General features: G+C 47.7%; 4 protein-coding genes and 2 pseudogenes across 10 annotated transcripts in view; 3 read left to right on the top strand and 3 right to left on the bottom strand.

Annotated features, from left to right (window-relative positions):
* Window positions 1-94255: 94255 nt before the first annotated feature.
* Window positions 94256-175093, bottom strand: LOC134980721 (transmembrane protein 62-like). 5 transcript variants are annotated; one of them, XM_063947661.1, is made up of 7 exons: window positions 174246-174637; window positions 171040-171150; window positions 162885-163022; window positions 124250-124295; window positions 122764-122905; window positions 121008-121132; window positions 94256-94982 (listed from the first exon to the last, which is right to left on the bottom strand). In XM_063947661.1, exons 3-7 carry the CDS (start codon window positions 162988-162990, stop codon window positions 94910-94912), a joined length of 492 nt encoding a protein of 163 aa, XP_063803731.1. In that variant the 5' UTR covers window positions 162991-163022; window positions 171040-171150; window positions 174246-174637; the 3' UTR covers window positions 94256-94909. The 5 variants fall into 5 exon arrangements, 3 of the variants coding, with proteins under 3 accessions (XP_063803731.1, XP_063803730.1, XP_063803729.1); XM_063947660.1 differs by lacking the exons at window positions 94256-94982; window positions 174246-174637 and adding an exon at window positions 174925-175093 and having other exon boundaries at window positions 120598-121132; XM_063947659.1 differs by lacking the exon at window positions 94256-94982 and having other exon boundaries at window positions 120598-121132.
* Window positions 174671-471331, top strand: UBR1 (ubiquitin protein ligase E3 component n-recognin 1). The gene is made up of 48 exons (XM_063947658.1): window positions 174671-175068; window positions 259797-260059; window positions 264001-264079; window positions 264238-264339; window positions 272124-272254; window positions 272854-272995; window positions 283138-283200; window positions 283500-283623; window positions 284286-284399; window positions 285809-285897; window positions 289635-289733; window positions 291304-291461; window positions 292445-292544; window positions 294332-294460; window positions 295553-295733; window positions 311052-311113; window positions 311600-311710; window positions 312877-312942; window positions 314138-314239; window positions 316140-316203; window positions 317143-317267; window positions 318681-318733; window positions 329507-329609; window positions 331416-331464; window positions 331582-331736; window positions 334277-334376; window positions 335131-335240; window positions 336859-336945; window positions 357549-357724; window positions 365506-365711; window positions 367376-367469; window positions 369956-370108; window positions 370420-370517; window positions 392390-392480; window positions 392765-392913; window positions 393014-393069; window positions 415658-415754; window positions 416305-416372; window positions 416679-416829; window positions 439863-439950; window positions 441083-441219; window positions 441861-441969; window positions 444290-444346; window positions 447423-447500; window positions 447591-447761; window positions 448021-448122; window positions 448909-449062; window positions 470424-471331. Exons 1-47 carry the CDS (start codon window positions 175006-175008, stop codon window positions 449048-449050), a joined length of 5247 nt encoding a protein of 1748 aa, XP_063803728.1. The 5' UTR covers window positions 174671-175005; the 3' UTR covers window positions 449051-449062; window positions 470424-471331.
* Window positions 455422-455540, bottom strand: LOC134981660 (5S ribosomal RNA; annotated as a pseudogene).
* LOC134981659 (5S ribosomal RNA) lies at window positions 468134-468252 on the top strand (annotated as a pseudogene).
* Window positions 471332-516351: 45020 nt separating the features above from the next.
* LOC134980216 (photoreceptor outer segment membrane glycoprotein 2-like) lies at window positions 516352-528237 on the bottom strand. The gene is made up of 3 exons (XM_063946924.1): window positions 527619-528237; window positions 517977-518223; window positions 516352-516995 (listed from the first exon to the last, which is right to left on the bottom strand). Exons 1-3 carry the CDS (start codon window positions 528197-528199, stop codon window positions 516729-516731), a joined length of 1095 nt encoding a protein of 364 aa, XP_063802994.1. The 5' UTR covers window positions 528200-528237; the 3' UTR covers window positions 516352-516728.
* A 43429-nt stretch (window positions 528238-571666) lies between these two features.
* The window catches only part of TTBK2 (tau tubulin kinase 2), a 406138-nt gene continuing 401088 nt past the window's right edge, over window positions 571667-576716 (top strand). For 2 of the 3 annotated variants that reach the window (XM_063947657.1, XM_063947655.1), the window contains exon 1: window positions 571667-572072. The gene's annotated coding sequence lies outside the window, so the exon portion shown is untranslated. The remainder of the gene's footprint in view (window positions 572073-576716) is intronic. The other variant, XM_063947656.1, reaches the window with a different exon arrangement.

Raw genomic sequence — 576716 nt, 5'->3', positions numbered from 1 at the left:
TTTCATCTGTGAAGAGCACAGGGCGCCAGTGGCGAATTTGCCAATCTTGGTGTTCTCTGGCAAATGCCAAACGTCCTGCACGGTGTTGGGCTGTAAGCACAACCCCCACCTGTGGACGTCGGGCCCTCATAGAGTCTGTTTCTGATCGTTTGAGTAGACACATGCACATTTGTGGCTTGCTGGAGGTCATTTTGCAGGGCTCTGGCAGTGCTCCTCCTGTTCCTCCTTGCACAAAGGCGGAGGTAAGGGTCCTGCTGCTGGGTTGTTGCCCTCCTACGGTCTCCTCCACGTCTCCTGAGGAGACGCAGCATTGAGGATAGATTGGAGTGGAGAGAGGTATTTGTCAGGAATGCCAGTCAGGAGGAGATTACAGTAGTCCAGTCTGGAGATGACCAGTGAGTGGATAAGAGTCTTAGTAGCATCCTGGGTCAGAAAGGGTCTGATCCTGGAATTTTTTAGATGAAAACGGCAGGTTTGTGAGAGGTGCTGAATGTGTGGTTTGAAGGAGAGGGAGGAGTCAATGATTACTCCAAGACAGCGCACTTGGGGTCTAGAGGAGATAGTAGTGCCATCAATAGATAATGAGATTGTAGAAGGTGAGGTTATGCGGGAGGGAGGGTAGATGATCAACTCGGTCTTAGACATGTTAAGTTTAAGAAAGCGCTGGGACATCCAGGAAGAGGTAGCAGAGAGACAGTTGGAGATACGAGTGAGGAGATCAGGGGAGAGGTCTGGAGAGGAAAGATAGATTTGGGTGTCAGCAGCATAGAGATGATATTGGAAACCAAAAGAACTAATGAGCTTACCTAGTGAGGACGTATAGAGAGAGAAGAGAAGAGGACCAAGAACAGAACCTTGGGGTACCCCTACAGTTAGTGGAAGTGAGGGGGAGGTGGAGTCATGAGAGGAGACAGAGAATAAACAGTCAGAAAGGTAGGAGGACAGCCAAGAGAGGGCAGTGTCACGCAGACCAATGGAGTGAAGGATTTGCAGTAGGAGAGGATGGTCCACAGTGTCAAAAGCAGCAGAGAGATCAAGTAGAATAAGAAGAGAGTAGTGTCCCTTAGATTTAGCAGCATGGAGGTCATTGCATACTTTTGTAAGGGCAGTTTCAGTGGAGTGGAGAGGACGGAAGCCAGACTGGAATGGGTCAAGCAGTGAGTGTGAGGAAAGAAAGGAAGTAAGGCGGTTGTAGACAATACGCTCAAGGAGTTTGGAGGCAAAAGGGAGGAGAGAGATGGGTCGGTAGTTGGAGAGAGTGTTTGGATCAAGGGTAGGTTTTTTAAGAATAGGAGAGATGAGTGCATGCTTGAAGGCAGAGGGGACAGTGCCTGATGAGAGGGAGAGATTGAGAAGGTTGGAAAGATGGGAACAAGCAGAAGGAGAGAGGTAGCGGAGGAGGCGGAAGGGGATAGGGTCAAGTGGGGAGGTGGTGAGGGGACAGGAACGAATGAGGGCCATGACTTCCTCTCCAGATGCATGGGAGAAAGATGTCAGAGTAGGTGCGAGGGATGGGGAGGGTTGGTAAGGGATGGGAGAAGGCTGGTTACTGATGGACTGGTGTGATGTGATGTCCTGACGTATGGAGTCAATTTTGGATGTGAAGTAAGTGACAAAGTCAAGAGCAGAGAGTGAGGAAGGGAGACGAGGTGGAGGTGGGTAGAGGAGTGAGTTGAGAGTGGCAAAGAGGCGCCGGGGGTTGGAAGACTGGGAGGAGATGAGGTTCTTGAAGTATGACTGTTTAGCAAGAGAGAGGGCAGCACTGAAGGATGAGAGCATAAGTTTGAAATGCACATCCAATATACATCCAGTATCTACTGTGCATTGTTATATCTATATACATACATATCAATATGTCATTTTACTAGTCCAGTGCAGTTTTACTGTTTATCTGTAATAACTTCTGCATTGTACCTGAGACTGAGTGTGCCTGTAGCTGCTGTGTGGATTTCATTCTCGTTTATCACACTTTTTGCTATCACTATATTCTGTACCCTGGGGGCTAGGTGCGTCAGGGTCATATATATCTCCTATACATTTGCCTTGTCTGTGCCTGGCCATCTAACGCTGGGTGGAGTTACAGGCCTGGGTGGAGTTAGCAGCTCCTGCCCTGCATAGCAGAACTGAGCAGCAGCCACGTAATCCCACCACCATCTCCAACCAGGACGCAGCACAGTGCCAGGTACGCAGTAGTGCACCAAACAATCCCACCAACAACACCCATATCCTGCCTTGCCAGGGGTACGCACCACGCCCGCCCAGCCACCACCTTCCCCACCACGGCAGACAAAACACCCGCAGCCCACAATGCCAATTCCTCTCTCCCCCCACAACCCCTACACCATCTGGCACTTTGCTGCCGGACCGCGGGAACATAGTACCGCAGCACGCCGACCACACCATGTATGCACACAGCCTACTGGCAAACTCTCTGCCGTCCCTGCACCCATCGGTCACACTCCAGCCGCGCAAAGGCCACATAGTCCCGCAGCACGCCCGCACAGATTCCCCAGCACGGACGACCACAGCCCACCCTCCCCACAAGACCAACGCACACTCTCTTCCCTCCCTGCACAGTATGTACAGCCGCCGGCCTCCCTCTCCACACCGCTCCTACATTTACCCCCGCGAACATCTCACAAACTGCTGCCGTGTCGCGGCCACACAGTCCCGCAGCACGACGCCAGCACGGCCGAACAGCGGACTTCCCTCCCTGCACAGTGTGTACAGCCGCCGGCCTCCCTCTCCACACCGCTGCTACATTCACCCCCGCGAACATCTCACAAACTGCTGCTGTGTCGCGGCCACACAGTCCCGCAGCACGACGCCAGCATGGCCGCACAGCGGATTTCCCTCCCTGCACAGTGTGTACAGCCGCCGGCCTCCCTCTCCACACCGCTGCTACATTCACCCCCGCGAACATCTCACAAACTGCTGCTGTGTCGCGGCCACACAGTCCCGCAGCACGACGCCAGCATGGCCGCACAGCGGACTTCCCTCCCTGCACAGTGTGTACAGCCGCCGGCCTCCCTCTCCACACCGCTGATACATGCACCCCCGAAAACATCTCACACACCTCAGTCATGGCACCCCCACAGAGTCCCGCAGCACGGCCACCCACAGCACGGCCGCACACACTCCCCAACACCGCCGCACACAGCCTACTGTCCCCACAAGGCCAACCCAAACTGTCTGCCATCATGCACACTGTGTCCCGCCGTGCCCCCTCCCCACACCTAAGCTAAAAACCACCCTCGCCAACATTGCTCACACTACAGGCGCACCATGGCCACATAGTCCCACAGCACACCGCCCGCAGCACGGACGCACATATTCCCCAGCACGGTCGACCACAGCCCACCCTCCCCACAACACCAACGCACACTGTCTTCCCTCCCTGCACAGTGTGTACAGCCGCTTAACCCCCTCCTCACACCGCTCACACATTCACTCCCCGCAACATCTGACACACTGCTGCCATGCCACACCCACACAGTCCCGCAGCACGACGCACACAGCACACTTGCATACAGACCCCAGCACGCCCGCACAGCGGACACCCTGCCCACAAGCCCCACACACACTACCTTCCATCCCTGCACACTGTGTGCCACCGGCCCCCCTCCCCACACCGCTAATACACCGCTAATACATGCACCCCCCGCCAACATCTGACACACTACAGCCACGGCGCACCCACAGAGTCCCGCAGCACACCCGCAGACAGTCCCCAACACGGCCACACACAGCCTACTTTCCCCACAAGCCCAACACAAACTGTCTGCCGTCCCTGCACACTGTGTGCCGCCGTGCCCCGTCCCCACACCTAGCCTAAAAACCACCCTCGCCAACATCGCTCACACTACATCCACATAGTCCCGCAGCACGGCGCCCACACACATTCCCCAGCACCGCCGTACAACGCCCACCCTCCCCACAAGCCCAACATACACTGTCTTCCATGTGCCACCTGACCCCCTCCCCACACCGCTGATAAATCCACCCCCCCAACATCTAACATACGGCAGCCGCGCCACAGAGTCCCGCAGCACGCCGCCCACAGCACCCCCGCATACAGACCACAGCACAACCGCACACAGCCAATCCTCCACACAAGCACAAAACACACTGTCTACCCTCCAGCCACACACAGTCCCACCGGCCCCCCTCACCACACCCAAGCTAACTCTTCCCTTTCCCCCACCACCCCCACCCTTTATTGCAGAGACTACAGACGACACATGCCCACATAGTCCCCCACCACAACTGCCCACATCCCACCCTCCCCACAAGCCCACCACAAACTGCCTCACCTTCACCTACACAGCCTCCCACCTACCCCCCTCACCACACCGCTGATAATTAACCCCCACAACCCCTACACCATCTGACACACATCCTCCCGCACCACACCCTCCACAGCACAGCCGCACTGACCCAACTCTCCCTAACCATAACCCCACCTCAAACTGTATCCCCACCCCGCCACACCGCCAATACTTCTCCACCCCAACCACTACCCCTGCACCATATCACACATTGCAGCCCTCACGCAGGCACATAGTGCCGCAGCACACCCTCCACACTACGCTCGCACACATCCCACACGCCTTCCACACAACCCCAGCTCAGACTGTCTCCCAAACACGCCACACACTCTTCCACAACTCCACCTTACCACACAGCCAAAATATCACCCCCCCTCCACCATCTGACACATTACCCCCGCCCCGCCCCCACATAGTCAAGCAGCACAACATCCACCGCACGCCCACACAGAGCGCACTACCCCTCCCCACAACCCTAGCTCAACCTGTCTCCCTACCTTGCCACACAGTTTTCCCCAAGCCCCCCTTACCACACCGCCAAGAACAACCCCCCCCCCCCCTTCCCACAACCCCACCAAAAACACTCTCCCGACCACGGCACACAGTGCTCCACAAGACCCCCCTCACCACACCACCCATAACTCACCCCCACCAACACCCCTCCACCATCTGACACATTGCAGCCGTTCCGCAAGCACATACCTCACACTGTCTCCCACCCCACCCACACAATGTCCCGACAGCCCCCATCACCACACCGCCAATAACTCTCCACCCCTAACCAATACCCCTGCACCATCTGACACATTGCAGCCGTCACGCAGCCACATAGTCCCGAAGCACACACTCCACACTACGGTCGCACAGAGCACACCCACCCTCCCCACAACCACACCTCAGTCCCAACCACTCTTCCTCAACTCCACCTCACCACACAGCTGATAACTCAAACCCCCCTCCACCATCTAACACATTGCAGACACACCGCCGCATCATACTCCCGCAGCACACCATCCTCCCCATGCCCATACACACTGCACTTCTCCCCACAACCACACCTTAAACTCCCTCCCTACCGCGGAACACAGTCTTCCCTCAGCACCCCTCACCACACCTCCCATAACAATCCCCCTCACCACAACCCCAACACAAACAGTCTCCCTACTCCACACACAGTGTTCCGCCACCACCCCTCAACACACCCCAGCAAACAGAAACACTACCACAGCCCACTCCCTCACCCCCGCCTGTCTGTCTGCCGGCCCCAGCCCTCCCCCACTCCCACCCCCCCCCCCCCCCCCACACACACACACACACAAACCATCCCCACCCACCACCATATACCCGCACCCCCCCCACGCATCTACTCATAAGCCATACACTCATAGATGCAACCCCACCAACATATGAGACATCCCACCCCCCCAGCTCCCATCCCCCTATTAGCATGCCTCTCTTTTGCACACAGCTCCCCTAGCACCCCACTCACCTCAGGGTGGGGGAGGAGAAGGGGGGGGGGAGGGGGGCCCACATCCCACAGCTGCTGCCTCTTAACCCACATATACCACACATGCACACTGCTACCAACACACATGCATCCTAGATCCCCCCCACACAAAAAAAAAACACTTTCACCATCTTTTCACCCCCATCACCCACTCACTTTCACACCTGCCCCTATCACCATCGCACCACACATACCTCCCAACTGTCCCCATTTCCACAGGACACTCCCCTTTTTTAGGGTCTGTTCTGCTGTCCCACCCGCAAATCACAATGACCTTGCCACCCACCTGCCATTCACTCCTCTGCCTAACACAGCAGCGTTGGAGCCAGAGGAGAGGGGGCATGGCAGCAGCTCACTGAGCGCTCAACATGCCCCTTCTAGGACAAACAACATACCCCACAATCTGCTATCTCTACACCACCACAAATCCACCCCACTTTTTACAAGACCACCTCCACTTTCACCACCAACCCCACACGCTGCCCCCCCCACATATCATAAAATGTGCCTCTTCACTCCACCCGCGGCACTCCCACCCCTCCCCCACCCGCGGCACTCCTGCCCACTCCCCCTCCGGTTGCACCCACACCTGCAGCACCCACCGCCCCTCCCCCACCCGCGGCACTCCCGCCCCTCCCCCACCCGCGGCACTCCCGTCCCTCCCCCACCCGCGGCACTCCCGCCCCCTCCCCCACCTGCGGCACTCCCACCCCCTCACCCACCCGCAGCACCCCCCGCCCCTCACCCACCCGCAGCACCCACCACATCTGTCCCCCACCCACGGTACACGCCCCTCCCCCACCCGCACCACTCCTGCCCCCTCCCCCACCCGTAGCACCCACAAACCGCGGCGCACCCCACCCGCGACACCCCATCCCCTCCCTCACCCCCATACCCACCTCTCCCCCCCGCTACATCCCCGCACCCTCCACCCCACCCGCGGCTCCCCCATCCGCGGCACCCACAGTATCCACCACATCCGCTCCCCACCCGCGGCACTCCCGCCCCCTCCCTCACCCGTAGCACCCGCAGCACCCCCAGCCCCTCCCCCACCAGCGGCACTCCCGCCACTCCCCCACCCACCGCACCCACCACATCCGTCCCCCACCCCGCCACACACTCCTCCCCCACCCGCAGCACTCCCACCCCCTCCCCCACCCGTACCACCCACAACCCGCAAAACCTGAGCCCCTCCCCCGCCTGCAGCACCCCCGCACCTTTCCCCACCTCCATACCCACCTCTCCCCCCTACACCCCACCCGCAGCACCCTTGCACCTCCCCCCCTCCCATACCCCCCCCAGCTTCCACCCCACCCGCACCTCCCCCACCCGCGGCACCCACAGCATCCACCACATCTGCCCCCCACTCGCGGCACACGCCCCTCCCCCGCCCGCTGCACTCCCTCCCCAACCCGCAGCACCCCTGCACCTCCCCCACCCCACCCCTCCCCCTCCCCCTACACCCCTGCACCCTCCACCCCTTCCCCACCCGTGGCAACCACAGCATCCACCACATCTGCCCCCCACCCGTGGCACATGCCCCTCCCCCACCCGTAGCACCCACCACCCCTCCCCCACCCGTGGCACCCCCGCACCCCCATACCCACCTCTACCCCCCGCACCCTCCACCCCACCCACCCCTCTCCCACCCGCAGCACCAACAGCATCCACCACATCCGCCCCCCACCCGCGGCACACGCCCACCCTCCCACTTACAGCATCCACCACATCCGCCTCCCACGCGCGGCACTCCCACCTCCTCCCACGCGCGCGGCACTCCCGCAACACCCCCTGCCCGCAGCGCATCCAGACCCCCACCACACCCCCGCAGCCGCCACTCCCCCAACCACAGTACCTCCGGCCCCCTCCCCCACCCACATCATCTATAGACACCTTCCCCCATTCGTGGACCTACCACACCTCCCCCACCCGCAGCACCTCTGGACCACCTCCCACAGCACCTCCGGACCCCATCCACGGCTCCCCTGCAGCCACCCCTCCTCCACCCACAGCACTTCTAGCACCTATCACCCAACCTCACCCCCCCTGCAACCCCATATCCCCAAACACCCCCCCACTACATCGCCCCTCCCCCACCTCCAGACCCCCTCCTTCATCCACAGCCCCCCACACCCACCCCTCCCCCACCAACAGCATCTACACTCCCCTTCCGCACCCGCACCTCCCCCATCCACGCCTCCTCCACACCTACCTCTCCCCCACCCACAGCACCTCTGCACCCTTTCCGACATCCGTGCCACTGCACCCACCCCTCCACCACCCGCAACAGCAGTCGCTACAAGTGATTCCCTGAATCGGGGTGATCAGCGGCACGGATAGGCACCTCAACCTCACTGAACCCACCCCCTTTCCAAACCCCTCACACACACACACACACACACACACACACACACACACACACACACAACGAACTTCTGTGAGTATAGTTGCTACCAGTGTACATTGGATTAATAAAAAAAGTAATACTGTGGCCATTATGTGTTTAAGCGACACTGCTACCTGTGGCCATTGTGTATAAGTGGCACTGCTACCTGTGGGCACTGTGTGTATACGCGGCTCTGCTACCTGTGGCCATTGTGTGTATAAGTGGTGCTGCTACCTGTGGCCATTGTGTGTATAAGCGGTGCTGCTAATAGTGGCCATTGTGTGTATAAGTGGTGCTGCTACCTGTGGCCATTCTGTGTATAAGTGGTGCTGCTACCTGTGGCCATTGTGTGTATAAGCGGCTCAGCTACCTGTGGCCACTGTGTGTATAAGCGCCTCTGTTACCTATGGGAATTGTGTGTATAAGCACCACTGCTGCCTGTGGTCATTGTGTGTATAAACTGATTTGCTACCTGTGGGCACGTTGTGTATAAACGTCTCTGCTACCTGTGGGTACTGTATGTATAAGCGGCTCTGCTACCTGTGGGCACTGTGTGTATAAGCGGCTCTGCTACCTGTGTGGATACGTGGCTCCGTTACCTGTGGCCATTGTGTGTATAAGCGGCTCAGCTACCTGTGTCCATTGTGTGTATACGCGGCTCTGATACCTGTGACCACTGTGTGTGTAAGCTGCGCTGCATACACTAGCAGTATATACTACACTATGTTATTCATTGTGCCTGCGACCACTCTTAACGCCCTCACAAAGGGCTACGCCCCCTTGACAATCGCACGCCCTTCCCCCTTGCAATATTTACCCACTAGCATAAACTTTTTTGCAGGTAATACTCCATATAATAACAATTATAGCACAGCTGAAGCCTGTGCAGGGGTTAACGGGTCGTAGCCTCTTGCAACGGTATTTCTCTAACGTCCTAGTGGATGCTGGGGACTCCGTAAGGACCATGGGGAATAGACGGGCTCCGCAGGAGACATGGGCACTTTAAGAAAGAATTTAGATTCTGGTGTGCTCTGGCTCCTCCCTCTATGTCCCTCCTCCAGACCTCAGTTTGAGACTGTGCCCGGACGAGCTGGGTGCTGTTCAGTGAGCTCTCCTGAGCTTGCTGTGAGAAAGTATTTTGTTAGGTTTTTTATTTTCAGGGAGCTCTGCTGGCAACAGACTCCCTGCATCGTGGGACAGAGGGGAGAGAAGCAGCCCTACTCTCTGAAGCTAGGTCCTGCTTCTTAGGCTACTGGACACCATTAGCTCCAGAGGGATCGTACACAGGATCTCACCCTCGTCGTCCGATCCCAGAGCAGCGCCGCCGTCCCCCTTGCAGAGCCGGAAGACAGAAGCCGGGTGAGTATGAGAAGCAAGAAGACTTCGAAATCGGCGGCAGAAGACTCCGTTCATCACTGAGGTAACGCACAGCACTGCAGCTGTGCGCCATTGCTCCCACACACCTCACATACTTCCTGGGCAGCATATGGCAAAAGTACACATATATACAGTTGGGCACTGTATATATGTATGAGCCCCCGCCAAGAAAATGTATATTTAAGCGGGACAGAAGCCCGCCGTCGAGGGGGCGGGGCTTCTTCCTCAGCACTCACCTGCGCCATTTTTTCTCCACAGCTCCGCTGAGAGGAAGCTCCCCAGGCTCTCCCCTGCAGATACACGGTAGAAGAGGGTAAAAAGAGAGGAGGGGGGGCACATAATTAGGCACAAAAATCTATATAAACAGCAGCTACTGGGTTAACATTAAGTTACTGTGTTATTCCTGGGTTTATAGCGCTGGGGTGTGTGCTGGCATACTCTCTCTCTGTCTCTCCAAAGGGCCTTGTGGGGAATTGTCTTCAGATGAGCATTCCATGAGTGTGTGGTGTGTCGGCACGTGTGTGTCGACATGTCTGAGGTAAAAGGCCCCCCTAAGGAGGAGATGGAGCAAATGTGTGTGTGAGTGGTGTCTCCGTCGACAACGCCGACACCTGTTTGGATATGTGAAATTAAGTGCTAAGGTAAATTTATTGCACAAAAGATTAGAGAACAGACAGAGAATCTACCCATGTCTGTCCCTATGTCGCAGAGACCTTCAGAGTCTCTCAATGACCACTATCCAAAATAATAGACACTGATATCGACACGGAGTCTGACTCCAGTGTCGACTACGATAATGCAAAGTTACAGCCAAAATGGCAGGAAAGTATTCAATATATGATTATTGTAATAAAAAATGTTTTGCATATCACTAATGACTCATCTGTCCCTGACACAAGGGTACACATGTTTAAGGGGAAGAAAGCTGAGGTAAATTTCCCTCCTCTCATGAAGAAAAAGAGCGGGAATCTCCAGACAAGAGACTGCAGTTTCCCACAAAGAATTCTCAGGGAGTATCCTTTCCCTACAAGGGCCAGGATACGAGGGGAATCTTCCCCTAGTGTGTCACGTTTGCCCAAAAGGTAGCGCTGACTTAACAGCTATCCTCAGGGATCCTGCAGATAGCATGCAGTAAAAGTACTTTGAAGTCCATTTACACACATTCTGGTACACTACTCAGACCGGCGATTGTGTCGGCATGGGTTTATAGCGCTGTAGCAGCGTGGACAGATACCATATCAGCAGAGATTGTGACCCTAGTAAGTATGTATATATATATATATATATATAAAAGATGCTGTCTTAGATATATATATATATATACATATATACATAAAACATGCCTAAAGAGACATTAGTCTACTGGGTTCTAGAGAGTCAACGCTATGTCGATTTCTGCTTGACGTGTCCTGTGGAACATGCAATGGACAGGGGATGCCGACTTAAGAGGCATATGGAAGGTTTACCTTACAAGGCTGAGGATTTTGTGGAGAAGGGATCTCGGACCTGGTCTCCACAGCTATAGCTGGTAATTCTGATCTTTTGCCTTATATTCCAGCACAGCCTAGGAAAGCACGACATTATCAAATGCAGTCCTTTCGATCACAAAGAAACAAGAAAGTCCGAGGTGCGTCCTTTCTTGCCAGAGGAAAGAAGCTGCACAACACAGCTAGTTCCCAGGAACAGAAGTCCTCCCCGGCCTCTACAAAATCCACCGCATGTCGCTGGGGCTCCACAGGCGGAGCTAGGCCCGGTGGGGGCACGTCTTCGAAATTTTAGCCACAAGTGGGTTCACTCCCTGTTGGATCCCTGGGCAATAGATATTGTGTCTCAGGGATACAAGCTGGACTTCGAGGAGATGCCCCCTCACCGACGGCCCTGCCGATTCCCCCCACGAGAGGGAAATAGTGTTAACTGCAATTCACAAATTGTATCTTCAACAGGTGGTGGTCAAGGTTCCCCTCCTTCAACAAGGAGGGGGTTATTATTCGACCAGGTTGTAGTCCCGAAACCGGATGGTTCGGTCAGACCCATATTGAATTTAAAATCCCTGAACATATACCTGAAAGGGTTCAAGTTCAAGATGGAATCGCTGAGAGCGGTCGTCGCAAGCCTGGAAGGGGGGGATTTTATGGTGTCTCTGGACATAAAGGATGCATACCTTCATGTCCCCATTTATCCACCTCATCAGGCGTACCTCAGATTTGTGGTACAGGATTGTCATTACCAATTTCAGACGTTGCCGTTTGGTCTCTCCACGGCACCGAGAATAGTTACCAAGGTATTGGCGGAAATGATGGTACTCCTGCGGAAGCAAGGGGTCGCAATTATCCCATACTTGGACGATCTCCTCATAAAAGCGGGATCAAGAGAGCAGTTGCACTTTCTCTGGAAGTGTAACGGCAAAACGGCTGGATTCTAAATATTCCAAAGTCGCAGTTGGTTCCTACGGCTCGTCTGCCTTTCCTAGGCACGATTCTAGACACAGACCAGAAAAGGGTTTATCTCCCGATAGAGAGAGCTCAGGAGTTTATGACACTGGTCAGGAACCTATTAAAACCAAAACAGGTGTCAGTGCATCACTGTACTCGAGTCCTGGGAAGGATGGTGGCATCATACGAGGCCATTCCCTTCGGCAGGTTCCATGCAAGGACCTTTCAATGGGACTTACTGGACAAGTGGTCCGGATCACATCTTCAGATGCATCGGTTAATCACCCTATCCCCCAGGCCAAGGGGTGTCTCTCCTGTGGTGGCTGCAGAGTGCTCACCTTCTCGAGGGCCGCAGATTCGGCATTCAGGACTGGGTCCTGGTGACCACAGATGCAAGCCTCCGAGGGTGGGGAGCAGTCACACAGGGAAGAAATTTCCAAGGTCTGTGGTCAAGTCAGGAGACTTGCCTTCACATCAACATCCTGGAACTAAGGGCCGTATACAACGCCCTACGTCAAGCGGAGACCCTGCTTCGCGACCAACCGGTTCTGATTCAGTCAGACACCATCACCGCAGTGGCTCATGTAAACCGACAAGGCGGCACAAGGAGCAGGGTAGCGATGGCGGAAGCCACCAGAATTCTTCGCTGGGCGGAAAATCACGTAAGCGCACTGTCAGCAGTGTTCATCCCGGGAGTGGACAACTGGGAAGCAGACTTCCTCAGCAGACACGATCTACATCCAGGAGAGTGGGGACTTCATCAGGAAGTCTTCGCACAGACTGCAAGTCGGTGGGTACTGCCACAGGTGGACATGATGGCATCCCGCCTCAACAAAAAACTACAGAGGTATTGCACCAGGTCAAGAGACCCTCAGGCGATAGCTGTAGACGCCCTGGTGACACCGTGGGTGTTCCAGTCGGTTTATGTATTTCCTCCTCTTCCTCTCATACCCAAGGTGCTGAGAATAATAAGAAAAAGAGGAGTGAGAACGATACTCATTGTTCCAGATTGGCCACGAAGGACTTGGTATCCAGATCTGCAAGAAATGCTCACAGAGGACCCGTGGCCTCTTCCTCTAAGACAGGACTTGTTGCAACAGGGGCCCTGTCTGTACCAAGACTTACCGCGGCTGCGTTTGACGGCATCGCGGTTGAACGCCGGATCCTAGCGGAGAAAGGCATTCCGGAGGAGGTCATTCCTACGCTGATAAAGGCTAGGAAGGACGTGACAGCTCAACATTATCACCGTATATGGCGAAAATATGTTGCTTGGTGTGAGGCCAGGAATGCCCCTACGGAGGAATTCCAGCTGGGCCGTTTCCTTCACTTCCTACAGGGTGTCATGCTATTAGCCTTGGCTTCGGCTAGGCGTGTGTCAGAGTTGGCGGCTTTGTCACATAAAAGCCCCTATCTGGTTTTCCATGCGGATAGAGCAGAATTGCGGACCCGTCCACAATTTCTGCCGAAAGTGGTTTCATCCTACTACGGAGGATTCCGAGTTGCTTGATGTAGTCAGTGCTTTGAAGGTTTATGTAGCCAGAACGGCTAGGGTCAGGAAAACAGAGTCTTTGTTTATCCTGTATGCTTCCAACAAGCTTGGTGCTCCTGCTTCAAAGCAGACTATTGCTCGCTGGATCTGTAACACGATTCAGCAGGCTCATTCGACGGCGAGATTGCCGCTGCCAAAATCAGTTAAGGCCCATTCCACTAGGAAGGTGGGCTCTTCTTGGGCGGCTGCCCGAGGGGTCTCGGCATTACAACTTTGCCGAGCGGCTACTTGGTCAGGTTCAAACACTTTTGCAAAGTTCTACAAGTTTGATACCCTGGCCGAGGAGGACCTTGTGTTTGCTCAATCGGTGCTGCAGAGTCATCCGCACTCTCCCGCCCATTTGGGAGCTTTGGTATAATCCCCATGGTCCTTACGGAGTCCCCAGCATCCACTAGGATGTTAGAGAAAATAAGATTTTACTTACCAGTAAATCTATTTCTCGTAGTCCGTAGTGGATGCTGGGCGCCCGTCCCAAGTGCGGACTTCTTCTGCAATGCTTGTATATAGTTATTGCTTAAATAAGGGTTATGTTATGGTTGCATCAGGGTTGACCTGTTGCTCTGTTGTTGTTCATACTGTTGACTGGGTATGTTTATCTCAAGTTATACGGTGTGATTGGTGTGGCTGGTATGAATCTTGCCCTGGATTACCAAAATCCTTTCCTTGTCAGCTCTTCCGGGCACAGTTTTCTCTAACTGAGGTCTGGAGGAGGGACATAGAGGGAGGAGCTAGAGCACACGAGAATCTAAATTCTTTCTTAAAGTGCCCATGTCTCCTGCGGAGCCCGTCTATTCCCCATGGTTCTTACGGAGTCCCCAGCATCCACTACGGACTACGAGAAATAGATTTACCGGTAAGTAAAATCTTATTTTTCTGTCTAACACCTTCCCTCTCTTTATCATCTCCCTACCACCCTGCCTCTCCCTATCCTTTACCAATCGCACAGCGTTTCTGTACATTCCCTTTCTCCCCCCTTACGCCTCTCTATTTTTTCTCAACCGGACCCCATTTCCGTATGCCCTCTATACCGCCCTGCATTTCTGATTCTGATATCTACCGGCCTGCGTATGTTCAAAGGCGTGCAGGGGTACGCTTCTGCATCCTGCAGTGCTGGCACCAAGGATTTACCTGAGGGGGAAGTTTTAGCTGATGGTTCAGGCACTGGGTGCCATACATCTCCCAGTCAGCCTGTGGCCAATCAGGAACCACCTTGGGCAGCGTTCTCAAGTATGCTGAATATGCTTGTGATACGTCTTACGCCCCCTGTGGGACCTCCTGTGCCATTGCAGCCACATATTGTCCCTGTAGTTAATCCGCCCTGGGCGGACACTCTGTCTACCTAGTTAAAACAATTAAATCAATCTTTGGTTAGTCAAAAGTCTACCCCATTCCCCTCTGCGGTCAAGGGGTCATCTAAGCGGGCTATTTCTTCCTCACAATCCACTAATATTTTGGATAATTCTTCTGATGAGGAATATACTGATCTGTTAGACACTGATACAGTCGCTTCTGATGAGGAATCTACAACCCAGGTTGATGTTCCTGACCTAGTGGAGGCTATTAAGCTGATCCTCTAAATTGATGAGATCGATCCCACTACTGCATCTAAGAAACCTGATACGTTCAAACGTCAGAAGGTTACTAAAGTAGTCTTACCACATTCTGACCATTTAATTGACATACATCAGGAATCCTGGTCGTCTCCAGGAAAGAAATTTTCCCTGTCTAAAAAGATGCTAGCTCGTTATCCTATCCCTGCGGAGTTGAGTAACAAGTGGGAAACTCGACTGCCGGTGGACTCTCATGTCACCCGTCTTGTGGTGTCAGCTACTCTGCCTGTCACCTCACTGAAGGAACCGACGGATAAGCGTGTGGAGGGATGCCTGAAGTCTATTTACTCTCTTACCGGTGCTGTACTTAGACCCACTGTAGCAGCCTCCTGGGCTGCGAAAGGAATTGAAGCATGGGTTCAGGCAATTGAGGATGAGCTGCCTCAGGATATTTCTGACACTGCCAGACAATATCTCTCATATTACCACAGCCTCCCACTATATTCAGGAGGAGGCCTCTGAGGCAGATGTAATGGCAGCCAAGGCGTCTACTATCTCTATACTGGCTCACCAAATTCTGTGGTTGAGTTCCTGGAAGGTGGACCTATACTCCAAAAAGACCTTGGAGGTGCTCCCTTTTAAAGGAGACATCCTTTTTGGGGCGGATCTGAATAAGATTGTGACTGACTTGGCAACTGCTAAGACTGTGTTTCTCCCAAGTACTAATCCTTCTGCACCAAAGGCAAAGAGTACCACTTTTCGTTCCTTTCGACCTCCAGGGAAGGCAAAGGGTCAGGCGTACCCGAGACAGGATCGTACTTCCAAATCCACTAAGTCCAAACCAAAACAATCCTGGGCCACCCGTCAGCCCGCTTCCAAACAAGACAAGCCTGCTGCACGACAGGGAGGCCGACTTCTGCAGTTCGCCCAGGCCTGGTTAAAGACCACTTCGGACGCCTGGGTGCGGGAAGTTGTCTCTCACGGGTACGCAATCTCTTTCAAGAGACGTCCCCCTCACCAGTTCTGCTCGACGGTTATCCCTTCAGATCCGTTGAAAGCGCAAGCTCTACACTTGGTTGTGCAATCCCTCCTGGACACAGGAGTGGTAGTGCCGGTACCTCTGTCCCAGAGAGGCAGGGGATACTATTCAACCCTGTTTCTAGTTCTGAAGCCAAATGGGTCCTTCCGGCCTATGCTCAACCTCAAAGCTTTGAACAAATTTGTGAGTGTGTCCAAATTGTGTATGGAGACTCTGTGCTCTAATGTACTGGCCATGGAACCCAACGACTATATGGTATCCCTGGACATACAGGATGCTTACCTGCATATACCTATTGCCGTATCGCATCAACTATATCTGCGGTTTGCTCTTGGCAACCTTCATTATCATTTCCAGTCTCTGCCATTTGGACTGGCCGCGGCCCCTCGGCTCTTCACCAAGATCATGGCCATGATGACGGCCCTTCTCCGCCTTCAGGGAATCAGGATCCTGCCGTATCTGGATGACTTGCTGATCCTGATGAACTCCCAAGATCGTGGGTGGCTCATCAACTGGCAAAAAGTCCTCGCTGGTCCCTGCTCGGAACATGGTGCATCTGGGGGCACTGATGGACACACACAGACAGAGATTGTTTCTGTCTCCAGAGAAAGTCCTGAAAGTTCAAGACAGGATCAGATACTTCTTCTCTCGTCCAAGAGTGTCGATACTCTCGGCGATGCAAGTACTAGGCCTCATGGTGTCGGCTGAATTTGCTTTTTGGGTATTTTGTCGTTTATAGGTTGATTTCGCATTAGAAGTAGGCATGTCTGCTGATGAACTCTGATGTTTTTCCAGATATTTGTCCATAACACTATGGACCAATATAGAGAAGAGATGCAGGACAAGCACACATACACAATCAACTGGATGACCCCCTGAAAATGTGTTATAGTCTTACTGAAGTGTGCACATTAGACCTTGAGTTTTACATTAACACCTACATTTCATTTAAAATATCAAATTGTCAGTGAGTGTTACCTTGTGGAAAATTCAAAACGGAAGGGGGGCAAACCGCTGCTCTCCAGAACACTGCTAGGGCCGCGGGTATTGCAACACACCATCAAACGTATCTCACTGAAACAGAATACTCTATAAATACATTAACGGTGACTTTGGCAATCAATTCGTAAGAAATAAAATACAGCTGAAAGGCTAACATTAAACAGGAAAAAGATGGTCTATACCAGAGGTTCTCAAACTCGGTCCTCGGAGGCCCACACAGTGCATGTTTTGCAGGTCTCCTCACAGAATCGCAAGTGAAATAATTAGCTCCATCTGTGGACCTTTTAAAATGTGTCAGTGAGTTATTAATACACCTGTGCACCTGCTGGGTTACCTGCAAAACATGCACTGTGTGGGCTCCCGAGGACCGAGTTTGAGAACCTCTGGTCTATACCAATATTTGCCATGCAAATGTGCCCAACTGAGAAGTTAACACACGTCTCTCAGGGCAAGAAGTAACCGTGTGAAAGCAAATGATTAGTAAAGAAAATAAGAATTTACTTACCGATAATTCTATTTCTCATAGTCCGTAGTGGATGCTGGGAACTCCGTAAGGACCATGGGGAATAGCGGCTCCGCAGGAGACTGGGCACAAAAAGTAAAAGCTTTAGACTAGCTGGTGTGCACTGGCTCCTCCCCCTATGACCCTCCCCCAAGCCTCAGTTAAGATACTGTGCCCGGACGAGCGTACATAATAAGGAAGGATCTTGAATCCCGGGTAAGACTCATACCAGCCACACCAATCACACCGTACAACTCGTGATCTGAACCCAGTTAACAGTATGATAACCGCAGGAGCCTCTGAAAAGATGGCTTCCAACAATAAACAACCCGATTTGTTTGTAACAATAACTATATACAAGTATTGCAGACAATCCGCACTTGGGATGGGCGCCCAGCATCCACTACGGACTATGAGAAATAGAATTATCGGTAAGTAAATTCTTATTTTCTCTGATGTCCTAGTGGATGCTGGGAACTCCGTAAGGACCATGGGGATTATACCAAAGCTCCCAAACGGGCGGGAGAGTGCGGATGACTCTGCAGCACCGAATGAGAGAACTCCAGGTCCTCCTCAGCCAGGGTATCAAATTTGTAGAATTTAGCAAACGTGTTTGCCCCTGACCAAGTAGCTGCTCGGCAAAGTTGTAAAGCCGAGACCCCTCGGGCAGCCGCCCAAGATGAGCCCACCTTCCTTGTGGAATGGGCTTTTACAGATTTTGGCTGTGGCAGGCCTGCCACAGAATGTGCAAGTTGAATTGTACTACAAATCCAACGAGCAATCGTCTGCTTAGAAGCAGGAGCACCCAGCTTGTTGGGTGCATACAGTATAAACAGCGAGTCAGATTTTCTGACTCCAGCCGTCCTGGAAACATATATTTTCAGGGCCCTGACTATGTCCAGCAACTTGGAGTCCTCCAAGTCCCTAGTAGCCACAGGTACCACAATAGGTTGATTCATGTGAAACGCTGAAACCACCTTAGGGAGAAATTGAGGACGAGTCCTCAATTCCGCCCTATCCGAATGAAATATCAGGTAAGGGCTTTTATAGGATAAAGCCGCCAATTCTGATACGCGCCTGGCTGAAGCCAGGGCCAACAGCATTACCACTTTCCATGTGAGATATTTCAAATCCACTGTGGCAAGTGGTTCAAACCAATGTGATTTTAGGAACCCCAAAACTACATTGAGATCCCAAGGTGCCACTGGAGGCACAAAAGGAGGCTGTATATGCAGTACCCCTTTGACAAACGTCTGAACTTCAGGCACTGAAGCCAGTTCTTTCTGGAAGAAGATCGACAGGGCCGAGATTTGAACCTTAATGGATCCTAATTTTAGGCACATAGACAATCCTGCTTGCAGGAAATGTAGGAAACGACCCAGTTGAAATTCCTCCGTAGGGGCCTTCTTGGCCTCACACCACGCAACATATTTTCGCCAAATGCGATGATAATGTTTTGCAGTTACATCCTTCCTGGCCTTGATCAGGGTAGGGATGACTTCATCTGGAATGCCTTTTTCCTTCAGGATCCGGCGTTCAACCGCCATGCCGTCAAACACAGCCGCGGTAAGTCTTGGAACAGACAAGGTCCCTGCTGGAGCAGGTCCTTCCTTAGAGGTAGAGGCCACGGGTCCTCCGTGAGCATCTCTTGCAGCTCCGGGTACCAAGTTCTTCTTGGCCAATCCGGAGCCACGAGTATCGTTCTTACTCCTCTCCTTCTTATGATTCTCAGTACTTTTGGTATGAGAGGAAGAGGAGGGAACACATATACCGACTGGAACACCCACGGAGTTACCAGAGCGTCCACCGCTATTGCCTGAGGGTCCCTTGACCTGGCGCAATATCTGTCCAGTTTCTTGTTGAGACGGGACGCCATCATGTCCACCTTTGGTTGTTCCCAACGGTTTACAATCACTTGGAAGACTTCTGGATGAAGTCCCCACTCCCCCGGGTGGAGGTCGTGTCTGCTGAGGAAGTCTGCTTCCCAGTTGTCCACTCCCGGAATGAACACTGCTGACAGTGCTATCACATGATTTTCCGCCCAGCGGAGAATCCTTGCAGCTTCTGCCATTGCCCTCCTGCTTCTTGTGCCGCCCTGTCTGTTTACGTGGGCGACAGCCGTGATGTTGTCCGACTGGATCAATACCGGTTGACCCTGAAGCAGAGGCCTTGCTTGACTTAGGGCATTGTAAATGGCCCTTAGCTCTAGGATATTTATGTGAAGAGACGTTTCCATGCTTGACCATAAGCCCTGGAAATTTCTTCCCTGTGTGACTGCTCCCCAGCCTCTCAGGCTGGCATCCGTGGTTACCAGCATCCAATCCTGAATGCCGAATCTGCGGCCCTCTAGAAGATGAGCCTTCTGTAACCACCACAGGAGAGATACCCTTGTCCTTGGAGATAGGGTTATCCGCTGATGCATCTGAAGATGCGATCCGGACCATTTGTCCAGCAGATCCCACTGAAAAGTTCTTGCATGGAATCTTCCGAATGGAATCGCTTCGTAAGAAGCCACCATTTTTCCCAGAACTCTCGTGCACTGATGCACTGACACTTGTCCTGGTTTTAGGAGGTTCCTGACTAGCTCGGATAACTCCCTGGCCTTCTCCTCCGGGAGAAACACCTTTTTCTGGACTGTGTCCAGAATCATCCCTAGGAACAGTAGACGTGTTGTTGGAATCAGCTGTGATTTTGGGATATTTAGAATCCACCCGTGCTGACGTAGCACTACCTGAGATAGTGCTACTCCGACCTCTAACTGTTCCCTGGACCTTGCCCTTATCAGGAGATCGTCCAAGTAAGGGATAATTAATACGCCTTTTCTTCGAAGAAGAATCATCATTTCGGCCATTACCTTGGTAAAGACCCGTGGTGCCGTGGACAATCCAAACGGCAGCGTCTGAAACTGATAATGACAGTTTTGTATCACAAACCTGAGGTACCCTTGGTGAGAAGGGTAGATTGGGACATGGAGATAAGCATCCTTGATGTCTAGAGATACCATATAGTCCCCTTCTTCCAGGTTCGCTATCACTGCTCTGAGTGACTCCATCTTGAATTTGAACCTTTTTATGTAAGTGTTCAAAGATTTTAGATTTAAAATTGGTCTCACCGAGCCGTCCGGCTTCGGTACCACAAACAGCGTGGAATAATACCCCTTTCCCTGTTGTAGGAGGGGTACCTTGATTATCACCTGCTGGGAATACAGCTTGTGAATAGCTTCCAATACTGCCTCCCTGTCGGAGGGAGACGTTGGTAGAGCAGACTTCAGGAACCGGCGAGGGGGAGACGTCTCGAATTCCAATTTGTACCCCTGTGATACTACCTGCAGGATCCAGGGGTCCACTTGCGAGTGAGCCCACTGCGCGCTGAAATTCTTGAGACGGCCCCCCACCGTGCCCGAGTCTGCTTGCAGAGCCCCAGCGTCATGCTGAGGACTTGGTAGAAGCGGGGGAGGGCTTTTGCTCCTGGGAAGAGGCTGCATGGTGCAGTCTTTTTCCCCTTCCTCTGCCCCGGGGCAGGAACGAGCGGCCTTTTTCCCTCTTGCCCTTATAGGGACGAAAGGACTGGGTTTGAAAAGACGGTGTCTTTTTCTGCTGAGAGGTGACCTGGGGTAAAAAGGTGGAGTTTCCAGCCGTTGCCGTGGCCACCAGGTCCGATAGACCGACCCCAAATAACTCCTCCCCTTTATACGGCAATACTTCCATAAGTCGTTTGGAATCCGCATCACCTGACCACTGTCGCGTCCATAACGTTCTTCTGGCAGAAATGGACATCGCACTTACTCTAGATGCCAGGGTGCAAATATCCCTCTGTGCATCTCGCATATATAGTAATGCATCCTTTAAATGCTCTATAGTTAATAATATACTGTCCCTATCCAGGGTATCAATATTTTCAGTCAGGGAATCCGACCAAGCCACTCCAGCGCTGCACATCCAGGCTGAGGCGATCGCTGGTCGCAGTATAACACCGGTATGTGTGTATATACCTTTTAAGATATTTTCCAGCCTTCTATCAGCTGGTTCCTTGAGAGCGGCCGTATCAGGAGACGGTAACGCCACTTGTTTTGCTAAGCGTGTGAGCGCCTTATCTACCCTAGGGGGTGTTTCCCAACGTGCCCTAACCTCTGGCGGGAAAGGGTATAGTGCCAATAATTTATTTGAAATCAGCAGTTTTTTATCGGGGGAAACCCACGCTCTATCACACACCTCATTTAATTCATCTGACTCAGGAAAAACCACTGGTAGTTTTTTCACACCCCACATAATACCCTTTTTTGTGGTACTTGTAGTGTCAGAAATGTTCAATGCCTCCTTCATTGCCGTGATCATGTAACGTGTGGCCCTACTGGACATTACGTTTGTCTCGTCACCGTCGACACTGGATTCAGTATCCGTGTCAGGGTCTGTGTCGACCATCTGAGGTAACGGGCGTTTTAGCGCCCCTGACGGTGTCTGAGACGCCTGAACAGGTACTAATTGATTTGTCGGCTGTCTCATGTCGTCAACAGTTTTTTGCAAAGTGCTGACATTGTCACGTAATTCTTTAATTACTACCATTCAGTCAGGTGTCGACTCCCTAGGGGGTGACATCACTAACACAGGCAATTGCTCTGCTTCCACATCATTTTCCTCCTCATACATGTCGACACAATCGTACCGACACCCAGCACACACACAGGGAATGCTCTGATAGAGGACAGGACCCCACTAGCCCTTTGGGGAGACAGAGGGAGAGTTTGCCAGCACACACCAGAGCGCTATATATATACAGGGATAACCTTATATAAGTGTTACTCCCTGTTATAGCTGCTGTATTTATATATTAGCTGCCAATAGTGCCCCCCTCTCTGTTTTACCTTGTTTCTGTAGTGCAGGACTGCAGGGGAGAGTCAGGGAGCCGTCCTTCCAGCGGAGCTGTGAAAGAAAATGGCGCTTGTGTGCTGAGGAGAAAGGCTCCGCCCCCTTCACGGCGGCCTTTTCTCCCGCTTTTTTCAGGAAACTGGCAGGGGATAAATGCATCCATATAGCCCAGGAGCTATATGTGATGCATTTTTTTTAGCCATATAAGGTTTTTATATCGTTTTTATTGCGTCTCAGGGCGCTCCCCCCCAGCGCCCTGCACCCTCAGTGACCGGAGTGTGAAGTGTGCTGAGAGCAATGGCGCACAGCTGCAGTGCTGTGCGCTACCTTATTTGAAGACAGGAACGTCTTCTGCCGCCGCTTTCTCCGGACCTCTTCGCTCTTCTGGCACTGTAAGGGGGCCGGCGGCGCGGCTCCGGGACCCATCCAGGCTGAACCTGTGATCGTCCCTCTGGAGCTAATGTCCAGTAGCCAAGAAGCCCAATCCACTCTGCAGTCAGGTGAGTTCGCTTCTTCTCCCCTTAGTCCCACGATGCAGTGAGCCTGTTGCCAGCAGGACTCACTGAAAATAAAAAACCTATTTAAACTTTTACTTCTAAGCAGCTCAGGAGAGCCACCTAGCTTGCACCCTTCTCGTTCGGGCACAAAAATCTAACTGAGGCTTGGAGGAGGGTCATAGGGGGAGGAGCCAGTGCACACCAGCTAGTCTAAAGCTTTTACTTTTTGTGCCCAGTCTCCTGCGGAGCCGCTATTCCCCATGGTCCTTACGGAGTTCCCAGCATCCACTAGGACGTCAGAGAAAAGATGATTAGACCGCCTCTTAGGAACTATAAACCTTAAATCAGTAACACTATTCAATAATGCCTGTAAAAGTTAAACAAGGTCAGTTATACCCCGTTTACACTGACAATTTTATCCCGGGAATTTGCACGTGAACGCGCATCATCCCGGGATTTTTGTCAGTGTGAATGGGTACAGGGACAATTTCCCGGGACGAATATCCCGGGATTTCAACCCAGGTCTCGACCTGGGCTGAATCCGGGACCATCCTGGGAATCTGTGCAGTGTACACGGGTATACCGGGTCAAGGCGACCAGGCACCCGTTCTCTGCATAGGAGGAGGAGGCGGTGCTCGGAGAAGATTATCTCCAAGCACCGCCTCCGCTAGAGTCAGCGGTGACGTCACTGACCCGGCAATATGCCGGGTCGGGCCACAAATGTAAAAGGGTCATTCCCTGGAATGTGTCCCAGCAAATATACCGGGACACATTCCCGGGAATGACCCGAAGCTGCGAATGTAAAAGGGGTATTAGTAGCTAAAATAGATGCTGATAGAAAGTATTTTCAATCTAACCACAAGGTGGCAGTGCAGTCACATGTAATAATATCCCTTGGTCCTTGAACAAGGGGAAACATGAACTGAGAAGCAAATAATAAAAGTTACGGTGATATGACTAAATTCTGCAGGAAAAGAAGACTCAATAGCTTTCCAATTCAAAGGAACATATACATTTTCTCCAATGTACCGGATGACCTGCTCGTGCAGTAGACGTGCTTGGGTAAAATAAGAATTTACTCACCGGTAATTCTATTTCTCGTAGTCCGTAGTGGATGCTGGGAACTCCGTAAGGACCATGGGGAATAGCGGGCTCCGAAGGAGGCTGGGCACTCTAGAAAGATCTTAGACTACCTGGTGTGCACTGGCTCCTCCCACTATGACCCTCCTCCAAGCCTCAGTTAGGTACTGTGCCCGGACGAGCGTACACAATAAGGAAGGATTTTGAATCCCGGGTAAGACTCATACCAGCCACACCAATCACACCGTACAACTCGTGATATGAAACACAGTTAACAGTATGAAACAATAGAGCCTCTCAACAGATGGCTCAACAATAACCCGATTTAGTTAACCATAACTATGTACAAGTATTGCAGATAAACCGCACTTGGGATGGGCGCCCAGCATCCACTACGGACTACGAGAAATAGAATTACCGGTGAGTAAATTCTTATTTTCTCTAACGTCCTAGTGGATGCTGGGAACTCCGTAAGGACCATGGGGATTATACCAAAGCTCCCAAACGGGCGGGAGAGTGCGGATGACTCTGCAGCACTGAATGAGAGAACTCCAGGTCCTCCTCAGCCAGGGTATCAAATTTGTAGAATTTTTGCAAACGTGTTTGCCCCTGACCAAGTAGCTGCTCGGCAAAATTGTAAAGCCGAGACCTCTCGGGCAGCCGCCCAAGATGAGCCCACCTTCCTTGTGGAATGGGTATTGACAGATTTTGGCTGTGGCAGGCCTGCCACAGTATGTGCAAGCTGAATTGTACTACAAATCCAACGAGCAATAGTCTGCTTAGAAGCAGGAGCACCCAGCTTGTTAGGTGCATATAGGATAAACAGCGAGTCAGATTTTCTGACTCTAGCCGTTCTGGAAACATATATTTTCAGTGCCCTGACAACGTCTAGCAACTTGGAGTCCTCCAAGTCCCTAGTAGCCTAGGCACCACAATAGGCTGGTTCAGGTGAAACGCTGACACCACCTTTGGGAGAAACTGGGGACGAGTCCTCAATTCTGCCCTATCCATATGGAAAATCAAATAAGGGCTTTTACAAGACAAAGCCGCCAACTTTGATACTCGCCTGGCAGAAGCCAAGGCCAATAACATAACCACCTTCCACGTGAGATATTTCAGATACACGGTTTTTAGTGGTTCAAACCAATGTGATTTTAAGAAACTCAACACCACGTTGAGATCCCAAGGTGCCACAGGAGGCACAAACGGGGGCTGACTCTGCAGCACTCCTTTTATAAATGTCTGAACTTCAGGTACTGAAGCTAGTTCTTTTTGAAAGAAAATCGACAGAGCCGAGATCTGTACCTTAATGGAACCCAATTTAAGGCCCATAGTCACTCATGCTTGCAGGAAATGCAGAAATCGACCTAGTTGAAATTCCTCTGTTGGGGCCCTTTCGGCCTCACACCATGCAACATATTTTCGCCATATGCGGTGATAATGAGTTGCTGTAACCTCTTTCCTGGCTTTAGTAAGCGTAGGAATGACTTCCTCCGGAATGCCCTTTTCCTTCAGGATCCGGCGTTCAACCGCCATGCCGACAAACGCAGCCGCGGTAAGTCTTGGAACAGACAGGGCCCCTGCTGCCGCAGGTCCTGTCTGAGTGGCAGAGGCCATGGGTCCTCTGATATAAATTCTTGAAGTTCTGGGTACCAAGCTCTTCTTGGCCATCCACGAGTATCGTTCTTACTCCTCGCCTTCTTATTATTCTCAGTACCTTTGGTATGAGAGGCAGAGGGGAGAACACATAAACCGACTGGTACACCCACGGTGTTATCAGAGCGTCCATAGCTATCGCCTGAGGGTCCCTTGACCCGGTGCAATATTTTTTATAGCTTTTTGTTGAGGCGGGACGCCATCATGTCCACCTGTGGCCTTTCCCAATGGTGTACAATCCTATTGGAAGACTTCTGGAGGAAGTCCCCATTCTCCCGGGTGGAGGTCGTGTCTGTTGAGAAGATCTGCTTCCCAGTTGTCCACTCCGGGAATGAACACTGCTGACAGTGCTAACACATGATTTTCCGCCTATCGGAGAATCCTTGTGGCTTCTGCCATCGCCATCCTGCTTCTTGTGCCGCCCTGTTGGTTTACATGGGCGACTGCCGTAATGTTGTCTGATTGGATCAGTACCGGCTGGTTTTGAAGCAGAGGCCTTGCCGGCCTCAGGGCATTGTAAATGGCCCTCAGGTCCAGAATATTTATGTGTAGGGAAATAACCTGACTTGACCAAAGTCCCTGGAAATTTCTTCCCTGTGTGACTGCCTCCCAGCCTCAAAGGCTGGAATCCATGGTCACTAGGACCTAGTCCTGTATGCCGAACCTGCGGCCCTCTTGAAGATGGGCACTCTGCAGCCACCACCGTAGAGATACCCTGGTCCTTGGAGACAGGGTTATCAGCCTATGCATCGGAAGATGCGATCCGGACCACTTGTCCAACAGGTCCCTCTGAAAAGTTCTTGTATGGAACCTGCCTAATGGGATTGCTTCGTAGGAAGCTACCATTTTTCCCAGGACTCGCGTGCAATGATGCACCGCTACCTATTTTGGCTTCAGGAGGTCTCTGACTAGAGATGACAACTCCTTGGCTTTCTCCTCCGGGAGAAACACTATTTCTGGTTTATGTCCAGAACCATCCCCAGGAACAGTAGACGTGTCATAGGAACCAGCTGTGACTTTGGACTGTTTAGAATCCAACCATGCTGTTGTAGCACTTTCCAAAATAGTGCTACCCCGACTACCAACTGCTCCTTGGACCTCGCCCTTATAACGAGATTGTCCAAGTACGGGATAATTACAACTCCCTTTTTTTTTTTTGAAGGAGTATCAACATTTCGGCCATTACCTTGATAAAACACCCTCGGTGCCATGTACAGTCCAAACGGCAGTGTCTGGACTTGGTAATGGTAATCCTGTACCACAAATCTGAGGTACTCCTGGCGAGGATGGTAAATGGGGACAAGCAGGTAAGCATCCTTGATGTCCCAGGATACCATGTAATCCCCCTCGTCCAGGCTTGGAATAACCGCCCTGAGCGATTCCATCTTGAACTTGAATTTTTGTGTTCAAGGATTTTAAATATAAAATGGGTCACACCGAACCATGCGGTTTCGGTACCCCAACCCGTGTGGAATGGTAACCCCGCTCTTGTTGAAGTAGGGGCACCTTGAGTATTACCTGCTGGGAATACCGCTTATTAATTGCCTCTAGCACAGCCTCCCTGCCTGAGGGAGTTGTCAGCAAGGCATATTTTAGGAAACGGCTGGGGGGAGACATCTCGAATTCCAGCTTGTACCCCTGAAATACTACTTGAAAGAAACAGGGATCCACCTGTGAGCGAGCCCACTAATTGCTGAAATTTTTGAGACGGCCCCCCACCGTACCTGGCTACACCTGTGGAGCACCCGCGTCATGGTGTGGCCTCACAGGAGGCGGGGGAAGAATCTTGATTCTGGGAACAGGCTGACTGGTGCAGCTTTTTTCCCTCTACCCTTGTCTCTGTACAGAAAGGAAGCGCCATTTGACCAGCTTGCTTTTCTGAAGCCGAAAGGACTGTACCTTTGTCTGTGAGGAAACCTGAGGTAAAATTATTTCTTCCCAGCAGTTGCTGTGGATACGAGGTCCCAGAGACCATCCCCAAATAATTCCTCACCCTTATAAGGCTCTCTATGCGCTTTTTAAGTCAGCATCACCTGTCCAGTGACAGGTCTCTAATACCCTCCTGACAGAATGGACATTACATTTATTTTGGATGCCAGCCGGCAAAATATCCCTCTGTGCATCCCCCATATATAAGACGACGTCTTTAATATGTTTTTATGTTTTCCAACTAGTATCCCTGTTTGACAGGGTCACCGACCACGCTGCAGCAGCACTATCTGCAGGTCTCAGTCTAGTACCTGAGTGTGTAAATACAGACTTCAGGATAGCCTCCTGTTTTTTATCAACAGGTACCTATTAAAGTGGCCGTATCCTAAGACGGCAGTGCCACCTTTTTTGACAAACGTGTGAGCGCCTTATCCACCCTAGGGGATATCTCCCAGCGTAACTTATCCACCTGGCGGGAAAGGGTACGCCATCAGTAACTTTTTATAAATTACCAGTTTCTTAACGGGGGAACCCACGCTTTCACACACTTCATTTATTCATCTGATGGGGGAACAAAACACTGCCTGTTTTTTCTCCCCAAACCTAAAACCCATTTTTAGAGGTGCTTGGGTTAAAGTCAGAAATGTATAACACATTTTTTATTGCCGGGATCACGTCACGGATGTTCCTAGTGGATTGTGTATATGTCTCCACCTTGTCGACACTGGAGTCAGACTCCGTGTCGACATCTGTGTCTGCCATCTGAGAGAGCGGGCGTTTTTGAGCCCCTGATGGCCTTTGAGACGCCTGGGCAAGCGCGGGCTGCGAAGCCGGCTGTCCCACAGCTGTTACGTCATCCACCCTTTTATGTAAGGAGTTGACACTGTCGGTTAATACCTTTCACCTATCCATCCACTCTGGTGTCGGCCCCACAGGGGGCGACATCACATATATCGGCCTCTGTTCTGTCACCATATAAGCCTCCTCATTCAACATGTCGACACAGCCGTACCGACACACCGCAGACACACAGGGAATGCTCTAAACGAGGACAGGACCCACAAAAGCCCTTTGGGGGGACAGAGTAAGAGTATGCCAGCACACACCAGAGCGCTATATATATACAGGGACTAACTGAGTTATGTCCCTAATAGCTTTTATATAATATACTGTATACAGTGCCAATTTTAATGCCCCCCCTCTCTTTTCCCTCTTACTGTACTGTAGAATTGCAGGGAAGAGCCAGGGAGCTTCCCTCCAGCCGAGCTGTGAGGGAAAAATGGCGCCAGTGTGCTGAGGAGATAGGCTCCGCCCCTTTTTCGCGGCCTATTCTCCCGTTTTTTATGGAATTCTGGCAGGGGTATTTACCTCATATATAGCCCCTGGGGCCATATATTGAGGTATTTTAGCCAGCCAAGGTGTTTTTATTGCTGCCTCAGGGCGCCCCCCCCAGCGCCCTGCACCCTCAGTGACCGGAGTGTGAAGTGTGTGAGAGGAGCAATGGCGCACAGCTGCAGTGCTGTGCGCTACCTTGGTGAAGACAGAGTCTTCATGCCGCCGATTTTCCGGACCATCTTCTTGCTTCTGGCTCTGTAAGGGGGACGGCGGCGCGGCTCCGGGACCGAACATCAAGGCTGGGCCTGCGGTCGATCCCTCTGGAGCTAATGGTGTCCAGTAGCCTAAGAAGCCCAATCCGGCTGCAAGCAGGCGAGTTCGCTTCTTCTCCCCTTAGTCCCTCGCTGCAGTGAGCCTGTTGCCAGCAGGTCTCACTGAAAATAACAAATTCTAAGACTATAACTTTCTAAGAGCTCAGGAGAGCCCCTAGTGTGCATCCAACCTCGGCCGGGCACGAAATCTAACTGAGGCTTGGAGGAGGGTCATAGTGGGAGGAGCCAGTGCACACCAGGTAGTCTAAGATCTTTCTAGAGTGCCCAGCCTCCTTCGGAGCCCGCTATTCCCCATGGTCCTTACGGAGTTCCCAGCATCCACTAGGACGTTAGAGAAATGATGGATAAGACTGGAGTCTGTTTATGAACAGTTTGTAAAGCAACCCAATGTAGGCCACCCTGCAGCTCCCTATAATCACAGGTATCTGAAGTGACAGTCCTCTGGTAACAATAAAAACGAGTTTTATGGTAAGAACTTACCCTTGATAAAACTCTTTCTGCGAGGTACACTGGGCTCCACAAGTCTGGACAATGGGGTGTAGAGTAGGATCTTGATCCAAGGCACCAACAGGCTCAAAGCTTTGACTGTTCCCAGAATGCACAGCGCCGCCTCCTCTATAACCCCGCCTCCCTGCACAGCTCAGTTTAGTTAACCAGCCCAATGCAGTAGCAGGAAAAGAGACGACAACGGTTAGTAGCCCCATACACCACACTCTCACGACAAGAGAAGTGTCAGCGGCTAATGCCATATCAACCCAAAGAAGCTAAGTGCGTCAGGGTGGGCGCCTTGTGGAGCCCAGTGTACCTCACAGAAAGAGTTTTAACAAGGGTAAGTTCTTACCATAAAACTCATTTTCTGCTGCGGGGTACACTGGGCTCCACAAGTCTGGACAATGGGGATGTCCTAAAGCAGTTCCTTATGGGAGGGGACGCACTGTAGCGGGCACAAGAACCCGGCGTCCAAAGGAAGCATCCTGGGAAGCGGCAGTATCGAAGGCATAGAACCTTATGAACGTGTTCCCGGAGGACCACGTAGCCGCCTTGCACAATTGGTCAAGGGTCGCACCATGTTGGGCCGCCCAAGAAGGTCCAATAGACCGAGTAGAATGGGCCGTAATGTGAACAGGAGCTGACAGACCAGCCTTCACATAAGCATGTGCAATCACCATTCTAATCCACCTGGCCAGGGTCTGCTTGTGAGCAGGCCAGCCACGTTTGTGAAATCCAAACAAAACAAAGAGAGAATCAGACTTTCGAATAGAAGCAGTTCTCTTCACATAGATACGGAGAGCCCGTACCACATCCAAAGACCACTCTTTGGGAGACAAATCAGGAGAGACAAAAGCTGGAACCACAATCTCCTGATTAAGGTGGAACGAAGAAACCACCTTAGGTAAATAGTCCTAAGAACCGCCCGGTCACGGTGAAAAATCAGATATGGGGAACTGCAAGACAAGGCACCCAAATCCGACACTCTTCTAGCAGAGGCAATAGCCAGCAAGAACACCACCTTAAGGGAAAGCCACTTAAGGTCAGCTTGAACCAAGAGGTTCAAATGGAGGCTCCTGCAACGCCTCCAAAACCACCGACAAGTCCCAAGGATCCACAGGCGGGACATAGGGAGGTTGGATACACAACACACCCTGAGTGAAAGTATGAACATCAGGTAAAGTCGCAATTTTTCTCTGAAACCACACTGACAAAGCAGAAATATGAACCTTGAGGGGGGCCAGACGCAGGCCTAAATCTAGGCCCTGCTGTAGAAAAGCCAAAAGTTTGGCTGTACTAAACTTGGAAGCGTCATAATGGTTAGATGCGCACCAAACAAAGTAGGAATGCCAGACCCGATGGTAAATCCGAGCAGAGGCCGGTTTCCGGGCCCCCAAACATAGTTTTAATGACCTCTTCAGAAAAACCCTTAGCCCTAAAGACGGAAGCTTCAAGAGCCACGCCGTCAAAGACAGCCGGGCTAGGTCCTGGTAGACACAGAGGCCCTAAACGAGGAGGTCTGGGCATTGTGGAAGTAGAAGTGGACGCTCTGACGATAGGCCTTGCAGGTCTGATAACCAATGCCGTCTGGGCCACGCCGGAGCTATGAGAAGCAGATTTCATTTTTCTTGCTTGAACTTCCGATTTACCCTGGGCAGGAGTGACACCGGAGGGAACACGTATGGCAGCCGAAACCTCCACGGCACTGCCAGCGCATCCACGAATGCTGCTTGAGGATCCAATGTCCTTGCTCCGAAGACCGGAACCTTGTGATTGTGTTGAGACGCCATCAGATCCACATCTGGAAGACCCCACCTTTCCACGAGGAGTTGAAACACTTCTGGATGGAGGCCCCACTCGCCGGCATGCACGTCCTGACGATTGAGAAAGTCCGCTTCCCAATTCAGGACTCCCGGAATGAATATTGCCGATATTGCCGGTAGATGGCGTTCTGCCCAACGTAGAATCCGTGAGGCTTCCTTCATTGCCAAACGGCTTCGAGTGCCACCTTGATGATTTATGTAAGCCACTGTGGTGGCGTTGTCCGACTGTACTTGAACAGGACGGTTCTGAATCAAATGCTGGGCTAGGTTCAACGCATTGAAGACCGCCCGCAATTCCAGAATGTTGATCGAGAGGAGAGATTCCTCCTTGGTCCACCGACCCTGCAAGCAGTGCTGCTCCAGCACCGCGCCCCAACCTCTTAGACTGGCATCTGTCAACAGGACCCAGTTGGATATCCAGAAGGGACGGCCTCTGCACAATTGTCGGTCCAGGACCCACCAGAGCAGCGACAGACGGACCTCCGGAGTCAAAGAGATCATGTGAGACCTGATCCGGTGAGGCAGGCCGTCCCACTTGGCTAGAATCAGCTTCTGGAGGGGGGGAGAATGGAATTGCGCATACTCCACCATGTCGAATGCTGACACCATGAGGCCCAGCACCTGCATTGCCGAATGTATAGACACTTGCGGACGAGAAAGGAAGCAACGAATCCTGTCCTGAATCTTCAGGACTTTCTCCTGAGACAAGAACAACCTCTGGTTGTGAGTGTCCAACAGCGCTCCCAGATGCACCATGCTCTGAGCAGGGACCAGGGAGGATTTCTTCCAGTTGATGAGCCACCCGTGGGCTTGTAGAAACCGGACCGTCATATCCAGATGACGCAGGAGAAGATCTGGGGAATTTGCCAGGATTAACAAGTCGTCCAGATACGGCAGTATCCTGACCCCTTGACGGCGGAGTACCACCGTCATCACCGCCATAACTTTGGTGAAGACTCGCGGAGCCGTTGTTAAACCAAAAGGTAATGCCCGAAACTGGTAATGGAGGTTGCCAATAGCGAACCTCAGGTATTGTTGATGTGACACTGCTATAGGAATATTTAAATTGAAGTGTAGCGCTCAGTCCTGGCTGATAGTTTTGCTTGTCTATGTGAAAATAGTGTTGTCTGTGGGTACCCTTGGGTTAGATATAGCCAAATCTATACGATATAGTAATAGCTCTTGTATAGGTCTATGAGTTCACAGATTAATCGTAATATATTTCCAAAAAATGTCCACATGTAGCTCGTTAATATTATAAATGACGAGTTTTAATGGTTGCTAATAATAGGGTTAGAAAAGATAGAATAAATGGAAAGGTGATATACTGAAAGAGTTACTAAATAAAACTCTTTGTCTGTAAGTTCATGAATTGTGTGCTGCAGCCTGCGGTGTCCCGCACAGCTGCTGATAGTCTTTTGTTCGTGGTAAAGTTCAATTCCGTGTTGCACTGTTGAATCCGAGGCATAAATATAAACATAAACAGTCTTTCGATGTCTTCACGGTGTGGAGTGTTTAGGGTTAAACAGGGATAAAGTAAGGTTGCTCCGGACTGGTCTTCTTCTCTAGTCTCAGCTTCTCATGGTGTGTCCTGGTACAGACACACCTGAGAGCTAGAGTGTTCGAGAGGCTGACCTGTCTAGGGTGAGGGGGAAACTCGGTCAGCGCTCTACGGAGCAGCTTAACGAGTGACACCCGCCGCATACGGAGACTCACCTTGTGCTTTCTCCTGTTTCTCCGCTGCACACCGTCACCGGCTTCTTCTCTTGGTCTTCTGTCTGTTGCTAGGCAGCGTGGTTGGTTTCCGGGTTTCCCCGATCACGTGACCGGGTCTCTGTTCCGTAGTCAGCGCTTGTTGTAGTCTTGTGTATCGTGATTTTAAACGGCAGTGTCGTAGCTCCAACGCGTTTCAGCCTCTAGGGCCTTCCTCTGGGAGTAGTGGATGCTTAGAATAGTATTGTACAGGTTTTTAAAGGGACATGCTGTGACCTCATAGGTCATGTGATTAGAGTTCCTGCTCGTCATTGGTCTCCATGTTTCTGACCAATGTGTCGATGTCACAGTCGCAGAAAGTGATTTCTGCTGGTTTTAAGTACAAGTTGGATTTGTCTGGCTATGGCATTTGTAAAAAAGGAGAATAATAAATTGAATATATAGAGTATTCATTCTCAAACAGTGATAGGAAAAAGTTTCTATTTCATGAATGGTTGACTGTTTGGTGTGTATAGCATGGGGATTAGACTCTATGTTTAGAATCCAGATCTGAGTGGTTTCGATACATGTATATATATAGGTATATTCGATACATGTATATATATAGGTATATATGGGTAGTTGTTTTGCACTGGAGTGCAGTCAGAGATGTGACACCTATCTGGTATGTATTTGTAAGTATTGTCAAAGTTCAATAGTGTCCTGATGGATACATAGATGTGTTGCTCCCCGGTCTTAATTTATGTTTTCTTTATTTTTTACATATCAGTGATTTAACTTCATTATCACGATTTAGTCCCATTGTAGCTAGTGTCTTTAATTCGTACATCCATCTTAATTCTATGGTGTTGATCTTTACAATGTAGTCTCCTCCCCTCCAATTAGGGTGCACCTCCTGAATCCCTATAAATTTGAGTGATAGGGGGTCACTGTTGTGATGGTCCTTAAAATGTTTTGATAGGTTGTGTTCTTCTAGCCCCTTTTTAATGTTCCGAATGTGTTCACTAATTCTTGTTTTCAAGGGGCGTGTGGTACGTCCTACATATTGTTTGGTGCATCCACACTCCAGTAGGTAGATGACACCTTTGCTATTGCAGGTTATTCTCTCTTTGATGTTGTAGGTTCTGTGTGTATTGGTGGAACTAAAGTGGGTCACTGGTTTCGTGCTGCGTATTCCCCTATTTTTGCATCCTATGCATGTCCCACAGTAATAAAACCCTGATTTGGGTTTGGAATTATTAATGTGGGATTGGGTCATTTTGTTTGGTTTTATATAGCTGTGTACCAGTCTCTGCTTCAAATCGGGTGCTTTTCTGAATATGATTTTTGGTTTAGTGTCTAGTATGTCGTTCAGGACTTCATCTTCCATAAGAAGTGGCCAATGTTTTTTGAGGATATGTTGTAATGACCTGGCTTGTTGTGTGTAATTTGTGATGAATAGAACCTCATCTGAGTATTCCCTATCTTTCTTGTTTTTATATTGAAGTAACTGACTTCTGTCTGTCTCCCCCACTAGGCCATATGCCTCTTCTAGAAGTTCCTCTTTGTACTGCTTTTCTTTGAAGTCTGTCATCATTTCTCTGCCTTGAGTCATATAGTTTGTTTTCTTTGAGCAGTTTCTCCTTAATCTTGTGAATTGCCCTTTTGGGATGGATTTCAACCAGTTGGGGTGGTGTCCGCTAGTGGATAGAATGTAGCTATTTACATCGACATTCTTCCTAAAGGTTTTTGTGTGTAGTTGATCGTTTTCTGCAAAGATGTTTAGGTCAAGAAAATTGACGCTGTTCTTGCTATAGGTGGTTGTGAAATGTAGGTTGTTTTCATTCTGGTTCATATACTTGACCTAAACATGTTCTTGACCTAAACATCATTGCAGAAAACGATCAACTACACACAAAAACCAAGCGCTGACTACGGAACAGAGACCCGGTCACGTAATCGGGGAAACCCGGAAACCAACCACGCTGCCTAGCAACAGACAGAAGACCAAGAGAAGAAGCCGGTGACGGTGTGCAGCGGAGAAACAGGAGAAAGCACAAGGTGAGTCTCCGTATGCGGCGGGTGTCACTCGTTAAGCTGCTCCGTAGAGCGCTGACCGAGTTTCCCCCTCACCCTAGACAGGTCAGCCTCTCGAACACTCTAGCTCTCAGGTGTGTCTGTACCAGGACACACCATGAGAAGCTGAGACTAGAGAAGAAGACCAGTCCGGAGCAACCTTACTTTATCCCTGTTTAACCCTAAATACTCCACACCGTGAAGACATCGAAAGACTGTTTATGTTTATATTTATGCCTCGGATTCAACAGTGCAACACGGAATTGAACTTTACCACGAACAAAAGACTATCAGCAGCTGTGCGGGACGCCGCAGGCTGCAGCACACAATTCATGAACTTACAGACAAAGAGTTTTATTTAGTAACTCTTTCAGTATATCACCTTTCCATTTATTCTATCTTTTCTAACCCTATTATTAGCAACCATTAAAACTCGTCATTTATAATATTAACGAGCTACATGTGGACATTTTTTGGAAATATATTACGATTAATCTGTGAACTCATAGACCTATACATGAGCTATTACTATATCGTATAGATTTGGCTATATCTAACCCAAGGGTACCCACAGACAACACTATTTTCACATAGACAAGCAAAACTATCAGCCAGGACTGAGCGCTACACTTCAATTTAAATATTTCTGCAATTTGTAGTCTGGTCGCCTACAAGTGTCAGCAGCTCGTCCACACATTAGGATCTCAGTGCGCAGATAATCCAACAACAATACTCTCTATAGGAATATGCAGGTAAGCATCCTGTATGTCCAGGGAGACCATGTAGTCCCCAGGTTCCAAGGCCAGAACTATAGAGCGAAGGGTTTCCATTTCCATACGGAACTTGGAAACCTTCACAAATTTGTTCAGTGCCTTGAGGTTGAGAATGGGCCGGGAGGACCCATTCGGTTTCGGGACTAGAAACAGCGGAGAATAGTACCCCCGGCCCCTCTGAGCAAGAGGCACCTGCACTGCGACTCCTGTATCCAGGAGGGTCTGTACCACCGGATGCAGAGTGCTTGCCTTTGTCTGGTCCGACGGGACGTCTGTCTGGCAAAATCGATGAGGGGGTCGGTTTTTGAAGGCTATGGCGTAACCTCGAGTGACGACTTCCCGTACCCAGGCATCTGAAGTGGTCTTCAACCATTCCTGGGTATACCCTAGAAGCCGGCCCCCCACTCTGGGATCCCCCAGGGGGAGGCCCGCCCCGTCATGCGGCAGGCTTATCGGTCTTGGCTGCTGGCTGACGGGCAGCCCAGGCTCTTTTGGGCTTAGGCTTACCAGGTTTGGAAGTGCGGGCCTGCTTATGGTACGCCTGACCTTTTGCTTTACCTGAAGGACGAAAGGGGCGAAAGGATGTGCCTTTGGCCTTCGACACAGAAGGAGCTGTATTAGGCAGACAGGCAGTTTTGGCAGTAGCCAAGTCAGCCACTATCTTATTTAAGTCCTCCCCAAACAGAATATCCCCCTTGAAAGGGAGTACCTCCAGGGTTTTTCTAGAGTCCAGAGCCACAGACCAGGATCTCAGCCACAATATCCTGCGAGCCAGGACTGACGTAGTAGAGGCCTTGGCTGCTAGGATACCGGCATCAGAAGCCGCCTCTTTAATATAGCGAGAAGCTGTGACAATATATGACAAGCATTGTCTAGCATGGTCAGAGGAGATTTCAGCCTCTAACTCCAAGGCCCATGCTTCAATAGCCTCTGCTGCCCATGTAGCTGCAATAGTGGGCCTTTGTGCAGCACCCGTGAGGGTGTAAATCGCTTTTAGACAACCCTCGACACGTTTATCCGTAGGCTCTTTTAGAGACGTGACGGTAGTGACAGGTAGAGCTGAGGAAACCACCATCCTAGCCACATGTGAGTCTACTGGAGGAGGCATTTCCCAATTCTTAGACAGCTCTGGCGCGAGGGGATAGCGAGCCAGCATCTTCTTTTGAGGCACAAACTTCGTACCCGGGCTTTGCCAGGGTTCCTGACGTATATCCACTAGGTGGTCAGAGTGAGGTAAAACTTGTTTAATCACCTTCTGACGCTTGAACCTATCTGGTTTCTTAGGAGGAACGGATGGCTCGGGATCATCTGTAATCTGCAGAATTAACTTAATAGCCTCCAAAAGATCAGGAACATCCACATGTGAACTACCCTCCCCATCAGCCGTATCTGAGTCAGAACCTGTGGGGTCAGTGTATGTGCTGTCTTCATCAGACGAGGTGTCAGTGACAGCAGTGGATTGTGAGGAGACGAGCGCTCGCTTAGAGGACCTCTTGGACTTAGGCGAGCGTTGGTCAGACTTTTTAGTACTCAGGGACCGGTTCAACTTCTTTAATTGAGCAGATAAATCGTCCGCCCACGGCGGGTTAGCTGCAGGGACCACATACGGTTGCACCGGCATTGGGGGTCCCATAGGGGGTGTTAGTTTATGAACTAGCGTATGCAGAAGCGTGGAAAAAGCGGCCCACGGAGGGTCAGTATGCGCCTCCGTTGCCACAGTCCCACTGGGGGGCAAGGAGCCCCCAGAACCAGAGCCCACAGCTGCTATATTCTCCCCATATGTGCCTGTGGCTTCAGCAACACCAGCAGTGTGTTCCGCCCCAGAACCGTTACCCTCAGAAGCAGACATGATATAACTTGCAGTATGAGGTAACACAGTACAATTATTAGCAGCACTATATCCCTAAACCCTAACCCCTGCGCAGTGTAGTCAGCACCAGCAGAGATAAAGGAGAGATATGGTGACTAAATCACAGAGAAAAATACGTAATACAGTATATCTTTGTGAAAATCCTATATTAAATAACACCTGATGCACCAAGCCCCCTCAGGTTATAGAATATAGGGATAGCAAGTTGAGTGAAAGACATGAGATGGACACCACTCAGCTATCAATGCACACACAAATAGTCACAGTTTGTACAATGCAGAGGTTATTACAGACAATAATACTGCACTGGACTAGCTTACACAGCTATATAGTCAATAGATATAACACTACACAGTAAGAAACTGGATGTATATCACAGGGTAATTGTACTATAAACCCCTGACTAAATGCACTCTTTCTTACTAACACTGACTAAAAAGGCAGGTAGAATACTTAAGTGTCATGTAAAGTCACAGCACTGACAACCAGTTGGCTTTACATAGGAGGATTTGCCCAAGCAGTCCCAGGAACAGTGAGCTGAGGCGTAATGGCGCCGCAGACACTGACAGGGAGTGAGGAAAGACAGAGATGCAGCTCCAGGGCGGGAACACTTGCTGGAAATGGCGCCCTGGGGCTGGGGGAGGGGCTTCAGGTCTAAGCCTTATCCCCCTTTCTGGCAAAACCACCGGGTACTGTGGGCGATATTAAAATCAGTTTTAAGAGAAAACCTGACCTGCGCCCATGCCCTGGTGATCTAGTGGGATTGCTTGTATCCACAGTGTCCACCGCCAGCCCACCTCCCACTGACCGCGCCGGATCGCGATAAAGACCGGGTCCCGCAAGCGGGACCCACTTACCACCTCACGAAGCGAAGCCACGCAATCCTGGAGAGCCCCTGCCGTGTGTGCCTAACGTGAAGTAAACCGGAGCCTCCGCTGTAGTTACCCGGCAACCAGGGCTCGGTAGTGTACAGCGCCGCTGGGGAGAGCTGGAGCTGCAGCAGAGAGTGTCAGAAGACATTTACCCCTGCTGCTGCCCTTGAAGTCTTCACTTTTTACCTCATAAAAAGCTTTTCTTAGGGCTGCTTGGAGCAGCCCCTCTGTTAAGTGCCTGCTTACTGCAGCACCAACTGACAAACTGAGCTCCTGTGCTGGGAGGCGGGGTTATATAGGAGGCGGCGCTGTGCATTCTGGGAACAGTCAAAGCTTTGAGCCTGTTGGTGCCTCGGATCAAGATTCTACTCTACACCCCATTGTCCAGACTTGTGGAGCCCAGTGTACCCCGCAGCAGAAATCCCAGTTAATCGGGGGTCATGGAGACATCAGAGCAAATGGGATATGAAGAGGGGTCATGGAGTGGGTAAGGAGAATAGGTGAGGGGGGCACGGGAAACACACAAGGGGAGAATGGATTAGAGTATAGGGAGAGAGTGTAGGCAGTTGAAAAGTTATTAATGGAAAGAAGGTAGGATTAAACAAACAAAGTTAGTGCCTGGGGGAGAGCGAGTATAAAGGTATGAATAGGATGGTTGAGGTCGTGGAGGTGTGTTTTGCAGAGATGAGGTGTGATGAGCCTTGCATGGGTATTTCAGGCACCCTGCTCCCGCTGTCTCCCCTGCTGATCACCGAGCCAGGAGCTGTTCACCCCGCGAAAGCCAGAGTTCTGTACGTGGCCACTCAGCAGTTCAGTCTTTCGGCCGCTATGAAGCTCCCCGAGGTTTCAGTGTCCTCCGGTATTCCCTGCGCAGGCTGGACAGGGTCAGGCCAGTAAGCGGTCACACGCCCGTTATAAGGGACTCATGGTATGTCCCCCGATAGGCAGCGTATGTTCCCCGACACCCGCAGGCCGGCGAGTATAATTCCGCACCTCAGCGGTCAGGCGGCCGTTACTTCAATGGCGCCATCTCAGGTCAGGCACGCGGCGCGTGGCTGGACTAGACGTAGTGTTCCGCTGCCGTCCTGCTACCAGGCTCCGCCGCTTATATCAAAGTCTTTACCCAGGTCAGTAGGGGCTGGAAGATAAGAGGGCTCCGTCCCCAGGCATGGAGAGGTGGCCCTCGGTGTCCTCAGGTCGCAGATGTCCCACTTCACAGCCGGCTTCCAGTTCGCGCCAACGCCATGCTCGCGGTCATGCTGACCGTCATAACCGATGCCCTGACTCCGGGGCAATCAGTATTCCACCCCCACAATAATGTTATCTTAGTGTTCCTTAAGATGCAGGCAACAAGAATATGTTGCCCTGGCATCAAAATTATTGTCTAAATTAGAGGAACGTGGAGGATTATACAGCAGCTCAGAGAGCCGTATTAAAAAGCAGCCACGACCCCAGAAGTTCTGCTTGGTCACTTTTTAACTTTTTGCTTGAACATACATCAATGTGCCTTACTGGTGATTTTCTCATGATGTGAATCATATACTGTACATTGGGATCTTACAGCTACAGTATGTGGCACATCAGATTTTCTCTTACGTCCTAGAGGATGCTGGGGACTCCGTAAGGACCATGGGGTATAGACGGGCTCCGCAGGAGACATGGGCACTTTAAGACCTTTAATGGGCGTGAACTGGCTCCTCCCTCTATGCCCCTCCTCCAGACTCCAGTTAGATCCTGTGCCCAGAGGAGACTGGTCACACACTAGGGGAGCTCTACCGAGTTTCTCTAGAAAATAGACTTTGTTAGGTTTTTTATGTTCAGGGAGACCTGCTGGCAACAGACTCCCTGCTTCGTGGGACTGAGGGGAGAGAAGCAGACCCACTTTCCTGGACTGATGGGCTCTGCTTCTTAGGCTACTGGACACCATTAGCTCCAGAGGGTCTGAACACTGGTGTCGTCTAGCTGTTCGTTCACGGAGCCTCGCCGCTGTCCTCCTCACAGAGCCGGAAGATAGAAGCCAGGTGAGTATAGGAAGAAAGAAGAGTTCTCAGGCGGCAGAAGACATCAGAGCTTCGGAAAGGTACCGCACAGCAGTCGCGCTGCGCGCCTTTGCTCCCGCACACACACTAGGCACTGCAAGGGTGCAGGGTGCAGGGGGGGTGCCCTGGGCAGCAAGGAGTACCTCATAAAAATCACTGGCAAGCTATATACACTGCATTACAGGGTATTTGAAACCCCCGCCAGTATAAATATTAGCGGGACCGAAGCCCGCCGTCGAGGGGGCGGGGCTTCGTCCCTCAGCTCTAACCAGCGCCATTTTCTCCACAGCTTGGCTGCAGAGACGCTGCTCCCGGACCCTGCCCTGATATCTGCAAGTAACAGGGTACAAAACAAGGGGGGGGGGGGGCACAAGATTTGGTACTGATTTGATATATATATTATATATATATAAAACGCGCTATACAGGTCTGGGGTATTGTTATATTTCAGACTGTGGCGGCGTTGGATGTGAGCTGGCAAACTTCCTCTCTGTCTCTCCAAAGGACCTCCTTGTGGGTCTGTCCCCTATAATTCAGTGTGTGTGGGGGGTCAGTACGTGTGTGTCGACATGTCTGAGGCGGAAGGCTATTCGAGGAAGAGGAGCAAAATGTTATAGTGACTGCGTCGGCACCGACGACTGCTGATTGGGTAGACATGTGGAATGTTTTGAATGCAAGTGTGGCTTTATTGCATAAAAGATTGGACAAAGCTAAGTCTCAGAACCAAGCATGGAGTCAATCCATGAATATTGCTGTGTCTCAGAACCCGTCATGGTCCCAGAAACGTCCCTTTACCCAGATAGCAGACACTGATACCGACACCGATTCCGACTCCAGTGTCGACTATGATGAGGCGAGGTTACACCCACGGGTGTCCAAGAGTATTCAGTACATGATTGTAGCAATAAGGGATGTATTACATATCACAGAGGACCCTTCTGTCCCGGACACAAGGGTCTGTATGTTTAAAGAGAAGAAACGTGAGGTAACGTTCACCCATCTCATGAACTGAACGCGCTATTTGAAAAGGCTTGGGAAACTCCAGACAAGAGGCTGCAGGTTCCCAAGAGAATCATTATGGCGTATCCTTTCCCCTCACAGGACAGGTTACGGAGGGAATCCTCTCCCTCGGTGGATAAAGCCTTGACGCGGTTATCCAAAAAAGTGGCCCTACCGTCCCCCGACACGGCGACACTAAAGGATCCTGCGGACCGCAAGCAGTAAACCACTTTAAAACAATTTATGCGACTACGGGAGCCCTCCTCAGACCGGCAGTTGCGTCGGCATGGGTTGGTAGCGCGATTGCAGCTTGGGCAGATAACTTGTCATCTGACATGGACACCCTCGACAGCGATACTGTCCTGTTAACTTTGGGTCACATCAAAGACGCAGCGTTATACCTAAGGGAGGCTGCGAGGGATATTGGCCTCTTGGGATCAAGGGCCAATGCCATGGCAATTTCAGCTAGGAGGTTGCTGTGGACCCGTCAATGGACTGGTGATGCTGACTCCAAGAGACTTATGGAGGCTCTGCCTTACAAGGGTGAAGTTTTGTTTGGGGATGGCCTCGCGGACCTGGTTTCCACAGCTACCGCGGGTAAGTCTTCTTTTTTGCCTTTTGTTCCCCCACAGCAAAAGAAAACGCCTCAGTACCAGATGTAGTCCTTTCGGTCTCATAAATTCAGAAAGGGGCGTGGATCGTCTTTCCTCGCCAGAGGTAGAGGAAAAGGGAAAAGAACACCAGCTACGGCTAGTTCCCAGGAGCAAAAGTCCTCTCCGGCTGCTGCCAAATCCACCGCATAACGCCGGGGCTCCCCTGCGGGAGTCCGCATCGGTGGGGGCACGTCTTCGGCTCTTCAGCCAGGTCTGAGTTCAGTCGGACCTGGATCCTTGGGTGCTAGGAATTGTGACCCAAGGGTACAAACTGGAGTTCGAAGACATGCCTCCACACCGATTTTTCAAATCGGCCTTACCAGATTCTCTCCCAGAGAGAACAATAGTTTCAGCGGCAATACAGAAGCTGTGTCAACAGCAAGTGATTATCATGGTTCCCCGGTTACAACAGGGGAAGGGGTTTTATTCAACTCTTTTCGTGGTCCCGAAGCCGGACGGCTCGGTCAGACCGATTCTAAACCTAAAATCCCTAAACCTGTATTTGAGAAGATTCAAATTCAAGATGGAATCTCTCCGATCGTTGATCTCCAGTCTGGACAGGGGGGTGGGGGGAGTTGATGGTCTCACTGGACATAAAGGATGCATACCTTCATGTCCCCATATACCCTCCACATCAGACGTTCCTGAGATTCGCTGTACAGGATTGTCATTACCAATTTCAGACATTGCCGTTTGGGCTTTCCACGGCCCCGAGGATTTTCCCCAAGGTAATGGCAGAAATGATGGTGCTCCTGCGCAAGCAGGGGGTCACAACTATCCAGTACTTGGACGATCTCCTGATAAAAGCGAGATCAAGAGAACAATTATTGAAAAATGTGGAGCTCTCTCTGAGGGTGCTACAACAACACGGCTGGCTTCTAAATTTGCAGAAGTCGCAGTTGGTTCCGACAACTCGGCTGTCGTTATTAGGCATGATTCTGGATACGGAAATACAGAGGGTTTTTCTTCCAGTGGAAAAAGCTCAGGAAATCCAGACCATGGTCAGGGATCTGCTAAAACCAAAAAGAGTATCGATTCATCAATGCGCTCGAGTGTTGGGAAAGATGGTGGCGGCCTACGAGGCCATTCCGTTTGGCAGGTTTCATGCAAGAGCTTTTCAGTGGGACCTACTGAACAAGTGGTCAGGGTCCCATCTCCAAATGCATCGGTTGATATGCCTGTCCCCCAGGGCCAGGATCTCTCTTGTGTGGTGGCTCCAGGGGGCTCACCTTCTAGAGGGTCGCAGGTTCGGAATTCAGGATTGGGTTCTCGTGACCATGGATGCGAGCCTCCGAGGATGGGGAGCGGTCACACAGGGAATAAACTTTCAGGGAATATGGTCAAGCCAGGAGGCTTGTCTGCACATAAATGTGCTGAAATTAAGGGCCATATACAACGGTCTGAGACAGGCAGAGCACCTTCTTCGCAACCTACCGGTTCTGATCCAGTCAGACAACGTCACAGCCGTGGCACATTTAAACTGACAAGGCGGAACAAGGAGCAGAGCAGCAATGGCAGAGACCACCAGGATTCTTCGCTGGGCGGAAAATCACGTGAGCGCTCTGTCAGCAGTATTCATTCCAGGAGTGGACAACTGGGAAGCAGACTTCCTCAGCAGACACGATCTCCATCCAGGAGAGTGGGGACTTCATCAAGAGGTCTTTGCAGAAGTGACAAGTTGCTGGGGACCCCCTCAAATAGACATGATGGCGTCACGCCTCAACAAGAAGCTTCGGACGTATTGTTCAAGGTCAAGGAACCCTCAGGCGATAGCGGTGGAAACGCTGGTAACACCATGGGTCTATCAGGCGGTCTATGTGTTTCCTCCACTTCCGCTTATCTCAAAAATATTGAGAATAATAAGAAGAACAAAGGTTCAGACGATACTCATTGTTCCAGATTGGCCTCGAAGGGCCTGGTATCCAGATCTTCAGGAAATGCTCACGGAAGATCCTTGGCCTCTTCCTCTCAGAGAGGACCTGTTACAACTGGGGCCGTGTGTGTGTTCCAGGACTTACCGCGATTACGTTTGACGGCATGGTGGTTGAACGCCAGATCCTAGATAGGAAAGGTATTCCAGGGGAAGTCATCCCTACTCTACTTAAAGCTAGGAAGGAGGTAACGGCGAAGCACTATCACCGTATCTGGAGGAAGTATGTGTCTTGGTGTGAATCCAAGAATGCTCCTACGGAGGATTTCCAGCTGGGTCATTTTCTCCATTTTCTACAGACAGGAGTGGATATGGGCCTGAAGTTAGGCTCCATTAAGGTGCAGATTTCGGCATTATCAATATTCTTTCAGAAGGAATTGGCTTCTCTTCCAGAAGTGCAGACTTTTGTGAAGGGAGTACTGCACATCCAACCTCCTTTTGTGCCCCCAGTGGCACCGTGGGACCTTAACGTGGTGTTACAGTTCCTTAAATCACATTGGTTTGAACCTCTTCAAACTGTTGACTTGAAATTTCTCACTTGGAAAGTGGTCATGTTATTGGCCTTGGCTTCGGCAAGGCGGGTATCAGAATTGGCGGCCTTGTCTCACAAGAGCCCCTATCTGATTTTCCATGTCGATAGAGCGGAATTGAGAACTCGTCCTCAATTTCTACCCAAGGTGGTTTCGTCGTTTCACATGAACCAACCTACTGTGGTGCCGGTGGCTACGGATGTCTTGGAGGATTCCAAGTCCCTTGATGTGGTCAGGGCTTTAAAAATCTATGTAGCCAGAATGGCTCGTATTAAGAAAACAGAGGCACTGTTTGTCCTGTATGCGGCAAACAAGATTGGCGCGCCTGCTTCCAAGCAGACTATTGCACGCTGGATCTGTAACACGATTCAGCAGGCTCATTCTACGGCTGGATTGCCGTTACCAAAATCGGTAAAGGCCCATTCCACTAGGAAGGTGGGCTCATCTTGGGCGGCTGCCCGAGGCGTCTCGGCATTACAGCTTTGCCGAGCAGCTACTTGGTCGGGGTCAAACACTTTTGCAAAGTTCTACAAGTTTGATACCCTGGCTGATGAGGACCTCATGTTTGCTCAATCGGTGCTGCAGAGTCATCCGCACTCTCCCGCCCGGTCTGGAGCTTTGGTATAAACCCCATGGTCCTTACGGAGTCCCCAGCATCCTCTAAGACGTAAGAGAAAATAAGAATTTAAACCTACCGGTAAATCTTTTTCTCCTAGTCCGTAGAGGATGCTGGGCGCCCATCCCAGTGCGGACTGAAATCTGCAATAATTGTACATAGTTATTGATAAGGTACACACAGGTTGTGTTGCTGTTGAAATAAGGTTGTTGCTGTTTTCTGTTGTTGTTCATACTGTTATCTGGTTTACTTATATACCATGTTGTACGGTGTTTTTTGTGGTGTGAGCTGGTATGTGTCCCACCCTTGATTAACAAAATCCTTTTCCTCTAAATGTCCGTCTCCTCTGGGCACAGTTCCTATAACTGGAGTCTGGAGGAGGGGCATAGAGGGAGGAGCCAGTTCACGCCCATTAAAGGTCTTAAAGTGCCCATGTCTCCTGCGGAGCCCGTCTATACCCCATGGTCCTTACGGAGTCCCCAGCATCCTCTACGGACTAGGAGAAAAAGATTTACCGGTACTGTAGGTTTAAAGTCTTATTATTTCCAATGATAAAAAAAGATTTTTGAGTGACATGATTGTCTACTGTGGCTCTATGGGCCTAATTCCGAGTTGATCGCAGCAGCAAATTTTTTAGCAGTTGGGCAAAACCATGTGCACTGCAGGGGGACAGATATAACATGTGCAGAGAGAGTTAGAATTGGGTGGGGTGTATTCAAACTGAAATCTAAATTGCAGTGCAAAAATAAAGCAGCCAGTATTTACCCTGCACAGAAACAAAATAATCCACCCAAATCTAACTCTCTCTACAAATGTTATATCTGCCACACCTGCATTGCACATGGTTTTGCCCAATTGCTAACAAACTTGCTGCTGCGATCAACTCAGAATTACTCCCTATGAGTGCTTGAAACCAGTTGCAGTGTTACGCATGTGCTTTGATTTACGACGATCAAGCAATGGTCACTATACCAATCCTATCCGTTTAATGCAGTGATGTGTGTGTATACATACAACCCTTTCCAGCTAATGCAGGTGGTTATATAAACACTGGCCACTCTGACCTGGGACATATCTTATTATAGCGCCATTGTGAATGTGACTGTTACAATACATCAGTGTAATGGAGCCCATACACTGTGCCAATTGTGCTAGGTGAGCCTATAGTATACAATGTGTGCTATGTGATTTGGACTAAGGGGGTAATTCAGACCTGATCACTAGGGTGCGTTTTTTGCATCCCTGCGATCAGGTAGATGGGGGAAGGGGAATTTGTTGTGTAAGTGTGCGTTCGGGTGTGTAGCAGAGCTGCACAAACTAATTTTGTGCAGTCTCTGCGCAGCCCAGGACTTACTCTTCCAGTGTGATGATTGGGGCCGAAGTTGACGTCAGAGACCCTCCCTCCAAAAGCCTGGTCCCTCCTGCATTTTTCCGGACACTCCTTAAAAACGGTCACTTGCCACCCACAAACGCCCTCTGCCTGTCAATCTCCTTACGATCGTCAGTGCGTTCTGAATTTTCGTACCTGCCCGGCGTTCCCCGTTGCTGCGGTCCATCACGCCTGCGCATTGCGGTGCATACGTAGTTCAGATCAGATCGCGCCCGCTGTGCGAAAACGCACAGCAGCGATCTGGTTTGAATTAGCCCCCAAGTGGGGTATGCTATTTGAACTACATTCGATTTTGAATACACTACAATGTAATGTATGCGATCTAGTACAAAAATACCAAAAATATACATGGTCTTCACGGGAGCGCGCATTGCAAATGACAACACATGCGGTGCTATTTGTACTAAAAAGTTCAAATAGCATGCAATAATTGCACTGTGTGTGTGCTCCATAACGCATCTTACAGTTACTTACCTTGTTTCTCTTGTGGTTTCAGTGTTACAAGCAGGTCCAAAAATAATACATGGATGACGATCGAGACAGGAACATCTCAGTGACTGCTATTCAGGTTTTTACTATTCCCACCCTGGTATGTAGGAGCAAACTGTGATAACCCATGTAGCACTAAGGGATCTATTTACTAAACCTTGGATGGAGATAAGGTGGACGGAGATAAAGTACAGATGGAGCCTCGCTTATCTAGCCTTCCCTATTGTGCCTATGTGCACCAAGGTTTATTAGCATAAACCTTTCATCTATTGTTCTCAGCTGCAATACAATACAGAGAGAACAATACAGCAGGGGATTAAGTCATTACAGCAGCGGATTAAGGTTGACAGCACTGGCTCAGTTAATTCTATTAAAGGGATAGATGAGCAGGGCTCCATCTGTATAAGCCAATCAGCTCCTGTCATTTTTTTCAAACACCGCCTGTAACATGGCAATTAGGAGATGATTGGCTGGTACAGTGCATCTGGAAAGTATTCACTGCGCTTCACTTTTTCCGCATTTTGTTTAGGGATGAGCGGGTTCGGTTCCTCGGAATCCGAACCCGCCCGAACTTCAGGTTTTTTTACACGGGGCCGAGCGACTCGGATCTTCCCGCCTTGCTCGGTTAACCCGAGCGCGCCCGAACGTCATCATCCGGCTGTCGGATTCTCGCGAGGCTCGGATTCTATCGCGAGACTCGGATTCTATATAAGGAGCCGCGCGTCGCCGCCATTTTCACACGTGCATTGAGATTCATAGGGAGAGGACGTGGCTGGCGTCCTCTCCGTTTATAGAGAAGAGAGTGAGACAGTAGAGAGAGACACAGTAGTAATTTTGGGGAGCATTAGGAGGAGTACTAGTAGTTACTTGCTGAAGTGATAGATAGTGTGACTGTATTATCTGACTTGTGGGGGAGACACTGACAGTGGGGAGCAGTTAGAGTCTGAGAGCAGGACTCAGGAGTACATATAACGTACAGTGCACACTTTTGCTGCCAGAGTGCCATACTGCCATTGTGACCACACTGACCACCAGTATAATATATATTGTGATTGTCTGCTTAGGAGTACTACTTGCAAGTTGCTGATAGTGTGACCAGTGACCTGACCACCAGTTTAATAATCACCACCAGTGAGTTTAATATATATATATATATATATATATATATATATATATATATAATTGTATATAATATATATATAATATTGTATACCACCTACCCGTGGTTTTTTTTTTTCTTTCTTCTTTATACATACTACTATAGTAGCTTACTGTAGCAGTCTGCGGTGCTGCTGAGCTGACAGTGTCCAGCAGGTCCGTCATCAGTCATTACATAATAAATAAATCTACCTGTCCGGCTGCAGTACTAGTGTGATATAATATATATATTGATTTCATCTCATTATCATCCAGTCTATATTAGCAGCAGACACAGTACGGTAGTCCACGGCTGTAGCTACCTCTGTGTCGGCAGTCGCTCGTCCATCCATAATTGTATACCACCTACCCGTGGTTTTTTTTTTTTCTTTCTTCTTTATACATACTACTATAGTAGCTTACTGTAGCAGTCTGCGGTGCTGCTGAGCTGACAGTAGTGTCCAGCAGGTCCGTCATCAGTCATTACATAATAAATATATATACCTGTCCGGCTGCAGTACTAGTGATATTATATATATATATATATATTGATTTCATCTCATTATCATCCAGTCTATATTAGCAGCAGACACAGTACGGTAGTCCACGGCTGTAGCTACCTCTGTGTCGGCAGTCGCTCGTCCATCCATAATTGTATACCACCTACCCGTGGTTTTTTTTTTCTTTCTTCTTTATACATACTACTATAGTAGCTTACTGTAGCAGTCTGCGGTGTTGCTGAGCTGACAGTGTCCAGCAGGTCCGTCATCAGTCATTACATAATAAATATATCTACCTGTCCGGCTGCAGTACTAGTGATATTATATATATATATATATATTGATTTCATCTCATTATCATCCAGTCTATATTAGCAGCAGACACAGTACGGTAGTCCACGGCTGTAGCTACCTCTGTGTCGGCAGTCGCTCGTCCATCCATAATTGTATACCACCTACCCGTGGTTTTTTTCTTTTTCTTTCTTCTTTATACATACTACTATAGTAGCTTACTGTAGCAGTCTGCGGTGCTGCTGAGCTGACAGTGTCCAGCAGGTCCGTCATCAGTCATTACATAATAAATATATCTACCTGTCCGGCTGCAGTACTAGTGTGATATAATATATATTGATTTCATCTCATTATCATCCAGTCTATATTAGCAGCAGACACAGTACGGTAGTCCACGGCTGTAGCTACCTCTGTGTCGGCAGTCGCTCGTCCATCCATAATTGTATACCACCTACCCGTGGTTTTTTTCTTTTTCTTTCTTCTTTATACATACTACTATAGTAGCTTACTGTAGCAGTCTGCGGTGCTGCTGAGCTGACAGTGTCCAGCAGGTCCGTCATCAGTCATTACATAATAAATATATCTACCTGTCCGGCTGCAGTACTAGTGATATTATATATATATATATATATATATATATTGATTTCATCTCATTATCATCCAGTCTATATTAGCAGCAGACACAGTACGGTAGTCCACGGCTGTAGCTACCTCTGTGTCGGCAGTCGCTCGTCCATCCATAATTGTATACCACCTACCCGTGGTTTTTTTTTTTCTTTCTTCTTTATACATACTACTATAGTAGCTTACTGTAGCAGTCTGCGGTGCTGCTGAGCTGACAGTGTCCAGCAGGTCCGTCATCAGTCATTACATAATAAATATATCTACCTGTCCGGCTGCAGTACTAGTGTGATATAATATATATTGATTTCATCTCATTATCATCCAGTCTATATTAGCAGCAGACACAGTACGGTAGTCCACGGCTGTAGCTACCTCTGTGTCTTTTAGTTGTGCCTATTAAAATATGGAGAACAAAAATGTTGAGGTTCCAAAATTAGGGAAAGATCAAGATCCACTTCCACCTCGTGCTGAAGCTGCTGCCACTAGTCATGGCCGAGACGATGAAATGCCAGCAACGTCGTCTGCCAAGGCCGATGCCCAATGTCATAGTAGAGAGCATGTAAAATCCAAAACACCAAATATCAGTAAAAAAAGGACTCCAAAATCTAAAATAAAATTGTCGGAGGAGAAGCGTTAACTTGCCAATATGCCATTTACCACACGGAGTGGCAAGGAACGGCTGAGGCCCTGGCCTATGTTCATGGCTAGTGGTTCAGCTTCACATGAGGATGGAAGCACTCAGCCTCTCGCTAGAAAACTGAAAAGACTCAAGCTGGCAAAAGCACCGCAAAGAACTGTGCGTTCTTCGAAATCCCAAATCCACAAGGAGAGTCCAATTGTGTCGGTTGCGATGCCTGACCTTCCCAACACTGGACGTGAAGAGCATGCGCCTTCCACCATTTGCACGCCCCCTGCAAGTGCTGGAAGGAGCACCCGCAGTCCAGTTCCTGATAGTCAGATTGAAGATGTCAGTGTTGAAGTACACCAGGATGAGGAGGATATGGGTGTTGCTGGCGCTGGGGAGAAAATTGACAAGGAGGATTCTGAAGGTGAGGTGGTTTGTTTAAGTCAGGCACCCGGGGAGACACCTGTTGTCCGTGGGAGGAATAGGGCCGTTGACATGCCTGGTGAAAATACCAAAAAAATCAGCTCTTCGGTGTGGAAGTATTTCACCAGAAATGCGGACAACATTTGTCAAGCCGTGTGTTGCCTTTGTCAAGCTGTAATAAGTAGGGGTAAGGACGTTAACCACCTCGGAACATCCTCCCTTATACGTCACCTGCAGCGCATTCATAATAAGTCAGTGACAAGTTCAAAAACTTTGGGCGACAGCGGAAGCAGTCCACTGACCAGTAAATCCCTTCCTCTTGTAACCAAGCTCACGCAAACCACCCCACCAACTCCCTCAGTGTCAATTTCCTCCTTCCCCAGGAATGCCAATAGTCCTGCAGGCCATGTCACTGGCAATTCTGACGAGTCCTCTCCTGCCTGGGATTCCTCCGATGCATCCTTGCGTGTAACGCCTACTGCTCCTGGCGCTGCTGTTGTTGCTGCTGGGAGTCGATGGTCATCCCAGAGGGGAAGTCGTAAGCCCACTTTTACTACTTCCACCAAGCAATTGACTGTCCAACAGTCCTTTGCGAGGAAGATGAAATATCACAGCAGTCATCCTGTTGCAAAGCGGATAACTGAGGCCTTGACAACTATGTTGGTGTTAGACGTGCGTCCGGTATCCGCCGTTAGTTCACAGGGAACTAGACAATTTCTTGAGGTAGTGTGCCCCCGTTACCAAATACCATCTAGGTTCCACTTCTCTAGGCAGGCGATACCGAGAATGTACACGGACGTCAGAAAAAGACTCACCAGTGTCCTAAAAAATGCAGTTGTACCCAATGTCCACTTAACCACGGACATGTGGACAAGTGGAGCAGGGCAGGGTCAGGACTATATGACTGTGACAGCCCACTGGGTAGATGTATGGACTCCCGCCGCAAGAACAGCAGCGGCGGCACCAGTAGCAGCATCTCGCAAACGCCAACTCTTTCCTAGGCAGGCTACGCTTTGTATCACCGGTTTCCAGAATACGCACACAGCTGAAAACCTCTTACGGCAACTGAGGAAGATCATCGCGGAATGGCTTACCCCAATTGGACTCTCCTGTGGATTTGTGGCATCGGACAACTCCTAGATGGGCCAGGTGTTTGTGTCGGCCACTAGGGTCGCTTAGCTTACTCACACAGCTACCTCATTGCGCCTCTTTTTTTCTTCTTTGCGTCATGTGCTGTTTGGGGAGTGTTTTTTGGAAGGGCCATCCTGCGTGACACTGCAGTGCCACTCCTAGATGGGCCAGGTGTTTGTGTCGGCCACTAGGGTCGCTTATCTTACTCACACAGCTACCTCATTGCGCCTCTTTTTTTCTTCTTTGCGTCATGTGCTGTTTGGGGAGTGTTTTTTGGAAGGGCCATCCTGCGTGACACTGCAGTGCCACTCCTAGATGGGCCAGGTGCTTGTGTCGGCCACTAGGGTCGCTTATCGTACTCACACATCTACCTCATTGCGCCTCTTTTTTTCTTCTTTGCGTCATGTGCTGTTTGGGGAGTGTTTTTTGGAAGGGCCATCCTGCGTGACACTGCAGTGCCACTCCTAGATGGGCCAGGTGTTTGTGTCGGCCACTAGGGTCGCTTAGCTTACTCACACAGCTACCTCATTGCGCCTCTTTTTTTCTTCTTTGCGTCATGTGCTGTTTGGGGAGTGTTTTTTGGAAGGGCCATCCTGCGTGACACTGCAGTGCCACTCCTAGATGGGCCAGGTGTTTGTGTCGGCCACTAGGGTCACTTAGCTTACTCACACAGCTACCTCATTGCGCCTCTTTTTTTCTTTGCGTCATGTGCTGTTTGGGGAGTGTTTTTTGGAAGGGCCATCCTGCGTGACACTGCAGTGCCACTCCTAGATGGGCCAGGTGTTTGTGTCGGCCACTAGGGTCGCTTAGCTTAGTCATCCAGCGACCTCGGTGCAAATTTTAGGACTAAAAATAATATTGTGAGGTGTGAGGTATTCAGAATAGACTGAAAATGAGTGGAAATTATGGTTTTTGAGGTTAATAATACTTTGGGATCAAAATGACCCCCAAATTCTATGATTTAAGCTGTTTTTTAGGGTTTTTTGAAAAAAACACCCGAATCCAAAACACACCCGAATCCGACAAAAAAAATTCGGTGAGGTTTTGCCAAAACGCGGTCGAACCCAAAACACGGCCGCGGAACCGAACCCAAAACCAAAACACAAAACCCAAAATATTTCAAGTGCACATCCCTAATTTTGTTATGTTGAAGCCTTATTCCAAAATGGAATGAATTCAGTTTTCCCCCTCAAAATTCTACACACAATATCCCATAATTACAACTTGAAAAAAGTTTTTATTTTTTTCACATTTATTAAACCTAAAAAGCTAAGAAATTACATGTACATAAATATCCTCAGCCTTTGCCATGAAGCTCAAAATTGAGCTCAGGTGCATCCTGTTTCCACTGATCCTCATGGAGATGTTCCTACAGCTTAATTGGAGTCCAGCTGTGGTAAATTCAGTTGATTGTACATGATTTGGAAAGGCACACACCTGTCTATATAAGGGTCCCACACTTGACAGTGCATGTCTGAGCACAAACCAAGCATGAAGTCAAAGACATTGTCTGTAGACCTCTGAGACAGGATTGTCTTGAGGCACAAATCTGGGGAAGGGTACAGGAAAATATCTGCAGCTTTGAAGGTCCCAATGAGCACAGTGGCCTCCATCATCCATAAATGGAAGAAGTTCGGAACCACCAGGACTCTTCCTAGAGCTGGCCGGCAGTCTAAACTGAGCTGGGAGGAGACCAAGAACCTGATGGTCTCACTGTCAGGGAGGAGACCAAGAACCTGATTGTCACTCTGTCAGAGCTACAGCATTCCTCTGTGGAGAGAGGAGAACATTCCAGAAGGACATCCATCTCTGCAGCAAAATGGCTGTGTACTGATGCATCCCATCCATCCTGATGGAGCTTGAGAGGTGCTGCAAAGAGGAATGGGCGAAAGTGCCCAAAGATAGGTGTGCCAAACTTGTGGCATCATATTCAAAAAGACTTCAGGCTGTAATTGCTGCATCAACAAAGTATTGTGGAAAGGCTGTGAATACTTATGTACATGTGATTTGTTAGTTGTTTATTTTTTCATAAATTTGCAAAAATCTCAAAAAAACTTTTTCACATTGTCATTATGGGGTATTGGGGGTCATTCCAACCCGATCGCTCGTTGCAGTTTGTCGCAGCGATTGGGTCGGAACTGCGCATGCGCCGGCGCATGGCAGTCATTGCTTAGCGATCGCCTCTGAGGCAGAGGCGGCCGCTGGGTGGGAGGGGGCTGGATGGCGTCATTAAGCCGTCGTTTAGGGGGGGCGGTCCGGCCAACGCAGGCGTGGCCGGACCGTTGGGGGGGCGGGCCGCGCCGGCTGCGTGACGTCTCATGCAGACGCTGTGGCCAGCGGCAGCGATAAACAACTCCCGGCCAGCCGCAGGAGCTGCGCTGGCCGGGAGTTACTCCAGAAATACAAAAGAGCAATGCTTTTGTATTTGTGCCGGGGGAGGGGCCGGACTGACATGCGGGGCGGACTAGCCCTGTGCTGGGCGTCCCCCCGCATGTAAGGGAAGATGATCGTAGCTGTGCTAAATTTACGGCGACCATATAGAATAGTTTGAAGGGTATATAATATCTATTTAGATAGTTATTTCAGTTCATATAATGGGATCAGTATGTAAATACCGACAGTTGGGATGTCAGCAGTCAGTATACAGACAATGGCACCCTGGCCGTTGGTATTACAGCAACGGGGCGAGCGTAGAGAGACCCCTTGCGGGCTCGGTGGTTCGCTTCACTTGCCACAGGTTCTTTTCCCACTTTGTGGGTATCGTGGACACTACCAAGTGGGAATAGCCCCTTTGAGTCGGGATTCCTGCTGGTGGAATTGTCAGCAGTCGGGATTCCGGCATCGGTATCCTGACCGCCGGGATCCCGAATGCCGGCAATTTAACTGCATCCCCATATAATATCCTGATGTTAGGAAACTCCTGTATTCTAGAAGCAGACACCAGGCGGGTGGCGCGACCCAGAACTGGGGCGCGGAGTCTAACACACCGGGGTGTGTTCACCAGAGAACCCCGCAAGGGTATTTGGGCTTTGTGGTCCCCTGATGTGCAGGTCGTGGCCCCCTGCCTGGGTCACCTGGTATCTGCACAGGAGTCCACAAGGTATTAACAGAATAATTTACCTGGAGAAATGCAGCTGGTAAGGCAGGGGTTAATTGCAGAGTCAGGGGTGTATCTACCTATTGGCCAGGATGGCACTCGCCAGGGGCGCCAGGCAAGGAGGGGGCGCCGCCTGGCTGTGCCACCCGCGGCCAAAGGATAGAAAAGCAGTACTGTCAGACTGTACCTGGTGAGACTCTGTTACTGCTGGAGCGGCGCTGGTGTCCGGCAGCACCGCACTTGTAATCAGACTCAAAATAAACCATCTCCCAGCAGCCCTTGTTGCTGGGAGCTCCTGGCAGCAAGGGCTGCTGGGAACTGTAGTTTATTGTGAGTCTGATTACAAATGCGGTGCTGCCGAACACTAGTCTGTTCACTAGTGCAGTGCGGTGCTGCCGGACACTAGTCTGATCACTAGTGCAGTGCGGTGCTGACGGACACCGACGCCGCACCGGCAGTAACAAACTCTCACCAGGTATACAGCAATTGTTATATAGCACAGTGCTATAGATCTGTTTGTTGTTGAAGATAATAAAAAAGTGGCAGTGTTTGGGAGAAGGGACTGTAGAATCTGGAAATCTACATGATTTTCATGTATGTTAGATGTAAGTAAGTAGTAAGTGAAAACTTTAACTTGTTGAGTGTAATAAAGAAAATATATATCTTACCTATTTCAAGGCCATGTTCAAGGAAACGTATATCAGTTAATTGTATAATTGATCATTTTATCTTGGAAGTGATGGCACCCTGATGTTTTTTCTAACAGGAAGTACTTCTACCATCCAACTAATGGTGTTTGGTTAATGGCTGGGTCCATTTGAGGCTCATCTCACTGCAGCTCATTAGCATTTCATTCAGGATGCAGTCAAGATGCCGGCGTTTGGCATCCCGGCGATCGGAAAGCTGACGCCAGCATCCCGAAACTGCTCGGAATGCTGATGCTGGCATCCCAACATAGATAGAGATGCAGAATGGCAAAATCCGGATAGAGTTGGTGCCAAAGTCTGTACTGGCAAGCCACGTCGGAGGGTTAGGCTGCGAGGGCGGGAGGGCTAGGGTTAGGCTGCAGGGAGGGAGATTAGGAAGGGTGGGTTAGGGTTAGGCACCACTGAAGAAGCTTTTGGGGGAGGGGGGCAGGTTAAGGTCAGGCTGTGGGAAAAGTGGGTTAGGGGGGAGGGATGGTGTAACGTGTATACGAGACACTACTGTGCGGTGTAATGTGAATGAGGGACACTACTGTGTGGCATAATTTGAATTGGAAGTACTATTGTGTCCACGCCCTTCCCCCACAAGACCATGCCTCATTTCCAATACTCACACAATATTCCAAATGTGTGTGGGGGGGCGCCAGCCCCTTACTTTGCCAGGGGCGCTCGGACCCCTAGATACACCCCTGTGCAGAGTGACTGACACAGTAGGGCTAACAGCAGGCAGGTTTGATGAGTGCCGGGCTGGATTACAGAGGGAATCTTGAACTTGCAGGCTGTATATTCTGGATATCAGGGATGGAATTTGGAAAGATTCACAAGAGTTTGTTTGGAGGCTGGATACAAAGTTGCAAGTACTGATTTGGAAATGAACTTGCAGAAAGGTCTGTGTGATTAGACTGGCGATTGCAAAACTGGACAGGGACAAGGTGCAAGACTGGCTGGAATGGTGCACTGATGACTTGAAGCAGGGATTCCAAGGCAGAAGGACACATTGGATACAGGATTGCAGATACAGGTCCAAGATTAACTGGGTGCAGGACTGTCAGGAATACTAGGACCAGTTACCAAGACACAGGAGACTGGGAACTTGCACAGCGTGCAATGGCCACGTGCTGAGCTCGCAGAAACAGGCTCACCATGGTTCTGACTCTCTCTGGTACTGAAACTCTATCACTAGCAAGGTGGAGTACCCAGACATCAGCCTTATTGGACGGCTGACCAATAACAGGAGAATCAGGCTGGATATCAGACAGGTAATGAGGTCCAGGTGATCAGTTGCTAGGAAACAGCATGAGCAACATAAGGTAGCAGCAGCTTCCAGGTGCTGATTAAGGCTGAAAGCAAAACTAACAGATTTGTAGCTGCTGCACACATAACACCTGACTACTACAAGGTATTAAGCTGGATAGAACATTGGCTTTCCGACTCACTTACACAAATCATCTCCTATATATTTGCCCGAATCTGTGACTCATTTCCTAACGCTGGGCAGAGTCACAACTCTGGGCGTAGTCAAAGTCATAGAGTCACAGCCATAGGCGTGCGCACAGGGGGGAAGGCTGGTGCGCAGAGGCACCCCCTAATGTCCGTCACTCCCCTCACACACGCCTGCACGCAGACACGAGATCCCGCCGATGCTTTGGCAAGTGAGTATCGGTTACCGGTACTGTATGTGCACAGTGTGAGGATGGGGGAGGGGAGTTTTGGGAAGTGGTGTGGGTGCGGTGAGACCTTGCCAGTCGGAGGGAGTTGCCGGGGGTTGCGTGCGGTTGTGTGGATCAGCCAGCGGTAGTTGCGGAGCTGCCAGCGGGATGGACCTGGTTGAAAGGGGGTGTGCAGATCGGCCAGCGTTAGGTTCGGGTGCTATCAGCAGGATAGGAGCTGGATCGGGTAGGGGGGTGCTTTTGCCGGCCAAAGCTGTGCGGGGAAGAGGATGCATTTGCCGGCTGGAACTGTGACCTGGCAGCAAGTCTGATTGTGCGGGTGCCAGGGCTGTGTGTAATACAGCTAGCAGCGCTGAACTAGAGCTAGCAGCAGTGCCTCTCATGATTGCAGCATGTCCTGGGACAGGGTTCTCCATCTGGCCCTTTCATCATTAGCCCTGGTCCTGTGCAAAGTGGATGGTTCGGCAGAAGAGAGGGACAGCCACCTGCTCCAGGCTGCTAATGCGAGCTGCTTCTGGAACAGGAGGCTGGTCCAGACCATGTTTGAGGTGTCTTTCCAGGACTGGCTGGAGAGCTGGGTGCTGCTGGTCCAGGGGCAGAGCACCAGCCTAGAGGTTCTGAGCGATGTCTGGGTCAGGAGTGGTTGGCGGTGAGAAGCACTCAGCAGCGAATGCACCCACCAGTAAGAAAGGTGGAATACGTAATGTGAATTTGGCTCATACCGTGTGGCGTAATGTGAATTTCGGCTCATACCGTCGTGTGGCGTAATGTGAATTTCGGCTCATAGTGTGTTGGGTGATGTACATTTCGGCTCATACTGTGTGGGGTAATGTGAATTTTGGATCATACTGTGTGGGGTAATGTGGATTTCGGCTCATACCGTGTGTGGTAATGTGAATGTGGCTCATACCGTGTGGCGTAATGTGAATTTCGGGTTATACCGTGTGTGGTAATGTTAATGTGGCTCATACCGTGTGTGGTAATGTGAATTTCGGCTCATACGGTGTGTGGTAATGTGAATTTCGGCTCATACCGTGTGTGGTAATATGAATTTCGGCTCATACCGTGTGTGGTAATGGGAATGTGGCTCATACCGTGTGTGGTAATGGGAATGTGGCTCATACCGTGCTGCGTAATGTGAATTTCGGCTCATACCATGTGTGGTGATGTGAATTTCGGCTCATACTGTGTGGCGTATAGTGAATTTGGCTCATACTGTGTGGCATAATCTGAATTTCGGCTCATACTGTGTGGCGTAATGTGAATAAGGGGCACTACTGTCAGTACCTGGTGAGCATGGGACATGTGTAACAAATGCTGGTGTCCTGCAGAGGGGTCTGATGGCATAGAAAGAGGCAAATTGTTATATTAAAACTCAAATGTTCAGCCCCCTAAATCTCCCACACTTTTCAGAGCGGCCTACGCCAGAAAGGCGTGCAGGGGTTAACGGGGCGTAGCCCCTTGCGACGGTGTGAAGAGCACCCATAGGGTGCAGTGCATCACCTAGTATAGATATAAGTAAATGTTGAATTATAAGGTATATCCATTAGAGTCAATGATATCATTATTTCCATTTCCTTTCTTTTATATGTATAAATTTGAGATCCCGCTTTATGTAGAATAGATTCTATAAGGCTACACTTAAAAACCACAACATATTGGCAGTTCTGAGACTTCCCACAAGCATTAAACCCCAGTCTAGCTACAGTAAAGGAGTGTACACCACAAGTTAATAAGACAGTAACTCACACATTGATATTTGCAAATATGTTTATTGGAGCAATCATGTTAGACAATTAATTTGAATGAGTTACAATTAGTATATAAATTAAGGTGGATAGAAGAACTATCATTACACAAGGCATATGCGGCACGGTTTCCAGTCTTAATAACACTTTCCAGATTTTTAAATTGATTTGTGGACAACTAACATTTTAACAGAGTCTAATAAAGTTTATATTTTAATAATGTGAATCAAAAATGACAACCCTTTCCTCTCTTGATAATTTACAAAATACTGACTTTAACATCAATGATCGCACCCCCTACTTGGAAAAGAGAATATATATCTCAGAATAAGCACATTAGAATTTTTTCTCTTTATACATCATAGAATTATAATATATGTACCTGTACGGATGAGTTAGCTCCACCTTATCCAACGGTACAAAGGTTATCAATCTACAACTATTGTGTACATAGGAGGAATTTTTGTACCCACTGTTCTATCTGTACTGGTATGCCTTAGAGAGCGTAGAGTCAAACCAGGAGCAGACATAAAATGTAAACTAATCCTATTTGAAAGCATGATGGCCAGGAAGTCTGTGCACAGTCTAACATGGAGAGAGTGTTGTGACCAAACACGTGAACCAGGGGGTGATATTCAAATGATATATCACGCCTAATTTCCTTTCTAAAGTGATCCCCGTTATCGCACATATCGTGCCCAAAGTAATCCGGTTTAAGGTGCATAAAGGGTTGGGCGCCCTTGCTACCCCGGGGGTAGCGAGCTGAAATGATGATATCACGCTCGGTAGCAGAAACAGAACGAGTGTGGAAAGAGGTACGCCCAGGATATCAGTACTCAATTAAGGTAACCTGAGAGGACAACCTTAAGCAGCAAGTAAGCCCAGAATGCAGCACTTAACATAGACATGGAGAGCATGACATGACCAAACGTGTACACGCGAGCCTGTAAAGCACTACTCAGTCTATGAGAGGGTAATGTGCCATAACCTGTGTGCCTAGAAAGCAGTACTCAATCTAAGGGGTACATTTACTAAAGGTTCTAATAATTAAAATTAGGGATATTGCCCATAGCAACCAATCAGAATCTGTCTCTAAGATGCAATAGAGAAAGGATAGACAGAATCTAATTGGTTGTTATGTGCAACATCACCACTTTTCATATTTAGAACCTTTAGTAAATTTAAAGCAACTTACCATAACGTCTTTATCAGTGCTCAGTCTAACAGGTTTGGATTAAGCACAGACTTTTAGGCTGAACAGAATGTGGGCGCCCTGAGGGCAGTACCCAACCTAAAACTCAATGTCCACATGTAGACAACTTGCAGACAGAACATGTGGGCCCTGAGGACAGTGTCAAGTCCAATATAGAAGACATTTTCTATCATAGTTTAACCTCAACAGTCATTTATTTCTTGCTCTCCATAATATCCATACATATATAGTGCCAGCCTATTGGAAAACATGCAGGCTCCACAGTGACTAGAGATAATGGGGGTTATTCAGAGTCGTTAGCAAACCAAACACATTAGCAATTGGACAAAACCATGTTGCACTGCAGGGGGGGGGGGGGGGGGGGCAGATGTAACATGGGCAAAGAGTTAAGGGGGGTACTGACGGGAGAGATGTGTGCTGAGCGATCTTAACACAGACCGCTAAGCACACATCTCTCCCCCCCGCTCATCACAGCGCGATGTACTGAGCGAGGGGGACGGATGGGGGGCCGCTCACTTCACACAACGGTGAAGTGAGCGACCCGCTAGATTGATCCTGCATGCAGGCTCAATCTAGCACTGGCGATAGCGATGCGCGGGGCCGCACATCGCTATCGCTGGGGGGCATACACGCGGCAGATCCGTGCTTAAAATCTAAGCAATCTAGTCAGATTGCTTAGATTTTAAACACGGATCTCTCTGTGTGTACCCCCCTTTAGATTTGGGTGGGGCGTGGTCAAACAAATCTAAATTGCAGTGTAAAAATAAAGCAGCCAGTATTTACTATGCACAAAAACAATATAACCCACCCAAATATAACTCTCTCTGCACATGTTATATCTGCCGGAATACATACTATTTACCGGCGGCCCGGGATGCTAGCTGTCAAAATACAAACGGCGGCATCCCGGCCAGCAGCGGGGCGAGCACCAGAAAGCCCTTTGCAGGCTCGCTGCGGGCACGGTGGCTCACCACAGGGAGAAAAGCCTGTGGCGCTGGTATTCCAGCATTGGCATTGTGACCGCCAGGAACCCGACAGGCGGTCTCGTGATTGCCTCCCCCACCTGCAGTGCAACATGGTTTTGGCCAATTGTTAACTTTTTTGGTTAGATAACAACTCTGAATAGCACCCAATGTCTGTAGTAAATCAGCAAGGTAGACTGCACATGGACACATAATGACACACCCCTGAGCTCTCAGCTAAAAAACGGGCTGCCAGAAAGAGGAATCCTGGTGGACATTGTTGCAGGGAAGGATGACAGGTTTGGGCTCAACCATGGCAAAAGTACCAAACTGACCCCTTCCCCCGTAGGACCCGCACAGCAGGCCACAGACCACACGAGAGGAGTGTTGATTGCTGCAATCCGTTCCTGGTGCACAAAGACAAGGCTGCACTTTTTTAACCAAGTAATACACTCTAAAAACATGAAGCAGTGGAGAACAGCGCTATCCATAGTAGAAGACCAGACAAAAGTAATAAGAAAATGACAACATGATAACCTAAAACACAGTTGTCATACCAGCAATGTAAAACTATAGTGTACATGGGTTTAACATAGAAGTAAAAATACAAATTAGTACATAGATAAGAAGCAGGATACGTTGGGCATGGCAGTACATAAGGGCAGAGAAATGGGGTGGTTACAAACAGAGGAGTCTGGATTGACACATCCACAATTTATGATAAGTTGACATAATATTTCTGCTCATATGAAGAGAATGTACATGGTTGGATACATCATTAACAAGGGTTCTGCATTTGAAAATATCAGGGAATTCACAGGCAAAGAGTCTCTTTCCGCTACGACCTTGGCAAGGGTATTAAGACATTAAACACATTTATTTTGTAACCTATCGTGAGTTTCCTCAAGGTCAAGGCCAAATCGAAAGATCTAGAGTTTCAAAGGGGGGAGAGTAGGAACGGTCAAGTCTGATATCAGCCCAAACATTTATCCAGAAAACAAAACTCCAGAGCACTCACAGAGACACCAAAATAAAAAAGAAAAAAGTTTTGAGTGGGGAAAGGAGACAAGGCTGCTCTTTTGGTGTGGCCTTAGCACCTAAAGTGCTGTGCGCAAATGCCAGTGGTGATCCAGTCAGTCAACACCGGTGAGACTTAGCCCCCCTAGGTACCAACTGGAAACAGCACTTTAGGGAGTACAGCTGGTCCTTCATGTCCGGCCAGAGTGGGGACCAGACTGCAGTGTAAGGTCCCACTAATCGAAGGAGTAACAGAGCCAGACACTGCCATGGTGGTCAGCAGAGAGGAAAGCCATCTCTAAAGCGCATATTCCCCACCTTGTAGATCAGAGGCTTTGCGGCGGTTGCAGCTACCAATGAGAACTCTGCAAGTACTCCAGTAGCATGACAAAAAAAAGTGGCCAATTGCGAGGCACACAAGTAAAAATTAATTCCTATATGGCCTATGGATGTAGAGGGATAGGGTCAAGTCGTTAAACAAGCTTATTTTGAATTTTTGTGCCTGCTCCTTGTTTGACCCTCTCTACACATGTCCCACATGGATAAAGCAAAAATCCAATATTAAATGTGTAACAATACTGTATTCACATTTTCAGCCAAAATAAAGGTATGTCCCACTTCAGATGCTGTTCCATGCTACACGTTTCACAGACTCTACTCCTGCTTCTTAAGGTCATTTCTCTGACGTCCTAGTGGATGCTGGGAACTCCGTAAGGACCATGGGGAATAGCGGCTCCGCAGGAGACTGGGCACAAAAGTAAAGCTTTAGGACTACCTGGTGTGCACTGGCTCCTCCCCCCATGACCCTCCTCCAAACCTCAGTTAGATTTTTGTGCCCGGCCGAGAAGGGTGCACACTAGGGGCTCTCCTGAGCTTCTTAGTGAAAGTTTAGTTTTAGGTTTTTTATTTTCAGTGAGACCTGCTGGCAACAGGCTCACTGCATCGAGAGACTAAGGGGAGAAGAAGCGAACCTGCCTGCTTGCAGCCAGCTTGGGCTTCTTGGCTACTGGACACCATTAGCTCCAGAGGGACCGAACACAGGCCCAGCCTCGGAGTCCGGTTCCAGAGCCGCGCCGCCGGCCCCCTTACAGAGCCAGAAGCAAGAAGAGGTCCGGAAAATCGGCGGCAGAAGACATCAGTCTTCACCAAGGTAGCGCACAGCACTGCAGCTGTGCGCCATTGCTCCTCATACACACCTCACACTGCAGTCACTGAGGGTGCAGGGCGCTGGGGGGGGGGGCGCCCTGAGCAGCAATAAAAACACCTTGGCTGGCAAACATACATCACATATAACCCCCAGGGCTATATGGATGTATTTTAACCCCTGCCAGAATCCATAAAAATGCGGGAGAAAAGTCCGCGAAAAAGGGGCGGAGCCTATCTCCTCAGCACACTGGCGCCATTTTCTCTCACAGCTCCGTTGGAGGGAAGCTCCCTGGCTCTCCCCTGCAGTTACTACACTACAGAAAGGGGTTAAAAAAGAGAGGGGGGCACTAATTAGGCGCAGTATTAATAAAACAGCAGCTATAAGGGGAAAAACACTTCTATAAGGTTATCCCTGTATATATATAGCGCTCTGGTGTGTGCTGGCATACTCTCCCTCTGTCTCCCCAAAGGGCTAGTGGGGTCCTGTCCTCTATCAGAGCATTCCCTGTGTGTGTGCTGTGTGTCGGTACGATTGTGTCGACATGTATGAGGAGGAAAATGGTGTGGAGGCGGAGCAATTGCCTGTAATGGAGATGTCACCCCCTAGGGAGTCGACACCTGAGTGGCTGAGCTTATGGAAGGAATTACGTGACAGTGTCAGCTCTTTACAAAAGATTGATGACATGAGACAGCCGGCTACTCAGCCTGTGCCTGTCCAGGTGTCTCAAAAGCCATCAGGGGCTCTAAAACGCCCGTTACCTCAGATGGCAGATACAGACGCCGACACGGATACTGACTCCAGTGTCGACGATTAAGAGACGAATGTGACTTCCAGTAGGGCCACTCGTTACATGATTGAGGCTATGGAAAATGTTTTACATATTTCTGATAATACCAGTACCACTAAAAAGGGTATTATGTTGGGTGAGAAAAAACTGCCGGTAGTTTTTCCTGCATCTGAGGAATTAAATGAAGTGTGTGATGATGCGTGGGTTTCCCCCGATAAAAACTGTTAATTCCTAAAAAGTTATTAGCATCATACCCCTTCCCGCCAGAGGATAGGGCACGTTGGGAAACACCCCCTAGGGTGGATAAAGCGCTCACACGCTTGTCTAAACAGGTGGCACTACCGTCCCTGGATACGGCCGCCCTTAAGGAACCTGCTGACAGAAAGCAGGAAAATATCCTAAAAATGTATATACACTCACACGGGTGTGATACTGCGACCAGCAATCGCCTCAGCCTGGATGTGCAGTGCTGGGGTGGCTTGGTCGGATTCCCTGACTGACAATATTGATACCCTAGATAGGGACAGTATATTACTGACTATAGAGCATTTAAAAGATGCATTTCTATATATGCGTGATGCACAGAGGGATATTTGCAGACTGGCATCAAGAGTAAGTGCGCTGTCCATTTCTGCCAGAAGAGGGTTATGGACAAGACAGTGGTCAGGTGATGCTGATTCCAAAAGGCATATGGAAGTATTGCCTTATAAAAGGGAGGAGTTATTTGGGGTAGGTCTAACAGACCTGGTGGCCACGGCAACGGCTGGGAAATCCACATTTTTACCCCAGGTAGCCTCTCAACATAAGAAGACGCCGTATTATCAGGCGCAGTCCTTTAGGCCCCATAAGGGCAAGCGGGCAAAAGACTCCTCATTTCTGCCCCGTGGCAGAGGGAGAGGAAAAAGGCTGCAGCAGAAGACATTCACAAGCTGTATTCCCAGCAGGTGATAATCAAGGTACCCCTCCTACAACAGGGAAAGGGGTATTATTCCACGCTGTTTGTGGTACCGAAGCCGGACGGCTCGGTGAGACTTATTTTAAATCTGAAATCCTTGAACACTTACATACAAAGGTTCAAATTGAAGATGGAGTCACTCAGAGCGGTGATTGCGAACCTGGAAGAAGGGGATTATATGGTGTCTCTGGACATCAAGGATGCTTATCTCCATGTCCCAATTTACCCTTCTCACCAAGGGTACCTCAGGTTTGTGGTACAGAACTGTCACTATCAGTTTCAGACGCTGCCGTTTGGTTTGTCCACGGCACCCCGGGTCTTTACCAAAGTAATGGCCGAAATGATGATACTCCTTCGAAGGAAGGGAGTTTTAGTTATCCCTTACTTGGACGATCTCCTGATAAGGGCAAGATCCAGGGAACAGTTGGTAGTCGGGGTAGCACTATCTCAAGTAGTGTTGCGGCAGCACGGTTGGATTCTCAATATTCCAAAATCGCAGCTGATCCCGACGACACGTCTTCTATTCCTAGGGATGATCCTGGACACAGTCCAGAAAAAGGTGTTTCTCCCGGAGGAGAAAGCCAGGGAGTTATCCGAACTAGTCAGAAACCTCCTAAAACCAGGCCAAGTGTCAGTGCATCAGTGCACAAGGGTCCTGGGAAAAATGGTAGCTTCCTACGAAGCAATTCCATTCGGCAGATTCCACGCAAGAACTTTCCAGTGGGACCTGCTGGACAAATGGTCCGGATCGCATCTTCAGATGCATCAGCGGATAACCCTGTCACCAAAGACAAGGGTGTCTCTCCTGTGGTGGTTGCAGAGTGCTCATCTTCTAGAGGGCCGCAGATTCGGCATTCAGGACTGGGTCCTGGTGACCACGGATGCCAGCCTGCGAGGCTGGGGAGCAGTCACACAGGGAAGAAATTTCCAGGGCTTGTGGTCAAGCCTGGAGACATCACTTCACATAAATATTTTGGAGCTAAGGGCCATTTACAATGCCCTAAGCCAAGCAAGACCTCTGCTTCAAGGTCAGCCGGTGCTGATCCAGTCGGACAACATCACGGCAGTCGCCCACGTAAACAGACAGGGCGGCACAAGAAGCAGGAGGGCAATGGCAGAAGCTGCAAGGATTTTTCGCTGGGCGGAAAATCATGTGATAGCATTGTCAGCAGTGTTCATTCCGGGAGTGGACAACTGGGAAGCAGACTTCCTCAGCAGGCACGACCTCCACCCGGGAGAGTGGGGACTTCACCCAGAAGTCTTCCACATGATTGTAAACCGTTGGGAAAAACCAAAGGTGGACATGATGGCGTCCCGCCTAAACAAAAAATTGGACAGGTATTGCGCCAGGTCAAGGGACCCTCAGGCAATAGCTGTGGACGCTCTGGTAACACCGTGGGTGTACCAGTCAGTGTATGTGTTCCCTCCTCTTCCTCTCATACCAAAAGTACTGAGAATTATAAGACGGAGGGGAGTAAGAACTATACTCGTGGCTCCGGATTGGCCAAGAAGGACTTGGTACCCGGAACTTCAAGAGATGCTCACGGAGGACCCGTGGCCTCTACCTCTAAGAAGGGACCTGCTCCAGCAAGGACCCTGTCTATTCCAAGACTTACCGCGGCTGCGTTTGACGGCAGGGCGGTTGAACGCCGGATCCTGAAGGAAAAAGGCATTCCGGATGAAGTCATCCCTACCCTGATCAAGCCAGGAAGGATGTAACCGCAAAGCATTATCACCGCATTTGGCGAAAATATGTTGCGTGGTGCGAGGCCAGTAAGGCCCCGATGGAGGAATTTCAACTAGGTCGATTCCTGCATTTCCTGTAAACAGGAGTGTCTATGGGCCTAAAATTGGGGTCCATTAAGGTTCAAATTTCGGCCCTGTCAATTTTCTTCCAGAAAGAACTAGCTTCAGTTCCTGAAGTTCAGACGTTTGTAAAAGGGGTACTGCATATACAGCCTCCTTTTGTGCCTCCAGTGGCACTTTGGGATCTCAATGTAGTTTTGGGGTTCCTAAAGTCACATTGGTTTGAACCACTTGAATCTGTGGAGTTAAAATATCTCACATGGAAAGTGGTCATGTTGTTGGCCCTGGCCTCGGCCAGGCGCGTGTCAGAATTGGCGGGCTTTATCCTGTAAAAGCCCTTATCTGATCTTCCATTCAGACAGGGCGGAATTGAGGACTCGTCCTCATTTTCTCCCAAGGGTGGTTTCAGTGTTTCATCTGAACCAACCTATTGTGGTACCTGCGGCTACTAGTGACTTGGAGGACTCCAAGTTGTTGGACGTAGTCAGGGCCTTGAAAATATATGTTTCCAGGACGGCTGGAGTCAGAAAATCTGACTCGCTGTTTATCCTGTATGCACCCAACAAGCTGGGAGCTCCTGCTTCTAAGCAGACTATTGCTCGTTGGATTTGTAATACAATTCAGCTTGCACATTCTGTGGCAGGCCTGCCACAGCCAAAATCTGTAAAAGCCCATTCCACAAGGAAGGTGGGCTCATCTTGGGCGGCTGCCCGAGGGGTCTCGGCTTTACAACTTTGCCGAGCAGCTACTTGGTCAGGGGAAAACACGTTTGCTAAATTCTACAAATTTGATACCCTGGCTGAGGAGGACCTGGAGTTCTCTCATTCGGTGCTGCAGAGTCATCCGCACTCTCCCGCCCGTTCGGGAGCTTTGGTATAATTCCCATGGTCCTTACGGAGTTCCCAGCATCCACTAGGACGTCAGAGAAAATAAGAATTTACTTACCGATAATTCTATTTCTCGTAGTCCGTAGTGGATGCTGGGCGCCCATCCCAAGTGCGGATTGTCTGCAATACTTGTACATAGTTAATGTTAACTAAATCGGGTTATTGTTGTGAGCCATCTATCCAGAGACTCCTCTGTTATCATGCTGTTAACTGGGTTCAGATCACAAGTTGTACGGTGTGATTGGTGTGGCTGGTATGAGTCTTACCCGGGATTCATAAATCCTTCCTTATTGTGTACGCTCGTCCGGGCACAGTATCCTAACTGAGGTTTGGAGGAGGGTAATGGGGGGAGGAGCCAGTGCACACCAGGTAGTCCTAAAGCTTTACTTTTGTGCCCAGTCTCCTGCGGAGCCGCTATTCCCCATGGTCCTTACGGAGTTCCCAGCATCCACTACGGACTACGAGAAATAGAATTATCGGTAAGTAAATTCTTATTTTAAATTTATTTATTTGTATACTGATTACTACAAATATTTATATTATGATATTTATACAATCATTGGCGATAGCTATTTTAAGAATTTGCATGATTTGTCTGTAATCAGTATTCCTTAACTCCATAAAAAAGTACTGTGACCTTTTGGAAACAAAATAAATTTTTATTTGAACCATATGGACTGGAGGAACATTTTGAGTTACACATAGCTCCCTTATAGATTAGTGAGTAACAATTTGTTCTCTATTTAGTGCAGACTGATCATTACGGAGAATTTGTCTGCAATCAATGTTAATGTGGCGTGCACAGCATGCAGGATTGGATCAAAGATTACCTCCTATTCTTCATCCAGTCTCTCAGCTCCAGCTCCAGGGTTCCTTGCTGGTGGTGGCTGTGCAGGATTGGACTAGGAATAAGAACCCATGGTAAGTCTGACTGACCAATGAACAGGCATCTATGGAATGTGTAGCTGACTCGAAGAAATACATTTCTCTTATGTCCTAGAGGATACTGGGGTCCATTTAGTACCATGGGGTATAGACGGGTCCACTAGAAGCCATGGGCACTTTAAGAATTTGATAGTGTGGGCTGACTCCTCCCTCTATGCCCCTCCTACCAGACTCAATTGAGAAAATGTGCCCGGAGGAGCCGGTCATGCTTATGGATGCTCCTGAAGAGTTTTCTGCATTTATTTTCTCTGTTATTTTAGGCAGGGCTGGGTGGCACCAGCCTGCCTGCTTCATGGGACTTAGGAAAGGGGGGTTAATGGTCTCGTTCCCCGCTGACAGGACGCTGAGCTCATGAGGGAACTATTTGTAAGCCCCACCACGCCGAGTGTACATTCCTGCAGCACGCCACCACCCCTAACAGAGCCAGAAGAATGAAGAGTGGTGAGTACTGAGCTGGTGTCCCGGTTAGCGGGGCGCTGGCCATTATGGCGGCACGAGGGTACGGAGACGCACGGCTTCTAGATGGGGCGGAATGCGTCTCCAGACACAGTACACAACTGCGTCTCAGTACACTGTACACAGTACCCAAACTGGTAAAAACAACCTTAAAACGGTTCTGCTCCATTTTAAGCACATAAATTACCTCAGCCAATATAAAAAAAAGCGGGAAGCCCGCGTGCCATTAAAGGGGCGGGGCTTCACTGTGAGAGGATCCAGCAGCTCACCAGCGCCATTTTCCCTCCGCAGTGGACACAGATGCTGACTGACAGGGACGCGCAGCTCCTCTGGTATGACTTCAGATTACCTCAGCGGTACCAGGGGATCATAGCAGGAGGGGAGCGACTATTAGTGTACTAGGTCCCCTATCAGGGAACTTAGTCTGCGACCCGGCTAAGCTTGGCATTAGCAGTGGGGGCTGGCTCCAAACAACGCTGTGTCTCCCTTAAGGGCTCTTTGTGCATTACTTGTGCTTAACCTTTGTGTGTGTGTGTGTGTGTGTGTGTGGTCACATTTACATTATGGTCATTCAAAGAGTGTGTTTCTTGTACAGCGGAGTGTTCCTCTTCACCAGGGGTCTCACTACTGGATACTCAGGGTTCACAGAATAGCGGGGCTGAACCGGAGTGGGTTAATTCTCTTAAAGGAATGATCTCCACTCTTTCTACAAAATTTGTCCTGCATTGAGAAAGAGACACAATACTTAAAACAGACTGTGGAAGAGTTTATGAACAGATACTCAGACCCCAAAACAGCGTCTCAATCCCCTCCCATTTGTCCGTAAAAGCGATCTCTGGCCCATATCCTGCAATCTGACTCTGACATGATGGGTCAGACTTGGAAGAGGGTAAGGTAGACTTGGAGGGGGGGATGCGGCTCTGTCACAAGGAATAGAGGCTCTTCAAGAGGCTATTAGAGATGTTCTGCATATTCCTGATAAGATGTCAAAGGAGTGTGAGGAATCTTATTTTAATATAAAAAAGAAGTCCTCAGTACTTTTCCTGTGTCAAAGGAATTGAATACCCTGTTTGAAGAGCCGTGGGTTAATCCTGGTAAGAAATTTCAGATCCCTAAAAGGTTACTCTCATCTTTTCCCTTTCCTCTGGAGGATAGAAAAAAAATGGGAAAATCCACAGATAGTGGATTCTCTAGGCTGTCACGAAAAATTGTGTTGCCTGTTCCTGGTGCAGCCTATCTAAAAGACACGGTTGATCGTAAAATTGAGACTACACTCAAATCATTGTACACAGTTGCTGGGGTGGCCCAAAGACCCATAATTGCATGTCCGTGGATCACAAAAGCCATTGCAAAATGGTCAGGTAACCTAATTGAGGGGTTAGATTCCTTGTCTAGGGGGAATGTTGTTTTACTCCTGCAGCATATACAGGACTTTATGGTGGAAGCCATAAGAGATAGTCTTGCTTAACTCCTGCACCAACGCTATGGCAGTGTCGGCAAGCAGGGGCTTGTGGCTACAGCAGTGGACTGCTGACGCGGACTCCAGGAAAGGCGTGGAAGGCCTACCATTCACAGAAGAGGACTTGATGGGAGATGAACTAGACAAATGTATCTCCACAGCTACTGCGGGTAAGTCTACGTATCTTCCTTCCGCAGCCCCCCCTACCAAGAAGACTTATTCAGCTTCTAAGTTACAGTCCTTTCGGACGGCCAAGTTCAAGGGCAAATCCAGAGATGCTTCTACGTCCTCCAGCGGCCCAAGAGGTAAACCATGCAAACCAGCAACTGCAGGTGCTCGGGAACAGAGCTCATGCTCTGCTTCCTTAAAGACTGCAGCATGATGGTGGACCGCAATGCCTGGAAGGCTGTCACGTAGGAGCCCGCCTACAGTTCTTCAGTCAGATCTGGTCACATTCGTGCCAGGATCCCTGGGTCATAGATCTTATTTCCCAGGGCTACAGACTGGAGTTCCAAAAGCTCCCATCTCACAGATTCTTCAAATCAGGCTTGCCAGTTTCACAAGAGGCAAGTATTACTTTACAGCATGCCATCCAAAAGCTGGTTCCAGTTCCACCTCATGTGCTCAACAAGGGGTACTACTCCAACTTGTTCGTAGTACCGAAACCGGACGTTCGGTAAGACCAATTCTGAACCTCAAGTCATTGAACCCGTACTTACGAGTGTTCAAATTTAAGATGGAGTCTCAGAGCGGTAATCTTAGGTCTGGAGGAGGGGGAATTCCTAGTATCTCTGGATATCAAGGATACGTACCTTCACATTACAATCTGGCTGCCTCCTCAGGCTTATCTACAGTTTGCATTGCAGGACTGTCACTACCAGTTCCAGGCCCTGCCATTTGGTCTCTCCAGGCACCGAGGGTGTTCACCAAGGTGATGGCAGAGATGATGTTTCTGCTCCGCAAACAGGGAGTGAACATAATGCCGTACCTAGACGATCTCCTGATAAAAGCACCGTCCAGGGAAAGGTTGCTGGACAGCATTGGTCACTCAACCAAACTCCTCCAGGATCACGGGTGGATTCTGAACCTTCCAAAGTCTCACCTAGAGCCAACAAGGGGGCTCCCATTCCTGGGAATGATACTGGACACGGAGTCGCAGAAAGTGCTCCTTCCGTTGGAAAAGGCATTGGTAATCCAGTCGATGGTTTGGGATGTCCAGAAGCCAACACGGGTGTCAGTGCATCTGTGCATTCGCCTTCTGGGGAAAATGGTGGCCTCTTAAGAGGCTCTTCAATACGGAAGGCTTCACGCACAACCCCAGCTCGATCTGTTGGACAAATGGTCCGGATCGCATCTTCATATGCACCAGAGGATCCGTCTGTCGCCAAAAGCCAGGATATCCCTTCAGTGGTGGCTACAGACTTCTCACCTCGTCGAGGGTCGGAGGTTCGGAATCCAGAACTGGATTCTGTTTACCACAGACGCAGGCCTCAGAGGGAGCAGTCACTCAGGGGGTGTAGTTTCAAGGAATATGGTCAAGTCAGGAAGTCGTCCTTCCAATCAACATTCTGGAACTCAGGGCCATATACAACGCCCTTCTGCAGGCCTCACATCTTTTTCAAGATCGGGCCATTCAGGTCCAGTCGGACAATGTGACGGCAGTGACGTATATAAACCGACAGGGCGGTACGAAAAGCAGAGCAGCAATGTCAGAGGTGTCAAGAATTCTCTTCTTGGCAAAAAGAAACACTGTGGCATTGGCAGCGGTCTTCATTCCGGGAATAGACAACTGTGAAGCAGACTGCAGACACAACCTGCACCCGGGGGAGTGGGGCCTTCACCCGGATGTGTTCAGGTGCTTGACAAGTCGATGGGGATATCCACAGATCAACATGATGGCCTCTTGTCTCAACAAGAAGCTCAAGCGGTATTGTTCCAGGTCGAGAGACCCACAGGCAGTGGCGGTGGACGCCTTGACGACTCCATGGGTCTATCAGATGGTGTACGTGTTTCCTCCAATTCCTCTGATCCCAAGAATTCTAAAGAGAATAAAAAGGGAAAGGGTTCAAGCAATATTCATTGCTCCCGACTGGCCAAGAAGTGCTGATATGCGGACCTTCTGGAGATGCTCCTCGAAGATCCGTGGCCTCTACCTCTTCGTGAGGATCTTCTACAACAGGGCCCGTTCGTTTTTCAGGATTTACCGTGGCTACGTTTGACGGCATGGAAGGTGAACGTCTGATTCTAGCCAGGAGAGGGGATCCCTCACGAGGTTATCCCGACTATGATCCAGGCCAGGAAGGGGCTAACGTCTAAGCATTACCATCGTATTTGGAAGAAATACGTCTCTTGGTGTGAGCAGAAATCATTCTGCTGTGGAATTTCATCTGGGACGTTTCCTGTTTTTTTTCTGCAGGCCGGCGTGGATGTGGGCCTGCGGCTGGGCTCCATAAAAGTCCAGATTTCGGCCTTGTCCATTTTCTTTCAGAAACAATTGGCTTCTCTCCCTGAGGGTCCAGACGTTCTTGAAAGGTATTCTGCACATCCAACCTCCCTTTGTGCCTTCCACAGCACCTTGGGCTCTCAATGTGGTGCTGCAGTTCCTCCAATCGGACTGGTTTGAACCGTTACAGGAGGTGGACGTAAAATATCTTATGTGGAAAACCGTCACACTGTTGGCCTTGGCTTCAGCAAGACGTGTGTCGGAGCTGGGGGCTTTGTCTCACAAAAGTCTCTATTTAATTTTCCATGAGGACAGAGCTGAACTCAGAACTCGTCAGCATTTTCTTCCTAAAGTGGTGTCTGCATTTCACATCAACCAACCTATTGTGGTTTCGGTTGTCACCGACACCTCTGCTACTTCAAAGTCTTTGGATGTTGTGAGGGCTTTGAAGGTGTACGTGAAGTGAACAACTCGTCAGAGAAATCTGACTCGATGTTTGTTCTTTGTGATCCTAATAAAATTGGGTGTCCTGCTTCAAAGGAGTCAATTTTACGCTGGATCAGGCTTACAATTCAGCATGCTTATTCCACAGCAGGTTTGTGGTGTCCAAAATCTGTACAGGCCCACTCTATTAGGTCGGTGGGTTCTTCCTGGGCGGCTGCCCAGGGTGTCTCAGCTTTACAGCTCTGCCGAGCAGCTACTTGGTCAGGTTCGAACACGTTTGCTAAGTTCTACAAGTTTGATACTTTGGCCTCTGAGGACCTTCAGTTTGGTCAATCAGTTCTGCAGGAACCTCAGCCCTCTCCCACCCGGTTTGGGAGCTTTGATACATCCCCATGGTACTAAATGGATCCCAGTATCTTCTAGGACAGGGGTGGGGAACCTCCGGCCCGCAAAGCCGTTTGTTCCGGCCCATCCGCTTGTGTCAGCGGCGGCATGTCTCAGCTGTCAGGGCAGGGAGGAGAGCGTGGCTATGTCCGGCGGCAGCGGCAAGTAGGATCTCAAACCAGCTGCCGGTTCATGAGTCAATCAGAGCTCGCAGACCGGCAGTCAATCAGGAGCCGTCACTGCCGGTCCGCAAGCTCCGCCGCCCGACATAGCCGTGCTCTCCCCCCTACCCAGACCCATGCCAGCTGAGACACGCCGCCGGTCGGAGCAGCACAGTGGGGTGGGGGGGCACTGTGGGGGCATTTGTGTATCTAGCACTGTGTGGGAATATGTGGATCTGGCACTGTGGGGGCATTTGTGGATCTGACACTGCACTATTGGGGGCATACGTGTATCACGTCCCATTTTAATTGGTCACACCCATTTTTTGTTGCAAGGCAGGGTAATTTTTAAGTTGATAATTTTTGTATGGCCCCCGAAGGATTTTATAAATATCCAAATGGCCCTTGGTAGAAAAAAGGTTCCCCACCCCTGCTCTAGGATGTAAGAGAAAATAGGATTTTAATTACCTACCGGTGAATCCTTTTCTCGTAGTCCATAGAGGATACTGGGCGCCCGCCCGGTGCTTTGTTCTTCCTGCACTGTTATTTGGTTAAGTAATGTTGGTTCAGCCGTTGCTGTTCCTGTTTCAAGTTTGGTTAGATTGGCTTTCCTCTTGTTGTGTGTGCTGGTTCGGAATCTCACCACTATCCTTATCTATCCTTCTCTCAAAGTATGTCCGTTTCCTCGGGCAGACAGTTTCCTAGACTGAGTCTGGTAGGAGGGGCATAGAGGGAGGAGCCAGCCCACACTATCAAATTCTTAAAGTGCCCATGGCTCCTAGTGGACCCGTCTATACCCCATGGTACTAAATGGACCCCAGTATCCTCTACGGACTACGAGAAAAGGATTGACTGAACCATGTGGTATCGGTACCACAAAATGGTTTGAATAATAACCCTTGTTTTGAACTTGAAATCGTTGAACCCTTATCTGAGGGTGTTCAAGTTCAAGTCTCTCAGAGCAGTGATTTCATGTCAGGAGGAGGGAGAATTTCTGGTATCCCTGGATATCAAGGATGCGTACCTCCATATTCCGATTTGGCCGCCTCACCAGGCTTATCTCAGATTTGCACTGGTAGACAGTCACTATCAATTCCAGGCACTACCATTCGGCCTCTCCACAGCACCGAGGGTGTTCACCAAGGTGATGGCAGAGATGATGGTTCTCCTCCGCAGACAGGGGGAGAACATAATCCCATATTTGGACGATCTGCTGATAAAGGCATCGTGCAGGGAGAGGTTGTTGCAGTCCATTGCTCTCACGATTCATCTGCTCAGGGAACACGGCTGGATCCTGAATCTTCCAAAATCACATTTGGAGCTGACCAGGAGGTTGTCTTTTCTGGGAATGATCCTCGACACGGACGTGCAGAGGGTGTTTCTTCCGGAAGAGAAAACGTTGGCGATACAGACAATGGTCCGGGATGTCCTGAAGCCAGCCCGGGTTTTGGTTAATCAGTGTATTCGCCTTCTGGGGAAGATGGTGGCCTCTTACGAGGCTCTACTGTATGGAAGGTTTCATGCTCGGACCTTCCAACTGGATCTCCTGGACAAGTGGTCGGGATCCCATCTACACATGCATGAATACGTCTGTTGCCGAAAGCCAGGATTTCACTCCTCTGGTGGGTACAACTACCTCACCTTCTGGAGAGCCGCAGGTTCGGGATTTAGGACTGGATCCTTCTAACCACAGATGCAAGTTTCCGGGGCTGGGGCGCAGCCACTCAGGGGGAAACCTTCCAAAAAGGTAGTCAAGCTTGGAATCTAGCCTTCCAATAAACATTCTGGAACTAAGAGCCGTCTACAACGGTCTTCTCCAAGCAGCCCATCTTCTGTGAGATCGAGCCATTCAAGTGCAGTCGGACAATGTAACGACGGTGGCTTACATAAACCGACAAGGCAGAACAAAGAGCAGAGCTGCAATATCAGAGAGTAAAAATCATCCTCTGAGCAGAAAAACATGCGTTGGCGCTGTCGGCAATCTTCATTCTGGGAGTAGACAACTGGGAAGCGGACTTCCTCAGCAGACACGATCTCCATCCAGGAGAGTGGGGACTCCATCCGGAGGTGTTCACGAAGGTAACAGATCTTTGGGGTGTACCTCAAATAGACATGATGGCCTCTCGTCTCAACAAGAAACTTTGGCGGTATTGTTGCAGGTTGAGGGACCCGCAAGCCATGGCGGTGGATGCCCTAGTGATTCCGGGGGTGTTCCAGTTGGTGTACGTGTTTCCTCCACTTACACTCATTCCAAGAGCTCTAAAACGCATAAGGAGAACTAGAGTTTGGGCAATTCTCATTGCTCCGTACTGGCCAAGGAGGGCTTGGTACGTGGATCTTCTGGATCTACTGCTAGAAGAGCCGAGGCCTCTTCCTCTGCGGCAGGACCTGCTGCAGCAGGGGCCGTTCGCTTATCAAGACTTACCGCAACTACGTTTGATGACATGGAAGTTGAATGCCAGATATTAGCTCGGAAGGGCATTCCGAACAAGGTTATTCCTGCTCTGATACAGGCTAGGAAAGGAGTAACGTCTAAACATTACCATCGTATTTGGAAAAAATATGTATCTTGGTGTGAATCCAAGAAATTTCCTACGGTGGAGTTTCAACTGGGATGGTTTCTCCTCTTCCTGCAAGCAGATGTGGATATGGGCCTGAGGTTGAGATCCGTAAAGGTCCAGATTTTGGCCATGTCCATTTACTTCCAGAAACAGTTTGCTTCCCTACCGGAGGTTCAGACCTTTTTAAAAGGGGTTCTGCACATCCAGCCTCCCTTTGTGCAGCCTACGGCACCATGGGATCTTAACGTGGTGCTGCAGTTTCTCCAATCGGATTGGTTCGAGCCTCTACAGGAGGTTGAGGTTAAGTTTCTCACATGGAAGGCTGTCACTTTGTTGGCCTTAGCTTCTGCTAGACGTGTGTAAGAGCTTTTACTTGATCTTCCATGAAGATAGAGCTGTGCTCCGGACACGTCAGCAGTTCCTTCCGAAGGTTGTGTCGGCATTTCATATCAACCAACCTATTGCCAGTTGCTACTGACTCCTCAATTTCATCAAAGTCCTTGGATGTTGTAAGGGCACTGAAAATCTATGTGAAGAGGACTACTCGTCACAGAAAATCGGACTCTCTGTTGTTTGTCCTGTATGATCCCAAGAAACTTGGGTGTCTTGCTTCTAAGCAGACTATCTCTCGCTGGATCAGGTTCACTATCCAGCATGTGTATTCTACAGCAGGATTGCCGTGTCCTACATCTGTTAAGGCCCACTCTACTCGTAAGGTGGGTTCTTCCTGGGCAGCTGCCCGGGGTGTCTCGGCTTTACAGCTTTGCCGAGCGGCTACTTGGTCGGGGTCGAACACGTTTTCAAAGTTCTAAAAGTTTGATACTTTGGCCTCTGAGGACCTAAAGTTTGGTCAGTTAGTTCTGCAGGAGCCTCCACGCTCTCCCTCCCGTTCTGGGAGCTTTGGTACATCCCCATTGTACTAATGTGGACCCCAGCATCCTCTAGGACGTAAGAGAAAATAGGATTTTAGTTACCTACCAGTAAATCCTTTTCTCGTAGTCCGTAGAGGATGCTGGGCGCCAGCCCAGCGCTTCGTGATCCTGCAGTGGTTACTTTGTTCAGTACTACTTAGTTCTTGGTTTAGTACTGTTTTGTTGCTTGGTTAAGTAATATTGGTCAGCCGTTGCTGATGTTTCAAGCTAGTTAGCTTGGTTTGCCTTGTATGTGTGAGCTAGTGTGAATCTCGCCACTATCTGTGTAAATACCTTCTCTCGAAGTTGTCCGTCTCCTCGGGCACTGTTTCTAGACTGGGTCTGGTGGGAGGGGGGGGGGGCATAGAGGGAGGAGCCAGCCCACACTCTCAACCTCTTAAGGTGCCAATGGCTCCTAGTGGACCCGTCTATGCCCCCATGGTACTAATGTGGACCCCAGCATCCTCTACGGACTACGAGAAAAGGATTTACCGGTAGGTAATTGAAATACTATTTTTTACCTTAGTTACCTAGTATGGATAATCCACACTCATAGAAAAAAGACATGCAGACCTAATGTTGATATTCATTATGTCGACAATGATAATGTTGACAGGATGTAGTTATATTGCCAGCAGTCAGAATACAGTCTACAGACGCAGGAATCCTGACTGCTGACAATGTCGCCAGCCGGAATACCGGCTAACATGGGCTATTCACACTTGTGTGTGTCCTTGACACTCAAAGTGGGAATAGAACATGTGAGTGCAGCGAGCCACCAAGCCCGCAAAGGGCTTCGCTTAGCTTGCCCGGCCGCCGGTCATCCATCCCCAACATATGTTGACATCACATGCGGATATGTGAAATCCCGACATTTTCATAATGCCGACATTAGGGTAAGCGAGCTAAGGGAGGAATTAGTGCGATACCTCTTTCACACTAAGCTTCTGACCGGGGATTTTGCTGGGGCAACTCGGGCTCTGGCTTGATGTGAACGGGTCTACCTGGGTCCCGGGACTTCGACCCTGATAGGCTGCAGTGTGAAAGGCATCAGACTCAGGTCACACTAAAAGGACCAGAAAGGCGGATCAGCTGCGCTTGGAGAAGAGGTCATCTCCATGTGCTAGTAGATATGGCAGCATGTGCACGTGTGCAGTGTCTGGCAGCGGGAAGACACGCCAATAACCCAGGTCCAGCCTGCAGTGTCAAAAGAGTTCCAGCAGCTGTGGCATGGCTTGAAACAGTGTTCAATAACCCAGGTTTTCAGTACTGAAACGGTTCCTCACGTGGCTGCCGGGACCACGGACACTGCTACTGTTGCCAGGACCAGGTTTGACACTGCTAGACCCCGGGGACTGTTTGTCAACATTCTATCATGTACACATTTCAGTGGTCTTCACATGATGAATGCCGACCTAACTAACCATACCCAGACACTAAATGACCCAAACCAGTGCAGACTTTCACTGCATACAGTTCAGCCGTGCAATCCTGTGTACACTGCGTCATGTGAAAGACCTACCACAATTTACAGATATCCTACTTTTTCATTCTCTTTATAATAGAATACAGACGAGTAGGGGGCGTGGCTTGGTGGCTGAGCAGGCAGGAAGCTCTCCATGTGGGCTCCCCTAAAAGCTCTCAAATCAGCCCAAAAACTCGCCCTACCTCACCTTTTCCCTTTCTATCACCTAGACTGTGGTGGAGGGTGACCCCAGGGGTGAGCAGGACCAGGCTGCGGAATCGGGGAGCTGGATCTCCGGCTCCCGCGGATTGCGGCCTGCTCTCTGGCCTCAAGCCGGGACCTCAATTTCCGGCTCACCACCGCGGCCGGGGGCGCCACTGACGAAGACGCTGCAGAAGGGACCGGCTGATCCACCCGTGCCGCTGAACCAACACCCGGCCTGCGGAGAGTGCGTGCGGCGGAGGGGAGAAGCCGGAGACACGTGCAGGGAGCAGCTCACGGATGAGCGTTGCAGGGCCAAGGACACCTGTGCGCACCGGCCGTTAACCAGGAGGGGGACACACACGGAGGGCTGTGAAGCACACAGCGGGGACACGCTGCCCCACAGGAACACTGCTGCACTCACACCCTGATCGGGTAAGACCCCTTTTTGCTACTATCGCCCCCTGTATAGGCCCCAGCAATAACACAGAGCCTGGACACGGTCTCCACGTTGGAGCTGAGAGGGACGCCCTCCTGTTTTGCTGCAGCGGTGCAGGAACCGTGGGGGGTAGCCCGAGATTGGGGCAAGGATGTCGTGGTTGGGAGCGCACCAGTGCTAGGGGGACTTGCTGGCCATTTTGTGGAGCGGGGACAGGGGCTGGGAGGCCTCCAACTACACAATTGAGGAGCAGCGATCATTGGGCACACCTTGGAAAGCATTCCCTGGTTGGATGGGATCCCCACCTCCCGCCTTGCTCTGTGGCCACTATCCCATCTCTTCGCTCCCATGTCAAAACAGTGATTGGGGGACCACCCGCAAACCCCTACATTACGTGTAGTCAGTGTGGCTCTCCTTCCACTCCTCACAGACTCTCCAACAGCTTAATCTTGTACCCGCACTTCACTACGGGGAACACAACTGCCCACTTTTGATTATTTCATCAGTGTCCCCCGTGGACGGTAACCCTGCAGCTTAACCCACACTTGCCATAACGGATGTCCAATTCTCCAACTGTATCGCATATGGTGTAGTTAATTTGACAAACTGGACAAACTTAAATGCCACAATTGCACAGTGGCCATACATTATACTTCTGTGGACCGTTTTCTAGCATCTAAGCGTCTCCAACGCCAACTAGTGTCTTTTTCTTGATATTACGCTTGTGCTTCTTATTGTCTGATGTTTATTTCTTCTGAAGTCCTGATGGACGTGGAGATGTTTTGAATACCAATATTGTCTGTCCACCTGGAGCCTATACAGAAAATTATTAACGCGCTCCCTGTGTTTACCTCACTTACAGTCATGTCTAGATACAATAACAAAGAAAAAATAAAAACTCACAACAAGGTATCATGCAACACCTCTTTCGTTCAGCACCACGCAATTCTTCGGATTCCCCTCCGGCGTCACCGGTGGACTCCGTGGAATACCCAGCCCAATCTGAGGACTCTTTTGCCACTAAAAACGATATTCAGGCGATGATGAAGGATATCAGTAAGTCCCTCACTAATAACTTTCAGCAAATGTTTGCAGACTTGCGTCAAGATCTGTCATCACTATCTACGCGCACTACGGAATTGGAATCCAAAATGGATTCTAACACCAAAGGCCTTCAGGAATTTTCCCATGATATCAACTACTTGTTTAGAGAAGTGGAGTTCTTACGGGATAAAAATGAAGATTTGGAAAATAGGGAAAGTAGACGCAACCTTTGTGTAAGGAATATTCCGGAATCGGTGGTTCCTAGGGATCTTGAATCATACTTGACTCAGTTATTTTACACACTGGTCCCCACTCTCCAAGACCAACCTCTTCATATAGAACGAGCTCATAGAGCCCTTCACCCGAAACCAAAGGAGGGGGAACCCCCTAGGGACGTGGTGCTGAAATTTCTTTAATTTAAAAAAGGAAAAAATAAGAATTTACTCACCGGTAATTCTATTTCTCGTAGTCCGTGTCACAACTGAGGGCCTGAGCTGACGGGAGGCAGCCTCAGTTGTAGGGGCTGAGATGTAACGGAACCTGGGAGGTTGTATCAGACCCCTAGACATGTAAGTAACATGTAGAATAACTGCCCGAAGGCGTGACCACGACAACCAGGATAAAAGTCAATGATGTTTATTATGACAAACTCCGTAACACAGCAGCAGTAACGGAAACATAAAAGTCAACAGAGGATAAATACAATTCCTGGGTACTACAGGGTGGCAAGGGCCACAGGCACTGGTCGAGTGAGACAGTTCTTATAATCTTCTAGTTGGAAAGTCCTTACCAGACCTGACTGTAGCAATGGAGAGAACCCAGGATCGTACCAGCTGGTGTTCCAGGAAAGGCTGGGTTGCTGAAGATAAAACGGCTGCTGTGGATACTGGCTGGAACCAGACTGTTGTTGGTACGGAGTGGATACTGGCTGGAACCAGTTAAATAATAAACGAACTTGAGAGCGATGAAATAATAATGAAGTTTGGAGTTTGAGAGCGGTGAAATAATAATACCGGTGGAGAGTGGTAAACTGCAGAAAGGACACCGGCCCTTTAAGAGAAGCTGTACACTGCTGGAAGCTGGGCTGGAAGCAGGTGATTGTTGTAACTGGAAACAGGTGAGTCCAGAATGGATCGGAGAGTCAGGCTACACCGCAGATGGAATGCTGGTGCGGGTCTCTATAGCAGAAGTCTGGAGACAGGAGCTGGAACCTGGAAGACAACCACAGGAGAGAGACAAACTGGAACTAGGTTAGACAACCAAAGCACTGACGCCTTCCTTGCTCAGGCACAGCTTACTTATACCTGCAGCAAGGAAGGGGTTGGCTAGGCAATTATGCAAATCAACAATACAGACAGCAGATTGGTGGAAATGATCAGATGACAAAATCCAAGATGGCTGCGCCCATGCAGACACTTGGAGGGAAGTTTGGTTTGTAATCCATGTGAGAATTGAAACAGTAATGGCGACGCCGGCCACAGGAGACAGGAGACGCCAGACTGACAAGCGCACATTTAACCACGCGGGCACAGCGGAGGCCACGGCTGATGAAATCACCACTCTGACATTCTGCATGTGGAAACTCAGGAACAGCGGGATCCGGTCCTGGAACGCTGAGCCAGCCTTAGGAGGCATCTGAAGGGTAAGTAATGGCGTCCAGATACCCGGATCGTGACAGCACCCCCCCCTTTAGGAGTGGCCCCAGGACACTTCTTAGGCTTTAAAGGAAACTTTGCGTGGAAATTTCGGACCAAGGCAGGAGCATGGACGTCTGAGGCATTGGTCCAAGAGCGTTCTTCAGGACCATAGCCCTTCCAGTCAATGAGGTATTGTAACTGACCGTAACGGAAACGTGAGTCCAAAATCTTGGCCACCTCGTACTCGACTCCCCGTTGAGTCTGAACTTTGGGAGCTGGAGGAAGTGCGGAATGAAACCGATTCAGGATCAGCGGTTTCAACAAAGAAACATGAAATGTCCTGGGTATTTTCAAGAAGGATGGTAACTGTAACCTGTAGGCAACAGGATTGATGACTTGTTCAATCTTGAAGGGTCCGATGTAGCGAGGTGCAAATTTCATGCTGGGAACTCTCAACCTCAAATTCTTCGTGGACAGCCACACACGATCACCCACCTTGAGAGCAGGAACCGCTCTACGCTTTCTATCGGCAAACTTCTTATACCTGAATGAGGCTTTAAGCAGGGCTGCGCGGACGTTCCTCCAGTTATTTGAAAACTGACGCAAGGTGACATCCACTGCTGGAACAGAAGTTGCGGGAAGCGGTTGGAATTCTGGGACTTTAGGGTGGAATCCATAATTAATGAAGAATGGTGTAGAAGAAGATGAGGAATGGTATTGATTGTTGTGGCTGAACTCGGCCCAAGGAAGGAGTTGAACCCAGTCATCTTGAGAGGAAGACACATATATACGGAGGAAGGCCTCCAAGTCCTGATTCACCCTCTCGGTTTGACCATTGGTCTGAGGATGGTAAGCCGTGGAAAACGTTAACTTGACTTGGAGGGCTTGACACAAACTTCGCCAAAATTTGGCTACAAATTGTACTCCACGATCCGAGATGATCTCTTCAGGAAGACCGTGAAGTCGGAAGATCTCTTGTATAAACACTTGAGCCAACTTGGAAGCTGACGGAAGACCGGTGAGAGGGATTAAATGTGCCATCTTGGTGAACCGGTCAACTACCACCCAGATGGTATTAAACTTGTTGCAGATAGGTAGATCGGAAACAAAGTCCATCGACAAATGGGTCCAAGGTCGACGGGGAACAGATAATGGAACCAGTTGCCCCGCAGGCGACTGGCGGGAGACTTTGTGTTGGGCACACTTTGGGCAGGAGGCAATAAATTCCATAACGTCCTTCTTCAGAGTTGGCCACCAGTAGGACCTAGAAATAAATTCAAGGGTTTTCTGAATGCCTGTATGTCCAGCAAAACGGGAAGCATGGGCCCAATGCATGAGCTTCTTCCTTAGAACTGGCTTAACAAAACTTTTCCCTGGTGGAGGCGTAGAGTCCATCCCTACCGTGGAGAATGCCAACGGATTAATAATAGGATGCTTGTCTGCAGACTCGGACTCATTTTCTTGCTCCCATGAGCGGGAAAGGGCATCGGCCTTACGATTCTGAGAACCCGGACAGAACTGGAGTTTAAAGTCAAACCTAGAGAAGAAAAGTGCCCATCTGGCCTGACGAGGATTCAGACATTGTGCGCCTTTGAGATATAAAAGATTTTTGTGGTCGGTAAGAATGGTGATTGAGTGGGAAGCTCCCTCCAACAGGTATCTCCACTCCTCCAGAGCGAGCTTGATGGCTAGCAACTCCTGATCGCCAATGGCATAGTTGCGCTCAGCTGGGGAGAACTTCCGGGAGAAGAAACTGCAAGGATGTAGATGTCCATCTTTGGCCCTCTGGGATAACACTGCTCCTACTCCAACGGAGGAGGCATCTACCTCTAAGATAAAAGGAGAGTCGGTGTCGGGCTGTTTCAGAACTGGTGCAGAGATGAACCGTTGCTTCAGAAGGTGAAAGGCCTGTGTAGCTTCCTCGGACCACTTGGACGGATTAGCACCTTTCTTGGTTAATGCAGTGATAGGCGCCACAATGGTGGAAAAGTCTCGTATAAATTTTCTATAATAATTGGCGAACCCTAAGAACCTCTGGACCCCTTTGAGGCTTAAGGGTATAGGCCAATTCTGGATTGCTTGGAGTTTCTCAGGATCCATCTCTAGTCCGGAACCGGACACAATGTAACCTAGAAACGGAATGGTTTTAACTTCAAACACACACTTCTCCAATTTACAATAGAGGTGATTGACACGGAGACGGGAAAGAACCTCTTTTACCCAGAAACGATGATCTTCGAGATTATTAGCAAAGATGAGGATGTCGTCTAGATAAACCACGACATGGCGGTACAAGATGTCCCTGAAAATCTCATTCACGAAGTGCTGGAAGACTGCTGGAGCATTGCTCAATCCGAAGGGCATGACGAGGTACTCATAATGTCCGTCACGGGTGTTAAAGGCGGTCTTCCACTCGTCACCCTCACGGATTCGGATGAGATTGTAGGCACCCCTCAAATCCAGCTTTGTGAAAATAGTTGCACCACTAACTATCAAAGAGCTCGGTAATCAGGGGTAAAGGGTATCAGTTCTTGATGGTAATGTCGTTCAGACCTCTGTAGTCGATGCACGGACGCAGACCACCGTCTTTCTTCTTAACGAAGAAGAAGCCTGCGCCGGCTGGAGAGGAAGATGGTCGGATGAAACCCTTCGCCAGGTTCTCTTTGATGTACTCTTCCATGGAGTGTGTCTCAGGCAGAGACAACGGATAAGTTCGGCCTCGCGGTGGAACCTTCCCTGGAATGAGGTCGATTGGGCAGTCCCATTCTCTATGAGGAGGAAGGATATCAGCAGAGGCTTTACTGAACACGTCCGTGAAGTCTTGATATGGAGGAGGCGGAACATCAGATGACCTGGGGAAGGAAGAACAAACAGGAAGAACTTTGGCTAAACAAGTCTCAGCACAGGAGGGCCCCCATGCCAGTATTTGCGTAGTCGTCCAGTCAATTGATGGGTTGTGGAGACGGAGCCATGGAAGGCCTAAAACCACTGGATGTGTGGCTCTTGGAATCACTAAAAAAGAAATATACTCAGAATGAAGAACTCCCACTCTCAGACGAACTGGAAGAGTCCTTAAGGAAATGACTGCGTCAAAAATCTTGCTGCCATCCACGGCAGTTAAAGAGATGGACGAGGACAGTCTCTCGGTGGGTAGGGACCACCGTTTAACATAAGCTTCGGTTATGAAATTCCCAGCTGCTCCGGAATCAAGGAGGGCAATGACGTTCCTGTAACGTTGAGCAATTTGGAGCGACACTGGGAGGTTACAGTCATGAGGAGATGGAGAGGAGATCATTACTCCTAGCCGGCCCTCTCCTTGGCGAGCTAGGATCTGGAGTTTCCCGGACGTTTGGGACAGGCATTGATAGTGTGCGACGGAGCTGCACAGTAGAGACAGAGAGACTCAGAGAGACGTCTTCGGCGCTCAGCGGGAGATAGACGAGAACGACTAATTTGCATAGGCTCATCCTTGGATGGAGATGGTTGACGAGGAGGAGGAGCAGAAGATTTAGGAGTAGATGATCTTCCTCGCTCAGTTGCTCTCTCTCTGAAACGTAGATCAACCTTCGTGCAAAGAGAAATTAGCTCATCCAACTTAGAGGGCAAGTCTCTGGTAGCTAACTCATCCTTGATGCGTTCTGATAAGCCATGCCAGAATGCAGCATACAGGGCCTCGTCGTTCCATGCCAGTTCGGATGCCAGGATTTTAAACTGTATAAGATACTGTCCCACAGTACGTGTTCCCTGGCGTAAACGGAGAATCTCAGATGAAGCAGATGTTATCCGGCCTGGCTCGTCGAAGATGCGCCTGAATGTAGCTACAAAGTCAGTATAGGAGGATAGCAGGGGATCAGACTTCTCCCATAAAGGTGATGCCCAGTCAAGGGCTGAGCCACTGAGAAGGGAGATGATATAGGCAATTTTGGTACGGTCACTGAAGAAATTGCCAGGTAGAAGCTCAAAGTGGATTTCACATTGATTGAGAAATCCCCTGCAGAACCTTGGAGATCCATCAAATTTTGCTGGCGTTGGAAGATGAAGATGTGGACTGGAAATGGGTAAGGTGGGTGGGGTTACAGCTGGTGTCACTGTAGTGGACGCACCGGACGTGCCAGGTCCACGGAGGGTCGTTTGAATCCCATCCAGCCGTGTAGAGAGATCCTGGAGACAGCGGATGATGTGGCCCTGTGCAGCCTCCTGATGTTCAAGTCGGGCTGCCAGTTCTTGCATTGGCCTGGCCGCTTGATCCTGGTCTTCGGCTGGATTCATTAGGTCAGTGCTTACTGTCACAACTGAGGGCCTGAGCTGACGGGAGGCAGCCTCAGTTGTAGGGGCTGAGATGTAACGGAACCTGGGAGGTTGTATCAGACCCCTAGACATGTAAGTAACATGTAGAATAACTGCCCGAAGGCGTGACCACGACAACCAGGATAAAAGTCAATGATGTTTATTATGACAAACTCCGTAACACAGCAGCAGTAACGGAAACATAAAAGTCAACAGAGGATAAATACAATTCCTGGGTACTACAGGGTGGCAAGGGCCACAGGCACTGGTAGAGTGAGACAGTTCTTATAATCTTCTAGTTGGAAAGTCCTTACCAGACCTGACTGTAGCAATGGAGAGAACCCAGGATCGTACCAGCTGGTGTTCCAGGAAAGGCTGGGTTGCTGAAGATAAAACGGCTGCTGTGGATACTGGCTGGAACCAGACTGTTGTTGGTACGGAGTGGATACTGGCTGGAACCAGTTAAATAATAAACGAACTTGAGAGCGATGAAATAATAATGAAGTTTGAGAGCGGTGAAATAATAATACCGGTGGAGAGTGGTAAACTGCAGAAAGGACACCGGCCCTTTAAGAGAAGCTGTACACTGCTGGAAGCTGGGCTGGAAGCAGGTGATTGATGAAGTTTGGAGTTTGAGAGCGGTGAAATAATAATACCGGTGGAGAGTGGTAAACTGCAGAAAGGACACCGGCCCTTTAAGAGAAGCTGTACACTGCTGGAAGCTGGGCTGGAAGCAGGTGATTGTTGTAACTGGAAACAGGTGAGTCCAGAATGGATCGGAGAGTCAGGCTACACCGCAGATGGAATGCTGGTGCGGGTTTCTATAGCAGAAGTCTGGAGACAGGAGCTGGAACCTGGAAGACAACCACAGGAGAGAGACAAACTGGAACTAGGTTAGACAACCAAAGCACTGACGCCTTCCTTGCTCAGGCACAGCTTACTTATACCTGCAGCAAGGAAGGGGTTGGCTAGGCAATTATGCAAATCAACAATACAGACAGCAGATTGGTGGAAATGATCAGATGACAAAATCCAAGATGGCTGCGCCCATGCAGACACTTGGAGGGAAGTTTGGTTTGTAATCCATGTGAGAATTGAAACAATAATGGCGACGCCGGCCACAGGAGACAGGAGACGCCAGACTGACAAGCGTACATTTAACCACGCGGGCACAGCGGAGGCCGCGGCTGATGAAATCACCACTCTGACATTCTGCATGTGGAAACTCAGGAACAGCGGGATCCGGTCCTGGAACGCTGAGCCAGCCTTAGGAGGCATCTGAAGGGTAAGTAATGGCGTCCAGATACCCGGATCGTGACAGTCCGTAGTGGATGCTGGGAACTCCGTAAGGACCATGGGGAATAGCGGGCTCCGAAGGAGGCTGGAATAGCGGGCTCCGAAGGAGGCTGGGCACTCTAGAAAGATTTAGGACTACCTGGTGTGCACTGGCTCCTCCCACTATGACCCTCCTCCAAGCCTCAGTTAGGACACCGTGCCCGGACGAGCAGACATAATAAGGAAGGATTTAGAATCCCGGGTAAGACTCTTACCAGCCACACCAATCACACCGTACAACTCGTGATACTATATCCAGTTTGACAGTATGAAAACAACTGAGCCTCTCAACAGATGGCTCAACAATAACCCTTTTGTTAACAATAACTATTTACAAGTATTGCAGACAATCCGCACTTGGGATGGGCGCCCAGCATCCACTACGGACTACGAGAAATAGAATTACCGGTGAGTGAATTCTTATTTTCTCTAACGTCCTAGTGGATGCTGGGAACTCCGTAAGGACCATGGGGATTATACCAAAGCTCCCAAACGGGCGGGAGAGTGCGGATGACTCTGTAGCACCGAATGAGAGAACTCCAGGTCCTCCTCAGCCAGGGTATCAAATTTGTAGAATTTTGCAAACGTATTTGCCCCTGACCAAGTAGCTGCTCGGCAAAGTTGTAAAGCCGAGACCCCTCGGGCAGCCGCCCAAGATGAGCCCACCTTCCTTGTGGAATGGGCCTTTACAGATTTTGGCTGTGGTATGCCTGCCACAGAATGTGCAAGCTGAATTGTACTACAAATCCAGCGAGCAATAGACTGCTTAGAAGCAGGAGCACCCAGCTTGTTGGGTGCATACAGGATAAACAGCGAGTCAGATTTTCTGACTCCAGCCATCCTGGAAACATATATTTTCAGGGCCCTGACAACGTCTAGCAACTTGGAGTCCTCCAATTCACTAGTAGCCGCCGGCACCACAATAGGCTGGTTCAAGTGAAATGCTGACACCACCTTAGGGAGAAATTGGGGACGGGTCCTCAATTCTGCCCTATCCATATGGAAAATCAGATAAGGGCTTTTACATGATAAAGCCGCCAATTCTGACACTCGCCTGGCTGAAGCCAAGGCCAATAACATGACCACTTTCCACGTGAGATATTTCAGATCCACGGTTTTTAGTGGCTCAAACCAATGTGATTTTAAGAAACTCAACATCACGTTGAGATCCCAAGGTGCCACAGGAGGCACAAACGGGGGCTGAATATGCAGCACTCCTTTCACAAATGTCTGAACTTCAGGTACTGAAGCTAGTTCTTTTTGAAAGAAAATCGACAGAGCCGAGATCTGTACTTTAATGGAGCCTAGTTTTAGGCCCATATTCACTCCTGCTTGCAGGAAATGCAGAAATCGACCTAGTTGAAATTCCTCTGTTAGGGCCTTTTTGGCCTCACACCAAGCAACATATTTCCGCCATATGCGGTGATAATGCTTAGCCGTAACATCTTTCCTGGCCGTAATAAGCGTAGGAATGACTTCTTCCGGAATACCCTTTTCCTTCAGGATCCGGTGTTCAACCGCCATGCCGTCAAACGCAGCCGCGGTAAGTCTTGGAACAAACAGGGCCCCTGCTGTAGCAGGTCCTGTCTGAGCGGTAGAGGCCACGGGTCCTCTGAGAGCATCTCTTGAAGTTCCGGGTACCACGCTCGTCTTGGCCAATCCGGAACCACGAGAATTGTGTTTACTCCTCGCTTTCTTATTATTCTCAATACCTTTGGTATGAGAGGCAGAGGAGGGAACACATAAACCGACTGGTACACCCACGGTGTCACTAGAGCGTCCACAGCTATCGCCTGAGGGTCCCTTGACCTGGCGCAATATCTTTTTAACTTTTTGTTGAGGCGGGACGCCATCATGTCCACCTGTGGTTTTTCCCAACGGTTTACCAGCATCTGGAAGACTTCTGGGTGAAGTCCCCACTCTCCCGGGTGGAGGTCGTGTCTGCTGAGGAAGTCTGCTTCCCAGTTGTCCACTCCCGGAATGAACACTGCTGACAGTGCTAGTACATGATTTTCCGCCCATCGGAGAATTTTTGTGGCTTCTGCCATTGCCATCCTGCTTCTTGTGCCGCCCTGTCGATTTACATGGGCGACTGCCGTGATGTTGTCTGACTGGATCAGCACCGGCTGGTGTAGGAGCAGGGATTTTGCTTGACTTAGGGCATTGTAGATGGCCCTTAGTTCCAGAATATTTATGTGAAGGGAAGTCTCCTGACTCGACCATAGTCCTTGGAAGTTTCTTCCCTGTGTGACTGCCCCCCAGCCTCGAAGGCTGGCATCCGTGGTCACCAGGACCCAGTCCTGTATGCCGAACCTGCGGCCCTCTAGAAGATGGGCACTCTGCAGCCACCACAGTAGAGACACCCTGGTTCTTGGAGACAGGGTTATTAAGTGATGCATCTGAAGATGCGATCCGGACCACTGGTCCAACAGGTCCCACTGAAAGATTCTGGCATGGAACCTGCCGAAGGGAATTGCTTCGTAAGAAGCCACCATCTTTCCCAGGACCCGCGTGCAGTGATGCACTGATACCTGTTTTGGTTTCAGGAGGTCTCTGACTAGAGATGACAACTCCCTGGCTTTCTCCTCCGGGAGAAACACTTTTCTCTGGACTGTATCCAGAATCATACCCAGGAACAGTAGCCGTGTCGTCGGAACCAGCTGTGACTTTGGGATATTCAGAATCCAGCCGTGCTGGTGCAGCACTTCCTGGGATAGTGCTACTCCCACCAACAACTGTTCCTTGGACCTCGCTTTTATTAGGAGATCGTCCAAGTACGGGATAATTAAAACTCCCTTTCTTCGAAGGAGTATCATCATTTCCGCCATAACCTTGGAAAATACCCTCGGTGCCGTGGACAGTCCAAACGGCAGCGTCTGGAATTGGTAATGGCAATCCTGTACCACAAATCTGAGGTACTCCTGGTGAGGATGGTAAATGGGGACATGCAAGTAAGCATCCTTGATGTCCAGGGATACCATGTAATCCCCCTCGTCCAGGCTTGCAATAACTGCCCTGAGCGATTCCATCTTGAACTTGAATTTCTTTATGTATGTGTTCAAGGATTTCAAATTTAGAATGGGTCTCACCGAACCGTCCGGTTTCGGTACCACAAATAGTGTGGAATAATAACCCCGGCCTTGTTGAAGTAGGGGTACCTTGATTATCACCTGCTGGGAATACAGCTTGTGAATTGCCGTTAGCACCGCCTCCCTGTCTGAGGGAGCAATCGGCAAGGCAGATTTTAGGAACCGGTGGGGTGGGGACGCCTCGAATTCCAGCTTGTACCCCTGAGATACTATTTGCAGGATCCAGGGATCCACCTGTGAGCGAACCCACTGATCGCTGAAATTTTTGAGGCGACCCCCCACCGTACCTGGCTCCGCCTGTGGAGCCCCACCGTGATGCGGCGGACTTGGAAGAAGAAGCGGGGGAGGACTTTTGCTCCTGGGAACCTGCTGTTTGTTGCAGCCTTTTTCCCCTACCTCTGCCTCTGGACAGAAAAGACCCGCCTTTTCCACGCCTGTTTTTCTGGGTCCGAAAGGACTGAACCTGATAAAACGGCGCCTTCTTAGGCTGTGAGGGGACATGGGGTAAAAATGCTGACTTCCCAGACGTTGCTGTGGAAACTAGGTCCGAGAGACCATCCCCAAATAATTCCTCACCCTTATATGGTAACACTTCCATGTGCTTTTTTGAATCTGCATCTCCTGTCCACTGGCGAGTCCATAAGCCTCTCCTAGCAGAAATGGACAATGCACTTACTTTAGATGCCAGTCGGCAGATTTCCCTCTGTGCATCTCTCATATATAAGACTGAGTCTTTTATATGGTCTATGGTTAACAGGATCGTGTCTCTGTCTAATGTGTCAATATTTTCTGACAGTTTATCTGACCACGCAGCGGCAGCACTGCACATCCAAGCTGACGCAATAGCTGGCCTAAGTATAATGCCTGTGTGTGTATATACAGACTTCAGGATCGCCTCCTGCTTTCTATCAGCAGGTTCCTTGAGGGCGGCCGTATCCGGAGATGGTAGTGCCACCTTTTTAGACAAACGTGTGAGCGCTTTATCCACTCTAGGGGGGTGTTTCCCAACGTGACCTATCCTTTGGCGGGAAAGGGAACGCCATTAGTACCTTCTTAGGAACTACCAATTTTTTATCAGGGAAAGCCCACGCTTCTTCACACACTTCATTTAATTCATCTGATGGGGGAAAAACTACGGGTAGTTTTTTCTCTCCAAACATAATACCCTTTTTAGTGGTACCAGTAGTTATATCAGAAATGTTTAACACCTCTTTCATTGCCTCAATCATACAGTGAATGGCCTTAGTGGGCATCAGGTTTGACTCATCGTCGTCGACACTGGTGTCAGTATCAGTGTCGACATCTGGGTCTGCTTGAGGTAGCGGGCGTTTTAGAGCCCCTGACGACCCATGCGACGCCTGGGCAGGCACGAGCTGAGAAGTCGGCTGTCCCACATTTGGCATGTCGACGATTTTTTTATATAAGGAGTCTATACGTGCACTCATTACTTTCCATAAGCCCATCCACTCAGGTGTCTGCCCCGCAGGGGGTGACATCCCTTCTAAAGGCATCTGCTCCGCCTCCACATCATTATCCTCATCAAACATGTCGTCACAGCCGTACCGACACACCGCACACACACAAGGAATGCTCCGAATGAGGACAGGACCCACAAAAGCCCTTTGGGGGGACAGAGTGAGAGTATGCCAGCACACACCAGAGCGCTATATAATGCAGGGACTAACTGAGTTATGTCCCCTATAGCTGCTTTTTATATTATATATGTATTGCGCCCAAATTTAGTGCCCCCCCTCTCTGTTTTTACCCTGTTCTGAAGTGTAGACTGCAGGGGAGAGCCAGGGAGCTTCCTTCCAGCGGATCTGTGAAGGAGAAATGGCGCCAGTGTGTCTGAGGGAGATAGCTCCGCCCCTTTTCCGCGGCCTATTCTCCCGCTTTTTTCTGGATTCTGGCAGGGGTATTTACCACATATATAGCCTCTGGGGCTATATATTGTGGTATTTTTGCCAGCCAAGGTGTTTTTATTGCAGCTCAGGGCGCCCCCCCCCCCCCAAGCGTCCTGCACCCTCAGTGACCAGAGTGTGAAGTGTGCATGAGAAGCAATGGCGCACAGCTGCAGTGCTGTGCGCTACCTTGGTGAAGACTGATGTCTTCTGCCGCCGTTTTTCCGGACCTCTTCTTGCTTCTGGCTCTGTAAGGGGGACGGCGGCGCGGCTCCGGGACCGAACACCAAGGACTGGGCCTGCGGTCGATCCCTCTGGAGCTAATGGTGTCCGGTAGCCTAAGAAGCCCAATCCGGCTGCAAGCAGGCGAGTTCGCTTCTTCTCCCCTTAGTCCCTCGCTGCAGTGAGCCTGTTGCCAGCAGGTCTCACTGAAAATAAAAAAACTAAAACTATACTTTCTTTCTAAGGGCTCAGGAGAGCCCCTAGTGTGCATCCAACCTCGGCCGGGCACGAAATCTAACTGAGGCTTGGAGGAGGGTCATAGTGGGAGGAGCCAGTGCACACCAGGTAGTCCTAAATCTTTCTAGAGTGCCCAGCCTCCTTCGGAGCCCGCTATTCCAGCCTCCTTCGGAGCCCGCTATTCCCCATGGTCCTTACGGAGTTCCCAGCATCCACTAGGACGTTAGAGAAATAGTATACACTATCAAGGGAGCGCTTGAGTCTTATTGGATTTTAAATATATTTAATTTATTCATACTCCAATTAACAACATAAACAAACATAAAACCATATATATGTATAAATATAAATTCATATAAAGAAATACTCCGATCCACAAGTAATAAATCATAAAAAATTGCCCTTAAAATTCATTTGTAAAAAGTGTCCATGAAATATCTGTTATATAAGTATATACTTAGTAACTCTTGTTACTCTTAGACAACCATCTCTTTGAAAATGCCGGAATATAAAGTGCAGTCATTAGTTTAAGCCACTTTGTTCAAATTGATAGATTTAACAGGGGGAGAGCGCTGTGTATTCAGCTGTCCACAGCGGTATGCTACGACCCCAATTTGCATATTATCATGTTAAATCTCTTCAGCCGGAGAAAGTGTCAGATGATAGCTTCATACACTTATGAATTTTATTGCTGCTGACAGGGGGAGTCCGCTGTATTAGATCTTGACTGCAGCGATACACTCCACCCCTGCACCGTCTAGCAACAATAGTTGTTCCAAGTTACTCACGGCTGTGGCGGCTTTAGATTGAACAGGGTGCGGGCCTCCTTAGCTCGGTCCCGCTGTAGCTTTTGCCCTGTTTAAATGTTATCCGGCAGTCAGAGAGGGTAGATATTCACGGGCAGCAAGATGCAAGTGCTGATGCCTTTCTTACGCGTTTCTCCGCTGAACTGGCATCTCAAGTAGGTCTATGTCCCGCATCATATTTGAGGACTCTCAGTTGCAGATCTTTCAGGACCTGGCTCCTTCCACTATAGTAAAGAGGAGAGAATTATGGGACATTACTAAAGTCCTCCGCGACCAAGGATACAAATACAAGTGGGGGTTCCCATTCCGCTTGATAGTTGAGGTAAATGACCGCCAAGTGTCGATAAGAGATCCTGCGGAGGAAAAATAATTGCTCCACCGCCTCAAGCTACCTACGTCTGCTCCTGCCTCGGCCTTGCCCTTCGACAACCCAGAAAGGCCTTGAGGCATTATATACCGGTTGGGGGGATATACCGGTTGGGGGGAACCCACCCAGACCGCGCCACACATGCAGGGCCCTGATGGTTCTCCACTAATGCGTACTGACGTACGGCTTGTAATTGCTGATGCTGTCTAGTCTTACGTGGAACTATATCTTTGTTTTCTTTATTATTCAACACGCTGATTGTTATATTGCTCTGTAACTGTGGTGGCGCTAACTCTGGGTACCCTCTACGTCACCTGTACAACAGTTCTTATGTGTTTTTGTTGCATTGTACTCATTGAAAGAAAAGTTCAGGGTTTTGTGTTTGCTCTTTTGCTAATTGTATTGTTCTACTCTTTTAAATATTTCTCTTACGTCCTAGAGGATGCTGGGGACTCCGTAAGGACCATGGGGTATAGACGGGCTCCGCAGGAGATAGGGCACCTAAAAAGAACTTTGACTATGGGTGTGCACTGTCTCCTCCCTCTATGCCCCTCCTCCAGACCTCAGTTAGATTCTGTGCCCAGAGGAGAAAGGGTACAATGCAGAGAGCTCTCCAGAGTTTTTCTGTTTTGAAGAATTTGTTAGGTTTTTTATTTTCAGGGAGTCCTGTTGGCACATCAGGCGGCAGAAGACATCAGATCTTCATGAGCACACACACAAGCAGGCACTGAAGTAGTCATGGGGAAAGTGATTCACTGAACTGAGTTGAGACACATGACTCAGTTCAGTGAAGTGACTCGAGTCAGTGTCTCGGCTCATGAGTCATGACTCATTTGTGTTTTAATGTATTGCAGAGACTGCACATGAATCAGTGAGTTGCCAGTGCTGGAGGATCAGTGCTGGACTCATGGAGGGAGTTATTCAGCTGCAGTGAATGTGCGGTGTATCTGGGGGAGGCAGCTGCTTATGCACTGATTGTTAATAATATATTAACATAGATTCAGTGTTATGTTGATATATTATTAATAAGCACTTATTGCATACTAGTTACAGAATATGCACATTACTTCTGGTTGAGGAGAGAAAGCTTAACAGCCATGAATCACATCATTCAGTCTGTAACTAAACCAAATAATTTTTTTATTTTTTTATTTTGCATACTTTGCTAATTGGATGATTTTAGGTGGGCTTGGATTTATTATATTATCCACTATCTAGCCTCCAGGGAGTTTGCCACCCACAATCACACTGAGCAGGATCAGTGAGCACTGAGCTGAGAGCCCTGTACCACAGGGGCTCCACCTCCTGCAGGCTTATGCTGCATGAATCAGATCCATCCACTGAGTCTACACAGTGTACAACTGTCTCAACTCACTGGCAGACTCGGGATGAATCATGATTCATGAAATGGATCAGGCACAGCACTCGCTGACTGGTGAATCGTGACTGCTCCCTCCCCCCTCCCACTGGGTGTCACCTGGTATAGCCTCTGGCCAATCACAGCTAAAGACACTCAGCAGAACACACTGACTGAAGGACATGATAATGTCAATTATTATCTTAAAACATAAAGCTATACACTATTACCATGGAGCCGCTATGGCCGCTAGACTTATTACACACACTACGGACTAAGTACGCTATTTGCGCACTGAGTAACGTATGGGTACGCACTTAGTGTAGCAGACGCTAAGCCGTGGGCGCGGCGCACGAGCGGCACGTATGCTCACAGAATGATATACAGTAAACAAAACAATGTATGGATGTGCTTATACTCTAAACCTTAGTAGTCAAATATTGTAACGATGTGACGCCTAAAAATCTTAACAATGTGTATGCTGTTAGAGCGATTAAGACGCTAAGAAAGCCCTTTGCAGGAAAGAGAAAACACAACACCGGGTTTTGGTAAACCACAGGGCTCTAACACCGCAGTGGATTATTTAGAGAAAAAGGGGAAAACAGATACAAGTTATACACTACAAGCTAACAAGGAAATCTAACAGAATAACACAGAATAATGATGATTACAGAGAATATACATACGTGTGCGTTCGCAAGCGCAACCTGGATCCAGTCCTCAGCTATTCAGGTAGAAAGCCTTCAGAGTCTTTGATAGTGACCTGGCCTGCTGCTCGCTCTTTATTCAGTAGCTCAAGAAATAATACAATAGACACTGTGTGCTCTTCTTCCATTGGTTAGGGGGTGGGACATGTCCTGCACCGGGGACCATTGGTTAGTTCAAGAAGTGGGCGATGGCTAGGACTTGGGATGTGGAGTTCCCGCCCCCTAATCAGTTTAAACCCATCACATTAAACATAAATCCGGTATTATTAATATCTTAATGAGGTCAGTTTTAACAATGTTCTTATTCCCACCAGATTAATGTTCACGTGACTCTGAACAATATGATCCTACACATGATATTACTATCTACCTCAATCTTCAAGATATTCATATATCCACATATATATATATATATATATATATATATATATATATACACACCAACACTCCAGCTATTACAATTTGTTAGGAATTATATATTTATTCACACATATATATATATGTATATATATAATATATATAAATTAATACCTCTATCTCCATGGATTTTGGACTAGGAATGTTAGTATTCTAAATTCCTATCTGTCTAGTTTTGTTGTGGTTAGCTATTGTTTCTGATCTTCCAAACATACTCTGCTCCTGGGCATTGTTCACCCTTGTTTGCCCCTTACTTTCAGTTGAGACAATGGCAACTCAGCACTCATTATTCTGGAGAGAAACCTGGCCCTCTTCATAACAAAGGTGTATGCCCTCTTCATAGAGTCTCAAAGCTTAGTGTAAATAAGGCCATTGTATCTCAGTCTGTGGGAAATTCATGTGTGACTGGGTTCCATTCTCGTCCCCTCCCCATTCGTAATATTTTTAAATACATTTTATATCTATTTTCTACTTCTGCGCATAACTATACGCAGGAACATGCAATTCTTTCCTAACTAACACCGGAATGTTACCCTTAAAATACCCTACAGCTGGATACTAGACACCACCTTTCAACCTTTATCTGACCCTTCCTATCATGCAAAGAGGAATCTCTCTGTCCAGGAACTGTTTAAACTAATCATACTCGCTGACATGGTCTAGGGGAATATTATCTACAAAATGCACTATTTGGGTTAAATATGCTACGTTCGAGTCGCACGCTACACGCTCGCAAACTCCGCCGTAAATACACATATCATGCGCACGAGTCGCCGGAGCGTCTCTTACGTAACTTGCGGGTATGTGTACGCACGGGGGACCAGGTGCACGAGCAGCGTGCATGTGCATGAGGGGTTAGTACAAGGGATATGTATCATGATATTTTTCGACTTTTGACAGACACACTGAGTTTCCTCCCTCTGGCTGAGAGAAGCTGCTGCTGCAGCTGTCTCCACTCATTAAACAGTGAGTGACTCAAATCATTCACACTTCCTGATGATTCGAGTCACTGTGTTGAGACAGTGAGGCAGTAGCCATCTCTACACTGAAGGGTGCAGGGGGGGGGCGCCCTGGGCAGCAAGTTTCCTAATTTTTTGGCAATATAAAGCAGGATTAGGCTGTGGGGCAGTAAATCCTAAAATCCCCCGCCATTTTTTATATAGAATTACTGGGACCGAAGTCCGCCGTCGGACTAACCAGCGCCATTTTCTCCACAGAAACTGCATGAGATACGCTGGCTCCCTGATCTCTCCCCTGCTGAACTTCACAGGCTGGAAAAAAGAGGAGGGGGCACTTTGGCGACGCAGTGAGTGGGAATTAAGGTTATATATATATATAAAAAGCGCTATCTGGTCATATATATTCCAGTGTTTTTAAGCGCTGGGTGTGTGCTGGCATACTCTCTCTCTGTCTCTCCTAAGGGCCTGGTTGGGGTTTTGTCCCCTTATAGGTTAATCCCTGTGTGTGTGGGGTGTCGGTACGTGTGTGTCGACATGTCTGAGGCGGAAGGCTTCTCCAAGGAGGAGGTGGAGCAAATGAGTGGTGTGTCCCCGTCGGTTGGGCCGACTCAGGATTGGATGGACATGTGGCATATGTTGAATGCAAGTGTGGCATCTTTACATAAAAGGCTTGATTAGGCTGAATTAGGGGGGACATCAGGGGGTCAATCCTCGGATTGGACCGACTCACAGGGCCCGTCGGGGTCTCAAAAGCGTCCCTTAACACAAGACACTACTACCGACACGGATTCTGATTCCAGTGTCGACTATGACGAAGTAAAATTGCACCCTAGGGTGACTAAAACCATTCAGTTTATGATTGTGGCAATAAGGGATGTGTTGCATATTGAGGATGAACCCTCGGTCCCCGACACAAGGGTACACATGTTTAAGGGAAAGAAACAGATTATTAATTTTCCCACATCTCATGAATTAAATGATTTCTTTGGAAAAGCTTGGGAGACTCCGGAAAAGAGACCGCAGATCCCCAAAAGAATTTATATGGCATACCCCTTCCCTAAACAGGACAGGGAGATTTGGGAATCACCCCCCACTGTGGACAAGGCCCTGACGCGCTTGTCCAAGAAAGTGGCGCTACCGTCTCCTGACACAGCGGCCCTTAAGGACCCTGCAGATCGCAGGCAAGAAACTACCTTAAAGTGTATTTATTCTCATACGGGTGCTGTGCTAAGACCGACAATTGCGTCGGCATGGGTGTGTAGCGCAATTGCAGCTTGGACAGATGAGCTGACAGATCACTTTGATAATATGGATAAGGATACTATATTCTTAACTCTAGCCCATATAAAAGACGCAGTCTTATTTATGAGGGATGCTCAAAGGGACATTGGATTGCTAGCTTCTAGGGCCAATGCCATGTCTATCTCGGCGAGAAGAACCTTATGGACTCGCCAATGGACGGGTGATGCGGATTCCAAAAAACATATGGAAGTACTACCCTATAAGGGAGATGTATTGTTTGGGGATGAGCTGACGGACCTGGTTTCCACAGCTACAGCAGGTAAATCAAATTTTTTACCATATATTCCCCAACAGCAAAAGAAAGTACCACCCTATCAGATGCAGTCCTTTCGGTCGCACAAGTCCAGAAGAGGTCGGGGATCCTCTTTCCCTGCCAGAGGTAAGGGCAGAGGCAAAAGAGCACCTGCTTCGGCAGCTGCCCAGGAACAAAAGTCCTTCCCGGCTGCTCCAAAACCCACAGCATGACGCTGGGGCTCCCCTGAGGGAGTCCGCACCGGTGGGGGCACGTCTTCGACTTTTCAGTCAGGCCTAGGTCAGATCCGACCTGAATCCCTGGGTGTTGGAAATAGTTTCCCAGGGTTACAAACTGGAATTCGAGGAGGTGCCCCCGAGCCGATTTTTCAAATCGGCCCTACCAGCTTCCACATCGGAAAGGGATGTAGTGTTAGCTGCAATTCAAACGCTGTGTATACAGCAAGTGATAATCAAGGTTCCCCTGCACCAGCAGGGAAGAGGTTACTACTCAACCCTATTTGTGGTCCCGAAACCGGACGGTTCGGTCAGACCTATTTTGAATCTGAAATCCCTAAACCTGTACATAAAAAGATTCAAATTCAAAATGGAATCACTCAGAGCGATAATAGCCAACATGGAGGAGGGGGAGTTTATGGTGTCTCTGGACATAAAGGATGCGTACCTTCATGTCCCCATATATGCCCCCCATCAGGAATACCTGAGATTTGCTGTACAGGATTGTCATTACCAATTTCAGACGTTGCCGTTTGGACTTTCCACGGCCCCGAGGATTTTCACCAAGATAATGGCGGAAATGATGGTGGTCCTGCGCAAGCATGGAGTCACAATTATCCCATACTTGGACGATCTCCTGATAAAAGCGAGATCAAGAGAGAAATTGCTGAGCAGTGTGGCGCTCTCTCTGAGAGTGCTCCAGCAACACGGTTGGATTCTAAATCTACCGAAGTCGCAGTTGATTCCGACATCCAGAACATGGTCAGAGACCTGCTAAAAACGAAAAGGGTGTCAGTTCACCAATGAACTCGAGTTCTGGGAAAAATGGTGGCGGCTTACGAGGCCATTCCCTTCGGAAGTTTCCATGCAAGGACTTTTCAATGGGACCTTCTGGACAAGTGGTCCGGGTCCCATCTGCACTTACATCGGAAAATAACTCTGTCCCCAGGTGCCAGAGTGTCTCTCCTGTGGTGGTTGCAAAGTGCTCACCTGCTGGAGGGTCGCAGGTTCGGAATTCAGGATTGGATCCTGGTTACCACGGACGCGAGCCTCCGAGGATGGGGAGCGGTCACACAAGGAAAAAATTTTCAGGGACTTTGGTCAGACCAGGAGTCCTGTCTACACATCAATGTGTTGGAACTCAGGGCCATTTACAACGGCCTTCGACAAGCGGAGAGTCTTCTTTGAAACCTACCGGTTCTGATTCAATCAGACAATGTCACAGCAGTGGCTCATGTGAACCGCCAAGGCGGGACAAGAAGCAGAGTCGCGATGGCAAAAGCCACCAGGATTCTTCGCTGGGCGGAAAATCATGTAAGCGCTCTGTCGGCTGTCTTCATTCCGGGAGTGGACAACTGGGAAGCAGACTTCCTCAGCAGACACGATCTCATCCAGGAGAGTGGGGACTTCATCAAGAAGTCTTTGCAGACATAACACGTCTTTGGGGAACTCCTCAAATAGACATGATGGCGTCACGCCTCAACAAAAAACTTCGGAGGTATTGTGCCAGGTCTCGGGACCCTCAGGCAGTGGCTGTAGACGCTCTAATAACACCGTGGGTGTTCAAATCGGTCTACGTGTTTCCTCCTCTTCCTCTCATCACAAAAGTGTTGAGGATCATAAGGCAAAGAAGAGTACAGACGATACTCGTTGTCCCAGACTGGCCTCGAAGGGCCTGGTACTCAGATCTACAAGAGATGCTCACAGGAGATCCCTGGCCTCTTCCTCTAAGGAAAGACCTGTTGCAACAGGGGCCCTGTGTATTTCAAGACTTACCGCGGTTACGTTTGACGGCATGGCGGTTGAACGCCGAATCCTAGCGAAAAAGGGGATTCCGGAAGAGGTCATCCCTACTTTAATAAAGGCTAGGAAGGAGGTGACGGTTAAGCATCATCACCGTATCTGGCGAAAGTATATGTCTTGGTGTGAAACCAAGAATGCACCTACGGACGATTTTCATCTGGGTCGTTTTCTCCACTTCCTACAGACAGGAGTGGATATGGGCCTGAAATGAGGCTCTGTTAAGGTACAGATTTCGTCCCTCTCGATTTTCTTTCAGAAGGAATTGGCTTCTCTTCCAGAAGTCCAGACGTTTGTAAAGGGAGTGCTGCACATCCAGCCTCCTTTTGTGCCTCCAGTGGCACCTCAACGTGGTGTTGCAGTTCCTAAACTCACACTGGTTTGAACCGCTTAACAAGGTTGAGTTGAAATTTCTTACTTGGAAGGTGGTCATGTTGTTGGCCTTGGCATCAGCAAGGCGAGTGTCAGAATTGGCGGCTTTGTCACACAAAAGCCCCTACTTGATTTTTCATGTGGATCGAGCTGAATTGAGGACACGTCCGCAATTTTTGCCTAAGGTGGTTTCTTCATTCCATGTGAATCAACCTATTGTGGTGCCTGTGGCTACAAGTGACCTGGAGGATTCCAGATCCCTGGACGTAGTCAGGGCTTTAAAGATTTGTGTAGCCAGGACGGCTAGAATTAGGAAAACAGAGGCTCTGTTTGTCCTGTATGCTGCCAATAAAATTGGCGCACCTGCTTCGAAGCAGACTATTGCTCGCTGGATCTGTAATACGATTCAGCAGGCTCATTCTACGGCTGGATTGCCGATACCAAATTCGGTTAAGGCCCATTCCACTAGGAAGGTGGGCTCTTCTTGGGTGGCTGCCCGAGGCGTCTCGGCATTACATTAATGCCGAGCAGCGACTTGGTCGGGGTCAAACACTTTTGCTAAATTCTACAAGTTTGATACCCTGGCTGATGAGGACCTAGCGTTTGCTCAGTCGGTGCGATTGGATGCTTTGGTATAAACCCCATGGTCCTTACAGAGTCCCCAGCATCCTCTAGGACGTTAGAGAAAAATAAGAATTTACTCACCGGTAATTCTATTTCTCGTAGTCCGTAGTGGATGCTGGGAACTCCGTAAGGACCATGGGGAATAGCGGCTCCGCAGGAGTCTGGGCACAACTAAAAGAAAGCTTTTAGACTACCTGGTGTGCACTGGCTCCTCCCACTATGACCCTCCTCCAAGCCTCAGTTAGGATACTGTGCCCGGAAGAGCTGACACAATAAGGAAGGATTTTGAATCCCGGATACCAGCCACACCAATCACACCGTATAACTCGTGATACCATATCCAGTTAACAGTATGAAACATAACTGAGCCTCTCAACAGATGGCTCATAACAATAACCCTTTAGTGAACAATAACTATGTACAAGTATTGCAGACAATCCGCACTTGGGACGGGCGCCCAGCATCCACTACGGACTACGAGAAATAGAATTACCGGTGAGTAAATTCTTATTTTCTCTGACGTCCTAGTGGATGCTGGGAACTCCGTAAGGACCATGGGGATTATACCAAAGCTCCCAAACGGGCGGGAGAGTGCGGATGACTCTGCAGCACCGAATGAGAGAACTCAAGGTCCTCCTCAGCCAGGGTATCAAATTTGTAGAATTTTGCAAACGTGTTTGCCCCTGACCAAGTAGCAGCTCGGCAAAGTTGTAAAGCCGAGACCCCTCGGGCAGCCGCCCAAGATGAGCCCACCTTCCTTGTAGAATGGGCTTTAACTGATTTAGGATGCGGCAGTCCAGCCGCAGAATGCGCCAGCTGAATTGTGCTACAAATCCAGCGAGCAATAGTCTGCTTAGAAGCAGGAGCACCCAGTTTGTTGGGTGCATACAGGATAAATAGCGAGTCAGTTTTCCTGACTCCAGCCGTCCTGGAAACATAAATTTTCAAGGCCCTGACTACGTCCAGTAACTTGGAATCCTCCAAGTCGCTAGTAGCCGTAGGCACTACAATAGGTTGGTTCAAATGAAAAGCAGATACCACCTTAGGGAGAAACTGGGGACGAGTCCTCAATTCTGCCCTATCCATATGGAAAATCAGATAAGGGCTTTTAAATGACAAAGCCGCCAATTCTGATACACGCCTGGCCGAAGCCAAGGCCAATAACAAGACCACTTTCCACGTGAGATATTTTAGATCCACGGTCTTTAGTGGCTCAAACCAATGTGATTTTAGGAAATTCAACACCACGTTGAGATCCCAGGGTGCCACTGGAGGCACAAAAGGGGGCTGAATATGCAGCACTCCTTTTACAAATGTCTGAACTTCAGGTAGTGAAGCTAGTTCTTTTTGGAAGAAAATCGACAGAGCCGATATCTGTACCTTAATGGAGCCTAATTTTAGGCCCATAGTCACTCCTGCCTGTAGGAAGTGCAGAAATCGACCCAGCTGAAATTCCTCTGTTGGGGCCTTATTGGCCTCACACCAAGCAACATATTTCCGCCATATGCGGTGATAATGTTTTACCGTTACATCTTTCCTGGCTTTAATCAGCGTAGGAATGACATCCTCCGGAATGCCCTTTTCCTTTAGGATCCGGCGTTCAACCGCCATGCCGTCAAACGCAGCCGCGGTAAGTCTTGGAACAGACAGGGCCCAAGCTGCAGCAGGTCCTGTCTGAGCGGCAGAGGCCATGGGGTCCTCTGAGATCATCTCTTGAAGTTCCGGGTACCAAGCTCTTCTTGGCCAATCCGGAACCACGAGTATTGTCCTTACTCCTCGTTTTCTTATTTTTCTCAGTACCTTTGGTATGAGAGGCAGAGGAGGGAACACATAAACTGACTGGTACACCCACGGTGTCACTAGAGCGTCCACCGCTATCGCCTGAGGGTCCCTTGACCTGGCGCAATATCTCTCTAGTTTTTTGTTTAGGCGGGACGCCATCATGTCCACTTGTGGCCGTTCCCAACGATATACAATCAGTGTGAAGACTTCTGGATGAAGTCCCCACTCTCCCGGGTGGAGGTCGTGCCTGCTGAGGAAGTCTGCTTCCCAGTTGTCCACTCCCGGAATGAACACTGCTGACAGTGCTAGCACGTGATTTTCCGCCCATCGGAGAATCCTTGTGGCTTCTGCCATTGCCGTCCTGCTTCTTGTGCCGCCCTGTCGGTTTACATGGGCGACCGCCGTGATGTTGTCTGACTGGATCAGTACCGGCTGGTGTAGAAGCAGGGGTTTTGCCTGACTTAGGGCATTGTAAATGGCCCTTAGTTCTACAATATTTATGTGTAGGGAAGTCTCCTGACTCGACCATAGTCCTTGGAAGTTTCTTCCCTGTGTGACTGCCCCCCAGCCTCGAAGGCTGGCATCCGTGGTCACCAGGACCCAGTCCTGTATGCCAAATCTGCGGGCCTCTAGGAGATGAGCACTCTGCAGCCACCACAGCAGAGACACCCTGGTTCTTGGAGACAGGGTTATTAACCGATGCATCTGAAGATGCTATCCGGACCATTGGTCCAACAGGTCCCACTGAAAGATTCTGGCATGGAACCTGCCGAAAGGAATTGCTTCGTAAGAAGCCACCATCTTTCCCAGGACTCGCGTGCAGTGATGCACCGACACCTGTTTTGGTTTCAGGAGGTCTCTGACTAGAGATGACATCTTCTTGGCTTTCTCCTCCGGGAGAAACACTTTTTTCTGGACTGTGTCCAGAATCATTCCCAGGAACAGTAGACGTGTCGTCGGAACCAGCTGTGACTTTGGAATATTCAGAATCCAACCGTGCTGGTGTAGCACCTCCTGAGATAGTGCTACTCCTACCAACAACTGCTCCCTGGATCTCGCCTTTATTAGGAGATCGTCCAAGTACGGGATAATTAAAACTCCCTTTTTTCGAAGGAGTATCATCATTTCCGCCATTACCTTGGTAAACACCCTCGGTGCCGTGGACAGTCCAAACGGCAGCGTCTGGAATTGGTAATGGCAATTTTGTACCGCAAATCTGAGGTACTCCTGGTGAGGATGATAAATGGGGACATGCAGGTAAGCATCCTTGATGTCCAGGGATACCATGTAATCCCCCTCGTCCAGGCTTGCAATAACCGCCCTGAGCGATTCCATCTTGAACTTGAATTTTTTTATGTATGTGTTAAAGGATTTCAAATTTAAAATGGGTCTCACCGAACCGTCCAGTTTCGGTACCACAAACAGTGTGGAATAGTAACCCCGTCCTTGTTGAAGTAGGGGCACCTTGACTATCACCTGCTGGGAATACAGCTTGTGAATTGCCTCTAGCACAGCCTCCCTGCCTGAGGGAGTTGTTGGCAAGGCAGATTTGAGGAAATGGCGGGGGGGAGACGCCTCAAATTCCAGCTTGTACCCCTGAGATACTACTTGCAAGATCCAGGGATCCACCTGTGAGCGAGCCCACTGATCGCTGAAATTTTTGAGGCGGCCCCCCACCGTACCTGGCTCCGCCTGTGGAGCCCCACCGTCATGCGGTGGACTTGGAAGAAGCGGGGGAGGACTTTTGCTCCTGGGAACCTGCTGTTTGTTGCAGCCTTTTCCCTCTGCCTCTGGACAGAAAGGACCCGCCTTTTCCTCGCCTGTTTTTCTGGGTCCGAAAGGACTGTACCTGATAAAACGGCCTTTTCCTCGCCTGTTTTTCTGGGTCCGAAAGGACTGTACCTGATAAAACGGCGCTTTTTTAGGCTGTGAGGGAACCTGGGGTAAAAATGCTGACTTCCCAGCTGTCGCTGTGGAAACTAGGTCCGAGAGACCATCCCCGAATAACTCCTCACCCTTATAAGGCAAAACTTCCATGTGCCTTTTGGAATCTGCATCCCCTGTCCACTGCCGAGTCCATAAGCCTCTCCTAGCAGAAATGGACAATGCACTTATTTTAGATGCCAGCCGGCAGATCTCCCTCTGTGCATCTCTCATGTATAAGACTGAGTCTTTTATATGCTCTATGGTTAGGAGAATAGTGTCCCTGTCTAGGGTGTCAATATTTTCTGACAGGGAATCTGACCATGCAGCGGCAGCACTGCACATCCATGCTGACGCAATAGCTGGTCTAAGTATAATGCCTGAGTGTGTATATACAGACTTCAGGATCGCCTCCTGCTTTCTATCCGCAGGCTCCTTCAGGGCGGCCGTATCCGGAGACGGAAGTGCCACCTTTTTAGACAAACGTGTGAGCGCTTTATCCACCCTAGGAGGTGTTTCCCAACGTGCCCTATCATCTGGCGGGAAAGGGAACGCCATTAGTAATTTTTTAGAGATTACCAATCTTTTATCGGGGAAAGCCCACGCTTCTTCACACACTTCATTTAATTCTTCAGATGGGGGAAAAACTACGGGTAGTTTTTTCTCCCCAAACATAATACCCTTCTTAGTGGTACCTGGGTTTATATCAGAAATGTGTAATACCTCTTTCATTGCCTCAATCATGCAACGAATGGCCCTAGTGGACATTAGATTAGACTCATCGTCGTCGACACTGGTATCAGTATCCGTGTCGACATCTGCGTCTGCCATCTGAGGTAGCGGGCGTTTTAGAGCCCCTGATGGCCTTTGAGACACCTGGGCAGGCACAAGCTGAGAAGCCGGCTGTCCCGCATTTGGCATGTCGTCAAATTTTTTGTGTAAGGAGTCGACACTTGCACGTAATTCCTTCCATAAAACCATCCACTCAGGTGTCTGCCCCGCAGGGGGTGACATCACTTCTATAGGCATCTGCTCCGCCTCCACATAATTTTCCTCAAACATGTCGACACAGCCGTACCGACACACCGCACACACACCGGGAATGCTCTAACAGAGGACAGTACCCCACAGAAGCCCTTTGGGGAGACAGAGAGAGAGTATGCCAGCACACACCAGAGCGCTATATAATGCAGGGACTAACTGAATTATGGGGTAGATGTATTAACCTGGAGAAGGCATAAGGAAGTGATAAACCAAAGATATGTGCAAGGTGATACACGAACCAGCCAATCACCTTCTAACTGTTAATTTACATATTGGAGCTGATTGGCTGGTGCGTTTATCACCTTGCACATATCACTGGTTTATCACTTCCTTATGCCTTCTCCAGGTTAATACATCTGCCCCTGAGTCCCCTATAGCTGCTATGATATTTACTGCGCCTAAATTTAGTGCCCCCCCTCTCTTTTTTTTTTTTTATTCAATACTTTTTTTATTAGTTTTCTGATTAACATTAAACACATTACCAAAACAAAACAAAAACAAAAAAACAACAGCACAACCCACAGTAGATCCCCAGCCCAGGGAATACGCAGATTCTCCTGTCCACTAGGGACCAATAATCATAGTTATCATAGAACACCGGTGCAGGCCTAAATTCCGAAACATAGGTTGTAATTTAGAATCAGTATTGCATGCTAACAAGGCGCATATAAATCAATGAAAGCTGTATATGGATATCTATGGCAGCACATCATAAATTTGAGCTGATTTCAGAGCTAAAGCAATGGCAGGGGAACGGGAATGGCTGACCGCGGGCGCAGGGGATAACATAGAGAAAAGAGGCAGTGTACCCAGTGCAGATCAAAAGTCACACACCCACTCTAATGCCTTGCAGCATATCTAAACACCTCGGGTTCCAGAAAGCGGGGACTCAAGCCATCGACCCCACAGGTCCTGATATTTTTTCTCCGCTTTTCTAGCTAGGTATACATATTTCTCGTGAGAGGCCGTATCATTTACAAGGGAGACCCATGATCGCAGTGTGGGTGCATCTCTGGCTAGCCAAAGCCTGGCGATACACACCTTGGCCAGGCCGCACAGATAAATTACATATCGTTTGGCAGGGGGGTCCAGGGCATCCTCCTCCACAGCAGATAACACACATGTCGTCGGGGAGCACACAGACGAGGGAATACCCGTTGACACCAGGGCGTCAGTAACACCCGTCCAGAATACGGCTATCTTGGGACACTGCCAGAGAATGTGCCAAAAGTCTGCATCCAAACTACCGCACTTAGGACATCCAGAGGAGTGGGTACCCCCTACATGTCGCAAGCGCACCGGCGTCATATATACTCTGTGTATTATAAACAGTTGAATTTGCTGATATCTAGTGGTGGTAGTGGATAATCGTGGGGAACACAGAGCACCCTCCCAGATCTCATCAGAGATGGCACCCAAGTCAGATTCCCACTTGTTCCTGAGAATGGACAACGGGTCAGAGTAGTGAGAGCGAAGCATGCTTGCATAAATGTTGGACACCAGATGTCCGCTTCCCAGGGACCGCAGGAGAGACTTGACCGGGGAGTCGGCAATCATTGGAGGAGTTTCGGGAAATTGTGCGTTAAGCGCATGTCTCAGCTGCAGGTAGCGGTAGAAATGAGAAGAGGGTACACTGTACTCCTGTTGAAGCTGCAGGAAGGACCTCAGTATACCATCATTATATAAGTGGCCCAGGGACGTCACACCCCACCTCCCCCACACCGCCCCAGTCCGCAGCGAAGCCAATTCTGGGAAGCCGAGGGCATTGTCCAGAGGAGTATCTGGGTCAATACCCTGGCCTAGTAGGATAACATGTACCTTTTTCCATATGAGGACGGCCTGTCTTATTATAGGGATCTTGGACAAGTTAGGGTTCCCACAAAGAAGCATCTGTAATGGAGAGCCGGCAGGGTATATCTGGAGAAGCAATTGGGAGTGCAAAGTGAGAGCATCCGTGGCGTTCACCCACTCCCATATATGTGCCAACTGCGCGGCATAGTAGTAAAATCGAAATAAAGGGAGAGCTAAGCCTCCCAACACTTTCGGCCTGGACAGAACGTCTAGTCTCAGCCTTGCTCTCCTGCTGGCCCATATTAAAGAAGAAAGCAAACTGTCAATCTGTCGAAATGTCTTCAGGTTAATATATATAGGGGATTGCTGGAGAACATAAAGGAGTTTGGGCAAGTATACCATCTTTACCAAACTGACCCTGCCAGTAACAGTCAGGGGCAGAGACCCCCAAACCCTAACCTTCGAGCGGAGATACCCTATCAGCGGCATGACATTAAGGGAAACATAGGTACAAGGGTTATTCGATACCCATATCCCCAGGTATTTGAAGGAGTCTACCCATTTAAGGGGGGTTGGAATCACCGGGGCCTCCGAAACCGGGCCTCTAAGTGGAGTAATGGTGGATTTATCCCAGTTAATTTTGAGCCCGGAGAAACGTCCATAGTCAGTTATCAAGTCAAGAAGTTTAGGTAAGGAGGAAACAGAATCGTCCACAAAGAGCAACAGGTCATCAGCGTATAACGCTATCCTGTCTTCCCTTGCGCCAACCCTAATACCCTCAATATCTTGAGTTGCCCTAATCAAACACGCCAGTGGCTCAATAGCGATAGCAAACAGAGTCGGGGACAGAGGGCAGCCCTGCCTCGTTCCCCTGGATAGGGGGAAGGAGTCTGAGACAAACCCGTTCACCGAGACTCTGGCCATGGGCTGAAAATATAACAATTTAACATACTTGATAAAGTTGGGGCCCACACCAAACCTACTCATAGCCTCCCAGAGGAAGGCCCACTCCACTGAATCAAAGGCCTTTGCGGCATCTAAGGAGGCTATAACGGCAGAGCAGTCCTCCTCCCGAGAAGCCTGAAAATGAGTAAACAGGCGCCTCAAGTTCACAGCAGTGGACTTGCCAGGCATGAAGCCCGTTTGGTCAGGGTGGATAATTTGGGAGACGACCCGGCCAAGTCTGGAAGCCAGAACCTTGGCCAGGATTTTAATATCCGTGGGCAACAGGGAAATAGGACGGTAGGATTTAACCCTCCTGGGGTCTTTATCCGGCTTGGGAATCACTATAATCAATGCCTCCGCCATAGACGGGGGAAGCGCACTTTGGGCAAGAATTTCACTGAACAACTCAAGCAACCGAGGGGCAAAGAATTTTATATATTTCTTATACAGTTCTGACGGGATGCCATCAAGGCCAGGGGCCTTACCATCGGGGAAGGCAGAGATCGCAGTCTCAATCTCCTCCACTGACAAAGGAGCATCTAGAAGGGCCCTGGCTTCACTGGAGATGGAGGGCAAGTGGACCCCATCCAAGTATTCACATAGCTCTAGTGGGGAACAGGTCAACTGAGAACTATATAATGCCTGATAATATGAGACAAATTCCGCCACGATCTGGGGGGTGCGGTCTAGCACCGACCCAGCTGAGTCCAAAATCTCCACTGAACGGTCACCCCTTGCAAGATTGGCCAAATAAGAACCTGGTCTATCGCCCGTAGCATACTGGACATGCGAGGAGAAGAGAAGTCTGTGCTGGGTTTTCCCCCACAGATAATCATTCCATTCACCCTGCGCATGAAGCCACACCAGCTTAGAAGCATCCGTGCCATCTCGCACGTACGTCACTTCTGAAGCGGCCACCCGAGCCTCCAATTCAGACTCGTGTTTTCTAAAGGAGGATTTAAGACTCCCCACCCGTTTGATCAATGTACCTCTCAAGAAAGCCTTGAAAGTGTCCCATAGCAGAGACACATCCGAGGTGTCATCATGCATAACAAAGAATTCTAGCCAGCTAGCCTCCAAATCAGATCCCTCGCCCATATGCGTCAGCCAAAAGGGATTAAATTTCCACACTGCTTGGCCTCGCTGACAGTTTAAGTCAATATGTAACGATATAGGGGAGTGATCCGAGATACCCCTAGTCTCATATCTTACATTCTGAACTTTGGGCAAAAGCTCCCGGGACAGAAGAGCCAAATCTATCCTAGAGAAGGAAGAGTGAGAGCGTGAAAAACATGAGTATTGCCTCAAATCAGGATTCTTCAATCTCCAGGGGTCTATCAGACCCAACTCTGACACAGTGTCTGCAAACGGGGAGTTCCCGGGCCGCGGGTTGGAGGACACCCTGGACAACCCATCCAACTCATGATTTAAAACGTTGTTAAAGTCCCCCATACAGATAACGGGCATGTCAGGGGAAGCAGCCATAAAGACAGATGCCTTTTTAAGGACATCGTGCGAATATGGAGGGGGTACATACACAGCCAGCAATAACAAGGGGACGGAGTTAATTCTGCACTTGAGAAATACATATCTACCCCATTGATCCGTTTGCACAGAGTCAAGCACAAAGGGAACAGATTTCCTAATTAGAATCGACACTCCCCGGGACGCAGCTGTATGCATAGAATGGTAAGCCCATCCCACCCATGGTTTTTTAAGGGACATAATCTTAGTACCCAGTAGGTGGGTTTCCATCAAGCAAACAATATCCGACGCATAAGATTTAATCTGTCTAAGGATCAAGGAGCGCTTAACCTTGTCATTGATCCCCCGCACATTCCACGACAGAAACCTAACCGACGCCATAACAGGGCATTGTTGTGATTTTGCAAAGCACCCGCGGCCAGCCATCGCCAGTGAATATCGAAGAGGATACGCCTGCAGTCAGCTGCAACATAAACATAGCGGAAATAAGCACATTGCACAGCGAAAAATAAAAACACCTGAATGTTAACAATCTAAAATAACCCCCATCCCCACCCCGTATACCACCTAAAACTAGCGGCATACCTGATTCCCTAACAACAAAACACCCTAAGGGCTAACAATCCCAACTATGGCAGAGAGCCCGATAACATACTCCACCAGTACCAACTAAGGTCAAATTCCTATATCCACTAAGGGGGCCAAGAATTTAATGACCATAAGACAGGAAAATCCCCCAGCTAAACTCAAAACAAAACCAATCCCCCCCTAGACCTTCACCCCCACCCCAACTGAGTACCCGCTAACCCCTTAAGGACTATATGGCAGAACAAACACCGAGATCATAAGGCCCAAAATCAGCATAAAGGCAACATCTACCAATCACCTGTCCACAAAGCCACCCCCTCCCAGTAAAGGCCCGTAAGGGCCGCAAATAGCCCCTCCGTAAATCACATAGCAGCACATCACAAACAGTGGCGAATTGACTTAGCTGAGAAATCCGAGACAGGACTGCAATCAGCGGCCATCGCTCCCCCATTTGAAAAGTGTCCCTCCAGCCAAACTGACATCTTGCAGGGAATCATACGGAACATAACCACAAACAACTATACATCCCTCCCAAGACAATATAACAATAACATATGAGGCATAAACGAAGCAGTATACTTGCAAGTAGGGAAATCAAACACATAAGTTCAATCAGCAGCAAGCGCTCGCCGTGCCGGAAAGCGTCCGTCCAGCCACATTGATGCTTCACGAGGGGTCGTGAAGAATTTTGTTTCCCCATCCGAGACCACCCGCAGTTTAGACGGAAAGAGCATGGCATAGGGGATATTCAATTCTCGCAGCCTGCGTTTCACAGGGACAAACTGAGCTCTATCCTTCTGGACATCGACTGCAAAATCCGGAAAGACTGACACTGGGGAACCTTTCCACTTAAGGGGACCCTTGGTGCGGGCCAGTCTCAGAATCACATCTCTATCCCGGTAATGGAGGAGCTTGGCAATAAACGTACGGGGAGGTGCCCCTGGAGGTAATGGGCGCATCGGGACCCTATGGGCGCGTTCCACTGCGAAATGTGAAGTGAACTCCTCCGCTCCAAATACATCCAACAGCCAGCGTTAAAGAAATTTTTCAGGGGAAGCACCCTCTTCTTTCTCCGGGAGTCCGACGAAACGGACATTATTTCGCCGCAATCTCCCCTCCATATCTGTCATCTTTCTATGTACATCCATCATCTGAGACTCCAGAGCAGAAGTGCGTCTACCGAGAAGCGTAACAGTGTCTTCCAGCGTGGAGGTGCGCGTCTCAACCTCACCGACCCTCTCTCGCACCCGCTGAAGGTCCTGGTGTATAATGGATAAATCCGACTGGACCTGACCGATCCTGTCGGCCAAGCGGGCTTCACTGGCCGTGACCGCATCCAGCACCCTCTGCAGAGCAGCATCGGCGGCATCCGCAGATGAGGAGCCAGCCGACGGAGAAGGCGGCGCCGAGGTCGACTGCACCTCCCCACCCTGTTGGGACCGCGTCGGCGGATTTCTGACATACTTCTCCAACTTCGCCGCGGCCGCGGCAGACTGATGCGGTTTGACCATTATGGCCGAGCGGGCGGCAGGAGGCAAGAAATATATGAAATAGTATATCAAGAACTGTCCAGGGACGGCCAATGAATAACTGAATGTAGTATATCAGAATTATCCAGTCGCTGCTTGCGGGTAAGTATAGTATACCAGAACTGTTCAGTGACCGTGTATAATACCGGGAGCCTCAGTTAGCACAGAATAAATAATTGCGGCAGGATATATAGAAATCTTTCCTTCCCTCCCAGCATATGAGGCACAATAAATTGAAGGGAAGTGTGTGCTGGGAGGCTGAGGTTGACCAGCGTGTTACAGGATCTGCAGGGGTTAATAGCACTGCTCCCTATCCTGATGGAGCAGAGCTCAACAAGGCAGCAGTAGTATGGGGAGGGCACAGGCACTTATAGAATTCAGCCGTGCCGTGTACCTCCTCCCCAGCGGCAGAGCACAGTGCAGGAGCCGGAGGGCACGGGCTGGGGCCGCCGGAGCGAGCAGGGAGAGAGAGCGGCGGCGGGTCACGTGGTGGTGCAGCGGCCGGGGGAGCGCTCGCCGGCCGGAGCACAACAGGAGAGGCGCCGCAGAGGGGAAGCCGCGGACCCGGCGAGGACGGGAGCCGGGTGCAGGTCTTGGTGCGGGATGACGGGAGCCGGATGCAGGTCTCTGTACGGGCAGCAGGAAGCCGCGGACCCGGTGATCAGCGCTCAGGACGGGAGCCCGATGCAGGTGACAGCAGGTCTCAGCAAGGGATGACGGGAGCCGGATGCAGGTCTCTGTGCGGGCAGCAGGATGGCGGCGTCCCACGTGTAGTAGCAGGCCCGGGGCCCCCCGCACACCATAGTCACTCTAATTCAGAGGGTAGCTTGCTGGCAAGTCTCCGAGCGGGCCAGGGGTACCCCTACACTATAATGCTGGTATTGGGGTGGATTGCAGGCCCAGGGGGGGACATAGGATATTGGTGCAGGAGTTAATAGCTGGAGAGACACACAGTCTGTGTGCTACTCCATGTCCGTCAAAGCCACGCCCCCCCCCCCCCTCTCTTTTTTACCCTTTTCTGTAGTGTAGACTGCAGGGGAGAGCCAGGGAGCTTCCTTCCAGCGGAGCTGTGAGGGAGAAATGGCGCCAGTGTGCTGAGGGAGATAGCTCCGCCCCTTTTTCGCGGACTTTTCTCCCGCTTTTTTAAGGATTCTGGCAGGGGTAATTATCACATATATAGCCTCTGGGGGTATATATTGTGATTGTTTTGCCAGCCAAGGTGTTTTTATTGCTGCTCAGGGCGCCCCCCCCCAGCGCCCTGCACCCTCAGTGACCGGAGTGTGAAGTGTGTATGAGGAGCAATGGCGCACAGCTGCAGTGCTGTGCGCTACCTTGGTGAAGACAGAAGTCTTCATGCCGCCGAGTTTCCGGACTTCTTCTTGCTTCTGGCTCTGTAAGGGGGACGGCGGCGCGGCTCCGGGACCGAACACCAAGGCCAGTTCCATGCGGTCGATCCCTCTGGAGCTAATGGTGTCCAGTAGCCTAAGAAGCCCAAGCTAGCTGCAAGCAGGTAGGTTCGCTTCTTCTCCCTTTAGTCCCTCGCTGCAGTGAGCCTGTTGCCAGCAGGTCTCACTGTAAAATAAAAAACCTAAAATATACTTTCTTTCTAAGAGCTCAGGAGAGCCCCTAGTGTGCATCCAGCTCGGCCGGGCACAAAAATCTAACTGAGGCTTGGAGGAGGGTCATAGTGGGAGGAGCCAGTGCACACCAGGTAGTCTAAAAGCTTTCTTTTAGTTGTGCCCAGACTCCTGTGGAGCCGCTATTCCCCATGGTCCTTACGGAGTTCCCAGCATCCACTAGGACGTCAGAGAAATAAGATTTTAAACCTACCAGTAAATCTATTTCTCCTAGTCCGTAGAGGATGCTGGGCGCCCGTCCCAGTGCAGAAACTCTGAAAGACTTGTATATAGTTGTTGCTTAAATAAGGGTTATGTTACAGTTGAAATCGGTCTTGGACCGTTGCTGTTATTGTTCATACAGTTAACTGGTTTTGTATGATCCAGGTTACGTGGTATGCTTGGTGTGGGCTGGTATGAATCTTGCCCTTGGATTTCTAAATCCTGCCTTGTAGTGTCCATGTCCTCTGGGCACAGTTCTCTAACTGAGGTCTGGAGGAGGGGCATAGAGGGAGGAGCCAGTGCACACCCATAGTCAAAGTTCTTTTTAGATGCCCTATCTCCTGCGGAGCCCGTCTATACCCCATGGTCCTTACGGAGTCCCCAGCATCCTCTACGGACTAGGAGAAATAGATTTACCGGTAGGTTTAAAATCTTATTTTACTGCTTTGTTATACACAGGTTATTAAGGTTTTTTTTTTTTTTTGGCTCCAGGGGGACAGCCCCTCGCCTTTTTCCTGCTCACGCCATCTCACCCCCGTTTTCTACGCCGGGATTTATAGGTGTGCAAGGTTAATCCCCCTTGTACTCACAGAATTTTTTGTAAATTCAGTTACCTAAGCAATCTCAAGAGTTGGGTCCCCAAGGTTCGCTTCTGATAATAAGCCCACCTAGAGCTTTTTTCGGGGACATCGTGTTTCTACAAGAAACGCACTTTAAGAAAAACTCTCACGCCAAACTCGAATCTAGACAGTTCCCTATGGTGATTTACTCCTCTAATCCTTTGGGGGAAAAATGGGGTAGCTATCATGAGTCGTTTCACAACACCGCTCCAAACTATTTCTACCAAAATGGATAAGGAATAATGACGCTGGTGAATGTTTATGCTCCCAACTCTAGACAGGGGAGTTTTTTCCGTAAACGGTTTTTAAAAATCCAGCTACATCGCAGGGGCTCATTGTTGGTGGGAGGGGACTTCAATTCAGTTATCTCACTTGATCTGGATAGGAGTGGCCATGCACAATCACATCACCACCGTCATCCTCAGGGTAATCTACGGAGGCACATGACCGAGGCTGGTCTAGTCGACACATGGAGAGCGCAGTACCCAACTTCCAGAGACTACACATTTTTCTCAAATCCCCACGGATCATACTCTCGAATCGACATGATTCTGCGGTGCAGCAGGTTATTGCAAACCTTATTAAAAGTAGACATTATCACTAACGTTTGGTCGGATCACTGGACTGTCTTGGCCACAAATGATCCGTTAGATACCCAAGCTGCCGTCGTCCATGGAGACTGAACGAGACACTCCTTCATATCCCACACTTCAAAGAAATCATAACAACCCAGATTCAGGAATACTTTGAATCCAATTTAAAAGGGGATGTCCCCCTACCCACCGTGTGGGAGGCACACAAGGCAGTTATTAGAGGAGCAATGATAAAATATGGTACACATAGGAAAAAAAACCCAAATGATAAGATTTCCTTCCTTAGGGTTCTTCTCACACATAAACAGTCCCAATCCCCTCAAGTCCTCTCTCAAATACAGAGTGTTAGGGGGGAACTTCAATCCCTTCTAGCTGAAAAAACAGAGAAATCCCTCAGATATTTAAATCAAACATTTTATGAAAAGAATAACAAGTCCGACTCTCTTTTAGCCTCTAAACTCAAGGCAAAGAGAGCTTCCCAAAACATTTTTGCTATACGCAATGCTGGGAATGCCATTACCTACGATCCAGGACAAATCAATTCGTCATTCTACAAATACTACAAATCTCTTTATAATCTTAAGGTACCAGAAGCTGGCCCCGCTCTACCGTCATCGCTAGCGCAGGAATACTTGGACGCATGCAATCTCCCCAAACTCTAGATTTCGGCTATAGGTTCATTGAATTCCCCCATCACCCTTGAGGAACTAACACAGGCATTAAAATCGCAGAAACCATCCAAGGCCCCAGGCCCTGTCCCCATGTCATATTATAAAACTTTCTCGGGGGTCCTATCTCCTTATCTAGTTAAGGTTTTTAACAAAGTTATGTTGGGGGACAGATTTCACCCTGAATCGTTGAAATCTACGATTATTGTCCTCCCAAAACCAGGAAAGGACCCCACAAATTGCACGAGTTATAGGTCTATATCGCTTATTAATGCTGACATAAAGCTACTCGCAAAAGTCCTGGCCACACGATTGAATTTGTATCTAACGTACTTGGTCAATGCTGATCCCGACGAGACAATCTCTGGATAATACGAGAAGGACGATCAATCTAATCTCACACATCAACAGAACTAAAACTCAGGCAGTCCTACTATCACTGGGCGCAGAAAAGGCCTTTGATCGCCTCTCATGGCACTTTATGTTTCAAACATTAAGAGAATATGGCTTTTGTGGTGGCTTTCTGTCGGCGATCCAGGCTTTATATCACAACCCATGCACGGCGGTGTCCACCAACGGTATTTCCTCCCAGTTCTTTAGTCTGGGCAATGGAACCAGACAAGGGTGTCTCCCTTATTGTATGCACTCAGCATTGAGCCTCTGGCGGCTCACATTAGGGGAAATCCTGATATACAAGGGATCAATGTTCAGAACTCCCAATGTAAAATTTCACTTTTTGTGGATGATGTCCTGTTATCCCTATCTTCTCCTCTCACTTCCCTCCTGAATTTACAGGCCGAACTCTCACAGTACGGCGCACTATCGGGACATAAAGTGAACACTACTAAATCGGAGGCGCTGGCTTTCCACAGCTCTGTGGGTTTGTTAAAATCCAATTATGACTACATCTGGCGGCCCAAGTCTTTAACATACCTGGGGATCCAGATCACAAAACATTACGATCAATTATTTAAAGCTAACTATATCCCGATTCTGAATAACATTAAAAAAAGACTTACTCAAATGGGGCCCCATGTTTATTTCTTGGACGGGAAGAATAAACTCTGTAAAAATGAATATACTACAGCGGTTACTCTATTTGTTTCCATCTATACATATAATCATATCTGCATCATTTTTCCGCACCGTTCAGTCTCTATGTGGCAAATTTATTTGGGCAAACAAGACCCCTAGACTTGGCAGACCTTGTATAGCAAAATCTTCCACTAATGGCGGCCTTGGCCTCCCCATTTTTGAACGCTACTTCCAAGCAACGCAGCTGAGCCATGTGGTGGCATGGCATACGAAAGAAGGGGATAAGAAGTGGGTGTCTCTTGAGAGTGAATTGATTAACCATCAATCGATTAGTTTTCTCCCATGGCTCCCGTCGAGTTTAAGACCAGCCTCGGTAGCATCGACCCCCTGTGTCTCCTCTGTACTGAAAACATGGGACTTTTTGAATAAAAAACACCAGTTAGCTCCATATCCTTCCCCAATGACTCCTCTTTGGCACCATCCCGACTTCCCTCTGGGGTGCATGACTCCCTACATGAGGCCATGGGCCTCTTTGGGCATCAATAGAATATAACATGTTTTTGGAGACGCAGCTTCACAAAACTTTGCGTCATTATGTGAGAAATACAATACCCAGACTCAGGAATTTTGACTATCTACAAATACTTAGTTTTGTACATTCTCTCCACAAATCTGTTAAAGCTAGAACTCTTCAACCCCTTGAGAGGATGTGTTTACATAGCCCAGACAGTAGAGGAGTCATATCAACTCTTTATTCTCATTTAGCGGGCTCACCACCCGACAAAGAGCCATTTGAAATTGCATGGGAACGGGACCTAGAACTAACATTGACCGAGGAGGATTGGTCAGAAACACGGGAATTGGTCGCAAAGACTTCTATAAATTCTAACCTTAAAAAGAATGCCTTCAAAGTGTACTCTAGGTGGTACATGGTTCCTACAACCATACACCGGATCTTCCCCACTAGTTCAGATCAATGCTGGGGAAACTGCAGCCACCGAGGTTCATTTATGCACATATGGTGGGAATGCCCCCTGATTAGCCCTTATTAGGATGCCACTTTCTTCTGGGCGATGTCCTTCACTCTAACATTTCCAAATGCCCTCTACAAGCCTTACTTTGTAAACCAGTTGAAGGACATTCAAACCCTGAACGCAAATTATGTAACCATATACTAGGTTCGGCCAAAATGTTGGTAACTACAAACTGGAAACAACCTGGCACTCCATCCATTCAAGCTGTTATTAATAAGGTTTGGTTCGTAGCTGCAATGGAATACATTACGGCTTTGCTTCACAACTCTGTTGGGAATTTTTTAGACACATGGATGCCATGGTATTCCTGTTTTCAGAGGCAGATGCCGGGCCAAGTGTAAATTACCAAGTCCTAGTGTAAGTCAAGATAGAGATCCACTCATTCACTAGGTATACTTAACCATGTATTGCGGTTACACTTGATAATTCATCAGTTACGCATGTGAGGTTTTTTTTTCTCTTTCTTCTCTCTCTCTCTTCCCTCTCTTTCTCCCTCCCCCCCTCCTCCATAAGAGTATAATACATGATAATGACAGTGTACTTTTGATATGTTTAAGTAAAAAAACAAAACACAACATGGAGTTCAGGTGGTGATTTTGGAAACCTTTTTTAATTAATCTTGCATCATTTTATGGCAATTACATTAGCTAGATGTCATTTTCAAATGCATATTGATCTTTATGTCTTGCTGATATGTTGTAATCTGTACCGCCTTTGCTCCATTTAAAAAATAAAGAGTTTAAATAAAAAAAAAAAATACAGATGTGTAACATTAGTCATTGGAGAACACATAACACAAACAAGTACTTGTGAACACGGGCGACACAGATAGCTTAAAATTAAAGTACAAAGTCAAAATAAAAATATTTTTTTTATGAGGAAATGAACAGAAATAATTATTTGCCATTTTTAATCCAGAGTACAACAGCCTTTTGAACAATAAAGTCATTATTTTTATGTTTGAGTTATCAGGCCTCAGTATGCAGTGTGAAGTGACTGACCTCATTGCTGTCCGGATGCCGGGTGAGGAAGACACAATAATTGACGTGGGGTAGTGACCAAACCACACAGACTGATTGCTGCGGAGACTCTCAGTGGCCAGTACAGACAATTTCTGCATCTGATTCTAGAAGAAGAGACTAACAGGATTAATTACAATTGAAGAAATCATGGAGGTATAAGGGTACGAAAACATGGAAAGCTTAGCTTAAAGCTGTTTTAAGAACTATTATAAACCTGGCGGGAAATGTAATTGGGTACGAGTTTGCCAAGGTCCGGGATTTTGGCCAAGATTGCACGTATTTTTAAAGCAGCAATCATTAACAAAGCAAAAGCAGGTTGGTTTTGCCCTGTAAATGATTGCCGCTTTGAAAACCGTCCAAAATCCCAGACCTCGGCAAACTTGGACCCTATTACATTCCCCCCTAGTCTTTTTCCTCTTCGGGCTTACCAGGGGCTGCGCTTGCAACCATTTTTTTTTTTTCAAAGACCTCCATCGTTCATCACAAGAGACCTGGCTGAAAAATGTTTCCTTCTGATTGGTCCACCTGCTCTTGCTCCCCCCTTCCCCCACGCCCATTTTAAAGTGTCAAGCTTACAGGTCCTGCCCCAGGTGCTAACACAGCTTTAAATGCTTATGGATGTTTCACCTGTAACTAATTCACAAATGTAACACACAAAAGAAAACAATTGTAAATTAATCTGCCATGGAAGGATAGATCATCTAATCGCATAAACTCTATTACAACAGTATAAATAATGTTAGTGAGACAATACTATTTACTGATTAGTCTGGGATGTTCATTTCTGATATAACTATTATTGTACATTTAGAAAACAATTAAGGCATCTTTTTTTTATTTTAACAAATTTCTAAAATGGGAAAGCAAACAAAATAAAATTATTTCTGGTCCGCCCGTCCATCTGGGGGACTCTGCTTATTCTTGTGGTGTTGCAGGCACCACACCAAGAGCAGGCACAAAATTCAAATGGGTTGGGGCTGTAATGCCAGTGGTTGGGATCCCGGTAGTCAGCATCCCGACCACGGGATCTCGGCCACCAGAATGCCGGCGTGCTCGGTGGCTCGCCACAGGTTCTACTTCCAGTCTGTGGGTGTTGTGGACACCCACGAGTGGGAATAGCCCGTTTGCCGGCATTCCGGTGTCAATATCCTGACCACCGGGATCCCGACTGCTGGTAAAGCAACTACATCCCCATCCAAATTAAACTTGTTTGTAAATATTGCGTCCCCCCCCCCACCACACACACTCTTCAAATCCCATGCGGCCATAGGACCCATAAGAGACCAGTTGAGACTTAAAAAGCCCACAGGACAGCTAAGAGATCACTGATCCAGAGCCAAACTCAACAAGAGTTAACAGAACACAGTTACAATAAGCAAGGTATACTAGTGTCCCACAGATGAATTCAGAGAAATAGATGTAACAGTGAGTACCAAAACCCTCTTTTCTCTTTCATCCAATTTGGGGACGCTGATGTACCTTGCATATGTTACAAAGCTGCCCCTAGTGGAGAGTATGAGCAAAGCAGCGTGCAAACCTCATTCAGCTGCTCCTTCAATTGTGGATGAACACTTTAAGGCACAAAAGTAAAACTAATTTCTATGGTTACTGTTTTCTCATGGGATGTAGAGGGGGGGGAGGGGGGTGTTTAAATTTTGTGTCTGCTCCTGATTTAGTGCCCTCTACATCCCAAGGTGCACCGGTATACCTTACAGACTACATGAAAAATGTGTACCTTATTAATTATCCCAAAGAAGTTGAAGGGTCTTTTTGGTCCTGGGGTGAGAGTCGCATCAACACAAATAAATTGATAATTTCCAAATGGGGAGCAGAGAGCAAAGTGGAAGGAACCTTCTTTTTGACATCCCGAATACTTCCTAGAACACAAGTTTTAATGGTTAACATAGGTACTAACTGTACCGCTATGTTTATTGTGATATGGGCAAAATAAAGTAAAAAATAAAATGAATATAAAATAAAACAAAAATAGTACTAATATAAGGTTAGAAAAATAGAAAGGTGATATACTGAAAGAGTTACTAGATAATAGTACTCTTTGTCTTTAAGTTCATTAAGTCTGTGCTGCAGCCTGCGGCGTCCGGCACAGCTGCTGGTAAGTCTTTTGTTTGTGGTAAAGTTCAAATTCCGTGCTGCACTGTTAAATTCGATGCATAAATATAAACACAGTCTTTCGATGTCTTCACGGTGTGGAGTGCTTAGGGTTAAACAAGGATAAAGTAAGGTTGCTCCGGACTGGTCTTCTCTAGTCTCAGCTTCTCATGGTGTGTCCTGGTACAGACGCACCTGAGAGCTAGAGGGTTCGAGTGGCTGACCTGCCACTCGAACCCTCTAGCTCTCAGGTGCGTCTGTACCAGGACACACCATAAGAAGCGGAGACTAGAGAAGAAGACCAGTCCGGAGCAACCTTACTTTATCCTTGTTTAACCCTAAGCACTCCACACCGTGAAGACATCGAAAGACTGTGTTTATATTTATGCATCGAATTTAACAGTGCAGCACGGAATTTGAACTTTACCACAAACAAAAGACTTACCAGCAGCTGTGCCGGACGCCGCAGGCTGCAGCACAGACTTAATGAACTTAAAGACAAAGAGTACTATTATCTAGTAACTCTTTCAGTATATCACCTTTCTATTTTTCTAACCTTATATTAGTCCTATTTTTGTTTTATTTTATATTCATTTTATTTTTTACTTTATTTTGCCCATATCACAATAAACATAGCGGTACAGTTAGTACCTATGTTAACCATTAAAACTTGTCATTTATAACATTAACCAGTTACATGTGGGCATTTTTGGAAATCTATTGCGACTAACCTGTGAACTCATAGACCTATACAATAGCCATCACTATATCGTATAGGTGTGGCTATATTTAACCCAAGGGTACTTACAGACAACACTAGTTTCACATATAGCATAGACAAGCAAAATTATTAGCCAGGACTGAGCGCTACACTTCAATTTAAATATTTCTGCAATTAGTAGTCTGGTCGCCTACAAGTGTTAGCAGCTCGTCCACACGTTAGGATCTCAGTGCGCAGATAATCCAACAACAATACTTCCTAGAACACGAATGCAAAACATTTTAGTTCACTGCCAACTTACTAACTGGTTCCAAGGGCCACATGAACTATAGCTCCCATGAGGTCACAGCGCACATTCCCAAAGGTAAAGTTACATTTTCATTTTATCTACCTGTAGTAGTTTTTGATGCTGCTCAGGTCTGCAATGTTAAATGAATCTACATCAGAGAAAAAAAAAAATGTTACAACAGAACCCTTAATAATAGGAAAACTATGAAAATGTTTGGTAAATTAAGATTTAAATTCATTAGTTCAGATAACTGCACAGTAAATATCTACTAAATACGGTATAGTATTGCAAGCAATGTAAGATGATGAAAAGAAGAGTTATGGTAGATTTACCATTGTTAACTCTCTTTCTGCGATGTACACTGGGTTCCACAGGGAAACAACGGGGTGTAGGCTGTCACAGGATGCATTGGGGCCTCCTCTGTAACCCCGCCTCCAGGCACTGTGAGCTCAGTTTCGTTAACCAGTCCAATGTAGAAGCAGGTAAGAGAGAAGGCAGATGTTAGTCACATAGAACCACATTCTCATGACAGGAGAAGGGACCAGCGGCTAATGCCATACAAACCCATACAAGCTAGGTGCATCAGGGTGGGCGCCCCGTGAAACCCAGTGAACCTCGCAGAAAGAGATTTAACAATGGTAAGTCCTTAACTCTTAAACATAACTCTTCTTTTCTGCAGTGGGGTACACTGTGTTCCACAGGGAAACAACGGGATGTCCTAATGCAGTTCCTCACGCCTTAGCGGGTATAAAAACCCGTTGTCCAAAGGAAGCATACTGGGAGGCGGAAGTATCAAAGGCATAGAACCTAATGAACGTTTTCACTGAGGACCATGTAGCCACCTTGCACAATTGTTCTGCGGACGCGCCACGGTGGGCCGCCCAAGAAGGTCCAACAGACTGAGCAGAATGGGCTTTAATAGCAGCAGGAGCTGGGAGTCCAGCCTGCGCACAAGCTTGTGCAATCACCATTCTAATCCCTCTGGTCAAGGTTTGCTTATTCGCAGGCCAGCGACGTTTGTGGAAACGAAACAGTACAAAAAGGTTATCTGACCTCCTGATAGAGGCAGTCCTCTCCACATATATATGGAGAGCCCTTACCACATCCAAAGACCGATCTTTGGGGGACAAATACAAAGGGATAAAGGCCGGGAGCACAATCTCTTGGTTAAGGTGAAAAAAATGACACCACCTTAGGTAAATAACCTGGGCGATTTCTAACAATTGCCCGGTCATCATGCAATATTAGAAACGGTGGATGACAGAACAAAGCGCCTAGGTCCGACACCCCTCTAGCAGAGGCAATAGCCAACAGAAACAGGACCTTGGCTGTGAGCCGTTTAAGGTCCACTGACCCAAGAGGTTCAAATGGAGACTCTTGCAGGGCATTCAGGACAACAGACAGATCCCATGGAGCCACCGGAGGGACATAGGGAGGCTGAATCCTTAACACACCCTGAGTGAATGTATGCACGTCAGGTAGAGACGCAATATTTCTCTGAAACCACACAGACAAGGCAAATAAGTGAACCTTGAGGGAGGCCAGACGAAGGCCTAAGTCCAGGCCTTGTTGCAGGAAAGCCAGGATTCTGGATGTTTTGAATCTGTACACATCATAGTTCTTATCAGCACACCAGGTGAAGTAAGAATTCCAGATCCTGTATTAGATCCGGGCAGATGCCGGTTTGCGGGCTTTCAACATAGTTTGGATGACTGTCTCAGAGAATCCTTTGGCCCTCAGGAGTGATGCTTCAAGAGCCACGCCATCAAAGCCAGTCTGGCCAGGTCTGGATAGAGACAAGGGCTCTGTACGAGGAGGTCTGGTCGTTGAGGAAGTAGAAGAGGACGCTCTGTCGATAGACCCTGCAGGTCTGAGAACCAATGCAGTCTGGGCCATGCCAGAGCGACTAGCAGTAGTGTTCCTCCTGCTTGCTTGAACTTCCGCAGGACCCTGGGCAGGAGTGACACTGGAGGGAACATGTAAGGCAACCGAAAGTTCCATGGAATTGCTAGTGCATCCATGAATGCTGCTTGAGGATCCCTGGTCCTTGATCCGAAGACCGGAACTTTGGGATTGTGTCGAGACGCCATCAGGTATACATCTGGTAGGCATCACGTGTCCACTAGGAGTTGAAAGACTTCCGGATGAAGACTCCACTCTTTGGCATGTACATCCTGACAACTGAGGAAGTCCGCTTCCCAGTTTAGGACACCCGGAATGAACCATGCCGATATTGCTGGCAGATTGCGTTCTGCCCATCTTAGGATTTTTGACACTACCAACATTGCCATGCGGCTTCGAATGCCACCTTGATAATTTATGTATGCCACTGTGGTGGCGTTGTCTGACCATACTTGAACAGGCCTGTTCTGTACCAGAGGCAGGGCGAGAGTTAACGCATTGAACACCGCCCGCAGCTCCAGAATGTTTATTAGGAGGAGAGACTCCTCCTTGGTCCAACGACCCTGGAAAGAGTGTTGCTCCAACACCGCACCCCATCCCCACAGACTGGCATCCGTCGTCAGCAGGAACCAGTCGGGGATCCCGAAGGGATGGCCCTTGCTCAATTGCTGGTCCTGTAGCCACCAAGTCAGCGATTGACGAACCTCTGGAGTCAAAGTAATCATGTGAGATTTGATTCAATGAGGTAGGCTGTTCCACTTGGAAAGAATTAACCTCTGCAGAGGGCAGGAATAACATTGAGCGTACGTCAGGCTAAGTACTTGCATCGCCGAGTGTATAGACACTCTGGAGCAACAAAGGAAGCATCTTATCCTACTTTCTCCGGAGACAGGAACAGACGTTGACTGTGTGTGTCCAAGAGTGCCCCCGGGTGAACCATGCTCTGAGCTGGGACCAGTGAGGATTTCTTCCAATTGATGAGCCACCCACGGGCTTATAGGAAGCTTACCGTCAGTTGTAGATGACTGAGGAGGACATCGTGGGAGTTTTCCAGGATCAGCAAGTCCTCCAGATACGGCAGGATCCTGACTCCCTGGCGACGGAGATGTGCCGTCATTACAGCCATGACCTCGGTGAAGATCCGTGGAGCCGTAGCCAGTCCAAATGGCAGAGCCTGGAACGGATAGTGTAGGTTGCCAATAACAAACAGCAGATAATGCTGATGTGACTTGGCAATAGGTATATGCAGGTGCGCATCCTGAATATCCAGGGATACCATATAGTCTCCGGATTCTATCGCCAGTGCAATGGAGCGCAGCGTCTCCATAACGGAACTTGGACACTCTCACAAACTTGTTTAGTGATTTGAAGTTGAGGATAGGCCGGAAGGACCCATTGGGTTTCGGAATTAGAAACAGGGTCGAGTAGTAACCACTGCCCCCTTTGGTACCAGCACTACCACTCCTGTATCCAGGAGAAAACTCACAACCTGCTGCAGAGCTTGCGTCTTTAGTGGATCCGAAGGGATGACTGTGGTGCAAAACTGGCGAGGGGGACGTCTCTTGAAAGAGACTGCGTACCCGTGAGAGACAACTTCTCGCACACGAGTCTAAAGTGGTCTTTAACCAGATCTGGGTGAACTGCAGAAGTCGGCCTCCCACCCTGGGGTCCCCCAGGGAGAGGCCCGCCCCGTTATGCGCAGGCTTGTCTTGTTCATAAGCAGGCTGACTTGTCTTGGGCTTAGTGGTTTTGGAAGCACGAGACTGTCTTGGGTATGCTTGACCTTTTGCTTTCCCTTGAGGTCGAAAGGAACGAAAAGTACCTCTTGCCTTCTGTGCAAAGGATTAGTATTTGGGAGAAAGGCAGTCTTGGCAGCTGACAGTTCAGATACAATTTTATTTAGGTTTTCCCCAAACAATATGTCTCCCTTAAAAGACAGTACCTTTAAGGTCTTTTTGGAGTCCAGGTCCACCTTCCATGACCTCAACCACAGAATATGGTGAGCCAGGACAGACGTAGTCGACGCCTTGGCCGCCAACATACCTGTTTTAGAGGACGCCTGTTGAATATAATAAGAAGCGGTGGTGATGTGAGACAGATATCGTCTGGCATTGTCAAATATATCCTTGGGCAGCTCTTCCTCTAATGTCTGAACCCATGCTTCAATACCTTTAGCAGCCGAGGAGGCAGCAATAGTGGCTCTAAGTAGAGCACCTGTCCGGGAGCAAATAGATGTCAGGCATCCCTCCACACGCTTATCTGTCGGTTCTTTCAGTTAAGTGACAGTGGTGACAGGCAGAGTTGATGACACCACTAAGCGGGTGACATGAGAATCCACCGGCGGTGAATTTTTCCCACTTGTTACATAACTCTGCAGGGAGAGGGTAGCGAGCTAAGGCCCGTTTCGAGAAAGGGAATTTCTTCCCTGGATTAGACCAGGGTTCCTGCTTGATGTCAACCAAATGGTCAGAACGGGGTAACAGATTTTTAGCCACCTTCTGCCGTTTAAACATGTCAGTTTTCTTGGTGACAGTAGTGGGTTATCTGTAGAATTTGCTTAATAGCAACCACTAGAGCAGGGACGTCAACTTGCATTGTAGAATCCTCGTCAGAAACGCCTGATTCAGTTTCTGACAGGACAGTATGCTCCCCGTCCTCTTCAGATGAAACATCAGAAAGATTTGGGGATTGTGAGGAGGAAGCAGTCTGCTTAGATGACCCAGCGACACGGGAGTGACCGGAGGTAGATTTTTGTCTGACCAAGGAATGAGTCAACTGCTGCAACTGGTTAAAAAAGTTTTCCGCCCAAAGTGGATTAACCATAGCGACTATTTGAGACTGTAATGGTACAGGTGGTCCCATAGGGGGTGTTAGGCGTTCCACTAGAGTACCCAGTAGGCTTGAGAACGCGGCCCAGGGTGACTCCTGATTGGATATAGGTGTTGCGGACTGACTGGAGGGTGTATGACACATGGTACGCAGACCAAAATACACAGCTTCCCCCTCTGGTAAATATTTAAGGCATTCTCTGCATGATGCAGGAGAGTCCACAGATTTACTGCCCTTCCTGTTAGACATTGTACACAAATGCAACAGAGAGCGGTTTAGTACGATGAAGCCAGAGTATAATACCTACAAATAAATCCGATAGTATGTGACTGAGTCGCCAGTACACAACACCTGTGAATAAATCTGGTATTATGTGACTGAGTTCACAGTAGAATACACGTAACAGGTAAATACTGTGACGCACTATATAAACAACCCTGACGCACCTAGTCCCTTAGGGTGCAGAATATAGTGATAGCTCTCTGGGAAACACTGAAAGTGAAACCTCGCAGCAGATACAGGCACACACAGTCACATTAGCAATGCAGATAATTATTAGTATGATAATAAAACTGCATTGAACTAATATATGTACATGCTTATGAGACGGCACCCAGCGTCTCAGTCAGGGAGTGAGGTAGCGTGTGAGGAAGCCAGAGGGCGGGCAAATCTGCAGTAGATGTCGCCCTGTTACGGGGAGAGGCTACAGGTCAAGCGCCTACTCCCCTATGCTGGACCTCACCACCGGTACTACGGAGCCTTTATCAATAGGGGCATTAGTACACCAGACCTGTACTCCTATGCCCTGGCATATATAGTGGGGTCCCTGCTCGGTGACAGTGTCCATGCCGGCGTCCCAGCCCGTCTCCCTAGACTGCGATCAGGAATGCGATTTAGTGGCGGGTCCCGCCTGGGGGACCCTCTTACCTCCTACTCCCCGTAGCAGCCACACAAACCAGGAGAGCGTCTGCGACCGTGTGCCTAAAGTCTCCACCGCAAGTACCCAGGAACTGAGCCGCAGGAGTATGCGACGGCAATTGGGAAGTGATAGAGCTGCAGCGCTGAAGTGTCAGAATGACATGCAGCGCTGACAGCCCAGTTTTGAAGAAATTTTCTGGCAGATAAAGCTTCATCAGGGCTGCACACTGCAGCCCTCCTGTTAGGTGACATGCTGCTACAGGCAGGCACCAACTCGAAACTGAGCTCACAGTGCCTGGGGGCGGGGTTACAGAGGAGGCCCCAATGCATCCTGGGACAGCCCAAAGCTTTAGCCTGTTGGTGCCTCTGGATCAAGATTCACTCTACACCCCGTTGTTTACCTGTGGAACACAGTGTACCCCACTGCAGAAATGTAAAGTGCAGGCATTTGTTACATTATTACAGTCAGAAGCGTTTATAGGTGATCACAACTTAATTTACTATATTCTGGTAACATCGTATTGGAATTCTGTAATGTTTTGTTATAAAACTTAATCATTATAAGAGGTGCTACCATGCTTAGACTTGTAGCGTCACATAGAAAAAAAGAAAGATACAGGTGCATACTCCACATCAAGAATACTGGCAATCAGAACAATTATAATAAAATGTCTGCTATTTAACAGAGTAAAAATCAAGGGCCCATCTACCGCGATCTATCAGGTGGGTCCATAACATTCCTGAGGTTCAAGTTCAGAACACAGAACCTCCGTGTCAACACTTTAATTGCTACCTCTCACCTACGCTGCTGCTTCTTATTAATGTAATACTTATAGCAGTGTAAATATTAATAAGTGTTACATTAATAAAAGGCAGCAGCATAGGTGCCAAAAGTGTTACATAGGTGAGAGGTATAATTAAAGTGTTGCCACTGGGGTCCCGTGTTCTGAACTTAGGAATGTTAGGGACACACCTGATGAGGTCACCTGGTTGCTGTAGGTGGGCCCATAGTTTTTGGCCAAAAAATAAGAATTTACTTACCGATAATTCTATTTCTCGTAGTCCGTAGTGGATGCTGGGGACTCCGTCAGGACCATGGGGAATAGCGGCTCCGCAGGAGACAGGGCACAAAAATAAAGCTTTAGGATTAGGTGGTGTGTACTGGCTCCTCCCCCTATGACCCTCCTCCAAGCCTCAGTTAGGATACTGTGCCCGGACGAGCGTACACAATAAGGAAGAATATTGAACCCCGGGTAAGACTCATACCAGCCACACCAATCACACCGTATAACTTGTGATCTGAACCCAGTTAACAGTATGACAAACGTAGGAGCCTCTGAACAGACGGCTCACAACAAATAACAACCCGATTTTTTTGTAACAATAACTATGTACAAGTATTGCAGACAATCCGCACTTGGGATGGGCGCCCAGCATCCACTACGGACTACGAGAAATAGAATTATCGGTAAGTAAATTCTTATTTTCTCTAACGTCCTAAGTGGATGCTGGGGACTCCGTCAGGACCATGGGGATTATACCAAAGCTCCCAAACGGGCGGGAGAGTGCGGATGACTCTGCAGCACCGAATGAGAGAACTCAAGGTCCTCCTCAGCCAGGGTATCAAATTTGTAGAATTTTGCAAACGTGTTTGCCCCTGACCAAGTAGCAGCTCGGCAGAGTTGTAATGCCGAGACTCCCCGGGCAGCCGCCCAGGATGAGCGCACTTTCCTTGTGGAATGGGCCTTGACAGATTTAGGTTGTGGCAAGCCTGCCACAGAATGTGCAAGTTGAATTGTGCTACAAATCCAACGAGCAATCGTCTGCTTAGAAGCAGGAGCACCCATCTTGTTGGGTGCATACAATATAAGCAGTGAGTCAGACTTTCTGACTCCCGCCGTTCTTGAAATATATATTTTCAATGCCCGGACCACGTCCAACAACTTGGAATCCTCCAACTCGTTAGTAGCCGCAGGCACCACAATAGGCTGGTTCAGGTGAAACGCTGACACCACCTTAGGCAGAAAATGAGGACGCATCCGCAGTTCTGCCCTGTCCGTATGGAAAATCAGATATGGGCTCTTATATGATAAAGCCGCCAATTCTGATACTCTCCTGGCTGAAGCCAGGGCCAGTAGCATGGTTACTTTCCATGTAAGATACTTCAGCTCCACCGATTTGAGCGGCTCAAACCAATGGGATTTGTGAAAATCCAAGACTACATTAAGATCCCACGGTGCCACTGGGGGCACAACCGGGGGCTGTATATGTAGTACTCCTTTTACAAAAGTCTGGACTTCAGGAACTGAAGCCAATTCTTTCTGGAAGAAAATCGACAGGGCCGAAATTTGAACCTTAATGGACCCCAATTTGAGGCCCATAGACAATCCTGTTTGCAGGAAATGTAGGAATCGACCCAGTTGAAATTCCTCCGTGGGGGCCTTCCTGGCCTCACACCACGCAACATATTTTCTCCAAATGCGGTGATAATGTTGTGCAGTCACCTCCTTCCTGGCTTTTACCAGTGTAGGAATGACCTCTTCCGGAATGCCTTTTTCCTTTAGAATTCGGCGTTCAACCGCCATGCCGTCAAACGCAGCCGCGGTAAGTCTTGGAATAGACACGGTCCCTGCTGAAGCAGGTCCCGTCTTAGAGGTAGAGGCCACGGATCCTCCGTGAGCATCTCTTGAAGTTCCGGGTACCAAGTTCTTCTTGGCCAATCCGGAGCCACTAGTATCGTTCTTACTCCCTTTTGCCGTATAATTCTCAGTACTTTTGGTATGAGAGGCAGAGGAGGGAACACATACACTGACTGGAACACCCACGGTGTTACCAGAGCGTCCACAGCTATTGCCTGAGGATCTCTTGACCTGGCGCAATACCTGTCCAGTTTTTTGTTGAGGCGGGACGCCATCATATCCACCATTGGTTTTTCCCAACGGTTCACAATCATGTGGAAGACTTCTGGATGAAGTCCCCACTCTCCCGGATGTAGATCGTGTCTGCTGAGGAAGTCTGCTTCCCAGTTGTCCACTCCCGGAATGAATACTGCTGACAGTGCTATCACATGATCTTCCGCCCAGCGAAGAATCCTTGCAGCTTCTGCCATTGCTGTCCTGCTTCTTGTGCCGCCCTGTCTGTTTACGTGGGCGACTGCCGTGATGTTGTCCGACTGGATCAACACCGGCTGACCCTGAAGCAGGGGTTTTGCCAGACTTAGAGCATTGTAAATCGCTCTTAGCTCCAGTATATTTATGTGAAGAGACATCTCCAGGCTTGACCATACTCCCTGGAAGTTTCTTCCTTGTGTGACCGCTCCCTAGCCTCTCAGACTGGCATCCGTGGTCACCAGGACCCAGTCCTGTATACCGAATCTGCGGCCCTCTAACAGATGAGCACTCTGCAACCACCACAGAAGAGACACCCTTGTCCGTGGCGATAAGGTTATCCGCTGATGCATCTGCAGATGCGATCCGGACCATTTGTCCAGCAGATCCCACTGAAAAGTTCGTGCGTGGAATCTGCCGAATGGAATCGCTTCGTAAGAAGCCACCATCTTTCCCAGGACTCTTGTGCATTGATGCACAGACACTGTCCCTGGTTTTAGGAGGTTCCTGACAAGTTCGGATAACTCCCTGGCTTTCTCCTCCGGAAGAAACACCTTTTTCTGAACCGTGTCCAGAATCATTCCCAGGAACAGCAGACGTGTCGTCGGGGTCAACTGAGATTTTGGGAAATTCAGAATCCACCCGTGTTGTTGCAGCACTAGTTGGGTTAGTGCTACTCCGTCTTCCAGCTGTTCTCTGGACCTTGCCCTTATCAGGAGATCGTCCAAGTAAGGGATAATTAATACGCCTCTTCTTCGTAGAAGGATCATCATTTCGGCCATTACCTTGGTAAAGACCCGAGGTGCCGTGGACAATCCAAACGGCAGCGTCTGAAACTGATAATGACAGTTTTGCACCACGAACCTGAGGTACCCTTGATGTGAAGGGCAAATTGGGACATGCAGGTAAGCATCCTTTATGTCCAGGGACACCATAAAGTCCCCTTCTTCCAGATTCGCTATCACTGCTCTGAGTGACTCCATCTTGAATTTGAATTTTTGTATGTACAGGTTCAAAGATTTCAGATTTAGAATAGGTCTTACCGAGCCGTCCGGCTTCGGTACCACAAATAGCGTGGAGTAATACCCCTTTCCCTGTTGTAGGAGGGGTACCTTGACTATCACCTGCTGAGAAAACAGCTTGTGAATGGCTTCCAATACCGTCGCCCTGTCTGAGGGAGACGTTGGCAAAGCAGACTTTAGGAACCGGCGAGGGGGAGACTTCTCGAATTCCAACCTGTAACCCTGAGATACTACCTGCAGAATCCAGGGGTCCACCTGTGAGCAAGCCCACTGTGCGCTGAAATTCTTGAGTCGACCCCCCACCGCTCCTGAGTCCGCTTGTAAGGCCCCAGCGTCATGCTGAGGGCTTTGCAGAACCCTGGGAGAGCTTCTGTTCCTGGGCAGGGGCTGCTTGCTGCCCTCTCTTACCCCTTCCTCTGCCCCGAGGCAGATATGACTGTCCTTTTGTCCGCTTGTTCTTATAGGACCGAAAGGACTGCGGCTGAAAAGACGGTGTCTTTTTCTGTTGGGAGGGGGTCTGAGGTAAAAAAGTGGATTTTCCGGCAGTTGCCGTGGCCACCAGATCCGATAGACCGACGCCAAATAATTCCTCCCCTTTATACGGCAATACTTCCATATGTCGTTTGGAATCCGCATCACCTGACCACTGTCGCGTCCATAAACTCCTTCTGGCAGATATGGACATCGCATTTACTCTCGATGCCAGAGTGCAAATATCTCTCTGCGCATCTCGCATATAAAGGAAAGCATCCTTTAATTGCTCTATAGTCAATAAAATACTGTCCCTATCCAGGGTATCAATATTTTCAGTCAGGGAATCCAACCAGACGACCCCAGCACTGCACATCCAGGCTGAGGCGATGGCTGGTCGCAGTATAACACCAGTATGTGTGTATATACTTTTTAGGGTAGTTTCCAGTCTCCTATCCGCTGGATCCTTGAGGGCGGCCGTATCAGGAGACGGTAACGCCACTTGTTTTGATAAGCGTGTGAGCGCCTTATCCACCCTAGGGGGTGTTTCCCAGCGCGCCCTAACCTCTGGCGGGAAAGGGTATAATGCTAATAACTTTTTTGAAATTAGCATTTTTCTATCTGGGTTAACCCACGCTTCATCACATACATCATTTAATTCCTCTGATTCAGGAAAAACTACAGGTAGTTTTTTCACCCCCCACATAATACCCCTTTTTGTGGTACTTGCAGTATCAGAGATATGCAAAGCCTCCTTCATTGCCGTGATCATATAACGTGTGGCCCTACTTGAAAATACGTTTGTTTCATCACCGTCGACACTAGATTCAGTGTCTGTGTCGACCGACTGAGGTAAAGGGCGTTTTACAGCCCCTGACGGTGTCTGAGACGCCTGGGCAGGTACTAACTGGTTTGCCGGCCGTCTCATGTCGTCAACTGATTTTTGTAATGTGCTGACATTATCACGTAATTCCATAAACAAAGCCATCCATTCCGGTGTCGACTCCCTGGGGGGTGACATCACCATTATCGGCAATTGCTCTGCCTCCACGCCAACATCGTCCTCATACATGTCGACACACACGTACCGACACACAGCAGACACACAGGGAATGCTCTTATCGAAGACAGGACCCCACTAGCCCTTTGGGGAGACAGAGGGAGAGTTTGCCAGCACACACCCAAGCGCTATAATATATATGGGAACAACCTTATATAAGTGTTTTTCTTTATAGCAGCTTAAATATATCCAATATATCGCCAAAAAATGCCCCCCCTCTCTGTTTTACCCTGTTTCTGTAGTGCAGTGCAGGGGAGAGTCCTGGGAGCCTTCCTCACAGCGGAGCTGAGCAGGAAAATGGCGCTGTGTGCTGAGGAGAATAAGCCCCGCCCCCTATTTTGGCGGGCTTTCCTCCCGTAGATTTAGATGACTGGCATGGGTTAAATACATACATATAGCCTTAATGGCTATATGTGATGTATTCTTTTGCCATAAGGTATTAAAATATTGCTGCCCAGGGCGCCCCCAGCAGCGCCCTGCACCCTCCGTGACCGCTTGGTGTGAAGTGTGTGACAACAATGGCGCACAGCTGCAGTGCTGTGCGCTACCTTCATGAAGACTGAAGAGCCTTCTGCCGCCTGTTTCCGGACCTTCAATCTTCAGCATCTGTAAGGGGGGTCGGCGGCGCGGCTCCGGGACGAACCCCAGGGTGAGACCTGTGTTCCGACTCCCTCTGGAGCTAATGGTGTCCAGTAGCCTAAGAATCCAATCCATCCTGCACGCAGGCGAGTTGAAATTCTCTCCCCTAAGTCCCTCGATGCAGTGAGCCTGTTGCCAGCAGGACTCACTGAAAATAAAAAACCTAAAAAACTTTTCTAAGCAGCTCTTTAAGAGAGCCACCTAGATTGCACCCTGCTCGGACGGGCACAAAAACCTAACTGAGGCTTGGAGGAGGGTCATAGGGGGAGGAGCCAGTACACACCACCTAATCCTAAAGCTTTATTTTTGTGCCCTGTCTCCTGCGGAGCCGCTATTCCCCATGGTCCTGACGGAGTCCCCAGCATCCACTTAGGACGTTAGAGAAATTATGCCAAGAACCTCAATTTTACTTTGTTAAATAGCAGAGATGTTATTATTGTTCCAATTACCAGTGTTCTTGATGTTTGGAGTGTGTACCTTCATCTTTCCTTTTATCAATTCATATATTATAGATATATTGGAGGAGATTCAATTGTTTGAAGTCAGTTGGGTGTCTGTTTTTTCCTATTAGACATTTGAATTCCCCCATTATATCCTGGTAATCGCAGCCTTCCCATCTGCCCTTAGGTGATTTTCATCAGCGCAGGTTCCTGTATTTCTATATTACAAAAGCACTATATTGAAAGTATCTTAATAAACTTATATGTGTTAGTATTAGGGATGTTAGGGACCCACCTGATGTGGTTCACCTTAACATGGTAGATGGGCACGCATTTTTGGCCAAATGTGCCAAGAATCGTCATTTACACTCCATAGTAATTGTAAACTATTCCTAGGGTTATAGTTACTAAAGGTTGCTTTTCATCTAAATTGATGTGTTTTTATTTCTGCAGCGGGGTACACTGGGATCCACAAGGATTCACATCTGGGTGTAGAGTAGGATCTTGATCCGAGGCACCAACAGGCTCAAAGTTTTGACTGTTCCCAAGATGCACAGCGCCGCCTCCTCTATAACCCCGCCTCCGTGCACAGGAGCTCAGTTTGTAAGTTGGTGCCATGCAGTAAGCATCCTATTGATAGCTTTATTTGGAAGAAAAGACAGAAGATTCTTCTACAGGACTTCAGGGCTGCAGCAGGTAAAGTTTCTTAGACTTTTCTGACTGCAGCTCCATCACCCCCCAGCGGCGCTGTATACTCCGGCGCCCTGGATGCCGGGTCACTGCAGCGGAGGCTCCGATTCCTTCCACACTTCAGTCACACACACACACACACGCCGCTGTCCAACCGGATCGTGGGGCTGCAGGAACGGGGGAGGTAAGGGGTCTCTTTGGCCTCACTTTACCGCGATCAAGCGCGGCCATGGGAGGTGGGCCGTGCACGCTTTGGTGTGGACACTGTTATTGAGTAGCCGCTCCACTAGCCACCAGGGACAATCACAGGGCACAGGTCTGGGTTTTTTTTTTAAAATGTAAATAATCCCGCTTTTCAATGCCCGCAGCGCCCGGTGGGGATGCCAGCAGGGGGAGCAGGTCTGACCTGTGGCCCCTCCCCCAGCACCAGGGCGCCATTTCTGCAAATGTTCCTGCCCAGGAGCTGCATTTCTCTCCTTCACTCCCGGTCAGCAGCCACCACAGACAGAGCTGAACTGTTCCTGGGAATGCTGGGGCAAATCCTCATCTGTAGAGCCGCCTTATAGCCACTGCTGTGCTTCATACAGGACACTTAAGTATTCTACCTGTCACTGGGACAGTGTTAGTTAAGAAAGAGTGCATACATTCAGGGTTGTGTGGTACAAACACCCTGTGATATTCATCCAGTATCTACTGTGCTTTGTTATATCTATTGTCGACACATATATCCATACTGAGTATTACTTTGTATTGCTAGTCCAGTGCACTTTTATGGTGCATAATTTCTGCATGGTACGCTTGTGACTATATATGTGAGTGTGTGTGTGTGTGTGTGTGTGTGTGTGTGTGTGTGTGTGTGTGTGTGTGTGTGCGCGCGTGTGCATGTAGCTGTTGCGTGGCTGCCTTATTAAAGGGTATTTCACTCAGCGTGCTACTCCTATATTGCTATACCTGAGGGGGCTAAGTGTATCAGGTTTCTTTCTGTATAATATAGGATTGTATCACAAGATATACTTGCTGTGTATTTTTACTTTATAGTCAGCATATAGATATAGATCTCTTGAACTCCCGGTTTGTGCTGTCATAGTCACACTTCACTGGGTGTTCTTGCTAGGTATATCGCTGCTAAACCTTGTACCAGGTTGCCCGATATAGTGCACATTAGTATGTCAGCTACACGTGGCAACGACGCTGGGGCTTCTCCCACATTGCGTGGTAGTGAGGCCACAGACGTGATGGAGGAGAATATGGCAGCTGAGAGTTCAGGTTCAGAGGGTTCCTTACCCCCAGTGGGTCTGTAGCACCTGGGGCATCACAGGACCCACCTTGGGCTACATTTTTCATGCTGTTAAACACGCTTGTAACTAAATTGGCGCCTCCTGTGGGACCACCTGTGCCATTGTAGCAGTTTATGGTCCCTGCTATTAATCCGCCATGGGCAGATCAAATCTCCACTCAGTTACAGCATTTGAACCGGTTATTGTCCAAATCTTAGTGTCACTCTCACCCGCCTAAGACTAAGTCGTCTTCTAAATGGGCCATTACCTCCTCCCAATCCACTGCTATCCTAGACACGTCCTCTGAGGAGGACTGATCCCACGGACACTGACTCAGATGTTTCTGATGGGGAGGGGAAATCAATTGTGGATGTCCCAGACTTGATTGAGGCAAATAGGCTCATTCTCAGGTGTCTGATGATCATGAGGCTGTCTCTAAAAAACCGGATAGGTTTAAACGTAAGAAGGTGGTTAAACAAGTTTTACCTCATTCTGAACACCTGGTTGACATACGTCAGAAATCCTGTGAAAATCTGGGGACAAAATTCACACCGAATAAGAGACTGTTGGCTCGCTATCCTCTCTCTGCGGAGGTATGTAAAAATTGGGAAACTCCTCCACCCGTTGATTCTCATGTGGCGCGCATGGTAGTTCCCTCTGATCTGCCAGTAACTACCGTCACCTCTCTGAAGGAACCGATGGATAGACGTGTGGAGGGTTGTTTAAAAATAAGAATTTACTTACCGATAATTCTATTTCTCGTAGTCCGTAATGGATGCTGGGAACTCCGTAAGGACCATGGGGAATAGCGGCTCCGCAGGAGACTGGGCACAAAAAGAAAGCTTTAGGACTACCTGGTGTGCACTGGCTCCTCCCCCTATGACCCTCCTCCAAGCCTCAGTTAGGATACTGTGCCCGGACGAGCGTACACAATAAGGAAGGATTTTGAATCCCGGGTAAGACTCATACCAGCCACACCAATCACACCGTACAACTTGTGATATGAAACCCAGTTAACAGCATGATAACAGAGGAGCCTCTGAATAGATGGCTCACAACAAGAACCCGATTAGTTAACAATAACTATGTACAAGTATTGCAGACAATCCGCACTTGGGATGGGCGCCCAGCATCCACTACGGACTACGAGAAATAGAATTATCGGTAAGTAAATTCTTATTTTCTCTGACGTCCTAGTGGATGCTGGGAACTCCGTAAGGACCATGGGGATTATACCAAAGCTCCCAAACGGGCGGGAGAGTGCGGATGACTCTGCAGCACCGAATGAGAGAACTCCAGGTCCTCCTCAGCCAGGGTATCAAATTCATAGAATTTTGCAAACGTGTTTGCCCCTGACCAAGTAGCTGCTCGGCAAAGTTGTAAAACCGAGACCCCTCGGGCAGCCGCCCAAGATGAGCCCACCTTCCTTGTGGAATGGACTTTTATTGATTTAGGCTGCGGTCATCCTACCGCAGAATGCGCCAGCTGAATAGTGCTACAAATCCAGCGCGCAATAGACTGCTTAGAAGCAGGAGCACCCAGCTTGTTGGGTGCCATCAGGATAAACAGCGAGTCAGTTTTCCTGACTCCAGCCGTCCTGGAAAAATAAAAATTTTTAGGGCCCTGACTACGTCCAGCAACTTGGAATCCTCCAAGTCCCTAGTAGCCGCAGGCACCACAATAGGTTGGTTCAAGTGAAAACCTGAGACCACCTTTGGGAGAAACTGAGGACGAGTCCTCAACTCTGCCCTATCCATATAGAAAATCAGATAAGGGCTTTTACATAACAAAGCCGCCAATTCTGACACACGCCTGGCCAAGGCCAAGGCCAACAGCATGACCACTTTCCACGCGAGATACTTTAGCTCCATGGTTTTAAGTGGCTCAACCAATGCGACTTTAGGAAATCCAACACCACGTTGAGATCCAAAAAGTGCCACAGGAGGCACAAAAGGAGGCTGAATATGTAGTACTCCTTTAACCAAAGTCTGAACTTCAGGCAGTGAAGCCAGTTCTTTCTGGAAGAAAATCGACAGAGCCGAAATCTGGACCTTGATGGACCCCAATTTGAGGCCCAAACGTCACCCCTGCTTGCAGGAAGTGCAGGAATCGACATAGTAGAAATTCCTCCGTCGGGGCCTTCATGGCCTCCCACCAAGCAACAAATTTTCGCCAAAACGCGGCGATAATGTCTTGCGGTGACATCCTTCCTGGCTATGATCAGGGTAGGGATGACTTCCTTCGGAATACCCTTTACCTTTAGGATCCGGTGTTCTACCGCCATGCCGTCAAACGCAGCCGCAGTAAGTCTTGGAACAGACAGGGTCCCTGCTGCAGCAGGTCTTGTCTAAGCGGCAGAGGCCAAGGGTCCTCTGCCAGCATCTCTTGAAGTTCCGGGTACCAAGCTCTTCATGGCCAATCCGGAACCCCGAGTATGGTTTTCACTCCTCGCCTTCTTATTATTCTCAGTACCTTCGGTATGAGAGGTAGAGGAGGAGACACATAAACCGACTGGTACACCCACGGTGTCACTAGAGCGTCCCCAGCGATCGCCTGAGGGTCCCTTGACCTGGCGCAATATCTTTTCAACTTCTTGTTGAGGCGGGACGCCACCATGTCCACCCGTGGTCATTCCCAACGGTTTACCCGCATTTGGAAAACTTCTGAATGAAGTCCCCATTCTCCTGGGTGTAGGTCGCCCATCGGAGAATCCTTGTGGCTTCTGCCATCGCCATCCTGCTTCTTGTGCCGCCCTGTCTGTTTACATGGGCGACCGCCGTGATGTCGTCTGATTGGATCAGTACCGGCTGGTTCTGAAGCAGGGGCCTTGCTTGGCTTAGGGCATTGTAAATGGCCCTTCGCTGCAGAATATTTATGTGAAGCGAAAATCTCCTTGGAAATATCTTCCCTGTGTGTCTGCACCCCAGCCCCGAAGGCTGGCATCCGTGGTCACCAGGACCCAGTCCTGTATTCCGAATCTGCGGCCCTCTAGTAGATGAGCCCTCTGCAGCCACCACAGCAGCGACACCCTGTTTCTTGCTGACAGGGTTATCCGCTGTTGTATCTGTAGATGGGACCCGGACCATTAGTCCCACAGGTCCCACTGGAACGTCCTTGCGTGGAGTCTTCCAAATGGAATTATGCTTCGTACGAAGCTACCATTTTTCCCAGGACTCGTGCATTGATGTACCGACACCTGTCCTGGTTTTAGGATGTCTCTGACTAGAGATGACAACTCCTCTGCTTTTTCCACTGGAAGAAACACTCTTTTCTGGTCTGCGTTCAGAAACATTCCCAGGAACAGAAGACGTGTCGTCGGGACCAGCTGTGACTTTGGAATATTGAGAATCCAGTCGTGCTGTTGTAGCACTTCCCGAGAGAGTGCTACCCCCACTACCAACTGTTCTTTGGACCTCGCCTTTATCAGGAGATCGTCCAAGTACGGGATAATAAAAACTTCCTTCTTGCGAAGGAGTATCATCACTTCTGCCATTACCTAGGTAAAGACCTTCGGTGCCGTGGGCAATTCCACCGGCCGCGTCTGGAACTGATAGTGACAGTCCTGTACCACATATCCGAGGTACTCCTGGTGAGGAGGGTAAATGGGGACATGCAGGTACGCATCCTTGATGTCCAGGGAGACCCTGTAATCCCCCTCGTCCAGGCTCGTAATATCCGCCCTGAGAGATTCCATCTTGAACTTGAATCTTCTGATATAAAAGTTCAAGTATTTTAATTTCAAGATGGGTCTCACCGAAACGTTTCGGTACCACAACCACTGTGGAATAGTAACCCCTTCCTTGCTGAAGGAGGGGCACCTTGACAATCACTTGTTGTGATTATAGTGTTGAATATCCACCAACACCGTCTCCCTGGCAGAGGGAGGTGCCGGTAAGGCAGATTTTAGGAAACGGCGGGGGGAAGAACGTCTCGAACTCCAGCCTGTACCCCTGAGATACTACTTGAAGGACCCAGGGATCCATGTGAGAGAGCCCACTGTCCGCTGAAATTTCTGAGACGGGCCCCCACCGTACCCGGGTCCGCCTGAGCAGCCCCCGCACCATGCTGTGGACCTACCGGACGCAGGGAGGACTTCTGCTCTTGGGAACTAGCTGTGTTGCAGCTTTTTCCTCTACCTTTGCCTCTCGGCAGAAAGGATGAGCCTCTAGCCCTCTTGCTTTTCTGGGGCCGAAAGGACTGTACTTGATGATACGGTGCTTTCTTTTGTTGTGGGGTAGCCTGTGGCAAAAAAATCGATTTTCCAACAGTAGCTGTGGAAACGAGGTCTGAAAAACCATCCCCAAACAGTTTTACCCCCTTATAGGGCAACTTCCATGTGCCGATTCGAGTCGGCATCGCCTGACCATTGCCAAGTCCATAACCCCCGTCTGGCGGCAATGGACCTAGCGCTTATTTTTGATGCCAGCCGGCAAATATCCCTCTGTGCATCACGCATGTATAAGACCACGTCTTTTATATGATCTATTTTCAGCAAAATATTGTCCCTATCCATAGTTATTTTCCGACAGGGAATCTGACCACGCAGCGGGAGCACTGCACATCCATGCCGAAGCAACGGCTGGTCGCAATATAATGCCCTAGTGTGTGACTATATCTTATAGAGTAACCTCCTGCTTTCTATCAGCAGGTCCCTTCAGGGCGGCCGTATCCGGAGACGGTAGTGCCACCTTTTCTGATAAGCGTGTAAGCGCTGTATCTACCCTATGGGGTGTTTCCCCGCGTGACCTATCCTTTGGCGGGAAAGGGTACGCTGCCAATAACCGTTTTAGAAATTATCAATTTCTTACCGGGGGAAGACCACTCTTCCTCACACACCTCATTTAATTTCTCAGATGCAGGAAAAACTACTAATAGTTTTCTCTCACCAAACACAATACCCTTTTATGTGGTACCTGGGGTATAATCATAAATGTGTAATACATTTTTCATTGCCTCAATCCTGTAACGGGTGGACCTATTTGGAGGGTACACTAGTCTCATCGACGTCGACACTGGAGTCAGTATCCGTGTCGACATCTGTGTCTGTTATCTGAGGTAGCGGGCGATTTTAGAGCCCCCCATGACATTTGAGACGCTGGAACAGGCACAAGCTGAGTAGCCGGCTGTTCTGTGTCGTCGACCTTTTATGTAAGGAGTTGACACTTTCACGTAATCCTTCCATAAGTTCAACCACACCGGTGTCGACCCCGCAGGGGGTGACAACATATTTACAGGCATTCGCTCCGCCTCCACCTCATTATCCTCCACATACCTGTCGACACAGCCGTACCGACACACAGCACACACACAGGGAATGCTCTGATAGAGGACAGGACCCCACAAAGCCCTTTGGGGAGACAGAGGGAGAGTATGCCAGCACACACCAGGGCGCTATATATCACAGGGATAGCACCTATAAAAAGTGTTTTCCCTTATAGCTGCATATATATATGTATACTGCGCCTAAATTGTGCCCCCCCTCTCTTTTTAACCCTTTCTGTAGTGTATTAACTGCAGGGGAGAGCCAGGGAGCTTCCCTCCAACGGAGCTGTGAGGGAAAAATGGCGCCAGTGTGCTGAGGAGATAGGCTCCGCCCCTTTTTCGCGGACTTTTCTCCCGCATTTTTATGGATTCTGGCAGGGGTTAATGTACATCCATACAGCCCTGGGGGTTATATGTGATGTATTTTTGCCAGCCAAGGTGTTAATATTGCTGCTCAGGGCGCCCCCCCCCAGCGCCCTGCACCCATCAGTGACCGCAGTGTGAGGTGTGCATGAGGAGCAATGGCTCACAGCTGCAGTGCTGTGCGCTACCTTGATGAAGACTGATGTCTTCTGCCGCCGATTTTCTGGACCTCTTCTTGCTTCTGGCTCTGTAAGGGGGCCGGCGGCGCGGCTCTGGGACCGGACTCCGAGGCTGGGCCTGTGTTCGATCCCTCTGGAGCTAATGGTGTCCAGTAGCCTAAGAAGCCCAAGCTGGCTGCAAGTAGGCAGGTTCGCTTCTTCTCCCCTTAGTCCCTCGATGCAGTGAGCCTGTTGCCAGCAGGTCTCACTGAAAATAAAAAACCTAAAACTAACTTTTATCTAAGAAGCTCAGGAGAGCCCCCTAGATTGCACCCTGCTCGGTCGGGCACAAAAATCTAACTGAGGCTTGGAGGAGGGTCATAGGGGGAGGAGCCAGTGCACACCAGGTAGTCCTAAAGCTTTCTTTTTGTGCCCAGTCTCCTGCGGAGCCGCTATTCCCCATGGTCCTTACGGAGTTCCCAGCATCCACTAGGACGTCAGAGAAATAGGATTTTAATACCTACCGGTAAATCCTTTTCTCCTAATCCGTAGAGGATGCTGGGGACTCCAAAAGGACCATGGGGTATAGACTGGATCCCCAGTAGACATGGGCACACTAAAAGACTTTGACTGGGTGTGAACTGGCTCCTCCCTCTATGCCCCTCCTCCAGACCTCAGTTATAGGAACTGTGCCCAGGGAGACGGACATTTCGAGGAAAAGGATTTTTGTTAAACCAAGGGTGAGATACTTACCAGCTCACACCACAACACACCGTACAACTGGATTACCAAGAAAACCAGATAACAGTATGAACGAGATAACAGCAACAAGCTGAACATAACCGATACACAACCTTCGTGTAACCGAAACCAACAACTAACAATACAACTGCAAGTAACAGTCCGCACTGGGATGGGCGCCCAGCATCCTCTACGGACTAGGAGAAAAGGATTTACCGGTAGGTATTAAAATCCTATTTTCTCTTACGTCCTAGAGGATGCTGGGGACTCCAAAAGGACCATGGGGTCTATACCAAAGATCCAGACCGGGCGGGAGAGTGCGGACGACTCTGCAGCACCGATTGAGCAAACACGAGGTCCTCATCAGCCAGGGTATCAAACTTGTAGAATTTAGCAAAAGTGTTTGAACCCGACCACGTAGCTGCTCGGCAAAGCTGAAGTGCCGAGCCCCCTCGGGCAGCCGCCCAAGATGAGCCCACCTTCCTGGTAGAATGGGCCTTCACCGACTTCGGCAACGGCAATCCAGCCGTAGAATAAGCGTGCTGAATCGTATTACAAATCCAGCGCGCAATAGTCTGCTTGGAAGCAGGATTTCCAATCTTGTTGGAAGCATACAGGACAAACAGAGCTTCCGTTTTCCTAACAAGGCATCCGTAGCCACAGGCACCACAATAGGTTGATTTATGTGAAACGAAGAAACCACCTTCGGCAGAAATTGTTGATGAGCCCTCAATTCTGCTCTATCCACTTGGAAAATCAAATATGGGCTCTTGTGAGACAAAGCCGCCAATTCAGACACCCGTCTGGCGGACGCCAATGCCAAAAGCATGACCACTTTCCAAGTGAGAAATTTCAACTCAACCTTTTGCAAAGGCTCAAACCAGTGAGACATAAGAAATTGTAACACCACATCAAGATCCCATGGTGCCACGGGTGGCACAAACGGAGGATGGATATGCAGCACTCCCTTCACGAAAGTCTGAACTTCAGGAAGGGCGGGCAATTCTTTTTGAAAGAAAATGGATAAAGCCGAAATCTGCACTTTGATGGAACCTAATTTTAGGCCTGCATCCACACCTGCCTGCAAAAAATGGAGGAAACGACCCAGCTGAAACTCCTCCACAGGAGCTTTCCTGGCTTCACACCACGACACATATTTTCTCCAAATACGGTGATAATGCTTCGCCGTGACCTCCTTTCTAGCCTTCAGGAGAGTGGGGATGACTTCCCCGGGAATACGCTTTCAAGCTAGGATTTGGCGTTCAACCTCCACGCCGTCAAACGCAGCCGCGGTAAGTCCTGAAATACGCATGGCCCCTGCAGTAACAGGTCCTCTCTGAGAGGAAGCGGCCAAGGATCTTCTATGAGCAATTCCTGAAGATCCGGATACCAGGCCCTCTGTGGCCAATCTGGAACGACGAGTACTGCCAGAACTCTTGTTCGTCTTATGATCTTCAACACTTACGGAATGAGAGGAAGTGGAGGGAACACATACACCGACTGAAACACCCACAGAGTTACCAGGACGTCCACTGCACTGGCTTGGGGGTCCCTTGACCTGGAACAGTACCTCGGAAGCTTCTTGTTGAGGCGAGGCACCATCATGTCTATGTGAGGAATTCCCCAACGCCTTGACACTTCTGCAAATACCTCTTGATGAAGAGCCCACTCTCCTGGATGGAGATCGTGTCTGCTGAGGAAGTCTGCTTCCCAGTTGTCCACGCCCGGAAGGAAGACTGCTGACAGAGCGCTCACGTGCTTTTCCGCCCAGCGGAGAACTCTTGTGGTCTCCGCCAAAGCCGCATGGCAATGAGGGAAGTATCACGGATTCTTCAGTGGGCAGAACGCCATCTGCCGTTCATATCGGCAGTGTTCATTCTGGGCGTTATGAACTGGGAAGAGGACTATCTCAGTCGTCAGGACGTACACGCCGGAAAGTGGAGCCTCCATCCGGAGGTGTTTCAATTACTGGTGGACACATGGGGCCTTCCAGATGTGGGTCTGATGGCGTCTCGACACAATCACAAGGTTCCGGTCTTCGGTACAAGGAAAAGGGATCCTCAAGCTGCGTTCGTGGACGCTCTGGCAATTCCATGGAACTTTCGGTTGCCGTATGTGTTCCCTCCGGTGTCACTCCTGCCCAGAGTAATACGGAAGTTCAAGCAAGAAGGAGGAAACCTACTTCTGGTCGCTCCAGCGTGGCCCAGGCAGCACTGGTTCTCCAATCTACAGGGCCTCTCGTTAGATCGTCCCCTTCTACTTCCACAACGACCAGACCTCCTCGTTCAGGGCCCTTGTGTTTACCAGGATTTGGCCCGTCTGGCTTTGACGGCATGGCTTTTGAAGCTTCCGTCCTGAGGGCCAATGGTTTTTCTGAGGCGGTCGTTCAAACTGAAGGCCCGGCTTCTGCTCGGATTTACCATAGGGTCTGGAATGCTTACTTTACTTGGTGTGCGTCTCACAATCATGACGTTTTCAAGTTTAGTACGGGCAAAATATTGGACTTTCAACAACATGGCCTGGATTTAGGCCTGCGTCTGGTCTCCCTCAAGGTTCACATCTCGGCCTTGTCGGTTTGGTTTCAGATAAAGATTGCTACCCTGCCTGATGTCCATACATTCACTCAGGGTGTGTTGCCTTCTTATGTGCCACCTGTGGCCCCTTGGGATCTGTCGGTGGTTTTGGAGGCCTTACAAGAGTCTCCGTTTGAGCCTCTTACCTCTGCTGACCTTAAGTGGCTTTCCCTTAAGGTGTTATTCTTGCTGGCTATTGCTTCAGCTAGAAGGGTCTCGGACTTGGGTGCCTTATCCTATAAGTCTCCCTGTCTGATTTTTCACCGTGACCGGGCGGTTCTTAGAACACGGACAGGTTATTTACCCAAGGTTGTATCTTACTTCCACCTTAACCAGGAGATTGTGGTTCCGGCCTTTAATTCTCGTGAGTTACAGTATCTGCCAAAGAGCGGTCTTTGAATGTAGTATGGGCTCTCCGTATCTATGTGAAGAGAACTTCCTCCATTCAGAAATCAGATTTTCTTTTCGTGTTGTTTGGTTTTCACAAACGTGGCTGGCCTGCTTCCAAGCAGACTCTGGCCAGATGGATTAGAATGGTGATTGCACATGCTTATGTACAGGCTGGTCGTCCGGTTCCTGCTACCATCAAAGCCCATTCTACTCGGTCGGTAGGACCTTCGTGGGCGGCCCAACCGTGGTGTGACCCTTGAACAATTGTGCAAGGCGGCTACGTGGTCCTCAGGGAACACGTTCATTCGGTTCTATGCCTTCGATACTTCTGCCTCCCAGGATGCTTCCTTTGGACGCTGGGTTCTTGTGCCCGCTACAGTGCGTCCCCTCCAATAAGGAACTGCTTTAGGACATCCCCGATGCGAATCCTTGTGGAGCCCAGTGTACCCCGCAGCAGAAAACAAGATTTATGGTAAGAACTTACTGTTGTTAAAATTCTTTCTGTGAGGTACACTGGGCTCCACAAGGCGCCCACCCTGACGCACTTAGCTTCTTTGGGTTGGTAGGGCATAGCCGCTGACACCTTCTCCTGTGGTGAGTGTGTGGTGTAATTGGCTACGAGCGTTTGTCGTCTCTGGTACCTGCTACTGCATTGGGCTGGTTAACGAAACTGAGCTTCTGTGCACGGAGGAGGGGTTATAGAGGAGGCGGCGCTGTGCATCTTGGGAACAGTCAAAACTTTGAGCCTGTTGGTGCCTCAGATCAAGATCCTACTCTACACCCCGATGTGAATCCTTGTGGAGCCGTGTACCTCGCAGAAAGAGATTTAACAAAGGTAAGTTCTTACCATAAATCTCGTTTTTTACTACGTATTATATTCCACAGAGTACTGGAACCTTTATTATGGATATGCAATTTCAAAGCTGCTTATTAAATATTGTGATAATACCACTTATTAAAACCTTATTACATATTCAATTGAGTCTGCCTGCTTGATTTTTCTGCTATCTTTGTTATAGCAACTGGTCACAGAGTGTTTAGGAAATAAAAATAAGATTTTACTTACCGATAAATCTATTTCTCGTAGTCCGTAGTGGATGCTGGGGACTCCGTCAGGACCATGGGGATTAGCGGCTCCGCAGGAGACAGGGCACAAAACTAAAGCTTTAGGATCAGGTGGTGTGTACTGGCTCCTCCCCCTATGACCCTCCTCCAAGCCTCAGTTAGGATACTGTGCCCGGACGAGCGTACACAATAAGGAAGGATATTGAATCCCGGGTAAGACTCATACCAGCCACACCAATCACACCGTATAACTTGTGATCTAAACCCAGTTAACAGTATGACAAACGTAGGAGCCTCTGAACAGACGGCTCACAACAAATAACAACCCGATTTTTTTGTAACAATAACTATGTACAAGTATTGCAGACAATCCGCACTTGGGATGGGCGCCCAGCATCCACTACGGACTACGAGAAATAGATTTATCGGTAAGTAAAATCTTATTTTCTCTGACGTCCTAAGTGGATGCTGGGGACTCCGTCAGGACCATGGGGATTATACCAAAGCTCCCAAACGGGCGGGAGAGTGCGGATGACTCTGCAGCACCGAATGAGAGAACTCCAGGTCCTCTTTAGCCAGGGTATCAAATTTGTAGAATTTTACAAACGTGTTCTCCCCCGACCACGTAGCTGCTCGGCAGAGTTGTAATGCCGAGACCCCTCGGGCAGCCGCCCAGGATGAGCCCACCTTCCTTGTGGAATGGGCCTTGACAGATTTAGGCTGTGGCAGGCCTGCCACAGAATGTGCAAGTTGAATTGTGCTACAAATCCAACGAGCAATCGTCTGCTTAGAAGCAGGAGCACCCAGCTTGTTGGGTGCATACAGTATAAACAGCGAGTCAGATTTTCTGACTCCAGCCGTCCTTGAAATGTATATTTTCAATGCCCTGACAACGTCCAGCAACTTGGAATCTTCCAAATCGCTAGTAGCCGCAGGCACCACAATAGGCTGGTTCAGGTGAAACGCTGACACCACCTTAGGCAGAAACTGAGGACGCGTCCGCAGTTCTGCCCTGTCCGAATGGAAATTCAGATATGGGCTCTTATACGATAAAGCCGCCAATTCTGATACTCTCCTGGCTGAAGCCAGGGCCAGTAGCATGGTTACTTTCCATGTAAGATATTTCAAATCCACCGATTTGAGTGGCTCAAACCAATGGGATTTGAGAAAATCCAAAACTACATTCAGGTCCCACGGAGCCACTGGGGGCACAACCGGGGGCTGTATATGTAGTACTCCTTTTACAAAAGTCTGGACTTCAGGAACTGAAGCCAATTCCTTCTGGAAGAAAATCGACAGGGCCGAAATTTGAACCTTAATGGACCCCAATTTGAGGCCCATAGACAATCCTGTTTGCAGGAAATGTAGGAATCGACCCAGTTGAAATTCCTCCGTGGGGGCCTTCCTGGCCTCACACCACGCAACATATTTTCTCCAAATGCGGTGATAATGTTGTGCAGTCACCTCCTTCCTGGCTTTAACCAGTGTAGGAATGACCTCTTCTGGAATGCCTTTTTCCTTTAGAATTCGGCGTTCAACCGCCATGCCGTCAAACGCAGCCGCGGTAAGTCTTGGAATAGACACGGTCCCTGCTGAATCAGGTCCCGTCTTAGAGGTAGAGGCCACGGATTTTCCGTGAGCATCTCCTGAAGTTCCGGGTACCAAGTTCTTCTTGGCCAATCCGGAGCCACGAGTATCGTTCTTACTCCCCTTTGCCGTATAATTCTCATTACTTTGGGTATGAGAGGCAGAGGAGGAAACACATACACTGACTGGTACACACACGGTGTTACCAGAGCGTCCACAGCTATTGCCTGAGGGTCTCTTGACCTGGCGCAATACCTGTCCTGTTTTTTGTTGAGGCGAGACGTCATCATATCCACCTTTGGTTTTTCCCAACGGTTCACAATCATGTGGAAGACTTCTGGATGAAGTCCCCACTCTCCCGGGTGTAGATCGTGTCTGCTGAGGAAGTCTGCTTCCCAGTTGTCTACTCCCGGAATGAACACTGCTGACAGTGCTATCACATGATCTTCCACCCAGCGAAGAATCCTTGCAGCTTCTGCCATTGCTCTCCTGCTTCTTGTGCCGCCCTGTCTGTTTACGTGGGCGACTGCCGTGATGTTGTCCGACTGGATCAACACCGGCTGACCCTGAAGCAGGGGTTTTGCCAGGCTTAGAGCATTGTAAATTGCTTTTAGCTCCAGTATATTTATATGAAGAGACATCTCCAGGCTTGACCATACTCCCTGGAAGTTTCTTCCCTGTGTGACCTCTCCCCAGCCTCTCAGACTGGCATCCGTGGTCACCAGGACCCAGTCCTGTATGCCGAATCTGCGGCCCTCTAACAGATGAGCACTCTGCAACCACCACAGAAGAGACACCCTTGTCCGTGGCGATAAGGTTATCCGCTGATGCATCTGCAGATGCGATCCGGACCATTTGTCCAGCAGATCCCACTGAAAAGTTCGTGCGTGGAATCTGCCGAATGGAATTGCTTCGTAAGAAGCCACCATCTTTCCCAGGACTCTTGTGCATTGATGCACAGACACTTTTCCTGGTTTTAGGAGGTTCCTGACAAGTTCGGATAACTCCTTGGCTTTCTCCTCCGGAAGAAACACCTTTTTCTGAACCGTGTCCAGAATCATTCCCAGGAACAGCAGACGTGTTGTCGGGGTCAACTGAGATTTTGGAAAATTCAGAATCCACCCGTGTTGTTGCAGCACTACTTGGGTTAGTGCTACTTCGTCCTCCAGCTGTTCTCTGGACCTTGCCCTTATCAGGAGATCGTCCAAGTAAGGGATAATTAATACGCCTCTTCTTCGCAGAAGAATCATCATTTCGGCCATTACCTTGGTAAAGACCCGAGGTGCCGTGGACAATCCAAACGGCAGCGTCTGAAACTGATAATGACAGTTTTGCACTACGAACCTGAGGTACCCTTGATGTGAAGGGCAAATTGGGACATGCAGGTAAGCATCCTTTATGTCCAGGGACACCATAAAGTCCCCTTCTTCCAGATTCGCTATCACTGCTCTGAGTGATTCCATCTTGAACTTGAATTTTTGTATGTACAGGTTCAAAGATTTCAGATTTAGAATAGGTCTTACCGAGCCGTCCGGCTTCGGTACCACAAATAGCGTGGAGTAATACCCCTTTCCCTGTTGTAGGAGGGGTACCTTGACTATCACCTGCTGAGAAAACAGCTTGTGAATGGCTTCCAATACCGTCGCCCTGTCTGAGGGAGACGTTGGCAAAGTAGACTTTAGGAACCGGCGAGGGGGAGACTTCTCGAATTCCAACCTGTAACCCTGAGATACTACCTGCAGGATCCAAGGGTCCACCTGTGAGCAAGCCCACTGTGCGCTGAAATTCCTGAGTCGACCCCCCACCGCTCCTGAGTCCGCTTGTACAGCCCCAGCGTCATGCTGAGGGCTTTGCAGAACCCTGAGAGGGCTTCTGTTCCTGGGCAGGGGCTGCTTGCTGCCCTCTCTTACCCCTTCCTCTGCCCCGGGGCAGATATGACTGTCCTTTTGCCCTCTTGTTCTTATAGGACCGAAAGGACTGCGGCTGAAAAGACGGTGTCTTTTTCTGTTGGGAGGGGGTCTGAGGTAAAAAGGTGGATTTTCCAGCAGTTGCCGTGGCCACCAGATCCGATAGACCTACGCCAAATAATTCTTCCCCTTTATACGGCAATACTTCCATATGTCGTTTGGAATCCGCATCACCTGACCACTGTCGCGTCCATAAACTTCTTCTGGCAGATATGGACATCGCACTTACTCTCGATGCCAGAGTGCAAATATCCCTCTGAGCATCTCGCATATAAAGAAAAGCATCCTTTAATTGCTCTATAGTCAATAAAATACTGTCCCTATCCAGGGTATCAATATTTTCAGTCAGGGAATCCGACTAGACCACCCCAGCACTGCACATCCAGGCTGAGGCGATGGCTGGTCGCAGTATAACACCAGTATGTGTGTATATACTCTTTAGGGTAGTTTCCAGCCTCCTATCAGCTGGATCCTTGAGGGCGGCCGTATCAGGAGACGGTAACGCCACTTGTTTTGATAAGCGTGTGAGCGCCTTATCCACCCTAGGGGGTGTTTCCCAGCGCGCCCTAACCTCTGGCGGGAAAGGGTATAATGCCAATAACTTTTTTGAAATTAGCACTTTTCTATCTGGGTTAACCCACGCTTCATCACATACATCATTCAATTCCTCTGATTCAGGAAAAACTACAGGTAGTTTTTTCACCCCCCACATAATACCCCTTTTTGTGGTACTTGCAGTATCAGAGATATGCAAAGCCTCCTTCATTGCCGTGATCATATAACGTGTGGCTCTACTTGAAAATACGTTTGTTTCTTCACCGTCGACACTAGATTCAGTGTCCGTGTCTGGGTCTGTGTCGACCGACTGAGGTAAAGGGCGTTTTACAGCCCCTGACGGTGTCTGAGACGCCTGGGCAGGTACCAACTGGTTTTCCGGCCGTCTCATGTCGTCAACTGATTTTTGTAATGTGCTGACATTATCCATAAACAAAGCCATCCATTCCGGTGTCGACTCCCTGGGGGGTGACATCACCATTACCGGCAATTGCTCTGCCTCCACACCAACATCGTCCTCATACATGTCGACACACACGTACCGACACACAGCAGACACACAGGGAATGCTCTTATCGAAGACAGGACCCCACTAGCCCTTTGGGGAGACAGAGGGAGAGTTTGCCAGCACACACCCAAGCGCTATAATATATATGGGAACAACCTTATATAAGTGTTGTATCCTTATAGCAGCTTAAATATATAAAATATCGCCATAAAAAGTGCCCCCCCTCTCTGTTTTACCCTGTTTCTGTAGTGCAGTGCAGGGGAGAGTCCTGGGAGCCTTCCTCACAGCGGAGCTGAGCAGGAAAATGGCGCTGTGTGCTGAGGAGAATAAGCCCCGCCCCCTATTCCGGCGGGCTTTTCTCCCGTAGTTTGTAATATCTGGCAGGGGTTAAATACATCCATATAGCCTCAAGGGCTATATGTGATGTATTTTTTAGCCATAAAAGGTATTTACATTGCTGCCCAGGGCGCCCCCAGCAGCGCCCTGCACCCTCCGTGACCGTTGGTGAGAAGTGTGTGACAAACAATGGCGCACAGCTGCAGTGCTGTGCGCTACCTTCAAGAAGACTGAAGAGCCTTCTGCCGCCGGTTTCTGGACCTTCAATCTTCAGCATCTGCAAGGGGGGTCGGCGGCGCGGCTCCGGGACGAACCCCAGGGTGAGACCTGTGTTCCGACTCCCTCTGGAGCTAATGGTGTCCAGTAGCCTAAGAAGCCAATCCATCCTGCACGCAGGTGAGTTGAACTTCTCTCCCCTAAGTCCCTCGATGCAGTGAGCCTGTTGCCAGCAGGACTCACTGAAAATAATAAACCTAAAAACTTTTTCTAAGCAGCTCTTTAGGAGAGCCACCTAGATTGCACCCTGCTTGGACGGGCACAAAAACCTAACTGAGGCTTGGAGGAGGGTCATAGGGGGAGGAGCCAGTACACACCACCTGATCCTAAAGCTTTAGTTTTGTGCCCTGTCTCCTGCGGAGCCGCTAATCCCCATGGTCCTGACGGAGTCCCCAGCATCCACTTAGGACGTCAGAGAAATAAGATTTTACTCACCGGTAAATCTATTTCTCGTAGTCCGTAGTGGATGCTGGGACTCCGTAAGGACCATGGAGAATAGCGGCTCCGCAGGAGACTGGGCACAACTAAAGAAAGCTTTAGGACTACCTGGTGTGCACTGGCTCCTCCCACTATGACCCTCCTCCAGACCTCAGTTAGGACACTGTGCCCGGAAGAGCTGACACAATAAGGAAGGATTTTGAATCCCGGGTAAGACTCATACCAGCCACACCAATCACACCGTATTACTCGTGATACTATACCCAGTTAACAGTATGAAATATAACTGAGCCTCTCAACAGATGGCTCAACCATAACCCTTTAGTTAGGCAATAACTATATACAAGTATTGCAGACAATCCGCACTTGGGATGGGCGCCCAGCATCCACTACGGACTACGAGAAATAGATTTACCGGTGAGTAAAATCTTATTTTCTCTGACGTCCTAAGTGGATGCTGGGACTCCGTAAGGACCATGGGGATTATACCAAAGCTCCCAAACGGGCGGGAGAGTGCGGATGACTCTGCAGCCCCGAATGAGCAAACTCTAGGTCCTCCTCAGCCAGGGTATCAAACTTGTAGACTCTTGCAAAAGTGTTTGAACCCGACCAAGTAACAGCTCGGCAAATTTGTAAAGCCGAGACCCCTCGGGCAGCCGCCCAAGCAGAGCCCACTTTCCTCGTGGAATGGGCTTTTACAGATTTATGGTGCGGCAGTCCAGCCGCAGAATGTGCAAGTTGAATCGTGCTACAGATCCAGCGAGCAATAGTCTGCTTAGAAGCAGGAGCACCCAGCTTGTTGGGTGCATACAGGATAAATAGCGAGTCAGTTTTCCTGACTCCAGCCGTCCTGGAAACATATTTTTCAGGGCCCTGACTACGTCCAGTAACTTGGAATCCTCCAAGTCCCAAGTAGCCGCAGGCACCACAATAGGTTGGTTCACATGAAAACTGATACCACCTTAGGAAGGAATTGGGAACGAGTCCTCAATTCCGCCCTATCCATATAAAAAAATTAGATAAGGGCTTTTGCATGATAAAGCCGCTAATTCTGATACACGCCTGGCCGACGCCAAGGCCAACAGCATGACCACTTTCCACGTGAGGTATTTTAGCCCCACGGATTTAAGTGGCTCAACCCAATGCGACTTCAGGAAATCCAACACCACGTTGAGATCCCACGGTGCCACTGGAGGCACAAACGGGGGCTGACTATGCAGCACTCCCTTAACAAAAGTCTGAACTTCAGGCAGTGAAGTCAGTTCCACTTTTGGGAGAAAATCGATAGAGCCGAAATCTGGACCTTAATGGAACCCAATTTTAGGCCCATAGTCACCCCTGACTGTAGGAAGTGCAGAAATCGACCTAGCTGAAATTCCTCCGTTGGGGCCTTCCTGGCCTCACAGCACGCAACATATTTCCGCCATATGCGGTGATAATGGTTTGCGCTCACTTCTTTCCTAGCTTTAATTAGCGTAGGGATAACTTCCTCCGGAATGCCCTTTTCCTTCAGGATCCGGCGTTCAACCGCCATGCCGTCAAACGCAGCCGCGGTACGTCTTGGAACAGACAGGCCCCCTGCTGCAGCAGGTCCTGTCTGAGCGGCAGAGGCCATGGGTCCTCTGAGATCATTTCTTGGAGTTCTGGGTACCAAGCTCTTCTTGGCCAATCCGGAACAATGAGTATAGTTCTCACTCCTCTCCTTCTTATTATTCTCATTACCCTGGGTAATACATACACCGACTGGAACACCCACGGTGTTACCAGAGCGTCCACAGCTATCGCCTGAGGGTCCTTGACCTGGCGCAATATCTTTGTAGCTTTTTGTTGAGGCGGGACGCCATCATGTCCACCTGTGGCCTTTCCCAACGGTGTACAATCATTTGGAAGACTTCTGGATGAAGTCCCCACTCTCCCGGGTGGAGGTCGTGTCTGCTGAGAAGGTCTGCTTCCCAGTTGTCCACTCCGGGAATGAACACTGCTGACAGTGCTAACACATGATTTTCCGCCCATCGGAGAATCCTTGTGGCTTCTGCCATCGCCATCCTGCTTCTTGTGCCGCCCTGTCGGTTTACATGAGCGACCGCCGTGATGTTGTCTGACTGGATCAGCACCGGCCGGTGTTGAAGCAGGGGTCTAGCCTGACTTAGGGCATTGTAAATGGCCCTTAGTTCCAGAATATTTATGTGTAGGGAAGTCTCCTGACTTTTCCATAGTCCTTGGAAGTTTCTTCCCTGTGTGACTGCCCCCCAGCCCCGAAGGCTGGCCTCCGTGGTCACCAGGACCCAGTCCTGTATGCCGAATCTGCGGCCCCCTAGAAGATGAGCACTCTGCAGTCACCACAACAGCGACACCCTGGCCCTTGGAGACAGTTATCCGCCGATGCATCTGAAGATGCGACCCGGACCACTTGTCCAACAGATCCCACTGGAAGATCCTTGCATGGGACCTGGCGAATGGAATTTCTTCGTAAGAAGCTACCATCTTTCCCAGGGCTCGCGTGCATTGATGCACCGACACCTGTATTTGTATTAGGAGGTCTCTGTCTAGAGACGACAACTCCTTGGACTTCTCCTCCGGGAGAAACCCTTTTTATCCTGTTCTGTGTCCAGAACCATACCCAGGAACAGTAGACGCGTCGTAGGAAACAGCTGCGACTTTGGAATATTCAGAATCCAGCCGTACTGTTGTAGCACTTCCCGAGATAGTGCTACTCTGACGAACAACTGCTCCCTGGACCTCGCCTTTATAAGGAGATCGTCCAAGTACGGGATAATTATTTCGGCCATTACCTTGGTAAATACCCTCGGTGCCGGGGACAGACCAACGGCAACATCTGGAATTGGTAATGACAATCCTGTACCACAATTTTGAGGTACTCCTGGTGAAGAGGGTAAATAGGGACATGCAGGTAAGCATCCTTGATGTCCAGTGATACCATGAAATTCTCCAGGCTTGCAATAATCGCCCTGGGCGATTCCATTTTGAACTTGAACCTTCGTATATAAGTGTTCAAGGATTTCAATTTTAGAATGGGTCTCACCGAACCGTCTGGTTTCGGTACCACAACATTCTGGAATAGTAACCCCGGCCTTGTTGAAGGAGGGGTACCTTGATTCCACCTGCTGGAAGTACAGCTTGTGAATTGCCGCCAGTACTACCTCCCTTTCTCCGAGTGCAGCAGGCAAGGCTGATGTGAGGTAACGGCGAGGGGGAGTCGCCTCGAACTCCAGCCTGTATCCCTGTGATACTACTTGCAGAACCTAGGGATCCACCTGTGGGTAAGCCCACTGGTCCCTGAAGTTCCCGAGACGCGCCCCCACCGCAACTGTCTCCACCTGTGGAGCCCCAGCGTCATGCGGTGGACTCAGAGGAAGCGGGGGAAGATTTTTGATCCTGGGAACTGGCTGTCTTTGTCTCTGTGCAGAAAGGAAGCGCCTTTGACCCGCTTGCTTTTCTGAAGCCGAAAGGACTGTACCTGAAAATACGGTGCTTTCTTAGGCTGTGAGGAAACCTGAGGTTAAAAAATTTCTTCCCAGCTGTTGCTGTGGATACGAGGTCCCAGAGACCATCCCCAAACAATTCCTCACCCTTATAAGGCAGAATTTCCATGTGCCTTTTAAAGGCAGCATCACCTGTCCACTGCCGGGTCTCTAATACCCTCCTGGCAGAATGGACATTGCATTAATTCTGGATGCCAGCCGGCAAATATCCCTCTGTGCATCCTTCATATATAAGACAACGTCTTTAATATGCTCTATGTTAGCAAAATATTATCCCTGTCTAGGGTATTAATATTATCTGACAGGGTATCAGACCACGCTGCAGCAGCACTATTTATGCTGAGGCAAATGCAGGTCTCAGTATAGTACCTGAGTGTTTATATACAGACTTCAGGATAGCCTCCTGCTTTTTATCAGCAGGCTCCTTCAAAGTGGCCGTATCCCCAGACGACAGTGCCACCTTTTTTGACAAACGTGCGAGCGCCTTATCCACCCTAGGGGATATCTCCCAACGTGACCTATCCTCTGGCGGGAAAGGGTACGCCAGCAGTAACTTTTTAGAAATTACCAGTTTCTTATCGGGGGAACCCACGCTTCTTTACACACTTCATTCACTCATCTGATGGGGGAACAAAACACTGGCTGCTTTTTCTCCCCAAACATAAAACCCCTTTTATGTGGTACATGGGTTAATGTCAGAAATGTGTAACACATTTTTTATTGCCGAGATCATGCAACCGATGTTCCTAGTGGATCGTGTATATGTCTCAACCTCGTCGACACTGGAGTCAGACTCCGTGTCGACATCTGTGTCTGCCATCTGAGGTAACGGGTGTTTTTTTTTTTGAGCCCCTGACGGCCTTTGAGACGCCTGGGCAGGCGCGGGCTGAGAAGCCGGCTGTCCCACAGCTGTTACGTCATCCCGCCTTTTATGTAATGAGTTGACACTGTCGGTTAATACCTTCCACCTATCCATCCACTCTGGTGTCGGCCCCACAGTGGGCGACATCCCATTTATCGGCCTCTGCACCGCCTCCACTTAACCTTCCTCATCCAACATGTCGACACAGCCGTACCGACACACCGCACACACACAAGGAATGCTCTGACTTAGGACAGGACCCCACAAAGTCCTTTGGGGAGACAGAGAGAGAGTATGCCAACACACACCAGGGATTAACACTATAACTGAGTGATTTTTCCCCCAATAGCTGCTTGTATACACATATTGCGCCTAAATTTAGTGCCCCCCCTCTCTTTTTAACCCTTTGAGCCTGAAAACTACAGGGGAGAGCCTGGGGAGCTGTCTTCCAGCTGCACTGTGAAGAAAAAATGGCGCCAGTGTGCTGAGGGAGATAGCCCCGCCCCTTTTTCGGCGGACGTTTCTCCCGCTTTTTTCATGGATTCTGGCAGGGGTAATTTATCACATATATAGCCCTGGGACTATATATTGTGATGATTTGCCAGCCAAGGTGTTTATATTGCCCTCAGGGCGTCCCCCCCAGCGCCCTGCACCCATCAGTGACCGGAGTGTGAGGTGTGCATGAGGAGCAATGGCGCACAGCTGCAGTGCTGTGCGCTACCTTGTTGAAGACAGAAGTCTTCTGCCGCCGATTTTCGGGAACACTTCTTGCTTCTGGCTCTGTAAGGGGGCCGGCGGCGCGGCTCCGGGACCGAACACCAAGGTCGGGTCCTGCGGTCGATCCCTCTGGAGCTAATGGTGTCCAGTAGCCTAAGAAGCCCAAACTACCACCAGTTAGGTAGGTTCGCTTCTTCTCCCCTTAGTCCCTCGCTGCAGTGAGTCTGTTGCCAGCAGATCTCACTGTAAAATAAAAAACCTAAAATATACTTTCTTTCTAGGAGCTCAGGAGAGCCCCTAGTGTGCATCCAGCTCAGCCGGGCACAAGATTCTAACTGAGGTCTGGAGGAGGGTAATAGTGGGAGGAGCCAGTGCACACCAGGTAGTCCTAAAGCTTTCTTTAGTTGTGCCCAGTCTCCTGCAGAGCCGCTATTCCCCATGGTCCTTACGGAGTCCCAGCATCCACTTAGGACGTCAGAGAAACATTATTTGTTGTAGAATGTTGCTTTATATGATTTGCAATTATGCAAGATGCTTTAAAAACTGGAACTGCATAGACAACAGTAGATGTTGTGCCTGGTATTGCCAGGCTTTATGTTTCCCATATCATCTGATCTCTTTTTCCCTCAGATCTCACATTGTCTCATTCTCTTATTACATCTCCCTCATTCTTCCCCCATTTCTGTCTCTTGCAGTCTTTTCCCCTCTTTCTCCGTGTCTCTCTCCCTCCACCACTCTTACCAGTTCAACACTGTGACACCTCCAAAACTCAAGATCTTTAAAACATGTATAATGACTTTGTACCTTAAAAACATAATACTTGTCATTAGCTTCTAATTGTACACTACATATGCCTATGAACGGGATGCGGTTACATTGCCGGCAGTCGGGACCCCGGCGGTCAGGATACAGAAGCTTGAATACCAACACCTAACAATGCCGACACACACAATCCCGACCATCAGGGTCTATTTCCCACTCATGGGTGTCCACGACACCCACAGAGTGGGAATAGAACCTGTGGCAATTCTCTCGGCCGGGATCCTGGCGTCAGGATGCTGATCGCCGGGATTCCAACAGCCGTTCTTCCAGCCTTAACCACCATGAACATACGATAACAAACTCAACAGTCATTATCCAGACACCAGAATATCGACAGGCAAATGTCAGTAATGTCCACACCCAATTTTAACCCTAACCCCTAAAATGTAGTGCTGACATATGTAGACCTTTTAACCATTTTGACAGTATGACATTCAGCACTGTAGTGTCGACCTTTTGACATAACATTTTTTTCTTTAACGTCTCCAGCAACAATTGATATTTGGCTGTTCTTTTGAATAGGGAAATGCTTTTAAAAAGTAGCTGCTCCTATTGTACTGTACAGCCTTTAGGGTTTTATGTGATTAAAAATATATGGGCGGCTTCTATGTTTTATTCAATAGCGCGTGTTTCTCTCATTCCACATATTCTGAACTCTAAGGAGGAGATTCAATTGTTTGAAAAGTCAGTTGGGTGTCTGTTTTTTCCTATCTAATAGACAGGAAAAAACAAACACCCAACCGATTTTTCAAACATTTGAATTCCCCCCTAATTGTGTGATTACTTACCTCTACCTTTTGTAACAAAGTCATGTATCCCCCTTTTCTGTGATAAGATTTATGTCTTCATATTGTGCAGTTCTCCAATAAAATATTTCTGTAACTGTAAATGCTACAGACTGCTCATTAGGAGATATGCGGAGGCTAATTTAATAACTTATGTGCCCTTTACCCCCGAATGGGCAGTCCTGGGTATTATTGATCCCACTCTTCGCATGCCATCGGAATGTAAAAAACTACTGATAACCCTTAGTGCGGCCGGGAAAAAAACGATTCTACAAGGGTGGATAGATAGCGCGCCACCACAGATACCATTATTTTTGAGTAAATTACACCATATATTCAGGATGGACTGGGTGGAGGCTATTGTTGATAGAGGTAAACAAGTAGACAGGTTTTTCAATCTCTGGGAATCTTATATATCCACTTTGCCCCTCACTACACGGCTGCACATTCATAACAGCCTCAAGAACACTACATGGTACTTAACTAGGCTGGCTGCACAGGACCAGCCTCTATCTTTGGTTTAAGAATGGACAACTATTACGGCTCCCCTTATGGATACGTCTATGACGTATAACACCATCAGTCTATCGACAGTTTACTCAATTATCATGCAAAAGTTTTTATGGTTTGACATATGGGACTGCGTTGTACGATCCCTGGCTATAATCCACGTATGTTACTGTATACTACATTAGTTGTACATCTGTACTTTGTAAAACGGTATCAATGATGTCTCAATAAAAAAAGTTTAAAAAAAAAAATGCTACAGACTGGAGGGGAGAGAACCCCCCCCCACCCCCTCTTATGCCCTCTTCCACCACCAGGGATGTTGCGGCATCGGGTGCTGACAGACAGGGCTTTGGGAAGCATTATGTGAACATACAGCTTATATGTATATATCTTCTCTACTGTAATGGTGGGTACACTATGCAATACACTCTATGAGCGATATCGCGCAGTTTTCCCACTCCTGGGCCGCCGACATAATGCACACACACTATACGATATCGCACAGTGACGTCATGCGTCGGATGGTCCGAACATGCAGCATCTGATGACATAGTCTGATTGAGCTGCGTGTATAGGTGACAGCAGGGGTCGTTAAAGACCCCCGGGAGCACGCATCGGTCGTCGCTGGCAGAATACACACTGTGCAATATCGTAAACAATATCGCTCAGGAGGGTAAAAATGACTGATACTCTTTACAAAATCACCTAGTGTGTACCCACCATAAGAGAGATTTAAGCTTGGTACACACTGAACGATGCAATTTAAGGGTCCATTTACAAAGTTCAGTATCATTCAAATATGAAGGAGAACAATAACACATAGATATGTTACTTTTATATTGTTTCTATTCATTCCTGAACTGCAACTCATTAAGAAGTGGAACTATTCTATAACCTCTAGTAATAAATATTCAGATTGCAATGACTCCGAAGGGGCAGATAAAAAAAGCTTTGGACTCCCTACCATGGATTCCACGAATGTCGATCCACTTTGTTCTCTCCAGTATCCGTGATTTCTTCAACACAGACCGGTAAATCTGCCATTCGTCTTCACACTGGTCCGAGCCCATCTTGTCCTTTGTTTTGCCATCTGTCCGATCACCTGGAAAGACATTCAAATCAGGCAATACTATAGATTCCCGATTACAAGCTCCCAATCTACAATTACTCATCTGAATAAGAAAATAGATTTAAATTGCTCTACATAGTAAATAGAAACATAGAATTTGACGCCAGATAAGAACCACTTGGCTCATCTAGCCTGCCCCTTCTTTTTATCCTTTAAGTAATAAATGTAAGGAAACTCATATGCCTATTCCACGCATGTATAAATTGCTCTAATGTCTTAGAACTAATTTAATCGGTTACACAAAGTTTAGCAATTTAAGGCAATTACTTACCTTTCATACAGGTATAAAATATAATTAATCTACACAGGACTTATGAAAGTGAATACAATAAATGATAAAAATATTTTGAATTAGTATGATTTGAGGTAAAAATCAAACTTTCATCAGAGTCCATGGGGGGGGGGGGGCACTAGAACAGTGGGCTATAGCAGGGCCGTAACTAGGTGTGTTCGGAGGGGGCACCACACGTAGCGCTGCTGGTGGCACTTGTCAATTATGTGTTTTCATTATTTTCACTTGCAGCTACCTCCCCTTTTTGAAGCCCAGCATCTCCTGACCGCTCCTGTCTCCACCCTGACCCCTTCTGTCGCTAATACCTATACAACATTCATGAACTCAACTTGAGATTTCTTTCTTTTTCAATCACACTGTCCTTTATTACATTTCAAGATGCTGACATACCTGGAATTAGAACCCATTGCCTATGCATTGCAGTCAGACACTCTATTCACTGAGCTATCTGCTCTTGCATAGAAAGGTAGAGAATTCTAAGCTGGAGAATTTTAACTATTTGAAGCTTACCTTGTGAAAAAATTATCAGCATTGCGACTGAGCAGATCTATGCAGTATGTGGCTGGACGGTATTGGATGTGTGGCTGAAAGCTACATAGATCTGCTCAATTGCAATGCTGATTATTTTTTTTACAAGAGTACCAGTAGCTTCATATAGTGTTCATAGTTTTTATGTAGGATCAAGTAGCTCAATGAGTAGGGTGTTTGTTTAATGTAACAGGTTATAAGTTTGAATCCTGGGTATACAGTAGCAGTATATTGAAATGTGTTATTTAATAAAGGGTACTATAACTGAATAACAACGAGCTCTCAAGTGAAGTGCATGAATGAGGTATATAGAGGATTTGTGTCCAAATCCATTTTCTTGCAGTGGTCTACAAATGTGTGTGTTATTATAAGGGCACGGTCGTGCCCTTATATTAAGGCTGAATCGAACAAACAGAATTCTCCCATAGGGAACTTCTGAGATGGGGACATGGTGTTTGAGGGGCTACACCTCAAAAGTGATTGGACGTACTGAGCTGAAATTTGGCATGGGCGCGTAGAATCGTCACCCGGTGCTGCATGCCAAATTTCAGGGCAAAATAATAAAAAACGAGGAATTGGGAGTAACCTAAAGTTCCAACTGTCAGTTTTTTGCTGCGACTTACTGTGTGTCTTTTGAGCATGGTTTTCCCATATAGTCAATGGAAAGATTTTTGGGAAGGCATAACTCAGGGTAGAGGACAAAGAAACACTTGGGGTTTGTTTTATTAGATAGAGGGCGGGGGGGGGGGGGGACGACACACAGCAGGGGGGGCTATCTCCTCCCGCTGATGCTCCGTAAGGGGATCCGGCTTCCTCCGTGTGACGGCTCCGTCGATCTCCTCCCACCGCGCTCCAGTGAGGCTCCCTCCGTCGCTCACGTCCTGGCGATCTCCTCAGTTGTCGCTGCTTGTAGACGCTCCCTCCTTCTCGTCCTCCCGCCGCGCGCCACCTGGTACGCGCGCGCGACACTTGAAACACGCGCGTAGGTACGCGCGCGCGACACCTGACACACGCGCGTAGGTACGCGCGCGCGCGACACCTGACACGCGCGTAGGTACGCGCGCGCGACACCTGACACACATATATATACGCGCGGCACCTGACAAACACACATATATACGCGCGGCACCTGACAAACACACGTGTATAATAAATATAAATATATATATATATATATATATACATACACACACATACACATACTAAACAAAGTGTGTGTACATTCACACAATTCATTTATGTTTCATATACACCTTATAAACACAGCTTGAAGGTCATTTAATACAATATTTTTAATAACTTTGTGTATTAAACAAAGTTTGTGTACATTGAGTCATCAAAAAACAAAGGATTCACTATTTCACTCTCACTGAAAAAAGTCCGTATTTCGGAATATTTGGATATGGGATACTCAACCTGTATGTATGTGTGTATGTATGTATGAATATATACAGCAAACGGATACTGGCGGCACTCACGGTCTTGTATGGACACAAAGAAATGAGATGACCTAAATCTATGTAGCTTAACGTTTCGGTCTTTATTCGACCGTCAACTCTTTCATTTGCTTGCTTTTTATAATTTATTATAATATAATTTATTATGACATTTGCTGTATATGTAATAATATATGTATATGTAATAATCTGCATCTCTCACATATTGATAAAGGTGTATATAAGGTTATTCACATGCAGCATATGCACGCCTCTTGATGTATCATTTTTTCAGTATGTCCCAAGCTGCTATATGTGTATTACTTTTGCATTGTCTAAACAGTGTTATTGTCCGGGACACTGGGCCAACCTTTTGTGTATATGTTACTATGGTGATGGGATATGCGCACACCGGTATGCGACGCCTGCAGGGCATTGTTGTCCATGAGGAATGACGCAACCGGAAGTGAATCTCCGTGAGAACCGGGGACGTTGCACGTGTGGTGATACTTTGTTTGTATAAAGGTAAGCTTATGTAACATTTTTATTGTGACTTCTGATGACGGTCGAATAAAGACCGAAACGTTAAGCTGCATAGATTTGGGTCATCTCATTTCTTTGTGTCCATACAAGACTGAGTGCCGCCAGTATCCGTTTGCTACATTACCTGTTTTGTGGATGGCACCGGGCAAGTTGCACATTTGAATTCATAGGAGTGCCGAATACTGTCCCTTTGATGCATCACTGGGCTTGCTGCCAGTAGCGTGTCCATATCATTAAGGCACCCATACGCTGATATTCTGATTTAGGCGATTGCTGAATCGCCCAGCGCAACACGATTTATATCCAGAATGGAGACATTACAGGAGGAGGTCTCTGGATTCCGGCAGGCTGCACTGCCACAGGGAGAGCTGCTTACACTCTCAGACATTGATGCAGAAAGGATATTGGTGAAAGACAGACTATCTTCTAATGTAGCGACTGATACTCCTGAACAACTGTATCTGCACCTGCTTAAATTAAAAAACCGGGAAACCGATTATTATCTACACGGGGTCTGCCTTTCCGACTATTACAGGGATAAAATGTTGCCTAGAGGATTTTGTATCCGCAACACCCCTACGATAGGAAGACATAATCCGGAGTTTTGCCGCAAATGGGCCGCAGTGCTCAACAAAGTATCCTTTGACCTCATTCTCCTTGTGGTCGAGGAGGCTACCAGAGAGCGGGATCTGGTTCGGGCAAAGATAAGGGAATTGGAACAAACTACCCTACCCAAGCTTAGTGTTGATGCCAGCTGTGATTGGATAACCAAGTTGGCCACACTGGTCGAGAAATATAAGGCTGACCTTGTCAAATTTAAAACCAAGAAGTTTTCTACGGTGACTAAGGATTATGCAGACAACAAAGTGTACCTTTGGGGCAGTAACACTACGTCTAGACCCATACATAGATTTGGGTCAACTCATTTCTTTGTGTCCATACAAGACCGTGAGTGCCGCCAGTATCCGTTTGCTACATTACCTGTTTTGTGGATGGCACCGGGCAAGTAGTTGCACATTTGAATTCATAGGAGTGCCGAATACTGTCCCTTTGATAGAGATAGATTATATATATATATATATATATATAATCTCACAAGCACGGCACCTGACACACACGGCACCTCACACATACACGCAATGCATTTCACACATGCCTCCAGCCTCAATCACAGGTTGCTGCCGCCTACCCCCTCCCTGCATCATCCACAAAGGCAGCAAAGTATTTTGACCAAAGTTAAAAGTATATCAATTCTGTTTGGTAAATAAAATTATTTTTGCATTTTGCACAGAACAGTGATGTTATACGAGCATTTTCATTAAACATTTAAAAAATTAAATGTTTATTCTTACAGTGAAATTTTTACATTTCTGAATTTAAAAAATAAATTTAAAAAAAAAGCTATGAAATTCCATAGACAAAAAACCTTACGGTTTCACATGTCCCATTAAGGCTTCTTAGACATGATCGAAATTTCAGAAACCTGTTGTAACTCTTCCACTCAAACTCCAAAAAGCAATGAAATTCCGATCATTAAGGCTGACGCCTTAATGGACGTGTTCCTTGCGCAATACAGATATGGTATGCTATCACAGCCTGTGGGTAAGTGCAGATTCAGCACTCTCACAGAGTGACATTGCTGTCACTCACACAATGGTGGAGCTGCTAATTCACAGATTTGTGTGCTCATTGGAATACACACATGCAGTCTATGCAACTGAAGGTCTGAGCGGAAGACAAAGCTGCTCGGATGAGGTAAGAGTGTTGTTGATTGGAGGGAGAAGACAGAGCATTGTGGATGGGGGGGTGTGGATAGAGGGAAGACTAAGCAGCATTGATGCGGGGTGACGAAGAAACACGGGATAATTCAGACTGCAGCGACCGCAGTCTGAATTGGTTTGTGGGGTACGAATGCGCAATGGCCGCACTGTGCGTGCGTACCCGGGAGCCCAGTGGGGGGAGGGGGAGAGCCTGACATGCGGGGCGGACTAGCCCTGTGCTGGGCGTCACATCGCATGTTAGAATAAATGATTGTAGATGTGCTAAATTTGGCACATCTACAATCAACTCTAAATTACCCCCACAGATGGGGATGGGGGGGGGGGGAAGACAGATGGGGGAAAGACAGTTGCACAGATGGTGGGTGGTGGGGAGACAGCTGCGTGGATGGGTGGACAGTGCTGTGTGGATGAGGGGGAAAAAGCAGCACAGATGTGGGAGGGGTAAGAGCAGTACAGATGGAAAGAAACGGCGCGGATGAGGAAGGCAGAGCAGCATGGATGAGGGGAATACAGTCCCAACATCGGAGGGGATAAGTATTTTTACCTCCCCTTGGGGGGTGGCAGCTAGGCCTAATCCTTGGGTGGGTTGGATAGGGCAACCCCCCCCCCTCCCCCCCCCCCCCCCCCCCCCCCCCCAATAGTGACCCACAAAACTTACCTTCAGGATGACAGCTATATGAATAGGGTAAGAGTGGTGTGGATAGGGGTAGATTAAGCAGCAAGTATGGGAAGGGAGACAGAGCGGTGCAGATGGGGGAAATGGTGCAGATGGGTTGAAAACACTGGCACGGATGGGTAGAAAACTGGTACAGATAGGAGAGAAGACTCTCTGCCATGTATTGGAGGAGGCAGAGTGACGTTGAAGAGGAAACACTGAGCAGCACAGAGAGAAGGAAACGGTGGTACAGACAAGGCACAGGTGGGGAAAGACAGATGGTACAGATAAATTAGTACAGACTAGCACTGATGGGAGAACACAGCAGTAGGGATTAGGGAAGACAGAGTAGCATGGGGGTGTATAGGGGAAGTAAGTGTAGATGCATAGACCGTAGGTGGGGTATTATAGTTTTAGCAATTAACCAAAATGTTTGAGGGAGCTAAATGTGTATACTAAGTGAGATGGATGTATGGAGTGAGAAGGCTGTTGTAACAAGGTGGGATTGTTGTGGTGACCGAATGGGATGGTTGTTGGCACTGTGTGGGATGGCAGCACCACAAAACTGCTCAGACCTTCAGTTGCATAGACTGCATGTGTGTATTCCAATGAGCACACAAATCTGTGAATTAGCAGCTCCACCATTGTGTGAGTGACAGCAATGTCACTCTGTGAGAGTGCTGAATCTGCACTTACCCACAGGCTGTGATGGCATACCATATCTGTATTGCGCAAGGAACACGTCCATTAAGGCGTCAGCCTTAATGATCGGAATTTCATTGCTTTTTGGAGTTTGAGTGGAAGAGTTACAACAGATTTCTGAAATTTCGATCATGTCTAAGAAGCCTTAATGAGACATGTGAAACCGTAAGGTTTTTTGTCTATGGAATATATATATATATATATATATATATATATATATATATATATATATATATATATATATTGGGAAGGGGTATCATAGCATGGGCTTTCTCTGGGATCAGTCTTGTCATAACCCTTCCCCATGAATCATGCGCTTTCTGTCCCAACTGAAAACAATGGGGGGCGCCAATTCTTTCTCTGGCACAGGGCGCCAAATAGTCTAGTTACGGCACTGGGCTATAGAGGCGCTGAGCTGGAGAGCGGAAACTATTGAATGTGCCCCCCAAACCCCAAAATGTTCAAGCTCCATAAACCTCAAGCCTGCCAGAGACTTCAGTAACCTTTTATCAAAATCCCAGAGATAGAGCCAAGAGAGGGGGGTGTGTGTGTGTGTGTGTGTGTGTGTGTGTGTGTGTGTGTGTGTGTATGTGTGTATGTGTGTATGTGTGTATGTGTGTGAGTGTGTGAGTGTGTGAGAGAGAGAGATGTGGGAGGGGTGGCTTCTAATGGACTCAGAGGAAAGCTTTACCACAATTATAGAAATCTCATTTTCTTTTTGTATCCATCAGAGGAATGCCCCAAAATTGTTTGCCCCTTACGTCCAATGCCATATTTGGAAGCAAACATTTTGAATTCATAGAATTTAGTGAGTTTGTGTACTTAAATAAAAACAGGCACCTACTCAGCCTATGTCCTCTTGTAGCACTCACTCACCTGGTAGTATGTGCTGTCAAGCCTGTTTGGAAACAAGTGCAACTTTCCCAAGCCTGATGAATTACTAAAGTATTATAGTAAGAAAATGGGGATGGTCTGTACACAGGTATATTCATTGTTTTGAAAACAGAATTTAATCTTATCACTGTTAAGTATATAAGGAATGTCCTTATTAAATAAGGTAGCTGACCATTAATGTATGTACATAAGGATATCTCCCATTGTTCTGGTGGTGCTCTCCTAGAGTCGAGAGTAACTGGTTGTTATGGCAAGAGAAAGGAGAGTCTTCTGTGGGGGCAAGCGTCAACAAAATACAGAAGTCTACTTTCTCTTGCTATAACATAGAATTACTGAACCCATCAGACAGGGGGTTCCCAACCACGGTTCTGAAGGAACACCAACAGTCCAGGTTTTAAGGCTTTTTCATTTAACCATCTGTGCTCAATCCTGGATATCACTAAAACCTGGGTTGGTATCGTTATACCGGCTCCCGTCATCCCGGTGGTCAGAATCCCAACTGTGGGATGCCGTAATGCCGGCAGCAGGGTGAGTGCAAAAGAGCCCCTCGCGGGCTTGCTTCGCTCGCCACGCTGTGGGCGCCGTATTTGTTCTCCCTCCCAAGAGGGAGAATAGGGGTATGTTGAGCGCCGAGATCCCGACAGCTGGGATATTGAATGCATCCACTAAAACCTGGTCCATTACTGTGCCTTGAGTACACTGTATCTTGACCTTGATCTACAGTGGTGCCAGCCTACTTCACCTGTGGGCACAAATAAGGAACAAAACTACATCCATTTTGCACATACAAAAGGTCCTCAAAGCCTATTTTTCTGGAGACTTAGGGGTCTATTCATGAAGCAGTGAAAAGAGTGGAGAAGTGAGCATGTGGAGAAGTTGCCCATGGCGACCAATCAGCTGCTCCATATAATTTTATAGTATGCAAATTATAAATGTTACTTCAGTGCGGATTGGTTGCCATGGGCAACTCCTCCACACGTTTCGCTGCTTCATGAATAGGCCCTCTCTGTCCATCCAATCTACAAGTCCGGTGGTACAGCCGCACTTAGGCACACCGTGAGTGATTTGCCTTTGTGGTAAATACACACATACTGTATGATCTAAGTTCACTGAAATTGCTCAAAATCCAGAGCGGTTTTGCTAAGAGCTGCTCTCTTACCTGTCACAAGGACAATCGTGGTGCAATTACAGAAAGGCTTTCACTGCAGAAGGTTTCAAACGCCGACACCCTGACAGGATCCAGAAATTTACTGACATGGATGTCAGTCACCTGTAACATTGGGAAATAGTCATAGTATTGTGAACTCCATTAACATACAAATAATCTGACTGAAACAACTAATAAATTGGTGGCCCTGAATAGAATTCTCTGATGCTTAGGGTATATTTATTATTGGACGGTCTATCAGAGCTGCCCATCATCAGTGGCTTTGACAAATGGTTGTAAAATGGCAACGTGAATCAGTGCTGAACCAGCCTGATTAAGCGTTAATTCACATTGCTGATTTAAAGCTATCAGGTGAAATGGCCGCATAAATGGAGTAACTGTAATAAAGTACCTGTACCTGCAAATCTGTTTTGTTTGACACTTTAAAAAAGCGGTCAAGGGATGCGAGCGGAATCAGGAGCAGGTTTCCCCTGATTGCAGTGTATAATTTGTCTTTCTGTTCCCCAAACGGCTCCCTTCATCTGCGAGAAGAACCCTAGGCCAAGCTCAGGTCTCAGCTTGGGAGACCAGGGACTGCAGTAATGGCACACCTCCATGCATTCCTGATCCATGTATCAGGACAGGTGACAGGGTATTGATGGGAGTGTGGCCTTGTCAATCACTAGGTGCTCATTAGACACCTCTCTTCCCAACACCCAATAATTTCCACAATCCTATACACCACTGCTCTGCTAGGCAGATCTACTGCAATTCAAACATAGCTGCTTAGCACTGACACTTTGGGCGAGATTCAAATGTTGCTCTGCCGGCAGGCAGTAGATGGCGCCCAAGTAGAGCTATTCAATTGTAGCTCTATTTGAGCGCAAATGGCTGCCGGCGTCTGCATTTCAGCTCGCACCCCTAGGTGCCGCAAACTGAAATGCGTGAAAAGTGATTCGTTCGGGTGCCCAAACAGCACTTCACGGGACTCAACTGAATATCATCCCTGCGATCTACTGTCACTTTAGACGAGAAATTGGGCGCGATAATTAATTGAATTCTGCCATTGATGTTTATTGAGCACTAGTCAATCCTTTTATTTTTAACTTAATGCAATTAGATCTAAATTAGTAATTTGAGAACCACCATAAAAAAACCATAACAGAGCTTGTTGTATCACAATGATAATTCTTATATTCCATAGGAAGTAGTCCTAGTGAAGACATGGAAATGCAGACATTCTGCAGGGACTGGCAGTAGAGTATTAGGGATAGGCACTAGGGGGAGGGCTAGCATAACAAATACCACAGAAGTCACCAGGACGTGACTGCTGGACCTGCCAGACCAACTGGACCATTGGGAACATTTTGTCAACATTATAATCATGTGGACATTATGAATGGTAACAAAATATGCCACACCCATATTCCTCACCAGTAGTTATTTCTTAGCAGCAATCATAGTTGCCTAGAAGTGAGTCTTCTCTATATGGGTTGTCAGAAAATAACACAGCCATGACATTAAATGGCTAGTTCCCAACACACTTCATGCATGGGAGGATTGCCAGTAGTTAGTGATAGCACAGTGGAGGCATGGGTCAAACAAGGCTCCTGGGTTTTTTTTTCCCCAGGACTACCACAAAGCAGTACAGGCTTGGCTGCTGGGTGCCTGCTGGAAAAATCCTGGAGCCCATGTTGAAAATCTGTGATTGCAGCCACAGTGAAAGTAAATTACACTCTACCTAATATAAACTACAATATATGAGAAAATGTATGAAGACACACAAACATCACGCCATTATGTGCTTTGTTTGACAGTCTTATCTAAAACGGTGGTCTTTAAGGTGGAGTTTCCCGCTATCACAGACTCTACTCCTCTGGGAAGGCTTTCCACTAGATTTTGGTACATGGCTGTGGTGAGTCGCACTTATAGAGCCCCATTTGTGAGGTCTGGCACACAGTCCATGTTCCAATTATACCAAAGGTGTGAAACAGGTTGAGCGCAGGGTTCTCTGTACCAGTCAAACCAATCTGGCCAGTCAAGTTATTTGATGGTAAAGTGAACAAAGCATTTTTTTGATGGAACTTGCTCTATAGTTGTCTGAAATTTGAAGCACACAATTCTACAGAATGTCATTGCAGGCTGCAGCATTAAGACTTCCATCACTGGAACTTAGGTACCCAAGACAAACCAAGAAAATAGCCCCAGACCATCATTCCTCCTCCACCAAACTTTACAGTTGCTGCAAAGCCCTCTCCGGGCATCTGTCAAAACTAGATTTCCTCACCAGACCATCAGATGGTGAATCGTGATTTGTTAGCACTATTTAATAATCCAAAGACACTGCATCAATAGCCGCCAACCATCGATTTCCAATGCCCATCCCTATAGCGGCGCAACAAATTGAGTAACGGACTTGATGAAAAGGTTCCATATTATAATGGTGTTATGTTGAAAGTCACTGAGCTCTTCAGTACAAGCCCCCCCTAATGATTATGTTTGATTATTGAGTAGGTAGGAATATAATAGCTTGGAGAGAGATACAGTACGAACCAATCCACTCCTGTCATTTTTCAATCACAGTCTGTAACATGGCAGTCAGGAATTGATTGATTGGTACTAGTGATGGCCATTGGTGGGTTAACCTTCATTGGTCTCCATCAAAACCATAAAACCATTCACAGGGAAACCATTGATGGTTTCACCCACTGATGGTCATCCCTACTCTATGGCTTACTAATCTGCCAGCCAATCAAAGCCTGAGGATGGGGCTTCACAGTTCATCAGGCGCGGCGCTAGGCTCCGCAACCCGGTACTAAGGATGATGGAAAAATACAACCACAGGGGACTCTACCATCGATGGTGGGGTACAATAGGTTCTCTGCCATCAATGGCAAAAATATTTAGCATTGGCCATTAACCATCGAAGGCTTGTAATCATCCATGACCATCCCTAGTTGGTAGTAAGCTATGATACATCTGCCCCAGAGAATGTATGGCTCCATGACTTAGCAATGCACCTGTTAGCAGTGGCTGAAATGGTCAGACACACTAATGACATGGTCAGACCCTCCAGTATAACACCTTACTGGTCACACCCTCCAGCATGACCCCTTGCATCAGGTATACACTATGTTCTACCCCTGGACTACCCCCCTCAGTGTACCACAGCAAGTTATCGCCTCATCCCCAGCAGTCACATCACCGAGGAGTCTCACCTGCACACCCCAGAAGATGTTGCTGAGCTCCCTGCCAGGCAGCGGGCTTGTGCTGTCAGCAATGTGCCGGGCAGAGCGCTGGGCCCTGCGGCCGGAGCTGCTGTACCTGCCCAGCATCAGTGCTAGGAGTGGCGCTACGACCAAGCCTCCCACTACCCTCAGCATACTCCTGGCCGGGCAGCTCCTGGTTACTACACAGCGAGCCCATAGTTGCTGCTGCACTGTGGTCTCTGGCTCCGCCCTACTCCGGGCATCCCGTCAGCTGCTTCACTTCCGCATCCATCACTACCGCCCTGTCAAAGTGTGCAATAGACGAGTCGCTGGGATAGACAAGCCCTCGTCCGTCACAAACACTCGCTTGGTGCTGTGTAGTGACCCCTGATGTTGGAGGACCCGGACACTGCACGGGGCATTTTTCCCACCGTTGTTATAATTAGCTAAGGACTAAAAAGTCATCTCCGCATTACTGCGCGACGCGTTACAGACGTCCTGTGTGTACCCAGCACCATGTCACTGATTGCCTGAGGCTCACACTGTGCATTACTGAGAGACGCGCTGCTTATATACCCCACTGCTACGTCCCCGGTACTAAATATACCCCAACTGCCGGGGCAAGCACTCAGCTGTCAGCGCACTGTGCCACACTGCCGTAAGGCGAGCCTGACGTCGTAAACCACACCCCGGCTGATGGTGTCCTGGCTGCAGGTTCGCCTGTCTTGTGTTGTTGATACAGCAGTAGTCGGGGACGGGCTCCCTGAAGATGGATGAGGATGAAGGAGTCAGAGAGCAGCGGCAGCTGAGCAGCGGCCATCAACCCACCCTGGTAAGGACTGGCCCCATAAACCGCTGCTAGCATCATGTTATCATTGTAGCAGCTGCTGACCTGTGTCACCTACAGAGCTGCTGCTGGGTGAGTGAGAGTGTGTGTGTATATATATATATATATATATATATATAGTGTGTGTGTACAGACACGCACACACACACTCAGCGAACTGTCATGGTAGAAGAGACGTCTGTGCTGGGTGACAGGAGGGAGATGTCGGGTTAGAAGAGACGTCTGTGCTGGTTGACATGAGGGAGATGTTGGGGTAGAAGAGACATCTGCGCTGGGTGACAGGAGGGAGATGTTGGGGTAGAAGAGACGTCTGTGCTGGGTGACAGGAGGGAGATGTCGGGGTAGAAAAGACGTCTGCTGGGTGACAGGAGGGAGATGTCGGGGTAGAAGAGACGTCTGTGCTGGGTGACAGGAGATGTTGGGGTAGAAGAGACGTCTGTTCTGGGTGACAGGAGGGAGATGTTGGGGTAGAAGAGACGTCTGTTCTTGGTGACAGGAGGGAGATGTTGGGGTAGAAGAGATGTCTGTGCTGGGTGACAGGAGGGAGATGTTGGGGTAGAAGGGACGTCTGTGCTGGGTGACAGGAGGGAGATGTTGGGGTAGAAGAGACGTCTGTGCTGGGTGACATGAGGGAGATGTTGGGGTAGAAGAGACGTCTGTTCTGGGTGACAGGAGGGAGATGTTGGGGTAGAAGAGACATATGCGCTGGGTGACAGGAGGGAAATGTTGGGGTAGAAGAGACGTCTGTGCTGGGTGACATGAGGGAGATGTTGGGGTAGAAGAGACGTCTGTTCTGGGTGACAGGAGGGAGATGTTGGGGTAGAAGAGACGTCTGTTCTGGGTGACGTCTGTGCCCGGTGACAGGAGGGAGATGTCTGGGTAGAAGAGACGTCTGTGCTGGGTGACAGGAGGGAGATGTTAGGGTAGAAGAGACATCTGCACTGGGTGACAGGAGGGAGATGTTGGGGTAGAAGAGACATCTGCGCTGGGTGACAGGAGGGAGATGTTGGGGTAGAAGAGATGTCTGCGCTGGGTGACAGGAGGGAGATGTTAGGGTAGAAGAGACATCTGCACTGGGTGACAGGAGGGAGATGTTGGGGTAGAAGAGACATCTGCGCTGGGTGACAGGAGGGAGATGTTGGGCTAGAAGAGATGTCTGTGCTGGGTGACAGGAGGGAGATGTTGGGGTAGAAGAGACATCTGCGCTGGGTGACAGGAGGGAAATGTTGGGGTAGAAGAGATGTCTGTGCTGGGTGACAGGAGGGAGATGTTGGGCTAGAAGAGACGACTGTGCTGGGTGACAGGAGGGAGATGTTGGGGTAGAAGAGACATCTGCGCTGGGTGACAGGAGGGAGATGTTGGGGTAGAAGAGATGTCTGTGCTGGGTGACAGGAGGGAGATGTTGGGGTAGAAGAGACGTCTGTGCTGGGTGACAGGAGGGAGATGTTGGGGTAGAAGAGACATCTGCGCTGGATGACAGGAGGGAGATGTTGTGCTAGAAGAGACGTCTGTGCTGGGTGACAGGAGGGAGATGTTGGGGTAGAAGAGACGTCTGTGCTGGGTGACAGGAGGGAGATGTTGGGGTAGAAGAGATGTCTGTGCTGGGTGACAGGAGGGAGATGTTGGGGTAGAAGAGACATCTGCGCTGGGTGACAGGAGGGAGATGTTGTGCTAGAAGAGACGTCTGTGCTGGGTGACAGGAGGGAGATGTTGGGCTAGAAGAGACGTCTGTGCTGGGTGACAGGAGGGAGATGTTGGGGTAGAAGAGACATCTGCGCTAGGTGACAGGAGGGAGATGTTGGGGTAGAAGAGACGTCTGTGCTGGGTGACAGGAGGGAGATGTTGGGGTAGAAGAGACGTCTGTGCTGGGTGACAGGAGATGTTGGGGTAGAAGAGACGTCTGTGCTGGGTGCCAGGAGGGAGATGTTGGAGTAGAAGAGACATCTGCGCTGGGTGACAGGAGGGAGATGTTGGGGTAGAAGAGATGTCTGCGCTTGGTGACAGGAGGGAGATGTTGGGGTAGAAGAGACGTCTGTGCTGGGTGACAGGAGGGAGATGTTGGGGAAGAAGAGACGTCTGTGCTGGGTGACAGGAGGGAGATGTTGGGGTAGAAGAGATGTCTGTGCTGGGTGACAAGAGGGAGATGTTGGGGTAGAAGAGACATCTGCGCTGGGTGACAGGAGGGAGATGTTGTGCTAGAAGAGACGTCTGTGCTGGGTGACAGGAGGGAGATGTTGGGGTAGAAGAGATGTCTGTGCTGGGTGACAGGAGGGAGATGTTGGGCTAGAAGAGACGTCTGTGCTGGGTGACAGGAGGGAGATGTTGGGGTAGAAGAGACGTCTGTGCTGGGTGACAGGAGGGAGATGTCGGGGTAGAAAAGACGTCTGCTGGGTGACAGGAGGGAGATGTCGGGGTAGAAGAGACGTCTGTGCTGGGTGACAGGAGATGTTGGGGTAGAAGAGACGTCTGTGCTGGGTGACAGGAGGGAGATGTTGGGCTAGAAGAGACGTCTGTGCTGGGTGACAGGAGGGAGATGTTGGGCTAGAAGAGACTTCTGTGCTGGGTGACAGGAGGGAGATGTTGGGGTAGAAGAGACATCTGCGCTGGGTGACAGGAGGGAGATGTTGGGCTAGAAGAGATGTCTGTGCTGGGTGACAGGAGGGAGATGTTGGGGTAGAAGAGACATCTGCGCTGGGTGACAGGAGGGAGATGTTGGGGTAGAAGAGACGTCTGTGCTGGGTGACAGGAGGGAGATGTTGGGGTAGAAGAGACGTCTGTGCTGGGTGACAGGAGGGAGATGTTGGGCTAGAAGAGACGTCTGTGCTGGGTGACAGGAGGGAGATGTTGGGGTAGAAGAGATGTCTGTGCTGGGTGACAGGAGGGAGATGTTGGGGTAGAAGAGACGTCTGTGCTGGGTGACAGGAGGGAGATGTTGGGCTAGAAGAGACGTCTGTGCTGGGTGACAGAAGGGAGATGTTGGGGCAGAAGAGACGACATCTGCGCTGGGTGACAGGAGGAAGATGTGCTAGAAGAGACATCTGTGCTGGGTGACAGAAGGGAGATGTTGGGGCAGAAGAGACATCTGCGCTTGGTGACAGGAGGGAGATGTTGGGGTAGAAGAGATGTCTGTGCTGGGTGACAGGAGGGAGATGTTGGGGTAGAAGAGACGTCTGCGCTGGGTGACAGGAGGGAGATGTCGGGGTAGAAAAGACGTCTGCTGGGTGACAGGAGGGAGATGTCGGGGTAGAAGAGACGTCTGTGCTGGGTGACAGGAGATGTTGGGGTAGAAGAGACGTCTGCTGGGTGATAGGAGGGAGATGTTGGGGTAGAAGAGATATCTGCGCTGGGTGACAGGAGGGAGATGTTGGGGTAGAAGAGACGTCTGTGCTGGGTGACAGGAGGGAGATGTTGGGGTAGAAGAGATGTCTGTGCTGGGTGACAGGAGGGAGATGTTGGGCTAGAAGAGACGTCTGTGCTGGGTGACAGGAGGGAGATGTTGGGGTAGAAGAGACGTCTGTGCTGGGTGACAGGAGGGAGATGTTGGGGTAGAAGAGACATCTGCGCTGGGTGACAGGAGGGAGATGTTGTGCTAGAAGAGACGTCTGTGCTGGGTGACAGGGGGGAGATGTTGTGCTAGAAGAGACGTCTGTGCTGGGTGACAGGAGGGAGATGTTGGGCTAGAAGAGACGTCTGTGCTGGGTGACAGGAGGGAGATGTTGGGCTAGAAGAGACGTCTGTGCTGGGTGACAGGAGTGAGATGTTGGGGTAGAAGAGACATCTGCGCTGGGTGACAGGAGGGAGATGTTAGGGTAGAAGAGACGTCTGTGCTGGGTGATAGGAGGGAGATGTTGGGGTAGAAGAGACGTCTGTGCTGGGTGACAGGAGGGAGATGTTGGGCTAGAAGAGACGTCTGTGCTGGGTGACATGAGGGAGATGTTGGGGAAGAAGAGACGTCTGTGCTGGGTGACAGGAGGGAGATGTTGGGGTAGAAGAGATGTCTGTGCTGGGTGACAGGAGGGAGATGTTGGGCTAGAAGAGATGTCTGTGCTGGGTGACAGGAGGGAGATGTTGGGGTAGAAGAGACATCTGCGCTGGGTGACAGGAGGGAGATGTTGGGGTAGAAGAGACGTCTGTGCTGGGTGACAGGAGGGAGATGTTGGGGTAGAAGAGATGTCTGTGCTGGGTGACAGGAGGGAGATGTTGGGGTAGAAGAGACATCTGTGCTGGGTGACAGGAGGGAGATGTTGGGCTAGAAGAGACGTCTGTGCTGGGTGACAGGAGGGAGATGTTGGGGTAGAAGAGACATCTGCGCTGGGTGACAGGAGGGAGATGTTGGGCTAGAAGAGATGTCTGTGCTTGGTGACAGGAGGGAGATGTTGGGGTAGAAGAGACATCTGCGCTGGGTGACAGGAGGGAGATGTTGGGCTAGAAGAGACGTCTGTGCTGGGTGACAGGAGGGAGATGTTGGGGTAGAAGAGACGTCTGTGCTGGGTGACAGGAGGGAGATGTTGGGGTAGAAGAGACGTCTGTGCTGGGTGACAGGAGGGAGATGTTGGGGTAGAAGAGATGTCTGTGCTGGGTGACAGGAGGGAGATGTTGGGGTAGAAGAGACGTCTGTGCTGGGTGACAGGAGGGAGATGTTGGGCTAGAAGAGACGTCTGTGCTGGGTGACAGAAGGGAGATGTTGGGGCAGAAGAGACATCTGCGCTGGGTGACAGGAGGGAGATGTTGTGCTAGAAGAGACGTCTGTGCTGGGTGACAGAAGGGAGATGTTGGGGCAGAAGAGACATCTGCGCTTGGTGACAGGAGGGAGATGTTGGGGTAGAAGAGATGTCTGTGCTGGGTGACAGGAGGGAGATGTTGGGGTAGAAGAGACGTCTGCGCTGGGTGACAGGAGGGAGATGTCGGGGTAGAAAAGACGTCTGCTGGGTGACAGGAGGGAGATGTCGGGGTAGAAGAGACGTCTGTGCTGGGTGACAGGAGATGTTGGGGTAGAAGAGACGTCTGCTGGGTGATAGGAGGGAGATGTTGGGGTAGAAGAGATATCTGCGCTGGGTGACAGGAGGGAGATGTTGGGGTAGAAGAGACGTCTGTGCTGGGTGACAGGAGGGAGATGTTGGGGTAGAAGAGACGTCTGTGCTGGGTGACAGGAGGGAGATGTTGGGGTAGAAGAGATGTCTGTGCTGGGTGACAGGAGGGAGATGTTGGGCTAGAAGAGACGTCTGTGCTGGGTGACAGGAGGGAGATGTTGGGGTAGAAGAGACGTCTGTGCTGGGTGACAGGAGGGAGATGTTGGGGTAGAAGAGACATCTGCGCTGGGTGACAGGAGGGAGATGTTGTGCTAGAAGAGACGTCTGTGCTGGGTGACAGGAGGGAGATGTTGTGCTAGAAGAGACGTCTGTGCTGGGTGACAGGAGTGAGATGTTGGGCTAGAAGAGACGTCTGCGCTTGGTGACAGGAGGGAGATGTTGGGGTAGAAGAGACATCTGCGCTGGGTGACAGGAGGGAGATGTTGGGCTAGAAGAGACGTCTGTGCTGGGTGACAGGAGGGAGATGTTGGGGTAGAAGAGACGTCTGTGCTGGGTGACAGGAGGGAGATGTTGGGCTAGAAGAGACGTCTGTGCTGGGTGACAGGAGGGAGATGTTGGGCTAGAAGAGACGTCTGTGCTGGGTGACAGGAGGGAGATGTTGGGGTAGAAGAGACATCTGCGCTGGGTGACAGGAGGGAGATGTTAGGGTAGAAGAGACGTCTGTGCTGGGTGATAGGAGGGAGATGTTGGGGTAGAAGAGACGTCTGTGCTGGGTGACAGGAGGGAGATGTTGGGCTAGAAGAGACGTCTGTGCTGGGTGACATGAGGGAGATGTTGGGGTAGAAGAGACGTCTGTGCTGGGTGACAGGAGGGAGATGTTGGGGTAGAAGAGACGTCTGTGCTGGGTGACAGGAGGGAGATGTTGGGCTAGAAGAGACGTCTGTGCTGGGTGACAGAAGGGAGATGTTGGGGCAGAAGAGACATCTGCGCTGGGTGACAGGAGGGAGATGTTGTGCTAGAAGAGACGTCTGTGCTGGGTGACAGAAGGGAGATGTTGGGGCAGAAGAGACATCTGCGCTTGGTGACAGGAGGGAGATGTTGGGGTAGAAGAGATGTCTGTGCTGGGTGACAGGAGGGAGATGTTGGGGTAGAAGAGACGTCTGCGCTGGGTGACAGGAGGGAGATGTTGGGGTAGAAGAGATGTCTGTGCTGGGTGACAGGAGGGAGATGTTGGGGTAGAAGAGACGTCTGTGCTTGGTGACAGGAGGGAGATGTTGGGGTAGAAGAGATGTCTGTGCTGGGTGACAGGAGGGAGATGTTGGGGTAGAAGAGACGTCTGTGCTGGGTGACAGGAGGGAGATGTTGGGGTAGAAGAGACGTCTGTGCTGGGTGACAGGAGGGAGATGTTGGGGTAGAAGAGACGTCTGTGCTGGGTGACAGGAGGGAGATGTTGGGCTAGAAGAGACGTCTGTGCTGGGTGACAGGAGGGAGATGTTGGGGTAGAAGAGATGTCTGTGCTGGGTGACAGGAGGGAGATGTCGGGGTAGAAGAGACGTCTGTGCTGGGTGACAGGAGGGAGATGTTGGGGTAGAAGAGACGTCTGTGCTGGGTGACAGGAGGGAGATGTTGGGGTAGAAGAGACGTCTGTGCTGGGCGACAGGAGGGAGATGTCGGGGTAGAAGAGACGTCTGTGCTGGGTGACAGGAGGGAGATGTTGGGGTAGAAGAGACGTCTGTGCTGGGTGACAGGAGGGAGATGTTGGGGTAGAAGAGATGTCTGTGCTGGGTGACAGAAGGGAGATGTTGGGCTAGAAGAGACGTCTGTACTGGGTGATAGGAGGGAAATGTCGGGGTAGAAGAGACGTCGGGGTAGAAGAGACGTCTGTGCTGGTGACAGGAGATGTCAGGGTAGAAGAGACATCTGCGCTTGGTGACAGGAGGGAGATGTTGGGGTAGAAGAGACGTCTGTGCTGGGTGACAGGAGGGAGATGTCGGGGTAGAAGAGACGTCTGCGCTGGGTAACAGGAGGGAGATGGGGTAGAAGAGACATCTGTGCTGGGTGACAGGAGGGAGATATCGGGGTAGAAGAGATGTCTGTGCTGGGTGACAGGAGGGAGATGTTGGGGTAGAAGAGACATCTGTGCTGGGTGACAGGAGGGAGATGTTGGGGAAGAAGAGACGTCTGTGCTTGGTGATAGGAGGGAGATGTCGGGGTAGAAGAGACGTCTGTGCTGGGTAACAGGAGGGAGATGGGGTAGAAGAGACATCTGTGCTGGGTGACAGGAGGCAGATATCTGGGTAGAAGAGATGTCTGCGCTGGTGGCAGGAGATATTGGGGTAGAAGAGACGTCTGTTATGCGTGACAGGAGGGAGATGTCGGGGCATAAGAGACGTCTGTGCTGGATGACGGGAGGGACAGAAGAGACATCTGTGCTGAGTGACAGGAGGGATATGTCGGGGTAGAAGAGATGTCGGGGCAGAAGAGACATGTGCTGAGTGAAAGGAGGGATATGTTAGGGTAGAAGAGATGTTGGGGCAGAAGGGATGTCTGTGCTCTGTGATGGAACAGGTAAGTGTGTAAGGCTATATATTTTATATAAAAAGTGACATTGTGACTATTGACAACTTTTAAATGAGGATTTGGAACGTTTATTAGATGCTGAATTAATTTTTTTCTTTTTTGTTAAATATATTCTTTTCTCTTACGTCCTAGAGGATACTGGGGATCCATTTAGTACCATGGGGTATAGACTGGTCCACTAGGAGCCATGGGCACTTTAAGAATTTGATAGTGTGGGCTGTCTCCTCCCTCTATGCCCCTCCTACCAGACTCCGTTTAGAAAATGTGTTCGGAGAAGTCAGTCATGTCGCATGGAAGCTCCTGTTTTCTGCATTTATTTTATCTATTTGTTATTTTCAGGCAGGACTGGATGGCACCAGCCTGCCTGCTTCGTTGGACTTAGGGGAGGGAAACGGCCCAACCTCTAGAAGGGTTAATGGTCCCGTTCCCCGCTGACAGGACACTTGCTGCTGAGGGATCTATTTGCACGCCCCACCACTGCAAGCGTACATTCCCACAGCACGCCGCCACTCCTAACAGAGCCAGAAGAATGAAGAGTGGTGATACTAAGCCGGCGTCCTGGTTAGCGGGTCGCCGGCCATTATGGCGGCATGAGGGTACAGAGACGCACAGCTTATATGGCATCGGCGGTGTCTCCAGACTTGGTACACAGAGCGGACGCACTGCTTCTGAGGAAGCGAACTGAGTCTTAGTACACTACCAGTGTTCACAGTACCCAGACTGGTATTACAGACTTAACAGGTGACTGACTCCATTTTAAGCACTAAAAATTACCCCAGACAGTATAAAAAAGTGGGAAGACTGTGCGCCATTGAAGGGGCGGGGCTTCACTTTTAGCGGATCCAGCAGCTCACCAGTGCCATTTTCCCTTTGCAGTGGACACAGACACTGACTGACAGGGACGCGCAACTCCTCCGGAGAGACTCCAGATTACCTCAGCTGTACCAGGGGGTCATAGCAGGGGGGAGCGCTTACTAGTGTACTAAGTCACCAATCTGGGTACTTAGTCTGCCACCCGGCTAAGCTTGGCATTAGCAGTAAGGGCGCTGTGTACTGGCTTTAGGCTACTTCTATGTCTCTCTTGAAGGGCTCTTTGTGGGTTAATTGTGCATTTAACCTGTTCGTGTGTGTGTGTGTGTGTGTGTGTGTGTGTGTGTGTGTGTGTGTGTGTGTGTGTGTGTGTGTGTGTGTGTGTGTGTGTGTGGGCTGTCAGTGTCACAGTATGTAAGACAAAGAGTGTGTTTCTTGTAAGGCACAGTGTTCCTCTTCTCCCGGGGGTTCACTTCAGTGTACTCAGTGCAGTGTACCCTCCCAGGCTAGCAGGGCGGAGCCAGCGTGGCTGGATTCCATTATGGAAATGATTTCTAATATTTCCACTAAATTGTTCCGCAATGAGAAAGAGACTCAATACTTAAGACAATCGATGACTGAGTTTATGCAAAGAGACACACAAACCAGCGTCTCAGTCCCCTGCCATTTGTCTGCAAAAACGTCCTTTGGCCCAGATCCTGCAATCTGACTCTGATGTTGATGGGTCAGACATGGAGGAGGGGGAGGTGGACTCAGAGGCGGGGGAGGCTACTCTGTCACAGGGAATAAAGGTACTTATAGAAGCTATCAGAGACTTTCTGCATATCCATGATAAGCTGACAGAGGATACTGAGGAATCTTATTTTAATATAAAAAAAAAATCCTCAGCCACTTTTCCTGTGTCCAAGGAACTCAATACCGGTTAATCCTGATAAAAAAAATTCAAATCCCTAAAAGGTTGATATCGTCTTTTTCCTTTTCCTTCTGAGGATAGGAAAAAATGGGAAAATCCACCGATACTGGATGCATCAGTATCCAGGCTGTCACGCAAAATAGTTTTGCCTGTCCCTGGTGCAGCCTTCCTGAAAGACACGGCCGATCGTAGAATTGAGAACACACTCAAATCCTTGTATACAGCTGCTGGGGTGGCCCAGACACCCACTATAGCATGTGGCTGGATCACTAAAGCTATTGCTAAATGGTCAGGTAACCTAATCGAGAGGTTAGATTCCTTATCTAGGGGGGAGATTGTTTTACTCCTGCAACATATACAGGACTCTGCGAACTTTATGTTGGAAGCCATAAAAGATATAGGCTTGCTCAATGCCCGCACCACTGCTATGGCAGTGTCAGCACACAGAGGCTTATGGCTACGCCAGTGGACTGCTGACGAGGACTCCAGGAAAGGTCTACCATGGAAGGTCTACAATTCACAGGAGAGGCCTTATTTGGAGATAAACTAGACAAATGGATCTCCAAAGCTACTGCGGGTAAGTCCACATATCTTCCTTCTGCAGCTCCCCCAACCAGGAAGTCCTACCCAGGACCTATGCTACAGTCCTTTCGGACTGCCAAGTTTAAGGGCAAAGCCAGAGGATCTTCTACTGCCAACAGAGGCGCTAGAGGTAAACCACGCAAACCAGCTCAAGCTCTGCTTCCTCAAAGCCTTCAGCATGACGGTGGACCGCAATGCCTGGAAGACTGGCAGGTGGGAGCCCGACCAAAAAATTTCAGTCACATCTGGACAACATCATGCCAGGATCCCTAAGTCATAGATCTCATTTCCCATGGTTGCAGACTAGAGTTTCAGGAGCTCCCATCTCACAGATTCTTCAAATCATGCTTACTAGTTTCACAAGAGGCAAGTATAACCTTACCATTTAAAAACTGGTACAGATTCAGGTCATTGTTCCACCTCATCTCCAAAACAAGGGATATTGGGGTAATTCAGAGTTGATTGCAGTAGCATATTTGTTAGTAGTTGGGCAAAACCATGTGCACTGCAGGTGTGGCAGATATAACATGTGCAGAGAGTGTTAGATTTGGGTGGGTTATTTTGTTTCTGTGCAGGGTAAATACTGGCTGCTTTATTTATACACTGCAATTTAGATTTCAGTTTGAACACACCCCACCCAAATCTAACTCTCTCTGCACATGTTATATCTACCCCCCCTGCAGTGCATATGGTTTTGCTCAACTGCTAACAAATTGGCTGCTGCGATCAACTCTGAATTACCCCCATTATTCCAACTTGTTTGTAGTACTGAAACCGGACGGTTTGGTTAGGCCGATTTTAAATCTAAAATCGTTGAACCCATACTTACGAGTGTTGTACTTTAAGATGGAGTCTCTGAGAGCGGTGATCTCAGGTCTGGAGGAGGGGAATTTTTAGTGTCTCTGGATATCAAGAATGTGTACCTTCACATTCCGATCTTGCCGCCTCACCAGGCTAATCTACGGTTTGCACTGCAGAACTGTCACTACCAGTTCCAAGCCCTGCCATTTGGTCTCTCCACAGCACTGAGGGTGTTCACCAAGGTGATGGTAGAGATGATGTTTATCCTTCACAAGCACGGAGAGAACATAATTCCGTACCTGGACGATCTTCCGATGAAGGGATCGTCCAGGGAAAGGTTGTTGGACAGTATTGGCCTCACAACCAAACTACTCCTGGATCACTAGTGGATTAAAAAACTTCCGAAATCTCACTTAGAGTCAACTCGGAGGCTCCCATTTCTGGGAATGACACTGGACACAGAGTCGCAGAAAGCTTTTCTTTAGTTGGAAAAGGCATTGGTAATCCAGTCGATGGTTCGAGATGTCCTGAAGCCAACCCGGATATCGGTGCATCTATGCATTCGCCTTCTGCGGAAAATGGTGGCCTCTTACGAGGCACTTCAGTACGGAAGGTTTCATGCAAGATCCTTCCAGCTAGATCTGTTGGACAAATGGTCCGGATCACATCTTCACATGCACCAGAGGATCCGTCTGTCGCCAAAGGCCAGGATCTCCCTTCAGTGGTGGCTACAGAGTTCTCACCTAATTGAGGGCCGACAGTTCGGGATTCAGAATTGGATTCTGCTAAGCCTCAGAGGTTGGGGAGCAGTCACCCAGGGGGTACAGTTTCAAGGAAGATGGTCAAATCAGGAAGTCGTCCTTCCAATAAACCTTCTGGAACTCAGGGCTATATACAATGCCCTTCTGCAGGCCTCATATCTACTTCAAGATCGGGCCATTCAGGTCCAGTCGGACAATGTGACGACAGTGACATACATAAACCGACAGGGCGGATCGAAAAGCAGAGCAGCAATGTCAGAGATTTTAAGAATTCTCCTCTGGGCAGAAAGACACACTGTGGCGTTGTCAGCGGTCTTCATTCCAGGAGTAGACAACTGGGAAGCAGACTTCCTCAGCAGACACGACCAGCACCCGGGGGAGTGGGGCCTTCACCTGGAGGTGTTCAGGTGCTTGACACATCGAGGGGGATGTCCACAGATTGACATGATGGCCTCTCGTCTCAACAAGCAGCTCAAGCGGTATTGTTCCAGGTCGAGAGACCCACAGGCAGTGGAAGTGCCTCTGATCCCAAGAATTCTCAAAAGAATAAAAAGGGAAAAGGTTTAAGCAATCCTCATTGCTCCTTAACGGTCACGAAGGGCCTGGTATGCGGATCTTCTCGAGATGCTACTCGAAGATCCGTGGCCTCTACCTCTTCGTGAGGATCTTCTGCAACAGGGCCTGTTCGTCTATCAAAACTTAACATGGCTACGTTTGACGGCATGGAAGTTTAACGTCTGATTCTAGCCAGGAGAGGCATCCCTGACAAGGTCATCCCGACTATGATCCAAGCCAGGAAGGAGGTAACGTCTAACCTTTACCACCATATTTGGAAGGAATACGTCTGTTGGTGTGAGAGCAGAAAATAATCTACAGTGGAATTTCATCTGGGACGTTTCCTGCTTTTTCTGCAGTCGGGTGTGGATGTGGGCCTATGTCTGGGCTCCATAAAAGTCCAAATTTCAGCCTTGTCCATTTTCTTTCAGAAACAATTGGCTTCGTTTCCTGAGATCAAGACGTTTTTGAAAGGTGTTCTGCACATCCAACCTCCCTTTGTGCCTCCCACGGCACCTTGGGATCTCAATTTGGGGATGCAGTTCTTCCAATCTGACTGGTTTGAACCGTTACAGGAGGTAGATGTAAAATATCTTACGTGGAAGACCGTCACACTGTTGGCCTTGGCTTCAGAAAGACGTGTGTCGGAGCTGGGGACGTTGATTTTCCATGAGGACAGAGCTGAACTCAGAACTCGTCAGCAATTTCTTCCTAAGGTGGTGTCTGCGTTTCACATCTACCAACCTATTGTGGTTCCGGTTGTTACCAACGCCTCTGTTACTACAAAGTCTTTGGATGTTGTGAGGGCTTTGAAGGTGTCTGTGAAGAGAACAGCTCATCAGAGGAAATCGGACTCGCTGTTTGTTCTTTACTGTCCCAATAAGATTGGGTGTCCTGCTTCAAAGCAGTCAGTTGCGCACTGGATCAGGCTCACTATCCAGCATGCTTATTCCATGGCACGCTTGCCGGTACCTAAATCTATACAGGCCCACTCAACTAGGTCGGTGGGTTCTTCTTGGTGTCTCGGCCTTACAGCTCTGCCGAACAGCTACTTGGTCAGGTTCGAACACGTTTGCAAAGTTCTGCAAGTTCGATACTTTGGCCTATGAGGACTTTTAGTTTGGTCAATCAGTTCTGCAGGAACCTCAGCACTCTCCCACCCAGTATGGGAGCTTTGATACTGTCACTGACCTAGATTGAGGGTGTTGTGAACTCGGGAATTCTTCCGATGGTTGGGAAGAGGAACCACAACTAGGCCGGAACAGGGGTGACCTGATATAGGATTTCCTCATACAGGACTCTGACAGTAAGGTTTGGTGAAATATTGAAGAGCTTTATTGCAGGAAAAGAACAACTCAAAGTCATATAGCATAAAGGGAACTTATGAGGGAATGTCAAGGCCCATTGAAGGGTTTGTGAGCAATGTTAAAGATACTGGTGACTGAAGAAATTGTGAGCAATGTTTAAAAGAGACTGATGATTTGAAGAACTTGTAAACGGCGGTTAAAGACACAAATGACTTAAAGAACTTGAGAACGGAGATTAAGACGCTGGTGATTTGAAGAACTTAAGTGCAGTGGTTTAAGACGCTGATGATTCGTAGAACTTGAGAACGGTGACTGAGACGCTGTTGATTTGAAGAACTTGAGTGCAGGGGTTTAAGACGCTGATGGTTTGCAGAACTTGAGAACGGTGATTAGGGCCCGCAGCCCATGCTGATTCCTAGGAGCACTAGTGGCTGGACCGCAGAGAGACACACCAGCCGCTGGGAACGCTGGAACCTGTGCAGCGAACTGGAAATGCCAGAGACACTGGAGTACAGCTTCAGGGATTCTCGCCAGGAACAAGAGCGCTGGCATCCACTTCAGGGGAAAGACGATACTCAGGCGCCGAGGCTCTGTCCGGCGTCTGACTTTGAATCTCCCGCCACCGCTGGATTGGCGGAATAGTCTGATGACGTCACCTGCTCCCCGCCCACGTGATGCCGGGTGTCATGGCGGCGCCCCTGCCCTGGAGAACCGCCTGGAGCCGCGCCAGCCAGACGCCAGAGCCCGTGGCCCACCGAAGGCGGAGGCCGCAACACAGACCAGCAGGCACGCAGGGGTAAGCGCGGCGAACGCCGCCTCTGGCGTGTGACAGTACCCCCACCTCCAGGAGTGGCCCCTGGACACTTTCCAGGTTTTGTTGGATGTCTGGAATGGAAGATCCGCACCAGTCGAGGAGCCGTAACTTCAGTAGCCTTGACCCAGCTCCTTTCCTTGGGGCCAAAACCTTTCCATTCCACCAAATACTGTAGATTCTTGTGAAGATAGCGAGAGTCAAGAATAGCTTTGATTTCAAAGTCCGTACCATCTTCAGCCTCTGCAGAGGTTGGCCTTGGGGACTTGGAATGAAACCGGTTCAAAACAAGAGGGCGAAGAAGAGAGACATGAAAGGAATTTGGTATCCGGAGATGGGAAGGCAATCCCAATTTGCAAACAACCGGATTCAGGACTTGTAACACGGGGTAAGGACCAATGAACCTCGGAGCAAACTTCATAGTGGGCACCTTTAAACGGAGATTGCGGGTAGAGAGCCATACCCTGTCACCAACCTTGTATTGAGGAGCTGCCCGTCGCTTCCTATCCGCAAAGAACTTATAGCGGCCGGAGACTCTCTTGAGGTTAGCATGAACTCGACTCCAGATTTGACTGAAGTGCCGGAGAGTAGAGGCTGCAGCAGGAACTTCTTCCGGAGGACAAATGGGTAATTCTGGAACTTGGGGATGAAATCCATAATTAATAAAAAATGGAGACTCACCAGTCGAAGAGTGGTATAGATGATTATGGGCAAACTCGGCCCAAGGCAACAGCTCCACCCAATTATCTTGCGAGGGGGAGAGATAAACACGGAGAAAAGTCTCTAAATCTTGATTGACGCGTTCAGTTTGCCCATTGGTTTGTGGATGGTAAGCGGATGAAAACTTGAGTTTTATTTGTAAGGCCGTATAGAGGGCTCTCCAGAATCTTGCAGTAAACTGTACCCCCCGGTCAGAGACTATTTCCAGAGGTAACCCGTGCAGGCGGAAGTGTTCCCGGATAAATTTCAAAGCCAACTTAGAAGCTGATGGTAACCCGGTCAACGGAACAAAATGTGCCATCTTAGAGAAACGGTCAATAATTACCCAGACGGTGTTATGACCCTTAGAGAGGGGCAGTTCAGTAACAAAGTCCATAGAGATATGGGTCCAAGGCCTCTTAGGAATGGACAATGGGTGCAGCAACCCTGCAGGAGGCAGACGAAGAATTTTGTGCTGAGCACATTGAGGACACGAGTTGACATAATCTTGAACATCCTTCTTCATAGTGTCCCACCAGTAAGATCTTCGTAGAAATTCCCACATCTTTTGAACTCCAGGATGACCGGAAAACTTGGAAATGTGAGCCCACTGCAACAATCTTGGTCGAAATTTAGCTGGCACAGATATTCTTCCAGGAGGAGGGCCCAACGCAGTGGGAGCCGCTGAAATAGAAACTGGACTGAGAATCAAAGCCTTTTCAACGGAATTCTCCTCATCCGAAGCCGTTAAGGAACGGGATAGGGCATCAGCCTTGGTGTTAAAAGTTCCAGCCCGGTACTTAATGACAAACGAAAATCGGGCAAAGAAGAGCACCCATCTAGCTTGACGGGGATTCAAGCACTGGGCCGTCTTGAGATACAGCAAATTGTGATCAGTAAAAATCGTAATTAGGTGTTTAGCACCTTCCAAAAGATATCTCCATTCTTCCAAGGCAGATTTTATTGCCAGAAGCTCTTTGTCTCCAATGGTGTAATTTCGTTCAGCAGGAGAGAACTTGCGAGAATGGAAACCACATGGATTTAACTTCCCATCTGGAGCGTACTGCGAAAGCACGGCACCAATGCCTACCGTAGAAGCATCAACCTCCAAAAAGAATGGTTTTAAAAAGTCTGGTTGCTGAAGTACCGGAGCGGTCATAAAGGCTGCCTTCAACTGAGCGAACGCTGCTACAGCTTCAGAGGACCAATGGCTGGGGTCAGCCCCCTTCTTGGTTAGGGCAGTAATAGGCGCCTCAATGGTAGAGAAACCCTTTATGAATTTCTGGTAGTAATTTGCAAACCCCAAAAATCGTTGCACCGCTTTCAAGGAAAGAGGCTGAGTCCAGTCCCGAATGGCAGAGAGTTTCTCCGGATCCATACGAAGTTTCGTGCCCGAAATGATGTAACCAAGAAATGGAATCGAAGGGACCTCAAAGGTACACTTGGAAATCTTGCCGTATAGATGGTTCTCTCGCAATCGAAGAAATACCTCTTTAACCTGTGCTCAGTGAGATTCTTAGAAAATATCAGAATGTCATCCAAATATACCACTACATTTAGGTATAACCTATCCCGAAATATTTCATTAATGAATCCCTGGAAGACGGCGGGGGCGTTGCTGAGGCCGAACGGCATTGCCATATACTCATAATGCCCGTCTCTAGTATTGAAGGCCGTCTTCCATTCGTCCCCCTGTCGGATACGTATCAAATTATAAGCTCCCCTTAAATCGAGCTTGGTGAAGACTCGGGCTCCGCGAACTCTATCAAAAAGCTCCGTGATGAGCGGCAAAGGATACTTATTCTTAATGGTGACATCATTTAGACCACGATAGTCGATACATGGCCTCAGGCCTCCGTCCTTTTTCTTCACAAAAAAGTAACCTGCTCCCGCCGGGGAAGTAGAGGGGCGGATGAATCCTTTCTGCAGATTAGACTTGATATATTCCGACATAGCTTGAGTCTCGGGTACTGATAAAGGATAAGTGCGACCCCGAGGTGGCATTTTCCCCGGAATGAGCTCAATAGGACAGTCCCAGGGTCTATGCGGTGGTAACTGATCGGCCGCCTGTTCCGAGAACGCATCTGAAAACTCCCGATAAGCCTCTGGAATAAGCCCTTCATCCGACTTGGAAGATACACGGAGCGGGTAGACAGGAGTGAGACAATTTGAATGACAAAATGGACTCCAAGAAATTATCTGTGTCGACCTCCAGTCGACGTGAGGGTTGTGAAGCTTGAGCCAAGGAAGACCAAGAACGAGATCGTGAGGCATCTCCCGAATCACAAGGAACTCCAGATGTTCTTGATGCAAAGCTCCCACTCGCAGCTTGATTGGCATTGTACAACTTGAAATCAGACCATTAGAAATTTGGGTACCATTAATAGCAGTCAACGTAATAGGTCGTTCGACCGACCGTAACTGTAAACCCAGATTCTGGGCACAGGAAGGGAAATAAAATTCCCCTCAGCCCCTGAGTCCAACAGTGCCTTAACGGTTTTGACTACTGACTCAGAAAACAGAGACACGGAGAGTAAACAGTCCACTGCCGGAGAAGATTGAGAAGAAACCCCTAGCTCGACTTCTCCAGAACAAGCTAGGACTGCCCGTTTCCCGGGCGAGACTTGCAAAACTTGAGAAAATGATCTGCAGCTCCACAGTAGAGGCAGAGTCTACCCTCACGACGACGCTGACGTTCTTCTGGGGACAGCCGAGACCGATTAATCTGCATGGGTTCGTTTGGACTCGGAATAACAGTTTGCTTAGACGGAAGAGATCGGAATCTTGACCGCTCTGACCGACTACGTTCACCACCTCGTTCCTGCATGTGAAGATCCACCTTTACACAGAGTGAGATCAACTGTTCCAAGGAATCTGGCAGATCTCTAGTGATCAACTCGTCCTTTAAACGATCCGAGAGCCCATTCCAAAAAGCAGCCCGAAGGGCATCATTATTACAGCACAGTTCTGAAGCTATGGTTTGAAAATGAATCACATACTGTCCCACTGAACGAGAGCCTTGTCGAACACGGAGCAAGTCAGCAGAGGCTGTCGTCCTGCCGTGCTCCTCAAAGATCCTTCGGAATGACGTGATGAAGTTGGTATAACTAGAAACCAACGGATCTGATCGCTCCCATAACGGTGACACCCACTCCAACGCTGAACCCTCAAGCAAAGAGATAATGTATGCCACTTTAGACCGATCAGTAGGAAAGTTATGTGAAAGGAGTTCGAAATGTACCTCACACTGATTGAGGAAACCACAGCAATTCTTTGGATTCCCGTTATAACGAGGAGGAGTAGGAAGCTGAAGGCATGACCTGGTTCCAGACAAGGACGGAACATTGCTAGAGACAACCACTGGAGCGGATACTGGAACTGGAGCTGAAACCACTGAAGCCAGAGAAGTCTGGATTTGATCCAGCCGGCCAGATAATTCCTGGAGATAATGCATCACCTGATTCTGTGCTGCTTCCTGACTCTGTACTCGGAAACCAGGTCCTGCACGGTGCTTGCCTCTGGGTTCCGATTCCCCGGGTCCATGGGGCCTGAGTATACTGTCACTGACCTAGATTGAGGGTGTTGTGAACTCGGGGATTCTTCCGATGGTTGGGAAGAGGAACCACAACTGGGCCGGAACAGGGGTGACCTGATATAGGATTTCCTCATACAGGACTCTGACAGTAAGGTTTGGTGAAATATTGAAGAGCTTTATTGCAGGAAAAGAACAACTCAAAGTCATATAGCATAAAGGGAACTTATGAGGGAATGTCCAGGCCCATTGAAGGGTTTGTGAGCAATGTTAAAGATACTGGTGACTGAAGAAATTGTGAGCGATGTTTAAAAGACACTGATGATTTGAAGAACTTGTAAACGGTGGTTAAAGACACAGATGACTTAAAGAACTTGAGAACGGAGATTAAGACGCTGATGATTTGTAGAACTTGAGAACGGTGACTGAGACGCTGATGATTTGAAGAACTTGAGTGCAGTGGTTTAAGACGCTGATGATTCGTAGAACTTGAGAACGGTGACTGAGACGCTGTTGATTTGAAGAACTTGAGTGCAGGGGTTTAAGACGCTGATGGTTTGCAGAACTTGAGAACGGTGATTAGGGCCCGCAGCCCACGCTGATTCCTAGGAGCACTAGTGGCTGGACCGCAGAGAGACACACCAGCCGCTGGGAACACTGGAACCTGTGCAGCGAACTGGCACCTGGAAATGCCGGAGACACTGGAGTACAGCTTCAGGGATTCTCGCCGGGAACAAGAGCGCTGGCATCCACTTCAGGGGAAAGACGATACTCAGGCGCCGAGGCTCTGTCCGGCGTCTGACTTTGAATCTCCCGCCACCGCTGGATTGGCGGAACAGTCTGATGACGTCACCTGCTCCCCGCCCACGTGATGCCGGGTGATGCTGGAGAACCGACGGGAGCCGCGCCAGCCAGACGCCGGAGCCCGCGGCCCACCAAAGGCGGAGGCCGCAACACAGACAAGCAGGCACGCAGGGGTAAGCGCGGCGAACGCCGCCTCTGGCGTGTGACAGATACTTCCCCATGGTACTAAATGGATCCCCAGTATCCTCTAGGACAGGGCTGGCCAAACCGGTCTTCGAGATCTACCAACAGTTCATGTTTTCCAGGCCTCCTGGAGATCTGTAGAATTGTCAGTTAGGAATGAATGCAGCACATCTTAATTAGTAATGACTACACCTGTGCACCAGCTAGGTGGTCTGGAAAATGTGTACTGTTGGTAGATCTCGAGGACTGGTTTGGCCAGCCCTGCTCTAGGACGTAAGAGAAAATAGGATTTTATTTAACTACCGGTAAATCCTTTTCTCGTAGTCCGTAGGGGACACTGGGCGCCCGTCCGCTGCTTCGTTCTTCCTGCACTGTTACTTGGTTTAGTATTGTTGTTTGGTTCAGCTGTTGCTGTTCCTGTTTCAAGTTTGGTTAGCATGGCTTTCCTTTTGTTTGTGTGTGCTAGTTCGGACTCTCACCACTATCCTTTTATCATACTTGCCTACCCTCCCGGACTGTACGGGAGGCTCCCGGCCCCCCGGGAAGGTCAGCAAGTGTCCCGCATCCGCCGGCAGCTCTTGCACCCCCCACTTGGCCGCCAACATCGGAGCACTAATGGGCGGTCTGAGCGGGACCCGATAACGCGATTTGCTCTGAATCGCATCATCGTAGCTCCACCCACGCTCTCCAGTGCCTGTTTTACTAGTCATGGAATAGCGGGGGGCGGAGCACAATGAAATTCTTGTGCCGCCACGCCCCGAACACGCCCCCTCACTACCGAACATGCCCCCCCTGTACGGCGTCCAGACTGCCCCCTCCCGGAAGAGAGGGTAGCAATATCGGCAAGTATGCCTTTTTTCTCTAACGTCCTAGTGGATGCTGGGGACTCCGTAAGGACCATGGGGAATAGACGGGCTCCGCAGGAGACAGGGCACTTTAAGAAAGAATTTGGATACTGGTGTGCTCTGGCTCCTCCCTCTATGTCCCTCCTCCAGACCTCAGTTTTAATCTGTGCCCGGACGAGCTGGGTGCTACTTAGTGAGCTCTCCTGAGCTTGCTATAAGAAAGTATTTTGTTAGGTTTTTTTATTTTCAGAGAGATCTGCTGGCAACAGACTCTCTGCATCGTGGGACTGAGGGGAGAGAAGCAGCCCTACTCACTGAAGATAGGTCCTGCTTCTTAGGCTACTGGACACCATTAGCTCCAGAGGGATCGTACACAGGATCTCACCCTTTGTCTTCCGATCCCGGAGCTGCGCCGCCGTCCCCCTCGCAGAGCCGGAAGACAGAAGCCGGTGACAGAAGCAAGAAGACTTCAAAATCGGCGGCAGAAGACTCCAGTCTTCAAACTGAGGTAGCGCACAGCACTGCAGCTGTGCGCCATTGCTCCCACATTAAGCCCACATACTCCGGTCACTGTAGGGTGCAGGGCGCAGGGGGGGGGGCATTTTCTCTCCACAGCTCCGCTGAGAGGAAGCTCCCCAGGCTCTCCCCTGCAGATTCACGGTAGAAGAGGGTAAAAAGAGAGGGGGGGGGGGCACATAAATTAGGCGCAAAAAACATTATTTCTCTAACGTCCTAGTGGATGCTGGGGACTCCGTCAGGACCATGCTGGGGACTCCGTCAGGACCATGGGGAATAGCGGCTCCGCAGGAGACAGGGCACAAAAAGCAAGCTTTTAGGATCACATGGTGTGTACTGGCTCCTCCCCCTATGACCCTCCTCCAAGCCTCAGTTAGGTTTTTGTGCCCGTCCGAGCAGGGTGCAATCTAGGTGGCTCTCATAAAGAGCTGCTTAGAAAAAGTTTTTTAGGTTTCTTATTTTCAGTGAGTCCTGCTGGCAACAGGCTCACTGCTACGAGGGACTTAGGGGAGAGAAGTGAACTCACCTGCGTGCAGGATGGATTTGCTTCTTAGGCTACTGGACACCATTAGCTCCAGAGGGATCGAACACAGGCCCAGCCATGGAGTCCGGTCCCGGAGCCGTGCCGCCGACCCCCCTTGCAGATGCCGAAGTTGAAGAGGTCCAGAGGTCCGGAAACAGGCGGCAGAAGACTTTCAGTCTTCATAAGGTAGCGCACAGCACTGCAGCTGTGCGCCATTGTTGTCGGCACACTTCACACCAGCGGTCACTGAGGGTGCAGGGCGCTGGGGGGGGCGCCCTGGGCAGCAATGTATAATACCTTTTTCTATGGCTAAAATACATCACATATAGCCCTTGAGGCTATATGGATGTATTTAACCCCTGCCATATATCGCAAACTCTGGGAGAAGAGCCCGCCGTTTTAGGGGGCGGGGCCTATTCTCCTCAGCACACAGCGCCATTTTCCTGCTCGGCTCCGCTGTGAGGAAGGCTCCCAGGACTCTCCCCTGCACTGCACTACAGAAACAGGGTAAAACAGAGAAGGGGGGCATATTTTGGCGATATTTTTATATATTAAGCGCATATAACAGAAACAACACCTTTTAGGGTTGTTTATATACATTTTTATAGCGCTTTGGTGTGTGCTGGCAAACTCTCCCTCTGTCTCCCCAAAGGGCTAGTGGGGTCCTGTCTTCGATAAGAGCATTCCCTGTGTGTCTGCTGTGTGTCGGTACGTGTGTGTCGACATGTATGAGGACGATGTTGGTGTGGAGGCGGAGCAATTGCCGGTAATGGTGATGTCACCCCCTAGGGAGTCGACACCGGAATGGATGGCTTTAATTATGGAATTACGTGATAATGTTAGCACGCTGCAAAAGTCAGTTGACGACATGAGACGGCCGGAAAACCAGTTAGTACCTGTCCAGGCGTCTCAGGCACCGTCAGGGGCTGTAAAACGTCCCTTACCTCAGTCAGTCGACACAGGTACCGACACAGATGAATCTAGTGTCAACGGTGAAGAAAGAAAGAAACGTATTTTCCAATAGGGCCACACGTTATATGATCACGGCAATGAAGGAGGCTTTGCATATCTCTGATACTGCAGGTACCTCAAAGGGGGGTATTATGTGGGGTGTGAAAAAACTACCTGTAGCTTTTCCAGAATCAGAGGAATTGAATGACGTGTGTGATGAAGCGTGGGTTAACCCCGATAGAAAACTGCTAATTTCAAAGAAGTTATTGGCATTATACCCTTTCCCACCAGAGGTTAGGGCGCGCTGGGAAACACCCCCTAGGGTGGATAAGGTGCTCACACGCTTATCAAAACAAGTGGCGTTACCATCTCCTGATACGGCCGCCCTCAAGGATCCAGCTGATAGGAGGCTGGAAACTACCCTGAAGAGTATATACACACATACTGGTGTTATACTGCGACCAGCAATAGCCTCAGCCTGGATGTGCAGTGCTGGGGTGGTGTGGTCGGTTTCCCTGACTGAAAATATTGATACCCTGGATAGGGACAGTATTTTATTGACTATAGAGCAATTAAAGGATGCTTTTCTTTATATGCGAGATGCTCAGAGGGATATTTGCACTCTGGCATCGAGAGTAAGTGCGATGTCCATATCTGCCAGAAGAAGTTTATGGACGCGACAGTGGTCAGGTGATGCGGATTCCAAACGGCATATGGAAGTATTGCCGTATAAAGGAGAGGAATTATTTGGGGTCGGTCTATCGGATCTGGTGGCCACGGCAACAGCCGGAAAATCCACTTTTTTACCTCAGGTCACCTCCCAACAGAAAAAGACACCGTCTTTTCAGCCGCAGTCCTTTCGTTCCTATAAGAACAAGCGGGCAAAAGGACAGTCATATTTGCCCAGAGGCAAAGGAAGGGGTAAGAGGGTGCAGCAAGCAACTACTTCCCACGAACAGAAGCCCTCCCCGGCTTCTACAAAGCCCTCAGCATGACGCTGGGGCTGTGCAAGCGGACTCAGGGGCGGTGGGGGGTCGACTAAAGATTTTCAGCACACAGTGGGCGCGCTCACAGGTGGACCCTTGGATCCTGCAGGTAGTATCTCAGGGTTACAAGTTGGAATTCGAAAAGTCTCCCCCTCGCCGGTTCCTAAAGTCTGCTTTACCAACGTCTCCCTCAGAAAGGGCGACAGTATTGGAAGCCATTCACAAGCTGTATTCTCAGCAGGTGATTGTCAAGGTACCCCTCCTACAACAGGGAAAGGGGTATTATTCCACACTATTTGTGGTACCGAAGCCGGACGGTTCGGTAAGACCTATTCTAAATCTGAAATCCTTGAACCTGTACATACAGAAATTCAAGTTCAAGATGGAGTCACTCAGAGCAGTGATAGCGAATCTGGAAGAAGGGGACTTCATGGTGTCCCTGGACATAAAAGATGCTTATCTGCATGTCCCAATTTACCCTTCACACCAAGGGTATCTCAGGTTCGTGATACAAAACTGTCATTATCAGTTTCAAACGCTGCCGTTTGGTTTGTCCACGGCACCTCGGGTCTTTACCAAGGTAATGGCCGAAATGATGGTTCTTCTACGAAGAAAAGGCGTATTAATTATCCCTTACTTGGACGATCTCCTGATAAGGGCAAGGTCCAGAGAACAGCTGGAAGTCGGAGTAGCACTAACCCAAGTAGTGCTTCAACAACACGGGTGGATTCTGAATCTTCCAAAATCTCAATTGACCCCGACGACACGTCGGCTGTTCCTGGGAATGATTCTGGACACTGTTCAGAAAAAGGGGTTTCTCCCGGAGGAGAAAGCAAGGGAGTTATCCGAACTTGTCAGGAACCTCCTAAAACCAGGAAATGTGTCAGTACATCAATGCACAAGAGTCCTGGGAAAGATGGTGGCTTCTTACGAAGCAATTCCATTCGGCAGATTCCACGCACGAATATTTCAGTGGGATCTGCTGGACAAATGGTCCGGATCGCATCTGCACATGCATCAGCGGATAACACTGTCACCAAGAACAAGGGTGTCTCTTCTGTGGTGGTTGCAGAGTGCCCATCTGTTAGAGGGCCTCAGATTCGGCATACAGGACTAGGTCCTGGTGACTACGGATGCCAGCCTACGAGGCTGGGGAGCAGTCACACAGGGAAGAAACTTCCAGGGCGTGTGGTCGAACCTGGAGACGTCTCTTCACATAAATATACTGGAGCTAAGAGCGATTTACAATGCTCTAAGCCTGGCAAAACCGCTGCTTCAGGGTCAGCCGGTGTTGATCCAGTCGGACAACATCACGGCAGTCGCCCACGTAAACAGACAGGGCGGCACGAGAAGCAGAAGAGCAATGACAGAAGCTGCAAGGATTCTTCGCTGGGCGGAAAATCATGTCATAGCACTGTCAGCAGTGTTCATTCCGGGAGTGGACAACTGGGAAGCAGACTTCCTCAGCAGACACGACCTCCACCCGGGAGAGTGGGGACTTCATCCAGAAGTTTTCCACATGATTGTGAACCGTTGGGAAAAACCAAAGGTGGACATGATGGCGTCCCGCCTCAACAAGAAACTGGACAGATATTGCGCCAGGTCAAGAGACCCTCAGGCAATAGCTGTGGACGCTCTGGTAACACCGTGGGTGTACCAGTCCGTGTATGTGTTTCCTCCTCTGCCTCTCATACCAAAGGTACTGAGAATTATACGGCTACGGGGAGTAAGAACAATACTCGTGGCTCCGGATTGGCCGAGAAGGACTTGGTACCCGGAACTTCAAGAGATGCTCACGGAAGAGCCGTGGCCTCTACCGTTAAGAAGGGATCTGCTTCAGCAGGGACCTTGTATGTTCCAAGACTTACCGCGACTGCGTTTGACGGCATGGCGGTTGAACGCCGGATTCTAAAAGAAAAGGGCATTCCAGAGGAAGTTATTCCTACCTTGATTAAAGCCAGGAAGGAAGTGACCGCACAACATTATCACCGCATTTGGAGAAAATATGTTGCGTGGTGTGAGGCCAAGAAGGCCCCAACGGAGGAATTTCAATTGGGTCGATTCCTACATTTCCTGCAGGCAGGATTGTCTATGGGCCTCAAATTGGGGTCTATTAAGGTTCAAATTTCGGCCTTATCGATTTTCTTCCAGAAAGAATTGGCTTCAGTGCCTGAAGTACAAACCTTTGTCAAAGGTGTACTACATATACAGCCCCCGATTGTGCCTCCAGTGGCACCGTGGGATCTCAACGTAGTTTTGGATTTTCTCAAATCCCATTGGTTTGAGCCGCTCAAATCGGTAGATTTGAAGTATCTTACATGGAAAGTAACCATGCTACTGGCCCTGGCTTCAGCCAGGAGAGTATCAGAGTTGGCGGCTTTATCGTACAAAAGCCCATATCTGATTTTCCATTCGGACAGGGCAGAACTGCGGACGCGTCCTCAGTTTCTGCCTAAGGTGGTTTCGGCTTTTCACTTGAACCAGCCTATTGTGGTGCCTGCGGCTACTAGCGACTTGGAGGACTCCAAGTTGCTGGACGTTGTCAGAGCATTGAAAATATATATTTCAAGGACGGCTGGAGTCAGAAAATCTGACTCGCTGTTTATCCTGTATGCACCCAACAAGATGGGTGCTCCTGCGTCTAAGCAGACGATTGCTCGTTGGATCTGTAGCACAATCCAACTTGCACATTCTGTGGCAGGCCTGCCACAGCCTAAATCTGTAAATGCCCACTCCACAAGGAAGGTGGGCTCATCTTGGGCGGCTGCCCGAGGGGTCTCGGCATTACAACTTTGCCGAGCAGCTACGTGGTCAGGGGAGAACACGTTTGTAAAATTTTACAAATTTGATACTCTGGCTAAGGAGGACCTGGAGTTCTCTCATTCGGTGCTGCAGAGTCATCCGCACTCTCCCGCCCGTTTGGGAGCTTTGGTATAATCCCCATGGTCCTGACGGAGTCCCCAGCATCCACTAGGACGTTAGAGAAAATAAGAATTTACTTACCGATAATTCTATTTCTCATAGTCCGTAGTGGATGCTGGGCGCCCATCCCAAGTGCGGATTGTCTGCAATACTTGTACATAGTTATTGTTACAAAAATCGGGTTATTATTGTTGTGAGCCATCTTTTCAGAGGCTTCTTCGTTGTTATCATACTGTTAACTGGGTTCAAATCACAAGTTGTACGGTGTGATTGGTGTGGCTGGTATGAGTCTTACCCGGGATTCAAGATCCTTCCTTATTGTGTACGCTCGTCCGGGCACAGTACCTAACTGAGGCTTGGAGGAGGGTCATAGGGGGAGGAGCCAGTACACACCATGTGATCCTAAAAGCTTGCTTTTTGTGCCCTGTCTCCTGCGGAGCCGCTATTCCCCATGGTCCTGACGGAGTCCCCAGCATGGTCCTGACGGAGTCCCCAGCATCCACTACGGACTATGAGAAATAGAATTATCGGTAAGTAAATTCTTATTATACAGCAGCTACTGGGTTAACACTAAGTTACTGTGTGATTCCTGGGACATATAGCGCTGGGGTGTGTGATGGCATACTCTCTCTCTCTGTCTCTCCAAAGGGCCTTGTGGGGGAACTGTCTTCAAAAAGAGCATCCACTGTGTGTGTGGTGTGTAGGTACGCTTGTGTCGACATGTTTGACGAGGAAGGCTATGTGGAAGCAGAGCGGGAGCAAATGAATGAGGTGTCTCCGCCGACGGCGCCGACACCTGATTGGATGGATATGTGGAAGGTTTTAAATGATAATGTTAATTCCTTGCATAAAAGGTTGGATAAAGCTGAAACCTTAGGACAGTCGGGGTCTCAGCCCATGCCTGATCCTATGTCGCAGAGGCCGTCAGGGTCTCAGAAGCGCCCACTATCCCAAATTGTTGATACAGATACCGACACGGATTCTGACTCCAGTGTTGACTATGATGATGCAAAGTTACAGCCTAAATTGACTAAAGCTATACGTTATATGATTATAGCAATGAAGGAGGTGTTGCACATCACAGAGGAAACCCCAGTCCCTGACAAGAGGGTTCATATGTATGGGGAAAAAAGGCAGGTGGTGACCTTTCCCCCTTCACATGAGCTAAATGAGTTATGTGAAAAAGCTTGGGAATCTCCAGATAAAAAACTGCAGATTTCCAAACGGATGCTTATGGCGTATCCTTTCCCGCCAACGGACAGGCTACGCTGGGAATCCTCCCCTAGGGTGGACAAAGCTCTAACACGCTTATCCAAGAAGGTGGCCCTACCGTCACAGGATACGGCCACCCTAAAAGATGCTGCGGACAGAAAGCAAGAGGGTACCCTGAAGTCCATTTATACACATTCAGGTACCTTACTAAGGCCGGCAATTGCGTCGGCCTGGGTGTGTAGTGCTGTAGCAGCATGGACGGATACCTTATCTGAGGAACTTGATACCTTAGACAAATATACTATATTAATGACCCTGGGGCATATAAAAGACGCTGTCCTATATATGAGAGATGCTCAAAGAGACATTAGCCTACTGGGTTCTAGAATAAATGCAATGTCGATTTTTGCCAGAAGGGGCCTGTGGACTCGGCAATGGACAGGCGATGCCGACTCAAAAAGGCACATGGAGGTTTTACCTTACAAGGGTGAGGAATTGTTTGGGGAGGGTCTCTCGGACCTGGTCTCCACAGCTACTGCTGGAAAGTCAAATTTTTTGCCATATGTTCCATCACAACCTAAGAAAGCACCGTATTACCAAATGCAGTCCTTTCGTTCACAAAAAGGCAAGAAAGTCCGAGGTGCGTCCTTTCTTGCCAGAGGCAGGGGCAGAGGAAAGAAGCTGCACAACACAGCTAGTTACCAGGAACAGAAGTCCTCCCCGGCTTCCACTAAATCCACCGCATGACGCTGGGGCTCCACAGGCGGAGCTAGGCCCGGTGGGGGCGCGTCTCTGAAATTTCAGCCACAAGTGGGTTCACTCCCAGGTGGATCCCTGGGCAATAGAAATTGTGTCTCAGGGATACAGGCTGGAATTCGAAGAGATGCCCCCTCACCGATACCTCAAATCTGCCCTGCCAGCTTCCCCCTTAGAGAGGGAAATAGTGTTAGCTGCAATTCACAAATTGTATCTCCAGCAGGTGGTGGTCAAGGTTCCCCTCCTTCAACAAGGAAAGGGTTATTATTCGACCATGTTTGAGGTACCGAAACCGGACGGTTCGGTCAGACCCATATTGAATTTAAAATCCCTGAACATATACCTGAAAAGGTTCAAGTTCAAGATGGAATCGCTCAGAGCGGTCATCGCAAGCCTGGAAGGGGGGGATTTTATGGTGTCTCTGGACATAAAGGATGCATACCTTCATGTCCCCATTTATCCGCCTCATCAGGCGTACCTCAGATTTTGTCATTTACCGATTCCAGACGTTGCCGTTTGGTCTCTCCACGGCACCGAGAATATTTACCAAGGTAATGGCGGAAATGATGGTGCTCCTGCGAAAGCAAGGGGTCACAATTATCCCATACTTGGACGATCTCCTCATAAAGGCGAGGTCCAGAGAGCAGTTGCTGATCAGCGTAGCACGCTCTCGGGAAGTGTTACAACAACACGGATGGATTCTAAATATTCCAAAGTCGCATTTGATTCCTTCGACTCGTCTGCCTTTCCTGGGCATGATTCTGGACACAGACCAGAAGAGGGTTTATCTCCCGATGGAGAAGGCTCAGGAGCTCATGACGCTGGTCAGAGACTTATTAAAACCAAAACAGGTGTCGGTGCATCACTGCACGCGAGTCCTGGGAAAGATGGTGGCATCATACGAGGCCATTCCCTTCGGCAGGTTCCATGCGAGGACCTTTCAATGGGATCTGTTGGGCAAGTGGTCCGGATCACATCTACAGATGCATCGGCTGATCACCCTATCCCCCAGGGCCCGGGTGTCTCTCCTGTGGTGGCTGCAGAGTGCTTTCCTTCTCGAGGGCCTCAGATTCGGCATTCAGGACTGGGTCCTGGTGACCACGGATGCAAGCCTCCGAGGGTGGGGGGCAGTCACACAGGGAAGAAATTTCCAAGGTCTGTGGTCAAGTCAGGAGACTTGCCTTCACATCAATATCCTGGAACTAAGGGCCATATACAACGCCCTAAGTCAAGCGGAGACCCTGCTTCGCGACCAATCGGTGCTGATTCAGTCAGACAACATCACCGCAGTGGCTCATGTAAACCGCCAAGGCGGCACAAGGAGCAGGGTGGTGATGGCGGAAGCCACCAGAATTCTTCGCTGGGCGGAGAATCATGTAAGAGCACTGTCAGCAGTGTTCATTCCGGGGGTGGACAACTGGGAAGCAGACTTCCTCAGCAGGCACGACCTCCACCCGGGAGAGTGGGGACTTCATCAAGAAGTCTTCACGCAGATTGCAAGTTGGTGGGAACTGCCACAGGTGGACATGATGGCATCCCGCCTCAACAAAAAGCTACAGAGGTATTGCGCCAAGTCAAGAGACCCACAGGCGATAGCTGTAGACGCACTAGTGACACCGTGGGTGTTCCAGTCGGTTTATGTATTTCCTCCTCTTCCTCTCATACCCAAGGTGCTGAGAATCATAAGAAAAAGAGGAGTGAGAACAATACTCATTGTTCCGGATTGGCCAAGAAGGACTTGGTATCCAGATCTGCAAGAAATGCTCACAGAGGACCCATGACATCTGCCTCTAAGACAGGACTTGTTGCAACAGGGGCCCTGTCTGTTCCAAGACTTACCGCGGCTGCGTTTGACGGCATGGCGGTTGAATGCCGGATCCTAGCAGAAAAAGGCATCCCGGATGAGGTTATTCCTACGCTGATAAAGGCTAGCAAGGACGTGACGGCTAAACATTATCACCGTATATGGCGAAAATATGTTGCTTGGTGTGAGGCCAGGAATGCCCCTACGGAGGAATTCCAGCTGGGCCGTTTCCTTCACTTCCTACAGTCGGGAGTGACTTTGGGCCTGAAATTGGGTTCCATTAAGGTCCAGATTTCGGCCCTATCCATTTTCTTTCAAAAAGAACTGGCTTCTCTTCCTGAAGTTCAGACGTTTGTGAAGGGAGTGCTGCATATTCAACCCCCTTTTGTGCCTCCAGTGGCACCTTGGGATCTTAACGTGGTGTTGAGTTTCCTGAAGTCACACTGGTTTGAGCCACTCAAGACCGTGGAGTTAAAAATTTCTCACGTGGAAGGTGGTCATGCTATTAGCCTTGGCTTCTGCTAGGCGTGTCTCAGAATTAGCGGCTTTGTCACATAAAAGCCCCTATCTGGTTTTCCATATGGACAGGGCAGAATTGCGGACCCGTCCACAATTTCTGCCAAAAGTGGTGTCATCTTTTCATATGAACCAACCTATTGTGGTGCCTGTGGCTACTCGTGACTTGGAGGATTCCGAGTTACTAGATGTGGTCAGGGCTTTGAAGGTTTATGTAGCCAGAACGGCTAGAGTCAGGAAAACTGAGTCGCTGTTTACCCTGTATGCATCCAACAAGCTGGGTGCTCCTGCTTCAAAGCAGACTATTGCTCGCTGGATCTGTAACACGTTTCAGCAGGCTCATTCTGCGGCTGGATTGCTGCTTCCAAAATCAGTAAAAGCCCACTCCACAAGGAAGGTGGGCTCTTCTTGGGTGGCTGCCCGAGGGGTCTCGGCATTACAGCTTTGCCGAGCAGCTACTTGGTCAGGTTTGAACACTTTTGCAAAGTTCTAAAAGTTTGATACCCTGGCTGAGGAGGACCTTGTGTTTGCTCATTCGGTGCTGCAGAGTCATCCGCACTCTCCCGCCCGTTTGGGAGCTTTGGTATAATCCCCATGGTCCTTACGGAGTCCCCAGCATCCACTAGGACGTTAGAGAAAATAAGATTTTACTTACCGGTAAATCTATTTCTCGTAGTCCGTAGTGGATGCTGGGCGCCCGTCCCAAGTGCGGACTTATTCTGCAATACTTGTGTATAGTTATTGCTTAAATAAGGGTTATGTTGTGGTTGCATCAGGGTTGATCTGATGCTCCGTTGTTGTTCATACTGTTAACTGGGTAAGTTTATCACAAGTTATACGGTGTGACTGGTATGAGTCTTGCCCTGAATTCCAAAATCCTTTCCTTGTACTGTCAGCTCTTCCGGGCACAGTTTCTCTAACTGAGGTCTGGAGGAGGGACATAGAGGGAGGAGCCAGAGCACACCAGTATTCAAATTCTTTCTTAAAGTGCCCTGTCTCCTGCGGACCCGTCTATTCCCCATGGTCCTTACGGAGTCCCCAGCATCCACTACGGACTACGAGAAATAGATTTACCGGTAAGTAAAATCTTATTATATCTTTCTCTTAAAGTTTGTCCGTCTCGTCAGGCATAGTTTCTGGTAGTAGGGGCATAGAGGGAGGAGCCATCCCACACTATCAAATTCTTAAAATGCCCATTGCTCCTAGTTGACCCGTCTATACCCCATGGTACTAAATGGATCCCCAATATCCTCTACGGACCACAAGAAAATGATTTACCGGTAGGTAATTAAAATCCTTTTTTCTCTTATGTCCTAGAGGATGCTGGGGTCCACATTAGTACCATGGGGTATAGACGGGTCCTCTAGGAGCCATTGGCACTTTAAGAGTTTGAGAGTGTGGGCTGGCTCCTCCCTCTATGCCCCTCCTACCAGACCCAGTGTAGAAAATGTGCCCAGAGGAGCCGGTCACAGCTAGGGGAGCTCTACAGAGCTTCTTCAGTAAAATTTTATTTTAGAGTTTATTTTACAGGGAGGCTGCTGGCAACAGCCTCTCTGCTCCGAGGGACTAAGGGGGGGAGTAGTGTCCACCCTGCGGGGTCTGAGCCACTGTCTCCGCTGACAGGACACTGAGCTCCTGAGGGGATCGAACTTTCCTTGTCACAGGGGATCGCTCACCCTGGCAGCATGCCGCCATCCCCTTACAGAGCCAGAAGATCAGAAGAGGCGAGATATGGCGGCACAAGGGTAGGAGCGCAGCTCTGATCGGCTACGCTCTGGGAAGGCTCAGCGGCACACAGTGTTGGCGCTTTGAGGGGCGTCCTGAGCCAGCGTCTTAATACCCTACACTGATCACAGACGCTAACCGGAGACTGAATCCCCAGGCTAGCGTCACAATCCTCCGTCCTCAGATGCTCAACAGGGGACGGAATCCCCCGCCTTGCGACGGAGTGCTCAGGCCAGTATAAAGAATTTGTGCGGGTAGACGCGCCATCTTCAAGGGGCGGAGCTTCTCCTCAGGACGGACCCAGCAGCGTTCAGCGCCATTTTCCTGCCTGCAGTTCCTGTACACAGACTCTGACAGAGCTGTCCCTCCAAGCAACTCCAGCTATCCTGTGCGGTACCAGGGGGTTGTAGAAGGGGGGGAGGCAGTGAATTGGATCTGTGCAACGACTACAGTACACAGTGGGCGCTGATAAGGTGTGTCCTTTATATATAACAGCGCTGTGAGTGGGTTGGCTCTGATCTCTGTGCCTCTCTTGCCATTCTCAGGGGGGAAACTCTGGGATCAATAAGAAATCCCGCTGGATCGGATCCCAGCGGTCGAAATACCGACACCGGAATACCGACCGGCAGAATCCCGACAGGGGTGGCGAGTGGAACGCAGCCCCTTGCGAGCTCGCCACGCTGCGGGCACGGGGCCTCGCTACGCTCGGCACACTATTTTATTCTCCCTGTATGGGTGTCGTGGACACCTACGGAGAGAGAATATGTCTGGATTCTGCCGGTCGGGATTCCGGTGTCGGTATTTCGACCACCGGGATCCCGTCCGGTGGGATCTTGACCGCATCCCCGCTGTCTACCTTAGTGTGTGTGTGTGTGTGTGTGTGTGTGTGTGTGTGTGTGTGTGTGTGTGTGTGTGTGGAGTGTTTGTGGTCTCCAGTTAGCTATGTCCAGGGACTCTGTGTCATATGCAGCTGAGGACATGTCCTCTCAGTATGATCTCATTCCATGTAATAAGGATTGCACTGTTGTAGTGCAGATACCAGCAAGGCAGCTGCAGTGGTTATCCTCAAATCAAACTATGATTTCTCAAATTTCTGCTAGGGATGCTCAGAACGAATCTGCAACTCAGGTTTTACAGAATTCTATGGCAGTTTGGTCCGGTTCTGTTACCTCAGGCCCCCCCCCCCCCCCCCCCCTCTGTGGGTTCCCACAAATGTGCTCTTGCCCAGATCATGCAAGACGACACGGATACCGACTCTGACACGGCAGACGGTGATGGGGACGTGCTCACGGGGGGGGGGGGGGGGGGCGCATCTCTTGCAAAAGGGGTGCAGCTGAGGTTAGAAGCTATTAGAAATGTGTTGAATATTACTGACACAACACCTGAACAGGTTGAGGAGGCTTACTTCACTGATAATAAGAAAGTCTCGCTAACCTTCCCTGCGTCCAAAGAATTAAATGCTATTTTTGAAAAAGCATGGGGAAATCCAGAGAAAAAATTCCAGATCCCTCGGAAGGTTCTGGTTGCTTTCCCCTTCCCTGAGGAGGATAGAAACAAATGGGAAAACCCACCCATAGTGGACGCGTCTGTATCCAGACTCTCAAAGAAGGTGGCTTTACCTGTCCCAGGATCAACCGCCTTAAAGGAGCCGGCTAATCGTAAGATTGACACTACGCTCAAATCCATATACACGGCTTCAGGGGCGATACTCCGTCCTACTATTGCCTGTGCACGGATCTCCAAAGCTATAGTAAAGTGGTCAGGCACGTTACTTGAGGATTTGGATACGTTAGATAAGAGTGACATTGAATTGTTTCTCTGTAACATTCAGGATTCTGCAAGTTTTATGGTGGAATCCATGAAAGACCTGGGTTCGATGGCTGCAGGAATTTCTTCCATGTCCGTCTCAGCTTGTCGAGGACTGTGGCTGCGCCAGTGGTCTGCCGACGTGGAATCCAGGAGAGGAGTGGAGACCCTACCCTACAAAGGTCAGCTCTCTTTGGGGAAGCATTGGAGGCGTGGATCTTCACTGCTACAGCGTGTAAGTCCCCTTTTCTTCCCTCAGCAGCTCCTGATACGAAGAAACCTTTTTCTTCACCTGCATCTCAGTCCTTTCGAGTTTCTAAACCAAGAAAGACCAAACCGGCCAACACCTTCTTTAGAGGGGGCCGACCAAAATCCAAGAAACCTGCTGCGGCAGGTTCCCAAGAACAGAAGCCTGCTTCAGGTGCGCCAAAGTCCTCCGTATGACGGTGGACAGCGCAGCCTGGAGGTAGGGCCGGTGGGGGTGAGGCTCAGACATTTCAGTCACGTCTGGGTGTCGTCTGGCCTGGACACATGGGTACTAGATACTGTGTCCCTGGGATACCAGCTGGAATTTCAGGATCTCCCTCCTCATTGGTTCTTCACATCGGGCTTGCCAGCTTTGCCGGGTGACAGGGCTACCCTACAGGGAGCCATCCAGAAGTTGGTGGAGGCACAGGTCATTGTACCAGTCCCTCCTCAAATGCAGAACACAGGTTACTATTCAAACCTTTTTGTGGTACCGAAACCGGATGGTTCGGTCAGGCCCATTCTGAACTTAAAATCACTAAACCCCTTTCTGAGGGAGTTGAAGTTCAAAATGGAGTCTCCAAGGGCAGTGATATCAGGTCTGGAGGAGGGGGAATTCCTGGTATCCCTGGATATCAAGGATGCTTACCTCCACATTCCGATTTGGCTGCCGCATCAAGCTTATCTCCGATTCGCTCTGTTGGACTGTCCTTTTCATCTCCAGGCCCTGCCATTCGACCTCTCCACAGCACCGAGGGTATTCATCAAGGTGATGGCGGAAATGATGGTTCTCCTCTGCAGGCAGGGGGTGAACATAATTCCGTATCTGGACGATCTGCTGATAAAGGCACCCGTCCAAGGTGAAGCCGTTTCGGTCAATAGCTCTTACCCAGCTTCTCAAGGAAGATGTTGGATCCTGAATATCCCAAAATCCCATTTGGAACCAACCAGGAGGTTGTCCTTTCTGGGAATGATCCTCGACACGGAGGTGCAGAGGGTGTGTCTTCCAAAGGAAAAAGCTTTGGTGATACAGGCATTGGTCTGGGATGTCCTGAAGCCAGCCCGGGTGTCGGTTCATCAGTGCTTTCGCCTTCTGGGGAAGATGGTGGCCTCTTACGAAGCTCTGCAGTATGGGAGGTTTCACGCTTGGTCCTTCCAACTTGATTTCCTGGACAAGTGGTTGGGATCCCATCTACACATGCACCAGAGAATACGTCTGTCACCAAAGGCCAGGATTTCACTCCTCTGGTGGCTGCAATTACCTCACCTTCTGGAGGGCCGCAGGTTCGGGATTCAGGACTGGATCCTTCTAACCACGGATGCAAGTCTCCGCGGCTGGGGCGCAGTCACCCAAGGGGAAACCTTCCAAGGAAGGTGGTCAAGTCTGGAAGCCGGCCTGCCGGTAAACATCCTGGAACTAAGAGCCATATACAATGGTCTTCTCCAAGCGGCCCATCTTCTGAGAAATCGGGCCATTCAAGTACAGTCGGACAACGTAACGACAGTAGCTTACATAAACCGACAAGGCGGAACGAAGAGCAGAGCTGCAATATCAGAGGTAACAAGAATCATCCTATGGGCAGAAAAGCACGCGTTTGCAATCTTCCGGGAGTAGACAACTGGGAAGCGGACTTCCTCAGCAGATACGATCTCCATCCAGGAGAGTGGGGTCTCCATCTGGAGGTGTTCACGGAGGTAACAGATCTTTGGGGCATGCCCCAAATAGACATGATGGCCTCTCGTCTCAACAAGAACCTTCGGCGGTATTGTTCCAGGTTGAGGGACCCACAAGCAGTGGCGGTGGACGCCCTAGTGACTCCGTGGGTGTTCCAGTCGGTGTACGTGTTTCCTCCACTTCCACTCGTTCCAAGAGTTCTCAAACTCATAAGGAGAACAGGAGTTCAGGCAATCCTCATTGCCCCGGACTGGCCTAAAAGGGCTTGGTACGCGGATCTTCTGGATCTACTGCTAGAAGAGCCAATGCCTCTTACTCTTCGGGAGGACCTGCTACAGCAGGGGCTGTTCGCCTATCAAGACTTACCATGGCTACATTTGACGGCATGGAGGTTGAACGCCAGATACTAGCTCGGAAGGGCATTCCGAACAAGGTTATTCCTACCCTGATACAGGCTAGGAAAGGAGTAACGTGTAAACATTACCATCGTATTTTGAAAAAATGTTTCTTGGTGTGAGTCCAAGAAGTTTCCTACAGTGGAGTTTCAACAGGGACGGTTTCTCCTCTTCCTGCAAGCAGGTGTGGATATGGGCCTGAGATTAGGATCCTTAAAAGTCCAGATTTCGGCCCTCATTCCGAGTTGTTCGCTCGTTATTTTTCTTCGCATCGGTGCGATTTTCCGCTAACTGCGCATGCGCAATGTTCGCACTGCGGCTGCGTCAAGTAAATTTGCTAAGAAGTTTGGTATTTTACTCACGGCATTACAAGGTTTTTTCTTCGTTCTGGTGATCGGAGTGTGATTGACAGGAAGTGGGTGTTTCTGGGCGGAAACTGGACGTTTTATGGGTGTGTGAAAAAACGCTGCCGTTTCTGGGAAAAACGCGGGAGTAGCTGGAGAAACGGGGGAGTGTCTGGGCGAACGCTGGGTGTGTTTGTGACGTCAAACCAGGAACGAAACTGACTGAACTGATCGCAGTGGCAGAGTAAGTGTCGAGCTACTCAGAAACTGCTAAGAAATTTCTATTCGCAATTTTGACAATCTTTCGTTCGCAATTCTGCTAAGCTAAGATTCACTCCCAGTAGGCGGCGGCTTAGCGTGTGCAATGCTGCTAAAAGCAGCTTGCGAGCGTACAACTCGGAATGAGGGCCTTCGTCCCTATCCATTTTCTTCCAGAAACAGTTGGCTGCCCTCCCTGAGGTTCAGACTTTTTTGAAGGGAGTTTTGCACATCCAACCTCCCTTTGTTCCGCCTACGGCACCCTGGGACCTTAACGTGGTGTTGCAGTTCCTCCAGTCGGACTGGTTTGAACCTCTACAGGAGGTTGAGGTCAAGTTTCTCACGTGGAAGGCTGTCACTTTGTTGGCCTTAGCTTCTGCTAGATGTGTGTCGGAGTTGGGGGCTTTGTCATGTAAAAGCCCATACTTGATCTTCCATGAAGATAGAGCTGAGCTCCGGACGCGTCAGCAGTTTCTTCCGAAGGTTGTGTCGGCATTTCATATCAACCAACCTATTGTGGTGCCAGTTGCGACTGACTCCTCAATTTCATCCAAGTCCTTAGATGTTGTCAGGGCTCTAAAGATCTATGTGAGGAGGACTGCTCGTCACAGAAAATTGGACTCACTGTTTGTCCTGTATGATCCCAAGAAAATTGAGTGTCCTGCTTCTAAGCAGACAACTCTCGCTGGATCATGTTCATAATCCAGCATGCGTATTCTACGGCAGGATTGCTGTGTCCTACGTCTGTTAAGGCCCACTCTACTAGTAAGGTCGGGTCTTCCTGGGCGGCTGCCCGGGGTGTCTTGTCTTTACAGCTTTGCTGAGCGGCTACTTGGTCTCGGTCGAACACTTTTGCAAAGTTCTACAAGTTCGATACTTTGGCCTCTGAGGACCTCACGTTTGGTCAATCTGTTCTGCAGGAGCCTCCGCGCTCTCCCTCCCATTCTGGGAGCTTTGGTACATCCCCTTAGTACTAATGTGGACCCCAGCATCCTCTAGGACGTAAGCGAAAATAGGATTTTAATTACCTACTGGTAAATCCTTTTCTCGTAGTTCGTAGAGGATGCTGGTCGCCCGACCAGCGCTTCGTAATCCTGCAGTGGTTACTTAGTTCAGTACTGCTTAGTTCTTGGTTAAGTACTGTTTTGTTACTTGGTAAGTAATATTGTTCAGCCGTTGCTGATGTTTCAAGCTAGTTAGCTTGGTTTGCCTTGTGTGTGAGCTGGTGTGAATCTCACCACTATCTGTGTAATCCTTCTCTTGAAGATGTCCGTCTCCTCGGGCACAGTTTCTAGACTGAGTCTGGTAGGAGGGGCATAGAGCGAGGAGCCAGCCCACACTCTCAAACTCTTAAAGTGCCAAAGGCTCCTAGTGGACCCGTCTATACCCCATGGTACTAATGTGGACCCCAGCATCCTCTACGGACTACGAGAAAAAGATTTACCGGTAGGTAATTAAAATCCTATTTTAACATTGGTAATGTCGTTATCTTTGTCTTACAGCAACATCATTTCTATTAGACATTAACTGATATCAGCAAAAACCTGGTCTCCATGGATGCAGACATCTGCTTCTCTGCTCTCTGTCAATCAGCTAATTAATATTTTTTCATTCAGGGAACAGATATTCTGCTTTGTACCAGGCACTAATTGTTACTGTACCTGCAGCACAAACCAGATCTGTGTTTCACGTGCATGATACAGCACTGAGACTGTATAAGATAACCCTGGTTGGGAATGCTTTCCCAGCTCCCGGGATACTGGCAGTCAGCATACCAACCCCGGGATCCCGGCAGCAGAATGCCGGCGGGGGAAGTGGGGGAGCGCAACAAAGCCCTTTGCGGGTTTCCTGATCCCGCCACAGGTTCTGTTCCCACTCTGTAGGTGTCATGGACACCCACGAGTGGGTGTAGACCCTGTGGGTTGGCATTCTGTCCGGCATTTTGAGCGTTCGAGATTCCAGCGTCGGCATGGTGACCGCCGGGATCCCAAATGCCGGTCACATGACCGTATCCCAATAACCCTTTGTAAGATATATGCTCCATTACTGTAGCAGCAAAAGGCTATGTTCTACAGCTGAGATTTTCACAACTTGTGCGGTACAGTGGTACGGATATAGAGGCATTCATTATATAGCTTAATTGTCAATTGTGCAATTGTCGCATACCTAGGAGAGACATGGGAAAGAAGGTACATGCAAATTATATATCCCCACCCTTCAATACAACGCATACGTCATCCGGCTAGTGTACAATATTTTACTGCAAAACAAAGACTTTAATTAGGAATATAGTGTCTTTTATCACAGTAAATATAAATTTCAAGCCATATGGGTGGCATATTGAGAATTGTAGAATGTTCCCAGTCTTATGTAATTGTCATTTATGAAATATTAAACTATAAACTCCACCCCAGAAGGTACTCCATAGTTTATCCAACTCTGTGTGATTATTGTTATACGCTGATTAATAATTGCTGCGGTTACTGCAGAGGAAGATAGGCTGCACTGTCTAGGTAGTCAGACTGATTTTTCATTAGAATAGACCCACTGCATGGTAAGGAAAATAGTCTTATATGTTTTATAGACCCAATCAAACTACAGTAACTTCCTCTTTGCCTTTATTAAATAAGATCTGTAAGCTCGGATGGTGTAGTGCAATGGTATTGAACATGCAGCCCTCCAGCTGCTGTGAAACAACACATAATCAGTGAGACCAGGGTTTTTTTTGCAGTCTTGCTTTCGCATAGTCACCACCCATAGGGGAGTGTATTTTAGCTGCGCAAGTGTACGAGCGCATGTGTAGCAGAGCTGCACAAACAGATTTTTTTACAGTCTCTGAGCAGCCCAGGCCTTACTCAGCCGCTGCGAACACTTCAGCCTGTCTGGGACCGGAACTGACGTCAGGAACCCGCCCTGCAAATGCTTGGACACGCCTGCGTTTTTCCAAACACTCCCAGAAAACGGTCAGTTGACACCCACAAATGCCCTCTTCCTGTCAATCTCCTTGCGAACGCCCGTGCGAATGGTTCCTTAGCACAAACCCATCGCTGAGCGGCAATCCACTTTGTACCCGTGTGACATGCCTGCGCATTGCGGTGTTTAGATCTGATCGCCCGCTGTACGAAAACGCAGCCTAGCGATCAGGTCTGAATTAGCCCCCAAGTCCTTTCCCTTACTTATCCTCTTCCCCCCTCTGCCTGTCCCCTGAATCCCACCCCCTCTTGCCAACTTTGTCCTCTCTCCCCAACTGCATGCTCACCTCTTCAGCCTATCCCACTTCACTGGCATCTTCCCCTCATCTTTCAAACTTGCTTTTGTCTCACCCAGAGGTGTGTGTGGGGGGGGAGCAGGTACTAATTTGCCGTGCCAGGCCTGTTGGAGAGGACTGGGTCCATTCCTACCCCAGCCTCCTGTGTCAACTGGCAGCAGTCTCTCTCTCTCTCTCTCTCTCTCTCTTCCCCCACCCCCCTCCCTCCCCAGAGTACTGAGTGCTATAGAGCTAGGTCTGCCACCTCTTTCCTTATTCTCCATCTCATTTACCATCCATCATTGGCAGATACCCCCTCCCAATGACATCATATCCTACACCCAGTGATTTCATGCCAACACCTTGCGGCAAAGCCTGACACCCAAGCCGTTGTAATGGAAGAGGATTTTCGCCAGTGAGTAAAGTCTGAATTGGGCCTTTAGCAGGAGATACACAAGCTCCAAAGCAGATTTAGAGCCTTTACAGAAAATAGGGGCTTTAGTTAGCCAGGGTTGGACTAATCATAGAAGCCAGGGACTTCTAATAAGATTGACGAGAGCACATTTTCACTGTGTCCTTTAAAGGTCCTGCTGACTCCCAGCATTGAATGATCTCCAGTCACTTTAGATTAGAGATTGGGCACATAAACAATCGAATTGCCCCATTGACTTCTGAATTCTACATCATTTTGACCATCGCAGTAATAAGCATATTATACAATATTCTCTAAGTGTTTCAGTTACACAAACACAAAGGTAACAATAGAGTTAGAGGAGCATATTTATCAAAGCTTGGAGAGAGATAAAGGAGGTCATTCCGAGTTGATTGTAGCCCTGCAAAATTTTGTAGGGCTACGATCATGACAATAGACATGCGGGGGGACACCCAGCAGAGGGCTATCCCGCCCTGCATGTCAGTGCCGGCTTCCCCCGCTGAAGTGCAAAAGCATCGCACAGAGGCGATGCTTTTGCACTTTAGGAGTAGCTCCCGGCCAGCGCAGCTTTAGCGTGCTGGCCGGGAGCTACTCGTCGCTCCCCGGCCCGCAGCGGCTGTGTGTGACGTCACGCAACTGCTGTGGCCAAACGCCACCGTGCTGCCCCCTCCCGCCCAGCAACCGCCTCTGCCTGTCAGTCAGGCAGAGGTGATCGCAGGAAAACGACGGCCTTCAGCCGTCCGGCATGTGCCGGCGCACTGCGGCGCTGGCGCATGTGCAATTCCGACCCAATCGCTGCATTGCGATAAACTGCAGCGAGCGATCGGGTCAGAATGACCCCCAAAGTACCAGCCAATGAGTCCTCTAACTGCCAAGTTACAGGCTGTGTTTGAAGACTACAGTTAGGAGCTGATTGGCTGGTACTTTATCTCCGTACACTTTATCTCTCTCCAATGGTTAGTACATAGACCCCTTTATCGCTCTCCACTTTATGTCTCTCCAAGCTTTGATACATATGCCCCAATGTGTTTTAAGTGTTTCAGACTCTGTGGACCTATTTACTTGTACATTTTGGCACATCAATTCCATTTTCTTCTTAAATAGTTAGGAGCCCATCACTTCCTGCAGACAAATATCTGGTTCCTGTTGCGCTGATGATGAAAGGCGTTTATATATCAAAGCACCAGGAAACTGGATTGTGTTTGTATGCCTGGCAGATAAGACATTGTTTACTAAACTATCCCTTTGCTCAGGGGCGTTTTTGGTTGGACGGCAAAGATATACATGGTCGGGTCACATTATTATGACCACCTCCTGCATTTGACGTCAGCAGCGCGTAGCCCATGAAGTATGTCACATGTTGTGCGCTGGCTAGGTGGGTATATAAAGTGTGCGATAGGCCGTCTGCACACACATCACTCATTGCTATCGTGGGAAAAGGGGCGATTTATCAGAGTTACAAAAAGGTATGATTATCTGTCTTTATCTGCAGTATTTCTGAAATAGCGCACTGTGTCACCTGTTTGCATGCTGCTGTGGTGAAGGTGTATTGTGACTGGACAAATGGCCCCATTGTGAATAACTGACGTGGAAACTGCAGAGCACCAGGTGCCATTGATGTGAGAGGTGAACGTCGGCTACGAAAGTGCGTGAGGGCCGACCAATGTGCTACAGTGGAGCAGCTCACCGTCAAAATGAACCTGGGGGCTACCAGACATATGTCTAAAATGCAGTTCAGTCCGTCTAGCTGCTGTTCATGCTGCACACGGCGGTTACTCTGGCTATTAGCTGGTGGTCATAATAATGTGACTGTCCGTGTACATGCAGGTGTGTCCTGCTACAGCCTTGCTGCGTTGTGTACGCAGTGCGGCTACCGGTTCCCGAGATTGGTGGGTGCGAGCGTATGCTGTGGTGCATTGGCATTGCTTCTGATAGATACAGACAGTGGACACCAACATGAAAAGGCAGCAGCTCCCCCTCCCGCACTACTAAGTGGGTGCCCCCAGACAAACCACTCCTCCACATGAAATGGCCTCTGCAAACCAGGCACGCCCTTTAATCTCTGCCGGGTGCTGTCAAGGACCTGCTTTCTCCATCTGTCTGACAGGCGGCACACGGCAGTGTTACAATGTAGCGCCTATGCGCTCCATTGTAACCAATGGTGGGAACTTTGAGGTCAGCGGTTGACCGAAAGTGACCTTGATTGAAGGGGTCCCCACTCCCCCAGGGTACCCCGGCCAGGGGTGACTAGTTGGATATTTGATGCCACGGCCGCAAGGCACTGTATAAAAGTGACCCCCGGCTGTGGCATTATCTGTCCAGCTAGTGGAGCCCGGTGCTGGTTTCAAAAATACGGGGGACCCCTACGCTTTTTGTCCCCCGTATTTTTGGAACCAGGACCGGGCGCAGAGCCCGGTGCTGGTTGCTTAAATATGGGGGAACCCCTGTCAATTTTTTACCTATATTTTTGCAACCAGGGCCGGCTCAAAGAGCCCGAGGCTGGTTTGGCTTAGGAGGGGGGACCCCACGCAATTTTTTTTTTAAGTTTAAACATTTTTTATTTTTTTTACAAGGTGCACAATGAAGCCCTGCACGGATCTCTCAGATCCGGCCGAGATTCATTGTATTAAAGTCGGCAGTGTTTTACAAGTCACTCACGTAAAACACTGCCTAAAAAAACGAATGACATCGACATTGGAAAAACCGAAAATGCAGAATACGGCAGCTTAGTAAATTAGTCGTAATCAATTCAAAAAGTTGCATATTTACACTTTCGATGTCATTCGTGATTGAACTTTGACCTCAAACGGGAAAATACGATTCTTAGTAAATTTACCCCATGGTTGGTTTATGGAATTTGTATTTGCTGTAATACACTTGATATCATTTCATCATAAATAAGTGTCAGAGCAGTGGTTCTGGGTCGTGACCTTTTCAGCATTGGGTCAGAAGTCCTGTAGTGCTGTGTACCAGTGTTAGCTCTGACACCATGCAACACAGGTTCCATAAACGGAGGTTCTCATTTGTTATTTCTTGACGTCTGCTCATACCAGCTTGTTGAAGCATATTATTTGAAAATATGCTGTCTGTTATCTGTAAATGTTGCATCTACACACCATAAAATAGGTAACCCTGCATGTTTAGCCACAGAGGCGAGTCTGTACCCTCCTGCTATTCAGGTATGTACTGCCACTTATATGCGGTACACTTGCCCACTGTGACATTGTCCCCCTCCTTCCCTCTGGAACGTGCAAAGTCTACACGGGTTGGGTAGAATATTCCACCGGCTGGGATGCCGGCGGTCAGAATACAGACCACGGCATCCCCTATATATATATTGTACAAATAAATTTTGTGATCAATGGGCACAATTCAATTCAATGATAGTTTGAATAGCGCCGGGAATTAGCTCCCGGGGCTATTCAATACAGTGCTCTGTGACGCCCAACGACGGGATTTATTCTTGCGCCCCCGGAAACAGCATCGCGTAGGGTACTTATGCCGGAGGATGCCACCCTGTTTAGTCCAGGAGAACAGAGATTCTCCGACTTACCACTGCGCTGTATTGAATAGCCCCAGGAGCTAATTCCCTGCGCTATTCAACTATCATCGAATTGAATTGTGCATATACATCACAATATTTGATTGCACTAATGTCTTTGTAAACTTAGTTCCGCTGACCAATAACAGATATCCATTTGAACGAAGGCACAGGCAAACATTAGTGAGTTTATATGTGTATATTAAAATATAATTTGTTTTAGAAAGGATTGCTGTAGAAGTAACGCAATGCAGGCATAGTCTTTTTGAGGGGTTTCTGGGGATTCGTGGTCTCTTAAGATTGGCTTTTTTTGCTTACTATGCAGAGAATCCCCCACCCTGATAGATGCCTGTACCACTGTTGTCTGCAGAACAAGTATGTACAGGGTGCTAGGGGGGCAAGATATAGCTGGGAAGTCAGTGGGCCTAGATGTGTAAGTGGACGTCTGGAGTAGGATGGCAGCTTACTCCAAAGGAGGTTCATTCAGCTGCTATTTACATTTATATATTATTGCCATTATTTTGTCACAATGATACATATTTATACAGGTGACTTACCTGAGGTATTTTGCCAGAGCTGATCTACATCTTGTACATGGTACCAACTGTGTGGTAGTATTAATGTGTATACAAAACTAAGACTTTTGCTATCTGCACTAACAATAATATACTGCACATCTGTGTGTGTGTGTGTGTGTGTGTGTGTGTGTGTGTGTGTGTGTGTGTATATATGTAGTAAATAAAACATAGACGATTAGGTCATATTTTGATCAAAATATTTAAGCTTGCAGCCCATCATCGAGGGAGCCCAATTTCCTGCAAGTTTCTGTTCTACACTAGCATATATGCCCAGCACACATTGCAGTTACATGTATTCCCCTCCCAGATACAGAGGGGAGCATCTATACAGGGCTGGCTAGTGAACCGCACCCAACTAGGCCTTTTATAGCCAAGACTGAAAGCTGCCATGATAGCACTAGGCTGCGCTTGGTTATACCAATTGTGTGCATGGTACCAGCTGCATGGCAGTATTAATGCCATATATTTACAGATGTGTCCCGCTATGGCGCTGCTTCCTATAGCATAGGGCTGTAGCGGGATCGTGATGCAAATGCATTGCCATATGCTGCAAGTGTTCGCATCGTAGCCGGGTCCCTTTGAAGTAAATGGGAGTCGGACGCATGCGTACGCCAGCTCCTATTAAAGTCTGTAGCATAGTGGAAGCATGTGATCACATGTACCCGATATGCTGCGCTGTCCCAAGGATAGTAGGACACATCCGTATACAAAACAAGGTTTTGCTGTCGGTGCTAACAATAATATACTGCAAATCTGTGTGGATGTAGCAAATAAAACAGTGGGTATTTTGTCATATTTTGATCAAAACATTTAAGCTTGCATCCCATCGTCAAGGGACCCCAATTTTCTGCAAGGCCCTACCCTAGCTTATATGTCCAGCCTACCATTACATTGCAGTAGGCAGATCTCCTGGGACTTAGCCGGGGTGGGTCAGGTGGTAAACAATACATTGCCAGAGACGAAGCCGAGGTCAGGGCAGGCGGCAGACAGTGTATAGTGAGGGATGCACTGGAGGTTGGAACAGGCAGCTGATGCAGCAGGAACAAGATGTTTTCAGGATTGCAGATGTTTCTATTTCATGCTAGTGCATGTCTAGGGTATAAGATCTGATTGCATTGGCACATTATGGTACGTTTCGCTCCATACAAATAGCCTCTGGTCCGTGTCAGGAATTGATTGTCTGAAAATTTCACTGTGGGGCACAGGAATATTCTGTTTGTCTAAATCCATGGCGTTCTTGAGCACTGTGAGTGGGGATGCTGTTTTTCCACTCTCTATCTCTGCCCAGTTAATGGAAGAGAAGAAGGGGTGTTCTCGCATGTCGCCATTTACCCCAAGCCTGAGGAACTGGTCCTTGCACAGGAGCTTGGATAAAAAGTCCTTTGTTACTCCATCAGTAAGACCTTCATATAATGGTTGCACCCTTCCCCTGGATCTTCAGTAATGTCAGCGTTTCTCCTGTCTCTCACGTGACAAAATCTGGGACATCGGGTGCATGCTTTTATGAATTGATCCTGTTTCTTTTCCAGAAATGCTGCCGTGTTCCATCCTCTCTGTAATCGTGCAACAAATCTCCTCACCTCTCTGGCTGCTGAGTTGTTCCGGCCTGCCTGCTTTCCTCTGCGGTTCGGTTTTCCTCGGCGCTTCTTTTTTTCCTGTCTCTTGTCTCTGGATCTCCATGCTTTTTCTCATGTTTTCTTTCTCCTATTCGTTCCCATGTTTTGTCATAAGACAGGAACAAGGCCCTTTAGAGAATATAACGCAAGATGTGTCTTAAGTCTAGAGCATCTGAAGACTGGTACTCAGGGGCTTGAGCAGCTGTAGAAGTAGCAGAGCCTAGTCCTAAAGGTCTTTTACATTTTATGGCAGTTTGTTTATATGAAGGTTTCTTCCTGTCCAAACTTTAAATTGTGTAAGATATGTAGAAAGTGTCCTAATTCAACCTATGTAAAATGTACCTGCCCATATTAAGACATCAAAATTAATATTTTATAAGAAATATGACATTCCCGAGGAGGGATTAGACTGTGTTGTGGTCATATCAGACCAGAGAAGCATGTAACACAGTCTAATTATTGGAGAATCTATGTGTTTATACCACGTATACCCGTTATCCTCAACAATTTTCCTTTTCAATTTAGGCACCTCAAACATAATTGATAATAATAATAGCTATTTCTCTTACGTCCTAGAGGATGCTGGGGACTCCGTAAGGACCATGGGGTATAGACGGGCTCCGCAGGAGACATGGGCACTCTAAAGACTTTAGAATGGGTGTGCACTGGCTCCTCCCTCTATGCCCCTCCTCTCAGTTAGATCCTGTGCCCAGAGGAGACTGGGTGCATTGCAGGGGAGCTCTCCTGAGTTTCTCTGAAAAAGACTCTTGTTAGGTTTTTTATTTTCAGGGAGCACTGCTGGCAACAGGCTCTCTGCTTCGAGGGACTGAGGGGAGAGAAGCAGACCTACTTAAATGATAGACTCTGCTTCTTAGGCTACTGGACACCATTAGCTCCAGAGGGTCGGAACGCAGGTCTCACCCTCGCCGTTCGTCCCAAAGCCGCGCCTCCGTCCTCCTCACAGAGCCGGAAGATAGAAGCCGGGTGAGTATAAGAAGAAAGAAGACTTCAAAGGCGGCAGAAGACTTCAGATCTTCACTGAGGTAACGCGCGGCGGTAACGCTGCGCGCCATTGCTCCTACAAGTACACACACAGCGGGCACTGTAAGGGTGCGGGGCGCAGGGGGTGCGCCCTGGGAAGCAATATTAACCTCAAAGGGACACTGGTAGATGAATTAGATACTGCAGAGGCGGTATATTAACAAACCCCCCGCCAGTATAAATAATTTGAGCGGGACCGAAGCCCGCCGGTGAGGGGGCGGAGCTTGGTCCTCCAGCACTAACCAGCGCCATTTTCTCCACAGCACACTGCAGAGAAGCTGGCTCCCCGGACTCTCCCCTGCTGAACACGGTTACAGAGGGCAAAAAAGAGGGGGGGGGACGACACATTTAATTGGCGCAGTGAGTGTATTTATATATTTTTATAAAAGCGCTGTACTAACTGGGATTTTATTCCAGTGTCCGGTGGCGCTGGGTGTGTGCTGGCATACTCTCTCTCTGTCTCTCCAAAGGGCCTTATTGGGGGACTGTCTCCATATAGATATATCCCTGAGTGTGTGGGGGTGTTGGTACGTGTGTGTCGGCATGTCTGAAGCAGAAGGCTCATCTAAGGAGGAGGTGGAGCAGATGATTGTGGTGTCTTCATCGGCAACGCCGACACCTGATTGGTTGGACATGTGGAATGTTTTAAATGCAAATGTGACTTTATTACATAAGAGATTAGACAAAGCAGAGTCCAGGGATAATACAGGGAGTCAATCAATGGCTTTGACAGTGTCACAGGGCCCTTCGGGTTCTCAAAAACGTCCCCTATCCCAAATAGCAGACACTGATACCGACACAGATTCTGACTCGTGTCGACTACGATGATGCGAGGTTACACCCAAGGGTGGCCAAAAGTATTCATTATATGATTATTGCAATAAAAGATGTTTTGCATATCACAGATGACCCCTCTGTCCCTGACACGAGGGTATGCATGTTTAAGGAAAAGAAACCTGAGGTAACCTTTCCCCCATCTCATGAGCTGAACGCGTTATTTGAAAAAGCTTGGGAAACTCCAGACAAAAAACTGCAGATTCCCAAGAGGATTCTTATGGCGTATCCTTTCCCTGCACAGGACAGGGTACGGTGGGAATTTTCGCCCAGGGTGGACAAGGCTTTAACGCGCTTGTCCAAGAAGGTGGCGCTACCGTCTCCAGACACGGCAGCCCTCAAGGATCCTGCTGATCGCAGACAGGAAACTACCTTAAAATCTATTTATACACATACGGGTGCTTTACTCAGACCGGCAATAGCATCGGTTTGGGTTTGTAGCGCAGTAGCAGCTTGGACAGATACCTTGTCAGCTGACATTGACACCCTAGATAGGGATACCATTTTATTGACCTTAGGTCACATTAAAGACGCAATCTTATATATGAGAAACGCTCAGAGAGACGTTGGGCTGCTAGGTTCGAGAGCCAACGCCATGGCGATTTCTGCTAGGCGAGCCCTGTGGACCCGCCAATGGACGGGTGATGCTGACTCAAAGAGGCACATGGAAGTTTTGCCTTACAAGGGTGAGGTTTTATTTGGGGAAGGTCTCGCAGACCTGTTTTCCACAGCTACCGCGGGTAAATCTACTTTCTCTGACGTTCTAAGTGGATGCTGGGACTCCGTAAGGACCATGGGGAATAGCGGCTCCGCAGGAGACTGGGCACAACTAAAGAAAGCTTTAGGACTACCTGGTGTGCACTGGCTCCTCCCTCTATGACCCTCCTCCAGACCTCAGTTAGAATCTTGTGCCCGGCTGAGCTGGATGCACACTAGGGGCTCTCCTGAGCTCCTAGAAAAGAAAGTATAATTTTAGGTTTTTTATTTTCAGTGAGATCTGCTGGCAACAGACTCACTGCTACGAGGGACTAAGGGGAGAAGAAGCGAACCTACCTGCTTGCAGCTAGCTTGGGCTTCTTAGGCTACTGGACACCATTAGCTCCAGAGGGATCGAACACAGGGCCCGACCTCGATCGTCCGGTCCCGGAGCCGCGCCGCCGTCCCCCTTACAGAGCCAGAAGCAAGAAGATGGTCCTGAAAATCGGCGGCAGAAGACTTCGGTCTTCAACAAGGTAGCGCACAGCACTGCAGCTGTGCGCCATTGCTCCTCATGCACACCTCACACTCCGGTCACTGATGGGTGCAGGGCGCTGGGGGGGGGGGAGCAGCAATATTAACACCTTGGCTGGCAAAAAAAATCACAATATATAGTCCTAGAGGCTATATATGTGAAAAATACCCCTGCCAGAGATCCATAAAAAAGCGGGAGAAGCCCGCCGAAAAAGGGGCGGGGCTATCTCCCTCAGCACACTGGCGCCATTTTCCCTCAGCTCCGCTGGAGGGATCGCTCCCAGGCTCTCCCCTGCAGTTTTCAAGACTACAAAGGGTAAAAAAGAGAGGGGGGCACTAAATTTAGGCGCAGCAGTATATATATAAGCAGCTATTGGGAAAATCACTCAGTTACAGTGTTAATCCCTGTGTATATATAGCGCTCTGGTGTGTGCTGGCATACTCTCTCTCTGTCTCCCCAAAGGGCTTTGTGGGGTCCTGTCCTCAGTCAGAGCATTCCCTGTGTGTGTGTGGTGTGTCGGTACGGCTGTGTCGACATGTTTGATGAGGCTTATGTGGAGGCGGAGCAGATGCCAATAAATATGATGTTACCCCCTGCGGGGCCGACACCTGAGTGGATGGATAGGTGGAAGGTATTAACCGACAGTGTCAACTCCTTACATAAAAGGCTGGATGACGTAACAGCTGTGGGACAGCCGACTTCTCAGCCCGCGCCTGCCCAGGCGTCTCAAAGGCCATCAGGGGCTCAAAAACGCCCGCTACCTCAGATGGCAGACACAGATGTCGACACGGAGTCTGACTCCAGTGTCGACAAGGTTGAGACATATACACAATCCACTAGGTACATCCGTTGCATGATCTCGGCAATGAAAAATGTGTTACACATTTCTGACATTAACCCAAGTACCACAAAAAAAAAAAAAGGGGGTTTTATGTTTGGGGAGAAAAAGCAGCCAGTGTTTTATTCCCCCATCAGATGAGTGAATGAAGTGTGTGAAGAAGCGTGGGTTCCCCTGATAAGAAACTGGTAATTTATAAAAAGTTACTGATGGCGTACCCTTTCCCGCCAGAGGATAGGTCACGTTGGGAGATATCCCCTAGGGTGGATAAGGCGCTCACACGTTTGTCAAAAAAGGTGGCACTGCCGTCTTAGGATACGGCCACTTTGAAGGAGCCTGCTGATAAAAAGCAGGAGGCTATCCTGAAGTCTGTATATACACACTCAGGTACTATATTGAGACCTGCAATTGCCTCAGCATTGATAGTGCTGCTACAGCGTGGTCTATTACCCTGTCAGGACAGGGATTCTATTTTGCTAACCATAGAACATATTAAAGACGTCGTCTTCTATATGAGGGATGCACAGAGGGATATTTGTCGGCTGGCATCCAGCATTAATGCAATGTCCATTCTGCCAGGAGGGTATTAGGGACCCGGCAGTGGACAGGCGATGCTGACTTTAGAAGGCACATGTAGATTCTGCCTTATAAGGGTGAGGAATTGTTTGGGGATGGTCTCTGGGACCTCGTATCCACAGCAACAGCTGGGAAAGAAAAATTTTTACCTCAGGTTTCCTCACAGCCTAAGAAAACACCGTATTATCAGGTACAGTCCTTTCGGCTTCAGAAAAGCAAGCGGGTCAAAGGCGCTTCCTTTCTGCACAGAGACAAGGAAAGAGGGAAAAAGCTGCACCAGACAGCCAGTTCCCAGGATCAAAAATCTTCCCCCGCTTCCTCTGAGTCCACCGCATGACGCTGGGGCTCCACAGGTGGAGCCAGGTGCGGTGGGAGCGTGTCTCAGGAACTTCAGCGACCAGTGGGCTCGCTCACAGGTGGATCCCTGGGTTCTGCAAGTAGTATCACTGGGATACAAGCTGGAGTTCGAGGCGACTCCCCCTCGCCGTTACCTCAAATCAGCCTTGCCTGCTGCCCTCGAGGGGAGGTAGTACTGGCGGCAATTCACAAGCTGTACTCCAGCAGGTGATGATCAAGGTACCCCTCCTTCAACAAGGCCGGGGGTTACTATTCCACAATGGTTGTGGTACCGAAACCAGACGGTTCGGTGAGACCCATTCTAAAATTGAAATCCTTGAACACTTATATACGAAGGTTCAAGTTCAAAATGGAATCGCTCAGGGCGGTTATTGCAAGCCTGGACGAAGGGGATTACATGGTATCACTGGACATCAAGGATGCTTACCTGCATGTCCCCATTTACCCTCCTCACCAGGAGTACCTCAAAATTGTGGTACAGGACTGTCATTACCAATTCCAGACGTTACCGTTGGTCTGTCCCCGCACCGAGGCCGAAATGATGATACTCCTTCGAAAAAAGGGAGTTATAATTATCCCGTACTTGGACGATCTCCTTATAAAGGCGAGGTCCAGGGAGCAGTTGTTGGTCGGAGTAGCACTATCTCGTGGAGTGCTACAACAGCACGGCTGGATTCTGAATATTCCAAAGTCGCAGCTGGTTCCTACGACGCGTCTACTGTTCCTGGGTATGGTTCTGGACACAGAACAGGAAAAAGTGTTTCTCCCGGAGAAGAAGGCCAAGGAGTTGTCATCTCTAGTCAGAGACCTCCTAAAACAAATACAGGTGTCGGTGCATCAATGCACGCGAGTCCTGGGAAAGATGGTAGCTTCTTATGAAGAAATTCCATTCGGCAGGTTCCATGCAAGGATCTTCCAGTGGGATCTGTTGGACAAGTGGTCTGGGTCGCATCTTCAGATGCATTGGCTGATAACCCTGTCTCCAAGGGCCAGGGTGTCGCTGTTGTGGTGGCTGCAGAGTGCTCATCTTCTAGAGGGCCGCAGATTCGGCATACAGGACTGGGTCCTGGTGACCACGGATGCCAGCCTTCGAGGCTGGGGGGCAGTCACACAGGGAAGAAACTTCCGAGGACTATGGTCGAGTCAGGAGACTTCCCTACACATAAATATTCTGGAACTAAGGGCCATCCACAATGCCCTAAGTCAGGCTAGACCCCTGCTTCAACACCAGCCGGTGCTGATCCAGTCAGACAACATCACGGCGGTCGCCCATGTAAACCAACAGGGCAGCACAAGAAGCAGGATGGCGAGATTTTCCGATGGGCGGAAAATCATGTGTTAGCACTGCCAGCAGTGTTCATTCCCGGAGTGGACAACTGGGAAGCAGACTTTCTCAGCAGGCACGACCTCCACACGGGAGAGTGGGGACTTCATCCAGAAGTCTTCCAAATGATTGTACACCATTGGGAAAGGCCACAGGTGGACATGATGGCGTCCCGCCTCAACAAAAAGCTAAAAAGATATTGCGCCAGGTCAAGGGACCCTCAGGCGATACCTGTGGACGCTCTGGTAACACCGTGGGGGTACCAGTCGGTGTATGTGTTCCCTCCTCTGCCTCTCATACCCAAGGTACTGAGAATAATAAGAAGGAGAGGAGTAAGAACTATACTAGTGGTTCCGGGTTGGCCAAGAAGAGCTTGGTACCCAGAACTTCAAAAAAATGATCTCAGAGGACCCATGGCCTCTGCCGCTCAGACAGGACCTGCTGCAGCAGGGGCCCTGTCTGTTCCAAGACTTACCGCGGCTGCGTTTTACGGCATGGCGGTTGAACACCGGATCCTGAAGGAAAAGGGCATTCCGGAGGAAGTCATCCCTACGCTGATTAAAGCTAGGAAAGAAGTGACCGCAAACCATTATCACCGCATATGGCGAAAATATGTTGCGTGGTGTGAGGCCAGGAAGGCCCAACGGAGGATTTCAGTTGGGCCGTTTTCTGCACTTCCTACAGTCAGGGGTGACTATGGGCCTAAAATTGGGTTCCCTTAAGGTCCAGATTTCGGCTCTGTCGATTTTCTTCCAGAAAGAACTGGCTTCACTGCCTGATGTTCAGACAATTGTTAAGGGAGTGCTGCATATCAGCCCCCTTTTGTGCCTCCAGTGGCACCTTGGGATCACAACGTGGTGTTGGATTTCCTAAAGTCACATTGGTTTGAGCCACTAAAAACCGTGGATTTGAAATATCTCACGTGGAAAGTGGTCATGCTGTTGGCCTTGGCTTCGGCCAGGCGTGTGTCAGAATTGGCGGCTTTGTCATATAAAAGCCCTTATCTGATTTTCCATATGTATAGGGCAGAATTGAGGACTTGTCCCCAGTTTCTCCCTAAGGTGGTATCAGCTTTTAATTTGAACCAACCTATTGTAGTGCCTGCGGCTACTAAGGACTTGGAGGATTCCAAGTTGTTGGACGTAGTCAGGGCCATGAAAAATTATGTTTCCAGGACAGCTAGTGTCAGGAAAACTGACTCGCTATTTATCCTGTATGCACCCAACACGCTGGGTGCTCCTGCTTCAAAGCAGACTATTGTTCGCTGGATTTGTAGTACGATTCAGCTTGCACATTCTGCGGCTGGACTGCCGCATCCTAGATCAGTGAAAGCCCATTCCACGAGGAAGGGGGCTCTTCTTGGGCGGCTGCCCGAGGGGTCTCGGCTTTACAACTTTGCCGAGCAGCTACTTGGTCGGGGTCAAACACATTTGCTAAAATTTACAAGTTTGATACCCTGGCTGAGGAGGACCTAGAGTTTGCTCATTCGTGCTGCAGAGTCATCCGCACTCTCCCGCCCGTTTGGGAGCTTTGGTATAATCCCCATGGTCCTTACGGAGTCCCAGCATCCACTTAGGACGTCAGAGAAAATAAGATTTTACTCACCGGTAAATCTATTTCTCGTAGTCCATAGTGGATGCTGGGCGCCCATCCCAAGTGCGGATTGTCTGCAATACTTGTATATAGTTATTGTTAACTAAAGGGTTATTGTTGAGCCATCCGTTGAGAGGCTCAGTTATATTTCATACTGTTAACTGGGTATAGTATCACGAGTTATACGGTGTGATTGGTGTGGCTGGTATGAGTCTTACCCGGGATTCAAAATCCTTCCTTATTGTGTCAGCTCTTCCGGGCACAGTATCCTAACTGAGGTCTGGAGGAGGGTCATAGAGGGAGGAGCCAGTGCACACCAGGTAGTCCTAAAGCTTTCTTTAGTTGTGCCCAGTCTCCTGCGGAGCCGCTATTCCCCATGGTCCTTACGGAGTCCCAGCATCCACTACGGACTTCGAGAAATAGATTTACCGGTGAGTAAAATCTTATTTTTTTGCCTTATGTTCCCCCATAGCAAAAGAAAACTCAGCAATATCAGATGCAGTCCTTTCGGTCGCATAAGTCCAGAAGAGGTCGGGGCTATTCTTTCCTCGCCAGAGGTAAGGGTAGAGGGAAAAGAATGCCTGCTACGGCTAGTTCCCAGGAGCAGAAGTCCTCCCCGTCATCTACTAAATCCACCGCATGACGCTGGGGCTCCACTGAGGGAGTCAGCGCCGGTGGGGGTACGTCTTCTACTCTTCAGCCATGTCTGGGTTCAGTCAGACGTGGATCCTTGGGCAATGGAAATTGTATCCCAAGGCTACAAGCTGGAATTCGAAGAGGTGCCTCCATGCCGATTTTTCAAATCGGCGTTACCAGCTTCTCCCCCAGAGAGGGAGATAGTTTTAGCTGCAATTCAAAAGCTATGTCAACAGCAAGTGCTTGTCAAGGTTCCCCTAGTTCAACAGGGGAAGGGGTACTATTCAACCCTGTTTGTGGTTCCGAAGCCGGATGGCTCGGTCAGACCCATTCTAAATCTAAAATCCCTAAACCTACACTTGAAAAAGTTCAAATTCAAGATGGAATCGTTCCGGGCAGTTATCTCCAGCCTGGAAGGGGGGATTTTATGGTGTCACTGGACATAAAGGATGCATACCTTCATGTCCCCATATATCCCCCTCATCAGGCATAACTGAGATTCGCTGTACAGGACTGTCATTACCAGTTTCAGACGTTGCTGTTTGGGCTTTCCACGGCCCCGAGGATTTTCACCAAGGTATTGGCCGAAATGATGGTGCTCCTGCGCAGGCAGGGAGTCACAATTATCCCATACTTGGACGATCTCCTGATAAAAGCGAGATCGAGAGATCAGTTGCTGATAAGCGTGTCGCTCTCCCTGAGAGTGCACAGCAACATGGCTGGATTCTAAATCTACCAAAGTCACAGTTGGTTCCAACGACTCGGCTATCGTTCTTAGGCATGATTCTGGACACTGAACAAAAGAGGGTTTTTCTCCCAATGGAAAAAGCCCAGGAACTCCAGAACATGGTCAGAGACCTGTTAAAGCCAAAAAGAGTGTCAGTTCATCAATGCACTCGAGTACTGGGAAAAATGGTGGCAACCTACGAGGCCAACCCCTTCGGCAGGTTTCATGCGAGGACATTTCAGTGGGACCTTCTGGACAAGTGGTCGGGGTCCCATCTTCAAATTCATCAGAAAATAAGCCTATCCACCAGGGCCAGGGTGTCTCTCCTGTGGTGGCTGCAGAGTGCTCACCTTCTAGAGCAGAGGTGGCCAAAAGGTAGATCGCGATCTACCGGTAGCTCGAAGAACATCTGCAGGTAGATCGCAACAGACTTAACAGAAAATAACTGTAAGGAGCCTGCCGTCGCTGCTTCTCTTCACAGTCCCCAGGGATGCAGTGTGTGGATGCGCTGGTGATGCCGTTATGTCACCCACGATGTATGGAGACTGGGCACTAGTTGGATCTAGTTTGATCCAGCCGGCGGTGGCGACGACAGGAGAAGCAGCCAGTGGGAGGCCATGCAGCATGAAAGCGGGAGCCATGCATGTGAGGAGGGGGTGAAGCTAGGCAGCGTGACAATTTGTCAGGTAAGTTATGCAAAGGGGGGTTTCTCTGACGTCCTAGTGGATGCTGGGAACTCCGTAAGGACCATGGGGAATAGCGGGCTCCGAAGGAGGCTGGGCACTCTAGAAAGATTTATGACTACCTGGTGTGCACTGGCTCCGCCCACTATGACCCTCCTCCAAGCCTCAGTTAGATTTTGTGCCCGGCCGAGGTTGGATGCACACTAGGGGCTCTCCTGAGCCCTTAGAAAGAAAGTGTAGATTTAGGTTTTTTATTTTCAGTGAGACCTGCTGGCAACAGGCTCACTGCAGCGAGGGACTAAGGGGAGAAGAAGCGAACTCGCCTGCTTGCAGCCGGATTAGGCTTCTTAGGCTACTGGACACCATTAGCTCCAGAGGGATCGACCGCAGGCCCAGTCCTTGGTGTTCGGTCCCGGAGCCGCGCCGCCGTCCCCCTTACAGAGCCAGAAGCAAGAAGAGGTCCGGAAAATCGGCGGAAGAAGACATCAGTCTTCACCAAGGTAGCGCACAGCACTGCAGCTGTGCGCCATTGCTCCTCACACACACTTCACACTCCGGTCACTGAGGGTGCAGGGCGCTGGGGGGGGGCGCCCTGAGAAGCAATTATTACACCTTGGCTGGCAAAAATACCACAATATATAGCCCCAGAGGCTATATATGTGGAAAATACCCCTGCCAGAATCCAGAAAAAAGCGGGAGAATAGTCCGCGGAAAAGGGGCGGAGCTATCTCCTGCAGCACACTGGCGCCATTTCTCCTTCACAGATCCGCTGGAAGGAAGCTCCCTGGCTCTCCCCTGCAGTCTACACTACAGAAAAGGGTAAAAAAAGAGAGGGGGGGCACTAAATTTAGGCGCTGTATAAATTATATAGAAAAAGCAGCTATAGGGGACATAACTCAGTTAGTCCCTGCATTATATAGCGCTCTGGTGTGTGCTGGCATACTCTCACTCTGTCCCCCCAAAGGGCTTTTGTGGGTCCTGTCCTCTGTTGGAGCATTCCTTGTGTGTGTGCGGTGTGTCGGTACGGCTGTGTCGACATGTTTGATGAGGATAATGATGTGGAGACGGAGCAGATGCCTTTAGAAGGGATGTCACCCCCTGCGGGGCAGACACCTGAGTGGTTGAGCTTATGGAAAGAAATGAGTGCACGTATAGACTCCTTACATAAGAAATTTGACGACATGCCAAATGTGGGACAGCCGACTTCTCAGCTCGTGCCTGTCCAGGCGTCGCACAGGTCATCAGGGGCTCTAAAACGCCCGCTACCTCAGACCGCAGACCCAGATGTCGACACTGATACTGACACCAGTGTCGACGACGATGAGTCTAATCTGATGCCCACTAAGGCCATTCACTGCATGATTGAGGCAATGAAAGAGGTGTTACACATTTCTGATATAAATACAGGTACCACTAAAAAGGGTATTATGTTTGGGGAGAAAAAACTACCCGTAGTTTTTCCCCCATCAGATGAATTAAATGAAGTGTGTGAAGAAGCGTGGGCTTTCCCTGATAAAAAATTGGTAATTCCTAAGAAGGTACTAATGGCGTTCCCTTTCCCGCCAGAGGATAGGTCACGTTGGGAAACACCTCCTAGGGTGGATAAAGCGCTCACACGTTTGTCTAAAAAGGTGGCACTACCGTCTCCGGATACGGCCGCCCTCAAGGAACCTGCTGATAGAAAGCAGGAGGCGATCCTGAAGTCTGTATATACACACTCAGGCATTATACTTAGGCCAGCTATTGCGTCAGCTTGGATGTGCAGTGCTGCCGCTGCGTGGTCAGATAAACTGTCAGAAAATATTGACACATTAGACAGAGACACGATCCTGTTAACCATAGACCATATAAAAGACTCAGTCTTATATATGAGAGATGCACAGAGGGAAATCTGCCGACTGGCATCTAAAGTTAGTGCATTGTCCATTTCTGCTAGGAGAGGCTTATGGACTCGCCAGTGGACAGGAGATGCAGATTCTAAAAGGCACATGGAAGTGTTGCCATATAAAGGTGAGGAATTATTTGGGGATGGTCTCTCGGACCTCGTTTCCACAGCAACGTCTGGGAAGTCAGCATTTTTACCCCATGTCCCCTCACAGCCTAAGAAGGCGCCGTTTTATCAGGTTCAGTCCTTTCGGACCCAGAAAAACAGGCGTGGAAAAGGCGGGTCTTTTCCATCCAGAGGCAGAGGTAGGGGAAAAAGGCTGCAACAAACAGCAGGTTCCCAGGAGCAAAAGTCCTCCCCCGCTTCTTCTGCCAAGTCCGCCGCATGACGGTGGGGCTCCACAGGCGGAGCCTGGTACGGTGGGGGGCCGCCTCAAGAATTTCAGCGATCAGTGGGCTCGCTCACAGGTGGATCCCTGGATCCTTCAAATAGTATCTCAGGGGTACAAAGCTAGCGGCAATTCACAAGCTGTATTCCCAGCAGGTGATAATCAAGGTACCCCTACTTCAACAAGGCCGGGGTTACTATTCCACACTATTTGTGGTACCGAAACCGGACGGTTCGGTGAGACCCATTTTAAATTTGAAATCCTTGAACACATACATAAAAAAATTCAAGTTCAAGATAGAATCGCTCAGGGCGGTTATTGCGAGCCTGGAAGAGGGGGATTACATGGTATCCCTGGACATCAAGGATGCTTACTTGCATGTCCCCATTTTCCATCCTCACCAGGAGTACCTCAGATTTGTGGTACAGGATTGCCATTACCAATTCCAGACGCTGCCGTTTGGACTGTCCACGGCACCAAGGGTATTTACCAAGGTGATGGCGGAAATGATGATACTCCTTCGAAAAAAGGGAGTTTTAATTATCCCGTACTTGGACGATCTCCTAATAAAAGCGAGGTCCAAGGAACAGTTGTTGGTGGGAGTAGCACTATCTCAGGAGGTGCTGCACCAGTACGGCTGGATTCTGAATATCCCGAAGTCACAGCTGGTTCCGACGACACGGCTACTGTTCCGGGGTATGATTCTGGATACAGTCAAGAAAAAAAAAAAAAAAAGTGTTTCTCCCGGAGGAGAAAGCCAGGGAGTTGTCATCTCTAGTCAGAGACCTCCTGAAACCAAAACAGGTATCAGTGCATCGCTGCACGCGGGTCCTGGGAAAGATGGTGGCTTCTTACGAAGCAATTCCCTTCGGCAGGTTCCATGCCAGAATCTTTCAGTGGGACCTGTTGGACCAGTGGTCCGGATCGCATCTTCAGATGCATCGCTTGATAACCCTGTCTCCAAGAACCAGGGTGTTTCTACTGTGGTGGCTGCAGAGTGCCCATCTTCTAGAGGGCCGCAGGTTCGGCATACAGGACTGGGTCCTGGTGACCACGGATGCCAGCCTTCGAGGCTGGGGGGCAGTCACACAGGGAAGAAACTTCCAAGGACTATGGTCGAGTCAGGAGACTTCCCTTCACATAAATATTCTGGAACTAAGGGCCATCTACAATGCCCTAAATCAAGCAAAATCCCTGCTCCTACACCAGCCGGTGCTGATCCAGTCAGACAACATCACGGCAGTCGCCCATGTAAATCGACAGGGCGGCACAAGAAGCAGGATGGCGATGGCAGAAGCCACAAGAATCCTCCGATGGGCGGAGAATCATGTACTAGCACTGTCAGCAGTGTTCATTCTGGGAGTGGACAACTGGGAAGCAGACTTCCTCAGCAGACACGACCTCCACCCGGGAGAGTGGGGACTTCATCCAGAAGTCTTCCAGATGCTGGTAAACCGTTGGGAAAAACCACAGGTGGACATGATGGCGTCCCGCCTCAACAAAAAGTTAAAAAGATATTGCGCCAGGTCAAGGGACCCTCAGGCGGTAGCTGTGGACGCTCTAGTGACACCGTGGGTGTACCAGTCGGTTTATGTGTTCCCTCCTCTGCCTCTCATACCAAAGGTATTGAGAATAATAAGAAAGCGAGGAGTAAACACAATTCTCGTGGTTCCGGATTGGCCAAGACGAGCGTGGTACCCGGAACTTCAAGAGATGCTCTCAGAGGACCCGTGGCCTCTACCGCTCAGACAGGACCTGCTACAGCAGGGGCCCTGTCTGTTCCAAGACTTACCGCGGCTGCGTTTGACGGCATGGCGGTTGAACACCGGATCCTAAAGGAAAAGGGTATTCCGGAAGAAGTCATTCCTACGCTTATTAAGGCCAGGAAAGATGTTACGGCAAAGCATTATCACCGCATATGGCGGAAATATGTTGCATGGTGCGAGGCCAAAAAGGCCCCAACAGAGGAATTTCAACTAGGTCGATTTCTGCATTTCCTGCAAGCAGGAGTGAATATGGGCCTAAAACTAGGCTCCATTAAAGTACAGATCTCGGCTCTGTCGATTTTCTTTCAAAAAGAACTAGCTTCAGTACCTGAAGTTCAGACATTTGTGAAAGGAGTGCTGCATATTCAGCCCCCGTTTGTGCCTCCTGTGGCACCTTGGGATCTCAACGTGGTGTTGAGTTTCTTAAAATCACATTGGTTTGAGACACTAAAAACCGTGGATCTGAAATATCTCACGTGGAAAGTGGTCATGTTATTGGCCTTGGCTTCAGCCAGGCGAGTGTCAGAATTGGCGGCTTTATCATGTAAAAGCCCTTATCTGATTTTCCATATGGATAGGGCAGAATTGAGGACTTGTCCCCAATTTCTCCCTAAGGTGGTGTCAGCGTTTCACCTGAACCAGCCTATTGTGGTGCCTGCGGCTACTAAGGATTTGGAGGACTCCAAGTTGCTAGACGTTGTCAGGGCCCTGAAAATATATGTTTCCAGGACGGCTGGAGTCAGAAAATCTGACTCGCTGTTTATCCTGTATGCACCCAACAAGCTGGGTGCTCCTGCTTCTAAGCAGTCTATTGCTCGCTGGATTTGTAGTACAATTCAGCTTGCACATTCTGTGGCAGGCCTGCCACAGCCAAAATCTGTAAATGCCCATTCCACAAGGAAGGTGGGCTCATCTTGGGCGGCTGCCCGAGGGGTCTCGGCTTTACAACTTTGCCGAGCAGCTACTTGGTCAGGGGCAAACACATTTGCAAAATTCTACAAATTTGATACCCTGGCTGAGGAGGACCTGGAGTTCTCTCATTCGGTGCTGCAGAGTCATCCGCACTCTCCCGCCCGTTTGGGAGCTTTGGTATAATCCCCATGGTCCTTACGGAGTTCCCAGCATCCACTAGGACGTCAGAGAAAATAAGAATTTACTCACCGGTAATTCTATTTCTCGTAGTCCGTAGTGGATGCTGGGCGCCCATCCCAAGTGCGGATTGTCTGCAATACTTGTAAATAGTTATTGTTAACTAAAGGGTTGTTGTTGAGCCATCTGTTGAGAGGCTCAGTTGTTTTCATACTGTCAAACTGGATATAGTATCACGAGTTGTACGGTGTGATTGGTGTGGCTGGTAAGAGTCTTACCCGAGATTCTAAATCCTTCCTTATTATGTCAGCTCGTCCGGGCACAGTGTCCTAACTGAGGCTTGGAGGAGGGTCATAGTGGGAGGAGCCAGTGCACACCAGGTAGTCATAAATCTTTCTAGAGTGCCCAGCCTCCTTCGGAGCCCGCTATTCCCCATGGTCCTTACGGAGTTCCCAGCATCCACTACGGACTACGAGAAATAGAATTACCGGTGAGTAAATTCTTATTTTCTTTACAAGGGGAGGGCTGATCTGCAAAGGGGGGGGGGTGTAACTGCACGGAGCGTGCTGCAGTATCTTCACAAAGGGTTTTATTTATTTTTTTACACAAGGGGGATTTGCAAAGGGTGGGGGATCTGCACAGAGGGGATTATTGTACAGGGGGCTATTATGCAGTGGATTGGAAGGGGAGTTTGCACAGAGGAGGGTTATTTGATGTTGTCATTCTTAATGCTATTTTTAAATGTGCGCATTATTATTGGTGCTGTTATTTGATGGCATCATTATTAATGCTATTTTTAAATGTGAGCGTTATTATTGGTGTTATTTGATGCCGGTAGATCACCAGTAAGTAAGTGAACAAAAAGTATATCCCAGGTCCGTAAAGTCCGGCCACCCCTGTTCTAGAGGGTCGCAGATTCGGCATTCAAGACTGGGTTCTGGTGACCACGGACGCGAGCCTCCGAGGATGGGGAGCAGTCACACAAGGAAGAAATTTTCAGGGACTATGGTCAAGCCAGGAGGTTGTCTACACATCAACATACTGGAATTAAGGGCCATATACAACGGCCTATGACGAGCAGAGAATCTTCTTCGCGACCTACCGGTTCTGATTCAATCAGACAACGTCACAGCCGTGGCTCATGTAAACCGCCAAGGCGGGACAAGGAGCAGAGTGGCAATGGCGGAAGCCACCAGGATTCTTCGCTGGGCGGAAAATCACGTAAGCGCTCTGTCAGCAGTCTTCATTCCGGGAGTGGACAACTGGGAGCAGACTTCCTCAGCAGACACGATCTCCATCCAGGAGAGTGGGGACTTCATCAAGAAGTTTTTGCAGAGATAACAAGTCTTTGGGGACTTCCTCAAATAGACATGATGGCGTCACGCCTCAACAAGAAGCTTCGGAGGTATTGTGCCAGGTCAAGGGACCCTCAGGTAGTAGCGGTAGACGCCCTGGTGACACCATGGGTGTTTCAGTCGGTCTATGTGTTCCCTCCTCTTCCTCTCATCTCAAAGATATTGAGAATCATAAGACGGAAAAGTGTGCAGACAATACTCATTGTTCCAGATTGGCCTCGAAGGGCCTGGTATTCAGATCTTCAGGAGATGCTCACAGAAGATCCATGGCCTCTTCCTCTCAGGGAGGACCGTTTGCAGCAGGGGCCCTGCGTGTTCCAAGACTTACCGCGGTTACGTTTGACGGCATGGCGGTTGAACATCCTAGCTGGGAAAGGTATTGAGGTCATCCCTACTCTGATAAAGGCTAGGAAGGAGGTGACGGCGAAACATTATCACCGTATCTGGAGGAAGTATGTATCTTGGTGTGAAGCCAGGAATGCTCCTACGGAAGATTTCCACCTAGGCCGTTTTCTCCACTTTCTACAGACAGGAGTGGATATGGGCCTGAAGTTAGGCTCCATTAAGGTACAGATTTCGGCCCTATCTATATTCTTTCAGAAGTAATTGGCTTCTCTCCCAGAAGTCCAGACTTTTGTAAAGGGAGTGCTACACCTCCAGCCTCCTTTTGTGCCTCCAGTGGCACCATGGGACCTTAACGTGGTGTTACAGTTCCTGAAATCTCACTGGTTTGAGCCTCTTCAAACAGTTGAATTAAAATTTCTCACCTGGAAGGTGGTCATGTTGTTGGCCTTGGCATCTGCAAGGCGGGTATCCGAATTGGCGGCTTTGTCTCACAAAAGCCCCTATCTGATTTTTTTCCATGTGGATAGAGCAGAGTTGAGGACTCGTCCTCAATTTTTGCCTAAGGTGGTTTCATCGTTTCATATGAACCAACCTATTGTGGGGCCTGTGGCTACGGGGGACTTGGAGGATTCCAAGTCCCTTGATGTAGTCAGGGCCTTAAAAATTTACGTAGCCAGGACGGCTCGGGTTAGGAAAATAGAGGCACTGTTTGTCCTGTATGCAGCCAACAAGGTTGGCGCTCCTGCTTCCAAGCAGACCATTACTCGCTGGATCTGTAACACGATTCAGCAGGCTTATTCTATGGCTGAATTGCCGTTACCAAATTCGGTAAAGGCCCATTCCACTAGGAAAGTGGGCTCTTCTTGGGCGGCTGCCTGAGGTGTCTCGGCTTTACAGCTTTGCCGAGCAGCTACTTGGTCGGGTTCAAACACCTTTGCAAAATTCTACAAGTTTGATACCCTGGCTGATGAGGACCTCATGTTTGCTCAATCGGTGCTGCAGAGTCATCCGCACTCTCCCGCCCGGTCTGGAGCTTTGGTATAATCCCCATGGAGTTTACGGAGTCCCCAGCATCCTCTAGGACGTGAGAGAAAATAAGGTTTTAAACCTACCGGTAAATCTTTTTCTCCTAGTCCGTAGAGGATGCTGGGCGCCCGTCCCAGTGCGGACATATTTCTGCAAGGCTTGTATATAGTTGTTGCTTACATAAGGGTTATGTTACAGTTAAGATCAGTCTTTGGCTGATACTGTTTTGTTCATACTGTTAACTGGTTGCGTTTATTCCATGTTATACGGTGTGGATGGTGTGGGCTGGTATGAATCTTGCCCTTAGATTAACAAAAATCCTTTCCTCGTACTGTCCGTCTCCTCGGGGCACAGTTTCTCTAACTGAGGTCTGGAGGAGGGGCATATTGGGAGGAGCCAGTGCACACCCATTCTAAAGTCTTTAGAGTGCCCATGTCTCCTGCGGAGCCCGTCTATACCCCATGGTCCTTACGGAGTCCCCAGCATCCTCTACGGACTAGGAGAAAAAGATTTACCGGTAGGTTTAAAATCTTATTTTTTCTTACTAAATTACTTAATCTCAACTGGTGGCAGGAGTATTACCATGCAATCACTTCGGTTTCCCCATTGCAACCATTATTAATAACAATCACACTTAAGGTGGTTCCCAATTATTTGAAGGCATGTGTAACTGTATGAAAGAGCCAAGAGATGGTGAAGAGCATTAGCATCAGTACAGAGTTTGTTGCGAAGGGAGAGATTAGAGGAAGTGAGTAGTTTCGAGTACATAGAGGTGTGTCGTGTCAGAAAAAGATGACTAGAAATAAAGGTGAGGTGTAGATTAGAGATGTACGCCGACCCCCGTGTTTTGCCAAAACCACCCTCACATGTTTTGGTTTTGGATCTGTATTTTTTTTTAAATGTATAAAAAAGGCTAAAATCACATAACTTAGAAGCCCTGAGGAATCCGCCAGCTGGAAGGCATGCGTATTCTCATTCTGATGTCGCAAGTAAAACAAATACATAGACAAACCTGGAAGGAAGGTTGCGTTTCCAAATAAAGGATCAGAGGGTGTAGTCTGAATGATATAAGTGGCTGATGTGTTTACACGGGATCAGTACTAAATCCCGCTGGACGGGATCCCGGCGGTTGAAATCCCGACGCCGGAATCCCGACCACACAATCCCGACAGGGGTGGCGAGCGGAACGCGGCCCCTTGCGGGCTCGCTTCGCTCGCCACGCTGCGGGCGCGATGCCTCGCTACGCTCGCCACACTATTATAGTCTCCCTCTATAGGTGTCGTGGACACCCACGGAGGGAGAATATGTCGGGATTGTGCTGGTCGGGATTCCAGCGTCGGTATTTCGACCGCCGGGATCCTGTCCAGCGGGATCTTGACCGCCTCCCGTTTACACCAGCACAACAAAGTAGGACCTAGCAGCAGATAACAAACAGGGTACCAGAATGAGCCAGGGCGAATGAGAAGCATTGGCCCTGGGAGGACATTCATCTTGATCACACATCTTTGCGTTCCAGTCCTTAAGTTCTGCCAGCAGTTTTTGGAGCAGAGGAGGGATATTGGAATGGAACACCTTGGGGATGTTGCTATGCAGCAGGGCCCCAACGTGTGGATATAATGGGTCCTACACACTGGGCGAGAATACTGCAATATACTGTATGAACGATCTCTTTCATTAATGAACGAGATACCGTTCATATCTTTCAGTGTGGAGGCACTGGCGATGAACGATGCGCGGCCCCACACTCGTTCATTGCTGGTGCCCCGTCGCTTGTGCATGCAGGCCAATATGGACGATCTCGTCCATATTTGCCTGCACTGCTATGGAGCCGGGTGACGGGGGGAGTGAAGAAACTTCACTCCCCCTGTTACTGCCCCCCCGCCGCCAGGTCGGCCGTATCCGCCGTCGGGCAGCTCGGCGACGGATCACTAAGTGTGTAGGGCCCTTAATTGGGATACTACATAAGCAGGGAGCAGTGACATAGGCTCATGTCTCAATATCCATGGTGAAATTAAGGGCCACCAGTTTGGAATAGTTAATTTTGAAATTAGAGAGCTGCTCCACTGTCACTGAGCGCACTTCCCCGCAGTCATACATGGGGAGAAGCGGCATCAGCGCACATAACGGCACTGATACTGCTTCTCCCCATAACGATCCTTCTTACAGCTTCCCATCAACATCAATCCCTCTTTATAGAAGTCATTTTATTACATATTCAGAAATGTAGAGGCAAGGTTACAGAAAAGGGAGGGGAGGGGTCTGTGCTTTGTGCAATCACACAAACAATACATTTTCTGTGTTTTATAGCTCCTTGTATGGGGCCCTTAAGATCTGTCCACTAGATGAGTGGTTCCCATACTGAGTATTGTGGGTCACTTGTAGGGGTGCCCAGGCAGTTGGGTCCAGTACCAAATTTCATTATTTATGATCATTAGGATAGACAAAACCAGTGCTGGCGGCTGCCAATTATAAAATATGTAGACAGAGGCACAACCGTGTCTACCACCACCTAACTGAGCCTAATGCTGGTATCCAATTAGGTGTGAACGGTTCATGGTTATTATTGTGCTAGCCAATTATAGACCTTTTTTTAATAAATGGAGGCCATCTGCGGGACGCCCCCGAATGGCAGTAGACTATCAATCACTGACAGTTTGATTCCGTCCTGCTTCCGGCGTTGCAGGAAACATTCACGCACATGCGCAGAGTAGCGATAATCGTACTTTGTGCATGATAGCCAAACAACAACCAGATCTGAATGACCCCCTACATTCTTACACACAAATTCTCTATTGCAGATTCAGTAGGTATTTTTGCTCCAATTATGGGCTTCAAGATAGAGAAATAAGGGAGGGAATACTGATGAATTGACCTATGTAAGGAGAAAAATGTTTCACCAAGATATTACTGAGATGAGTGAGTTTAAGGCAACAGAATTTAGATGTCGGAGCAAGATAATGTTGAATTAATTAGGATTATCCCAGAGGTCATGTGCAGGGCTGTTTCTAGCCAATCTGGCTCTCAGTGCGAGATTTAAAAAATGCCCCCCCCCCCAACGGGTGTGTTCTCTTTAAAAATGGGCGTGGTCTCATCTGAAAAGACTACCTTACACCCTAGATTTTGACCCTGCACGCTGCACCAACAGGGAAAAATATAAATTCCACCATATTAAGCTTCACATAGTAATGCCCCCTGCACCATTTATGCCACACACCACAATGCCCTTGATACATTATGCCTTACAGTAAAGCTTCTAATTACTTTTAAATTACCTGCTCGTTGCCAAGGGTTACACGTGCTCTGTGTCATGCTGGTTGCCAGGGGTTGCATGCTCTGGGATCCATGCTGGTTGCCAGGGGTTGCATGCTCTGGGATCCATGCTGGTTGCCAGGGGTTTCATGCTCTGGGATCCATGCTGGTTGCCAAGGGTTTCATGCTCTGGGATCCATGCTGGTTGCCAGGGGTTGCATGCTCTGGGATCCATGCTGGTTGCCAGGGGTTTCATGCTCTGGGATCCATGCTGGTTGCCAGGGGTTTCATGCTCTGGGATCCATGCTGGTTGCCAGGGGTTTCATGCTCTGGGATCCATGCTGGTTGCCAGGGTTTCATGCTCTGGGATCCATGCTGGTTGCCAGGGGTTTCATGCTCTGGGATCCATGCTGGTTGCCAGGGGTTTCATGCTCTGGGATCCATGCTGGTTGCCACGGGTTTCATGCTCTGGGATCCATGCTGGTTGCCAGGGGTTGCATGCTCTGGGATCCATGCTAGTCGCTGTGTAATGCTAGTTGCCAGGGCTGTGTAGTGCTTATTGTCAGGGGTGTGTACAGCGCCCGCCAGCATCTCCTCCTCCCGCCCACCAGTCAGGTGCTGCTGCGTCTCATGGTCCTCCCCCGAGCAGATTAGTAATGACAGGGAGGAGTTTCGCATAGTGACTCGTTTGCAAACGCGTCACTATGCAAAACTGTGCCCCCAAGCAAAGTAGTAATGATGGAGAGGAGGGGGAGCACCATGAGACACCTAAAGTGCCGCGGCGGATGCCCCGTTCGCCTGCACGCGGCGCCCGCCGCAAGAAACGGCACTGGGTTATGGGTTCTAGGTTATATATTTTGTTGAATGTATTGACTAATTATGATGCATAAAAAAATATCTAATTAATCTTAAAGTATGTTTCGGAGCATCTGAAATCTGGCCTGGGAGGAGCGAGTATGGGAGATGGTTTGATGGGGAATATATACAGTATATATTTTTAAAGTGTATTTTCGGAAGTCTTTACATTGTATGAGTAATATCCCCAGTCGCACATGCAGACAGGCTGTAAGATACGTTAGTCCATACCAAGGCACTTTCAGATTATTATTTTTAATAGCTTTTGTTTTTCCTTTTGTAATCGGCAGTGTTTACCTTGCTGAATGACTTATTGGAAGCATCTCTATGCTTTCACACTGTCTCTCATGTATCCTGTATTTTAATCAATATTTAGTATGCAATAATTAGATCTGTTCAGTCATGTTTTGTAAATTGTAACCTATTTTATCTTATTATACATTGTGGACGTTAAGCCCAGCACATACTTAATTGTTTTTATTTGCAGCTGTGCACATGGTATGCTGTTATGTTTCCTTCGGGATTCCGGCAGTCGAAATCCCAACGCCGAAATCCCGACAGCCATTGCAAAGCTGACAGTCGGAATCCCGACCGCCAGCCATAAATTCGACTTGGGTGGTGGTCCACGACACCACCTGAGCTTTCACATTACCTTGTGGCGACTGAAGGGTGGCTAGCGCAGCGAGTCTGCAAGGGTACACGCTGCGATGGATGTCCCGCACGGTCGGCATTGCAAGACTAGATAGACTGTGCAGGCCATAGAAGACACAGTCAAAATTGACACAGCCAAAATCGCACATAGTATCGCAAGCACACTCATTATGTGCTTGCGATGCAGACCTAGCCCCTGTCGCATAGTGAGAATCGGGCATAGCCCGAATCTCACCGTGTGTATGGGCCTTAACACCAGGGCTGAAACTGTTTTGAAGGGTTCCTGGCCTGAACATCTGCTTAATCACTATAGTCATACTTACACCTAAGCACAATACCGTAACTAAATGTCTGCTGCACCATGTAATACAGGAGTGACTGATAAACCACCATCCATCGCAAACTAGTAATGTTATCATTGGCTACATCAGCAATATGATATCAATAGTAAATTATTTTACAAAAAATTATGTCATACATTTTGGGCAGTACGGATGGTGTAATGGTTAGCATTATTGCCTCAAAGCACTGAGGTTGTGGGTTCGATTCCCACCATGACCATAACTGTTTGGAGTTTGTATATTCTTTCCTTGCTTATGTTGATTCCTCTGGGTATTCTGATTACCTCCAACACTTCAAAAATATACTGGTAGGTTAATTGGCTCCCAACAAAAATGATCCCTAGTGTTTGTGTGTGTGTGTATACACATGGGAAGACTAGATGAGCCAAGTGGTTCTTATCTGTCGTCACTTTCTGTGTTCTAGATATTGTAGCCAGTGCTATAAATATCCAATGCACCTAAGCTGATCATTTAGGGGTCAGAGTTGCGTGTAAGTCTGTTGTGCTGGATCCTGCAATATCTTTCTTAGCGCCATGCATACTCTGCACCCGAGCGCACACATGTATGTCCGATTCCTCTGCGTATGCATCTTAGTAGCATCTCCACTTACTGTAGAATGGGGTAACTGTGCGTTAACAAGTAGGCCACGTTGAGAATTGGCGTGTGGTCGGAATTGTAGACGTACCGAGCTGTGATGAGTACCGGCTCTCTTACACCAGGTGTAGTGCTGGTACAAGTACATGCTATTAATGATGGTGACTACTGAATTCACACTGTGCTTTACAGAACCTTGCGCACACTAGGGTTCATTTTTTATTTAGAAGCTAATTAACCTACTAGTATGTTTTGGAATGGGGAAGGAAACCCATGCAAACACAGGGAGAATGTGCAAGCTCAGCACAGATTTGGCCCTGGTGGGAATTGAACCCAAGACCCCAGTGCAGTGAGGCAGCAAAGCTAATTATGTGACTGCGCTGCCCAGAGGGATATAAGAAACTCTTGTCACTGGGAATACATACTACTTTCCTGCGGCCACCAGTATGCCGGCAGCCGGGCGACACCCACAGAGGGCAAGAAGCCTTTGACGCCGGTATTCCTGCGGCGGCATTTCACTGCCTGTCGGGATTCCGGCGACGGCATTGTGACTGCCTCACTGTCACTGTCTGTTAGTTAATACTTTATTATTTGTGTGTTGAACCTGAGTCAGAATGCCTGCAGTGTAGAAGTGATAGCACATGGCATGTCGGGTGTAGTATGTGATGCCGGCGGTCGGGCTACCGGCGGGCAGCATACCGGCGCCGGAATCCCGACTGCCGGCATACCGACAGCTGGGCGAGCGCAAATGAGCCATGCATACTCTGCACCCGAGCAGGGTTGTGGACCCCCAAGAGGGAGAAAAGATGTCTGTATGCCGGCGCCGGTATGTTGGTCGTCAGGAGCCCAGCCGCCGGCAACCTGAAGATCACCCGGCCTGTCTGTTCTTACATGAAAAGTGATACTTTGCATTTTATCTCCAATCTCAGCTCCTCCTGACTTGGTGGTATCATGACAAAATGTATTTGTGACCGGAGCAAAGAAAATTATATAAATGAAGCACTGATTTCATTGTCTTAAACCTGGGATATTTAGTCTGGTAGGCAAGGTACATTGCTGTTAACATAGGTGTTTATTTATTGATGCAATCAGTGACATAAAGCAATACGATTAATTAGTAAACAGAGGAGTTCTATTAATTAAGAAAACAATTCTTTAACGCTGATGTTTGTTATTTCTATTTAAAATAAATAAGTAACTTGAACATTGTTAGGAGCCGTGGCTTCTGTTTGAATTGTGGAAATAACAATTACAAGCTCTGTTTTTATCATGGGGTATGTGGGAATAGTGAGCTATGTACTGGCAGAGGGAGAGCACTGGGGCTTTCAGTGGGTTCCTGGGTCTACTCTCATATTGGGTTACTGCCGGTCACATGAGCACAGAGAGGAATAACAGAAGGACCTGTAAATTCATGAAATGTCACCATTTGCAGCATAGATCATTTATCTGATTCCCTCAGTAGTCCGATGCCTGCTCCCACTGTACTCATGGGGTGTGGATTATTAGAGCTACTCTAAAAAGGGCTACAGTCAATAGGTCTACCTCTAATGGTAGACATGCATTAGGTCGGCAGGGTCAAAAGCTCGACATAGAATAGTTATTTAGTAGGAAATGGCCGACAGGGTCAAAAGGTCAACATGGAAATGGTTGACACGAAAAAGGTAGATATAATTTATTTTTATTTTTTGGGGGTGTTTTGTCACTTTTCTGCCACAAACAAGCCCCATTAGTGTACTGTCCCCCTTGAATGGTTTGTAGCTCGCCATGCTGCGGGCAATGCACAGATTACTATTCCCAATCGTAGTCCACATGGATGGTAAAGTATGAAAAAATAATAAAACGTGTGTCGACCTTTTTACCCTGTTGAACTGTCGACCTTTTGACCCTGCTGACCTAATGCATGTGTACCATTAGAGGTAGACCTATAGACTGTAGTTTAGTGTAGATCTATAGTTCGGATACTGTACTCGTGTGGTCAGGAAGGAGAAGGGGATTTCCATGTGCAGAAGGGTTGTTCAGTGTATGATAGAAGTATGTACATTACTGTGGGTTTGGGAAATTAAATCACTCGCTGATCGTTCAGTGTCACTTGGCTGTAATCCAGAGCATGCGGATTCTCACGGCCTGGACACTGCGCTTCACTAGGATTTATCCACAGTTTATTAACTTTCCTGGAGCATTGCAGTGGGGTCAGTTTGTTTAACCACTGAAGTGCCAGAATGTGATCTGGCTCAGTGCCAGCTCTGATTCATCCTATTTTCTCATACGTCCTGGAGGATGCTGGGGTCACATCAAGAACCATGGGGGGTATAGACGGGATTCACAGGAGACATGGGCACTTTAAGACTTTCAAAGGGGTGTGAACTGGCTCCTCCAGACTCCAGTTTAGAATCTGTGCCCAGGCAGACTGGATGCACACTGAGGAGCTCTACTGAGTTTCTCTGAAAATACTTTGTTAGGTTTTTTATGTTCAGGGAGAACTGCTGGCAACAGTCTCCCTGCTTCGTGGGACTTAGGGGAGAGAACTCAGACCTACTTCTGTGAGTTAAAGGCTCTGCTTCTTTGGCTACAGGACACCATTAGCTCCTGGGGGTCTGATCGCTATATACGCCTAGATGCTCGTTCCCGGAGCCCGCCGTCACCCCCCTTGCAGAGCCAGAAGTCAGAAGACAGGTGAGTAGAAGAAGATCAGAAGACTTCAGTGACGGATTTGAGGTACCGCACAGCGGCCGCACTGCGCGCCTTGCTCCCACACTCAGTGGCACTGCAGGGGGGGGGGGGGCGCCCTGGGCAGCATTTTAGCCTCAAATAATTACCTGGCAAGAGCGGACTAAGGACCCCCGCCAGTATACATTTTTTTTTTTTAAAAGAGCAGGTCTGAAGCGCGCCATTACGGGGGCGGGGCTTAGCCCTCACAGCACACAGCCCCGGCGCCATTTTCTCTACACAAGGCTGCAGAGACGCTGGTCCTTCCTCACACTGCTGTACAAGTAACAGGGTGCAAAACAGGGGGGGGCACAGTGATTTTGGTGCATTATATGTAACTTATAAAAGCGCTGCAGGTCATTGCTGGGACATTTTCTGTAGTGTTTTCAGACCGTGATTGGGCGCTGGGGTGTGGGCTGGCAATATCTCCGTCTGTGTCTCTCTGACAGGCTTTACTGTGGGTTTGTCCCCTATAGGCCCAATGTATCTGCGTGTGGTGGGTGCACGTGTGTCGGCATGTCTGAGGCGGAGTGCTCTTCCCAGGAGGTGACTATCTTAGGGACACACAAGGCTGTGGGAGTGACCCTGTCGGCACCGCCGACACCTGATTGGGTGAATGTTTTGAGTGCTTTGAATGCAAATGTGGCTCTGATAAATAAAAGATTGGATAAATCTGAGTCTCAGAACCAGGCTTGGAAGAAATCCGTAGAGGATGTGTTGTTTCAAGTCCAGACCCCCTCGGGGTCACAAAAACGTTCATTTTCCCAGCTGGCAGACATGGATACCGACACGGACACTGACTCAAGTGTCGACTAAAATGATGCCAGATTAGATCCAAAAGAGCATTCAGTACATGATTGTGGCTATAAAAGATTTATTACATATCACTAAGGACCCTACTGTTCCTGATACTAGGGTCTGTATGTATAAAGGGAAGAAACCTGAGGTAACATTTCCTCCCTCTCATGAACTGAATACGCTTTGTGAAAAGGTTTGGCAAAATCCTGACAAAACGTTTCAGATTCCCAAAAGGATTGTAGTAGCGTATACGTTTCCCTCTGGGGATAGGGAAAAATGGGAGTCACCCACCCCCCCACTGTGGACAAAGCTCTGTCACGGCTGTCCAAAAAGGTGGCTCTTCCGTCCCCTGACACGGCAGCCCTAAGGGATCCTGCGGATCGTAGACAGGAAAATACATTGAAATCCATTTATGTCAATACGGGTACGCTACTCAGACCAGCCATTGCATCTGCGTGGGTGAGTAGTGCTATCGAGAAATGGGCAGATAACTTGTCATCTGAAATGGATACCCTGGATAGGGATAGCATTCTTTTGACACAAGGTCATACCAGGGACGCTGCAGTCTACCTAAAGGAAGCTGCGAGAGATATTGGCCTCTTGGGATCACGGGCCAATGCCATGGCAGTCTCGGCTAGGAGAGCATTGTGGATTCATCAGTGGAATGCTGATGCGGACTCTAAGAAAACTATGGAGTCTCTACCGTATAAAGGTGGTGTGTTGTTTGGTGACGGCCTCGCTGATTTGGTATCTACGGCTACCGCGGGTAAGTCATCATTTTTACCTTATGTGCCTGCACCACAAAAGAAAGCACACCACTATCAGATGCAGTCCTTTCGGCCTAATAAATACATAAAGGGCCGAGGGTCTTCCTTCCTTGCTACTAGAGGAAAGGGAAAAGGTAAACTATCACCGGCCGTGGCCGGTTCTCAGGAGCAGAAGTCCTCCCCGGCTTCTGCCAAGTCCACCGCATGACGCTGGAGCTCCTCTGCGGGAGTCCGCACTGGTGGCGGCACGTCTCAGGCTCTTCAGTCAGTTCTGGGCTCGTTCGGCCCTGGACCCATGGGTTTTAGAAATAGTGTCCCAAGGGTACAAACTGGAGTTTCAAGACGTCCCCCCTCACCGATTTTTCAAATCAGCCTCACCAGCTTCTCTTCCAGACAGGGAGGTGGTATGCGCCGCAATACAAAAATTGTGTCACAATCAAGTCATTGTCAGGGTTCCCCCATCACAGCAGAGAGAAGGCTTTTATTCGAGCCTGTTTGTGGTCCCGAAGCCGGACGGCTCAGTCAGACTAATCCTGAACCTCAAATCCCTCAATTTCTACCTAAAAAAATTCAAATTCAAGATGGAATCTCTCCGGGCAGTGATCTCCAGTCTGGAGGAGGGGGATTTTATGGTGTCTGTAGACATAAAGGATGCCTACTTACATGTTCCCATTTATCCGCCACATCAGGCTTACCTGAGGTTTGCAGTTAGGGATTGTCATTACCAATTTCAGACGTTGTCTGTCCACGGCTCCGAGGGTTTTCACCAAAGTAATGGCCGAAATGATGGTTCTCCTACGCAAGCAAGGAGTCACGATTATACAGTACTTGGACGATATCATGATAAAGGCGATATCCGGGGACCAATTAATGCAGAATATTACGCTCTCCCTGACAATTCTGCAGCAACATGGTTGGCTCCTAAACTTTCCAAAATCGCAGTTGGTTCCGACGAGACGGCTGTCGTTTTTGGGAATGATTCTGGACACAGAATTACAGAGAGTATTTCTTCCAGTGGAAAAGGCTCTGGAAATTCAGAACCTGGTCAAACAAATGCTGAAACCAACAAGAGTATCGATCCATCAATGCACTTGTAGAGGGACGCAGGTTCGGGATCCAGGACTGGATCTTAGTGACCACTGATGCAAGTCTCCGAGGCTGGGGAGCAGTCACGCAGGGGGAAAGCTTCCAGGGAAGATGGTCAAGCCAGGAAATGTGTCTACACATAAACGTTCTGGAGTTAAGGGCCATTCACAACGGCCTTCTGCAAGCGGAACATCTTTTTCGCAATCGGCACGTCTTGATTCAGTCGGACAACATAACAGCAGTAGCGTACATAAACCGCCAGGGCGGAACAAAGAGCAGAGCGGCAATGGCAGAGGCCACAAAGGTTCTCCACTGGGCGGAAAGGCATACCAGCGCTCTGTCAGCGATCTTCATTCCAGGAGTGGACAACTGGGAAGCAGACTTCCTCAGCAGACACGATCTCCATCCAGGAGAGTGGGGTCTTCATCAAGAGGTCTTTGCAGAAGTGACAAATCTTTGGGGAATTCCTCAAATAGACATGATGGCGTCTCGCCTCAACAAGAAACTCCAGAGATATTGGGGGTAATTCCAAGTTGATCTCAGCAGGAATTTTCTTAGCAGTTGGGCAAAACCATGTGCACTGCAGGGGAGGCAGATATAACATGTGCAGAGAGAGTTAGATTTGGGTGTGGTGTGTTCAATCTGCAATCTTATTTGCAGTGTAATAATAAAGCAGCCAGTATTTACCCTGCACAGAAATAAAATAACCCACCCAAATCTAACTCTTTCTGCACATGTTATATCTGCCTCCCCTGCAGTGCACATGGTTTTGCCCAACTGCTAACAAAATTCCTCCTGCGATCAACTTAGAGCAGAGTTGAGGACTCGTCAGCAGTTTCTGCCGAAAGTGGTTTCGTCATTCCACTTGAACCAACCTATTGTGGTGCCAGTGGCTACTGACGCCTTGCTGGAATCGAAGTTTCTCGATGTAGTAAGAGCTTTGAAAATTTATGTCGCCAGAAGGGCTCAGTTTAGAAAAACAGAGGTTCTGTTTGTCCTGTATGCTTACAATAAAATTGGGGCTCCTGCTTCCAAGCAGACTATTGCGCACTGGATCTGTCATACGATTCAGCAGGCTCATTCTACGGCTGGATTGCCGTTGCCAAAATTGGTGAAGGCCCATTCTACCAGAAAGGTGGGCTCGTCCTGGGCGGCTGCCCGGGGGGTCTCGGCATTACAGCTGCCGAGCAGCTACTTGGTCGGGTTCAAACACCTTTGCGAAGTTCTACAAGTTTGATACCCTGCCTAATGAGGACCTCATGTTTGGTCAATCGGTGCTGCAGAGTCATCCGCACTCTCCCGCCCGTTCTAGAGCTTTGGTATAACCCCATGGTTCTTGATGTGACCCCAGCATCCTCTAGTACGTATGAGAAAATAGGATTTTAATACCTACCAGTAAATCCTTTTCTCTTAGTCCGTAGAGGATGCTGGGCGCCCGTCCCAGTGCGTGCAGTATCTGCAGTTATTAGTTGTGGTTACACACATGTTGTGTTACTTTATAGTCAGCCTGTTGCTGATGTTGTTCATGCCGTTGACTTGCGTTGTGTTAAATGCCATGTTGTACGGCGTGCTTGAGGTGTGAGCTGGTATGTATCTCACCTTAGTTTAAAAATAAATCCTTTTCCTCGAAATGTCCGTCTCCCTGGGCACAGTTCCTCTAACTGGAGTCTGGAGGAGGGGCATAGAGGGAGGAGCCAGTTCACACCCCTTTGAAAGTCTTAAAGTGCCCATGTCTCCTGTGGATCCCGTCTATACCCCCCATGGTTCTTGATGTGACCCCAGCATCCTCTACGGACTAAGAGAAAAGGATTTACCGGTAGGTATTAAAATCCTATTATCTGTGATACTTGGCATGAAGCGTTATCTGTATTTATGCGTTATTTTGACATAAAATTATACATAATGAGCTGATCTTCATTGTCATGTCAATTTGATTACAGAAACTCTACAGAAAATTGTATTTCTCTGACGTCCTAGTGGATGCTGGGACTCCGTCAGGACCATGGGGAACAGCGGCTCCGCAGGAGACAGGGCACAAAATTTAAAAGTCTGACCACTAGGTGGTGTGCACTGGCTCCTCCCCCTACGACCCTGTCCCAAGCCCCAGTTAGGTTTTTGTGCCCGTCCGAGCAGGGTGCAATCTAGGTGGCTCTCCTAAAGAGCTGCTTAGAAAAAGTTTGTTAGGTTTTTTATTTTCAGTGAGTCCTGCTGGCAACAGGCTCACTGCAACGAGGGACTTAGGGGAGAAGAAGTGAACTCACCTGCGTGCAGGATGGATTTGCTTCTTAGGCTACTGGACACTAGCTCCAGAGGGACGATCACAGGTACAGCCTGGATGGGTCACCGGAGCCGCGCCGCCGACCCCCTTGCAGATGCCGAATAGAGAAGAGGTCCAGAAACCGGCGGCAGAAGACGTCTCAGTCTTCATGAGGTAGCGCACAGCACTGCAGCTGTGCGCCATTGCTCTCCGCACACTTCACACCAGCGGTCACTGAGGGTGCAGGGCGCTGGGGGGGGTGCCCTGGGCAGCAATGTAATATACCTATTCTGGCTAAAATATATCACATATAGCCCCTGGGGCTATATGGATGTATTTAACCCCTGCCAGGTTCCAAAAAAAACGGGAGAAGAAGCCCGCCGAAAAGGGGGCGGGGCCTATTCTCCTCAGCACACAGCGCCATTTTCCTGCCCAGCTCCGCTGCGAGGAAGGCTCCCAGGACTCTCCCCTGCACTGCACTACAGAAACAGGGTAAAAACAGAGAGGGGGGGCACTTATTGGCGATATTTATAATATTTGAGCTGCTATAAAGGGAACACACTTATTAAGGTTGTCCCTATATATATATATATATATATTTATAGCGCTTGGGTGTGTGCTGGCAAACTCTCCCTCTGTCTCCCCAAAGGGCTAGTGGGGTCCTTTCTTCTATCAGAGCATTCCCTGTGTGTCTGCTGTGTGTCGGTACGTGTGTGTCGACATGTATGAGGACGATGTTGGCGTGGAGGCGGAGCAATTGCCTGTAATGGTGATGTCACCCCCTAGGGAGTCGACACCAGAATGGATGGCTTTGTTTATGGAATTACGGGATAGTGTCAGCACGCTACAAAAGTCGGTTGACGACCTGAGACAGCCGGCAAACCAGTTAGTACCTGTCCAGGCGTCTCAGACACCGTCAGGGGCTGTAAAACGCCCTTTACCTCAGTCGGTCGACACAGACCCAGACACTGACACTGAATCCAGTGTCGACGGTGAAGAAACAAACGTATTTTCCAGTAGGGCCACACGTTATATGATCACGGCAATGAAGGAGGCTTTGCATATCTCTGATACTGCAAGTACCACAAAAAGGGGTATTATGTGGGGTGTGAAAAAACTACCGATAGTTTTTCCTGAATCAGAGGAACTGAATGAAGTGTGTGATGAAGCGTGGGTTACCCCAGATAGAAAACTGCTAATTTCAAAGAAGTTATTGGCATTATACCCTTTCCCGCCAGAGGTTAGGGCGCGCTGGGAAACACCTCCTAGGGTGGATAAGGCGCTCACACGCTTATCAAAGCAAGTGGCGTTACCGTCTCCTGATACGGCCGCCCTCAAGGATCCAGCTGATAGGAGGCTGGAGAATACATTAAAAAGTATATACACACATACGGGTGTTATACTGAGACCAGCAATCGCCTCAGCCTGGATGTGCAGTGCTGGCGTGGCTTGGTCGGAGTCACTGTCTGAAAATATTGATACCCTGGATAGGGACAGTATTTTACTGACTATAGAGCAGTTAAAGGATGCATTTCTTTATATGCGAGATGCACAGAGAGATATTTGCACTCTGGCATCAAGAGTAAGTGCGATGTCCATATCTGCCAGAAGAAGTTTATGGACGCGCCAGTGGTCAGGTGATGCGGATTCCAAACGACATATGGAAGTATTGCCGTATAAGGGGGAGGAATTATTTGGGGTCGGTCTATCGGATCTGGTGGCCACGGCAACGGCCGGAAAATCCACCTTTTTACCCCAGGTCACCTCCCAGCAGAAAAAGCCGCAGGCTTTTCAGCCGCAGTCCTTTCGTTCCTATAAGAACATGACGCTGGGACCTTACAAGCAGACTCAGGGGCGGTGGGGGGTCGCCTCAAACATTTCAGCGCACAGTGGGCTCACTCGCAGGTGGACCCCTGGATCCTGCAGGTAGTATCTCAGGGTTACAGGTTGGAATTCGAGAAGTCCCCTCCTCGCGGTTTCCTAAAGTCTGCTTTGCCAACGTCTCCCTCCGACAGGGCGACGGTATTGGAGGCCATTCACAAGCTGTATTCTCAGCAGGTGATAGTCAAGGTACCCCTCCTACAACAGGGACAGGGGTATTACTCCACGCTATTTGTGGTACCGAAGCCGGACGGCTCGGTAAGACCGATTCTAAATCTAAAATCTCTGAACCTGTACATACAAAAATTCAAGTTCAAGATGGAGTCACTCAGAGCAGTGATAGCGAATCTGGAAGAAGGGGATTTTATGGTGTCCTTGGACATCAAGGATGTTTACCTTCATGTTCCAATTTGTCCTTCACACCAAGGGTACCTCAGGTTCGTGGTCCAAAACTGTCATTATCAGTTTCAGACGCTGCCGTTTGGATTGTCCACGGCACCCCGGGTCTTTACCAAGGTAATGGCCGAAATGATGATCCTTCTTCGAAGAGAAGGCGTCTTAATTATCCCTTACTTGGACGATCTCCTGATAAGGGCAAGATCCAGAGAACAGCTGGAGGTCGGAGTAGCACTAACCCAAGTAGTGCTCCAACAACACGGGTGGATTCTGAATTTTCCAAAATCCCAACTGATCCCGACGACACGTCTGTTGTTCCTAGGGATGATTCTGGACACTGTTCAGAAAAAGGTATTTCTTCCGGAGGAGAAAGCCAGGGAGTTATCCGATCTAGTCAGGAACCTCCTAAAACCAGGGACAGTGTCTGTGCATCAATGCACAAGAGTCCTGGGAAAAATGGTAGCTTCTTACGAAGCGATTCCATTCGGCAGATTCCATGCACGAACTTTTCAGTGGGATCTGCTGGACAAATGGTCCGGATCGCATCTGCAGATGCATCAGCGGATAAAATTGTCCACAAGGACAAGAGTGTCTCTGCTATGGTGGTTGCAGAGTGCTCATCTGTTAGAGGGCCGCAGATTCGGCATACAGAACTGGGTCCTAGTGACCACGGATGCCAGCCTGAGAGGCTGGGGAGCGGTCACACAGGGAAGAAACTTCCAGGGCATGTGGTCAAGCCTGGAGACGTCTCTTCACATAAATATACTGGAGCTAAGAGCAATCTACAATGCTCTAAGCCTGGCAAAACCTCTGCTTCAGGGTCAGCCGGTGTTGATTCAGTCGGACAACATCACGGCAGTCGCCCACGTAAACAGACAGGGCGGCACAAGAAGCAGGAGGGCAATGGCAGAAGCTGCAAGGATTCTCCGCTGGGCAGAAAATCATGTGTTAGCACTGTCAGCTGTGTTCATCCCGGGAGTGGACAACTGGGAAGCAGACTTCCTCAGCAGACACGATCTGCACCCGGGAGAGTGGGGACTTCATCCAGAAGTCTTCCACATGATTGTGGTCCATTGGGAAAGACCAATGGTGGACATGATGGCGTCCCGCCTCAACAAAAAACTGGACAGGTATTGCGCCAGGTCAAGAGACCCTCAGGCAATAGCTGTAGATGCTCTGGTAACACCATGGGTGTACCAGTCAGTGTATGTGTTTCCTCCTCTGCCTCTCATACCAAAAGTACTGAGAATTATACGGCAAAGGGGAGTAAGAACGATACTCGTGGCTCCGGATTGGCCAAGAAGAACTTGGTACCCGGAACTTCAGGAGATGCTCACGGAAGATCCGTGGCCTCTACCTCTAAGACGGGACCTGCTTCAGCAGGGACCGTGTCTATTCCAAGACTTACCGCGGCTGCGTTTGACGGCATGGCGGTTGAACGCCGAATCCTAAGGGAAAAAGGCATTCCGGAAGAGGTCATCCCTACCCTGGTAAAAGCCAGGAAGGAGGTGACTGCACAACATTATCACCGCATTTGGAGAAAATATGTTGCGTGGTGTGAGGCCAGGAAGGCCCCGACGGAGGAATTTCAACTGGGTCGATTCCTACATTTCCTGCAAACAGGATTGTCTATGGGCCTCAAATTAGGGTCCATTAAGGTTCAAATTTCGGCCCTGTCGATTTTCTTCCAGAAAGAATTGGCTTCAGTTCCTGAAGTCCAGACTTTTGTAAAAGGAGTACTACATATACAGCCCCCGGTTGTGCCCCCAGTGGCACCGTGGGATCTTAATGTAGTTTTGGATTTTCTCAAATCCCATTGGTTTGAGCCACTCAAATCGGTGGATTTGAAATATCTTACATGGAAAGTAACCATGCTACTGGCCCTGGCTTCAGCCAGGAGAGTGTCAGAATTGGCGGCTTTATCGTATAAAAGCCCATATCTGATTTTCCATTCGGACAGGGCAGAACTGCGGACGCGTCCTCACTTTCTGCCTAAGGTGGTTTCAGCGTTTCACCTGAACCAGCCTATTGTGGTGCCTGCGGCTACTAGCGATTTGGAGGATTCCAAGTTGCTGGACGTTGTCAGAGCATTGAAAATATATATTTCAAGGACGGCTGGAGTCAGAAAATCTGACTCGCTGTTTATACTGTATGCACCCAACAAGCTGGGTGCTCCTGCTTCTAAGCAGACGATTGCTCGTTGGATTTGTAGCACAATTCAACTTGCACATTCTGTGGCAGGCCTGCCACAGCCTAAATCTGTCAAGGCCCATTCCACAAGGAAGGTGGGCTCATCTTGGGCGGCTGCCCGAGGGGTCTCGGCATTACAACTCTGTTGAGCAGCTACGTGGTCAGGGGAGAACACGTTTGTAAAATTCTACAAATTTGATACCCTGGCTAAGGAGGACCTGGAGTTCTCTCATTCGGTGCTGCAGAGTCATCCGCACTCTCCCGCCCGTTTGGGAGCTTTGGTATAATCCCCATGGTCCTGACGGAGTCCCAGCATCCACTAGGACGTCAGAGAAAATAAGATTTTACTTACCGATAAGTCTATTTCTCGTAGTCCGTAGTGGATGCTGGGCGCCCATCCCAAGTGCGGATTGTCTGCAATACTTGTACATAGTTATTGTTACAAAAAAAATCGGGTTGTTATTGTTGTGAGCCGTCTGTTCAGAGGCTCCTACGTTTGTCATACTGTTAACTGGGTTCAGATCACAAGTTGTACGGTGTGATTGGTGTGGCTGGTATGAGTCTTACCCGGGATTCAAAATCCTTCCTTATTGTGTACGCTCGTCCGGGCACAGTATCCTGGCTGGGGCTTGGGGGAGGGTCGTAGGGGGAGGAGCCAGTGCACACCACCTAGTGGTCAGACTTTTAAATTTTGTGCCCTGTCTCCTGCGGAGCCGCTGTCCCCCATGGTCCTGACGGAGTCCCAGCATCCACTACGGACTACGAGAAATAGATTTATCGGTAAGTAAAATCTTATTTTTCCTCTGATTTTACTGAACACATCAGGGACATTAAAAAAAAAAATTCTGAAAAACAAAAAGTTACTAAAATCAGAACAGCAAATCAGGTTTGTTTGTTTTTTGTTAAATCTTGAAACTAAATGCCTGATTGGCTCCTGTAGGTTAGCTGTCACATACTCATTCTTGTGCCGTAATTCTCAGAAATGTTCTGCTGTTCTCTCATTCGCTAACTGACTGCAACTGACCGGGTCCTGGAGCAGCCCCAAGTCATATGTCATCTTAGCGCCATGATGAGGATGAGACTCTTGTTGGAATGCCGAGTTTACTTTTCTCCAAACACTGACTGGAATTCACAAACAGTTTTTCCAAAAGAATTCTAAAATTTCTTATTACAGTGTGTGTTTTTAACATGAGTCACTCATGGGGTCATTTTATATACTGTTTTGTTTGATTGAAGTTTATGTTCACAGAAATGTTAAAATTGTAGTAATGTTTCTAATTGTCAGTGATTCGTTTTACTAGATTCACCAGTTGTTACAAAAATCAGATTACATTTTTTTTTAAAAGGATTATAAGCGTTATATATAGTAACAAACAGAACATACTGAAAGAAGCACTTTTAATTTAGGAAATAGAAATGTAGGGCGGCCTTCAAATTATATATCACGCCCAATCTCCTGTCTAAAGTGATCCCCGTTAATGCGCATATCGCAGCCATGGTAATCAGTTTTATCTGCGTAAAGGGTTGGGCGCGAGCTGAAATGATTATACCACTCCCATCAGCAGAAACAAAATGGGTATGGAAAGGGGGTGAAAATAATTGATTACCACCCATAGAATACTTTACCGAACGATTTAACCTGCATTATAATATAGCGCTTTTTGGTCTCTTTATAGTCCTAAGAGAATACTGTGCGTCTGTTGTCAAAGTCGAAAAATATTGCAGAACACACAGCACGTATAAACTGCACACACATGCCCACTGCGCGTGCACTTGTTCTACCGTGCGTGCACATATCCGCAATTTGCGTATGGTCGCTCCCGCGGTCCTGCGCATCGGCGCGGGGTATGAGTATTTACGGCAGAGTTTGTGTACGCATGGAGAGCCATCAAAACACATTACATATTTAATCCAAATAGTGCACAATGTACACATAGTCTCCTTGCACCACATCAGAAAGTTATAGCTGTTTAAATGGTTGCTGAACAAAGGGATTCACCTTTACAGGATAAGAGGGGACAGACTAAGGTTATAAGGTGGTGTTTGGTATCCAGCTGTAGGGTATTTTAAGGGTAACATTCCGGTGGTGGTCTGCGGAAGATCGCATGTTCCTGCGGATAGTTATGTGCAGAAGCAGAATATAGATATAAACTGTATTTACTGTATATTATGTATGCGGCGGGAATCCAGAGGAGACCACCCACAAGAGCAGTTGGGAAAGACATCGCCCACCTATTCAAATCGACCTATGACCTCTCCTGTACTGTAAAAGTGCATTCCTGTGTCCAATGGACAAAGGGATTACAGTATCCATTGTATTGCTTTTGGAAGAATTGTATAAATAAAGCCTGCTGCAGCCTGGCCTGCACAAGACTCACAACGTTATCTATCAGGTGACCGGGGACCGGCCGGGTTGCGCAAGCGATTCCAATCACGTATGTACATTGACTGTAGCCATTATTCTGTTATATTGTCTTGCATTGTAGTGTATGATTTGTATTGTGAACCCCCTTTCAGCAAATATTACGCTATGGTGTCGGAACCCAGTGGTTTAACTACAAATCGGTGTTGTGTCTTCCTTTTCCTGCTAAGGTTTAAGAGTGTATTAGTAACGCATCGCATTGCTGTATAAGGTTTAAAGTGTATCTCTGGGTGTGTGCGCGCTGTGTGTACTTTGTACCCCCAGCGCGGCGTTTGTACGCTAAGTCCGTACAGTGATACGGGACTCCGTACGCAAACAGTGTATAAAGTACGTAGCGTGTGTATTAAGTATAGCGGCCGCAGCGGCTAAAGGTTTAAAGTGTATTTAAGGTGTGTTTAAGGTATAGCTTTCTTTCCTGTAAGATAATCGACATTATCACTGTCTATGGCTAGACAACACATATATCATTGAGTACTTAACTTGTCTTTGTCAAAAAGATTAAAATTGTTAAGAACTACAGTCTGACTTTTTTTTGTTGTTGTTTCTTTTGCTTTATCCATTAGTGGTTGGATAATACAGTAGATTTTGCCTCAGCCTTTCACCAACACTTGGCAAAGTATGTCACCCGCATATACACAAATGATGGAATGCGGCAGTCACCAGAGGAAAATCAGGAAGAGATGGCTCAAGCCTATATTCTTACATCACTAGAGGGGTATCTGTTCGGAGAAGACCCCAAAGTCTTCATGGAAAAACTGCGGGAAAGTGAAGCACCTCCTCTTTGTGGCAAAGTGTTTAGAGGAGGGGAGACCACCTATTCCTGCAGGTAAGCTTGGTGTGACTGTTCTGTTTCCTTACACACAGTTCATGTAGCTATTTTCTTGGTCAAATCAATTTTCAGCATGTCCATTCATGACCTTTGCTTTAGACCAGAGGTTCCCGGTCGTGGTCCTCAAGGCATCCCAGCCATACAGGTTTTAAAGATAACCAAGCTTGGGCATAGGTGGCTTAATTAGTACCTCAATCAATTTGATTGACTGCACTCAGCCATGGATAGTATTAAAACGTGGACCATTATGGTGCCTTGAGGAAGGCGTCTTGGAACCTCTGCTGTAGACCATACATGGCTGCTCACTTATGTGTAGCTGATAAGCATTTCATTATTGAGTTGCACGACTTTACCCAAAGACAAATAATTTGGTAGTCCCTGTGGGCAGTAAAGTTGTAATTGGTCACAGCTAAACTGTGGAGGGAAGTGGTAGTTATTATTATTCAGCTTTATTAAATGCCTAACTTGTGATTACAAGTACTTATTTTGTATTTTTTTCTTTTAATAAATCTGCTTTGTTTATTTTGTGATAACCTCATTACCATGCATGTTCACATAAGGGGTGTGGATTAAAAGATCAACAGTGTATAGATCTGGCCAACCTGGGGATCTCCAGATGTTGTGAAACTACACATCCCAGCATGCCCTGCCACAGTTTCAGCATTCCCTAATAGCAAAACTGTGGCAAGGCATGATGGGACATCTGGAGAGCCACATGTTGGCGAGGCCTGCTATAGATGGTCGATAGGTCGACATCAGATGGTGGACAGTCAATAGATGGATAGTGTCACAAGTTCAAAAGTTAAGTGGTCGACATGGTTAAAGGTCGACATGTAAATGGTTGATACAGAAAAAGTCAACAATTTTTTTTTAATGCTAATTCTAACCCTCCCCTGGTGCCTAACCCGTCCCCTTCCGCAGCCTAACCCGAATCATTCCCTCTAGCAGCCTAACCCTAACCCTCCACCGAGTGCCTTTCCCTAACTGTCCCCTCTAGCAGCCTAAGTGCCTAACCCTATCGTCTAACCCTAAAAATCATGTGTCGACCCTTTGGACCTGTTGACCTTTTGACTCTGGCAACATATTGACGGTCAACCATCTGGTGTTGACCTATTGACTGTCTATTTACTGTCCATCTTCCATCCGCATACCATAGTATTTGTGCAAATACAGGTTGAGTATCCCCTATCCAAATATTCCAAAATACAGAATATTCCGAAATACTGAATTTTTTGAGTGAGATAATGAAACCTTTGTTTTCTGATGGCTCAATGTACACAAACTTTGTTTAATACTCAAAGTTATTAAAAATATTGTATTATAAGACCTTCAGGCTGTGTGTATAAGGTGTATATGAAACATAAATTAATTGTGTGAATGTACATACACTTTGTTTATTAAAAATATTTGCTAAAATGACCTTCAGGCTGTGTGTATAAGGTGTATATGAAACATAAATGTATTCTGTGCTTAGACTTGGGTTCCATCGCCATGATATCTCATTATGGTATGCAATCATTCCAAAATACGGAAAAATCCCATATCCACAATTCTTCCGGTCCCAAGCATTTTGTATAAGGGATACTCAACCTGCGTATGTGTGTGTGTGTGTGTGTGTGTGTGTGTGTGTGTGTGTATATGTATATATATATATATATATATATATATATATATATTGCACCAATCCTAATGAGGGAAGAGGCAATATGTCGCTCCGATCTTCATTACATTGTTCAGTGTGTACCCAGGATCCGATATGTCGGCCTTTCGGCCCGATATACACATCGTCCTGTAATATCTGTTTTATTTGTTGAGAATTTTCACAAATAAATAACAAATGCGACTATCAGCCAACTAGACAGACACATATGAGACAAGAATAGACATTTAGAGGGATAAATAAACACGGATAAGGAAGAACCTGGTAAAGAGCATTTACAGCAGATGCCAATAGACTACCTATGAGGAGGAGACGAATAAATAGGTTTTATGGGGAATGTAGACTGTGGGGTTCTGTGAGATCCCAGGCTCAGGCTGTGGACAGACACACTGTAGAAGTGAGGGAGCGGTTTAGGATATTAGCAGCCTGCAGTTTATTTTCCTGTGCCTATGAGGTTTCCTGTTGGAAATGCCATTGAAGGGCACTGCATCCAGCTGCTACACATTCATGGGTAGTTTTACAGAAATGTATACGGTTCTCATTAGTATTATTTATTAACAGTTTCTTATATAGTGCAGCCTATTCCGTTGCGCTTTACAATTGGAAACAACAGTGATAAAACAGAACTGGGTAATGACAGACAGTCATAGAGGGAGGAGGGCCCTGCTCGCAAGCTTACACTCTATAGGAAAAGAGGCATTAATACACAAGGTTAGGTGCTATCTATTGCATAACGGTCCACCAGATTGCAAAGGTTCTTGGGGGTAAATGTATTATTGCGGCACGATAACACTTCTTGTTTCACCTCATTACCGAGGTGAAGCAGGAAGGGACATCGACAAGATATAGTAACATCTTGTCTGCCGAAGCGGGGGAGTAAAAGCTCCTCCCTCCAGCGATGTCCCCTGAGCACACAGTGCTTCAGCTCAGTGCTGAAGCGCTGTGTCTCCCTGTCCTGTCCGGCTACATTGCACCTGCGCAGGCTCTCGCTTCTCACGCGAGATCTCCTGCGCACTCCGGAGCCGGCACCCGGGTGAGTGGTCATCGCCACCTGCAGCTGATGAAATCAATGCTGACCGTTCATACATTGCCTGCTATCTTTTAGAAAGCGCCCCTGTCACCCTGCAGACACCGCTGTCTTCATACATGGGAAGGAAGCAATATAGTGCAAATAACTTGCGCTGATACATTTACCCATAGGTGGGCTGTATGATGTCACCCAGTGATGTTAGCCTGGGATCAGGACGATGTGTATGTGTGGATATGTGTGGACTGTATAGTAGGGATGTAATTGTATTAGGGGATATGAGGCTGAATAAGCTTTGGCTGAACATGGCTAGTGTGAAAGTGTGGAGATTCTTAATGTGTGTACACACGGTGAGATTTATCCTTTCAATTTTGACTATATAGTGAAAATCGCAAGGAAAGTTAGTGGAAATCGCAAGGTGTTAGGCAGCTTGCGATACCATTTCGATCCCGATGCGCAGTCCCGCGGGGTCGGTATCGCAAGGCTAGATAGACTGTGCAGGCAAGTCAATCTCGACTATCTAGTGTACTCTCTATTACAAAATATAACCAAAATTGGCACTTACTCAAAATCGTACATATACAAAATATAAAGTACAGATAGACAAAATCTGTGCTATTTGGGCTCTGGGGGAGTTCAAGGGAAATTGCATAGTCAACATCGGGCATAGCAAGGATCTCACCGTGTGTACGCACCTTAGGTGTGAGATTACAATGTAATAACTGTATGGACTTAAGGCGTTTTTGCCCAGCGTGTATGCACAGTGATGATCGCTGACATCACTGAGCTGAAAATCGCTCAGTGCAAACACACTGAGCGATTTTCCTCCCTGCCCAGCGATGTCAACGGTGGTGAACGACTTTCCATAGCATAGCCGTTCACCTCACCGTTCATCTGCTGGTGATACCAGCAGATGAACGCCGGCCGATGGTGATGAAGCGGGGGCGCATGAGCGCTCATCGCCGGGGCATACATACGCACGCGCAAAACTGCCAATTTTTAGCCTGATCGCTGCGCTGCGAACAAATTCAGCTAGCGATCAGCTCGGAATGACCTCCATAGTTTTGACCCATCATTTACAGTCACTAGTCTTTCTCTCTCTCCCCCTCACCTGGCCGCTGAGGACTCCTCACCTGGCCATGAACTCTGGATGGCATCTCGGTCCCCCCTTTGCAGCAGTGAGAGCCGTTGGATGGGGAGGTTATCATTTATTATCCTTTGTAATTTAAAGGAATATTGTGTTTGTTGCAGGGACTGCGCTATTGATCCAACCTGTGTTCTTTGTATGAACTGCTTCCAGAACAGCATTCACAAGACTCACCGATACAAGGTAAGAACAATGGCCGCCACTGTAGTGCCCCAGAGACATTTGTGAGTTTATTATTTTTATTTTGTAAACGTATTAAAGACTGAAGTATTTTAATTGTGTGAAATCGCAGCCAATTCTGAGTCAATGAGTTTAACAATGGCCTTTATGTAACTCTACAGATGCATTCTTCAATGGGAGGGGGGTTCTGTGACTGTGGAGACACTGAGGCCTGGAAAACTGGTCCGTACTGCAAGATCCATGAGCCGGGTGCTGTGGATCAGGTAACCCATGCTTTGGGCCACCACTTCTGACATTAAGCATCATTTCTCTGACGTCCTAGTGGATGCTGGGAACTCCGTAAGGACCATGGGGAATAGCGGCTCCGCAGGAGACTGGGCACAAAAGTAAAAGCTTTAGGACTACCTGGTGTGCACTGGCTCCTCCCCCTATGACCCTCCTCCAAGCCTCAGTTAGATTTTTGTGCCCGGCCGAGAAGGGTGCACACTAGGGGCTCTCCTGAGCTTCTTAGTGAAAAGTTTAGTTTTAGGTTTTTTATTTTCAGTGAGACCTGCTGGCAACAGGCTCACTGCATCGAGGGACTTAGGGGAGAAGAAGCGAACTCACCTGCGTGCAGAGTGGATTGGGCTTCTTAGGCTACTGGACACCATTAGCTCCAGAGGGACAGAACACAGGCCCAGCCTCGGAGCTCGGTCCCGGAGCCGCGCCGCCGGCCCCCTTACAGAGCCAGAAGCAAGAAAAGGTCCGGAAAAATCGGCGGCAGAAGACATCAGTCTTCAACAAGGTAGCGCACAGCACTGCAGCTGTGCGCCATTGTTACTCAGCACACTTCACACTCCGGTCACTGAGGGTGCAGGGCGCTAGGGGGGGGCGCCCTGAGCAGCAATGTAAAACACATTGGCTGGCATAAATACACCACATATAACCCCCAGGGCTATATGGGTGTATTTTAACCCCTGCCAGAATTACCAAAAAAGCGGGAGAAAAGGCCGCCGAGAAGGGGGCGGAGCCTATCTCCTCAGCACACGGGCGCCATTTTCCATCACAGCTCCGCTGGAAGGACGTCTCCCTGACTCTCCCCTGCAGTCCTGCACTACAGAAAAGGGTAAAAAAGAGAGGGGGGGCACTAATTTGGCGCAGTTTTATATTAACAGCAGCTATAAAGGAACAGCACACTTGATAGTGGTATTCCTGTATATATATAGCGCTCTGGTGTGTGCTGGCATACTCTCCCTCTGTCTCCCCAAAGGGCTAGTGGGGTCCTGTCCTCTATCAGAGCATTCCCTGTGTGTGTGCGGTGTGTCGGTACGATTGTGTCGACATGTTTGAGGAGGAAAATGAGATGGAAGCGGAGCAATTGCCTATTATACAGTTGTCAACCCCTAGGGAGTCGACACCTGAGTGGATGAGCTTGTGGAAGGAACTGCGTGACAGTGTCAGCTCCTTACGACAGACAGTTGACGACATGAGACAGCCGGCTAATCAGCTAGTGCCTGTCCAGGGGTCTCAAACGCCATCAGGGGCTTTAAAACGCCCGTTACCTCAAATGGCAGACACAGACACGGATACTGACTCCAGTGTCGATGATGAGGAGACAAACGTGACTTCCACTAGGGCCACACGTTACATGATTGAAGCAATGAAAAATGTATTGCATATATCTGATAATACAAGTACCACTAAGAAGGGTATTATGTTTGGTGAGAAAAAACTGCCTGTAGTTTTTCCTGTATCCGAGGAATTAAATGAAGTGTGTGATGAGGCGTGGGTTTCCCCCGATAAAAAACTGATAATTCCTAAAAGGTTATTGGCATCGTACCCTTTCCCGCCAGAGGATAGGGCACGTTGGGAAACACCCCCTAGGGTGGATAAAGCGCTCACACGCTTGTCTAAACAGGTAGCACTACCCTCTCCTGATACGGCCGCCCTAAAGGAACCTGCCGATAGAAAGCTGGAGAATATCCTAAAATGTATATACTCTCACACGGGTGTTATACTACGACCAGCAATAGCCTCAGCCTGGATGTGCAGTGCGGGCCTGGCGTGGTCGGATTCCCTGACTGAAAATATTGATACCCTTGATAGGGACAGTATATTATTGACTATAGAGCATTTGAAGGATGCATTTCTATATATGCGTGATGCACAGAGGGATATTTGCCGACTGGCATCAAGAGTTAGCGCGCTGTCCATTTCTGCAAGAAGAGGTTTATGGACGCGGCAGTGGTCAGGTGATGCGGATTCTAAAAGGCACATGGAAGTATTGCCTTATAAGGGGGAGGAGTTATTTGGGGTAGGTCTATCAGACCTGGTAGCCACGGCAACTGCTGGAAAATCCACATTTTTACCCCAGGTAGCTTCTCAACCTAAGAAGACGCCATACTATCAGGCGGAGTCCTTTCGGCCCCATAAGGGCAAGCGGGCAAAAGGCGCCTCATTTCTGCCCCGTGGCAGAGGGAGAGGAAAAAGGCTGCAACAAACAGCCAGTTCCCAGGAACAAAAGCCCTCTCCCGCCTCCGCAAAGTCCTCAGCATGACGCTGGGGCTTTACAAGCGGACTCAGGCATGGTGGGGGCCCGTCTCAAGAAGTTCAGTGCGCAGTGGGCCCACTCGCAAGTGGACCCCTGGATCCTTCAGGTGGTATCTCAGGGGTACAAATTGGAATTCGAGACGTCTCCCCTTCGCCGTTTTCTAAAGTCTGCTTTACCGACGTCTCCCTCAGACAGGGAGGCAGTATTGGAAGCCATTCACAAGCTGTATTCCCAGCAGGTGATAATCAAGGTACCCCTCCTACAACAGGGAAAGGGGTACTATTCCACACTATTTGTGGTACCGAAGCCGGACGGCTCGGTGAGACCAATTTTAAACCTGAAATCCTTGAACACTTACATACAAAGGTTCAAATTCAAGATGGAGTCACTCAGAGCAGTGATTGCAAACCTGGAAGAAGGGGACTATATGGTGTCTCTGGACATCAAAGATGCTTACCTACACGTCCCAATTTACCCTTCTCACCAAGGGTACCTCAGGTTTGTGGTACAGAACTGTCACTATCAGTTTCAGACGCTGCCGTTTGGATTGTCCACGGCACCCCGGGTCTTTACCAAGGTAATGGCCGAAATGATGATACTCCTTCGAAGGAAGGGAGTTTTAGTTATCCCTTACTTGGACGATCTCCTGATAAGGGCAAGATCCAGGGAACAGTTGGAAGTCGGGGTAGCACTATCTCAGATAGTGCTGCGCCAGCACGGTTGGATTCTCAATATTCCAAAATCGCAGCTGATCCCGACGACACGACTTCTATTCCTAGGGATGATCCTGGACACAGTCCAGAAAAAGGTGTTTCTCCCGGAGGAGAAAGCCAGGGAGTTATCCGAACTAGTCAGAAAGCTCCTAAAACCAGGCCAAGTCTCAGTGCATCAATGCACAAGGGTTCTGGGAAAAATGGTGGCTTCTTACGAAGCAATCCCATTCGGCAGATTCCACGCAAGAACCTTCCAGTGGGATCTGCTAGACAAATGGTCCGGGTCGCATCTTCAGATGCATCAGCGGATAATCTTGTCTCCAAGGACAAGAGTGTCTCTCCTGTGGTGGTTGCAGAGTGCTCATCTTCTAGAGGGCCGCAGATTCGGCATTCAGGACTGGGTCCTGGTGACCACGGATGCCAGCCTGAGAGGCGGGGGAGCAGTCACACAGGGAAGAAATTTCCAGGGCTTGTGGTCAAGCCTGGAGACATCACTTCACATAAATATCCTGGAGCTAAGAGCCATCTACAATGCTCTGAGCCTAGCAAGACCTCTGCTTCAAGGTCAGCCGGTGCTGATCCAGTCGGACAACATCACGGCAGTCGCCCACGTAAACAGACAGGGCGGCACAAGAAGCAGGAGGGCAATGACAGAAGTTGCAAGGATTCTTCGCTGGGCAGAAAATCATGTGATAGCACTGTCAGCAGTGTTCATTCCGGGAGTGGACAACTGGGAAGCAGACTTCCTCAGCAGACACGACCTCCACCCGGGGGAGTGGGGACTTCACCCAGAGGTCTTCCACATGATTGTGAACCGTTGGGAAAAACCAAAGGTGGACATGATGGCGTCCCGCCTCAACAAAAAACTAGACAGGTATTGCGCCAGGTCGAGGGACCCTCAGGCAATAGCTGTGGACGCTCTGGTAACACCATGGGTGTACCAGTCAGTGTATGTGTTCCCTCCTCTGCCTCTCATACCCAAGGTACTGAGGATCATAAGAAGGAGAGGAGTAAGGACTATACTCGTGGCTCCGGATTGGCCAAGAAGGACTTGGTACCCGGAACTTCAAGAGATGCTCACAGAGGACCCGTGGCCTCTACCTCTAAGAAAGGACCTGCTCCAGCAGGGACCCTGTCTATTCCAAGACTTACCGCGGCTGCGTTTGACGGCATGGCGGTTGAACGCCGGATCCTGAAGGAAAAAGGCATTCCGGATGAAGTCATCCCTACCCTGATCAAAGCCAGGAAGGATGTAACCGTACAACATTATCACCGTATTTGGCGTAAATATGTTGCGTGGTGCGAGGCCAGGAAGGCCCCTACAGAGGAATTTCAACTGGGTCGTTTCCTGCATTTCCTGCAAACAGGACTGTCTATGGGCCTAAAATTAGGGTCCATTAAGGTTCAAATTTCGGCCCTGTCGATTTTCTTCCAAAAAGAACTGGCTTCAGTTCCTGAAGTACAGACGTTTGTCAAGGGGGTACTGCATATACAACCTCCTTTTGTGCCTCCAGTGGCACCTTGGGATCTCAATGTAGTTTTGGGATTCCTAAAATCACATTGGTTTGAACCACTTTCCACTGTGGACTTAAAATATCTCACATGGAAGGTGGTAATGCTGTTAGCCCTGGCTTCAGCCAGGCGTGTCTCAGAATTGGCGGCTTTATCCTATAAAAGCCCTTACCTAATTTTTCATACGGACAGGGCAGAATTGAGGACTCGTCCTCAATTTCTCCCTAAGGTGGTTTCAGCATTTCACTTGAACCAGCCTATTGTGGTGCCTGCGGCTACTAGGGACTTGGAGGACTCCAAGTTGCTGGACGTAGTCAGGGCCCTGAAAATATATGTTTCCAGGACGGCTGGAGTCAGAAAATCTGACTCGCTGTTTATCCTGTATGCACCCAACAAGCTGGGTGCTCCTGCTTCTAAGCAGACTATTGCTCGTTGGATTTGTAGTACAATTCAGCTTGCACATTCTGTGGCAGGCCTGCCACAGCCAAAATCTGTAAAAGCCCATTCCACAAGGAAAGTGGGCTCATCTTGGGCGGCTGCCCGAGGGGTCTCGGCTTTACAACTTTGCCGAGCAGCTACTTGGTCAGGGGCAAACACGTTTGCTAAATTCTACAAATTTGATACCCTGGCTGAGGAGGACCTGGAGTTCTCTCATTCGGTGCTGCAGAGTCATCCGCACTCTCCCGCCCGTTTGGGAGCTTTGGTATAATCCCCATGGTCCTTACGGAGTTCCCAGCATCCACTAGGACGTCAGAGAAAATAAGAATTTACTTACCGATAATTCTATTTCTCGTAGTCCGTAGTGGATGCTGGGCGCCCATCCCAAGTGCGGATTGTCTGCAATACTTGTATATAGTTATTGACTAACTAAAGGGTTATTGTTGAGCCATCTGTTGAGAGGCTCAGTTGTATTTCATACTGTTAACTGGGTATAGTATCACGAGTTATACAGTGTGATTGGTGTGGCTGGTATGAGTCTTACCCGGGATTCAATATCCTTCCTTATTGTGTACGCTCGTCCGGGCACAGTATCCTAACTGAGGCTTGGAGGAGGGTCATAGGGGGAGGAGCCAGTGCACACCAGGTAGTCCTAAAGCTTTTACTTTTGTGCCCAGTCTACTGCGAAGCCGCTATTCCCCATGGTCCTTACGGAGTTCCCAGCATCCACTACGGACTACGAGAAATAGAATTATCGGTAAGTAAATTCTTATTTTTCCATATTAATAGGCATTTATTAGACTCTTCTTTTTTGTCTTCTTTTAATGGTCACATTGTTTACTCCTCTAGCCTTTGGCGGGTTGGTGTTTTGTATTATGTTAGGCTCAATTTCCTGCTGTGTGTTTCTCCTAAATGCACTTTGCTGCAGGTATAGCTGTGATAATATGCACTGACCATCCAGGTATGTGCCAGCATAACAGACCCATGTACTTTCTGCTCACTGTCCAAACGCTACGCAGCAGAAGCCTTTCACTCACATTGTGCACCAGAAGATCTAATATAGGGCCCGATTCAGACCTGATCGCTGCTGTGCGTGTTCGCACAGCGGGCGATTATCGGACTACTTTGCATGCGTATGCACCGCAGTGCAGGCGCGAGTCTCCAAACAGCGACAGGACGGTGCTAAAATTTCGATCACATGGCTGAGCACAAGGTGATAGGCAGGAAGAGAACGTTTGTGGGTGGTAACTGGCTGTTTTCTGGAAGTGTCTGGAAAAATGCAGGCGTTCCCAAGCGTTTTCAGAGAGGGTGTGTGACATCTGCTCCGGCCCCGATCAGCCTGATTTCTTCACACTGCAGGAGTAAGTATTGAGCTACGCACACACTGCACAGAATGGGAAAACATTAGATGGTGAGTGTGATGCGAACGGTTTTAAAGCTGTCTGTTTACTGAGGGGAATTTTCGCACAGCGTACACATGCAATCGCACACTTGCACGGGGTGAATTTTCTCTCCCCCTGGGCGGCGACGATCTGATCGCAGGACAGTGTAATGTGCAGCACAGCGATCAGGCGTGAATTAGGCCCATAATCTAATAAGGTACAGTCTGTCTATATCATATTATTATTTATTTATTTATTTATTAACAGTTTCTTATATAGCGCAGCATATTCCGTTGCGCTTTACAATTAGAACAACAGTAATAGAACAAAACTGGGTAAAAAACAGACAGACAGAGGTAGGAAGGCCCTGCTCGCAAGCTTACAATCTATAGGGAAATAGGCATAGATACACAAGGATAGATGCTATTGCATAATGGTCCACCAGATTGCTAGGTTCTTAATGGGTTGTATGATGATACCCCACAAAGTTATCCAAGTGTCAGGAGGGTGTGAGACTAAAGAAAGACAAGATATGTGATGTTATGAATATTCTACAGAGGATGTAATTAGATAGGGAAGCACTGAAGGTTATGTGGGTGGGTCTGGAATTTGATAGGCTTGTCTGAAGAGGTGAGTTTTCAGGGAACATTTAAAGGTTTGGAGACTAGAGGTGAGTCTTACTGTGCGTGGGAGGGCATTCCACAGAGTGGGTGAAGCCCGGATAAAGTCCTGTAATTTTGAGTGTGAACAAGTAATGCGTGTGGATGAGAGACGTAGATCTTGTGCAGAGCGGAGAGGTCGGGTAGGGAGATATTTTGAGATGAGTGAGGAGATGTATGTTGGTGCAGTTTGGTTAATAGCCTTGTATGTGAGTAAAAGTATTTTATATTTAATACGGTAGAATACCGGTAACCAATGGAGGGACTGACAGAGCGGATCTGCAGACGATGAACGTCTGGCAAGGAAGATTAGTCTCGCAGCTGCATTTAAAATGGATTGTAGTGGTGAGAGCCTATGTTTGGGAAGACCGGTCAGGAGACTATTACAATAATCAATGCGGGAGATAATGAGAGCATGGATTAGAGTTTTTGCTGTGTCTTGTGTAAGATAAGGGCGTATCATATGTAAGCCTCTGCATCTGTGACTTTATGCGCTGAGGCTAGTGTATGTCACAGAGGGAATCTATTCAGTGCTCTATGAAATTGTACTAAGAGTGTGGGTGACAGAGTCCGTGTTGCTGAAGGAGAACAAGAGGGAAGAGGTTCCTGCCTATAAGCACTTACATACTATGGGCAAAGGGTGGACTGTGAAGGATACGTGATGGAGGGATAGAGGAGTACAGTATTGAGTTATGAGGATGGCTGTTAGGCTTCAATAAAAACATGTTGAAGGTGCTATTGAAGCTGGTGGTAGCAGTAGACAGTCCACATTGCCCAGTTTACATGATGTAACAGGTTCCTTTTGCCTTTTAGGATACGGGTTTTCGACTAACTGAGGAGCTATTGTCCCAGACTAGGAGAGTGTTCCCTGTCGTCATACAATACATTATGGACATGCTGATCTGGGAGGAGGCGAAGTGTCTGCCAGCATATCTGAATACAGGGTATTATATAGTTGTGTTTAATACGTGCATTGTTTGTTTTCTCTCATTCAGATTGTGTTTTACAATGCTAATGTGTTATACAATAAATCAGCTTCCTGCTTTATGTCATAGTTTAACCTTGAGTTACTTTGTGCCGTTCTACAAATACTTGCCTGTTCCAGGCACGGTTGAACAACTAGAACGGCTTACACTGATGCCTACAGCAGAATGCGGTAATAGGGGATGCGTTTAGCGTCCGCCTGACGGGATGCCGTCGGTCATGTGACCGACACCGGAATCCCAACAGTACTCATGAGACCGGCGCTGGATCACCAACAGACGGGATGCCAAAGGTGAGTATGGGTGTTCTGCCTCAGGATGAGGGCCTGGGGGGAGGAGGCTTAGGCACTGTGGGGTGGTTAGGGTTAGGTATTAGTTGCGAAGGGGAGAGGGGGAAGGACTAGTCCTAGCTGGCCCGATGCCAGTGAAGATACCATCCGTCACTATCGTAGCTCTACAAGTACTTTGAACTACACCAAAATGACATTTATTTGACCAAACGTCACAATGATTGGAATATACCAACTAGACAGTTCTGACTGTTCTTGCTTCTCCTGCAGCCTAGAAAAGCCAAACCATTATTACTGTGTGCTCTTCAGCGATGAACACCACTCGAATGATCACTTTATCTACAGTCTTCAAAGATCCCTGGGTTGTGACATGAAAGAGGCACAGACACTAACCAGCGTGGCAGAGAGAGAGGTCAGTAGGGTTATGTGCCATTAGATCATATTGCTACTGACCTTCCTAATTAATAGCTGTACATTATTATTATCATTGTTGTCTATTTATATAGCGCACCATATTTATCCTGAGAATATTTGTCACACGCGTTCATATTAGTCAGCAGGCAATTAACCTGTCAGTATGTTTTTAAAGTTTAAACGGAACCAGAGCACCCAGGGTAAACTCACGTGAACACATGGAAAACATACAAACTCCATACATGTAGAACATCAAACTTGTGACTCCAGCTCTGGACTGTTCCTACTACATATAAACATTAATTACCTATATTAAGCTTTATTTTAAAGTTATTTTGATTACCCTCCTTCCCCACTATGTTAAAAAGACCTTGCACTATAGAGCTATATAGTGTACTAGGTGAATAACTCGGCGTTGCCTGGGTTTAAATCTTCAAGTTATTAAGTTATCAATGAGTTGGATGTAACGGTCAACTTTTTAAATATAATTAACAGCTGAGCAGCTCTTCCAACCCACCAATGAGGTGGCTGCCCAGTGTCATTTTTGTTTTTGGGGTGTTGCCAGTAGCCCTGAACCCCAGCTTTCCTTTCTATGCAGTTTTTTATAATCACATTACATAATTTTCCGTTGCTTAATGGGTTTAAAGTTTTCCTTTCTGCTGCTGGGTACACTGGGCTCCACAAGGATTAACATCGGGGGTGTAGAGTAGGATCTTGATCCGAGGCACCAACAAGCTCAAAGCTTTGACCTTCTTCCCAAGATGCATAGCACCGCCTCCTATATCACCCCGCCTCTGTGCACAGGAGCTCAGTTTGTAAGTTGGTGCCTTGCAGTATGCAGGCACTTAACAGGGGCTGCTCTAGGCAGCCTTTTCAGAGCTTCATTTACAGACTGAAGACAGAAGAAATGTATGAAGATTTACACGGCTGCTGCAGGCAAAGTCTCATAGACTTCCCTGCGTGCAGCTCCATCACCTCCAGCGGCGCTGTATACTCCCGCGCTGCGGTTGCCGGGTCACTGCAGCGTAGGCGCCGGCTTCTTCCCTCTTCACGTGAGTCACACACACGCCGCCGTCTCCTGGATCGCGGGGCCACTGACAAGGGGGAGGTAAGGGGCTTCTGTGCCGCACTTTACACCGCGATCCAGCGCGGCCGTAGGAGGCAGGCCGCGTGCGCGCTGGCGTGGACACGGATTACCGGGCTGATGTTCCACTAGCCACCAGGGATATACTTTATGGGCACAGATCAGGGGGGACGTTGTACCATTCCCCCCCCCGTTTTCTTTACTGCCCGCACGCCCGGTGGGGATGCCAGCAGGGGGAACAGGCCGGACCTGAGGCCCCACCCTCCAGCCCCAGGGCACCATTTATGCAATGTTCCCGCCCAGGTACTGCTTCCTTCTCCCTCCCCGGTCAGCAGCCATTACAGATAGAGCCTTGCTGTTCCTAGGATTGCTGGGGCAAATCCTCCTCTGTGGAACCGCCTGACTGCCAGTGCTGTTCTTCCTACAGGACACTTGAGTATTCTACCTGTCACTGGGACTGTGTTAGTTAAGAAAGAGTGCATACTTTCTGGGTTGTGTGGTGTAAACACCCTGTGATATACATCCAGTGCTGACTGTGTTTGTTATATCTATAGTTATTACATATAGCCATACTGAGTATTACTTTGTATTGCTAGTCCAGTGCAGTTTATGGTACATAATTTCTGCATGGTACACTTGTGACTATATATGTGTGTGCATGTAGCTGCTGCGTGGTTGCCTTATTGCAGGGTGTTTCAACTCTGAAACACCCGCGTTCGCATGCGTATGCGGCGCAATGCGCACGCGCGACGTACTTTCACAACGAACGATGTAGTTTCACACAAGGTCTAGCGAAGCTTTTCAGTTGCACTGCTGGCCGCAGAGTGATTGACAGGAAGAGGGTGTTTCTGGGTGTCAACTGACCATTTTCAGGGAGTGTTCGGAAAAACGCAGGCGTGGCTGGGCGAACGCAGGGCGTGTTTGTGACGTCAAAACAGGAACTGAACAGTCTGAAGTGATCGCAAGCACTGAGTAGTTCTGAAGCTACTCTGAAACTGCACCATTTTTTTTTGTAGCCGCTCTGCGGTCCTTTCGTTCGCACTTCTGCTAAGCTAAAATACACTCCCAGATGGTGGCGGCTTAGCGTTTGCACGGCTGACTAAAACTGCTAGCGAGCGATCAACTCGGAATGACCCCCATAGTTATGTCTGCTACACGTGGCAACGATGTTGGGGCCTCTCCCACACTGCGTGGTAGTGAGGCCACTGACTCAATGGAGGATAATTTAGCAGCTGAGAGTTCAGGTTCAGGGGGTTCATTACCCCCCAATGGGTCAGTAGCGCTTGGGGCATCACAGGATCCGCCTTGGGCTACATTCTCCACATTGCTAAGCACGCTTGTGACTAAATTGATGCCCCCTGTGGGACCACCTGTGACACTGAAGCAGTTTATGGTCCCTGCTGTGAACCCGCCTGGGCGGATCAGCTTTCCACTCAGCTGGAGCATTTGAACCGATCTATGACTAAATCTAAGTGTCACTCTCGCCTGCCTAAGATTAAGTCGTCTTCTAAATGGGCCATTACCTCCTCCCAATCCACTGCTATCCCAGATACTTCCTCTGAGGAGGATGGTACATATATTGATCCCACAGACACTGACACAGATGTTTCTGATGGGGAAGGGAAATCATTGGTGGATGTCCTAGATTTGATTGAAGCATTTAGGCTCATTCCTCAGGTATCTGATGTTCCTGAGGCTGTCTCTAAAAAGCCGGATAGGTTTAAACGCAAGAAGGTGGTTAAACAAGTTTTACCTCATTCTCAACTCCTGGCTGACATACGTCAGGACTCATGGAATAATCCGGGAACGGAATCCACACCGCATAAGAGACTGTTGGCTCGCTATCCTCTCTCTGCGGAGCTATGTCAAAAAGTGGGGAACTCCTCCACCTGTAGATTCTCATGTGGCGCGTATGGTAGTTTCCTCTGCTCTGACAGTTACTACCGTCACCTCTCTGAAGGAACTGACGGATAGACGTGTGGAGGGTTGTTTGAAAGCGATTTACACCCTCCGGGGGCTGTGCCTAGGCCAACCATTGCAGCAACTTGGGCTGCTGAAGCTGTTGAGGCGTGGGCTCAGAAGTTAGAGGTGTAGCAGCCTTCCGACGCATCTGAGCATGCCCGACAATGTCTCTTGTACATTACCACGGCTTCTCTGTACCTTAAGACTCCGATGCCGGGGTGCTGGCGGCCAAGCTACTATTACGTCAGTCTTGGCTAGACATATCCTTTGGTTGAGATCCTGGTCGGTGGATATGGGTTCCAAGAAAACCCTGGAGGTGCTTTCTTTCAAGGGAGACATTCTCTTTGGAGAAGACCTCAATAAGATTGTGGCTGATCTGGCTACTGCTGAAACAGCTTGCCTACCTATTATGGCTCCTTCCGCACAGAAGGCTAAAAGTACTTTCCCTCTGCCCTTTCGTCCTCTAGGAAAAGCAAAAGCGTACCCAAGCAAACTCGTGCTTCCAGACCTGCAGAGCCCACACTGAATCGGGCCTGGGCTGCCCATCAGCCTGCTTCCAAAACTGACAAGCCTGTCACATGACGGGGCGGACCTACCTCTGGGGGATCCCAGGGTGGGGGGCCGACTTCTAGGTTTTGCCCAGGAATGATTGCAGACCACTTCTGATGCCTGGGCAAGGGAAGTCGTCGCTCGAGGTTACGCCGTACCTTTCAGGAATTGTCCCCCTCATTGATTTTGCCTGTCAGATGTTACTCTGAACCTGGCAAAGGCAAACACTCTGCTTTCGGTGGTACATTCCCTCCTGACCACAGGAGTGGTAGTACAGGTGCCTCTGATTCAGAGAGGCAAGGGGTACTATTCACCGCTGTTTCTAGTCCCGAAACCGAACTGGTCCTCGCAGCCCATTCTCAATCTGAAGTCCTTGAACAAGTATGTGCAGGTTCCCAAGTTTCGTATGGAAACTCTGCGCTCTATTGTTCTGGCCTTGGAGCCTGGGGACTATATGGTCTCCCTGGACATACAGGATGCCTACCTGCATATTCCTATTGCAGTGTCTCATCAGCAGAACCTGAGGTTTGCGGTAAGCAACCTACATTACCAATTTCGGGCGTTACCCTTTGGTTTGCCAACGGCTCCCCGAGTTTTCACCAAAGTAATGGCGGTCATGACGGCTACACTCCGCCGTCAAGGGGTCAGGATCCTACCGTACTTGGACGATTTGTTGATCCTGGCAAATTCCCTAGAACTTCTCCTGTGTCATCTAGATCTGACAGTCCAGTTCATGAAAGCCCACGGGTGGCCAATCAACTGGATGAAATCCCCCCCTGGTTCCTGCTCGGAGCATGGTATACCTGGGTACGTTATTGGACACTCACAGCGAACTGTTGTTTTTGTCTGAAGCTTCAGGACAGTATTCGATGCTTCCTATCTCGTCCGCAAGCGTCGATACATTCGGCAATGCAAGTGCTAGGTCTCATGGTGTCGGCTTTCGGCATGGTGGAGTTCGATCAATTCCGTTCTCGCCCTCTGCAGAAATTAATTCTGACCAAGTGGGACGGGCTGCCTCACCGGATCAGATCTCACATGATCTCCTTGTCTCCGGAGGTCCGCCTGTCACTGAGCTGATGGCTTCAGGACCAACGATTGAGCAGGGGCCATCCCTTCTGGATATCCAACTGGGTCCTCATGACCATGGATGCCAGTCTAAGAGGTTGGGGCGCGGTGTTGGAACAACACTCTCTTCAGGGTCGGTGGACCAAGGAGAAGTCTCTACTCCCGATAAACATTCTGGAACTGCGGGCAGTGTTCAATGCGTTGACAATGGCCCAGCATCTCATACATAACAGACTTGTTCAAGTACTATCGGACAGCGCCACCACGGTGGCATACATCAATCATAAAGGCGGTACTCGAGGCCGCATGGCAATGAGGGAAGTATCACGGATTCTTCAGTGGGCAGAACGCCATCTGCCGGCCATATCCGCAGTGTTCATTCCGGGGGTCCTAAACTGGGAAGCGGACTTTCTCAGTCGTCAGGACTGTCAAAGTCGAAAAATATTGTAATGCATACACCATGTACTAACCCCATACACATGCCCGCTGCGCGTGCACTTGTTCCGCCGTGCGTGCACATATCCGCAATTTGCGTAGGATCGATCCTGCGATCATGCGCGTGGTATGGGTATTTACGGCGGAGTTTGTGAGCGCATAGAGGGTTATCAGAACATTACATATTTAACCCAAATAGTGCACTTTGTACACATAGCTCCCCTACACCACATCAGCAAGAATCAACAGTTTAAACGATTCCAGGACTAAGGGATTCACCTTTGCATGATAGGAAGGGACAGACAAAGGTTATAAGGTGATGTCTAGTATCCAGCTGTAGGGTATTTTAAGGGTAACATTCCGGTGTTGGTTAGAGAAAGAGATCGCATGTTCCAGCGTATAGTTATGTGCAGAAGTAGAATATAGATATAAACTGTATTTACTGTATATTATGTATGCGGCGGGAATCCAGAGGATACCACCCACAAGAGCAGTTGAGAAAGACATCGCCCACCTTTTCAAATCAACCTATGACCTCTCCTGTAATGTAAAGATGCATCTCTGTGTCCAATAGACAAAGGGATTACAGTGACCATTGTATTGTATATGGAAGTTGTGTATAAAAAGCCTGTTGCTGCCTGGCTGGTCAGAAGACTCTGAACGCTTTCTACCTGATAAGCGGAGGACTGGTCCAGGTTGCGCAAGCGAACATTCTCACGTATGTACATTCACTGTAGCCATTATTCTGTTGTAGATTTATCTTGTTAGCTCTGTAGTGTATAACTTGTACTGTTATCCCCTTTCAAATAATCCACTATATAACACATTACAGTGCTTTGCGGCACAAGGTTTAGAGTGTAAGAATAACATTGCATTGCATTACGAATAAGGTTTAAAGTTTATTAAGTGTGTGCGCACGCTGTGCGTACTCTGTACACCCAAGCGGCGTGTGTACGCTAAGTACGTACAACGTACGGGACTCTGTACGCAAATAGCGTACGAAGTGCGTAGCGTGTGTATTAAGTCTAGCGGCCGCAGCGGCTCCATGGTAAAAGTGTGTTTAAAGGTATAGCTTTATGGTTTAAGATAATATCGACATTATTAGGACGTACACGCCGGAGAATGGAGTCTCCATCCAGAGGTTTCAACTTCTCGTGGACAAGTGGGGCCTTCCAGATGTGGACCTGATGGCGTCTCGACACAGTCACAAGGTTCCGGTCTTCGGAGCAAGGACAAGGGATCCTCAAGCAGCGTTAGTGGATGCTCTGTCAATCTCATGGAACTATCGGCTGCCGTATGTGTTCCCTCCGGTGTCACTCCTGCCCAGAGTAATACGGAAGTTCAAGCAAGAAGGAGGAAACCTACTTCTGGTCGCTCCAGCGTGGCCCAGGCGGCACTGGTCCTCCGATCTACAGGGCCTCTCGTTGGTTCGTCCACTTCTACTTCTACAACGACCAAATCTCCTCGTTCAGGGCCATTGTGTTTACCAGGACTTGGCCCGTCTGGCTTTGACGGCATGTCCCTTGAAGCTTCCGTCCTGAGGGCCAAGAGTTTTTGTGAGGTGGTCGTTCAAACTATGTTGAAGGCCCGTAAGCCGGTTTCGGCTTGGATTTACCATAGGGTCTGGAATGCTTACTTTACTTGGTGTGCGTCTCACAATCATGACGTTTTCAAGTTTAGCGCGGCCAAACTGTTGGCCTTCCTGCAGCAGGGATTGGACTTGCTGCCCTACCCGATGTTCATACATTCACTCAGGGCGTATTGCGGATTCAGCCTTCTTATGTACCCCATGTGGCCCATTGGGATTTGTCAGTGGTACCGGAGGCCTTGCAAGAGTCTCCATTTGATCCTCTTGCCTCTGCTGTCCTTAAGTGGCTGTCCCTTAAGGTGCTATTTCTGCTGGCTATTGCTTCAGCGGGAAGGGTCTCGGACTTGGGTGCCTTATCCTGTAAGTCCCCCCATTTGATTTTTTATTGTGACCAGGCAGTTCTTATAACGCGGCCAGGTTATTTACCCAAGATGGTGTCTTCCTTCCACCTTTAACCAGGAGATTGTGGTTCCAGCCTTTAATTCTCCTGGGTTGTCTCCCAAAGAACGGTCTTTGGATGTGGTACGGGCTCTCCGTATCTATGTGAAGAGAACTTCCTCCATTAGGAACTCTGATTCTCTTTTTGTATTGTATGGTTTTCACAAATGTGGCTGGCCTGCGTCCAAGCAGACTTTGGCCAGATGGATTAGAACGGTGATTGCACATGCTTATGTACAGGCTGGTCGTCCGGTTCCTGCTACCATTAAAGCCCTTCTACTCGGTCATTTGGACCTTCTTGGTCGGCCCATCGTGGTGCGACCCTTGAACAGCTGTGCAAGGCGGCAGCGTGGTCCTCCGGGAACACGTTCATAAGGTTCTATGCCTTTGATACCACCGCTTCCCAGGATGCTTCCTTTGGACGCCGGGTTCTTGTGCCCGCTACAGTGTGTCCCCTCCCATGAGGAACTGCTTTAGGACATCCCCGATGTTAATCTTTGTGGAGCCCAGTGTACCCCGCAACAGAAAACGAGATTTATGGTAAGAACTTACCGGTGTTAAATCTCTTTCTGTGAGGTACACTGGGCTCCACAAGGCGCCCACCCTGACGCACTTAGCTTCTTTAGGTTGGTATTGGCATAGCCGCTGACACCCTCTCCTGTGGTGAGTGTGTGGTGTAATTGGCTACAAGTGATTGTCGTCTCTGGCACCTGCTACTGCATTGGGCTGGTTAACGAAATTGAGCTCCTGTGCACGGAGGCGGGGTGATATAGAAGGCAGCGCTATTCATCTTGGGAAGAAGTTTAAAGTTTTGAGCCTGTTGGTGCCTCGGATCAAGATCCTACTCTACACCCCCGATGTTAATCCTTGTGGAGCCCAGTGTACCTCGCAGAAAGAGATTTAACAACGGTAAGTTCTTACCATAAATCTCGTTTTTGATATCAATGTTGCTATTCCAAAGCTATTGGGTACACAATATGTTTTTGTTTTCCCACATTCATTTCTGTCTGTTACTTCAGGTGATTGAATTATGGTTATTTCAGTCAGTTATTACAGTTCCTTAAAGTTTTCATCCCAATCCATCCAGTGGAAGGCTCAGAACAGGCTTTCCGGGTCAAAGTTCTGCCTAGTGAACACTAACAGGAGGTCCGACCAGGACCCTAGTATGTCTTCTGGGACCCAATGTTACCACTCTGTGAAGTTTTCCTCTAAATCCATCCAGTGGAATGCTCAGAGCATGCTCCTTGGGTCAAAGTTCTGGCCAGTGTACACCGACGGGAGGTCTGACCGGGGCCCAAACCCCCTAAAACCTGACCAGGATCCAACTGGATCACCTCGGGGTTGGATATGGGTGATCGGCGCTTGGGAACCCGCCGGTCACCATGCTGACGCTGGGATCCCGGGTTTAGAATGCCGGCAAGGTGTCGTGGACACCCACGAGTGGGAATAGTCCATGTTAGTCGGCATTTTAAGGGGTCGGGATGCAGGCGTTGGCATTGTAACTGGCGGTCTCCTGACCGCCAGTCACATAAATAACTACATTCCTTACCTCGGGTTGGTTTCATCCCAATAAGTGCAGGGGGGTCCGAATGCATAACAGGAAAGACAAATAAACGGACCAATGAATTTTATAATTAAGATATATACAACCTTCACTCATCTCTGATAATTTACTTTTATTTCATAAATGTTTGAATTTATCTCTCCTGCGTGTCCCCCAACTACCTCTGCCCTAAACTTATTCCAATCATCTAATGCACGGAGTAATATTCTAACTTTACAGTAAATCATTGCTGTCCTGGTGGCACCCCTTGGCATGTCTTTTGGCAGCAAGGCACGTAGCCATGAACTAATCTGATGTCTGATCGGAGTCACTTGCTGCTCCGCTTCCCTTGTCACAGCAACACGCTGTTTCATTAGTTGACAGTGCTCTTGGTATATGTAGTAGCTGAAAGCTGCACAGCTGTAATACTGTAACACACTGTACACACTGTACTGAAGTACTGTTATACATCAGCTAATGGGGAAAGAAAATACACCACACCAAGGTAGTATAAAGTAGGAGAACTTAGTAACAATATAAAGTTATATTAAATTGGGACCAAACACTACTGTGGCCAGTAAGGAGCTATAAGTGGAATAAAATAGTACAGTGGTGTGCATAAAGCTATATATTTGTGGCATTATGCAGTGAAGGGCTGGGCATGACGCTGTATCTAGGTGACATAAGAGTATTGTGGCTGGCATTGGGCACAGTGCTTTATATTGGTGAAAAAATTGTACTACATTGGACACAGGGCTGCAGTGGTGGGCAAAGGACTGTTATAGTAGGCACATGGCTTTATAAAGGTGGCAGCGGACAGTAGTGCAATGGTGGGCAAGGGGATGTTGTAGTAGGCACATGGCTTTATAAAGGTGGCAAATGAGAATGAGGTTGTATTGGTGAATAAATACCTCTGCATAGTGGGCACTAAACCTTGGTAGCCACGTATCTGTTATACTGGGCATAGGGCTGTGTGTGGAGGCATGGCAAGTCCACATTTGGGACTAACGGGTTGTACGTTGTGGACATGGGGCTTTTATACTGGTCACATGGCCATATATGATGGGCATGGGGCTCATGAACCCTGTTGGTCTGCAGTGAACAATGTTTACGTTTTCGACACGCCATGTATGCCAAATAGTTATAATCCTTACCTTGTAGCGCCCATACAATGCATCCTTGGACCCTCGCCTGGTATGTTGTGTTTATTTTGAAGTCTGTACTGGTCGCCATGTGTACCAAAACTAACATAAATATCTCTTTTACCATGCTGTGACCAGTTATTTCAGTGTCTGAGCCCTCTAACCTATTTAAAGAAAATCCTATCAATGAACCCTGGTACACATGTAATGGTTGCTATGTGTTACGGCACCTATTCTGCACAAACACTTGTACACTACAGTACATGATGATATTCTCTTTTGCCGTGTTTCCGCAGATTTGAGCAAATAACGTTTAGCCTCATTTCTTCCGCAGGGTCGCACAACCGTCAAAGAAGGCACTTTAGAAGAATGCCAGGAGACCTCAGAGAAACTAAAGGTGATGACTGTAGCCCCTCCACTGTGACACGTCTGCAATGAAAACATTTCTATTGGTTTATGTATTAATACATATGAACTGTAGACAGACGGCCTGAGCTGTGACCCTAGGCCAGCAAATTGGGGAATGTACGCAGGTTATACCTAGCGAGGGCCACTGTATGTTTCCTCTTCCCTTTACCCAAATATTACTTTCCCCTCCTTACTGCCCCTGATCCACTCTGTTATTTTGAGCCTCCAAGTTTCTGTCCATTAACACATTCCTGATCACGTTATTTTTGTTGTGTGCTTCCCTCTCAGACGTATTCGGAGAACGTCTCTCTGCGGCCTCTCCATGTGCAAGTGTTGCATTCTCTGGTAATGGCACATCAGGCCGTTGCTTGCCGTCTCGTGATCTGGTTGAACAAACTCCTGGCCTACTCAAGTAACTCTTATGATTGATATGTTTGTCTGAGGGCTATATTACTCGTCGTGCTCTTGCAGTGTACTGTCCCTGTATTTACCATATTTATCTTCTGCTTTGCTAAACTAGATGTTAATGCAGATACATGAGCCGTGGGTTAGTCTTTGTAATGATGTTCAAATAGTCCCGGTTTAGAGAGGAAACTGGACTGGCCTGGACTTTTAATGGACACTATTGTCTACTGTTATTATTTGTATAGTAGTCACACTAGTCTCGCTAGTGGGTGTGTATTGCGTGACCAACCGCCGGTCACCATACCGACACAGGCATTCTGGAATGAAGATGGCCGGCAGGTGGTGTGGGGGGCAGGAGGCACAACGAAGTCCCTTGAGGCTTGCTGCGCTCGCCACACGCTTGCCACAGGTTCTATTCCCACTCTCTGGGTGTCGTGGACACCCACGAGTGGGAAAAATCCTTGTTGGTTGGCATGCCGACTGTTGAGATTGTGGGTGGGCGGAATGTAGATGCCTATATTGTGATCGGCGGTCTACTGACCGCCGGTCACATAACTACATCCCCTAGTCTCTTGGATTTATTGAGTATTTTGCTGATGTACTTCAAATTGATTTTATTATTATTATTATTATTATTATTATTCTATTATTCCTTCTTTGTTTTTTTAGGTGATTTCCGGCAGATCTTCTGTCAAGTTTGCATGAAGCCATACACAATGTCCTCTTTAAAGGAGTTGTGCTATGTCAGTTTGTTAATACTGTCTGATGCCAAGCTTCATAAAGGTGTGTGTCTGTCAATCATTTTTTTTATATATATATATTTTAAAATGTTAAATATGGGGGTTGGCCCACTGATAATAAATTCTTCTTGTGATCTAGAAATGCAAAGTCTGACAATTGTGGGTCATGAGGGTCCTAGTGAAACAGAATTGTAGTAGCAATCCAAACTCTTTACAAACTCTGGGAAAAGGTTTGCTTCATAAACTATGCATAAGCAGTCCCCAGAAACCATGCACGCCGTATGTTATATAGTCTGCATATCAGCGGCGTCCTGCTGACATGTTTTAATCTTACCGCTACATGCGCTGGTCTCTGTCCCCCCGGTCATTTAGCTGCATGGAGGTTATTAGCTGATAAACCTCCTTTCCGATGTAGCGTCCTCACCATGCTGCTGGTCTGAGTCTCTTATAAGGTGGTTTCTCCGGCCGGCTGTGTTATATGGGCTGGCTCCACTGTCACTGTGATGTCCCCAGTTGGCCGATCGTATAGATCTCTTCCTAGTATGCTGCCTCTCGCCGATTGTGGGTCTGATCCAGAGATGTTTCCGCACATCTCCAATGAATTTTAGTCTGTGGATATGACAACGGTTGCAGTGTCCCCCTGAGCAGGTGCATAATTGACATGCTATTGCGGTTTGGGGATGGAATCCCAGCGGCCAGGATCCCGGAGGTCAGTATAACGACGCAGAAATCCTGTCCATCAGAATGCCGGCAGCTGGGCGAGTGCTAGAAAGCCCCTTGCGGGCTCGCCACAGGATCTTTTCCCACTTCTTGGGTGTCGTGGACACCCACGAGTGGGAATAGCCGTGGCGCAGCTGTCGGCATTCTCGTGGTCGGGATTCCAGCGTCGATATTCTGTCCGCCGGGTTATGGACCGCCAGGATATTAACTACATCCCACTGTGTCCACTAGTTGGCATGGATTGGGCGGCGATGGGCAGCGCTCTCAAATACGGGGGGAGTATAGCCCGGTTTATGAGGCATGCCAAGGCCATTGTCTCCGTCTTTTGACACAGCTTCCCTGGCCCCGGATGCGTGAATATCCCAGCCATCCTGAGTATCCTGAGGGTTACGCAGAGGACTGATGTTCACACAGATGATCCGATGCTGCCTCTGTTTTATCCACCCAGAAAGGCTGAAACACTGCACTAGAGCACTTCCACTTGTACCTCACTAAGGATCTGCATTAGAGGACGGAGCTTTCCTGGCCTCTAGATGGGTGCTGCATGCTGCCTCCTGCTGCATTACCGTATTAGCGCTATCACTGCTGCTTCTATGTAATAAGCAGCGATAGCTTCTCCAACCACATCACAATCGGGCAACTTGCTTTGTCTCTCTGAAGTCTGCGTCATTGTGATGTTGGCTAGTAGCAATCTTATCTTATCTTATCTTCACCAGAAAACATGTATTGCAGGGTTCAGGAGCATTCTTCATGATCTGATCTTCAGCAGTTTCTTCATGGAGATGGAGTATAAGAAATTGTTCGCTGTTGAGTTTGTGAAGGTAATTCGTTAGACGGTCCATTAATGCATTAAGGGGTTTATTCATGAAGCAGTGAAAAGTGTGGAGAAGTGAGCCAGTGGAGAAGTTGCCCTTGGCAAACAATCAGCATTGAAGTAATATTTATCATTTGCATACTATACAATTGTACGGAGCAGCTCATTGGTTGCTATGGGCAACTTCTCCACAGCTTCACTTCTCCACTCTTTTTACTGCTTCATGAATAGACCCCCGTTTTTAAAGTTGCGAGAATATTATCCATTACATTACATATATGCAACTCATAGCTTGTTTAGGTATTACATGACAGTTCTGAGTGCCCACACACGGACAACTTTGTCACTTTTTTCCAGGACTAAATTGGACAACTTCAAATGCTCATGTGTTAGACTGGGAAAAAAATTGATTGCACGGTAATAGGCCTGTGTGGTTCCGGCACTTATTCCTAGAACGTTCATAATGCTTCCGGGATCATTGAGGCCATTAGAGTTTATAGCCCTTGATGACCTCGGAATTTCTAGAGAGTGATATGGCGGAGCTGGGAGAATACAGCTTATTAATAGGTAAAGTGTCAGGATGTGCGGAAAGGATTAATCCATACAACATATATCTGACAATATGTCTGTGCAGCATATGACTAGGACTACTAATTGTGCGGCATCGGAGTAGCATAAGGCTGGCAATTGGGGAGTATCTAATCAGCGTATTGCTGGGCAGTGAGAGTATCTGAGCAGCATATGGCTGGTAATTGGGGGGCATCTGAGCAGCATACGGTTGGCAATAAGGGGGCATCTGAGCAGCATACGGCTGGTAATTGGGGGCATCTGAGCAGCATACGGTTGGCAATAAGGGGGCATCTGAGCAGCATACGGTTGGCAATAAGGGGGCATCTGAGCAGCAGACGGTTGGCAATAAGGGTGCATCTGAGCAGTGTACATATGGCGAGCTGTTGGGGAACAGCATACATACAGCTGGTATCTGGGGGGTGTCTGAGCAGCATATGGCAGGTGGGTGGGTATCTGATCACCTTACATCTGTAAATTGGCGGGCATCTGCTGCATGTGGCTGGTAATTGGGGGAATCTGAACTGCAGATGGCTGTTAATTGGGGGAATCTGAACTGCAGATGGCTGGTAATTGGGGGAATCTGAACTGCAGATGGCTGGTAATTGGGGGAATCTGAACTGCAGATGGCTGGTAATTGGGGGAATCTGAACTGCAGATGGCTGGTAATTGGGGGAATCTGAACTGCAGATGGCTGGTAATTGGGGGAATCTGAACTGCAGATGGCTGGTAATTGGGGGAATCTGAACTGCAGATGGCTGGTAATTGGGGTAATGTGAACTGCAGATGGCTGGTAATTGGGGGAATCTGAACTGCAGATGGCTGGTAATTGGGGGTGTAAATGTAGATATAGACTGTGCTACTAATAGTATCTCGGTGTATATGTCTCAGAGGTTGCTGCTGTTGGGAATATTAGGGATACTCCTATCCCAGTGGTTCCCAAACTGTGTGCCTAGGCACCCTGGGGAGCCTCGGAACACTTGCAGGGGTGCCTTGGATTGGTGGTCCAAGACCAATCAAAATTATTTCTGGTCAATGTAATAGGCAAAACCAGTGCTGGTGGCTGCCAATCATAAACTATGTGGCCAAACAGAAGCAAATCCTGTTCCTCACCACATAATGGAACCTACAGATGACATATAAACACAATCTTTGATTTAATATTTATTTCAAAATTTCTCGCTAAGAAGCTTTTGACCTAGGGGTGCCATGAATAAAATGCTGATACCCTAGGGTGCCATGATTCCAAAAAGTTTGGGAACCACTGTCCTATCCATTTAAGAGAAGAACAAGGTATACAAGGTAATTCCAGCACAAATCTCATATAAGGTCAACAGATACTGTTCTTCAACACAGTATAATGTATAAAAATATACCTCATCATTTATTAATGACAACAAATAAAATGTATTGTGTAAATGGGAATTCTCAATGTATAATATTCCGCTGGGAATACTTAGTATGCCTGGTAATTGGGGGAATCTGAACTGCAGATGGCTGGTACTTGGGGGGCATCTACTGTAAACAGTATATGAGAAGGAATCAGATTATGTCCCCACTTAAAAATGTGCTTTGCTTTTGTCCTCATTAGTCTCTATAGTTTTTTTTTTTTCTACTTTAATCTTGTCCCTTTGATGCACCCTACTCCTCCCATCATGCACAGCAAATGTTTGTACCTACCTGCAAAAATAGCCCTAAAGTCGGCTCGGTCACTTTTGAGCTTTTTGCTTGAACATACATCAATGCGCCTTACTGGTGATTTTCTCATGATGTGAATCATATACTGTACATTGGGATCTTACAACTACAGTATGTGGCACATCAGATTATTTCCAATGATTAAAAAAGATTTTTGAGTAACGTGATTGTCTACTGTGGCTCTATGAGTGCTTGAAACCAGTTGCAGTGTTACGCACGTGCTTTGATTTACAACGATCAAGTAATAGTCATTATATCAATCCTGTCCCTTTAATGCAGTGTTCTGTAAACATTGCTCATCCTGACCTGGGACATATCTTATTATAGCATCAGTGTGAATGTGGCTGTTACAGTACTGCCCACCCTGACCTGGGACATATCTTATTATAGCATCAGTGTGAATGTGGCTGTTACAGTACTGCCCACCCTGGCCTGGGACATATCTTATTATAGCATCAGTGTGAATGTGGCTGTTACAGTACTGCCCACCCTGGCCTGGGACATATCTTATTATAGCATCAGTGTGAATGTGGCTGTTACAGTACTGCCCACCCTGACCTGGGACATATCTTATTATAGCATCAGTGTGAATGTGGCTGTTACAGTACTGCCCACCCTGACCTGGGACATATCTTATTATAGCATCAGTGTGAATGTGGCTGTTACAGTACTGCCCACCCTGGCCTGGGACATATCTTATTATAGCATCAGTGTGAATGTGGCTGTTACAGTACTGCCCACCCTGACCTGGGACATATCTTATTATAGCATCAGTGTGAATGTGGCTGTTACAGTACTGCCCACCCTGACCTGGGACATATCTTATTATAGCATCAGTGTGAATGTGGCTGTTACAGTACTGCCCACCCTGACCTGGGACATATCTTATTATAGCATCAGTGTGAATGTGGCTGTTACAGTACTGCCCACCCTGACCTGGGACATATCTTATTATAGCATCAGTGTGAATGTGGCTGTTACAGTACTGCCCACCCTGACCTGGGACATATCTTATTATAGCATCAGTGTGAATGTGGCTGTTACAGTACTGCCCACCCTGACCTGGGACATATCTTATTATAGCATCAGTGTGAATGTGGCTGTTACAGTACTGCCCACCCTGACCTGGGACATATCTTATTATAGCATCAGTGTGAATGTGGCTGTTACAGTACTGCCCACCCTGACCTGGGACATATCTTATTATAGCATCAGTGTGAATGTGGCTGTTACAGTACTGCCCACCCTGACCTGGGACATATCTTATTATAGCATCAGTGTGAATGTGGCTGTTACAGTACTGCCCACCCTGACCTGGGACATATCTTATTATAGCATCAGTGTGAATGTGGCTGTTACAGTACTGCCCACCCTGACCTGGGACATATCTTATTATAGCATCAGTGTGAATGTGGCTGTTACAGTACATCAGTGTAAGGCATTTTACAGCTACTGACCTTGTTTCTCTTGTGGTTTCAGTGTTACAAGCAGGTCCAAAAAGAATACATGGATGACGATCGAGACAGGAACATCTCAGTGACTGCTATTTCAGTTCAGGTTTTCACTGTTCCCACCCTGGTATGTAGGAGCAAACTGTGATAACCAATGTAGCACTAAGGGATCTATTTACTAAGCCTTAGATTGAGATAAAAGTGGACGGAGATAAAGTACCAGCCAATCGGCTCCTAACTGTCATTTTTCAAACACAGCCTGTAACATGGCAGCTAGCCGATTGGCTAGTACTTTATCTCCGTCCATTTTATCTCCATCCAACGCTTAGAAAATAGACCCCATGGCCCAGTAGCCGCCTGCTGTAATAATACATTGCACACACATCCTGTAAGAGTGTCTGAGGAATCTGTCACTAGCTTCAAGAAAAGGAGAAGTTAGAGAAAAGATGATATCATTATTGTTTTTATTAGCCTGAAATACTCTCTATAAGTGTTGCAGTAGCTTTCAGTGTGGGGTGTGAGTGGAGTGGGAGAGTGTATTCATTGTGTGTGAGAGAGAGTCTGTATTGCAGTACACAGCCATTTGTGCAGTATGGGGCAGAGTCAGACACCACGTGGCTGTATTTGCCTGATGTGGCAGAAGCCTGATTTACACCCTTATCTCTAATGCATGTTTCCATAGGGCTAATGTGAGTACCCGTGGTGCAGCTTCCAGCAGGAAGCCGTTCTGCCCAATGTTTTTCCACTACAGCTGTAGCCACTGTCATTCGTATTGGCTCTGGCGTCAGTCCCATGCTTAGGTGAAAGAGATCCGTCAGGAACGGTCTTCCAGTCTTTGTAAGAATGCCTTCGCCCTGTTACATGAAACGCCATTTCATAGAAAGACAGAATCGCCATTGACCCGGCAAACATTTTCCCGGAGATTTGCACATGTGTAGTCGACTCTGTTCCAAATCCAGAGTCTAGTGCTTTGCCACAAAGGAGGAGCCTGCATGTGGGCCCTCCCCTCTCTTACACCAGCCATAGATAGAAAGATGGATAGATAGATAGATAGATAGATAGATAGATAGATAGATAGATAGATAGATAGATAGATACATAGATATTTTTTCTTTTGGTTGCAAAAACTGCATAAATTTGATTCGCTGTATGGTAAAAATGAGCTATCTGTGTTCTTGCAAGGTCTCAGAATCAACCCCTTTATGTCCCCTCTGCCCATGACAGGGTATAAAGTATACACATGCACTTTATAGAGATGCTGAATACTGACTCATGCCTGCCTCCGTCTGGTTTTCCCCTATGTCACTTACTCCGGTATCTCCAGAGCAGCTGCATGAAGCAGCCGCCCAGGATACATAAATCTTTCACAAGACACAATGTAAAAGGGATTTCTCTTGAACATGACATCCTGCTCCCATACAGACCATTGTACAGAGGACACACACCCTGTGCCTGCATACAGACAATGCCACTTACAGTTATTGGTCCTCAGAGATGCACAGGCTCATTGACACAAATGATAGGTTTAAGGCTATAATGCTTTTAAGTGTTACTGACTTTCAGCTGTCAGAGTAGTATCTGCAGCAAATGTCTTGGCGTGTTCACTAAACTAGCATTGTGAGTATAGTATAGTTTATCTGATGTACCATAAAACAGTGCTATGTTAGTCAGCCATGGATAACAGTCTTTTTGTACAGGCTCGGCTGCTCATCGAGGAACAAAGTGTAATCAGAGTCATCACGGAGACGCTTTTGGAAGTCCTTCCCGAATATCTAGATGCAGATAACAAGTTTAACTTTCAGGGATACAGCCAGGACCGATTCTGCAGAGTGTATGCAATAATCTTTGACCTCAAGTAGGTGTATATACCTGTACCATGCTTCCAATGTCTGTGATGCTGTTATTGACATGACAAAATACTGTAGTATTTGTTTGGGCAGAACTGTGTATTACCCCCTTTGCTGCTTTCGCAGTCCTGTGCTGGCTCATTTTGTCCCATTTGGTGCTCATCACATTCCATCATCAGTATCTTAAATCTTTACATACAGTGTTTTTTTTTTAGAAGATTTATTTTCACAAAATACCATTAAAGGGGGTTTCAGTTAGCTGTGGTAATTTACAGCAGGCTAATTGATCCCCCAGGGTTACCCAATTAAACCCCAAAGCGCGGCCCCCAGTAACTATTATCGGGCATTATTTTATGAGACCTCGGCAGGCTTTGATAAATAGTGCCCAATAATTTGCTTTTTTCGCCATCACAGTAACAAAAACACAGAATTCTATGAACTTATTATGGATTCTATTTGTTTTCACCTGAAAATAGATAGTTTTTCAGCCGGAAAAAACAGGCACTAATTGAATTGCCCGGAAAATAAAATTACGGGGAAAATATACAAACTCCACCCAGTTAGGGCCATGGTGGGAGTTGAACCCATGACCTCAGTGCTGTGAGGCAGTAATGCTAACCATTAGGGTGGTCTTCAGTATGCCGGCGGTCGGGCTCCCGGCGCTCAGTATACCGGCGCCGGGAGCCCGACAGCCAGCATACCGACACTTATTCTCCCTCGTGGGGGTCCACGACCCCCCTGGAGGGAGAATAAAATAGTGTGGCGCGCGTAGCGTGGCGAGCGCAGCGAGCCCGCAAGGGGCTCATTTGCGCTCGCCACACTGTCGGTAAGCCGGCGGTCGGGCTCCCGGCGCCGGTATGCTGGTCGCCGGGAGCCCGGCCGCCGGCATATCGTAGTGAACCCAACCATTATACCATACCTTTTAGTATTGACTACAGTATATAATTTATTTGTTATGGGCCTAATGGCATCTCCCCTCCCTTTCTTTTAGATACATCCTCATAAGTAAACCTACATCATGGTCAGAGAAACTACAAGTCAAGTTTATAGAGGGATTTCAGTCTCTACTACGTGTTCTGTCGTGCATGCAGGTAATTTCAGAAAAACAAAAGTGTTTTAAATTGCATTGGTACTGGTAATCCCATACACATTATGGTGTTACTATCGAGTAGACCTAGCCTGTATACCCCAGCGCATACATCCATGTCCATTTTTGGCCACTCTATCTGAAGAATAGTTGGATCTTTCAGCAGCACAGATACTGCAGACAGTGCAGGAGGATGATGTTATGGCAATGTTGCCGGGTCTTTGGGCCTAATTCAGACCTGATCGCAACAGCAAAATTGTTCTCTAATGGGTAAAACCATGTACTGTGCAGGTGGGGCAGATGTATCATGTGCAGAGAGAGTTAGATTTGGGAGGGGTGTGTTTAAACTGAATTCTAAATTGCAGTGTAGAAATAAAGCAGCCAGTATTTACCCTGCACAGAAACAATATAACCCACCCAAATCTATCTCTCTATGCACGTTATGGGGGGTATTCAATTGCAGTCGGAAACTGCCGTCTTGTCGGAAAGACGGCAGTTTCCGACTTTTTTAGGACAGAAACTGTTTCGACCTATTCAATCCTTTCCGACAAGTCGGCAATTCAGACTTGTGGGAAAACACGTGGATCGGCGGAATAGCCGTGGATCTACGTGTTTTGCCGGAAACACGGCCAAATCCGACAGGTTTTAGCACCGTTTCCGACAATGTCATTCCGACTTTAAACAAAGTCGGATTGGCATTGTCGGGAATGCCGCTCATTGAAAACTGAGTTGTCTGATCCTTTACGTTGGAAAGGATCCAACATCTATTGAATACACCCCTATATCTGCCACACCTGCAGTGTCCATGGTGTTGCCCATTAGAGAACGATTTTGCTGCTGCGATCAGGTCTAAATTAGGCCCTTTGTCATCCAGCCATCCCGATCAATATGTAAAAGAGATCATTGGGGTGTGGGTCGGGGTAACTGGCCCTTTTGGTGAGTGAGAGAGCGTCATTGCCTTTTATTTGTACCTTTTACAAACTTAAAATCTTCTATCAGCTGTGACCAGAGAGCTTGCAGCTGAATGTTTTGTCATTTCCTTTACTTTGATACATTTTAAATAGATTGTTTCTGAATTAAACATTTTAATGTAAATAGTTTTATTTAGTACTTCTATTGTATATTTTGTTTACTGTTGGAAGGAAATGCATATGATTACTTATCATTATACTGTAGTCAAAAAACGTCTGGACTAAGGGCCCAATTCTGAGACAGACGCGTTGTTGATGTTGCCGCAGTTGAGTGATATTTTGGTACTGCGTATGCGCAGAAAGTCCTGGAAATCCTTACTCTCAGACCCAAATGTCTGATGGCATTCCCACCTTGTGTACAACATGGCTAACGCTTGAGAAGGGGTTTGCTATCCCTGTGCGTTTCACAGGAGGGGGGGACTGGGGAGGGGAGTGTCACAGGCGGGTCTGGGCATGCTGCTATGTTCCCAGTCACATCCATTGCTTCAGAGGCCATGTATAGTTGGATTTGAGGAGAGTAGCTGGGCTAGATCCCAGGCTACTGCAAGTGTCAGTGGTGTGACCGATGTTGGTTATTACAATCTCCATTGCAGCTGTACAGACCACGGAGCCTGACAGTGGGCATCTGATCGCTTGTACACTCCATCGCACAGCGGAGCACATGGTGGGGGGCTGAGATTATTTCTGCAACCGCTATTGAGAATGCGGCTTGCGATTGCATTACCAACCAACCCTGAATCAGGCCCTGAGTGCAGTTTTTCTGAGTGTGCTACATAAAGTATGGAGAGAACATTTTGTTAATGACGTATCCTTTCTTCAGGGCATGGAGGCGATAAGTAGAATGATAGGACAACACGTTGAGATGGATTCTGACTGGGAGGCTGCAATTTCTATGCAGATGCAGCTGAAGAACGTCTTGATGTTAATTCAGGAGTGGTGCGCCAGCAACGTAAGAGCATAACTTACCTGCTGCTTTTCTCTGTGTATTCAGTCAATGTTCGGATGCATCACTACAGGAGAAGACCGTTTCATCATAAATGTCATATCTTAAGAACCACCAACAAACTAGTTATGACACGGTCAGGGGGCGAGAGTTAGGGTAACTCACTGGATTTTCACGGGCAAGTGAAGGTGAGTCACATGGAAGGCAAGGCAGTTCTGTGAACCTGTACACAATGACTGGCTGCATACAGAATCAGTCACTGAATAGAACAAGGAGAAAAGTGACAAGGAACACTGGTAGCAAAGGTTGTGCTACGAGACGACTGTGAGGAAGGAGGTCCCGGTCTGTGAGAGCTTACATACTAAGAGGAGGGGTGATCAATAGAAAGGGGAACTGGGGAAAAGGGAGCAGAGGAAAGTGGAGATTTAGGAGGAAGGATGGGTAGGCTGGGCGGTTGTTTTGAGTGCACATTTGAAGCTGGCAAGACTGGAAAAAGACTGATTTGGCCAGGGAATGTGTTCTAGAGATGGGGGGTGGAGTGGGAGAAGGTAACCAGGGTGGAGGAGTGTTGGCACCTGGAGGAACAAAGCAGGGGAGTGTGGACAGAAATGAGCTTGGAGATGTAGAAGGAGGCAGAGTAATATGTGCGGGTGAGGAGTTTGTAGTGGATTTGAATGGGATAAAGAACCTGTTGCAGCATTTCTGGCACTGTAGTTTGAAGTTGGATAAGATGAGTAAGCTGGAGGCCAGAGAGGAGGAGGTAACAGTAGTGGAGACGCGCTATGGTGAGTGTGTTGATAAGGGTTTTGGTGGCATCACAGGTGCACCGCATTTACCAATTTTGCAATAGTTTTCCATTTACCATCTTTTGTAGATTTGTGACATATGATAAATTGCATTTGTCCATTGTCACACTTTTCTTTTCCCTTAGAGAATATCATTGGCCTTTTTGTCATAAGTTAGCAATAAACAAAATGACCTACAATTGCCATGCATATTACATTTATGTATCTGCCTTAGGTACTTCCCCTTTAGGAATGTTTGCACTGTAGTTCTACAATAACTAAATAAGCTTTCATTCTTATCCCCACAACAAAGGATGATATACTGCTCAGGACCTACAAGGAGTGTCATCACAGTGTCCTCCAATGCATTAGACCTGTGGCCTCTCAGCAGAAGACACTGATAGAGATGTGTGGTCATTCCTATAAAAGCTATCCATTTAAGGTGTCTAGGGATGCAGTCAGCATTCATCTGCCCCTCTCCCGGATGCTGGCAGGTGAGTTACTCTACAGCAGTGTTTTTCAACCACTGTGCCGTGGTACACTAGTGTGCCCTGAGCAGTCTCCAGGTGTGCCGCCATAGAAGCACAGCCAGGCCTGTCAGTGTTTTGCCACTACTGAGGCCCTGGAATGATCAATATCGGTGGGTTTAGTGGTTGCAGAGACAGTTCTAATTTTGGACCCGGGCAGTGTTGGGCTTTTCTGGCTTTCTCAGATGTGGCTCAGGCATTACCTATGGAGAAACTGTGACATGACATCCTAGGACACGCAACTGTACCATGCATCACCATTATATTTGAATGTGTCTTGGCAATATTTAAATCTTGTTCAGTGTGCCGCGAGTTGTAAAAGTTTGAAAATCTCTGCTCTATAGTAATGTGTTACTAAGACGTGTTGTGATGTATGGGAGATTGTACTTGCATCTCTCAGTCTCTCTCATGTGGAATGTGTCCATGCTTAGCAGGTATTATAAGACTCAGCTCTGTCACAGTGCTCACTGAGAGTACCAGCCCAAGTTTGTTAAGAATCAGCATTTAAATTGCCTGCTACGTGGATGTAAACACCAAGCCTTGACCAGGGCCGCCTTAACAGCAGTGTAGTCCCTTGGGCAAAGCAATGCACTGGGTCCCCTACCCATCCTCCAGCGGTAAGGGTTGGGGTGCTATCAGCGCTGCTTTGATGTCCTGCGGCCGGTAGCGGGTGATCTATCTTCCACTCAGCATGTAGGACCTGGAGCAGTAATTCTACTCCTTTACTGCACAGATGGTGGGAGGGAGAACACGAAACTGTAGAAGGAGGCATTGGACTGAATGAAGTGGCCCTGGTACATGACTTCCAGGGTGGTAGGGGGTGTTTAATACGTAGGGGAGGGGTGGATAGTGGAGTGTGCTTAATATTCATCATTTCCTGGTGTGAGGGTAGCTTGCTTGACAGCAGATATCTCCAGTTCCTGGAAATAGATTTCTTCGCTTTTAATGAGGTAAAACAGTAGAGAGTCCCACCTTTCAGGAGGATTTGGGGACTTGGAGATCAGAGTTCAGGAGACAGAGCAAAGCATCAATGAAAATATAAAACTGCATATTAGGTGTGTGGAGCTGGACAGGGACCAGCTGCTGGAAGGCTTATAGCTCTGGTTCTGGGCATAGTAGAGACACGCTGTCAGCATCCATTGACAGGGGAGAGTCTCAGCTTTTGAAGTATACCTAATATGACGAAATAAAAGCGGAAATACTGAACAAATTCTTTCATCAGTATTCACCAGTGAAGAACTGATGGTGGGAGTAGAGCATAACAATTGTCACAGCAATGATTCATGGTTAGATACTTGTTTAAGCGAAGAAGTAGTCCGGGAGAGACTAAGCAAAATTAAGATTAATAAATCACCTGGTCCTGATGGACTTCACCCGAGGATTCTTATGGAGCTTAGTTCACAACTAGCAAGACCCCTATACTTGATTTTCAATAGTTCAATTAGATCAGGCATGGTACCGAAGGATTGGCTTATAGCTGAGGCAGTGCCATTATTTAAAAAGGTATCCAAAAATCTTCCGGGAAACTACAGAACAGTTAGTTTAACATCTATAGTGGGGAAAATATTGGAAGGAATTCTAAGGGACTTCATACAGGAGTATCTGAAGTCCGCTAGGATTATTAGCAAGAACCAGCATGGGTTTGTGAGGGACAGGTCATGTCAGACTAACTTAATTACAGTAGCTTCTACGAGGAAGTGAGCAATAATCTTGATCAAGGAAAAGCAGTGGATGTGGTCTTCCTAGATTTTGCAAAAGCCTTCGATACAATTCCTCACAGGAGACTGATGATCAAATTAAAGGAGATTGGCCTAGGATAAACTATTTGCACATGGATAAGCAGCGGGTTGGATAGCAGGTTACAGCGAGTAGTGGTCAACGGGAAGTCCTCAACCTGGTCCCCAGTAGTCAGCGGAATACCACAAGGGCCCGTACTCGGACCACTACTGTTCAACATATTTATCAATGACCTAGAAATTGGCCTGGAAAGCACAGTGTCAATCTTTGCAGATGATACTAAACTGTGTAAGGTAATTAATTCAGAATTGGATGTGGAGTCCTTGCAGAATGATCTATCTAAACTTGAACTCTGGGTGTCTAAATGGAAAATGAGGTTCAATACAGACAAATGCAAGGTTATGCATTTTGGGACTAAAAACAAACTTGCATCCTACATATTAAATGGGGAACGCATAGGGGAAACCGAGTTGGAAAAAGATTTGGGGGTATTCATTGATAATAGGCTTAATAACCGTACACAATGTCAAAACGTAGTAAAGAAGGTAAGTAAGGTGCTATCGTGCATAAAAAGGGGAATTGAGACAAGGGACGCGGATGTATTCATGCCGCTGTATAAGGCATTGGTACGTCCGCACCTGGAATATTGTGTTCAGTTTTGGGCACCATTGTATAAAAAAGACATCAGTGAACTCGAAAGTGTTCAAAGGCGAGCTACTAAATTGATTAAAGGCCTAGAAGGACTGGACTATAAGGAAAGACTTACTAGGCTGAATATGTATACACTAGAAAAGAGGCGCCTAAGAGGAGATATTATTAATCTCTTCAAATATGTAAAGGGACATCACAAAGAGTTATCAGAGGAATTATTTATTAAAATAACACAGTTTAGGACACGTGGGCACTCGCTGCGACTGGAGGAGAGAAAGTTCTTCACTGTTAGGGCAATCAGGATGTGGAATTCCCTCAAATACTATGTTATTATGTTACTTTCAGAAAAACTCTAAAGGCCCGTACACACTGGTCGATATATCGGCCGTTCTCCTGAACGGCCGATATATCGTGGGACCGTCGGCCAGTGTGTACGGCCGATACGTCTGTGAACTCCGTCGTTCACAGACGTATTGCGTCGGCCGCGCAGCACAGCCGACGGCCAATATTTCTACCGATATATTGGCGCGTCGCTGTGTGTGTACGGGGCGGTCGGCCGACCGCCCGTACACATGCTGCGGCGGCCGGCGGTGATTGACAGGTGAACTGGGCGGGCGTGTGTACACGCCCGCCCAGTTCATGACGTCAGTCCCCGACGGATCGAGCAGTGTGTATGCTGAACACACTGCTCGATCCGTCCATAGATATATCTGCAGATCAATTGATCTGCAGATATATCTGTTAGTGTGTACCCACCTTAAGTCAGACAGAACCCAAGATATCTGTCTGGAAAGATAAATTAACAGGCTCGGATGGGGACCACTGCTTTGAAGTCAGATATCTCCGGTTCCCGAGGGCCGATTTTTAAAAACCTGGTACCCCTGGAAAGAGGAGACCCTCAGCTATCAGCCTAGGGCCCTTATACTCCTGGGGCCCTTGTGCAAAGACCCCACTGAGCCCATACGAAAAGACGGCCCTGAGCCTGACGCAGAGTGGGATGGACATTGACATACCTGCTTCTCCATTGCATGCACTTAATAAAAGGCATATATTCACACGTTTGCTGAGTTGTACGCATCTTGCGGTGCCCCCCATTTGTATGCTTGGGGTGCTACTAGTCATTATCAGTGCGCATTAGCACAAGCCATATTATAGGTATACAGAAGATGGCCTTAATAAGTCCATCTGTTTGTATCTTTTTTTTTTCCCCCAGGGCCAAATCCAGGTGGAAGGGTTAAATGACACACACACACACACACACACACACACACACACACACACACACACACACACACACACACACTTACCTGTCCACTACCATTGGGGGGCTGTATAGCAGAGCAGCATCAGTGAGGAAACTGCTGCTGCTTAAAGCTTTTGGAGGAGCGCCTCTTCTCTTCCAGGAGGCTCAGGAGGACCTCTACCTTTGTCATAGGTTTAGTGGGCTTAACCACAAAGAAGTAGCTCTTACCTCATGTAGCAGCAGATATGATGCTGTTCAGCTCTAACCCAAACAGAATGGTACTGGCAATAGTTAAAGGCACAGAAGGGCGCTTGTTGTATTCTGCACCCGCTTCCCAGGATTTTAAGACATGGAGTGCGTCTGGCTGTGACGGGCAAAGCAGGAATCCAGGACAATCCGGGAGCCGCATCCATGACCGCATTACCCATGTAGATCAACGTATTGCTGGTCCAATCCACCAAGGGAACTTTGAACACAGCAGGGTGACAGCACTGAGGCGGGCGTCCAGTGTCTCCTAGAGGATTCAGAGAAATGGATTTATCGGTAAGTACCAAAATCCTCTTTTCTCTTTCATCCACTAGGGAACACTGGAGTCCTACACAGTAGGGGACGTCCCAAAGTTATCCCCCAGGGAGGGAGTGCTGTCGGTGGCCTGCAAAACTAAACGTCCGAACTTAGAATCTCCGGACGCAAAGGTATCAAACCTGTAAAAGTTTGCGAATGTGTGTGCTGAAGACCACGTTGTCGCTGTGCAAAATTGAGTAGTGGAAGCACCTCTAATATCCGCCCATGAGGCACCCACTGATCAGGCATTATGAGCACGAGTCTGAACCGGAACCAGCTTACCGCAGGAAATATTAGCTTGCCAATTGGCAAGGCTATTCCATCTAAACAAAGACTGCCGAGATGCTGGTCAATCAATCTTTGGACCATCATAAAGAACAACCAATGGTCCGACCGTCTAAAGGACGACGTAACTTGTACGTATATTCGTAAAGCTCGGACAACATCGAAAGACACTTCCCCATCTACTAATCCCTGAAAAGATGGGTCCACAATCGGTTGGTTTACGTGAAACCCTGAAACGACCTTAGGAAGTAAATCCGCTCATGTACGGAGTTTTGCCCAATCCTTCTAGAAACTTAACCAAGGACTCGTACATGATAGGGCTCCTACCGTCGAAACCCATCCGGCCAAAGCCAAGGCAAGTAATAACGTGACCTTCCAAGAGAGATAATGCGGGTCCATTCTTTCCAACGGCTCAAAAGATGGTGATCTCAAAAATTCCAATAAAAAATTAAGTCCCACTGCGCCGTGGGAAGATGGAAAGGAGGTTGTATCCTCACAACCTCCTGTAAAAAGGTTTGAACCTCTAGTAAGGACGCTAACCGCTGTTGAAATAGGATGCAGAGAGCCGAAACTTGAACCCTCAAGGAACCTAATCTTAGTCCCTCATCTAGACCAGCTGGAATGAAAAGTAGAAGTCTGAAAAAGTGGAAGTTCGTCGAATTCCACCCATGTTCCTAACACCAGTCCATGTACTTCTTCTACTGTCTGCAGTCATACATGGGAGTAACCGGCTTCCTAGCAGCGATCATCTTTAGGAAAAGCCGTTCTTGGTATCCCTCTGTCTCGTAAGATCCGGGTCTCAACAGCCACGCCATGAAACGTACCCTGTTCAGGTCTGAGTGGAGGAACGGCCCCTGATATAGATGGTCCTCCCTTCGAGGTAACCGCCAAGGGTCTTCCGCTAGTATCCCCCATAAATTCGAGTACCAACCTCTGCGGGGCCAATTTGGTGCTATGAGAATTGCCCATACTCGCTCTCGTATTACCCATTTTGTAGAATTTGGGTGAGTGGGAAAGGTGGAAAAATGTAAACCTTTCCGTAACACCAAGGAAGTGTCAGCGCGTCCACTTCCTCTGCTGCTGGATCTCTTGTCCTGGACACACACCTGGGCAGTTGATGATTGTGTCGAGACGCCATCAGGTCTACCTGAGGTAGACCCCATCTACTCACCATCATGTCGAAGATCTGTGTAATCACCACTCGCCTGGATGCATGTCCTGGCGACTGTGATAATCTGCTTCCCAGGTCTCTGTTGACAGCTGACTATATCTTCGGCTAAGAGAAGCGCATTGTAAACTGCTCTCAATTCGAGAATGGCTATGGGTAACCCGCTCTCCTGCAAAGACCATTTGCCCTGAAACTGACGGGTCTCTAGGACAGCTCTTTAGTGGAACGACCAACCAATTAAGGAGATCCGTATTTCTTGTGGAAATCGGATATTTTGATGCAGGAGCCAGTGTAACCCTGGTCCCTGAGCAGTAAGTTCATTGGGAATGGTCGTTAGTGAAGTCAGCCGTACTGGAGAGCCTCGAAAGACGCCACCATCATCCCGAGAAGTTGCGCAGAGAGGTGCAGGAAGACCGTCTGGAGAAACTAGCCTCTGTAGGTCCTGGATCTTGTTCTCTAGTAAGAAAGCCCTCAATCTTACTGTGTCCAAGATGAGATATAAGAATTGAATCCGTTGCATTGGTCTGAGGGTAGATTTCTGGAAATTCACCATCCACCCATGTTGAATGAGAAGTTGAGCCGTTCTTGAGAGGAGGCTTTGATCAGGAGATCGTCTCAATCCTGCCACCATTACTGTCATGATCCTTGTAAAGAGTACTGGAGCTGACGATAGACCGAATGGTAGGATCCTTAATTTGGAAAGGATCCTTCACCAGTGCAAATCTTAAATAAGCTTGGTGGGGGGTCCAAATCGGGATATGAAGGTATGCATCCCTTATGTCCATGGATACCATTACCTCTCCTAGTTCCAAACCTGCAATAACTGACTGGATTTCCTACATCCTGAATCAGCAAACCGATAGGAATTGGTTTAAGACTTGTAAAATTTAGTAATGGTCTGACCGCCCCATCCGGTTTTGCACTACCAAAGGATCTGAATAAAATCCCGGTCAACCTTGAGGATCCGGGACTGGCGATATAACCCTTTGTATGTAGGAGTCTTTGAATTTGCCGCCTGTAATGCGAATGCTCGCAACGGACACCTAATCCCCTGTGCTGTAAGGAACCGGACTGTGTGTATGTTCCTGAAAATCTACCCTGTCACTGGGAAATAGCTTTCAATACTGCGCCCACCAAGGGGGACCCCAGCTGAGCAGAGAGACGGTCATGCCATGGGTTTGTCAGCAGGTTTGTTCTTCTTTCTGGGTGTCGACATTGAATGACTCCTACCCCTGGTTCCACGAGTCTGTTGCTCCAAAACCTCTCCTGGCTCGGTACGACAGTGAACAAATGAATTTAAACACTGGTCCCGAGTAATCTCCACTGGTCCCGAGTAATCTCCACTAACAGTGAACGAATGAATTTAAACACTGGTCCCGAGTAATCTCCACTAACGTGTGAAGTGGTTTTCGAGTAAGAAGTAGGTAGAAAGGTAGATTTCCCTACCGTTGCCTGCAAAATCCACTTGTCTAACCCGGGACCAAATAACATTCACCGAGCCATAAAATTCTTCTAGCCGAAATGTCAGGAACCGAGATGCAGGACGTTATCTTATTAGCGTCCTTTGGTTCTCGAATATGCTCTGTTTACTGAGAAAACCTCCTCCGTGTTACCTAGTTACGCCCAGGCCATGTGACCATGTGCCGGTACAAAAATTTCTCTTGATGCAGTGTGCGACCTGACATATCCTTTAAGGCGGTCACGCTAGGCCTAGGTGACATTGCCTTCTGTGAAAATCCCCAATAGGCGGCACCTCCCATTTAACCATTACACTTTTTTATAAAGGATTCTTAAATTCAAACCTCCTTGGCACTTGAAGGCGTTTATCAGGTTGCTTCCAAGCATTCGCCATCTGAGTCTGGAGAGTTTGAGGAATAGGGAGCACTACTGGCAACAATTTGTGGGATACAAATCAATCGAAAACTCTCTGGATCCTTAACTTCTTACTCCCTGAAATTTAGGGTCTCCATAACCGCTTCTATAAGGGACTCTAAACTCCTGATCTAAGGCAGACTTAATTATCTTGCCTCTTTATCTATAATAAGGCCCTCTTCCTCCTTCGTGTAAGAAGATGAGGATTCTCTTAATCGCTTTGTTCGCATTGCATAATTGCTGCGCAGGAGGGATTAATTTAAATCAGAAATTCCTCCATAGTCCTTGAGAATCCCTCAGACCTTTCCGACTGCTGCTTGCGGGATTCTGACATTTCTTTTGAAATACCTGTTTAGTAAAAAATTAAAGAATTAATATCAATACTCATTCAACTATCACCCACAAGACCACCAACTGTTGATACAGATAGAGTTGAATCGGGTGACAATATCTGATGTTCCCTTCTCTGCCGGACCTGTCAGCAGCGTCCGTTGGAGGCATTATGTATATATAAATATGTAATTAGATGGACACCAAAGGTAGCAGGAGTTACCGTGCTGGTAATAAGCATTACGCATTTCATTTTTATAATAGGCAACGGAATGCCGTAGCGGATGACAGGAACCAATGTACATTGAATTCACCTGGCTGGATTCTGAGAGAGAGAGAGAGAGTAAAAAAATAAAATAAAAAAATAATTATTTTAAATAAGTCTCGTTGCAACCCTCGCACACCCAACTGTGATTCAGTTCTGAGGTCGGGGTTGATATCCAGCCGTTCCCTTTCCTTTTCATAGGATCTTTGTATTAGAAGTCCTTTTGAAAACATCTAAAAGCATAAACATGCTTGATTTAAAGACACGTGGAAAATCCTTTTTGCATCAGATATCTACATGCATTTTTCCCCTCCCCCTGTTCTAACTGGTCATGAAACATGGCACCACAATAGGGGGCGTAGAGCTTCCCCTGCACAGTATCTTGGCGCCTCTTTGTTTTTAAAATTTGGCCGCCACTGAAGTTTTTTTGTACAGATCGTAAGCGTCCCAGCATAGTGTATCCTGCGCCGGAGTTTACCCCCCGCGCTCAACTCCCCACTCTCTACAGTTTAGCAGGAATCGATCTGCCTGCTCTCTGACATGAGGGATTAGCCCTCTAAGCCGGAATGATCCGTGCCGCGCGCCGGGTCCCCCTCCGTGTCTCTCCCCCGACCTTCATGCGTGCAGCTGCCATGGAGGGAGGGAGCGCCTTGCGCCCTGTGGAGATCTCAGCCGCGCACTGATTAAGAGCGGCTCAGTAATTACTGTGGATTCTGCGGCTGTCAGCCGCAGCAGATACACACACACACACACCACTCAGCCTGTCACTGAGCCGGAGGAGAAGAGGGGGAGCGGGAGACGCTGCGCTGCCTCAGTACTCACATGAGCTAAATAAATATAAGCACAGCCCATACTGGGGATTGAACCTAGGACCTCTAGGTTGGCAGTCAGCATGCCTAACCACTAGACTCTGACTTTTTCTGAGGAAATAGACATTGCTAGTTATAGAACAGCACAGAAACAATAAGAGGTCTGCCCGATCTGTATAAAAACCTGATGTCTCAGATTTTCCTATAGAGCGAAGTAGATCCCTTTAATGGGATTCTTGTCACTCTTTTCTGAATGCATTGTCCCCCTTTATTAGGTTGACGTAGCCTTATCTGTAACACTCTGTATCTTAAATACAACCAGTACTCACGGTTGGTGCCTTCAGAGAGATGCAGACCCCTTTAGCTGGAATCTTTGTCTCTCCATGCTAAACTTTGTCCCCCTTTTATTAGGGAAACGCAGCCTTTTTCTCTGGTAAAGCCTGCACCCCCTTTCATTTAGGTGGGATCGGGCATTTACCGTTTTGCTTCTAAAAACCTGCACCCTCCCTTTAGTGAGGAGGGATTGGGCAAGTATAAATGAAAAAATATAAAAATAAAAATAAATCTTCAAGGAGCAAGAGCTCCCCTCTTGTGCTTGTACCTCTTTGGCACAATTTTCCAAACTGAGGGATGTGAAGGGGGAGGAGCCAGCTGTGCAGACAATGCTAATTTTAGATTGTGCCACACCTCCGGTTGCAAGCTTCACACCCCTACTGTATAGGACTCCAGTGTCCCCTAGTGGATGAAAAAGAAAAAGGGGAGCGCTGGAAGAGTCTAATAATTACATTTATTAATGAAACAGTGTTTTAAATGCCACATGAATAACAATAAAATAACCTAATAAAAAATACATACGTTTATTTGATAAAATATAAAAAACAATGTTAGATACGGCTGCAATGTATCACCTGAATGAATAATATGAGTCTTTATAAACTAAAATAAATAGTGAAGTAACACTTCATATAACCAGTATTTCGGCCGTGCATCCATGGACTAAAAGGTATTGTGGATGGGAGACTAGTGAGAGGTACCTCTTAATATAGTCGTTGCTGTTATACTGAATACAGTCTCTCCTCTCCTTATGCGCATAAGAGCCCCGCTGTGATATTAGAGACGGCTCGGCTTAGCCGAGCGGGCAGCGTCTCAATGCTTGAATCGTGGACGTTGACACTGAACTGCTCATACGTACTGATTAAATGGGGGACGATCATTCCTATCATACGGTGTCCGATGTGAAGAAATCTTTCAGTTATAAACGCTGTACTGAGCCGGGTATGCAGCGCCTCGATGCAGTAGGTGTACAGACAGTTGCACCGCTGGTAGATTGTCCGTAAATAGCGGTAGAAATCCAATCGGTACACCCGGTTAGGAGGATATCAGGTGAATATGCAGTCAAATGCAGCAGAATTTAGCAGAGACTTGTGTTTAGAAATAATTCAGTATCACAGCTGAATTTGATTTTTTAATTGATATGGTATATATACCCAGTTCAGCCACCACTTGTTCATTCACTTCCTTCTGATGAAACGGCCAGTGTTATAGGCCGAGAAACGCGTTAAGGCATTCTACTAAAGGACTCGATTTGACTGCAAATTCACCTGATATCCTCCTAGCCGGGTGTACCGATTGGATTTCTACCGCTATTTACGGACAATCTACCAGCGGTGCAACTGTCTGTACACCTACTGCATCGAGCCGCTGCATACCCGGCTCAGTACAGCGTTTATAACTGAAAGATTTCTTCACATCGGACACCGTATAATAGGAGTGATCGGCCCCCATTTAATCAGTACGTATGAGCAGTTCAGTGTTAACGTCCACGATTCAAGTATTGAGACGCTGCACGCTCTGCTAAGCTGAGCCGTCTCTAATATCACAGCGGGGCTCTTATGCGCATAAGCATAGGAGAGAACTGTATTCAGTATAACAGCAACGACTATATTAAGAGGTACCGCTCACTAGTCTCCCATCCACAATACCTTTTAGTCCGTGGACGCACGGCCGAAATACTGGTTATATGAAGTGTTACTTCACTATTTATTTTAGTTTATAAAGACTCATATTAATAATTCAGGTGATACATTGCAGCCGTATCTAACATTGTTTTTTATATTTTATCAAATAAACTTATGTATTTTTTATTAGGTTATTTTATTGTTATTCATGTGGCATTTGAAACACTGTTTCATTAATAAATGTAATTATTAGACTCTCCCAGCGCTCCCCTTTTTTTTGTTTCTTCAAATCTAACTCTATCTGCACATTACAGCTGACCCACCTGCAATGCAACATGGTTTTGCCCAGTTGCTTACTTTTTTGGTTTGCTAACAAACCTGAATAACCCCCATATTCCCTTGTGGCGCAAGTCGTACAGTGGCCACATGCTCCTTAAGTGCCATTTTATCTGGCATTGAGAAAACATGTAGAACAACACAGACTGCTCCCATAAGCCCGGGATTTGGAGGAGCATTTCCTCTCGGACATAATAAAAGACAATAATACACAAATGACAGCAGTCTGTTGAACAAAGTCAACAGAGTCAGAGTTGGCTTTCTTTTTGTATGTGACATCAATGACAATTGCAATGGGTAGATGCAGGCACCGCAGAACACAGATACTAAATAGACAAAAGAAACAGAAAATATGGCAGCAAAGAGACTGAGGGAAAAAACACACAGAAAACCCCTCAGCAGGGCAAATCAGCTACCAAACGACGATCACCATGCACATACACACACCTCTGTTTCCCCAGAGCATGTACCTAAGAGAAATGGCCATGGTTGAGAGATTTAGTGCACTCATTTTGCTGGCAAGGAGGAGCTGTTTAGGATAGCACCTCCCTCTGAGACCAGGCCCACACCATCTATTAGCCTTTGTGGGGACAATTCCAAACAAGAGTCCACCAGCACCCTTAGTCACCAGAGGTCCTGCAGAGTGGGACACAGCAACAATTTGATGGAAGTGTGTCTGTTGAATAGTTCCAGCCATGGCACGCTCCTGCAACTAACGCAGTGTGCCTGAGGTCCCCCATCAGGCTCTATGACCGGTTCTCCACTCTCCAGGAGCCGGAACATTGCACAGATACAGTACGTGCTCCAAAACCTGCCCCCTGCTCAGCTGCTTGGCAATAAAAGTAATGAACACTTACAAAATCTGCTCACAGGTCAGACGATGGTGCCCACAACAAATAAACTTAGGCCGACTTGCATGATGGGATGTAGAGAGGAGGAAGCATCCAGCAAACAAGTTTAGTCTGAAGATCATGCCTGCTTCTGGAGCAGCGCCCTCTGCACCCCATTACTTAGCATTACACCCAGATAGGATATTAGATAAGTAATGTTATTATTACTTTAGGAGATATTAACTATCCAGAGATAAACTGGAAAAACGATTCATGTGATACGGCTAGGGTAATATGTTTTTTAAACACACTAAATGATAATTACTTAGTTCAACTAATTGAGGAACCAACTAGGTACAATGCAATCTTAGACCTGGTATTAACTAACAGTGGGGAACTGATATCAAATATTACAGTAGGCGAGCCCATGGGAAACAGCGACCACAATATGGTCACATTTAATATCAGTTTTCATAAGCAGTCCTATACTGGCTCAACTAGGACTCTAAACTTTAGCATAGCCAACTTTGACATGATGAGGGAAGCGTTAAGGCACATTGAATGGGAAATTTTGTTTCAAGAAAAAAACACTAGGGAGAAATGGGATGTATTAAAATCACTGCTAGTTAAAAATACTCTCAAGTTTATTCCCACAGGCAGCAAAAAAAGGAATAAAAATCCCAAACCAATGTGGCTTAACAAAAAGATAAAGGAACTAATGGGCAAAAAAAGGTTAGCATTCAAAAAATACTAATCTGACGGCAATGCGGAGTCATTTCAGCACTATAAGGATTGTAACAAAATATGCAAAAAAAGAAATAAGAGCGGCTAAAGTATTAACTGAAAAACTAGTAGCAAAGGAAAGCAAAGCAAATCCCCAAAAAATGTTTAAATACATCAACAGCAAGAGATTAAAGGAGGAGAGTATAGGCCCTTTAAAAAGGGAGTCTTAATCAAAAATGATAATGACATAGCGGACAAATTAAATGAGGTTTTTTTTTCATTGGTATTTACAAGAGAGGACCAAATGCAGGGACTAACACACAATCTCAACAAAGATAATGCAAAGATAAATAAGCAGTGCTAAGTGCTTATTTAAGTGAGGAGGTAGTCTGTGACCGATTAAAAATGTAAAGATTAATAAGTCACTTGGTCCCGATGGATTTTACCCAAGGGTTCTCTTGGAGCTTCACTCTGAACTAGCAAGTCCGCTATTTTTGGTCTTCAATGATTCAGTTATATCAGGTATGGTTCCCAAAGACTGGCGTACAGCGGAAGTAATGCCGATATTCAAAAAGGGAAGTAAAGCTGAACCGGGTAATTGTAGACCAGTTAGTCTTACATCTATAGTGGGTAAAGTATTGGAAGGTATTCTAAGGGATAGTATTCAGAAACTCCTTGAAGCCAATAAGATCATTAATAGGAACCAACATGGATTTGTGAAGGACAGATCATGTCAAACAAACTTACTTGGCTTTTATGAAACAGTTAATGCGAACCTTGACCAGGATAAGGAGGTGGATGTAATCTTTTTAGACTTTGCCAAAGCTTTCGACAAAGTATCACATATGCGACTTATCTATAAGCTACAGGAAATAGGGCTAGGGAGCACAATATGCATTTCGGTCAGATATTGGATAGATAATAGGGAGCAGCTCATTGTGGTTAATGGAAACTTTTCAAGTTGGACTGAAGTGCTAAGTGTTGTGCCACAAGGGTCTGTACTTGGACCACTATTGTTCAACATTTTCATTAACGACCTAACAGTAGGTCTAGAGAGCATGGTGTCAATTTTTGCAGATGACACCAAATTGTGTAAAGTTACAAATACAGAACGACTTAGTTAAACTAGAAGCATGGGCAGCAAAATGGAGAATGAGCTTCAATACAGACAAGTGTAAGGTAATGCACTGTGGTAGCAAGAACAAAAATAACACCTACATACTAAATGGGGTAATATTAGGGGATTCTGTACCAGAAAAAGACTTAGGTGTTCACATAGATAGCAAACTAAGCAGCAGTACCCAAAGTAGGATTGCAGCAAAGAAGGCTATAAGTTATTAGCATGCATAAAACAGGGAATTGATGCAAGGGCGAGAGTGTTATACTCCCATTATATAAATCACTAGTGAGGCCACATCTTGAATACTGTTGCCCAATTTTGGGCACCATACTACAAAAGTATATCCTGGAGCTAGAAAAGGTTCAGAGGCAAGCAATCAAACAAATTAAGGGCATGGAGACGCTGGAATACGAGGAAAGGCTTGCAAGGCTAGGCATGTTTACACTGGAAAAGAAGAGACTAAGAGGGGACATGAACAACATTTACAAATATATAAGGGGACAATACACAGAGCTTGCGCGGGGCCTGTTTTTGGTAAGATCAGCACAGAGGACACGTGGACACTCGCTTAGGTTAGAGGAGAGGAGATTCCACACACACAGGCGAAAAGGTTTTTTCACAGTAAGGATAATACGTGTTTTGATTTCCCTGCCTGAGAGAGTAGTAATGGCGGACTCAGTCAACACCTTTACGAATGGGTTAGATAAATGCCTAATGGATAAGGATATTCCGGGTTATGTTGCGTAGTCCCGCACTATAGTTATTAAAAAAAGAGGAATCAAACACAATGGCCGACATCGGCATCAGACAAAATTAGTCCAAAAATAATACTGCGTAGGAGACCACAAATAGGTTGAACTCGATGGACAAATTGTCTTTTTTCAACCTCAAATACTATGTTACTTAGGGTTTCTCCACCCCTCTTCCCCCCCCCCCCCCCCCCACCATCACCCCCACCAAAATAATCATTAGGCAGCAGCATTTGACCAGGGAGCTGCAGGATAACCAGACTACTTATTAGGAACAGACTCACGTAGTATTTTCGCTGAAGATAGTTACAAAGAGACTTTGTTGCCAATAGCACTTTAGGTGCAGTTGTTTTTATATCTTGCTGCTTCTGGGAAAATTTTATGATTGCAATGTTGTAAATGAAATGTTTTAAGGAGTTGTAATGGTGTATATATATATATACATATTTTTATGGGTATTGATGCTGGCCGGTATCAAATATAGTGATATGTGATATAATATTATAGGATAAAACTAAATAAAAATAAAAAATCTATTACAGATTAAGTAGCGCTTTCCCATTGTTGTTTTTACTTATTAGGAAGTTGCATTATTGGATGATAGCTGCTTACACTGCTCTTGGTTGTTCTTTTGTTTTATTTTAGGTCTACATTCGCAAATGAGTAGAACGGGTCTCATCACAAAACTGCCTGATCTTATTTCATTAGTGAGTAGTGATTTTTTACTGATTAGTAATCTTATAATGCAGTGCAAGGTTGTGGTTTTAAATTGCAGCCCTTAATATGTGATTTACAGTACATTTGCTAGTTTATCGCTAGAACTCAGAAAATAAGGTCCATTTATTTAGGTGCACCAGGGATATTCTTACGAAATCAGTTAAATCAGTTAAAAAAATTATTTCAAATCTTATTATGTTTATCGCAGAATTCACACAGCCTGTATTACCTGGTCTCTCATCCAGAGCACTGCCAGGTCATCTTGCTTAGCTACCGAGTTCATCCAAGATCAGGTTTTCTGAATGTGCCCTTCAATGGCAGGACTCACTTTTTTTCTACGTTCTAGTAGTTGATATTCAGAACATCTCTATTTAAATAATGTAATGATGAGGGCATAAATGATTTCCCTTCTTCCTTCAGTGGCTCATCAAGTTCTTGCTAATTAACGTTCTTTTATATTTCTCAAACCTGTTCAGAAAAAATTCCATGTGGAGCTTCTTGTTGAAAGTCCTTTGAGGTGTTTGGTGCTGGTGGGGCAGGTGGCTGCTGAGATGTGGAAAAGAAATGGCCTCACCATAGTTAGCCAGGTATTGATTTCCAATAAAGGGAGAACTTCTAATCTATCCATAATAACTTCTAGTCCACGGAATGCTGCCTGATGGCTTGCGGTACTATATGTCCATAATGTATTGTGTATTTTTTCCTATATGATCGTCTGCATGTTTGCACAAAATTCAAACTCACAACCATCGTCTAATTTTAAATAAAAGGGTCTGAGCAACTGGTTATTCCACCTACAGTAAAACAAACTGTACCCAGATGTTTCTCTGCAAAGTGCTGTATGAGGATGCAGGTTTGAGAAAAATGACAGGGATGCAGAGGGGTAAATGTAATAGCTGGCAGGTTTCATACACCCACAAGCTTTCACCGATTTAGCAACCCTTGAATTGCTCCGTCGGGCACCATTTAGTGGCTGCCGGCGTGCAAAAATATTTATATATACATACTGTGCAGCTCTGTACAGAGAATATTTTAGTCCTTCACATCAACCGTACAACGGTGCAGCTTACAGTCTGCACTATATTCCCTATTACATGAACACACATACACACACTAATCTTCAGTTTTTTTGACTGAATCCAAGTAACCTGAAAGCACGTCTTTGGTTTGTGTGATTAAACCCGGAGCTCCCAGAGGAAATCCACACATGTACTGATAATGTATACAAACTCCACACAGATAGGGTACTGAATTCCAGACATCACAACATTGTTGTGTTTGTAATGTTGTGCTTAGAAAAGTCATATGTTCAACCATACACACACTTTGAGCCTAATTCAGAGCTGATCGCTGCAATGGCAGTGATCACACCCTGAAGCCCACTGTGTTGTGCGCACGTGCAGCGGCCGCACTGCGCGTGTGCACACAGTGAGATGTGAAAGCATCTCACTGGTGCGATCACCTCTGCCTGATTGACAGGCAGAAGCGGTCACGGGGTAGGAGGTGGCATGCCAGCGGCGCTTGAACGGACCATTGCTGGGGCGGACCGCGGCGGCTGTATGACGTCACACACAGCCACTGCGACCCAAAATATGGCGGGTAGCTTCCTGTCTCCGCAGCTAGGCAGCTAGAGATTGTGATCGTAGATGTGCCATTTTTATATACCATACCTTTCTCATTGTCCATCACCCTTTAAAAGCTGTATTTTTTTAGGATTTTAAGATTTTTTTTAAACTGTTGTTTTTCCATTTAGGTTTTCTACTATCAGGATGTGAAGTGCAGGGGGGAGATGTATGATAAAGACATTGTGATGCTGCAGGTATATTTACTTCCTTCCTCTGGGTCATGAACGGACAAGTTACTAATCCTTGTATCGTGTGCCACTCTGGATTTTGTGAATGTGTCTCACCTTACAATACAGAATCAGGGGTGGGAAACACTTGATAGGTATTGGTTGCTTTAGACTGAAACATTTTGGTAACATTTTCAATTACTTCTTAAAAGTCAGCTATAAATGAGTTTATAGGACAACTAACACCAAGTATTAAAGTGTGTCTCACTCTCAAAAACAAGTTTACACCCTTTTCCCAAACCCTCATAGAGGAATACATTATTAGTACAGTTTGAGTATCCCATATGCAAATGCTTGGGACCAGAAGTATTTTGGATGTCGGATTTTTCTGTATTTTGGAACATATGCATACCATAATGATATATCTTAGTGATAAGACCCAAGTACAAGCACAGAATGCATTTATGTTTCATATACATCTTATGCATATAAGCTGAAGGTCCTTTTATACAATATTTTTAATAAGTCACATAATGTAACATTGAACATTGCAGATGTATATTGTAGCAAACTATAGCACTGTAGTAATTACCGCACAACTGTACTTTTCTATAGTAAAATCCGGCGTTTTCATGACTGTATGGGCGCAAGGAAGCAGCTGTGCAATTCTGTGTAATTAAAATTCAAGAACAGCAGGAGGCGTCTGTAGGAGATAGACGTCTCCTGCGTGCATTTGAGAGATCGGAGTTCTGCAGCTGAGGAGGCAGCCTCGGATCACCATTGCGCAATGTTTATAGGCGCCGGTCATTCCACGCTAGCTGAAGCTTACTCAGGCTGGCCGTTGGATCCAGACACCCAAGTCTAGTAAGTCTGCTTCCTACCACGCAGACTATGGACCCGTCACGCCTTCAAAATAAGGGCTACATGCTCTTGTTTTGAAGAACGGTGCCGGATGCTGCCCCCCAAAAGATGCAGTATGTCAATCATGCTTTGGCTGACGAGGCTGCGAGCGATATCGCAAGACCTGTTCTGCTTATGCGCAGCCCCACAAACATCAGATCTGTACCCATAGGGTGCTATAACTTATGCTATCAAATAAAATGAAAGTGAATTGTACAACCTTACATAAAAACACAGGAATATTGGACTTGGACATCATTTGTGCATTTCTTAGCCAAGGTACAGTTTCAGGTAATCAAAGTGCTTAATTTGCTCTCTCTAGATTGGTGCTTCATACATGGATCCAAACAGATTCCTGCTCATGGTGCTGGACAGGTTTGAGCTTCAGGAAGCCTTGACTAAAGGGAAGCCTCCCAAAGACATGGCAAGTGTTCCCATTTTTCCACTTCTAGATCTGGGGCAGGATGTAATGGCTTGTGAGACGGCCAGAGCTCGAGACTCCGGCCGAACTCGTACGTTTTTTTTTAAACCGCAAACGTTTACAAGGCAAATCCAGCCATGTTTTGCCTTGTAAAGGTTTGCTGCTTTAAAAAAACATACGAGTTTGGCCGGAGTCTTGGAGCTCCAGCCGTCTCACAAGCCTGGTGTCCTGACTACAACCAGTCCTTAAACTCACCGTTGGTGAAATATTATCTCCAGAGGGCTGATTCAGAGTTGCATGCTGCTGTGACCACATTAGCCATCTTTTGCCATACAGATGTGTCCTCATACATCTAGCCCCAATACGCCATGCAGCTGGAGATACCTGGCATGAGTGAGCCGCCAAGTCCCGTGCAACTCTGCCCATTTTTTTCATCTGATAATGCATCTTAGTCACAACACAATGTGCTGATTAGTTTCATATACAGATGTGTGCTCTTACATCCTTACTGCAGTCACGCTAAACAACCATTTAAGTCACGCCATGCCGTAGCTGGACTCTGTAGCGCCGAGCGTCTTTTTTTGACTTCGACTGTATTTGCATACACAATTCTATGCTACAGTGTTTTCCTGGAAAACACTGTAACGTTTAATTTCGGGTGCAGATAGAGCAGCTATTACACACACAATATAGGCATGCTGCATATCATTTTAATCAGCAGCTGTGTGTGCGTCCTATTTCATTACATTGCATCTAAGATGCATTTTTCTTCGCACTACCAAGTCACACGGCACTCACGCGTTATGTGTGACGCGACTTGTATCGCAAGGAGCAAAGTTGTAAGAGGACACATCTATATGACACTTGTATATTGTGTGCCAGAGTCTGTATACGGAGCAGAACAGAACTTGTACTGAAAAAAAACTGCGGCTGCTACATTGTAGCACTTCAGATACAGATTCAGAGACTCAGTCGCACACAGATGCAGGTGTCCTATATCAGATTAATCAGCAGTCTCCTTGTGCATCTTAGTCGCATTGTGTTGTGACTAAGACGCATTTTCTGCAAAAAAAACACCCAACACTAGCAGAGTCTCACTGGACCTGGTGTACCGAGAGGCGCTGTTTTGTGCAACTGCAAGAATGATGTATGGGGATAAATCTGTAGTTGCATCTTCTACTTTATGCTAATACTAGTATCCTCCCTTCCCCTGGTGTACAGCCATGCGTCTGAACGTGCAAAGACTGAGACACCTACTTTGTGCGTCTTTAGATGCGACAATCCCACTTGGCACATCTTTAGAGTTACGATACATTTCTGAGTGCAGCGCAGTCGCTACTGTGACTCTGCGGGGTGCATGTGGTGTGCGGCTTAGATGCATGTGCTGTTGAAAAACCTTGACCATTCGCGCAAACTTGGGCATTGCGTGCAACTCTGAATCAGCCCATATCGCACACATTAAATTGTATCCATAGCTTGCACGTAGTGGCAGCAGACATTTTCTGGATAGAACCAATATGTCTGAGCATACAGCCTATGTTTTTACTGCAAACTTGTTCCTCAGTGTCTTATGATTATTTGTGCCTTAGTGATTAGTCACTAGTTGCTAACGGGTGAATTTTCTAATGATGAGCGGATTCGGTTTTACTCGGTTTTACTCGGTTCTCAAAACAGAATCTTATTGGCTATCCAAAACACGTGACATCAGTGAGTCAATAAGATTCTGTTTTGAGAACCGAGTAAAACCGAATCCGCTCATCACTAGAATTTTCACGCGTATTGGTGCAACTTGCAAAATTACACTTTGCTGTGTGTAGGTGACAGCTGTATAATATGACGCATATTACAGTTTGTGGTATTATGTGATTTTTGTGATACATTTCCTAGCATTTTATCATTTTAGGACCTGGCAAGGCAGTGGAACATTCTAATTGAGGAAATGCTGCATGTGCTTATTTGTATAATTGGTAAGAATATATGTTTACAGAGTATTTTGTATTATTTGAGTAAGAACCCTTAAGGTGCCCATACAGTAGTGCGATTTTGCCCGATTTCATCCGATTTTCACGCATCAGGCCAAGAAATCAGATGAAAAGTGGCAATTTGCATGTCGGTGCAATCCAAGGCACGGTCCCGTGCTCATCGCATCGGAGCCTGTGGATTGCAGAGGCTGCACTATAGATTTGTCGGATCCGGCGGCCTCCAGCAGCCTTTGCTGGGATCGCATACGATACATCGTATACAAAAGGACTGCACACAATGTATCGTATGCAATCCTGCCTCCCGGGAAGCTGCCAGGCAGTTCAAGAGCAACGTATGTGACTTCTTCCCTCTGAGAAGTCGCACTAGTCTATGGCCACCTTTAGAGAACTGTTGGGAAGGATCCAATGTGGCAGACCAAATTACTGCTGATTTAACATCATGGGCCGTATGTTATGAAGTTCCAGTTGGCCGGAGGTGCGGGTTCCCGGCCAAACTCGGACGTTATTTTAAAGCAGCAATCATTTACAATGCATGGGTTCGCCTTGTAAATGACTGCCTCTTTAAAAGAATATCCTCGCGTTCGGGCGGGAACCCGCACCTCCGGCCAAAACTGACTTACATCCGGCCCTATATACGATTTACATTTGACAGAATTGGTGAATGCAGTTCTAAGCAATATGTAAGTTACTGCTTCGGCCATCTCGATGTGTCCTTTGGATGTCCAGCAATTGGACGAATGGGTCAGTATCCCATTCCTAGCGGTGTGCCGTCTGCTTCATATGATAGTCATGTTGCTGAGGTGTCAGAACACCAGAACCTCACTCTCATTGCCGTTAATTATATATCCCCATAAGAGTAAAGCAGTTTGATTGCATGCATGGTAAGTAGGTTGCTAGTCCATAAATACGCTGTTCCTGTTATAGGGGAGCGGTACATGCCTGGCGTCAGCAACGTAACCAGAGAGGAATGTATGATGAGAGAGATCATCCATCTGCTCTGTATTGATCCCATGGCTCACAGCGCTATTGTCAAGGCTTTACCAGAAACTGTGAGTGTTCTTCCCGCATCAGATCCCACAGGATCATCATTCTGTAATACATGTAATGATTATACCTAAATGAAAGATTGATAAAAGCTGCCGATAACCATTAAAAACATGATAACCCTTTATAGCAAGATTATATTGCCAATAAATCTAAAATTCAGTTTTATCTACCCATATAAGACTGTGTAATATTGATTGTGAAATGGTTCTAAATGTTTAAATACATTTTATAGAATTTAAACTGCATGTTTGTACTACACATATAGTAGGTAGCCATGTTATGGGCTCAACTATTTGCAACAAGGGTTAGGTAGTCACTTTGTTGACACTGGCATAACGTTGACATTGTTAACAGCCACAGTGTCGATACTCAGGTTTAGATTAGGGTTAGGCTTAGACCAAAAGTGTATGGGAAATCCCTTCGTCGGTATACCATCTGTCGTCAGTCTGGCAATTTCTACAATGTCGACATTCACAATATGTCGACATTATGCTGTCACCATTCTGAATGTCAACAGACCAATCCTCGCCCATAACAAGCAGGCGTATTTAGTTCACTAGGACCAGTGACATCACAGATTTTACTCACAGATTATTATTTTTCATTAAGGCGGAATGGGGCACACAGGCCTTCTCACCTTGGGATTCGGTTCTTCTTTGCTTCAGTCGTTTTTCTCTTTTGTTACTTTTGTGGCTTTTTACAGTTCACATTTCCTGTCATGTGACTGTTCAAAAAGTAGACTTCCTGGATGGAGGGGTCGCTAAATAAAAAAAGCCTTCTTACAGATGTGTCTTAATACATAATTGCTGCAGTCGCGCCAAACCATACCTCTTGACGCGACAGGTCCTGTAATGCTTTGCTAGCATTGGATGTCTTTGTTGCTGAAAATACATCTAAGTTGCAATGCAGTGCAGCTAGGATGCACCAGGAGACTATGCTGATTAATGTGATATACATTATGACACTTGTACAACTGTGTGCAAATGAGACTCTGAGTCTGTACACAAAGTGCTACAATGTAGCAGTTGCAGCTCTTTTCCAATACAAGTTCCGTTGTGTTCCGTATACAGACTTAGTCATGCACAATGTACAAGTGTCGCATATCAAATTAATTAGCACAGTCTCCTGGTGTGTCCTAGTCACATCGTGTTGCAAGCGAGATGCATTTTAGACAAACAAAGACCCCCAGACGTTAGCAGAGTTGCTTGGGACCTCACTTGCGCCTGTTATCTCGCGCTGTGTGGCGTATTGCGGCTAGATGTAGGAAGACACATCTGTATGTCTCGTTCCTGCCTCCTGATTGCAGTGCTTAATTTAAGGGTAGTTTGTTTCCGCCAATCAAATCCCATCATTTGTAATTACACTGCAAAACTTGTGCTATGTGCCAATGAATTTGTTTCTTTACACTTTTGCAGGAAAATACAGATATATGCTTGGATAAGTTGATCAACAAAGTGTCCACATTTAAGTAAGTGGTTTAATATATTCCTTGGAGAAAATTTGGAAATTTGTAAATGCACCTTGCTCCTATCTGGCCAAGTAAAAGAAATTGCTGTGTACATTTATATAATGACGTGAATTAATATTTCCTACATTTTCAACATTTTCAGAGGCAATGTCAGAGCTGTTTTTGTGGATTTTTTTGTGGGTTTAGAACAAATGATAAAACTCTGAAGATTTTGCAGTTGCGATCTATTTATTATTTATTTATTTATTTATTAACAGTTTCTTATATAGCGCAGCAAATTCCTTTGCGCTTTACAACTGTACACAATGAGAAGACAAAACTGGGTAATAACAAACAGTCATAGAGGTAGGAGGGCCCTGCTCGCAAGCAATCTAGAGGGTATGCTGTTAACATACCGCTAGTCGGGATTCCCGCTGTCTCAATACAGATGCTGGGATCCCGACGGGGTTACTATAACACCGCCGGAATACAGGCGAGGCAGGTGATTCACCCTCTATGGGTGTCGTGGACTAGCACTTGGGATGCCGATGTTGGTATCCGGACATTTGGCATCCCAAGCGGCGGGATCACATTCCAATCCCATCTAGAGTATTATATATATATGCTGCAGTCTCGCCAAACAGCCCATCTTAGCACACCAGGTCCGGTGAGACTCTGCTAGCATCGGGCATCTTTCTTAGATCTATTTTCTGAAATTGCATCTTGGACGCATCACAGTGCAGCTAAAATGCACCAGGAGACTGCACTGATTAATTTGATATGCATCACTTGTATCTCTGTGTGAGTCTCTGAATCTGCATACGAAGTGCTATGATGAATGCCTTTATTTGTAAATGTATGTGAGCCTCTAGGTTTATCACCTCAGTTAAAGTAATACCCCTTTTCCACTAGCTCAAAAAACACGGGTAAATGCACGGGGGCGCACATTTACCCGTGTTTTTTGCTAGAGGAAAAGGGTCCCCCCGCAAAATTCGGATCAAGTGACCCGTGAATCCTACTCTGGTAACTACCTGGGTAGGACAAGGGAATGATCCGGGTAGGGTTGTAGTGTAAATGGAAGCCGTGTCGATGTGACACAGCTCCCGTTTACACTGTATGGAAGGGCGGCACTGGGAGATCATGTGATCTCCCAGCGCCGGCCCTGCCGCGTCACTAGCAGCGTCACCAACCCGGCAATATGCCGGGTTGGTGAGCGCAGTGGGAAAGGGGGCTGAGCACGGGCCGCAGCCGGGTAGCACCCATGTCAGGCTCCCGGCTGCGACCTGTGCTCAGTACTGGAAAAGGGGTATCAACTCAGAATGACCACCCAAGACCTTTTTTGTCAGTCCGTTGCTACCTGAGCAATCTAGGTCATCCCCCAGAGGTGTTCCTGGAAGACTGGCTTCACAAAGCACTAGATACCTCAACGTTTATATCCTGGCTAATAACCAAAACAGAACATAGGGCACTGTTTCCTGACCTTTTCTTTATACCAACATTAAATGTTATAATTACTATGTGAATTAATTGCGGTCCCCAGGCAGATAAGGGTGACCCAGATTGTGGGAAACTGGAGATAATGTCAGAAATGTAAGTAGCCCAAGACTGTGGGCCCATTTCAGACCTGATCGCTATTGTGCGTTTTCGCACAGCGGCCGATCAGGTAATAACTGCGCATGCGTATGCACCACAATGTGCACGTGCATCGGCCAACAACAATGGGCATCGCTGGTCAGCGACAGGATGGTGCAAAATTTTCATTCGCCCGGGTGTTTGCAAGGTGATTGACAGGAAGAGGGCGTTTGTGGGGGGTAACTGAGAGTGTTTGGAAAAACGCAGGCATTACCAAGCGTTTTCATGGAGGTTTTGTGAGGTCAGCTCACTGACTGAGGTGCGAACGGATTTGCAGCTGCCCGCATGCGATCGCACACTTGCACATTTCCACTCCCCCTTGGGCGGCGACTATCCGATCCGCAGACAGCAACGTTTGCAGCACAGTGATCAGCTCTGTATCACCCCCTCTGTCTAATATGTAAATAATTGTATCATAAACCTTAAGAGGACAAGGTCAAAATGCATATGGCATTTACAATTCTCCACATACACGCCACAAATAGTGTGTTTACAAGAGGCACACTTGAGAGGCAATAATATTAATGCTATTAAGATGCCCTGGTTTGGTTCTACTTAACCTTCACTTTTATTATGCCAGTTGTCACAGTATTGACAATATAAAATCCATACTACGTATTTCTTTTTCATCCACTAGGGGTCACTGGAGTACTCTTGGGATATGGACGGCTTAGCAGAAACAAAGGCACTGAATATTTAAATTTAGAACTCTCCACCCCTCCATATCCCAGAGTACCTCAGTGTACGACCTCAGTGTTTTTTCTGTGCTCACAGCACTAACAAGGCTTGTGGGAACTTCCCACACTTTGTGGAGGATTTTATTAATTTTTCATTTTTACTTTTTACTATAGCACATCCCTTCCCAGTTTCTGGAAAAACATGGGTCCGGGATAGTGCCGCTGCACGGGCAGCGCATGGCGTGTCGGTCCTCACAAAGAGCACCCTCACAGCCACAGGCAGCCCACTGCTCCTGCAACAGCTGGACGGAGCTTACACATAGAAGCCCCGTCGCAGCCATGAAGGAGTGATCAGATGGCAGAAGAGCTGGACGGAGCTTACAGAAGAAGCCCCGTCGCAGCCATGAACGAGAGAACAAGAGCTGGACGGAGCTTACACATAGAAGCCCCGTCGCAGCTATGACCGGAGAACTCTGAGCTTAGAAGCCCGTCGCAGACCTCCTACAAAAGGTATGCTGGGGAAACGGGGCGGTCAGCGCAGGCTGCCGCCCCGCTGTGTGGGGTCCGTTGGATGCGCCCGCTCACTGCCGCTCATAATAGCCGCCCCAGCCGCTCCGTCTGCCCGCTCCGTCCTCCCGCCAGGCGCTCCGTCAGCGCTGTATTGAAAGTACAGCGCCCAGAGGGGGAGACCCGCCACAGCTCGGCTAGCGACAGCTACGCGCCCCGGCCAGCCGATCTCCGCTGCTCTGAAATGTGTCCCTCGCCTCCCTGCAATGAGCTTCCCGGCTCACCGCTAAGACAGCGCTACAGGGAGTACAGGGGGGGGGGGGGGGGACCTGGCTGATTACAGCGCGGCTGCAAGGGGAAAGAATAGCAGGCTGCCATATCTATAGAAATGTTAATACAAAATTAACTGCAGGCAGAGCTTATATTAACTGGATTGTGACCTGCCTGTGATTATGCAGGGTATAATAGGCTATTGAGCCTATATTAACACTGAAGGCATGTATTGTAACCTGCATGTGTTTATCACTGTATACTAGACTGTGATTATCAATGGATAATAGTCTATTGAGTCTATATGAACACTGCAGCAGGTATTGTAATCTGTCCTGTGATTATCAGTGTAAGCATGGCATGGGGGCCATTTTAATCATGTTTCCTGTTTCTTCCAGTTTGTAATTCCAGAACATTCCTGCCCTACATCTCTACTCCACACGGAGGCGCAGGGGTGTTAGTGGGAATTTTGGTTCAGGTTTCACATAGGCTAGCCATGTGAACTGTATTTCGACATAAATATATATATATATATATATATATATTACACACCTTAAGTAAAGATTTTACTGGGTTGTGCAAGTGTCTGGCCTTTGGCTATTGTGTTGTCTGTGTGTATAAGGGGTAAGGCTCCAACACAGACTAAAAACAAGGTTTACTACAATGTCTGTACATAAATCTACCACAGATTCAGTTGCTTTGTAGGTTTCCACTCCGGAAGCCGGTTCATTCCCAGATCCTATGTTAAGCATTGGCAATTCAAATTGACTCCGCTCGACAGGAGCGGTAAGATCGGAGTCTCGGAAGTTACTCCGCCAGCTCTAACGGAGGAGTCTCAGCCTTTCCAAAGGTCCAACTTCCCTTTGGGTACCAGGGTGTTAATTTAACTGGTCTTATAATTTAATGCAGTCTGACAATTCTATGTCAAACCTCACAGCGATAACTACGAGTGAGAAGGGTACATTAGACCAGCAGTCAGATAGTGCGGGGTTTGGGCAACCATATATTGCTAATGACCAGTGAGTCAATGTCTCAAATTTACAGAGACTAAGGAGACTCTAACATCTAATCCGTCGTATTTAATAAACGACAGATCTTCAATGAGTTTCTTATTCAGAATATCTGACTAAGATTTAAGTCTATTTACCCGTTTCCACATCTAAATGGGAGAATCCGCCATTGGTGAATTCGTCTGTGTCAAACCTTATAAAGACCCAAGATACATTTGGGTCACTAGGCGCTCTATGTATGGAAACAATGATGATCACGTTAGACTTATCGTTAATGAGAAGCTGCAGAGTATCTCTGTAAAGCTTCTGCTGACGCCTGTTACCTCGATTCTCGCTTTTCATCGTCGCTAGTTTCAGCACGACAAGGCCAGAAGTTGTTTGGTCCTAAATTTGATATTCAGACCAAGGCGGGGGAGGGGGGTAAAGTCTAGCCATTGCCTCCTCCGGTGTCAAAACGGAAATACTCTGGTCCGGCGTTTAAAGCCTTTAGACTTCAGTCTTTTCAAGGCTGTGGTACAAAAACAGTCACGCCTTGTAACGCCAGGGCGCTAAAGTCACAACAAGCCAGTGGCTTGACGGCCTCTCAGGCCATCTCGAATTTCCAATTGTGGAAGCGCGCCTTTACACGTTACATTTGCCAGGTTTCCAGACATCCACTCATGGATGTATCCGCTATTTAAAGGTTAAAAGACAAGACTGCCTCTGTCGGACGAAATTAGGCGTTTTGGCAGGTTGCCATTCAGTTTCTGCTGGTTTCAGCTGTTTTTATTTCCAGGCCTGGTACACCAACAGAGTCAGGGTTATTTATTCCCCTCTGTTTGGGGTACCGAAGCCGGAGGGCTCCGTCGCAGTCTCAATCAGCAAGTCACTTACTACAGATTGAAAATGGATTTTCTGCGGTTAGTATTTGCATATTTGGAGCCACAAGATTGCATGATTGCGCTTGATCTTCAGGATGCGTATTTACCCATTCCGGTTTGGTCACCGCATCACAGGTTCTTGCGTTTTTCAATACGCCACAACCATTACCCGTTTCAGGTTCTACCGTTTGGCCTCTTGTCAGCGCCTCGGGTATTCACCAAAGTGATGTTGGTGATGATAGCTCATCTCAGAGCCCTGGTAGTGACAATCGTTCCATACTTAGACGATCTGCTCATAAGAGCTCTGTCTCAACAGAGGTTCCTCTTACTTGCGCTGCTAACGTACACCACGGTTGCAGTGAAGTTCAAAAACAATCGCATCTAATTCCGTCTGAACGACTTCAATTCCTAGGTATGATTACAGATACGGTAAATCAAAGATTTACCTACTACACCAGAAAGAACAGATTATACCATCTGGTACAATTAGTGCAAAAGCCACGCACACTAGCGGTACATTGGTGTATTCGCCTATTAGGAACAATGATGTGTTTTCGAAGCGCTTCAGTTCGGCAGATTTCACTCACGTTTCCCACAGGGGTGCGAGGGTGTCTCTACTCTGGGCGAGAGTCTCAGAGGTTGAGGAGTTGTAGTTTAAAAAGGTCAGCGACAGGGTTTCTAAAACGGATCACGACAGATTGCTGTCTATAAATGTCCTGGAACTCCGTGCAATTTACAATGCACTACATGCTTCGCTTTCAGTCTGTCCAAGTGTAGTCAGACAACGCAACGGTAGTTGCATACACAACAACCAGGGAGGACCGAGAAGCCGCATGGCAATGCGGGAGGTAGCTCGAATCCTCAATTGCCCAGAATACCACAAGGTGATATTGTCGACTGGGTTCATTCCGGGAGTGGACATCTGTTAGACAGATGATCTCAGCCGTCGGGATTTTCATCCAGGAGACTGGGCATTAAATCCAGAGGTGTTTCACATGTGGGTCCACAGGTGGGGTTACCCTCAGGTGGACATGATGGTATCTCGCCACAATTACAAACGCCCAGTATGTGTACAGAACGACAGATCCCAAGGTCAGTGGCGGTGGATGCTCTCACATTCGCGTGGTCGTACAGCCTTGTGTGTCTGGTGCCACCGTTTTCCGCTGCTCTCTCCGTTGCTAAAACGGATCATAAGACAGTTCGTCACAGTCATACTTGTGATATCTCATGGGTTTCGGAGAGCTTGCTTCTCGAATCTCCAAGGAATACTCGCACATGATCCTTGGCCGCTCAACCAACCCGTTACAACAGGGACCGTTCTTTTACCCCTATTTACCGCGGCTGCGGTTGACGGGGTGGTTGTTGAGACCGCCCTCTTAAGAAAAGAGAGAGGGCATTACAGGATCGGTTATACCAACCATGTTACGAGCTAGGAAGCCGGTTACGGCAGCTCATTATTACAGAATTTGGCGTGCCTATATAGGTTGGTGTGAAGCTCGGAAGTTTCCGACATCATCTTTCAAGTTACCCGTATTCTGTGATTTTACAGACGGGGTGGGATGGAGAACTGCGTTTATCTACACTGAGGGTGCAGGTATCTGTGTTGTCAATTCATTTTCAAAGACGATTGGCTCTATTGCCGTCGGTACACACCTTTCTACAGGGTGTCCTCAGAGTGCAGCCTCCATTTATCCCACCTACAGCGCCATGAGACTTGAAGCTGGGTTCAGATTTCTTACAGTCTTCATATTCTGAACCCTTACAACAAGTGGGGATTAAGTTCTCACTTGGAAAACGTTTTTCTTCTAGCCTTAGCTTCGGCAAGGCGTTTTTTTTTTTTCAAATTTGGGTGCCTTGTATTGCAAGCCACCGTATTTGGGTTTCCTGATGACAGAGCGGAACTTCGGACGAATTCCGATTTCTTACCAAAGCTAGTGTCATTTTTTCACATCAATAAACCAATAGTGGTTCCTGTGTTGACAGCACATTCTAGAATTCTGAATGTGGTACGCGCATTACGCGTTTATATGTCCCGAACGTCTACAGTTCGTAATACGGATACGTTGTTTGTTCTCTATGATGCTGCCAAGTGGGGTTAGCCAGCTTCTCAGCAGACATTATCCAGTTGGATAAAACTGACTACACGTCAGGCTTACCTTAAGGCTAAGTTACAGTCGCCTACGTCAGTAATAGCTTATCCCACAGGTTCTGTGGGAACGTCATGACCAGCTGGTCGTGGAGCTTCTACGACACGGCTACATGGTCTTCAGTGCACACGTTTGTGCGCGTTTACAAGTTTGAAACGGTTGCGGCATTAGCATCTAGCTTTGGCCGCCTACTGTTACAGGTGTCAAACAGCTCTCCCGCCCACAAGGGAAGCTTTGGTACGTCCCAAGAGTACTCCAGTGACCCCTAGTGGATGAAAAAGAAAATAGGATTTTGGTACTTACCAGGTAAATCCTTTTCTTTGAATCCATAGGGGGCACTGGACGCCCACCCAGAGCAGTTTTACCTGGGTTGTATTAAGCTCAGAGGAGCTTATGGTAACACATTTTCACCGATTGGTTCAAATTATAAAGGTCTATCGGTTATGGTGTCAACTGTTTAGTTGACAGTAACGTTATGTGTCAACTTTGTTGTTGTCCGTTATGTTATAGGAATTCTCCATTGTCAACCTCTCTATAGTTCTTGTTCGGCTCAGTAAAAAACACTGAGGTCGTACACTGAGGTACTCTGGGATATGGAGGGGTGGAGAGTTCTAAATTTAAATATTCAGTGCCTTTGTTCTGCTAAGCCGTCCATATCCCAAGAGTACTCCAGTGCCCCCTATGGATTCAAAGAAAAGGATTTACCTGGTAAGTACCAAAATCCTATTATGTCCTCTTACATCCTTGCTGCAGTCACGCCAAAGAGCCCTTCAAGTTGCGCCATGCTGTGGCGTAACTCAGTAGCGTGTTTTTTCCTTCGAAAATGCGTCTTAGACGCAAAGTAATGTAATAGGACGCACAGGCAGCTTCTGCTTATTAAAATGACACAAAGCATGCCTATATTCTGTGTGTGTATTTGCAGCTGTATTGCATCCGAAATACCACTTTACAGCGTTTTCCAGGAAAGCACTGTAGCATAAAATTGTGTATGCTACACACAGAAGTCACACACAGAATATAGGCATGCTGCATATCATTTTAATTAGCAGAAGCTGCTTGTGTGTCCTATTACATTACTTTGCGTCTAAGACGCATCTTCATGGAAAAAAACACAAAAAAGACGCTTGGCGCTACCGAGTCACACGGCACTGCACGTTATGTGTAAAGCGACTTGTAGTGCATGAACCAAAGACAAATCTGTATTTAAATTACTGCATCTGTTCCATGCCTATAATCTTAGAGCACATTATGTGTTTTTAAACAAATCGATCTGTCAAACAAACCCAATTAGAAGTTGGAGGAACTTGTAGCAAATCTTGTACCCATGGCTGTCCCTCAAGTCTGTAAATAATATTTTTGTTTAGGATTGAAATAATTTTGATAGAAAGTAAGCCTAATAAGATAAAATTAAATTTGTCCCTTTGTAAGAAATACTCAAAAGCATTATTGTCCTTCTCATGAGGAATGTTAGCATACAGTGCTTGGATGTATAGTCTTAGAGAATATAACCTGCTTTTGTAGATTTGTACACACCTGAATACCATACATACTTCCAAATAAAGGTTGTTGATTTAAAGAACGTAGCCGGTGCACTTCACAGGGCCCATAGGTTTTTTAATGTACCACACAGATACACCAGGGTTGCCTACCCTCCCGCATTCCGCGGGAGGATCCCGTTTTTTACTTGACCCTCCCGCTGCCCCGCTAAACCTCCGGTTCCTCCTGGATTTTCAGTGCTGACCGCCGAAAATGTGGTCTGCGCATGCGCGATCCAGAATGACAGGGGGCGGGGCCTGAACCGCGACGTCATGAAGTGGATCCGCACATTCCTACCCGCGGTAGCTCATTTCAATAACATGCAGCCCATATAATGACGTCGTCCGTGCAGGCCACGCCCCCAGCATTCCGGATTCGCGCATGCGCATATTGCATTTTTGCGAGTCCTGAATGCTGGGGGTGAGGCCTGCACAGACAACGTCACGATAAGGGCGGAATCTTATTGAAATAAGCCACAGAGGACGGATATGTGGGGAGCAGAGGCCGGCATTTAAATAAAGTCAAGAACATCACCTCATGACGTCACTGTGCGGGCCCCTTGAAATGAGTCAAAGTGGGAAGGAAGGTGGGGGGAGCAGAAGCCGGCATTTAAATAAAGGACACCCACCTCATGACGTCACGGTGCTGGCCCCGACCATTGTCATTCCGGACTCTCGCATGCGCAGATTGCATTTATGAGAGTCCTGAATGCTAGGGGTGGGGCCTGCATGAGTCACTTAAATATCGGCCACTGCGGGTTTCTGGGTGGGTAGCGGTAGCCGCATAAGGTAAAAAATCGACGGTCAGTAGCATCAGGTAGAGGCAGGAGCAGAGTGATGGTCTCTCTCTCACCCCTATGGTAGTATATAATATTATTACAATTAAAATGTAAGTTAATTAATTTAAACTGCATCATGGAACTGCATGATGGCTGGGGTGGGCTGTGATTAGCAGTGCAAGTGGGCGGGTACGGCGTACCCTTAAGAATTTAACCGTGGGTACGCTGTGCCCACGCCGACGGGCCGACGCTACTTTCCGCCGCTCCCCTCCCTACAATGCCAGGGGCGGGTCTTCACGGGCGACGTCATGACATATATGGTATTTTATGTAAATGTCTCCCACCGCGGGGTTCCGTGCGCTGGGCAGCGGTAGCCGATTGGAAGCGGCTTTTCTGGGGGGCATGTCTGACTTTTCTGGGGGGCATGTCATGTGTATCTGGCACTGCTAGGGGGCATATCATGTGTATCTGACACTGCTGGGGTGCATGTCATGTGTATCTGGCACTGCTGGGGGGCATGTCATGTGTATCTGGCACTGCTGGGGGGGCATGTCATGTGTATTTGGCACTGCTGGGGGGCATGTCATGTGTAGCCGGCACTGCTGGGGGGCATATCATGTCTATCTGGCACTGCTGGGGGGCATATCATGTGTATCTGGCACTGCTGGGGGGCATATCATGTGTATCTGGCACTGCTGGGGGGGCATATCATGTCTATCTGACACTGCTGGGGGACATATCATGTGTATCTGGCACTGCTGGGGGCATGTCATGTGTAGCTGGCACTGCTGCGGGGCATGTCATGTGTAGCTGGCACTGCTGCGGGGCATGTCATGTGTATTTGGCACTGCTGTGGGGGTATATCGTGTATCTGGCACTGCTGGGAGGGGGGGGGGGGTATTTCATGTGTATCTGGCACTGTACTGGAGACATTGTGTGTAAGGAACACTACTGTGGCTGTTATGTGTAAGGCAGCTAATTGTGTGTGCAGAGGGGGTGTGAAAAGATATTTATTGTTTGATAATATGAAGTTGTGAGGCCACGCCCACTTTTCCAGGACACACTCCTGAGTGGAAATAGATATGCCCATAGATGGAGCTAGACACGCCCCTTGGGTGGAACAGGACACGCCCACTCAATGGCGTGCCACACATTTTGCTAACATCTACAGTCTCCCTGAAACTACTTTTCAAAAGTAGGTAAGTATGAGATACACCTTGCATGGGTCCAGTAGTGCTCAAAATATACGTGGTGGACGTAACCTTTAAACATGACTTGATAGGAACTTGCTACAATCTTGATTTTTCCAGGTCTTATGATTAAGTAACTTTAGGGCTCTTGCAAACAAAATATAACGTTATAAATGATATTATTTAGGAAGCCGGGAGTATCTGGACATGGCGTGTATGAACTGAAGGATGAATATCTTGGCCAATTTAATGTGTTTTTCTATCACTACACCAAAACCCAGCGCAGCAAGGTAACCTAACATGATATGGTAAATAGTGATAAATTACCATGAGGAATTTGCTGTGGCTTTTCACTTTGAATGCCGCTTTGATAGTGTGGTTTCTGTGGTTGTAGCCTTATGTATTAATATATGCATTATATTGGTTAGTGTGGAAATGCAATTTATCTTTAGCTAATTGTCAGCTCTTAGAGAGTCTGATAGAGTTACTATTAATGGCTCATAGCAGGTACATATCAGACAACAATGCATTAAGTGCTTAGTCGTGCAGTATGTGTTATATTAGCATGAACACCCGTTTCTTGTAATTCCTCCAGACCATTATTGAGGTTATTTATATCTGCTTCTCTGCAATAACATCTGTACATTGTATATGTCTTTACATCTCTTCTCTCTCTTGTGCTCTCAATGGTTTCAAACCTCTCCTTTAGTATTGGGTTTAAGGAGCAAATTTTCAAATGTGTTATAGCGTAAGAAACAGAAGTGATAGATGCAAGCTCTGCCCCTAGGAGGTTGGACCCTCGGGAAAAATGTCACACTCCTACCACTGCAGGTCAAATACCCAGGCTGGTCACGTAAGGCAGTTTTTTATTAGTTTCCTAAGGAGGTGACTCTAGGCCTGGTACTTCCATCCTTTCAACTTTCAACTTCTTAGGGGTGTACTCAATTAGTGTCTGATCCTCTCCTACGGAGAGGATCCGACACTTCACTATTCAATTTGCGGTCATTTCTGACAGGTTTCTGCCCATTTCCGACAATGCCGATCCGATTTTTTCTAAGTCAAATCGCCATTGTCGAAAATGTGCTAAAAACTTGTCGGAAATGCCCACAAATCCGCCAAAATATGTGGATCTGCGGCTAATCTGCCATTCCACGTGGTTTCCGACAAGTCGGAAAAATGTCAACAGACTTGAATAGGTTGAATCCAGATTTGACCTTTAAAAGTCGGAAAGTGCAGTTTTTCCGACTTGTCGGATTAATTGAATACACCCCATAAACTCCCAAGTACCTTACTCTGTGCACATTCCATTCTCTGCCACAGACAGGAGGAGAGGCCGCTCATCCATGCGTTATTGTGTGTTGTGTACGAAGCTGGTGGCACCCCAGATGATGGAAGCCCTGCAAGAGACCATGGGGGTGATATATCAAAGCTCCTAAAGAGAACTGCCCATAACAACTAATCAGCTTCTACCTATTAAGTTATGGAATGTTCTTGATGAATGCTAGCTAGAAGCTGGTTGCTAATTGGTTACTTTTCGGCTCTTTGATACATCTCCCCTCCCATGCCTCTTACCAGGTTCCTGTTGGGAATTGCTTTCCACCTGTCATGCAATTGAATCACCTCCACTTTTACCCTCAGAAGAACTTCAGTAATCCCAGCTTCATTCCACCGGGCCCTCTATGCCATTTCGCCATAGCATTCAGCAACATGCAGCAATCAGTTGTCTCCCAGGAATCAATCAGGTTGGCAGCTGTCTGCAGAGTTGTGGCAGATTCCTTGTCTTTTCATAATCTCTGTATTTTTAGTTGTATTTTCTATGGTATGACCTAGCTTCTAACAGACATTCCCGCCTGTACATACGGCTTGCAGTTGAAGGGTTTAAGTGTTGCTTTAGAGACCAGGGGACAAGTTTCTAGCCATCATCCTACGATCCACAAAAAACTATATGACAAATTAATAAAGTAGTCACCTTATCATATGTTCTCTGAATTAGGGGCAATTATATGTTCTTCAATTGTATTATGTGCACTTAGAAATATGTTGTTAAATTATATGTAAGGTGTTGTAGTAAAAATGTCATCTCTTTGTACATACAGGCTGAGCACACACAGAAGAAAAGACGTAAAAAAGAAAATAGTTCTGAAGGTAAGTCTGTATGATGCACAAATCATTAACCAAACTGTTCATGTATCCAAGAACATAAAGTGTAACAGGGTGTAATAAAACAGTTTCTGTAAGAAGCTTTATTTTCGGTCTGTTCAGCGTTACCGCCACCCCCGCCTCCAGACTTCAGTCCAGCTTTCCGTAATGTAAGCAACCTCCTGTGCTGTGATGTGATGATGCACCTTCTCCGGACCATCCTACAGAGGGCAGCAGGAGAAGATCCATTCATGTGGACAGAAGGCATGATACAGATGGTACAGTGACCTGGTCTCATGTTGTGTGCATATGCCCTGTTCTAGAGCAGTACTTGTATGTGAAAGATGATTTTGACATATCCTGTGCAAAAAAACATTCTTTTGACACTCTGTCATCATAATACCCAAAAGTAGTATTAAAAGTGGATGGTGTAATGGTTACCATTACTGCCTCACAGCACTGAGGTCCTGGGTTCAATTCCCACCATGGCCCTAACTGTGTGGAGTTTGTATATTGTCCCTGTACTTGTGTGGGTTTCCTCCGGATACACCGGTTTCCTCCCACAATTCAAAAATATACTGGTACATTAATTAGCTTCTGACAAAATTAACCCTAGTATGACTGTGTATGCGTATAAATTTGCTAGGGAATATAGATTGTAAGCTCCACTGGGGCTGGGACTGATGTGAATTTGCAAATATTCTCTGTAAAGCGCTGCGGAATATGTGTGCGCTATATAAATAACATAATAAATAATAATAAATAAAAGCAAACGTCCGCAACGGTCCTAATTCGGATTTGTACGTAAACCCGATGGTATACTTACCAATCCAATGGTGGGGGAACTGCGCATGTGCAGAATGCATTCTGCATAGTCGCTCGCAGTCTGCTCTTAGCTGCGGCATGATTGACATGCTGTGGCGTTTGGGAGTGGAGTAGGAAGGGGGGTGGTGACCGTTCTACAAAATGGCGTCAATGCCCAGTGTCTGTATCATTGGACGCAAACTTCCTGGACCTGGAATATGAGTTCTGATAGCCAGTCTGAGTAAGCTTTGGCTTATGCAGATGTCCGAGGGCTGCGACCACTGCGTCTTTACGAGCAGCACTCGGATCTCAGATGCTTCCTGCAGCATTAGAAGATTAGTTGTACGGTATTGCACAGCCGTTTCCCTGCAGCTGTGCTATACCATACATATTGGAATCAGGCCCTAAAGCTAGGTACACACTATATAATTATCTGGCAAATAATCTGCCAGATCTAGCTGGTTGGAATGAAAATCTGGTAATGGGTGAGAGCAAATGACAATCGACCATTTGTTCCCAAACACTGGAAAACTAACAAAACCTGTCGTTAGTTAAACACAAATTTAACCAACTTGGATGAACGACTGTTTTTGTCCATTCTGCAGTGTTTGGGAGCAAATGGTCGATTGTCATTTGCTCTCATCCATTACCAGATTTTCATTCCAACCAGATCAATCTGGCAGATTATCTGACAGATTATTGTACAGTGTGTACCTAGGCTATGACAAGTACTCACTCTACTAACACCTAGACCAGTGCTTCTCAGCTTCTTGTTGGGGCACAGGTGTAACCATTACTGACTGACACATTTTAAAAGATCCACAGGTGGTTCTAATTATTTAACTTGTGTTATATAATTAGAACATAATTATTTAACACAAGTCCTGGAAAACATGCACTGTCAGTTTGTCCCAGGGACTGGATTTGAGAAGCACTGACCTAGATTACACCAGGGAAGGTAGATCATGTGATATTGGGAAATTTATAGCTCACTTTTTCAAGTAATTTAAATTGGAGGATTGTCACGTAGACATGGACTGATTGATCAGTGCTGAAGCCATCCAATCACATGCCGTATTTGCACCTCACATCATCTCTGATTGTTGTCAAACCTGGTGATCCTGGGGCTCAGTCCAGGTAAAGGTGAAGGAACTGGAGGGAAATTCTATGAAAAGAATTACACCATATAGCCTGCAGTGGCAATGACAAAAAAAGCCTGTCGCCACAGACACAAAAGGGTCTATTCATGAAGCAGTGAAAAGAGTAGAGAAGTGAGCCAGTGGAGAAGTTGCCCATTGCAACCAGTCAGTATTGAAGTAACAGTTATAATTTGCATACTATAAAATTGTATGGAGCAGCTGATTGGTTGCCATGGGCAACTTCTCCACAGGCTCACTTCTCTACTTTTTTCACAGCTTCATGAATAGACCCCTTAAAGCATTACAAAATGAATAGAGAGCCCGTAATGACAGTACTGGAAAGAGCAAAAGCACACCATAGAGAGCAGGCACAATCACAGAACGTGACTCCTCAGTAGTAACACTGGGCCCGATTCAGGTTTAAGTAAGTAAAGAAAAAAAAGTATAACCCACCCACATCTAAATCTCTCTGCACATGTTACATCTGCCCCACCTGCAGTGAAACATGGTTTTTCCCAGTTGTGTGCTTTTTTGCTTTACTTACAAACCTGAATCAGGCCCAATAAGCAAAGTGATCTGAGTCCAGAGTTCCCATTCAGTGCAGAAGAATAAGGGAAATAAAGCTCACTTTATACATTGCGGAAGTGTTTCAGTTAATTGAGGATATGGTGAATAAATAATAAAATAAAAATAATACTTTATTAAGCTGATTTGGTGACCTGTCATTGATTGGGATTAGAAGGAAAACAAAGCTGAATCCATGAACAGAGAATACACTTCTGATAATATCGTAGTAATGTATTTCCCAGCATGTACCCACAGCTGTCACTCCCAGGTCGGTTACCATTGTGTATTCTGTATTTCTCCGATCACAGGCCCTGCATATCATAGCCCTTGGTTTGATAGAAGAGAAGCAGCAGCTACAGACGGCTGCCGAGGAAGAAGTAACATTTGATTTCTATCACAAAGCAGCAAGTAAGAGATTTCTGGCTATTTCTGTGTCGGGAGAATGTGACCTTTGAATGATGATGGTTCACAACCTAAAATCAATCTGGTTCTGAAACCTGTCCGATCCACACTATTATCAATCAGCCAACTGCAGGCTGCAAATGTGGATCTCCTCCATACGTTGTGTAGTGAATAGAAGCGATCCCAACTATCGGACAGCCTTCCCTCCCATGTCCATGACGGCTGGCCTTGTGCATTGTGTAGCCAGACTAAGAATGTGCCCATGGGAGGAGAGAGGGATGATTATAAGGGGATCCGGTCTTTAGGTTGACACTCATTTGGTTGACCACTATTGGTCGACATGCATTAGGTCAGCATGGTCACTAGGTCGACATGGAAAAAGGTTGACATGAGTTGTCACTTTTTTTTTCCATTTATTGATCTTTTTCATACTTTACAATCTACGTGGACTGCGATTTGGAATAGTAACCTTGCCTGAAGCATGGTGAACGAAGTGGTGCACTAATTGGGGTTCCCGGTCACTTTACAAAGAAAATGACATAAAAAAAATTTTTAAGCTCATGTTGACCTTTTTCCATGTCGACCAATAGTAGTCGACCTAATAACTGTCATTCCACAAGCTATCAGAGTATTAGAAAACATGACCTTGCCAAGCTATATAACTTATAACAACCTAATTACCTATATCTTTGTAGTATGTCATTGTAGCTGTCATTTTTCTTTGTTCTCATTACTAACACTTGTATTATTGCTTGTATAGGACTCAGCAGCGCGGATGTCGATGCCACAAGCCTTGTCAGCATTCTAGAAAAACTGAAAAGTTTGACACAACTGGAAGCCCAGAAAGATATGATCAGCTGGGTCCGGCAGGTAAAGACCATTGTGTTATTATGGTTTATGAATAGTCCCAAACAAGTTTATAAGTGTCATTTCCTTTACTCACCATGAAACCATCTTCTTTTGTGTGAGTGTCAGATTCCTAAGTTCCTCCACCTGGCCCATGATTACTTAGACGTTTCTATTTTGCATCTCCTTTTCCTGTAAGGTGCCCCTTTCTAACAGCAAAAGGTGGTAGGTTGGTGGAGAAGGTGCCCTGTCTGTGATTGGTGCAGCTTGCTCCTAATGCGCAGTGAGGCCTGGCATGTCAGCCGGAATGAATAAATACTTATTATAGTATCTGAGGTTGAAAAAAGACAATTGTCCATCGAGTTCAACCTATTTGTGGTCTCCTATGCATGATGATTTGACTAAAATTTCTGACTGATGCTGCTGTCAGCCGTTACATTTTATCCCTATTTATAGTAACTATAATGCATGACTATGCACCATACCCCTGGATATCCTTATCCATTAGGAATTTATCTAACCCATTCTTAAAGGTGTTGACAGATTCCGCCATTTCAACTCCCTCGGGCAGGGAATTCCAAACACGTATTGTCCTTACCGTGAAAAAGCCTTTACGCCGTATTGTGCGGAATCTCCTCTCCTCTAACCTGAGCGAGTGTCCACGAGTCCTCTGTGTTGATCTAACCAAAAACAGGTCCCGCGCAAGCTTTGTGTATTGTCCCCTTATATATTTGTAGATGTTGATCATATCCCCTCTTAGTCTCCGCTTTTCCAATGTAAACATGCCTAGTCTTTCAAACCTTTCCTTGTATTCCATCGTCTCCATGCCCTTAATTAGTTTGGTCGCCCTCCTCTGTACCTTTTCAAGCTCCAGGATATCCTTTTTGTAGTACGGTGCCCAGAATTGTACACAGTATTCAAGGTGTGGCCTCACTAGTGATTTATATAACGGGAGTATAATACTCTCGTCCCTAGCATCAATACCCCGTTTTTTATGCATGCTAATATCTTATTAGCCTTCTTTGCTGCAGTCCTACTTTGGGTACTACTGCTTAGCTTGCTATCTATGAGGACACCCAAGTCCTTTTCCAGTACAGAATCCCCTAATTTTACCCCATTTAGTAGGTAGGTGTAATTTTTGTTCTTGTTACCACAGTGCATTACCTTACACTTGTCTGTGTTGAAGCGCATTCTCCATTTGGCTGCCCATGCTTCTAATTTAACTAAGTCGTTCTGAAGAGACTCTGCATCCTCCTCTATATTTATAGCCTTACACAATTTGGTATCATCTGCAAAAATTGACACCATGCTCTCTAGACCTTCTGTTAGGTCGTTAATGAAAATATTGAACAATAGCGGTCCTAATACTGAGCCTTGCGGCACACCACTTAGCACTTCAGTCCAAGTTGAAAAAGATCCATTAAACACAACGCGCTGCTCCCTATTATCTAACCAGTTTTTGACCCAAGTGCATATTGTGCTTCCTAGCCCTGATTCTTGTAGCTTGTAGATAAGTCTCATGTGTGGTACAGTATCGAACGCTTTGGCAAAGTCTAAAAAGATTACATCCACGTCTTTACCCTGATCTAGGTTTGCGCTTACTGTTTCATAAAAGCCATTGAATGAGTACATTTTATTTTAGATGTTGGAGACTGTGAAAAGACTGCGTGAGAAATCTGGGCAGACTGCAATGGCTACGTCACCATCTGATACTAGTAAAATGGATGAGGTAAGCCCTATAGGAGTAGCTCTAATCACTGTGCTATCAAATTAAGTGATTCTCTCCAATTCTTTATTTTTTATTTATTTCCTGAAAAATACAAATATGAAGCACAGTGAACATGAACCCAAAAAGTATTGAACTACAGAACTGCATCTGATCAGGGGGTGGAATATAGAAGAGAGCAATATAGTCTTCAGAAAAGTACATGCAGGGGAATGGTCTTCGGGAATCAGAGGGCAAAAGTTACTTTCTCTATTAAGCAAGGGTTGGGTATTGCGGCGGGGGGGCGAGTGCATCAGTTCCCACAAGTGGGAATAGTCCCTGCTAGTTGGCACATGCCGACTGTCTGGATTCTCAGCGGGCGGGATGTAGAGGGAGGTGTTGTGAACGGTGGTCACGACACATAACTAGATCCTGAAGGAAAATCTAGGGCGGGATGTAATGGAGTTGGAGATTGCCGGGGGTACGGAGTGCCAGACGATATCTGACTCTCTCTTTCATCCACTAGGGGACACTGGAGGCTTATACAGTAGGGGTGTGAAGCTTGCAACCGGAGGTGTGGCACAATCTAAAATTAGCATTGTCTGCACAGCCGGCTCCTCCCCCTTCACATCCCTCATCCCCCAGTTTGAAAAATTGTGCTGGAGGCACAGTACGTGGGGGCTTATGCTCCCCTTCACATCCCTCATCCCCCAGTTTGAAAAATTGTGCTGGAGGTACAGTACGTGGGGGCTTATGCTCCTGTCTTAAAAGATAAAAACATATTGCTGCGTCAACCTAATGAAAAGGGGGACAAGGCACACTGAACTCTGAGAGACAGAGAGCCCTTTTGAAGGGACCTGCATCTCTCTACAGGAGATCCTCTAATAGTGAGTACTGGTTCAAGTTGAAGAGCTTAGGCTAGGTTCTTTCTTATTTTTTTTTTTTTTTCTCATTGAATTACTTTTACTTTATTAAACGACCCCCCCCCCCCCTTGAGAAAAGGCTGTCCACAGCGGCCGGCACGCTGGAGCTAAGTGCGGCGCAAGACTCTGCATGGTAGAGCCTTCGCGCTGCAGAAGACAAGCGGTGCACAGGCGCTGCTACAGGACCTTGTAACAGCTGTCCCGGCGCGCGCCAGCCAGCGGACAGCTGGAGGGGGTGAGGCATTATCACAGCGCCGCGCGGCTGAGGAGTTTCTCAGCAGCGTGCGGCGGTAGATACAAAACAGACTACTTTTCTGTAAGGAAATCACAGCTTTAAAGTCTTTAAAGCTGTTCCTAGGGATGATTCTGGACACAGTCCAGAAAAAGGTGTTTCTCCCGGAGGAGAAAGCCAGGGAGTTATCCGAGCTAGTCAGGAATCTCCTAAAACCAGGAAAAGTGTCAGTGCATCATTGCACAAGGGTCCTGGGAAAAATGGTGGCTTCTTACGAAGCGATTCCATTCGGCAGATTTCACGCAAGAACTTTTCAGTGGGATCTGCTGGAAAAATGGTCCGGATCGCATCTTCAGATGCATCAGCGGATAACCCTGTCTCCAAGGACAAGGGTGTCTCTTCTGTGGTGGCTGCAGAGTGCTCATCTACTAAAGGGCCACAGATTCGGCATTCAGGACTGGGTCCTGGTGACCACGGATGCCAGCCTGAAAGGCTGGGGAGCAGTCACACAAGGAAAAAATTTCCAGGGAGTGTGATCAAGTCTGGAGACTTCTCTCCACATAAATATACTGGAGCTAAGAGCAATTTACAATGCTCTAAGCTTAGCAAGACCTCTGCTTCAAGGTCAGCCGGTATTGATCCAGTGGGACAACATCACGGCAGTCGCCCATGTAAACAGACAGGGCGGCACAAGAAGCAGGAGGGCAATGGCAGAAACTGCAAGGATTCTTCGCTGGGCGGAAAATCATGTGATAGCACTGTCAGCAGTGTTCATTCCGGGAGTGGACAACTGGGAAGCAGACTTCCTCAGCACGACCTCCACCCGGGAGAGTGGGGACTTCATCGGGAAGTCTTCCACATGATTGTGAACCGTTGGGAAAGACCAAAGGTGGACATGATGGCGTCCCGCCTGAACAAAAAACTGGACAGGTATTGCGCCAGGTCAAGAGACCCTCAGGCAATAGCTGTGGACGTTCTGGTAACACCGTGGGTGTACCAGTCGGTGTATGTGTTCCCTCCTCTGCTTCTCATACCTAAGGTACTGAGAATTATAAGACGTAGAGGAGTAAGAACTATACTCGTGGCTCCGGATTGGCCAAGAAGGACTTGGTACCCGGAACTTCAAGAGATGCTCACAGAGGACTCATGGCCTCTGCCGCTAAGAAGGGACTTGCTTTAGCAAGTACCATGTCTGTTCCAAGACTTACCGCGGCTGCGTTTGACGGCATGGCGGTTGAACGCCGGATCCTAAGGGAAAAAGGCATTCCGGAAGAGGTCATTCCTACCCTGGTCAAAGCCAGGAAGGAGGTGACCGCACAACATTATCACCACATGTGGCGAAAATATGTTGCGTGGTGTGAGGCCAGGAAGGCCCCACGAAGAAATTTCAACTCGGTCGATTCCTGCATTTCCTGCAAACAGGAGTGTCTATGGGCCTCAAATTGGGGTCCATTAAGGTTCAAATTTCGGCCCTGTCGATTTTCTTCCAGAAAGAATTGGCTTCAGTTCCTGAAGTCCAGAAGTTTGTCAAGGGAGTACTGCATATACAACCCCCTTTTGTGCCTCCAGTGGCACTGTGGGATCTCAACGTAGTTCTGGGATTCCTCAAATCACATTGGTTTAAACCGCTCAAATCTGTGGATTTGAAATATCTCACATGGAAAGTGACCATGATGTTGGCCCTGGCCTCGGCCAGGCGAGTGTCAGAATTGGCGGCTTTGTCTCACAACAGCCCATATCTGATTGTCCATTCGGACAGGGCAGAGCTGCGGACTCGTCCCCAGTTTCTCCCTAAGGTGGTGTCAGCGTTTCACCTGAACCAGCTTATTGTGGTACCTGCGGCTACTAGGGACTTGGAGGACTCCAAGTTGCTAGATGTTGTCAGGGCCCTGAAAATATAGGTTTCCAGGACGGCTGGAGTCAGGAAAACTGACTTGCTGTTATCCTGTATGCACCCAACAAACTGGGTGCTCTTGCTTCTAAGCAGACGATTGCTAGTTGGATGTGTAGTACAATTCAGCTTGCACATTCTGTGGCAGGCCTGCCACAGCCAAAATATGTAAATGCCCATTCCACAAGGAAGGTGGGCTCATCTTGGGCGGCTGCCCGAGGGGTCTCGGCTTTACAACTTTGCCGAGCTGCTACTTGGTCAGGGGCACACCCTGGCTGAGGAGGACCTGGAGTTCTCTCACTCGGTGCTGCAGAGTCATCCGCACTCTCCCGCCCGTTTGGGAGCTTTGGTATAATCCCCATGGTCCTGACGGAGTCCCCAGCATCCACTTAGGACGTCAGAGAAAATAAGAATTTACTTACCGATAATTCTATTTCTCGTAGTCCGTAGTGGATGCTGGGCGCCCATCCCAAGTGCGGATTGTCTGCAATACTTGTACATAGTTATTGTTACAAAAATCGGGTTATTATTGTTGTGAGCCATCTTTTCAGAGGCTCCGCTGTTATCATGCTGTTAACTGGGTTCAGATCACAGGTTGTACAGTGTGATTGGTGTGGCTGGTATGAGTCTTACCCGGGATTCAAAATCCTTCCTTATTGTGTACGCTCGTCCGGGCACAGTATCCTAACTGAGGCTTGGAGGAGGGTCATAGGGGGAGGAGCCAGTGCACACCACCTGATCCTAAAGCTTTTACTTTTGTGCCCTGTCTCCTGCGGAGCCGCTATTCCCCATGGTCCTGACGGAGTCCCCAGCATCCACTACGGACTACGAGAAATAGAATTATCGGTAAGTAAATTCTTATTTTCTCCTTCGTCCTAGAGGATGCTGGGGACTCCAAAAGGACCATGGGGTATAGACGGGATCCGCAGGAGACATGGGCACTTTAAGACTTTAAATGGGTGTGCACTGGCTCCTCCCTCTATGCCCCTCCTCCAGACCTCAGTTAGATTCTGTGCCCAGAGAGACTGGACACAGACTAGGGGAGATCTACAGAATTTCTCTAGAAGAGACTTTTGTTAGGTTTATTGTTTTCAGGGAGCACTGCTGGCAACAGGCTCCCTGCTTCGTGGGACTGAGGGGGAAGAGAAGCAGACCTACTTCTGTGAGTTAAAGGCTCTGCTTCTTAGGCTACTGGACACCATTAGCTCCAGAGGGTCTGATCACTTGGTATAGCCTAGCTGCTGGTTCCCGGAGCCGCGCCGCCGTCCCCCTCACAGAGCCAGAAGAGAGAAGCCGAGTGAGTAACCGAAGCAAAGAAGACTTCAGTGAAGGCGGCAGAAGACATCTGTGTCGGAGGTACCGCACAGCGGTCGCGCTGCGCTCCATTGCTCCTGCTCACAAACGGCACTACACGGGTGCAGTGCGCAGGGGGGGGGGGCCCTGGGCAGCAATAAAACCTCTTTTAAGATCTGGCACAGAGGTATACAGTGCGCAGGCACTGTATACAGACCCCCGCCAGTATAAAAATAAGCGGGACACAAGCGCGCCATTTAGGGGGCGGGGGTTCGTCCTTCCAGCTCTTATCGGCGCCATCTTTTCTCTTCACAGCAAGCTGCAGAGACGCTGGTCCTGGCCCTTCACTTCTGTCACAAGTAACAGGGTGCAAAAACAGGGGGGGGGGGGGGGGGTACAGCATATTTGGTGTTGAATATATTTATATATAAAAGCGCTGCAAGGTCTGGGGCATTGTTTATTCCTGCAGACCGGGTGAGGTGCTGGGTGTGAGCTGGCAAACTCCCTCTCTGTCTCTTTGAAGGGCCTTACTGTGGGTCTGTTCCCTATAGCCCAGTGTTATAGTGGGTGTCGGTACACGTGTGTCGACATGTCTGAGGCTGAATGTTCTTCCCAGGAGGAGGCTGGTGAGGGGGCAGAACAGAATGTGGGAGTGACTCTGTCAGCACCGCCGACTGCTGATTGGGTAGATATGTGGAGTGTCTTAAACGTTGCATAAGAGATTAGACAAATCTGAGTCTCAGAACCAAGCATGGAGACAATCCATGGAAGATGTTTTGTCACTAACTCAGACCCCCTCAGGGTCACAGAAACGTTAGTTTACCCAGATAGCAGACACAAATACCGACACGGATTCTGACTCCAGTGTCGACTATAGTGATGCCAAATTGAATCCTAAACTGGCTAAGAGCATTCAGTACATGATTGTGGCAATTAAGGACGTGTTACATATCACAGAAGACCCTGCTGTGCCTGAGACAAGGGTCTGTATGTATAAGGGAAAGAAACCTATGGAAACGTTTCCTCCCTCTCATGAACTGAACACTCTTTTTGAAAAGGCTTGGGATACTCCTGACAAGAAGTTGCTGATTCCCAAGAGAATTTCTATGGCGTTTCCCTCTGAGTATATGGTAAAGTGGGAGTCGACGCCCACGGCGGACAAAGCTCTAGCGCGGTTGTCCAAGAAGGTGGCGCTTCCGTCCCCTGACACTGCAGCCCTAAAGGATCCTGTGGATCGTAAGCAGGAAACTACCTTGAAATCTATTTAGGTCACGACAGGTACGCTGCTCAGACCTGCCGTGGCAGCGGCATGGGTGAGTAGCGTTATTGAAAAGTAGGCAGATAACTTGTCATCTGAAATTAACACCCTGGATAGAGATAGAGTGCTTTTGATGCTGGGTCATATCAGGGACGCTGCAGTCTATCTTAAGGAGGCTGCGAGAGATATTGGCCTCTTGGGATCAAGGGCCAATGCCATGGCAATCTCGGCTAGGAGAGTGTTGTGGACTCATCAATGGAATGGTGATGCTGACTCTAAGAAGGCTATGGAGGCTCTGCCCTACAGAGGTGGCATTTTGTTTGGTGAAGGCCTCGCGGACCTGGTATCTACAGCTACCGCGGGTAAGTCATCTTTTCTACCTTTTGTCCCTCCACAGCAAAAGAAAACGCCTCAGTATCAGATGCAGTCTTTTCGGTCTAATAAATTAAAAAAAGGACGAGGGTCCTCCTTCCTTGCTGCTAGAGGTAAGGGAAGGGGAAAAAGATCGCCAGCTGTGGCAAGCTCCCAGGAGCAGAAGTCCTCCCGGGCTTCGACCAAGTCCACCGCATGACACTGGGGCTCCGCTACGGGAGTCCGCACCGGTGGGGGCACGTCTTCAGCTCTTCAGTCGGGTCTGGGCTCACTCAGGCCTGGATCCTTGGGTGCTGGAAATTGTGGCCCAAGGATACAAACTGGAGTTTCAAGATGTGCCCCCACAGATTTTTCAAATCGGCCTTTGCCAGCTTCTCTTCCGGAAAGAGAAGTAGTGTGCGCTGCAATACAAAAGCTGTGTCAACAGCAAGTCATTGTCACGGTACCCCCGTCTCAACTGGGAGAAGGGTTTTATTCATGCCTGTTCGTGGTCCCGAAGCCGGATGGCTCGGTCAGACCAATTCTGAACTTAAAATCCCTCAATCTATATTTGAAAAGATTCAAATTATAGATGGAATCTCTCCGAGCAGTGATCTCCAGTCTGGAAGGGGGGGGGTTTTATGGTGTCGGTCAACATAAAGGATGCTTACCTACATGTCCCCATATATCCTCTACATCAGGCTTACCTGAGGTTTGCTGTTCAGGATTGTCATTACCAATTTCAGACGTTGCCGTTTGGCCTTTCCGCGGCCCTGAGGATTTTCACCAAAGTAATGGCGGAAATGATGGGGCTCCTGCGCAAGCAGAGTGTCACAATTATCCCGTACTTGGACGATCTCCTGATAAAGGCGAGATCAAAGGAGCAGTTTTAAAAAAACGTTGCGCTCTCCCTGTCAGTTCTGCAACAACATGGTTGGCTCCTAAATTTGCCACAGTCACAGTTGATTCCGACAACACGGCTGTCGTTCTTGGGCATGATTTTGGACACGGAACTGCAGAGAATTTTTCTCCCGATGGAAAAAGCTCTGGATATTCAGAACATGGTCAAGGGGATTCTGAAACCGGCAAGAGTGTCGATTCATCAATGCACTCGGGTACTGGGGAAGATGGTGGCGGCCTACGAGGCCATCCCGTTTGGCAAGGTTCCATGCCAGGGTTTTTCTGTGGGACCTGTTGGACAAGTGGTCCGGTCCCAGGGCCAGGATTTCATCTTCTGTGGTGGCTCCAAAGCTCTCACCTTCTAGAGGGACGCAGGTTCGGGATCCAAGATTGGATCCTAGTAACCACGGATGCAAGTCTCCGAGGTTGGGGAGCAGTCACACAGGGACAAAATTTCCAGGGAAAATGGTCAAGCCAGGAAGCTTGTCTGCACATAAACATTCTGGAATTAAGGTCCATATACAACTGCCTTCTACAAGCGGAACATCTTCTTCACGGCCTGCCCATCCTGATTCAGACGGACAACATAACAGCAGTGGCGCACATAAACCGCCAGGGCGGAACAAGGAGCAGAACGGCGATGGTGGAGGCCACAAAAGTTCTTAGCTGGGCGGAAAAACAGGCAAGCACTCTGTCAGCGGTCTTCATTCCAGGCGTGGACAATTGGGTAGCAGACTTCCTCAGCAGACACGATCTCCATCCAGGAGAGTGGGGTCTTCATCAAGAGGTCTTTGCAGAAGTGACAAGTCGTTGGGGAAATCCTCAAATAGACATGATGGCGTCTCGCCTCAACAAGAAACTTCAGACATATTGTTCCAGGTCGAGGGACCCTCAAGCAGTAGCAGTGGACGCCCTAGTGACACCGTGGGTGTATCAGTCGGTCTATGTGTTCCCTCCATTTCCACTCATCCCAAAGGTGATACGGATCATAAGAAGAACAAGGGTTCAGGCGATACTCGTTGTTCCAGATTGGCCACAGAGGGCCTGGTATCCGGATCTTCAGGAATTACTCATAGGAGATCCCTGGCCTCTTCCTCTAAGAGAGGATCTATTACAGCAAGGGCTGTGTGTGTCCCAAGACTTACCGCGGTTGCGTTTGACAGCGTGGCGGTTGAACGCAAAATCCTAGCTCGAAAGGGTATTCCCGGTGAGGTCATCCTTACTCTACTGAAAGCTAGAAAGAAGGTAACGGTGAAGCATTACCACCGTATTTGGAGAAAATGTGTGTCTTGGTGTGAATCCAAGAAGGCTCCTACGGAAGAATTTCAGCTGAGTCGGTTTCTCCATTTTTTACAAGCAGGTGTGGATGCGGGCCTAAAGTTAGGCTCCATTAAAGTGCAGATTTCAGCCTTATCAATTTTCTGTCAAAGGGAATTGGCCTCGCTTCCAGAAGTACAGACTTTTGTGAAAGGCGTGCTGCACATCCAACCTCCATTTGTGCCCCCAATGGCACCATGGGACCTTAACGTGGTGTTAAAGTTCCTTATGTCACATTGGTTTGAACCTTTACAAACGGTTGAGTTGAAATTTCTCACTTGGAAAGTGGTCATACTATTGGCCTTGGCGTCCGCAAGGCGGGTGCCGGAATTGGCGGCTTTGTCTAATAAAAGCCCCTATTTGATTTTCCACGAGGATAGAGCGGAGTTGAGAACTCGTCAACAATTTCTACCAAAGGTGGTTTCTTCGTTTCATATGAACCAACCTATTGTGGTACCTGTGGCTACTGAAGCTTTGGCTGATTCAAAGTCTCTCGTGGTCAGAGCTTTGAAAATTTATGTAGCCAGAACGGCTCGTGTTAGGAAAACGGAGGCTCTGTTTGTCCTGTATGCTTCCAACAAGATTGGGGCTCCTGCTTCTAAGCAGACTATTGCACGCTGGATCTGTAATGCGATTCAGCATGCTCATTATACGGCTGTATTGCCATTACCGAAATCAGTGAAGGCCCATTCTACCAGGAAGGTGGGCTCATCTTGGGCGGCTGCCCGGGGAGTCTCAGCGCTACAACTTTGCCGAGCAGCTACTTGGTCGGGTTCAAACACTTTTCAAAATTTTACAAGTTTGATATCCTGGCTGATGAGGACCTCATGTTTGCTCAATCGGTGCTGCAGAGTCATCCGCACTCTCCCGCCCGGTCTGGAGCTTTGGTATAAACCCCATGGTCCTTTTGGAGTCCCCAGCATCCTCTAGGACGAAGGAGAAAATAGGATTTTAACACCTACCGGTAAATCTTTTTCTCTTAGTCCGTAGAGGATGCTGGGCGCCCGTCCCAGTGCGGACTCTATCTGCAGTACTTGTTCATAGTTATTGCTTTTGTTACACAAAGGTTGTGTTTTTGGTTTCGATCAGCCTGTTGCTGATTCTTTGGTTCATGCTGTTAACTGGTTTTAGTTAAATGCCATGTTGTACAGTGTGTTGTGGTGTGAGCTGGTATGTATCTCACCCTTTTGGTTAACAAAAATCCTTTTCCTCAAAATGTCCGTCTCCCTGGGCACAGTTCCTATAACTGAGGTCTGGAGGAGGGGCATAGAGGGAGGAGCCAGTTCACACCCATTTAAAGTCTTAAAGTGCCCATGTCTTCTGTGGATCCCGTCTATACCCCATGGTCCTTTTGGAGTCCCCAGCATCCTCTACGGACTAAGAGAAAAGGATTTACCGATAGGTATTCAAATCCTATTTACGTTACGTGAGGATCTCCAGAAAAGTAATTATAATTTACTAATTATATTTTCAAAGGAATTCTGTTTCAAAGATCCTGTAGAAAATACACGGAAGCAAGCGGATACCAACTCTAACATCGTAGCTGATTTACAGTTGAGGTGTGAGGGTTGCGAGTTGGCTGGTGTTTTTAATTTTTATTTATTTATTTATTATAAATTTATTTTGTCCTGCTCCTTTTATATATAAAGAAGGGACAGGTAATTCCAGCCAGATCCGATACCTTCGCTTTCGTCATCTCTCACAGTCTTTCTCTTCCTAGTTTAAAGGGTGAAAGCGCTGCGTAATACCCTGGTAATGGGTTTAAACAACATGTCTAACGCACCAACCAAGACCTCCAAGACCTGTTATGTTAGTTCGAAATGTAACGAGAAGAGCACGCGGGTTGGCAGCTCCGGGGTGTGCGACTCCTGCTTAGACAAGTACGCTCCACCTGGGAGCAGTGCTCTGGCTACGTCATGGGAAGACATCCTTGCAAATAGAATCTCCAAGGAGATGCCGAATCATGCAAGCAACAATCGGAATGGGCTGCTGGATTCTCAAAGACGATGGAGGAATTTCTCATCAAGTTAACACCGCCCGCACAAGCAGAAACGAATGTGTGCAAGGCAGTTAAAAGACCTCTTCCTATTATACCGGAATCAGAGGAGGAAGAGGGTCTTCTCATTGATACAGAGGAAGGGGAGTTAAACGCCTATTTTCCAGAAGAGGACACGGCAATCTCGGGTCTTGATTCTTTAATTGAAGCGGTAAAGGAGATCCTAAACTTTAAGGTAGAAGAAGTAAAGGAGCCAGAAGAATTCGAATTGTTAGAATCCCAAAAGCCGCATTCAGCAGTGTTTCCCATTCCTAAATCCCTCCAATCTCAAATGGAGGAGGCTTGGAAACAACCAGACAAACGCTTTTAATTTCCGAAAAGGTTTCAAGTAACTTATCCCCTGCCTAAGGGTGTAATTGATAAGTGGGAGACTCCACCAGTAGTGGATGCTTCCCTAGGAAGGTTGTCGAAGAAGACAATCTTACCAATACCTAATGTAACGACTTTAAAGGATGCTTCAGATCGTAAGGTTGACCCAGCTTTAAAGTCGATTTCTCTAACGTCCTAGTGGATGCTGGGACTCCGTCAGGACCATGGGGAATAGCGGGCTCCGCAGGAGACAGGGCACATCTAAAAAAGCTTTTAGGTCACATGGTGCGTACTGGCTCCTCCCCCTATGACCCTCCTCCAAGCCTCAGTTAGGTTTTTGTGCCCGTCCGAGAGGGTGCAATCTAGGTGGCTCTCCTAAAGAGCTGTTTAGAAAAGTTTTTTTTTAGGTTTCAATCTCAGTGATTCCTGCTGGCAACAGGATCACTGCATCGAGGGACTTAGGGGAGAGATTTCCAACTCACCTGCGTGCAGGATGGATTGGAGTCTTAGGCTACTGGACACTTAGCTCCAGAGGGAGTCGGAACACAGGTCAGCCTGGGGTTCGTCCCGGAGCCGCGCCGCCGATCCCCCTTACAGACGCTGAAGAGACGGCAGAACGGAGGTCCGGAAAGCAGGCGGCAGAAGACTCCTCAGTCTTCTTGAAGGTAGCGCACAGCACGGCAGCTGTGCGCCATTGTTGTCACACGGCTCACTGACTCAGTCACGGAGGGTGCAGGGCGCTGCTGGGGGCGCCCTGGGCAGCAATATAATTACCTTTAGTGGCAAAATAAATACATCACATATAGCCATTAAGGCTATATGTATGTATTTTAACCCAGGCCAGTTTCTTAAAAACCGGGGAAAAGCCCGCCGAAAAAGGGGCGGAGCTTATTCTCCTCAGCACTCAGCGCCATTTTCCTGCTCAGCTCCGCTGGTGAGGAAGGCTCCCAGGTCTCTCCCCTGCACTGCACTACAGAAACAGGGTAACAAAGAGAAGGGGGGCATAAATTGGCGATATTTATATATTAAGAGCGCATATATAGTAAACAACACCTTCTAGGGTTGTTTATATACATTTATAGCGCTTTTGGTGTGTGCTGGCAAACTCTCCCTCTGTCTCCCCAAAGGGCTAGGGGGTCCTGTCTTCGATTAGAGCATTCCCTGTGTGGCTGCTGTGTGTCGGTACGTGTGTGTCGACATGTATGAGGACGATGTTGGTGTGGAGGCAGAGCAATTGCCGATGATGGTAATGTCACCCCCTAGGGAGTCGACACCGGAATGGATGGCTTTAGTTATGGAATTACGTGATAATGTCAGCACATTACAAAAGTCAGTTGACGAAATAAGACGCCCGGCAAACCAGTTAGTACCGGTTCAGGCGTCTCAGACACCGTCAGGGGCTGTAAAACGTCCTTTACCTCAGTCAGTCGACACGGGTACCGACACAGATGAATCTAGTGTCGACGGTGAAGAAACAAACGTATTTTCCAATAGGGCCACACGTTATATGATCACGGCAATGAAGGAGGCTTTGCAGATCTCTGATACTGCTGGTACCTCAAAAAGGGGTATTATGTGGGGGGTGAAAAAACTACCTGTATTTTTTCCAGAATCAGAGGAATTGAATGACGTGTGTGATGAAGCGTGGGTTAACCCCGATAGAAAACTGCTAATTTCCAAGAAGTTATTGGCATTATACCCTTTCCCACCAGAGGTTAGGGCGCGCTGGGAAACACCCCCTAGGGTGGATAAGGCGCTCACACGTTTATCAAAGCAAGTGGCGTTGCCGTCTCCTGATACGGCCGCCCTCAAGGATCCAGCAGATAGGAGGCTGGAAACTACACTGAAGAGTATATACACACATACTGGTGTTATACTGCGACCGGCAATAGCCTCAGCCTGGATGTGCAGTGCTGGGGTAGTGTGGTTGGATTCTCTGACTGAAAATATTGATACCCTGGATAGGGACAGTATTTTATTGACTCTAGAGCAATTAAAGGATGCTTTCCTTTATATGCGAGATGCTCAGAGGGATGTTTGTACTCTAGCATCAAGAGTAAGCGCGATGTCCATATCTGCCAGAAGAAGTTTATGGACGCGACAGTGGTCAGGTGATGCGGATTCCAAGAGGCATATGGAAGTATTGCCATATAAAGGAGAGGAATTGTTTGGGGTCGGTCTTTCGGACCTGGTGGCCACGGCAACTGCCGGCAAATCCACTTTTTTACCTCAGACCCCCTCCCAACAGAAAAAGACACCGTCTTTTCAGCCGCAGTCCTTTCGCTCCTATAAAAAGCGACCAAAAGGACAGTCTTATCTGCCGCGAGGCAGAGGAAAGGGTAAGAAAGGGCAGCAAGCAGCCCCTGCCCAGGAACAGAAGCCCGCCCCGGCTTCTACAAAGCCATCAGCATGACGCTGGGGCTTTACAAGCGGACTCAGGAACGGTGGGGGGTCGACTCAAGATTTTCAGCAATCAATGGGTTCACTCACAAGTGGACCCGTGGGTCCTGCAGATAGTATCTCAGGGTTACATGCTGGAGTTCGAAAGGTCTCCCCCTCGCCGGTTCCTAAAGTCTGCTTTACCAACGTCTCCCTCAGAAAGGACGTCGGTTTTGGAAGCCATTCACAAGCTGTATTCTCAGCAGGTGATAGTCAGGGTACCCCTCCTACAACAGGGAAAGGGGTATTATTCCACACTATTTGTGGTACCGAAACCGGACGGTTCGGTAAGGCCTATTCTAAATCTGAAATCCTTGAACCTGTACATAAAGAAATTCAAGATCAAGATGGAGTCACTCAGAGCAGTGATAGCGAATCTGGAAGAAGGAGACTTCATGGTGTCCTTGGACATAAAAGATGCTTATCTACATGTCCCGATTTACCCCTCACACCAAGGGTATCTCAGGTTCGTGATACAAGACTGTCATTATCAGTTTCAAACGCTGCCGTTTGGGTTGTCCACGGCCCCTCGGGTCTTTACCAAGGTAATGACCGAAATGATGGTTCTTCTACGAAGAAAAGGCGTATTAATTATCCCTTACTTGGACGATCTCCTGATAAGGGCAAAGTCCAGAGAACAGCTGGAAGTCGGTGTAGCGCTAACACAAGTAGTGCTTCAGCAACACGGGTGGATTCTAAATCTTCCAAAATCTCAATTGACCCCGACAACACATCTGCTGTTCCTGGGCATGATTCTGGACACGGTTCAGAAAAAGGTATTTCTCCCGGAAGAGAAAGCAAGGGAGTTATCCGAACTTGTCAAGAACCTCCTAAAACCAGGAACTGTGTCAGTACATCAATGCACAAGAGTCCTGGGAAAGATGGTGGCTTCGTACGAAGCGATTCCATTCGGCAGATTCCATGCACGAACATTTCAGTGGGATCTGCTGGACAAATGGTCCGGATCGCATCTGCACATGCATCAGCGGATAACACTGTCACCGAGAACAAGGTTGTCTCTCCTGTGGTGGTTGCAGACTGCCCATCTGTTAGTGGGCCGCAGATTCGGCATACAGGACTGGGTCCTGGTGACTACGGATGCCAGCCTACGAGGTTGGGGAGCAGTCACAAAGGGAAGAAACTTCCAGGGCGTGTGGTCAAACCTGGAGACGTCTCTTCACATAAATATACTGGAGCTAAGAGCGATCTACAATGCTCTAAGCCTGGCAAAATCGCTGCTTCAGGGTCAGCCGGTGTTGATCCAGTCCGACAACATCACGGCAGTCGCCCACGTAAACCGACAAGGCGGCACGAGAAGCAGGAGTGCAATGGCAGAAGCTGCAAGGATTCTGCGCTGGGCGGAAAATCATGTCGTAGCACTGTCAGCAGTGTTCATCCCGGGAGTGGACAACTGGGAAGCAGATTTCCTCAGCAGACACGACCTTCACCCGGGAGAGTGGGGACTTCATCCAGAAGTTTTCCACATGATTGTGAACCGTTGGGAAAAACCAAAGGTGGACATGATGGCGTCTCGCCTCAACAAAAAATTGGACAGGTATTGCGCCAGGTCAAGAGACCCTCAGGCAATAGCTGTGGACGCTCTGGTAACACCGTGGGTGTACCAGTCAGTGTATGTGTTCCCTCCTCTGCCTCTCATACCAAAGGTACTGAGAATTATACGGAAAAGAGGAGTAAGAACAATACTGGTAGCTCCGGACTGGCCAAGAAGAACTTGGTATCCGGAACTTCAAGAGATGCTCACGGAGGATCCGTGGCCTCTACCTCTAAGAAGGGATCTGCTTCAGCAGGGACCTTGTATGTTCCAAGACTTACCGCGGCTGCGTTTGACGGCATGGCGGTTGAACGCCGGATTCTAAAAGAGAAGGGCATTCCTGAGGAAGTTATTCCTACTTTAATTAAAGCCAGGAAAGAAGTGACCGCACAACATTATCACCGCATTTGGAGAAAATATGTTGCGTGGTGTGAGGCCAAGAAGGCTCCAACGGAAGAATTTCAATTGGGTCGATTCTTACATTTCCTGCAAGCAGGATTGTCTATGGGCCTCAAATTGGGGTCCATTAAAGTTCAAATTTCGGCCTTATCAATTTTCTTCCAGAAGGAATTGGCGTCAGTGCCTGAAGTACAAACTTTTGTCAAAGGTGTACTACATATACAACCCCCAATAGTGCCTCCAGTGGCACCGTGGGATTTGAACGTGGTTCTAAATTTTCTCAAATCTCATTGGTTTGAGCCTTTAAAATCGGTAGATTTAAAATACCTTACATGGAAGGTAACCATGCTGTTGGCCCTGGCTTCAGCCAGGAGAGTTTCGGAGTTGGCAGCTTTGTCATACAAAAGCCCATATCTGATATTCCATTCGGACAGGGCAGAATTGAGGACACGTCCTCAATTTCTCCCTAAGGTGGTTTCGGCATTTCACTTGAACCAGCCTATTGTGGTGCCTGCGGCTACTAGCGACTTGGAGGACTCCAAGTTACTGGACGTTGTCAGAGCATTAAAAATATATATTTCAAGGACAGCTGGAGTCAGAAAATCTGACTCGTTGTTTACATTGTATGCACCCAACAAGTTGGGTGCTCCTGCGTCTAAACAGACGATTGCACGTTGGATATGTAGTACAATCCAACTTGCACATTCTGTGGCAGGCCTGCCACAGCCTAAATCTGTAAAGGCCCATTCCACAAGGAAAGTGGGCTCATCCTGGGCGGCTGCCCGAGGAGTCTCGGCATTACAACTTTGCCGAGCAGCTACGTGGTCAGGGGAGAACACGTTTGTAAAATTTTACAAATTTGATACTCTGGCTAAAGAGGACCTGGAGTTCTCTCATTCGGTGCTGCAGAGTCATCCGCACTCTCCCGCCCGTTTGGGAGCTTTGGTATAATCCCCATGGTCCTGACGGAGTCCCAACATCCACTAGGACGTTAGAGAAAATAAGAATTTACTTACCGATAATTCTATTTCTCATAGTCCGTAGTGGATGCTGGGCGCCCATCCCAAGTGCGGATTGTCTGCAATGCTTGTACATAGTTATTGTTACAAAAATCGGGTTATTACTGTTGTTGTGAGCCATCTGTTCAGAGGCTACTTCGTTTGTGTTATCATACTGTTAACTGGGTTCAGATCACAAGTTGTACGGTGTGATTGGTGTGGCTGGTATGAGTCTTACCCGGGATTCAAGATCCTTCCTTATTGTGTACGCTCGTCCGGGCACAGTACCTAACTGAGGCTTGGAGGAGGGTCATAGGGGGAGGAGCCAGTACGCACCATGTGACCTAAAAGCTTTTTTAGATGTGCCCTGTCTCCTGCGGAGCCCGCTATTCCCCATGGTCCTGACGGAGTCCCAGCATCCACTACGGACTATGAGAAATAGAATTATCGGTAAGTAAATTCTTATTTTTTGTAGCAGCAGGTGCAGCACAGAGACCTGCGATCATCTGTGCTTGGATCAACAAGGCCATGGGAGCATGGTCTGGACGTATTGTACAGGCTATTGAGGAGGAAAATAGTTTAGAAGAGATTACCCAACTGGCGGAACACATTTGAGAATCCGCTTCATACTTGTGTCAAGCCTCAAAGGATACTAGCAGGATAGCATCGGCCATATCGGCTAGACGGATTTTATGGCTCAGAGAATGGCAAGGAGACTCTGACACCAAGAAGGCGGTAGAATCCATCCCCTTTGGGGGTGAGGTGCTTTTCGGTCCAGAGTTGGACAAGTGGATTTCGCAGGCTACAGCACCTTTCTGCCTACTCCTAATACGAGAGCCACTCCACAGGTTAGGAGATGTTATTCGGTACCAGCGTTTAATTCATTTAGATCACAGTCCTTTCGAGCCCGAGGAAGAGGTTTCGGTACACAAGTACGTGGGGGCAGAGGTAGAGGCAGCTCACAGGCAGCAACCAGAAAGCAGGATAAACCTGCTGACAAAACCGTGGCATGACGGCCTCCCAGCTCACCTGGGGTCCCCCTTGGTGGGTGCACATCTGGAAGGTTTTCGGGACATCTGGGCCAACACCTCACCAGAACTTTGGATAAACAACATCATTTCACAGGGGTACAAACTGGATTTTCAACAGAGGCCTAACAGTCAGTTTTTTTTACAACGGGATTGCCTCGGTGCCCTCAGAAAGCAAAAGCACTCCTGAGAGCAATTCAAAAATTGCTACGGTCAGAGGTCATTATTCCAGTTCCCGCCTCTCAGAGAGGAACGGATTTCTATTCCAATCTTTTTGTCATGCCAAAGCCAGACGGGACGGTCAGACCGATACGCAATTTAAAAGTTTTAAACCAGTTTCTAAGGGTCTACAAATTCAAGATGGAATCAATCCAGTCGGTCATTGCAGGCTTACAACATGGACATAAAGGATGCATATCTGCATATCCCAATCTGGACTCCTCACCAGGCTTACTTAAGATTCGCACTGGTGACGATCACTACCAATTCAGGGTCTTGCCGTCCGGTCTATCATCAGCCCCAAGAATCTTTACGAAGATCATGGCAATCATTGTTGCAGGATTGTGACTGTTGGGGGTCACGGTTATACCTTATCTAGACGATCTACTGATCAAGGCATCATCTCCCGAACAGCTGATCAAGAATGTTCAGACATCTCATCAATTTCTCATTCAACATGGGTGGATTGTGAATTTCCAGAAATCCAACCTCATACCAACTCAATGGATTCAATTCCTCGGTCTCATCTTGGACACTGTACAATTGAGAGTATTCCTACCAGAGAACAAGGTCCAAGACCTACAGAGATTAGTGGCTCAGGTACTGATGACACAAACTGTTACTCTACACCTCTGTGTGCAACTTCTCGGGAAGATGGTGGCGTCGTTCGAAGCTCTCCAGTACGGCAGACTTCATTCCCGACCATTCCAGATGAACCTCATTGCTCTGGGAGCAGGTTCGCACTGGCTTCTACATCGAAGAATCCGACTTCCACCGCGCATACGAACCTCCTTAATTTGGTGGTCGTTGCACAGGAATCTCGCAGCAGGCAAGAGATTCTGCATTTCGGATTGGAGGATCCTGACAATGGACTCCAGTCTCAGAGGTTGGGGTGCCGTCTTAGAGGAACATCAGTTTCAGGGCAGATAGACGTTACTGGAGAGCAGCCTTCCCATAAACATTCTCAAACCAAGAGCAGTTTACAATGCACTTCTCTTAGCCAAAAATCTAGTTATGAGTCAACACTTAAAGATACAGTCGGACAATGTCACGACGGCGGCTTACATAAACCGTCAAGGAGGAACAAAGCTGGATGGCGTTAAAGGAAACCACAAAGATCTTGTTGTGGACAGAAAGACGAAACATCATCCTATCGGCAGTGTTCATTCCAGGTGTGGAGAACTGGGAAGCAGATTATCTCAGTCGCCAGGACATGCATCCGGGAGAATGGTGCCTACATCCACGAATTTTTGACGTGGTGAGGAGATGGGGTCTACCTCAAGTGGACCTAATGGCGTCTCGGCAAAACCATCAGCTGCCCAGATATGTGTCCAGGACAAGAGATCCAGCAGCAGAAGGAATGGACGCATTAACACTTCCTTGGTGTTACAGGAGGGTTTACATTTTTCCACCTTTCCCACTCATACCCAGGGTTCTGAAAAGGGTGAAACGAGAACGAGTATGGGCAATTCTAATCGCACCAGATTGGCCCGCAGGAGTTGGTACACCGACCTGCGGGGGTTACTAGCGAAAGATCCTTGGCGGTTACCTCAGAGAGAGGACCTGCTGTCCCAGGGACCATTCCTACACCCAGACCTGAACAGGCTGCGTTTAACGGCGTGGCTATTGAAACCCGGATCTTAAGAAACAGAGGGATACCAAGAACGGCCATTCCTACGATGCTTGCCGCTAGGAAGCCAGTCACAGCCATGCACTACTACAGGATTTGGAAGAGGTATATGGACTGATGTCAGGAATGTGGGTGGAATTTGACGAACTTCCACTTATCCAGACTTTTACTTTTCCTTCAGGCCGGTCTAGATGTAGGACTGAGGCTGGGCTCTCTGAAGGTTCAAATTTCGGCTCTCTCTATCCTATTTCAACAGCGGTTAGCATCCTTGCAAGAGGTTCAAACCTTTTTACGGGGGTTCTGAGGATACAACCCCCTTTTCGTCCTCCCACTGCGCCGTGTGACTTAAATTTGGTGTTGGAATTTTTGAGATCACCAACTTTTGAGCCGTTGGCAAGAACAGACCTGAAATATCTATCTTGGAAGGTCACGTTATTGCTTGCCTTGGCTTCGGCCAGGAGGGTTTCTGAGTTGGGAGCCTTATCGTGTAAGAGTCCCTTTTTAATTTTTCATGAGGATAGGGCAGAACTCCGTACAAGAGCAGATTTCCTTCTTAAGGTTGTTTCGGGGTTTCATGTAAACCAGCCAATTGTGGTCCCATCTTTTCAGGGATTCGCAGATGGGGACGTGTCCTTGGATGTTGTCCGAGCTTTACGGGTATACGTACAAGTTACGTCATCCTTCAGAAAGTCGGACCATTTGTTTGTTCTTTATGATGGGCCAAAGAAGGGTTGGCCAGCATCTAAGCAGTCTTTGTCTAGATGGATTAGACTTGCTATTCGGCAAGCTTATATTTCTTGTGGCAAACAGGTTCCGGTTCAGACGGGTGCTCATACCACCAGATCAATGGGTGCCTCATGGGCGGCTGCCAGAGGTGCTTCCACTACTCAACTTTGCAGAGCGGCGACGTGGTCCTCAGCACACACGTTCGCAAAATTTTACAAGTTTGATACCTTTGCATCTGGAGATTCTAAGTTCGGACGTTTAGTTTTGCAGGACACCGACAGCACTCCCTCCCTGGGGGATAACTTTGGGATGTCCCCTACTGTATAAGACTCAAGTGTCCCCTAGTAGATGAAAGAGAAAAGAGGATTTTGGTACTTACCGATAAATCCATTTATCTGAATCCACTCGGGGACACTGGACGCCCGCCTCGGTGCTGTCAACCTGCTGTGTTCAAAGTTCTTGTTCAAACAGTTTGTGCAAACAGCATTCGTTTTTCTGTTTAAGAGTTTCTTGGATGCTGTTTTATATGTTGTTTGGTTCGGTTCCTCGCCGTGTGCTATAGTATCATGTCCTATTCTCTCAGTCAAATTTTCCATACTGGGGGATGAGGGATGTGAAGGGGGAGGAGCCGGCTGTGCAGACAATGCTAATTTTAGATTGTGCCACACCTCCGGTTGCAAGCTTCACACCCCTACTGTATAAGACTTCAGTGTCCCCGAGTGGATTTAGAGAAATGGATTTATCGGTAAGTACCAAAATCCTCTTTTTTAAAGGGGCAATCACTTGCAAGGCATGGTTTTGCCTTGTAAGTGATTGCCCCGTTAAAAACGTCCGAGATCGACCGGCATCCCGCACCGCTGGCGATCTCAGACGTCTTTTTAAAGGGGCAATCACACCTCCGATTTTCATCTATATGCAGATAATTGCATTTTATTTTTCTTTCGTTCATACATGTACTTCCACTTAACAAATAAGAAATATTACGTTTTAAAATGATCAGCGTTGACAATAAAGTTGGTTTGACCCGTGTGAAAAAGCTTGACTCTATAGTCAATGTGCAGTTACAAATGTAAATATGTGTAACTTTTCCTGCTCTCTTCTGGTAGGGACAGAGCATCCAAGAGAAGGAAAATAGGAGACGGAAGGCAGAAGCCGCAAAACTTCACCGTCAGATGATCATGGCACAGATGTCTGCTCTGCAAAAGAATTTTATTGAAACCAATAAGCTTCTGTATGACACTACTCAGGAAGTTTATGAGACCCCCACTACTACCGAGGAGAAGTAAGAAATACTTATTTTAATTGTGGCAAAGTAAGGGATTTGCCATGTGTTTTAGAAGGGGCTACGGGGGTCATTCCGAGTTGTTCGCTCGTTGCCGATTTTCGCAACGGAGCGATAAAGGCAAGCATGCGCATGGTTCGCAGTGCGCATGCAGTAAGTATTTTAGCACAAAACTTAGTAGATTTACTCACATCCGAATGAAGAAATTTCATCGTTGAAGTGATCGGAGTGTGATTGACAGGAAGTGGGTGTTTCTGGGCGGAAACTGGCCGTTTTCTGGGAGTGTGCTGAAAAACGCAGGCATGTCAGGGAAAAACGAGGGAGTGGCTGGCCGAACGCTGGGCGTGTGTGTGACGTCAAACCAGGAACGAAACGGCCTGAGCTGATCGCAGTGTAGGAGTAAGTCTCGAGCTACTCAGAAACTGCTAAGAAATTTCTATTCGCAATTCTGCTAATCTTTCATTCGCTATTTTGCTAAGCTAAGATACACTCCCAGAGGGCAGCGGCCTAGCGTGTGCAATGCTGCTAAAATCTGCTAGCGGGCGAACAACTCGTAATCACCCCCTACATACGATATCCTGGTGGTCGGGATGCTGGCAGTCAAAATACCGACTGCAGCATTACGACGCTGGGAATCCTGACACCCAGCTGGTAAGATAGCTAAGCCTAATTCCCTAACCATCCCCAGTGGTGCCTAACTCTAACCCTCCCTCCTCGGGGAAGCCTAACCCTCCCCCTCCCACAGCCTAACCCTCCCCAGTGGTGCCTAACTCTAACCCCCCTCCTCGGGGGTGCCTAACCCTCCCCCTCCCACAGCCTAACCCTCCCCAGTGGTGCCTAACTCTAACCCTCCCTCCTCGGGGGTGCCTAACCCTCCCCCTCCCACAGCCTAACCTTACCTCCTTGGTGCCTAACTCTAACCCTCCCTCCTCGGGAGTGCCTAACCCTCCCCCTCCCACAGCCTAACCCTCCCCAGTGGTGCCTAACTCTAACCCCCCTCCTCGGGGGTGCCTAACCCTAACCCCCTATCCCCGCAGCCTGACCCTCCCGCCACCACAGCCTAAGCCTAACCCTGTTTCTAGTCTGTTTCTGTAAGTTGTCTGCCATCCTGACCAATAAAGTAGACTTATTATAAAGGAATTACCTTGTAAGCATCATCCTGAGGGTGTCACTGCCACATAATAGTCCTAAGGATTCCCAATGATTTGTTTTGTATCAAAGATATTACCGTATATACTCGAGTATAAGTCGAACCGAATATAAGCCGAGGCACCTAATTTTACCACAAAAACCTGGGAAAACTTATTGACTCGAGTATAAGCCTAGGGTGGGAAATGCAGCTCTAGCCGTACACAGCCCTCATAGTGCCAGATATGCCCCACAGTGCCAGATATGCCCCACAGTGCCAGATATGCCCCACAGTGCCAGATATGCCCCACAGTGCCAGATGAGCCAGATATGCCCCACAGTGCCAGATGTGCCAGATATGCCCCACAGTGCCAGATATGCCCCACAGTGCCAGATGTGCCAGATATGCCCCACAGTGCCAGATGTGCCCCACAGTGCCAGATGTGCCCCACAGTGCCAGATGTGCCCGACAGTGCTAGATACTTACCCTCCGTCGCTCCCGCGCTGTCTTCTGAAGTAGGGACACGGAGGGCGCAGCGCGCGGCTCTCCTGTGTCCCTCCTGCGTCTCCGGCAGCAGCGGCGTGTGTTAAAGGAAGTTCCAGTTCGTGCACTTCCTTTAACACACACACGCCGCTGCCGCCGGAGATGCAGGAGGGACACAGGAGAGCCGCGCGCTGCGCCCTCCGTGTCCCTCCTAACACTGACTCGAGTATAAGCCGATGTGGCTTTTTCAGCACAAAAAAAAGTGCTGAAAAAGTCGGCTTATACTCGAGTATATACGGAAGTTTGTACATTGAATGTCCAGTGTGTCATTTTCACTGTTCACCTGCTCAGGGCCTCTCCTAGGTAGGATATTTTCAGTACGTACGGTACCAAGCCATGGTCAGGTAAGTGATTTGGGAGTGCTATTAGATATGCCTCTTTTATAAAGGGGCTAATACTACAGTATCTGGGTAATATTAAGATGTTTCTCTATCGTCCTAGTGGATGCTGGGGTTCCTGAAAGGACCATGGGGAATAGCGGCTCCGCAGGAGACAGGGCACAAAAGTAAAGCTTTACGATCAGGTGGTGTGCACTGGCTCCTCCCCCTATGACCCTCCTCCAAGCCTCAGTTAGATTTTTGTGCCCGGCCGAGAAGGGTGCAATCTAGGTGGCTCTCCTAAAGAGCTGCTTAGAAAAGTTTAGCTTAGGTTTTTTATTTTACAGTGAGTCCTGCTGGCAACAGGATCACTGCAACGAGGGACTTAGGGGAGAAGAAGTGAACTCACCTGCGTGCAGGATGGATTGGCTTCTTGGCTACTGGACATTAGCTCCAGAGGGACGATCACAGGTACAGCCTGGATGGTCACCGGAGCCTCGCCGCCGGCCCCCTTGCAGATGCTGAAACGAGAAGAGGTCCAGAATCGGCGGCAGAAGACTCCTCAGTCTTCTAAAGGTAGCGCACAGCACTGCAGCTGTGCGCCATTTTCCTCTCAGCACACTTCACACGGCAGTCACTGAGGGTGCAGGGCGCTGGGAGGGGGGCGCCCTGGGAGGCAAATGAAAACCTAATTTGGCTAAAAATACCTCACATATAGCCTCCGGGGGCTATATGGAGATATTTAACCCCTGCCAGAATCCGTTAAAGAGCGGGAGACGAGCCCGCCGAAAAAGGGGCGGGGCCTATCTCCTCAGCACACAGCGCCATTTTCCTTACACAGCTCCGCTGGTCAGGACGGCTCCCAGGCTCTCCCCTGCACTGCACTACAGAAACAGGGTAAAAAAGAGAGGGGGGGGCAAAATTGTGGCAAAAATATATTATTAAAGCAGCTATACAGGGAGCACTTATTATAAGGCTATCCCTGTCATATATAGCGCTTTTGGTGTGTGCTGGCAAACTCTCCCTCTAGGGCTAGTGGGGTCCTGTCTTCGTTAAGAGCATTCCCTGTGTGTCTGCTGTGTGTCGGTACGTGTGTGTCGACATGTATGAGGACGATATTGGTGTGGAGGCGGAGCAATTGCCAAATATGGGGATGTCACCTCCTAGGGGGTCGACAACAGAATGGATGCCTTTATTTATGGAATTACGGGATAGTGTCAACACGCTAAAGCAGTCGTTTGACGACATGAGACGGCCGGACAATCAATTAGTGCCTGTCCAGGCGCCTCAAACACCGTCAGGGGCTGTAAAACGCCCTTTGCCTCAGTCGGTCGACACAGACCCAGACACAGGCACTGATTCTAGTGGTGACGGTGATGAATCAACCGTATTTTCCAGTAGGGCCACACGTTATATCCCATACTTGGACGATCTCCTAATAAGGGCAAGGTCCAGAGAACAGCTAGAGATGGGATTAGCACTGTCTCAAGAAGTGCTAAAACAGCACGGGTGGATTCTGAATATTCCAAAATCCCAGTTAATTCCGACAACACGTCTGTTGTTCCTAGGGATGATTCTGGACACGGTTCAGAAAAAGGTTTTTCTCCCGGAGGAAAAAGCCAAGGAGTTATCCGAGCTTGTCAGGAACCTCCTAAAACCAGGAAAGGTGTCTGTACATCAATGCACAAGAGTCCTGGGAAAAATGGTGGCTTCTTACGAAGCAATTCCATTCGGCAGATTCCACGCAAGAATTTTCCAGAGGGATCTGTTGGACAAATGGTCAGGGTCGCATCTTCAGATGCACCAGCGGATAACCCTGTCTCCAAGGACAAGGGTATCTCTTCTGTGGTGGTTACAGAGTGCTCATCTATTGGAGGGCCGCAGATTCGGCATACAGGATTGGATCCTGGTGACCACGGACGCCAGCCTGAGAGGCTGGGGAGCAGTCACACAAGGAAGAAACTTCCAGGGAGTGTGGACGAGCCTGGAAACGTCTCTTCACATAAACATTCTGGAACTAAGAGCAATCTACAATGCTCTAAGCCAGGCAGAACCTCTGCTTCAGGGAAAGCCGGTGTTGATCCAGTCGGACAACATCACGGCAGTCGCCCATGTGAACAGACAGGGCGGCACAAGAAGCAGGAGTGCAATGGCAGAAGCTGCAAGGATTCTTCGCTGGGCGGAAAATCATGTGATAGCACTGTCAGCAGTGTTCATCCCGGGAGTGGACAACTGGGAAGCAGACTTCCTCAGCAGACACGACCTTCACCCGGGAGAGTGGGGACTTCATCCAGAAGTTTTCCACATGCTGGTAACCCGTTGGGAAAGACCAATGGTGGACATGATGGCGTCTCGCCTCAACAAAAAACTGGACAGGTATTGCGCCAGGTCAAGAGATCCGCAGGCAATAGCTGTGGACGCGCTGGTAACGCCTTGGGTGTACCAGTCGGTATATGTGTTTCCTCCTCTGCCTCTCATACCAAAAGTATTGAGAATTATACGGCAAAGAGGCGTAAGAACGATACTAGTGGTTCCGGATTGGCCAAGAAGAACTTGGTACCCGGAACTTCAAGAGATGATCACGGAAGATCCGTGGCCTCTACCTCTGAGAAGGGACTTGCTTCAGCAGGGTCCCTGTCTGTTTCAAGACTTACCGCGGCTGCGTTTGACGGCATGGCGGTTGAACGCCGGATCCTAAAGGAAAAAGGCATGCCGGAAGAAGTCATTCCTACTTTGATTAAAGCACGGAAGGAAGTAACCGCGCAACATTATCACCGCATTTGGCGAAAATATGTTGCGTGGTGCGAGGATCGGAGTGCTCCGACGGAGGAATTTCAACTGGGTCGATTCCTACATTTCCTGCAATCAGGATTGTCTATGGGTCTCAAATTGGGATCTATTAAGGTTCAAATTTCGGCCCTGTCGATTTTCTTCCAGAAAGAATTGGCTTCAGTTCCTGAAGTCCAGACTTTTGTTAAGGGAGTGCTGCATATACAGCCTCCTGTGGTGCCCCCAGTGGCACCGTGGGATCTCAATGTTGTTTTGGACTTTCTCAAATCTCATTGGTTTGAACCACTAAATAATGTGGATTTGAAATATCTCACATGGAAAGTGACCATGCTACTAGCCCTGGCTTCGGCCAGGAGAGTGTCAGAACTGGCAGCTTTATCTTACAAAAGCCCATATCTGATTTTCCATTCGGACAGGGCAGAACTGCGGACTCGTCCGCATTTTCTCCCTAAGGTGGTGTCAGCATTTCATCTGAACTAGCCTATTGTAGTGCCTGCGGCTACAAGTGACTTGGAGGACTCCAAGTTACTGGATGTTGTCAGAGCATTGAAAATATATATTGCAAGGACAGCTGGAGTCAGAAAATCTGACTCGTTGTTTATATTGTATGCACCCAACAAGATGGGTGCTCCTGCGTCTAAGCAGACGATTGCTCGTTGGATCTGTAGCACAATCCAACTTGCACATTCTGTGGCAGGCCTGCCACAGCCTAAATCTGTAAAGGCCCACTCCACAAGGAAGGTGGGCTCATCTTGGGCGGCTGCCCGAGGGGTCTCGGCATTACAACTTTGCCGAGCAGCTACGTGGTCAGGGGAGAACACGTTTGTAAAATTTTACAAATTTGATACTCTGGCTAAGGAGGACCTGGAGTTCTCTCATTCGGTGCTGCAGAGTCATCCGCACTCTCCCGCCCGTTTGGGAGCTTTGGTATAATCCCCATGGTCCTTTCAGGAACCCCAGCATCCACTAGGACGATAGAGAAAATAAGAATTTACTTACCGATAATTCTATTTCTCTGAGTCCGTAGTGGATGCTGGGCGCCCATCCCAAGTGCGGATTATCTGCAATAATTGTACATAGTTATTGTTAACTAATTCGGGTTATTGTTGTAGGGAGCCATCTTTTAGAGGCTCTTCTGTTATCATACTGTTAACTGGGTTTATATCACAGGTTGTACGGTGTGATTGGTGTGGCTGGTATGAGTCTTACCCGGGATTCATAAATCCTTCCTTATTGTGTACGCTCGTCCGGGCACAGTACCTAACTGAGGCTTGGAGGAGGGTCATAGGGGGAGGAGCCAGTGCACACCACCTGATCGTAAAGCTTTACTTTTGTGCCCTGTCTCCTGCGGAGCCGCTATTCCCCATGGTCCTTTCAGGAACCCCAGCATCCACTACGGACTCCGAGAAATAGAATTATCGGTAAGTAAATTCTTATTTTTTTACATGAATTCATTATTAGTTATCTGTAGGGTAGCTCAGTCCGCTGAATAATATATAGGGACAAATACTATCTGCGCAACCCCTTTAGTTTAGGAGAACGTAGGTTTGGAAAAAGTGGGGAAGGGGATAGTGTGAAGGACAGAGAAAAATGTTAAAGAATGGATAGTGAGAGAGACAGTGGTGGTCAGGTGCAATGGTTTGCCGAAGTGGTGCAGCCGACAGATAAACTAGTACCCTTACTAGCATTAACTGGAATCAAAACAAGGAAATATCTTGGCGCACCAGGGGTTACAGAGAGAATACCAGAAAGAGTAGGTCAGACTGATTGAATCTAAATTTATTTATTTATTTAATTAAAACATAGTAAAAAGAACATGAAATTCCATTCAAAGAGTCAACATGATTCTATCTTTGCATCATCTAATAAACAAAGTCGCTGCATGCTGACCACAGGAGCCGGAGCCTAATCTGACCTGCTGCTGACCTGCTGACGAGACGTATCCCCGGAAGCCGCGAAACCGGAAGCTACTGGCCTGCGTTCCACGCATGCGGGCCAGGCGATACAGGTTGTATCGAAGCTCTGGGAATCGGCTGGCCGGCCCCACCGGAGGTCCACGAGGCGCAATAAGGCACGGACCCGGGAGAGGAGGGGACGGAGGACTCAAAACGAAATAACCTACAGGTACCATCACCTAACAAGCGCCAGCTCACACACTTACAGTGGGCAATATAGGAGAGTGCTGGGAGCTACCTGTATATTAAAAACGTCTGCAGTAGAAGGGTGAAGTGACCCGAAACTGCTTTAAAAGGTTTTTGAGTTACCAAATTGAGCTGCGGGGACAAGGCGGCACACGGCTAAAAAAGTCCACACAAATAGAGACTGTTCTCTTAAGGGACATTAAGTTTCATCTACGTGGGATGAGCAGGTCTCGGGACTTTTTTCTACGCCTCTGGGGCGATTATTGAATCATGTCGGTATAAGGCATTGGTACATTAACACCAATATATGATTGTCTGTGAAAGGCAGTAAATTGACACAATCTATGCACCACTTTGTTTATTAGATGATGCAAAGATAGAATCATGTTGACTCTTTGAATGTTCTTTTTACTATGTTTTAAATTAATAAATAAATTTAGATTCAATCAGTCTGACCTACTCTTTCTGGTATTCTCTCTGTAACCCCTGGTGCGCCAAGATATTTCCTTGTTTTGATTCCGCTGAATAATACCATAACTAAGCGAGCTAGCAGTGATATAGGGTGATAATCAGGGCAGCAAGCCTACTGTAGCCATGACCATTATGCAAATCATCATTCGTATCTAGCTAGCCAGATAGGCTTAGCTGATTACAATCTGTAGTGGCCCTGGCAAGTTCTCTGGGGTTTTCCGAGTGAAAAGCAGATACTAATGTAGGCTGATTTTAACATGTAGGCCTGTATACATGGACCTTTTTTTTCTGGAGGTGTATTTAAACATGTAGGATGCAATTTACTCGCCCTTTCAAAATGTTATGACGAGTGTCTGCAATATGTAATATTTTATGTAACCCACTGTTTAGCTTATTAACAGCTGATGAAGGCTCTAAGATTGCATTGGGTCCGAAGCGTGGCCCATCCATGCCTGAAAAAGAAGTTCTTACGTGCATCCTTTGCCAGGAGGAAGAGGAAGTGAGGTTAGACAGACCTACGATGGTGCTGACTGCCTGTGTGCAAAAATCTACCACCCTATCCCAGACCCGGGGCAAAGCAGCCACACACTCAGGTGGTATGTATTCACACCGTGAAATAAAATGCAGATTATACATGGCTAAGCATTATTACCCCATATAGCATCACTTTGTTTAAAGCTGAAAGAAAATATGTAAGGAGATAAGAGCTGAAGGTGGGATTCTCAGTATTCCTGGTAAGGGGTGCCTTAGTTCAGCCATGTATAATGTGACACTCAGGTAGGTGTAGATCGCCATTTTGTCCGAGATTCCTCCGGACAGTCGATAGTCACCGTCCCTCTCTGCTGCTCCAGCCCGCCCATGGCTGCATCCTCTGAGTAATCCTTCTGCCCATGACTGGAGCCTCAGTCTGGAGTTGGACAGAGCCTGAGCCTGCGGTGGTGATCATAAAGGGGGATCTGAGACTGGCATATAAGGGCATGATGTTCTCAGAGGCTGGCATGTAAATGGGGGCATTACAGGTGACATTATGAGGTATTTTCTGTGACATAGGGGCAGTATGTGCCATTTTAAGTGACATGGGGGCACTATATGGTGTTTTCTGCATGGTATAATACAAGACCTTTCTGGGACATATGGGACACTGTGGCATTTTTCTGTGACATATGGGGGTACTATGTGCATTTCTGTAACATGGGGGCACTGTGGCATTTTCTCTGACACGGTGCACCCACACTATGTAGCATTTTATGTTACATATGGAGGCACTATGTGGCATTTTCTGTGACATATGGGGGCATTATGGAATTGTTCTGTGACATATGGGGGTACTATGTGGCATTTTCTGTGACATAAGGCACTGTGTAGCATTTTCTGTGACATATGGGGGCACTATGGAATTGTCCTGTGACATATGAGGCATTATGAGGTATTTTTTATGTTACTAAACTAAACATTTCTGATTTTGTAACGAATGCTAAACTGAACACACTTGTCTCAAACTAGGAATGGTGGTGGGAAGGTGTGGTAGATCACTGTTCTTTTTTTTACACCTGAATGTAGATCCATGTGTCCACACCTAACCAAAGACATACATGTTCTTGATCATTTAGCTAGTATGTCCGTTGTTCCATAAATGGCAGACAAGGTTTTGAGGAGGAAGGCTGACTTTTCCAATCTTGGGCTGCTTAACTTTAGAATATTGGACATTTGTTTTATAGAATGTTCTGTTGAAATCTTTTGTAAGGTAACTGAAGAATGTGTGTGTGGGGGGGGGGGGGGGGGAGTGATTGTTATGCTTTGGACACGGGGTAATTCAGATCTGATCGCTGCTGGGCGCTTTTGCACATTGGGCGATCAGATTCGAACTGCGCGTTCATATGCACCGCACTGCACAGGCGCGTCACACGACTGCAATGGGGATCACCGGTCAGCGACTGGATTGTGCGAAGGATCCATTCGCACGGGCATTCACAAGGAGATTGACATGAAGAGGGCATTTGAAGGGAGGGTGTCTGACGTCAAATCCGTCCCCGAACAGCCTGATGTGATCGCAGCGGCTGAGGAAGTCCTGGGCTGTACAGAGACTGCACATAATTAGTTTGTGTAGCTCTGCTACCACATGCGTTCGTACACTTGCACAGCGAAAACCCACTTATCTGATCGCAGGGCTTCAAAAATCGCTGCCCAGCGATCTGATCTGAATTACCCCCACTGATTGGTGTATTGTTCTTTAAATACTACAAATGTCTTTTTTTGCCAGAAACATTCAGTCCTCTTTTTACAAGCCCGGCGTTGTCCCGTGTAACCCACACAGGGAGCTGCGGTCATGTGATGCATGTGACCTGCTGGCAGAAGTAAGTAAATTACCTAATCTCATCCATATGCACAAATTAACCAGAAAGGAAGGTGTAAAGTCCCATCCTCTACACTTCTGCTTCATGGCTGGCTCCGTGTGAGGTGGAAGTCCTAAGGTTGATTAAAGATGAAGTCTCCCATATTGCCCAGTCCAGCTGCTAGCAACAGGCAGTGGTGACAAGGGAGGTTATTCAGAACCTAAAAAAAACAAAAAAGCACACTAATGGGCAAAACCATGTTGCACTGCAGGTGGGGCAGATGTAACATGTGCAGAGAGAAATTTGGGTGGGTTATTTTGTTTCTGTGCAGGGTAAATACTGGCTGCTTTATTTTTACACTGCAATTTAGATTTCAGTTTGAACACACCCCACAATAATCTAACTCTCTCTGCACATGTTACATCTGCCCCACCTGCAGTTCACATGGTTTTGCCTATTAGTGTGCTTTTTTGGTTAGCCAACAAATCTGAATAACCACCAAATTCTGCAACGATTTGAGTTGTGCCTAAAGAGAGGAATTGTCCCAGTGGGCAACCATGTTAAACTAGCATTTACATATTACAGCCACTGCAAGTCCGCAAAAAGCCGCAGTCATGCCTGCAATTGCGTGTAGCTCTGAACCTGGCCCTCTGGCACTTAACTGAGACTCTAACCAATGGGTAGAAAGAAACATATGATCAGGACAGGTAGATGGTGTTGAAGAAGAAAGCCCAATGGATATTAAAAAAAAAAAAGAGACCGTAAGTGTGGGGTCTATGTACTAAGCTTTGGAGAGAGATAAAGTGGACAGAGATAACATACCAGCCAATCAGCTCCTGTCATTTTTCAAACACAGTCTGTAACATGGCAGTTAGGAGCTGATTGGCTGGTACTTTATCTCTCTCACAAGATTAGTATGTAGACCCCTGTGATTACTTGAGACCGGGGAAAATATATTTAACACTTCCCCTAGTGTTCCAGCATGTGCCGGACAGGTCAAGCCCTGAGACATCCGCTTTCCAAGCCCAAGGATACTGCAACTCCACCGGTGGTTATGAATACTCCATCATCATGAGCACCATTGAAACTTGTCCCAGCCTCTGGCAGGCGCATTGTCTCTTTCTGATATCCATAGAAACATGGCCTCAGGGGCTGCGGATCTGCGTTTGAGAATGCAGCTGCGTTCACTGACACATCCGCGACACCCTCCTAACACGCCCCTGAGACAGCCTTTTCTGCGCACACTTCAAGCCACCACCCAGGGACACCCATGGTTTTGCCTTTCCATTTCTAATGCCAGTGATCCCGTACGCAACAGGGTAATGCATGCATCATAGGGGTTTTCAGTATGCCCAGTAGCAAATAATCGCCCACCTCCACCAACATCGTCATTGCATTCAGTTTGCGTCCACGTCTGAATCCGGCCTAGTGCCTTCTGTAGCTATACAGTCCAACATCCATCATGTAAACATCATACCTAACATCCTCCATGTGCCACGTTACTCTCTTGATTTATTAGCAGAGTAGCCGTTACTCAGCTTAGCCAGATAAGAATAATAGTTTCAGTTTATAAAATTAGTATAACATTGAAAGAAAAATTGTTACCCAAACATTCAAAATACTGCAAACTATTGTTGTTATGTGTCGACAAGGCGATACTGACTTATGCTGACCCTATGGATAGTTGTCCTGAACAAATTTTGATCTTCCATCAAGCAGATCACTGTTGCTAATGTGGTGTCCATATTTGTGATTGTATCAAGCCATCTCACAGCTGGACTTCCCCTTTTTCGTTGACCTTCAACTTTTGCAAGCATGGTGACTTTCTCTAGATCCCTTTCTTTGCATGATGTGTCCAAAGTAGGAAAGACACAGTTGTGTAATTTGTGCTTCTAGGGAGAGCTTAGGTTTTATCTTATCTTGTTGGTATTTTGGTGAGAGGGCTTGTGTCTCACCCCAATTGGCCACATTCTCATGCGATCAGCTCCCTCCAAGGAAGAAAACAAGGCCTGCACATTCTGCACATGCAGTGAAGGTTTATAATTCCAGGCTTTCTGAGTTGCACAGCTGCAGCTGGAGAAACAGAGGTCCACATTTTCCAGCTCACCCAGAGAGCAGGAAGTCAAGTACAGGAGAGGGGTTTAAAACTCCCAAACACGCACAGTGCATTGCACTGATGCCTGTTTGCGGCCAGTGAGCAGGGATCAGTTAATAGCGCCAGGGACTGTGAACCTTGGCTATGTCAGGAGAGAATGGCATGCGTAGCTGCAAGCCACTGCAGCAGAATGAGTTTTGAGCATCTGAAGTGGTAGGACCTTTTATGTTGGTCTGTTTATTTTCTGTATGTACCTGTGTGACCAGGCCCAAGCCTGTGTATGCTGTGCTACAGTGTTTGATGCCAGTAAAGACACCGTGGTTTTAAGCAGAATACCTGCCTGCGAGTCCTTATTTACAGTACTCGTGTTACAGTATTAATATATATTAATGTTAATTGTCGATATTTCCAGGTTCTTTGAGGCCATGCAGATGAACACACGGCAGCGACTTCATGTGGAGCTGATCTATGATCTAGGAAATGGAGAATATTTGTGTCCTTTGTGCAAATGCCACTGCAACACTGTGATTCCCATAATACCCATCGTAGCACAGCAAGTGAACAGGTGATTGTGAGCCTGGTGCTTGTTATCTGTCAAGATAATGCATGGTCTGCTCTTAACTACATTGCACACAATTCTCACAGCTATGATCAGTTGCCATCACATTGCATCTTGTACAATATAAAGTTTTTGCTCAGCTGCAAGAATTCCAGTCCCTGTCCCGCTGATGTCTGCAAAGTGCGCTGTTGGGCGTCCGTAATACTTAAGATGTGTGCTACTGGTCATCGCGGGGAACAGAGTTCTCCTGCGTGGGGTGTATCTTATATTGTTTATTATTTGTGATAACATCATGTCAATTCTCCTTTTCTCTACAGTGCTGATGCTGAAGCATTGGAGCAAGTTCTGTCACTTGTACGCTGGTTGGATGTTGTGAAGACCAGGATATCGGGTTACAATTTGGAAATCCCAAAAGGTTTCAGTTTCCATTTATCATTTAGTGTCTTACAGAACGATCTATCGAGTCTACACCTTCAGTTCACAGTGGGTACAGGTGACCTCTCTGTCCCATAAATTCATTTTTATTCGGCTCCTGTCTTTCATAATCAGAAGCAGGTTTGTCACTTATACCTTATGAATCCCTTTCATAAACATGCAGGTCAGTCTGCATTAAGGTGGAAACCCAGCCCAATGTCTTATTATTGTCATTTTCTGCAGCGGGGTACACTGGTATTCCGCATGGAATAACATCAGGGTGTATAGTTGGATCTTGATCCGAGGCACCAACAGGCTAAAGCTTTGACTGTTCCCAGGATACACTGCACTGCCTCCTCTATTGCCCCGCCTCCAGGCACTGGAGCTCAGTTTGTAAATTGGTGCCTGCATTGCAGGCAGCTAACAGGGGAGCCCTAATAAGAGCTTTTCTTGAGAAAAAACAGGGCCGCAGCATAGGCACTAGATGCTATATGTCACACTGACATATCGTGCCGCGGCACCATCACCTTCCCCAGCGGCGCTGTATACTCCCACGCCCTGGTTGCCATGTACTTACAGCGGAGGAGCTACGGTCTCCTCAGGCACACACACAGCCGCTGCTCTCCTGGATCACGTGGCCGCAAGCTAGGGAGGAGGTAAGAGGGTCCCCCAGGCAGGACCCAACGAAATCGCGATCCGGTCGCGGTCCCCGGAGACGGGCCGCACCGCTGGTGTGGACACTGTGGCCATGCAGGGACCCCACTATATCCACCAGGGCAAGGAGCACAGGTCGGATTTACTAAAATCCCTTTCATATAGGCTCCGTAGTACCCGGTGGTGAAGCCCAGGCGCCATCTACAGCAGATGTTTCCACCCTGGAGCTGCATCTCTCTCTCTCCCTCACTCCCTGTCAGCGTTTGGTCGCCATTACACAGAGCTGCGCTGATCTGGGACTGCTGGGCACTGTCTCCTCTGTAAAGCCGCCTATATCATCAGCGCTGTGCATTTACAGGACACTTAAATATTCTACATGTCGTTTAGACAGCGTTAGTTAAGAACAAGTGCATAACTATACAAATATTTAGTACAAGTATTCTGTGATATCCAGTGTTTACTGTGCATTGTTATATCTGTATACATACATAGCTCTATGTAGTATTACTAATCCAGTGCAGTTTTATTGTTATATGTAATAATTTCTGCATTTTACCTGTGACTGTGTGTGCATATAGCTGCTGTGTGGTTTCCATTCTGTGTATCCCCACATATTGCTATCACTCTATTCTGTACCCTAAGAGGGGCTAAGTGCATCAGGGTCTCATATATTATATAGTGTTCCACAGGATATACTATTTTGTATTTTTCAACGTGTGTTTCAGTCACCCTATACCGCTTAAATCCTCTGTTTGTACTCTGTATTTGCAGTCACTTTACACAGGGGTTTTTTGTCCGGTACTATGTCTGTCTGGCTATATTGTACTGTTACGCCCTAAGGCTACGTTCCCAATAATGTCTGCTGTACAGGGCGGGATTTACCTTATGAAAATATTTCGGCTGAGGGTCCAGGTACTGTTCTGCACCCCCCAGTCAGCCTGCAGCACCAGTGACACCCCAAGACCCACCTTGGGCTGCTTTTTCTAATATGCTGACTACGCTTGTAATAAGACTGTGGGACCTCCTGTGCCATTACAGCCACATATCATCCCTGTAGTTAATCCGCCATGGGTGGATAATCTGTCAACTCAGTTACAGCAATTAAATCAGTCCTTAGTTAAACAGTAGCCTAACCCTCGCCCTCCTAGGACCAAAGGGTCATCTAAACTGGCCATTTCTTCCTCACAATCCACTCATGTTTCGGATACTTCTTCCGATGAAGATGGGGAATATACTGATCCCTCAGACACTGATTCAGGTGCTTCTGATGAGGAATCTGCAACACAGGTTGATGTTCCTGACTTAGTGGAGGCTATCAAACTGATTCTTCAGATTGAGGATGAGATTGATCCTCCTGATACGTCTAAGAAACCTGATAAGTTCAAACGTCAGAAGGTTACTAAATTTGTTTTACCACATTCTGACCATTTAGATGACATACGTCAGGAATCCTGGGAGTCTCCAGGAAATAAATTTTCCCTGTCTAAAAAGATGCTAGCTCGTTATCCTTTCTCTGCAGAGTTAAGTAACAAGTGGGAAACCCTGCCACCAGTGGACTCACATGTAGCCAGTTTTGTGGTGTCATCTACTCTGCCCGTCACTACCGTCACCTCTGTGAAGGAACCGATGGATAAGCGTGTGGAAGGATGCTTGAAGTCTATTTACACTCTTGCGGGTGCTGTACATAGACCCACTATAGCAGCCTCTTGGGCTGCAAAAGGTATTGAAGCATGGTTCAAGCAGTAGAAGCAGAGCTACCTCTGATTTTTCCTGATAATTCCAGACAATGTCTATCATATATTACCACAGCCTCCCATTACATTCAGGAGGCGGCCTCTGATGCCGGAGTTCTGGCGGCCAAAGCGTCTACTACATCCATTCTGGCTCGCCGGATTCTGTGGTTACGCTCCTGATCGGTGGACCTGGACTCTAAAAAGACCTTGGAGGTGCTCCCTTTTAAGGGAGATATATTATTTGGGGAAGATCTGAACAAGATTGTGGCTGACTTGGCGTGTCTCCCAAGTACTAATCCTTCGGTTCCGGAGGCTAAGAGTACCACATTTTGTTCCTTTCGACCTCCAGGTAAAGCAAAGGCTCATGCGTACCCGAGACAAGCTCGTGCTTCCAAAACTTCTAAATCCAAACCTAACTATTCTTGGACCGCCCGTCAGCCTGCTTCCAATTCAGACAAGCCTGCTGCATGACGGGACGGGCCTCCCCCTGGGGGAACCCAGGATGGGAGGCCGACTTCTACAGTTCAACCAGGTATGGTTACAGTCCACTTCAGATGCCTGGGTGCCGGAAGTCGTCTCTCACGGATATGCCATCTCTTTCGAGAAACGTCCCCCTCACCAGTTTTGCTTAACGGTTCCCGTTAAAAGCAAAATCTCTGCATTTGTTGTACAATCCCTCCTGGATACAGGAGTGATAGTGCCGGTGCCTCTATCTCACAGAGGCAGGGGGTACTACTATTCAACACTGTTTCTAGTTCCGAAGCTGAATGGATCCTCTGGGCGCATTCTCAACCTCAAATCTCTGAACAAATTTGTGAAGGTGTCCAAATTCCGTATGGAAACTCTTCGCTCTATTGTTCTGGCTTTGGAACCCAAGGAATATATGGTATCCCTGGACATACAGGATGCTTACCTTCACATACCTATTGCCATGTCACATCAGCAGTATCTGCGGTTTGCTATTGCCAACCTACATTATCAATTCCAATCCTTGCCTTTTGGCCTGACTGCAGCTCCTCGGATCTTCACCAAGGTCATGGCAGTCATGACGGCTGTTCTCCATCGTCAAGGCATCAGGATCCTGCCGTATCTGGATGACTTTCTGATCCTGGCGAATTCCCCAGAGGTTCTCATCCGTCATCTAGAACTGACGGTCCAATTCCTACAAGCCCACCGATGGCTCAATAATTGGAAGAAATCCTTGCTGGTCTCTGCTCAGAACATGGTGCACCTGGGGGCATTCCTGGACACACACAACCAACGTTTGTTCTGGTCTCCAGAGAAGGTCCTGAAACTCCAGGACAGGATACAATGTTTACTCTCTCGCCCAAGAGTGTCGATACACTCGGCGATGCAAGTACTAGGCCTCATGATGTCAGCTTTCAACATGGTAGAGTACGCTCAATTTCATTCCCGCCCTCTGCAGAGGTTAATCCTTTCCAAGTGGGACGGCCTGCCTCACCGGATCAGATCTCACATGATCTCCTTGACTTCGGAGGTTCGTCTGTCACTGAGTTGGTGCCTACAGAACCAACAATTGAGCAGGGTTCGTCCCTTCTGGATCTCCAACTGGGTCCTTCTAACGACGGATGCCAGTCTGCGGGGTTGGGGTGCGGTGTTGGAATAACACTCTCTCCAGGGTCAGTGGACCAGGGAGGAATCTCTCCTCCCGATAAATATTCTGGAGTTGTGTCAGTGTTCAATGCTCTGAAGCTTGCCCTGCCTCTGGTACAGAACAGGCCTGTTCAAGTACAGTCCGACAATGCCACCACGGTGGCGTACATAAATCATCAAGGCAGCGCTCAAAGCCACATGGCAATGTTGGAAGTGTCAAAGATTCTTCAATGGGCGGAACGCCATCTGCCAGCCATATCGGCAGTGTTCATTCTTGGGGTCCTCAACTGGGAAGCGGACTTCCTCAGTCGTGAGGACGTACACGCTGGAGAGTGGAGCCTTCATCCGGAAGTCTTTCAACTCCTAGTGGACAAGTGGGGCCTACCAGATGTAGACCTGATGGCGTCTCGACACAATCACAAGGTTCCAGTCTTCGGTGCAAGGACAAGGGATCCTCAAGCAGCGTTCGTGGACGCACTAGCCATTCCATGGAACTTTCGGCTGCCATACGTGTTCCCTCCAGTGTCACTCCTGCCCAGGGTAATTCGGAAGTTCAAGCAAGAAGGAGGAATACTACTCCTAATTACTCCAGCGTAGCCCAGACGGCATTGGTTCTCAGACCTGCAGGGTCTCTCGACAGAGCGTCCTCTTCTACTTCCTCAACGCCCAGACCTCCTCGTTCAGGGCCCCTGTGTCTACCAGGACCTGGCTCGACTGGCTTTAACGGCGTGGCTCTTGAAGCTTCACTCCTGAGACGGTCAAAGGGTTCTCTGAGGCGGTTATTCCAACTATGTTGAAGGCCTGTAAACCGGCTTCAGCTCGGATTTATTATAGGGTCTGGAATTCTTACTTCACCTGGTGTGCTGCTAAGAATTATGATGCTTACAAGTTCAGCACTGCCACACTTTTGGCTTTTCTGCAACAAGGCCTGGACTTAGGCCTTCGTCTAGCCTCCCTCAAGGTTCATATTTCTGTCTTGTAGGTTTGGTTTCAGAGAAAAATTGCGTCTCTTCCTGACGTTCATACTTTCACTCAGGGTGTTTTACGGATTCAGCCTCCCTATGTCCCTCATATGGCTCCATGGGATTTGTCGGTGGTTCTGGATGCCCTACAAGGGGCTCCATTTGAACCTCTTGAGTCTGTGGACCTTAAGTGGCTTAAGCTTAAGGTCTTGTTTCTACTGGCTATTGCCTCTGCTAGGAGGGTGTCGGACTTAGGTGCTTTGTCCTGTCGTCCACCCTTTCTGATTTTTCACCGTGACCGGGCAGTTCTTAGAACTCGCCCTGGTTATCTACCTAAGGTGGTGTCGTCTTTCCACCTTAACCAAGAGATTGTGGTTCCAGCCTTTACCTCTTCTGGTTTGTCCTCCAAAGAGCGGTCTTTGGATGTGGTACGGGCTTTCCGTATATATGTGGAGAGAACTGCCTCTCTCAGGAGGTCTGATTCTCTTTTTGTACTTTTTGGTTTTCACAAACGTGGCTGGCCTGCGAATAAGCAGATTTTGGCTAGATGGATTGGAATGGTGATTGCACAAGCTTATGCGCAAGATGGGCTCCCAGCTCCTGCTGCTATCAAGGCCCATTCTACTCGGTCTGTTGGACCTTCTTGGGTGGCCATCGTGGCGCGTCCCCAGAACAATTGTGCAAGGCGGCTACGTGGTCCTCAGTGAACACGTTTATCATGTTCTATGCCTTTGATACTTCCGCCTCCCAGGATGCTTCCTTTGGACGCCAGGTTCTTGTGCCCGCTACAGTGCGTCCCCTCCCATGAGGAACTGCTTTAGGACATCCCAGATGTTATTCCCTGTGGAATACCAGTGTACCCCACTGAAGAAAAGGAGATTTATGGTAGACTTACCATGGTTAAATCTCTTTCTGCGAGGTACACTGGATTCCACAGGGCGCCCACCCTGACGCTTTTTGGGTTTGTATGGCATTAGCCATAGTACCTTCTCCTGTCGTGAGAATGTGGTTCTATGTGGCTAACGACTATCATCTCTCTTACCTGCTACTGCATTGGACTGGTTAACAAAACTGAGCTCCAGTGCCTGGAGGCGGCGCTATAGAGGAGGCGGTGCAGTGCATCCTGGGAACAGTCAAAGCTTTATCCTGTTGGTGCCTTGGATCAAGATCCAACTCTACAACCTGATGTTATTTCCTGTGGAATCCAGTGTACCTCGCAGAAAGAGATTTAACCATGGTAAGTCTTACCATAACTCTCCTTTTTTTTATCTAGATAGTGCAAACATATTACTCAGCACTGTCCAACCAAAACATGTTTAATCATTCACATGAGTCCCCTGCCCCAGTGTAGCTTACAGTCTAATTTCCTAATAAATTGCTGTTGAATTCAGAACTGGATTAAGATTCTGGAGGTACTGGGGTGCCCTAAAAAGCAATATTTGGGACGCATGGATCGGGTTCTTGTGCAAACGTGAAAGGGGATGTGATCACATGCCCACATTTTATGTTATACAGGGTGCGTGTACCTCCCTTCACCAGTGACTGGGCTGCTCTCTACTTCAACCTGCGCATAGCAGGGGAGAGCATCCCTCCATACCTTTCCTCCCAACATGACACCACAGCCCTCACATAAACACATACAGTCAAATGCAGTCCCACACATTCATACACCCATACATACAGTCACACACATTCATACACACTGTCACACACTGATACAATTAGTCACAAACACAGTTATACACACACATGTGCAGTAACACACACATATGCATATTGTCACATGCCGATGCACATACATAAATTCTGTCATATATACATACATAGTCATACACACACATACAGTATACATTCACATGCCTACAGTATAAACTTAATTATATACAGTTCCGCATATACTGTATACATATTTGTAACACACATGAACATATATACATACACACACACATACTGTATATATATTTTCTCTTTTGCCTATGGGGATACTGGGAATCCAGAAGATAGAAGAGTGGTGAGTACTAATCCGGCGTCCCGGTTAGCGGGTCACCGGACAATATGGCGGCATGAGGGTACGGAGACGCACGGCTTCTACATGGGGCCGCTGGATCTCCAGACTCAGTACGCAGTGCAGACGCACCACTTCTGAGGGAGTCTAAGTACACTACGTGTGTACACAGTACCCAGACTGGCATTACAGACTTAAAAGGGGGCTGACTCCATTTTAGGCACTAAAATTACCTCAGCCAGTCTAAAAAAGTGCCTGAAGACCGCGCGCCATTGAAGGGGTGGGGCTTCACTATGAGCGGATCCAGCAGCTCACCAGCACCATTTTCCCTCTGCAGTGGACACAGACGCTGACTGACAGGTACGCGCAGCTCCTCCAGAGAGACTTCATATTACCTTAGCGGTACCAGGGGGTCATAGCAGAGGGGGAGCGCTTACTAGTGTACCAAGTCCCCAATCTGGGTACTTAGTCTGCGACCCGGCTAAGCTTGGCATTAGCAGTAAGGGCGCTGTGTGCTGGCTCAAGACTATCTCTGTGTCTCTCTTGAAGGGTTCTTGAGGATAGGAAAAATGGGAACATCCACCGATAGTGGATGCATCAGTATCCAGGCTGTCACGGAAAATTGTTTTGCCTGTCCCGGTTGCAGCCTCCCTAAAAGACACGGCTGATTGTAGAATTGAGAATACACTCAAATTTTTGTATACAGCTGCTGGGGTGGCCCAAAGACCCACTATAGCATGTGGGTGGATTACTAAGGCCTTCGCCAAATGGTTGGGTAACCTAATTTAGGGGTTAGGTACCTTGCCTAAGGGGGAGATTATTTTACCCCTGCATCATATACAGGACTCTGCGAATGTTATTGTGGAAGCCATAAAAAAAAAATAGGCTTGCTTTGCTTAATGCACGCACCACTGCTATGGCAGTGTCAGCATGCAGAGGCTTATGGCTACGCCAGTGGACTGCTGACGCAGACTCCAGGAAAGGCATGGAAGGCCTACCCTTCACAGTAGAGGCCTTATTTGGAGATGAACTAGACAAATGGATCTCTAAAGCTACTGCGGGTAAGCCCACGCATCTTCCTTCTGCAGCTTCCCCAGCCAGGAAGGCCTACTCAGGACCTAATCTACAGTCCTTTCGGACTGCCAAGTTTAAGGGCAAAACCAGAGGTTCTTCTACAGCCACCAGAGGCGCTAGAGGTAAACCACGAAAAACCAGCAACTGCCGGTTCACAGGAACAGAGCTCCAGCTCTGCTTCCTCAAAGGCTTCAGCGTGACGGTGGGCCGCGATGCCTGGAAGACTGGCAGGTGGGAGCCTGACTAAAAATTTTCAGTCACATCTGGACAACATCATGCCAGGATCCCTGGGTCATAGATCTTATTTCCCAGGGCTACAGATTGGAGATTCAGGAGCTCCCACCTCACAGATTCTTCAAATCAGGCTTACCAGCTTCATAGGAAGCAAGTATAACCTTACAGGACGCCATTCAAAAACTGGTAGACTCAGGTCATTGTTCCAGTTCCACCTCATCTGCAAAACACGGGATATTATTCCATCTTGTTTGTAGTACCGAAACCATGTGGTTCGGTAAGACTGATTTTGAACCTCAAGTCGTTGAACCCGTATTTACGAGTGTTCAAATTCTAGATGGAGTCTCTGAGAGCGGTGATCTCAGGTCTGGAGGAGGGGGAATCCCTAGTGTCTCTGGATATCAAGGATGCGTACCTTCACATTCAGATCTGGCCGCCTCATCAGGCTTATATACGGTTTGCACTGGAGGACTGCCACTACCAGTTCCAGGCCCTGCCATTCGGTCTCTCCATGGCACCGAGAGTGTTCACCAAGGTGATGGCAGAGATGATGTTTCTACTCCGCAAACAGGGAGTAAACATAATTCCGTACCTGGACGATCTTCTGATAAAGGCACCGTCCAGGGAGCGGTTGTTGGACAGCATTGGCCTCTCAACCAGACTACTCCTGGATCTTGGGTGGATTCTGAACCTACCAAAATCTCACCTGGAACCAACACAGAGGCTTCCTTTCCTGGGAATGATACTGGACACAGAGTCTCAGAGAGTGTTCCTTCCCTTGGAGAAGGCTATGGTAATCCAGTCGATGGTTCTGGCTGTCCTGAAGCCAACTCAGATCTCTGTGCATCTGTGCATTCACCTTCTGGGAAAAATGGTCGCCTCTTTCGAGGCGCTTCAGTACGGAAGATTTCATGCAAAGCCCTTCCAGCTGAATCTGTTGGACAGATGGTTTAGATCGCATCTTAACATGCACCAGAGGATCTGTCTGTCGCTAAAAGCCAGAATCTCCATTCTGTGGTGGCTACAGACTTCTCACCTCGTCGAGGGTCAGAGGTTCGGGATTTTGAATTGTATTCTGCTATCCACAGACGCAAGCCTCAGAGGTTGGGGGCAGTCACCCAGGGGGTGCAGTTTCAAGGAAGATGGTCATGTCAGGAAGTCGTCCTTCCAATAAACATCTTGGAACTCAGGGCAATCTACAACGCCCTGCTGCAGGCCTCATCTCTACTTCGGAATCAGACCGGAATCAGTCGGACAATGTGGCGGCGGTAACGTACATAAACCGACAGGTCAGAACGAAAAATGTCAGAGGTGTAGAGAATTCTCCTCTGGGTGGAAAAACACGCCATGGTGTCGGCGGTCTTCATTCCAGGAGTAGACAACTGAGAAGCAGACTTCCTCAGCAGACACGACCTGCAGCAGGAGGAGGTGTTCCGGTGGTTTACACGTTGGTCGGGGTATCTAAAGATCGAAATGATGAAACTCTCGACTTAACAAGAAGCTCAAGCGGTATTATTCCAGGTCGAGAGACCTACAGGCAATGGCGGTAGACGCTCTGACAGCTCTGTGGTTCTACCAGCTTGTGTACGTGTTTCCTCCACTTCCTCTGATCCCAAGAATTCTAAAGAGAATAAAAAGGGAAAAGGGTCAAGCAATCCTCATTGCTCCGGACTGGCCTCGAAGGGCCTGGTACACGGATCTTCTAGAGATGCTGATCGTAGATCTGTGGCCTCTTCCTCTTCGCGAGGATCTTCTGCAACAGGGCCGGTTCGTCTATCAAGACTTACCGTGGCTATATTTAACAGCATGGAAGTAGAACGGCTGATTCTAGCCAGGAGAGGGATTCCTGACAAGGTCATCCCGACTATGATCCAAGCCAGGAAGGGGGCAACGTCTAAACATTACCACCGTATATGGAAGAAGTATGTCTCTTGGTGTGAGAGCAGACAATATTCTGTGGTGGAATTTCATCTGGGATGTCTCTTGCTTTTTCTGCAGTCGGGAGTGGATGTGGGCCTACACCTAGGCTCCATTAAATTCCAAATTTCGGCCTTGTCTATTTAAATTCAGAAACAATTGGCTTCTCTCCCTGAGGTCCAGACGTTTTTGAAAGGTGTTCTGCACATCCAGCCTCCCTTTGTGCCTCCCACAGCACCTTGGGATCTCATTTTGGTACTACAGTTCCTCCAATCGGACTGGTTAGAACCGTTACAGGAGGTTGACGTAAAGTACCTTACGTGGACGACCGTTACACTGTTGGCCTTGGCTTCAGCAAGACGTGTGTCGGAGCTAGGGGCGTTGTCTCACAAGAGCCGCTACTTCATTTTCCATGAGGACAGAGCTGAACTCGGAACTCGTCAACAATTTCTTCCTAAGGTGGTACCCGCATTTCACATCAACCAACCTATTGTGGTTCCGGCTGTTTCGGACACCTCTGCTACTTCAAAGTCTTTGGATGTTGTGAGGGCCTTGAAGGTGTACGGAAAAAGGACAGCTCATCACAGGAAATCTGACTCGCTGTTTGTTCTCTATGATCCCAATATAATTGGGTGTCCTGCTTCAAAGCAGTCTATTGCACGCTGGATCAGGCTCACTATCCAGCATGCTTATTCCACGGCAGGTTTGCCTGTTACAAATTCTGTATAGGCCCACTCTATTAAGTCAGTGGGTTCTTCATGGGCGGCTGCCCGGGGTGTCTCGGCTTTACAGCTCTGCCGAGCAGCTACTTGGTCAGGTTCGAATACGTTTGCTAAATTTCACAAGTTTGATACTTTGACCTCTGAGGACCTTCAGTAGGGTCAATCAGTTCTGCAGGAACCTCAGCACTTTCCCACCCGGTTTGGGAGCTTTGGTACTTCCCCATGGTACTAAATGTATTCCCAGTATCCCCAAGGACGTAAGAAAAAATAGGATTTTAATTACCTACCGGTAAATCCATTTCTCGTAGTCTGTAGGGGATACTGGGCGCCCGCCCGGTGCTTCGTTCTTCCTGCAATGTTACTTGGTTAAGTATTCTGGTTCAGCTTTTGCTGTTCATGTTTCAAGTTTGGTTAGCATGGCTTTCCTGTTATTCTGTGTGCTGGTTCGTAATCTCACCACTTTCCTTATCTATCCTTCTCTCAAAGTATGTTGTCTCCTCGGGCACAGTTTCCTGGACTGAGTCTGGTAGGAGGGGCATAGAGGGAGGAGCCAGCGCACACTATCAAATTCTTAAAGTTCCCAAGGCTCCTAGTGGACCCGTCTATACCCTATGGTACTAAATGGATTCCCAGTATCCCCTACGGATTTACGAGAAAAGGATTATATATATATATATATATATATATATATATATTATATACAGAATCAATACACATGTGACAGGCACTCCACTCCTTAAGAACAAATACCTAGGTTCCCTCCCACGGTACACAGAAGGACCAGCACACAGCAACACAGTATGGGCGGCACTCCAAGGGTTTCCAACAAAGAACAGCTACAAGACTGACACCAGCGTTTGTAGCTGTTCTTTGTTGGAAACCCTTGGAGTGCCGCCCGTACTGTGTTGCTGTGTGCTGGTCCTTCTGTGTACCGTGGGAGGGCACCCAGGTATTTGTTCTTAAGGAGTGGAGTGCCTGTCATGTGTATGTACTGTATTGCTATATATATACAGTCGCACATACATACAGTCACACACATTCATACGTACTGTGACACTCTGATATACTTACTGTCACACACAGTTATACACCTACATATGTACAGTCACCAGTGGTGCAAGTAGAGGAAATGTCTTGGTGGGCCGTGTGCACGTGCCAAAAAATGGGTGTGGCCACATAGGGCATGTTACACATATAGGGAGCCAGATACACATATGACCCCAGTAGTGCCAGATACACATATGCCCCCACCATGCCAGATACACATATGCCCCCATCATGCCCGATACACATATGTCCCCAGCATATGCTCTTACAGTGCCAGATATGCTCTTACAGTGCCAGATATGCCCCCACAGTGCCAGATACAAATTTGACCCAGAGTGTCAGATACAAATTTGCCCCACAGTGCCAGATACACATATGCTCCATAGTGCCAGATACATACTGTATATGCCCCACAGCGCCAGATATACAAATGCCACAGTGCAAATCTTCTCACGTTCATACAAACTCATACATATTTTTATATATATATATATAAATAAATATATATATATATATATATGTATATATATATATATATATATATATATATATATATCTCTAGCATCTATTAGGGATACTGGGGTCTTAGCACAATGGGGTATAGGTGGGGTCCAAAGGAGCCGGTGCACTTTACATTTCTTTAACTGGGTGTGCTGGCTCCTCCCCTCTATGCCCGTTCCTACAGCCAGTTTAGAAAAATGTGCCCTCAGGAGAGGATGCGCACTCTGGAGCTGCAGAGGATTTTTTCTTCAGTTTATTTTAAACTTTGTTATTTTCGGTGTACTGTTTGGGCTACAGTACACCTGCACCCATGGGAGTTAGGGGGGGAAAGGATGGTTACCAGTCTCTTAAGGCGTCAGAGCCGCTTCCCCGCTGCAGGACCACCGTCCTGAGAGGTTGTTGGTACTGCAGGGCATTACGCCTTAGCAAACGCAATCGCAGCACGCCGCACACCCCTAACATAGCCTGAAGGTGAGAAGAGTGGTGAGTACAAACCGAGGACACACAACTCCTCCAGACACTCACATATACTCAGGAAACTGGTACAGGAGTGTAAATAAGGGGGAGAGCTATAGAGAGGTACACTATATAGTGTCCTGAAAAGCACAATAATTCCAGTGTTTCACTGTGATATATGTAAAGACACAGCTTGCAGTCTTACTGAGCCTGACAAGCTTGGGTGTGCTGTCCCTCTCTCATTCTGTGTCTCCTCCTCATATACAGTAAAGCATGCTTGCTATTGTAATACGTGTGTGTGTGTGTGTGTGTGTGTGTGTGTGTGTGTGTGTGTGTGTGTGTGTGTGTGTGTGTGCGCGTGTGAGTATTGTCTACTGTAAACATGGTCAAATACCAATTATGCAGTGTATGTCACACCAGATTCTCTCCCTCTACAGATGGTTCTCTATCATGTGAACAATACAGTAAGTCCTCCCAGGTTAGTGAGAAGGCTGGTGGGGAGGGTCAAGAGCCATCCTGGCTTGGTGCCATAGAAGCTATGATGGCAGATATGTCATCCCAGATAACTGCTAATACTCAGAAGACACAAAAGCTGCAGCAGGCTGTTTCAGACCTAGCTGCAAAGACAGATGATAAACAAGCCCCCTCCCTAGTTCAGGGCCACATAAACGTGGGCTGCCTTATTTACTCTCAGATTCTGAGGAAGAGGTACAGGAGTAGGGGGAGGAATTGGATCCTATTACTGAGGATTCAACTTCTGCACAGGGTATCGAGCCCCTCATACTGGCTATCAGGGATGTGTTAAAAATCCCTTTAGAAGACGCTGTAGCAACGCAGTCGTTTTTCTTAGCACAGAAAAAACTCAGTGTCACTTTCCCTGATTCTCCGGAACTAGATGACATGTTTAAGTAAGCCTGGAAAAATCCTGATAAAAAATATCAGGTGACAAAAAGGTTTTTGCACACTTTCCTATTTACCCCAGAAGGTAGGAAAAATTGGGAAGATCCCCCAGCCGTGAACGTATCAGTCTCCCGCCTGTCAAAAATGGTGGTACTGCCAGCTCCGTGCTCCTTTACATTAAATGACCCTGGGGATAGAAAAATAGAAACTACACTAAAGTCTTTTTACACAGCGGCTGGCGTATCACAAAGACCTGTGATAGCCGTTTGCTGGATGACACATGCCATTCATACATGGGCGACTCAAATTCAGGAGGGTCTTGGGGGGATATGCCCCTGGTTACTACAGTGACCCTCATAAGACACATCCAAGACAGTGCACGCGTTGTGTGTGATTCTCTCGAGGAAATAGGCGCTCTTAATGCTAGGACTTCTGCCATGGCAGTGTTGGCGCGCAGAGCCCTATGGCTGCGTCAGTGGATAGCGGGGGTAGACTCCAAACGCAGTGTGGAGTCTCTCCCCTTCTCAGGGGAGTGGATGTTTGGGGTTGAGTTGGATACATGGATTTCTAAGGTTACTGCAGGGAAATCCACGTTTGTCCCCTCTGGGGCCCCACCGGCTAGACGTTCCTATCCAGGGCCGTCTGCCCTGTTCTTTCAGTCTAATAAATTTAGATCTAGAGCCAGAGGTGCCTCCAGTGCGACTAGAGGCACCAGAGGTAAGGCAAGAAAACCAGCAGCAGTCAGTTCTCAGGACAGAGCACCAGTTCAGCTTCCACTAAGGCCTCAGCATGATGGTGCCCACCAACCCAGAGGGGAATTCGAGGTGGGAGCTCGACTGCGTCACTTCAGCCTCATCTGGGAAAGCTCCTGCCAGGATGCCTGGGTAAAGGACCTCATTTCTCAGGGCTACAAACTGGAGTTTGACAGCGCTCCTCCCCAACGATTTTTCAAATCAACCTTACCAGCTTTGGAGGATATGCGTGTTACGCTGCAACAGGCCATCCTCAAGTTGGTCCAGTCCCAAGTCATTGTTCCAGTGCCACTAAAACAACAGGGAAAGGGTTACTACTCCAACCTGTTCATGGTACCGAAACTGGACGGTTCGGTAAGGCCCATTCTGAATCTAAAATCCTTGAACAGTTACCTAAAGGTTTTCAAGTTCAAGATGGAATCCTTGCGAGCAGTGATTGCGGGCCTGGAAGAAGGGGAGTTCATGGTCTCGCTGGATATAAAGGATGCCTATCTCCATATCCCGATTTGGCCGTCTCACCAGGCTTACCTGCGGTTTGCCCTGCTGAACGATCACTACCAATTACAGTCGCTACCCTTCGGCCTGTCCACAGCTCCGAAGGTGTTCACGAAGGTGATGGCGGAGATGATGTTCCAACTCTGGGTCCATTGGGTCAATATTGTCCCTTATCTGGACGATCTCTTGGTAAAAGCAAGATCCAGGGAGCTTTTATTGCTCCATATAGACCACACTATTCAACTTCTGTCACACCATGGGTGGATCCTCAATTTACAGAAGTACCACCTGGAGCCAACTCAGCGGCTCCTGTTCCTGGGAATGTTTCTGGATACTGTGGCTCAGAAAGTGTTCCTCCCAGAGGACAAAGCGAGAACACTCCAGGAGATGGTCCGAATTGTTCTACGGCCTACTCGAATATCCATCTTTGCATAAGATTGTTGGGGAAAAGGGTAGCCTCATATGAGGCGATACAGTACGGAAGGTTCCATGCCAGAACATTTCAGTTGGATCTCCTGAGCAAGTGGTCCGGATCACATCTTCAGATGCACCGGATAATACGGCTGTCACCTCAAGCCAGGATTTACCTCCTGTGGTAGCTACAGTCCTCACCTACTGGAAGGTCGAAGTTTCGGGATTCAGGATTGGATCCTTCTCACGACAGATGCGAGTCTGAGAGGATGGGGAGCTGACACCAAGGGGGCTCAGTTCCAAGGCAGGTGGTCAGCCCACGAAGCCCTTCTTCCGATCAACATTCTGGAACTTCGGGCGATCTACAATGCTCTGCTTCAGGCCCCTCCTCTACTCAGGGATCACGCGATTCAAGTTCAGTCGGACAACGCCACAGCGGTGGCGTACATCAATCGACATGGAGGGACAAAAAGCAGAGCCTGCATGCGAGAAGTGTCAAAGATACTCCTCTGGGCAGGAAGAAATGCAAGAGCAATGTCCGCAATTTTCATTGCGGGAGCGGACAACTGGGAAGCGGACTTTCTGAGTCGTCACGATCTCCACCCGGGAGAGTGGGGACTCCACCATCAGGTGTTTCAGCAGATCATCGACCTGTGGGGCTGCCCACAAATAGACATGATGGCTTCTCGACTCAACAAGAAGCTTCGCTGGTGTTGCTCACGAACCATAGTAACATAGTATCTGAGGTTGAAAAAAGACAATTGTCCATCGAGTTCAACCTATTTGTGGTGTCCTATGCATGATGATTTGACTAAATTTCTGACTGATGCTGCTGTCAGCCATTGCATGTTATCCCTATTTATAGTAACTATAATGCATGACTATGCACCATACCCCTGGATATCCTTATCCAATAGGAATTTATCTAACCCATTCTTAAAGGTGTTGACAGATTCCGCCATTACAACTCCCTCGGGCAGGGAATTCCAAACACGTATTGTCCTTACCGTGAAAAAGCCTTTACGCCGTATTGTGCGGAATCTCCTCTCCTCTAACCTGAGCGAGTGTCCACGAGTCCTCTGTGTTGATCTAATCAAAAACAGGTCCCGCGCAAGCTCTGTGTATTGTCCCCTTATATATTTGTAGATGTTGATCATATCCCCTCTTAGTCTCCGCTTTTCCAATGTAAACATGCCTAGTCTTTCAAGCCTTTCCTTACCCTCAGGCGAGGGCAGTAGATGCACTGACGTCGCCTTGGCCTCACCGGCTGGTCTACCTGTTTCCTCCGATTCCATTGATCCCAAGGGTGCTAAAGCGAATCAGGAATCAAAGAGCAAAGGCAATTCTGATTGCCCTGGATTGGCCTCGGAAGGCATGGTACATGCTATCTTCTGGACATGTCCGTCGAAGACCTGTGGTCTCTGCTAATGAGAAGAGATCTTCTTCAACAGGGACCGTCCGTCTACCCGGACGTACGGCGACTTCGTTTGACGGCATGGAGGTTGAGCGGAACATCCTAGCTCACAAAGGCCTTTCCAAAAAAGGTTATTGCTACCATGGTTCAGGCCAGTTAGCCTGTGACGTCAAAACACTATCATCATATCTGGAGAAGATATGTCTCTTGGTGCAAGAAACGCACGTATCCACCTGCAGAGTTCCAATTGGGACGTTTCTTATGTTTCCTGCAGGCTGGTGTGGATAAGGGCTTACGTCTGGGTTCCATTAAGGTCCAGATTTCAGCTCTCTCAATTTTCTTCCAGAAGAAATTGGCAGTGTTGCCAGAAATTCAGACCTTCTTGCAAGGGGTACTTCACATACAACCTCCTTTTGTGCTGCCCACGGCACCCTGGAATTTGAATGTAGTGGTGGAATTTCTACAGTCCTCCTGGTTTGAACATCTGATGACGGTGGAAGACGGTGATGTTACTGGCCCTGGCTTCTGTTAGGCGTGTCTCAGAATTGGGGGCCTTATCGTGTAAAAGTACCTACTTGGTCTTTTACGAGGACAGAGCGGAGCTCATGACTAGACAGCAGTTCCTGCCGAAGGTCGTCTCTGCGTTCCACTTAAATCAACGTATTGTGGTTCCGTCAGGTTCTGGCACTTCTGCTCCTCCGGAGGCATTGGATGCTGTGCGGGCCATGAAGATCTATATCAAGTGGACGGCTCGGATTAGGAAGACGGATTCCTTGTTTGTGCTATATGATGCGCAGAAAAAGGGTTGCCCTGCTTCTAAGCAGTCCATTGCTCGTTGGCTTAGGCTTACTATCCAACAGGCCTATGTGTCTGCAGTCTTACCTGTTCCACAGTCTCTGAAGGCCCACTTAACAAGATCGGTGGTGTCTTCCTGGGTGGCTACCTATGGTGTCTCGGCCTTGCATCTATGCCAAGCTGCTGCCTGGTCGGGGAAGAACACCTTTGTGAAGTTCTACAAGTTTGATACCCTGGCCAAAGAGGATACCCAGTTTGGGCAGGCGGTGCTCCATCAGTCTCCGCACTTTCCCGCCCGTTCTGGAAGCTTTGGGAAGTCCGCATCGTACTAAGACCCCAGTATCCCTTATGGATGCTAGAGAAAATAGGATTTTAATACCTACCGGTAAATCCTTTTCTCGTAGTCCACAAGGGATACTGGGTGCCTGCCTCAGTGCGTTGACTTTTCTGCAGGTTTTTCTTTTATAAAAGTTACCTGTTCAGCTGTTGCTGTTTGTTACCAGCCGTTGCTGGTCGTTTTATGTTGTTGGTGTGCTGGTGTATGAATCTCACCACTCACTGTTGTTATGTTCTTTCTCTCAAGTATGTCCATTCTCCTTCGGGCACAGTTTTACCTACTGTATACTGGCTGTAGGAGGGGGCATAGAAGGGAGGAGCCAGCACACCCAGTTTAAGAAATTTTAAAGTGTACCGTCTCCTTTGGACCCCATCTATACCCCATCGTACTAAGACCCAGGTATCCCTTATGGACTACGAGAGAAGGATTTACTGGTAGGTATTAAAATCCTATTTTTTATATATATATATATATATATATATATCTCCTATATAATAGCCCAGATTTGTGATTCTGTGCCTGGCCGTAACGCTGGGCGGAGTCAGAGACACAGATCTGGGCAGGGCCGCCATCAAGGGGGAGAGTGAGGGCCCGGGCCACTCACATCACCCACTGTTGCTGATATTGGCTGCTGCCCGTTCTCCCATAGGCAGCAAAGTGACACTGATGTGCTCCCCGGCTGCCTGGCGGGGGGGAGATGTGCGGCAGAACGGCACCCGCGCCAGCAGGGACACCGCACACACTGATGTGCTCCCCGGCAGCCGGGCGGGGGGGGGGGTGGTGGGGATGTGCGGCAGAGCGGCTCCAACGGCAGCAGGGACACCGCACACTGATGTGCTCCCCGGCATCCGGGCGGGGGGGGGGGATGTGCGGCAGAGCGGCTCCAGCGGCAGCAGGGACACCGCACACTGATGTGCTCCCCAGCTGCCTGGCGGGGGAGGGGAGAGATGTGCGGCAGAGCGGCACACGTGGCAGCAGGGACACTGCACACTGATGTGCTCCCCGCCTGCCTGCCTGGTGGGGGGGGGAATAAGCGGCAGAGCGGCTCCCGCGGCAGCAGGGACACCGCACACTGATGTGCTCCCCGCCTGCCTGGTGGGTGTGGGGGGGGGGGAGATGAGCGGCAGAGCGGCTCCCGCGGCAGCAGGGACACCGCACACTGGTGTGCTCCCCGGCTGCCTGGCGGGGGGCGGGGGGGAGATGTGGGGGAGATATGAGGCACAGCGGCTCATGCGGGAGTAGGCACCCCGCACACTGCTGTGCTCCCCGGCTAGCCGCGACAGAGTTAACCTGACACTGAGCCCGGGTAGCCTGCGCCCCTGCTGCTGCTGAGAGATGGCATCCTTGGGGCAGAGAGATTAGCAGTGTCACTGATAGCTGCTAATGATTACCCTCCAGCTACCTTGCTGCCAGGTACAGTACCCGCAGCACATCCACCGTCCGCCACACCTGCCCTGACCCTCCCCCATACGCGGTGCCTCCGGAACTTCTACCCCTCCCGCAGCTCCCACTCCCCTGCCCCTCCCACCACCGCAGCATCTCCCATCCCCCTACCACAGCCCCCCCCCGCCTCTGCCCCCCTTCCACCCACAGCATCTGCATATACCCTCCCCCATCCGCTGACATCCCCCACAACCACCCCCAGCACCTCCTGACCCCCTACCACACCCGCCACATCCCCACACCCGCCCATCCACCACCTGCAGCGCCTTCCGACCCTTCCACCCTCCCCCGCACCACCACCCCTCCCCCACATGCGGCGCCTCCAGACCCCCTACACCACCCACGGCCCCCACTCCCCTGCCCCTCCCTCAACCACAGACCCTCTCACCCACAGCCCCCCCCCGCATCCGCCCCCCCTCCACCCACAGCCTCTACAGACACCCTCCCCCATCCACCGTCAACCCCCACAGCCGCCCATCCCACCACCTGCAGCGCCTCCTCACCCCATACCCCACCTGCAGCACCCCCGCACCCGCCCATCCACCACCCGCAGTGCCTTCAGACCCTTCCACCATCCGCCGCACCTGCCACTCCAACACACGCCACTCCGCCACCCCTCCCCCCACACGCTGCGTGTGCCTCCATACCCTCTACACCACCCACGCTCCCCACTCCCCTGCCCCTCCCTCATCCACAGAACCTCCCAACCGCACACCCCCCTCCACCCACAGCATCTACAGACACCCTCCCCCATCTGCAGTCATCCCCCGCAACCACCCCTCCCCACCCCCACCACCTACTGCCCCCTACCCACCCCTCAACCACCCGCAGCGCCTCCAGACCCCCTCCCCCATCTGCCGCACTCCCGCACCTGCCCCTCCTCCACACGCGTCGCTTCCTGACCCTCTACCCCACCCGCAACGCACTCGCCCCTTCCCCACCCGCAGCACCTCCTGACACCCTGCCCTACCACACCCGCCCCTCCACCACCCGCAGTGCCTCCCGACCCCCTCCTCCATCTGCCACACCCCCGAATCTGCCCCTCCCCCACTCACTGCGCACGCGCCCCTTCCACACCTGCAGCGCCTCCGGAACCCCATCCGCCAGATCCCCGTACCTGCCCCTCCACTACTCGCGGCACCCCCGCACCCGCCCATCCACCACCTGCAGCGCCTTTGGACCCTTCCACCATCCGCCGCACCACCACCCCTCCCCCACATGCGGCCCCTCCAGACCCCCTTCACCAGCCACGGACCCCACTCCCCTGCCCCTCCTTCAACCACAGACCCTCCCAACCACAGACCCCCCCCCGCTCCCCCTCCACCCACAGCCTCTACATACACCCTCCCCCATCTGCGGCCAACCACCGCAACTGCCCCTCCCTCACCCGCAGCACATCCTGACCCCCTCCCCCATCTGCCGCACCCCCGCACCTGCCCCTCTCCCACGCGCATCGCTTCCGGAGCCCCTACCCCACCCACAGCGCACTGGCCCCTTCCCCACCCGCAGCACCTCCTGAACCCCCTACCCCACCCGCGCAGCCCCACTGCACCCGCCCCTCCACCACCCGCTGCTCCTCCCGACCCCCTCCCCCATCTGCACCCGCCCCTCCACCACCAGCTGCTCCTCCCGATCCCCTCCCCCATCTGCCGCACCCCCCCCCCCCCCACCTGCCCCTCCCCTACGCGCATCGCTTCCGGACCCCTACCCCACCCGCGGTGCACTCGCCCCTTCCCCACCTGCAGCACCTCCGGAACCCCCTCCTCCATCTGCCAGATCCATGTACCTGCCCCTCCCCTACCCGCTGCAACCCCGCCCCTCCCCCACCCATACCGCCTCCGGATCCCACTCCCCCGCACATCCCCACCCGCAGCGCCTCCCGAACCCCTCCCCCATCCGCGCTCCCCCCCACACCCGCTGCATTCTGTACAGTGTGCCCTGCAGCCGCTGTTCACACCGTCGCAAGGGGCTACGCCCCCTTCAACATCCAACGCCCTTTCATTGTGCAATATTTAACCACTCACAAAACTAGGAATGCAGGTAATACTACATATAATACATATATTGAACGGCGTACAGGGGTTAAGGGGGCGTAGCCCCTTACGACGGTGTGAAGAGCGCCCGTAGGGCGCGATGAAGCACCTAGTATATATATATATATGTATAAAGTCACACGTATATACACATACATACAGATGTGTCCTCCTACATTTTGCCTCGATAAGCCATTTAGCATTAGATGCCTGGCATGAGTGAGCCGCCACATCCTGTCTTACTCTGTTAATGTTGGGTGTTGTTTTGTTTTTTTGCCAAAAATGCGTCTTAGTTACAACGATGCACAATGAGACTGTACTGATTAATTTGATATATTGATTGCTGACTATCACCCATATTTAATTCCTGATAGGAGAAAAGTCAATCTCACCTGAATTTTTAAAAAGTGGAGATGACCAAAGCCATGAATTCCGCTCCATCCTGAGCTTCGGGGTACAGCCACCGTAAGTGTTTCAGAAAATCCACTGTGTCTTCTGTGATAAGTATTGATTAATTGCGTATATTGCTCATTCTGTTCAGTGAAAGACAGTTTGATAAGCCACATGTTGTTTTGAGTGAATTGGTTATCACATATATATATATATATATATATATATATATATAGCGCGAGAGATAGAGATTTACTTACTTGTAAGTCTTATACATAAACCAGGGTGTGTTTTGGTCATGTTGATCTTGTGCTGTAGAGAGGTGCATACTCCTTACAGCTTTGCTTGCATGTTTTCAGGCTAAAATATTCTGCTAGTACAAAGGAAATACTGGTCCACTTTGCCACCACTGTGTACCGCGTTGGCCTGAATGTTCCACCTAATGAAAGTGACCCACGTCTGCCTATGATGGCCTGGAATACTTGTGCATTTACCATCCAGTCCATTGGTAAGGATGAGTGACAGACATCAGTCCATTCTAGGGCAGCTAACCCACACAATTAAATAGTGAATGCATCATGTTAATAATGAAAGTTGTTTTGTTTCAGAGAGTTTACTACAGGACGAAGACAAACCTTTGTTTGGTTCTCTGCAGAATCGTCAGGTAAGGGTGAGCAAGAGGACGGGGTTAAATAAGAAAACATTAGATGGCGGCTTTTCAATAGTTCCTGTCTTTTAAGAGCATTATCTAAGAGCATCAATGTTTAAGAAGCTTTTCTACCTTGGCTTATACTCCTCTGACTTACATTATGACCTCTTTATTAGACCTGCAGCCAGCCAGCCTCCGTGACAGCAATCTAGGAAGCTGCTAACCACGATGAAACTAGAAATTGATTTAATCCCATTGTTTAGAGAATGCATCTGTCATCTACTCAGAGTAGGGGCGGCCATTTTGATAGCTGAGGTAATATGCTTGGGATTGCTGTCTTCCAACTCACAGGGACAGTGACATGTGCCTTGCTGCATTCTCTGTGGTGTGGTGTTCCTTTTGTGTTTGAATTATGTTACTGTTTCCTATTAACCAGACAGGTCTATTTATATATGATTAAATACCATTTATTTGTACAGCACCGCCATATTATGGCGTTCTTTTCCATTGAATATTGAGCCATACACGTGAATCTTTATCCCATTAAAGCTTACAATCGAAATGCTCTATCATTAAAGTGACACACATCAGTATCTGGCCTTTCACAAAATAAAATACACACATGCACAATTAATTTTAGTAGCTGCCACATCTGATTAGGCGGTCAGGCAGTAATGCTAACCACTACATCAAGTTTGCTGCTTCCATAATTGAGTCAAGATGTTTTTAGAATAATAAGTAGGTGGGGATGCACCCTTAAGTACAGTGTATACAGTCAAAATGTATTACCCCATGTGTTTTACCAGGGCATATTCACTAGGGTCTTGTCATGAACAAGCCCCACCTCTTCTTCCTCAAGGGGCACGTTTGTGCACACAGAGGACCCCAATTTGCCACGAACCACACCTTCCCTTTGGTGACACTGAAATGGTGCACTTCTCTTTTGTTCTTTGAATTGCAGCACTTTCATCAGTGAGTAAAGACACTCCTTCCCGGGAAAATAGGAGATCTTAGTGTTTGAAGACAGTACTTTCAGGTCCCATAATCCCCCCAGTCTCTTTAACAAAGCATTTCAACTGTCAAGTCTTTTTCAAGGTGTAACTTCCTGGTGGACCTGTTCTCTATTTATACCTCTCAATTACTTGCTTAATGGATGTTGGTAGGAGGGGCAACAACTTATTAACTTAGATTCTTTCAACCTTTTATACATATAATTCCTTCCATACACAAACAATTTCCTATAGACTTGCTGCACTTGTATAAAATTAATGATTATATCAAAAAAGCAACATGATCCTAGCCCAACCCATTTCACACATCCTGCGACCAACATATAGGGGTATGTGCAATTGCGGTCGAATTGCCGCAAATGTCAAAAAACGGGGCATTTTCGACACAAAAAAAAAAATCGACAATGCAATACAGTACTTTTCGACAAAAAAATGGACGTTTCAGATTCGACTTTTTTAAATTCGACAGTTGTCAAATTCGACATGTCTGCAATGGTAAAAATGCGGCTTTTCAACAAAAGTATATTCAATTGAAGAATGTCGATTCGACAACAGTGCTTTTCGACAGTAATTTCGTCAATTTCATTCCGCCTCACTTTGCTGGCGGAATCTAATAAAAAAATTTAAAAACATGTTTTTTTGTGTGTTTTTTTTATTGCTAATAGCATATCTATTTATATTAGAAGGGATTATGTACTTGGTTTGTCTATTAGGAGACACAAGTATTATTTATATATTTTTTAAAAGAATATATTTTTTTTTAACTGACTAAAATAATATGGAGAGATCAGAGCATGGTTTTCAGTGGGAAGGGGTGGGAATGGTTTAAAATCAAGAAAAAAAAAGCATGGGGTCTCCCCTCCTAAGCATAACCAGCCTCGGGCTCTTTGAGCCGGTCCTGGTTATAAAAATACGGGGGGGGGGAAATGACAGGGGATCCCCCGTATTTTCACAACCAGCACCGGGCTCTGCGTCCGGTCCTGGTGCAAAAAATACGGGGGACTAAAAGCGTAGGGGTCCCCCGTATTTTTAACACCAGCACCGGGCTCCACTAGCTGGAGAGATAATGCCACAGCCGGGGGACACTTTTATACTGGTCCCTGCGGCCGTGGCATTAAATCCCCAACTAGTCACCCCTGGCCGGGGTACCCTGGAGGAGTAGGGACCCCTTAATCAAGGGGTTCCCCCCCTCCAGCCACCCAAGGGCCAGGGGTGAAGACCGAGGCTGTCCCCCCCATCCAGAGGCTGCGGATGGGGGGCTGATAGCCTTGTGTCAAATAAAAGAGTATTGTTTTTTGTAGCAGAACTACAAGTCCCAGCAAGCCTCCCCCGCAAGCTGGTGCTTGGAGAACCACAAGTACCAGCATGCGGGGGTAAAACGGGCCCGCTGGTACCTGTAGTTCTACTGCAAAAAGAATACCCAAATAAAAACAGGACACGCACACCGTGAAAGTAAAACTTTATTACATACATGCCGACACACACATACTTACCTATGTTGACACGAGGTTCGGTCCACTTCTCCAAGTAGAATCCACGGTGTACCTGAAAATAAAATTATACTCACCAAAATCCAGTGTAGATCTGTCCTCTTCTGTTTTGTAATCCATGTACTTGGCAAAAAAAGAAACCGCATTACCCGGACCACGCACTGAAAGGGTCCCATGTTTACACATGGGACCCCTTTCCCCGAAAGCCGGGACCCCCCGTGACTCCTGTCACAGAGGGTCCCTTCAGCCAATCAGGGAGCGCCACGTCGTGGCACTCTCCTGATTGGCTGTGCGCGTCTGAGCTGTCAGACGCGCATAGCACATACCGCTCCATTATCTTCAATGGTGGGAACTTTGCGGTCAGCGGTGAGGTTACTCGCGGTCAGGGGGGACAGCCTCGGGCTTCACCCCTGGCCCTTAGGTGGCTGGAGGGGGGGAACCCCTTGATTAAGGGGTCCCCACTGCTCCAGGGTACCCCGGCCAGGGGTGACTAGTTGGGGATTTAATGCCACGGCCGCAGGGACCAGTATAAAAGTGTCCCCCGGCTGTGGCATTATCTCTCCAGCTAGTGGAGCCCGGTGCTGGTGTTAAAAATACGGGGGACCCCTACGCTTTTAGTCCCCCGTATTTTTTGCACCAGGACCGGACGCAGAGCCCGGTGCTGGTTGTGAAAATACGGGGGATCCCCTGTCAATTTCCCCCCCGTATTTTTACAACCAGGACCGGCTCAAAGAGCCCGAGGCTGGTTATGCTTAGGAGGGGGGACCCCACGCATTTTTCTTCGGGGTTTTTTAATCACTTTTGTGCTGTCCATAAAGTCGAATCCAGTACGCACATATCCGTCAATTGGTCCGTTTTTCGACAGCGGGACTGTCGAACCCGTTTTTTATTGAATATGTCGAATTCGGGTCCCAGCGGCAGGGTGTCTGACTGTCGAATTGTGTCGAATTAAAAAACCGTCGAATTCCAGCCGGAATTCGACCGCAATTGCATATACCCCATAAACTGATACAGCTAAATGCCAAATTGCTGAACAATGGAAATCCATCACTCCTCCCTCTTTACCAGCTACCATCAATGCTATCTGGTCAACCCACAGAATTGAACATATCTCCTCAATTATTCATGATACACCGACTAACTTTGTTTGTGTCTGTTCACCTTGGACTACCTACTATGAGACCAAGCCCCCCTTATCGACTGTTTAGCTTCGCCCTATGGACAAACACGATGCACTGATGCGGTTTAGCACCCCGACTGTCTATATCCCCCACCACCACCTCTCCCTCTTTCTCTTTTCTTTTTCTATCCCCTCTCTCCTCGTTCTTAAACTACAAGTTTTATTACTGATCCAAGCACAATTCTTTTTCACTTTTATGACCTTTACCTGTTAATGGTATAATTCTCATCACCCAATTGAAAAAAAGAAAATATGTGTCCGTTTATTTTCAGCATTTATTCACGTGACACCCTTATTTCCATTATGATTCTTGTTTGTTTTGTGGCTTTGACTCCACCATGATATTGTCATCATTGATACGTATAATGTGATGTTTACAGTGATGTTGGATTTACTTGGTGTTACTTTCTATCATTTGGTTTAATTTTTTTTTTTAAATAAAAAAAAAAAGCAATATGAAAATAAAATCTTGCCTGACTTCTGGTACTTTCGTTCCACCATGGAACCATCGTTCCTGTTTGGTGGATTGGAACTAGAAGTCCATATGTGTTGCTGACTGGTTCCCCACTTTATATCTATCTGCGCCTTGATAAAACCTATAATTTATCCTATATAACACACTATAAAGAGGTTAAGAGACACAGTACGCAATTGGCGCACGAGGTACCGTAAGGGTACGCTCTTAGCGTAGCGGACGTTGTATCGGGAGCGAGCCGCTCGAGCGACACAAACGCTCGCGAGAATACGCTGTTGGTATCGGGCACACTATAGGTGAGCGACTACCGTAATGCTACGCTATCAGGGTAGCGGACGCTCGACACCACGAGGAGATCACGAGCGGCGCAGACGCTCACAAGATAACAATCAGTAGACCTTGAATGTAACACACAGAAAGGATATTCTTATACTGTAGACCTTGTACTGAAACACTGTAGCGATATAACGCTGCTTAACCTTGTTTACACTAAAGCTGTTTGAGCGATAGAGACGCTCCTATTACCCTCTGCAATATAATGAACACACAATACCGGTCTAAGGGTCTAACGCCTTTTAAGGAAATGAATGAACGTTCAATTGCAAAAGAATAATACAATACAAGTTATACACTACCAAGATAACATAAAATACCTAACCAAATCACTACACATAAAATACAATAAAGATACAATTACATTTAAAGGGGGAATGAGAGAGAGAATGGCTTATAACATTAAATAAGAGACAATATGATTGCAGAGAAACTTACGCACAAAGGGAAACAATCGCATGCGCCTTCTGGATATCCAGCTCCCGATTATCAGTGATGAGAACCGTTGAAGAGAATAGAGAGCTGGCCCAGATCGGCTTGTCCTTTTATACACTACACACAATACAGTACAATGGTCCCTACATTCTTATTGTTCATTGGACACAGGAATTCGTCTTCGCATTATAACAAAAGGTCATAGGTTGATTCATACAGGTGGGCTGTGACTATTCCTAACTGCTCAGGTGGGTGGGAAACTGGGTTTCCCGCCGCATGGGTAATAAAGTGCAAATACAGTAAATGTTCATAAACTTCTTATGTCCATAACTATTCGCACGAGCGAGTTATCCGCTTCAAACCAACACCGGAATATTGCTAATTAAATACTCTTCTGATGGATACTAAACACCACTGTATAACCCCTGTCTGACCCTTCGTATCAAACAAAGAGGGATCTCTTTGTCTATGAACATGCTACATTAACTAAACTTTCAGATTCTATCAAAGGGACCATAATCTACAAAATACATTATATGGTTAAAATATGTTACGATTGAGTCGCACGCTAGACGCATACAAACTCTACCGTAAATGCGCATACCGTGCGCCTGCGGGTGCACGCAACAGCGAGTATGCGCACGCACGGGAGAGCTCATGCACGCGCAGCGAGGACACGCATGAGGTGCATACATGGCAGTGTGTAGCGTGATATTTTTCTGACTTTGACAGTCCATCCTTTGGCAGTCACCAATAACTGCCACTTTCTAAAACATTCCAAAAAGAGAAAAATATATGTCATGTGTAAATACATTTCTATGATTGGGTAGGGGAGGAGAGGAGAAGGTAGGAAAAGGGTATGACCTAGTGAGATAGCAGAAGCATGTGTGTATGAATCCATGTTTGGGGGGTCATGTATCATCGTGCCGTACGTGTTTTAAATCAAGCTTCGAGGTATTGCGAAGTATACATTTGAATTCCTTCTTATCCCGTATTAAGGGTCTGTGGATGGGCTGTCAAACTTTACCGAGCTCTTTTCGGCTTTTGGTTGCAACAAAATGGGGGAGCACATTTTAGTTGATGATACATGAATGGGGGGATATGTGAGTGCTGATATCTGTGCCTGTATTCCCTATCGACTATGTGTGTCATTACCTGAAGGTTGTAGAGATGAAGATAAGAAACAATTATGGTAAATGCAGTGATATTCTATGTGAGGTTAATATACATTTGTTGATTGAAGTCTTGTCTGAAGTCTTGTCTGAAGTCTCTTTGTGCTTTTGCCAATAAACGCAAGCAAAGCTTTATCAATGTCCATAGACTTACAAAAAGTGTTGGGCTAGCGTAAAATTAAAGTACTAGGGATATGGGGGTCTATGGCATAGTCCATCAGTTGTCTGTGTAAAAGGTTGTCAAATTCTTCTTCCAAGCGGATGTCTTTTTACCTTGGAGAGAAACAAAGGAGAAACGGGTGAAAGAAACGGACCGTGGAATCACATTTTCATCACAACATTGTCTCTATTGTTGGGTCATAAACCAAATCAGTCGTTGTTATTACAGTATCTTCACTCCTTAAACTCATCACTCGGGCGCTACGTTTACACTTTGTTAAAACCCGAACGCATCTAAATATCAGACCAATCGATATGACAACACCCAAGATACACAGAAGAAATTTCCCTACATCCATTATAATTCCTTGGGCCCATTCTCCTAAACCAGAGAACCAATTTCGTGGGTTCAACCATGACACCCAACCGGTCAGCTCATTACCCACAGCAGCAAGGGTGTGTGTCTCCTGCGGAATTCCCACTTTAATTGGAGAATGTCGTCCATCTTTTGGTCTATGACCTCGACCGGGTCCTCGGTGCTGTTTGTAATATATGTGCAGCACTTTATTCCATACTGAGTTGCTAGGGTGACACAATACCCACCCGTCACAGCTGTGAGATAATTGAGAATCATCCTATGCTGAACCAGTTCTGTTTTATAAGCTTGGAGCTCCCTTCCAGTATACCTGAATGTGTCATCATACATTTCAGTGATATTGTCTAATAAATTTGCAAGCGCAGATATGTATTTATAATTTATCACTCCTCTGGCAGTACGAGTGATATCTAACGAGATTAGGGCTTGAATCCCGGTGGATTCATTGATCAGGTCAGAGGCCGGATGCTCTGTTCTTTCTATTAGGTGCCGTTTAACGATGTGCTCGTAATGAGTGTGAGTATAAGGAGCTTGGGCACTGCGGTGAATATCTTTCATTTTAGTATGTGATACAGTCATTACTTCAGGCAGTACTTTTCCAATATAACATAACCCTTCTGAGTTTGGGGCAAGCCACTTATACGCCTTCCTCCCGCATATGAAATATGCATCATCGGGGAGAACATATGGGACGGAGTAGGACATAACCATATTACACATTTTCCATATGAAATTTCCTAACCCTAATTCTTCCATCTGTTTAGTACACGTATCGGTTTGTACGATGTGTGCACAGTATCCTGGTGATACCTCTCCAACTCTCATGGTCCTACTTCCTAGGGTATACCTATATCGGAAATATTTTCCACTACCGGCTATGTGGCGTATAAGTTCTGTATCTGTAGGCATTCTATCGGCTCTGTATGAAAAGGTCATGGTTTGGTTATTCCATGACACTTCCCAATTTCCCGGCTTTCGGGGATTGGAAATGTTAAAACATACTAGGGATCTATCCACATGATATTGGTGGAGCTTCAAACTAGGAGGACTGGAGATATTAAACCTCCTGTCCACCGGTCTCCCACCACTTAGCTCAAGTACCTCCCCTATAGTTAAAGGGAAGGGCACTAATCCTGATTTGCTATGGCCTTGAGGTACTTGAGAGCATACCCAACAATCTGTCTGATTTAACACTTTACCCACTAAGGAGTGATAGTCACTCAATGGATGCCTATCCATATGGATATTAAACTGGATTGGCATTTCTTGATACACCCATCCTTAACTATCACAGTGTCTACAGATACAGTTTTTTTCAGTTAACATTCCTTCACAATGTTTACAAATAACATGGCTGCTAGATCGTTTCCGGTACTCGCCTTTGCTCGGTGATTGTGTTGCTATTGGAAATTTACACCTCCGTCTTAGTCATCAGAAACCCTTCTGGATCCCTTCTCGACCTCACTGGTACTCTCACCGAAACAGACTGCTCTGGTCAACATCATGGTCAACAGGAAAATCCGTATCACAGTCTCTTGAGGCGAGTCCATCTTACAGGAGGAGAAAAGGAGAAATTTGTAATGGGGGTACAGAAAAACAGTTTGAGGGGGAGAGAAACTTGTTACGATAATTAGTTCTCTAGTCTTGTTGTTCTTCTTGTTCTGCTGTCATCTCAAAGGTGCTGTCTCTCAGTCTTCCAACCGAACACTCCGGTGATACAATATTTCTTCCAAACCAGCGATCTTTCTGTAAGGAGCAAAAATCTTGCATCACCATTTGTCTAACTGATGTGTGACATACCATCTTTAAAACATGAAAACATGAGTGAGAAGAGAGAAAACAAAAAAAAACAAAAGAGAGAGAGAACAATTCATATACATATATATTACATAAACCAACAATAAACAACAACAGGAAAAAACATTTTTCAAACATTTTAAAACATTGTCAGATCTGTCGTTCATCATCAGGCTGTCATATCTACATGTCCAATGGTATCCTTGCTCAGTCCCTCCCACCAGCACCTCCATACTCCACCCTTTGTATTTGGCCAGGATACATTGATGCGGGTAGGTCATGCTGGGGTTTGGTAGACTTCTGCAAAGACCAAGTAGCTATGCAATGTTTGAGTCCTGCCGATAACCGTCAGAGATGGGGAAAAAGAAAACATTTCACAGATACATTACAAATTTTACCCGGTCATTCCTGTGTCCTCAAGGAATGACCTCCCAACTTGTTAACAATAACCTCAGGCTTACCATCAGTCCTAATGATCACCTTTCCTGATTGCATGTTACAGGTGCGGCCCAAACTCCTTCCTATGTGATCCCTGATTACAATTTGGTGTGTCATAACTCTGCTCATATCTTTGTCTAGGGGGTTTATATGAATTTGGTCTACTTCTTGATCTACAATCTCTTGCAAAATGACCTTCCTTCTGGCAATTGTAACAGACTTCCACATTTGAATTTCTCGCAGGGGTTTGGGGCTTATGCTGGAGTGGTCTTGTGGTTAGGACCTGTATACTTACGGCCATTAACTTATCACTTTGTGACTCCCGGTGTCTGGTGATATTCCGATCATGATCAATAGCGGCCTCTCTTAATGCGGCCACCGAGATATTTCTCCAGTTTGGGTTGGTGGTCTGTACCCTTGTTCTCAATACCTCCTTTAAACCATTCATTAATACCTTAACCGCTACTTCTCTGTGCGGTGCACTTGTTCCAATGTTTTCTATACCTGTATACCTAGTCATGTCCTGCAATGCCGGATGGAAATAATCAGAAATACTTTCCCCTTCGTTTTGTCTTATGGAGAAAATTTCATTTCACTTGACAACGGCAGGGAAATATACTCCTAACTGTCGGTTGATCTGCTTAATACATTCCTGATTGTTTTCCTCCGTTTGTGGTACCTCTGTGTTTAATTTACAATCAGCAATAAATTTCGCAGGATCAACACTGGAGGACAAACATGCCCTCAGCACTGTCCGCCACCTTTGTTGGTGGGTTCTGTGGAGTTTCCTAATTCTTTAATAAATCTCTGACATGAAACTAGATCTTCCCTAGGATCAGGGAATTCAGACATGATTGATCTCAATTCTGTCCGGGACCAGGGACGGCGCATTGCACTGTCCTTGACGGGAATGATTCCCTGAGCGTCAGTCTTCCCATTGGGGACTGTGATCACCCTGACAGGACTAAATTCAATTACATCACCTTGTGTTGGTCTTACAATATGGGGTACATTTGTTTGTGCGTGATATATAACACCGTACGTACCTGTGGACACGACCTCACCTGACCCTCCGTTAGGGGGTTTGATTACTGCCTTTACCGATTTGGTCGCGTCCACCTGGATGTCTTGTAGGATGGCTTCTGGAAGAGGTACCGACATCGTGCTGGGCTCACGTTCTTGCTTGTAGTCCTGAGGGAAGTTTGACATGGGGTGCGACTTGCACAGGTTAACATTTGTAATTTTTACACTTTCATTTTCATAAACATTATTACATTTGTTACTTTCATTCTTAATACAGTTACTAAGTGCATTTTTATCGTACCCCATTGCGCCATTCTCTGCAACCATAATCCTCTCCATTGCCATGTCTCTCTTCCCAAGATGAGAGTCAGATATGTAAGTTAAGTTTCTTTGTATTTAACTTTCCTTTTGCCATAACTTTAAACAATCATTTTGTCTAATCCTCTGCTTGGCAGATTTTATTAGACCTATCCTTTTTCGTGGGTTCTGCAATACCTCAGGGTTCAGACTGTCTACCCGGGGAGACTGCTCCCCATCATCCTCTGTCATACGTTCCCATTCTTTGAATACCTGTGTGTGTGATCCTTCACACATTAACCGTGCGGACCCTTTGGGCCAGCAATTACCAACGTGAACCCTTGTTGGACGTCCCTTCTTTGAACAACTGGCCCCCATCGTTTGTAGATATTGCTGTCTTAGCTAATTCTTACAAACAGACCAAAATTTGCCCGCGGTAAGGCGACGGTGAAAGTTCAACTAGTGCCTTCACTCACTCTGCTTTTGTAACCTCTATTTACTGGGGCGCGTGAGAGTATGCGATCCCTCCCCAGTAAGTATTGGTTGTTGGAGATTTCCTTAGTGAACAGCGAAACTCCCTTAAAATAACAAAAACCTACACAAATCACGTTAGAATGTACAAATAGCGTTTATGATCCCACAATAAATTGTTGATGGGTATCAAGGTAACAAACTAATGCACACAATTACGTGCGGTACAGTCGCACTGCGTATAAGTAACTATTACTTATCCGCCTTACGACCAGCGGAATCGGTTGTTTAGGCTGCGAAACCTTCAGCCGGAGCTTTTACCTTGACTATATGGGTGCTACGCCAAACCCCCCCGGGGCTGCGCTTAAATACCTCGCAGTCCTTTTGTCTGCGGAAACTACTTGCTCCTTTACCTTATACAATGTTAACGCGGGCAAGCCAGTCCCACGCCACCAAGTGTCCACTCACCTGATGTGATCTCCGACGGGATCCCGATTTGTGGGTTCACAAAAATAATACCTTAAGTTCCACACTCACTCCTATAAACTCATACACACCCCTGAGCTTTCTGTACAGAAATTCCTTTCATACAGGTAGGAGTCCAATCCCTGGGTTTGCAGTAGAAAAAGGTTTTCTTTTAACTATTACTTTTTGGAAAAACTGAACAACCGTGTGCTATTATCAGGTGGCTATACTATACCGCCCACCCTAAACAAGGTTATTGTGTGATTCAAGTCTCAATGGGCGTATCCGTACGCTCCGTTGCGTAAAACACGCCACGTGCGTATGCCTTTGCGTCACGTACGTGCTTTCGCACGTTGTCCGAGACACATGCACAAATTGCAGATATACCCACAGCGACACAATCAACACGCTTCTATCAATGTAAACAATATTCAACAGAAATCGCTTACCGTACACCACACAGTATTTGCTATGCTGTGTGTGTGTCCTTATTTTAATCTCAACTAAATAGCACCAGATTTCTTCACTTCAGCACGTGTCTAATAATCAATTCTAATGGCAACAAGAAAGTGAGCTGCAACCATGTAGATGTGTGCGTGCATGTGTGTGTATGCAAAAACAGAAATAAACAGTTTTAAAAGATACTAACGTATTGTTCTTACCTCCGGTTCCGGACTCCACCCCAGCACTCCTACAACGTAGCGTAACAGACGCTCATCTAGTCAGCACCACTGTATCCCTAACCACCAATACGGATACGAAGGGATACTGCGTTCCCGCCCTTTGCTGACAGATAAAGTCTGATTTACAGTAGTGAGGATATGTGGAGGACGGACGAGCCCTCAATTGATAAAGCCTATAATTTATCCTATATAACACACTATAAAGAGGTTAAGAGACACAGTACGCAATTGGCGCACGAGGTACCGTAAGGGTACGCTCTTAGCGTAGCGGACGTTGTATCGGGAGCGAGCCGCTCGAGCGACACAAACGCTCGCGAGAATACGCTGTTGGTATCGGGCACACTATAGGTGAGCGACTACCGTAATGCTACGCTATCAGCGTAGCGGACGCTCGACACCACGAGGAGATCACGAGCGGCGCAGACGCTCACAAGATAACAATCAGTAGACCTTGAATGTAACACACAGAAAGGATATTCTTATACTGTAGACCTTGTACTGAAACACTGTAGCGATATAACGCTGCTTAACCTTGTTTACACTAAAGCTGTTTGAGCGATAGAGACGCTCCTATTACCCTCTGCAATATAATGAACACACAATACCGGTCTAAGGGTCTAACGCCTTTTAAGGAAATGAATGAACGTTCAATTGCAAAAGAATAATACAATACAAGTTATACACTACCAAGATAACATAAAATACCTAACCAAATCACTACACATAAAATACAATAAAGATACAATTACATTTAAAGGGGGAAGGAGAGAGAGAATGGCTTATAACATTAAATAAGAGACAATATGATTGCAGAGAAACTTACGCACAAAGGGAAACAATCGCATGCGCCTTCTGGATATCCAGCTCCCGATTATCAGTGATGAGAACCGTTGAAGAGAATAGAGAGCTGGTCCAGATCGGCTTGTCCTTTTATACACTACACACAATACAGTACAATGGTCCCTACATTCTTATTGTTCATTGGACACAGGAATTCGTCTTCGCATTATGACAAAAGGTCATAGGTTGATTCATACAGGTGGGCTGTGACTATTCCTAACTGCTCAGGTGGGTGGGAAACTGGGTTTCCCGCCGCATGGGTAATAAAGTGCAAATACAGTAAATGTTCATAAACTTCTTATGTCCATAACTATTCGCACGAGCGAGTTATCCGCTTCAAACCAACACCGGAAAATTGCTAATTAAATACTCTTCCGATGGATACTAAACACCACTGTATAACCCCTGTCTGACCCTTCGTATCAAACAAAGAGGGATCTCTTTGTCTATGAACATGCTACATTAACTAAACTTTCAGATTCTATCAAAGGGACCATAATCTACAAAATACATTATATGGTTAAAATATGTTACGATTGAGTCGCACGCTAGACGCATACAAACTCTACCGTAAATGCGCATACCGTGCGCCTGCGGGTGCACGTAACAGCGAGTATGCGCACGCACGGGAGAGCGCACGCATGCGCAGCGAGGACACGCATGAGGTGCATACATGGCAGTGTGTAGTGTGATATTTTTCTGACTTTGACAGCCTTTTAGGTCCTGCTGTAGTGGTTGTCTAACCTAGTCGAAACGGGTTCTCTCCTTTATGGTACCTGTAAGATGCTGTGTTGGGGGCATCCTTACCTTGCCCCATTTCCCACAGCATCAATTCCGGTATGCGTTCCACCGTGGGCCGCATTTCCAGCAGTCCTGCACTAATGTGAATACTGTGAGCTGTGCGTTCCATCTTGTGCATCAATTCCAGTTTTGTTTTTTTACACTTTCGGGGATATTCAGTTTGCCCCGAAGAGACATTGGGAGTAAAAAAACCCTGATGTTTCTTCGGTTGCTGCGGTCTGGTTATTCGATTAGCTTGGCCGGTAAAAAAGTGCATTTTCACCCGAAAACACACTGGTTCAGTGAAACCTGTGTGTCTTCGGGTGAAATAGCCCCGTTTGCAGATGAAAATGGGGCTGTTACCGGGGATTTTGCTTCGCCTGTGGGCTGTGGGGATTTTCAAGGGAGGGGGTGGTTATGTGTATGCGTGTATATGTATATATATATGTATATATATATATATATATATATATATATATATATATATATATATATTAAAGTGCTAGTGCATATCTAGAAGTATAATGAGATGTTATGTGTGACTATATATCACCCACCATAACTAGCTTACAGCTAAGTGAGGCTTATATTAAAGTTTACTCATGCTAATCTATACTAATATAAAGTTTTTTCTGTTTCAAGTTGGCACAAAAACTACTGAACCGATTTTAACCTGCACTTTGTTTCATATTGATCTGTCAAGTTAAAGCTGAGCAATAACCAAAAATCTAAATTTATTGGCATTATCAAAGCAAGGGATAGGTGTGGCACCATGCGCGTGGTCGGTAAGGGTGGGGGGGAGAGGTGCTTTGGGCTCCCGTTCACTCGAAATTGAGACATTAGGTGGCGCAAGAGTTGTGTATAGGTGGCACACTAGTTGTGTGCAGGTGGCATGGGTGACGCCGCAGTTAAAAGATAGTCAGTAATAGTGTCAGTGTCTATACTTTGTATTTTGAGATTTGGATTTATTAATTAATGACAATTCATTTTTAATTGCTATAATACAGGTTGAGTATCCCTTATCCAAAATGCTTGGGACCAGAGGTATTTTGGATATCGGATTTTTCCGTATTTTGTAATAATTGCATACCATAATGAGATATCATGGTGATGGGACCTAAATCTAAGCACAGAATGCATTTATGTTTCATATGCACCTTATACACACAGCCTGAAGGTCATTTTTGCCAAAAAATTTTATAACTTTGTGCATTAAACAAAGTGTGTGTACATTCACACAATTCATTTATGTTTCATATACACCTTATACACACAGCCTGAAGGTCATTTAATACAATATGTTTAATAACTTTGTGTATTAAACAAAGTTTATGTACATTGAGCCATCAAAAAACAAAGGTTTCACTATCTCACTCTCACTCAAAAAAGTCCGTATTTCGGAATATTCCATATTTCGGAATATTTGGATATGGGATACTCAGCCTGTACATAGGTTCTCAAGCTCAGTCCCCAGGACCTCAACAGTTTGTGTTTTCAGACCTCCTCACAGTCATAAGTGAAAACGTTAGCTCCACCTGTGGATCTTTTAAAATGTACCAGTAAGTAATGAAGTCACTTGTATATCTACCAGGTGACCTGGAAATCGTGAGCTGTATTCGGTCCTGAGGATCGAGTTTGAGAAGCTATTCTATAACACATTTGTGTCATCATAGATCATTGCTGCAGAGTTGTACGGGACCTGGTGGCTCACTACCCACAGGAATCTCACGTTGGGCCAAATGTATTAAGCTTTAACAAGAGATTAAGTTGAGACGGATAAAGAGTGAAAAATCACCAGCCAATCAGTTCCTGACTGACATGTTACAGGATGTGTTTGAAAAATGACAGTTAGGAGCTGATTTGCTGGTCATTTAATATCTCTATATATCCGTTTTCACTTTGTCTCTTGTTAAAACTTAATACATTTGGGCCAACTGTGTGGCATATTGAGGCTAGATGTATGAGGACACATCTGTACATCAAGAGTGATCTCCACCCACTTTTTTTATTCTTATTTTGCACTTAAACATGGTAAAAAGCAGCACTCTGGGAAGACACAAATATTATAAACTTCTAAACTATCAAGTCTTTCAAGGATCCCACAGTGAGAACCCACAGTGCTATATGGTTACAGCAGCTCACTGGCAGTCAGGAAAGGAGAGCTCTGGCCGTGGCAAGAGGGAAGAGAATCAAATAGTGAACAGTACTCAGTAGGAAAAGCAGTTGATCTTAGAGAAGTTACATTTACAGCACACAGGATGCAGTTATTTCTCTTACCTCCTAGGGGATACTGGGAATCCATTTAGTACCATGGGGTATAGACGGGTCCACTAGAAGCCATGGGCACTTTAAGAAATTGATAGTGTGCACTGGCTCCTCCCTCTATTCCCCTCCTACCAGACTCAGTTTAGAAAATGTGCCCGGAGGAGCCGGTCACGTCTATGGAAGTTCCTGAAGAGTTTTCTGCATTTATTTTCTGAGTTTGTTATTTTCAGGCAGGACTGGATGGCACCAGCCTGCCTGCTTCGTGGGACTTAGGGGGGGAAGACGGCCCAACCTCTCTCTGGGTTAATGGTCCTGTTCCCCGCTGACAGGACACTAGCTCCTGAGAGATTTATTTGCAAGCCCTACCATGGCGAGCGTACATTCCCGCAGCACGCCGCCACCCCTAACAGAGCCAGAAGAATGAAGAGTGATGAGTACTAAGCCGGCATCCCAGTTAGCGGGTCGTCGGCCATTATGGCGGCATGAGGGTGCGGAGATGCATGGCTTCTAAATGGGGTGGACTGTGTCTCCTGCTGTGTACAGACACAGTACCCAGACTGGCAACATAGCCATAAAAGCAGTATGTCTCCATTTTATGCATAAGACACATACAGCCAGTGTAAAAAAAGTGCGGGAAGATCGTGCGACATTGAAGGGGCGGAGCCTCACTACAAGCGGATCCAGCAGCTCACCAGCATAATTTTCCCTCTGCAGCTGACACAGTCGCTGACTGACAGGGACGCTGAGCTCCTCCAGAGAGACACCAGATTACCTCAGCGGTACCTGGGGGTCATAGCAGGGGGAGAGCGATTGTTAGTGTACTAAGTCCCTAATCTAGGTACTTAGTCTGTGACCCGGCTAAGCTTGGCATTAGCGTTAAGGGCGCCGTGTGCTGGTTCCATACTCCCTCTGTCTCTCCCTGGAAGGGCTCATTGTAGGTTAATTGTGCATTTAACCTTTTCCTGTGTGTGTGTGCTGTCACTATACAGTATGTCAGGTGAAGAGTGTGTTTCATGTAAAGCACAATGTTACTCTTCCCCATAGGGTTCACTAGTGTGTACTCAATGTAGTGTCCCTTCCCAGGCTAGTGGGGCAGAACCAGCATGGCTGGACTCCATTAGAGGAATGATTTCCATAATCTCTACTAAGTTATTTCGGAAGGAGAAAGAGACTCAATACTTAAGACAATCTATGACTGAGTTTATGAAAAGAGACTCAGTACCCAAACCAGTGTCTCAGTCCCCTGCCATTTGTCCGCACAAACGCACTTTGGCCCATATCCTGCAGTCTGACTTGGATGATGAAGGGTCAGACATGGAGGAGGGTGAGGTGGGGAGGGTACTCTGTCGCAGGGAATAGAGGCTCTTATAGAAGCTATCAGAGAAGTTCTGAATATCCCTGATAAGGTGACATAGGAGAGTGAGGAATCTTATTTTAATATAAAAAAGATCCTCAGCCACTTTTCCTGTGTCAAAGGAATTAAATACCCTGTTTGAAGAACCATGGGTTAATCTTGATAGGAAATTTCAAATCCCTAAACGGTTATTATCATCCTTTCCTTTTCCTCCTGAGGATAGGAAAAAAATGGTAAAATCCACCAATAGTGGATGCATCAGTATCCAGGCTCTCCCGGAAAATTGTATTGCCTGTCCCAGGTGCAGCCTTATTGAAAGACGCGGCTGACCACAAGATTGAGACTACGCTCAAATCTTTATATACAGCTGCAGGGGTGGCCCAGAGACCTACTATAGCATGTGGGTGGATTACTCGAGCCATTGCTAAATGGTCGGGTAACCTAATTGAGGGGTTAGATACCTTGCCTCAAGGGGAGATTGTTTTGCTCCTGCAACATATACCGGCCTCTGCAAACTTTATGGTGGAAGCCATAAAAGAAATAGGCTTGCTTAATGCACGCACTACAGCTATGGCAGTGTCTGCACGCAGAGGTCTATGGCTACGCCAGTGGACAGCGAATGCGGACTCCAGGAAAGGCGTGGAAGGCCTACCTTTCACAGGCAAGGCCTTATTTGTAGGTGAACTAAACAAATGGATCTCCAAAGCTACTTGCGGGTATGTCCACATACCTTCCTTCTGCAAGTCCTCCAGCTAGGAAGGCCTACTCAGGACCCATTTTACACTCCTTTCGGACTGCCAAGTTTAGGGGCAAGCCCAGAGGTTCTTCTACCGCCACCAGAGGCGCTAGAAGTAAACCACGCAGACCAGCAACTGCCGGTTCACAGGAACAGGGCTCAAGCTCTGCTTCCTCAAAACCTTTAACATGACGGTGGACCAAGATGCCTGGAAGACTGGCAGGTGGGAGCCCGGCTAAAATTCTTCAGTCACGTCTGGACAGCATGTGCCAGGATCCCTGGGTCATAGATCTTATTTCCCAGGGCCACAGACTGGAGTTCCAGGAGCTCCCACCTCGCAGATTCTTCAAATCAGGCTTACCAGTTTTACAAGAGGCAAGTATAACCTTGCAGGACGCCAATCAAAAACTGGTACAGACTCGGGTCATTGTTCCAGTTCAACCTCATCTGCAAAACAAGGGGTACTGTTCTAACTTGTTTGTAGTACCGAAACCGGACGGTTCGGTGAGGCCGATTGTGAACCTCAAGTCGTTGAACCCGTACTTACGAGTGTTCAAGATGGAGTCTCTGAGAGCGGTGATCTCAGGTCTGTAGGAGGGGGAATTCCTAGTGTCTCTGGATATCAATGATGCGTACCTTCACATTCCGATCTGGCCCACTAATCAGGCTTATCTACGATTTGCACTGCAGGACTGTCACTACCAGTTCCAGTCCCTGACATTTGGTCTCTCCACGGCACCGAGAGTGTTCACCGAAGTGATGGCTTATGTTCACTTCGCAAAAAGGGAGTGAACATAATTCCGTACATGGACGATCTTCTGATAAAGGCACCATCCAGGGAGTGGTTGTTGGACAGCATTGGCCTCTCAACCAGACTACTCCTTAATCACGGGGGGATTCTCAACCTACCAAAACCTCACCTGGAACCAACACAGAGGCTTCCTTTCCAGGGAATGATACTGGACACAGAGTCTCAGGTAGTGTTCCTTCCCTTGGAAAAGGCTGTGGTGATCCAGTCGATGGTTCGGGCTGTCCTGATGCCAACCCGGATCTCTGTGCATCTGTGCATTCGCTTTCTGGGGGAAGTGGTGGCCTCTTACGAAGTGCTTCAGTACGGAAGTTTTCATGCGAGGCCCATCCAACTAGAAGGGATTCAGAATTGGATTCTGCTAACCACAGACGCAAGCCTCAGTGGTTGGGGAGCAGTCACCCAGGGGGTGCAGGTTCAGGGAAGATGGTCAAGTCAGGAAGTCGTCCTTCCAATAAACATCCTGGAACGCAGGGCTATCTACAACGCCCTTCTGCAGGCCTCATCTCTACTTCGGAATCAGGCCATTCAAGTCCAGTCGGACAATGTGACGGCGGTAACGTACGTAAGGGGTAATTCAGACCTAATCGCTCGCTAGCTGTTTTTTGCAGTCCTGCGTTTGCATAGTCACCGCCCACCGGGGAGTGCATTTTAGCTGTGCTAGTGTGCGATTGCATGTGCAGCTGAGCGGTACAAAAAAAATCTTTGTGCAGTTTCTGAGTTGCCCAGGACTTACTCAGCTGCTGCAATCACTTCAGCTTGTCCGAGGCTGGAATTGACGTCAGACACCTGCCCTGCAAACGCTTGGACACGCCTTCGTTTCTTCCAGCCACTCCCTGAAAACGGTCAGTTGCCACCCACAGACGCCTTCTTCCTGTCAATCTCCTTGCGATCACCTGTGCGAATGGATTCTTTGTAAAACCCATCACACAGCAACAGTCCGCTTTGTACCCGTGCGATGCGCCTGCACATTGCGGTGCATACGCATGCGCAGTTCTGACCTGATCGCAGCTAGCGAGCGATCAGGTCTGAATTACCCCAGACCTACTGACAGGGTGGAAACGAAAGCAGAGCAGCAATGTCAGAGGTGTCAAGAATTCTCCTCTGGGCGGAAAAACACGCCGTTGCATTGTCAGCGGTCTTCATTCCGGGAGTAGACAACTTCCTCAGCAAACACGACCTGCACCCGGGGGACTGGGGCCTTCACCCGGAGGTGTTCCGGTGGTTGACACGTCGGTGGGGATATCCACAAATCGACATGATGTCCTCTCGACTCAACAAGAAGCTCAAGCGGTATTGTTGCAGGTCGAGGGACCCACAAGCAGTGGCGGTAGACGCTCTAACAACTCTGTGGGTCTACCAGCTGGTGTACGTGTTTCCTCCACTTCCTCTGATTCCAAGAATTCTAAAAAGAATAAAAAGGGAAAAGGTTCAAGCAATCCTCATTGCTCCGGACTGGCCACGAAGGGCCTGGTATGCGAATCTTCTCGAGATGCTACTCGAAGATCCGAGGCCTCTACCTCTTCGTGAGGATCTTCTGCAACAGGGCCCATTCGTCTATCAAGACTTATCACGGCTACATTTAACGGTATGGAAGTTGAACGGCTGATTCTAGCCAGGAAACAAGGTCATCCCGACCATGATCAAAGCCAGGAAGGGGGTAACGTCTAAACATTACCACAATATCTGGAGGAAATATGTCCCTTGGTGTGAGAGCAGACATTATTCTGCGGTGGAATTTCATCTGGGACGTTTCCTGCTTTTTCTGCAGTCAGGAGTGGATGTGGGCCTACGCAGTGTTGGACTGGGGTATGAAGGGCCCACCGGGGGAATGCAGTGGTAGGGGCCCGTTTTTAGAGGCTTTGAAAACCATTAATGTATGGTCTGGGCCTCTTGATAAATATATATAGTAAATACTGCTAGTTCATGCATGTAAATGTACCAGATTAATAACAGCAATGTACTGTAGTGAATACACCACAGTCCTGTGCAGTATAAGGTAACCTTTGTATAGTGTAGAACTCAAGTGCTCAGTCTGGAACCTGATCCCTAGAGGAGGGGGTGGGGGCCCAGGCAGTGGGGCCCACCGGTAGTTTCCCCTGTACCCCTGTGGGCCAGTCCGACCCTGGGCCTACGTCTAGGCACCAAACAAGTCCAGATTTCGGCCTTGTCTATTTTCTTTCAGAAACAATTGGCTTCTCTCCCTGAAGTCCAGTTGTTCTTGAAAGGTGTTCTGCACATCCAACCTCCTTTTGTGCCTCCCACGGCACATTGGGATCTCAGTTTGGTGCTACAGTTCCTCCAATCGGACTGGTTTGAACCAGTACAGGAGGTTGACGTAAAGTACCTTACATGGAAGACCGTCACACTGTTGGCCTTGGCTTCAGCAAGATGTGTGTCGGAGCTAGGGGCGTTGTCTCACAAGAGCCCCTACTTAATTTTCCATGAGGACAGAGCTGAACTCAGAACTCGTCAGCAATTCCTTCCCCTGGTGGTGTCTGCGTTTCACATCAACCAACCTATTGTGGTTCCGGTTGTTACGGACACCTCTGCTACTTCAAAGTCTTTGGATGTTGTGAGGGCTTTGAGGTGCATGTAAAGAGAACAGCTCGTCACAGGAAATCGGACTCGCTGTTCGTTCTCTGTGATCCCAATAAAATTGGGTGTCCTGCTTCAAAGCAGTCCATTGCACGCTGGATCTGGCTCACTATCCAGCATGCTTATTCCATGGCAGGCTTGCCAGTTCCAAAAACTGTTCAGTCCCACTCTATTAGGTCGGTGGGTTCTTCTTGGGCGGCTGCCTGGGATGTCTCGTCTTTACAGCTCTAGCGAGCAGCTACTTGGTCTGGTTCGAACACATTTGCTAAGTTTTACAAGTTCGATACTTTTGCCTCTGAGGACCTTCAGTTTGGTCAGTCAGTTCTGCAGGAACCTCAGCACTCTCCCACCCGGTTTGGGAGCTTTGGTACTTCCCCATGGTACTAAATGGATTCCCAGTATCCCCTAGGACGTAAGAGAAAATAGTATTTTGATTACCTACTGGTAAATCCTTTTCTCGTAGTCCATAGGGGATACTGGGCGCCCGCCCGGTGCTTCGTTCTTCCTGCACTGTTACTTGGTTAAGTATTCTGGTTTGTTCAGCTGTTGCTGTTCATGTTTCAAGTTTGGTTAGCATGGCTTTCCTCTTGTTCTGTGTGTGCTGGTTTGTAATCTCACCACTTTCCTTATCTATCCTTCTCTCAAAGTATGTCCATCTCCTCGGGCACAGTTTCCTAGACTGAGTTTGTTAGGAGGGGAATAGAGGGAGGAGCCAGCACATACTATCAATTTCTTAAAGTGCCCATGGCCCCTAGTGGATCCGTCTATACCCCATGGTACTAAATGGATTCCCAGTATCCCTTACGGTCTACGAGAAAAGGATTTACCGGCTGTCTGGATCTTGGTGGTCAGGAGACCAACGCCGGAATCCCGACAGCCGACAAAATGCCACCAGTCGGAATTCTGACCAAAGCTCGAGTTTCCACCACCCGAGGTCGCCACCAGACCTGAAGGGAAATCACGAGCTCGCTGCGCTGCCTCCGGGATCATGTCTGTTGGAATTCCGGCATCGGTCTCCCTACCGCCGGTATTTCATACCGGACCCCAGCACACACCTCTATTTACTGCATTCTGCCAGAGCTGAGTGTGATCATTACTAGCTGTTCACACTGCAGGACTCACGGCTGCAGTCCCAGTAACATTAGGGGCCTGTGGGGACTGAGATGAAACGCGCGGAGGTATAGAACGCCATTAAATGCTACTGAACCTGAGTTACTGTAAATGTATGATCCTAACTGTCTAATTAGAATTAATTCTGCAGTGACACAAACAGAACCAATTGTTTGTTAATTCTTGCAACAGGATAAACAGAATTTCTTCAGTTTATACAGGATGACTTCTGCATTTATATTTTTAAATAATATTAAAAGCAGTTTTTATAGGATTAATTAGTTCTGTAACCTCTATCTGTCTTTTAGCATGCCAATCTCAAAGCGCTGGTGAAATTTGCTGAAGCTCAAAGAGTCACATGTCATCAAACCACAATACAAGGCCATCTGGCGCAGTTGCTGGCAGGTATATGTTTGTATGATACCACCGCTGTTTTAAAATGTAAAAAAAAAGTGCCATTCCTTTTACATGATTGCCCCTGTAAAAAAATGTCTGAGAATGGCCAGCATCCTGCACTTCCGGCGATCTCTGACGCCGTTACATTCCGCTCATGGGGCTAGATCGACTAAACATCAGTTTATTGAGGCTTTGGCCGATGGTTTTAACACCTTCACAGACCTATTTGTACATCATAAACCTATAGTATGGCAGATTGAGGGGCTGTTAACGTTTAGGCATCCCCTAATAACACCTGCAATCCACCTACCTGTGTAGCCAGCTCCAATCAGTTAATATGAGATTTTTACCCAGCACCCGCTCTCTCCACATCTAGCAAAAGCAAGAGGGGTCCATTGCCTGGAAACCCCCCCCTTTTTCACCTTCACGCTCTCTCTATGCATTGCTTCTTGTCCACCCCTAATGCCTGACATAGGAGATATGACACGGATCCAGGCCATGTCAGAATACCTGTCTGGATACAGGCATATTAAACATCTTTTTGCACCTGTATTCACAGTGTTCCTGCCAAACATGAGGCTTGAGGGAACGCCATCCTTCCTGTCCGTGGATATGTTCCATCTCCTGGTAAACATTTATTTATTTCTATTACATTTTGCATGGATGAATCCAGTTTTAAAGGCACTATTTATGTCTTTCACAGCACTTTTCATGTTAGGTGTTAAAATCTCAGATGACCACTTTAAATCTGTGCTTTAAAATCTATTTGAGGCTGTTTTCTAGCCTACAGCTACAGAAGACATGGAACCTGTGGGGTGCGGATCGCTCCTCTAGTAGTAAAATGAGGGAAAATGTCCCCCTTTAGTAAAATAAATCTAAACTGATTTGTTTTAAATATTTGTTTCTAATTCTCATGACTGTCCTTTATCCTAGGTGGGATCAGTTTTGGCATTCCCATCTTTGTACTGGGAAGAAGGTGTGGACCTGCACCCTTCATCCCTAATATCAGCATACAACCATCTCTACCTCTTTCGCCTGCTTACTATGGCTCACATCCTGCAAATCATCTTCACGTCAGCCACAGGTACTAAGGAATAGCCTATGGCTAACTCTGATCATTGTAACGCTTATATAATACCATGGTGAAAATATCAATGATGTGCTGCAACCAATAGCAGTAGCCTTTGTTTATATGGCTTCACAAAACTGCTAAAAGCTTAGATGTGATTGGCTGTTATGGGCGGCAGAACAACATTGCTTATTGCACATTTCATTTTTTACATTTCAGGAATATTTAGCAATTGTAGCATTCGGATGCTTATTCTGAAAAGTATATAGAATATCTGTTTAATAATAGGATAATGGTTGCAAATTATGTGTAAATTACATTTGAGTGTACATCAGCAGCCTATGTACCAAATGCAGAAATACTGTATTTATATCCATATTCTGATTCTGTAATCGCACACTCCCATCAGAAGCAAGTAGGTCATTGTATCGGTTTTCATTAAGATCATTTTACCTGTCTTTGGCATCCAATCAGGGGCACACGGAATACCATGGTGTATATAGGGCGCGCTTCTAGGAGCATGCACAATCTGCAAACTAAACTTGTCTTCCTTTTCCATCCTCTGGTGCAAAGCACTTCGGTTTCTGTTATTTTGCCCATGCAGTGGGTGCCATTGTTTGTGCCGTACAGTTAAGCACACTGTACAATTATCTGTCAGACAATCTGTTCAATCTACTGGTTGGAACAAAACTATGGTCATTTATAGGAGAAAGCGACTGTTTTCTCCAAAACACTGGAAAACAGACAAAAATGGTCATTCAAACAAATTGGTTAAATCAGATTAACCAATTTGAACAATCAATTTTTTCTGGTTTCCAGTATTTGGGAGCAATTGGCTCACATACTTTACCATATTTTCATTCCAAAAAGTCAGATTGGACATACCGTCTGACAGATAATTGTATAGTGTGCACCTAGCTATAGTTCTATTTTTATTAAATTTTATTCATGTATTTAGTTTCACTTTCACTGCAATTGAGATGGGGGACTCTGCAGTCCTTCCCTTGGCTACTAAAATTGTCCGTCATATAGTGCATATTGGTGTATTGGTGCCATTAGGGCTCTGTTCCCGCTGAGTCTGTATGGGAGGACCTGCTTTTATTAAACACACAGCTCCTCTTTGCCTGCCTGCCAAAGTTTATCGTTTTGTAGCCCTGTCCCCTCACTGTAGCTGCCATGGAGGCTGGATGATCTTCTGTTCTGTGCTGTACATTATTACCTTCTGAGGTCCAGCTGTACTGCTGCACTGGGCAGGGATAATTGTCGGGCCAGAGGGAAATTCCCCTGTTTCTGTATGCTACTGTATATTTATTAACATTTACTAATACAGCAGCAGCATATTTCGTTGCACTTGATCCATATCCCAGTCATATCTCCTTGATATGGTTACATGACTTGTATATGCATTGTTTCTAGTTCTCATCTCAACCACGAGATTGTGAGTCCTGGTCTGAGCCAAGCCATGCAGTCTGGCATTGGACAGTCTCTTGATTTAGTTGATGTTGTCTGAGCTCTGCGGATTGGTGCACTATGATGCACACTAGTAAGGATAGCATGTGACCAAGCAGTTTGTGTTTAGATGGATAACGCCAATCATCTGTCAAGTGTATGTATTGAAAGGGGCCCCAATTCATGATTGCCTTGTGCTTAGTCCCAGTTTTTCGTCTGGTGGTCCAGTTGTTATGTGCCGTCAAATCGATGCCGACTTATGGCGACCCTATGGGTAGTTGCCCTGAACTAATTTCGATCTTCAGTCAAGCAGTTCTGGTTGATAGTGTGGTGTCCATAGTTGTGATGGTATCAAGCCATCTCAGAGCTGGTCCTGCCCTTTTTCGTTTGCCTTCAACTTTTCCAAGCATAATGTCCTCCTCTAGGGATCCTGTTTTTCACATGATGTGTCCAAAGTAGGAAAGCACCAGTCTTGTCATTTGTGCTTCTAGGGAGAGCTTAGGTTTTGTCTCGGCTAATACCGTTTCCTTTGTTCTTCGGGCAGTCCGTACTATCCGTAATATTCATCTCCAACCCCCGTCATTCAGAAGCGTCTATGATCTTTCTTTCTTGCTTCTTGACTGTCCAGCTTTCACACCCATACAATGTTACTGAAAAAAACATAGCTTGAACCAGTCATGTCTTTGTGTGCAAAGACACATCTTTGCACTTGAGTATTTTTATCAAGATCCCTCATGACTGTTTTACCAAGTGCTATTCATCTTCGGATTTCTGGTCTGCTTGCTGTTTTAGTGTTGATTAGTGATCCCAATAGTGTACACCTTAACAACTGCTATCCTCGGCCATATCACCAGTGCTGCCATTTAGCTAATGCTTGCACCACTGCTGTGAGTACCAACAAATCATTCCACGTACCAAAGTCCATCAGATCACGTCGTTTACTCATTATTTCATGAGTGATACATTCATTAGTCTCTGCATACCTTCACCTTTCCGATGTTATACAGAGTTAGACATTATACGTCAGCTTTATCTGCAAAATAGATACTTTACATCAAATCGCCTGGTGGTCATAATAATTTTGCAACTCAGTGTAATGTCTTTGTAGCCAGAGACCCCAGTTTTGGGCGTAGTGTTTGCGGACAGCCATACCACCTTTAGGGGTTGATGGCACCAAAGTGTGGCACCGCTCAGTGTGTCACGAGGACACCCAGAGTGGCTGCACAGAAGACATTGTTTGTTTCTGGAGCGTCTATAAGATGCTCTGGGGGCACTTCTGCAGTGATAGTGGTTTCTGGGTGCATTTCAAGCAAAGAAAGAGTTGTGGGTTGGCGACTGTGCCGCTCACAGAACCCTGTGCTCTGTGAGGGGGTACTGCTCTCACAGCCCTAGTAACGGCCCTGTTTATTGAATGTTCTGCTCCTTTGCCACCACTATTGATGCCAGAGCAGTGAAGGAAGAGCCATGCTCCTGTATAATACAACTTTCTCTAACTTCCTAGTGGTTACTGGGGTGACATTAGTACCATGGGGTATAGACCGGGTCCATTGGAGCCTGGAACTGTAAGAAATCATTAGTGTGTGCTAGCTCCTCCCCCCTATGCCCCTCCACCAGACTCCGTTTAGAAAAATGTGCTCACGGAGACGGGTGCATTCTCTGGAACTCAGAGAGTTTTCTTCAGAAATTTGTTAGTTTATTACTTTCAGGCAGCTTTGGTTGGCAACCAGTCTACCTGCATCATGGTACTTAGGGGGTGGACCGAACCAATTTCCTGTAGAGTTAATGGTTCATATCCCCCGCTGACAGGACATTAAGCTCCTGAGTCGCTGTTTCACATACCCCCAGGGTGTGCACACACGCCGGCAGCATGCCACCTCCCCTAACAGATGCCGAAGATGCGGTGCGGTGAGTACAGACACCGGGTTCCCGGTGACAATGGCGGACACCCACACTGGCGTTAATAAAAAGGGATTTTTAAGCTCCTTCTTTTTACACAAAAACCTGCTATAAAGCCAGTATAAAATCAGAGGGGCCGCATGCCTTTGAGGGGGCGGGGCTTGCTGGAGAGCGGGACCAGAGGCTGCAAGGATCCATTTCCTGCTGCAGCTGACTGCCAGGCTGCATGCAAAAGCTGCTCCTCCACAAACTCTGCTGTATCACTGCTTGTACTGGTACCAGGGGGTTTTATAGAGAGGGTGGGAGCATATAGGCTGTATTACACAAGCTGCCTTAATAAGGCTCAGAAAAAAATACCCAGCAGAGTACTGCTTTGCCTGAGGTATTGTGTGCTGGTCCCTATTATCTCTGTGTCACTCCATAGACTATCTGGGGTTATGGGCCCTCATTCCGAGTTGATCGGTCGCAAGGCGAATTTAGCAGAGTTACACACGCTAAGCCGCCGCCTACTGGGAGTGAATCTTCGCTTCTTAAAATTGCGACCGATGTATTCGCAATATTGCGATTACTAACTACTTAGCAGTTTCAGAGTAGCTCCAGACTTACTCTGCCTGTGCGATCAGTTCAGTGCTTGTCGTTCCTGGTTGACGTCACAAACACACCCAGCGTTCGCCCAGGCACTCCCACCGTTTCTCCGGCCACTCCTGCGTTTTTTCCGGAAACGGTAGCGTTTTCAGCCACACGCCCCTGAAACGCCGTGTTTCCGCCCAGTAACACCCATTTCCTGTCAATCACATTACGATCGCCGGAGCGAAGAAAAAGCCGTGAGTAAAAATACTTTCTTCATAGTAAAGTTACTTGGCGCAGTCGCAGTGCGAACTTTGCGCATGCGTACTAAGCGGATTTTCACTGCGATGCGATGAAAAAGAACGAGCGAACAACTCGGAATGAGGGCCATTGTGTGATTTCTCTTTCTGTGTTTAGCACTGCACTGTGTTATTTCACTGAGCTCTGTGTGTGTTTCTGTAATACAGAATGTCTGGGAAAAAGGTTGTGTCCCCCTCATATAACACCAAGTTCTCCCCTTCACCGGGGGGGGGTTCCCTCCTATGTACCCAGTGTTCTCTACCCTCACATGATAGCAGTGTTCAGGAACCAGAGTGGTTAGAATCAATCAAAAGCATGATTACTAATATAAATACAGAGTTGGCTACTGCCAGGCAGGAAAGGCAGACCCTTAAAAAGTCTGTGGATGGGGTGTGGCCTAGCTGCTGAGGAGACGGGACGCCCTTGGACGGAGCTCCTACAAAGAAGGAGATTTATTTCAATTGTGCCTCTACCCCGGGGTTATTATTTATCTCCTCCACCAGCCCGGACATTGCTGCACCCCCTGGGGAGGTCGGACACTGGCTGCGGAGTCGGGGAGCGTCTTTCAGAGCTCCCGCGGATTGTGGCCTGTCAAGACCCCTCAGACCGGGGCCTCGATTTCGCGCTGGACACGGCGCGCTGCTACGGAGGTCTGTGCGCGGCCGCGATAGGCTCAGTCTGCGCTGCAGTGCCTCTACAGCTGCCGGAACCCCCGCTGGCTACTCCCCGGCTGCCTCACCTTGATCACCCGGCCGGAGACTGGAGGAGAAGCTTGCAGCTTGGCAGGCTGCAGAGGCGCCTGGCGGCCATTTTGGAGAGTGGAAGGTGCCAGGAGATTCAGTGAGCTGCAGACTGTCCCTGTGGGTCAGTCTGCCACAGAAAAGTATCTAGGGGCTTGCAGTCTGACTGAGCAGAGGTGTCCCTGGGGAGCTCCTGAAAAAAGCCCCACATTTACCCCATTATAACTGAGCCACCTGTGTTTACTTTGCTCCTGGAGTTCTGTTATACTGTCCCTGAGGCAGGGCAATCAGTGTGCTGCCATCCATTGCTACAAGTGTCGCTCATCAGTTGTCAGCTGCCCTAAGAGGATAGCGATAGGGTCGCTGGCCCTCGTCTCCGCCTCTGCACTGTCTAGGATGCTGGCTTAGCGGCACAACCTGTCCTACCTGGACCGCGATAGTTTTCTTTATACCTTTCCCTTTTCTACTTAACATACATCCGACAAACAACGTCTGTGTCTCTTTTCATATATGTGATACCCCGCCTTCCCTCTTCACTTTCCCATAATGGCGCAAAGAAACAAGAAAAACACGCAGGCCCCCACAAATTTTGGGACAAAAATCTAAGGGCCCCCCAACTCCTGCATTGCTCACAGATTCTCCTTCCTCCCCCTGCTCATCGGAGGTGGGTATTGACCCATAGATCCAAGCAGTTATGACCAGTTTACTTGAAGGGGTACAATCCGCCTTTAAGCAAGAACTTTCTACAGCTATCTCCGAGTTCAAATCTGATCTCACGGCCCTTAGTAATCGTACGGACGCTCTTGAATCGAAGACAGACGACCTTTGCCGCTCCCAGCAACGTATTGATTCGGAGCTCTCCAGACTCCATGATGAGCTGGAGGACCTCAAAGAACGTCAAGAAGATCAAGAGAATCGCTCCCATCGTAACAATTTGCGCATCCGCAATGTGGCGGAATCAATCCTTAGCTCTGCACTACCATCCTTCCTGAAAGACTTCTTTCAGCACGTCTTACCTGACCTTTCAGATGCTGATTGTCTTTGTGATAGAGCCCACAGAGCGCTCCGAGCGAAACCAGCCCCGACACAGCCGCCCAGGGATGTCATAGTTTGTCTACATTATTTTCGTTCAAAGGAACGTATTCTGATGTCAATACGAGACTCTCCAGTGATCGACTTCCGCGATATGCAATTGCAAGTGTTTCAGGATCTGGCCCCCTCCACCATTCAAAAGAGACGGGACCTCCAGCCTGTTACTCGTATACTATGCCAACAACAAATACGATACAGGTGGGGGTTTCCTTTCATGTTACAAGTTACAGCGAACAATTCTACTTACTCCATCAAAACCTTGAATCAAGGTCAGGATCTGTTGGCTAAACTTGGTCTCCTCCCTGCACCGTCACCCGATGGTGGGTCTGCCTCTTCCTCTGGGTCACGACGCTCCCAGATCCCTCCACCTGAATGGACGAGGGTAACTCGTCACCGCAACGATACCAATGACCCTCCTTGATTTTGGCAAACTCTTTCTGACTACACTTGGACAGTTCTCAACACTTTAGGAATGTGTTTCCTGATAAGAGGAGACTCTTGCTATCATGTTCCATCTTTTAAAGTGCTTGTCATGGGCTCTTATATTGCTCACCAAGCTTTAATGTTTGTCATGTGTTACACCTAGCCTGAAACTACTACGCTGGGCTTTTCCCATTTGCCTTGTCTCCCCTTGTTTCCCTTGTTCTCCCCCCCCCCCCCCCCCTTTATTTTTTTTTTATTGTGTTTATTAAACAGAAGAAATGTAACACACATGTAATAATACAATATGAAACATTAAAGGCGGACAGTTGACACACCTGTCCGTTCATCACAGTGATATGTTTAATTGTAAAATACTGCGAAACACAGTACAAAATTCCCCAATGGTCATGAAGTATAATATAATAACACAGAACAGCTACGCCAAAGCATGACAGTGAATGAGGGCGGCATGGTAAATATCCAATAGTGAGAATCCCCTTTAGAGAAACTAAAACGGTGGCGACCCATCAGTAAGAGTTGCTACATTATACCAAGTTGTTAATCTAATCACCTTACGGATATTCTCTTTGGTATCAATAGGCAATGTGAGTAAGAAAGGAAGCCAAATCTCAAAAAACCCAGCAGCACGGGATTCGACGTCTAAAGAACATTCAGTCCAATCCATTTGGAATAGGAGTAATAACCGGGGCAACATAAGAGAAATAGGGATATGGTCTTTTTGTATCCATTGGGATAGTATTGGTTTCTTTGCTGCAGCTGTGATGCGAGCCAGGAGCAGTGGTATATCCTTGGTTAGTGCAGGGGTTTGGGGTTCTATATAGTTCCAGAAGGCCCATGCCATTGTTAATGTAAATGGAATACCTAAGTTGGTCTTAATGTACATCTGTATCAGATCCCAGAATGATTGTATAACTGGGCAAGATCATAAACAATGTATAATATCAGCATCAGGGGATCGACATTTAAAACATAAGGAGTCATCTGCAGCCCCAGTAAGGAACCGCAGTCGAGGAGTATAATAAGCTCTGTGCAGAATTTTCAAATGCATCTCTGCATACGAGGAAGATACCAACTGTTTAGTGAGCAAATTAGACCATTTAATAATCGTGTGTATATCTACTCCCGCAAAGACGTCTTTCCATTTAGCTATGCCCGTGGTGGTTTTAGTATAGTCAATCTTTCGTCTGATATAAGTATATATTAAAGATGTAGAGTGAGGGGAGTCTAGACGTCGTCGTACTATTCCATCCAGTGGAAAAGCGAGATCAGCGGGCTGTGAGTGGGCTAAAACAGATGTTGCAAAGCTACACATTTGAAAATACACAAAAAAAGGGAAGTGTAAAGTCGGGTATCTATCCCGTAATTGGGACAATGATAATACCGCTGAGCAGTCATCATTTAAAAATTGAAATAATGAGCGGAGTCCCTGGAGGTGCCAACTGTGTATAGTCTCACCTGCCTCCCCTCCCTGAAAAGCCGAATTCCCTAATAAAGGCTGGAACAGGGATTGTGTCAGAGTGAGTTTAGAACGTTTTCTAATGTGATGCCATGCCTTGTAGGGAGCATATAATAATGGAATTGATTTTATATCCTGCGATATGGAGGAATTCGGGAAATGTAATATCTTTAGCAAATCATGACTAGGGAGCAAAGCCTGTTCTAGTTCCTTGTTAACAAAATTGTCCCCATCACCTATCCAGTCCAAGGCACATCTATAATTAGCCGCTAAAGAGTAATCTTCCAGGCAGGGGAGATTGACTCCCCAAAGTGAGGGTGGTTGTTTTAATTTAAACAATGCAATTCGAGGACGTTTATTCGCCCATATAAATTTAGTAATGGCTTTATTTAATGTATAGATATCCTTTTTGGATAACAAGAATGGGAGCATCTGTATTGGGTAAAGCAAACGCGGGAAAGACACCATTTTGTATAAATGGCACCTACCCAAATATGAGATCCCAGGTGTTGCCACCTCGTAAAGTCCTCAAGTATCCTATTAATGTAGTAAGAAAAATTTAAAGAATACAATTCCGAGGGACTAGATGATACACGTATACCCAGATATGTTATGTAATTATGCGCCCATTTGAAAGGGAATGCACCATCCCATCCCCCCCTCGCATCTCCACCCAACGCCAGTGCCTCTGTCTTATCGAAATTAATCAAAAATCCTGATATTAAGTTGAAATTCCGCAAAGTAGTCAATAGTGAGGGAAAAGATGTTATAGGATCGCTGAAATATAGTAAAAGATCATCCGCAAAGGCGGATACTTTTATGGTATGAGAGCCCACTGCAATACCCTTCCAGGACACTTCATTAATGTATGAGCGGATCTAAAGCCAAATTAAACAAGGGAGAGAGGGGGCAACCCTGTCTCGTCCCCTATGTAGCTGAAATGATTTTGTATTTAACCCATTAATCGTAATAAATGCTTGAGGTGTGGCGTATAAAGTTTTAAAAACATTGACAAACTCCGTACCAAAGTGTTGGGCCTGTAGGACTCGCAGTATATGAGACCAGGAGACGCGGTCAAATGCCTTATCGGCATCACAACTGACTATAAGGGCTTTTCGACACTCTTGATTGATTTGAGCTATGTATCGCTGCCAACAAAGTACGTATATTATGTACTGAAGTTCTGTTTCGGACAAACCCATTTTGAGCAGGATGTAAAATTCGCTGCAAGATGGGCTGAAGTCGAAACGCTAATAATTTGGTAAATAGTTTCAAGTCCTGGTTCAGCAGGGAAATCTGCCTATAGGATTGTACATATTTAGGATCTTTTCCCGGTTTCGGAAAGACCACTATTCTAGCTTCATCGAAACCGGTTGGAGCCGGATTTCCTCGCAACAATGAATTAAAAAGAGCTAGCATGTGTGGTGTCAAATGGGTAGTAAGCATTCGGTAGTACTCTGCCCCAAACCCGTCCGGACCAGGGAATTTCCCTTTTTTTAACAATTTGATTAGAGATAATAATTCCGATTCCTGGACCGGTGCCGTTAGAGACTCCCTCTCCTCCTCCGTTAGTACTGGTAATCCCGCCTTTTCCAAAAACCTCAGTCCCTCCTTTGGATAATCAGGAGGAGACTGATATAAAGTTTGGTAATAGCGTAAGAATTCCTCAGAGACAGCAGGAGTATCCATAACAGTAGAAGTAGGGTCAATATACAATTGAGTGATACGTGAAGGAGCAGAGCACGACCGAACTAAGTTTGCCAATAACCGGCCCGATTTATTGCCAGTTCTAAAAAAAACTTGTTCCTACGGATATCATGAGAGAAACTCGCCCGTTCGGTACATAGGGCATCATATTGCTGTTTAGCTGCAAGGTAGGCCTGGCGATTTTCAGGTGAGTAGTGTGAAACAAGTACATTATAAGCTTTAGTTAAAGTTTGACTAAGATCTTTTAAGTGAATGTTAAGTGCCTTGCGTCTCCTGGAGACATACTCCATAATCTGGCCCCGTATTACCGGCTTCGAGGTGGACCAAAACAGATTTATGTCCTCCGCATGTTCAATGTTATCAGTCTTGTAATTCAAAAAATGCAGGCGAAAGTCTGAGGAGTTTTCCATATAGGCCGGAAACCTCCAGTTGCAGGATTGTGGTATAGGAGTGTCCAACTTTATAGTGAACCACACCGGAGCATGATCAGAAAGGAGAATGGGATCTATCTGGGAGTGTACTACCTGCTGCAAAAGGGCATCCGAAATCAACCAATAATCTAATCTGGATGAGGAGTGATGGGGATGTGAGTAAAATGTATACTCACGAGAATCAGGATGTTGGCACCTCCAGGGATCACATAATCTCATCGAGTTGGTCAATAGAGAAAGCGATGGGGGGGGGGGGGGGGGGGGGGCGATCGAACCATGGGCGGTTGCGGAGGTGGTTCTGTCTAATCCTGTCAGTTGAACACAGTTAAAGTCCCCGCCCAAAATGACTGCGCCCTCTGCCCAGTCTTTTAACTTTGCATAGATATCTGTGAAAAAGTAGGCGTTAGTACCCGTGGGAGCATAAATATTAGCTAAGGTGTAAGGCATACCATGTACAGTCATTTTCAAAAACAAATACCTTCCCTCCGGGTCTATTAAGCAGTCACTAAAATTGTAAACCAGAAATTTGCTAAAAATAATCATGACCCCCCCGTTGTTTAGATGTGTAAGATGCCGTTTTAAAGTCTCCTATCCATGAATCCCGTACCACATTAGGGTCAGAAATTTTCCAGTGTGTTTCCTGTAAGAAAACAATATCTGGCCGTAAACGTTTTAGGTGGGTCAGAATTTTCTTTCTCTTTATAGGAGAATTTAAGCCCTCCACATTCCAAGTAACTAGTTTAAGAGCTGTTTTTAACTTTTTAGGGGGATTAATAATCGCAGCCATTTAACCGATGCCAACCCTAGGCCAAGTCATAAAATTAACCTCTCTCTTTAGGGAGCCCTTTCCCGTCCCAGCGAGCGGGGAAGGGGATAGAGAAAATCTGACCAGTAGGGGGGAGTATAAACACATCACAATTAATAGGGATATATCACGTGTGTCAACCTCAATTAGAATTTCAACAATTACAATAAACCTTTTTAACATTATATGAACCCAGGAGGATTTCCGACTGGGTCGCATCCCAACAGAACATTGCAGGACACAATCATACCACGAGAACAGTAGGGATTTCGAACCAGAGGGCCATCTAATACTAGAGCATTTTAAAAGCTGAGTAAAGATGAGAAGAGAAAGAAGAAATGAGATCAGTGAGTCATAGACAAAGAATAAGAATAAGGAAAAGAGGGCAAGTGAGCCAAAGAGGAAAAAAGGAAGACTGAACTGAAGATTTTCTATAGGATGGTTGGTCCCGAAAAAGAATCCAACAAATGCTACAAAACAGCACATCATATCTAGGCACTAAACTACCTGAAATAGATCTAATACGTTTCAAATCAAATATGATCAACTGTAAACTGAATGTTCAAGAAATAGAAGATGACATCACAATGCAATTCTATAGTGTCAATCCGCATCGTCCATCCTGGACGAGCGGGAAGAAGCTAAGGAATCCACAAAGTTACTTGCAGCTTGCGGAGTGTCAAAGAAGTAAGTTTTTCCTGAATGTATGACCCTCAGCTTAGCAGGATACAGTAATGCAAATCGAAGCTCCATCTCAAACATGCGTTTGCATACTAGGGAAAACTCTCGTCGCTTTGCAGCCACCATATATGAGAAGTCTTGAAAAAGAAGAATCTTGGATTCCTGGTATTTGAGAAAGGAACGATTTCTATAGGCATCAAGCAGACGAACCTTATCAGCGTAATTTAAAAACTTCATGATGACCGGTCTGGGCCTATCTTTGGTAGATTGTCGGTCTGGACCAATACGATGAACACGTTCAATCATCACGGATTCCGAGTCCGATACACATCCCAATTCCCTCGGCAACCATTGAGATATCGGATTCATCAGTTCGTAAGGTTTCACCGATTCCGGGAGCCCTATAAGATGCACATTACTTCTTCTGTTTCTGTTCTCTAAATCTTCGAGTTTCTCTTGCATGGACGTCACTATTTTATCCTGTTCCGAGAGGGCCGTTTTGGCTGTTGTTAAATCATCCTCAAGGTCTGAGATTCTTTGCTCCGCCTCCGACAAACGTTGGTCATGATGATTCAACTGGGTAAGGGCAGAATCCAATGAGTCCTTCAATGGAGCCAATTTTTGATCCAAGAGGGAGGCCAAGATGTCAGTGATCTCATGCGTTGTAAAGGATTTGGCAGAATCCGTTGTTGTAGTAAGTGATGAGCATCGCAAAAGACTATTATTAGGACCAGATGCCGGTGACTGAGGGCTATCTGTAGGGATGTTGTCCCGACCCCGGCCTTTATTCGCTTGTGAACCGCGGGGGTTTCTGGAAGTTTTAGCCATGTACTTATCCATTATGAGAAACTTATGGCGTAAAAGGGTCCGTAGGGTATGACAAGGTATAAAAGATGCAGACAAACTTGTAGCTGCAATATAATTGCGCACCAGCTGGGGGAGCTCCCACTCTATGTATTAAGGATGGTCTGCTGTTTTTTTGTTTTGTTTTTCGTTCTTTTCCTTTCCTTCTATAGCTGCACAGATAGGCCAGCCTGTGGTGTAGTTGAAAGGAGCCTTAGGACAACCGCTGCGGACCGGTCCAATGAGCAAAATAGACCCAGTAGCAATAGCCGCTTATATGTAGAAATCAAAGCCCCAGAGGGGGAGAAGCATAATGAGAAAAATTCAAATAAAGCAGAAATAGAAATATAGCTGAAGGGCATATAATATGGGAAGACAGAACACTCGTCTGTCCTTACCTGCTTACCCCAGCCACAAAGCTTGAAAGGCAGGAGAATGGTAGAATTGCAGGCTGTTCCAGTAGTGTTTCCCACACTTAAGATGGCCGCCGGGTGATGCACTGCCCGAGGAAGCAACCCCAGGGATCCAGTGTGTGGGCTCCGTGCGTGAAGGAAGAATGCTGTCTGTGTGCAGGGGGAGGCCAGGACCTGGATCACCAGGTAACACACTCCGGGGAGCAGGAGAGGCAGCGCTTCAGTCGCGGGCACGAACGGAGCGGGAGGCTCCGCTCCGTCGCCTTGGAAACCCGCGGCCGGCGCCCAGCGCACTAGAGGTCCTGGCTGTGTGGAGGGAAGAGGGCCGCAACCCGCAAAGACGCTCTGAGCGTCCCCCGGCTCCGCAACCCGCCTCCTCCAGTCCCCCGTCCGCAGCAGAGGGGCAACAGGTGGCGTGGGAGAACCTGGTGGGCTAAACGGCAGGGTATATCTTCTTTTTAAGGACGCCGTGCAGGAGCAGCTCCAAGGCACGTCTTTTTTTTTTTTCTTTTTTTTTATGTTGGTTATGACACAATACGTTTTTGTTTATTGTTTTTCAAATTTTGGGTTACATTATTGGCTATCTTCGGCTCGGCCGACTCAACTGTTGCGGTCCAGGGGACCCGCTTCTCCTGCATTAGTTTGCTGTTCCCATTACCCCCGTGCTCCCTTTATTTGCTACTTCAAAATATGATGTTTAATATTTGTGTAGCGGCCCTTGATTGGGACCCTATAATTCAGGGTTTTCTCCCGTATGGGTTCTCTATCACTTCCTCCTCTTCTGTATTTCTGATTCTTGTTTTTTGCTGTTCTTCTTCTTTCCTTTTCCTTCTTCCCCGGGACGGGTTTTCACCGCTTCTCTTTTGTTCTTTGGTATCACATGGCGCTTAAACTATTTTCTATAAATGTTAACGGGCTTAACTCTCCCAAGAAACGTACAGTGATGTTGTCCGCCTGTCGGAGAGAGAAGGCTGATATAGTTTTCCTCCAAGAGACCCATTTCACCGGTACTCACTCTCAACTCCACGGTAAGCCATTTACCCAGACCTTTTTTGCCTCTGCTGACTGTAAAAAGGGGGGGTAGCTATATTGATCCACCGTAATATTCCATTTGTCCACACTACAACCATAGCTGATCCTGACGGCCGATACCTGATAGTGATTGGTACGCTCCGCACTGATATTCTAACGCTCGTGTTTGTATACGCCCCTAATCAAGACCAATCCCGTTTCTTTCGCACACTCTTTTTGCGTCTTAATAGAGTAGCACAAGGCCACATTATTTTAGGTTGGGACTTTAACACTGTTCTTGATCCCTTCTTAGATAAATCTACTCTTCCTAAAACTAAGAAGGAGGCATCCCCGTCTGATGCTGCCCTCACATTGACATCCTCCCTCACGCAACTTGATTTACGAGACACCTGGCGTCTTAAACACTCCAACGCTAGAGACTATACCCACTTCTCTGCACCTCATCAGCATTACTCTCGAATAGATATGATATATGTATCTCACTCACTCTCGACGTTGATATCTGATTCAGGCATCACTCCCTGTTCATGGATGGACCATGCAGGAGTATATATCCTGGACGACCTCTATGGAACCCCTAATAAGTCCCGTAAATAACGTCTTGATGATACTCTTCTTTCGCACCCCTCCACTGTCTCAGACACTAAATTGAACCTAAATTTTTTTTTAAGGAAAACGCCTCCCCAGAAGTCTCTCCTAGCCTAGTTTGGGAAGCACATAAAGCCACTATTCACTGCCACTTCATGTCTAAGGCCTCAGTCATACGTAAGAAAGCAGCACAGGAAGTTTCCTCATTGGAATCTCAAATTACTGCGCTTTTAGCCCAACATAAAATTGCCCCGTGCGACTCCCTTCTCTCCCAGATAAATAACCTCAGAGGTCAGTTAAACACCCTTTTATCGCGGAGAGCAGCAGCTATACTGCAGAAGCTTCGTCAAAAATGTTATGATAATGCGGATAAAATAGATAGTCTCTTAGCTAATAAGTTAAGAAGTAAGCGAGCTATGGGACTGATAGAAAAACTACATTCTTCTACATTAGATGCACTCGCTTATGATCCTAAGTTGATGGTGGAGGAATTTCGGAACTATTATAGCTCCTTATATAATCTCCCTGCCCCCCCTCTTCCCTCCGATGGCCCAGATGGAGCATGTTCATATTTGTTGGGTGCCCCCTTGCCGGGTTTGACAGAGCAACAGATTTCTCTCCTTAATGCGGATATATCGCTGGAAGAGACGGTTGCCGCTATCAAATCTATGCGGTCGTCAGCTGCCCCTGGTCCAGATGGCTTTACTGCTCAATATTACAAAACATTCCATACGGAATTGGCTCCTTACCTTACTTCACTCTTTAATAGTGTTCTAGAGGGAGCATCATTTGCACCAGCGACTGTACAAGCTGACATTATTGTGATTCCGAAGCCAGAGCGGGATCCAACGCGATGTTCCAACTATCGCCCGATCTCTTTGCTGAACGTAGATCTTAAGATATACGCTAAAATCTTAGCCAACCGCTTAGCTCCCCTACTTACACAACTAATACACCCGGACCAAGTGGGCTTCATTTCTGGCCGCCAGGCCTCCGATAATACCAGGAGAGCCATAGATTTGATTCACTCTATCCATAAACAGAAGCTACCCTCGTTGTTGTTAGCAAGAGATGCCGAGAAGGCTTTTGACAGAATCTCCTGGCCCTTTGCTTTCTCAGTACTCCGGAGGATGGGTTTTTCTGGCAAATTCCTAGAAGGTGTTTCGGCGCTTTACAGATCCCCTACTGCCACGGTTTCTGTTAATCGCCTCACCTCTTCCGCGTTCAATATCACTAACGGCACCAGACAGGGATGCCCGCTCTCCCCGTTGCTATTTGCCCTGGTTATGGAACCACAGGCAGCAAGGATCCGAGCTAATATAGATATAGCTGGAGTGCGGGTAGGCCTTACTGAACATAAAATTGCGTTATACGCTGATGATGTCCTAATATCTCTAGGATCCCCATCTCAGTCGTTACAGCCGCTCCTTTCTGAGATAGACCTCTACTCTAAACATTCAGGTTATAAACTTAATACGAGTAAGATTGAAGTATTGAATTTTTATATCCCCGGCCCGATTAAGCTCTCTTTGGAAAATTCCTTTCCATTTCTATGGCACAAGCAAAAGATTAAATATCTAGGTATTTTTCTAACGCATAGCCATCATCAACTTTACCAAGCTAATTTCCCTAGGCTTTTAGATCGAATTAAATCAGATTTGACTTCTTGGTCTAGTCTCTTTATCTCCTGGATAGGTAGGATAAACTCGGTGAAGATGAACGTGCTCCCTCGGATACTTTACCTGTTCCAGACCCTCCCGATATTTATTCCTCCATCTGTTTTTAAATTCTTACAATTTCATACGTCACAATTCATATGGGCGAATAAGCGTCCCCGCGTCCAATTGAAACTTACAGCGCCCCACATTTAGTGGCGGTCTAGGCATCCCAGATTTTAGAAGATATTACTTAGCCACACAGCTCTCACACTGCGTACAATGGTGTAACCCCGAATCTAGAAGGGTCTGGGTATCTATTGAAGCTGCCGAAATGGGTCTCTCTACTCTCTCTTCTCTTCTCTGGCTTTCGAAACCCTGCCGCCCCAGAACTATAGCATCCCACCCTGTAGTTTCCCGCTCACTAACGATTTGGGACTTTGCCAATAGCTTGGCCCCAGCTCCATCCCCTATCATCCCAATATTACATAACCCCGCATTCCCTCCTGGTACACATAAATCACTGTTTGCCCCTTGGCAAAATAGAGGTATCTTATATCTGAATGATATTACTAGGGATACTAGTTTTCCACAGTTTTCTCAGATTCAAGAAACTATTGATATTCCCTCTAGATATTTTTATCAATTTTTACAACTCAGACATTTTCACTCCTCAACAGGCCGCGTCCTCTCTAGTAGACCCCTGACCACGTTTGAGACTATATGTTTCAGGCGTCACTCAACCAAAGGCCTAATTTCCCTCTTATATACTACTCTCACTGGGAACACTTCCTCTCAGCGTGATCCTCATGAGAGAGCATGGGAAACGGATCTAGGCTCGGCTTTAGATGACGAGGAATGGTCTGAGGCCTGGGGTAACGCGACGTCTAGCTCTATCTGCGTTAGAATCAAAGAGAATATCTATAAATTATTATATAGATGGTACTATGTACCATCTCGCTTGAGTAAAATGTACCCAGATATGTCTGATAGGTGCTGGAGAGGATGTGGCGCAGAGGGCTCTTTCCTACACATATGGTGGTCATGTCCTAAAATAGCGCACATGTGGAGGGACGTGATCAACTTTATATCTGACTTGCTACAGATTTCCATTCCTTCTGACCCTAAATACATTCTCCTCCCCTTAAACCTACCAACTCTAACAAAATTTCAAAATAAATTGTTACGACATATAGTACAACATGTCAACTAGCTGCAGATTGGAAAAACCCTATCCCGCCTTCGATGCAATCTATAATTGCCCGTATCTGGTACGTTTACCGCATGGACTACATGACTAGCATCATAAACTGCTCCTCTAAGTCATTCGAGAAAATTTGGAGTCCATGGCTGGCCACCCAGCATGCCCCTTCACCCTTTAATTTGTGATACCCTGCACCATATTTGATGGGACCCTCCCGCGAACTCTATCCTATTCTCTTTTGTCTATTCCTCTTCTTTCTTCTCTTCTTCTCTGTCTTTTTTTCTTCCTGATCTTCTTCTACTCTTGCTCTTTAATGTTAGTCAGTTAGCTGCGCTACTGACTGGCCTTTTTTCTATTTTATACCACCCGCTCTCTGGGTCAAAAATGGGTCACTGTTTGTTTTTTCAGTTATCTTTATAACTACCAAATGTTATGCTATATTTGCAATATAACTTGCTAAAACCACTATCTGCTGGTATCTGTTTGCATCTGTGATTCCATGAATAAAATTATTTAAAAAAAAAAAAAAAAAGTCTGTGGATGAGTTTTTGTTCAAGGCTGCTGACCACAGACAGTCTCCTCAGCCCCCCCCCCCCCCCCCAATCCCCCCCTCGTCGGTCTCTCACAAACGCACACTCCCACAGGTGCTCCAATCTGATACTGATTTGCCAGATCTGGATGAAGGGGAGGTGGATGTGGAAGGTGACAAAACTCTGTCTCAGGGTATTGAGGCTCTGATTTATTCTATTAGAGAAGTCCTCAACATACCGGATAAGGAGACTAATCCTGAAGAGGAATTGTTTTTTAATGTGAAACCAAAATCTTCTGCCACCTTCACTGTCTCCAAGGAATTAAACTCTCTCTTTAGGGAGGCATGGGTTAATCCTGACAAAAAATTCCAAACTCCCAAACGGTTACTAAACTCTTTTCCTTTCCCTCCTGAGGATAAGAAAGTATGGGAAAATCCCCCGTGCGTGGATACTTCAGTGTCCGGGCTGTCACGTAAAATTGTGCTGCCTGCACCTGGGGCTATCTCCCTCAAAGTCCCAGCTGACCGCAAAATTGAGACTACACTCAAATCAATTTATACGGCGGTGGGCATAGCACAAAGGCCCACTATTGCTTGCGGCTGGATTACAAGGGCCATGGTAAAATGGTCTGATAATATAATAGAGGGATTTGACATACTACCCCAGGAAGAGATCATGACTCTACTGCATCATATCCAGGATGCTTAGAATTTTATGAGTGAGGCAATTAAAGAAATAGGCCTCATCAATGGCCGGGCCACAGCGATGGCGGTCTTGGCTCGCAGGGCTCTGTGGCTGCAACTATGGTCAGCGGATGCCGTTTCCAAGAAAGGCGTGGAGAATCTTCCTTTTACAGGGGAGGCCTTGTTTGGGGAAGAACTGAACAAGTGGATTTCTCAAGCGACGACTAGACGTCCCTACCCTGGGCCTTCTCTGCAGTCCGTTCGTGTGGCCAGATTTAGAGGCAGAGCCTGAGGAGCCTCAATTGCTGCCAGAGGAAATCGAGGTAAGTTCTGTAAACCAGCGGCTGCTGGATATTTGGGCCAAGCCTCTGGGTCCTCATTCACTAAGCCTTCCGTGTGACGGTTGGCCCCAGTAGCAAGGCTCGCTTTCAAAACTTCGCCCATGTGTGGGCGAACTCCTGCCCGGGACCCCTGGGTGAGGGATCTTATATCCCAGGGGTACCGGTTGGAATTTCAAGCACTACCTCCTCCCAGATTCTTTCAAGCACTACCTCCTCACAGATTCTTACCAGCTTCACTTGTAGTAAGGGTTACCTTGCAAGATGCCATTCAAAAACTACTACTAACGGGGGTTATTGTTCCAGTACCTACTCCGTTACACAACAGGGGATTTTTTTCCAGCCTGTTTGTGGTGCCGAAGCAGGACAACTCGGTACGGCCAATCTTGAACCTCATATCTCTGAACCCGTATCTGCGTGTGTTCAAGTTCAAGATGGAATCCCTAAGGGCGGTGGTCTCTGGCCTAGAGGAGGGGGAATTCCTGGTATCCCTGGATATCAAGGACGCGTATCTACACATCCCAATATGGCCTCATCAGGCTTACCTACGGTTCGCTATACTTGACCGCCACTTCCAATTTCTGGCATTACCCTTTGGTCTCTCCACAGCTCCAAGGGTATTCACAAAGGTATTGGCGGAGATGATGCAGCAATTACGCAAAATGGGAGTCACCATAGTTCCCTACTTGGACGATCTCCTGATAAAGGCGAAGTCCAGGGAATGTCTGCTTCACAGCATTGACTTGGCTACTCGCCTTCTCACAGATGGGTGAATCCTCAATTTCCAAAAGTTTCACCTGGAACTGTCTTAGAGTTCAGTTCCTGGGAATGATACTGGACACTTTCTCAGAAGGTGTTCCTCCCCATGGACAAGGCCTTGACAATCCAGGCTATGGTCCGCTCAGTGCTCAGACCTGGGCCAGATGGTGGCCTCCTACAAGGCAATCCAGTACGGCAGGTTCTATGCCCGTCCGTTCCAGCTGGATTTGCTGGACAAATGGTCAGGGTCTCACCTGCACATGCACCAGACTATTGCTCTGTCGCCAAAAGCACGGATCTCTCTGTTATGGTGGCTACAAGTCCCTCACCTGGTGGAGGATCGGAGTTTCGGTACCCAATAAATGTTCTGGAACTCAGGGCAATTTACAGTGCTCTTCTGCAGGCCTCCTGTCTTCTCCGAAATCAGGCCAATCAGGTACAGTCGGACAACGCCACGGCATCGGCTTACATAAATTAACATGGAGGAACAAGAAGCAGAGCCGCAATGTGATAGGTGTCTCTGATACTCCTCTGGGCGGAAACAAACGCAATGGCCATCTCAGCCATATTTATCCCAGGTGTGGACAATTGGGAGGCGGACTTCCTCAGCAGACATCCGGGGCAATGGGGCCTTCACCCTCAGGTGTTTAACAACTGGTTCACCGGTGGGGCTGTCCACAGATAAATCTGATAGCTTCTCGCCTCAACAAGAAGCTCCATCGTTACTGTTCCAGGACAAGGGATGCGCAGGCTTCAGCGGTGGATGCTCTGACGGCGCCATAGACTTACCAGTTCGTGTACCTGTTTCCCCCAATCCCTCTCATTCCCAGAGTTCTAAAAAGGGAAAGAGTTCGTGCAATTCTGATTGCCCCGGATTGGCCCTGACGGGCCTGGTATACAGACCTCCTAACCATGTCTCTGGAGGATACCTGGCCTCTGCTGCTTCTCAAGGACCTTCTTCATCAAGGGCCATTCGTCTATCCAGACTTACTGTGGCTACGTTTGACGGCTTGGAAGTTGAGAGGGAGATTCTAGCCAGAAAAGGTCTTCCCTCCAAGGTTATTTCAACTATGGTCCGGGCCCATAAGGTGGTCACGTTAAACATTACCACCGTATCTGGAAGAAATAAGTTTCCTGGTGTGAGGGTAGAAAATATTCTCCAGAGTTTCAACTTGGCCGTTTTCTGCTCTTCCTGCAGGCAGGAGTGGATATGGGCCTACGCTTAGGCTCCATCAAAGTTCAGATTTCGTCTCTCTCTCCATCTTCTTACAGAAACAGCTGGCGGTACTTCCGGAAGTACAGACATTCTTGAAGGGTGTTCTTCGCATTCAACCTCCGTATGTCCCTCCCACAGCTCCGTGGGATATCAATGTGATCTTGACCTTTCTTCAGTCGTATTGGTTTGAACCATTGCAAAAGGTGGAATTAAAATATCTTAGTTGGAAGACTGTCATGTTGCTGGCTTTAGCCTCTGCCAGATGGGTTTCTGAATTGGGGGCCTTATCCTGTAAGAGCCCATATTTGATATTTCATGAGGATAGGGCAGAGCTCAGTACTCGTCCGCAGTTTTTACCGAAAGTGGTATCGGCCTTTCACATTAATCAACCGATAATGGTTCCGGTGCTGTCTGATGCATCGGTTGCTCCAAAGTCCTTGGACATTGTTTGGGCTTTGAGGATTTACGTCAAGAGGACTGCTCGTCACAGAAAATCTGACTCGCTTTTTGTCCTTTACGACGCTACCAAAATTAGATGTCCTGCTTTTAAGCAGTCCATTGCTCATTGGCTCAGGTTAACCATTCAACAAACCCATTCTTCAGCTTCATTGCCACTACCGAGTTCTATTCAGGTCCACTCCACAAGGTCGGTGGGTTCTTCCTGGGCGGCTGCCCGGGCCATCTTGGCCTTACAGTTGTGCCGGGCAGCTACTTGGTCTGGTTCGAACACATTCGTTAAGTTCTATAGGTTCGACACCTTAGCCAGAGATGACCTTCAGTTTTGTCAGGTGGTTTTGCAGGGGTCTCTCCACTCTCCCACCCATTCTAGGAGCTTTGGGATTTCCCCATGGTACTAATGTAACCCCAGTATCCACTAGGACGTTAGAGAAAATAGGAATTTAATACCTACCGGTAATTCCTTTTCTCGTGGTCCGTAGTGGATACTGGGCGCCCGCCTCAGTGCTTCATGTTCCTGTTTACCTGGTTGTAAGTGGTCTTGTTTGGGTCTGGTGTTGCTGTCCCTGTTCCATGTTTGGTTAGTTTTGCTATCCTTGTTCTGGTTAACGTTGCTCTCCTCTGTTCTGGTTAGCGCTGCTATCCTTTGTTACTGTTGTGTGTTGGTTCGTTATCTCACCGCTTTTGTGTTATTCCTTCTCTCATGGTATGTCCGTCTCCTCGGGCACAGTTTTCCTAGACTGAGTCTGCTAGAGGGGTATAGAGGGGAGATGCCAGCACACACTAATGATTTCTTAAAGTGCTAGGCTCCAGTGGACCCGATCTATAACCCATGGTACTAATGTCACCCCAGTATCCACTGCGGACTATGAGAAAAGGAATTACCAGTAGGTATTAAATTCCTAATTTTCACCTAAATCCCAGGTCTAACCCGAGATTTGAAACACAGGGACTGACTCCTTTCACCGTACATCCAACCTGGATTACACTGCACACGGGTGCAGAGGTGCCAGGAGTCTCGGCAGCAGTAGAGAATCCTGCTCCACCCCTTATGTCACTGGCCCCACTCCCCAAATCTTTGTCACCCCTGCAGGAAGCAGCATCCTTGTGGATCTCTCCATGCTGTAAATGGCTGTCTGGTTGGATGACCCGCCTTACCTGTTTACACTGCCTCTTAATCCGTGTCCTTCCCGGGACCAACCCTGCAAGCTAGCCTGGTTGGATTCCTGGGCCACTGGACCCAGATTAACCCTTTTCCACTGAGCCGCGACCTGGGTTATCACAGCAATAACCTGGGTTTAAGCGACAGTGGAAAAGGGGTATAAGAGAGAGCTCACCTTATACAGACACATGGTTAATATCCAGCTCATTAAGAAGTCGGCTAATTATACAATTATACAGATATAAAGCACATGGCCACCTCACTTTATAATGAGTTAGGCCGGGACACATTAGGCCGATATCATCATGATTTCCTGTATCGGAAAGACAAATCATGCATATCACCTAATGTGTATGGCCGAGTGGGCGCTGGTTGGCCATGCTGCATGGTCAATCAGAAAATATCCTGTGTGACCCAGTGCAGTGTAATGAAGGATGAAACAAGATCACATCAGGCAATGTGTACAGCCAATCGGGGATGGTCCGGGACGAAGGGAAATCATCCTGACCATCGACCCAATTGCCCGTTGGCCTGATGTGTTGGCCTGGCCTAACTCCATTCTTCTTATGTTGATTTTTCTGTATGTCCAATCTCTCGGCAGACACTGTGCCTTCAGCAATGCATAATGAGGGTGAAGAAGCACGTAATGCAGCCAGTCTGTGCCAGAACCTTTCACAGCTTACCAATGGGTGAGTACACCAATACTCTGAGTTTGGACTTGTGCTTTCTGGATAGATAGTTATGTATGATGAAGTAGAGCATCCCATGGTGTAAGGTCTTTTCACAACACCCAAAAGTATGTCTCAGTGATAGTAGAAGCTAACTTCAGCTGGTACCAATGAACCCTTGTGTACACCTTTCGCAAACAGTCACAGGTACATGGAATCTGAATGTCCTTTAAGAATCAGAGTGAAGGCTAAATACACTGTGATAGCGCTGCATTGGGTGACATGTTCAACTTTCAACAGAACTCACTGCTGTGCAGAAATAATGATTTACTGTAACGTTTTATTCTTTCTGATATAAGTTACAGTTTAAGACCCCCTTTTAAATCAGATTTTCATAGCATTAAAGACAGTTTGATCTATTTAGTATTGACTAAATGCAAGAGTCCACTCTAGTGATTAACAATCATGTCATTTCTCTCCGCAAAGCTGTAGTGGTAGGACCATTTTTTTCTTCCTGTAACTAAAATATCTTTGGAGTATTTTTCCACCTTGTCACCTATACAGAAGATCTCTGGTGTTGGGTGGAAGCTCTGAGTCTTAAAATATATATATAAAATAACTTCTAACAACGTTACTGTAACAATGTATTAGAAACTATTAAAGGGTTGTTTGGTTTTGGAAACAACTCCCCTTATTTCCTGCCTATCTTGTTTAGTAAATGGGGAGATATTACCTTCACTAAATAAATGTGTCGGAATGTGGCACCTAGCTAGTCTAGTTCATAGAGGAGGCCTCACTCTGTTCTGTATGATTTAATAGAACCATTTATGTGACCTGTATTCTGATCTATTGAATTAGACTATTAATTTGCTATTTGAGCAGGACCTAAAGGCTAAATGTTTAATCTTTGGTGGTAGATATGGCTCAACTCAGATCAGGTGCCCCAAAACTTCAAATACCCCAGCTTTAAATATGAGCTAGTACATACACATGGGAATGCATGCACTCATTGACTAGTTATTTTATATGTATATTTAAAGCATTTATAGTTATTGTATTTAGAAATAGAGTTTCTTACTACATGTATGTTGTTGTTTTTTTTCTTTCTGTTGCCATCTATTTATATATTTAATCTCTTCCCTAATTGCTGCAGCTGCATAGCAGCAGATCTTCCAGGCTGGTATATTTGGGACTGTGTGAAGAGAGGAATTGTCCCTTACCTGCGTTGTGCTGCCCTTTTTTTCTATCACTTACTGGAAGTGACTCCACCTGATGAGCTGACGTCATTAGGTAAAATAACACGTGTACATGCACATACCAAGGGCTCAGTGTTCTAGTGTTCTTCCAAGAAATTCCCCGAAGCCGGACAACACCAAGAGGGAGCTGGGGAGGCACCCTTCATCCAGCATCCCATCCACTACCCGGCAGGCTCCAAGCAGGAGAGGGGGAGGCTGCAAGTCCGCAATGCCTGGCTTTTTGGCTAAGATCAAGCGTAGATATCCATGTACGCTGGGGGATTTAAAGACGCCCTTTGTCTGCGATGGAACGTCGCTTGATCCTCTGGCCAAGAGGTTGGTGGCTTTAAGCCAAGGAGAAATGTTTAGTGTAATGGAAGAGGTAGTTGTGCAGTGGTAAAAGATTGTTGTTCTGCAAAGTGTTCCTATTCCTATTCAGACATTATTGGCCACATTTATGGTCTGCGGAACCATCTTCCTAAAGTGAAATGTGCAGGAAGGGCCATCTAGGTGCAACCCATACAAACACTGAGGCGCCTTGATCTGTGCATCTAGTTTGCTTTGTGAATTAAGTCATGCATCAGCATGTTTGCAGTAGAAATGTCACCAGCGCATGGTCATCTGTTTTATGTAACTGTATGGAACACAGATTTATATGTACTGACTGTGTTTTCTTGTCACATCTTTCTTCCATAGTAACCCCAGATGAGCAGTTTGAAGCTCTGTGCAGCTACCTCTGTTTACCTACCAATTTGTTTATTCTTTTCCAAGAGTACTGGGACACCGTGACACCACTTATTCAGAGGTATACTATTTGTTACTTTACTTATGTTCCAGCAAAAGTACACCCTATTAAGTATTGCTATAGCTAGCGTCCCTTTTTAATCTTTACATAGTATAAAATGAAGACCCTGCTAAGCGTCTGTCTGTCTGTTTGGGATAATCTTGAGCACCAATGGACGGATTTTGATACGGTTTTCACAATTGCATAGAGTGTTTCTTGAGGAAGGCTAGGGTGTATGAAACAATAACATCCGTCCAGTGGTTCTCAAGATTAGCCCCAACAAACACACAGACGCTTACTGGGGACTTTAGAAGGGGCATGCCCTGCTGGACTAAGATGGTGGATGAAGCCTGATACTGTTCCACATCAGAGTCCACGTACCTGTCCTTGGTCCTCCATTTGCAGACCTGTGCTGGGTTCCTTGTGGCTGGCGGTCAAGGGGCCCTAGCCGTGGGAACGTTTTCTGGACCTTCCGGTGAGCTGCTGATCCCAATGGCATGGTCCTGTCTGACATGGCCTTGGTAGGAGTGGACAGCCTTCTCTGGCTCTCTACCTGCTGCTGCTTATCCCACCCACTGACTGCTGCCAGGACCTCTCCTGAATGGGGTGGAAAGGCCCAACCGTTCGGGAAGCGTCCCGTCTTGGCTGAAGTCTCTGTTGCCTTGCTGATGGCTCCCTGGAGCGTGTCTGACGCTGGGTGTCTTCTACCATAGTGCCGTCTGGATCTCTGCTGCTTTGCGGGCACTTTCTCATCTCCTGTGCCCTCTGCTGTATTTGATACACCATGGAGGCTGCTCTCCAAGACAACTATCTCAGTGCTGTGCGTTCCACCATAGTGGACAGTGTATATTCAGGGGCTTAATCACCCACCTTTTGGTGTGTTGGATGCTGTCTTCTCCACTGATTGCAGTGTGGGCCAGCTCAGAAATTTGGAGGCAGGTCTGAATCAAGTCCTACTGTAGCAAGTTAAGAGAATATTTAGCAGCAAAATGACACCATGGAAAGAAAGGGACCCTGAGCTGGGTGGGACTTGATTCAGACCTGACCCCATCCTGTGATTTTCTTCATAATGCCTAAAGTCTTCCACTGTAATTTCAGAATTGCTCCTGGGGGTAATTCTGAGTTGATCGCAGCGGGAATTTTGTTAGCAGTTGGGCAAAACCATGTGCACTGCAGGGGGGACAGATATAACATGTGCTGCGATCAACTCAGAATTACCCCCCCCCCCCCCCCCCCACTGTGCGAAGGTGGGGCAAGTCGCTCTTTACTCTTATAATAGAATTTTCATTAACTGCAACGCAATTGATGGCCGAAATGTAATAGAAACCAATTTTTTTTTTTTTTTTTGCTAGACCTCTGTTGATTGACAGCCAGGCCGCTCACAGCCAATCTGCCATGGTAGTGGGTGCTGATTGGCTGGCAGCTAAAAACTCACTTGGGTTGCGCCACTTGTCGGAGCTGCGCTGTATGTACAGCATCTACATATAGGGTGGCTAGTGTCCAAAGGGATCAGGACATTCGGGTCGACTTTTTTTAAACCCCTGGGTGCCTGCATAGAGCAGAGGACTGACCTGCGCCCAGGGTTAGGAGAGTATGTTTTTTTTATCAATGAGGTAGATTCTACATGTACAAGAGGGTCGATCAGCAACGGGGACAAGAGTTTGTATTAAAGTTTTACTTTCCATAGTGTGTGTGTGTGTGTGTGTGTTCTGTGTTTAATATTTCTTTTACAGAGGGACTATAGGTGCAAGTGGTCCCTTAAATGTGGTTCTCCAAGTATCTGCATGTGGGGGGGGGGGGGTCTTGCTGGGACCTCAAGCCCTCCCACAAAAGGCAATGTTGCTTTATTTAGACTTTTACATCAAAGATATTTGCTTCGCACACACCGCTTCAGCCCAGGCCAGGGTAGACTGGAGAGGGGGACCCCTTTATTGGGGGCATCCACACTTCCACAGAAATTCCCATCCTGGGATGACTAGTTAGGGGGGGATGAACGCTTTGGCACGAGACCCCGTGAAGTGTGTCCTCTGGCTGTGGCATTACCCCACTGCTAGTGCAGTCCAGTGCTGGTTCAAAAACTACAGAGGAACCCTACTTCTTTATTTAAAGATCCCAGGAATGGGGAGCTCCACACATTTTTTTCTGATTTGTAACTATTTAGTTATTTTTACGCACAGGGAAGCAATGCACAGGTCTGCTGTCCACAGCCGCGTAGGCTTCAAGCAGAATCTGTCTATAGCAGTTAAAGCACAGAAGACTTCAAAACCTGTTTGAATTTTAAAATATGGCTGAGCAGGTGTAGGCTGTATAATTAGCGGTCACCATTCTGTCTTTTCCCTAGGTGGGGTTCAGATCCAGCTGTTAAGAGCGTCCTCACTGGTAAAACGACTGCAATCAGGTTAGACTATGTCTATATCAATTTCAGTAGGGTATAGAGAAATGTGTAGTGCATATCAGGCTTTCTGTAAATAACTAATGTAGTAAGAAAGCAGTGTACAGTGGTACAGAGCTCCAAGTGTTGTAAAAAAGCAGTGTATATATGGTGCAGAGCACCATTTGTAGTAAGAAAGCAGTGTATAGTGGTGCAGAGCACCAAGTGTTGTAAGAAAGCAGTGTATACTGGTATAGTGTACCATGTGTAGTAAGAAATCAGTGTATAGTGGTGCAGAGCAGCATTTGTAGTAAGAAAGCAGTGTATAGTGTTGTAAGAAAGCAGTATATAGTGGTATAGTGCACCATGTGTAGTAAGAGAGCAGTGTATAGTGGTGCAGAGCACCATGTGTAGTAAGAGAGCAGTGTGTAGTGGTGCAGAGCACCATGTGTAGTAAGAAAGCAGTGTATAGTGGTGCAGAGCAGCATTTGTAGTAAGAAAGCAGTGTGTAGTGTTGTAAGAAAGCAGTATATAGTGGTATGGTGCACCATGTGTAGTAAGAGAGCAGTGTATAGTGGTGTAGAGCACCATGTGTAGTAAGAGAGCAGTGTGTAGTGGTGCAGATCACCATGTGTAGTAAGAAAGCAGCGTATAGTGGTGCAGAGCAGCATTTGTAGTAATAAAGCAGTGTGTAGTGTTGTAAGAAAGCAGTATATAGTGGTATGGTGCACCATGTGTAGTAAGAGAGCAGTGTGTAGTGGTGCAGATCACCATGTGTAGTAAGAAAGCAGTGTATAGTGGTGCAGAGCAGCATTTGTAGTAAGAAAGCAGTGTATAGTGTTGTAAGAAAGCAGTATATAGTGGTATAGTGCACCATGTGTAGTAAGAGAGCAGTGTATAGTGGTGCAGAGCACCATGTGTAGTAAGAGAGCAGTGTGTAGTGGTGCAGAGCACCATGTGTAGTAAGAAAGCAGTGTATAGTGGTGCAGAGCAGCATTTGTAGTAAGAAAGCAGTGTGTAGTGTTGTAAGAAAGCAGTATATAGTGGTATGGTGCACCATGTGTAGTAAGAGAGCAGTGTATAGTGGTGTAGAGCACCATGTGTAGTAAGAGAGCAGTGTGTAGTGGTGCAGATCACCATGTGTAGTAAGAAAGCAGCGTATAGTGGTGCAGAGCAGCATTTGTAGTAATAAAGCAGTGTGTAGTGTTGTAAGAAAGCAGTATATAGTGGTATGGTGCACCATGTGTAGTAAGAGAGCAGTGTGTAGTGGTGCAGATCACCATGTGTAGTAAGAAAGCAGTGTATAGTGGTGCAGAGCAGCATTTGTTGTAAGAAAGCAGTATATAGTGTTGTAAGAAAGCAGTATATAGTAGTATAGTGCACCATGTGTAGTAATAGAGTAGTGTATAGTGGTGCAGAGCACCATGTATAGTAAGAGAGCAGTGTGTAGTGGTGCAGAGCACCATGTGTAGTAAGAAAGCAGTGTATAGTGGTGCAGAGCACCATGTGTAGTAAGAAAGCAGTGTATAGTGGTGCAGAACACAATGTGTAGTACAAAAGCAGTATACAGTGGTACAGAGCACCATATGTAGTAAGAAAGCAGTGTATAGTGGTACAGAGCACCATGTGTTGTAAAAAAGCAGTGTATATCTGGTGCAGAGCACCATTTGTAGTAAGAAAGTAGTGTATAGTGGTGCAGAGCACCAAGTGTTGTAAGAAAGCAGTGTATATATGATGCAGAGCACCATTTGTAGTAAGAACGCAGTGTATAGTGGTGCAGAGCACCAAGTGTTGTAAGAAAGCAGTGTATACTGGTATAGTGTACCATGTGTAGTAAGAAAGCAGTGTATAGTGGTGCAGAGCAGCATTTGTAGTAAGAAAGCAGTGTATAGTGTTGTAAGAAAGCAGTATATAGTGGTATAGTGCACCATGTGTAGTAAGAGAGCAGTGTATAGTGGTGCAGAGCACCATGTGTAGTAAGAGAGCAGTGTGTAGTGGTGCAGAGCACCATGTGTAGTAAGAAAGCAGTGTATAGTGGTGCAGAGCAGCATTTGTAGTAAGAAAGCAGTGTGTAGTGTTGTAAGAAAGCAGTATATAGTGGTATGGTGCACCATGTGTAGTAAGAGAGCAGTGTATAGTGGTGTAGAGCACCATGTGTAGTAAGAGAGCAGTGTGTAGTGGTGCAGATCACCATGTGTAGTAAGAAAGCAGTGTATAGTGGTGCAGAGCAGCATTTGTAGTAAGAAAGCAGTGTGTAGTGTTGTAAGAAAGCAGTATATAGTGGTATGGTGCACCATATGTAGTAAGAGAGCAGTGTATAGTGGTGTAGAGCACCATGTGTAGTAAGAGAGCAGTGTGTAGTGGTGCAGATCACCATGTGTAGTAAGAAAGCAGTGTGTAGTGGTGCAGATCACCATGTGTAGTAAGAAAGCAGTGTATAGTGGTACAGAGCACCAAGAGTAAGAAATACATTGTATAGTGGTACAGAGCATGGGATGCAGACGGGATGCTGGTGGTCGTGTGACCGATGCTGGAATCCAGACATCAATCGGAATCCTGGCACCGGAACGCTGACCGCCGACATCCCAAAGGTAAGTGTCAGGGGGACGATTAGGGTTAGGCCTAGAGCCGGGGGTGGTGGGGTTAGGGTTAGTACTAGAGGGGGTGTTAGCAGTAGCCCCCCCCCCCCTCCTTTCTTAGCCCTAGCCGCCACCTCATGTGACTTAGCCCTAGTCGCCACCCCCCTGCGACTTGGCCCTAGCCACCACCACCACTATCTTAAACCTAGCCGCCACTCCAGATGGGTTGGGGTTGGGGTTAGGGTAGGTGGCAGGGTAGGGGTAAATTCAATTTAATTGTTGGGATGCCTGTGTCGGTCATGTGACATTCTGACCACCGGGCTCCCGTGTCACACCCCAGTGCATTATGGTTAGTAAGAGAGCAGTGCACAGTGGTACAGAGCATTATGGTTAGCAAGAGAGCAGTGTACAGTGGTACTGAGCATTGTGATTAGTAAGAAATCTGTATATAGTGATACAAAGCACCTTGTACAATCACCAAACAGAATATGTAAGGACACAGGCCATCACGTATCTGGTTGTAGGTACCCAAGGAAACGCAACACCTTAACAGAGCTTCCTGAAGACTACAGTGTCCTGCTCAATCAAGCCTCGCATTTCAGGTGAGAGTCTCTCTCCAGCTTTATAATACATCTTATTCTGTTGAACTGCAGTTTACATTGGCTACAGTATATCTGCCTGTCATGTATTAGGTGTCCAAAGTCTAAGGATGCTGAGCAGAAACACCCTACGCTGTGCCTGCTGTGCGGAGCCATACTGTGCTCTGAGAACACTTGCTGTCAGGAGCTGGTGAATGGGGAGGAACTAGGAGCATGTACAGCACATGCTCTGCACTGTGGAGCCGGAGTCTGTATATTCCTCAAGTGAGTTATTACCCAAGATCAGATGTGACAGCACTAATGTGTTACTGACCATCCGTTACCATCTGCGGCTCACTCATGCCATATTCCATTCATTCTGTGTACTGTCAGGGGCATATAACTGTATAGGAATCAGAAAGCTGGTCACAGGCTCTGCTGAAATCTAAATGTTGTCTTATTAGTGCTTATTGTAAACTTTGATAGAATGCATTTGGCTTGTTGCATGAAATGTTTGAAATTATAGGTTTTATTTTTGTTTCAGAATTAGAGAATGTAAAGTGGTTCTTATTGAGGGTAAAACCAGAGGCTACATGTACCCGGCACCCTATTTGGATGAGTATGGAGAGACTGACACTGGTTTAATGTAAGCTTCATTATCAACCTTATTTACTACACACTCTAATATAAATCACTATTAAGCCAACAATGCGATTTTGTTTCAGGTCTTTGTAGTGTACAGTGCATTGTTTGATCACAAGAAAGAATGCTTCTTAATGTGCTCCACACTTGTTAAAGGTCTTAGTTGCAGGTCCCTCCATACTCATTGTTTTGTATTCATATGCAGGAGCGCACACAGGGGGGGTTCTGAGTACCCAGAAACTCCCCCTAACAGAGAAGAGAAAGCAGGCACGATATTACAAAGCCCCGCCCCCTCACTGCAAATTGCTGCTATTTGCGAGTCAATGGGGATGGAGTGGAGCCAATATGACAAGATTCCATTAGAATTGTGTAATTTTAGCCTTGCCTACTTCCAAAAGACCCGCGCTTTGCATACCTTGGCATATTAGTAAACCCCATGGCGGGGCTTAGTAATATCGTGCCCGCTTTCTTCCCCATCTACAACACAGTGCCCAAAAAATCCTGCATTTGCCCCTGATATGTAATGTCTGATTAACTTGTAATCAAACTGTAAAGCTCTGAGTGAACTGTATGTCAATGAATCTCTTCAAAATAATGATAATGTAATAATAATTGCAGCCTTTCAGAGCCTATAATGGCTGATAAGGCCATTTTGCTGCCATTTTGCTAGATATCGTATATTGAATCAACTTGGATGTTGTTGTTTTTTTTATGTTATATATATATATATATATATATATATATATATATTTATTTATTTATTTTCTTTTATTTATTTATTTTTTCCCAGACGAGGGAACCCCCTTCGACTCTCCCACGAGCGATACCGTAAGCTGTACTTCCTGTGGCAGCAGCATGGCATCATTGAGGAAATTGCCCGTAGCTTGGAAAAAAATCCAATATTTTCTGCCTACAACTGGAGCATGTTTTAAAGTTCATAAACGGTATAACAGATAGGAGATTTTATCCATATTGTTACAGTATAGTAACAAAAGTGACCGTGTTACAGGAGTAAACGTTTACAAAGTATGTGTTTGTAATGATGGTAAACATATGTGAATTGTTATGTTGTGGGTGAATGCAGAAGCGTAACTTTGTATCAGAAGACTCATGGCACCGAAACTGCAAACACTGCACATGTTCCTAATCGGGTTGGGTACGGGATCCCGGCGGTCAAAATACAGATCCGGGATCCTGACCGCCAGAATGCCGGCAGGGGGCCGAGACCCTTGTGGGCTCACCACGCTGCGCTAATCATGGACACCCAGGAGTGGGAATAGCTGTGGTGGCGCTGCCGGCATTCTGGTGTTCGGGATCCCGGCGTCTGTATTTTGACCGTTGGGATCCCGATTGCCGGGATCACGACTACATCCCCTCCCAATCACACGAGTGCACTTACATACAGTACATTTATAGAGCTGCATTTAGAATTTAGAGTAAATCTGTCTAGAAAGTACAGTTTTGCACCATGGCAAACAATATTACAGTATAGGGGAAGGAGGGTAGTGAAAATTGAAACTGTCTGGACAGGTTCATTCCATTCTAAATCACAACATTAAAATAAAGCTACAGCATATTTGTAAGATAGATGCAAAATAAGGCACTATTTTTACTGCATGGAAAAAAAAGTGTGTGTGTGTATTTTATATAATCTGCTAAAGTGTCTGTCTTGGGCAAGAACAGTCAGAGCTGTAGATAGGCCCATCACCTTCCTCTGATCACCGCTCTCACTGGCTGCCTGCTGTGCACCAACACTCTCTCTTCTACATACAGTGCTGTATGGATGTACAAGTGGGAGGCTAATACTTAATAGCATCAGATGCCTTGCCTATGTAACACATTTTCTAGTATTCAAAATAGCCCCCCCCCCCCCCCCCCCCCACACTACCTTCACTCATTGACGGAGAGAGGAAAAATAGGCATATGAGGCAAGTAGCTGTGGAGGTTTTTTCTATTTCTCTTACGTCCTAGAGGATGCTGGGGATTCCGTAAGGACCATGGGGTATAGACGGGCTCCGCAGGAGACATGGGCACTATAAAGAACTTTAGAATGGGTGTGCACTGGCTCCTCCCTCTATGCCCCTCCTCTAGACCTCAGTTAGATCCTGTGCCCAGAGGAGATTGGGTGCACTACAGGGAAGCTCTCCTGAGTTTCTCTGAAAAATAATTTTGTTAGGTTTTTTATTTTCAGGGAGCACTGCTGGCAACAGGCTCCCTCCATCGTGGGACTGAGGAGAGAGAAGCAGACCTACTTAAGTGATAGGCTCTGCTTCTTAGGCTACTGGACACCATTAGCTCCAGAGGGAGTCGGAACGCAGGTCTCCCCCTGCCGTTCGTCCCAGAGCCGAGCCGCGCCGCCGTCCTCCTCACAGAGCCGGAAGATTGAAGCCGGGTGAGTATAAGAAGAAAAGAAGACTTCAAGGCGGCAGAAGACTTCAGATCTTCACTGGGTTACCGCTGCGCGCCATTGCTCCCACACACTACACACACTAGCGGGCACTGAAGGGTGCAGGGCGCAGGGGGGGCGCCCTGGGCAGCAATAATAACCTCTATATCTGGCATTATAATAGGCACTGCGGAGGCAGTAATTCTTTAAATCCCCCGCCAGTTTTGAGATACTTTGAGCGGGACCGAAGCCTGCCGCTGGAGGGGGCGGAGCTTGGCCCCTCAGCACTAACCAGCGCCATTTTCTCCACAGAGATCTGCAGAGAAGCTGGCTCCCCGGTCTCTCCCCTGCTGAACACAGTGACATAGGGCTGAAAAGAGGAGGGGGGGCACTTGTAAGGCGCAGTGAGTGTATTAACACAGTGATTAATATAAAAAGCGCTATTATCTGGGAGTTTATTTTCCAATGTCAGTTGGCGCTGGGTGTGTGCTGGCATACTCTCTCTCTGTCTCTCCAAAGGGCCTTATTGGGGAACTGTCTCCTTATAACTATATCCCTGTGTGTGTGGGGGTGTCGGTACGAGTGTGTCGGCATGTCTGATGCGGAAGGCTCAGCTAAGGAGGAGGTGGAGCAGATGATTGTGGTGTCTCCGTCGGCAACGCCAACTCATGATTGGATGGACATGTGGAAAGTTTTAAATGCAAATGTGACCTTATTACATAAGAGATTGGACAAAGCAGAGTCCAGGGAAAAAGCAGGGAGTCAATCCATGGCTTCGGCTGGGTCACCGGGCCCTTCTGGGTCTCAGAAACGTCCCCTATCCCAAATAGCAGACACTGATACTGACACGGATTCTGACTCCAGTGTCGACTACGATGAGGCGAGGTTACACCCAAGGGTGGCCAAAAGTATTCATTATATGATTGTTGCAATAAAAGATGTTTTGCATATCATAGATGACCCCTCGGTCCCTGACACGAGGGTGCGTATGTATAAGGAAAAGAAACCTGAGGTAACCTTTCCCCCATCCCATGAGCTTAACGAGTTATTTGAAAAAGTTTGGGAAACTCCAGATAAAAAACTGCAGATTCCCAAGAGGATTCTTATGGCGTATCCTTTCCCTGCACAGGACAGGGTACGTTGGGAATCCTCACCCAGGGTGGACAAGGCTTTAACACGCCTGTCTAAGAAAGTGGCTCCGGACACGGCAGCCCTCAAGGATCCTGCTGATCGCAGACAGGAAACTACTTTAAAGTCTATTTATGTGCAAACAGGTGCTTTGCTCAGACCGGCAATAGCATCGGCATGGGTGTGTAGTGCAGTTGCAGCTTGGACAGATACCTTGTCAGCTGACCTTGATACCCTAGATAGGGATACCATTTTATTGACCTTAGGCCACATTAAAGACGCAGTCTTATATATGAGGGACGCTCAAAGAGACATTGGGCTGCTGGGTTCGAGAGCCAATGCCATGGTGATTTCTGCTAGGCGAGCCCTGTGGACCCGCCAATGGACGGGTGATGCCGACTCAAAGAAGCATATGGAGGTTTTGCCATACAAAGGTAAAGTTTTATTTGGGGAAGGTCTCGCGGACCTGGTTGCCACAGCTACCGCGGGCAAATCTACCTTTTTGCCTTTTGTTCCCCCGCAGCAAAAGAAAACTCCACAATATCAGATGCAGTCCTTTCGGTCGCATAAGTCCAGAAGAGGTCGGGGCTCATCTTTCCTCGCCAGAGGTAAGGGTAGAGGAAAGAGAGCACCTGCTCCAGCTAGTTCCCTGGAGCAGAAGTCCTCCCCGGCTTCTACTAAATCCACGCATGACGCTGGGGCTCCACTGAGGGAGTCCGCACCGGTGGGGGCACGTCTTCGACTCTTCAACCAGGTCTGGGTTCTGTCAGACGTGGATCCTTGGGTGATGGATATTGTATCCCAAGGCTACAAAGTGGAATTCGAAGAGGTGCCCCCTCGCCGATTTTTCAAGTCGGCCTTGCCAGCTTCTACCCCAGAGAGGGAAGTAGCGTTCGCTGCAATTCAAAAGCTGTATCAACAGCAAGTGATTGTCAAGGTTCCCCTAGTCCAACTGGGGAAAGGGTACTATTCGACCCTGTTCGTAGTCCCGAAGCCGGATGGTTCGGTCAGACCCATTTTAAATCTAAAATCCCTAAACCTGTACTTGAGAAAGTTCAAATTCAAGATGGAATCGCTCCGGCTGTGATCTCCAGTCTGGAAGGGGAGGTTTTATGGTGTCACTCGACATAAAGGATGCATACCTTCATGTCCCCATATATCCTCCTCATCAGGCGTACCTGAGATTCGCTGTACAGGACTGTCATTACCAGTTTCAGACGTTGCCATTTGGGCTTTCCACGGCCCCGAGGATTTTCACCAAGGTGATGGCGGAGATGATGGTGCTCCTGCGCAGGCAAGGAGTCACAATTATCCCATACTTGGACGATCTCCTGATAAAAGCAAGATCGAGAGATCAATTGCAGAAGAGCGTGTCGCTCTCCCTGAGAGTACTACAACAACACGGTTGGATTCTCAATCTGCCAAAGTCACAATTGATTCCAACGACTCGACTATCATTCCTAGGCATGATTCTGGACACGGAACAGTAGAGGGTTTTTTCTCCCGATGGAAAAAGCCCAGGACCTCCAAAACATGGTCAGAGACTTGCTAAAACCAAAAAGAGTGTCTGTTCATCAATGCACTCGAGTTCTGGGGAAAATGGTGGCAGCCTACGAGGCCATCCCCTTCGGCAGGTTTCATGCAAGGACGTTTCAGTGGGACCTCCTGGACAAGTGGTCCGGGTTCCATCTACTAATACATCAGAAGATAAGCCTGTCCCCCCGGGCCAGGGTGTCTCTCCTGTGGTGGCTGCAAAGTGCTCACCTTCTAGAGGGTCGCAGGTTCGGCATTCAGGACTGGGTTCTGGTGACCACGGATGCGAGCCTCCAAGGATGGGGAACAGTCACACAAGGAAGAAATTTTCAGGGGCTATGGTCAAGCCAGGAGGCTTGTCTACACATCAACATATTGGAATTGAGGGCCATATACAACGGCCTATGACAAGCGGAGGATCTTCTTCGCGACCTACCGGTTGTGATTCAATCAGACAACGTCACAGCCGTGGCTCATGTAAACCGCCAAGGCGGGACAAGGAGCAGAGTGGCAATGGCGGAAGCCACCAGGATTCTTCGCTGGGCGGAAAATCACGTAAGCGCTCTGTCAGCGGTCTTCATTCCGGGAGTGGACAACTGGGAAGCAGACTTCCTCAGCAGACACAATCTCCATCCAGGAGAGTGGGGACTTCATCAAGCAGTTTTTACAGAGATAACAAGTCTTTGGGGAATTCCTCACATAGACATGATGACGTCATGCCTCAACAAGAAGCTTCGGAGGTATTGTGCCAGGTTAAGGGACCCTCAGACAGTAGCGGTGGACGCCCTGGTGACACCTTGGGTGTTTCAGTCTGTCTATGTCTTCCCCCCCTCTTCCTCTCATCTCAATAATATTGAGAATCATAAGACAAAAAAGAGTGAAAACAATACTCATTTTTCCGGATTGGCCTCGAAGGGCCTGGTATTCAGATCTTCAGGAGATGCTACCAGAAGATCCATGGCCTCTTCCTCTCAGGGAGGACCTGTTACAACAGGGGCCCTGCGTGTTCCAAGACTTACCGCGGTTACGTTTTACGGCATGGCGGTTGAACACCGAATCCTAGCTGGGAAAGGTATTTCGGAGGAAGTCATCCCTACTCTGATAAAGGCTAGGAAGGAGGTGACGGCAAAATATTATCACCGTCTCTGGAGGAAGTATGTTTCTTGGTGTGAAGCCAAGAATGCTCCTACGGAAGATTTCCATCTGGGCCGTTTTCTCCACTTTCTACAGACAGGAGTGGATTTGGGCCTAAAATTAGGCTCCATTAAGGTACAGATTTCGGCCCTGTCTATTTTCTTTCAGAAGGAATTGGCTTCTCTCCCAGAAGTCCAGACTTTTGTAAAGGGAGTGCTGCACATCCAGACTCCTATTGTGCCCCCAGTGGCACCTTGGGACCTTATGAAGTCTCACTGGTTTGAACCTCTTCAAACGGTTGAATTGAAATTTCTCACTTGGAAGGTGGTCATGTTGTTGGCCTTGGCATCTGCAAGGCGGGTGTCCGAATTGTCTCACAAGAGCCCCTATTTGACCTACCATGTGGATAGAGCAGAGTTGAGGACTCGTTCTCAATTTTTGCCTAAGGTGGTTTCTTCATTTCATATGAACCAACCTATTGTGGTGCCTGTGGCTACGGGTGACTTGGAGGATTCCAAGTCCCTGGATGTAGTCAGGGCCTTAAAAATATATGTAGCCAGGACGGCTCGAGTTAGGAAAACAGAAGCACTGTTTGTCCTGTATGCAGCCAACAAAGTTGGCGCTCCTGCTTCGAAGCAGACTATTGCTCGCTGGATCTGTAACACGATTCAGTAGGCTCATTCTACAGCAGGATTGCCGTTAACAAATTCGGTAAAGGCCCATTCTACTAGGAAGGTGGCCTCTTCTTGGGCGGCTGCCCGAGGCGTCTCGGCTTTACAGCTTTGCCGAGCAGCTACCTGGGTAATGGGAAAAAGAAAAACAAAGAAAAGTGACCTTTGTTGGGAGCACTCACTCTTGGAAACCGTTATGATTTTAAATATATATAAACAATAATGTAAAGATGAAATAATTAAAACGTAACCTTTAATGATATTTAGATAAGATATAGGTACACCAAAAAAAGATTTTTTGTCTAAAATGTGGCTATTAAATATAAACCACCAATTTAAGCTAAGACTGTGAATATATTGATGAATAAATAAGGCATTAATTGCAGGCCCACCAGGCATTAATCCGTTATACTACGAGGTTAGTGCAATAACCGATGTAGCGCCGTCAAAAAACCTACAACACCTGGTATTCCTTAGTGGTCATCCACCTAAGTACTGACCAGGCCCAACACCGTATTGCTTCCAAGATCGGACGAGATTGGGCATGCGCGGTGTGGTATGGTAGTAGATTATAGTTGATAAGGCAGAAAACTACAGCTGGTATGCAGCTAATAGGTAGACACTAAACCTGGTTGCTGTAATGAAAAATTGATCTCTTAATAGAGATATATATGTTCATTGTTTTTCAGGTGCTTTAAATACTTATGGTGATATTAGACATAAGTCAACTTGTGTTTTCATGTGTTTGACATGATATAATCAGGAGCAATCAGCAATTTATTAGGGCTCTGGCATTCATAGCACAGGTATTGCCCTTGATTTATTCCTGACACCCCAGCACCGTTTTCCATGCAGGTTTTAACAGGAAATAAGCTATTATGCATGCCCTGGCTGTTACAGCGTAATTATACCTGGCATGGATTTATGAAACAAATTAGACAGATATACTGTTGATACACTGTGGATACATGCAAAATCTTTTTTCACTGCAAGCATATATTGGTTCAACAATGTTGCTATAAAGACAGTGTCACGATCCGGGTATCTGGACGCCATTTCTTACCCATCAGATGTCTCCTAAGGCTGGCTCAGCGCTCCAGGACCGGATCCCATCTGTTATCCTAATGTTCACATTCCTGCATCCTCTCCTGTCTCTCTGAGACGCTGTCACAGTAACGCCTTATTACATCTGGCATGGCGTCTCCCGCGGCCTCCGCCGCCGTCCCTGAGCTTCTGCATGCAGAGTGTCAGAGTGGCGATTACGTCAGCCGCGGCCTCCGCTGTGTCCGCGTGGTTGGATGTGCACTTGTCAGCCTGGCGTCTCCTGTCTCCAGTGGCCGGCGCCGCCATTACTGTTTTCATTACCACATGGATTACAAACCAAACTTCCCTCCAAGTGTCTGCATGGGCGCAGCCATCTTGGATTCTGTCAGCTGATCATTTCCTCCAATCTGTTGTCAGTATTGTTAATCTGCATAATTGCCTAGCCAATCCCTTCCTTGCTGCAGGTATAAATACACTGTGCCTGAGCAAGGAAGGCGTCAGTGCTTTGGTTGTCATAATAAACATCATTGACTTTTATCCAAGTTGTCGTGGTCACGCCTTCGGGCAGTTATTATTCATGTTACTTACATGTCCAGGGGTCTGATACAACCTCCCAGGTTCCGGTACATCTCAGCCCCTACAACTGAGGCTGCCTCCCGTCAACTCAGGCCCTCAGTTGTGACAGTAAGCACTGACCTAATGAATCCAGCCGGAGACCAGGATCAAGCGGCCAGGCCGATGCAAGAACTGGCAGCCCGACTAGAACATCAGGAGGCTGCACAGGGCCACATCATCCGCTGTCTCCAGGATCTCTCTACTCGGCTGGATGGGATTCAGACAACTCTCCGTGGATCAGGCGCGTCTGGTGCGTCAACCACAGTGACTCCAGCTATAACCCCACCCACCTTACCCATTTCTGCTCCACGTCTTCATCTTCCAACGCCAGCAAAATTTGACGGATCTCCAAGATTCTGCAGGGGATTTCTCAACCAGTGTGAGATTCAGTTTGAGCTACAACCTGGCAATTTTCCCAGTGACCGTACAAAAATTGCCTACATTATTTCTCTTCTCAGTGGCTCAGCCCTTGATTGGGCATCACCGTTATGGGAGAGGTCCGACACCCTGCTATCTTCCTACACTGCCTTCGTGTCAACATTCAGGCGCATCTTCGACGAGCCAGGCCGGGTAACCTCAGTTTCATCCGAGATTCTCCGTTTACGCCAGGGGTCACGTACTGTAGGACAATATCTGATACAGTTCCAGATCCTGGCATCCGAACTGGCATGGAACGACGAGGCCCTGTATGCTGCATTCTGGCATGGCTTATCTGAGCGTATTAAAGATGAGTTAGCTACCAGAGACTTACCTTCTAAGTTAGATGAGCTAATCTCACTCTGCACGAAAGTTGATTTACGTTTCAGAGAGAGAGCAACTGAGCGTGGAAGATCATCTGCTCCAAAATCTTCTGCTCCTCCTCCTCGTCAACTGTCACCATCTAAAGATGAGCCCATGCAACTTGGCCGTTCCCGTTTAACTCCTGCTGAGCGCCGAAGACGTCTCTCCGAGTCTCTCTGTCTCTATTGTGCAGCTCCGTCTCACACCATTAATGCCTGTCCCAAACGTCCGGGAAACTCCAAATCCTAGCTCGCCAAGGAGAGGGCCGGCTAGGAGTAATGATCTCCTCTCCATCTCCTCAAGATTGTAATCTCCCAGTCTCGCTTCAAGTTGCTCAACGTTATCGGAACGTCATTGCCCTCCTTGATTCCGGAGCAGCTGGGAACTTTATTACCGAAGCCTATGTTAAACGGTGGTCCCTACCCACCGAGAGACTTCCTTCGTCCATTTCTTTAACTGCCGTGGATGGCAGCAAAATTTTTGATGCAGTTATTTCTTTAAGGACTCTACCAGTTCGTCTGAGAGTGGGAGTTCTTCATTCCGAACTTATTTCTTTTTTAGTGATTCCAAGAGCCACACATCCTGTGGTCCTGGGCCTTCCATGGCTCCGTCTTCACAATCCTACAATTGATTGGACGACTACGCAAATCCTGGCATGGGGTTCCTCCTGTGCTGAGACATGTTTGTTTAAAGTATTGCCTGTCTGTTCTTCCTCCCCCAGGTCGTCTGATGTTCCACCTCCTCCATATCAAGATTTCACGGATGTGTTCAGTAAAGCTTCTGCTGATATCCTTCCTCCTCATAGAGAATGGGACTGCCCGATTGATCTCGTTCCAGGGAAGGTTCCACCTCGAGGCCGAACTTATCCGTTGTCTCTGCCTGAGACGCATTCTATGGAGGAATATATTAAAGAGAACCTAGCAAAGGGGTTCATTCGACCTTCTTCTTCTCCAGCCGGCGCAGGCTTCTTTTTTGTAAAAAAGAAAGATGGTGGTCTGCGGCCGTGCATCGACTACAGAGGTTTGAACGACATTACCATCAAGAACCGTTATCCTTTACCCCTGATTACTGAGCTCTTTGACAGAGTTAGCGGAGCTACCATCTTTACAAAGCTGGACTTGAGAGGTGCATACAATCTCATCCGGATCCGTGAGGGTGACGAGTGGAAGACCGCCTTTAACACCCGTGACGGACATTATGAGTACCTCGTCATGCCCTTCGGATTGAGCAATGCTCCAGCTGTCTTCCAGCATTTTGTCAATGAGATCTTCAGAGACATTCTATACCGTCATGTCGTGGTCTATCTAGACGATATCCTCATTTTTGCCAACGATTTAGAGGAACATCGTTTCTTTTTCATCCACTAGGGGTCACTGGAGTACTCTTGGGATATGGACGGCTTCCACCGGAAGAAGGCACTGAATAAATTAATTTTTGAGACTACTCCTCCCCTCCATATCCTCGAGCACTTCAGTGTTTTTTCTGTGCTCGACACAGTTAGAAGGCATAGTGGAGCTCGTCCACAAAGTATTGGAATTTTTTCTAAGTTTTTTTTTTTTTTTCCTTTCAAGGATTTCCACGTCCTTTCCCCCCTTCTAACAGGCGTGGGTCAGGGACAGTGGAAGCGGCTGAGAACAGCCGTGAGTGTCGGACCTCTCTGTAAAGAGCTCCCTCACTCCACCTGCAGGCTGCCTGCAAAAAGCTGGACGGAGCTTGGATGAGAAGCCCCGTCATAGACTTTTGTTACGGTCCAGGTATGTTGGGTAGGGGCGGTCAGCTTATGCTGCCGCCCCACTGTTGGGGATTGTATTGGGCATGTTTCACTCACTAACGACCGCTGCCCGGAGCGCGTGTGCATAGGCCGCTTCACGGCTCTATGCAGCGCGCTCTCACTCTCCGCCGCTCCCAGCATCTTAAGTTACCTAGCAGACCGCTGCTCCCTGCGCCGCAGCAGCCGATATGTTCCCCGCTGCCTGGCTACACAGGAGGCCACTCCAGCTGTGTGTGGCGGGCCGGGAGCGCGTGTGCATAGGCCGCTCCACGGCTCTATGCAGTACGCTCTCTGCTCCCGCTGACCGCCCGCAGCAGCCGAGGAGTTCCCCGCTGCCTTGGCATACAGGTACAGGCCGCTCACACGGCCCTATGCAAAGTTCCACAGGCCCCGACCCGGTGCTGTACACGGAGGTCGTGGGGGTGGGGGGAGACATTAGCAGTATTGGCAGTGTTAAGCTTTGTAGAAAAACTTGGTACTTAACATGTTTAATGTTCTCCTGTCTGTTCCAGGATTCCTATATTACATCTCGGCTTAAGAGTGGTACTAGGGGAATTTGGGGGTCAGTTTTCTTATTGCTGGCAGGCACTGCACTTGCCTGATATATACAAGGAACTTTGGTGTTATTACTGAGTCGTGCAGACTGTCTGTGTGTAGTTTGTATTGTCTGTCTTTATAATGAGTAAGACACCAGCAAAATCTAAGAAACATTTTTCATGTCATGTCTGTAAGAGTGTGTTGCCTGATGGATCCACCACATGTACAGCATGTGTTGTTAATACAGCCACAAATACGATTTCCACAGAAGTAAAGCCAGCATCTCTGGACCCTCCATGGGCTTTACTTGCAGATGTATTAGTTGGTTTACAATCAGAGCTGGCCGCCTCTCGTGAAGAAAGAGAGGCGGCAAGATCTGAGTTTAAAATGAGACCATTTGAGTTACCAGGGGAGTCTCAATCTGGTCAGAGGTCCACCTTGAGTGGAAAAGATAAGTTTCCTTTTCCTAATAATTTTCCAGTCTCTGGGATACTAGACCTCACTGAACATGAGTATGAGGAGGGCGAAATAGACCAACAGTCAGATAGTGACGATTTTGACAGCCCAGGTATTGATAATCTCATCAGAGCAGTACGTCAGTCGCTGGAGTTTACGGAAACTGAGGAGCCCCTGACGAATGATGAGGTAGTCTTTACTAAACGACAGAGATCTCCGATGTGTTTCCCTATTTCGGAATCTCTTAATAAAATGTTACTGGAAACACGGAAGAATCCGGATAAACGGTTTTCTATACCTCGTAGATTTAAATCGAGTTACCCGTTTCCAGAGTCCATGACAGCTACATGGGAGAACCCACCATCGGTGGATTCATCCGTATCTAAACTTACAAGGAAGTTAACCATACCAGTACCAACTGCTACTACGCTTAAAGACCCTGCAGATCGTAAAATAGAGGCTATGCTAAGGTCCATGTATACAGCAGCTGGAGTGCTGCTGAGACCTGGGTTGGTTGGCATTTGGGTTACTAAAGCATTAATGGTATGGATAAAAGAGCTCAAGTCGGCTCTGCAAGATGACCATCTTATACTTCTCGCGGATCAAATCTGGGAAGCTGCTGAATATCTATGTACAGCTTCTACTGACGTCTGTCAGCTTACTTCTCGCCTGTCCTCATCGCTAGTCATAGTTCGACGAGCACTTTGGCTGCGTTCTTGGCAGGCGGAGACGGAGGTTAAAAAAGGTATAGAGGCATTGCCTTATGATGGCGAGAAGCTTTTCGGTCCTGAATTGGACAAATGGATTTCTGAGGCTACTGCAGGAAAGTCTGTGTTTCTTCCATCGCCTACAACTATACCTAAACGGAAATATTCTGGTCCGGCGTTCAAATCCTTTAGAACTCAGCCCTTTCGTGGGCAGGGCACAGGAGCAGTCACGCCTGGTAGAAGAGGTCGGGGACGTAGTGCCCGACAATCCAATGCACGTCGTCAAGACACTAGGACCACTAACAAACCAGTGGCATGACGGGCTCCCAGCCCATCTCGGATCTCCAATTGTGGGAGCACGCCTTCAGAGCTTTCAGGGGGCGTGGCTGCAGACGTCCACAGATGGGTGGATCCGCAATTTAGTATTAGAGGGTTACAAAATAGAGTTCGATTATCTTCCGACAGGAAGATTTTTCACGACAGGACTGCCTGTGTCGGACGACAAGAAAGCAGTTCTGCAGGTTGCCATTCAGTCTCTGCTGAATGCTGCAGTTGTAATTCCGGTCCCCGTGCAGGAACAGGGGCAGGGTTATTATTCCAGTCTGTTTCTGGTACCAAAACCAGATGGCTCAGTCAGGCCAATATTGAACCTAAAAGGTCTCAATCATTACGTCACTTACCACAGATTCAAGATGGAATCTCTCAGGTCAGTAATTGCAGGGTTAGAGCCACAGGAATTCATGATTGCACTGGATCTCAAAGATGCGTACTTACACATTCCGATTTGGCCACCTCACCAGAGTTTCTTAAGGTTTGCAATAAGGCGAGACCATTACCAGTTTCAGGCTCTGCCGTTTGGCCTCTCATCAGCGCCTCGGGTATTCACCAAGGTAATGTCCGTGATGATAGCTCATCTCAGGTCCCTAGGAGTAATAATTGTTCCGTATTTGGACGATCTACTCATAAAGGCTCCGTCTCAACAATTGCTTCTCCAGCATGCTTTGCTAACGTACAATGTACTAGTTCAGCACGGTTGGATAGTCAGTTTAAAGAAATCACATCTAATTCCGTGTCAACGACTTCAATTCCTAGGGATGATTCTCGATACAGTAAATCAAAAGGTTTACCTGCCACAACAGAAAGTACAGGTCATTCGTCATCTGGTGCAATTAGTGCTCAAGCCACGCACAGTCTCAGTACATTTGTGCATTCGCCTTTTAGGCACAATGGTGGCGGCTTTCGAAGCACTTCAGTTCGGAAGATTTCACTCACGTCCGTTTCAACTGGAGGTGTTAGCGCAATGGTCGGGATCACATCTGCAGATGCACCACAGGGTGAGATTGTCGCCACAAGTCAGGGTGTCTCTTCTCTGGTGGTTAAAAATACACAATCTATCTGCAGGGAGACGATTCGGCGTCGTGAATTGGATAATTCTGTCAACAGACGCAAGTCTCAGAGGTTGGGGAGCTGTAGTTCAGAGTTATCGGCTCCAGGGCCTCTGGGCAGATCACGAAAGATCGCTATCCATAAATGTTCTGGAACTCAGGGCGATTTACAATGCTCTAAGACAAGCAGTGTACATGTTTCGTTTTCAGACTGTTCAGGTGCAGTCAGACAATGCGACGGCAGTCGCATACATAAACAAACAAGGAGGAACGAGAAGCCGCATGGCAATGCGGGAAGTAGCTCGGATCCTCAGATGGGCCGAATATCACCAGGTGATATTGTCGGCAGTGTTCATTCCGGGAGTGGACAACTGGGAGGCAGATTTTCTCAGTCGTCGGGATTTTCATCCAGGAGAGTGGGCATTAAATCCAGAAGTGTTTCAGATGTTGATCCAGAGGTGGGGTTACCCTCAGGTGGATCTGATGGCATCCCGCCACAATCATCAGGTGTCACGATATGTGTCCAGAACAAGAGATCCAAGGGCAGTGGCGGTGGATGCTCTCACAGCCGCGTGGCCGTACAGCCTCGTGTATCTGTTTCCACCGTTTCCGCTGCTCCCGCTGTTGCTAAAACGGATCAAGAGAGGGTCCGTCACAGTCATACTAATAGCGCCTCATTGGCCTCGGAGAACTTGGTTCTCGGATCTCCTCGGTTTACTCGCAGACGATCCGTGGCCACTCCCACTACGTCCGGACCTGTTACAACAAGGTCCGTTCCTTTACCCCGATTTAGCGCGGCTGCGTTTGACGGGGTGGCTGTTGAAAAGGCCATCTTGAGAAGAGAGGGCATTCCGGAGTCTGTTATACCAACCATGGTACGAGCTAGGAAGCCGGTTACGGCAGCTCATTATTACAGAATCTGGCGTACTTATATAGGTTGGTGTGAAGCTCGGAAGTTTCCGACATCATCTTTTAATTTATCCCGTCTTTTGTTATTTTTACAGATGGGGTTAGATGGAGGACTACGTCTTTCCACACTAAAGGTGCAGGTATCTGCGTTGTCAATTTACTTTCAAAGGAAATTGGCCTCGTTGCCGTCAATACATACGTTTCTACAGGGTGTAATGAGGATACAGCCTCCTTTCATTCCACCTACAGCACCATGGGACTTGAATCTGGTTTTAGATTTCTTACAGTCCGATTACTTTGAACCCTTACAACAAGTGGATATTAAATTTCTCACTTGGAAAACGATTTTTCTTTTAGCCTTAGCTTCGGCTAGGCGTGTTTCAGATCTGGGTGCCTTGTCGTGCAAGTCACCGTATTTAGTTTTTCATGATGACAGAGCGGAACTTCGGACGAATCCCGCTTTTCTACCAAAGGTAGTGTCGTCTTTTCACATCAATCAACCAATAGTAGTTCCGGTATTAACAGAGAATGCTGAAACGTTGGATGTGGTTCGCGCATTACGCGTCTATGTATCCCGAACGTCTACGGTTCGTAAGACGGATACGTTGTTTGTTCTCTATGATGCGGCTAAGAGGGGTTGGCCAGCCTCTAAGCAGACCTTATCCAGATGGATCAAACTGACCATACGTCAGGCTTACCTTCATGCTAGGTTACAGCCACCTACATCAGTAACAGCTCATTCCACACGTTCTGTGGGAACGTCATGGGCAGCGAGTCGTGGGGCTTCTACGACACAGCTTTGCCGTGCGGCTACTTGGTCTTCAGTGCACACGTTTGTGCGCTTTTACAAGTTTGATACGTTCGCGGCATCAGCATCTAGCTTTGGCCGTTTAGTGTTACAAGTGCCAAACAGCTCTCCCGCCACGGAGGAAACTTTGGTACATCCCAAGAGTACTCCAGTGACCCCTAGTGGATGAAAAAGAAAATAGGATTTTGGTACTTACCAGGTAAATCCTTTTCTTTGAATCCATAGGGGGCACTGGACGCCCACCCAGAGCAGTTTATCTGTTTTAGGAAGTTCAGTGGTTCTTATGGTAACACACTTTCACGACTGGTTTAAATTTAACAAAGGTTAATCAGTTAGGGTGTCAACTGTTTAGTTGTCTGTTACGTTTTGTGTCAACTTTATTGTTGTCCGTGAGATTATAGGTAATTCTCCTTTTGTCAATCTCTCTATCGATCCTGTTCGGCTCAGTAAAAAACACTGAAGTGCTCGAGGATATGGAGGGGAGGAGTAGTCTCAAAAATTAATTTATTCAGTGCCTTCTTCCGGTGGAAGCCGTCCATATCCCAAGAGTACTCCAGTGCCCCCTATGGATTCAAAGAAAAGGATTTACCTGGTAAGTACCAAAATCCTATTTTTTGGGTTAAAGAGGTTCTGTCCCGTCTCCGTGTCAATCATCTCTATTGCAAATTAGAAAAATGCGTCTTTGAAGTCAAGTCCATTCCGTTTCTAGGGTACATTGTGTCCGGTTCCGGACTAGAGATGGATCCTGAGAAACTACAAGCAATCCAAAATTGGCCGGTACCCTTAACCCTCAAAGGGGTCCAGAGGTTCTTAGGGTTCGCCAACTATTACCGAAAGTTTATACGAGACTTTTCCACCATTGTGGCGCCTATTACTGCTTTCACTAAGAAGGGTGCTAACCCGTCCAAGTGGTCTGAAGAAGCCATGCAAGCATTTCATCTTTTAAAACAAAGGTTCATCTCTGCGCCTGTTCTGAAACAGCCTGACATCGACTCTCCTTTCATCTTAGAGGTGGATGCCTCCTCCGTTGGAGTAGGAGCGGTGTTATCTCAGAGGGCTAAAGATGGCCATTTACACCCTTGCAGTTTCTTCTCCCGGAAGTTCTCCCCAGCTGAGCGCAACTATGCCATTGGCGACCAGGAGTTGCTAGCCATCAAGCTCGCTCTAGAAGAGTGGAGGTATCTGTTGGAGGGAGCTTCTCATTCAATCACCATACTTACAGACCACAAGAACCTTTTATATCTGAAAGGCGCACAATGTCTTAACCCTCGTCAGGCCAGATGGGCACTTTTCTTTTCCAGGTTCGACTTTAAACTCCAGTTCTGTCCGGGCTCATGGGAGCAAGACAATGAGTCAGAGTCTTCAGACAAGCATCCTATTATAAATCCGTTGGCATTCTCCACGGTAGGGATGGACTCTACGCCCCCATCAGGGAAAAGTTTTGTGAAACCGATGCTAAGGAAGAAGCTCATGCATTGGGCCCATGCTTCCCGTTTTGCCGGACATACAGGTATCCAAAAAACCCTGGAGTTTATCTCTAGGTCCTATTGGTGGCCAACTCTGAAAAAGGACGTCTTGGAGTTTATTGCATCTTGCCCAAAGTGTGCTCAACATAAGGTATCCCGCCAGTCGCCTGCGGGGCAACTGGTTCCACTATCTGTTCCCCGTCGACCTTGGACCCATTTGTCGATGGATTTTATTACAGATTTACCCATGTGCAACAAGTTCAATACCATCTGGGTGGTAGTTGACCGGTTCACCAAGATGGCACACTTCATTCCTCTCACCGGTCTTCCGTCAGCTTCCAAGTTGGCTCAAGTATTCATACAAGAGATCTTCCGACTCCACGGTCTTCCTGAAGAAATTATCTCAGATCGAGGAGTTCAATTCACAGCCAAATTCTGGCGAAGTTTATGTCAAGTCCTTCAAGTCAAGCTAAAGTTTTCCACGGCTTACCATCCTCAGACCAATGGTCAAACCGAGAGGGTGAATCAGGACTTGGAGGCCTTCCTCCGCATCTATGTGTCCTCCTCTCAAGATGACTGGGTTCAATTACTTCCCTGGGCCGAGTTCTGTCATAACAACCAGTATCATTCTTCATCTGCTTCAACACCATTCTTCACTAACTTTGGATTCCACCCTAAAGTCCCTGAGTTCCAACCGCTTCCAGCAACTTCTGTTCCCGCAGTGGATATCACCTTGCATCAGTTTGCCAATATCTGGAAGAGCGTACGATCAGCTCTGCTCAAGGCATCGTTCAGGTACAAGAAGTTTGCGGATAAGAAGCGTCGAGCAGTTCCTGCTCTCAAGGTGGGTGATCGGGTATGGTTATCCACGAAGAATTTGAGGTTAAGAGTTCCCAGTATGAAGTTTGCACCTCGCTATATCGGTCCTTTCAAGATTGAACAAGTCATCAATCCTGTTGCTTACAGACTTCAGTTGCCTCCCTTCTTAAAAATACCCAGGACATTCCATGTTTCCCTGTTGAAACCGCTGATCTTGAATCGGTTTCATTCCTCACTTCCTCCAACTCCGAAAGTCCAAACTCAACGAGGCGTTGAGTATGAAGTGGCCAAGATCCTGGACTCACGTCACCGTTACGGTCAACTACAGTATCTTATTGACTGGAAGGGTTACGGCCTTGAGGAACGTTCATGGACCAATGCTTCTGATGTCCATGCTCCTGCCTTGGTCCGGAGATTCCATTCCAAGTTTCCTCAAAAGCCAAAGAAGTGTCCTGGGGCCACTCCTAAAGGGGGGGGTGCTGTCACGATCCGGGTATCTGGACGCCATTTCTTACCCATCAGATGTCTCCTAAGGCTGGCTCAGCGCTCCAGGACCGGATCCCATCTGTTATCCTAATGTTCACATTCCTGCATCCTCTCCTGTCTCTCTGAGACGCTGTCACAGTAACGCCTTATTACATCTGGCATGGCGTCTCCCGCGGCCTCCGCCGCCGTCCCTGAGCTTCTGCATGCAGAGTGTCAGAGTGGCGATTACGTCAGCCGCGGCCTCCGCTGTGTCCGCGTGGTTGGATGTGCACTTGTCAGCCTGGCGTCTCCTGTCTCCAGTGGCCGGCGCCGCCATTACTGTTTTCATTACCACATGGATTACAAACCAAACTTCCCTCCAAGTGTCTGCATGGGCGCAGCCATCTTGGATTCTGTCAGCTGATCATTTCCTCCAATCTGTTGTCAGTATTGTTAATCTGCATAATTGCCTAGCCAATCCCTTCCTTGCTGCAGGTATAAATACACTGTGCCTGAGCAAGGAAGGCGTCAGTGCTTTGGTTGTCATAATAAACATCATTGACTTTTATCCAAGTTGTCGTGGTCACGCCTTCGGGCAGTTATTATTCATGTTACTTACATGTCCAGGGGTCTGATAGAACCTCCCAGGTTCCGGTACATCTCAGCCCCTACAACTGAGGCTGCCTCCCGTCAACTCAGGCCCTCAGTTGTGACAGACAGTACTTGTTACTTCAGGCACTATTGTGTTAGTCAGCCTATTTGTGGATAATAGAGATTTTGTCTCCCAAGATATAATTCTTATCTACCTTATCCACTCTCTAAGTCTGTCTTTTTCCTTTCCTTCTTCTTCAAGCTGAAAAATCTGTATTTTGGTTCATTTCCATTCCCTGCCCTATACTGATTATGGTGGCGCGAAGGGAGAAAAGTGGAAAGGTCTAGATCATTTCAGTCTCAGCTTTTTCTTTCTTTAACTATATAATATAACTTCAAACAGATTCATGTTTTGATGTTAACCATCATGATAACCATAATAACTATTTTTCCATCCAATATTTAACAGGGAGATCCAGTAAGCAACAGAGACAGGTTTCTCTTGGATCCCATAAAGATATTTTGGCATGTCCTCAGTACAACAAGGGTTTTTATATCTGCCTTACCCAAAAAAAAAACATTTTCAATGGTGCTGCACAGCACACAAAGAAACATACAGGCAGTTTTGCTGGCAAACTTTATTGACCACATGATTTAAACCTCCGTATACCTATAAGTTTGGGTTACAATTTGGTGCAATGACGGTCAAACATATATCTATTAAGAGATCAATTTTTCATTACAGCAACCAGGTTTAGTGTTTACCTATTAGCTGCATACCAGCTGTAGTTTTCTGCCTTATCAACTATAATCTACTACCATACCACACCGCGCATGCCCAATCTCGTCCGATCTTGGAAGCAATACGGTGTTGGGCCTGGTCAGTACTTAGGTGGATGACCACTAAGGAATACCAGGTGTTGTAGGTTTTTTGACGGCGCTACATCGGTTATTGCACTAACCTCGTAGTATAACGGATTAATGCCTGGTGGGCCTGCAATTAATGCCTTATTTATTCATCAATATATTCACAATCTTAGCTTAAATTGGTGGTTTATATTTTATAGCCACATTTTAGACAAAAAAATCTTTTTTGGTGTACCTATATCTTATCTAAATATCATTAAAGGTTACGTTTTAATTTTTTCATCTTTACATTATTGTTTATATATATTTAAAATCATAACGGTTTCCAAGAGTGAGTGCTCCCAACAAAGGTCGCTTTTCTTTGTTTTTCTTTTTCCCATTACCTATGTATTTGGACCTATGGGAGTACCATCGACAATCACCATTTTTATCTACTTATAGAAGTTTTTTCTAAATGGTAGATTGTGATAAATTCCAGAATTATTTCTGGTTGGTCGGTTTTCTTGGAAACTTCATCAAAATAGTAATTTATTTAACATCACTTAGTCCTGTGCGGCATCCTTAACCCAATTCCTTTACTGCCGAGCAGCTACCTGGTCAGGTTCAAACACTTTTGCAAAGTTCTATAAGTTTGATACCCTGGCTGATGAGGACCTTGCGTTTGCTCAGTCGGTGCTGCAGAGTCGTCCGCACTCTCCCGCCCGGTCTGGAGCTTTGGTATAAACCCCATGGTCCTTACAGAGTCCCCAGCATCCTCTAGGACGTAAGAGAAAATAAGATTTTAAACCTACCGGTAAATCTTTTTCTCCTAGTCCGTAGAGGATGCTGGGCGCCCGTCCCAGTGCGGACAAAATCTGCAAGGCTTGTATATAGTTGTTGCTTACATAAGGGTTATGTTACAGTTGAGATCAGTCTTTAGCTGATACTGTTTTGTTCATACTGTTAACTGGTTGCGTATACTCCAGGTTATACGGTGTGGATGGTGTGGGCTGGTATGAATTTGCCCTTAGATTAACAAAATCCTTTCCTCGTATTGTCCATCTCCTCTGGGCACAGTTTCTCTAACTGAGGTCTAGAGGAGGGGCATAGAGGGAGGAGCCAGTGCACACCCATTCTAAAGTTCTTTATAGTGCCCATGTCTCCTGTGGAGCCCGTCTATACCCCATGGTCCTTACGGAATCCCCAGCATCCTCTACGGACTAGGAGAAAAAGATTTACCGGTAGGTTTAAAATCTTATTTTTTTTTTTTTTTTATTTATTGAACACGGCATTAGCCATCAATAGCATTATAATAATTATAATAAGGCTGGAAAACAGCGGTGAAATCATTTATCCAAAAAGACAATCGGAAGAACCTGCACTAGATGGTAATTAGCAGTCCTCCGGACTATCCTGCTTTAGAAAAAACACATTCCGTAAATTAAAACAAAACAAATATGAGAAATACATGTATAAAACCCGCTGTTTAATGCTGTGGAGGTTACATACTTAGAGGCGACAAAGCATACCCTGTGAGTGCCCGGCGGGTAGAGAAAGGAGGACATTTCCAAGCCCTAGCTATGGGCAATTTAGCAGCATTGCATATGTACATGGGTTGGTATGGGTGACCATACCGACGCTGGGATCCTGGTGTTTAGATTGCCGGTGCGCGGGGGTGTGGGGGGGGGGGGGGAGAGCACAATGAGGCCCCTTGCGGGCTCGCTACGCTCACCACGCAGCAGGCTCGGTGGCTCGCTGCGGTCACCACAGTTCTATTCCCTCTCTATGTGTGTCATGGACACCCACGAGTCCCTGTCAGTCGCATGCCGACTGTCAGGCTTTCCACCAGTCAGGGTTCCAGCGTCGGTGTAGTGTCCGGCGGTCACATAACCGCATCCCGTATATCTGTGCATTATTTCTGTGTCTGAATATTAGTAGTTCTGCAACAGCAGGTCGCCCAGCTCGTTATTAGGGGGGGATTTGGCTAAAGCCGGGGTGTTTTTTTTACCATCCCTGACAAACTTCCCAAATATTGAACTTAAGCCAGTTAAAGTAGCTGCAGGAACACGGATAGGGAGTGTCTAGAACAAATATAACGAACATTCCTTAGGTGCAATGTTTTTTTTTACATCATTAAAAGTTTTACCTGTCTCTGCGTTGTTGTTGTTGTTTTTTTTTATTATTACAGTCACATAGTTAATATGCTGTGTTATTTAAATAACGATTTTTTTTAATGTGTTTCTTTTCTTTGTAGGGACATGCTTTGAATTCTGTATTCCTCGACATCCTATGACTGCACTGTATGCAAATATATTTTTTTAAGTGACGTTTGTTCTGGTTGATTCGTACTTGATTTCCGGCACCAACATAAAGAAGAACCGCTGTGTTTTATACTGTATGTTTACATAGGTTCTGAGTTTGTCCATTCAACCAGGTCACCTATAAGTGTCTCTCTAATGTGGTGGTTATTCTGAATATTTCTGTGTATTTCCAAGAAAAAAAACACTTGGTTTTATAGTTGAATTATATCCAGTCTCACAGAACTACGTTGTTGCTTTCACCTGGAACACAAAGCAGAAGTGGATTACATAGAAAGCTTCCATAGCCCTTTACAATATTCCCATCTATCTGAGAGAGAAATGAATCCAAGCTAAGGGTGTGATCGCAGATTGTTATGCAAAAGATTACTTTTAATGTTAGGCGTTAGTCATTTTGCCCAGGTGTTTTATATGTAATGTGCATTTTTCCTGTCATACAGTAGAAAATATTTCTGGCCTGAATCACATTTTTTTTGGGAGGTGGGGGGGGGTTGGTGAGCTCGTGCCTCATACCTCAGTAATTTCACTCCGTAGGGAATTAATAGGCTGTATTTGCTCATCCCAAGATATAGCTTTCTCAGCTGTGCCAGGTGAAAGAAACAATTAACAACTATTTGTGTGTCTTCCACATGGTTTCTAAGTGGCCACATACATCGGTCAGTCTGTTGGGCAGATGTCCGGATCTCATCCAGTACTGCCACGTTTTTTTGCAACTAAACTGGGCACTGTCGTGACACTCTGGGCTGAACCGCGAGATGCCGACACAACTGTATTGCATTATAGAACATAGTTGCTAGAGTTGTAACATGCACACAGGGGGGTGGGGGATATAGCGACCGTCGGTGTCTTAAAAATAGTTCAGAAATTGTGGATTTAAAATCGTATCTAAAATGAGTAACCAGATCTAGAAATTGTTTAAAAAAGGGGGGTGATGTTTATTTAAACACTAAAACAGACAAATTAATTATATAAAATCTCTAAAATTTAAGCAGCAACAATTCTTAAAAAATGGGATAAAAACAATAAACACAATGCTATAAATACCAGTTAAAAGATATAAAACAATTTAACTTAACTTGGTATGAGGTCACTGCCAGATAGCCCAACGCGTTTCGTCACTTAGACTTCATCTAAGTCTAAGTAACGAAACGCGTTGGGCTATCTGGCAGTGACCTCATACCAAGTTAAGTTAAATTGTTTTATATCTTTTAACTGGTATTTATAGCATTGTGTTTATTGTTTTTATCCCATTTTTTAAGAATTGTTGCTGCTTAAATTTTAGAGATTTTATATAATTAATTTGTCTGTTTTAGTGTTTAAATAAACATCACCCCCCTTTTTTAAACAATTTCTAGATCTGGTTACTCATTTTAGATACGATTTTAAATCCACAATTTCTGAACTATTTTTAAGACACCGACGGTCGCTATATCCCCCACCCCCCTGTGTGCATTACTCGCTGTTTCAGGGAACTACCATCCCTGTGTTTTCTGGGGGACAGCTGACGCCCTGTGCTAATTCCTAGGGAGTGTCGTTAATTCTTAAGTGGACTTTAGATTATTTGGTGTTGTACACAAGTGGCGCAATAAACTCTCCCCTATTTTTTAGAGTTGTAACATGTTTATTATTTTGTTAGAAGCTGGCAGAAGTGTTTACACTCTGTTGTGGCAGCTGTCATCGCTTTATCCATCATCCCATGTGTCATGTATGTTATGTGGGCACCTACAGTATGTCCAATATTTGCCACTGAATATGGCCACCACATTTGACGACAGAATAGGTAAGCAAGCTTGTATCATTTACGTAGTGATCATTTTCAGTTAATATTTTGTCCAATTCCATAAGCTAGGCATATGTTTTCTGTTTCTCTATACAAGAGATGTATGTATGCATTACATAGAAATTGGGAAAATTAAATTGATAATAAGCAACCTAAAATTGTTGCAAAATCCATTCTATTCAGTTCTCCAGTACTTTGTCAGGCTTCTATATAAGAAGAATCCAGAGTTGAGGCTACAGAAGACATTGTTTTCCATGCATTGTTCTATGCTGTAAATACAGACATGTGCAGAGATTACGGGTGGAGTTTGCGTTTGAAAGTGCAATTGACGCTGACGTTAGAAAGTTTAGGAGGAGATGTACTGTACTGTACTGTATCAAACCTTCTACAAAAACAACAACAAAAGGAGGTATTGTCCATATCGACCAACCACATTGTAGCTATCGTCTGTTTAGCACATTCTATAAATGGAAGCCAGAATCTGATTGGTTGTTAACAGCCACACCTCCAATTTACATCTTTTAGAAGGCTTAAGATATCAGCTGTTTTTGAACTACAAGTTCCAAGAGGCTTAGCCAACCAAGAGCGAACAGACCTTGCTGGAACTTGTAGTCAAGCAACTGCGTTACCTATGTCTGCCCTAACATTTTTTGTGTCATGATGATGATACTTATCATATGAAATGAAGCACTAAGCTGTTTCTTAATATGTAATAATACAGCACCCTAACTATTGATAGACCTACAGTATTCTCAGCTTTTTCCTCAATCAGCTGAACTTGATACTGACAATGCCTGCTGGGAAATGTAGTTCAGTAAAAGCTGCAAAGCCACATACTGTCACTTATGTTACTTTCTGCAAGATTACCTGTGACTATTCCTTGTATTATCTGATCCTCTTTATTAATAGACACGGCACTGGTACATTTTTACTTAGAACTTAACTTGAGAATATTTCTTCAGGCGATCGCAACAGAGCTGCTTTCTGTTGGGACTTATGAAGCAGGTAGTCTGAGGCTCATAAGATGTGCACATGTGCTGTAACCCATAGCAGCCAGTAAGCTTTCATCATTATCAAATGCACTGGGTATATGGCTACTATAAGTTACAGCAGGTTGCACAGTTTGCTCCATGTTATTACATAAGCCTTAGAACGTTTATGCCATTACAAAAAGTGTACATTTTATTTGTAGGACACTGTTGTGTTTTTTCTTTGAGATACAGTACCTTATATATGTATGTTTTAAGAAATAAAGTACATTCTCAAACACATGACTCTTTGTTTTCTGGGAATATACTGTACACTGGTGGGAATTTTTGAAAACTGATGGGAACATGGGAATGGTGTAACCGTCATCATCGTCCCCACCGTTCCAGCAGCTGTATGTTTTTTTGTTTATCTTCTGGGATGTATAGTAGAGCATGAAAGAACAAATATAGCTTCTGCACCAACTGTAAGAAGGCATTACAGTAGTAAAACAATTTGGTGAGATCTGTGCCAGTGGGATGCCGGCGCACGGGATGCCAGTGGTCAGAAGACAGACGCCAGCATCCCGATAGTTGGAATCCCGACAGGAAGGAGGTAAGACTGTTCCCCCTTGTCCCCTACCCCATAACCCCAACCCTCCCTTCCTGCAGCCTAAACCAAACCTCCCCCCTTAGCGTCTGACCCTAATCTCCCCCCAGTGGTTCCTAAACCTAACTCCCCCTTTCCCGCAGCCTAACCCTATCCCCCCCCAACCCCAGTGGTGCCCAGCCCTCCCCCCCCCTCCCCTCCCCACAGCATATATCTACCCCCCACACGCACACACAGCCTAAATACCCCCCACCCCTCCCAAGTGCAGCCAAAGCAACCAACCGACCCCCGACCCTAACCTGCCCAGTGTATTTACGATTGGCTTGTGCGGGCAGTCAGGTTCTGGCCTCGGTTTCCTGACCTAGGATTCCGCGTATGGTTTCTGATAGGTGTCGGGATTCCAGTGCCAGGATTCCAACAGCCGACGTGTTGACCACATCCCAAGCCGGTTATTAGACTGTTAGTTGAAATGATCAATTGTGTATATACTTATATCTTACCATAGACCGGTCATGGCCACATAACTTTTCATTGTTATTTTTCAAAAATTCAATTAAGGATGCCGCCAAGGCATTAGAGCTACAGTAACAATAACTATTTTGTGAAATCAATCCATAATCATGAAATGATACCTATTAATTCACTTGTCCCAGTGATGCAATGAGTCAAACTGCAGAATGACTGGACAACTGTTGTTGGTGAACACAGGTCACTTCTGGATCATATAACTGTTAGGATTCCTAAATGGGTTTTATGGCACCAAAGTCTTGCTCCATGTTATTTTATTTGTGCTGTTTCCTAAGCAGTGAAATACCCAGCCTTATCTTAATTCTGATTGCATTAAGTAGCATGACCAACCAGCTAAGTCTTCCTCTTGAGCCTGTCTATTTCTGTCTCATGGCAGATGTTAATCCCTGGCCAACTTGTGTTTTCTTAAAGCCTGCATGTCTATGAAATGAACCCTCAAAATATTGCTGCCAATCTGTTGTGCGTGTTTCTGTTTCACAAAGTGAAGGATTCTGTTCATGTTACCAGAACATGGAATTTTACAGCAGATAAGAACCTCTTGACCCACCTAGTCTGCCCCTTTTTTACCATATTCTTACCTCAAGCCCTGTTTGATCCTTATTTCTTTGTAAGGAGATCCTTAGGTCTTTCCCGAATGGGTTGCAGTTGATTTTACCGACGGACACAATACCGACGGTCATAATCCCGACAGTCAAAATACCGACATTCATTATGCCGACATGTTCAAAATGCCGACATGGTCAGAATACAGACATTTGAAATGCCAACATGTCAAAATGCCGACATGCGTTTTTAAGGAAATTTTGGCCCAAATACAGACTTGTTCATACTTTACCATCCCAATGGACCTGGAGGAGGAATATAATAGTGTGCCAAGCACAGCGAGCCACCATGCCCGAAGCATGGCGAGCGCAGCGAACCATGCGAGGGGACGTAGTACACTTAGATGGTGTCCATATTGACCTATGTCAACGTTGACACCAAAAAACAAAACTCATGTCGGTATTTTGACATATCGACATTTTAAATGTCTGTATTCTGACTATGTTGGCATTTTGAACATGTCGGCATAATGGATGTCGGTATTTTGACCATATTTCTCTAACATCCATAAGGGATACTGGGGACACTTATTACGATGGGGTCTACTGGAGCTGGTGCACTTTAAAGTTCTTCTACAGGGTGTGTAGGCTCACACCCTTTATGCCCTCCGTCACAGCTCAGTTTAGAAAAATGTGCCCTCAGGAGAGGATGCACACTCTGGAGCTCCAGAGAGTTTTTCTTCAGTTTATTTTCTAGTTTGATCACGAGGGGGACCAGTGGCTACCTGGCACCATTTCCTGCACTCACAGCGCTACTGCAGTACTGTCAGCTCCTCCAAGTGATAATCCATGGCCAGACACTGGTACAGGGGTGTAGTTAAGGGGGAGAGCCAGCTGTGGGACCCTTGTATTAGGCTCCTCATGCACTATACACTAATTTGCCTCTCTCCTAGCAGCAATTGTTAGTATCAGGCTGTGTGCTGGTTCCTCCTCTCTGAGTTTCTCCACACATACTAGGCTGGGCAGGCTTGCTTGTACCCTGTGTATGTGTGTGAATGTAAATGTCATCTGTCAGCATGGTGAAAAAGGTTGTGTGTGCTGTTTGTCACACCAGGTTTTCCCCCTCTCCTGCGGATTCTTTCGTGTGAACAATGCAGTCAACCCTCACAAACTAGTGGGGCTTCTGGGGGTGAATTGCAGAAGCCTCCTTGGCTCAGTTCAATTAAAACTATGATGGCTGACATATCAAATTAACTACTGCCAGGCAGGAAAGGCTGCTCTGACAAAAGATAGGGCAGACAGCAGACGTGTTTCTCCTCTCTAATCCTTTACCCAAAAAAGGGGGTTACCTGATATCCTCTCAGAATCCGAGGAGGAGGTACCAGAGGGGGAGGAGCTGGAATCAAATACTGAGTTAGATGATTCCTCTACTGCACAGGGAGTGGAATCCCTTATAATTGCAATAAGAGATGCCTTAAATATTCCTGGTGAAGAATCCGATGTGCAGCAATCAGTGCTTAAAGTGGTCCTAGAGAGGTGGTGGAACTCACCCCCCTCCCCAAGGAGAAAAAGTAATGAAGTTATTGCGCGCCCCGCAAAAAGGGGGCGTGGACTCATAAAGAAAGGGGCGTGGTCACACAATAGTAATAATGCCCACAGTAGTAGCACCCCGTAATACACATAATGCCCACAGCAGTAGCGCCCCTTATACAATGCCCACAGTAGTAGTGCTCCTTATGCAATGTCCACTGTACTGGTAGTGCCCACAGCGGGAGTGCCCCTTATATAGAACCCATAGTAGTGGTGCCCCTTATGCAATGCCCACAATAGTAGTGCCCCTTATGTCCCCAGGAGTGATGCCCCTTATGAAGTGCCCCCTTTACAATGCCCTCATTAGTAGTGCCCCCAGTAGTAATGCACTTAATGGTAATGCCCCCAGTAGTAATGTTGCCTGTAGTAATGCCCCCAGTCATTTAGCCCCAGTAGTTATGCCCCCAGTGGTAATGCCCCTGCAGTTATGACCCCAGTAGTTTAGCCCCCATGTAGTTTGCCCGTTAGTAATGCCCCCAGTAGTTTGCCCACTTGTAGTTTAGCACCCAGTAGTAATGCCCCCTGTAGTTTGCCTCCTTGTAGTTCAGCCCCTGTAGTTATGCCCCCTTTTAGTTTGCCCCCTTGTAGTTTAGCCCTTGTAGTTATGCCCCCCTGCAGTTTGCCCCAAGTTGTAATACCCCTGTAGTTATACCTCCAGTAGTAATGCCCTCCTGTAGTTTGCCCCCAAGTAGTAATGTCCCCAGTAGTTTAACCCCTATAGTTATGCCTCCAGTAGTTTAGCCACCCTGTAGTAATGCCCCCAAGTAGGAATGCCCTCCTGTAGTTTGCCCCCAGTAGTAAAGCCCTCCTGTAGTTTGCCCCCAGTAGTAATGCCCCGTTTGTAATGCCCCCAGTAGCTTGCCCCCTTGTAGTTTGCCCCCTAGTAGTAGCCCACAATAGTAATGCCCCCAGTAGTTTGCCCACAATAGTAATCCCCCCCCAGTAGTAATGCCCCCAATAGTAATGCCCCCAGTAGTTTGCCCACAGTAGTAAAGTACCAGTAGTATTGCCCCCCAATAGAAGTGCCGCTACACATAGGGATATAAATAAAATAAAAATCACCATACTCACACCGCTCCCGCTTCCAGACCGCTGCAGTCCTTCCAATCCTTCCGGCACCTGTTCCTCAGCACTATGAGAGAGACGTCATGACGTCTTTCCCATAGCGCACAGTGACAGAGCCGGAGGCAGGAGCTCAGTACTGAGCTCCTGCCTCCGGCTGCCGCTACGGAGAGAGCCGGGTGCCCGCTGGTAACACAATCTCAGCAGGCGCCCGGCATCTTCCAGCGGCAGCGGCGGCACACAGCAGGTTAGGTGAGCCAGAGGAGGCGGAACTGCGTTCCGTCTCAAAGTGGAACTGACGGAACGCAGTTCCGCCCCATTCCGGCTCACTTTAACCCCTGGCAGCAATAATTTTTTCGCTGCACAGGAAAAGGTACAGGTCACATTTCCTGACTCAAAGGAACTGGGTGACCTTTTCAGGGAGCCATGGGTTACTCCTGATGAGAAATTCCAAGTGTCAAAAAAAACGGATGGCCGCTTTTCCCTTTGCTCAGGAAGGGCGTAAGGTGTGGGAAACTCCCCCGGCGGTGGACGCCTCAGTGTCACGCCTGCCTAAAAAGTTAGTTCTGCCGGTTCCAGGTGCCACAGCCTTAAAGGGACCTGCAGATAGGAAAATAGAAGCAACTTTAAAATCTGTTCATGATGCAGCAGGAGCATCCCAAAGGCCTGTTATTGCGGGTTGTTGGGTGACACACGCCATACTCACTTGGGCTGGTAACATTCAAGAGGGCTTCACAGGGGATAAGTCCCCAGCCGACTTGGTGTTGCTGGTTCAGCATATTCAGGATTCTGCCCCCTTCCTCTGTGATACCATCAAAGGAATCAGTGTTATTATATGCCCGTACCTCTACCATGGCGGTCTCTGAATGCAGAGCGTTGTGGTTACACCAGTGGGTGGCGGATGCTGAGTCTAAAAAAAGTGTGCAAACCTTACCCTTCACAGGTGATTAGCTGTTTGGAGGTGAGTTAGACAATTGGATTTAGAATGCGACCGCTAGAAAGTCCACATACCTCCCCTCTGCTGCTCCACCAGCTAGACGCTCTTACACTGGACTTTCTCTGCAGTCCTTTCGGACAGCGTGCTTTAAGGGTAAAGCCAGAGGTGCCTCAAATGTGTCACGGGGTTCCAGAGGTAAGTCACAGAAGCCTGCTACCACAGGATCTCAGGACCAGAGCGTCAGCTCTTGCTCCTCAAAACCCTCAGCATGACAGTACCCCTCTGCTCCATGGGGATCTCAGGATGGGAGCTCATCTGAGATTCTTCAGCTCCATTTGGAACAGCTCCTGCCAGGACACCTGGGTGAAAGACCTGATCTCCGAGAGCTAAAAACTGGAGTTCGACAGTTCTCCGCTTTAAAGGTTTTTCAAATCGGGTTTAGCGGCTTCAGAAACCAGGTGCCTCACCCTACGGGAGGCCATTCAAGAGTTAGTCCAGACCCAGGTCATTGTTCCTGTGCCACTTCAGCAACGGGGCGAAGGATACTATTCCAGCCTTTTTGTGGTACCAAAACTGGACGGTTCAGTGAGGCCCATTTTGAACCTCAAATCGTTAAACCCATATCTGCAGGTTTTCTGGTTCAAAATGGAGTCTCTGAGAGCAGTGATCTCAGGTCTGGAGGAGGGGGAGTTCTTGGTCTCTGGACATAAAGTACGCCTACCTCCATGTTCCAATATGGCCGCCTCATCAGGCTTACCTCAGGTTTCCTCTGATGGAGGAACACTGCCAGTTCCAGGCGCTGCCCTTCGGCCTATCCACAGCCCCAAGGGTTTTCACCAAGGTGATGGTGGAAATGATGTTACAACTCATGATTCAGGGGGTGAACATTGTCCCCTACCTGGACAATCTGCTTATAAAAGCAAGGCCAAAGAACTACTGCTGGACAGCATCTTCCGCACGACAACCCTGTTGCCACGCCACTGTTGGATTCTGAACTTCCAGAAGGCCGACCTGGAGCCAAACCAATGCCTCCAGTTCTTCGAGATGATCCTGGACACAGTGGCTCAAAAAGTCTTCCTTCTTGCAGACAAGGCGAAGGCGCTTCAGGAGTTGGTTCGAGTGGTTCTACAAGCACACAGGGCTTCGGTACATCTTTGCACACATCTTTTGGGAAAGATGGTGGCCTCCTTCCAGGTCATTCAATTTGGCAGATTCCATGCAAGGGCTTTCCAACTGGATCTTCTGAAGAAGTGGTCGGGTTCACATCTGCAGATGCACCAGGTCATTCGTTACTGTCACCACAGGCCAGGATTTCTCTTCTGCAGTGGTTGCAGCCCTCCAAACTATTGGCGGGGCGGAACTTCGGGATCCAGGATTGGATTCTCGTGACCACGGACACCAGCCTTCGGGCCTGGGGTGCTGTTACCCAAGGGGCACAGTTCCAGGGCAGGTGGTCAAGCCTTGAGGCCTGCCTTCCGATAAACATCCTGGAGCTCAGAGTGATATACCATGCTCTGCTGCAGGGGGCTCATCTGCTCCACGGTCAAGCCATTCAGGTTCAGTCAGACAATGCCACAGCAGTGGCATACGTCAATCGACAAGGAGGAACGAAGAGCAGGGCCTGCATGCAGGAGGTATCTAAGATACTTATCTGGGTCGAAAGGAATGCGAAAGCGGTGTCGGCCATTTTTATTCCGGGAGTGGACAACTGGGAGGTGGACTTCCTCAGTCGTCACGATCTCCACCCAGGAGAGTGGGGTATCCATCCGCAAGGTGTTTCGGATGATAACTGATCTGTGGGGATGCCCGCAGATCGATCCGATGGCCTCTCGACTCAACAACAGCTTCCGTGCTATTGTTCCAGGATAAGGGACCCTCTGGCAGCAGCAGTGGACGCGCTGACAACACCATAGGCTTACCGGCTGGTGTACCTGTTTCTTCCGATTCCATTGTTCCCCAGGATTCTAAAAAGAATCAGAAGAGAGGGAGTACAGGCAATTCTCATTGCCCCCGTCTGGCCTCGAAGGGTTTGGAACGCGGATCTTCTGGCCATGGCCATAGAAGACCCCTGGGCCCTTCCACTACGGGAGGATCTTCTTCAGCAAGGGCCGTTCATCTACCCGAACTTACGACGGCTTCATTTCACGGCATGACGGGTGAGCGGAACATTCTAGCTAAGAAGGGTATTCCGGATAAGGTCATTACCACCATGGTTCAAGCCAGGAAGGCTGTCACGTCGAAGCATTACCACAATATCTGGAAACAATACGTCTCCTGGTGTGAGTGCTGAAGGTATCCGGCTGCGGTTTTCAACCTGGGGCGCTTTTTGTGCTTCCTACAGGCTGGTGTGGATATGGGCCTACGGTTGGGCTCCATAAAGGTCTAGATCTCGGCCCTGTCCATCTTCTTCCAGAAGAAATTGGCTGCTTTGCCTGAAGTACAGACGATTCTGTAGGGTGTCCTTCGCATCCAGCCTCCCTTTGTGCTGCCCACGGCTCCTTGGGATCTCAACGTGGTTCTGAAATTTCTACAGTCCTCTTGGTTTGAGCCTCTGATGTCGGTTGAGGACAAGTACCTTACGTGGAAGCCGGTTATGCTCTTGGCCTTGGCTTCCGCTAGGCATGTTTCGGAACTGGGTGCTTTGTCCTGTAAGAGTCCCTACCTGGTCTTTCATGCAGACAGAGCTGAACTCAGAACTCATCAGCAGTTCCTGCCAAAGGTGATTTCTGCGTTCCCCCTGAATCAGCCTATCGTGGTTCCGGCGGCTTCAGCCACTTTCTCTCTCCCTGAGTCCTTGGATGTGGTACGAGCCCTGAGGATTTACGTCAAAAGGACTACTGCTGTCCGGAAATCGGGTTCCTTATTTGTCCGCTATGATGCTCACAAGAAAGGTCTTCCTGCTTCCATGCAGTCCATTGACCATTGTATTAGGCTTACTATTCAACAGGCCTATGCTTCGGCGACCTTACCTGTACCGTGGTCTGTCAAGGCCCACTCTGCCAGGTCTGTGGCTAATTCCTGGGCGACTGCCCGTGATGTCTCGGCCTTGCATCTGTGTCGGGCCGCTACCTGGTCAGGGACAAATACGGTTGTCAAGTTCTACAGGTTTGATACCCTGGCTACCGAGGATGTCCAGTTGGGACATACGGTGTTGCAGGCGTCTCCGTATGTTCCCACCCGTTCTCTGGGAGCTTTGGGATGTCCCCATTGTAATTAGTGTCCCCAGTATCCCTTGTGGATGTTAGAGAAAATAGGATTTTAATCACCTACCGGTAAATCCTTTTCTCGTAGTCCATAAGGGATACTGGGTGTCCGCTTCTGTGCTTCCACTTTTTCCTGCAAGTTATTGTTCTTTTGTGAAGTTGTTATTGTCAGTTGTTGCTGTTTTCTGTTTTCACTAGTGGTTGCTTAGTTGTTTGTTTTGCTGTGTGCTGGTTCGTTGATCTCACTACTCGTGTATTGTCATGTTTCCTCCTTTCAGGTATGTCCTTCTCCTTCGGACACAGTTTTCCTAGACTGAGCTGTGAGGGAGGGCATAGAGGAGAGGAGCCAGCACACCCTGTTGAAGAAATTTAAAGTGCACCGGCTCCTTTGGACCCCATCTATACCCCATTGTAATAAGTGTCCCCAGTATCCCTTATGTACTACGAGAAAAGGATTTACCGGTAGGTAATTAAAATCCTATTTTTGACTACTCGGTCAATGGTTGTCAGGATTATGACCGTCGGTATTGTGTCCATCGGTAAATCATACTGAACCCTCCCAAACATGTTTAAATTGCTCTACTGTATTAGCCTCTACCACTTCTGACGGGAGGCTATTCCACTTGTCCACTACCCTTTCTGTGAAGTAATTTTTCCTCATATTTCCCCTGAACCTACCTCCTGCCAGAAAATTGGAGTGCGCAGGGTTCTAACATTATGGGGTTAAATGGGGAAATCTAAAGCTAGCTACACATTAAACTATATGTTGTCTGATCCATCGGATTGGACCGACATATCAGGCACATTGTCTAGTGTGTACCCACTATGCCACTGACGAAGCATGCTCCCTCGGATCGTCTGCGATATCCTCTGTCGGCACTACATGTAGGGCCGACGGGGATGTTGTTAGCGAGGCACGGCCCCCGCCATCGCTCTGTCATTGCCTGCATCAGCAAGTGTGTGTGCACTTGCCGATGCCAGGTCCCATTGTGCGCAGTGTCGCTGGGTACACACATCGCGTAGTATGTACCCAGCTTAATAGTTCTGGGTCCAATTTATTAACCAGTCTGCTAGGTAGAAATCCCTGGGTCTCTGCATATACTATAGTGTGACATGGGCCTGGAAGGAATTACCATGAACTGTCCTGAGATGTCAGAGAGCTGACCTGCTAAACAGGGGTGCGGTTATCATCCCAGCAGATGGACTGCTGGAGGTCATGTGCTACTTAGGGTTAGGTCCTCAGTGGACCAATGTATGAAGATTGTCTGTTGGAAGCAAAATAAACATCAAAAACATTCATTTTAAAAAGTTTACTTGTTACCAAGAGGACTTTAGGCCTAAGGAAATTTCCAAATTTCCAGTTGATAAAGTCTAATAAAGGTGAGAAATTAGCAAACTGCTTCTCTGCAAATGTCTTTACACAAGACCTTGGCAGAGACAGTACAGTGTCAGACCTTGTAGAGTGAGCATTGCCACTTTTTGACCATATAATCTTGATATAGTTGGTAGTCCATTAAGCACTGGTGACCTTGTCTACTACTGAATCTCTGGATTTGGAACCAGCATAGTAGAGAAATAAGGCAATTGACATACTAAAGCTGGACCCTGAAGATAAGCCTACAGACCTCATTTAAGCCCAGATTTATCAAGCCTTGGAGTGTGATAAATAGCACGGTGATAAAGGGCCAGCTAATCAGCTCCTAACTGCCATGTTACAGTCTGTTTGAAAAATTACAGTTAGGAGCTGATTGGCTGGTGCTTTATCACCGTGCGATTTATCACTCTTCAAGGCTTGATAAATCTGGGTCTTAAAGTTTAGCATTTGCCACCTATCTCTATTCAATTTGGAGGTGGAAAAATAGAGTTGAGATGATGACATATCCTCTGGATGAGGTGCTGGCTCCCTAGAAGGATGATTTCCATGTTAAATCTCTGAGAGAAAGACAGACATTGGGGTAAATTTACTAAGACGGGAGTTCTATTTAAGATGGGATGTTGCCCATAGCAACCAATCAGATTGTGCTTCTCATTTATCTAGCACCTTCTAGAAGATAATACTTGGAATCTGATTGGTTGCTATGGGCAACATACCAGCTTAAATAGAACTCCCATCTTAGTAAATTTACCCCATTGACTCAAATGGAGGCTCACCAAGCACCTGCAGGAATAAGAGTAGATCCCAATAAATACTTTGCTCTTTATAAGAGGCTTATTTATTAATATTAACACTATGGTCCTGAAAAATGACATTCCTTATCGACGCATACCTGTATCTCTCGATTTGAATTTGGAATGATTGTGGCTTCCTATTTCTCAATCCGGGGCTGTGGTTATCCCAATCTCACTGGCAGCCTAACGCTGGTGATGCGTTTCAGCAGTATGTGCCGGTGTGGTTTAACAGATCAACAATCAGTAGGTCGACGGTCAATAGATTGACATGAAAAAGAGACAGTACAAAATATCGACAGGGCAAAATGATCGACACTATTTTATTTTTTGGTGTCATTTTGTATGTTTCATCATCTGTGACTCCAATTGGTGGTAACGTAGACCCTCGCGGGCTCGCTTCACTTACCACGCTTCAGGCAGGGTATTATTCCCAGTCATAGACCACGTGGATAGTAAATCAAGTCAAAGTTGAAAAAACATGAAAATGCCCCAGAAAATGTGTTTGACCTTTTGAACCTGTTGCTCTATTGTACCGGTTGACCTTTTGTACTTTCTACCTTTTATATCTCGACCTTTTCACCTTGTTAATTTTTTGTACCTGTAGACCTATTGTGCGGTATTCAAATGATATATCACACCCAATCTCTTTTCTAAAGTGATCCCCGTTATCACGCATATCGCGCCTATAGTAATCAGGTTCAGCTGTGTAAAGGGTTGGGCGCCCGCGAGCTAAAATTATTATACCACACCCGTCAGCAGAAACAGAACGGGTGTGTAAGGGGGTGAAAAGAATTGAATACCGGCCATTGACTGTTGATCTATTATCCACCACCCCTATGCGCATGTGCACGCTGCTGGAGAGAGGTCTTAAGGGTCCCACTCACACAAAATAATTCATGTAGCAGTAATCTACCATGCCTAACGCCATGTAAAGATTGCACTGGCTAATGGGGCCACGCTTCCGAAAAGTGGGCCTATTTTGAGTTTATTAAATAGAGCCAGATCTAATGAGGACTAATTTGTGCAGCGTTATGTAGCCTAATGCAGGTGATATCTCTAAGACAGGTGTGTCCTCATACATCCAGCCTCCGTACGCCACACAGCGTGAGATGCCTGGCAGGAGTGAACCACCAGACCCCGTGCAACATTGCTAGTGTCTGGCGTCTTTTTTGCCGAAAATGTATCTTAGTATCACACCAAGAGATACTGTATGTGACACTTGTAGATCTGTGTGCGATTGAGTCTCTGTATACGAAGCGCAATTCGAAGTTAGCATGGTGGGGGGAAATGATGCCGCTGACTCGTAGTACATTGTATACAGATTAAGAGACTCAGTCGCACACAGATAAAGAAGTGACATATCAACTTAATCTGCACAGTCTCCTAATAGCATCTAAGGTGTACTGTTGGCAAAAAAAGCACACAAAAGGCGCCTGACGCTCGCAGAGTCTCACGTGACCTGGCATGCCGAGAGGGGTCTGTTTGGCGTGACTGCAGCAGTGATGTATGAGGACATATCTGTATCTCAGCTGGTGAGCTAGTCGTATTATGGTGTTCAGGACAATCTGGGTATACAGTAACTAGATGTCTGAATCTTGGACTTGGACCAGAATGTGGTCCTCAGCCCTCTTCTTTGGTATTTGGAGACTTGTTTCTTCTGAAGCTGTTCTTATTGGGCCTAATTCAGATCTGATCGCTGGGCTGCATTTTTTGCTGTCCTGCGATCAGATAGTCACCGCCTACAGGGGGAGTGTATTTTCGCTGTGCAAGTGTGCATTCCTATGTGTACGCTGAGCTGCTCAAAATCAGTTTGTGCAGTCTCTGCAAAGAACAGGACTTACTCTTCCAGTGCGACTGAATCAGGCAGATTGGGGCTGGAGCTGACGTCAGACACCCTCCCTGAAAACGCTTGAGCCCCTCTGCGTTTTCCGGGAAACTCCCTGAAAATGGTCAGTTGCCACCCACAAACAGCCTCTTCCTGTCAATCTCCGTGCGAACGCCCGTGCGAATTGATCCTTCGCACCATTCCGTCGCTGACCGCCGATGCCAATTGTAGCTGTGTGACGGCGCTGGTGCGGGGCATACGCATGCACAGTTCGGATCTGATTGCCCGCTGTGCGAAAACGCACAACAGCGATCAGATCTGAATGACCCCCTTTGTGTGGGAAGATAGAAGCTTTCCCCGCAGTAACTTTCCAAATGATATCGTCAAATACAGGGCCAAACAGGAGATGGCCTTCACTGGGAAGCAGGCATAGATTATGTTTGGACGTGGCACCATCCCGGAGTTGGTAGCACAGCATTCTCCTAGTAAGTAAACTAGTAATTACTAATTTTCAGTATGTGTATTTGGATTTGCCATTATTATGTGACACAGACCTCACAGCAGACCATACTTTTAGTTACGTGAATCTAATAGATTGTCCCGTTGGGTGCATTATAAGAAGGGAATGAGATGCGCTAAACTAGATTAATTTTGATAAATTGTAGGTGATAAAGATGAGCAGATGGGGGGCGTGGCCTGGAGGCTGAACTGGCAGGCAGCATTTCGCATGAGCTCCCAGGGACCTGGTAGTTCTTTAGTGTTTTCTAAAGCTTTCCCACGCCAGTTGCCAGTACTACTTGCCCTGCCCTGCTGCATTATCCTGCTGGTATCGTGGTGAGCTGGTGCTGCGGAGTCGGGGAGCCGGTCTCCTGGCTCCCGTGGATTGCGGCCCACTCACGGCCCCGAGCCGGGGGCTCAATTAGTGGACGTCCCCCCGCCGTGTCACGAACTCCCCCGAGACGCCTGACCAGGAATCCCGGACCTTACCCCCGCCTTGGACTCACCCCTCTCTGCACCGCTGACACGGACGAGCGGTAGCGGTGACTGGAGACCCGGCCGGGGGGGCGGCGAGCTCCGGAGTCCCGGCGGCGGCCATCTTTGAATGCAGACACGGAGGGGGAGACATAGCGGAGGTGCCCCTCGGCGTTCAGGCGACTCTCTCACGCGATCCCAGCCCGCTTTGAGCGCTCTCCCCCCCCCCCCCCGCCCTTACCGCTGGTGTACGCACTCCACCGCTACAGGCGGACTGCCGGGTCGGCTGCGGCCCCTTCCCCTGCCAGGTTTGGTGGTCCTCTGGGGTGACACTCCTAAGCCTCTGGGAGCTCCCACTGACGCCCTGTTACTTTTATTTTTGCTTTTATTACACCCCACACAGCCTCCCCCTGCCTTCTGTGGCGGCACCTGCCTGGCTAGGGGCCTCCCAGCTGCGGCCCTTAGCTGCATATAGAGCTGCATTCTGTCTCCCTGGGCTGTGATAAGGCCCCACAGGGGACTTTACAGGCAGGATTTGCTTGCCGCCCATCCTTGCTCCCAGCTGCTGGGTCCCTCCTTATTTATAGGGGCCTCCTGCATCCTCCGTTTTTCCCCCTCAACTGATTGGCGTGCCACCCTTGAGAGCCCCCCCCTGACGCCCCACTACCCTCACTGCATCTTGCATGGCCTCTTCTCGCCTCCTGGGGCAAGAACCGTTTTCATAAGGGCCCATCAGCCACGGACCACTGTTACACACGGCCCTGCACACTGCTTATCCTGGGCACTGAAACAGCCTTACCCGGAACTGCACGGGCGGGACTTGCGGGTGCCCTTGCGGACCACCCCATGTTAGACCGGGAGGCCTCCTAGGGCTACTTCACAGATCCTCTCCGCTCCAAGTGAATTATATTCGGGGTGCCTACTCCGGATCCTTTTCCTTCTATAGAGGTCCCCTGCCTCTCTCGTTTTCCCCCTTCGCTTCGCTGACTTACCCGCTCCCCCCCCCCCTCAGTGCTCCCCGTAGCTTTGCCACAAGCTGCCAGCATTGCTACCCAGCACTGTAATGCACCGTCCTAAGCTCTCGTTCTCCACCATCCTGCTGGAAGCCACCTGATGGCCACCTAAGACCAGGCCACAGGGAGTGACCGCTCCTCAGGAGCTATGCTGCTGTATGTATCTTCTTGATCCTGACACACCCTGAGCTTATTGCAAACATCCTTCTTGCTGACCCCCCGGAGTATGAGGCGTACCTCGAAATCCTCTAAACGGAGCAACAACCAACCTCGAAAGGTCACGCGGTCTCAAGCGGACCTGAGACCTTTCCTCCATTCGACGAAATCCCCACAGATGGAAAGCCGTTCCTCCCCCTGTCCCCCGAGGTCTCCTTCTGCTTCCTCGATCTCAAATCCGACTGACGACATGGCTGACCCCGCAACGGCGGGTGGCAGTGATCTCCGGGAAATCCTGTCCTTCATGAGGTCCCTCCCTACTAAGCAAGACCTTCAAGACACCATCAGGAATGAGCTTGCCTCCATTAAAAGCGAAATCTCACCTCTGTCTGATCGCTTAGTGAATCTGGAGGAAGTTCAAGAGGCTAATGTCTCCAGTATGTCCTTGTTGAGAGACTCCATCCTTGCTCAATCCAAAGAAATCCGTGCCTTGCAGTCCAGAATGACGTATATATCGACAACAGAGGCAGACGGAATAATATCCGTGTCCGTGGTCTCCCGGAGGATGTTCCCCAATCTAGGCTAGTGGACGCCCTGACCAAGCTATTTAACGAACTCTTGAATAAGGATTCAGATAACTATAACCGAGAGGCCTCACCACCGACAGGCCCCGAGACGTCATTTGCCGGCTCCATTATTTCTCCCAGAAAGAAGAAATTATGTCCAAAGCCCGTCAACTGGCCGATATTACATTCAACGGCTCTGACATAAGCCTCTACCAAGATCTTTCCTGGCATACGCTCCAGCAACAAAAATCTTCGAAACCCCTGACTGACGAACTGCGGAAACGTCAGCTGCGGTATCGTTGGGGTTTCCCTTTCAACCTCCAGGCCTGTTCCTCTGAAAAATGGTTCACCCTATCCTCCCATGCAGACCTCTCCTCGTTCTGCTCTTCACTAGGTCTACCTCCAGTAGACATTCCGGATTGGGAGTTCCCTCTCCCTGATGTCCCTCTCCCTAAACGGGCTCATAGCCCACAGCCGTGGCATGAGGTTCGGGGCGCCAAGATGAGAATCCAGCCGACCGCTTCTCCCTCCAAATCTGTTTCGCTATGAGGACTCTCCTGTGTGTTTTTCTTTTTTTTTTTGTTTCCGCTTTTCTCTAGGGACTCATACTACTACTGCAGTGTTGGAGGGTATTTTTTCTTCTATGAGAGTTATTGCACATGCCTTTTGTTAACTCCCTAACTGTTGATAGATGTTATTGCTAACTAGCTAATTTGTTTGCTTAGACTGGTCGGTTGGTGGTCGGGGCAGTGGATTTTTCTGCGGCCCTTTTTCGCCCGCCGTCTAGTCCTTTCATTGCAGGATTTTTTTCCTTTTTGTGTCAGTTCCAGACATGTTTTTTCACCATGGTTCCTGTTGCGGTTCACTCCCGCTCCCCCATTGAACCCGCCCTTGGCTCAATGCCGGTAGGGAGGCTGACGATGATACGGTTCAGTCTCTCTCCTGCGGGTCTTTTTCTGATGTTATTACATTGTTGTTGTATTTCTTTTTTCTTTGTCTCTTTTTCCATGTCTGCTCTTTTTTCTCCCCCCTTTCTTTCCCTCCACTTCCAAATTTATGGGAATTCGCTCTATTTCACTCCACCATGAGCACCCCGGGGAAGATTAAAGTGCTGTCCCTTAACGCGCGTGGTCTTAACACGCCGGAGAAGAGATCTAGCCTTTTACGTTTACTGAGGTCTGAAAGGGCAGATGTTGCATTAGTACAGGAGACCCATTTTAAGGTTGGAATTCGTAATCCTTCTCTCACCAATTGCTACTTCCCCTCTGCATACTACAGTAACACCCCAGGTAACAAGTCCAAGGGAGTGGCTATTGTTTTCTCCAAGCATTTATGCATTTCTGACGTATCCACACACAGGGTAGTACCGGGTAGGCTCCTTCTCTTGACCTGTAAAATCTTTGAACAACTGTTCACTTTTGCCCCAAATCAGGCCCAATTGTCTTTCTTCAATTCCCATCTCCCGAGGTTAGACTCTCTGTTCCAGGGTATTACTGTTTTTGGTGGGGACTTCAATTGGACATTGGACCCTAGTACTGACACATCCTCCCAAACCTCTAGATTTGTTGCATCTAAATATCGCCACGTCAAACGCCTACTTCATACACGACAACTAGCTGACTCCTGGAGGACCCTCAATCCCTCGGGACGTGACTACTCCTTTTACTCACACCCCAATCGGGTTTATTCTCATATTGATTACTTGTTCCTTAGCCATAGACACCTTCCACTCCTCATAGATGCCACTATTGGCTCTATCACTAGGTAGGACCATGCTCCCAGTGACATTGACTTTAGACCTCCCTCGCGGTCCCCATAAACAATGGACCTGGAGTCTCTTCTTTATGACGCACTTTGTAAAGATGCCTTAGATAAGGCTCTGGATGATTATATTGCCACGAATGTCACGGATGATGTCTCCCACCTGACTGTGTGGGAAGCACATAAATGTGTACTCTGCGGCAAGCTGATCCAATTAGGCACAAGTAAGAAAAAACAAAAGCAGTCTCTGATCTCAGGTCTTTTACTTCGGATTCATGCCCTCGAGACCTCTCACAAGGCATCATTGTCGGATAAGACCCTTGTGGAATTGTCCGAAGCTCGCTCACAGCTGAATAAACTCCTGTCTGATAATATCATTCTCTCCATCCGTAAATGTAAACGGAAATATTATCAGTGGGGCAATAAACCTGGCCGAGTCCTGGCTCAAGCTATACGTGCTCAACACTCGGCTTCGTTTATTAGCTCTGTGAAAGACGCCAGCGGAAGCCCCAAATTCAAATCGCCTGAGATTGGGACTTGCTTTGCACGATTTTACGCCTTGCTGTACAATCTAGAAACTGACTCCTCAGATACTGACCCCCACCTTTCGCTCCAAAAGATAAGGGACTATCTGAGGTCCATAGATTATCCCGTTCTCCCGCCCTCGACACTCAGTTTGCTGGAAGCCCCGTTCACTGCTCAAGAGCTGGATCAGGCCATTTCTTCTATGCCGTCGGGAAAAAGCCCTGGCCCTGATGGATTCACTATCGCATACTACAAGGTGTTTAGGGATAAGCTGATTCCCCTACTCCTTAGAGCATTTAACTCAATTGCATCTGGCTCTCATTTTTCCCATGACTCTCTGGAGGCCCATGTTTTGGTGATACCGAAGCAGGGCAAGGACCCTTCGGTCTGCTCCAGCTATAGACCCATTTCCCTCCTGAATGTGGATCTCAAGCTCTACGCGAAGATTTTGGCAAATAGATTAAAGGCGCTGATTCCCCTCTTAGTTCGCAATGACAAAGTTGATTTTGTTGTGGGCCGAGAGGCTAAAGACAATACAACCAAAATTCTTAATCTTATCCACTTAGCTTCCCACAGTTCTACCCCTACTATTTTACTTTCTACTGACGCTGAAAAGGCATTTGATAGGGTCAGTTGGAAATTCATGAAATCAATTTTGGAGCACATTGGCTTAGGTCCCAACGCACTCACTTGGATACTGGATCTCTATGACTCTCCGACAGCAAAGGTTCGCGTAAATGGCACCCTATCTGACCCATTCACCATAAGCAACGGCACTAGGCAGGGTTGCCCGTTATCACCGTTGATCTTTGTGCTTTGTATTGAAGCACTAGCTAGAGCTATACGAGCTAATCATGACATCAGGGGTTTTACCGTGGGAGACGGAGAGTACAAGTTAGCCCTATTTGCCGATGACCTCTTAGCCATAGTATCCCACCCCACTGACTCCTTGCCGCACCTAATGAAAGAACTTGACCTCTACGGACAGCTTTCCAATTTCAAAATTAATTATTCTAAATCCAGCGCTCTTAATATTTCCACCCCTGCAGAATTCGTTGCGGACCTTAAACGCTCTTTCCCCTTCTCATGGCAATCTTCTTACATAACATACCTTGGTGTTAAGTTGTCTGCTAGTGAGTACCAGCTGTTCCTGTTGAATTACTTGCCTCTCTTGCAAGTGATTCGGAATGACTACTCTAGATGGAATATGAAATATCTATCCTGGTTTGGGAGGATAAATATAGTTAAGATGAATACCGTTCCTAAATTATTGTATGTAATGCAGGCCCTCCCGATTCGTATCCCAGAGTCCTGGTTCCGATTTATTTTCGCGATAGATCCAGCAATTTATCTGGCAACGGAGGAGACCTAGACTTAGACGCTCCCTCTTGACTAAATCAATTGAGAATGGCGGCCTCAAACTTCCTTATATAAAACATTATTACCATGCCATTCTTTTAAGTAGAATTATAGACTGGACTAGGAACCGCGAACTTAAACAATGGGTGGAACTAGAGGGCCTGTACGTGCAGCAATTCCCGGAAATATTCCCTTGGCTCCCCTCCTTCCCTAAGTTGCTCCTCCCCCATCCTACCATCACCCCCACGCTAGTTGCCTGGAAAATGTTACGGAGTCTTCCCTACATCTCATCTAAATTCGGACCCTTGACATCTTTTCTGGCCAACCCTGATTTCTCTGACGTCCTAGTGGATGCTGGGAACTCCGTAAGGACCATGGGGAATAGCGGGCTCCGCAGGAGACTGGGCACTCTAAAAGAAAGATTAGGTACTATCTGGTGTGCACTGGCTCCTCCCTCTATGCCCCTCCTCCAGACCTCAGTTAGAATCTGTGCCCGGCCCGAGCTGGTTGCACACTAGGGGCTCTCCTGAGCTCCTAGAAAAGAAAGTATTTGTTAGGTTTTTTTATTTTCAGTGAGATCTGCTGGCAACAGACTCACTGCTACGAGGGACTAAGGGGAGAAGAAGCGAACCTACCTGCTTGCAGCTAGCTTGGGCTTCTTAGGCTACTGGACACCATTAGCTCCAGAGGGATCGTACACAGGCCCAGCCTCGGTCGTCTGGTCCCGGAGCCGCGCCGCCGTCCCCCTTACAGAGCCAGAAGCAAGAAGAACGTCCTGGAAATCGGCGGCTGAAGACTTCGGTCTTCATTAAGGTAGCGCACAGCACTGCAGCTGTGCGCCATTGCTCCCTATGCACACCACATACTCCGGTCACTGATGGGTGCAGGGCGCTGGGGGGGGGGGGGGGGGGCGCCCTGGGCTGCAATTAGAGTACCTTAACTTTGGCAAACAACACATAATATAGCCTAATAAGCTATATATGTGTAAAAATCCCCTGCCATAATACAATTATAAGAGCGGGAGAATATCTCCCTCAGCACACTGGCGCCATTTTCTCTTCACAGTGCAGCTGGAAGACAGCTCCCCAGGCTCTCCCCTGCAGTTTCCAGGCTCAAAGGGTTAAAAAGAGAGGGGGGGCACTAAATTTAAGCGCAAACTGTATATAAAAAGCAGCTATAGGGATAAATCACTTTCTATTAGTGTAAATCCCTAATTAAATAGCGCTGTGGTGTGTGCTGGCATACTCTCTCTCTGTCCCTGCGGGGCCGACACCAGAGTGGGTGGATATGTGGAAGGTATTAACCGACAGTGTCAACTCCTTACATAAAAGGCTGGATGACGTAACAGCCATGGGACAGCCGGCTTCTCAGCCCGCGCCTGCCCAGGCGTCTCAAAGGCCATCAGGGGCTCAAAAACGTCCGCTACCTCAGATGGCAGACACAGATGTCGACACGGAGTCTGACTCCAGTGTCGACGAGGTTGAGACATATACACAATCCACTAGGGGCATCCGTTGCATGATTTCGGCAATGAAAAATGTGTTACACATTTCTGACATTAACCCAAGTACCACTAAAAAGGGGTTTTATGTTTGGGGAGAAAAAGCAGCCAGTGTTTTGTTCCCCCATCAGATGAATTGAATGAAGTGTGTGAAGAAGCGTGGGTTTCCTCCGATAAGAAACTGGTAATTTCTAAAAAGTTACTGATGGCGTACCCTTTCCCGCCAGAGGATAGGTCACGTTGGGAGATATCCCCTAGGGTGGATAAGGCGCTCACACGTTTGTCAAAAAAGGTGGCACTGCTGTCTCAGGATACGGCCACCTTGAAGGAGCCTGCTGATAGAAAGCAGGAGGAAATCCTGAAGTCTGTATATACCCACTCAGGTACTATACTGAGACCTGCAATTGCCTCAGCATGGAGGTGTAGTGATGCTGCAGCGTGGTCTGATACCCTGTCAGATAATAGTGTTACCCTCGACAGGGATACTATTTTGCTAACCATAGAGCATATTAAAGACGTCGTCTTATATATGAGGGATAAGCAGAGGGATATTTGCCGGCTGGCATCCAGAATTAATGCAATATCCATTTCTGCCAGGAGGGTATTATGGACCCGGCAGTGGACAGGTGATGCTGATTCTAAAAGGCACATGGAGATTCTGCCTTATAAGGGTGAGGAATTGTTTGGGGATGGTCTCTCGGACCTCGTATCCACAGCAACAGCTGGGAAGTCAAAATTTTTACCTCAGGTTCCCTCACAGCCTAAGAAAGCACCGTATTATCAGGTACAGTCCTTTCGGCCTCAGAAAAGCAAGCGGGTCAAAGGCGCTTCCTTTCTGCCAGAGGCAAGGGAAGAAGGAAAAAGGCTGCACCAGACAGCCAGTTCCCAAGATCAAAAATCTTCCCCCACTTCCTCTAAGTCCACCGCATGACGCTGGGGCTCCACAGGCTGAGCCAGGTGCAGTGGGGGCGCGTCTCCGGAACTTCAGCGACCAGTGGGCTCGCTCACAGATGGATCCCTGGGTTCTGCAAGTAGTATCACAGGGATACAAGCTGGAGTTCGAGTCCCCTCGCCGTTACCTCAAATCAGCCTTGCCTGCTGCCCTCAGAGAAAGGGAGGTAGTACTGGCGGCAATTCACAAGCTGTATCTTCAGCAGGTGATAATCAAGGTACCCCTCCTTCAACAAGGACGGGGTTACTATTCCACAATGTTGTGGTACCGAAACCAGACAGTTCAGTGAGACCCATTCTAAATTTAAAATCCTTGAACATTTATATAAAAAAGTTCAAGTTCAAAGTACCTCAAGGGTGTGGTACAGGACTGTCATTACCAATTCCAGACGTTGCCGTCTGGTCTGTCCACGGCACCGTGGGTATTCACCAAGGTAATGGCCGAAATGATGATGCTCCTCCGAAAGAAGGGAGTCATGATTATTCCGTACTTGGACGATCTCCTTATAAAGGCGAGGTCCAAAGAGCAGTTGCTAGTCGGCGTGGCACTATCTCAGGAAGTGCTGCATCAGCACGGCTGGATTCTGAATATCCCAAAGTCGCAGCTGATTCCTGCGACGCGTCTGCTGTTCTTGGGCATGATTCTGGACACAGAACAGAAGAAGATATTTCTCCCGGAGGAGAAGGCCCAGGAATTATCATCTCTGGTCAGGGTTCTCCTGAAACCAAAACAGGTGTTGGTGCATCACTGCACGCGAGTCCTGGGAAAGATGGTAGCTTCTTACGAAGCAAGTCCCTTCGGCAGATTCCATGCAAGGATCTTCCAGTGGGATCTGTTGGACAAGTGGTCCGGATCGCATCTCCAGATGCATCGGTTAATCACCCAGTCCCCGAGGGCCAGGGTGTCTCTGCTGTGGTGGCTGCAGAGTGCTCATCTGCTCGAAGGCCGCAGATTCGGCATACAGGACTGGGTCCTGGTGACCACGGATGCAAGCCTCCGAGGTTGGGGGGCAGTCACCCAGGGAAGAAACTTCCAAGGACAATGGTCAAGTCAGGAAACTTCCCTACACTTAAATATTCTGGAACTAAGGGACATTTACAACGCCCTGAGTCAAGCAGAACCCCTGCTTTAAAACCAACCGGTTCTGATTCCGTCAGACAACATCACAGCGGTCGCCCATGTAAACCGCCAGGGTGGCACAAGAAGCAGGGTGGCAATGGCAGAAGCCACAAGGATTCTTTGATGGCGGAGAATCACGTGATAGCACTGTCAGCAGTGTTCATTCCGGGAGTGGACAACTGGGAAGCAGATTTCCTCAGCAGGCATGACCTCCACCCGGGAGAGTGGGGACTTCATCCAGAAGTCTTCCAGCTGATTGTGAACCGTTGGGAACGGCCACAGGTGGACATGATGGCGTCCCGCCTCAACAAAAAGCTAAAAAGATATTGCGCCAGGTCAAGGGACCCTCAGGCGATAGCTGTGGACGCTCTAGTGACACCGTGGGTGTACCAGTCGGTTTATGTGTTCCCTCCTCTTCCTCTCATACCCAAGGTACTGAGAATAATAAGAAGGAGAGGAGTAAGAACTATACTCATTGTTCCGGATTGGCCAAGAAGAGCTTGGTACCCAGAACTTCAAGAAATGATCTCAGAGGACCCTTGGCCTCTGCCGCTCAGACAGGACCTGCTACTGCAGGGGCCCTGTCTGTTCCAAGTCTTACCGCGGCTGTGTTTGACGGCATGGCGGTGAACAACGGATCCTAAAGGAAAAGGGCATTCCGGAGGAAGTCATTCCTACGCTGATTAAAGCTAGGAAGGATGTGACCGCAAAACATTATCACCGCATATGGCGAAAATATGTTGCTTGGTGTGAGGCCTGGAAGGCCCCAACGGAGGAATTTTAGCTGGGTCGATTTCTGCACTTCCTACAGTCAGGGGTGACTATGGGCCTCAAATTGGGTTCCATTAAGGTCCAGATTTTGGCTCTGTCGATTTTCTTCCAAAACGAACTGGCTTCACTGCCTGAAGTTCAGACTTTTGTTAAAGGAGTGCTGCATATTCAGCCCCCTTTTGTGCCTCCAGTGGCACCTTGGGATCTCAACGTGGTGTTGGATTTCCTAAAGTCGCACTTAAAACCGTGGAGCAAAAATATTTCACGCGGAAAGTGGTCATGCTGTTGGCCTTGGCTTCGGCCAGGCGTGTATCAGAATTGGCGGCTTTGTCATGTAAAAGCCCTTATCTGATTTTTCATATGGATAGGGCGGAATTGAGGACTCGTTCCCAATTTCTTCCTAACGTGGTATCAGCATTTCATTTGAACCAACCTATTGTGGTGCCTGCGGCTACTCGGGACTTGGAGGATTCCAAGTTGCTGGACGTAGTCAGGGCCCTGAAAATCTATGGCCCTCATTCCGAGTTGTTCGCTCGTTCTTTTTCATCGCATCGCAGTGAAAATCCGCTTAGTACGCATGCGCAATGTTCGCACTGCGACTGCGCCAAGCAACTTTACTATGAAGAAAGTATTTTTACTCACGGCTTTTTCTTCGCTCCGGCGATCGTAATGTGATTGACAGGAAATGGGTGTTACTGGGCGGAAACACGGCGTTTCAGGGGCGTGTGGCTGAAAACGCTACCGTTTCCGGAAAAAACGCAGGAGTGGCCGGAGAAACGGTGGGAGTGCCTGGGCGAACGCTGGGTGTGTTTGTGACGTCAACCAGGAACGACAAGCACTGAACTGATCGCACAGGCAGAGTAAGTCTGGAGCTACTCTGAAACTGCTAAGTAGTTAGTAATCGCAATATTGCGAATACATCGGTCGCAATTTTAAGAAGCTAAGATTCACTCCCAGTAGGCGGCGGCTTAGCGTGTGTAACTCTGCTAAATTCGCCTTGCGACCGATCAACTCGGAATGAGGGCCTATGTTTCCAGGATGGCTAGAGTCAGGAAAACTGACTCGCTATTTATCCTGTATGCACCCAACAAGCTGGGTGCTCCTGCTACAAAGCAGACTATTGCTCGCTGGATCTATAGCACGATTCAACTTGCACTTTCTGCGGCTGGACTGCCGCATCCTAAATCAGTAAAAGCCCATTCCACGAGGAAGGTGGGCTCTTCTTGGGCGGCTGCCCGAGGGGTCTCGGCTTTACAACTTTGCCAAGCTGCTACTTGGTCGGGTTCAAACATTTGCAAAATTCTACAAGTTTGATACCCTGGCTGAGGAGGACCTTGAGTTTGCTCATTCGGTGCTGCAGAGTCATCCGCACTCTCCCGCCCGTTTGGGAGCTTTGGTATAATCCCCATGGTCCTTACGGAGTTCCCAGCATCCACTAGGACGTCAGAGAAAATAAGAATTTACTCACCGGTAATTCTATTTCTCGTAGTCCGTAGTGGATGCTGGGCGCCCGTCCCAAGTGCGGAATGTCTGCAATACTTGTATATAGTTATTGCCTAACTAAAGGGTTATTGTTATGAGCCATCTTTTCGTGAGGCTCAGTTGTTATTCATACTGTTAACTGGGTATAGTATCACGAGTTGTACGGTGTGATTGGTGTGGCTGGTATGAGTCTTACCCGGGATTCCAAATCCTTTCCTTATTGTGTCAGCTCTTCCGGGCACAGTTTCCCTAACTGAGGTCTGGAGGAGGGGCATAGAGGGAGGAGCCAGTGCACACCAGATAGTACCTAATCTTTCTTTTAGAGTGCCCAGTCTCCTGCGGAGCCCGCTATTCCCCATGGTCCTTACGGAGTTCCCAGCATCCACTACGGACTACGAGATATAGAATTACCGGTGAGTAAATTCTTATTTTTACACCGGGTGTCAACCCCGCCCACAATGGGCTGTTGCTGGACTGTTCAGGGTCGGTCAGATGGTGTCGACGACTGGAATCAAACAGTTCGCAGACCTGAGGGCGAGGTGGGACATCCCCCAACAGGACTTTTGGAAGTTCCTACAAATAAGGCACTTCTTGGCAACTGGCGATAGACTTTGCAGCGCCATTAGGGAACTGACCCTATTTGAGAAGCTTTGCGTGGCTACTCTTGACTAGGGATGAGCGGGTTCGGTTCCTCGGAATCCGAACCCGCCCGAACTTCAGGTTTTTTTACACGGGTCCGAGCGACTCGGATCTTCCCGCCTTGCTCGGTTAACCCGAGCGCGCCCGAACGTCATCATCCCGCTGTCGGATTCTCGCGAGGCTCGGATTCTATCGCGAGACTCGGATTCTATATAAGGAGCCGCGCGTCGCCGCCATTTTCACACGTGCATTGAGATTCATAGGGAGAGGACGTGGCTGGCGTCCTCTCCGTTTATAGAGAAGAGAGTGAGACAGTAGAGAGAGACACAGTAGTAATTTTGGGGAGCATTAGGAGGAGTACTAGTTACTTGCTGAAGTGATAGATAGTGTGACTGTATATTATCTGACTTGTGGGGGAGACACTGACAGTGGAGAGCAGGACTCAGGAGTACATATAACGTACAGTGCACACTTTTGCTGCCAGAGTGCCACACTGCCATTGTGACCACACTGACCACCAGTATAATATATATTGTGATTGTCTGCTTAGGAGTACTACTTACAAGTTGCTGATAGTGTGACCAGTGACCTGACCACCAGTCACCACCAGTTTAATATATATATATATATATATATATATATATATATATATATATATATAATTGTATATAATATATATATAATATTGTATACCACCTACCCGTGGTTTTTTTTTTTCTTTCTTCTTTATACATACTACTATAGTAGCTTACTGTAGCAGTCTGCGGTGCTGCTGAGCTGACCGTGTCCAGCAGGTCCGTCATCAGTCATTACATAATAAATATATATACCTGTCCGGCTGCAGTACTAGTGATATTATATATATATATATTGATTTCATCTCATTATCATCCAGTCTATATTAGCAGCAGACACAGTACGGTAGTCCACGGCTGTAGCTACCTCTGTGTCGGCAGTCGCTCGTCCATCCATAATTGTATACCACCTACCCGTGGTTTTTTTTTTTTTTTTCTCTTTATACATACTACTATAGTAGCTTACTGTAGCAGTCTGCGGTGCTGCTGAGCTGACAGTGTCCAGCAGGTCCGTCATCAGTCATTACATAATAAATATATATACATGTCCGGCTGCAGTACTAGTGATATTATATATATATATATATTGATTTCATCTCATTATCATCCAGTCTATATTAGCAGCAGACACAGTACGGTAGTCCACGGCTGTAGCTACCTCTGTGTCGGCAGTCGCTCGTCCATCCATAATTGTATACCACCTACCCGTGTTTTTTTTTTTCTTTCTTCTTTATACATACTACTATAGTAGCTTACTGTAGCAGTCTGCGGTGCTGCTGAGCTGACTGTGTCCAGCAGGTCCGTCATCAGTCATTACATAATAAATATATATACCTGTCCGGCTGCAGTACTAGTGATATTATATATATATATATTGATTTCATCTCATTATCATCCAGTCTATATTAGCAGCAGACACAGTACGGTAGTCCACGGCTGTAGCTACCTCTGTGTCGGCAGTCGCTCGTCCATCCATAAGTATACTAGTATCCATCCATCTCCATTGTTTACCTGAGGTGCCTTTTAGTTGTGCCTATTAAAATATGGAGAACAAAAATGTTGAGGTTCCAAAATTAGGGAAAGATCAAGATCCACTTCCACCTCGTGCTGAAGCTGCTGCCACTAGTCATGGCCGAGACGATGAAATGCCAGCAACGTCGTCTGCCAAGGCCGATGCCCAATGTCATAGTACAGAGCATGTAAAATCCAAAACATCAGTAAAAAAAGGACTCCAAAATCTAAAATAAAATTGTCGGAGGAGAAGCGTAAACTTGCCAATATGCCATTTACCACACGGAGTGGCAAGGAACGGCTGAGGCCCTGGCCTATGTTTATGGCTAGTGGTTCAGCTTCACATGAGGATGGAAGCACTCAGCCTCTCGCTAGAAAAATGAAAAGACTCAAGCTGGCAAAAGCACCGCAAAGAACTGTGCGTTCTTCGAAATCCCAAATCCACAAGGAGAGTCCAATTGTGTCGGTTGCGATGCCTGACCTTCCCAACACTGGACGTGAAGAGCATGCGCCTTCCACCATTTGCACGCCCCCTGCAAGTGCTGGAAGGAGCACCCGCAGTCCAGTTCCTGATAGTCAGATTGAAGATGTCAGTGTTGAAGTACACCAGGATGAGGAGGATATGGGTGTTGCTGGCGCTGGGGAGGAAATTGACAAGGAGGATTCTGATGGTGAGGTGGTTTGTTTAAGTCAGGCACCCGGGGAGACACCTGTTGTCCGTGGGAGGAATAGGGCCGTTGACATGCCTGGTGAAAATACCAAAAAAATCAGCTCTTCGGTGTGGAAGTATTTCACCAGAAATGCGGACAACATTTGTCAAGCCGTGTGTTGCCTTTGTCAAGCTGTAATAAGTAGGGGTAAGGACGTTAACCACCTCGGAACATCCTCCCTTATACGTCACCTGCAGCGCATTCATAATAAGTCAGTGACAAGTTCAAAAACTTTGGGCGACAGCGGAAGCAGTGCACTGACCAGTAAATCCCTTCCTCTTGTAACCAAGCTCACGCAAACCACCCCACCAACTCCCTCAGTGTCAATTTCCTCCTTCCCCAGGAATGCCAATAGTCCTGCAGGCCATGTCACTGGCAATTCTGACGAGTCCTCTCCTGCCTGGGATTCCTCCGATGCATCCTTGCGTGTAACGCCTACTGCTGCTGGCGCTGCTGTTGTTGCTGCTGGGAGTCGATGGTCATCCCAGAGGGGAAGTCGTAAGCCCACTTTTACTACTTCCACCAAGCAATTGACTGTCCAACAGTCCTTTGCGAGGAAGATGAAATATCACAGCAGTCATCCTGTTGCAAAGCGGATAACTGAGGCCTTGACAACTATGTTGGTGTTAGACGTGCGTCCGGTATCCGCCGTTAGTTCACAGGGAACTAGACAATTTCTTGAGGTAGTGTGCCCCCGTTACCAAATACCATCTAGGTTCCACTTCTCTAGGCAGGCGATACCGAGAATGTACACGGACGTCAGAAAAAGACTCACCAGTGTCCTAAAAAATGCAGTTGTACCCAATGTCCACTTAACCACGGACATGTGGACAAGTGGAGCAGGGCAGGGTCAGGACTATATGACTGTGACAGCCCACTGGGTAGATGTATGGACTCCCGCCGCAAGAACAGCAGCGGCGGCACCAGTAGCAGCATCTCGCAAACGCCAACTCTTTCCTAGGCAGGCTACGCTTTGTATCACCGGTTTCCAGAATACGCACACAGCTGAAAACCTCTTACGGCAACTGAGGAAGATCATCGCGGAATGGCTTACCCCAATTGGACTCTCCTGTGGATTTGTGGCATCGGACAACGCCAGCAATATTGTGTGTGCATTAAATATGGGCAAATTCCAGCACGTCCCATGTTTTGCACATACCTTGAATTTGGTGGTGCAGAATTTTTTAAAAAACGACAGGGGCGTGCAAGAGATGCTGTCGGTGGCCAGAAGAATTGCGGGACACTTTCAGCGTACAGGCACCACGTACAGAAAACTGGAGCACCACCAAAAACGCCTGAACCTGCCCTGCCATCATCTGAAGCAAGAAGTGGTAACGAGGTGGAATTCAACCCTCTATATGCTTCAGAGGTTGGAGGAGCAGCAAAAGGCCATTCAAGCCTATACAATTGAGCACGATATAGGAGGTGGAATGTACCTGTCTCAAGCGCAGTGGAGAATGATTTCAACGTTGTGCAAGGTTCTGCAACCTTTTGAACTTGCCACACGTGAAGTCAGTTCAGACACTGCCAGCCTGAGTCAGGTCATTCCCCTCATCAGGCTTTTGCAGAAGAAGCTGGAGGCATTGAAGGAGGAGCTAAAAGGGAGCGATTCCGCTAGGCATGTGGGACTTGTGGATGGAGCCCTTAATTCGCTTAACAAGGATTCACGGGTGGTCAATCTGTTGAAATCAGAGCACTACATTTTGGCCACCGTGCTCGATCCTAGATTTAAAACCTACCTTGGATCTCTCTTTCCGGCAGACACAAGTCTGCTGGGGTTCAAAGACCTGCTGGTGACAAAATTGTCAAGTCAAGCGGAACGCGACCTGTCAACATCTCCTCCTTCACATTCTCCCGCAACTGGGGGTGCGAGGAAAAGGCTCAGAATTCTGAGCCCACCCGCTGGCGGTGATGCAGGGCAGTCTGGAGCGACTGCTGATGCTGACATCTGGTCCGGACTGAAGGACCTGACAACGATTACGGACATGTCCGTCTACTGTCACTGCATATGATTCTGTCACCATTGAAAGAATGGTGGAGGATTATATGAGTGACCGCATCCAAGTAGGCATGTCAGACAGTCCGTACTTATACTGGCAGGAAAAAGAGGCAATTTGGAGGCCCTTGCACAAACTGGCTTTATTCTACCTAAGTTGCCCTCCCACAAGTGTGTACTCCGAAAGAGTGTTTAGTGCCGCCGCTCACCTTGTCAGCAATCTGCGTACGAGGTTACTTCCAGAAAATGTGGAGAAGATGATGTTCATTAAAATGAATTATAATCAATTCCTCCGTGGAGACATTGACCAGCAGCAATTGCCTCCACAAAGTACACAGGGAGCTGAGATGGTGGATTCCAGTGGGGACGAATTGATAATCTGTGAGGAGCGGGATGTACACGGTGATATATCGGAGGATGATGATGAGGTGGACATCTTGCCTCTGTAGAGCTAGTTTGTGCAAGGAGAGATTAATTGCTTCTTTTTCGGTGGGGGTCCAAACCAACCCGTCATTTCAGTCACAGTCGTGTGGCAGACCCTGTCACTGAAATTATGGGTTGGTTAAAGTGTGCATGTCCTGTTTATACAACATAAGGGTGGGTGGGAGGGCCCAAGGACAATTCCATCTTGCACCTCTTTTTTCTTTCATTTTTATTTGCGTCATGTGCTGTTTGGGGAGTGTTTTTTGGAAGGGCCATCCTGCGTGACACTGCAGTGCCACTCCTAGATGGGCCAGGTGTTTGTGTCGGCCACTAGGGTCGCTTATCTTACTCACACAGCTACCTCATTGCGCCTCTTTTTTTCTTCTTTGCGTCATGTGCTGTATGGGGAGTGTTTTTTGGAAGGGCCATCCTGCGTGACACTGCAGTGCCACTCCTAGATGGGCCAGGTGTTTGTGTCGGCCACTAGGGTCGCTTAGCTTAGTCATCCAGCAACCTCGGTGCAAATTTTAGGACTAAAAATAATATTGTGAGGTGTGAGGTATTCAGAATAGACTGAAAATGAGTGGAAATTATGGTTTTTGAGGTTAATAATACTTTGGGATCAAAATGACCCCCAAATTCTATGATTTAAGCTGTTTTTTAGGGTTTTTTGAAAAAAACACCCGAATCCAAAACACACCCGAATCCGACAAAAAAAATTCGGTGAGGTTTTGCCAAAACGCGGTCGAACCAAAAACACGGCCGCGGAACCGAACCCAAAACCAAAACACAAAACCCGAAAAATTTCAAGTGCACATCCCTACTCTTGACTCGACCCACACTATCTCCACACTATACAAAGTTATTTGCCATTCCCAACCTGTCGTTACCCCATCCTTTATTGTGGCTTGGGAAAGGGACTTGGGCATTTCTTTATCGCCTAGAGACTGGGGGAAAAAATTCTTGAAAACTCACTCGAGCTCTGTCTGTGTCCAGATCCGGGAGACTCAATACAAAGTTGTGACAAGATGGTATAGGCACTAGAGATGAGCGGGTTCGGTTCCTCGGAAACCGAACCCGCCCGAACTTCAGTTTTTTTTACACGGGTCCGAGCGACTCGGATCTTCCCGCCTTGCTCGGTTAACCCGAGCGCGCCCGAACGTCATCATCCCGCTGTCGGATTCTCGCGAGGCTCGGATTCTATCGCGAGACTCGGATTCTATATAAGGAGCCGCGCGTCGCCGTCATTTTCACACGTGCATTGAGATTGATAGGGAGAGGACGTGGCTGGCGTCCTCTCCGTTTATAGAGAGTGAGACTACTAGAGTAGAGAGAGACACAGTATTATTTACTTTAGTAATTTTGGGGAGCATTAGGAGGAGTACTACTACTTGCTGAAGTGATAGTGTGACTGTATATCTGACTTGTGGGGGAGACAGTGGGGAGCAGTTAGAGTCTGAGAGCAGGAGTACATATTTTAACGTACAGTGCACACTTTTGCTGGCACTCTGCTGCCAGAGTGCCACACTGCCATTGTGACCACACTGACCACCAGTATATATTGTGATTGTCTGCTTAGGAGTACTACTTGCAAGTTGCTGATAGTGTGACCAGTGACCTGACCACCAGTTTAATTAATCACCACCAGTTTAATATATATATATATATATATATATAATTGTATATAATATATATATAATTGTATATGTATACCACCTACCCGTGTTTTTTTTTTTTTTCTTTCTTCTTGATACATACTACTATAGTAGCTTACTGTAGCAGTCTGCGGTGCTGCTGAGCTGACAGTGTCCAGCAGGTCCGTCATCAGTCATTACATAATAAATATATATACCTGTCCGGCTGCAGTACTAGTGATATTATATATATATATATTGATTTCATCTCATTATCATCCAGTCTATATTAGCAGCAGACACAGTACGGTAGTCCACGGCTGTAGCTACCTCTGTGTCGGCAGTCGCTGGTCCATCCATAATTGTATACCACCTACCCGTGTTTTTTTTTTTTCTCTTTCTTCTTGATACATACTACTATAGTAGCTTACTGTAGCAGTCTGCGGTGCTGCTGAGCTGACAGTGTCCAGCAGGTCCGTCATCAGTCATTACATAATAAATATATATACCTGTGCGGCTGCAGTACTAGTGATATATATATATATATATATATATTAATTTCATCTCATTATCATCCAGTCTATATTAGCAGCAGACACAGTACGGTAGTCCACGGCTGTAGCTACCTCTGTGTCGGCAGTCGCTGGTCCATCCATAATTGTATACCACCTACCCGTGGTTTTTTTTTTTCTCTTTCTTCTTGATACATACTACTATAGTAGCTTACTGTAGCAGTCTGCGGTGCTGCTGAGCTGACAGTGTCCAGCAGGTCCGTCATCAGTCATTACATAATAAATATATATACCTGTCCGGCTGCAGTACTAGTGATATTATATATATATATATATATATTAATTTCATCTCATTATCATCCAGTCTATATTAGCAGCAGACACAGTACGGTAGTCCACGGCTGTAGCTACCTCTGTGTCGGCAGTCGCTGGTCCATCCATAATTGTATACCACCTACCCGTGTTTTTTTTTTTTCTTTCTTCTTGATACATACTACTATAGTAGCTTACTGTAGCAGTCTGCGGTGCTGCTGAGCTGACAGTGTCCAGCAGGTCCGTCATCAGTCATTACATAATAAATATATATACCTGTGCGGCTGCAGTACTAGTGATATTATATATATATATATATATATATATTAATTTAATCTCATTATCATCCAGTCTATATTAGCAGCAGACACAGTACGGTAGTCCACGGCTGTAGCTACCTCTGTGTCGGCAGTCGCTGGTCCATCCATAATTGTATACCACCTACCCGTGTTTTTTTTTTTTCTCTTTCTTCTTGATACATACTACTATAGTAGCTTACTGTAGCAGTCTGCGGTGCTGCTGAGCTGACAGTGTCCAGCAGGTCCGTCATCAGTCATTACATAATAAATATATATACCTGTCCGGCTGCAGTACTAGTGATATTATATATCTATATATATATATATATATATATATTAATTTCATCTCATTATCATCCAGTCTATATTAGCAGCAGACACAGTACGGTAGTCCACGGCTGTAGCTAACTCTGTGTCGGCAGTCGCTGGTCAATCCATAAGTATACTAGTATCCATCCATCTCCATTGTTTACCTGAGGTGCCTTTTAGTTGTGCCTATTAAAATATGGAGAACAAAAATGTTGAGGTTCCAAAATTAGGGAAAGATCAAGATCCACTTCCACCTCGTGCTGAAGCTGCTGCCACTAGTCATGGCCGAGACAATGAAATGCCAGCAACGTCGTCTGCCAAGGCCGATGCCCAATGTCATAGTACAGAGCATGTAAAATCCAAAACACCAAATATCAGTAAAAAAAGGACTCCAAAATCTAAAATAAAATTGTCGGAGGAGAAGCGTAAACTTGCCAATATGCCATTTACCACACGGAGTGGCAAGGAACGGCTGAGGCCCTGGCCTATGTTCATGGCTAGTGGTTTAGCTTCACATGAGGATGGAAGCACTCAGCCTCTCGCTAGAAAAATGAAAAGACTCAAGCTGGCAAAAGCACCGCAAAGAACTGTGCGTTCTTCCAAATCCCAAATCCACAAGGAGAGTCCAATTGTGTCGGTTGCGATGCCTGACCTTCCCAACACTGGACGTGAAGAGCATGCGCCTTCCACCATTTGCACGCCCCCTGCAAGTGCTGGAAGGAGCACCCGCAGTCCAGTTCCTGATAGTCAGATTGAAGATGTCAGTGTTGAAGTACACCAGGATGAGGAGGATATGGGTGTTGCTGGCGCTGGGGAGGAAATTGACAAGGAGGATTCTGATGGTGAGGTGGTTTGTTTAAGTCAGGCACCCGGGGAGACACCTGTTGTCCGTGGGAGGAATAGGGCCGTTGACATGCCTGGTGAAAATACCAAAAAAATCAGCTCTTCAGTGTGGAAGTATTTCACCAGAAATGCGGACAACATTTGTCAAGCCGTGTGTTGCCTTTGTCAAGCTGTAATAAGTAGGGGTAAGGACGTTAACCACCTCGGAACATCCTCCCTTATACGTCACCTGCAGCGCATTCATAATAAGTCAGTGACAAGTTCAAAAACTTTGGGCGACAGCGGAAGCAGTCCACTGACCAGTAAATCCCTTCCTCTTGTAACCAAGCTCACGCAAACCACCCCACCAACTCCCTCAGTGTCAATTTCCTCCTTCCCCAGGAATGCCAATAGTCCTGCAGGCCATGTCACTGGCAATTCTGACGAGTCCTCTCCTGCCTGGGATTCCTCCGATGCATCCTTGCGTGTAACGCCTACTGCTGCTGGCGCTGCTGTTGTTGCTGCTGGGAGTCGATGGTCATCCCAGAGGGGAAGTCGTAAGCCCACTTTTACTACTTCCACCAAGCAATTGACTGTCCAACAGTCCTTTGCGAGGAAGATGAAATATCACAGCAGTCATCCTGTTGCAAAGCGGATAACTGAGGCCTTGACAACTATGTTGGTGTTAGACGTGCGTCCGGTATCCGCCGTTAGTTCACAGGGAACTAGACAATTTCTTGAGGTAGTGTGCCCCCGTTACCAAATACCATCTAGGTTCCACTTCTCTAGGCAGGCGATACCGAGAATGTACACGGACGTCAGAAAAAGACTCACCAGTGTCCTAAAAAATGCAGTTGTACCCAATGTCCACTTAACCACGGACATGTGGACAAGTGGAGCAGGGCAGGGTCAGGACTATATGACTGTGACAGCCCACTGGGTAGATGTATGGACTCCCGCCGCAAGAACAGCAGCGGCGGCACCAGTAGCAGCATCTCGCAAACGCCAACTCTTTCCTAGGCAGGCTACGCTTTGTATCACCGGTTTCCAGAATACGCACACAGCTGAAAACCTCTTACGGCAACTGAGGAAGATCATCGCGGAATGGCTTACCCCAATTGGACTCTCCTGTGGATTTGTGGCATCGGACAACGCCAGCAATATTGTGTGTGCATTAAATATGGGCAAATTCCAGCACGTCCCATGTTTTGCACATACCTTGAATTTGGTGGTGCAGAATTTTTTAAAAAACGACAGGGGCGTGCAAGAGATGCTGTCGGTGGCCAGAAGAATTGCGGGACACTTTCGGCGTACAGGCACCACGTGCAGAAGACTGGAGCAACACCAAAAACGCCTGAACCTGCCCTGCCATCATCTGAAGCAAGAAGTGGTAACGAGGTGGAATTCAACCCTATATATGCTTCAGAGGTTGGAGGAGCAGCAAAAGGCCATTCAAGCCTATACAATTGAGCACGATATAGGAGGTGGAATGTACCTGTCTCAAGCGCAGTGGAGAATGATTTCAACGTTGTGCAAGGTTCTGCAACCTTTTGAACTTGCCACACGTGAAGTCAGTTCAGACACTGCCAGCCTGAGTCAGGTCATTCCCCTCATCAGGCTTTTGCAGAAGAAGCTGGAGGCATTGAAGGAGGAGCTAAAAGGGAGCGATTCCGCTAGGCATGTGGGACTTGTGGATGGAGCCCTTAATTCGCTTAACAAGGATTCACGGGTGGTCAATCTGTTGAAATCAGAGCACTACATTTTGGCCACCGTGCTCGATCCTAGATTTAACACCTACCTTGGATCTCTCTTTCCGGCAGACACAAGTCTGCTGGGGTTCAAAGACCTGCTGGTGACAAAATTGTCAAGTCAAGCGGAACGCGACCTGTCAACATCTCCTCCTTCACATTCTCCCGCAACTGGGGGTGCGAGGAAAAGGCTCAGAATTCCGAGCCCACCCGCTGGCGGTGATGCAGGGCAGTCTGGAGCGACTGCTGATGCTGACATCTGGTCCGGACTGAAGGACCTGACAACGATTACGGACATGTCGTCTACTGTCACTGCATATGATTCTCTCCCCATTGAAATAATGGTGGAGGATTATATGAGTGACCGCATCCAAGTAGGCACGTCAGACAGTCCGTACTTATACTGGCAGGAAAAAGAGGCAATTTGGAGGCCCTTGCACAAACTGGCTTTATTCTACCTAAGTTGCCCTCCCACAAGTGTGTACTCCGACAGAGTGTTTAGTGCCGCCGCTCACCTTGTCAGCAATCTGCGTACGAGGTTACTTCCAGAAAATGTGGAGAAGATGATGTTCATTAAAATGAATTATAATCAATTCCTCCGTGGAGACATTGACCAGCAGCAATTGCCTCCACAAAGTACACAGGGAGCTGAGATGGTGGATTCCAGTGGGGACGAATTGATAATCTTTGAGGAGCGGGATGTACACGGTGATATATCGGAGGATGATGATGAGGTGGACATCTTGCCTCTGTAGAGCCAGTTTGTGCAAGGAGAGATTAATTGCTTCTTTTTCGGTGGGGGTCCAAACCAACCCGTCATTTCAGTCACAGTCGTGTGGCAGACCCTGTCACTGAAATGATGGGTTGGTTAAAGTGTGCATGTCCTGTTTATACAACATAAGGGTGGGTGGGAGGGCCCAAGGACAATTCCATCTTGCACCTCTTTTTTCTTTCATTTTTCTTTGCGTCATGTGCTGTTTGGGGAGTGTTTTTTGGAAGGGCCATCCTGCGTGACACTGCAGTGCCACTTCTAGATGGGCCAGGTGTTTGTGTCGGCCACTAGGGTCGCTTATCTTACTCACACAGCTACCTCATTGCACCTCTTTTTTTCTTCTTTGCGTCATGTGCTGTTTGGGGAGTGTTTTTTGGAAGGGCCATCCTGCGTGACACTGCAGTGCCACTCCTAGATGGGCCAGGTGTTTGTGTCGGCCACTAGGGTCGCTTATCTTACTCACACAGCTACCTCATTGCGCCTCTTTTTTTCTTCTTTGCGTCATGTGCTGTTTGGGGAGTGTTTTTTGGAAGGGCCATCCTGCGTGACACTGCAGTGCCACTCCTAGATGGGCCAGGTGTTTGTGTCGGCCACTAGGGTCGCTTATCTTACTCACACAGCTACCTCATTGCGCCTCTTTTTTTCTTCTTTGCGTCATGTGCTGTTTGGGGAGTGTTTTTTGGAAGGGCCATCCTGCGTGACACTGCAGTGCCACTCCTAGATGGGCCAGGTGTTTGTGTCTGCCACTAGGGTCGCTTATCTTACTCACACAGCTACCTCATTGCGCCTCTTTTTTTCTTCTTTGCGTCATGTGCTGTTTGGGGAGTGTTTTTTGGAAGGGCCATCCTGCGTGACACTGCAGTGCCACTCCTAGATGGGCCAGGTGTTTGTGTCGGCCACTAGGGTCGCTTATCTTACTCACACAGCTACCTCATTGCGCCTCTTTTTTTCTTCTTTGCGTCATGTGCTGTTTGGGGAGTGTTTTTTGGAAGGGCCATCCTGCGTGACACTGCAGTGCCACTCCTATATGGGCCAGGTGTTTGTGTCGGCCACTAGGGTCGCTTAGCTTAGTCATCCAGCGACCTCGGTGCAAATTTTAGGACTAAAAATAATATTGTGAGGTGTAAGGTGTTCAGAATAGACTGAAAATGAGTGGAAATTATGGTTTTTGAGGTTAATAATACTTTTGGATCAAAATGACCCCCAAATTCTATGATTTAAGCTGTTTTTTAGTGTTTTTTGAAAAAAACACCCGAATCCAAAACACCCGAATCCGACAAAAAAAATTCGGTGAGATTTTGCCAAAACGCGGTCGAACCCAAAACACGGCCGCGGAACCGAACCCAAAACCAAAACACAAAACCCGAAAAATTTCAAGTGCACATCTCTAATAGGCACCCATATCTCCTTCACGCAATGTATCCCTCCTCATCAGCCCATTGCTGGCGTTGCTCCTCCACATCAGGCTCCCTCCTACATGTTTGGTGGACTTGTCCTATGATCCAACCATTTTGGCGAGAGGTTATGCACATTTCTCAGACCATTCTTAAGATTCAGATCCCCTCTGACCCTGCATTCTGGTTTATTAACCACTCCAATATTCCAGTGTCCCAACACAAACATTCACTACTGCAACACTTAAGTAACGCAGCGCGTGCTGTGATCCCGGCCATGTGAAAGTCTCCCCTCCCTCCTACACGTCGGGCATGGTTCACTAAACTAGACTACTTCATGAGAATGGAAGACTTGTTCCTCTCATCGATAGGCATGTCTCGTGAATTCGACTCTACATGGCTCCCTTGGCTAGAATACAAGGCTTCCCAGGCCTACTTAGCCACTCCCTTGGACAGCAGTTAATATCCCTGTCTCTCTGTTTACATATCTCACTAAGTGGTACCTCTTACTTCTCTTGCCCCCCCTTTTTCTTTTTCTACCTTCCCACTTTTCCTTGCCTTCTAATCTGCTTTCTTTTCTTTTATTTATTTTTTTATTTTATTTTATTTTTTATGTTCCTTATGTTAAAGAACACATTGTATTGTTGGTGTACATTGCAGCCCTCTAGCAGACATAATACGATCTCCTTACGATATTTCATTAAAGTATCCCATGCTCCTCAGAAGTCATGCTCTATCCTCCTGCCCACTCGGCTTATATACCTTTGAGGGCTTTACTTTTTTCTGCTGGTTTGCTATCCCTACATTGGGCATTCGTACACTCAGATTTGTGACTACCAACTTTATATATATATTGCTGTTTCCTTTTTCTTTTCTTTTTTTTGTATTTGTGTAAAGTGTTCTCTTTGTTCACGTCTTTGAAAATCCTTAATAAAAACTGATTATACATAAAAAAAAGATGAGCAGATGGAGAAATTCCATGAAACAACACCTGGAGAACACATTCTGTAATCCAAAGGTCGTATATTATTTTAAGGATAAAATTGAACAAAAGCTCTTATCATTCAGCAATCACTGTTTAGTTTCAATTACACTGGTAGGAGTATATTTACTGAAGTGTGGCTTTATAGAAGTGGAGATGTCCATAGCAACCAATCAGATTCTATTTATCATTTATCTAGCACCTTCAAGTAGATAACTAGAATCTGGGCAACATCTCCACATATATAAACCCGCATTTTGGTAAATATACCCTTTAGAGTAAGATAGAACCGTTTCACTTCGATGACCTGGATGGTGTTAGAAATCTCTCCTTTCTCTCTCATTTCTCACCCCTGACTGTTCTCATTTACTATGTAACGGACAATTTAGTTTTCTCGCGAGAGACCCCTATTTTCTCTATTGCTCTTACAGCCTTGTCAGACTTTTATAGATTAGCTTTTGTTCAGCACTTTAGAATAATCTACTGAGGAATGTGAAAATAATGGATTGTTTTAATATTATTATTTTATTTAAGTCAACAACATGGCAAAATTAAATTTCTGTAGTTTTAAGACTGATACAACTTATTTATCACTTAATACAACGTATCTAAAGCATACACTCTATAAGATTAGGGATGGGATGTGCCGTCTGAGTTCGCCCGACGTGTGGGATACCCGTCGAACTCGGACGTTTATTTAAAGGGTCAGTGATTTTGCAAGGCATGGTTGTGCCTTGTGAATGACTGCCCCTTGAAAAAAAAGTCAGAGTTCAGATAGCAACCCGCATGTCTGGCGAACTCGAACGCCATTAAATCCCGCCCCATCTGTCCAATTTTTCTGGTTGGAGCAAAAGTCTGGTAATGTTTGAGAGCAAATGAAAATTGACCAAACACTGGAAAACATACAATTTTGTCCATTGTCTGGCTTTTGGGAGCAAATGGTTGATTGTCATTTGCTCCCATACATAACCAGATTGTTGCTCCAAGCAGAAAGATTGGACAGATAATCTTATAATGTGTATCCATCTTAGCCATACTTGCAACCTCTCGATGAATGTCAGGGAGACTTCCTGAAATAGTAGAAATCTCCCTGATTGCACCTTAAAACCATTATGTCTTGTACATTTTATATTCTTGGAAAAATTAAAATTCAGAGATATATAAATTCAAATGGGTTCATCAATGCAGTTTCCCTGCATTGGTTATAAGGGATAGTGGGGCAGATGTATTAAGCCTGGAGAAGTGACAAAGCAGTGATAAGTGGAAGGTGATAATGCACCAGACAATCATTACAGGTTTGCAAAATGACAGGAGCTGATTGGCTGGTGCATTATCACCTTCCACTTATCACTGCTTTATCACTTCTCCAGGCTTAATACATCTGCCCCAGTGATCCCTATGGCTACATGCATTTTTAAATATTGTTTCTTTTGGCCACATATTATACATGGAACCTCTTGTAAAACACAATACACGAGTAAAGGCCAGTACTCACTGGCCGATGGCAGAGAGATGTGTGCTGAGCGAACCGCTCAGCACACATCTCTCCCGGCGCTCAGCACAGCGCGATCTGTGCTGAGCGTGCGGGGGGAGACGGGGGGGCCGCTCACTTCTCCCAGCGGGTGAAGTGAGCGACCCGCTAGATTGGCCTGCATGCAGGCCAATCTAGCAGCAGCGATAGCGATGCGCGGGGCTGCGCATCGCTATCGCTAAGGGGGCTACACACGGAGCGATCGTGCTTAAAATCTAAGCAATCTAGTCAGATTGCTTAGATTTTAAGCAGCGATCGCTCCGTGAGTACCCCCCTTAAGCCCTGGAAATGATCAGTGGGTTTTCATCAAGTCGCTTTTTACTAACTACTTTGGAGCTCATTTACATTGATGTCACTTGCAGCCGCTGCGACCCGAAACATGGCAGGTAGACGTCTGCCTTTGCAGCTCTGAATCAGGCCCAGAGAGTGAAACTGAGCACTCTCTGCATGAAAATCGGTTATCTGAGTAACTGTCAGGTCACTCAGGATGGCCATGGAAATTAATGCTGCAGGGGCCAGTAAACCTGTGTTGGAAGACACAGCCACTGGGCATGGCACTCCTGCAAAACGGAGACACTACTCCGTTTTGGGAAATGATTCCCGATGCCTTCTGCACACACATTGCTGTAGGACATGGGTTTTCAACCTGTGGCTCTCCAGCTGCTGTGGAACTACACATCCCAGCATGCCCTGCCACAGTTTTGCTATTAAGGCATGCTAAAACTGAGGCAGAACATGCTAGGATGTGTAGTTCCACAGCAGCTGGAGGGCGTCAGATTGAAGATCCATGATGTAGGACCTGGGCTCAGGTGCAGCATTGCCTGATCATCCAGAAGCATGTTCTCCAGGAGCCAGACACAGCACAATCCACACACATTGCTGCGCACTTATCTTTCATGTTCCGTCAGCCCGATTACAGAGCTGCTCCTATCTGCATGGTGATGTGATATCCAACAGCGTGGACTTATTGATAGACATCTTCAATGTTACTAGTGTGTTTACCATCGGTCACAAAAATTGAAAGACACTAAAAGCTTTGTTTGCAAAACAATGTTGTCATTCAATATCCCTTCCCTAGTTAGTGGTGAATACATGTTACATATGTATTTATTGTACAGAGTAGTCCTTTAACCATGTTCACACACTAAATCCACACAGAGCAGACCCTAACAGACTGTGGTAAATCCAAGGGAACTCCAATGACTAAAGGGAGTAAACGGGGAAGATTTATGCCTCATTGAATTAAAAATAATCTTGTTTAACATACCAACAAATGCCCCATGTGGGGGAGGTTGGGGCTGTAATACTGCAAAAACCCCATTGAAATCTGGAACCAAAACATTGATAGTGCCGATGTTTCATTGTTTGATCATTATCCCTATGAAGCTGCACACAAGAAAGAAATAGCAATGATGGCCATTGATGGTTATATCTAATCCATTGTCAGAAAACCATTGATGGCTTAGGCATCAATGGCTAAGTGCTGCCCATGTCAGATAGGTGTGGCACCATCAGTGACAAAAACACTTGCCATTGATGTCAAAGCCATTTGCCATTGGCCATAGATGGTTGTAAAACCATCAATGATCAGTGGCCATCCCTACTCCACGCCCCTGCCAAATTCTGTAAGTGTATAGTCCTCCTACAGTATTTTAAGCAGTGAGTGTCCTTCAGAGCCCAATGTTTGGCCACCCTGTCCCCTTCACTACAGTAACTTGGTATGGATATTAGAAATTACCTCACTCAAAGTTCCATCAACATTATAAAAGGTCACGGAAGCACTCAGCGACATCAAACATCCTTATACAATACGGGGGACATTATTCCAGATATATATTTTGGTATCCACAGTTTGACCTTCACATTTCTGATAAATTCTATAATGTGTCTACCTTATAGAAGGAGATTATTAAATAGATGTTGTTACATCCATCTGGATTCAGTTATTTTGTAGTTTACAAAAATAAAGCAAATGGCTTAATATGGGTATTACCATCATTTACAGTACAATGCAATTACTTGTAAAACTGTTTTCATATGTTCCCCACTCAGTTTATACTAAATAAAAGAACCTACTAAAATCTATAAATTTAAAATGATGAGAATCTAAATATTCCATTAAAATGCAATTAACATTACCAGTATATACCTCCTAGAATTATTCAAGAGTGAAGTGTGCTCTAATTAACTACTACATGTACTATAGATTTGTGAAGTGGAAATTATCCCACTTAGGTGCATGGGTAATTATTAAGAACGCAATAAGATCTACAATTAAACAAGCTCCTAAATGGGTCTTACACATGTTTTACAAAATATAATAAAGTTATTGCATAAAATAAACAGAGCAGGCATTCAGCTGTGTATTGGTTGGTCCTATAGGACTAAAAAAAAAACACATAATGTACTGCTCATTTCCTATGTAAATCTCCTTAAATTATGTAGAGCTGAGAAGGTACTTGGCTGTCCAACAAATGATAAGTGGAGTGTTACTGGGTTAATGCTCATCAGACTGAGCTTGGTTCCCTAGCAAAGGGGTAAAAGTGGACGTTAGGATGTGTACAGTCATTATATCTGAGTGCAAGGGCCTGTTGGAGCCTGAGATCAGGAAATGTGGATCTTTGGAGACCAAGTTCTAACTTGAGATGTTTGCATGGTTGTAGATCCACCGACATCACACATGGTTATAATGTGTTGGATACAACATTAACACAGCTACACCTTTTTCTATGGATTTCTTATACACATGGACATGAGAAAACGTCAAAGTACTTTATCCACTAAAACGTTTCATTCACAGTACAAACTTTTTGTAGGACATAACCAGTTATGAAATATTTAAAAAGTTCATAAACTTTAATTACAATCGTAACCACCTTTCTAGCATGACCATACAATTAAATTACAGCCTTTCAACAGACCCTTCTATCCTCAACTGCCCTAATGAATTCTAACATCTGCCATCAGCTTTCTCTCTAGATTATTCCAGTCTCACTGCCATTGAATTAAAAAAAAAAATCTGCAGCCTCAGGTCAAGTGGGAAAACTAAGATCAATTCTGTTCGATTGGGAATGTTTTCCATCCACATACAGAAACCACATTTCCAAAACTTCAAAACGGGTCCATCAGAGTGCAATCTTGGTGTCTTTTATATTGGTTTTCACCAGCACCACTAGTGTTGCAATCAGCTATCAGTTGGTATGGAGTTTGGTGGAACATTGTCTGGGCCATAATCTGCTCTTGGGATGTCCACATTTGGGTCCGATATCCCAGTAAGTGTGGAAATCTGATTTGCTTTGCCGAGATTCTTGATTATTTGGATATTGTGTTTAGCAGTTTCCATGCAGCTGTTTTGCAGCAACCATCCGTGCGATTCACTCTCTGGGTCTCCCAACATCAAGACGTTTTCCATTGCAGTCTGAAGGTAACGTACGCCAGTCAGCACTGAGAGCTGAACAAACAGAGAATTAAAAGTCAATATTCAATCATATAACTGTAAATACATAGCCCCTGTTAAAGGAATTTATTGTGAAGTTGTCAATAGATATTCCTACCACACAATGAGGTAAGCACTTCACCTTAAGAAGCATCCTGTAGTGTAGTAATGGGGACAATTGTTTTTTTTTTTTTTTTACATGTCACAGCCAGTGAGCTCCATATGGTGCGTCAATGAATGACCAGATCTCCACTTACTACCTACTCCATTGGATGACGATTCAGATCTGATCGCAGCAGCAAATTTGTTAGTAGTTGGGCAAAACCATGTGCACTGCAGGGTGGCAGATATAACATGTGCAGAGAGAGTTAGATTTGGGTGGGGTGTGTTCAAACTGAACTCTAAATTGCAGTGTAAAAATAAAGCAGCTAGTATATACCCTGCACATAAACAATATAACCCACCCAAATCTAACTCTCTCTGCACATGTTATATCTGCCCCACCTGCAGTGCACATGGGGCCTAATTCAGAGTTGATCTCAGCAGCAAAGTTATCAGTTGGGCAAAACCATGTGCACTGCAGAGGCGTGGGGGGGGGGGGGGGGGGGCAGATATAGCATGTGCAGTGCCCATGGTTTTGCCATTCGCTAACAAATTTGCTGCTGCAATCAGATCTGAATTAGGCCCCTAATTTCATCTAATATGTGGTTTTCAGTTATTATTCTTTTGAACATAGTAGGAAATGTTTTCCAGTATCTGTAATGTAAATAATTATAATTTTTATGGAAAACTTGCTTTGGGCTAAGCATGGTATGTATTATCCAGTGTCACTATAACATGTCGTTATCACCCTTTGATAGAACAATACTGTATATTTGCTTTGTTGAATTTATCAATATTATAGTTCGTCTTCTCTTCTTTGTTGATGACGTGTTACTGTTCTTATCTTTCATGCAATGGAAAGTGATATCTATGAAGTCAGTGTTGCAGACTTACCTCAAAGAGCCAAATAAGAAGGACCGTCAGGCCGATAGACTGCATGAGGTTGTCAAAGTATTCCAGCAGAGCCTGCCTGCAGCCTCGCAGCCAGATGTTCAGCTCTTCTGTCAGGTAGTCATAGTTATAATGAGCAGAGTTATTAGTGATCTGAAACTGTATGCAAGGACGGGGAGAGTTTGGGTTACAGCAGCTGAACGGAACCCCATCTAATAAGTATTTTCCATCCACGTTGCTCTTGAAACGGCTGCAAGAAGAATATTAGTAGATCATTCATTTTGTATGTGCAGGTACATCATACATGCATTTTATTATTCATCATCATGCAACACTGTTCCATTTGTGTCTGTAGTTCATGGTTTATATTCACAATGGCTGCCAAGGTTCCGCATAATGATTAACGTATGGTTTTACTAAACATAAGTAAAATATAAGGGAAAATAATACTTCTACTATTGAGATAAATAAGGAAGAAGACTTAATGACACGAAAATTGAAGGAAGTGTGGAAAGGGTTGCGTCATTGTAGCCATATTCATCTTGGGGCCTAATTTCAAATGTGTCTTTATTAAGCCACCATAAATTGTTAACATTCTGAATGGTGTTCAAGAAACTGAGGGATAAATGTTTAAGCCGTGAAGAGTGATAAAGTGGAGAGAGATAAAGTGCCCACCAACAGCCCCTATCTGTCATTTTTCACACACAGCCTGTATAACAGCTAATAGCTGATTGACTTTATCTTTCTCCACTTTATCACTCTCCAATGCTTAGTACATCTCTTATTTAATCCTTAGGATCCCTCCCCAGCAATAGCCGCACGCACATGCGTGGTCAGATGACCACTCATACGGGGTCCTGAAGAAGAAGTGAAATGATCTAATTATATTTAAAAGAAGCCGCTTAACACATTGCTAATCCATGTATAAGAGGAAAAGATGAGCTGATCCCATCATGCCAGGTGGTCCTTGATGTTCTCTCACAGTTGTGAGAGACTATTTATGAGCCCTTGAGAAAGATCGGTGTTCCTGCATGACTGTGATCATTAAACCTACATACTGTGCATACATACATACATACATACATACATACATACATACATACCTACATACATGCAGTTAGAAAATTTTGTTTAATTCCTTTGCCGGTGAGGTTTTTCTATAACCCCTGTGCTGAGCCTAATTTGGCAGTTTTGGTGCTGGTCGTATTACAGCATGAATAGTAGTATTTATTGTTCCGCAGCACTACACATATTGGGGCAGATGTATTAACCTGGAGAAGGCATAAGGAAGTGATAAATCAGTGATAAGTGCAATGTGATAAAGGCACCAGCCAATCAGCTCCAATATGTAAATTAACAGTTAGGAGTTGATTGGCTGGTGTGTTTATCATCTTGCACTTATCACTGTTTTATCACTTCCTTATGCCTTCTCCATGTTAATACATCTGCCCCACTGTACCTTGGGATCTTCCAGTTTTTTTCTTTTCACTTTCAGAAAATGTAGGCAAAGCAATGCACTGGGGCCCCTACCCACCATGCAGTGGTAGGGGTGGGAAGTGCTATCAGCGGCAGCTTTGATGTTTCGGGGATGGTAGGGGGTGTTCTATCTTCTGCTCAGCAATGTAGGACCGGGAGCATTAATTTCTGCTATTTACTCTTTTACTGCACAGATGGTGGGAGGGAGAACACTAAACTGTAGATGGGGCATTGGGCTGAATGAAGGAGCCCCGGTACATGACTTACAGGGTGGTAAGGCAGGGTTTCATACACAGGGCAGGGATGGATAGTGAAATGGGCTTAATATTCATAATTTTCTGGTGGGAGGGCAGCTTGCTTGATTGCAGATATCTCCAGTTCCTGGAAATAGATTTCTTAGCGTTTATGGGGTAAAACACTAGAGAGTCCCACTTTTCAGGAGGTACTGGAGACTTGGGGATCAGAGTTCAGAAGCCAGAGCAATCCACCAACAAAAATATAACACTGATTACAAGGCGTGTGTAGATGGAGCAGGAACCAGCTACTGGAAGGCTGATTATCTCTGGTTCTGGGCATAGTAGAGACAAGCTGCCAGTGTCCACCTAAAGGGGAAAGTCCCAGCTTTTAGAGTATACCCTCAGAAAACTCTAAGTCAGAGAAAACCCAAGTATTCTGTCTGGGAAGAGCAATTAACAGGCTCAGTCGGGGACCACTGCTTTAATGTCAGATATCTCTGGTTCCCCAGGTCCGATTTTCAAAAATCTGGTACCCCTGGTAAGACCCTCAGCTATCAGCATAGGGCCCTTAGACTCCTGAGGCCCTTGGGCAAGTGCCCATTGAGTTCATATGAAAAGACGGCCCTTCCCCTTGGAAAGTATAAGATTTGGTGTTGTATTGCTGTAGGGATCACATTGCTTGAAAGAGGATATTTTTCTCAATGCATTGGAGTCCTGCTGAATATATACACACAGGCTCGTACTGGCCCACAGGGGTACAGGGGAAACCACGGGTAGGCCCCTCTGCCTGGGGGGCCCTCCTCCTCTAGGGATCAGGTTCTAGACTGTGCACTTTAATTATATATTATACATATGTTGCCTTATACTGCACAAGATTATGATGTATTCTCTACAGTACATTGCTGTCATTAATCTGGCACATTATCATGCATGCACTAGCATTAATTACTATATAAATTATCAAGTCCAGACCAGGTACTCTATAATGGTTAGCCAAACCTCTGTGGTGGCTGGCCACACCCCCTTTGGAGGCTGGTCACACCTCTTATCATGGGCCCCTACCACTGCATACTCCCAGTGGGCCCTTCATGCTCCAGTCCGACACTGTATACACAGCACACTAATAAGTATATGCATGTGATTCACTTTTCATGTGTGTAGATGATCTGAGCAGAACTCTATGCCAGAGCACAATTCTGCACATGGGAAATAGTTTGTCGACGGTTACAACGTCAGTAATTACTGTACTAGGTGGTACAAATATTATGCCAATATCGTAATACTGGAGTGGTACTAATGCTAATTCAGTGTTTTGCCATCATGTTTACAGCTATAATTAGTATTTAGTACTGTGTCGGCAATATGCTGGCCCCATAGTAGTTGTTGACATTGTGACCTATGACAAATCGTACCACTCCCGTGTAACACACCTCTATGTGATACAAAGTTTATGCCTCCAAATTGCTCATGTCTTTATTGTCCTCAATCATCCGATATTCTCTGTTTTTTATGAACTGCACTGTCAAGGAGTAACTAGAAATTAGACATTGTAGTCACTGGGCTGAGAATCGGGGGAGTTTAGGAGAAGGACCCTCCCTGTAAAACGTGTGTCACCATTCGATTCTGCTGTAAGCAACACTAGTTTGTTGAAGTGAATTATTCCCTGATCAAAACAGAATTCTGAGATTGTCAGAAAGAAAATTGTTGATGGTCTGTAGCAAAGAAATTATTATTTGTCATCTGCTGTAGACTCAGGTCTCTTCAAGCCGTTCAAGAGTCACCAGGGATGCTGAGAGTGGGGTGGCGGGTACAGTTTTCCCGGGCCCATGCCTGCCTGGGGGGAGTCCAACAGGATCCTGGGTCAGTCAGAGAAGTAGTAAAACACCCCCATTTTTGTGCCGCATTCTTTACTATACACAATATGCCAAGTGGGGCATGAGCAGCTCACATTATTGGCCATGCCCTCTCTCTAGTGCCAGGGTATGTCTGATGTTTCGGCGACCCTGCCAATCACCATTGTAAGAGTGTGGTGTACAATTTGGTGAAGTCACAAAGAGATCTACAATAACTGCTTAGAATTGCAGATTAGTCCTACACTGTATTTATGTTTGTGTACATGTCTTAGTTCTATATAAGGACCGCAGTAAACAGTGTCGCTCATAGGAAGCTACCAAAGAGATAATCACTGGTCTCCAAAGAAGAAGATCTCAGTCTCACCAGAGACCACCCAGATGATACAAAATGTTATTGAAAGAACACATGGACAGATACATCTATTTGGGCATAGTGGAATATTTTGGACCTAGCCTTGCATCCACCCAAGTGACCTTTTCCAACAATGCTGCATTAATCTGGTGATATCAGAGTTTGGGGTCTGCAGTGCATCACCAGGGCTCCCAGTTCTAAGGCCATGGTTCGATTCCAATCAGGGCTCTATATATCTGAAATTTGTGGGTGCTATATATCAAATAATACTAATAGCTTAATGGGTTTCTAATTAAATGGACACTAAAATTTAAACTGTAGATTAAAAAACAAATGATCTGTAAAGCACTGCTTCGTATGTTGGAACTATATAAATAAAGCATGGTAAACAATAATAATAATAATAATAATAATAATGTACAGGATACACGTGTATATTAAAGTCATGGATCAAGTAATTGCTGGTGAAAAGAGATGTCACAAGCAGAGGCGCTTTAAGAGAGGAGGGGTTCCATGTGCACTCTTCGATTGGGCTCCCTCCCCTCTGGTGGTGCAGGAGACACCTGCATTGTGCCAGAGTCTACTGCACATGCGCAGGTCTCCGAGAAAATGGCTCCCATGCCTTGTTCCCAGGGACATCTCTAATGCGCATGCATGAGTGATATTTGCAGCTGTGCAGCCAGCACTGGGCTGACAGAATAGTGAGTATAATTAAATGGGTGCAGGGTGCACCCATTAAAGATACGCCAGTGGTCACAAGTAACAAAAGTTGCATATTTCTTTTTACAGGCCCTATGAGTGTTTTGTTTGTGCTCAAATTGTTAACCCTTATAACTCGTTCTATAAACTGGAAAAAATCCCTGAGATCATTCCATCTGCACTCTTATGTTGAATGTGGAAGCTAATATAAATCTTGTTTCAACTTGCAACTTTAGGTGAGTACTGGGACCTTTTCTCTAAGTAATTGGGCCTTTTTTCATAAAAAACAAACAAATAAACAAACAAACAAACCAATTTCTTTTTACCCTATTGATTTCTGTTATGTCCTAGAGGATACTGGGGTCCACATTAGTACCATAGGGTATAGACGAGTCCACTAGAAGCCTTAGGCACTTTAAGAAATCAATAGTGTGCACTGGCTCCTCCCTCTATGCCCCTGCTACCAGACTCAGTTTGGAAAATGTGCCCGGAGGAGCCGGTCACGCTCGGGGAAGCTCCTGAAGAGTTTTCTGCATTTATTTTCTAGTTTGTTATTTTCAGGCAGCTCTGGCTGGCACCTGACTGCCTGCTTCATGGGTCTTAGGGAAGAGAATGGCCCAACTTCCTTTAAGAGTTAATGGTCCCATTTCTCTGCTGACAGGACACTGAGCTCCTGAGGGAGTCACTTGCAAGCCCCACCCCGGTTAGCGGGTCACCGGCGAGAATGGCGGCATCAGGGTAGGAGCACAGTGCGAACATGCAGGCTGCGCTCCGGGAGGCTCAGAAGACATGCGGCTGGTGTGTCCCGCCATGACGCAGGCGCTGAACCCCCCATAATGCTTACCCATGCTGGCTACTGCCTTAACACGGGTTCTAACCCTAAGTTAAGCACATGTAAGACCTCAGGCAAGGATACAAAACCGGGAAGCCGCGTGCCATTACAGGGGCGGGGCTTCACTATGAGCGGATCCAGCAGCTCACCAGTGCCATTTTCCCACTGCAGCTTACACTGGCAGCATCGCAGGGAAGCACAGCTCCTCTCCATTGACTCCACGTGTTCCTCAATGGTACCAAGGGGTCTTAGATAGGGGGGGGGGGGGGGGGGGTTGTGTAGTGGTATACTGAGCCCTATTGAAGGACTTAGTGTGGCGACCCAGCTGAGTTTTACTTGGCTATAAAGGTGTAGTGTGGCTGGCTCATTTTTCTCTATGTCTCCCTGGGGGCTCTGTGTGGGTTAAAACTGTGTTTTCACTGTGTGTGTGTGTGTGTGTGTGTGTGTGTGTGTGTGTGTGTGTGTGTGTGTGTCCCTTCATGTTACAATGATCAGGGACTGTGTTTCATGCACAGCAGAGTGTCTGTCCTCTCCAGGTGATTCGCTACCATGTACACAAGGCAGTTTCCATTCTCAGGCTAGTGGGTCTGAACCCCCATGGTTAGATTCCATCAAGGGGATGATATCAAATATTTCTACAAACTTAGCCCAGAATGAAAAAGAGACGCAATACTTAAGACATGTATGACCTCATAAATAGAGATCCAGTCCCCATAGCGGCGCCTCAGACCCTTACACTTTGCCCGCAGAAGCGTACTCTAGCCCAAATCATGCAGGCTGATACTGATGATGATAAATCAGATGCAGTGGAGGGTGAGGTGGACGCTAGAGGGGGCCCTGTCACAAGGAATACAGGCCCTGATAGGAGCTATTAGGGATGTCCTGCACATTCCTGACAAAGTGGCGGAGGTAGTAGAGGAGTCTTATTATAATGTAAAAAAGAAATCCTCTGCTACATTCCCAGCACCAAAGGAATTGAATGCTTTATTTGAGGAAACTTGGGCAACTCCTGACAAAAAGTTTCAGATCCCTAAGAGATTGATTGCTTTCTTCCCCTTTTCTCTGGAGGATAGGAAGAAAGGGGAAAACCCATTGGTTGTGGACGCATCGGTCTCTAGGTTGTTACGTAAGAAAGTCTTACCCATTCCTGGGGCAGCATCCTTAAAGGACATGGCTGACCGCAAGATTGAGACCACTCTCAAATCCTTATACACAGCTGCGGGGGTGGCCCAGCGACCTACTATTGCTTGTGCATGGATCACTAGGGCCATTGCAAAATGGTCTGGTAATCTAATAGATGGGTTAGATTCCTTACCCAGGGGGGAGATAATTTTGCTTCTACAGCATATTCAGGACTCTGCAAACTTTATAGTGGAGGCCATAAAGGAAATTGGTTTGCTTAACGCACGCACAACTGCTATGGCAGTCTCCGCATGCAGGGGCTTGTGGCTGTGCCAATGGACTGCGGATGCGGATTCACGGAAAGGCATGGAAGGCCTACTGTTCAAAGGTGAGGCCCTTTTTGGAGATGAATTGGATGCATGGATATCCAAGGCAACAGCGGGTAAGTCTACATACCTTACTTCCACAGCACCCCCAGCTAGAAAAACCTACTCTGCCCCAACTCTGCAGTCCTTTCAGACAGCGAAGTTTAAAGGCAGACCCAAAGGTTCTTCTACAGTCTTCAAAAGCAATAAAGGTAAATCCAGAAAACCAGCAGCTGCAGGTTCTCGGGAACAGACCTCCGGGTCTGCTTCCTCAAAGCCTTCAGCATGACGGTGGACCGCACTGCCTGGAAGACAGGCAGGTGGGAGCTCGGTTACGTTATTTCAGACTCGTGTGGACAACATCTTGCCAGGATCCCTGAGTGAAAGACCTTATCGCCCAGGGATGCAGACTGGAGTTTCAGGAACTCCTACCTCACAGATTCTTAAAATCAGGCTTACCAGCTTCTCCAGAGTCCTTAACACGTCGGTGAGGAATTCCACAAATAGACATGATGGCCTCTAGTCTCAACAAGAAGCTCAAGCGGTAATGTTCCAGGTCGAGGGACCCAAAAGCAGTGGCGGTGGATGCTCTGGTGACTCCATGGGTCTACCAGATGGTTTACGTGTTCCCACCTCTTCCATTGATCCCAAGAATTCTCAAAAGAATAAAAAGGGAAAAGGTTCAAGCAATTCTCATTGCTCCGGATTGGCCAAGAAGGGCCTGGTACAAGGATCTACTGGAGATGCTCCTAGAGGACCCGTGGCCTCTGCCTCTTCGAGAGAGTCTTCTATAACAGGGACCATTTGTCTATCAATGCTTACCACAGCTATGTTTGACGGCATTCTGGACAGGGTTATTCCAACCCTGATCCAAGCCAGGAAAGGGGTAATGTCTAAACATTACCACCGTATTTGGAAAAAAATATGTCTCCTGGTGTGAAAACAGGAAATTTCCTGCACTGGAATTTCAACTGGGACGTTTTCTTCTTTTTCTACAGTCAGGTGTGGATGTGGACCTACGTTTAGGCTCCTTGAAAGTCCAGATTTCGGCCTTGTCCATTTTTATCCAGAAACAATTGGCTTCCCTCCCTGAGGTTCAGATGTTCTTGAAGGGTGTTCTGCACGTCCAACCGCCCTTTGTGCCTCCCACGGCACCTTGGGATCTTAACGTGGTGTTGCAGTTTCTACAATCGGATTGGTTTGAGCCTTTACAGGAGGTTGACGTAATATTTCCTACGTGGAAGTCTGTTACACTGTTGGCCTTAGCTTCAGCAAGGCGTGTGTCGGAAACTGGGGGCGTTGTCTCACAAAAGCCCCTATTTTATTTTTCATGAAGATAGAGCTGAACTCCGAACTCGTCAGCAATTTCTTCCTAAGGTGGTGTCTGCGTTTCATATCAACCAACCTATTGTGGTACTGGTGCTTACTGACACCTCTGCTACCTCAAAGTCCTTGGATGTTGTGAGGGCTTTGAAGAGCTATGTGAAGCGGATAGCTTTCACAGAAAATCTGACTCGCTGTTTGTTCTCTATGATCCCAAGAAAAGTGGGTGTCCTGCTTCAAAGCAGTCTATTGCTCACTGGATCAGGCTTACTATCCAACAGGCTTATTCTACGGCAGGTTTGCTGGTTCCTAAAGTACAGTCCCACTCTACTCAGTTGGTGGGTTCTTCCTGGGCGGCTGTCCGGGGTGTCTCGGCTTTACAGCTCTGCCGAGCAGCTACTTGGTCAGGTTTGAACACATTTGCTACGTTTTACAAGTTCGATACTTTGGCCTCTGGGGACCTTCAGTTTGGTCAATCAGTTCTGCAGGAACCTCAGCACTCTCCCACCTGGTTTGGGGGCTTTGGTACATCACCATGGTACTAATGTGGACCCCAGTATCCTCTAGGACGCAAGAGAAAATAGGATTTTAATTACCTACCGGTAAATCCTTTTCTCGTAGTCCGTAGAGGATACTAGGCGCCCGCCCAGTGTTTAGTGTTTCCTGAACAGTTACAGTACTTCGTTAAGTCATGTTGTTGGTTCAGCTGTTGCTGTTCCTGTACTAGTTTGGTTAGCTTGGCTTTCCTCTTGTTTGTGTGTGCTGGTTCGTATCTCACCACTGTTCTGTTACATCCTTCCTCAGGATATGTCCGTCTCCTCGGGCACAGTTTCTAGACTGAGTCTGGTAGAAGGGGCATAGAGGGAGGAGCCAGTGCACACTATTGATTTCTTAAAGTGCCCAAGCCTCCTAGTGGACCCATCTATAACCCATGGTACTAATGTGGACCCCAGTATCCTCTACAGACTACGAGAAAAGGATTTACCGGTAGGTAATTACAATCCTATTTTTAACAATATACATGCAGTTCAAACCAATGCTGGTCACACAAATTAAGATCCAGTTGGGTCTATGTTCAACATGGCGGCACACATTCTTTGTCCATATTAGAAAGTTACTGTGTGGCTATAAGGTCTATTTGCAAAAATTATAGCAAACATAGACATAGCTACAGTGTTCTTCAGATCATTTGTCAGGTAAAAATGAATGGATGAACTTCAGTCTTTCCTTCCCAAATGTATTGGTCAGGGAAGTCAACACAAGCAGCAAATTCTGGTCAATTTGGTCTAAGTTGGCCAAATGGTCAACACAATTGACTTGTGTAGCCACCTTAATACAGGAATACAAATATTTTTAAAGAGATCAATTACTATCCTAAAGTACTTACTCTGTGATCTCCTTGGAACTCATGTCCAGATAACGTATAGATATCCACTGAATCTCAAACCAGTCCCTGAAGCCATTGTTGCCACAACACTGGTACTCGATCTGGAGAAGGTCTATTGTAGATTTTAAGAAACAGCGTCCAGGGATGTCTGTGTCCTTATAATACTTCAAGGCATCTTTGAGTCCACGGTATAGAGCAGACTCCAGCTCATTTCTCATAGTATAGCACATGATGGCTCCTGCAAAGACGCAGAATGTAAAGAAGAAGGTGCAGATGATGTACGGCAACATGAAGAGTTTCCATCTGGAGAACTTGTTGACATCCAAACTATCATAGCAGATCTTTCCTCCAAAGAAGTTTATTATACAAGCAATGATGCCTACAGCAATGAGCATGTTAGGGACCGAGTGTATGTCCCCACTTATCATCAACTCGCTGCGTTTCTTGATTTCAATTTTTAGAAAGAGACCAAGGCCGAAGATGATGAGTCCGGTAACCACAGAGATCCAATTAAGTATCCACAGGACTTGAGCTAATTTTCCCCTTCTCGTCTTCGTGAATTTCACTTTAAGAACTGCCATAGTGCAAAACAGAAAGGGAGGGCCGCAACACGGTAGATTTCTTACTATTGAAACATAATGATAGAAATTAATTTTGGATCATTATCCTTGAATGTTAAAACATTTATGAATTTTGCCCATACTTTAGTATTCACCCTCAGTGTTCCCGTCAGGTAGAAGTCCCTCCCCACTCACTTTCAGCCATATACCATAACATTTTACCAGTAAATACTGTATTTTGTGCTGAAGTATAGTAGACAGACAGCACTACTTACAGAATGTATGGAGAGTTCCACATGAAAATATTTTCATTCCATATTGAAATAGGAATTTCCAAACCTCACTTTTGGCCTAATGTACTTTTTATTACAATTATTTTTAACCTATTATCAAGTGTCCTTTTTATAAAACACTTTGCAACTATCAGCTATATTAGTTGCTTTCCTATGCACAAGTTACTCCTCAATCAGAGCCATTCTATACATGTTACTGCAAGCTACTATGCTATAATTAAATATCATCCATTTGCTTGTACCACTGGCTGCCACCCATGTGGCCATTATCAATCTATAACCAGAAACAGATCTGAATTGAGAATAGTTTCATGAAACTTTTGTAGCAGATATCTAGAAAAGTTTTCTTCCTGTCCAACATTTCCTGAGGGTCACTGAGATCCATCATATCAAGAAAACTGCAAGCTCCCAATAACTGTTGCAGTCTGACGTAGGAAGTGCAACTCTGGAATCACACAGAACCTGGAGCCAAAAGTGCAATCTCACAATCTGTGGCTGCTGACTAAAACCTTCACAATCAGAAGTTTAATAGCGGTTCTAGGTATCCAAATTGATGGACATCACTCAACTGTTCTGGAGAGAGGCCATAATACAAGCTACAAGTATCCTATATGATAAAGAGCACATCCATAAAGTAACACCAGAGGGGATGTCAAAAAAAACTCACTGAGATGCCATTGTTTAATTAGTGTCTGGTGCGCAACCTATGATAGCTTATATTCATTTAATATCTGGTATGCAGTCTATACAGTGATTCCAACTGATATCTTCTCCACTTTACATACAGTATTACATTATATTGCTCATTATCTCCTTTGTACTTGTATGAGTATAAACCAGGTCCCTGGAAAAAATAGACCCTAAATCCCTTATCATAAAATCAGATAAGCCTGCATTATATAACCTTCAGTACACATATCCATCACCTTCTGCCTAAATCCACCTATGTATTCACCTACTACACTATCAGGCAGGTTTCTTTTTACCACTTTTGCACTATGCACCATTTAAATGTATTTGTGCATGAGTTGTGAAACATATGACATAACTTACTCCTCACTGAGAACAATTCTATGCATGTTGCTGCAAGCTGCTATACTCTGTATAATTAAATATCCATTTACTGGGTGCCACCCAACCCAAGTCCTCACTATCAATCTATAACCGGGAACAGCTCTGAATTGAGCGTAGTTTTATGAAACTAGAAGATATCTATCAAATCTGTATTCCCTTCCAGTTCGATAAGTAATATATCTATGGTGCATTGCTTCTAGTCTAACATTAATAAAAATGAATAGCTCCCACAGCATTCAGAATACATGACAAATTAGTGACAGAATAATCTATTACATTTTACCAGCATTGTGTTTTAAAATGAGCAATCCTGTGCCGTGGAAAGATTTGATAACTTAAATATCCAGCCAGAGTTTCTCTTGTAGAAAATATTATTTTTAATAATATTTTTTTCCCCTGTTGTTGTGTTCAGTGCTTATAATGAAAAGCTGCAATTTAGTGATAACCATTAGGATAAACAAATATATCTGTAAATAACCGCAAAAAAATAAATATAACAAAAACTAGCGGTCATATATATTATTATATTACACTAGAAAGATATCAGTGTAATGGCATAGACCCTACTTCATGCAAATGTCACCCTGCTATACACTTTTTGAGAAATATTTGCACTAAAACATTTACCTGTGATGTATTGCTCCACATGCAGTGCCCCTCTGTTACATATAATCCACAGAATACAGTTCAGAAAAGGTGATTGAATGGTAGTGGTTGTAAACTCCAGTGGTACCTGGGAATTTGGGGTAAAGAAGTCTCTTTTCCTCCAGGAGTTAGAAGACACAGGACAGAGGATTTGCAGTATGAAGACTCCAAGAGTCTGACTGCTGTAATCCTTGCTGTACTAATTACGGCTTACAGATTTAATTGTGCCCCTTATGGTAGATGCTGAAAAGCACTTTATTAAATAGGATGTAGTGCTGTAGCTTAGCATATGGTATGACATTCTACAGTACCGCCCTGGGCAGCTGCCCCTCTTCCTAAGCCCTATTCGGCCCTGGTTAGATGCCACATATTGTAGAAGAGTCCTGAAATTCCCTTGGGACGTTACAGCACATTCAGGTAAAGAAGATATTTAAGATATGGTCTCATTTTCCTACACAAAGAAGAAGGGCAGTTAAAGGACATTCCAACCAAACTCTTTCACCCTACTTCTGAAGAGGATGAATTATAGCAGATAAAAGGTTGATGTAGACAAAAAGTTGACATATGAAAGGTTGACACTGGAAAAGGTCGACAGTCAAAATGTCAAGATGACAATGGTTGACACTATTTTGCATTTTTGGGATTAGTGAGGAAAGTTTTTCCATCTAAGACCACCATTTGTAGAAGCGCACTGGCAGAGGGGGAGGCACTGCAAGTGGTGGTGGTGGTGGGGGGGGTGGAGCGGCACTGGTAGAGGTAGAAGAAGACACTGGTGAAGGAGGCCCTGACACCAGGAAAGCACTGGCAGAGGGGGAGGCATTGGCAAAGGGGGGATACACTGGCAGAAGGCATGAACTCTGGAAGGGGGAGCCCTAGCAGACAGTGGTTAGTTACTGGTGGAGGGACTGACAGGGAGGCACTGGCAAAGGATGGGGGAAGCACTAGCAGTGGACAGGGTGGAGGCACTGGTAGAGGTGGGAGGCACTGGCGGAAGGGCTGCACTGGCAGAGAAAGGGAGGCACTGGCAGAGGAAGAAAGGCACTGGCAGAGGGGGGAGGCACTGAAACTGTCTTCAAGACTGCTGCAAATGTACTAATTTCTTGGAATTCTTTCCTTTTCCTCTGGATTCTTCTGCATCTTCTTGTCCTTGGTGCTCATGGTGGGAGCGGAGGACCCCTTCCATAGCTGCCTCCCACGGCTGGTGGATCCATACTGTCGACTCACACTCTCTGGAGACCTTGCTCAGAGGCTGACGGGGACTGCTGAACCACTCTGCAGCCGCAGTGGTAGCTGTAATCCCGTGGCTGCTGCCTGTATGTGAGCTGCTGCTGGAGGAGACTGTAATCCACACAATTAGCCTAATTCAGACCTGATCGCTAGGCTGCATTTTCATACAGCCTGCGATCAGTTCTAAATTGCGCATGCGTATGCACCGCAATGCGCAGGAGTGTCGAACAGGTACAAAGCGGATTACCGCTCAGCGATGGGTTTGTGCAAAGAATCCATTCGCACGGGCATTCGCAAGGATATTGACAGGAAGAAGGCGTTTGTGGTTGGCAACTGACCATTTTCTGGGAGTGGTTGGAAAAACGCAGGCGTTCCCAAGCATTTGTAGGGGTGGTTCCTGACGTCAATTGCGGCCCTGGACAGGCTGATGTGATCGCAGCGACTGAGTTAGTCCTGGGCTGTTCAGAGACTGCACAAGATCTGTTTGTGCAGCTCTGCTACACATGCGTTCGCACACTTGCACAGCTGAAATACACTCCCCTGTAAGCGGCGACTATATGATTGCAGCAGTGCAAAAATCGCTTGCTAGTGATCAGGCCTGAATTAGGCCCAATGTTCCCAAATAGCTGAGGAAATTAGTATCATCTTTTTCCATGAAGTACAGTTTCCAGCCAAAGTGCAAGTCCGATTAAAGCTGGATCCACGCTTTTTGGTTGGAGCAAAAATCTGGTAATGTATGGGAGAAAATGACAATCAACCATTTGCTCCTAAAGGCCAAAAAAAAAAAAATTACAATAATGGTCATTCAGATAAATTGGTTAAATTAAATGGATTTAACCAATTTGTCTGAACGGCCATTTTTGGAATGAAAGAGTTCACTCTGCGCTAATTAGATAATTGACGGCTTAGAGAGATGAGTGCAGACACATGTAATCATAAAAATTATTATTTAATATATAGTTTGCACAAAACAGTGCATGTTAAACCGCAACGTCCATTTTTGCCTGTATTCTAGTGTTTGTGAGCAAATGGTCAATTGACTTTGCTCCCACACATTACCAGAGTTTTGTGTCAACTAGAAAGACGTGTACCCATCTTAAGATATCAGCTGGTGGAAAATGCTGCAAGAACAGGTGCCAGAGAGACTGTCAGCCAACTGCCTCTTTGTTCCAAATATCAAGAAAATTGGGAGATATGTTCCTCTTTATGCTGGGCTGCTTGAAGGGGGCATACATGCACCTAACAGCGGTGTGTGGAGTGTTAGAAAACAATTACACAAGTAGGGCTCTGTGTTGTCTTTGGAAGAATATGCAAAACAATAGTATATATGACCAGTGTACATACAAGAAATCTACAATTTATTACATTTAAAAAAGCAGAAAAAAATCAAGTTAATTCTCAGGAGCTCAAACTAGTATTAACATAAAACAATACAACACAATAGGCATTACCTCACAAGCTAAGCAAAGTCTCAGAAAGGATAATCACATAACTGCATAGAAACATGTGAATTATATGCCTAGCATCAAATATCAACTCTGCACAGTACTCATACTTGGTAGAGTGAGGACCAAATACAGGTAAACGGAACATCCAATCCAGGATCCCCGATACCTCTGAACAGTTAATTGTGTAATACAGACAAACAAATAGGGGATTGTAATTAAAATAAGCCATGGTCAATATAGCGAATATGGGCCTAATGTCGGCAAACCCGATGGTTTGTGTAAATCTCTGATGGTGCTGCGGCTGCACGTGCGCCCCCTAAGGCGTTGCCTGTTTGGGAGGATGCTGACGTTTGGAAGCAGGGGATAGGCAGAGCTGGCCATCGTTCCCATAAATGGTGGCATGTCGCCCCCAATTTTTTGATATGTCGAGGCCAGGTTCTGTGTCTCTCAACGCAGTTTTCCTGTCCACTTCTGCAGTTTTGACAGTTGTTCTGAGTAAGCTTTAGCTTTCTCAGATGACCGATGCTGCCAACATCGCGACTGATGGTCGCAATAGTCAGGGCCTGATCAACCAATAGGCTGATCAGGCTGCAGGTCCTGGGGTGCGGACTGTCACTGTGGAGGGCTGGAGGCCATCTATTGTTGAACACAAGCAACTGCAGGAGAGGAGACGACAAGTGTGCTAGAGGGGAGCAGGTGGGGGACAGACAGACAGTGTGAGGGCAAGCAGTGTGCGCTGTATAGGGGGACAGGCATCTGTTTGTTTTTTTAACCCTGTGGCTGCCTACTTGAAGTTGGAACAAAAAGGACAGATCTACACCGGATTAGGAGAATATAAATGATCTTTGGTACAGGTACCCCGTGGATTCTACGTAGACAAGGGGACTGAGGTATACCCTGGGACCATGGGATACTAGGTAAATATAAAAAAATATAATGGCAAAAAAATTGTGTGTGGGGAAGGGGATTAGGCAGATACTTCTGTATTAGCCTAGGGTGGCTGGAACCCTTAATCAGGTCCTGACAATAATGATCCGATGCTGCGTCTTCAGATATAGCACTTGGATCACAGATGGTGGAAGAGGTGTTTTTTTTCCTACAGACACCTCTTCAGCAGTGATGTGTTCTGCGTCCATCTCATAATCCGGTCCATTGATATTCTGTTCTCTGACTGTATTGAGCCCAATATCTCCAAGTTCTGCTCTCTGACAGCTACTAAGTGCAGCAAAGGTCCATAGAAAGTAGTCATTGTGGGATTATCCAACACCAACCCCAAGGTGTTGCAGCAGTCTGACCACACATTCTGAAACGTAAGTGGTTCCAGGTGCCAGTGTAGGAGTCTGGGAGACAGACAAAGGCTGTGCACTACAACACCCTTTCATGAGGCTTCTTTGAGAGATTTCAGTGGCCACTCTAGTTGCTGAACACCCACACCAGGCCCTTCCTGTACTGTGGCTGCGACTATACCCCCACTGCGACCGTTTGCCCACTTCCTATGACTGCGCACCCCAGTGGCGTATTAACAGAGAAGGAGGCCTGTGTGCGGTTTCCTCCATCTGGGCACCCCCCCCCCCCCCCCCCACACACACACACTCGGGGCAAACACTGTATTTCGCATGCGCAGATCTTTAGGGAAATGGCGCAGCTGATATTTTCCCAGACATTTCCTTACTGCGCATGCACAAAACATAAGGAAAATGACCACCGCGCTATTTTCCAGGTGATTAGTTGAGAGGTGCTGCCATTGATGGGGGACTCTTGAGAGGTGAGTATTGCAAAAATGGGTGCAGGGTATGTGGTGTGGGCCCCCAGGGGGCCGCATACACTGCCCCCATTATAGATGCGACACTGGCGCACCCAGAAAATAAAATGTTGTGTCCCTGCTGTTAAACATAAACTTGTCTGCTAACCTACAACTGACAGATGTGTGTATCATGCTGCTCAGTGGACATCTTAGTTACCAGTAGGTGGCGCCAAATATGTTTATACGTAGTGTGTAGATAATAAACTCATGGTGAACTACAGTTTTCTGTATAAGAAGAAACCCTTCACCTAAAAGCTCTGAAAAATACCAATTAAAAACACTCTAAACATTTATTAAGAGTGATTTAGTTGCAAATCAAGGAGAAAGAATATGCAAGCATTCTCAAGTAGCTGACTAGCTATTCATTTCATCAGAAGCCAAATAACCTACCCGTATGTCAGGGGCAGTTTAAGAGAGTAGGGGGCCTGTATGCAGTCTCTGTCCGGGCCCCCTACTCTCTACTCTAGCCGGCAAGGCAATACACTCCGAGCACTAGGAGACCGTAGTAGTACAGTCCCAGAGTCGCATGCGCAAGTCTCCGGCACAGTGGCAATTTTCTCTGTCATTTTTCTACTGCAAATGTGCAAAACGCTGAGAAAATGGCCACCATGCCATTTCACCAGTGTTTTCTGCAGCGCTGCTGCTGCCGACGCAGGACTCCGGAGGGTAAGTATTGAGAAAAATTGGTTTAGGGTGTGTGGTATGCAGGGCCGGCTCCAGGCCTACTAGCACCCTGTGCGAGAAAATGTAAAAGCGCCCCCCAACCCCTATGCGCGCGCCGAAGGCGCGCGCGCTTTGGGGAAAGTGGGAGTGGCCTCCTGGGAAAGTGGGTGTGGCCTCGTAACTTCATATTATTAAACTATAAATAAATATATTTTTTCACACCCCCTCTATGCACACAATTAGCAGCCTTATGCAGAACAGCCACAGTAGTGTTCCTTACACACAATGTCTCCAGTGTAGTGCCAGCTACACATGACATGCCCCGCAGCAGTGCCAGCAACACATGACATGCCCCGCAGCAGTGCCAGCTACACATGACATGCCCCGCAGCAGTGCCAGCTACTCATGACATGCCCCGCAGCAGTGCCAGCTACACATGACATGCCCCTCAACAGTGCCAGCTACACACAATAGACCCCCAGCAGTGCCAGCTACACATGATAGTGTTCACGTTTTAGGGCAGGGTGCTGATCACAAGGAGGGCACATTTTTAAGTAAGGAGGGCAAAATGATGTACATACTGTAATGCTTGGTGCTCCTCCACCCACATGCTGAAGCAGGGACAGTGCGCGCCGAAGGCGCGCAGCAAAAATTTAGGGCCGTTGCTTCGTGGGGAAGGTGCATGACCACAGAGTAGTGGCAATTCGCATTACACCACATAGTAGTGCAGCTAATACACATTGCACCAGGTAGAACCTCCTATACACTTTGCGCCAGGCAGAGCACGTTAGACACTTTGCGCCAGGCAGAGCACGATAGACACTTTGCGCCAGGCAGAGCACGATAGACACTTTGCGCCAGGCAGCGCACGATAGACACTTTGCGCCAGGCAGCGCACGATAGACACATTGCCTAGCCACAGACGCCTAGTAGATACACTACATGATATGCCCCCCAGCAGTGCCAGCTACACGTGACATGCCCCCCAGCAATGCCAGCTACACGTGACATACCCCCCAGCAGTGCCAGCTACACGTGACATGCCCCCCAGCAGTGCCAGATACATAAATGGCCACACAGTGCAGATATGCCCCCAGTGCCAGATACATAAATGCCCCCACAATGCCAGATACATAAATGACCACACAATGCCAGATACATAAGTGCCCCCACAGTGCCAGATGCATCAATGACCCCACAGTGCCAGATACATAAGTGCCAGATACATAAATGCCCCCAGTGCCACAAAACATAAATGCCCCCACAGTGCCAGATAAATAAATGCCCGCCGTGCCACAAAACATAAAAGCCCCCACAGTGCAGATATGCCCCCACAGTGCCAGATACATAAATGCCCCCAGTGCCAGAAACATAAATGCCCCCACAGTGCAGATATGCCCCCACAGTGCCAGAAAAATAATGCCCCCACAGTGCAGATATGCCCCCACAGTGCCAGAAAAATAATGCCCCCACAGTGCAGATATGCCCCCACAGTGCCAGAAAAATAATGCCCCCACAGTGCAGATATGCCCCCACAGTGTCAGAAAAATAATGCCCCCACAGTGCAGATATGCCCCCACAGTGCCAGAAAAATAATGCCCACAGTGCAGATATGCCCCCACAGTGCCAGAAAAATAATGCCCCCACAGTGCCAGAAAAATAATGCCCCCACAGTGCAGATATGCCCCCACAGTGCCAGAAAAATAATGCCCCCACAGTGCCAGAAACATAATGCCCCCACAGTGCAGATATGCCCCCACAGTGCCAGAAAAATAATGCCCCCACAGTGCAGATATGCCCCCACAGTGCCAGAAAAATAATGCCCCCACAGTGCAGATATGCCCCCACAGTGCCAGAAAAATAATGCCCCCACAGTGCCAGAAAAATAAACGGCCCCACACAGTGCCAGACAGATTTTAACTTACCTGTCTGTCACTGACACTGCGGTGCTGCTGGGAGCCGGGAATACTGCTGTGGGCGGGCCGCGGACGGAGGAACAAAACTGTGTGCGCGCTATGCACGCTGCGCGGCGCCGGCGTCCAACGTCAGACGCCGGCGCCGCACAGCGCGCTGCATAGCGCGCACACAAGCGGCCGGGAGTCGGAGTCGGACACACAGAGGCTGGCTCCAGGCAGGAAAATGGCGGCCGCAGCGTGCGGCGCCCTGTAAGAGTGGCGCCCCGCGCGGCCGCTCTAGTCGAACATGCCTGGAGCCGGCCCTGGTGGTATGGCCCCCCTGGACCCTTGGGCCCTGCTTGCACTGCACACACTACACCTATTCTAGATTTGCCACTGTAGTATGTCTTTGGACTCAGGAAGATATCAACAGTACAGATGTGTCCTCATGCATCATCACTGCAGTTGCCCCAAACAGCTGTTGTGTGTTTGCGCTGGTCATCTTATTTTGTGTCTACAGCCCTTCTTGTTGTGTGTTTGCGCTGGTCATCTTATTTTGTGTCTACAGACCTTCTTGTTGTGTGTTTGCGCTGGTCATCTTATTTTGTGTCTACAGCCCTTCTTGTTGTGTGTTTGCGCTGGTCATCTTATTTTGTGTCTACAGACCTTCTTGTTGTGTGTTTGCGCTGGTCATCTTATTTTGTGTCTACAGCCCTTCTTGTTGTGTGTTTGCGCTGGTCATCTTATTTTGTGTCTACAGACCTTCTTGTTGTGTGTTTGCGCTGGTCATCTTATTTTGTGTCTACAGCCCTTCTTGTTGTGTGTTTGCGCTGGTCATCTTATTTTGTGTCTTTATTGTACAAAATGGATCTTCGGCACAAAGCAATGCGAATAGGATACCCCAGGAGACTGCACTGATTCATTTAATATACAACAATTAGATACCTTCCAACATTGGGAGACGGGGAAGCGGGACTCCCTGGCGCAGTGAATATGCGTTGTGGCCGAAAGGAGCGTGGTCCATAGAAAAGGGGGCATGGATTTGCAGGAGTGCCCATTTTCCGTCACTGATGGGGCATGTCCAGAGCTCTGTGAGCTGCTGGCATGCCCTCAGCCCCTCTGTCTCACATGAATAAACGCTGTGCGCATGCGCACAGTGTCTAGTAACAGAGCAGCGAGTCACTGGAGCTTGCCAACTGTGGATGATGTTGTATTTTTTTTCTGAGCACATGGAAGCAGCATTGTGTCTTAGGTTTTACTGCCCAGATTAAATGATGCAAAGAGAAATTACAGCAGTGGTGCAGTGGTGGTTTTAGCTGCGGGCTAGCAGGGCGGCCGTCCGAGGCGCTGCTGCCTAAGTCACCCTGACGGCACGTGCCCGCTGGCCACCTTGGCCCCCCGGTGGCTATTTCCCACTACACACTTCCACCCAGGACAGAGAGCTGGTGGCTTGTGAGTGACGAGACTCTCTCTCTCTCTCTCTCTCTATATATATATATATATATATATCTATACATATAGCAGAACGAAATAAGGCTGCGGCACTCAGGGTCTTGTAACCAGACGATGTGTATTAAAAAGTCACAGCATAACCCATCAACGTTTCGGGGTGTCTAACCCCTTTGTCAAGATGTGAGAGGAAATGAAAAGGAAAATGTACTCACCCATATAGAGAGAGAGCCCGCCAAACCGAAAGTGCAGATCCACCCATGCCTCCACCGTGAACGCTGTGCTGCGCCATGTGATGACGGATAGTGACGTCAGAGAGGCGCCTATGTTGACCTGTTGCTAAGCAACACTTGGAGTGAGCTTAGTTGTAAGGGGCTGGGCCGCTGTTAAAAGGTGCAAGAATAATAAAGATACAATACACTGCAAGGTTTGGACAGCACTAGCATAACCAGTATCTATAAAGTGTAAATGCAAGGGGCCCATAGCTAGATAGAGGAAGCGAACATGCAAAGGTATTAAATGACCCCAGTGCAAGGAATAGCCACATGAGAATGATGGAGAATTTTTCTTTATCACAATTATAAAGTTCAAGTGCATGAGTGGAACAGCAAGTTTAACTCAAGTAAATGCCTTTGTTTATCACTTTTTGATCCATGAATACACTTTACTTGAGTTTACAAGTCCCTGGAGTGCCGCCTGGTTTATATTGATTGGGAGCGGGCCGAGGCTGACCCCTCTCTAGAACACCACAGATTCCTATATATATATATATATATATATATATATATATAGAGAGAGAGAGAGAGAGAGAGAGAGAGAGAGAGAGAGAGAGAGAGAGAGAGAGGGGGGGGCTCTACCTGGTGCGACGTGTATATGGTGCTCTACCTGGCGCAAAATGTATAATGGCGGTTTTAGGTGCAGGCTAGCAGGGTTGCTGCCCAGTGTGCTGCTGCCTGAGGGCGCAGCCACCGTCACCCCACCAGCGTCCACACACTGCCTGCACCGCGATGGCCGCTAATCATTTCTGCCCAGCTTCACACAGTACTGCCGCAGCCGAACCCAGGACAGTTATTGGCTGGTGAGTGACGACACACACAAGAGGCAGTGTGGCCATGGTGGGTACAGCAGGAGAGGTGAGTATGAGTCTACACTGAGCTCTGCCTGCACTGCACTCCCGGGATATAAATACATTAGACACAAAACAAAAAAAGGAATAAATATATTTATATTGGTAATTACTTATCACACATAGTTTATATACAGCTAAAAAAACTAGTGATAAGCGGGTTCGGTTTCTCGGAAACCGAACCCCCCCCGAACTTCACCCTTTTTACACGGGTCCGAGCCATACTCGGATTCTCCCGTATGGCTCGGGTAACCCGAGCGCGCCTGAACGTCATCATCCCGCTGTCAGATTCTTGCGAGATTCGGATTCTATATAAGCAGCCGCGCGTCGCCGCCATTTTCACTCGTGCATTGCAAATGTTAGGGAGAGGACGTGGCTGGCGTCCTCTCCATTATTGTTGAATTTGATTGTGCATTATTGCTTAATTCATTGTGGGGAGGACTGGGGAGCAGCTGTATAATATAGGAGGAGTACAGTGCAGAGTTTTGCTGATCAGTGACCACCAGTTATCCGTTCTCTGCCTGAAAAAAAAACGCTCCATATCTGTGCTCAGTGTGCTGCATATATATCTGTGCTCACACTGCTTAATTATGGGGACTGGGGAGCAGCTGTATTATATAGCAGGAGTACAGTGCAGAGTTTTGCTGACAGTGACCACCAGTATACGTTGTCTGCCTGAAAAACACTCCATATCTGTGCTCAGTGTGCTGCTTTATTTTAATGTGGGGACTGGGGACCACCAGTATAATTAATATTATATAGGAGGAGTACAGTGCAGAGTTTTGCTGACAGTGACCACCATTATACGTTGTCTGCCTGAAAAACACTCCATATCTGTGCTCAGTGTGCTGCTTTATTGTGGGGACTGGGGAGTCGGGACCACCAGTATAGTATTATATAGGAGGAGTACAGTGCAGAGTTTTGCTGACACAGTGACGACCAGTATACTATATATAGCAGTACGGTACGGAAGGCCACTGCTGTACCTACCTCTTTGTCGTCATTAAGTATACTATCCATCTACATTCTATACCTGTGGTGCATTTTAGTTTTGCAGTTTGCTGACACAGTGACCACCAGTATACTATATATAGCAGTACGGTACGGAAGGCCACTGATGTACCTACCTCTGTGTCATCATTAAGTATACTATCCATCTACATTCTATACCTGTGGTGCATTTTAGTTTTGCAGTTTGCTGACACAGTGACCACCAATATACTATATATATAGCAGTACGGTACGGAAGGCCACTGCTGTACCTACCTCTGTGTCGTCATTAAGTATACTATCCATCTACATTCTATACCTGTGGTGCATTTTAGTTTTGCAGTTTGCTGACACAGTGACCACCAGTATACTATATATAGCAGTACGGTACGGAAGGCCACTGCTGTACCTACCTCTGTGTCGTCATTAAGTATACTATCCATCTACATTCTATACCTGTGGTGCATTTTAGTTGTGCGCAGTATATATAGTAGTAGGCCATTGCTATTGATACTGGCATATAATTCCACACATTAAAATATGGAGAACAAAAATGTGGAGGTTAAAATAGGGAAAGATCAAGATCCACTTCCACCTCGTGCTGAAGCTGCTGCCACTAGTCATGGCCGAGACGATGAAATGCCATCAACGTCGTCTGCCAAGGCCGATGCCCAATGTCATAGTAGAGAGCATGTAAAATCCAAAAAAACAAAAGTTCAGTAAAATGACCCAAAAATCAAAATTAAAAGCGTCTGAGGAGAAGCGTAAACTTGCCAATATGCTATTTACGACACGGAGTGGCAAGGAACGGCTGAGGCCCTGGCCTATGTTCATGGCTAGTGGTTCAGCTTCACATGAGGATGGAAGCACTCATCCTCTCGCTAGAAAAATGAAAAGACTTAAGCTGGCAAAACACAGCAAAGAACTGAGCGTTCTTCTAAATCACAAATACCCAAGGAGAGTCCAATTGTGTCGGTTGCGATGCCCGACCTTCCCAACACTGGACGGGAAGAGCTTGCGCCTTCCACCATTTGCACGCCCCCTGCAAGTGCTGGAAGGAGCACCCGCAGTCCAGTTCCTGATAGTCAAATTGAAGATGTCACTGTTGAAGTACAACAGGATGAGGATATGGGTGTTGCTGGCGCTGGGGAGGAAATTGACAAGGAGGATTCTGACGGTGAGGTGGTTTGTTTAAGTCAGGCACCCGGGGAGACACCTGTTGTCCGTGGGACGAATATGGCCATTGACATGCCTGGTCAAAATACAAAAAAAATCAGCTCTTCGGTGTGGAATTATTTCAACACAAATGTGGACAACAGGTGTCAAGCCGTGTGTTGCCTTTGTCAAGCTGTAATAAGTAGGGGTAAGGACGTTAACCACCTCGGAACATCCTCCCTTATACGTCACCTGCAGCGCATTCATCATAAGTCAGTGACAAGTTCAAAAACTTTGGGTGACAGCGGAAGCAGTCCACTGACCACTAAATCCCTTCCTCTTGTAACCAAGCTCCTACAAACCACATCACCAACTCCCTCAGTGTCAATTTCCTTCTTACCCAGGAAAGCCAATAGTCCTGCAGGCCATGTCACTGGCAAGTCTGACGAGTCCTCTCCTGCCTGGGATTCCTCCGATGCATCCTTGAGTGTAACGCCTACTGCTGCTGGCGCTGCTGTTGTAGCTGCTGGGAGTCGATCGTCATCCCAGAGGGGAAGTCGGAAGACCACTTGTACTACTTCCAGTAAGCAATTGACTGTCCAACAGTCCTTTGCGAGGAAGATGAAATATCACAGCAGTCATCCTGCTGCAAAGCAGATAACTCAGGCCTTGGCAGCCTGGGCGGTGAGAAACGTGGTTCCGGTATCCACCGTTAATTCAGAGGCAACTAGAGACTTGATTGAGGTACTGTGTCCCCGGTACCAAATACCATCTAGGTTCCATTTCTCTAGGCAGGCGATACCGAAAATGTACACAGACCTCAGAAAAAGAGTCACCAGTGTCCTAAAAAATGCAGTTGTACCCAATGTCCACTTAACCACGGACATCTGGACAAGTGGAGCAGGGCAGACTCAGGACTTTATGACTGTGACAGCCCACTGGGTAGATGTATTGCTTCCCGCAGCAAGAACAGCAGCGGCGGCACCAGTAGCAGCATCTCGCAAATGCCAACTCGTTCCTAGGCAGGCTACGCTTTGTATCACCGCTTCCCAGAAGAGGCACACAGCTGACAACCTCTTACGGAAACTGAGGAAGATCATCGCAGAATGGCTTAGCCCAATTGGACTCTCCTGGGGATTTGTGACATCGGACAACGCCAGCAATATTGTGCGTGCATTACATCTGGGCAAATTCCAGCACGTCCCATGTTTTGCACATACATTGAATTTGGTGGTGCAGAATTATTTAAAAAACGACAGGGGCGTGCAAGAGATGCTGTCGGTGGCCCGAAGAATTGCGGGCCTTTTTCGGCATTCAGCCACCGCGTACAGAAGACTGGAGCACCACCAAACAATCCTGAACCTGCCCTGCCATCATCTGAAGCATGGAATTCAACCCTCTATATGCTTCAGAGGATGGAGGAGCAGCAAAAGGCCATTCAAGCCTATACATCTGGCCACGATATAGGCAAAGGAGGGGGAATGCACCTGACTCAAGCGCAGTGGAGAATGATTTCAACGTTGTGCAAGGTTCTGCAACCCTTTGAACTTGCCACACGTGAAGTCAGTTCAGACACTGCCAGCCTGAGTCAGGTCATTCCCCTCATCAGGCTTTTGCAGAAGAAGCTGGAGACATTGAAGGAGGAGCTAAAACTGAGAGATTCCGCTAGGCATGTGGGACTTGTGGATGGAGCCCTTATTTCGCTTAACCAGGATTCACGGGTGGTCAATCTGTTGAAATCAGAGCACTACATTTTGGCCACCGTGCTCGATCCTAGATTTAAAACCTACGTTGTATCTCTCTTTCCGGCAGACACAAGTCTGCAGAGGTTCAAAGACCTGCTGGTGAGAAAATTGTCAAGTCAAGCGGAACGTGACCCGTCAACATCTCCTCCTTCACATTCTCCCGCAACTGGGAGTGCGAGGAAAAGGCTAAGAATTCCGAGCCCACCCGCTGGCGGTGATGCAGGGCAGTCTGGAGCGAGTGCTGACATCTGGTCCGGACTGAAGGACCTGCCAACGATTACTGACATGTCGTCTACTGTCACTGCATATGATTCTCTCACCATTGAAAGAATGGTGGAGGATTATATGAGTGACCGCATCCAAGTAGGCACGTCAGACAGTCCGTACGTATACTGGCAGGAAAAAGAGGCAATTTGGAGGCCCTTGCACAAACTGGCTTTATTCTACCTAAGTTGCCCTCCCTCCAGTGTGTACTCCGAAAGAGTGTTTAGTGCAGCCGCTCACCTTGTCAGCAATCGGCGTACGGGGTTACTTCCAGAAAATGTGGAGAAGATGATGTTCATCAAAATGAATTATAATCAACTCCTCCGTGGAGACATTCACCAGCAGAAATTGCCTCCACAAAGTACACAGGGACCTGAGATGGTGGATTCCAGTGGGGACGAATTAATAATCTGCGAGGAGGGGGATGTACACAGTGAAAGGGGTGAGGAATCGGAGGATGATGATGAGGTGGACATCTTGCCTCTGTAGAGCCAGTTTGTGCAAGGAGAGATTGATTGCTTCTTTTTTTGGTGGGGGCCCAAACCAACCAGTCATTTCAGTCACAGTCGTGTGGCAGACCCTGTCGCTGAAATGATGGGTTCGTTAAAGTGTGCATGTCCTGTTTATACAACATAAGGGTGGGTGGGAGGGCCCAAGGACAATTCCATCTTGCACCTCTTTTTTTCTTTCATTTTTCTTTGCATCATGTGCTGTTTGGGGACAATTTTTTTGAAGTGCCATCCTGCCTGACACTGCAGTGCCACTCCTAGATGGGCCAGGTGTTTGTGTCGGCCACTTGTGTCGCTTAGCTTAGTCACACAGCGACCTTGGTGCGCCTCTTTTTTTTTCTTTGCATCATGTGCTGTTTGGGGACTATTTTTTTGAAGTGCCATCATGCCTGACACTGCAGTGCCACTCCTAGATGGGCCAGGTGTTTGTGTCGGCCACTTGTGTCGCTTAGCTTAGTCACACAGCGACCTTGGTGCGCCTCTTTTTTTCTTAGCATCATGTGCTGTTTGGGGACAATTTTTTTGAAGTGCCATCCTGCCTGACACTGCAGTGCCACTCCTAGATGGGCCAGGTGTTTGTGTCGGCCACTTGGGTCGCTTAGGTTAGCCATCCAGAGACCTTGGTGCGCCTCTTTTTTTCTTTGCATCATGTGCTGTTTGGGGACAATTTTTTTGAAGTGCCATCCTGCGTGACACTGCAGTGCCACTCCTAGATGGGCCAGGTGTTTGTGTCGGCCACTTGGGTCGCTTAGCTTAGCCATCCAGCGACCTCGGTGCAAATTTTAGGACTAAAAATAATGGTGTGAGGTGTTCAGAATAGACTGAAAATGAGTGGAAATTATGGTTATTGAGGTTAATAATACTATGGGATCAAAATTACCCCCAAATTCTACGATTTAAGCTGTTTTTGAGGGTTTTTTTGTAAAAAAAAAAACCGAATCCAAAACACACCCGAATCCGACAAAAAAATTTCAGGGAGGTTTTGCCAAAACGTGTGTGTGTGTGTGTGTGTGTGTGTGTGTGTGTGTGTGTGTGTGTGTGTAGTGTCTGTGGTCTCCATTAAGCAATGTCCAGGGACTCTGTGTCATATGCTGCAGAGGATATGTCCCCTCAGGATGATCCCATTCCATGTAATCAGGATTGCACTGGTTTAGCACAGATTCCAGCAAGGGAGCCTGAGTGGTTATCCTCTATCAAATCTATGATTTCTCAGTTTACTAACAGGGTTGCACAAAATTAATCTGCAACTCAGGCTTTACAGAACTCTATGGCAGTCTGGCCCAGTTCTGGTACATCAGGGCTCCCCATTGTACATAAACGTGCTCTTGCACAGATCATGCAGGATGATACCGATACAGATTCTGATACTGGAGACGGTGACGTGTTTCGGGGGGCTGCCAGGGCCGTCTTTTCATATGGGCTCAATGGGCTCTTGCCCAAGGGCCCCAGGAGTTTAAGGGCCCTATGCTGATAGCTGAGGGTCCCCTCTTTCCAGGGGTACCAGAATTTTTAAAATCGGCCCTGGGGAACCGGAGATATACGACTTGAAACCAGCGGTCCCCATCCAAGCCTGTTAATTGCTCTTCCCAGCCAGATATCTCAGGTTCTGTCTGATTTAAGGGGGGTACTCAAGGAGCGATAATCTAAGCAATCTGACTAGATTGCTTAGAATTTGAGCATTATCGCGCCGTGTGTATCCCCCACAGCGATAGCGATGCGCAGCCCCGCGCATCGCTATCGCTGGTGCTAGATTGGGCCAATCTAGCGGGTCGCTCACTTCAGCCGCTGGGTAAAGTGAGCTCCCCCCCCCATCTCCCCCCGCACGCTCAGCACAGATCGCGCTGTGCTGAGCGGCGGGAGAGATGTGTGCTGAGCGGTTCGCTCAGCACACATCTCTCCCGCATCGGCCCGTCTATATGGGCCTTTAGAGTTTTTCTGAGGGTATAAAAGCTGTGACTCTCCCCTTTCAATGAACACTGGCAGCTTGTCTCTACTATGCCCAGAACCAGAGATATCAGCGTTCAAGCAGATGGTCCCTGCTCCAGCTCCACACGCCTAATATGCAGTTTTAGATTTTCATTGGTAGATTGCTCTGGCTCCTGAACTCTGAACCCCAAGTCCCCAGAACCATCTGAAAGGTGGGACTCTCTAGTTTTTTATTCCATTTAAAGCTAAGAAATATATTTTGAGTAACTTGAGATATCTGCAGTCAAGCAAGCTGCCCTCCCACCAAAAAAATAATAAATATTGAGCCCACTCCACTATCCACCCCTTCCCTACATATTAAACACCCCATACCACCCTGGAAGTCATGTACCAGGGCCCCTTCATTCAGCCCAATGCCCCCTTTTACAGTTTAGCCCCATCTGTGCAGTAAAGGCGAAATTAGAAGAAATTACTGCTCCAGGTCCAACATGCTGAGCAGAAGATAGATCACCCCCTACCTCCCGCGGGACATCAAAGCTGCCGCTGATAGCACCCCCTACCCCTACCTCTGAAGGATGGGTAGGGGGCACAGCGCATTTCTGTGCCCAGGGGCCTACACTACTGTTAAGACGGCCCTGGGGGCTGCATCTCTTGCATAAGGGGTGCAGTTGATGATAGAGACTATTAGGGATGTGTTGAATATTGCTAATACAACACCCGAGTATGTTGAGGAGGCTTACTTCACAGAAAATAAGAAAGCCTCGCTAACCTTCCCTGCGTCATAGGAATTAAATGCTATATTTGAAAAGGCTTGGGAAAACCCGGATAAAAAATTCCAGATACCCAAGAGGGTTCTGGTAGCGTTTCCTTTCCCGGTAGAGGATAGGAAAAAATGGGAAAACCAGCCTATTGTTGACGCTTCAGTATCCAGACTCCCAAAAAAGGTGGTTTTACCTGTTCCAGGATCTACCGCCTTGAAAGAGCCGGCTGATCGTAAACTTGATAATACGCTCAAATCCATGTACACGGCTTCTGGGGCAATATTACGTCCCACTATTGCCAGTGCTTGGATTGCCAAAGCTATAGTAAAGTGGTCAGGCACGTTACTTGAGGACTTGGATACTATGGAGAAATGTGATGTTGAATTGTTTTTACGTAACATTCGGGATTCGGCAGGATTTCTGGTAGAATCCATGAAAGACCTGGGTTCCATGGCTGCGGGAATTTCCTCCATGTCAGTATCAGCTCGTCGAGGACTATGGTTGCGCCAGTGGGCTGCTGATGCAGAATCCAGAAGAAGTGTGGAGACCATACCCTACACAGGTCAGGCTCTCTCTGGGGAAGCGTTAGATGCGTGGATCTCCATGGCTACGGCTGGTAAGTCACCCTTTCTTCCCTCAGCTACACCTGCTCCGAATAAACCCTTTTCTTCAGTTACATCACAGTCCTTTCGGTCTACCAAGCCCAGAAAGGCCAAGCTGTCCCAACACCTTCATTCGGAGAGGTCGGCCCAAGTTCAAGAAACCTGCGGCTGCAGGTTCGCAGGAACAGAAACCTGCTTCAGGTACACCAAAGTCCTCCGCATGACGGTGGACTGCACGCCCCGGAGGTGGGGCCGGTGGGAGCGAGACTCAGACATTATTTCAGTCATGTCTGGGTGTCCTCCGGCCTGGACCCCTGGTGCAAGATATTGTGTCCCAGGAGTACAGGCTGGAATTTCAAAATATCCCGCCTCACTGATTTTTCAGATCAGGCTTGCCAGCTCTGCTGGCAGACAGGACTGTCCTGCAAGAGGCCATCCAGAAGTTGGTGGAGGCACAGGTCATTGTAGCAGTACCACCTCATATGCAAAGCAAGGGTTACTATTCAAACCTTTTCGTGGTACCGAAGCCGGGTGGTTCGGTCAGGCCCATTCTGAACTTAAAATCACTAAACCCCTTTCTGAGGGAGTTCAAGTTCAAAATGGAGTCTCTAAGGGCAGTGATATCAGGTCTGGAGGAGGGGGAATTCCTAGTATCCCTGGATATCAAGGATGCGTACCTCCACATTCCGATATGGCTGCCGCATCAAGCGTATCTTCGATTCGCACTGCTGGACTGTCACTTTCAGTTCCAGGCCCTCCCATTCGGCCTCTCCACAGCGCCGTGGGTATTCACCAAGGTGATGGCGGAAATGATGATTCTCCTCCGCAGACAGGGGGTGAACATAATTCCGTATCTGCACGATCTGCTGATAAAGGCATCGTCCAAGGAGAAGCTGTTACGGTCCATAGCACTCATGACCCAGCTTCTCAGGAAACATGGTTGGATCATTAATCTTAATCACATTTGGAACCAACCAGGAGGTTGTCCTTTCTGGGAATGATCCTCGACACGGAGGTGCAGAGGGTGTTTCTCCCAGAGGAACAGGCATTGGTGATTCAAATGATTGTCCGGGATGTCCTGAAGCCAGCCCGGGTGTCAGTTCATCAGAGCATTCGCCGTCTGGGGAAGATGGTGGCCTCTTACGAGGCTCTACAATACGGGAGGTTTCACGCTCGGTCCTTCCAACTGGATCTCCTGTACAAGTGGTCGGGATCCCATCTACACATGCACCAGAGAATACGTCTGTCGCCAAAGGCCAGGATTTCACTCCTCTGGTGGCTGCAATTACCTCACCTTCTGGGGGGCCGCAGGTTCGGGATTCAGGACTGGATCCTTCTAACCACGGATGCAAGTCTCCGGGGCTGGGGCGCAGTCAATCAAGGGGTAACCTTCCAAGGAAGGTGGTCAAGTCTGGAAGCCGGCCTGCCGATAAACATTCTGGAACTAAGAGCCGTCTACAACGGTATTCTCCAAGCGGCCCATCTTCTGAGAAATCGGGCCATTCAAGTGCAATCGGACAATGTGACACAGTGGCTTACATAAACCAACAAGGTGGATGAAGAGCAGAGCTGCAATGGCAGAGTTAACAAGAATCATCCTCTGGGCAGAAAAGCACACATTGGCCCTGTCAGCAATCTTCATTCCGGGAGTAGACAACTGAGAAGCGGACTTTCTCAGCAGACACTATCTCCATCCAGGGGAGTAGAGTCTCCATCTGGAGGTGTTCAAGGAGGTAAAAGATCTTTGGGGTGTACCCCAGATCGACATGATGGCAAGCAGTGGCGGTGGACACCCTAGTGACTCCGTGGGTGTTCCAGTCGGTGTACGTGTTTCCTCCACTTCCACTCATCCCAAAAGTTCTAAAGCTCATAAGGAGAAATAGGGTTCAAGCGATCCTCATTGCTCCAGACTGGCCAAGAAGGGCTTGGTACGCGAATCTTCTGTATTTACTGCAGGATGAGCCGAGGCCTCTTCCTCTTCAGGAGGACCTGTGCAGCAGGTGCCGTTCGCCTATCAAGACTTACCGCAGCTACGTTTCACGGCATGGAGGTTGAGCGCCTGATACTAGCTCGGAAGGGCATTCCGAACAAAGTTATTCCTATCCTACGTCTAAACATTACCATCGAATTTGGAAAAAATATGTATCTTGGTGTGAGTCCAAGAAATTTCCTGCGGTGGAGTTTCAGCTGGGACGGTTTCTCCTCTTCCTTCAAGCTGGTGTGGATATGGGCCTGAAATTGGGATCTGTGAAGGTCCAGATTTCTGCCCTGTCCATTTTCTTCCAGAAACAATTGGCTGCCCTCCCTGAGGTTCAGACCTTTTTGAAGGGAGTTCTGCACATCCATCCTCCTTTTGTACCGCCTACGGCGCCATGGGATCTTAATGTGGTGTTGCAATTTCTCCAATCTGACTGGTTTGAGCCTCTACAGGAGGTCGAGGTCAAATTTCTTACATGGAAGGCTGTCACTTTGTTGGATTTAGCTTCTGCTAGACGTGTGTCGAAGTTGGGGGCTTTGTCCTGTAAAAGCCCATACTTGATCTTCCATGAAGATAGAGCTGAGCTCCGGACTACATCAGCAGTTTCTTCCGAAGGTTGTGTCGGCATTTCATATCAACCAACCTATTGTGGTGCCAGTGGCTACTGACTCCTCAATTTAATCAAAGTCCTTGGATGTTGTAAGGGCTCTGAAAATCTATGTGAAGAGGACTGCTCGTCACAGAAAATCGGACTCTCTGTCCTGTATGATCCCAAGAAAATTGAGTGTCCTGCTTCTAAGCAGATGATCTCTCGCTGGATTAGGTTCACTATCCAGCATGCGTATTCTACGGAAGGATTTCCGTGTCCTACGTCTGTCAAGGCCCACTCTACTTGTAAGGTGGGGTCTTCTTGGGTGGCTGTCCGGGGTGTTTTGGCTTTACAACTTTGCCGAGCTGCAACTTGGTCTGGGTCGAACACGTTTGCACTGTTCTACAAGTTCGATACTTTGGCCACTGATGATCTGAAGTTCAGTCAATCAGTTCTGCAGAAGCCTCCGCGCTCTCCCTCCTGTTCTGGGAGCTTTGGTACATCCCCATGGTACTAATGTGGACCCCAGCATCCTCTAGGACGTAAGAGAAAATAGGATTTTGGTTACCTACCGGTAAATCCTTTTCTTGTAGTCCGTAGAGGATGCTGGGTGCCCACCCAGCGCTTTGTTTTCCTGCTATTGTTATTTGGTTCAGTACAACTTCGTTGTAGTTGAGTACTGCATTGTTACTTGGTAAGTCATGTTTCAGCGGTTGCTGAGGTTTCAAGCTAGGTTAGCTTGAGGTGCCTTGTTTGTGTGAGCTGGTATGAATCTCACCACTATCTGCGTATAATCCTTCTCTTGAAGTATGTTGTCTCCGTGGGCACAGTTTCTAGATTGAGTCTGGTAGGGAGGAGCCAGCCCACAGTCTCAAACTCTTAAAGTACCAATGGCTCCTGGTGGACCCGTCTATACCCCATGGTACTTATGTGTAGCCCAGCATCCTCTATGGACTACGTGAAAAGGATTTACCGGTAGGTAACCAAAATCCTATTTATACGTCCCAGCTTCTCCAAAAGTGTTTATAGTACCTGTTGTTGGTGTCCATCCTCATTACCTACACTGTTCCCCTATTGTGGCCCACATTGCTACTGCTGTGCCAAAGTGTTTATAGAACCTGTTGGTGCTTATTAATGACACATTGCTTTCCAAACAAACTTTATTTATAATAATTTGTAAAACATTAATCATAAAGAACAACATTTCAACATAACCAAGTAATAATACAACTACATTTTGTCTGGAACCTTTTTTTTAGATATGTCTTTTGACAAAAATTTGGATTTTATCACTGGATTCATTGAGCTGTTGCAGTCCAAAGAATGTTTGTGGATAGTGAAATCCAAGGACTACGCCAATAAGTCCAAATGCCTTGCAGCCAATGAGGAATTGGTGGATTTTAGTAAGCCATTCTATGCGGCAGCTGATGTGGAGTGGGTAAAAAAATGGCATAACCTCCTCACAGTATACATAAAGGAGAAGAAAAAGATGGAGGATTCTCAGCGGCCTGGGGCAGCCTCAGATGAAATATACACACCTACATTATGGTATTTATTTATTAACAGTTTCTTATATAGTGCAGCATATTCCGTTGCGCTTTACAATTAGTACAACATTAACAGAAGAAAACTGGGTAAAAGCAGACAGACATAGAGGTAGGAGGGCACAGTCTGATCGATGTCCTTCTTAAATGAGCCTGAACCGACAAGGACTGGATTCTCCTCCATCCCATGGGCAGGCGCAGAGGAGAGTGAAATGGGTGAAGCTTCGCAGGCAACATCTGTAAGTATTTAGTCATTGTCACGTTAATTGTTAATAGAGATGAGCGGGTTCGGTTCTCCGAGATCCGAACCCCCCCGAATTTCACCTATTTTACACGGTTCCGAGGCAGCCTCGGATCTTCCCGTGTTGCTCGGTTAACCCGAACGCGGCCGAACGCCATCATCCCGCTGTCGGATTCTCGCGAGATTCGTATTCTATATAAAGTGCCGCGCGTCGCCGCCATTTTCACTCGTGCATTGGAGATTGAACGGAGAGGACGTGGCTGCGTTCTCTCCTTGAAAAGCTCCGTATCTGTGCTCAGTGTGCTGCAAATATCTGTGCTCAGTGTGCTGCAAATATCTGTGCTCAGTGTGCTGAAAATATCTACGTTCTCTGCCTGAAAACGCTCCATATCTGTGCTCAGTGTGCTGCAAATATCTGTGCTCAGTGTGCTGCATTGTGGGGACTGGGGACCACCAGTATATAATTATAGTAGTACAGTAGGCCATTGCTGTATCTTGCAGCTCTGTGTCAAGTATACTATCTCTGTGCTGCATTATTATGAGCAGTATATAGTAGGACAGTGCAGCATTTTGGTGACCAGCAGTATACATATAGTACAGTACAGTAGGCCATTGATGTATCTTGCAGCTCTGTATCAAGTATACTATCTCTGTGCTGCATTATTGTGAGCAGACATATAGTAGGACAGTGCAGCATTTTGGTGACCAGCAGTATACATATAGTACAGTAGGCCCTTGCTGTATCTTGCAGCTCTGTGTCAAGTATACTATCTCTGTGCTGCATTATTGTGAGCAGTATATAGTAGGACAGTGCAGCATTTTGGTGACCAGCAGTATACATATAGTACAGTACAGTAGGCCATTGATGTATCTTGCAGCTCTGTATCAAGTATACTATCTCTGTGCTGCATTATTGTGAGCAGACATATAGTAGGACAGTGCAGCATTTTGGTGACCAGCAGTATACATATAGTACAGTAGGCCCTTGCTGTATCTTGCAGCTCTGTGTCAAGTATACTATCTCTGTGCTGCATTATTGTGAGCAGTATATAGTAGGACAGTGCAGCATTTTGGTGACCAGCAGTATACATATAGTACAGTACAGTAGGCCATTGCTGTATCTTGCAGCTCTGTGTCAAGTATACTATCTCTGTGCTGCATTATTGTGAGCAGTATATAGTAGGACAGTGCAGCATTTTGGTGACCAGCAGTATACTTATAGTACAGTACAGTAGGCCATTGCTGTATCTTGCAGCTCCGTGTCACTGCAATTATCCATTCCATATCTGTGCTGCAGTTTTGTGAGCAGTATATATAGTAGTACAGTGCAGCATTTTGGTGACCAACAGTATATAGTTGTACAGTACAGTAGGCCATTGCTGTATCTTGCAGCTCCGTGTCACTGCAAGTATCCATATCTGTGCTGCATTGTTGTGAGCAGTATATATAGTAGTACAGTGCAGCATTGTGGTGACCAGTATACTACAGTACAATAGTCCAGTGCTCAGTATAATCAGTGATTGATCAGTATAATCAGTACTCAGTATAATCAGTGCGCTGTTAGACGTGCGCCCGTTTTCCGCCATTAGTGCATTGGGATTTAGACAATTGATGAAGTTATTGTGTCCCCGGTACAAAATCCCATCTAGATTCCACTTCACTAGGCAGGCGATAGCGAGATTTTACCAATTAATATCAGTGATATATCATTCATTATTAATTACAGTGATCTTGCCAAATGATTCCAGTGATTTTGTCATTTTCTTCCAGTGATTTGGACCAATAATACCATTGATTATAACGAATAATTCCTGTGATTTTGTCATTTTCTTCCAGTGATTTGGACCAATAATACCATTGATTAGAACGAATAATTCCTGTGATTTTGTCATTTTCTTCCAGTGATTTGGACCAATAATACCATTGATTAGAACGAATAATTCCTGTGATTTTGTCATTTTCTTCCAGTGATTTGGACCAATAATGCCATTGATTAGAACGAATAATTCCTGTGATTTTGTCATTTTCTTCCAGTGATTTGGACCAATAATACCATTGATTAGAACAAATAATTTCTGTGATTTTGTCATTTTCTTCCAGTGATTTGGACCAATAATACCATTGATTAGAACGAATAATTCCTGTGATTTTGTCATTTTCTTCCAATGATTTTGACCAATAATACCATTGATTAGAACGAATAATTTCTGTGATTTTGTCATTTTCTTCCAGTGATTTGGACCAATAATACCATTGATTAGAACGAATAATTTCTGTGATTTTGTCATTTTCTTCCAGTGATTTGGACCAATAATACCATTGATTAGAACAAATAATTTCTGTGATTTTGTCATTTTCTTCCAGTGATTTGGACCAATAATACCATTGATTAGAACGAATAATTCCTGTGATTTTGTCATTTTCTTCCAATGATTTTGACCAATAATACCATTGATAAGAACAAATAATTTCTGTGATTTTGTCATTTTCTTCCAGTGATTTGGACCAATAATACCATTGATTAGAACGAATAATTTCTGTGATTTTGTCATTTTCTTCCAGTGATTTGGACCAATAATACCATTGATTAGTACGAATAATTCCTGTGATATTGAAGTGTTTGTGTCGCTTAGCCGTCCAGCGACCACAGTGCACCTCTTTTTCTCTTTTCTTTGCATCATGTGCTATTTGGGGCCAATTTTTTTAAGTGCCATCCTGTCTGACACTGCAGTGCCACTCCTAGATGGGCCAGGTGTTTGTGCCGCCCACTTGGGTCGCTTAGCTTAGTCATCCAGCGACCTCGGTGCAAATGTTAGGACTAAAAATAATATTGTGAGGTGTTCAGAATAGACTGGAAATGAGTGGAAATTATGGTTATTGAGGTTAATAATACTATAGGATCAAAATTACCCCCAAATTCTATGATTTAAGCTGTTTTAACACCCGAATCAAAAACACACCCGAATCCGACAAAAAAAATTCAGGGAGGTTTTGCCAAAACGCGTCCGAATCCAAAACACGGCCGCGGAACCGAATCCAAAACCAAAACACAAAACCCGAAAAATTTCCGGTGCACATCTCTAATTAATCTTGGCCCCCAATCCATCACACTCCACTCACCTTACGTTATTGCATTCTCCTGCCAGTGGACTGTGCCTCCGCCATTAAAATAGGCCAGGTACTCCTCCCTGACCTGGTTTACAAGAGCAGTCCCCTTGGAGAGGAGAGGAGGTGCTTGCAGGGAAGGCATAGGTGAATCCTCCTCTTCCTCTTCCTCTTCCATTGACCACTGCCATCAGAACAATGCTAAAGTACCCCTTGTAATTGTAGTACAACGATCCGCTGTCGTCAGGTGGGTTAATGCGGATGTGTTTCCCATCGATGGCTCCACCGCAATTAGGGAAATTACACCTGGTTTCAAACTCCTGGCCGATGGCTTGCCACTCTTCAACACTTGCAGGGAACTAGGGGGGGGGGGGGGGGGGGGGAATAAAAAATTACCATATGTTAACGGTTTGTCTTTTTACCCCACAGTTTACAACTTTGGAGACTGAAATGTTTGGCACCCCAGACCTCACTGTTTTGGTGGAACCAGAGGACACCACACAAATCCCGCCAGCACAACAAACCAGCACACCTGTGCCCAGGCCCGGTGATATGGGGGTACAAAGGGTACCCCTGTCCAGGGCCCTGGGGTCCTGAGGGGCCCCAAGGTTCAGAGGAACAACCCCACTCTCTTCCCGATTACTGGTGCCGGCTCCGGGCAGCAGATCAGCAGTGCTGCGATTTGCAGGTGCTTAGGGGATGGGGCCTAATGCCGAGAAGTGCCTGCCCCCATGAGAGATGAGTTCTGTAGTCAGATATGTCTCTCCAGCTTGCTCTCTCTCTTCCTCTCCCCCTCTCTCCCTAACACTCTCCCCTCTCTCTCATTGACAGCCTCTCTCCCTCTCTCTTCCTAACGCTCTTTTTCCTCTCCCTGACGCTCTCTCTTGCTCCCTGACTCATTGTCTCCGTCCCTGACACTCTCTATCTCTACCTGACACTCTCTCACTCTCCCCATCCCTGATACTCTCTCTCTCTCTCCCTCCCTCCGTTACTCTGCCTCTCTCTGAGAATGTCTCTCTCTCTCCGACACACTCTTTCCCCCTCTCTCCCTGACAATTGGTCTCTCTACCTGATGGTGTGTTTCTCACACTCTCCCTGACACTGTCTTTCTGGGATCAGTACGTAATCCCGCTGGACGGGATCCCGGCGGTCGAAATACCGACGCCAGAATCCCGACCACACAATCCCGACAGGGATGGCGAGCGGAACGCAGCCCCTTGTGGGCTCGCCACGCTCGGCACACTATTATATTCTCCCTCTATGGGTGTCGTGGACACCCACGGAGGGAGAATATTTCGGGACTGTGCCGGTCGGTATTCCGGCGTCGGTATTTCGACCGCCAGGATTCCGTCCGGCAGGATGTTGACCGCATCCTGTCTTTCTCTCTGGCTCTCCCTCTCTCTCACCCTCTTTATCTCCCTGACACAGTCTCTTCCTCTCTCTCCATGACTGTCTCTCTCACTGACACTTTCACCCTCACACTGTGTCTCTCTCCCTGACACACAGTAGCGGATCTTGCTACGGGCAAGCAGGACTTTTGCCCGGGGCGCCGCCTTCCGGAGGGCGCCGCACCACGGCAAGATCTGCTGCTGCTGTGCCCCCCGCTGCCCGCTGTGAAGGGAAACTAGACGCGTAGCGTCTAGTTTCCCTTCGTTGAGAGGACCTTTTCTGTAATGATGTGCGGTGCGCGTTGATGTCATCGCGCACCGCACAGCAAAGGTCCTCTCCGTGAAGGGAACTAGACGCGTAGCGTCTAGTTTTCCTTTGTGGAGAGGACCTTTGCTGTGCGCGATGACGTCATTGCGCACCGCACATCATTTCAGCGGCGCTACTACTGTACAGGGGGCGTAACTGACCACGCCCCCTGTATGAAGCCACACCCCTATGGCCGCCCGGGGCGCAAAAAGACCCTGAGCCGGCCCTGCTGACACAGTCTCTCTCTATCCCTGACACTCTCTCACTGACGCTCTCTGTGACTCTCTCTCTTCCTGACCATGTCTCTCTCTATCCCCCTCTCTCGCTCTCTATCTCTCCCTTTCCCTGACAATCTCTCTATCCATCCCTGATGTCTTTCTCTCTCCTTCACTCTGTGACTCTGCCTCTCTCTCTTTCTGAGACTGTCTGTCTGTCTGGCTGTCTCTCTCTCCAACACACTCTCTCACCCCTTCTCTCCCTGACACTTGGTCTCTCCCCCTGATGGTGTCTCCCTCACACTCTCCCTGACAATGGGGGTCATTCTGAGTTGTTCGCTCATTGACGATTTTCGCAACGGAGCAATTAAGGCGAAAATGCGCATGCGCATGGTACGCAGTGCGCATGCGCTAAGTATTTTTGCTCAAAACTTAGTAGATTTACTCACGTCCGAGCGAAGAATTTCCATCGTTGAAGTGATCGGAGTGTGATTGACAGGAAGTGGGTGTTTCTGGGCGGAAACTGACCGTTTTCTGGGAGTGTGCGGAAAAACGCAGGCGTGCCAGGATAAAACGCGGGAGTGTCTGGAGAAACGGGGGAGTGGCTGGCCGAACGCAGGGCGTGTTTGTGAAGTCAAACCAGGAACGAAACGGGCTGAGCTGATCGCAGTGTAGGAGTAAGTCTCGAGCTACTCAGAAACTGATAAGAATTTTCTATTCGCAATTCTGCTAATCTTTCGTTCGCAATTCTGCTTAGCTAAGACACACTCCCAGAGGGCGGCGGCCTAGCGTGTGCAATGCTGCTAAAAGCAGCTAGCGAGCGAACAACTCGGAATGACCCCCAATGTCTCTCTCTCTGACTCTCCCAGACACTGTCTCTCTCTCTCTCTCTCTCTCTGACAGTCGTTCTCTCTCTCCCTGACACTCTCTCTGTGATTCTATCGCTCTCTATCCCCCTCTCTCTATATCTCTTCCTCTTTCTTTCCCTGACACTCTCTCTGTCTCTCTTGCTCCCTTCTTTCTCTTTCTCCCTGACAAACGCTCTCATTCTTGCTCCCCTCAGTCTTTCTTGCTTTTCTCCCTCTCTGACACACACTCTCTCCCTGATGCCCTCTCTCATCCCTTTCTCCCTGACACCTTCTCTCGCGCTCCTATCTCTGTGTGTGTCTCTCTCTCCCTGACACCCTCTTGCGCTCCTCTCTCTCTGTCTCTCTCTCTCTCCCTAACACCCTCTATCTTGCTTTCCCCTCTCTTTCTCTTATTCCCTCTTTTTTTCCATGAGACCCTCTCTCTCTCTTGCTCCAACACCCTCTTTATCGCTCTCCCTGACCCAACCCTCTATATCCCTCTCTTTCTCACTTCTCTTTCTCTCACCCTGACATCCTTTCTCTCTCTCGCACCTAGGGGAGGGATGTGTGGGAGCGGGGGTCGAGGGGGAACCCCAGAGATATCAGTTTAACATGCCCCAAGATTTCTTTTGCCGGCCCTGCCTGTGTGTCCTACCACCCATCCACAAGGTCCACGCAAAAGAAGGCAGAAGCACAAGAACACCCTGGAGGATAAGGAGGAGTTTGCTTACTTCCTACAAGTGAAGAGGACTTTGTCCAATCCACCCGACCACTTATCGGAGTTCAGTAATTACATAGCCAAGTGTACACGCGATGTCCCTCTTGACCAAGTGGAACATTATGAGCGACTGTCCCATGAGTTGGTCTTTATGATGAGGAGAGGCTGTCTGAGTGATGATACAGTGATTGGTCACCGTTCCAGTCATCTCAGATTATATGACCCCACCCCAGCCTATTCCTCCCACCCAACTCCAGCCTATTTCTCCACGATTCACTGACTATTCCTTTCCGCCCAAGCCGAGTCAACTCCCCCACCTATATTCCCTAGATCTTTTTTTTCCACTATGCTGGAGGGTGAGGATGATGCATTTTAGTTGTTTAAATAAATGTAATATTTATATTCCCAATACATATGGTGCGGTATGGTGATATATGGTGCTTTGCAGAGTTTGGGTGAAGGATACACACATGCTGCAAGTGCATAGTCGTGAGGCCGGGACCACTGACTCTGCACTTAACATCATGTGTATATTCTCTAGATCAAATCTGCAAAACACCATATATCCCTCCCATGTTAGGAATATACAATGCTCAAAAAAATAAAGGGAACACTTAAACAACACATCCTAGATCTGAATGAATGAAATATTCATATTAAATACTTTGTTCTTTACATAGTTGAATGTGCTGACAACAAAATCACACAAAAAATATCAATGGAAATCAAATTTATTAACCCATGGAGGTCTGGATTTGAGTCACACTCAAAATTAAAGTGGAAAAACACACTACAGGCTGATCCAACTTTGATGTAATGTCCTTAAAACAAGTCAAAATGAGGCTCAGTAGTGTGTGTGGCCTCCACGTGCCTGTATGACCTCCCTACAACGCCTGGGCATGCTCCTGATGAGGTGGCGGATGGTCTCCTGAGGTATCTCCTCCCAGACCTGGACTAAAGCATCCGCCAACTCCTGGACAGTCTGTGGTGGATGGAGCGAGACATGATGTCCCAGATGCAGAGCCGTCTTAACAGCAGTGTAGGCCCCTGGCCACAGAAATGCACTGGGGCCCCTACCCACCCATCAGCGGTAGGGGTGGGGGGTGCTATCAGTGGCAGCTTTGATGTTCCGCGGGGGGTAGGGGGGTTCTATCTTTCACTCAGCATGTAGTACCTGGAGAAATTATTTCTGCTAATTACTCCTTTACTGCACAAATGGGGCAGGAAGGAGAACACTAAACTGTAAAGGGGACATTGTGCTGAATGAAGGGGCCCTGGTACATGACTTCCAGGGTGGTAGGGGGTGTTTAATACACAAGGGAGGGGTGAATAGTGGAGTGGGCTTAATATTCATCATTTTCTGGGGACAGGGCAGCGTGCTTTACTGCAGATATCTCCAGTACCTGGAAATAGATTTCTTAGCTTTAAAGGGATAAAAAAAACTAGAGAGTCCCACCTTTCAGGAGTTACTGGGGACTTGGGGATCAGACTTGAGGAACCAGAGCAATCCACCAACAAAAATATAAAACTGCATATTAGGGGTGTGGAGCTGGAGCAGGGACCAGCTGCTTGAAGGCTGATATCTCTGGTTCTGGGCATAGTAAAGACAAGCTGCCAGCGTCATCTGAAAGGAAAGAGTCCCAGCTTTTGATGTATACCCTCAGAAAAACTCTAAGTCAATCAGAACCCGAGATATCTGGCTGGTAAAAACAATTAACAGGCTTGGATGGGGACCACTGCTTTGAAGTCGGATATCTCCGGTTCCCCAGGTCCGATTTTAAAAAATCTGGTACCCCTGGAAATAGGGGACCCTCAGCTATCAGAATAGGGCCCTTTTACTCCTGGGGCCCTTGGGCAAGAGCCCATTGAGCCCATACGAAAAGACGGCCGTGCCCAGATGTGCTCAATTGGATTCAGGTCTGGGGAACGGGCGGGCCAGTCCATAGCATCAATGCCTTTGTCTTGCAGGAACTGCTGACACACTCCAGCCTGAGGTCTAGCATTGTCTTGCATTAGGAGGAACCCAGGGCCAACCGCACCAGCATATGGTCTCACAAGGGGTCTGAGGATCTCATCTCGGTACCTAATGGCAGTCAGGCTACCTCTGGCGAGCACATGGAGGGCTGTGCGGCCCCCCAAAGAAATGCCACCCACACCATTACTGACCCACTGCCAAACCAGTCATGCTGGAGGATGTTGCAGGCAGCAGAACATTCTCCTTGGCGTCTCCAGACTCTGTCACGTCTGTCACGTGCTCAGTGAGAACCTGCTTTCATTTGTGAAGAGCACAGGGCGCCAGTGGCGAATTTGCCAATCTTGGTATTCTCTGGCAAATGCCAAACGTCCTGCACGGTGTTGGGCTGTAAGCACAACCCCGACCTGTGGACGTCGGGCCCTCATACCACCCTCATGGAGTCTGTTTCTGATCGTTTGAGTAAACACATGCACATTTGTGGCCTGCTGGAGGTCATTTTGCAGGGCTCTGGCAGTGCTCCTCCTGTTCCTCCTTGCACAAAGGCGGAGGTAGCGGTCCTGCTGCTGGGTTGTTGCCCTCCTACGGCCTCCTCCACGTCTCCTGATGTACTGGCCTGTCTCCTGGTAGCGCCTCCATGCTTTGGACACTACGCTGACAGACACAGCAAACCTTCTTGCCACAGCTCGCATTGATGTGCCATCCTGGATGAGCTGCACTACCTGAGCCACTTGTGTGGGTTGTAGACTCCGTCTCATGCTACCACTTGAGTGAAAGCACCACCAGCTTTCAAAAGTGACCAAAACATCATCCAGAAATCATAGGAGCTGAGAAGTGGTCTGTGGTCACCACCTGCAGAACAACTCCTTTATTGGGGGTGTCTTGCTAATTGCCAATAATTTCCACCTGTTGTCTATTCCATTTGCACAACAGCATGTGAAATTGATTGTCAATCAGTGTTGCTTCCTAAGTGGACAGTTTGATTTCACAGAAGTGTGATTGACTTGGAGTTACATTGTGTTGTTTAAGTGTTCCCTTTATTGTTTTGAGCAGCGTATATACCGCACCATATTTATTGGTAATTACAGGGATTAACTACAAACCAGACAGGCCCAGATCCTCTAATGCCACACCGTGCTGAACCCCCACACTAATCTTGCCCATTTTTTGGAAAAAGTACTGCAGGTTCCCATCCGGGGGGGGAAGGGGGGGGTGGGTGGTATCTGTGCCTGTGGGGGTTTATGTGACAGCAGTCATTGTGAAGAAAGGGAGGGAGAGATTACAGCTGTTTTGCATGATCCAGGGATGTTTTTAAAACCCAGAACAACCTAGACCATACAGAGATGCTGTAATCTCTCTCTCCCGGTGTTCCGCAATGACTGCTGACATATACACCCCATCGGGCTGGAGACCGCACAAAACGGGACATATGGGGATGTGCAGTACTTTCTAAAAAATTGCTGGGATTGGTGCGGGGACCTGGTCCGGTGTGGCGTAGGCTGCTCCGGACATTTTTGGCTTTTACCCAATCCCTCTACCATTTAAAGTTTTTGTATTTTATGCTGTTTAATATTTCGGAGTATTTATGGTTGTTGAAAGCAATGTTGGCTACAGTGCAAATATATCTCATGTTGGCAAAAAAAATAAGATTTTACTTACCGATAAATCTATTTCTCGTAGTCCGTAGTGGATGCTGGGGACTCCGTCAGGACCATGGGGGATTAGCGGCTCCGCAGGAGACAGGGCACAAAAATAAAGCTTTAGGATCAGGTGGTGTGCACTGGCTCCTCCCCCTATTACCCTCCTCCAAGCCTCAGTTAGGATACTGTGCCCGGACGAGCGTACACAATAAGGAAGGATTTTGAATCCCGGGTAAGACTCATACCAGCCACACCAATCACACCGTACAACTTGTGATCTGAACCCAGTTAACAGTATGACAACGTAGGAGCCTCTGAACAGACGGCTCACAACAAGAACAACCCGATTTTTTTGTAACAATAACTATGTACAAGTATTGCAGACAATCCGCACTTGGGATGGGCGCCCAGCATCCACTACGGACTACGAGAAATAGATTTATCGGTAAGTAAAATCTTATTTTCTCTAACGTCCTAGTGGATGCTGGGGACTCCGTCAGGACCATGGGGATTATACCAAAGCTCCCAAACGGGCGGGAGAGTGCGGATGACTCTGCAGCACCGAATGAGAGAACTCCAGGTCCTCTTTAGCCAGGGTATCAAGTTTGTAGAATTTTACAAACGTGTTCTCCCCCGACCACTAATGCCGAGACCCCTTCGGGCAGCCGCCCAAGATGAGCCCACCTTCCTTGTGGAATGGGCCTTGACAGATTTAGGCTGTGGCAGGCCTGCCACAGAATGTGCAAGTTGAATTGTGCTACAAATCCAACGAGCAATCGTCTGCTTAGAAGCAGGAGCACCCAGCTTGTTGGGTGCATACAGTATAAACAGCGAGTCAGATTTTCTGACTCCAGCCGTCCTTGAAATATATATTTTCAATGCCCTGACAACGTCCAGCAACTTGGAATCCTCCAAATCGCTAGTAGCCGCAGGCACCACAATAGGCTGGTTCAGGTGAAACGCTGACACCACCTTAGGCAGAAAATGAGGACGAGTCCGCAGTTCTGCCCTGTCCGAATGGAAAATCAGATATGGGCTTTTATACGATAAAGCCGCCAATTCTGACACTCTCCTGGCTGAAGCCAGAGCCAGTAGCATGGTTACTTTCCATGTAAGATATTTCAAATCCGCCGATTTGAGTGGCTCAAACCAATGGGATTTGAGAAAATCCAAAACTACATTAAGGTCCCACGGAGCCACTGGGGGCACAACCGGGGGCTGTATATGTAGTACTCCTTTTACAAAAGTCTGGACTTCAGGAACTGAAGCCAATTCTTTCTGGAAGAAAATCGACAGGGCCGAAATTTGAACCTTAATGGACCCCAACTTGAGGCCCATAGACAATCCTGTTTGCAGGAAATGTAGGAATCGACCCAATTGAAATTCCTCCGTGGGGGCCTTCCTGGCTTCACACCACGCAACATATTTTCTCCAAATGCGGTGATAATGTTGTGCAGTCACCTCCTTCCTGGCTTTAACCAGTGTAGGAATGACCTCTTCTGGAATGCCTTTTTCCCTTAGAATTCGGCGTTCAACCGCCACGCCGTCAAACGCAGCCGCGGTAAGTCTTGGAATAGACACGGTCCCTGCTGAATCAGGTCCCGTCTTAGAGGTAGAGGCCACGGATTTTCCGTGAGCATCTCCTGCAGTTCCGGGTACCAAGTTCTTCTTGGCCAATCCGGAGCCACGAGTATCGTTCTTACTCCCCTTTGCCGTATAATTCTCAGTACTTTGGGTATGAGAGGCAGAGGAGGAAACACATACACTGACTGGAACACCCACGGTGTTACCAGAGCGTCCACAGCTATTGCCTGAGGGTCTCTTGACCTGGCGCAATACCTGTCCAGTTTTTTGTTGAGGCGAGACGCCATCATATCCACCTTTTGGTTTTTCCCAACGGTTCACAATCATGTGGAAGACTTCTGGATGAAGTCCCCACTCTCCCGGGTGTAGATCGTGTCTGCTGAGGAAGTCTGCTTCCCAGTTGTCCACTCCCGGAATGAACACTGCTGACAGTGCTATCACATGATCTTCCGCCCAGCGAAGAATCCTTGCAGCTTCTGCCATTGCTCTCCTGCTTTGTCTGACTGGATCAACACCGGCTGACCCCGAAGCAGGGGTTTTGCCAGGCTTAGAGCATTGTAAATCGCTCTTAGCTCCAGTATATTTATGTGAAGAGACATCTCCAGGCTTGACCATACTCCCTGGAAGTTTCTTCCCTGTGTGACCGCTCCCCAGCCTCTCAGACTGGCATCCGTGGTCACCAGGACCCAGTCCTGTATGCCGAATCTGCGGCCTTCTAACAGATGAGCACTCTGCAACCACCACAGAAGAGACACCCTTGTCCGTGGCGATAAGGTTATCCGCTGATGCATCTGCAGATGCGATCCGGACCAGTTGTCCAGCAGATCCCACTGAAAAGTTCGTGCGTGGAATCTGCCGAATGGGATTGCTTCGTAAGAAGCCACCATCTTTCCCAGGACTCTTGTGCATTGATGCACAGACACTTTTCCTGGTTTTAGGAGGTTCCTGACAAGTTCGGATAACTCCTTGGCTTTCTCCTCCGGAAGAAACACCTTTTTCTGAACCGTGTCCAGAATCATTCCCAGGAACAGCAGACGTGTTGTCGGGGTCAACTGAGATTTTGGGAAATTCAGAATCCACCCGTGTTGTTGCAGCACTACTTGGGTTAGTGCTACTCCGTCCTCCAGCTGTTCTCTGGACCTTGCCCTTATCAGGAGATCGTACAAGTAAGGGATAATTAATACGCCTCTTCTTCGCAGAAGAATCATCATTTCGGCCATTACCTTGGTAAAGACCCGAGGTGCCGTGGACAATCCAAACGGCAGCGTCTGAAACTGATAATGACAGTTTTGCACCACGAACCTGAGGTACCCTTGATGTGAAGGGCAAATTGGGACATGCAGGTAAGCATCTTTTATGTCCAGGGACACCATAAAGTCCCCTTCTTCCAGATTCGCTATCACTGCTCTGAGTGATTCCATCTTGAACTTGAATTTTTGTATGTACAGGTTCAAAGATTTCAGATTTAGAATAGGTCTTACCGAGCCGTCCGGCTTCGGTACCACAAACAGCGTGGAGTAATACCCCTTTCCCTGTTGTAGGAGGGGTACCTTGACTATCATCTGCTGAGAAAACAGCTTGTGAATGGCTTCCAATACCGTCGCCCTGTCTGAGGGAGACGTTGGCAAATCAGACTTTAGGAACCGGCGAGGGGGAGACTTCTCGAATTCCAACCTGTAACCCTGAGATACTACCTGCAGGATCCAGGGGTCCACCTGTGAGCAAGCCCACTGCGCGCTGAAATTCTTGAGTCGACCCCCCACCGCTCCTGAGTCCGCTTGTAAAGCCCCAGCGTCATGCTGAGGGCTTTGCAGAAACCGCGGAGGGCTTCTGTTCCTGGGAAGGGGCTGCTTGCTGCCCTCTCTTACCCTTTCCTCTGCCTCGGGGCAGATATGACTGTCCTTTTGCCCGCTTGTTCTTATAGGACCGAAAGGACTGCGGTTGAAAAGACGGTGTCTTTTTCTGTTGGGAGGGGGTCTGAGGTAAAAAGGTGGATTTCCCGGCAGTTGCCGTGGCCACCAAATCCGATAGACCGACGCCAAATAATTCCTCCCCTTTATACGGCAATACTTCCATATGCCGTTTGGAATCCGCATCACCTGACCACTGTCGTGTCCATAAACTTCTTCTGGCAGATATGGACATCGCACTTACTCTCGATGCCAGAGTGCAAATATCCCTCTGAGCATCTCGCATATAAAGAAAAGCATCCTTTAATTGCTCTAAAGTCTGTAAAATACTGTCCCTATCCAGGGTATCAATATTGTCAGTCAGGGAATCCGACCAGACCACTCCAGCACTGCACATCCAGGCTGAGGCGATGGCTGGTCGCAGTATAACACCAGTATGTGTGTATATACTTTTTAGAGTAGTTTCCAGCCTCCTATCAGCTGGATCCTTGAGGGCGGCCGTATCAGGAGACGGTAACGCCACTTGTTTTGATAAGCGTGTGAGCGCCTTATCCACCTTAGGGGGTGTTTCCCAGCGCGCCCTAACCTCTGGCGGGAAAGGGTATAATGCCAATAACTTTTTAGAAATTAGCCCTTTTCTATCTGGGTTAACCCACGCTTCATCACATACATCATTCAATTCCTCTGATTCAGGAAAAACTACAGGTAGTTTTTTCACCCCCCACATAATACCCCTTTTTGTGGTACTTGTAGTATCAGAGATATGCAAAGTCTCCTTCATTGCCGTGATCATATAACGTGTGGCCCTGCTGGAGAATACGTTTGTTTCTTCACCGTCGACACTAGATTCAGTGTCCGTGTCTGGGTCTGTATCGACCGACTGAGGTAAAGGGCGTTTTACAGCCCCTGACGGTGTCTGAGACGCCTGGGCAGGTACCAACTGGTTTGACGGCCGTCTCATGTCGTCAACTGATTTTTGTAATGTGCTGACATTATCACGTAATTCCATAAACAAAGCCATCCATTCCGGTGTCGACTCCCTAGGGGGTGACATCACCATTACCGGCAATTGCTCTGCCTCCACACCAACATCGTCCTCATACATGTCGACACACACGTACCGACACACAGCAGACACACAGGGAATGCTCTTATCGAAGACAGGACCCCACTAGCCCTTTGGGGAGACAGAGGGAGAGTTTGCCAGCACACACCCAAGCGCTATAATATATATGGGAACAACCTTATATAAGTGTTGTATCCTTATAGCAGCTTAAATATATCAAATATCGCCAAAAAAAGTGCCCCCCCTCTCTGTTTTACCCTGTTTCTGTAGTGCAGTGCAGGGGAGAGTCCTGGGAGCCTTCCTCACAGCGGAGCTGAGCAGGAAAATGGCGCTGTGTGCTGAGGAGAATAAGCCCCGCCCCCTATTCCGGCGGGCTTTTCTCCCGGAGTTTGAGATATCTGGCATGGGTTTAATACATCCATATAGCCTCAAGGGCTATATGTGATGTATTTTTTTAGCCATAAAAGGTATTATACATTGCTGCCCAGGGCGCCCCCAGCAGCGCCCTGCACCCTCCGTGACCTATGGTGTGAAGTGTGTGACAACAATGGCGCACAGCTGCAGTGCTGTGCGCTACCTTCATGAAGACTGAAAAGCCTTCTGCCGCCGGTTTCTGGACCTTCAATCTTCAGCATCTGCAAGGGGGGTCGGCGGCGCGGCTCCGGGACGAACCCCAGGGTGAGACCTGTGTTCCGACTCCCTCTGGAGCTAATGGTGTCCAGTAGCCTAAGAAGCCAATCCATCCTGCACGCAGGTGAGTTGAACTTCTCTCCCCTAAGTCCCTCGATGCAGTAAGCCTGTTGCCAGCAGGACTCACTGAACATAAAAAACCTAAAAACTTTTTCTAAGCAGCTCCTTAAGAGAGCCACCTAGATTGCACCCTGCTCGGACGGGCACAAAAACCTAACTGAGGCTTGGAGGAGGGTCATAGGGGGAGGAGCCAGTGCACACCACCTGATCCTAAAGCTTTATTTTTGTGCCCTGTCTCCTGCGGAGCCGCTAATCCCCCATGGTCCTGACGGAGTCCCCAGCATCCACTAGGACGTTAGAGAAATCACTTTTTGACTTGTATGCTACTTTAGCAAAAAATGTACCACTTGAGCCATGTTGGCTACAGTGAAAATATATGCCATGTTTGCATTTGTAGTGCACTTTTTCGGTTATGTTTTATCCGATGATAACATTTTTTACTAATCAAGTAAACAAGTGTGTCATGTTGTTCTTTTACCTTTAAATACTGGTTCTGCAGCACCTTCACGATTGCCTTGCAGGTGTCCGGAATGATCCGCCCAAAAGTTTGAGCAGAGATGAGGGTCCCAAACTTTACATCTTCCAGTAGCCAGATACCTCAAGGTAGCCATCAGTCTCTCTGGCTGCTATTTACATATGTATATATTGGTAGATGCTCAATTAGCTTAGTGATATCATTCAGGTGCTCGGAAGGAAGGGGTATTTCTGAGCAAGAAAAAAAGGCATTTGGTTTCCCCCAGCACCCTGAATGATAACAGTAACCAGATATAAATCCCACATAATAGAATTCAGAGATCTTCGTTACACATATTTGCGCAAATGTGTGGTTAAGCCCCAAAGCCGCATCAAGGCGTCTCTGTATATTTGGGGTCCCTAGCGCTATATCTAGGTGCAGGGTGTGGCACCCCAAAACACCAGCATAAACCAGAAAGCCCAGCGTAGCATACCAGTGAAAAAACTATAGTGTTAATAAATTAGTATTTAGGAAGCCGAAACTATAGAGAGGGTGATACAAACATGAAATGTAATTAAAATAGAGAATAGTGTTAAAAAATTAATAAGTGAAAAGTGTTAATAGAATGTAAAGGTACATTCTATTAACACTTTTCACTTATTAATTTTTTAACACTATTTCTTACCTGCCACAACTGGAGCGGCCAGCTTTCTCTTGCTGGCTCCCGGCCGCCACTGTCGCCGGGCTATACACAATCTCACTACCAGCCCAGGAGCTGTCAGTGTCCGTGCTCACGCTCTGGCTCCACTGCTGGGTGACACAAGTGTCGATTGGTGGATGGCGCTGGCCATCCACCAATCACAGTTTGCGGTAGTATCTAAACACTGATTGGTGGATGGCTGGTGCTATCCACCAATCAGGTTAAACTGGAGTGTAAGCGCGCTTGCACAGTGAATGAGCCGCTGCCAGCCAGAGTGAGACTGTCTGTCACCGAAGGGACCGCGACATTGCAGCACTGGAGGAGGGTGAGTAGAAGTAATGGGCTGCCCCAATGATCAGAGGTCTCTTTGTAAATGGCTCCTTTATTGTAGGGGGGGTTAAAGTGGTGACTGATGGGGAGTACAGCCTGCTCTGGGGTCACATTCCAGCAATAACATAGCTTCTGTCTATATATGTGATTCTTCTTTTTTTTTTAAATCATTATTATTTTTATTTCTTATGTTTTTTTGTTATTTGACTGATTTTGAATATATTTTGGTCTACTTAGCTAAATGCAATCTGTGGTCTTTAAAATAAAAAGGGGACGCTGTCTGCCGTTATGTGTAAAAAGGGGATGCTGTCTGCCGTAATGTGTAAAAAGGAGGACTGGCTGCCATAATGTGTAAAAAGGGGGACTCTGTCTGCCGTAATGTGTAAAAAGGGGGACTGGCTGCCGTAATGTGTAAAAGGGGCTCTACCTGGTGTAGTGACGCTACTGTGCAGCATAATTTGAATAATGGAGACTACTATGCACCGTAGTAGGAATTGGTATTATTTTGTGACCACGCCCCATACCCATGAAGCCACGCCCCTATATATTTTTTTTGTGTGCGACTACGGCGCGCACTGCCCCTATCTTGCATGGGGGGCGCCAATGCCGTTTCTTGCACACAGCGCTAAAATGCCTAGTTACGGCACTGGCAGGACTGTTCATTTATCAGGACCATCGGCAGATGGGGAGATAGAGCCAACAGCAGACGGAAGGACAGACTCGGCGGCCCAATCGCAAGAGCTATTTTTACTTCAGTGCCGGCAGTGAGCTTGCGAACCGGCAGCCAATCGGGAGCTGCCAAGTAGCAGCTCCTGTGAGTGTGTTTTTTATTTGGGGGGCTGCCTATTTTTTTTCTGCGCCAGGCCCCATAAATTCTGATGGCAGCCCTGGGTGTAGGGCATACTTGACTATCTTTAGGATGACCTCTCCAGGAAATGACCAAAGATGAAAAACAGGTGGGCGGTGGCATCAGGCGGGGCTAATAGAGTCAGTAGGCAGAGAAAATGCTGCAATTGCACAATATTTGCATAGGGGTGACGTCATTAGCATAGTTTTGTACCATTAGGCCTCACCCCCTCGGCAGAGACAGCGGAATGACTATATTATCTCTACAGTCTGCCCACTTCACTAGGAAGTGTGAGGAATGTGGGAAGGGTGCTCACTTTTCCGAAGGCGCAGGGGACTAGCTGAAAAAATGTGTGTCGTCCGCAGGGTCCAGGAGAGTAGGCAACCCTACTGTAGGGTGCTGGTGATAGAGCAACCACCGGTGGGATCTAGATCCTAATTCAAACCTGATCGCTGTGCTGCACATTACACTGTCCTGCGATCAGATAGTCGCCGCCCAGGGGGAGTGAAAACTTGCCCCGTGCAAGTGTGCGATTGCATGTGTACGCTGTGCAAAAATTCCCTCAGTCAGCGGACAGCTGCAAAACCGTTCACATCACACTCACCATCTAATGTTTTTCCCATTCTGTGCAGTGTGTGCGTAGCTCAATACTTACTCCTCTAGTGTGAAGAAATCAGGCTGATCGGTGCCGGAGCTGACGTCACACACCCTCTCTGAAAACGCTTGGGAACGCCTGCATTTTTCTGGACACGCCCAGTAAACAGACAGTTACCACCCACAAATGTCCTCTTCCTGTCATTCAACTTGCATACCTTGAATTAAATTTTCATCCAGAATCATTACTGCTGTCCGTCGCACAAGTGCATTGCGATGTATACGCATGCGCAGTAGTCCGATAATCGCCCGCTGTACGAAGACGCACAGCAGCGATCATGTCTGAATTGGGCCCCGGGCCCTAGTGCTATTGACACGTTGTGATTGTCTCTCAGCTGCAGACTCTGGTAGCTATTTTGGAATTTATGTATATATGTAGGAATTGCATACTGATTCGAAAACACATTGAGCGTTTGATTTAATTAAAACATAATGCTGCCCAAGTTCGCCAGCCGTGTGGGGTGCCAGACGAACTCTGACTTTTTTTTTTAAAGGGGCAGTCACTTATAAAGCAAAACCGTGCCACGAAGAGCGCATACATACGGTACATACGTCAGCCCCTAAATTGAGCATTTTAATATGCAACCCTTTGGGGGTGCAAACTAAAATGTGGAATTTAGGGATGAAAGCTGGCGTTCCAGCACTGTCACAGTGACACACTGCAGGCACTGCCCACACACCACTCCTAACTGAAAAGACCCGTATTTAGGCCAAAATGTGGTCAATCCTCTGCACTCTTGCTGGACAACTGATGCTATTGTTTCTTTTTTTTTTTTTTTGAGCATCAGTAGTTTGTGTCTATGTGTGAAAATGTATATATATAAAAAAATATATAGATAGATAGACTAATACATAGCTATACAGATAATCATTTAGGCAGAAGGGTGAAAATGGTTTACTACATTTCCCATCTGACCCTGTCGCGCATGCGCAGTCGGATTGTGACGCTTCTCCCAGGTAACCGCTATGGCCATGTAACGTTACGCATTCGCTGGGAGTGCCAGGGCGTGGCCTGACTGTAGGCGTGTCCTTACCACGCCCCTTCAACCTCTGATTGACGCGAGCTCCTCTCCCTCACTCTGCTCTGACTTTTCCCAGTGTGGCCAATTCCAGCGCCGCGACGGCCTTGCGGGGGGGAGGGGTTATTCGCCGAAAGGGGCGTGGCAGCGCCTAGCACGCTAGGCTGTGTGTGGTTTGTGTTGGTAAGGTAGTCTGTGACGTCGCTGGTGCTGCAGTGATGGAGAGAGGGGGGAGCAGCCGGTGACCCGGGGAAAGGGGTGGCGCGGCTCGGGACCAGGACCGGCGGCGTGTAACGGCTTAGCTGCCTGACAGCGATATGGATGGACACCAGCTCACAGCTACGGGTGGGTAGAGGTGACCTGGGCGCCCCGTCTGTGTTAGAGAGATAGTTCAACCTCGGCTGTGTGCGGGGCTGTTATATGGCATGTCATCGGCGCTGGGCTCCGGGCACCACTGAGGTAAGAGGAGGAGCAGAGTGTGTGTGTGTGTGTGTGTCAGTATGTGTGTGTCAGCGTACATTGCAGCTAAGCATCCATCTCTGCCATACATCATGTCTCCAGCAATGGCACTGCCTCTGTCACTGCATGCATCCCCATTGTGATTCATTCATCATGTGTGTGTGTGTGTGTGTGTGTGTGTGTATAGATTGCTGTGGGGACATATGTACATCATTGCATGAGTGTGTGATCTGTCTGTACACAGCAATTTCAGTGATGATCACTATGCAATATGAAGGGAGCAGTGTGTAAAATAGGCAGCACATAGAGAGAGCAACACACACTAGGGAGGGGCCCAGCAATCTGCTATGTCTTTATTGTGCTGGAGGCTCCCCCTCCTCCCCTGTCATTGCTGAGCATTGCATGATCAGGAGACCCCTGTGGAGAAGAGAGAATCCCCCCATTGGTAAAGCACATTCCCCTACATTCTGCAAGGCTTTATTTGTGTGATGATGGCAGCATTCATCACACAGTGTGTAATATCTGTGTGTAGCAGCTCTGCTGTTATTGTGCCCAGGCTGTATGGTCAGATTACACATGCTGTGTGCCCGTCACATTGTATTATTCAGGTTCTTATAGTGACAAAGGGCCACCTTGCTATTATGTGGTTAATGTTGTGTGGTTTAGTTGATTATAAAATGCTGAGCCTGGGAATATTGAAAAAAGCTTATTCTAAGCCCGGAGTGGGGGACCTTCGGCCCTCCAGCTGTTGTTGAACTGCACATACCAGCATGCCCTGCTACAGTTTTGTATTTAACCATGCTAAAACTGTTGCAAGGAATGCTGGGATGTGTAGTTCAACAACAGCTGGAGGGCTGCTGGTTACCCACCCCTGTTCTAAGCTATTAACGTTGCTGGTGGAAGTTGGCGTTTTGCTGAAGGCCCCTTGGATACGTGTGTGCATATAAAGTATGGTTTATCCTTCATTGCGATTGCCCAAAGAACCAAGAGTGCCTTTTATTTAGGAATCCTGGAACTCCTCTGCTTTTTACGTCATAGTTCAGTTTGTATACAGATGATAGCTATTTCATGCTATTGCTGTATGTGAAACTTTGCATCTGTTCAGTATGTTTTGGGGTTTGGGAGAGATTTCCTGGTCCTTCTGCATTAGTCAGGAATATATGTAGTCTTGGTGCATTATGTGTGTATACAAACACATTGTCATGAAGGCAGAACCTGCAGGCCTTCTGGAGGTCTCCGAAACTTTCCATGTTTTCAGTGCTGCAGAAGCAATCCCCTGCTTGTTGCAGCGTACAACTAACACCTAGCTCTCTCTGTGTGCTTGGAACTTTGCATTAAAAGAGCAATATTTAAAACCAGTGCCTGAAAAGGGGCCACTACAATATGTGCTGGTTAAAAATAGTTCCATCAGGCCAGAGGGATCTCTTTATTGAACAGCTACTCTTGTTGCTGTGTACTAGAGATGACAGGTCACTCATACTACACTAGTACAGCATCCTCTGGCAGACCTCTGTTGCCTTCTCTGTATCACTTGTTAGTGTTGTTGCAAATTTGCTGTGTTTCATTAAGTAACTCATTGGTAGACTAGGGGGCATACTCACGTGGTGACTTTTGCTGTGTGCTAAGTGATCTAGGTTAGCACAGATCATTCAGCACACATCGTTATACACACAGCGATCTGTGCTAACCAGTGTTCTTTATACACATGCTAGGCGATCAAATTAGATCTTGCCTGCATGTGCTAAAGATCTGAGTGGGTGATGGCGACGTGCACGACCGAGCATCGCCATCGCTATGGGATGTACACATGGAACGATTCATGCTTAATTTCTAAGCAATCTAGACAGATCGCTAAAGGGGGTACACACACGTACCTATGTGTGCTGAGCGATCTAGCACAGAACGCTCAGTACACATCTCTCCCCCCACTCAGCACACATCGCAATGTATGCTGAGGGTGGGGGGACAGGGTGGAAGCTCACTTCACCCAGCGGTAAAGTGAGCGATCTAACTAGATTGTGCCTGCATGCAGGCACAATCTAGAGTCAGCGATAGCGACGCATGGGGCCGCGCATCGCCATCGCTATGGGGCTTGGTCGCGCACGTCGCCATCACCCACTCAGATCTTTAGCACATGCAGGCAAGATCTAATTTGATCGCCTAGCATGTGTATAAAGAACACTGGTTAGCACAGATCGCTGTGTGTATAACGATGTGTGCTGAACGATCTGTGCTAACCTAGATCACTTAGCACACAGCAAAAAAAAAGAAACCAAAGAATGGAATTTGTAAATTATCTTAAATTTTTTTTTTTACAGAAAAAATGATTAAAAAATGAATAAAACAGGGATGACAGGTTTATGATGGAACAAAGGTATACCTGATCGGCAAGACCGGCCGTGAATTGTTCAACTTCAACCTTGAAAAAGACTAAATACTATAGTCGAAACATGTCGGTTTAGGAGTTCCACTGAACTCTTCTTGCACTACTGGGATTAGACGGTCCAGGCATTCCTTGTTAGGCAATTCACGGCCGGTCTTGCCGATCAGGTATACCTTTGTTCCATCATAAACCTGTCATCCCTGTTTTATTTATTTTTGATTATTTTTTTCTGTAAACATTTTTTTTTAAGGTAATTTACTAATTCCATTCTTTGGTTTCTTTTTTTGGTGGGCATTCTTCCATTTGGGAGATTATATCTACACACCACCACCTCCTATAAGTAATATATATCTGGAGGAAGTTAATAAAGAAACCGCTATGGGATTACAACTGCCATGTGTCATGTGAGTACGGTACGTCCCGTTGCAGGGATTACTGTATGAAGGTGTGTCCACTTGTTCATTTCACACGATCGGTGATAGGTGGCTAAAGATACCTTTATGGGAGTACCTCTATTATCCGTTATGTGAGTACGGTATGTCCTCATATTGGGATCACTGTGTAAAGGTGTGTTCACGATTGGTTCGTTTACCTATTGGCGATTGGTGGCTAAAGATACCTTTATGGTAGTCATTCATCTATTCACTATGTGAGTTGTGGTACGCAGTTCTTTCCACCATTCTTATTTCTATAAATCCACGTGGGTGATACCATACATTATAGACATACTACACCATATTACCTTCATTTTTTAATTTGAGGTAAATTCTCCACCGAAAGGAACTGTATAGAGTTAAGATCAGAAGTTGATACTCTTTGCCCAAGTTGTCCATCAACCTCAATAAGATACGTTAAAAGGTTCTTCTATTGGACATTTATGTTGAAACAGGACTGAGCGCTGGTTATACCACATTTCTATGTATTGTGTCTGTATTGTAGGGATTTTGTGGTCCCTTTGTGTGTATTCAGCTGCATAGGTTACGTTTTTGCGCCTTGGGATTGTTCACTTTTGCATTTTGGGGCTCTTTGGGAACCTTATTAAAGATATATTCTACAATAGTAACGCAAGGCAAAATGACACAATGGTGGTCATTCCGAGTTGTTCGCTCGCAAGCTGCTTTTAGCAGCTTTGCACACGCTAAGCCGCCGCCTACTGGGAGTGAATCTTAGCTTAGCAAAATTGCGAACGAAAGATTAGCACAATTGCGAATAGACACTTCTTAGCAGTTTCTGAGTAGCTCCAGACTTACTCAGCAACTACGATCAGTTCAGTCAGTTTCGGTCCTGGTTTGACGTCCCAAACACACCCAGCGTTCGCCCAGACACTCCTCCGTTTCTCCAGCCACTCCCGCGTTTTTCCCAGAAACGGTAGCGTTTTTTCACACACACCCATAAAACGGCCAGTTTCCGCCCAGAAACACCCACTTCCTGTCAATCACATTACGATCACCAGAACGAAGAAAAAACCTCGTAATGCCGTGAGTAAAATACCAAACTTCATAGCAAATTTACTTGGCGCAGTGCGAACATTGCGCATGCGGAAAATCGCTGCGATGCGAAAAAAATTACAGAGCGAACAACTCTGAATGACCACCAATGTAAAGTGTAGTATTATTCTTAACAATCTTTTTATTATCCAATTGCTGGGAAGTCTTGCCTTCTCCCTATTATACACCTGCTTATACTGTATCTCACCATTTTGAAATTGTATTTGAATGTATACTATTTGTTTCTAGTTAGATTACAGTATCATTCCAGCGCCTCAGAATAATTTTTGGTTCTATTTGGTTTGTATCTATTTATCTTCAGTCATCCATGAGTCGTACAAAGTATATATTTCATGTATTTAAAAATAATAATAATAATAAGCAAACTGGAAAGTAGCTACTACAATGCCTATTAAATTGGTAATATGTTACATGTAATTGCCTTAGAACAGTAACTGCTGCAGTCCATATTTCCCAGTTCGCTAACCGACTTACTGTTTTGCATCAGGTTCTGCATGTTAGGAGACGTGAGTCAGATTCCTGCAGACATTGTTGCACGTTGTGATTCTTAGTCTTACAGATAGGAGCTGTATTATCTAGCACGTTCAAGAGGCACCCACCCTCCGCCTGAATGTGTGGTACCGTAACCGCGTTTTCTTCAAAGAATGTGTACTACTTATGAAATTGCCAAATGTTAACAAAAAAAGGACATATTTTATTAACGTATACTTGTTCTATTTTTTTTTATCATTAAATATTTAATAGATAACTGTT

This window comes from Pseudophryne corroboree, chromosome 12, assembly GCF_028390025.1.
Source record: "Pseudophryne corroboree isolate aPseCor3 chromosome 12, aPseCor3.hap2, whole genome shotgun sequence".
In the NCBI taxonomy this organism is placed as follows: Eukaryota; Metazoa; Chordata; class Amphibia; order Anura; family Myobatrachidae; genus Pseudophryne; species Pseudophryne corroboree.
The sequence above is the reverse complement of the archived record's forward strand: the minus strand, read 5'-3'. Positions and strand labels throughout refer to the sequence as shown.

Excerpts from the sequence above, each read along its gene's own strand:
- LOC134980721 (XM_063947660.1), bottom strand. The coding sequence starts at position 162,990 with ATGGGCTCGGACCAGTGTGAAGACGAATGGCAGATTTACCGGTCTGTG. Across the intron at positions 122,906-124,249 it reads AGCATCAAAAACTACTACAG|GAAGTATTCGGGATGTCAAA; the intron begins GTAGATAAAATG and ends CTTGTGTTCTAG. Across the intron at positions 121,133-122,763 it reads TCTTTGGGATAATTAATAAG|AATCAGATGCAGAAATTGTC; the intron begins GTACACATTTTT and ends CTCTTCTTCTAG.
- UBR1 (XM_063947658.1), top strand. The coding sequence starts at position 175,006 with ATGGATGAGGATGAAGGAGTCAGAGAGCAGCGGCAGCTGAGCAGCGGC. Across the intron at positions 314,240-316,139 it reads GGAAGCCTCCCAAAGACATG|GACCTGGCAAGGCAGTGGAA; the intron begins GCAAGTGTTCCC and ends TTATCATTTTAG. Across the intron at positions 370,109-370,419 it reads GTAGCACAGCAAGTGAACAG|TGCTGATGCTGAAGCATTGG; the intron begins GTGATTGTGAGC and ends TTTTCTCTACAG.
- LOC134980216 (XM_063946924.1), bottom strand. The coding sequence starts at position 528,199 with ATGGCAGTTCTTAAAGTGAAATTCACGAAGACGAGAAGGGGAAAATTA. Across the intron at positions 518,224-527,618 it reads AGTTCCAAGGAGATCACAGA|CCGTTTCAAGAGCAACGTGG; the intron begins GTAAGTACTTTA and ends TTCTTCTTGCAG. Across the intron at positions 516,996-517,976 it reads TTCTTATTTGGCTCTTTGAG|CTCTCAGTGCTGACTGGCGT; the intron begins GTAAGTCTGCAA and ends CTGTTTGTTCAG.